The 530,644-nt window shown below is 42.4% G+C and overlaps 1 protein-coding gene, 1 non-coding gene and 1 pseudogene across 4 annotated transcripts; 2 read left to right on the top strand and 1 right to left on the bottom strand.

Moving 5' to 3' along the window:
- Positions 1-95,681: 95,681 nt before the first annotated feature.
- Positions 95,682-527,488, top strand: LOC124789392 (zinc transporter ZIP11). Of its 3 annotated transcripts, XM_047256724.1 has the most exons (8): positions 95,682-95,873; positions 127,761-127,995; positions 128,120-128,221; positions 181,392-181,580; positions 203,032-203,101; positions 416,067-416,165; positions 451,267-451,425; positions 526,264-527,488. In XM_047256724.1, the coding sequence occupies exons 1-8, from the start codon at positions 95,766-95,768 to the stop codon at positions 526,340-526,342; spliced, it is 1,041 nt and encodes a 346-aa protein (XP_047112680.1). In that variant the 5' UTR covers positions 95,682-95,765; the 3' UTR covers positions 526,343-527,488. The 3 variants fall into 3 exon arrangements, with proteins under 3 accessions (XP_047112680.1, XP_047112681.1, XP_047112682.1); XM_047256725.1 differs by lacking the exon at positions 128,120-128,221; XM_047256726.1 differs by lacking the exons at positions 127,761-127,995; positions 128,120-128,221 and having other exon boundaries at positions 95,759-95,873.
- Positions 401,286-401,360, bottom strand: Trnat-ugu. Its single transcript has one exon. It is a non-coding gene; the product is annotated as a tRNA-Thr (tRNA).
- Positions 512,224-512,341, top strand: LOC124790743 (annotated as a pseudogene).
- Positions 527,489-530,644: the final 3,156 nt, after the last annotated feature.

Here is a 530,644-nt window from a genome sequence, read left to right as displayed (position 1 = left end):
AGACGGAGATTGAGTTAATAATTAAATCACTAAAGACCAAGTACTCTCATGGATATGACGGGGTATCTAGCAGAATACTGAAGAATTGTTCTACGTATGTTAGCCCAGTACTTAGCCATATCTGTAACTTTTCCTTTAGGAGTGGTCGGTTTCCTGACCGATTAAAGTACTCGGTAGTGAAGCCACTTTATAAAAAGGGAGACAGGGATAATGTTGACAATTATAGACCTATTTCTATGCCATCGGTCTTTGCTAAAGTTATCGAGAAGGTCGTATATACACAGTTACTGGAGCATTTAAATTCACATAATTTGCTGTCAAATGTACAGTTTGGTTTTAGAAATGGTTTAACAACTGAAAATGCTATATTCTCTTTTCTCTGTGAGGTTTTGAACGGATTAAATAAAAGGTTACGAACGCTAGGCGTTTTCTTTGATTTAACGAAGGCTTTTGACTGTGTTGACCACAAAATATTACTGCAGAAGTTAGATCATTATGGAGTAAGGGGAGTAGCTTACAACTGGTTCGCCTCTTGCTTTAAGAACAGAAAGCAGAAGGTAATTCTCCGCAATATTGAGGGTGGTAGTGATGTTCAGTCCCAATGGGGCACTGTTAATTGGTGCATTCCCCAAGGGTCGGTGCTGGGGCCACTGCTTTTTCTTGTTTATATATATGATATGCCTTCTAGTATTACAGGTGATTCAAAAATATTTCTGTTTGCTGATGACACCAGCTTGGTAGTGAAGAATCTCGTGTGTAATATTGAAACATTATCAAATAATGTAGTTCATGAAATAAGTTCGTGGGTTGTGGAAAATAATTTGATGCTAAATCATAGTAAGACTCAGTTTTTACAGTGTCTAACTCACAATTCAACAAGAACCGATATTTTGATTAGACAGAATGGGCATATTATAAGCGAGACGGAACAGTTCAAGTTCCTAGGCGTTCGGATAGATAGTAAGCTGTTGTGGAAAGCCCATGTCCAGGATCTTGTTCGGAAACTAAATGCTGCTTTATTTACCATTAGAACAGTTTCTGAAATAAGTGACACTTCAACACGAAAAGTAGTCTACTGCGCATATTTTCATACGCTTATGTCGTATGGTATTATTTTTTGGGGTAATTCTTCTGATTCAAAAAGGGTATTTTTGGCTCAAAAACGGGCTTTTCGAGCTATATGTGGTGTAAGTTCGAGAACCTCTTGTCGACCTCTATTCAATAGTCTGGGAATTCTGACATTGCCCTCACAGTATATATTTTCTTTAATGTCGTTTGTTATTAGTAATGTTAACTTATTCCCAAGAGTTAGCACCTTTCACTCAATTAATACCAGGCAGAAATCAAATCTGCATGTGGAATGCACTTCCTTGACTCTTGTGCAGAAAGGAGTGCACTATTCTGCTGCATCCATTTTCAATAAGCTACCACAAGAACTCAAAAATCTTAGCAGTAGCCCAAACAATTTTTAAGTCTAAACTGAAGAGCTTCCTCATGGCTCACTCCTTCTATTCTGTCGAGGAGCTCCTGGACGAGCTGAAAAATTAAGCAAATTCCAGTGTTACATTGTTGATTTTCTTTATTTAAACTTACGAATTGTCACCTGAATACGTTTCTTATATTTCATTTTATCTGTCTCTACTATCATGCTATAATTTGACTCGTTCCATGACCATGGAAACTTCTCTTTAATTTGGTCCCACAGAAGAATAAATAAATAAAATAAATAAATAAATAAGGAAAATGATGTGTAAACCCCATTTGGTCCTAGAAATTGATCTCAGTAATTAACTTTCCAACACAGGTGGATAAAATACTAGGCATCTAATTGATAATATTTTGCTTTGATGAAGCTCAAAGCAGGAAAATAACTGTTTACCCAGTGACAAATGCTCTATTTAGTATTAGTTAATTAGTATAAATAATATAGTGCCTTACAATATGGATACTCCTCAAAGGAAATCAGTTAGAATAATTAATGACTCCAGGACAAATGTTTTTAAGAATACTTTACAGGATGACCTGGGATGTAATTTATAAGGAAACAAATGCTAACATAAAATTTAATCTGTTCTGTGATAAGTTTGTGTCATTTTTTAAAGAAAGCTTTCTGCATAAACTAATCAGAAAAGACACTAAACAGTCATGTAAAAAACCACTGATCGCCAGAGGGATTAGTATGTCTCATGAAAGAAAAGAGGAAATGTATCTTTTGGCATGAACAAATAGGAATCCTGCAGTAGTTGCGTACTACAGAAACTACTCAAAATTACTAAGAAAGATTACTAAAAATCAAGGAACTTGCACATAATGTTAGAAATCAGTACTTCTGGCAACAAACTTAAGGCTATATGGAATGTAGTTAAACAAATGACAGAGAATCAGCCACAGAACAAGACATCATCACTATTGAACTGGATGGAAATGCTATAAATGATGAGTTACAGGCAGGAGATGCATATCATTTCTTAAATACAGTAGAAAGCATAGGGACAAACAGTTCAGGGGCGAAATCACAGCAGTATATTAAAAATGTAACCTCCCATAAAATTCAATCATATGAATGTATCACAAACTACTTCTTCTGAAATTAGGAAAATTATACGTTCTGTCAAAAATAATAGCTCATCTGGTTTTGGTGGTGTAGCTAAGACAGTACTAAAGATCTATTCCCATGTAATAAGCCCAGTCTTATGCAAAATATGTAATACATCACTAACTCAAGGCATTTTTACAAAGAGACTGAAATATGCCGTTGTTAAACCCCTCTTTAAGAAATGTCAGAATACAGATGTCAATAACTACCAAACTTTTTTACTGCTGATATCATTCTCCAAAATTTTTGAGGAGGTGTCGTATTCTGGAACAGTTTCTCAACTTAGCAACAACAGTATCTTTAGTAAATCACAGTTTGAGTTTCAGAAAGGTTGCTCTACTGAGAATGCCATTTACAGGTTCACTCAAAATATTTTACAAGTGTTAAATAATAAAACAACGCCAGCTGGTAAATTGTGAGACCTCTAAGGTATTTGACAGTGTTAATCACAGTATTCTCATAGATAAAGTAACATCTTATAAGACTGATGATATTGACAACCAATCTATAACGTCATATCTAATCAAAAGAATGCAAAAAATTCTACTTAATAATTCACTCAGTACAGCCTAGGAACATAATTCTGTCTAGGGAGAAATCAGGTATGTGTTTCACTAAGTTTCAATGTTAGGTCCACTACCATTCCTTCATACATGCAGCCTATCATCTGTCTAATGTACAGCAACCAGGCTTGTATTGTAATCAATCCAAACATTTACACAGAAAGAGAAGGAATTGCAAGAAAAAGTTCTTAAAAGAATCATTGACTGCTTTTCTGCAAATGGTCTTACCATAAATTTTAAAAAAGACACAACATATTCAGTTCTGCACATCTACGGGTATTACATGAATAATAAATAGGGTGGAAACTTCAGAATGCTTAGGAATCCATACTGATGAGAATTTAAATTGGAAAAAATCTTGGGGAGAGACAAATCAGTAAGTTAAGATATTTTTCATATTTTCATTCAATAATGTGATATGGAATAATGTTTTGGGGTAACTCATCTTTAGGAAAGAAATTCCTCATTGCACAAAAACATGCTGTAAGAAAAATATGTGGTGTTCACCCATGGTCATCTTGTAGATATCTGTTTAAGGATTTGGGCATTCTGACTACTGCTTCACAGTATATTTAGTCCCTCACGAAGTTAACTGTAAAAAAATCACTTAAGTTCAAAAGTAACAATGATGTACATACTTACAATACCAAAACGAAAAATGACATTCATTACTCCACATTCAGGTTGTCTTTGACACAATAAAGGATTGCACAATGCTGCAAAAAATATCTGATCATTTACCCAGTGAAATAAAATGTCTAACAGACAGCAAAGTAAAATCTTAAAACAAACTGAGATAGATTCTCTGTGACATCTTCTAACCTATATAAGGATTACTGTTACTGCCATGTGTAAAAGGTGGTGGATAGGAATTACTAATTGACATCTGTATACCTTTTTTCTTTTAACAAAAAATAAGAAACTTGGAAATGTCCAGAAAATAACCATATGTACAAATTAAGTAACTAGTTAACTGTGAAAACAATGATGTCTTCTGTGATACAAATCATGGTTTTTCAAAAGTAAGCTCCATTACAAATACGACAAGCATTTAATATCAAAAGGGAATTAGTGGTTTGATTAATAATGGTTCTGTGGGAATAGATATGTCCCCAAGTGAAATGCAATAGGTACTCTTCAGAATCTGCAAACGATGACTTATAACTGTTCTTTGATATTGTTGTTGTTCTGAGTTGTTTTCTGTTGATAATAATGTCGAGATAAATCACATTTATTAGACTTAAATGATTTGGAACTTGCAGAGGTAGACTATATATTAGAAAAGGAAGACAGAAGAGCGAAACAACACAAAAGAAAAGGGCGTGGGTCCGAAAAGTGTCATTATGTGGTACAGAAGGGGAATTTTACACACTATACCGAGTGGACAGAAAATCCTAGGAAATTCTGGTCTTACGTTAAATCAGTAAGTGGCTCGAAACAGCATATTCAGACACTCTGGGATGATAATGGCATTGAAACAGAGGATGACATGCATAAAGCTGAAATACTAAACACCTGTTTCCAAAGCTGTTTCACAGAGGAAGACCGCACTGCAGTTCCTTCTCTAAATCCTCGCACAAACGAAAAAGTCGCTGACATCGAAATAAGTGTCCAAGGAATATAAAAGCAACTGAAATCACTCAACAGAGGAAAGTCCACTGGACCTGACGGGATACCAGTTCGATTCTACACAGAGTACGCGAAATAACTTGCCCTCCTTCTAACAGCAATGTACCGCAAGTCTCTAGAAGAATGGAAGGTTCCAAATGATTGGAAAAGAGCACAGGTAGTTCCAATTTTCAAGAAGGGTTGTCGAGCAAATGTGCAAAACTATAAGCCTATATCTCTGACATCGATCTGTTGTAGAATTTTAGAACATGTTTTTTGTCCATGTATCATGTTATTTCTGGAAACCCAGAATCTACAATGTAGGAATCAACATGGATACCGGAAACAGCGATCGTTTAAGACCCAACTCGCTTTATTTGTTCATGAGACCCAGAAAATATTAGATACAGGCTCCCAGGTAGATGCCATTTTCCTTGACTTCCGGAAGGCGTTCGATACAGTTCCGCACTGTCGCCTGATAAACAAAGTAAGAGCCTACGGAATATCAAACCAGTAGTGTGGCTGGATTGATGAGCTTTTAGCAAACAGAACACAGCATGTTGTTCTCAATGGAGAGACGTCTACTGATGTTAAAGTAACCTCTGGCGTGCCACAGGGCAGTGTTATGGGACCATTGCTTTTCACAATATATAAAAATGACCTAGTAGATAGTGTCGGAAGTTCCATGCGGTTTTCCGCAGACGATGCTGTAGTATACAGAGAAGTTGCAGCATTAGAAAATTGCAGCGAAATGCAGGAACATCTGCAGCGGATAGGCACTTGGTGCAGGGAGTGGCAACTGACCCTTCACTTAGACAAATGTAATGTATTTCGAATACATAGAAAGAAGGATCCTTTATTGTATGATTATATGATAGCGGAACAAACACAGGTAGCAGTTACTCCTGTAAAATATCTGGGAGTATGTGTATGGAACGATTTGAAGTGGAATAATCATATAAAATTAATTGTTAGTAAGACGGGTACCAGGTTGAGATTCATTAGAAGAGTCCTTAGAAAATGTAGACCATCAACAAAGGAGGTGGCTTACAAAACACTCGTTTGACCTATACTTGCTCATCAGTGAGGGGTCCGTACCAGATCGGGTTGACAGAGGAGATAGACAAGATCCAAAGAAGAGCAGCGCATTTCGTCACAGGGTTATTTGGTAAGCGTGATAGCGTTACGGAGATGTTTAGCAAACTCAAGTGGCAGACTCTGCACGAGAGGCGCTCTGCATCGCGGTGAAGCTTGCTGTCCAGGTTTAGAGAGGGTGCGTTTCTGGATGAGGTATCGAATATATTGCTTCCCCCTACTTATACCTCCCGGGGAGATAACGAATGTAAAGTTGGAGAGATTCGAGCTCGCACGGAGGCTTTCTGGCAGTCGTTCTTCCCACAAATGATACGTGACTGGAACAGGAAGGGGAGGTAATGGCAGTAGTACTCCACCACGCACTGTCGGGTGGCTTGCCGAGTGTAAATGCAGATGTAAATGTAGACATACAAGGAACTCAAGGAAGAGGAATCTGAATTTTACAAGTGTTTTAGAAATTACTCCAAGAGTTACTAAAAGGAAGGCAGTGTTATGAGCTGCCATCACAGTCTGTGAAAAATTGGTCTGTTTAAGATTATGTGTAATTGCCTGTTCAGTGCAAGTTTTTGTGTAATAGTCATATCTCTCAATACATTTTCCTTCAAAATTTGTAGGTTTTCTTGACATCTTGCATTTGGCTTTTGAGAGTTAAAGTGGCTTATTTTTACTGAGGTTAGCCAGAGAAAGCACATAAATATTGACCAGTGATGCTTGCAAAACTGAGAGCTACTTAACAATAAGTATGCCTGCCACAAATACATATTTAAGCAAACAACTGTAATACATGACTTGATGCATTCTTCATGAGACAGCATTTTGTCACTGTCACAGTGTCTAAATGTTTCAGTCTATTTCTTCATGAAACATTACAAGTGCCTGACAATATACAAATAATCAATCTGATTCTACCCACAGCACATTTCTCACTTCAAATTGCAGTCACATTACAATCGATGTCATTGTAAAATATTGAAAATGGTACTGGTATGTATAAGTATCCACTTTGCAAATGTAATAGATTTAGCAAATAATTCAGTACACTTGTGTCATACAACTGAGACTGCTGCCTCACTGCTTCAATTAATCTTTTATCATTGATTATAAAATTATAAATTTTAACAAAAGAAATAACGAAACAAAAAAATTTATAACTAATAACAAAAATAAGGAATATCAGACAGCTGATATCAACCACAACAAAACGAAATGTGGAGATGTGTACATGGCTGTGTATTGGAAGGAAATGAGCTTGCACTCATGAGATCAACAATGGACAGATGATGTCTGCCATCAAAACTTTCTTCCTGAGAAACCTTGATGGTGCCTTGATGTGAGATGATGGAACAAACAGCTGGTGTGAATGCCGCCATTTGAAATGCATTTCAGGAGGTTTTGATGGGACATGACGTAATGTGAGTAACTGCCAGCGTACATTGACCTTGAGTCTAAAATACTTCACGAGCAGAAAGTACAGTCGCTTTTTGTGTTATTTTTCAGAGTCAGGGAAGACACAGCGAAATTGTCACTTACGATTGGCGATGAGATCCAGCAGTTACAATAAGAGATTAAAGTTGTGGAAGTTTCTATGCCAAGGAGTGGCGACAGCTCAGGTACAGTGAAGTTAGCTGCTCTGGCAATATCTTCAGTGCCATGAATGCATCCACACTTTGATGCTGTTTGCCAGCCATCTCATCAGTGTTACCCACGCTGTGGTTACGGTTGAGAGCCCTGCCGTTTGCGTCTGTGCAACCTGAGATTTGGTTCACGAGTTTAGATAGTATTTTCGCCCAGCAGGAGATCACAGAAGACCAGGAGCAATTTACATTGGCAGTTGTAATTTGCACCAGAAAGGAAACTCCATAGTTAAGGATATTATTCTGCAGCCTCCACACTGACTAACTCGCCACGTACTTAAGACAGTGTTAATCATTCATTGCACCAAGTCACCCAGGCAAGAGCTTAAGAAATGATGTATCATGAGCGAAGTTGTGACAGAATCGCACAGGAGCCCAGAGACGCTTACGAGCTATAGTGGAAATTAGTGTGGTCTCTGAAGAGTTGCTACAGCACATCTGGCAACAACAACTGCCTCCACAGGTGAAGTTAACCCTGATAACACATGAGGGGCAATCCTTCGATAAATCGTTGCCAGCAGCTGCTCATGCACACAGCACATTAAACTCAGCAGTTCTAGCAGCTGTAGCAGTGGCAGAGACTATTGTTGAATATTATAGTCAGGCATCAGAGGCATGAGAAGTACAGATACATTGTTGTGCAGCAGAATTATTTTGGCGAATGCTGAATGGGGTCGGATATCATCAAGATTTACAAATCACGCAGGAAAAGATGGCCAACAGATTGCAGGCAACAGAGCTTTAGATGGGTTCAGATAGATGGGCATGGACACAATTGTTCTACTTATCTGTCAGCTCAGAACCACACAAATTCAACATGCCACACTGATCATCTGTTGGTATCATAGACAGTTTGGGCCACAGGCTACGAATTGCACGAGGCTGTGTGATTACCCAAATGGCAACTGTAGTCCACAATAGGCACCATACAGTGTGGCACCTCCAGGCAGCGCCAACGGAATATGTCACGCCGACTAGCAGTAGTTCCCATACCACAGTGCAATATTAATGTTCATTTGTTGACTGCAGAACCAGCTGTCCGTGCAAAATCACAGTGGCTCGTCAAGAAAGGCGTCGGAACATTGCACTGCCATGCACGTTGCCGATAGACAATCTGGGTTAGTATTTCTGGTAGACACTGGTTTGGAAGTCAGCAGTCTGTCGACCACGTCCTCATATGCACAGAACATAACAGCGCTGAAGCCACTCCACCTATCAGTCCTATTAGAAATCAATAATTCTAGTATCAGGATGCTGGGTCGAAAGGAGCTGGTAATTAACATCAGTTTTGCTACTCCTTTAAAGAGGACATTTGTAGTGGCAAACATTTCCCCACCTATCTTAGGAGCAGATTTCCTTGAAAATTTGCACTGTCAGTGTTTTTGTCTAAGGCCCAGCCCATAAGTGGATCCAGCAACAACAAAATAAGTGAGGTTTTAAACAACTTTACAGATGGTAGGATATGTCGTGCCAGCAATATACATCAACAGCCTATTCTACAGATATCAACACCACAGCACAGCATAAACCACAAGAAGTTACATTACATACACACAATCCCAGGGCCACCGGTTGTGTGGTGCGTCTGTAGAATTGCACCAGATAAAGTTATGGAAATTAAAACAGTTTATGAAGAGATGTTGCATTGTGGTGTCATGCGGCATTCAGACAGTTCCTGGGCTACTCCACAACATTTTGTCAGGAGGAAAGATGGTGCATGGAGTCCTTGCAGGGATTACTAGGGATTAAATGCCAAGACCATTCCAGACAAATATCCTATTCCACCTATTCAAAAATTCACTTATGCTTTGGGAAGCACAACAGTGTTTACAATCCTGGATTGTCGCAAGACCTATAACCAGATTCCTGCAGTACATTTGGATACTCCAAGATAGCGGCGATAACGGTTTTCAGCCTTTTCGAGTTCTTGTGCTTGCCTTTCAGGTATAAAAATGCGGCTCATACCTGGTAAAGGCCCATTGACAAAGTGCTGTTGGGACTGCCATTTTTATCGAATCTGAACGACGTTTTGATGCACGCTGCTGATGCACAATCACATGTAGGCATTGGATGAAATATAGAAAAGTTACAAGACTATGGTGCGATACTGGACAAAGGCTAATGCATGGTAGGTAAAAGTGAAGTGACCCTTCTCAGTTACAGAGTTTCACGCGATGGAATCGCCCTGTTCCTGGGAAAGTTGGGCTTGTTACGAGAATTCCCACACCCAGGAATTACCGACAGCTACGAGAGCTGTTAGTCATGGTGAATTTTTATAGCCGCCATTTACCAGCAATAGTGGCTATTCAGGCACGTTTTATGATCATACTTGCTGGCTGTTACAATAAAGGCAAGCATTTACTGAAGTGGACAATGGAGATGAACCAGTTCTTCCGCACTTTGCAGAACAGTCTTGAGGAAGAACTGTCGCTCGCCCACCTTTTACCAGCCACATCATTAACTAGGTGGTTGACGCCAGTCGGACTGCACTACACCAGTTGTTTGCAGACATAACGTTTTTTTCCCAATAAAGCTACTTCAATGGCAGACAAAGTGGAGAGCCTACAATAGGGAACTGTTGGTAATTTATGAGAACGTGAAGCACTTTCATCCTCATGTCGAAGCTTGTTCAATGACGATTTTCACAGACCACAAGCAGATTGTACCCACAGTCCAGAATGCAAGCGGTAAGTGCTAACCTTGACAGTTCAGGTACATCGATTTTGCTAGCCAGTTCACAACAGATGTTCGACATATTCGAGGTGCTGAAAACATAGTGGCTGACTACCTCTCCCATGTGGGTGGTGCAGTTGCAAACCTGAACTACAAAGACCTCATCAAGACCCTAATGGCAGATCATCGGCTACATGACTTACTGACGGATCAGTCTTCAAGTTTTTGATTACAGCAGGTCGAGCTACCAACTTGTGTTGACAAGTTATGGTGTGATGTCTCTTGGCAGGCACTGTGTCCATATATCACACCACAACTTTTCAAGATATTGTTCGACAGTGTGCACAATCTGGTACACCCAGGGGCGACCACCATTGTTAAGATGATAATGGGATGTTTTGAATGGATATCAGTTAAGAAAGATAGCCAAACCTGCCATCACTGTCAATGGTGTAAAGTGGGATGTCATGTCCATGCTGAGGTTGCGCATTTTTCACGTCTACCAGCTAAATTTGGACATACCCACCTCGACACAGTGGGTCCCCTACCACCTTCTGACAGGTACAGATAATTGCTCACTTCGGTAGATAGGTGCTCAAGAAGGGTAGAGGTAACACCACTAGTGGGCACATCAGCGAAGCCAGTTGCAAATGCACCATCACACATTGGTTGGCGTGCTTTGCCTGTCCCCTGCATACTACAAAATCTAGGACAGGAAGTATACATTCAGCATGTTCAGAGAGCTGGTTGAACTGTGCCGATTCCAGCACCACCAGACCACCAGTTACCACCCAGCCAGCATACCATTGCTGGTACGCTGGAGAGGTGGCACCACATGCTGAAAGTAGCCCTTACATGCCTCCAAGAACGTTGGACTGAAGAGCTCCGTCTGGTACTGTTGCAGTTGTGGACAGTTTACGACGCTTATAGCGGCACCTCAGTGGCTGAGATAGTATACAGAGAGCTGAGAAGGATCCCTGAGGAGCCTCTCACCTCTGCACCATTGCTAGTACAGAGGATTTGGGGGTCACATGGCAAAGATTAGACAAGCACCAGCTGTGCATCATGGTTGACAAACTGTATCCTTGCACAAGGTGCTAGCAGATCGTTGGCACATCATGCTCCTCACTGATTTCGTGTGGTCGCCTCTTCAGTCCCTGTGTATGGGACCCTATAGGGTTTTGCAGCGAAGTGAACACACACTTGAGATCCTGAAAAATGGGAAGGATAGCAATGTATCAGTAGAAAGACTAAAACCAGCGTGGGTGATACCGGCTCCAGATTCAGGTGACGAGGTGAGCAACACAGGGGTCCATGTGGACAATGCTTCCACAATGACGGAGCCAGCAGACGACAGACCTAGCCCTCAGCGACTCACACCTGTCTCAGAAGTGATCACTCCACTTACCAAGTCATCACAGCCGAAGATGGTTTGCACAAGAGCTGGCAGAGTTGTCAATTTCTAGTACCTCTATAATCCTGGTGCTCTCCACTTTAGAGGTAGGTATGTGTGGGAATAAGTATCTCCCCAAGTGAAGTGCAATAGATACTCTTTGGAATGTGCAAAAAGTGAATTATAATTGTTCTTTGATTGTGTTGTTGTTCTGAGTTGCTTTCTGTTGATCATAAAGTCATGATATCTTATGTGTGGCTACTGTAATTTACCTACAGCTATAATGCCTTACGAACTCATAAAACATTTTGTTAGAACATACTGTAAAGTCTTTTTCAACAAACTAAAAACACTATGCTGTTTGGAGCCTACACTAAGAAATCTTTTCTCAGAAGCAGAAGACAGATCGAATCGAATATAGATCATGCACACACAAGCATGTGACAATACTCTTCAGACATTACCACACACAGCATTTTTTATTCACAGCATAACACGTATGAATCCATGTTTCGTCTGTTGTCGTAACAGATATCCCTTTCTGGCTACGATTCACTGGAGTTCCAAAGAGCTGCTGATTTTTAGCATATCAAACTTATAAATTAAAGGAGAATCAGCAAGTTCAGTATAAAGTTATTTGTTTACTATTCTGTAAAGTACTGTAGTAGGCATAAGTTATTTGCTTAATGTTCTGTAAAATGTTGCAGCAGGCGTAAATGTAGCCCCCACTGCGTCTGCTGATCTCTGACTAGGTACGAGGCAGTTACTATTCGCCGTGACTCCTGTCAAAAGATTAGAAGTTGCTGTGAATGGGTGTGTTGGGAGGGCTACCAAGAGTTGTGTACAAGAGGTATCAAAGGTATGTCAAGTACAATCCTATCCTGTGGCCACAGTCTCTCCTTCAGGAAATAAAGGCCCCATATTAACCGTCCACCTTACTGTGAGTGGCGTCTCAGAGGTGGGTCTGGATGTCCTGTACAGGAGAGACAGACATCAGATAGAACTCAAAATATTGCACTCGCGCAACTAACCATCAGGTTAGAGGTGCTGTCTTCCCCTACAACCGAAACTGAGCCAGTGAGACTCGCTTCATCTGTTGGGAAACCTGCTGTGTGCTGTGTCAATAGCTAGTGAAGACAAAGGGATATGGGTCTATTAATCGTCAGCAGTTAAAATGTATGGCGAATAATGGTATCCTGTATGGAAATGTCAGCAGGGATGGGAAGGAACATCAAATGCACTCAATTTGTGTGTCTAGAAAACAAACCCATTCAACTTATTGAAGATGCTATTCCGGCAGCCATTGAGGGAACAGCGTAAAACCAGCTACAGATTTTGGCGGACGTTGGAACAAACAATACCTGTCGTCAGGGCTCTGGGGTCATAACTTGGATCAATCCAGCGATTAACGGAGAGGGGTGAGAATATGCCAGCCTTTCTCAAGGAGTTCAAACGAAGCTCACAATCTGCAGCATTGTCCTCAGACCAGATCGTGGGCTTCTGGGGCTGAGTCGAATGGAAGGCTTCAACCGGAGCATCTAAAAGTTCGGTGACAAACTGGACTGTGACTTCCTAGACTTGCACCATAGGTTTGACAGTTTTAGGATCCACCTAAATGATTCAGGTGTGCGCTGCATATGAAGTAGCTGGCTTTTTTATTTTATTTTTTTTAAGAACAGGCTACTCTCCACCAAATCCATATAACGATACCTGTAAGAAACCCTATAAATATCAGTGTAAGTTCCATATAAATACCTACTGCGGGTGAGACAATTAAAATCCTATTGGTTAACTGCCGATGCATTCACAAGAAAGTGCGAGAGTTTAAAACGCTCCTAAAAAGCACTGAAGCTCACATAACACTAGGCACATCATTAAGTTGACAGCAATGAGATCGTTGGGGAAAAATTAAGCAAATATCGAAAGGATAGGGAAATGGATAACGAAGGTGATGCATTTGTCACAGTGGACAAGAAACTCAAATCCACTGATATAGAAACTGAAGCTACATGAGAGACCATTTTGGTAAGATTCAATACCAGGTGTGGGCATAACGTTATAACTGAGTCCTACTGACAACCAGACTCACCTCCTGATGTAAACAAAAACTTTAGAGATCTCAGTTCGCTTGTACAGAAGTTCCCTAATCATACTGTAATCGTTGGAGGAGACCCGCCAATATATACGCTGGTTCGCTAGAAAAGTACAGGCGCCAAAGGGTAGGGCTATAACGTCACCGTAGACGAATCATGGAGCACGGCGGATACAGCGCACCCTGCAGGAGAAATAGGCCAGGGTCTTCATATGCGCGACACGGGAAAAGCGTGGCCGCATACCACGGTGCAGCGCGCACCACGCGATCAGTTTGTTGGTAACGAGTTTAAAGCCTAGTTTACACGACGACATTGGGTTGCGCCACTCGTAGTGTGGAACGAGTTGCACGCAGATGGTTTCATATTTGACTGTAGACGCAGCGAAACCTGTATACACTTCAGTTTCGTCGTTTTGAGGTTCCTGAACCGTGTCTGAAATGGAAGTTTTGGCAGCTGCATATCGCACGAGTTGTGATGGAGTTAAATCTTGTTGCGTGGAATCGCTGCATAAGGAAAAAAAAAAATAAGAAATGTGTTTCGATTCGTGACTTTATGAAGAAAAGACCTCAGATCGATTGCTCAGCATCCTTGCTGAAATAATTTGTAATGGAAGACCGAAGAAATTCTTTTAATTATCCTAGAATGTTACCAGAACTCTTAACGTTTCTTTTAAATAGAGTTAATTATGCGATAAGGAATAAAGATATTCTAATGCAAGAAGCACTGTCGCCAGAACTGAAATTACATATCACATTGCATGCATTACAATCGAGAACACTCAGTATGCTATAAGATGCGGTTTTAGTTGGTGATGACGCTTTTTCATTAACACCAATAGTCATTAACAGTAATAATTATTAACATTAATAGCAGTAATTATTCGAAGCAGGCCGAATTAAGAAGATAATGGTTTTCAAACTACTCTCTTGAAGATAGACCTGTACAGTGGCAATATTTCAAAATTCAAACATGTGTGAATGGGGCGCACTTCTGCGACGTTTTAAATAGATGAATATTCAATAAAGAATGTAGCTTCTTGATTTGTGTAGTCTTCCATTATGTCAACAATATTCCATAAGAAATAGAGTCGGCCAACTCGAATGATGGGATTTTAGTCTTTTAAACAAGAGCATTTCTACTGCTAGAATTACATTTGCTTGTTTTTTCTTAATTCAGTTGTATATGTGCTCCTAATTCAATAAATATTGCCCTGCAGGTCAGATATTGTCAAACTATCTACGTTCTAATCGCACATGATGGCCTCAGAAGTAGCAATATGTTGCTTATTTTTGAAATCAGCACCACCGAAATCCCACAGACACCTATGCAAAGCATAGATATCCAAAAAGCCAACATGATTCTCCGTTCCTGACTTCATATTTCAGCTTGTATACACTCTACGAACACACATAACCTCAAAACTCAAGCAACTAGTGTCGCCAAAGTTGGAACATGCTGAAAGTGTTTAGTTTCACGGACGAGTTGCACAAACGCGCTGCACGCATGCGCAGTGGCTGGTAGCACAGTTGCCTGCAACCTAGTGTCGTCATGTAAACTAGGCTTAAGAGTGTGGACTCCGATTCCTGGTCTGTGTTGACTCGGATGCGTTCGTCTGCTGCCGACGATGCCTTAGTAACGTCAGCACTGGTTCCCATGCCTTGCTGAGGTGAAATCCCGTATCTCTGTCAACCATGTCATTACTTATACGTATTTCGACTGCTTCTGTAACGATACGGTCCGAGTAGATGGTAGCAGACGAAATGATCTTTTTCTCTCCTTATATCATGCTATATCTGGTGCCAAGACAGTGTTCAGCAACTGCAGACTTTTCTGGTTGACCCTGCATGGTGTGACGCCTTGTGCAGCGCATCTATCCTTAACAGCGCGACACATCTGGTCAATGTAAGATTCCCCTCTCTGGCACGTGATTTTATATATGCCTGATCACTTTAGACCAAGGTTGTCTTTAACAGAAACCGGCGTCGTTTGAACTCACGATGGAAGGTAGAAGACACATTTTATTTGATGTTTCTTCAACAAGCTGCTGATTTTAAAGGACACACCACCAACATAGGGTTCAAAAACCATCCGCATGGAGTTCTCTGTTTCTTGAGGCTGTTGTTGAGGTTTGTTGCATGCAGGTCAAAAGGAATAAGGAATCTGTTTTTTTTTTGTGCAAAAACAGAACGAAGATGGCTAACCTCTACTGATAAGCTCCCTGCATCTCAGATAACTGCAGCTCTATGAACGGAAGTTCATAATACACTACTGCACTGAAATGGCTGATGACAGCTCGTAGCTCGTTGATATAGGCCAGTGTGAGTTGGTTTACGAAACCCACTATGACTCAGGGAACTGTCTTCTTTTCTGCAGGCCAAGACATCTAAGAACAGGAGGTCTCCATTTTTCTCCACTTCCACAGTGAAGCAAGTACCTGGATGTAACACTTAGTAGGGATATGAAATGGAATTATCATATAGGCTGTCATGGCTGAAGCAGGTGGTAGATTTCGGTTTGTTAGCAGAATACTGGGGAAATGCAATCAATCTACAAAGGAGATTGCTTACAGATAATTCATGCGGTATATTCTACAATATTGCTCAAGTGTGTGGGACCTGTAGCAAATAGCAGTAAAGAGGATATTGAATGTACACAGAGGAGGGCACTATGAAATGTCACAGGTTTGTTTGGTCCATGGGAAAGTGTCACGGATACGCTGAAGAAATTGAACTCACAGACTCTTGAACATAGACGTAAAGTATTTTATGTGTTCCGGTGTAACATCAAGCGCAGGCATGTCGGCCTGAAACGTTGCAGCAGATAAGGCTGTGAGACAACGTCAGCCAATAGTACATCGACTAGGACCGCATCACGACAGGAGCAGCCCCTACACGAAGAGAATACAAAGCCCCTGTCACAGGACGCGTGTAAATCGCACACCTTTGCACCAGTGCCCCAAGCGTGCATATCAGTAACTACATGCTGAGTCATGTAGACCTATTACACCATCCACGCGGGATATACCTGGCGCACATGCGCAGTAGACGGTAATAACGCGCGAAACGCAAATAGAACAGTCTGCTCTCTTGTAAAGTCGTTCGTTGTACCGTGGAAACACAAGGGTGACCGTGTGACATATTGAAACGTCCGCAGCTCGTGGTTGTACGGTAGCGCTCTCGCTTCCCACGCCCGGGTTCCCGGGTTCGAATCCCGGCGGAGTCAGGGATTTTCTCTGTCTCGTGATGACTGGGTGTGATGTCCTTAGGTTAGTTAGGTTTAAGTAGTTCTAAGTTCTAGGGGACTCATGACCATAGATGTTAAGTCCCATAGTGCTCAGAGCCATTTGAACCATTTGAACATATTGAAACATCATTCCTTCAAATTATTTATGTGAGCCCAAGGCTCCTATTTAATAAAAAATATTTTTCATTATTATTTATGAAGTAATTGTTATTCTATTATGTAGGTTACTACTATTCTGAATTACAGACTCGACAATTAGTTTTATATTACGACACTTGGTTACACAGGTACATGTATACCTAAATTTACATTCTGCACATGAAGGACCCACTAGTTTTTGGAGCTATTGCCCTGGCAGTGACAATAAACCTTCAGATTAGGGCAGAACGAGGACAAAAACGAAAAGCCAGACGTTGTTGAGTTCGACCCTGGCTGAAAGCAAGAAGCGAAGACAGAGGATTAGATTGCTTATGAAAGAAGTGAGGCCCAAAGATCCACAAGAATTTCGGAACTTCGTGAGGATGGACATGACCTTTGTCGAGAAGCTGCTATCTATGATATAACATAGAATTTTCAAGTGTGATACAGTCATGAGGGAGACTCTCACCTTCTCGAAAGTGAGATTTAAATCATATGTTTATATCTTTTGTGATTATATCAGCCTAGATCATTGATAAAATATCAGCACACTCCCTGTTAAGTTGCAGGCTGGTTGTACCATTATGCTTCCTGGTGATTGGGGAACTTTTACAAGTCTAGCTTTTAGCCACATAATTGCACAGCCCACCATTTCAAAAGTTGTTGTGGATGTATGCACTGCAATTTGCAACACTTTAAAGGACTAACACTTAAAAGTGCACTTGTGTTATTTTTCCAAGTTTGGAAAATGAAATGCACTGTGCAATATGCTACTCCAGTTTGCAGTCCTCGTCTGTCGCAGTGGGCGAAACTCCACGGACTTTCTCGCCATCACTGCCCGTTTTTCTTTTCTGGTACCGAGTGAGGTGGCGCAGTGGCTAGCACACTGGACTCGCATTCGGGAGGACAATGGTTCAATCCCGCGTCCGGCCATCCCAGTTTAGGTTTTCTGTGATTTCCCCAATTCGCTCCAGGCAAATGCCGGGATGGTTCCTTTGAAAGGGCATGGTCGACATCCTTCCCCATCCTCCAATCAGACTGATGACCTCGCTGTCTGGTCTCCTCCCCCAAACACCCAACCCCCTCTTTTCTGGCGCGCTGAAATAAAGCAAGAGATGCAATCAAATCAAACATGAACTTTCGTAATCTAAGGCATTACGATACAAGTCGAAAATCACCATGTAATGTTATATGCATATTACTCAGAAAGAAACGATTGCCAACGTAACTTATTGCGATACAGCGGGTACATACATACACCTTTCCTCCACTGTATGCCTGACTTTAGATGCTTAACGCCCCTTTGCTCTATTTCATTTCTATAAAACGAAGCAATCAAAAGAAAACTGCTGTCACAAACAGCTAGTATAAAAGAAAGTCTACTGCCAAAAAAATGTTTATTTTTGGAAACCCCCTTACTTAAGAAAATGCGGAAAATCGCCAACACGAAAATCTGAAATTAGTTACTAGCCACCCAAAAATAAGCGAATAACAAGCAGAAAGCACTGAGGTACCCCCTTTGCACATGCGCGAGTTTTCGCTATCTAGTGTGCATCTGTGGACTGACAGTAGTTTAGAACTGCTCTGTATTCTGGCGCACGGATAATGTCTATGCTAATTTTCGTAGTTTCACCCTTTCTACCGCTAGATGGCTGTCGCGCTAGACCAGTACCGCTCGCGACGGATCGTCGTGGAATACCCGCTTAAGGGCTGCTCCGCCAAGCATCGGCCACACTAGAAGATGAGCCATGAGCCAATCGATTTAGCCATGACTTGTGATTTATATTAATGGCTTGCATGTAAATTGTATACAACGAAGGACATTGATTATTTGCATGTCACCAATTGCTTGCAGCACCTCATTGTAAAAAGGCAAAGTTAAGTATTGCCAATTTATTTTACTGTGCTAAAAGCCATCAATACGATTGCCTGAATTGTTGTCTAGCTATCCGAGTAAACAGCTCCCTAGGGATCCAATATTAGACCAGTGGGCAGAATACCACACTATAAAAGCCTGCTTACAAATTTTCAAGAATCGGATTTAAATAATGACTTTAGTATTCGCAGTTTCGTGTTTTCTCGCGTAGTTCATGATGTTGCAGAATCTGCTATCTAATAACACATCTATCCATACCATCAATGATATATCTATTGCATATGGACCTATTTGTCCCCATCTTCTGGGTAGATGCTTCAATTTCGCTCATCTCAGCATCGTGTTCCTCTTGCTGCAGTTTGAGTATCATCGATGTAAGCAACTTTTAACACTTTATTTGCTCGTTCTATCACCATTCTGTCTCTAGTGTCACTTATGTTTTCTTGTTATTGCCAATAAATGAAATAACATTAATAGCAAGCTGCCACACTGCTCGTGAAGGCTTTTAGGGCGATCACTTTCGATGCCTGTGCTGTGAGGTAACAATGCACACAATGAGTACTTTAATTTTGAAAGTTTCTTTACCTAGTAATGTACATGGTTAAATTTTCAGGTGATTTGGGGATGCAGAGGGTGCGAAATTTAGCACACAAAACTATCACCTATAGCATCAACGAAATCTCTAACTTGACTGGGTTTTGAACCAAACTGAACTTAGACTTAATTCTCTTCCAGAGTTCATCAATTGTAATGATTTGCGAGTGGTGCCACACCAGTCTCTTAGCAACCGATGAGTAAATGTTTTCCAATTAGTAGGTGAGAACATCGTTTGTAATGGGGTAAGACAAAACAGCACAGCCAACAAGTGATCTTACGCTATTTTATTCAAACATAAGGTCACAGAGACCTATGTATACAGCCGCTGGACTTGACACATCTGAAATGTAATGCATACTGTCAGTATTACAGCTGTCTGAAGCATAATCGATCGTGTTTGGTACTCAATGGCACTCCATACCCTCAAGACAGACGCTGGGATCATATGTGATGATGAATGCATCGTGAGAACGTTGTGCCACACAGAGATATGTCATTTGTGATGCTGAATGTAAAATTAAAGTCATTGGATCTCGCAAGGCTATCCAAGAAGAACTTGGATAGTGAAGGTTAGGGCATTTGAAAAGAGACCAATCTCTCGGAAAAGCGTTTAGACCTGTTACTGAATCTCTCAAATGGCTCTCAAAAGCAAATGACTCAGAGTAAAACGTTATTGGCGATTTTGTTAAATATCACAGTGGCAGCAGCCTAGATAGAATATACAGAGTCAGCAGCGAAAAAGAGTATATGATGGGTATATGCTCTATAGGTTTAAACAAGAACGCAATACTGGTTGGTGATAGAGAATATGAAAGCACTGCAGGGTTATTAAACCCAATATTCCTAAAAAACTTGGAAATTCTACAAGTATTCACTGAAATGTATAGGAATGTATAGTCAAATATTACTTACGACTGTCGTATATAAGAAACCAAGTGGAATAGGAACAAAAAGCTCAAAGAATTCAAAACACAACCATGTTATTAAACCAGCATTAGAGGAAATACTTGGCAAAGGCATTATCAGTATTCACGGTAAAATATTAACAATCAGTCTCCGCAACGAATATATTACAACAATCCCAACAAAATACTAGAATTATTATAAATGCTCCTGCATCTATCACAGCTGAGAATAAGGATCATTGAAATGAAATCATTTCAGTCATTTCATAGGTTCGAGAAAGATGTGTGGTATTATTGAACAATGATTATATACACAGTAAGCCAAGAGCTCCACAAATCAGCACCGAGGACATTCCTGTGTACATACATTATAATTGGAAGTTTGGGTGGCTTACTGCAGGTAGATCTTGTAGATACGAGAAATGGTCATGGGAGAATAAACGTTTCAAATATAGTTTAATTAATGGTCACTGTTATGAACTCAACATTCTCTTGGGCCTTACCTTTGAAAACAAAGACAGGGAAGCAGGTGTACAGGTGATTCATCAACTGTTGCAGAAGGGAATCAATCACGTCCCAGACAACTTTCATACCGATCATGGTGGAGAGTTTTGTAAGAAATATTTAAAGATGACAAAGGAGTGGTATGGAATACTCCACTACTAAGAAAGTTTTCCCAAATGAAGTCAATTATTGTGGGATGTCTTAACTGAACGATAAAAGCAGGAATATGGCTGCATTTTGATCTTTGTGGGACTTATAAATGGGCTGATATTCTCAAGTAAAAGACTAATTAGTAAAACCAAACTGTACATTGAATAATAAAAATGAGACCAACTGACGCTCATGAAAATTAGCTTCTAAACACAATATACAGTCGTATTAAAATGTAGGATCTATACAAACAGAAACATAAAGCAAGTGATTTAGTACATCTTTTAAAATACAGCACTACATTCAAGAAATCATTCCTGTCAAACTAGTCAGTGGAGATATTTACAATTTTCCAAAGTGCAATGAGCGCACTCTAGAACATACATTATAAAGGACAGCAGGTGGTAGTGAAACAACTAGTAGTTTTTAATAGGAAGAATTGCAGAGGAACACGAAACCAAATGTTTTTCTCATAGACAGCATCACAAGGCATAGAGGGAGCAATGGCAGGGGTCCCTTCATAGCACAGCAGTTGGGTAAATACCAATCATTTGATATACTGCCAATTGCACAAACCTCAAACTGTGTGGTAGCATAACATACAGGATTGGAAGTGCACCAGTAGAGGTAATGATATTCTCAACAAGTTACCTTTAGACTGCACATCATCACATATAACTATCTGCACCATGAACAAAGCTGGTATGTGTGCGTGTGTGTGTGTGTGTGTGTGTGTGTGTGTGTGTGTGTGTGTGTGCAGCTTCTTCCAGGTTCTGGCACAAGTTAGAAGTCCGCCTGTGGCATGGATAGTTTCATACACTACTGGCTATTAAAACTGCTACACCACGAAGATGATGTGCTACAGACGCGAAATTTTTACCGACAGAAAGAAGATGCCACGGTATGCAAATGATTAGCTTTTCAGAGCATTCACACAAGTTTGGCGCCAGTGGCGACACCTACAATGTGCTGACATGAGGAAAGTTACCAACCAATTTCTCATACACAAACAGCAGTTGACCGGCGTTGCCTGGTGAAACGTTGTTGTGATGCCTCGTGTAAGGAGGAGAAATGCGTACCATCACGTTTCCGACTTTGATAAAGGTCGGATTGTAGCATATCGCGATTGCGGTTTATCGTATCGCGACATTGTTGCTCGCGTTGGTCGAGATCCAATGACTGTTAGCAGAATATGGAATCGGTGGGTTCAGGAGGGTAATACGGGACGCCGTGCTGGATCCCAACGGCCTCGTATCACTAGCAGTCGAGATGACAGGCATCTTATCCGCATGGCTATAACGGATCGTGCAGCCACGTCTAGATCCCTGAGTCGACAGATGGGGACGTTTGCAAAACAACAACCATCTGCACGAACAGTTCGACGACGTTTGCAGCAGCGTGGGCTATCAGCTCGGAGACCATGGCTGCGGTTACCCTTGACACTGCATCACAGACAGGAGCGCCTGCGATGGTGTACTCAACGACGAACCTGGGTGCACGAATGGCAAAACGTCATTTTTTTGGACGAATCCAGGTTCTGTTTACAGCATCATGACGGTCGCATCCGTGTTTGACGACATCACGGTGAACGCACATTGGAAGCGTGTATTCGTCATCGCCATACTGGCGTATCACCCGGCGTGATGGTATGGGGTGCCATTGGTTACACGTCTCGGTCACATCTTGTTCGCCTTGACGGCACTTTAAACAGTGGACGTTACATTTCAGATGTGTTACGACCCGTGGCTCTACTCTTCATTCGATCCTTGCGAAACCCTACATTTCAACAGGATAATGCACGACCGCATGTTGCAGGTCCTGCACGGGCCTTTCTGGTTACAGAAAATGTTCGACTGATGCCCTGGCCAGCATATTCTCCAGATCTCTCACCAATTGAAAATGTCTGGTCAATGGTGGTCGAGCAACTGGCTCGCCACAATACACCAGTCACTACTCTTGATAAACTGTGCTATGGTGTTGAAGCTGCATGGGCAGCTGTACCTGTACACGCCTTCTAAGCTCTGTTTGACTCAATGGCCAGGCGTATCAAGGCCGTTATTACGCTCAGAGGTGGTTGTTCTGGGTACTGATTTCTCAGGATCTATGCACCCAAATTGCGTGAAAATGTAATCACAAGTCAGTACTAGTATAATATATTTGTCCAATGAATACTCGTTTATCATCTGCATTTTTTTCTTGGTGTAGCACTTTTAATGGCCAGTAGTGTAGCTGTTCCATGCATTTTCCGTTGATTATGATCGTTTCATAGGACTGATGAGAGCACAGCATAATTTATGAACAGTAATCTGGTGTGAAGGGTGGGCGCTATACATCTCCAGAAAGCTATATAGTGTGTGTATCACAAAGAATCTTTGTTTTTCTTTCGTGTAGGAGGTAGTAGCTTTATCATCTTAAAGTTTGTCGTCGTAGTAAGTGATGTACAAAACTTGCGGTGAGGATGTATATGAGGTATTGGAAATACAGTGTTATTCACTAACTATTGCCATCAAGAATAACTCCGAAAGTATGATAGGAGCTAAAAAGTTTGTGGGACAAAACTTGCATGGGACAACGGGGCCATAATATGACATGGGTTTTTTGTTGCTAGATGGGGTCGCTTTGGACATATGAAGGTCAACTTTTTTTTAAAGTGGGATGCCATATTTTGGTACTTATTTTCTGATAGGAGCTATTGAGATGAACCCAGTGATGTGTAACAGTAAGGTCTTTGAAGGTCAATGAAGGTGACAAAGGTGGCATTAACTTCCATTTACAGAAGGTGTTCAAAGTTATGACCATTGGTATCAATGTAGTGCTGCAATCTTCTTATCATCGATTGAGTGGTATTCCTTATCGAATTGGCACTTATCGAAGCACATGCTCTGACAATTCTCCCTCGCATATCTTCAGGTGTAGTTGGAATGTCTTTATATACAATGGCTTTTATGAAACCCCACAAGAAAAAATCCAGAGGCGTCAAGTCAGGCGAGCGAGCCGGCCACAACGTATCTCCTCCGCGGCCAATCCAACGTTTTGGGGATTGTCTCTGCAACTCATTTCTAGCCATCAGCGAGAAATGTGCCGGACACCTGTCGTGTTGATGCCGCATTCTGTTCCTTGTTCCTAAAGGTATTTCTTCCAATAAGACCTAATGTTTCATGCAGGAATGTGGTGTATTTCCTACCATTAAGATTTCCTTCGATGAAATAGTGGCCTATAATTCTGTCCTCCAGAATCCCACACCATACATTCACTGACCACGGTTTTTGGTGTGCAACTTGCAGTAGCCACCATGTATTTTCAGTTGCCCAATAATGCATCTTATGAAAATTAACATTTCCATGGTTCATGATTGTAGCCTCGTCAGTAAACAAAATCAAATTAATAAATGTGTCATCTGTCTGAATCTGAAGTTGAGCCCATCGGCAGACTTCAATGCGACGCATACGATCCGTACCAGCTAATTCTTGGTGGAGACTGATACGGTAAGGATGATACTTATGGCGATGCCGAACACGAACATGACTCTGGCCCATGCCAGATTTCCTTGCGATTTGACACGAACTAATACAATGATCTCGAGCCACAGTGGCAAGAGTACCAGTTTCCATTTCCTCGTTAGTAACTTTCCTTTGCCGGATATGTTTCCGATGCGTTAAAGATCCAGTTGTTCTCAATTTATCATACACATGTTTAAATGTACGACGTGTAGGGTGAATATTTTGAGGATATCTTTCGGCGTATAAGTCTCTAGCTCTCACTGAATTTTGTTGGCATTCTTCGTAAATGAGATACTAGTCTTACCTTTCCTATTAGTGTTGTATTGCGAAACCATTGAATGGTGTTCATATGTCAATGACACGTTAGATAGATATGCTGCATATGGCGAATTTTTACTATTTGCCCGATATACGAGAGAGAATTGTCAGAGCATGTGCTTCGATAAGTGCCGAAGTGATAAGGAATACTACTGGTGCCACCTTTTTGACCTTCGTCGACCTTACTGTGACACATCATTGGATTCTTCTCGACAGCCGATATCAGAAAATAATTACCAACATACAGCATCCCATTAAAAAAAAAGTTGACTTTCATGAGGCGTCACCGTTAGACACCATGCTAGAGGTTGCGATAATCGATAGCCGTCCAGCACTTGCAACCTCTCTGGACTCGCTGGCGCTTGCAGCACCGCCGTATGGCACAGACAGAGACTTGCAGATCGCATCGGCGGAGTCAGATTAGAATAGCCCTCAGCTCACTAGGTTTGCAGCCTCCAGTTCACGCATGTATTATGCACATAATACCAGAATTAATGTTATCTTGTTTGTTGCATAATCCAGTTAATGTTTGTTAATGAGTCATTTGTATTCAAGAAAGATAGTTGGTGTTAGTTATGTTCCTGGAGTGCAGTAGCAGGACGAAGCTAAGTAAAAGTTATTTACTAAAGTAGTCCGGTACTAATTATTATAGAATATTCCAGATTCCTACAACCACCCTACTCGTCCTAGCCTCTATCACCCCAGTGCAACTCCCAGGGGTACCGATCGAAAAGCATCCTGCATTTTTGTAAGGTCATGACATGCTGCCATCGACCTTCACATCACTGCATATCTCTGACGCGATCTCACATAGCAACCAAAAACCAACGTCATATTATGGCCCCCGTTGTGCCATGCAACATTTTCCCACAAACTTTTCAGTTACTACCATACTTTAGTTGTTATTCTAGGTGGCAATAGTTAGTGACTCACCCTGTATATTTTCGCATGCGTAATATATCGATAAACCGCACTGGTGTAACATAATAGTGTGTTCGAATGCAGAACACTGTAACCTTAGGAACGGGTGTTCATGTTCTAACATCATTTCTCTATTTCCAAAATCTTCTTCGTGCGAACTCCAGACACTAGAAAAACACTCAGTGACTGATAAGATAGTATTTCAAACACCGTCCATCTGGAGCCCCAAGATGCATAAACCACACGTTTCTTCTTCTTACCCATCAGTTGTATCACCACAACATTGTCAAATGTTTCGGGTTCATATCTGTTATACACCAATAGGGAGTGATAACCTCCTTGTAAGCACACATCTAGAGAGATCATGTGTACTTGTCTGGGTGCCATGATTAAGACTGCTACAGCATGTCTTCGCTGAGTGGTAGTTACAATACTGGGATGAAACTGTCAGTTTGCACCAAGGGCACCAGTCGATTGTGCCAGTGTGCAACACGTATTACGCTCTTTCGAAAGCAGAATATTGGAGTGTATTGATTACCTCTTCCAGTTTCCATATTCTAAGCTACTTACAAAGATATTACGCAAGAAACCCCTATTGCGTATGATAATTTTTGGGACATGATCTTCTTCCAATACAGGCGATGAAACTTTACACAGCTCTGTGGGAGCGACTTTTATCACTCGCCACCTGCTCCAGTGAGTTAATACATGTATATTTAATGGGATCACAACATATGCTCAATGCCTACATGCAGACTGTTTTTGTTTTCGAAACATCGGAAGAAAGAGCCACGGTAATGCCTTATCGAGTTCTTTACCAGGCAATGTTAGCGAAGAGCTATTACAGTTCATGGTATGGAGCTTAAAATTTTGGCGGTATGTAGGTTATAATTTTTCTCTGTTGGATGGTACAAAATAACGAGGGGAGAGAGAGAGAGAGAGAGAGAGAGAGAGAGAGAGAGATGTTTAGCAGACAGACATGAATACGCATTAAGAGGCGCAGATGTCTTTCAGACTGCACTAGCTGTATGTAATTTGAAACGCTCTGCAATTCAGTAGCAAAATACTCGTTCTTCCTCCACTTCCTGTATGATGTGAAGTATTCCCAATTTTTCCGAGAAGAAGCTCCACCGTAACTGCTCGCATTGTCTTTTCTACTGTCTCGTGTTGTAGGTGGAAGATTCGTTTGGCGCTGGCCTTACGTATTGTGCACAGTTGGCGGACCAACGATAACATGTTCTCATTTCCAACGAGTGGTCAAAAACATTCCTGTCGCATTAACTCGCCTCAACTCATTTCGCAACAGGATGCAGAAGGTGGTAGATATAGCGCTCTCCGACTTTCGCTCAGTTCCGACGTCAACCAGAAAGAGAACATGGACAAAGATGCAGGGACGGCAGGGCAGAGACTGTGGAACAGTTACAAGAGAGATTAACTAAAGCCACGCTGGAGTTTTGCTGTATAAGGTCCTTAGCAATAGGTTCGAAAAAGATGACTCGTTTCGAGATATGAGAGTGCTACGAATATGATTCACCAGTGGCTGTAATCATTAAAAGATATCTCTATAGAATATAGGATCCATAGCAAGTGTGTGATAGAGTGGAGAGACTTGATTCCAAACCGCAGACAGCATTTCTACCACGAAGTGTAACACTATATATCTGAAAAAGACAATAAATCGCTCATAGGATTTTGCACGTTTCTTTTGACTTCAATCTAGCGTTGTATTTGTTAAGTCATTCATCATGGAGCACGTCATCTACTGTATGTGATCATTCTCAATCAGTCCTCATCCCCCCTCACCTATAACCCAGTGGATATATTGCAGAACCTCTTTTACACCGTCTACAAGGCTTAGAGATTGAAAGCGTTACAAATATTGTTTGTCAGCGTGAGAAATATCTATCCGTGGCATGAGGGAGTTGCAAATATTGGCTTAATACCACGTTCCTTTGCCGAATCACTTTCTAAATTCGGTGAGAAGGGTAATTTTATTACGAGCTTACACCGTTGGTGACGTGCACTCTCACTTTCAGTTTGTTAATACATACCCCCAGGGATCACTGTCTATATTCAACATACCGTAGTACAATGTCTTGGTATTTGTGTGTAAGACCACTTCTTTCGGAAGCAATACCACACATTGATTTATAAAGCAGTTTTTAACATGGATATCGTTAGCGATATGTGTATCCTTGTAGAACCAAGACCGCTTTTTATGTAGGGTGACAGTAACACAGTTGCTGCAATAGTGTGTTTATAGCTAGTCGCTTATAAGGCGATTACGTCTTTCTTCCTAAGACACACGGGTATCACTCGCAAGATAAACAAATGGAGCATGTCCATCCATTCCGGAATTCACGCTCTGTATGGTTTGATGCTAACAGCATTCTCTTATTGGCGATGTATTTTCTCAGCAGGCGATGTGTGGCAGATAAAATGTGATCAGAAGGCTTATGAAGTATGTGTTGGGATGTAAAATTACTGCGGTCAGTGTTCTGACATAGGCAAAGAAAATGTAGAGGGTGGCACTATGTCCTCTCCTAAGGTAAGTATGGATTTGATGCGGAAAATTGCGATTTCAAAGCGTCGATAGCCGTATGGGGGACGAAAGAATGTACATGGAAAATTATGTCAAGTCTTAAGAAGGATATAGATTTGTGTCAGTGAATAAGACCAATAAAAAGGTATTAGCATGTGGACGTAATGTGCTGTTCCAGTCTCTTCTGTACCTAAGGTCCATCACCGTTCCCTAGGGATCCCTACGTAATTCGGCGCTCTCCGATACACACGATCGAACAGCGGAGGAGTGGTACTCAAGCGTCAACTTTAGGTTACAATATCTCCGGACGTAATTAACATTTTACAATGCAACAAACGGCACTGATTACGTATTTGTTTATATGTTCAGATGTGCTAACAAAACTAACTGGGTTCCATTTAAAAAAACGTAGATTTGTGTTAAAAAACATACTTCCGTGCATTTTTTTATGGTTTGTATTAACCAATTACACTAGCCCCTCTCCTCACGTTCGGTCTGTGGAATCGATTCGTCAGTATTTGATGTGGTTTACGAAATATATCCAGCGGTAACGTTAGGTGACTCATCCTATATATATATATATATATATATATATATATATATATATATATATATATATATATATATATATAAGACCTAGTATATAGTGTCGGAAGTTCCATGTGGCTTTTCGCGGATGATGCTGTAGTATACAGAGAAGTTGCAGCATTAGAAAATTGCAGCAAAAAGCAAAATGCAGGAAGATCTGCAGCGGATAGGCACTTGGTGCAGGGAGTGGCAACTGACCCTTAACATAGACAAATGTAATGTATTGTGAATACATAGAAAGAAGTATCCCTTATTGTATGATTATGTGATAGTAGAACAAACACTGGTAGCAGTTACTTCTGTAAAATATCTGGGAGTATGCGTGCGGAATGATCTGAAGTGGAATAATCATATAAAATTAATTGTTGGTAAGGCAGGTGCCAGGTTGAGATTCATTGGGAGAGTCCTTAGAAAGTGTAGTCTACCAACAAAGGAGGTGGCTTACAAAACACTCGTTCGACCTATACTTGAGTATTGCTCATCAGTGTGGGATCCGTACCAGGTCGGGTTGACAGAGGAGATAGAGAAGATCCAAAGAAGAGCGGCGCGTTTCGTCACAGGGTTATTTGGTAAGCGTGATAGAGTTACGGAGATGTTTAGCAAACTCAAGTGTCAGACTCTGCAAGACAGGCGCTCTGCATCGCGTCGTAGCTTGCTGTCCAGGTTTCGAGAGGGTTCGTTTCTGGATGAAGTATCGAATATATTGCTTCCCCCTACTTACACCTCCCGAGGAGATCACGAATGTAAAATTAGAGAGATTCGTGCTCTCACGGACGCTTTCCGGCAGTCGTTCTTCCCGCGAACCATAAGCGACTGGAACAGGAAAGGGAGGTAATGACAGTGGCACGTAAAGTGCCCTCCGCCAACACCGTTGGGTGGCTTGCGAAGTATAAATGTAGATGTAGATGTTAATCAACACTAAGGGGGTCATTAATCAATTATCAGAACAATAGGTTAATGGTAGGGGGAGCGGTTATATACCAATCACGTTTTCCCTGAATGTGTGCAGTTCACATTAACAAAACGCCACAAGAACCGCTTTACGTTACTACTCCCACAGCATCAGGGTTACACTCAGTCGACAATATCTAACACAGCCGGCCTTCCACCATTACGTCACTTACTGTTCGCTTACAGCCCGCTTAAAAGTTAGCGACTCCCCCCTGTGCACCACCTGCACTCCAGTTACTAACAGCAGTTATATATCTCTGGCACTCGTGACGCTTGACTATCAAATTCTAGCCTAACTCGATCTGTGTGGGACAAAACTATATTCATGTTTATCCAAAGGGCTGCCGACCCCTTGCTGTGTCCATAGGCATGCTGAGGCAAATAATGCTCAAATGGGTCAACAATTCATTAAAATATCAGACATTTCTGTCTATATCCTGTACTTGATGTGTATGGCACGTCATGTAACTATCTGTGCCTACTGGAAGAGCCGGTCGTTGTGGCCGAGCGGCTCTAGGCGCTTCACTCTGACGCGCTTCAGTCTGACGGTAGCATGTTCGAATCCTGCCTCTGGCATGTGATGTCCTTAGGTTAGTTAGGTTTAAGTAGTCCTACGTTCTAGCGGACTGATGACCTCAGATGTTAAGTCCAATAGTGCTCAGAGCCATTTGAACCTACTGGAAGGCTTCAGTGTCTGTCTAGTGCGGAAGTCGACAGATTAGATAATTTATGAACTGTGACAACAGATTCTGTTATAAAATGGGTTTTGGAGGGAGACTCAATGTGTCCTAGTAGTTTTCATGACACACACAGCACCAAAAACCAAGCTCCAAGTTCCATGAATCGGTTCCCACCCCAACCTGCTGACAATGTTGGAGGGGAAAAAAAGGTTCAGACATTATCCAAACCTGCAGCAATGTCTCAAGTTGGGATTGCAGCTCAGCAGACTCACCTACATTACTGAATTCAAGCAGCACAACTCATTGAAACCAAACATTGAAAAAATATTGAAAAAAGGACTATAGGTATGTTTTGTTTGGAAAAGATTTTGTAAGTTATTGAATAACGCGGTTTTCAGGGAAACCGTACAGAATGTTAGAAACCAGCACAATATTTATTCAGACAATTCGCGGGAGTGGCGTTGTGGTGGCTCCAGAAATGTCTTCGGCCTGGAATCTAATTGACTGGTGTAGAATTATCTTCAGTGTTGAGTCCCTCTTCGATCTGAGACCCGATGACCGTCGAAGATGTGTCTGGAGACGCCTCACACTGCAGTAGGATACCAGTATGACCGTCGAGCGCCCTACGGCCCAACAACAAGAAGCGATGGTCTGCATTGCCATTTTTTTCATAACGGAACCCCTTTAATTGCCATCCCTAACATCCTTAAAGTACAGCAGTACGTCGACGATACTCTATGCCTCATTTTGTTGCCCTTCATGACAAGTCATCCTGCGCTTACATTTCGTCAAGATAATGCCCGCTCACACACGGTGAGAGTTTCTACTGCCTGTGTTCGTGTTTACTAAACCATACTTTGGCCACTAAGGTCACCAACCTCCCCCCAACTGAGAAAATTTCGAGTACTAATGGCACGGTCCTCCAATCAGCTCGGAATTTTGAGGTTTTAAGGCCAAAGTTGAACAGAATTTGCCACGATAACCCTCAGAGGAACATCTAACAACTCGTATCATTCAGTACGAAGTCGAATAACTATTTGCATTAGGATCAGAAGTGGACCAATGCATTATTGACTTGTTCAATTTGTGAAGCTGTTTCTCTTTAATAAATCACGCAATTTTTTGTGAAATTGTAAGCACTTGTTTGTCTGTACATTTGTATCACATCTACTGATTTCCATCCCACTCAGCTAATTCCTTTGTGGAGCTTTGTTTTGGTTTGGGATGTATGTGTGCAAATTAGAGTGGATGCATACTATGTATGAATGCATGCTAGTTAGACTGTGTACCTAATGTGAAGATTTTTTAAAATGCAAATGTATTATAGTGTAGTTAGTTTCCTGCAGCTGGTCTCATAAACAATGGTTGTATTCTTTTATGTTATGTCTCAAAGGCGAGCTGTAAAGTGTAAAAGGTTCATGTCTTCTGTTACAACAATAACTGTTCCAAGCTGTGGGATTTATTTTGAAAACTTACAAGTTTAAAATTGTGCTTCATCTGTGAGTCCTATTCGAAAACGTATTAAACGGTGAAATACTCCAATCTGTAAGCCTATTTTTTAAATGCTGTGCTCTGGTAAACTATTATTATACATATCGTGTAAATATTGTACATGATTTTGTATCTTGTTATCTGTGAAAGCTTATTTACTAAACAGTTAAGTGTAAAAATCTAGTAATATAGGTGAACTGTTAAATGTGATTTACCTTTTTTGGAAACAAGTGTTGTAAGTAAAATATATTCAGCTGTTTTGCTAAGTATAAAATCTGTTTTGAAAAAAATAATGCCACTTTGAAATAACTCTATTTTATTAAACTGTGGTCACTCATACTTTTTCTGCACCAGCCTGCATTTTACCCACTGTTACATCACATATAGTAGTTTTGTTATGATGAGTGGTGGCGAATAACATCGTTATTGTATGTGCAACCACAGTGGCATATATAGCCTTACTGTAGACTAGTGTGTGTGTGTGTGTGTGTGTGTGTGTGTGTGTGTGTGTGTGTGTGTGTGTGTTTAGGGGGCATTGGCAGGAGCACACATCTATACATTGTGCTTTGTGCTAGTGAAGTAGGTATACATTATACAATGTGTATGTTATGAAACACGTTAGAAAATTTACATGCATTATGTTCAATGATGCAAAAAAAGATGTTCCATCACCTACTTCATCCCCTCATGGCTCGAATTTTTTTTTACTTTCTAAAGCAACTTATGTTCTTCCTAGAATTCATGCAACTCCATGGTTTAGTAGTAAAAATGTAACTGACAGAGTTACTTTCGGAAGTTAATAACATAAATATTGAAATAAATATTAAACATGTTGAGGATTGTATAAGCATTGATTTCACAATATTGAATCATATTATGTAGAACATACGAACCAATAAAAACATTTTGAGAAATACGATAAAGTTCAAAAGTCGAATAGTGAATAGCTTTTTCCTAAAGTGAATATTTTCCCTAATTCACGCAAAGTGCTTTAAATCAATAAACATCGTATATTACACACTTTCTAAACTATCCACTGGTCTTCCTCAGGGTTCAAGCTATCCCAATAGCCAATTTCATCAAAATCGGTTCAGCAGTTTATCGTGAAAATGTAACACACAGTGTTACTTTCTCATTTTTAATATTAGTATGCATATGAAACATGTAGTAAATTTTTTGATGCAATGAAACACAGTTTTGAAGGTATAGATAATCATTTGTTAATTTGGCTTACTATTGTACAAAAGGGCGTTCAAAAAGTTATGCACAATTTTTCTTATGTTTGGTGGGAAGAGAATGAAATTTTTTGTGAACATACTTGGAACATTTAGGAATACATTGAGCCTACTCAGTGTAGCCTCCATCAGCTGTGACACATCTGGCCCAACATTCTTTCCATGATGTAAATGCACTTTGGTAAAATGTTTGGGATTTACAAACACCACCGCTTGACACAGGAAATAAGGTCTTTCTAACTATCAAATGTTTTATCACGCCGGTGGGCCTTCAGACGACCAAAGAGGTAAAAATCAGACAGAGCCAGTCCGGACTGTAGGGAGGATGAGGAACAATCTTCCAACCCATTTTCCTGATTTTTCCTCCGTCATAAGGGTTGTGTGGGGTTTGGCATTGTCATGGTGTAGTCTGACGAGTTGACCCTGAAGCTGTGGTCTGTGGGTCTTGATGGCACGTCCCAGCTTGTTCAATGACAGACAGTAACGGTCCTGGTTAATTGTGGAGTCAGGTTCCAAAAAATCAATGAAAGTGAGATCACACTGATCCCAGATGAAGGAGGCCATCACCTTTCGGCCTGCTGTTCGTGAAAGTCTTGGTTTCTTCTTCCGAGGGCATTCGCACACATTCTTCCTCGTTGTTTTAATTTCTCTTGTCAAAAACCTAGGCACCCAACGTGCACAGATTTTTCTGTAGCCTAGTGACTGTACCAGTGATACCATACTACCCAATGGCAAACGAGTCATTTCAGCAAGGTGTCGTGTCGTCACGCATCTAATTTGGATGATTTGATTAATGGTCTCCTTAGGGTACGTTTATTCACATCAGTCACTGCCGTCGATGTTCTACCGCATCTTGGATTGTCCAGTAGAGAGAAATCACCTTCTTTAAACCTCTGCAACCACCGCTGGATATGCTGCGATCCACTGTGTCCTCCCTACAAAAAGGGAGCAACTTCCTGTTTATCGATGTGTCAGAGTCATCGCCGGTCTTTAAGAGGAACTCCATCACCGACCGTTGTCGCAACCTGACATCTACTTCACGTTCCCTTATGGCTCAACTGTAAATAAAAGAAAATCCTTTTACATACTAACTTATAGCTAAATGTTCCAAGTATGTTCACAAAAAATTCAATTCTCCTCCTGCAAAAAAATAAAAGTATTAGAGACGACTGTGCAGAACTTTATGAACGCCCTTTCTGATATACCCGTACATAGTAATGTCAAATTAGCATGTAATTCTGCACCAACATCCAACAGTGACGCTGATGTATGTGCACACCACGTACTGAAGCAGAGCACGCATCAAAGTTCGTAGCGAAACTTCTTCTGAAGTGTTCTGCTTTTTAAGCACTTTAACGTCACATCAGATATTTCCACAAAATCCATACACATAAGGATGCCACGGAAGATGCTCATACGCCACCAGGTGGATGGCCGGGCTAACATACATCGGGTTTCTAATCATAGATTCCCGACAATGAATGCGTTGAGTAGTACTCCTGATGCACAGTATATTTTCATTGTTCTTTAGTAGTCCTGAACACATATTCTATGGAAGTCCAGTAACGCTGCTGGCGGTTGAGTGTTGAACATTGCATCTATTTGTTTTGTCGTGGATTCTGGTGACAAAGAGCTGGGGAAAACCCAGTAGAACCAACAGCCTACGTTCGCCACAATGGATTTTGTATGTAGGATAACTGAGCTATTTTGGATTTCCCGTGATTTTTTGAGTTCCATGCCATTTTATACAGAGAGAGAGAGAGAGAGAGAGAGAGAGAGAGAGAGAGAGAGAGAGAGACCTATGTTCGCCATCTTGGATTGTAACGCCAGAGTTGGGGGATGGGAGAATGGGGGAGAAATCTGTGGATGTTGCATGACGTCGTCAGGTATTGCCACTGATTATATCATTGGAAATTTGGCAACAATCCAACTTGAGCTGAATTCCACAGCTCCCCACAACCAACGACAGCTAAACCTCAGTCTCAAATTTCCATTGACTTTTTATTGAATGAAGCCTCAGATCCATTCTCAGTCTTGCCGCATCAATAAAAGACCTAATAAGCATCCCTTATTTTTATGCTTAGCTGATACTAGGTCTGAGATTTTCGTAAATCCCTATAGTAGACGTCAGTGCTGTGACTGCAGTTGCTTCATAGGTTTAGTTGCAGGCTTGATGAGATGTGATCTCTAAATCCTGATGTGAGATTTTGTCGATATGTCCTTTTCTTCCCAACCCCTTGCTCTCTCATTGTGTATTATGATATATACAAGCATATGTGATGGATTGTGCTCGCTTTAGCATAAATATGGAATATCTGATACCCAAAAAGCCGTAAAAAATAAGCGAAGTATGGAATCCTTTCTTATTCAGAAAGGGCGTGGCGGGTGAAAACCTTTGCATTAACCAGTAGCTAATTTACTTCTCTATCCTGATACAACTCACATAGCGCTCAGTCTCGAAATTCCACTTTGTCGACAAGCCACTGAACTCTAACCTTCCATCTTAAGCACTGAAGTCGGAACTGGATGTATTTGGGAGACTGCTGTGAATATTGTAACAGTCATCAAGAGGTAACGAAGAAAATTGTAAAGGTAAACGAATCATCAAATTTTTAAAATCATTAACGCAGACATCTAAGCCTTAATGTGAGGACAGAGTCAAAAGGAAGTTCTGTCCAGAATGTATTGTACTTTCCCTGGTTGAGGTATTGCGTACAGAGAAGACGAAGAAAAATTTATATATCCTGTGATACCTTTTACATTACTGAAATCGAAATGCCCGAATAAGAGAAACAAAAGAGATCTTGCTGAGTGACTGCTACAGGTTCTTTTTCTGAGAATCTTGAGGAAGATAAACTACACGAAAGCAGTTTATTTAAAACATGACTCGCTGCGGGCTTGTTTCCATCTTCAGGTGATCATATTCAGTTTCACCTTTACACATTCAACTTTATATTCGGTCTATATGCAAATACGTTAGTGTAAATGAAAATGGGACGGATTGAAAACAACGTGAGGCGTTCGCCCGACTGCTAGTAGCGATTCACGCACTCTGGACCTTGCGTGTATACGCACTGTGGACCTTGCGTGTATGGCTGCAGGTGCCAAGCAATGCCGAACAAATAAAACAACAGCTATTATGGAGCACGAGAGTCTGTCAACTATCGTTAACGTCAGATAAATGAGGTCATAAGGAGGCATTAACCTAGTTTAAAGCAGGTCTCAAACGAACGACAATGTACCTCGCAGACAGAAAGGTCACGCTTTGTGCTTTGTTACTGGTTTATCTGCCAGGCAGATTTGTGAGTCTAAGAAGCATGGGCGTCCGAGGACATTTATCCAGTTTTCACGTGAGAAATTCGGAGGCTTTACTTTTCAGCACGTCCTCTTATAACTGATCATAAAGTTTCAGGACGTTTACTGCCCCAGAAGCTAAATTGGATAGGAATTAAGAAAACTTATTGTATTTCAAATGGCCGACAGTGTAAGACCCCAAGAAACCCGAAAACAGAAATAAGAATGTCATGATAATTTAAAGTAGGGAATAGTGTTATCCTGACAGGTACGACAACTTTGGCAATAATATAACACCTTAAAGTTTTGATGAACACCAATTTCAATAATTACTGAGTATGTCATGATATAGAGATAGAAAGAAAGAAAGGTTATTTTTAACTATCTATCAAACATCTCAGTAATAACTGCAAATCGGTACGACGGAAGTTAAGTCCAAAGTAATATATCAGTCAGAGATAACATTTATTGTGAAAGAGAGTTGTAAAGGCGGCGAAAAGGAAATTCAGTGCGTCTACAATGCTCGATCATGGGAATGTTAGTCGCTTGCTGGCTTGCTTGCTATCAAGTCGTGAGAGAGCACCGGTTGTTATAGTACTACAAACGGAACGCTACGAGGTTGTTTCTATTCAAAAAAAAAAGTACGATTGCGTGATAGAGATGTGCGGACTTTGTTCTCAGTTATTCTGACTTGAGAACTTGAACTGAAGTGATATTCTGATAGTATACGACGAGTTAATGAACTTTAATTATTGGGTGTATTATTGTTGGGCTCAACCTTCATCAAAGTGAACAGTTACAATGAAGAAGACTGCAATACGTGATTAGCCTTGAGTAGGAAACATTAATGCGACGGGTTCGATTTCCGGCGGGGTCAGGGATTTTCTCTGCCTCGTGATGACTGGGTGTTGTGTGATGTCCTTAGGTTAGTTAGGTTTAAGTAGTTATAAGTTCTAGAGGATTGATGACCATAGATGTTAAGTCCCATAGTGCTCAGAGCCATTTGAACCATTAATACGACCACACGAAGATAATACAAATACGCCGATTGTAGAAGTTGTAATTGTCACGATCACCGAGCTGAAAAGAATCGTAATTGATCTGATCCATCGGTGTGCATGTGGTGTGATAATTATAAACTAACTGCTAAGAAGGAAAAATTAAAAATTGTTCGTCACCAATGGAAATCTCACGTGTTGGCTCCATCATTAATTGAACTGTGTGATAGTTGATGATCAAAATTAATTAACTGTGAACATTTCAATTGCAAGAGTCACTTGATGAACATTGAGCATTGAAAGGAGTGTATTGCCGAAATAATATTACGATCCACGAAAGCAAGATAGCATTATAGATTATCTCTGGATTTTCGTCGTGCCGTAGTGAACAATTCTGCGTAGCAACGTAACAACAACTACTGATACTGAACCGCAAATGAATTTTTCCTCGCTTCAGTGGTGTGAAACGACGCCGGTGATGAATGATTCACTCAATACTGCAATAACTAACTAACCGGACATAGCAAATCATCATAAAACCATAACAGACAATTAAAATCAGCAGTTCGCATCGCCGAGAAGACTGTTCGGACTCGCAAACGGACTTCCATACATTACGCGAGGAACAGTTTTCTTTAGAGATTTTCAGCTACTGTTCCACTTATCCGACAGGGACAACTATCACTGCGCGTAGTGTCTCCATTCCACCGACCGAGCTGTAGCAGTAGCGGCTCAACATCAACAGCGACAACAAAAGGGGAGAGGTGACGTCACAACAGGTATCGACTTTTGGTTAGCGGCGAGCATATTTCATAAGCTATGTGTACATTTTAGAACTATTGGTATGAATATGAATGTCAAAGTTTTGATTTCATTCTCTAAAGTTACATTCCGCTTATGATTAAATCCCTTGTATTCAAAAAGTTATCCACAATTTTCTCCTTTTGTCCATGTGCCAATAATGTCTAATTTTCATTGAAAATTAGAAGTCTCAAGCGGAAAATACGTCGTAACTGTTGATGAAAGCCTGTTGGATAGCAACAAAAATAATCAGAGAAAGTGCCAAATTATTAATCACTTACTGTGTTTCAAAATTCCGACAGGTATCGACTTGAATTAAACTTTAAAAGTCACAGTTCCGTTTTCTCAAAGTATAGCAACAGAATTAAACTTTAAAAATCACAATAATTTCCATAGAGATCGGCAATGGTAAGTCTGTCAGTTAATAATAATTGCTGGCAGCCATTGCTAGAAATGTGCGGAAGTGAGGGCCGTCTTGTCCCCCTTGCGGATGCCCATGTCAAGAGGAAAACGTCCTTGTTTGCATTGCTCTCGGGTGTCCAGCCGGGCGCAGTCCTTCATGAAACACGACTTTTCTACAGTGTACCTTGCCGTCGTCTTCAGGTGTTCCCTGTAGAATAAGTATCTTTCGCTCGCAGCGCAATCTGTGGGTCTTACCTCCGACAGTTTTGGGCTGTGCCTCTAACAGGGCTTGTTTTTACTATCAGTTCTTTGAATGCCTGCTGGTGTGCTGTTAACAAAGCAAAAACAAACGACTGTGCAGTTTTGGAGGGTAGATTTTTCCGAATGCACTATAAATTTATACCAAAGGACATCTATGAATGCTTTTGGCGACGCTATACAAACAGCGGCGTGGATTGCCTAACCTGAGGTGGCAATACAACTTCCGCCATAGGTCCGACAGTATGTTCCAGAACCCCGCGCGCGAAAATGCTATTCTTCAGGCAGTCATATTTCTAGTTCTACTGACTGCAAAGGAAAGTGATCAAGTGTTTTCGATAGCGCTTGGCCTAGCGTCCATGGGAAGAACGGGCATACTGTAACCATCCTATCATACAATGACAACATTTAAACATTACACAGGTCCTCCAGCCCAACCAAATTGAGCAAATCGGTTGGTTCTTCTCCATTAGGTGTGGTCTAGGGTGGATCTTAGGCGGCTTATAAAGGTATCATTTGTTTGTCGGCGGTTCATAAGAAAACCCTGAAAAACCATGATTTTTGGGTACAAACCGTATCAATTGTGAGTATGGTCACTTTTATAATTTCTATACACGGAAATCGTCGAAATTTTTATTGTTTTGTGTTAAGATGATCTTCTCAGGGAACCCTGAACCTTGTTTTCTGTATCATTGTCCGTTACCAAGCCTCAGAGGTTCTGAGTTACCACACTTACTCACGTAAAATATGCGCGTAATATCCGGTGTGAGGCGTAAATGTAGTTCTGACTGACATAGTGAACATATGAGAAAGATTTTAGTGTCATCACAAGGACTCTGAGATCACCAAATTTCGTTTTTAATTGTCAGTTTTTCACCAACAGAACTTTATGACGCGCTTTGTGAGCAGTTTATGGGCACTTCACTCTTGTACACGCCACGCGGAGTGACCTAGCGGTTAGAGGCGCTATGTCTTGGATTGTGCAGCCCCTCTCGCCGGAGGTTCGAGTCCTCCCTCAGGCATGGGTGTGTGTGTTGTTCTTAAAATAAGTTTAAGTAGTGTGTAAGTCTACAGACCGATGACCTCAGCAGTTTGGCCCCTTAGGAATTCACACACATTTGAACTCTTGTACAGGCTGTCTTGACTTGGAAATTATTCAATGTGTCACCTGGCTGCGTAAGCATTTAATAAAAATTATTTTGTCCCAAGAATTTCTTTGTACTTGCTAATCAAACATAACTTTTTTTGGTTACTGTGCGTGTAGCGTAAAAATGTAGAGCGTTTTTGTGTAAAGCAGTGTAAAGTAAACTTGAATTGTTTGGGAGACGATTTTGTGTTAACTTTATATCATGCATACTTATGTGTTTTTTGTATGCTACGAAGTATGTAAATGTGTCGAATTATGTAAAGAAACTGCTAAAACTCTACTGATCTACAGAATTAGATTTGTATAATCAGCACACCCTGGTGTAATGGGGAAAAGAAGGGAGCCAGCTCAAAAATGGTCCTATCACAGCACAGAACAGGCGAATATGCTCTTCTTTAAAAGAGTCCGACAGGAATGTGGGGAACCACCCTGACACTGTCCTAATTCCGGCTTCCTCGGAAAAAATTTTGGCTTGCGAACATACTCGCAATTTTTTGTGCCGAAAGAGAGTAGCAGAGAGACAGTAGCAGTGCAAGAGAGCGGAGACGGTAACAATGGGCGAGAAAGAGAGAGGCAAAAATGATGGTGGCAGGGAGAAAGTGACAGTGAAAGACAAAGGGAGATGGACGAAGACTATAGTAGCGGGAGCCAAAGAGAGAGAAGATAGTGATGGTCAGTGACAGATACTGGCAGTAAAAGAGAATACCCTAACGTTAAGGCTTCCCGGTTTTGGGGTCAGAACTCTGAGCAAACACTCCCCAAGGCCATGTGGGAATAGGAGATAATGGTGGCTTAAGAGCAGCAGACTGTAAGCGAGAAAGAAAGGTACTGTGCCAGACGAGAATATGAGTGGGACAAAGAGAACAGCAGTGGGACAGAGACACAGTGAAAATGATAAGAAAGAGCGAGGGAAGGAGATAAAGACATTGACAGTGGCAGAGACAGGCAATAAAAAAAAGTGCTAATGGGAGGAAAAGAAGACATGAGGAGAGGAACGTAATATACAGTGGGAATGAGGAGGAAATTTTGAGTGTGAAGGCTTCACTACAACTGGCGACTGGGTAAAATGATTTTCAATGTGCTAAAAGAGTGCAAATATGTTTGCAAGTCAAAATTTTTGGTGAGTAAGACGTAACGAGGACTGAGGTAGCTGTTTACCTGCTTTTCTATCAGAATCTTTCAAAGAGGAGTATATTCTCCTTTATGAGCTCCAAGGTGTGCATTTTTCACCTGGTTCAAATACTGCGTAGATACAACCCACTATTACAAATCCCAAAAAGAAAAAATAATCCACATCCATCAGAGCCCACTTTATTTATTTATTTATCGTATCCAAGACATCACCATTTTACAAAAAAAATTATATTACAATGCAAGAGAAGCAGTTATAATACAATAATACGTGGTTATAAGGTAAATTAACTACAATAATATAGAAAAGTATGTAACATATAATGATAAGCGCTAGGGATGCGAAACAGAGCGATTTTCATATCCCACGTGAAGCCCAATACACTGCAGCTTGAATGGCCTTGTCATTTGCTTCAAATAGGTCTTGAGTCGAACACGGGTTGTTTAGTTTCCTGCAGACCAGTATGTGTTGTGGGTCTTGCTGTTCTCCACACTCGCAGGGCTCGTCTGCACTGATGTGGCCCCATTTTTCCAAGTTTGCTCTGCATCTTGATACGCCTGTCCGTAGTTTATTCAGGGCTTTCCAGGTCGTATATGGGAGTTCAGAGCCAGCTGTGGGTTCTTCCCTGGGGCTATTCCCTGGTCTTCCTGGATCCACATTGTACCACAGCTCTTCTCGTCGTGCTCTAGGCGATAAAAGAGTTGCCTCAGTTGTTCGTAGGAAACTCTTCCTTGATTTAAGTCGGCGAGGTTGAAGATTGTATCCGAACATTGGATGCCTGGGATCTGTCTCCTGTTTATGTTTCTCGATTTCTGCGGCAGTCCTTCTTCTGATGTCTGGCGGGGCTATGCCCATGAGGTGGTACAGCTGCTTTGTGGGAGTTGGGCGGAGGCATCCTGTCACGATGCGTCCAGTCTCATTCAGTGCTATATTTACTTGTTCAGCGTGGGTGGAATTTTGCCAAACGGGTGCCGAGTACTCCGCAGTGGAGAAACATAAAGCTAAAGCTGACGTGCAGAGAACTGTAGGTTGCGCTCCCCATCTGCTATTTGTTAGCTTGCGGATGATGTTGTTCCTGGCACTCACTTTCATCTTTGTGGCCAAACAGTGTTCCTTGTAGGTGAGAGCACGGTCAAGTTTAATCCCAAGATATTTTGGTGTGTCGCAGTGAGATAGATGTTGTCCCTTCCAGCTTATGTTGAGTTTCCTCCTTGCTTCCTTATTACGTAGGTGAAAAGCACAGACCTGGGTTTTTGCTGGGTTTGGCTTGAGGTGGTTATTATCATAATAGTCACCCAGCTTTTCAATCGCTAAAGTTAATTTACTTTCTACCTCTTCAAAGGTTTTTCCCTGGGTGGCAACGACTGTATCGTCTGCATAGATGAAGGAGCGAGCGTCCATGCTGATCGGTTGGTCATTGGTATAAATATTATACAGCAATGGGGCGAGGACGCTACCTTGAGGTAGGCCGTTTTTCTGGGTCCGCCATCGACTCTTCTTCCACTGCAGCGTGACAAAATACCGTCTATTCTGCAACAGGCACTGGATGTATTGCGCCAGTCGGTAGTCTTTTGTGGTGTTATATATTTTTGATATTAACTTACTGTGGTTTATGATGTCGTAAGCTGCTGTAAGGTCGATAAAGGCTGCACCTGTAATTTGTTTCCGCTCGTATCCATCTTCTACGTACTGTGTAAGGTTGAGGATTTGTCCACAGCATGACCTTCCTGGGCGGAATCCTGCTTGCTCTTTAATTATATTCTTGTCTACATGTTCTGAGATGCGGTTAAGGATCATTCTTTCTAAGACTTTATAGAGCTGACAAAGCAGGGAGATAGGCCGAAAATTTTTAGTGTCTGTGGGGTTTTTTCTAGGTTTTGGTATAGCTACTATATTTGCCTTCCGCCAAGTCTTGGGGGATTTTCATTTCAAGAACACATTTGTTCATCATATCTAGTAACCACCGTCTGGTAACAGGTCCGAACATTTTTATTTGTTCTGGGCGTAGATCATCTAGGCCAGCGGCTTTATTAATTTTCATTATGAAGATGGAATCTTCTAATTCTTTCAGAGTAAAGGGGGTGCCTAGGTGGTCTTTTTCTTGAGTGCCTCTCTGTAGTTTCTTTCTTGGGTGCTTCCTGTTGGTTTTACCATTAAGTAGAAGTTGATTTGCTATTTGATTTGGTGTGACCTTATACAAATTTCGTGTATTAGATGAGGGGTCATTATTGATGTTTTTAAGAAGTTGCCAGGCCTTTCGGGTATTCTGTTTCATGTCTAGGTTTGTGATTAGATTACACCATTTCATTGTTCTTGAGGCTGATATGGCCTGGAGGATTTCTTCTCCCGTCATAGTTGTTTCCTCAGAAAAAGGGTTTTCCTCGAAGAGCTGTTGGTAATGTTCCAGAAGAACCTTTGAGTTTCCGTCAAGTCCAGGGATATAACTAGTTCTGCAGCCTCGGGGGATATTTCTTCGGGAGACAGTTTTAACTAATTCAATGAAAGTGTCATATTTTTCCGGGCTAGCATCAAGGTTCTGCACCTCTTTGTCAAGTTCTTCAGAGAATTTGTCCCATAGGGCACGTTTAAAATTAAAATGTCTTTGGAAATGGGTGGTTGCTGGTTTAACAACTGCTTCAACCAGACATAATATAGCTCGGTGCTGTGTATGTGGGAGGGGTTCTCCCACATCCTTCCTGGTTTGATGTGCTACGTTTTCGCTGACAAAGATGTTATCTGGATTGTATCCACGGTTCCACCTGCTGCTGTTGAAGGAATATGGAAGTTTGGGTTCGTGTATTAATTTAAGGCCAGTTGAGTCTCCCCAGGTTTCTAGGTCGTCCCCACTTTTGTCTGTGTGCCTGTACCCCGAGGCCGATCCATGACAGTTGAAGTCGCCCATTACTAGTTTCGTTGGTTGTGAGTTGAAGTTGGTTGGCTCACTGAATCTGAACTCCCTGCTCGGTGGCTTATATATAGACGTCACAGTGCAGGACTGTAACTCTGCAGTCAAGATTTCGATGCCTTTTTGAGATGACAGTTCTGCAGATATAATACCTAAGCCCATTTTGGCGAAGATTGCGCTGCCATATTGCTCGTGTGGTCTTTCAATTACTAATTTCATTCCGTGGATCTTCGGTCTTCTATTTGTGGGGCCAATGTGGGTCTCTTGGATTAGTAAGAGATCACAGTTGTGAGTTTTACATGCTACAGCAAGTAGCACTTCTTTCTCATGAGAGAGCCCTTCAATGTTTATGGACATTATATTTAGCGCTGGCTTTGATAAAAGCCTTTTTGTGGTGCCTTGGTGTTGAAAGGATTGGCCCACTAAAAGACAATAAACAGGCTTGTGTTGCCGTCCAACGGCAGCCTGTGTTGTCACCCTCGCCGTAGAGTCATTACAATCATGGCAAGGATATGTAAGTTTAAACATGATATCTTGAAACATCCCCTTAGAAAAATTAAGAATGACAGTGCTGGTAAACCTCTTAAGTTATTTGATTTTCAAACAGCTGAGCAAAACTGAGCGTACTCAGACATTTCTATCTTTACTTATTCTGATCAACACTAAACTGACACACAATATTTTTAGCGCAACGCAATCTGACTTTCAGTAATCCCCACAAAAGAATGGCCCTGACTAACAATAACCTTTACCTTTCATGAATCACTTACCTCACAAAAATCTTCGTTACTCGAACTACTGCAATACAGCGAGCGCCAATACTGCCAGCTAAATAAAAGATTCTAACTACTGAAGGCACTAACTACTGCTAGGCATAGTTAGCAGATGAAAAATTTTGGTAGAGAATAAACAATGTATTTACCTTAACAGTGTTCAAAAGTCATTATATATATATATATATATATATATATATATATATATATATATATATATATATATGGCTCTGAGCACTATGCGATTTAACTTCTGAGGTCATCAGTCGCCTAGAACATATAACTAATTAAACCTAACTAACCTAAGGACATCACACACATCCATGCCCGAGGCAGGATTCGAACCTGCGACCGTAGCGGTATATATCAGTTCATGTCATCCAGTCTTACAAATTTCCTTTTTCTGACGGACACACGTCCAGATCGTCTGCTCTTAAAATTCTGTCATCTTTCTCCCCACATCCACCACTGCTGGCGGCTCACCTCCAACTGCGCAACGCTACGCGTTGTTCACATCTAACTGCCCAACACTACAATAGCAAATATTCCAACAATGCAAACCAGCCGCAGACCGCACACAGCACAGTCAGTGATTTTGATACAGAGCGCTATGTGGCGTTACCAACATAAAAACCTAAACAGCCTACTTACAATCTGCTTAAACAAATCGCCATGACCTCCCAAAATACAGTAAATTGAACAGCCCAAGGAAATACAATGAAACCCACAGGAATATGATACCCTATAGCCCCACTAAAAATAACAATAAGTAAAACTTATTACAAGAAAACCAAAATGTGAACAAGTTAAATAAAGCCCTAGGATAACTTTTACTTAAGGTAACTGTACTAGAACTTACTGCATTACGGTATATTGGATACGCAAGATCGGGCCACCTTGTCAGCTGCAGCTGGTGCAGTCATGTGCCTGGTACTCTGATTTTTCCATTACTTGAGTCAAATTCGTTGTCTGCGTACTCGAAGTGCTCTCGCTGACAGGGACAGTAGCGACCTGTGTAGCGCCTGGTTGTGCACCATATGCAGTATGGCGGTGTGTGTGTGGCGGCGGCGTTGTGCCGTACCAGCGCCGCAAAATCCAGCAGCAGGTGGACCACAGTTTTGAAGAATGTGAGCCCCGCTTGCGGAGGGAGTGAAGAAGACAGGTTCAATAGAGGGTATACACACGAATCAACAAATGTTTTGAGTCACCGCTTTATTTCGAAATTCATGGCACAAAAAAGAGAGACTGACTGTGAAGTATGAGTTTATATTCATTTGAAGTGTGTCCAGATCACCAAATAAAAAAAGAGAATTTGTGTAACGGCGATATCGCCTGCTTCCAAATGGGGATTTTTCGCAGCACTTCAGGGCAACGTCAGTATGTGGTGAAACGTCCCCTTGCTCGGATGCAGGCTCGAATTAATCGTGGCATACAATCGAAGATATTATCAAGCCAACTCAGGTCCCATTCTTCAAAGGCGATTATGCTTAAGTCAAAGGCGATTATGCTTAAGTCGCGCAGAGTACGTGGTAGTTGTCCATGTCCAAAAACAGCTGATTTCAATAGATCCTACACATGTTCCATTGGTTCATGCCCGGAGAATAGGCAGGCCACTCCATTCTGGTGGTCCAGCATGATGTAGGAACAAGCTCACGAGAACACAATGATGAGCACGAGAATTTTTAGCCATCAAGATGAAATTGTGACGAATATTTTGGGGATACAGTCCCTCTATTGCTTGCAGCAAGGACGTAGCCAAGGAGGAGGCGGGGATCCAGGGGGTCTGGACCCTCCCCCCACCCCCCCACCCCAATCACCCAAATGAAAGTACACACTACCTAGTCGCCGTGTAACGAAACTGAAATACAAAAAGAACGATGAAACAGTTCTTGTTTTCGGGGCGTTTCTGCGGCGTATATGTAACGTAGCGGGGCTCCGATGCAGGTGTGTAAGCACCGACATGTGAGCAAGGGATTGGCGTGGAATTAGTGTGTTTCCGATGTGCATGGAGCAAATGCGGAAACATAAGCTATGGCGACGTTATTACCAGTTGCGTCCAAACAGGACCAACGTGCTGTAATTCTTTTCTTGGCTGCGGAAGAGTAAACATTGGTAGATATCCACTGGACAGTTAAGAATTTTATGGGGCAACATGTTTGCCGAAAACCATCGTTGTGGAATGGCGCGATCGACGAGGAGTGCTTCTGTTTCATGATAACCCACGTCCCCACATCGCAAATGTCATAACGCAGAAGTTACTCAAACTCAAATGGGAAACACTTTACCACCTGCCCTATGGTCCTGATCCCCCTACGCGATATTACGCCCACGATCCCTAAAACAGGGTTTTCAGATGTCGACATTTCCTGTCGGTCGAAGAAGTGCAGCAGCTAGTTACAGATTTCTTCACGCATCAGAACACGATATTTTCAACCTGGCGTCGGTGGGATGATATTTTCAATGCCGACTGCACGGCCTTCGAACGGGAGTTTTTCGCTCTCCCTTTATATTTTGTTATTCAATCACACGACGAAAAAGGTATACGCTCTATTGATAGTCAGCAAGGCAATCGATTGATTGAAACTATCTGTATACCAATAGCACTATCGGCTATCGCCTATCTCCACTTTAGCCAAGACCAACCACTGTATATTGTTGGCCTTACCTGAGTTCAGTTGTTTTGCTAATCAGTTCATGAATGTAATGTAAGTACTGCTGTTAGTTGTTTTTATTTGTGTGCTTTCCTGACAGTTTCTATTTATGGATAAGTTAATAACAACAAGGAAGAGGAAAATCGATTTTGTTTCGTCCACTAGCGTTATCATAAGTAAAAAATGTGTACACACTACTGTAATAGCCTAACTGCTTATATATAGCAGCGTAATGTTAACTACGCTGGAGTCGTTTATACATCTTTGCGGTTGCCATATTTTATTTGTTTACAAGGCAGCAGAGCGATGAACATCTTTACAAATAACTTTAAATCATAATCAGTGCGTAAAAATACGCTTGGATTTGCCAGTGTCACCCAGAAATATTGCCCAAAGAACTATGGTTGCCTTTCCTTAAAAATTTGCTCAAAATCCTGTCACTATTAGCCCAAATGGCAAAATAACGCTCAGTTTGGTCACCTGGGCAGTTCTCACTTATGTAAACCGATTCTGATACGAAACGATGGAGAGAGGTTTGTAGAGAGCAGAAGCGGTATGTGATGACAGCACACTCTATAATTCGTTCTTTCCTAAAAGACTTTTTCAGCGCGTTGCTTGAATTCGGCCAAGCCGATTGCACTCTGCTTCTCTTCCTCCTTCCCGAGCGAGGTGGCGCAGTGGTTAGCACACTGGACTCACATTCGGGAGGACGACGGTTCAATCCCGTCTCCGGCCATCCTGATTAAGGTTTTCCGTGATTTCCCCAAATCCTTTCAGGAAAATGCCGGGATGGTTCCTTTGAAAGGGCACGGCCGATTTCCTTCCCCGTCCTTCCCTAACCCGAGCTTGCGCTCCGTCTGTAATGACCTCGTTGTCGACGGGACGTTAAACACTAATCTCCTCCTTCCCCCTCCCCTCCCCCTTTCGTTCAAAATGTATTTAAGCTTTTGTAATGCTATAATAACTTAACCCACAAATTCCCTGCACAGTTAATCATGCACTATCAAATGACGAAAAGTGCACAATTAAAGGAAAAGTGTGCAACATCAGAATTCCAGCTTTTGTTTTGATGCATTTTATTTCATTTGGAAACAGTGTACAGCAACCAGTTTTTCCAAAATCTCCACCGCCGGTTGGACCTGCGCCTTGAGGCACTGAGCTAGCAATCCCTGTATTCAGGAGGCAAGATAGTCCGAACCCATTTGCTGGCAAGATTGAGAATTGGAAATTGTTTTCACTTTACGTAAATGCTGGCGTTGTTCTCTTCCTGTAGGCAACAGCCAATTAACTCTGAATTCGTTTTTTCCTTACAGACTATACTCCCCTTAAAGATGTGGCTCCTCTACTTAAATGAAAAGGGCTGTGTCGAACACGAGCCGAATATTTCTTTGGAGACTCAAGACACTAAAAGCCATATTTATATTGGAAGGCGATTATGATCTGTGCACAAAGTAGGTTCACTTGTCGAACGGCGATATATGTTGTCTGCAAGTTGTACTACAAGAACGAAGTTCTACTGTGAAATGTCTTACTCATAATACCCTTGAAACAGTGAGTTCAACTATCACAACTCTAATATACTTGTAAATAGACATCATACAAATGACAACACATATTGTCCATCATATAGGAATTTATTGGCGTCAAAGGCAGTAAGACCATATTCTCATGGATAAAGACAAATTCATTTATGAGGTTGCATGCATTAAAAGTATAGTTGAAATTAATGCGTGAACCAATGTTAAGGTCCCAAAACCGTAGCTCATAGTATTAGTGAATTCCGTATGGAAGAATTTTAATGAAATGGAAGAGACTGTAATAAAATTTGAGTCAGAATTGAGGAACTTGTGATGCTTTGATGTGCTGAAGAAATTCTGACTTGATTTCAGATAAATTATATATATATATATATATATATATATATATATATATATATATATATATATATATATATAAAAATACAAAGATTACCCTTTGATTGTGGCACCATACACAATCATTAACCTGGCTTCAGGGAGGTAGGGTGCCCTTCCCTATTCCTCCACTGGGGTAATTCCTGCCTGGCGCGTCCACGTCGCGGGGGTGGGCATCCTACACTTCAGTAAGCCCGAGTGCTAGGGACCCAATCCCGTGGGGTATAACACGGAACGCATGCTCAGGGTTACGGGTCAAGACCTTAATGGCAGCCACGGCGGAGAAGGAAGACTTCGGAACGCCGTAGCTGGCAGATGAGGCAACCCTCCTTTCTGGGGTTAAATGAGAAGGAAACCACTGCCTTGTGGTGGAGGAGAAACTCCAAAGGCTAAGGGAGACAACCCCAACAGAAAATCCCTCCTTGCGTTAGGCCTAGCAAGCCAGTAGGAAAGTCTTCATATATTGCTTTCAAAACACAGACGAGACTCGGAACGAACCACTCAGGATTTGACCCCACTGCTTCTTCAAGTACTGGTGCAAATGATGGGAGACCTGATGATATTCATCAGTACAAGAAGATGAAACCAACTGGGCTAAAAAATAACCTAAATATTGGCACCCTTAATATATTAACCCTCAATGGAAAAATGGAAGAAATGACAGATGTATAAACAGAGAGGAAGTTGGATATATTGGGATTAAGCGAAACAAAGTGGAAGGGAAAAGGTGAGAAGAATTTGAGAGGAGGAGGAAAACTGTACTGGAGTGGGAATAACAGGTATGGAAGAAATGGTGTGGCAGTGATGGTGAATAAGAATGTACAAAGCTGTATTGAAAATGTGTGATATATATCAGACAGGATCATAATCTTAAACCTGAGATTCCAAAAAGAAACACTAAAAGTAATCCAGATTTATGCACCTCAAATGGGATGTAGCGAAGAAGAGAAGATGAACTTTGAAAATGTGTTAGAAAACCATATAGAGAGTGCTAATATAGTGATGGGAGATTTTAATGCGCAGGTAGGCAAAGACAGAAAGGGATTTGAGCAAGTATTGGGATGTTTTGGATATGGAGGCAGAAGTGAAGAAGGGGAAAGACTCCTGGATTTGTGCCAGAGGAATGGAATGAAAATAGCAAACAGCTGGTTTATGAAGAGAGAAAGTCATGTTATCACCAGATACAAAAAAATGGCTCTGAGCACTATGGGACTCAACTGCTGTGGTCATCAGTCCCCTAGAACTTAGAACTAATTAAACCTAACTAACCTAAGGACATCACACACATCCATGCCCGAGGCAGGATTCGAACCTGCGACCGTAGCAGCAGCTTGGCTCCGGACTGGAGCGCCTAGAACCGCACGACCACCGCGGCCGGCTCACCAGATACAGTTGGGATGGAGGAACGAAGAGTGTAATTGATTATATTCTAGTAGATAGGGAATGGGGAGAGAAAGTAACAAATGTGAAGGTAATTCCAAGTGTGAGTGCAGATGGAGACCATAGATTACTGGTGGGACAATGGAAAATGAATCAGTGTGTGAAAAATAGAAAACAGAAGAAAGTGATGAGGATACGGGATTGGAAATTGAAGGAGAGTGAATGTGCTGAGAAGTACGGAGAATTCATAACACAAAAATTTCCGAAAGAAGTTTTCTGCGATGTAGAAAAAGAATGGAGTTTATTCAAAGACACTTTAGTTGAAGCAGCACAAAAAGTATGTGGCAGAACATTTGGAAAGGAAAAAATAAGACAGAGAAGTTGGTGGGATGATACCACAATCCAAGAAGTTAGAATAAAAAATGGAGCATGGAGAAAATGGTGGAAAACTAAAAATGACGAAGACCATAAAAGATATATAGAGGAAAAGAAGAAGTGCAAAGAAATAGTGGAAACAGCAAAGAAAAAGGCATGGGAAGAGTTTACAAAAAACTTGAAGAAGATGTGAAGAGCAATAAGAAAATGTTCTATAAAATGATGAAAAATAAAAGGAAGGCTTCTGAAGTACCAGTAAAGATGGAAACAGAGGACGGTACCATTATTAAAGATCCAGGGAATATAAAAGGTCTCTGGAAAGAACATTTTAAGAAGCTGTTAAACGCTGAGGAGCAGGTACATGAGGAAACAACAAATAATGAAGAAATTGAGAGAAGTTGGGAAGCAGAATTAGGACAAATTACACGGGAAGAAATGGAAAAAGCTGTGAAGAAGATGAATGGGGGGAAAGCCCCAGGACCTGATGAAGTATCAGTGGACATGATAAGAGCATCAGGTCTAGTGGGAATGCAGTGGCTGTGATAGAGTACTATCAAGCGTGTGGAGAAATAGTAAAATACCTGACGACTGGAGAACAGGAGACATTGTTCCCATCTTCAAGAAAGGCAATAAAAGACTTTGTAAAAACTACAGAGGAATAACCCTCATGAGCCATACAGCCAAGATTTTTGAAAGAATTTTACTAAATCGAATAAGTGAAAAGATAGAAAAGGAGCTGAGTGAAGAACAGCATGGGCTTAGGAAAGGAAGGAGCACGATCGACCTGATATTTTCTATCCGTCAACTGATGGAAAAAAGTTGGAAGTATAACAAGAGGGTGATAATGGTTTTATAGACATAGAAAAGGCATATGACTCAGTTAACAGGGAAAGACTCTGGGATGAACTGAAGAAGATAGATATAGAAGATGGATACATTAATGTTATAAAGACAATGCACAGAGGCCACAATTGTAGAATTAGAACACCATTGGGGAACTCTGAATACTTCGAAATAAGACAAGGACTTAAGCAAGGAAGTATTCTATCTCCTGCGCTTTTTAACTGAAGAAGATAGATATAGAAGATGGATACATTAATGTTATAAAGACAATGCACAGAGGCCACAATTGTAGAATTAGAACACCATTGGGGAACTCTGAATACTTCGAAATAAGACAAGGACTTAAGCAAAGAAGTATTCTATCTCCTGCGCTTTTTAATGTTGTGATGGAGGGAATGAATAGGGCAGTTAAAGATATAGTAAAAGAAAAAGATAAAAAGATGATTTTTGCAGATGATATGGTAATATGGGGTGATAAAGAGGTAGATGTACAGTTACAGCTTGATGCGTGGAAGGAAATAATGAAAAGGTATGGATTAAAAATAAATAAAGATAAGAGTGAAGTAATGGTATTTGGAAGGGAGAAATGAATCAACGGAAATATTACCTTGAATGGAGAACCCCTCAAAGTGGTAGAAAGTTTCACTTATTTAGGGAGTGAAATATCCAGGGATGGAAGAATAACTAACGAAATTAATAGGAGGTTACAGAAGGGAGGCAATTTCTACCAAACAATAAAACATCTGATTTGGAATAATGAAGTTTCAGAAAGAGCAAAACTCCTTATGTATAAGAATTATTACATCCCTATATATATATATATATATATATATATATATATATATATATATATATATATATATAGAGAGAGAGAGAGAGAGAGAGAGAGAGAGAGAGAGAGAAGTTGTATAAATTACACTTCTTTAAGAAAAGTTTCTCTTGCTTAATTTATAGACCAAATACTGTTTATATGAAGGCCTCCAGAAGTGGAATTGTGTACATAAAATTAATAAATACACTACTGGCCATTAAAATAGCTGCACCAAGAAGAAATGCAGATGATAAACGGGTATTCATTGGACAGATATATTATACTAGAACTGACATGTGATTATAGTTTCACGCGATTTGGGTGCATAGATCCTGAGAAATCAGTACCCAGAACAACCACCTCTGGCCGTAATAACGGCTTTGATGCGCCTGAGTATTGAGTCAAACAGAGCTTGGATGGCGTGTACAGGTACAGCTGCCCCTGCAGCTTCAACACGATACCACAGTTCATCAAGAGTAGTGACTGGTGTATTGTGACGAGCCAGTTGCTCGGTCACCATTGACCAGACGTTTTCAATTGATGAGAGATCTGGAGAATGTGCTGGCGAGGGCAGCACTCGAACATTTTCTATATCCAGAAAGGCCCGTACAGGACCAGCAACACGCGGTCGTGCGTTACCCTGCTGAAGTGTAGGGTTTTGCAGGTATCGAATGAAGGGTAGAGCCACGGGCCGTAACACATCTGAAATGTAACGTCCACTGTTCAAACTGCCGTCAATGCGAACAAGACGTGACCGAGAAGTGTAGCCGATGGCACCCCATACCGTCAGGCCGTGTGGTACGCCAGTATGGCATTGACCTATACACACTTCCAATGTGCGTTCACCGCGATGTCGCCAAACACGGATGCGACCATCATGATGCTGTAAGTAGAACCTGGATTCATCCGAAAAAAATGACGTTTTGCACTTTTGTGCACCCAGGTTCGTCGTTGAGTACACCATCGCAGGCGCTCCTGTCTGTGATGCAGCGTCAAGGGTAACCGCAGCCATGGTCTCCGAGCTGATAGTCCATGCTGCTGCAAACGTCGTAGAACTATTCGTGCAGATGGTTGTTGTCTTGCAAACGTCCCCATCTGTTGACTCAGGGGTCGATACGTGGCTGCACGATCCGTTACAGACATGCGGATAAGATACCTGTCATCTCGACTGCTAGTGATACGAGGCCGTTGGGATCCAGCACGGCGTTCCGTATTACCCTCCTGAACCCACCGATTCCATGTTCTGCTAACAGTCATCGGATCTCGACCAACGCGAGCAGCAATGTCGCGAAACGATAAACTGCAATCGCGATAGGCTACAATCCGACCTCAATCGATTCGGAAACGTGATGGTACGCATTCCTCCTCCTTACACGAGGCGTCACAACAACGTTTCACCAGGCAACGCCGGTCAACTGCTGTTTGTGTATGAGAAATCGATTGGAAACTTTCCTCATGTCAGCACGTTGTAGGTGTCGCCACCGGCGCGAACCTTGTGTGAATGCTCTGAAAAGCTAATCATTTGCGTATCACAGCATCTTCTTCCTGTCGGTAAAACTCCGCGTCTGTAGCACGTCATCTTCGTGGTGTAGCATTGACGGCACTTTGAACGGTGGACGTTACATTTCAGATGTGTTACAACCCGTGGCTCTACGCTTCATTCGATCCCAGCGAAACCCTACATTTCAGCAGGGTTATGCACGACCGCGTGTTGCAGGTCCTGTACGGGCCTTTCTGGATACAGAAAATGTTCGACTGCTGCCCTGGCCAGCACATTCTCCAGATTTCTCGTCAATTGAAAACGTCTGGTCAATGGTGACCGAGCAACTGGCTCGTCACAATACACCAGTCACTACTCTTGACGAACTGTGGTATCGTGTTGAAGCTGCATGGGCAGCTGCACCTGTACACGCCATCCAAGCTCTGTTTGACTCAATGCCCAGGCGTATAAAGGCCGTTATTACGGCCACAGGTGGTTGTTCTGGGTACTGATTTCTCAGGGTCTATGCACCCAAATTGTCTGAAAATGTAATTACATGTCAGTTCTAGTATAATATATTTGTCCACTGATTTCTTCTTGGTGCAGCAATGTTAATGGCCAGTAGAGTACAAGCAGAAAATTCACTGATTATCCAGAACATTATGACCACCTACCTGCTGCAGATATAAATCCGTGCAGGCGATAGCAATATCACCTGGCGAGAAATGACTGCCAGTCAGGCACATACAAGGTCCATGTAGCTTTAGAGAACATGCTGTGTGTGTATAGAACGAGGAAGGTTCGCGATCTACCTGGGTTTGATGACGCCAGATTGTGATGGCCTTGAGGCTTGGCATGAGAATTTCGGGAACTACACGAATTGCTGGGCACTTGAGGAGTGCTGCGGTGAGTGTTTTCAACAAGTGGCGAAACCAAGGTGAAACCATGTCCAGACGTCGTGCGGTTGGGTGGCCACCCCTCATAACAGATGTTGGATGTCGCAGGCTGGGCAGACTGGTCAACAGTACAGGCACGAACTGTGGCGGAAATAACATTAGAATTTAATGCTGGGCAGAGTTAAAGTGTGTCTGAACAGACAGTACACCGAAAGCTCCTAACGATAGGCCTCCACAGCTGACGACCCTTGCATGTGCCAATGTTAACACCATGACATCGGCAACTACGACTGAAATGGGCACATGACTATCAGCACTGGACGTTGGCGTAGTGGCAGAGTGTTGCATGGTCTGGTGAGTTGCAATACCTTCTTCATCATACGATGGAAGGACGCAAATCCATCGTCTTCCAGGGGAATAGCTTCCTGACCCGTGTACTGCAGGTTGGAGACAAGTTGGCGGCGACTTCATTATGCTCTGGGGAACATTCAGGTGGGCATCCATGAGGCCAGTGGAGGTGGCGCAAGACACGATGACGGTCAAAGAGCATCATACACCGGTTTCAGACCATGTTGTGTTTCCAGACAGCAATGGCATTTTTCAACAAGATAATGCGCCACGTGACAAGGCCAGGAGTGTGATGGGCTGGTTTGAGGAAAACAATGATGAGTTCAAACTGATGTGCTGGCCCCCAACTCGCCCAATCTGAACCCTGTCAAACCCATCTGGGATGTGATTGAATCATATGACCATAGCTCATCGTCCCCCTCCCTGGAAACTAAGGGAGTTTGGTGAATTCTGTGTATAGATGTGGTTCCAACCTAACAAATCCACATTGCTTCCATGCCACAACACATTACCACTGTTATCCGTGCCAAAGGTGGAGGTACTGGCTATTGGGTAGGTGATCATAATGTTCAGGCTGATTAGTGCAAATTTAGGCTGTTACAGTGAATTCAGATGAAAGCAAAGAACCAAACTGGTTAGCCAATAGAAAACACTGGGAACTGATTGTCAGTTAACGGAGCTTACAGCCCTAATGATTTATGCACTGTGACTTCATCAGAATTACCACTACATCTGGCACATGTTGAACAGTCCATTAATCTCATATGTACGTAACAGGCAGTTTAAGTAACTGAACACCATTATGTAAATCTAGGATTCAAAATCAGTCCAATAAACATATAACACTCATGTAAATCAATACAGGCAATCTCACATAAAGCGAATGCATTTAGCCACTATACTATTCTACCCTCAGCTTCCCATAAATACAACATTGTCTGTGCCACAGGCAGACTTCCAATGTGCACCAGAGACTGGAGAGACTAGAGAGAAATGCATAGCTGCATGCAAAACAGGTACACACACACACACACACACACACACACACACACACACAGCTCAAATCTAACGATAGTTCTCTCACTATGGTAAGAACACAGCATAGATTGCTTAATGGAAAACATGTTGGATGTGCCACACTTGTTTCCATAGAACAACACATTCGTCTCTGCTTGCCAGTGGCTACCAAAGTGTACCTATGAATGCCCCCATTTTGTCTATTCTGCTTTGCCTTCTGTAGGGTGTATAATAATTATGTGTTATTTACGGTCGTTCAAATCAGGGATCCAGCAGAAAAATACGTGAAGACTTATTAAAGGTTAAGTGAACATTTTAGAGACTTTGGTATGTTAAGCCACAATAAACGGAATGGCAGCCAGTGGAGTTTGCATAGCAGCAGTCAGCACTTCGACAGCTCAATGTGCGAGCAGCCGGGCAGTGCTTCCAAGGAGAACAACAACCAGCGCAGCTCGCACATCAGTGGTCAATGCTCCAAGAACTCTAAACATACTGAAGTCGTCCGCGTGACATCTGGCGATGCAATGGAGGGTGACGGAGCAATGCCCGACCATGCCATTGTTTTAAGAAGGAAAGCCAGCACATGTGTCGACATTGGTCACTTTTCTGCCCAACGTGAGAAGCATAGATCAACGACCAGAGAGTCAGAGCCACCCTAGAAGCTTCGAGACATAGGCGATAACACCGAATATATACCTCCGACAACTGGGCATATGGGCATGAGGGGGTCGTTTGAGGGGAGGAAGAACAGACTCAGAAACGTCGCCTGGACGGACGAACTGATGGTTAATCAGCGGATGTCATACTTCCCTGCAGCGACATAGCTGCTACACTGCTCGTCAGAAGAAGATGTCAGCACCAAGCTAATGGATCAATGCGGCCATCCCAGATGGTACCAGAAAGAAGTTCGTGTGGTACTTACCCAGGTGGCTGGTGAGGACAAAGGGACTGTGGCCTCGCCAAGTGGGTCACCTGTTAACCTAGAGGTTGATGTACTCCGCCAGAAGAAGCCAAACCTGAGGGTCACTGGTTCGATTCCTGGATCGAGCACTCCGCACCGTGCCGTAGCTGCTTATTAATAACGCAACGAGCGAATTCACAAGGAGAAGACCGCGCTGCCGCCGCAGAGGGTCACAGGCACGGTAATGAATGGAAGAATATGCCGCCTGGCGCTCCCCTGCAACAAGAGCTGTTGCCGGTCACTGAAATCTGCACGCTATGACTCCATGCTACACCGCTACGTGAGGAATAGTGCGAGTTATAACACAACGTATTGCTCTGTTTGCTTAAAGGGTCTTATGTATCAATAAATGACTGACACTGGAATCATCAATATTTCACTCGCACCTCGCCCACTGAGCCAAGAGAAGAATCCATTCCAATGCCGACTAAGTGTGGCTTTCCCTCCCACCATCCCTGACAAATTAATGAATTTTGCTCACCACTGTCACTGCCTAACACTCAAAATCTAGGGTTAGGACTGGCCCTCTATACTTCTGATGGTCAACTTTCTGCTCTCAGTGGTAATTCACTTCCTGTGTGTAGTACACAGAAGCCTCCCACATCATCTCTGGACAGTGGTGGTGTAGCTTCACTCTCGCTGGAAGCACTCTCATGTTGCAGCGCTGTCTAGGCTGCAACTCTACTTGGGATGATCTTAAAACTGCTACAAATGTGTCATATAGTGATGACTCATCCCCCCCACCACAAAACTGCAGGTCTCTGGGAGGGAATGCAGCTGGAAAAACATATATGCCCATTAACCCAACATGGAAAGGTTTTCATCAGGCCTAAAAGTAAGTATAGTTTATATATTCTAGTGCAGTTTATAATATGTAAGGTGTCAGGCAAATCCAGCACCTTCCATGAAAACCCTGACATGATAAGCAAATCCGGCAGCATGTCACATAGCACTGAATAAATCCTGACATTAAATTAACCAAAGTAATACGGTCAACGAGTGAGCAAATGGAATACCACAGGCTAACACAAGAACGCCTAAATGCATGTCATACCTTCCCACCGTGAAACAGACGCAGTTCCAAGGAAAGAAACGAGAACAGAAGCCAAGAGCAGAACCGTGTTAAGCTAGAAGGCCCTACGATAAGGGGCGGACACCCACATCGCCTGCCGACCACGAGGACCACCCCCCAGCCCATGTTAAAAGATAGAGCCCTCCAGAAGAACAGTACAGATCTTACGATAACACTAAAAGGACCACATCAGCTGCAAGTTTTAGCGTGAGACTTTTTCACGTCTCTGTTACGTTGCAAACGTTAAAAACATTGCCCCACCACGAAACGTATAACGTTTCTCATTGGATAGACAGAATTTTTGTAGGGGGAGCTTAAGGTTAACATTGAGACCCTGATTGGTCAGATGAAAACGCAGCCAGATAGTTTTTTTCTTAAACCAACTTCGGTAAATTCTAGTAAGGAGAAGTTAGGAGAGAGTTGCTTTCGAGACGACGAGCTGTATGGAGCTGCGCCTCCCGCCGCCCCCCCGATGCTACCTAACCAACGACAAGGTAATGAACACACACGATGCCGCATAAAAGTGCATAAAGCTTCACTCAGAACTGCAGAAGTCTCATCTGTTACACCCCCTTTTAACGTAATACAAGTGTCGATCGTCAATTAAATCTCATTGTGTTCACATTTGCTACTTGAAGTAAAAATCTGAAATGCAGTGATTTTTCTGTTATATAATTATTGAGAAGCCACATCAGCCACTGTAATTTACGACAAGTTAGATGAGTAATTAAAGATAACTGAGGGTCACTGTAGACCATTTTGATAGTTTTCTCTTTGGTGAAACTTAATTTAAACCTAGATTATAGATGTGATACGGCATAGGTCATCCTTCGGTCCATTGTAGAACTTGAAAACCCATTCAGGGAATATTCGTTCGCATTTTTGTTGAACGCAGTTTGTTTTTAGCATCCTGTATTAAAATATTTCCTTTTATCAATAGTGCAATTTAAAAACAATGTTCTGTGAGTAGAATAAAATTTCCAGTGGTAAACTTAACTGCTTTTCCGACGTTATTTCACCAGCTAACTAAACATAGGAAAGCCTTGAACCCCTTGCCGGCTGGAGTGGCCGTGCGGTTCTGGGCGCTACAGTCTGGAACCGAGCGACTGCAATGGTCGCAGGTTCGAATCCTGCCTCGGGTATGGATGTGTGTGATGTCCTTAGGTTAGTTAGGTTTAATTAGTTCTAAGTTCTAGGTGACTGATGACCTCAGAAGTTAAGTCGCATAGTGCTCAGAGCCATTTGAACCATTTTGAACCTCGAACCCCTTCCACTAAATTTAGTTAGTATTAAGATTCTTTTACAAGGAGTGCAGTGGAGCTGACACTGAAATCATGAAGTATTTGATTATATTACCACTAGTCTCACTGAACTCTTCTGAACTCTACATGTCATGTGTGGTCTGGCTTCTCCTTACCAGCAACAGGTCCTGGGTTCAAACTAGTCAATTCCCTAAAAAAACACGCTCAGAGCGTCGTTGAGCGAAAGTGGTAGGGAGACACGACTTAGAACAGACACCATGCAGAATGTTAGAAAGAAGACGAAAAAAGTAATGAAAATTAAACTAAATATCTTGGAAATTAATTGAAATTATGCAGAAAATACGATTTTTTGAAAAGTGTTAGAAAATCACAACAAAAATGGTCATCAGAGGTCATCACCCAAAATTAACAATTTTTCACCCATTTGCATCACATTTCCATCATTTTTATCCAACGTTTTTCATTTCTTAGAATATTTCCCTATTTTTCACGATTTTCCCGATTTTTTTCGAAATTGTTTTTAATGACCAATCATTACCCTATCACTGCATCAATTTTTCAATAATTTTCCGTTGTATTTCGTGAAATTTCATGATTTGTTACCAGAACATAAAAACTATCTCTACTCAAAATAATTAATTAAAATAAAAAGAAACAACGAAGATATTTCGAGAAAAATAATTTTCAAACTGCGATCTCAATATCGTGACATTCATTAAAATCATCTTCTTTTTTTTCCTTCCTTTCAATGTCAGTTTAATATTTCGGTCTTCAAAAAACTTAAAACCAAGTGCACTGAATATTTTGAAATATTTGTTTTGCAAAACAATTTTAAATATTGTTGAATTCCAGACAAACTTTTTCTCTGTATTTTATATTTAAGTAGTCACAATCTGTGATATGATATAAGACATCTACTTCTAGCTGAGTAATTTTCTTAAATAATTTTGCTTCGTTTACACTGTTGACCATTTTGAGTAGAGACTCCATTATATAGAAGAAATTATTAATTAGCAAAATTTAAATTTATTCATTATGCAAATCTGGAAATAATGTTTAATATAAAAATTTAAGTTCGTTTTCTTATTATTTAAGTTTTTCTACTCAGTTAGGACAAATAGAAAGAGGCAAGTTTTCTACAACATAAAATAAAATAAAATCGTGTATGAATAATATATAACATGAATTTAAATTTAATAAAATATTTTTGTTGAGAGAATAATGAACCAAAAAAGAAACAAAGTCAATATAATACACTCCTGGAAATGGAAAAAAGAACACATTGACACTGGTGTGTCAGACCCACCATACTTGCTCCGGACACTGCGAGAGGGCTGTACAAGCAATGATCACATGCACGGCACAGCGGACACACCAGGAACCGCGGTGTTGGCCGTCGAATGGCGCTAGCTGCGCAGCATTTGTGCACCGCCGCCGTCAGTGTCAGCCAGTTTGCCGTGGCATACGGAGCTCCATCGCAGTCTTTAACACTGGTAGCATGCCACGACAGCGTGGACGTGAACCGTATGTGCAGTTGACAGACTTTGAGCGAGGGCGTATAGTGGGCATGCGGGAGGCCGGGTGGACGTACCGCCGAATTGCTCAACACGTGGGGCGTGAGGTCTCCACAGTACATCGATGTTGTCGCCAGTGGTCGGCGGAAGGTGCACGTGCCCATCGACGTGGGACCGGACCGCAGCGACGCACGGATGCACGCCAAGACCGTAGGATCCTACGCAGTGCCGTAGGGGACCGCACCGCCACTTCCCAGCAAATTAGGGACACTGTTGCTCCTGGGGTATCGGCGAGGACCATTCGCAACCGTCTCCATGAAGCTGGGCTACGGTCCCGCACACCGTTAGGCCGTCTTCCGCTCACGCCCCAACATCGTGCAGCCCGCCTCCAGTGGTGTCGCGACAGGCGTGAATGGAGGGACGAATGGAGACGTGTCGTCTTCAGCGATGAGAATCGCTTCTGCCTTGGTGCCAATGATGGTCGTATGCGTGTTTGGCGCCGTGCAGGTGAGTGCCACAATCAGGACTGCATACGACCGAGGCACACAGGGCCAACACCCGGCATCATGGTGTGGGGAGCGATCTCCTACACTGGCCGTACACCACTGGTGATTGTCGAGGGGACACTGAATAGTGCACGGTACATCCAAACCGTCATCGAACCCATCGTTCTACCATTCCTAGACCGGCAAGGGAACTTGCTGTTCCAACAGGACAATGCACGTCCGCATGTATCCCGTGCCACCCAACGTGCTCTAGAAGGTGTAAGTCAACTACCCTGGCCAGCAAGATCTCCGGATCTGTCCCCCATTGAGCATGTTTGGGACTGGATGAAGCGTCGTCTCACGCGGTCTGCACGTCCAGCACGAACGCTGGTCCAACTGAGGCGCCAGGTGGAAATGGCATGGCAAGCCGTTCCACAGGACTACATCCAGCATCTCTACGATCGTCTCCATGGGAGAATAGCAGCCTGCATTGCTGCGAAAGGTGGATATACACTGTACTAGTGCCGACATTGTGCATGCTCTGTTGCCTGTGTCTATGTGCCTGTGGTTCTGTCAGTGTGATCATGTGATGTATCTGACCCCAGGAATGTGTCAATAAAGTTTCCCCTTCCTGGGACAATGAATTCACGGTGTTCTTATTTCAATTTCCAGGAGTGTATTTGCAGATATTATTTTAAACATTTTTAATAATAGAGCATTTCAGAAGCATAAAACATAATAATACTGATTATATTAAAGTATTTATGGAGATGATGATGTATATGAACTTGAATTTTTTAGTTGCAATGAAAATGTTGTAGATATTATGGAAGAAATTGAATTATCAAATTCTCTCTTTTTATGGCTGTAAAACTATCATATTGATATTATAATTTACCAATAAATAGTTTACCAAATAGTTAAAAGATTTAATTGGTGTATGTATATTATTTTTAAATGTTTCTCACTCAATAACCAAAAAATTTGAAACATGCAAGTTTTCTATTGATTTAAAAATTCTCGCTAATTATTCTACATCAAGCATCATACAGTAAATTCTTTTTCCACATATAATTAGGAACATAAGTGTATCAGGTGGTATATTATCATTTAAACTATAACATAATTAATTCTTGGTCTTGTATCACAACAATATTTTCCTGAGTGTCATGTTTGTGACATAGATAAAATAACTTGTTATGAAATTACATGGTTTTATATTAACAATTTCTTTTGACTGTGTAACTCATTTAAAATATCAAAACAATCATATGGTTTAAGATGATTGTCTGGTGACTCTAAAATCCACATTTTTTGCAGAAATATTTCATTTCTTACAATCTTAAAAAGTACATAGTTTAACATGCACATACAATGATAAAACCAATCAACTGATTACTTTTACATTTAGTCTGAAACACAACAAATAGAAAATAAAGCATTTCAAACTCTATTGAATTATAATAAATTGCCATATCTATCTCAAAATTTGTCTTACCACTAATTCCTGCTACCTCAGTAGTTTGTAATTCATTAAAAGGAATCGGTATCTTAGGATTTTTTAATATAACTTCTGATTGTCAAAGCTCATAATTCGGATTTTTATTTAACAGCTGACACTCGGATTTTCATATTCTCAACTACAATTATACCTTCTTTTCATAAAGTATCCTTTATTTTGACTCTAGAATCATGATAATGAGCCCATCAGAAAAGATATCATTTTAACACAAATCACAAGTAAACATTACAGAATGGCTCCCTCCCTCATTACTTCTTTATAATCTTTAAAAAGTAAAAAAAAATCCAGTGGCTATAGTACCATATTTTTTGCTTTTATTTCTCCATTGTTAATTATATGTCCCTCCATACATATTTAATCAGCAAGACTCAAGGCTATACGTAATAAAACTGATGGAGAAGCAGATGGATGTTCAGTTCAAGATAAAACATTACATCCTTTCTTTATAGTGACATAATCAAATAATTTTGATATGTAGTTATCAATTACTTTCTATGATTTTCCATCATATGTTGGATAATCTGTTCCATTTGTTTGTTTCATAATACTGAACAATATCGAACAATGAAATTAATATAAAGTAATAAATATGAAATTGATTCAACAAAGGTTAATAAAAATATTATGTCCTCATGATGATGAAAGATGTGTTGTGTTTTGCACATAAAATATATGTATTAACATATGGATATCATAAAATAATTTTTTTGATAAAATTTACATTTACAACATTTTTAATTTTTTAAAATGCGCATTTGACAAATGAGTATTTGTGGTTTCCATTGAAAAGTAGATTGTTTCTACATTCTTTGATTCCTAAGATATGTTCCTAGGCATCATAATCATCTTTTAAACTCAAAACATCACTAAAATTTGATAAATTCTCTTATCATAATTCTGAATGTAGAGAGAATCTGTGATAAACACCACACTTTTGATGTTCCTTTTAAGATATATTTGACATCAAAACATTCCAGCACTCCCAAAATGTTGAAGACACTCATTTATATTGAAAAATATTCTAATAAAGTTTTAAGGAAATGAATGAGTGATGGAAGTGATAAAATTGTTTTACAGAGGTTTTTAATTTTCTTACCCACATTTTCAAAGAAAAATTGATGAGACTGGCAGGTGATTCAAAACTTTTATATCTGATTCCACTCTTAAGAAATTGCCAATTTTTATGTTTTAATTAATTATTTATTGAATGATTGTTAATTATAAAGTTATTTATATAGTTTGCATGTTCTGGCACAATTTCCAAGAAGATGAAAACGTCACAAAAGTTCAAGTAGATATCCCAGAAACTGATTGAAAATTTGATGAATTTGTAGGGAAATGATTGGTCATTAAAAATACTTTGGAAAAACTGATAAAATCTTGAAAAATAGTGAAATATTCTAAAATTATTAAATCATTGGAGAAAAATGATGGAAATTTGATGACGTTGGGTGAATATATAGGTAATTTTAAGTGATGACCCCTGACAAACATTGTTTTATTGTGATTTTCTGATATTTTGGGATGAAATGTGATTTTCATCGTAACTTAACCAGTTTCTACTGCATTTGCTTGAGATTTCATGATTTTTTTCATCTTCTTGGAAACTGCACCATAACATACAAATTATATTTTCTTAAAACCTTGAGAGTGAAAGAGGAGAGATATGACTACATAAAGGATTCTAGCAATAAATACCAAGGAACGTTGTGGTACACTACAGAAAATATACAGTAAGAACACATGGGTAAAATGTTTGTTACATTAAGAAAAACCTCACATATGGCTTAATTTAAGAGATACAGACCTTAAAATGTTTATTTTCTAGATTCCTTAGCAATAACATAACTGGAGTGATGAACTGAATTGCTTGGACAGGGCGACTAAAGCGGGTCAAAAGCTTGCCTATTACCTAATCGGTTCCCTTACTCACTGTAACAAAAATTTTAACAAATATATCAACGACACCAGTGGGCATCATTGATATGGATCTCCTCCTCACACTCCTTTCGTAATTCATTTTCCCATTTTTCATAAATCGTTTTCAACTCTCTTGGATTTGTGCAGTGCCAATCTTCTCCTCCAACAAATCACTGAAAGCCCACATGCTGTAGAGGTGCAAATTAAGTTTCAATGAAATTAAGTTTGAATGAAATTAAGTCTGAATGAAAACGTCAAATTGGGCAGGGTATCCTAGTTGGCTTCCTGACAGCATTGTTAAATGCATAGCTCAACCAACATAAGAATGTGTCCCATTCGTGCACAGACCACAAGCACCAAATATTACCTTCAGGCATTTGATAAGTATCAGTGCATTCAGCTTCCTAGTGGGGTTACCTGACTTAACCTCAGTCATGTATCCACACAAACTAGCAGGAATCTGTTCCCAGCAACAGGAGCCAAAAATACCCAATATTCCCCTAATGGGGTTTACCAACAAAAACCGTCTCCATGCAGTTCAGCATGAATCAGCACCCTCAACCCCCTTCCCCAATTCAACCAGTCTAAAACATCAAAACTCCATTAAAGAGGATTAAACAACAGAACATGTACATGCACCCATCCAGCCCAACAGGATCAAAAACTGCCCTCAAACATTTGATATTTACTGGCACTTTAACACTCCTGGTTGGGATTAACCAATAAAATGCACACACAAACCAGGGCAATGTGGTTTCCCTCTTTGATCCATGAAACAGATTCAGAAAATAAATGTACATTTATGCATCAGGTCTTACCATTCGTCCGTAGCCCCTGTGGTGTTTCTCTAACTAGCCAGAGATCTTTGGTACCAACAGGTGCTAAAATTGGAAGTCCCTTAACTTTAATACCTCTCCTTTATCCTGTATTTCGACAAAAAACTTCTGCCTACATTCAATATGCTCACTAGTTTTAACTGATGGGACAATTCCTTTCTGTACTAATATTCTTAAGGGATCAGTGAATTTAATACTTAGTTTAGATCAATGCTCAATATATCCAGATTGCACTCCTTCACTATTCCCTAACTTGCACCCACAATATCTTTTACTTTCTGTAATATATTCTGAAATCTTACCCAACACAATTTTTTCTCATAGTCTTACAAATCCACTTGATTTTACAATGAAGCGGTAAATTCCTCATATTTTCCCACATACTTGACACTGCTCCAATTGTTCCAGACTATTTATAGAATGTAACACTCATGACGAAACTCTTCTAAACCAAGAATGGAATGGTTTACTGACTTCTGTCACAGCAACTACCAAAGGTAACAATGACTAAGGAGAAAATAAGACATACATCTACCAGCTGCATGCCCAGCGGGACCACTGGGCGATTGAGTGCCTTAGGCACTTTGCCATATCAGCTGCACTTCCTGTGATACCTGCATTTCGAATTACTAACTAATATTTTAGTTTGTCCTTGAGCAGATCCATCACCCCCATCGCCTCCCTTCTCTACATTCTGATATGGAACACCATAGAAGTAGTATTAGCCATGGTAAGGCATCCAAACTATTACACAAAACAATAATCAAAAACTTATTCTACATATCTCCCACAGCTCCCCAAACCCTCATCCAATCCCTGCTACCACTGTGCAGTGGTGGTAGGGGGAGTGGTATGGCTGAGCTGAGTTGTGAGTGAATGTACACATTTGACCTATTACTTACTAACCACATAAAATCCCAGCCTACAAAATTTTATTAAAAACATTTTTAATTTTAAATAAAACATCTAGATAACCCAAATAATAAAAAGTATTTATTGGAAAGATAATGCTTCCTCAATAGAGGCAAGATGCAAGGCACAACAGCGAGTAATTTAAATTCACTGTGATTGTGCAACCCCAAACAAAAATGTTGAAATCAGACAACAAATTTACAGTATTTAAAACAAAACTGACAAGGACTCGTACTCTTAGGGTTCCAAACGAACTTAATTATCTATATAGATAACTGATTTGTAGATTCTGATGAGTGAGTTTGCGACCATCAAAACATGTGTCATAAATGCCCATATCTTTTGAGTACATTGGTGTAGAGTTTACTTTTTTTTATAATGACAGGTATTAGTATTAATATTTGACATAAATTTCAACTTGATATCTCCACCCTTTCCTGCGAAAAAGGGGCCTTAACAGACAGACAGATGGACAGCAAATGACAAAAAAATGCTTTATGTGAGTGAATTAGAAATAACAATTTCCGACTGTTTTCCTTTACTTGTACTGTGAAACCTTGCTTGTTGGCAGGTTTCATGAGTCAAGTCAATGGGGAAGTTCCCAATAAGTTTTGAAGAGTGAGATGCTACTATCAATATGTGACTGAAACTTCCATATATTCAGATTGCATTGACTCAGAAGCTTAAATTTATTTCACTGTCAAGAGCCTGTAGACCTTAGTATTTGACACAAATTTCAGCTTTATACCTCCACACCTTCCTCAGAAAAAATGGACTTAGAAGGCACACAGACAGACAGAGAGCCCAAGTGATCCTATAAGGGTTCTGTATTTACTGACTGACGTACAGAACCCTAAAAAACAGAAAGACAACCCGCATTCTGCTGTACGAAATCTGCAACACTGAGTAATAATTACAATATTAGAAACAGAAAATAAATTTACACTGTTACAGTGAAAGGAAACGGAAACAGAGAACAAAATAAAATTAGCCAATAGAAAACACTGGAAATTCGGTATCAGCCTGCAGCCCTGGTGAATTATACACTGCAGATTAATCAGAATTACCACTATGCCTGAGATATGTTGAACAGACTTTTACTCTGGCATGTACGTGATGGACAATTTAATTAACCGAGCTCTGTTACGTAAATCTACAAACCAGCTTAAGGCCCCTATTCGAAACCAGTCCCATAAACTTTGTGTACATTTATGTAGTCAAACTCACACAGAGCGACTAGATTTATTCACTATACAATTGAGTCTTCATCTGGCTGTAAATACGAAACTATCCATGCCACAGGCAGACACCTAACTTGTGCCAGAGCCTGGAAAGAACTGCACACACACACACACACACACACACACACACACACACACACACACACAAACAGCTCAAGTCGAACCCCAGTTCTGACAATTCCAGTCCAGCGAGATTTGAGCCATCAATCACACTTGATTTAGATTATCAGACAAGAGCATGGAGCTATGGACCAAACATGACAATGCTTCTGTTAGCTCTGTGCTGTTGCTCTCGTGGTAGTTAATCCAGACATTTCATAACATGAAATACAAAATCAATCGAATTTTAAGCCTGGAATGAGATTGATGTCGTACAAACGTGATGGCTACTCAAACTACTTCATCAGTATGAAAAGAGAATTTTACACGAATTTAGCAAGATCTCTGAACACCAGTCGCGAGTGTGACTAAAGATCACAAGGTGCCAAACATCGTCAGCAATACCATGAAGTCTCAACTGCACTAGCAGCATAAAGAACTTCATGACAGCTCACAGTGTCCTCACTGCTATTGACAGCCTACACCAGCCAGATCTCACTGGAGCTTCACTATCAGATGCTGATCTAAGAGATGGCTTCAGACTGACTGTAGATTACATCATTTGAAAATAAAAATGAGTTTCACACTTCTACTGTTTGGCTTGTGGCGAAGGCTTATTTTAACAAAACTGAACATGTGTGCAAAACAACCTTGTACAAAATGTCAAGAATCATTAAGACACTATTACACTGTTGACCTCAAACATACTGTTATCTACATCGAGTCTTTGTGTTTGACACAACTAGAACATCAGGAATACCATCAGCGTATGGAGATTTTACGGATAAAAGACTAAAACATCGGTGCTACTGAGTAACAAATGGAGTTGTGATACAAGAGAAAAAATTGAATGTATGACCACTGAAGCGCAACCAAAACAGCCCAGTGATCCAGCACTCATCACACTCGACGTCCATGACTTCGATCCCAAAGATATGTGTCAAACATGTTGACTACAACTTCATCACAGATGCACGTCATGATACTTCTGTGAGGCCCATTGCTCCAGTCACCTATCTTATCACCCGTGATAACCAATTACCACCACACCTTGACTACGCAGCCTTATCCTCTCATCTTATGGCAGATGGTGTGCTCACTTTCATTGCATTAGCATAGGCTGCCTACCATCTGTTACCTCATGCTACACCATCGACTCTTCCTCCAGCACTACCCAAGGCACCGCCCCAGTCTGCAACCAGTGTGTCTCACTTCGGCCGCCCTCCCCCCCCCCCCCCTCCCCAAGCGGCCCCTGCTCACTTGGCATTATATCATCTCTACATCACGGCTGCTAGGCACCAGATGTCGAGAAATGGTTCAGTTGCGTACCACATTGCAAATAGCCTTGACAAGACTGGTCACATGCATCTGCGCATTGTCTCCATGTTTGATGGCTCTTACCATTCTTCAGTGCCCCTCAGTGTTTCGCACTATAGGCGGAGTTCCTGCAGCAGAGTGGAGCATCTGTTGAGCAGTGCAAGTAAGACAGTTTGGTTTACAACCTGATGTGGTGCTGCTGTATTGTACAGCTCTCTGGGCTAATAAAGAACTGTTACTCTATATTGACTCAAATACATTTATATTACATCTCCTAATACCATCTAGGGAAATCTACCACACATGGAACGACCTTCTTGGAATAAAAAAGATTGCTTTACTAACTCAATATGATACCTTAACAGGGAATTATTCAGACTATTTCATCGAGATGATAAGAAAAGTCAAGCAAATTTTGCAGACTAAAAAACGCGACACCCACAAATCACTGTTATGACAACAGAGTCACAAAACAACGCCTAGAGCTTTGCAAAATCTTTACTATGCTAGTGTGAAGCAGAAGGCATTTTTGCAGCTGGAATCCTGCGCGATCAGATCCAGACTTCTAGTCTAGTGCAAGACGATGTTCTCTCTTAAGCTAATGCCACACTAGGCGATTTTCTCCGCTGAAGGTCAACGATTTTTGTCGCAAACGGTAGGTGTCACACTGGGCTGTATTGCCGCTCTGTTAAATTTCCGCGCGCTACTGTCGCTGTCGAATGGGCCCGGGCCTATTTTTGACGCGGCAATAGTCGTCGGCATCCCTGCCACACTGGAATGTTATTATAGCCAGTTGCGCAGCAGCCACAAGGATACTGCACTCAGTTCTGTTTTGTCTGTGAGTGGCAATATCCGAAAACTCTGTAAATGTCATTCCAATGGATCATTTGTACAGTGAACTGAAGGTGGAGAAATATCACTGTCTCTACAACATAAAATAGCAAGATCGTAAAGATCGTCTGCTGAAGACAGAAACATGGAAGAGGGTGTGTGCAGATGTTTTGGGGCTGAGAAGTGGAACTCGTTATCATTGGTTGCACAAAATTCAATAGGTAAGATGATGTATGTACATACTTGTATATAGGTGGATGCAAAGTTTCATGCATGACAATCAGCTTAACTTTCGTCTAGACATTTACGAAAACAGTAATTTAATTTTTATTTTTCCTTTTTCCTCTAATAGTTTGACATGCATGCAAACTTGTTGCTCCAAAACAAATTAATTAATTGTGTTGAAGCTTTGCATGATTTAATACATTGTTTTAGAGATATTTTCCGACTATTTTCAATATTTTAAAAAAGTCAGAAATAAATTCTCTGAATTTGTTCAAATTTTTCTTTCTAATATCTTAATCCAATCTAACATAAGGTAAAAAAAAACAGTAATGAACATTCCAGCTCACACAGATCTGCACAGTACAAAGTGACATGTGGGTTCTCCAAAATGTTTCTTTTAATTTCAGGACCTCAGGAGATATTAATCATGCCTCTATTCTTGAGGATGATGAAGTGGAAAAGCATCATGAAAACAGTGCAGCGCCACCTAACACTTCTGCTAAGCCTTTCACTGCTAAGCAAATAAAAGGAAACTTCAGGAGCCATTTGAAAGAGAGTTGATAATAGTTTTGACACATAGTTCAACTTCTACTGTACCACAAAAGGATCCTGATGAGTTGTTTTCAACATCTCTTTTGCATTACATAAAAGACATGGCTACCGATGATGAACTAGACTTTCGACTATAAACGTTAAACTATAAAAACTAAACTCCTCCCGAACAGCCCATGAAGGCCCAACGGTACTGACCGGTCGCCATTTCATCCTCAGCCCAAAGGCATCAGTGGATGTGAATATAGAGGGGCATGTGGTCAGCACACCATTCTCCCAGCCGTATGTCAGGTTCTCAGACCAGAAAAAGAAATTACAATTAATAAAATGTTACAGTCAAAAGACTGTATAGAGGCAGCACTACTACTGTCTCCTCAATAAATACCGCGCTGTCAGGTACATCAACATTGACTGGCACACAAAGGACTACAACTGAGAGTCCCACTTATTTTTCCCCAGTTACTGTACTGTTGGATGAAGACTCGATTTTTTCGTTTGAAGAATATTACAAGTGATTAGACAGGTGGCATGAACTTGTAATGTAAACTCTTTCATTGTAACCTAGTTTATGTTAACGTTATGTTAAGTGTGTGTCCATGCCCATAAATTACTTACTGTATTTAATTAAAAAATGTACCTCAGAGAAAGCTTTTGACAATGTTGACTGGAATACTCTCAAATTCTGAAGGTGGCAGGGTTAAAATACAGGGAGCGAAAGGCTATTTACAATTTGTATAGAAACCAGATGGCCATTGTAAGAGACGAAGGGCATGAAATGGAAGCAGTGGTTGGGAAGGGAGTGAGACAGCGTTTAGCATATCCCCGATGTTATTCAATCTTTACATTGAGCAAGCAGTAAAGGAAACACAAGAAAAATTCGGAGTAGGAATTAAGATCAATGGAGAAAAAATAAAATCTTTGAAGTTCACCGATGACATTGTAATTCTGTCAGAGACAGCAAAGGACCTGGAAGAGCAGTAGAATGGAATGGACAGTGTCTTGAAAGGAGGATATATGATGAACATCAACAAAAGCAAAACGAGGATAATGGAATGTAGTCGAATTAAATCAGGTGATGCTGAGGGGATTAGATTAGGTAATGAGACACTTAAAGTAGTAAATGAGTTCTGCTATTTGGGGAGCAAAATAGCTGATGATGGTCGAAGTAGAGAGGATTCAAAATGTAGCCTGGCAATGGCAAGGAAAGCGTTTCTGAAGAAGAGAAATTTGTTAACATTGAGTATAGACTTAAGTGTCAGGAAGTCGCTTCTGAAAGTAGTTGTATGGAGTGTAGCCATGTATGGAAGTGAAATATGCACGATAAATAGTTTGGACAAGAAGAGAATAGAAGCTTTCGAAACGTGGTGCTACAGAAGAATACTGAAGATTAGATGGGTAGATCACATAACTAATGAGGAGGTACTGAATAGAATTGGGGAGAAGAGAAATTTGTGGCACAACTCGAGTAGAAGAAGGTATCGGTTGGTAGGACATGTTCAGAGGCATCAAGAGATCACTAATTCAGTATTAGAGGGCAGCGTGGAGGGTAAAAATCGTAGAGGGAGACCAAGAGATGAATACACTGAGCAGATTCAGAAGGATGTAGGTTGTAGTAGGTACTGGGAGATGAACAAGCTTGCTCATGTTAGAGTAGCATGGAGAGCTGCATCAAACCCGTCTCTGGACTGAAGACAACAACAACAACAATAACAACCTCAGTGTTACTGCAAGTTTTTCTTCCGCACCAACACAGTCACGTAACTTGGTATCCTTCTTTTGTAAGTTAGTTTCTATATTCGAGAGCAGTAAATCAAAGAATGCTAGGGACATGCAGTATTAATCAAAGAATTTCTCCAGATAACTTCCAAGTTTCTTGTGTAACAACACAAACTTTCCTTCACTTGGGCGATTCATAATAATAGGATGAATTCACCATTTTCGTTAGCGGCTACGCCTTCTGCGACGTCTAACTACTTATAATCCAGCTAAATATTTCAGTTTCGAATGACAGGTCATCATGCATGGTGTCTCTCGTGGTTGGTTGCAACACAACTGCAGGAGCCACCGATTTTTGTCGCTAGTGCAGCACCAAGTTTCGTCGGCGCGACTTCAACCGCCGCGATTATAATCGTTTGAAGTGTGGCACCCTAGGCGACTATTTCAGCCACGATTATTATCGAGAGGGGAAAATCGCCTCGTGTGGCATTAGCCTAAATTTCGGATATTCTTTATTTTCGAATCGTTGTATGGAGCAACTTGGAGGCAAAACTATTTGATGCTATGTAACAACGAAGACCTTTCTGTACATCTGCATTATATTCTGACTGCCAGATGATGTACAGCTTTACGAAGTCAACAAGACAGGCAACTGTGAGAGAAGACTGGAATCCATTCAGTATGTCATCAAGAGATGGGCTGAAATTAATATTAGCCAGAAATTGAATGCTTACTAATTCCCATATGAATATGCCAATATTTTTGTAATTTCAATGCCTTTAGGAGCAATTAGGTAGTAAACTGGGAGAAACTGCACCAACTTCAGGTCAGAGCATCAAAATTGCCCACGGTCAAGATGGTAAACCTTCTCCTCTTATTATTATTTTTATTATTTTGGTCTGAAGTGTGCTGCAAATTGAAAAGCTGGATCGGCGCATGCTATTCTCGTTTATTAGCAAAGCTTCCTGAGTGATCATCCAGCACACATTACATGTAGATGACACTTTTCGTTCTTTTGATGTATAGACTTAAATACAGGGCGGGGTAAATAAGAGTGACCCAGAGAAAAGAGTTGCAGGGTACAAAGAAACAGAGCAGATGTTGAAAGTGTCCACTATCCATCCCTTGTCACTTTTGGGCCCTGGTCAGCATCTTCTGCAGTCTTATCCGAAACGTTCTTGAAAATTGTGAGGGTTGTTGCGATACACTTCAGACTTGAGGGCTCCCCACACAAAGTAATAACACACTGACAGATCAGGTGACTTTGGAGGCTAGCTAAGGCTGCGACCAGACTGGCCTCTGCTAGCAACACTGTCAGGTGTGAATATTGTGTAAATGTGCTCCAAGGTTCCACTGGCTGAATGGGCAGTTGCTCCAACCTGTTGAAAGTAACTGTATGTCATTTCCTCCTCCGTTAATGCTGCTTCTCGTCTCCTTCACTTTTATTTGCCCCACCCTGTAGATGGGCAATAAACTGTAGTCGAATTAAGTCAGGCGTGCAGAGGGAGTTTTTCTATGTAGGCAGCAAGCTACGTGAGGGTGGCAGAAGTAAAATGGATATAAAATGTAAAGTGGCAAAAGCAAGAACAGCTTTTCTTAGAAGATAAACTTGTTAATATCAAAAATAATTTCAATGTTAGGAAGCCTGTACTGAAAGTATTTGTCATCCTTCCAGCTGTTATTTAATGGGTAGGTTGTTGTCTGTACACATAAGCGTTATCCTAAGTTAAGTCAGTGTCACAGAAATGAGGATGACATTTGTTGGGGTATTATTCAGGTCTACTCTTTTAGATAACTGACTGAACCACATATCTGAAATAGGGAGAGCACAGTGTCTCGCACTAGACTGGATATCTGGATCTGATCATGAGGGATTCCAGCTACGAAAACGCATTGTTCCTGGTATCTGCGTAGTGGAGACTGCAATGTCTGCTGTCATAATAATGATTAGAAGATAATAATGATTAGAAGATATGTAACTGATTTATCCGGCTAAATTTGCTTGACTTTTTCCTCATATCTCGATGTCTGAATAATTCCCGTTTAAGCTATCATAGTGATATAGTAAAGTAACCTTTTTAGATTCCCTATTCCACATTGTGAGCGGTCAGCTACGATTATGTCAATGGGAGAGCGTTTACTGCAGCAGTGCCTTGTCCACATAGTTATTAGTTGCTCACTTTCTAAAACGGTAGTTGCTTTCGAAATCAGTTCCAGTTTTGCTGAAAAAATTGTATCATATCACTTCCTTTCATTACTATTTTAATACAGCTGCTAACTGTGATAAGTAAGTGACAAATCTTAACCCACCATGGCGTACGTCTCCAGGCAACTTCACAGGAATAGCCACAGTCGTCTGATTTGCAAATACCAAGTTACATCACTAAAAAAACAAGAGAATGTCTCCGAAAAGATTCGAAGCAAATTTCAATGACACAGATATGTATTTTGTTCATCATATCGGTATCAAACGGAAAAAATTTACTGAAGCAGTGCTCAAACATGTCAGTATAGATTACCTGTAGATCTTGAGGTGAAAAAGTATGAAAGTGCACTACTGCACAATTGCCTATTTCTTATTTTCTTTACTTCAATATTCGTACATTTAAGTTTTTTCTCATGAGTCCATAATTTGATTTAGTACTTCGTAGCATTAATATATTAGTCTACTAGGGGAGAAACCCAGATATTTATTTACAGCTGTGTATCCACACGCTTAGCACGTAGCATTTGACCTTGCGCTTAACGGATGTGACATCATATCTCCTGAAGTATAGTCCGCCTCCGTAGCGCAGCGGTAGCGTTACCGCCTATCACGCAAGGGGGCGCGGGTTCGATTCCCAGCAGGGGACTGCGTGTTGTGTGTCCTTTATCACCATTTTCATCATCACTGACACTCAAGTCGCCGAAGTGGCGTCAACTAAATAAAAACTTGCAATTCGGCGACTCAGCCCCTTAGGAGATATTCCGGCCAACAAATGCCACACGATCATTTCATTTCCTGAACTATAATAGGTAGGTTGGTCTTACCCCACAGCGACTGTCGCCAGACAGTAAAGTATATGTGCGCCAAATTTGCTTCAAATCCAGTGGTTTAGAAGAAGATGTGGAATACACACACACACACACACACACACACATACATGGTCGTACCACTTCTGTTTGTTGTGCAGTGCCGAAGTGAGTTCTCAGTTCTAGTCACTGTGCAGACAAGTGCACTTGAGGTTATTATTTTCCATTTTATTCAATGCAGCTGCAAATTGCTAGAAGGAATTCCTCAACAAAATCTGAAGAAAGCCTTAACACTTTAAGTCTCCTCAGAAGCTCGTGCTAGTAATTTGTGGTAATGGTCACAGATGTCCACTTTGCGAATACCAAGATTCTTCGTTGTACATACGTCTCTGAAGAGATTCGACTCTACTGTCAGCAATAAGTGAATATACTTTGATAATTTTTCTGATGTCTTGACCACACTTTTCATTATTTCTACAATCACCTCAAGCATTTCGACATTCTGCTATTTTCGAGGCTATAAAAAACAACACAAAACTTGTATCAGAAGATATGAAAATATCCTACATTTCACCATTGATCAGAGACATAGTATAATGAATGGAATATGGGTTTCTTGCTTACCAGTGTTATTTCAGTCATATAAAATTGTTCATTAGATACATTGTATCTTGCCAACATTCTCAATCACGAGACAAGTGCAAACTGCTACCAAAGGGACAAATTGGAAGGCAAGAGGACTAAACGACTAGGTGGCGTCAGATAAGTGGTACACATTGCATTTGATTGTTTACAACTGAATTCTCATAGTTACGTCGTATAAAACAATTTCATCAGTAAACAAGTCATGGAAATCACTTTCAGTGTTTTGCAAAAATGTTATTTCTTTGCAAAACAGTGTATAACAGATATTTTGAATGCTCGAAAGTAATACATTAAAGAGCACACTGAGTTGCACTAGGGTACGCAAAGCCAACTGTCTGTTAACAAACAATCTTTTTCACAATTTACTGTGTATAAATTATTTTCATCAGTAAAAGGTCATAAATACCATTTCATTAAAATTTATATAGTTTAGCAATACCAGCTGGGGCATGTATCATTCATTTCTGAGGAACAAGTGGCGCCCATGCAATGCTATTTCCACTAATGGGAGCAAATGCATGTATACAGGAAATTCATTCAATCTGAGAAGGTGTAATATTGGAACCCCATACATCAGTTCCATCAGTAGTATAAGGCAAACATCCCAGACTGCCTTATCTAACTGAAACTACCTAATCCCCAAACATCAGTTTAACTAAAGCTTCATCCAAAATACAATCATGTAAATATCACTACAATATCACTGCTAATGGTACACCGGCAATTGTGCTACCTTACATAACTTGTTCCCTTTTCTTATGTTACATGTCATAATTTATTTTTTATCCAGGGTCAAAGCAAACTCTTACAGAAATAGGTATAAGCATATATCAAACCATAAGTTGTAATTGTATATATGACATGAAAAATTAATAAAAATAAAAAATTGTGGAGATTAATAGAGAGTGGGAAGGGGAATACGTTTAGAACTGGGGCACTTAACATACATAAGATCTTCTGTGGTTCTATGACCATAAAAGTGTTTTACAAACATTGCAAAATGCCATGACGCAATTAAGGAGGGGGTGGAGGAGAGTGAGGGGTAAACTAGATTAATCTTAACACATTAAAAATTTCTTTAAAACTGTTTGTGACCCCATGACTACAAGTGTTTTATAAAACGACAACTTTAAATAAAATAATTCACTGTTGACATTTTACAATTTGTGCCATAAAGCATCAGGTGTTGAGTAACAGTGTATGAATACACTATAAGCGAATGACGCAATATCTGTAGCGAATAATTATACTTTTACTTATCTTGTGTAAAATAACACAGGTAGAGGCCACAGAAAGATGCACAGTCTTGGGGTAAAATACAGAATAGTACAGCATTTATCACAAAAGGAATACTGTGTAGAAGCGAACTGTATTGCATTGCAATCTATCGAGGCCATAGGATGGTGGCAGAACTATAAGTGCCCCATAAATAAACTTGAAAACGAGTTATTGGTGAGATCTATTTGTTCGTTTAGTGTTTCTGACGAAAATTTCATTTTACTCTGAAAAATCACCAATTCCTCAAGCGTATTTAATGGCAGCCCCTTAAGGGAGTTATGCAGAATTTTAAGATTAGTTTCAATTTCGCCTACTGTGTGGTAATAGACATCCATGGGGTTGTGAAGCAGCTGAATGGGTTGAAAATAAATAAATCGCCAGGTCCTGGTGGGATTCCAGTTCCGTTGTAAAGAGAGTATTCTACTGCATTGGCTCCCTACTTAGCTTGCATTCATTGCGAATCTCTTGCCCAACGTAAAGTCCTGAGCGACTGGATAAAAGCCCAGGTGACGCCTGTATATAAGAAAGGTAGAAAGACGGATCCTCAAAATTACAGACCAATATCCTTAACATCAGTTTGTTGCAGGATTCTCAAACATATTCTCAGTTCGAATATAACAAATTTCCTTGAGAGAGAGAAGTTGCTGTCCATGCATCAGCACGGCTTTAGCAAGCATCACTCCTGCGAAACGCAACTCGCCCTTTTTTCTCATGATATCTTGCGAACCATGGATGAAGGGTATCAGATGGATGCCATATTCCTTGACTTCCGGAAGGCGTTTGACTCGGTGCCCCACTGCAGACTCCTAACTAAGGTACGAGCATATGGGATTGGTTCCCAAGTATGTGAGTGGCTCGAAGACTTCTTAAGTAATAGAACCCAGTACGTTGTCCTCGATGGTGAGTGTTCATCGGAGGTGTGGGTATCATCTGGAGTGCTGTCCGCTGTTGTTTTCTGTCTGCATAAATGATCTTTTGGATAGGGTGGATAGCAATGTGCGGCTGTTGGCTGATGATGCTGTGGTGTACGGGAAGGTGTCGTCGTTGAGTGACTGTAGGAGGATACAAGATGACTTGTATAGGATTTGTGATTGGTGTAAAGAATGGCAGCTAATTCTAAATATAGATAAATGTAAATTAATGAAGATGAATAGGAAAAAGAATCCTGTAATGTTTGAATACCCCATTAGTAGCGTAGCGCTTGACACAGTCATGTTGATTAAATATTTGGGCGTAACACTGCAGAGCGATATGAAGTGGGACAAGCATATAATGGCAGTTGTGGGGAAAGCGGATAGTCGTCTTCGGTTCATTGGTAGAATTTTGGGAAGATGTGGTTCATCTGTAAAGGAAACCGCTTATAAAACACTAATACGACCTATTCTTGAGTACTGCTCGAGCGTTTGGGATCGTTATCAGGTCGGATTGAGGGAGGACATAAAAGCAATTCAGAGGCAGGCTGCTAGATTTGTTACTGGTAGGTTTGATCATCACGCGAGTGTTACGGAAATGCTTCAGGAATTTGGGTGGGAGTCTCTAGAGGAAAGGAGGCGTTCTTTTCGTGAATTGCTACTGAGGAAATTTAGAGAACCAGCATTTGAGGCTGACTGTAGTACAATTTTACTGCCACCAACTTAGATTTCGCGGAAAGACCACAAAGATAAGAGAGATTAGGGTTCATACAGAGGCATATAGATAGTCATTTTTCCCTCGTTCTGTTTGGGAGTTAAACAGGGAGAGAAGATGCTAGTTGTGGTACAATTTACCCTCCACCACGCACCGTATGGTGGATTGCGGAGTATGTATGTAGATGTAGATGTAGAAGTTATACAGCCTCGATTGCTGTCATCTGGATGCTCTCTAAAACTGTTTTTGAAGTTCCTACCAGTTTGTGCTATATAAAATTTTTCACAGTCACCACACCAATCCCGTCAATTCCCATGCCCTCATATGTACCACACCTGGTCTCAGTCGAGTGTCATAATTTGTTCCCTAATTTAATGTTAATTTTTAGTCACCAAGTGATATTATGAGCCTCATGAATCTGTTAACTACACAACTCAATAATTGTTCCTTCATATGTCACTCTCATCACCCCTCTTTTTTAGTGCATTTGTTATTTATAAGCTTACTGTACAGTAACCTAACTTCTTTACTATTATAGCTACTCGACCTTGCTATCTGTTCTAATATATTCAATTCCTTCTCAGTGTCATTCTCCATGTGGTTAAGCATCACAAATTTACTGAAGTGCATCCAAATGTCCGTTCCGTCTCGTAGCATTTTCGTGCAAACTGCAGTTGATAACTGAATACCTTGAAAATCACTTTCGATCGGTGTTAAGTTCCCTATGAATCCGCACAGAACCTCAAAATGTGCATTGTGCCTGTGTTGCAACAGAGCATTCACTGCAAGTTATCCACACCGTGTATCACTTATATATCAAGCGAATTTGTAGGTCAGTCTGGTGATTCGACCTGTTGTGCTGCCATTCATGAACAGTATTCAAGGGGTGTTTTCCAACAGGATAATGCTCGGCCGCATACCGCTGCTGTAGCCCAGAATGCTCTACAGATTGCTGATATGTTGCCTTGGCCTGCTCAATCACAACATCTGTCTCGAATTGAGCATGTATGGGACATCATCGGAAAACAACTCCAGCATCATCCACAAACAGCTTTAAGCGTTCCCATATTGACCAAGTGGAAGTGGCATGGAACTCAGTCCCACAAACTGACATCTGGCACATGTACAACACAGTGCATGCATCATTTTTGCGTGCTTGCATGCAATATTCTGGTGGTTGCACCAGTTATTAATTTACCGGCGTTTCACATTTGCAAAGGTTTCTCTCCCACTTGCATTAAACTGCGATCTTGCAAAAGTTAATCACTTAGATATGTTAGCTAGACAAATGTATTCCCGAAATTTCATTACTCTACATTAATTTTTTGTGTTGTGTTTTTTCTGTCAGTTTATAAAATTACTTTTAAGATGTACTCAAGTCTTGCGTATTAATGTAATTCAGTAATCATCACATTAAAACAGGTGGTCATCCTCCGTTGCTATAGAGCGTGAAATGCAAATCATAGACATTTTTGTGGAGTATCACTTAATAACAGTAAAGCATTTTATGCTCTCCAGGATGATGATCGGCAGCTAGCGCTTTCGACAAGGGCAAGGGAGGGCTGTGCTGCGTCTGCAGCGTCTGTCGGTTGCCAGCAAATGAACTGTGAACAGGTCTGACACATGCGGCGTTCAAAGCCAGATAGTCCGTCGAGAAGTCTTTGGTAAAAATGTTATTGAATGGAACTGCTATTACCACTGTGTCAGAAAGTGAAATATATTGTAACTGTGCTACCATTACACTCAGGACTTCAGCATTCAGACGAAAAGTGCTATAAAAATTTAAGTAACGAGCAGTTTTGGTCGCGAAACGTTACATTCAGAAAATGCGCAGTTTACCACTGGGTTACATGTATAGACGTACCAAAATAGCTCGAATAGAAGCAAGACTTTCTCCGGGAACTGGCGCTGCCTATGATGTTTTCCATTCGTGCGGACAGCCAGACTTAAGAGCATTGTCAGCGTGTCCATGTTATTTATCTGAGCTTGTGATCGACGCGGCACAGACTCCGAGGCGGCTGGCCGCCAGCCAAGTTTTACATCAAAAAGTGTACATTCTCTTCATTTACTAGGTTCTGACTTCCACACATTCTATCACCAAAATTGGTATTATTATGACAAAGTTCTAAGTTTGCTGTGTCCTCATGACAATTTGTAACATTCGGGGATCAAAGTTTGACCCACCTCATCATAAGCCCTCACTACTGTGGGGGTTCGTTTCTTATTCCATAATGACCTCCATTATTACCCCTAAAATTCATCTGAGTTGGGCCTACTCTATCTCTTATGTTTATTTTGTTCACTCTTATTTGTCTGAACACTATTCTCTGTGGAATCCTGCCCAACTGTGTCTTATAAGGTGCCTAGGAAGCTGTTTTTCTCGAATATCTAGACAACATATTAATGAAGTTTATTACAATAATTGAATTGACAATACTTAACTTCCATTTCTAGCAGTTGGCGACATGCAAATAATCAATATCCTTTTGATAGATACAATTTCCATGCAGGCTAATCACACAAGTTCATAAGTCTGCTATCCTTAATGTCACTGTGGCTCTTCTAGTGGCGTCTTCTACTGTCCGTCTTCTAGTGTCAGTCTACTAGTCTGCCATGGCTAGGAAGTGCGATCGATTCCCAGCTGGGTCGGAGATTTTCTCCACTCAGGGACTGGGTGTTGTGTTGTTCTAATCATCATCATTTCATCCCCATCAACGCGCAAGTCGCTGAAGTGGCGTCAAATCTAAAGACTTGCATGAGGCGAACGGTCAACCCGATGGGAGGCCCAAGTCACATGACATGACTTCTCCTTGTACTCTGTCATACTCCCTCTATTTCTCCTATGAAACATAGAGACTTCTTAAAAGTTTCTATAACATCACTTTGTTTTTGTCTCGATCAACAATCTCCCAGAAATGCTAATAACAAATCCTCAACAGACTCATATTTGTCTCGTGGTTGTATTCACCAATCCAAACTTTCTCCCTCTAATCAACCACTTGCTCTTCTCAGTTTATTTTCCTGCAGTTCCACTGGCAATACTGTAGAATTTTTATTTTGTACTGTTTTTTTTTCTAAATTATCTATCCTGTTCTCAATCTTAGAAATGATCTCTTTAATTTTATCCACTTTTGCCTTATTATTTTTGCTACATTCCTAGAAAATCTGATTGCAATAGTTCTTGTTTTCAGTCATCCCTTGTTTAAACTCAGCAGCATGGGCTTTAACGTATTTATCCAAGTGTTCTAGCCTTTCCTTTACAAATTCTCAAATGGCCATTGTTTTAATTTATTTCGAATTCTCCATCTTTGAACGTCTCCTTAACTAGATCTTTGAATTTCTCATACTCTTTATTTGCCACTAACATGACACCAGAAAGTTTCTTTTCTAACTGAGCTTCCAGCTCCTGTTTAAACTCTTTCAAGTTTTGTTCGAATTTTGTTTCTAGCTTTTCTATCTTTTAGCTCATTTCTTTCTGCCCTAGTTCTATTCCCTCTTCCATTTTCTTACATGACTCCCTAATAGTTTCTACATTTCCTAATATTAACTGTAACATTGTTTCTGTCCTATCTTTTGCATTTTCTTGTACCCTATCACCTGGTTCTAATTTGGTGACTGACTCTTCTCGTGCACTCTCAATAGCAAGTTCTGTTTCTTCCTCTTCCACTTCCCCTATGTCTGGACTGTTACTCTTTTGTAATTGTCATTTTGTAGACTCAAGAACAAAAAGCAAAGCAAAATGAAATACCCACTAAACTTTGAAATTCTGCTGAAAAGCGGATTGTGTTCATCAAGACAGCATTGAAACAATAGTGTCCTGTCGTGCCACAGTGTGATATGCAACGCAACAAGAAACCCCTGATGTATTAATCTTATTAGAAATGACTGAGTCAAGAGGATCCCTGATATTTCTCCCCTAAAATGTGTAACCAATATCTCATGTGTGTAAGTTTGGATGTAACTAGAATCAACAATATTTAATTTTTTCCAGGATTAGTTTAATATTAATTCCAAACAGACCGAAATGAATACTAAACGTTACTACATATACACACAAACAATGCTCAAAACCATGTGACGATTACTGGTATTCAAATAAATGCAAATAATCATAAATCTACCAAAATCAAAACTTTACCACTTCCTATGCACTTCACCAATAGGAACACACTGGCTAATTCTGAGTGAGTGCTTTCTGCCAACTTAATCATGGACACTGCACCTTGTGTGAATTTTCTCAGCATATGGAAAAGACCAAAATAAAACACAAAACCAAGGTAACATGCAAATGCAGAAAATAACACCTGCAGACAATACTAAATATACATATATATGCAACAAGATCGAATGAAGAATAAAGACTGTAGACCATATTATTACTGATAATAATAGTACTTATTTGCAACAATGAGGACAGTGTTGGAAGATAATAGGCTTGCAAAAATCTAACATCTGGAGTAGAGAGTTATTTAATAAACGAAATAAATTTTAATTTTATTTCTGAAAATTACTGAAAAATGTGGTTTAAAATTGAGGAAAATTTTAATTACTTGAAAGACAGTGACAATGAGAAACTAGCACATCTTTAACTAAAATGATAATTACAAAATACTTTCCAGAAACAGTTCACAAGGTTTCAGCTTTTTGGCATGTATTAATCAGTCTTCACTTAACTGGTACTGTCAGTATGTCATCATCATCTGAGTTGTTGGTCCAAAATCCATGAGTTTGTAGTCCAATAGTTATCACCATCATCCTATCCTCATAATCACAACTGCCCATTTGTGGATGTATCAGGAATGCACAATGTTTGTAGAGTCCTTGTGCTTAATATATCTACAACTGGCGATGTAGTTAATAAACACTCAACTCAATTAATGTATGATATACCCCCAAGTCTTATTGTTTGCTAGTTGTTTTTATAACAGTTTTTAATTTGCTCTTTCCCATTCGATCATGATGTGGAACATTTCGATGTACCTCAGTCTGTAATAAGTAAGTACATTAACATATTTAAAATTTGAGTTAACAGTCTGTGGGACATGCCAAACAGTCTGTACTGTTCACAATGCATACTGAACAATCACAGCAATCATGCAGCGATTAGTACAGAGTACATTCAAAATCAATGTTTTGGACAGCCATTCATGATGAGAAAGTGCATCAACACATTTCTTGTTTAATCTAGTAGACTGAAGTGTGTACTATACAGTCCATGCTGGTCACACTAGATACTGTACATGTGCAACATTCGTGTAGCTTTGGCGATCTGTAGTTCAGAAATGGAAATAAAACAACTTACTTTAGAACACAAGTGAATAGGGCAATCAAAGCAGATTATCATGTTGTCAAGCTTGGGAACTCCAGCGTTTATGAAGTTCATTGCAGCAAGTTTCTAGGATTAATGGTGGGCAGTTTCATGACATAGGAGACTCATACAGATAAAACATTCTTAAAAATTAGTACAAATGCTTTTCTCATGAGAAGAAACGTCACGAACTGTAGAACACAACACTGCTAAAAATGTATTATGCTCTGATTTATCCACATATCTCTTATTGTATACCTTATGGGGTCGTGCATCAATATACACATAAGCAGATTACTTAAACTGCAAAAGAAAGTGATTAGGTGCATTGCAAACATGTCACCAAGGCAGTACTACAGAAATAAATTCAAAGAATTACAAATACTGACAGTGCCCACTCTGTTCATTTATGAAACAATTATGTATCTAGAAATAAACTGTACAGCTTTGATGAACAAAATTATACATAACTACAGTACTAGGAGTAAAGATAATTACAGATTTAAGTGAAAAAGAATCTAAAATAGTTGGATGTACATTATGTAACAAACGTCCAGGTAGTGTCAAGAATGTAAAAACACTGTCTGCTTTAAAACAAAAACTGAAAGCTCATCTGATCTCAGCTTGTCATTAGTGTAAAGGAGTTCTTAGACGCAAGTGGAACAGTGTAAAGGAGTTTCTCAGATACAAGTATACAAATTCTTAAATAAGAGATTCTTCTGCCAATTCTATATAAATAATATAAAGATATTGCTCTGTCACTGTACGTAAGCTACTAAACTCCACACGGACAGGCATGAAGGACGTACAGTACCGACTGGCCGCCATGTCATCCTCAGCCCACAGGCATCACTGGATGCAGATATGGACCAGCATGTGGTCATCACACCGTTCTCTAAGCTGTATGTCATGTTACAAGACAGGAGCTGCTATGTCTCAGTCCAGTAGCTCCTCAGTTTCCCTCACCAGAGCTGAGTGCATGCCACTTGCCAACGACACTCGGCAGATCAGATGGTCACCCATCCAAGTGCTAGCCCAGGCTGACAGTGCATAACTTCGGTGATCTAACAGGAACCGGCATTACCACTGCATCACTGTACGTAAGCACAGTTGTTTATATTCTTTTTATTTCTGTCTGATGCATATAATTTTATTTGTAGAGTAAATCTTATTCTCTTTTACAAATGTCTCAAGAAATTGCATATATCTATGCTTTCACGTAAGTAACAAATACTTTGTAACTAATGCATATATATCCTGATGTATCCACAGTATCACTACCGAAAATGACCCAAGGTTGAGGAATAAATTAGTTAATTAATTAATTAATGTACAGGATATCAGCTAAGAATCGAAAGCGGTGGGAAACAGTTGGTTATTAGTTTCCTTGTCTGTGGTACACAGTGAAACTAAACGTGTGTCACTGGTAAAACAGTTTTTTTAACATTGGCGAAGCCACAGCGCTCCTATACTTGTGGGGTGTGATGATGACCTTCCTTCTCACTCCAGTCTTCTTTGTTGGTGTACCTGTCGATATATGACTACCGCTCAGCGTATTTTCCTTAGCATTATACTGAGTGCAGTGAGTTAAAATTTCATGAAAGTCATATTTTATATTAGCACATTTATTGATAATAACTTAAAAACATGTTAACAAATCTGAAACACACAAAATTAGAAAATAAAAATAACAATCCCAAGTATAGCAACTCCATTACTTCTACAGAAACATAGTTCCACAAAGAAACAAAGTTACAAAACCCATACTATAATAAATCCTGCAACACATCAACAAAAGAAAGCAGAAAATCAAAATGCACAGAAAAATGCAGAAAGAATTATATTGTACTGTACAATATCTTCACAACCTGAAATACAGAATAAAATGCATTTGAAATAGACCATATTATAATATCTAGAGGCATGACTTAAAAACTACAGGAACTTGATGTTCCTGCAAACAATGCATGAAGGACTGTTTACACTCTTTCGATTGTCTTTTTAGAAGTTGATCATACACTGGCAAGATTAAAAAAAACAACAATCAGATTTTTGTGTATGTAGACTCTCACTTCGTGGCAAGCAATATCATCAGGTTCTGTTCTCAAAGAGTTTAAGAAGTGCTGTGTGCCCACTGCCATGGAGGGTGGTGAGACTCACAAAATATTGACCATGATGCAACAAATACCAGTAGTAAGTTAGCAGTGTAGACAGTGATTAGAGGTCTGCTATTTCTGTGTGATTTATCCACATTACAACATACAATCACGCAGTTAACAGTGAACAAATAGTGAACAGTTTCTGTAAATTGGTAATTAGATAAATTTTTATCCACCTACTTTCCCTCTCTTTCCTGCATATTAAATCGGTTTTTTGGTGTAAGGTTGCCTAATTTCGCCCTCTACACTCGCTGCTATTGGACCTCTGTTGTAAAATGGAATCACCACATATAATACATAAGACAAATTGGAGTACAAAATCAGGTAGATTCTTTTAATGATCGAAATGTCTGTTTACATACCGCTTTTGGTTAGTATTCAACTAAAACTTATCTGCAAAACATTTATTTCTCTATGTAATATGTACAATGCTTGTCTTCAAAGATATTTATAGCATCAGCTATTTCCTAAATATTGAATTGCCTATCTGCAAATATACTGTACATGGTCTCGGCTTTTTCTTCTGTAGTTGCTTGGAGGAATGTTCTTCATGTGGATCATTTCAGGAGAGGAATAGTCAGATCTCAATTAGCCTGCTAAGTTTTTTTAAGTGCTGAGAATTCAAGAGTAATCTCCTTATAAAATTTCATTACATTCCATGAAATTTCGTCGAGATTAAACTGCCCAATACAAAGAATGTTATGAAGACGTGGCTGTTATTTGAATCACTTGAACAGAGTTTATGAGATGGTTTTCAACATAGTATAAATATTTAGGGTATGAGCATCAGAAGGGAATTAGTATATAATTTTGGTTTAACACTTTATATTTCCATTTGGGGCAAAGATCGAAATTTAATATCACTGTGGTTTCCCCGTTTTTATACACTTAGGCCTATGTATTAGTAAAAGTAATGGTAAATAATTGTTGTTGCTGTGGATGGGAATTGAAATACGTGAGAGGAAGAAAAGCTAATTTTCACATGTAGTTGATGCAAAGGTCTAATTACAGTTACCATGTTAGTGAGAGTCAATATTATTGAGACACAGTATAATAAATTAAGAGTAAATATTATAAGTCTAATTTCTGTGAATGTATGGTCATATATTTGCCAGATCAGAACTAGATAAATTCGACAGCATTGAAGTGGGATGTCGGTCAGTCTGTCGACTATGTCGACTGTATATACATTCCATACAAGATTCAACTGCTATGACTGCTCTTTCTATGCTGTGGGTTGTATTCTGATACCTCAGATAATAATTATTCTGAAAATTTTCCAAGAGTAGCACATTAAATCTCTTTTGCTAGTAATATTTTATGCTTTTCTTCCAGTAGTACGTGCCAAATGTAGACATCATCTAATTAACAGTCGTGTTGAGTTTGTTGGACTGTCCACTTTGTCCTCAAACCGCATTTTGAAAAACAATTATTCCTTTTGCTTCAGAATACCGGGGGCAATTGCACCTAATCGCTGTGGTTACACTGTCTTAACTTCCTTGAAGCTAAAAGTAAAATGCAATTACAATCTTAACAGCTCAATCAATTCTTATATATGAAATATATAATCTGCCCTGAGCTATACTGTTCATTATCATTGTATCATGAGGAAGTTGAGGAGGTGGTGTGAATCTACAAGGATCCTCCTCCACTGTACATATTCTTCCCTGCAAATCATTTTATCTTCTAATCTGTAGGAGGCCTTCACGTGAAATGTCTCTTCACCTTTTATTGGCCTAACACGTGGTGTTCGTCTGCTGTTAACAAAAGCAAACAGTTTTACAGGGTTCCAGTTGAATGACCTTGTCTACCCACAGAAGGTGTTTCTTTGCCATCGGCACGACATGTTTGCATGGCCATATAGTTACAAGCATTGTATAAATTATGGATTATTATGCAGGAAATAGCTTCAGAGCATGATGTAGCAGCTTTAAAGTAAAAATTAGTTATTCAAAATGCATGTATCAACGAATACAATAAGAGTCTAAAATCTTGGAAAAGTGGCATGTCTGTAGATGATATTTACATACTACCTGTTGGTTAGTTTGCCATTGCAGACAGTATTTTTGTCTCTAAGTGTTATTTCTTTTATAAATGTGTTATTTCCCTTGATTTAGCACTGTGCGACATTTATTTTCGGATCCAGCATTTGGGTTTCGTCTTCCTTGTATTTAGCTCATGAGACAGCTCTAAGCCCATAGCCTGCACTACATCATTCATATCCGCCCCTATGATTTCAACTGACGCCATATTGAAAGCTGTGCAGTTACATAGAATTTGCGGTGTCCTGTGTGAATGGTAGCTCACGATGTCACTACAGCAAGCCACAAGCTGCGGCATCACATTAGACAAGAGTGTGAACCCAGCTTAAGGCATGTGCTGGACCATTAAGGCTATGAAGCTTTTTGCAGTGAAGTTCTCAGTTCACTTGCCAAGTCAAATTCGACGAAAATTCCAAGCTTTCGATGATGCCCTCCACATCGGCGTCAGGAACTAAAACTGACTGTCGTGAACAAGCAAGGTTCCCTGTTTTATACCCACAGGACAGCATCCAATTGGCTGCATTACGTCATGATGGCACATACAGAGCTGGCCCAAAATCTATGAACATAGAGGACGCCATACCTGTACGTACTATCATGATGAAATCCAGCCAACTGGGTGCTGTGCTGTGGGTAAAAAGGAGGGAACCTTGCCGGTTCACAATGATGGAGGGTATCATCAAAAGCTTTGAGTTCCATCCAAATGTTATGCAATAAGGGACCCAAGAACATTTTATGGATATACGTTTGGACCTAGACTGCATCTGATCTGACATCATCTGAAAACTGAAACCCATGAATGTTGTGGTGATGTAGTAGAGACTGTGTTAACTAATATAGCAAAACTCTTTGATCAGGAGTCAGCTCTCTTCTAAGGGAGTATCTTTGCTGCTGTTCAGTCTGAGCTTCTGCTGTTCATGATGCATTTTTTCCATATATTACCACCGTTCTGACATCAAGGAACCTGAACTGTGTACTGATTTCCATAGACGTTTTAGCCTCACCCCCAATTTGGCATGTGGAACTCTTTTATATCACAGCAGCAGACATGCTGTGACTTGAATCATCAGTGTTCCACTGCCATCCATGCGCCGCATTCCAAAAACACAGCTCAGAAGCCATTCACTTCGTTGACTCATACAACCATGGCCAACAGGTCCCCTCAAACTATATGTCATCAGCGCTCGAATTGCAGCAGCTCACAGAGTGATACTTCAACATAAAACAAGGAACACTTCACCTACATGAAGAGCAGTTCATGAACAGTCTCATCATTCCAACATTAACACCATGAAAGAGGCAGTGGCTATGGAGCATCCAGTTGCACATACACACACACACACACACACACACACACACACACACACACACTCCAATAGGGCAGCCTGCACCATCTGTACCATCACTGCCACAGTTTAATACAGTGTATCCATCCCCGAGTGCTGTGAACCTACTTGTGTGTTTCCCTTACCCCCTCCTCCCGATTCGAGTGTGCTGTGCAGACAGAGTGCTATACACAACAGAACTGTGCATAAAACTAACATCACACCAGGCCCTCCAGTCCAGCACAAGGTATGCAGATTAGCTGCAGATAAATCACATGTAACCGAGTTGGCTATAGATGAGTAATTACAAGATAGCATCATCAGGGAGTCCGATATTTCTTGGGCATCGCCCATTCATTTCATACCCAAAAAGGATAGTACAGATAGACTGTGTAGCGATTCTCATGCATTTTGCACCTGCACAATTCTGGACTGTTACCCAGTCCCAAATATTGAGGCCTTTGCTCATAATTTAGCAGGTACCTCCATGTTCAGTGTGTTGACCTGTCTAAAGGCATATTTACAGATTTCCACGAATCGAGATGATATACCAGAGACAGTTATTATAATCCTTTTTGGACTTTATGAACTCCTTTACATGCCATATAGACTCAAAGTGCGATATAGGCTTGGCAGAGGTAGAAAATATTCTTTTCGAGTTTTCCTTTTTCTATGCTTACTTAGATGATATTTTAGTCTTTTCTACTTCTCAACACAAACGTGAAGAGCATCTCAAACTAGTTTATCGATGCCCTAAACGAGCTCAGTGTCGTACTCAATGATGATAAACGTTGGCTACGACAATCAGAAGTTACATTCCTTTGCCATTTGATTAGCAGCGATGGCGTTTGCCCTACAACACAATACACTAGCTCATTAGTCAACTACCCTGGCCATGAAGCTTTTAAGAACTACCCTGACTTCTCAGCAATCTAAATTTTTATCACAGACACTTACCTCATGCTGCTATCATCCAGGTACCTCTAATGAATGTTTTAGCATGCGAGCACACAGTGGGCAAGTGCGATATTGTATGGACCTCAGAAATGCAACAGGTATTTGAGCAAATTAAAGACTATTTTTCTCAGGCTACAATGTTAACACACCCACTGCCCATTATACACCTATTGACCACTTCTATGTGAGCAATTTCATCATTAGAGCAGTTCCACAACAAAAAGGCATTTATACATTTATGGATTTCCTGTTTCGACTGCCCTGTTTCCGTAATGATAATGAAGGAAGACAGTTTGAATCAGCACATTTTACCCAATTTTGTCACTTGGGTAGTGTTCAGCACTTTTGAACCACAACATAGCACCCTCAAAGTAATGGCCTCATGGAGAGCTAGAGAGCTGGCACCACACACTCAAATAAGCCCTTATGTGCCATGGAGGGGAGTAGGCAGATGACCTACTGTGGGTACTTTTAGGTGAATATTCAGCATATAGGAAAGACCTCCACATGGAAATCAATTACAGGGAACCACTAAATGCACAAAGAGGAGGTCAACAACAATGTCTTCAACCTCCCCCCCAAAATTGCTCACCACTGCCAGTGGGCTTTGTGGTGACTCAACAGCGATTATGTTTGCTAATAAGGCAAAATTTTTTGCTCTAGAAGCACATTTCCCTGCTGCAGGACTACCTTTGCAGCAGTTCAGTGTGAGCTTTCCCTAAGTGAACACACATCTTTTCTATGAATTGCTACTGAGCAACAAAGTTTATATATTTAACATTTTCTGTCTCAATCATTCGACTCTGAGCATCCTCACCTGGATCATTTTCTAATTGTAAATTAGAAATTGTAAACTGTAGACTATGATTACATCAGCACATTTTATGAATGGTACACTATCACTTACATTGTTCTGACATACCAGTCACAGGGATGAAGAAGTAGGAATGAACAAAACAAGATATACAGATTGACTGGAACTAGGAACTCTGCCTAATCTGCAATTGGAGTAGTGATTCTTATGCTTCAAAACCTATGAGAAGACTTAAAAGCTGTTAACATGTCCTTGATATAGATGTCTACCCTATACATCTACAGCAACTAAATAGGTGTTACTAGCTTCTTTTTTGCGGTTTTCTGCCATATGTGCTTATTGAGTATATATTTGTACTTTGTAAAATTAGACCAATGTATTTCAATAACTGTCTGGTGAAGAAACTATTCAGTTCATTGTTCACCCGATTATCTCATTGGAATTGCTATGTTTTCAGATTTAATAAAATTATGATTTAGGTGCCTGATACAGTAACAAATAAATGGAGGGGTAATCACTAACAGTCAGTTCACACTGGCTGTCATGTCAAGGCATGCCAAAACATTCCACAACGCAATTCAAATGCCAGCATTCACACTGCCAATCATTTCACGTCATGTCAAGGCACTTCAAGGTTTTTAGAGAGTGGTTGGTGTCATTGACCATTGTCGATAACGTGACTCACATGCTCATTTCCCCTTTATACACAGCCATGCATTCATCCTTCAAACTCCATTTCGTTGTGCTTCCATTAGGTCATGGTTTTCATGGCTGATTTCGATAGTTACTCTACATCTTTCTTATTTATCTTTATTATACGTTACTTTTTGTTTTTTTGTCGATCGTTAGATTGAAAACAGTTGAGGACAGCCATGTGAGTTGAGATCATGTGACTTGAACTGACTTGACTTGTGATGGACAGTGTGAATGCATACTGATGTCATGGTGCTGTGATGGCCATTTGGGCTTAGAAAGCCCCACACATGAGAAATGGATCACAGCAATCCACCACATGGGCGACCACTCGTTTCATAGACTGCACATATGTTGGCAAATTGCAGCTATCGGTTACTGATTGCTGATCACATGGAAATCCCAGGAAATCTGATGGCTTGCATGCCATTTATGTGTGCAGTTTAGATCCCTGGCTGGCTAGCAGCGGTGTGTAGCAATATGGATGCGACTTTTATCCATGTACCACTGAATATATTAGTGAAATGTGTTAAATTAAAACTGAACATAGCTCTAGGGCCCAGGGAAATTCCTATCAGATTTTATACCGAATTTGCGGCTGAACTAACTCCTCTTTTAATTATAATCTATCATAGATCCCCCAAACAAAACGCCACACCCAAAAGTTCGAAGAAAGCATATGTCACTCCTGTTTACAAGAAGGACAGCAGAAGTGATCCACAAAACTACAATCTTAGAACATATTCTGAGCTCAAACATTATGAAGTACCTGTTGCCCCATCATGGACACAGGACATTGGTTGATTAAATAACTGTCAATGTCAATGAAATTGACCAGAAGCTGTGTTATCTTAAGATGTTATTTTATTTTGAAGGCTACCAGTTTCTGCATTTCACTATGCTATCTTCAGGCCCTATATACATCTCTCCAAATAAAAGAAAATGTCACAAAGAGCCATAAATCTCTGGAAGTCGTGAATTCGATCATTACACTGGTGCTGCATTTGAAGACTCAGTTGCTATCAAGTCTTCAAATGAAGCACTAGTGTAACGATCGGATTCACGACATTCAGAGATTTATGGTTCTACATGATATTTTCGTTTATTTGAAGAGATGCATATGGGGCCCTAAGATGGCATAGTGGAATGCTGAAGCTGATAGCCTTCAAAATAAAATCAAATAACATCTCAAGATACACAGCTGTTGGTGAATTTCATTGACACTGACCATTACGAGGTATCGTGAATAGAATGACATGCTTCATGTTAGGCAGCATGGATTCCAAAACATCGATCATGCAAAACACAACTCACACGTTTCTCGTATGAAATATTGGAAACTTTCGATCAAGGCAGTCAGATAGATGCAGTAGTTTTTGATTTCCGAAAAGCATTTTACTCAAATCCACATCTACACTTATTACCAAAAAAGGAAGTAAACACAGAAATTTATGACTAGACTGAGGATTCTTCCGTAGGGTCGATACATTATGTTATCTTGGGCGGAGAGTTATCGTCAAATGTAGAAATAACTAAAGGGCTGCCTCAGGGAAGTGTTTTGGAACCCTTGCTCAGACTGTTTGCAGATGCTTTATTTATCTATAACGAAGTACTGTCTGAAAGAAGCTGCATGAATATTGAGTCAGGTCTTCATAAGATTTCAAAGTGGTGCAAAGATTGGCAACTTGCTTTAAATGTTCTGAAATATAAAAGTGTACACTTCATAAAACTAAAAGAAAGTTATATCTTGTAACTATAATATCAATGAGTCACAGGTGGAATCGGCCAGCTCATGCAAATACCCGGTTATAGAGCTTTGTAGGGATATGAAATGAAGTGATCCCATAAGCTTAGTCATAAGCAAGGCAGGTGGTAAAGTTAGGTTTACTGGTAGAACACTGGGGAAATGTAATCGGTCTGCAAAGGAAATTGCTTACAAATCACTCATGCGACTCATTCTAGAATAATGCTCATATGCATGGGACCAGTACTAAACAGGACTAACATGGGGTATTGAACGCACACAGGAAACGGTAGCACCAAATGGTCACAGTTTTGTTTGACTTTTGGGAGAGTGTTACAGAGGTGCTGAAGAAACTGAACTGGCAGACTGTTGAAGATAGACGTAAACAATCCAGAGGAAGCTTGCAAAGTTTTAAGAACCACCTTTAAATGATGACACTTGAAATGTAAGGCATTCCTCCGCATGTCGTTCACGAAGTTATCGCGCGAACAAGATAAGATTAATTACAGCACGCACAGAGGCATTTAAACAATCATTTTTTTCTGTGGTCTGTAAGTGAATGGAACAGAAAGAAACCTTAAAAACTGATACAATGGGCCGTATCCTCCACTATGGACTTCACAGTGGATAGCAGATTTCAGATGTAGATGAAGACGCGCCCGTTTTGTGTTTATGTGTTACGTTGTAATTACTAGAAGATATGCTGCATTCGCTTGTACATGAATGATAAAATACGAAGATGAACAACGTAATAGAACTGAAAATATGAAGTTAAAGCTTACAGTGAAATGTAGTCGAGAGAAGCGTCGCATTGTCTGTGGCTTGGCATAGAGTGACAGATTGGCGTTAAGGATTGTCTTATGATTATCTTTGAAGCCGTTTAAAACATCCTTCTTCTACAACGTCTTTGCCATATGTTTAAATGTTTTGATAAGGTAGATGTTTATTATTATTAGTAAATTTGTAGAAAAAACAAATTATGATTCGCACATGGGGCCCAATCACCCAAGCATTATTAGGCACACTTTTAACATGGGGAATCACTGCAGCCGGATCGGGAATGGTGATAATTGTCAGAGGTACACAGGTACGTGCTTTAATCCTAACCTCAGTGTAGCTTCTAGATAATATTTATTCCTTGTCATAACATTTTCAGGAATAAAAAGTGTTCCTGTATAGCCAACAAACTCATGTGGCAAGTCAGATCGTACAACCAGTGTTAATTAATGATCAAACTGTATTTGTCACGATCCACGTCAGATGTTTCCTGGAATAGCAGAAGACTTCTGGCGTCGTTCGATATCAGCAGAGTGTCAAGTAGTTGCACGGAAATGTTAGAGGAAGACATTTGTCGAACATATCGCGACCGTAGAATGTTTTGATTCTGTTCTAATAGATGCCATTAAAATTTCTGACAAAACTGTTTGTGAAGCTTTGGTAACTTAAACTCATGTTGGCAAAGTCGGAAGCAAAGTATAAAAAAAAAATTGTGCACGTGAATATTTTTTCTTGGCAAAATGAATAAAAAAATTGACCGAGTACACGTGTGCAGATTCTTTGAGTGGTTATTGCTACGTATTTTTTCAGGTTTATGAGCGTACATAATTAAGTATCAGTAATGAGCCAGTGTAGTTTTTTTGTATAATTTACCACACTTGTGTTGTGTAAACTAAAGGTGCAAGGAGTATCATTATTGCTATTTCAGCTGAATGTTTGCGATTGCCTTTCGTTTTTTTACGGTAGTGATACCCTTTAGGGTAAAACTGTACCTTCATAATAAAATTTGAATGTAAGACATTCCGAATGAAGGACAAAAGTGACATGCCAGTCATGCTTTTTGATAGTATCTGGTATTTGATTAAATAGTAAGTGTTTGAGCAGCTATTGGTTTTTCTAATCAGGCTGTTTATCAGTAACTACCACAAAACTTGTACCTGTTCATTTGTTCACTTCTGGTACTTAGAATGCTTCTACTTACCTGTTTTAAATTTTGGAGAGGCCCATTATTACTGAAATTGTAATGGGTTCCATATATTCATTGCTTAGGTGATGTGTGCCAGCCAGATCTTGCTGATCAAAACTAGTGACATAATAAAGAGATTCACTTAGCAGGTGTCAAGTGGGTTTACAACTCTGGAAGGGCAATGTATTGAAAACCATTTTCATGTTACCCAGTATCAACCTGCGTTGTTCAAGCATTAATAATTATCATGGTAACTAATGCTGTGTTTCTGTTTTGACCTTGGACTGTTATTGCCAAAGTGATTCTTAAAAAAGTTGCTCATCATAGGTGGGTTATCTGACTTTAGAACTTGCAGATTGTTGTATCCTGCTTCTGACATTCCATAAAAGTATGGTAGTCTTCTGGCCTCCTGTCTGAAGACTGCTTTGGTGCATCTCCGGTGCACATTAGTTTATATACATTGACACACACACTCAGTGGGACACCTTACAGTCCTGGTGGGTGTGCCTCACTACTAGTCATCTCAGTACCATTACTAGTAATTTCCTTTTTCAGTTCCACTTGGCTATAGAGTGAGGGGGAAAAAAGGGTATCTACATGCCTCTATACGAGCTCTAATTTGTGTTATATTCTTGGTGCTTGTGCTTCATGTGTGTTGGTGGCAGTAGAATCATTCTGCAGTGAGTGTCAAACGCCAGCTCTCTAAATTTTCTCAATTCTTCCTCGAAAATACAATGACTGTCCATCCAAGGACCACCATCTGAATTTATGAGAGACCTTTGTAATACTTGTTTGTTGTTCAAACCTGTTGTTGTTGTGGTCTTCAGTCTTGAGACTGGTTTGATGCAGCTCTCCGTGCTACTCTATCCTGTGCAAGCTTCATCATCTCCCAGTACTTACTGCAACCTACATCCTTCTGAATCTGCTTAGTGTATTCATCTCTTGGTCTCCCTCTACGATTTTTACCGTCCACGCTGCCCTCCAATGCTAAATTTGCGATCCCCTGATGCCTCAGAACATGTCCTACCAACTAGTCTCTTCTTCTTGTCAAGTTGTGCCACAAACTCCTCCCCAATTCTATTCAATACCTCCTCATTAGTTATGCGATCTACCCATCTAATCTACAGCATTCTTCTGTAGCACCACATTTGGAAAGCTTTTATTCTCTTCTTGTCCAAACTATTTATCATCCATGTTTCACTTCCATACATGGCTACACTCCATACAAATACTTTCAGAAACGACTTCCTGACACTTAAATCTATACTCAATGTTAAAAAATTTCTTTTCTTCAGAAATGCTTTTCTTGCCATTGCCAGTATACATTTTATATCCTCTCTACTTTGACCATCATCAGTCACAAATGTAGTGGCTCGTCTCTGAATTGCTTTGATGTCTTCCTGTAAACCAATCTGACGCAGATCCCAAACAATTGAGCACTTCTCAAGAATGTGTTATGCTAGTGGCCTGTTCTGCTAATGTGGTAAAGGACCAAAATTGGAGGTTGATAAAAAAAAAAAAAAAAAAAGTTACTGGTCTATACTTAGTGAAGGGACAGCTGACAGGTTTTAACAACAGATTGACCAGTCAGCTGTTTCTTCATTCAGTGTATGTTTCCAGTCAAATGAAACTAGTAACTGCTTTCAAGTCAGTTATATGAATGTTCTTCACTCAGTCTTTAGGTCTGAGTTTTTCTGTTAAATGTGAGACAACTGACTGATAAAAGTCTTACTATGTCATCAGTTGTATGGATGTCACTCATGTCTCCAGGCAGGAGCGTTTTCACTTAATTATTGTTAGCCTTTTCAGTTAAAACTAAATGATAACCAGGGCTCCTAACTTTTAGAGAGAGTAATAATGTACCTTCTTTCAGGGAGGGGTAAATAAACATTATAAAGTATTTGCAAGTTATTTACATATTCGTAAAGCTAAATATGAATGTTTCATACTGCTGGTATAAGTAGGCTTATCAATTTTTGATTGGTTTTAAGAGTTCAATACGTGGTGCTGCGTTGTAAATTTAATTTGTTTAGATAAATGGACAGTTATGTTTTTAATTTAAATTTATTGAAGCCTGTCTTTCTCCTCCTGCCAGTTGCGCAACCCACTCCCCCTGTTCCTCCCCTGCACCTGCAATAATTCTCTTTTGGTAAATGATAAATTGATGTGACTAGAAACCGTGAACAATACAATTTCAAACAATGGGAAATCCAGGGTAGACTGTAGCAATATAATGAAAAGGATTAGTTGCTACTCACCATGTAGTGGAGATGGTGAGCCACAGAAAAGCACAACAAAAGACTGTTAGAAAGTTAGCTTTTGTCCAACAAGGCATTTGTCAACACATACACAGAGTCTCTGGCAGCTGGAGCCTGTCTCCTGGCTCCAGCTGCCAGAGACTGTGATCATGTGCGTGTGAATTGCATTTGTGTGTGTGGTGTGTATTTTTGACAAATGCCTTGTTGGCCGAAAACTAACTTTCCAACAATCTTTTTGTTGTGCCTTTCTGTGACTCAGCATCTCCACTATATGGTGAGTAGCAACTATCCTGGTTTTAAGTGGTGACTTAATCACTTGCTATTTAAGCTTGTAGTGGCAAATGCCAGAAGTGTTCTTTGCGAAAAATATTTATCATTTGTTAATTTTCTTTGAATTTTCTTAGTCAATATAGTTTTATAATATGGGTCATTACTGCAGATTGCATACATATGACATTGAATTTATGTTGAGAATTATTTTTTTTATCCAGTCATAGCTTATTGTTCCTCCCACTGCTATTTATATTTATCTCTTATATGTATGTATTAAACCGGGGATCTAGAAATGATGGAGAGGCTTTGTCCCGCCATAGCCCTCAGTGGTTCACAACCCCACAACAGTCCATCCACCCCACAGCCGCCCTACACCGAACCCAGGGTTATGGTCCCAGGGAACATATCATACCAAACAAGTGTAACCCTAAATGTTTGCGCGGTAGAGTAATTATGGTGTCCATGTACGTGTAAACGGTGTTTGCGCTGCAATCACCGACACAATGTAACTGAGGCGGAATAAGGGGAACCAGCCTGCATTTGCCGAGGTAGAGGGAAAACTTCCTTAAAAACCATCCACAGGCTGACCTGCACACCGGACCTAGACACTAATCTGCTGGCGTATTCGTGCCAGGGACCGGCATGCCTTCCCGCTTGGGAAGCAGGGTGTTAGACCATGCAGCTAGCTGGGCGGGCTATTTATCTCTTAGTTAAGGCTTTATTGTTTTACTGCTGTATCATAATCACTTTCAGTATTATGTATTTCCATTTAAGCTGTATAAACAAACAAAATATGTTTATAAATTCCAAACATCACAACTTTTTACAACACTTGAAATGCAAAAATGTGGATGATGTAACTCAAGGTTGTCTCCAAAGGTGTTCTAACATGTTGAAATGTGTGTCTGTACTTGTGTTAATATCGAGACAGATGTTTTTTGTGTAAGCGTCTGTCTATCACGTTACTGAGATGGAACTTGCTAGTTGTCTTTCCTGTGATCAATGGTCACAGTGTAGCAGTAGTCCTTCTTTCTCCACAGATGCAATCAGCTTTCTGATGGGGATTTACATGCAGGAAATAAGTGTGGTATGGTATTGCTGGTTAAGAAATGAACCATACTCTGTCTGGTGCTGACAAATATTGTCTTGAGTCACTCCCAGATGTGGAGGAAGAGTGCATCTACTCTACAAGCTGTTTCCCAGTTATCCCACTCCATTTACCGTGAATTTGCTTTTGAGTCTTTGAGCTCTCTCCAGATCTATATTTCTCTGTCAAGGCGATCTCTCAAAGTCTGCCTCTTTTCGGCCAATATTTTGCCACACGACACTTAATAGTTTTGTGTATTGAGTATGTCCTGACCACCATGCACAATGCCACCACTAATATGGTGCTGAAAGGCCCTGATAGCCATGGGAGCACCTGTGTCCACATGCTGGTAGCAAAACAAATTGTTGATTTATTATTATAATCGTGGGTAATCTGTAATTCACTGTGTTGATCATGCCAAGTGTTTGCTGTTACGTGCATGCCCTTTCTGTATCTGGTTTGTTATGTTAATTAAAGTTTAAGGCAATAATGACACAACAGTAGCTTGTAACCATGTTTTATTTTATATTTTCGTCTAGTTTAACTGTAGAATTCCTTTGTAAATTTTCTTTTCAGCATACTGTAAACGGTCTACTAGCCACAATGGTGTCGGTTTGGAGAACACCAATTGCTCATGGTTTGGAGTACTGCTGACATTTCTGCTGACATTTTCACTCCAGCCTGCTCTCTTCAGTTAGTCATTATCACAAGAGGAGGTTTTCAGCAAATGTGACTGCTCCCTCTTTGCAATCATCCCGTTCCATTAATCTGAATAGTCCAATGGTAATGCTCCAGAAAATAGGGCTGCAGATAGATCTCTTCAAGCTCCTATTGGTAAATTTTTTGCTCACCTTGGTTCTCTGCTTGCTGGTCAGCAAACTATTTCTGCAGTAGTCAAGGCTGTTGTATACAGCCGCTGGGAGCTGCAGGTCTCAAAGATGTGAAAACATTTCTGGGCACCAAAATTGCTGAATGCTCTTGCGATATATCTATTAGTAAAGCTATTGCATATTTCTTTCACATTCTTTTACTATTCAAATAACCTGACGAACTGGAACGTCTTTCGATTTTCCTGCTGTGAATTTGAGTTGATCGGGGACCAGGCCCCTGAGTGCCCTTTGTATCTAAAAACAAAGGAGTGACTCCTCTACCTTAGACATTGAGTTTGGAAGGCAACTTGGTCGATAAGATTTGGGTTCTGAAGTAATCTTGCCCACAGATTTTTAAGTAATAACTGTATTTGCTAATTTCTAGTCCTCAGGCACTTGTCCAAGTCAAGGGGTGTTGCTAAGAAGTTTTGTCCGGTACGGGGTGATATGCACAGTGACCTGCTGTGGTACTTGTGAGTGAATTTCATAAGGGCTGGGAGATTTCCCTGTAACCTCTTAATGGCTGAAGTACCTTCCTCTTGTATGAAAGGATGGAAATGGTGCCCATCATGTAATGCATTTGTTTATAATTGCACGTGTTTAGAATCGTCAGTGTGTGGATTGTCATCAGAGAAGAGCTTATATAAAAGAAGTTCTATCTTGTGCCTCTGTCCCAGTATCATTTCACCACTATCCTGCCTCAGTGTTGATAATACTAATGGCATTTTTATTCTCTTGGTCAAAGTTTATATGGCTCAACCCAGTGATTAACTGTCCTTATAATCCTCCCAGTGTCTCTTCGTAGCACCTGTCAAGGGGCTCACAACTCTTTTTGTGAGCTTGTGCTTGGCTACCATGAGGCCGCAGCCTTTGCAATACTACTTCCCATGCTGTGCTGCAAACCTATACTTCCACAATCTGTTTCCCCCTCTGCCTTTCCATTGGATGGCCTTTTGGGTGTACACCGTGCTTGGACCGGGTACGTGATTTAGGCCCCTGAGGCCGCAGCCTTTGCAATACTACTTCCCATGCTGTGCTGCAAACCTATACTTCCACAATCTGTTTCCCCCTCTGCCTTTCCATTGGATGGTCTTTTGGGTGTACACCGTGCTTGGACTGGGTACATGATTTAGGACCCAAGTTTTCCATTTCACTTATGGTATTCTTTACACTTTTTCTTTAATAAATACATGGTCCCCATTGTTGGGTTTGCCACCTTTCTTTCCAAATTAATCAGAAGTGTGTATTGTGCAGGGAAGGTCACCCATTGTGTGTCTGTTCCACCTTTGTGCCTTTCCAGCTTAACACCCTTCCTTTCCAGTAAGGTAGTATACCCAAAAACCCAGGAAGGTAGCAAACCCATTTTGTGTGTATGTGTGTGGGGGGGGGGGGGGGGTTGTCGAGTATGTGCATGACAGTAGCCTGACCACGCAGTATCTCACTGTTGGTTCCTGAGCTGAAACCTCCCCTTGTATATGCCAAGGAGTACGTGCCCATCATGACTGTCATTGGGAGTCTGAGCAATGGATTACTGGTCAGCTAGCTGTTGGTGATGTTGGGTGGCACCCATGGGGAGAATCTCGAGTGGTTGGCACCATAGCGGATGTCTTGCTTATGAAGCAGTTGAAGCTTTCTCTTGCTGGTGGTCACAAGACCCCAGCAATCTCTTCAGAAGGAAAGAACTCATTCAATGCAGAGGCATATGACCCCAAAATGTTTCCTTACTGGCTAGGGAGGAATGTAGAGCTAAGTGACAAGCAGAGAAATCCTTCCCCCCTCTCCCCTCCCCCCCCCCCCCTCCAATACCTAGTTTGTAAAAGAACATATGGGGATTCTTTTTTTGCCACAAAGCCTTTATTCTTTGTAGAGTCTATAGAGGGAAAGATTGGGAAAGTAGCATCCATCTACAAAATGGAAAACAGGTCAGTTTTAATTAAAACAGCATCCTCTGCCCAGTCATGAGCATTGCTTGTGCTTGTGACAAGCTGGATAACATCCTATGACTATCACTCCCCATAATAGTCTGAACATGGTTCAAGGTATAATTTTGCATTGTGGCCCCCTCTGACCACCTCTTGCAATCTGATGGTGAGCTATGCACCACCTTGGAGCAACTCTGTCCATCATGTTCACAGAGGGCCGAAAGACAATAGGGTTGCTACCGGGCCCTTCATCTTGGCCTTTGAGGGCAAGTCAGTGCCTGAAAAGGGCAAGGTGGTGGTGTACCAATGTGACATAAACCTTATGTTCTCCCCTCCCCCTCTCCCCCAATGCAGTGCTTCGAGTGTATGAAATCTGGGCACATCTCTTTGTGTTGAAACACCGGCCCAGTCTGTAGGGAATGTTGATGACCATTGCACACAAATGTTCCTTGTGCTCCTCGCCCCTGTCTGCGCCGAGTCTAGGGAGTACCACTCTCCCTACTCGCCAAACTACACTGTCTTTCAGAGAGAGGAAAAAAATGTGGTAATATAAGACTCTAGAGAGATTGACGTACCAAGAGGCCAACAAAAAGTACGAGTGTCTACATGCTACATGCATGGCAGTGTCAAAAGCTACAGCTATGATGATGTCACCCTCTCTGCCATGGTATGCATCCTACAGTGAACCCTCAGGGTTGCTTGACCATGCCTGCTCCCCTGATGGTTGGGGTCTCTCTTCCTGTTGCTTTCCCACATCCACTTTGGGAACAGTGACTCCGCACCCACCAAGAATGCCAATCCCCATCCCCCAACCATACAAACATCACCCTCATCTCGTGTTTCACGTTAGGAAGGGGTCCCTCGGGACACTCTCCTCCATGTTTTCTGCCAGCCTTCGACTGGATATCAGCCAGCGGCTGAAGGAGCCACAGCCTGCTAGTCGTAGGGCTTCACAATCTTCTTCAGCCCCTGAGACTAATTCTGGGAAGCCCTCACAGTCATCCAAAACCCGCAAGGAAAAGAAAGACAATAAGGAATCTTCCAAGATGAAGGAAATTCTGGTGGGCTCCATGCTAGCAGGTCCCACATGTTCTCCTTCTGCGGCCATGGCAGCGATCCTGATAGCCCAAGGCTCCAGATCGCATCACACAACATGTCTCAGAACCTGTGTGTCATGATACCATATTCTCACACCCACCAAGTGAACCTGGGACATAACCTGCCTCCTTGGCCTCTTCAGGCCCACACAATATACCGACAGCCCGATTCTCCACTGGAATTGTAGCAGTTTTTTCCACCACCTGGCAGAGCTACAGCATCTCTTAAGCTCCTCCCCTGATTCCTGCATTGCCCTTCAGGGGGCTTGGTTTCCAACAACATGGACCCCTACCCTTCGTGCCTGCTGGGGATATTTTAAGAGTGGTGCTGATTGTGATAGTGTTTTTAAGAATCGTGCTGATTATGATAGGGTTTCAGGAGGAGTTTACACATATGTTCTGGACTCTGTATATAGTGAACCTTTGCTTTTTGATACAACTTTGGAGGCTATGGCTGTTCGGATAAGGGCATTTCAGTATTTCACCATATGTGATATATATCTCCCTCCTTATGACAGAGTGCCTCAGAACACATAGTTACCTTGGTTTTTCAGCTCCCCCTACATCTCCTAATCTTGGGCAACTTCAATACTTGTAACCCCTTATGGGGTGGAACCAGGATCACTGGCCGTGGTAAAGATGTCACAAACATACTGGCAGATCTTGACCTCTGTCTCTTGAATACTGGTGCCTCAACACACTTCAGTGCAACACATGGAACTTAAACTTCTTGGCAGATCAAAACTGTGTGCCAGACTGAGACTTGAACTTGGGACCTTTGCCTTTCATGGGCAAGTGCTCTACCATCTGAGCTACCCATGCAAGCTTCACGACCCATCCTCACAGCTATAATTTCGCCAGTACCTTGTCTCCTGCCTTCCAAACTTCAATGAAGCTCTTCTGCAAACCTTACAGAACTAGTATTCCTGGAAGAAAGGATACTGCAGAGACATGGTTTACCGTCAGCCTGGGAGATATTTCCAGAATGAAATTTCCGCTCTGCAGCAGAGTGTGCACTGATATCAGTTTTAATCTCTCAGGAAGTTTCATATCAGTGCACACACTGCTGCAGAGTGGAGATTTCATTCTGGAAACATGGAACTTGCTCGGGCATTGATCTCTCATATTTGCAGTCCTGGTTTTCTCCCAGCTGTCCGCTGGAGGGTCCACAATGACCTGTGTGGTAGCGATTGCATCCCAATCTTCCTGTCCTTCCGTTATTGTCACTCCCATGTGTGCCTGTCTAGACGGGCTCTCCAAAATGCTGACTAGGATGCTTTCTGAGCTCCCTGCTAAATGGGGGCACTGACGAGGCTGTCTAGAATGCAACAGCAGCCATTCCATCGACAGCTGACTTAGCAGTCCCCCCTATTCTTTGGCAGCTCCCCATCGGAAGGTAGTTCTTTGATGGACCCCAGTAGTCACTGAGGCCATTAGAGATCGTAGGTGGGCTCTCCAAAACCATAAGTGGCATCCATCAGTTGAGTACCTCGTTGCCTGTAAGTGGCTCTGTGCTCAGGTCTGCAACTTACTAAAATGATGGAAACAAGAATGTTGGGAATGGTACATTTCATCCATTGGACCACTTTTGCCTCCTTCACAGGTTTGGGGAAGATCAGTCTCCTTTGTGAATATCAATACTCTGCAGGTGTGGTTACTATTTCCTTGGATGGTGCTGTTTTTGGCAAACCAGACGCTGTAGCTGAACATTTTGCTCTGCATTATATTCGAACCTCAGGGGCTGAGAATAATAAACCTACCTTTCGTGTCCTTAATAAGTGGATTGAACAGTTGCACTTATCTCTCACTGCATGCCATCTGAAGCCCTATAATGCTCCATTCAGTGAGTAGGAATTCTTCAGTGCTCTATACATAGGCCCTGATACAGCTCCAGAGCCAGACTGGATCTACAACAAAGTGCTCAAACATCGACCAGTGGATTGTCAGCTTTATCTCCTTACCATCTTCAACCATATCTGGATTGAGGGTGAGTTCCCAGCTCAATGGCGGGAAAGTATCATTGTCCTGGTACTGAGACCGGGTATGCATCCCCTATATATGGACAGCTATCGCCCATGTTCTTTGTAAGTTGTTTGAATGCATGGTGAGCTGGTGCCTGTGTTGGTTGCTGGAGCCTTGAGGGCTTCTGGCTCCATCCCAGGGTGGTTTTCGCCAAGGCTGTTTCAATGTTGATAATTTGCTTTGCCTGGAGTCTGCCATCCAGACAGCTTTTGACCTACATAAACACATCATTACTGTCTTCTTCGAGCTACTAAATGCTTATGATATCACATGGTGACATCACATCATTTTCATCTTACATGAGTGGGGTCTTTATTGTCCAGATCATCTTGTCGCACCGTACTTTCCGGTTTCGAGTTTCCCACATCCACCCCCCCCGCCCCCCCCCCATATCAAAGACAATAGTACCCCTGCACTGACTGCAGGATGCCATTTGAAAGACACAGTCATGGCTTTCAGTTTTCTGCTGCCAAGGGTCCTGTCATATACTTCTGTTGCCATCGTACTATTCGTCCACAACCAGAACTTTAAATTGATGACCAGTTACTAATGTGTTGTTGTTGTTGTTGTGGTCTTCAGTCCTGAGACTGGTTTGATGCAGCTCTCCATGCTACTCTATCCTGTGCAAGCCTCTTCATCTCCCAGTACCTACTGCAACCTACATCCTTCTGAATCTGCTTAGTGCATTCATCTCTTGGTCTCCCTCTACGATTTTTACCCTCCACGCTGCCCTCCAATACTAAATTGGTGATCCCTTGATGCCTCAGAACATGTCCTACCAACCGATCCCTTCTTCTGGTCAAGTTGTGCCACAAACTTCTCTTCTCCCCAATTCTATTCAATACCTCCTCATTAGTTATGTGATCTACCCATCTAATCTTCAGCATTCTTCTGTAGCACCACATTTCGAAAGCTTCTATTCTCTTCTTGTCCAAACTATTTATCGTCCATGTTTCACTTCCATACATGGCTACACTCCATACAAATACTTTCAGAAATGACTTCCTGACACTTAAATCTATACTCGATGTTAACAAATTTCTCTTCTTCAGAAACGCTTTCCTTGCCATTGCCAGTCTACATTTGATATCCTCTCTACTTCGACCATCATCAGTTATTTTGCTCCCCAAATAGCAAAACTCCTTTACTACTTTAAGTGTCTCATTTCCTAATCTAATTCCCTCAGCATCACCCGACTTAATTTGACTACATTCCATTATCCTCGTTTTGCTTTTGTTGATGTTCATCTTATATCCTCCTTTCAAGACACTGTCCATTCCATTCAACTGCTCTTCCAAGTCCTTTGCTGTCTCTGACAGAATTACAATGCCATCGGCGAACCTCAAAGTTTTTATTTCTTCTCCATGGATTTTAATACCTACTCCGAATTTTTCTTTTGTTTCCTTTACTGCTTGCTCAATATACAGATTCAATAACATCGGGGAGAGGCTACAACCCTGTCTTACTCCCTTCCCAACCACTGCTTCCCTTTCATGTCCCTCGACTCTTATAACTGCCATCTGGTTTCTGTACAAATTGTAAATAGCATTTCGCCCCCTGTATTTTACCCCTGCCACCTTTAGAATTTGAAAGAGAGTATTCCAATCAACATTGTCAAAAGCTTTCTCTAAGTCTACAAATGCTAGAAACATAGGTTTGCCTTTCCTTAATCTAGCTTCTAAGATAAGTCGTAGGCTCAGTATTGCCTCATGTGTTCCAGTATTTCTACGGAATCCAAACTGATCTTCCCCTAGGTCGGCTTCTACTAGTTTTTCCATTCGTCTGTAAAGAATTCGTGTTAGTATTTTGCAGCTGTGGCTTATTAAACTGATTGTTCGGTAATTTTCACATCTGTCAACACCTGCTTTCTTTGGGATTGGAATTATTATATTCTTCTTGAAGTCTAAGGGTATTTTGCCTGTTTCATACATCTTGCTCACCAGATGGTAGAGTTTTGTCAGGACTGGCTCTCCCAAGGCCGTCGGTAGTTCCAATGGAATGTTGTCTACTCCCGGGGCCTTGTTTCGACTCCGGTCTTGCAGTGCTCTGTCAAACTCTTCACGCAGTATCGTATCTCCCATTTCATCTTCATCTACATCCTCTTCCATTTCCATAATATTGTCCTCAAGTACATCGCCCTTGTATAGACCCTCTATATACTCCTTCCACCTTTCTGCTTTCCCTTCTTTGCTTAGAACTGGGTTTCCATCTGAGCTCTTGATGTTCATACATGTGGTTCTCTTATCTCCAAAGGTCTCTTTAATTTTCCTGTAGGCAGTATCTATCTTACCCCTAGTGAGATAAGCCTCTACATCCTTACATTTGTCCTCTAGCCACCCCTGCTTAGCCATTTTGCACTTCCTGTCGATATCATTTTTGAGACGTTTGTATTCCTTTTTGCCTGCTTCATTTACTGCATTTTTATATTTTCTCCTTTCATCAATTAAATTCAATATTTCTTCTGTTACCCAAGGATTTCTACTAGCCCTCGTCCTTTTACCTACTTGATCCTCTGCTGCCTTCACTACTTCATCCCTCAAAGCTACCCATTCGTCTTCTACTGTATTTCTTTCCCCCATTCCTGTCAATTGTTCCCTTATGCTCTCCCTGAAACTCTGTACAACCTCTGGTTCTTTCAGTTTATCCAGGTCCCATCTCCTTAAATTCCCACCTTTTTGCAGTTTCTTCAGTTTTAATCTACAGGTCATAACCAATAGATTGTGGTCAGAGTCCACATCTGCCCCTGGAAATGTCTTACAATTTAAAACCTGGTTCCTAAATCTCTGTCTTACCATTATATAATCTATCTGATACCCTTTAGTATCTCCAGGGTTCTTCCATGTATACAACCTTCTTTCATGATTCTTAAACCGAGTGTTAGCTATGATTATGTTGTGCTCTGTGCAAAATTCTACCAGGCGGCTTCCTCTTTCATTTCTTAGCCCCAATCCATATTCACCTACTACGTTTCCTTCTCTCCCTTTTCCTACACTCGAATTCCAGTCACCCATGACTATTAAATTTTCGTCTCCCTTCACTATCTGAATAATTTCTTTTATTTCATCATACATTTCTTCAATTTCTTCATCATCTGCAGAGCTAGTTGGCATATAAACTTGTACTACTGTAGTAGGTGTGGGCTTTGTATCTATCTTGGCCACAATAATGCGTTCACTATGCTGTTTGTAGTAGCTTACCCGCATTCCTATTTTCCTATTCATTATTAAACCTACTCCTGCATTACCCCTATTTGATTTGGTGTTTATAACCCTGTATTCACCTGACCAGAAGTCTTGTTCCTCCTGCCACCGAACTTCACTGATTCCCACTATATCTAACTTTAACCTCTCCATTTCCCTTTTTAAATTTTCTAACCTACTTGCCCGATTAAGGGATCTGACATTCCACGCTCCCATCCATAGAACGCCAGTTTTCTTTCTCCTGATAACGACATCCTCTTGAGATCCTCCGGAGATCCGAATGGGGGACTATTTTACCTCCGGAACATTTCACCCAAGAGGATGCCATCATCATTTAATCATACAGTAAAGCTGCATGCCCTCGGGAAAAATTACGGCCGTAGTTTCCCCTTGCTTTCAGCCGTTCGCAGTACCAGCACAGCAAGGCCGTTTTGGTTATTGTTACAAGGCCAGATCAGTCAATCATCCAGACTGTTGCCCTTGCAACTACTGAAAAGGCTGCTGCCCCTCTTCAGGAACCACACGTTTGTCTGGCCTCTCAACAGTGGTGGAGACTTATTGCTTTTGGGACTGGTCTTTGATGCCCGGCTGATGTGGCTTCCCCATCTTTGTCAACTTAAGCAAAGGTGTCAGCTATATTGTGATACACCTCACTGCCTCAGTAGCACCAGCTGAGTTGCGGACTGTACTACCGTTCTGCAGCTTTGCAAAGTCCTGATCCTGTCCTGTCATGATTATGGGGCTCTGACATATAGTTTGGCGTCACCCTCAGCATTGTGACCACTTGACCCAATATATCAGTGTGGAGTCTAGCCTGCTACGGGAGCCTTTCGAACTAGTCCTGTGAATAGTCTACTCATGGATGCTGGGGACTTCCATTATGGATCAGGTGCCAGCAAGAGCTACTCAGTTATGCTATGTATGTTCACAGCTCCCCTAAGCATTCTTTTTCCTAATAGGGAGGTCCACCTCCCACAACAGAGGCCTAGAGCTGTGGTCACCATTGCAGTTTGACTGCAGTGTCTCTGCTCTGAACCCCAACTTCCCCACTGTCATCTCTTGTCAATGAGCAATTGTGTATGCCATCATGGTGTGTTCCCCGACCTCGGATCTGTCTCAATTTGTCCTTTGGACCAAAAGATTCAGTTAACCCCATGGTGGTTCACCACTTGTTCCTGGCTGTTTTCGATGCATTTATGGGTTCCAAAGTGGTATAAACTGATGGCTCAGTGATCGATGGACAAAGCGGTTTTGCATATGCATAGGCAAGATGCAGTGAACTATGCTACTTGCTGGATGGATGCATTATCTTCACTGCTGTATTGGTGGCCATCAAATGAGCCCTTAACCATGATCATTCGTGCACTGTCAATGTGCTTCTAATCTGTAGCGACTCCCTGAGTAGCCTTCAGGCTAAAGAAAAGTGCTACCCTCGTCACACATTACTCAAGACTGTCTACACTTTTCTTTCTGATCTCCATCAAACTGGATGGCCAGTCATCTTCGTTTCGACCTCTGGACAAGTTGGCATCTCAGGGAATGAACATGCCAATTGCTTGGCAAAGTTGGCTACCAGAAACTTAATTTTGAAAATGGGAGACCCAGAACTGGACCTTCAGTCAACTCTATGCTACCAACTGTTGGAGGTCTGGAACTCAAAATGGTCCACCCTGGACACCCCCCCCCCCCCCCCCCCCCCCCCGCCAAAAAAAAAAATATATATTGAGGGCAATAAAGGCGACCACAACCATGTGGCAGGCTTCCCTTCGCACTCCTCACAGGGAATCCCCTGTCCTTTGTGGGCTACGCATTGGCCACACTTGGCTGGCCCACGGCCACATTCTCTAACCTGAGGACCCAGTACACTTAATCCTTAGATGTCCTAAGTCCCCACCTGTGGATGGCTTGGCTAGGGGCCGCAGGCGGAGGGGGGATGGCATATAAAGGCAGCATCTAGCAGAAGTCATCAGGAACACCTGAAAAGATGGAGGAAGTCAGCTTGGCAGAATTTTGCGCCTTTTGAACACCACCACCTGGCCGATTAACTGAGAAATATTCAAAATCTGCCTATACCAGAAAAATCTTAAATTTCATAATAGGAAGAAATTACTGTCATTGTAGTTGATCAGAGTGACAAATCAGTTTGCAGAGAGCGTGTGGATGATACTGGCATCAAAATAATACTTTAATTGGAATACTGATGATTTAATTGCAGTTTTTTTTGTAAAATAACTGTATTTAAAATTTAATGAAAGCTTAATAAGGCAATATAGGTATCCTTCAAGTCTTTGTCTTCATTAAATGTTTTGAAACCCATTAAACTGCCAACTCCAAAATAACAATTTTGGGGTGTTGCAGTTTCTTTCCATATGATCATGATTGTCACTTACTTGTAGTGTGATCTCCCATTAAGTCTGTAAAACCACAAACATGATCTTCATTTCCTGCAGTGCTCAGTTCCATTAAAAAACGGAACACTCTTATCTAGTTTTGATATAAAAAGGAAATTAACTCTCACCTCGGAAGATGTTCTCCGTAGTTGAGAACGAAACGTCAGGGAGAAGAATTTTTACAGATCGACCACGGCAACTTAGCCCAGAAGTGTTTACTGATAAAGACGCCGGCCGTGAAAGCCTACATGGGATGATTCGACGCCTCTACGGGGAGGAAATGTCAACTAGGGTACGACGACTGGAGAACCTACGCAAGAAGAAAGGTCAACAACTTTGCTCACTCACTTTTCTGCTGCGTTGTCGTGATACCAGTATAGTTCCGAAGTTTTTAAAAATGAGAAGAATGTTCCATTCGGCACAAGCTAACCGTATTTATTCTCGTATGGAACTGGCATTACTACGTGAGCGGATACATCAGACACGACGAGGACTGGCGGTATGTGATAGTCAACTGCTAAATCTTCATTTACTTATTAGCAATAGTATGCAGTTTTGCCATTGTAACAAAGTGGACAGTTTAACATTTAGATCTATGGAGATTAGTGCAGAAGTGTCTTCCAATAGGCAGAAGGAGAAGTTTGATAGTCTACAAGAGGGTCGACAGGAAACACCGATTCCAAACAATTCCCAAACGGTTATTAATTTATCGGAAAAAGAATTGTCTAAGGAAGAACTTTCTGTTCTGTCTAAAGGAGGGAATTTTGCAATCACTCCATCCAAGGTTCCTATGGAGGACATTATTGCTAATATAGAGGCAGGAATTCGTCAGTTACCATCATATTCTGCTGATGAAATTAGGATGGAAACGTCCAGGATACTACGTAAAGCTAAGCCACCCAGCAGCAATCTCTCTCAAGGAGAAAGGAAGGCATTGCGGGAGATCAATGCAGACAAGAACGTTATTACAGTTGCCGCTGACAAGGGAAATGTTACTGTTTCAATGAATACTGAGGATTATCACAAGAAGATCAGTGATCTCCTGGAACCCAGCACATATAAGAAGTTGAAAAAGGACCCCACAACGAATGTGCTGAATGCCACCAATCGTCTGATAAAACAGTCTTCCATTCCTACAGAAGTTAAAAAATATCTTTGTAAAACGGAGGCTTATCCTCCGAGATTATATGGATTACCAAAGATACATAAGCCTGATGTTCCTTTGAGACCAATAGTCAGCGCAATTGGAGCTCCTACCCAAGAACCAGCCAGACACCTTGCCTCTTTGTTACAACCTTACATAGGCAAAACTGAGAGTCATATTAAAAACTCTCTACACTTCACTGAGAAATTGAGGGAAATTACTGTCGGTCCTAATGACATCCTTGTCAGCTTTGATATAGTGTCTTTGTTCACTATGGTTCCAGTTGATGAAGCTCTCTCTCATATAGCCGATATGTTCCCCACTGATATAGTGGCCTTGTTCCAACACTGTCTATCCTCGACCTATTTTCAGTACAATGGTGAATTTTATGAACAGATTCATGGGGTAGCCATGGGAAGCCCCCTAAGCCCCGCAATTGCGAATTTATTCATGGAATATTTTGAACATCAAGCACTACAGTCGGCCAAAAAAAGCCCCTCGAAGTGGTATTGGTATGTTGATGATACCTTTGTAATATGGAATCATGAGGAAGAAGACTTGAATGATTTCCTGGTGCACTTAAATAGCATCAACCCAAAGATCAAATTTACTATGGAAAAAGAGAAGAATGGACAACTTAACTTTTTGGATGTATCGGTAATCAAACGGGCGGATGGGACCTTAGGCCATAAGGTCTACAGGAAAGGTACACATACTGATCGCTACCTCCATAAGAACTCAAACCACCACCCTAGGCAAAAGAGGGGGGTCATAAAAACACTAGTGGATAGGGCCAATAATATTTGTGAACCAGGCTACTTACAAGAAGAACTAAATCATTTACGAATGGCTTTTGCGAAAAATGGTTATACGAAAAACGAGATTAACCGAGCACTTCACCAAAGTAGAAAAATGCTTAAAAATAGGAGACAGCAACAACCATCAGCTGGAAAAGTATTTCTTCCGTTCATCCACAACACCACTGATCGCATTGGAAAAGTACTAGCCAAGTTTCAGGTGGAGACTATTTTCAGACCTACTAAGAAAATTAGTGAATGTCTAAGATCAACAAAAGATGCTCATCACCCCCTAGCCACCCCAGGGGTATATAAAATTCTGTGTAGTTGTGGCAGGGTTTACATAGGAACTACAAAAAGAAGCATCAATACACGGTTGACGGAGCACAAAAGAAACTGTCGCTTGGGACATATCGACAAATCGGCAGTAGCGGAACATGTTTTTAAGGATGGAGATCATGAAATAAAATTTGGTGAGACAAGCGTGCTAGCGAGGACTTCGCACTATTATACACGTATGTATAGAGAGGCAATTGAAATCCACAAACATCAATACAATTTTAATCGTAAAGAAGAAGGATTAAAATTGAACAATATATGGCGGTCGACGTTGCATCAATCACATGACAATCGATTGCCTGCAATCGAGAGAACAGACGATAGCCAGAGATAGCCACACATCAACGCCACGTGATGTGTGGTGGTGCCCTCTACGATCTCCATATAAGCGGCAGCCCCAGCTCCTAGCAGCCAGTCGTCGACTCACCTCGGAAGATGTTCTCCGTAGTTGAGAACGAAACATCAGGGAGAAGAATTTCTACAGATCGACCACGGCAACTTAGCCCGGAAGTGTTTACTGATAAATGAAATTAACTACTTCCACAATATAGTTCACTTGTGTTCATTATACAATAACTGACTGATTTCCCACATCATCAGATTTCTACTCACTGTATATATAATTCTATATGATGCTTCTTTTGGATATCACTTGCCATTGTTGACAGATCCCAAGAAATCTTGTGCAGTTGCGTGCCAGAATGCTATGGTTCACAGGGTTTCTATCACTACATCACAAGAAGTGCACTCTCCTTGTAGAAGCGATGTCCGTTGAACATGGAAGACGTTTGAAGTCCTTTGAATACATATGACAGAAAAATGTGCTTTGTAAGAACATTATGACTTGCTTTCCAAACTCACTCAGTTTAATCCAATCTTATCCAAGATTTTTCTCTTCAACTCTACATTCCATTTATTGGTGGTTAAAAAGATGAATTTGCATTTGCTCTTTGATAGTTTTTCCCTGTCTTTAGATGTGATGAAGTAGTGACCTGTAGGGCTCATCACATTGCAGAACAAATAATGTAGCTTTTATAATGACCATTAACCGAGTTTTGCATAGCCATCTCTTGTGGTCCAGAAAATTTTGAAATAGTCAGTACAATTCACACACATAACATTTGAGATAAATATAACTGACCAGATAGCTGTGCATGTTAAAGTACATCTTCCAGTATGGAGAGATGCACCAGCCCTGGGTTGAGTCCACCCGGTGAATTAGCGATGAGGGTTGGTGCGCCAGCGTGCCTGGGTTTGGTTTTTAGGTAGTTTCCCACATCCCACTAGGTAAATAATAGGCTGGTAACCAAGTCCCACCCCAATTACAAGATTTGAAAAATTTTCTAAAACTTTCACTTACTGTCAAATGATTGAAATGCGAGCAACCCCTGTAACGGGATGGCGACAGTAATGGCATCTGACCCTTTGCTGACGTGGGACAAAGACAGACACGAAGGGCATCCGACCCTGCGCTGACATTGGACAAAGGCACAAGAAAAAGGAGATATAATTTAGTGTGACAAGTGTATGCCATTAATAATTCCTTTATGGGGTCTTACTCAGTATCCAGTTACAAGACTATTACAGCACATGAAGTAACTTCTGATTGAAATTTTTGTGATATTACATTTCTTTATGAACACCATACAATTATTTATGTTCCTAGTTTAGTGTAGTGCAATATAGTATGTCAGCATTTGACATATTTATAAGAAGTGTCCAGACTTGCTGCTGTGTGAAATTAATTTTTATTTCTTTCACTTTTACTACCGATCTGTTTCTGCTAAATTGCCATTATCGAGTTATGCGTGGTACCATGTGGTTGCCATTATTTTCATTATACATGTTTATGTTATATTAGAACATTGAGCATTGATTGCGACTTATGTATATATTATCTAGATGGACTGACATATATATAACATGGCCGCATGGGGTATCCGCGTGGTCTGAGGTGCCTTGCCACTATTCGTGCAACTCCCCCCTTTGTAGGTTGAAGTCCTCCCTTTGTGTGTGTGTGTGTGTGTGTGTGTGTGTGTGTGTGTGTGTGTGTGTGTTGTCCTTAGTGTAAGTTCGTGTAAGTATTGTGTAAGTCTAGGAACCAATGACCTCAGCAGTTTGGCCTTGTAGGAACTTACCACCACACATAACATAATTGCCAACTGTATTTTGACTGTTGTTCTACATTTGTTGAATTAAGGTAGTAATTAATTTTTTAAGACATTAATTTTACAGTGTGAAGCTATGATGTCATATGTTTGCAAAGTGTAAGCACTGTTATACAGATGATATACACACTATGTGGTTGTTCGTGTATTTGTGGTTACTCTGTGTTTGTAGCAGCCATGCATGACAAGTTCAAGGATGAGTTGCAGCATTGGTAGTACATCCATGTCATTTCTTTTATTTTGTTGAGTTAGTAGGCCACCCCTGTTATGGTGATTCAGAATCCAGATGGTGCTGTATTCCTTTGCAGCAGTTTTAAATAGGTGGTCGATGCAGTATGTCATAGACTCATATTCAGTTCCGTCGACAGAGGAGTTGCAGGCAAAATTTTCAGGCAGTCAGTAATTTTCGTGCATCTACCTGCGCAATGTATACTTATAGTTGTGAGTGGGTGCCACCTCTTGTAATTTCTTAGTGCTTAACACCCCCTCTGGGTTTTATCAGTTCAATCACTTGCAATTTGGAATTTTGTCTGTGCCAGTGGTTTATCAACAATATTTGTCCCGGTTGACTCAGGATACTTCTTCTTCTGTCAACTACCTCGGTGACATAATTTGGGTCATGGGCTCCATGTGAAAGGAGCATTTTTGTAATCTGTAGGAGGTTTTCCAACTCTTTCTGGAGAATGGCCTGTGTTGTAAATTGTGAAAATGTAGTTTTTTTCCCCAAATGTGCATTTTTTAAACATGTTCTTAGCTATGATAGACGAGCACGTCAAGGCCATCATCAACCTGTTCGTGCGCATGAACCTAAATTATCTCCAGTTCTCTTTGGTAAAGATTTCTTATTATGCTAAGTTCATTCTGCAGGCCATGAACATCTGTCATTCTCTTAACCAGCTTCGTCAAACTCGTGATCTGCAGACTGTCAGCAGACTTTCATCCCTCGAGCAGTGTTTGTGTTCCACTTCCTGTTTGGTTTCCTTTACATTGGGTAAACTCTTAACACTTCACAGACTGACCACTTAGAAGAATATCGGGGCAAGAGGACCATCCCTTTAAGCTAGCACCTACCAAGGGACAAGTGGCAAGACATCCATACATTACTCTCATATGAAATAAGTACAGTTTTTGAGCTATAGATGGCTCATACATCAAAAAAATCTTGGCCCAAGCTGTAGTTGGACATGGTCTTCTGAACGCAGCAATATGGCTCAAGGTATTGCTGAGACTTGGTCTCCAAAGCTTTAAGCCTGGCTGCCGATGCCTTCCAGTTTGGCAGTGGTGCAGTTCTATCACATCAGAATGCACATGACATCGAGCAGGCCGTCACTTAATGCTTCGAAGATTAGTTCTGGGATGCAACATAGCTACTCACAGGTTGAAAAAGAGGCAGTCTGTAATTTTTGGAATTAAAAAGTGTGATGACCTTTTTTGTATGGAGCAAAGTTCTTGCTCGTCTCTGACTACAAACCCCTGGTTTCCTTACTGGGACCTCGCTTTCAGCTGTGGAGTCGGACTGCCCACCGGATGCAGAGATGGCCTATGTTTCTCAGTAATTACTGCCATGACTTTCAACAATGGTTTACCACCCAGTATACTAATGCAGATGCGCTATCACGGTTACCAGCAGGATCCAATCCAGAGATCAATCAACAGGAGGCTCTCATTTTCACATTGGACAATATCTTACAGCAGACATTGCTGGATTTTAATTTTATGGCTTGGGGGACCACAGCTGTGAACCTGCTTTTCTGGAAAATAGTTTCACCAGTCCAAATGGGATAGCTCGAGTGTGCTCCTTCATTAGCAGATGCAGTGTGGCTTATGTTTTGACTGCCTTGGAATCTGCTCAATGATGTTGTGCTTGCCACACAAGGGCGAAGTTGTGAGTGGTCCCTATGGCATTGTGTACTCGCATACTTCATTTGCTGCATGTGTTTAACTGGCAGTAATTCCCATATGAAAGCTTTAGCATGACACCACATCTATATGATTGACCAGAATATTAAAAATCTTTTGCGGGCTTGGGTGACTTGTGCACAGAACAAGGTTGTGCTGTCACCAGTTCCGAAGAACCCTTAAGGTAGTGAGTGTATCGAAATTTCCTGGCTCCTTTTTGGGAAGCATGTGGTTGTTGGTGATCGATGCAGTGTCAAGTTTCCTGTATGTTGCAAACTTTCTTCCATATCAACAGCAACTATTTGCATGTTATTGATCATTTTTGCTATCAAGGGCTCTCCCCAGACTCTCATCTCCAATAATTGTTGGCAATTTGTGTCATGGGAGTTTACAAGTTTTTGCATCCATAATGATGTCCAGCACCTGGCTACCACGCCATTTCACCCAGCATCTAACCCATAGGTGGAGTGAACCATGTGAATGTTCATACCTGCCACTAGACAGTGTCCTGTCTAGTTTTTTTGGCTCATACTGGATGATGGTGGTTACATGTGCAGTCCGGCAGATCAGTTGCAGCAGCACCATTTGCAGGGTGTTTTCGAGTTGTTGCAACCTGAGTCACATGCCTTGGACTGTCATGGCCCACTATGTTTTCCTCACAGGGCTGTCTTTTGGACTCAGTTGTTTTGCCGGCAGCAGGGGTGGTTGCTGGGTCTAGTGCTGAGTGACAAAGATCAGCATTTGTTGGTGGTAGGTGTCAGCTGTGACCAGTCGAAGCATCATTCCAGTCAGGTGCATCCATGACTTGTTGGACCCTCAGTGCCATCATCTCTGAGCCAACTAGGAGATAGGATTGGACGCAATGTTGTTCCAGTGGGAGGTTCCCACTTGCAGCAGTATGCTCACCTGCTGTCTCAGCTACAACACCGTCTGCTGTCCTGTCTTCAACTACAGGGTAGGGTGCCAATGGGATACCTCCCACCACTACTGATAAAGAGCCCATGGTATTTCAGTCAGTGTCCTCCTTCCCCCACTTGCCAGTGGATCGTTCCTTATGCTCGTCAGAGTCCTAGGAGCAACTGTTACCCCATCCTCCATAGTCTTCCGCCACTCCATCGGAGCCAGCTGCACCAGTATTGCTGGTGGTTGATCCACTGTTGTAGAATCTCACCTCCTCTCTTGTTGCGCAATGGAGGCTGCTGCAGAAACCAGGCCATTCTTGGTCCTACGTGACCTTTTCGGTGGGGGAGGGGGGAGAGGGATTTATTATCCCTGCCACCAAATGTCGAGTAGATGCAGTTGACGTGTCTAGGTTATTGCAATGGAATAGTGCAAAATGCTGTTACGGAGGGTTTATGTGAATGGTGGTATGGGGAGAGACTTCAGCTTAGATGTTTACTTGCCTGTGGCATTAGGCCTGCCCCGGCGATTGTTACAGAGACATAAACTACTTTGGATCAGACCTTCCCCTCTCACTATGCACTGTTTTCAATATGCACGGTTTGTTCTATTGTCCACACATTGCTGTGTTGTGTTATGCTATGTGCTTGTTCCTGTGTGGTGTTCACACATTCTGCTCCCCTGTAGATTGACTCAGATATTGTTTCATTCCCTTTTTCCGCGTTCAGCTTCCTGGCTCGTAGTCAAGCCACCATCAGCTGGTATAGTCATATTTTGTGCTGACAGTGATGCTTTCGTGCATTGTCACACCTGTGCAGGTACAAAAATAACTAAAATACTAACAGCAGCAATTACTAAGACTCCATTAGAAAAAGCTAAGTTAATATTGATACCTCTGTAATTAATATAGCTCTGAAAGGAGACTGTACATTGTGTTGTGAGAACTTTCTTACAAGTATCTGACTGAAAACAGAATAATGATATCTTAAATGTTCTGAGAATATTTGAAGTAAACATCTTACTGAACCACCCATATACTCGAGAAGCATTGAAGTTCAGCCACTCTACATGAGACAAAATCCTCCTTAAAATTTACTGTATTGTTTATTTCAACTAAACCTGTAAATTTTTACACCTGTTCTGCTGGACAAAACATAGTGTTGTCAACAGAACCATTCCTCAAGCACTTGAGATTGCAGAAAATCTATTATACATTGCATACCTTTAGCAATGTATAATGATGAAAACTTTGTCATAGATCTCTCCTCTCTTTATTATAAAAGACATTGTGTGCTCCTGTGACTAATTAGCATTTTATTTTGATCTACTCTTTGTGGGCCATATAAAGTTTTCTGTATTCATTTACTGTTGTTGCTTCCAGATGGTATATGCACCTTGTTGGTAGTGTTTTTAAATGAAGAGTTGGAAACAGTTATGTTTCTACAAGTAGCCATGGTTTTCAGAATATGATTCAGACAGAACTCCACAGACTTCAACAAGTCTAATGCAGCTGAGGTGCAGTAAAAGCCCCAGAGATTTCTTGCTAATGATTATTTCTCCTTAACAGCCATCTACCACATAGGTACACAACACATCTTGAGATTGTATTTCATAAAATTGTCTTTTGGTTGTGCTCCATTCCTTTTTATCAAAGAGATTTTTATATGTTCATCGATAGCCACCCCAGTGGTAAAACTTCTTTTAGTCTATGATTGGTTTCAACATTTGTACTGAAGCCATTTTCAGGTGGGTCTTAAAATTGTGGTGTGCTGAAGCAATGTCAAACAATTAAGTCCTTAATTGGCCATACACTAAAATAAAGAATATTTTACCAACTGGAGTGGTATTCAGTAGTCCTGTACACAGTTGCAAAGTATCAGTGACTTCCAAACATGAAGAAACTAGTAATTTTACTGTGTACCATCTCAGTGCTGCTAAAATTTTTATTATGCTGCAACTAGTTTTGACAATCTATGTGATGCTCTGGCAGACTTAACAGTTAAAAATGGTATATACTGGATGTCTAGTGTTTTAAAATATGTCACATATGTAGTTAGTACTGTGGAAGGGAGTGGGCATCAGCTAGCCTTTTCCAGGCCCACTAGCAGAGCAGTGACTTTCCTTAGGTCACTTTCTAAGTTGTTTCACTAAATACTCTGTGAAATAGTCAACATTGGGATTGGCAGCCGCAAGCACTCACAACTTATATGTCCACAAGACACATTATTAACAAAAATTGCATAAAGTTTGCAAAGAACAGTACAGGTAAATTTCTAAGTATAGAGTTGTAAGCATCAGTGCACAGAAAGAAATTACTAGGTCACACATGCTGAAAAATTTATATGTCCGAATCATTGATTACTCTATTATGCACTCCATTAGCAACTTGCAAAAATAAACAAAGTCTTGCACACTGTACAAGCCCAGTAAAATCAGCTGTCTGGCTGTAGCACACCTTCAACAAAGAGATGTTGATGTATTTCTGTGCAGGACATTGTCCTCTGCCTGCCCATGACAGTGTACCGTAGTGAGGGATTCACTTGTTTTGGACGTATGTGATGAGTGCATTCCGGTTTGCTTTAATACTGTTTTTTACTATTACGAGAAAGCAGCTGTACATTTAAATGGGATATGTCTTCTGTTTAAGCTTATAATTATGTGACTGTGGCGACTTCAAAGACTTTCCTAGATTCCAGCCTAAACTTTTATGTTGGAAGTTTTACTGTGTCACAGTGTGACTGGGCTATTTGTTTTAAGTTTAATTTAGCTTCTTCATCCACTTGTTGTACATACTTTTAGGTAACGGTGTAAGAACTGGTGTAGTTCTGCAATTATGTTTGCTTACTGTTGTGGAAACTTACAAAAATCCTGTCCTTGTCATTTTTCCTTCCATCACATTTTCAAACTCAACAGTCAGGCTCACTGTAGATAAAAATACAGAAAAACATCCCACCCACCAAAAAAAAAGTTGACAACATGTGGATAGGGTGTTGTGGTTCAGATACACATAAATCAATTATGAAGTTTGAGATATTATTGTAGTAACTTCAACCAATCATCTTTTTGCAGATATAATAATAATAATAACACAAAATAGTCAAATGGGAAGTTATATCAGAGCAACCTAAAGAAAAACAGACCGACCAAAGTGGCGGGATGAGCGTAAACCAGCATTTTCAGAAAGAATGAAAGCCTATTGGAAGAACAAGAACAACTCAAAGAAAAAATGATGGAGTTATTTGCTTAACATCTTTCATTTCTGGGGAGAATTTGCCAATAATAATAATAATAATAATAATAATAATAATGTTTCCAAATTTGTCAAGCTCATTATAAATTGATAATGGAGCAAATTGAGTAACTAAATATTTGGAACCACTAGTGCACATACAATGTCTCTTCAGAAAATTCCAGAACATTTGTAATATCGCACTAGTGGTGTGTTGGAGTGAAATGCCGTTGGCATTCCTGCATACACCTGTGTTTAATACCTAATTGCCGGAAGTTTCGTTGTTGTATGTCTGTTAATTATTGTTATGTTGAGTAGACCATTATGCCACACAGTTTGTGAATTTCGAGATGGAAGAGTTAGAGGAGCAATGCGTCTGTATTAAATTTTTGCATGAAACTCAAGAAAACATTTACAGACACACAACAAATGATGTAGGAAGCCTACGGTGGTGATTGCTCAAGCCATACTTGGTGTTCCAAATGGTTCACGTGGTTTAAAAATGGCCAGAGTGAAGTCAAAGATGACACTCATTCAGGATGCTATTCAGTGTCTACCGACAACACTTATAACAGTGATGTCAATGAAATTGTGCATGCCAGTTGACGACTGACTGTCCAAGAGATTGCAGGACTGTCCAAGAGTTTGCAGAAGAATGTAACATTTCAGTTGGATCATATCATGAAATCCCGACACAGTATCTTGGAATGCATTATGTTGCTGTCAAGTTCATCCCACATCTCTTTCAGTCAAGACAAGAAAGACATTTGTATCGCAATCTGTGAAGAGCTTTTGGATCGCACAAATTAGGATGATATGTTATGCAACTGGTGGTGAGATCTGGGTCCCTTCTTCACAATGGGTCAGAAAAGGTTCTTCAAGACCAAAAAAAGCTCATCAGGTCAGGTCAAATGTCATAGCCATGCTTATAGTTTCTTTAGGCTTTGAAGAATTAAGTCATCATGAATTCGTGCCCCAAGGACAAACTGTTAATCGATGGTACTGTTGGGATGTGCTGTGATGCCTACGAGAAAATTTGAGAAGGAAATGGTCTGAAATGTGATGAGACAATTCATGGCTCTTGCATCATGATAATCCCTGTTGGTGCGTGCCTATTGCACAAAAAACGAAATCGCTGTGCTGCCTCATCGTCTATACTCTCCAGACCTGTCCCCTGTGGACTTTTTTCTTATTTCCAAAGTTGAAAATCCCATTGAAAAGATGAAGATTTGCAACAATAAATGAGGTAAAAGAAAATTCGCAGACGGTGCTTCTTGCGCTCCAGCAAGAGACGTACCAAGACTGCTTCCAGAAGTGGACACCACATTGGGAACAGTGTATCAGTTGTGGAGGAGAGTATTTTGAAGGAGACCATGCACAATAAGTAAAAGGTAAGTGCAGAAAAATGTTGTGGACAAAGTTCCCAAATTTTTTGAACAGATCTCGTAAATTACTCAGGTATTATACGAAATGGAGGAGGGACTTGATTGTTTGCACAAATGAAAAACAAATTCTAGAGATGAGGGTAACGGCGTGAATTTTCTTTGCTGATGTAAGGATATATAGCTTCGTTCATTTGCCACAACTTTGAAGAAAACTATTGTCACCAAAGCTAGTAGGTGGTGACCTTTGTCATGTTCAAAATGTGCAAGATGTAGACAGCTGATTGCTTCGATTGTGATATGCTACTTTTGGAAAACTAGGGCCTCCCCTCGTCCTTGTGATTCCCAATTCTTCACAGAAAGGTTGTCTACCATTTATTCTTCAGCATTCAGACTTTTTTGACTACACCTAACTGTCTGTCACTTGATGGTGCATTGATGCTATAAATTTGCAACAACTTAGCATTGCTTGTTGTAGCGTTATCCCCTTCAAATGCAGAAAATGAATTACGTCACGATAGAACACTATTAATGGGCTACACCATTTTACTTTGGCTTCTCTATTGATGTGCTACAGTACTGTGACACATGGATATCAGTATGCACCACGACTTCAGACATGTACTGGCAAACTGTTGTGGCTTGGTCTATGCCGATGAGTTACGTCCCTCTGAATGAAAGCACCAGTGTAGTGTTCTGAGACCAATACATAATAATAGTCAGAGTCCAGAAACAGTAATTCATAACATCTTACAGAAACTTCGGTGAGAACTCTGAACACAAGTGTACCAAACTTGTAATACTATAACCTCTGCCTGAGGTTAAGTCCAAATAGCAATACAGTAATTGTCTGTGCAGGTTGTACAGTTATAGATTCATCACTACTTCGCCTTATTCCTGGATGGTGCCCTAATTAATCCACTGTCGCGACTCAGTGATATGACTCTGGGATGAGACTCCATGTTAAGACCTCAACTGCAGCCTTCAGTCACAGGTTATAATACCAAGTGAATAACTGCAGTGAAGTCACATGATTGGCTGCTGCTGTTAGAGACAATGAGCTCATTCCTGGTTGGCTTTCCTGGGCAGATGATGTCACTGAATCTTGGATTGGTGCCTGCAGGATATATGGCAGAGTAGTTCCTCCATTGAAGGTGACCTCTGTTGAGCAGCTATCAGACTGGCACTGCTCACTGTGTTGCCTGCAGTGCTGGAAACTTGGAATGCAGCTTGTAGGAAGGGATGTATCTGGTAGGGGTAGCCAGATATCCAAAACAAACAAAAAAGTTTTTTTGAGTTGATGATTAAAACTTTGATTCATAGTAAAGTCCATAGTAATAGCTGCAAAATAATAAACATAAAGCACAATACCATCACTCAGTCAAGAGTATCCTCACTCCCTAGGGTGAAGAGGACAAGAAAGAATAACGAATGGAGAGAAAACATTTTGAGATGTTATATCATAAAACTCTAGCATCATTCAGATGGATGTAATACCAGTATGGAAATTCACTTTTTAACCAAAGTAACTGTCCCTTCAGCCCACCCTTTCCTCCATAAAACCTTCATGTTAAATATAAAGGGGAACCTCAGTGTGTGGTGTCCATATTCCAGTGAAATAAGAAATGGACCCAGGGATCACATGGAGGAATTAAAGTTTCAACTCGGGAAAGAGATGACTTTAGAGAAAGTAATAAATCTGTGTTGAGAGACTATAATTTTCGTAGTAAAGATAACCCTAGTGAGAGGGCTTATAATGGAGTGGCAATCATTGTCAGGGACTGTTGCTACTCCAGACTCATTTCCCAGCAATGAACTCCGAGCAGATGCTGTGGAGTGCCTCTTTAATAGTATTAAACTGTGCTCCACTTATTTACCAAACAATGAAAAACTGAGAGAGGCTCCCAAGGAACTGTCAAGAAACACTTCCATGCAATTCACTTGATAAAAAGATTTCAGTCCACATGATGCATCCTGCTTTTCTTGAACCTGGCATAGAAGTTCAATCATAGCTTTGTTGTATCACAGGACATATGGCTTGCTAGCAGATTAATGCATTTCAGCACAACATGGGTATTGTGCACAATTAGTCTACCTATCTGCCCAATTAACCTTTCTGCTGCCATTAGATAGCAGGTAGCCACATACCTCCACTTCATTAACTATATTGCTGTATGTATGTGTGTCTCAGTTGGGAGGCTGCAATTATATCTTTAAGCCTGCTGTGCTACATACTTCTCCAGTATAGTGTGGGAAATATATATTTCAGGCCCATTTACTTCGTAAATAAAATCCTACAAGGAAATATTTTATGACCTTACTTTGTATTGGCTTAACACTATGACCTGACAACCTCATCTCTGTCATCTCGGCATAATATACTCAAATCATGAAAATATGTATAAGAAGAATATATCCAATGTTCTCTGTCATGGTATGTAGGCTGGCTATAGGTACCTACTGTACCAGATTTTTGACCAGTTTCTGCGCTGAAGTTGGTCAGTAGCTTCTCGCCCTTTGTCTGTGACACACTGTTGTATATTTGTTAACATTGCAGTACAGGCTCTAACTGTTCATTTTCTCACCATCTATCATCAGTGAAACCCTTTGGAAGCAGGGCAAAACAGTTCTGTGTAGAATTAGCTGTAGGGATATCAATATTACCAGGAAAGGATTTTATTGTAATATACACTGATGGTTGTAAACCATTTTATAAATGTCATTACATTCTACGGGTAGAAGTATCTCAAGATTGAAGTGGTAATAAGCTTATTCTTCCCACAGCACTGTATTTGGATGCAGGTGGAGTGATACATGCAGACTCTGTCACAGTAGTTGCTATTTTAGATTTATCATTATAATTCTATAAAATTAAAGTTCAACATCCTTATACTATTCAGTGAAAGAGCATCAAAAGAAAATTAGTATAAATGATCATTTTCCACTTAGTAATAACATCAGTAAAGTGAACCAAAGCGCATGCTACAAGGGACAGAATATAATTTCGTGAGCTGTTATTGAGACAAAGCTCTGGCTGCTTTTCCTGAGAGACCCGTAGGCAAGCTATCTTAACCATGTAATATTTTAAAATGTGTTGGCAATGGGAAGCAGGCATAACTTGTGTAGTCCATTTTTATTAAACCTTCATATGGATGCACTTGATATTTGTCCATTGTGTGTGGTATGCAGGACCATCATATTTAAAAACATTAGATGTTGTGTACAATTAAGGAATTAAGCTGGCTATCATGGTTTTTAATATTGGTCCCATGTTTCCACATTTTGACTGTCTGACAAAATTACTGTGTTTAGTGCAGAACCATAGGCAATCTGGAAGGCAATGGAACAAATGTGTTATTGAAAAAAAAAAAAAAAAAAAAAAAAAATACTGTGTGGTCAGTTTCATTTAATGCCCTTCAAGTAATGTACCTGACAGATAAAATGATAAAAACATACAGAATGACCTTGTGCATCATTCAGGGAACAGAGAAATTTGGAGAAATGAGCAAGCAGGTATTGTGATTGTGGCTTGTGAGACTCACAATGCAACGTAATGTGCAATTTCCTTGCAGAATATTCTCTTAGAAGGGAAAGTTACCCTGATATACAAATGTAAATGTGTGTGTGTGGGGTTAGCAGATATGGTATTATACTCGGCAATAATTTTAGATGAATTGTGCAGAAAGAAAATCATGATCATCAATCAGTCACTGCTTTTTCCCAATCCTGATGATGATGGAAACCATTTTTTGAATTCATTTGGCAGATAAGCAAATGGAAAAATTTTCCTCGGCAGCCAATCTATATTTGATGCAAGGGATCCTCTTTTTTTTTGCCATTCATAATTCCTCATCATTTTGATTTAAATCTTATGATATTTTGTTTATCTAATAGCCTGTATAAAAATTCTGTTTGTACATAATTTAACTAACGTGTGTGACCCTCTTAGTAATATCATTTTGTACTTGACTTGCATATTTACTGTAACATAGTTACGCCAATAAATTGACATGTCTTTCCTTTTCTAAATTTCAGCGGAAATTGCTTGACTTAAGCCTAGGGTTTGCAGGTGGGGTAATGATTGCAGCATCTTACTGGTCTTTGCTTGCCCCAGCTATTGAAATGGCTGAAGAATCTGATTTGTATGGTAAAGATGGTCGATTTGCGTTTGCTCCTGTGGCAGCTGGATTTTTATTGGGAGCGTTATTTGTTTTTGGAACCGATGCCCTCATTTCATATCTGGGTGTACATTCACCAAACATTATGTTAGGTATGTGCTCGACTGTCATGGAAATGTCAGTTTGTTTTATTAGTGGTGACTTGCATGATATAATTATCTAATATATATAACAAACTGTAGATACTTTACTTTGTGTAAACTATTTTCTGTTCAGCATTTGCATCATCTGGGAAATATCCAAAAGAGGAAACTGTGGATCATCCAACAATTTCCAACGATGAAAGACAGTTTGTCAACAGTCACACATTAATTGAAGGTGCTTATGTTATTAGACTTAAAACATTTTAATTGAGCTTTAGTTTTCATTTGTGTAAGAAATTTTTTCTCCTACATCAGGGCAGAAGGTATATTAACTCTTTTTAAAGAAAAACTGTGGAAGTTCTTTTAAAACAATTTCAGTGCTTGAAGGCATTGAATTGTTGTAGGAAAGCAGCTTCTCAATTTGTATATTACTGTGTAGTTGCCTGTGTAATAATTCTTACTGCACATAGCTCATAGTTCTGTTGGGGAACGTATAGTGCATTTATAATTGTAGCAAACTGGCATCATCACTCTGCGTTTACCTTATTGCTTATAAAGTAGATGGTTTTATGGTATATGTTGCATGTTCCGCATGATTCACGCAAACATGATAAATAATGCTCTTCTCTGTTATAATTAATAAAATGTTTTTAATTTTATGCATGGACCTTTATTGTACTACAGTGCATGTTTTTTTCATTTTCCATTGGAGTTGACACTGTATGTAGCCTAACCAATACCAACAACTGAATCATTGCTGACCAGTATTACACATTCTGCAGACACTTGCAGCATTATTTGATCTGTATATTTTGCCCTAATAATAATAATAATAATAATAATAATAATAATTTCACCTCAACACATTCACATCTAACTAAATTATTTAACATATCTAAAAACAAAGATGATGTGACTTACCCAACGAAAGCGCTGGCACGTTGATAGACACACAAACAAACACAAACATACACACAAAATTCTAGCTTTCGCAACCAACGGTTGCTTCGTCAGGGAAGAGGGAAGGAGAGGGAAAGACGAAAGGACGTGGGTTTTAAGGGAGAGGGTAAGGAGTCATTCCAATCCCGGGAGCGGAAAGACTTACCTTAGGGGGAAAAAAGGATGGGTATACACTCGCGCGCACACACGCATATCCATCCACACATATACAGACACAAGCAGACATATTCAAAGGCAAAGAGTTTGGGCAGAGATGTCAGTCGAGGCGGAAGTGCAGAGGCAAAGATGTTGTTGAATGACAGGTGAGGTATGAGTGGCGGCAACTTGAAATTAGTGGAGATTGAGGCCTGGTGGATAACGGGAAGAGAGGATATATTGAAGAGCAAGTTCCCATCTCCGGAGTTCGGATAGGTTGGTGTTAGTGGGAAGCATCCAGACAACCCGGATGGTGTAACACTGGGCCAAGATGTGCTGGCCGTGCACCAAGGCATGTTTAGCCACAGGGTGATCCTCATTACCAACAAACACTGTCTGCCTGTGTCCATTCATGTGAATGGACAGTTTGTTGCTGGTCATTCCCACATAGAATGCGTCACAGTGTAGGCAGGTCAGTTGGTAAATGACGTGGGTGCTTTAACACGTGGCTCTGCCTTTGATCGTGTACACCTTCCGGGTTACAGGACTGGAGTAGGTGGTGGTGGGAGGGTGCATGGGGCAGGTTTTACAATGGGGACGGTTACAAGGGTAGGAGCCAGAGGGTAGGGAAGGTGGTTTGGGGATTTCATAGGGATGAACTTAGAGGTTACGAAGGTTAGGTGGACGGCGGAAAGACACTCTTGGTGGAGTGGGGAGGATTTCATGAAGGATGGATCTCATTTCAGGGCAGGATTTGAGGAAGTCGTATCCCTGCTGGAGAGCCACATTCAGAGTCTGATCCAGTCCCGGAAAGTATCCTGTCACAAGTGGGGCACTTTTGTGGTTCTTCTGTGGGAGGTTCTGGGTTTGAGAGGATGAGGAAGTGGCTCTGGTTATTTGCTTCTGTACCAGGTCGGGAGGGTAGTTGCGGGATGCGAAAGCTGTTGTCAGGTTACTTCCCACTAACACCAACCTATCCGAACTCCGGAGATGGGAACTTGCTCTTCAATATATCCTCTCTTCCCGTTATCCACCAGGCCTCAATCTCCGCTAATTTCAAGTTGCCGCCACTCATACCTCACCTGTCATTCAACAACATCTTTGCCTCTGCACTTCTGCCTCGACTGACATCTCTGCCCAAACTCTTTGCCTTTGAATATGTCTGCTTTTGTCTGTATATGTGTGGGTGGATATGTGTGTGTGTGTGCGCGCGCGCGAGTGTATACCCATCCTTTTTTTCCCCCTAAGGTAAGTCTTTCCACTCCCGGGATTGGAATGACTCCTTACCCTCTCCCTTAAAACCCACATCCTTTCGTCTTTCCCTCTCCTTCCCCCTTTCCTGACGAAGCAACCGTTGGTTGCGAAAGCTAGAATTTTGTGTGTATGTTTGTGTTTGTTTGTGTGTCTATCGACATGCCAGCGCTTTCGTTTGGTAAGTCACATCATCTTTGTTTTTAGATATATCTTTATCTTTGTTTTAGATATATTTTTCCCACGTGGAATGTTTCCCTCCATTATATTCACAAATTATTTAACAGTTACATTGCAGACCCATACACATTCCCTGATACGCTTACACATGGAATAACGTATCTGAAACCTAAAGATCAAGCAGACACAGCAAACCCAGCTAAATATCGCCCCATAACATGCCTACCAACAATATACAAAATATTAACTTCAGTCATTACACAGAAATTAATGACACATACGACACAGAACAAAATTATAAATGAAGAACAAAAAGGCTGTTGCAAAGGAGCATGAGGATGTAAAGAGCAACTGATAATAGATGCAGAGGTGACATATCAAGCTAAAACTAAACAAAGGTCACTACACTACGCATACATTGATTACCAAAAAGCTTTTGATAGTGTACCCCACTCATGGTTACTACAAATATTGGAAATATACAAAGTATATCCTAAATTGATACAGTTCCTAAACATAGCAATGAAAAATTGGAAAACCACACTTAATATCCAAACAAATTCAAATAATATCACATCACAGCCAATACAGATTAAGCGTGGAATATACCAAGGAGACTCATTAAGTCCTTTCTGGTTCTGCCTTGCTCTGAACCCACTATCCAACATGCTAAATAATACAAATTATGGATACAATATTACTGGAACATACCCACACAAAATCACAAATTTGCTATACATGGATGATCTAAAACTACTGGCAGTAACAAATCAACAACTCAACCAATTACTAAAGATAACTGAAGTATTCAGCAATGATATAAATATGGCTTTTGGAACAGACTAATGTAAGAAAAATAGCATAGTCAAGGGAAAACACACTAAACAGGAAGATTACATATTGGATAACCACAGTGGCTGCATAGAAGCGATGGAAAAAACACATGCCTATAAATATCTAGGATACAGACAAAAAATAGGAATAGATAATACAAATATTAAAGAAGAACTGAAAGAAAAATATAGACAAAGACTAACAAAAGTACTGAAAACAGAATTGACAGCAAGAAACAAGACAAAAGCTATAAATACTTATGCTATACCAATATTGACCTACTCATTTGGAGTAGTGAAGTGGAATAACACCGACCCAGAAGCACTCAATACACTTACACGATCACAATGCCACAAGTATAGAATACATCACATACATTCAGCAACTGAAAGATTCACATTAAGCAGAAAGGAAGGAGGAAGGGGATTTATCGACATAAAAAACCTACATTATGGACAGGTAGACAATTTAAGAAAATTCTTCCTAGAACGAGCAGAAACTAGCAAAATACACAAAGCAATCACTCATATAAATACATCGGCTACACCACTGCAATTTCATAACCACTTCTACAACCCTTTAGATCACATAACATCAACGGGTACGAAGAAAGTAAATTGGAAAAAGAAAACACTACATGGCAAGCACCCATATCATCTAACACAGCCGCACATCGACCAAGACGCATCCAACGCATGGCTAAGAAAAGGCAATATATACAGTGAGACGGAAGGATTCATGATTGCAATACAGGATCAAACAATAAACACCAGATATTACAGCAAGCATATTATTAAAGATCCCAATACCACAACAGATAAATGCAGACTTTGCAAACAACAAATAGAAACAGTAGATCACATCACAAGCGGATGTACAATACTAGCAAATACAGAATACCCCAGAAGACATGACAATGTAGCAAAAATAATAGATCAACAGCTTGCCTTACAACATAAACTTATAAAACAACACGTTCCCACATACAAGTATGCACCACAAAATGTACTGGAGAATGATGAATACAAATTATACTGGAACAGAACCATTATAACAGATGATAAAACAACACCACATAACAAACCTGACATCATACTCACTAATAAAAAGAAGAAATTAACACAACTAATCGAAATATCCATACCCAATGCAACAAATATACAAAAGAAAACAGGAGAAAAAATTGAAAAATACATCCAACTGGCTGAGGAAGTCAAGGACATGTGGCATCAGGATAAAGTTGACATTATACCAATTATACTATCAACTACAGGAGTCATACCACACAATATCCACCAGTACATCAATGCAATACAGCTACATCCAAACTTATATATACAACTACAGAAATCCGTAATTATTGATACATGTTCAATTACCCGAAAGTTCCTAAATGCAATATAACATATACCGTACAGTTAAAAGGAAGTCACGCTTGATCAAGGTTCGCGTCACTTTTCATTTTTGACCAGACATAACGTCTGAGAAAAGAAAGAAAGAACAATAATAATAATAATGATTTACAAGTTTTTGGGGTTGTGGCAGAGTTTTCATATATTTGTTATTTACTGTAAATCATCTGGGTGTGCTAAGATTTGATCCTGTAATGTTTCAATATTAGAAGCTACTATAATAAGAAAGTAAAAAAATAATGATCTGTCTGTACTTAAGTTCAGGAGGAACAACTTGTGTTACAGCTGATAAACACATGAAGCTAAATAACAGTACTCCTAACTAATGGAGTCACTGTTAGGGAAGGGTGGAGAGAGCTTTGCATTTCTATTTCCACATACCAGGTGGGTCACTGTTAACAGACAACCCACCTGAAAACCCAAACATTACTAAACCATCAATTATACTGAAAAGCAGAGGGTGTGAGACGAGGCTTTTTGATTAGGCTCAAACTGTGTGAGTAGATGTGCCTTTCAGGTTTCTAGATTGTCCCATCTGAGTGAGCCACAGGAAAGGTAAAATGCACTCTAAAGTTTTTTGAGTGTGAAGGATCTTTTTAGCAGCAATCATCAAGTGAGTGGCTTGTTACAGTGGTGAAGTGCACTGACTGACAATTTTCTGGCTTGAGTTTGGTTCCCAGTGCTACTGTATTAGTCTCAATGTATTTGTTATCTGTAGCTGAGATTTTATCATGTAATATTTCACTATTAAAATCTACACTAATGCCATCTGGTAAAAAGAGTCATGGTCTGGTTGGTATGTACCCTCAGGACGAGGAGGAGGAGGAGCTCTCAGTACTACTGACAGAAACATGTGAAGGTGTACTCCTTCATTTGGGATTGCTGTTAGAGAAGTTTGGATATCTTGGACTTCCTACCTCCTCATACCAGGTGGAACCTCCTTGCACCAAGTGGCATCTTGTTAACCTAAGATCTGTGTGACATGCTCTCTCTCTCCAGCTACCCTTAACTATATACACTTTTATCCCCTAAAGAAAGCATCTATGAGTTCTGTTGTAACATGGTAAAAGACAGGGGCATGAGAAACCAACAAATATTTATTATATCATGACATGACAGCATAAACTTAAGTAAGACATACAATTTTATTATGTAGAAATGAATGGTACAGATTGTTAACGCATACAGACTGCTGGTTGGAGCTAGTGCATGGCAATATAAAGAGCATACGCCCACCAGGAGCCACTGGCTCTCTGCTGCAGGCAATTGAGATGCCAGACCATGATCAGTGACGTCTGGTGGGGGCATAAAGCAGCTGAACAGCATGCAACTCAAAATGCATGACACACGGAGCAATATGGGCGAATGAGATGTAGTAATGTGCAGATTATTACATCCCTCCTCCAAGGAGGGAGGAGTGACCAAATGCTTGTTCCTCTGTGATGTGCTGGTGGGTGACACATCCTTAGTGTTGGAAGAGTTGTCCTGGACGTGCAAAATTCCAGGTCTGTGCTGGTCCTCAACCTTATGTGGCAGTAGTGGGAATGTTGCCCTACGCCTTCCTCCACCTACAGGAAAGGCCGATGGACTGCCCCAGCACCCCAGAGGCAGAGCCTGGGTGACATCAGAATTGTTGCTAGGTACCATAACCTGAGGAGCCACGTCCAGTGGGAGGGTAGGCGGCACCAACAGGAAGGTACAGGTGCCCTTGTCAACACGGGAGGAGTGCAAGAGGCATCTGGAAGTGCCTGTGTTGGTGCAGAATGCATCAAATGGCCAAACTGCATCATCTGCATGGGAGTGGTCCCCGTGTGGGAAGATGGGTGGACATGGCTGCGGCAGTGTGTTGCCACAGTGAACTGATATGCCAGTGGGTGCCATTGCAGAAGCGAAAATTCTAAAAAGAGGTGAGCTGAAAAACCAGTGTATGAGGGAAGCATTCAACAGAAGAAACAGAGAACATTGCTGCAAGAATTTTATATGCTGCAGTAGATAAGCCACAAATATCATAAGGAAATATGTAAAGGGCATTAATGACCAGCTGTCAAGAAATGTCTAAAAAGGGTTGAGCAATGTTGACATTGATTCTGTCCCAAGATAGCATAGGTGCTGGCCGGGGGGGAAAAACTGGACGGATCCCAGTAGTAAAGGATGCACTACCGAATAACTTTGTTAGGCACTAGGCAAGGATCACATCCCTAAACGCAAAGGCTGCAAAGGTTGCGGGAGAGGTTGTACGCCAAAACAACTCGGACATGGACATGGCTGCGTGTGGCACTGGGAAAAAATTCAAAATTGGCGGCTAATGCACGGGTGCGTGAGTGATGATAAAAAGACAGCAAATGACACAAGACAGCAAAAGAGAGTGAAGACGGTCCTGAACCAGGGGATAATCGACACAACTACTAAGAGGGGCAGGCCAGATCGTGAAAAAGGGATCACTTAACAGAACAACTGAGAGAGGGAGGCCTTTCTTGAAAAGGTGAAAAGGAGGCCAACTGGTATAGGAACAACAACATGCGAGGAGGAATCGAACACACAAATGAAGCTTGATAAGTGTCCATGTCTGTAATTCAAAATATGATGAAGGGTTGGCAGAGCCGTGAGCAGAAGTTCGCCAAGCTGCAGCAGAGTCGTTGGATGAAGGTAAACAGTCATGGTACACCAAGGAACGGTTGAGTCTGTACTGTCAACTATTAGTCGACACAAACAGTTGCAGTAACACGGCAGCACAAACACATCCACAGTGTTCCGAGGCTATGCACTTGGACTGCAAATGCAACACCAATTTGAACTCAGTGCAGGAACTTACGGTCATCAGTAAACTGCACGAACCTAGCTGCTATGACACGAAAGCAAAAGGTAATAACATATCTCTGAGCAGTCTGATGGTAGTGCCTCGGTCAAAGAGAAAGAAATCTTTCCGTAAAAATGACACTGTTGCTGAGAAAATTTTATGTAGGACTAGGAAAAATATGTTAGACATTCACAAAACATCAGTTGGTGAAACTTGTTTACAAATGAAGCCGTCAGAAGAATTGTCAAGATTATCTTCTGCAGAAAATAAACCAATCCAAAGTAATCTGACAGCACTCAGATTTGATAATCTAGACCCAGTAGCACAGTATACTAGCAAGAGGAGGAGAAAACGTGTCTCTGAACCCGTCGAGGCCTGGTTGCAAAATACTATTACGTATTTCCCTGGTATACAGGACGAGCATTTTGCAGGAGAAATCTCAAAAGATGTCACTTGTAATCTGCCAAAAAAGGAACACGATGCTCCCAGAGTCAGCCCAGTATCGATTTTGCTGGTCAAAGACAGCCTAAAGAGGTTTCCGTTGCTGCAGAAGTGATCAAAGTATGGCATCCATAAAAAGTACACAAGAGAAACAATCACTGAAGTTGCTCACATGAAGTTTCTGAAAGGGAGCACACAAAAGTTCTCACGAAAGTTTCACTCTCTGCTACTTGTGTTGTAACTCGGAATATGGTAAAAGACGTGGTCATGAGAAACCATCATCTATTTTTTGTCATGACATGACAGCATAAACATATGTAAGACAGTACAGTTTAATGACATGTACAAGACTGGTACAGACTTACTGATGTGTACAGACTGCTGGCCGGATCCAGTCCACATCAATATAAGAAGCATTTGCCCACCAGGGGCTGCTGGCGCCTGGTTGCAGGTGATTGAACTGCCTGATCATGATCAGTGGCCTGGAGCAGCTGAAAGGCATGTTACTGAAGGTGCGTGATGCACGCTGCAGTAGTGGTGGCAGGGGTGTATTAATGTATGGGTTACAACAAATCAAACGCTAGAAGTATTGTGTCATCTGGAGGTAAAAGCTGTCTAGCCCATGGATACACATACTGTGGGCCATAAGTGATCCACCTTTGTTGCGATAGGGTAGAATTTAGCAGAGAGATTAGGATTATGTGAATGAAGGATATGTTGCAAGGATAACTCCTATCTACTTAATTCACAAAGGCTGTTGCTGGGGAGAGGAAAAGACCCGGGTGATAAGGGTTGTGAAATAACCATTGAAATTGAGCATATTGTGCTCAGCATCATCTTCTGCCACTGGTTGGTCAGTTCTTGTGTTGTTTCTCAGTGGTTATTTATTCAGGTGGACAGCTGGTTGGTAGTCTTGCTAACATAAAATATTGAGGAGAAATCACAGTGGAGGTTGCATGTGGTATGACTTCTCTCACAGGTGGCACTATGAAAGTAGGGTGGACTGAGATGAGACTGGAGTAAGGTTGTGCTGGGTTGATATATTGGACAGGTTTTGCACTTGGGTTTTCCTCAGGGATATGACCCATGTGGCACATGATGTATAACACCCACTCTGTGCAGTATCCACACAGCATTTTATGTAGACAGAACCTCCAACCAATTGCCCACCTGAATGAAAGGCTGCAGCCAAGCTGTGATGAAGAAGAGAGGTGACGACACATTGGCAGAAAATGCTACTGAGCACAATGTGCTTGATTTCAATGGCTGCATAACAACTCATGCACCGAAGTGCCTGAAACTGGTAAAGATGTAAAATTTCTTTTGTGCAGCTGGTTCCTGATTTTTTTCAACAAAAACATTTTTAACTTAATCCTCCCTCTGCAACTTTGACTATAAGAAATTTTCCAGTCTTGACTGTTGTTAATGTATCATTGCCAGCTTTCCTCTTGCTCTAAATGTGCATATCCTTGGTGCAGAAGTTGATCAAAATAGTATGTAAAGATAAGTAAAATATTCTTGCTTTCTCTTCAGCACGTTTGAGGAAGAGGAAATACGAATTGCATGTATGGGCTCCTACATCTTCTTATTTCATTGTCACCATCCATGACTTCATCCTCTCTTAATACGCTGTGACATAATGTGCCAGGGCATATTATCTTACTTTCATTTGTATTGGTGGGCACAGTGCAAAGTACCTCCCTCCTTTTCCCCCCTCCTTCCACCCCCCTCTCCCCTCTCCCTCTATCCCTCCTTTGTGACTTTTCCGTAAAACATTGTTTCTCAGCTTACAACATTTTTAAGGAATCTTATTTCTTAAAAGAACAAAGTATGTGATTTGTAACAATATTGTGAAAAGTATGGTTGCTACTCAGTATGTAACGGAGGTACTGAGTCACAAAAAGACTGTCAGAAAGTGAGCTTTTGGCCAACAAGGCCTTCATCGAAAAAAAGACAAAACACACACACACACACACACACACACACACACACACACACACACACGTGTGCACCCGCAAACGCAACTCACACACACACATGACCAAAGTCTCCGGGTGGGTGGGTGGTCTATTTTCAACGAAGGCCTTCTTGGCCAAAAGCTCACTTTCTGACAGTCTTTTTGTTGTGCCTATTGTGGCTATCTGTGACTCAGCACCTCTGCTATATGGTTATTAGCAACTATCCTTTTCATAATATTGTTACCCGCCATCCTGGATTTTCCATTGTTAAAAGTATGTGATTTATTATTCATTAAAACCATAAATATTCTATTCAGTACATACAGATTGTTCTCTGACACAAATTAGGTTTCGTTTTTAGTATTTTTTTTATATCAAATAGCCAATATGGGGAAGATTTAAAAGTCCATGAGTTGTGATATCAATTTTGCATTTAATGTGTGTAAACACCAATGGATAGTGTAAATATGTGATAAGTTTGAGAGTGAGTTTCAGTGTGGAAAGAAGTCACATTTTCTTATTTTGCTGCTAGTCATAGTGATACCTTGGGCTGCAGTTTTGATGACACTGTGCTTGTAAATATGCATTGGTGAATAAGGAAAATGCTAATTGTATAGGCAGTCAATGGAACTTTTCATTTAACATTAGATTTATTCAGAACATCCAACATGCTAACATTTCTTGATTCACTTTTTGCTTGATGGTAGCTGATGCACTTACTAAATTTTCCACATTGCATACTTTGTTACAACACATTTGCTTCCAGTAATCACCATGCAATTAACAGAATCCTTGAGTCTACTGTCATAATGCTCAGAGTTGAGTAAAAGTGATAAATTGTCAGACTTGTAATCCACAAGATCAGTGGTTAATCACTTGTTCGTACTTAGACTTATTTCTGGCATATAATGTGGCTTTAATCTCTGCCAGAACTTCGTGTTATGTGGAGATTGTCAAATCGGTTTGAATTACAGTGCACATTGAACTGTAGAACCTCCAAACCCCAATAACTTGCTGTGTGAGCCATTTAACTTGTCAGAGGACAATGAGAGTGTACCATATCCACTTGCACCCAGTATAGTACTGAAGTGTTCAAAGGGATTTGGTTGGATTATCAATAATTAGATTCTGTGCCACGATGTTGTACACATCACGTAGATTTCAGCATATCTGCTCAAGTGAAGCGAACTTACAATATATAGACGGATAAGTGTTGTTTCTTGCATCATATTGGTCAGATTTTATGATAAGGTGAGTTGTTTGGTTACATAAAATGTGTTTGCTTCTACAGCTACTTTGTTGAATACTACAACTTCTTTATCATCAACCACAACTTCTCAAGCAAATGTTTACTGTGTGGGTCACATCATCAATGTTAATGACATATACTTTTACTGTGCCTTATATTCATTTGTTCTCAACAAATGTCAGTATAAGCAACAATTGCAGGGTGGCACATACAGTAATATATGTGAGGTTGTTGCACATTTGATTAAACATTACAAACAGTTATCATCCTTTTATTTTTAATATGATGTCGTGGTTTTTCATATGTCATGTATTATCTGTTTCTCTGAAAGGTGTAATTGAACAGGTCAGTATTTTATGTGAAAAGGTGTTACACCTTTTGTGTGATTACTGGAACTATTCTTAATTATACTGTCTGTTTACATGTACTTCCTTTGACTGCTTGAGAACTGCTGAGAAAAAATTGGGATGCCAATGCACTGGCTGCATTACAATCACAAAAAGGTGGTGATTAAATGGTCGGCCATCCTACAGTATCATTGCATATTTTATACAGCATGATTCAGATAAGACAGAACTCACACTTATGTACCAAATTCTTTATCACTATCATTTAATACATTTAGATTCTTATGTAGAAAATGCTGAAATCATGCATATTGACTCAACAACACAAGTTTTGAAAGTATTTGTCTCAGACATCAATTGTGACTTCCCATACTGCAGCAAAAACGTTTTTCTTTAAATTCTGTAGCATTCTTGGATTGTTGCAGTACACATTTTCCTGAAAATGGCCCCATAAAAAGAAATCTGATAAGTCAGGTCTGGTGATTATGGGGCCCACAGATTTTTAGAAATTAATTGATCGTCCAAGAACGAAGCATCACCATTGTTTCATTGAGGGTGTGAAACCAGGACTAATGTTCATTCACTTTAAGTGTGGCTGTAAACTGCTTTACTGCTCTACGAAGGTGTAAACTGATTTATGATGTCTGCATAAACAAGTGAAGTAACAGTTGTGTTAAAAAAATAAAAATAAAAAAAAAAGTATGGGTCCAACAATATACTGCCCAGATATAGTACATCACACTTTAATTTTTTGTGAGTGAAGCTGGGCCTCAAGCAGTGTGTGAGGATTATTGACAGCACAGAAGCGAGTGTTCAGTTTGTTTACATATCCATTTAAATGGAACCATACTTCCGCACTGCAAAACATTTTGTTCATCTTCTTATTTACGTCATTAAGAATGTCCCTCTCGAGTCACTGATACTAGGTGACACCTTTTCCTGAATCCAAAGGATGCAGTTCTTGAACTACTCAAACTCAGTATGGCCACAACCTCAGATATATGTAGTGGCTCTGTGGCAGGTTGAATAAAATGCTCCAAACTGTTGAGACAACCACCAAAATTATTTATCAGGAAATTGCAGCAGAGACTTCTGATCACGATCTGTAAATACCGTTGTTAAGACATCAGGTGTTGGCTTGAAAGTGTTTCGCAAAAACATTTCAGAGTCATAAACTTTTGTTTTTTTTTTCTGGAAGAGGGACATCAGGGAATTTCTCGTGCAACAACTGAATGCGCCTCTTGTAAGATTTTACTGCAAAGTAAGCTTCCAATAATGTGACCTTCTGCTCTTGCTTGAGCATCGTAGCAGACTGAATAGCTGTCACCTAATACTAGTGGCACTAGAGCGTATGTATAGCGTGGGAATGATACCTTACTCCAAAATATTTCCCGACGTCAATGCTATGAACAACACACTAATAGTCAACAACATAGAGAAATTTATATTATTTTCAAAACAAATTGTAAAAACATTTACTGTTCTGACTTACCTGAATTACCCTGTATTAGTTCTAAAATAAACTGGTACAGGATCCTCCCCCTCCCCCCCCCCCCCCCACACACACACACACACACACACACACACACACACACACACACACATATAAATATGTGTGCATTGACGGATGGAAGTGAGGCAAGTTTATTAATTGGTAGCAGTTGATATTGCTGCATGCCTCATTTAGTCAGTAATCATGTTAAACTCTATTGAAATGATGTGGAATTTAAACTAAAAATTGTTTCTATCATTAGAGAACTTTACTAGGCATGATCCTGTTAAGGATGTGTGTCCTTGCACTTTGGGACCTATGACCTATTAGAGAGGAATCTACTTTGAAATTTTTCGTGTAGGTGAAGACTACCAGAAGTGTAAAACATGTTAATTGACAGAAGGGCTGAGAGTGTAAACACAAACTTTTGAATTTGTAGTGTGATACTTACTGACAAGAGGCGAAATGAAATAAAATTATGAAACTACCTTATAGCCTAAAATGATTTTCCTGCAGATCATAAAGCTTTCTGTAGATTTATTCTCATGTAGCAATCTGTGTCAGACTGTGATGCTTTCTTACATGATTAGTTGCATTGCCTTGCTTGTTCGCTGTTAGAAACTAAGTATTTTTAGTATGTGGTGCTTATTAAGCTGTTTTTGCTTGAAAATTCATGCTTCACTGCAACTTACTGCGTGTGAAATTGCTGTAAATACAACTGCAGAACAGTGCTTGCTACTCATTTTACTGGTTAAATCACTAGTTGTGCATAAAATACAGTAAACAGGCTGGTTTGTCATTTTCCTCAAAAGTATACATGTCCGTAGAAAAGGCATACCTCATCCACCTTTGTAAATGAGTGATGATGCAGTCAGTGATCTTGTGCTGTGATGTGTAAAAAATCAAAAGACAAAGCAACCCAACCTAAGGAACGTCACAAGAAACAGCAATTAAAACAGATCATTTACTTCTCTGAGGTCTCTTTCTACTACAGTCTCGTGGTTTTGATTGGCGTGTCTTTATTAGTGTGTTAGTTTCATCTCTTTATAATTTAATTTTTGACCTTCTGTATTTAATCCATTTTTTGAGGTTACATATTCTGGTCTCCTTTCCATTTCTTCAAATCTCTCTTCCCCTCTACCTCTTCTCACACCACATGGTGGACATTGCCTTAACGTAACACTGCCATTTGAATGGATGTACATGTGGGAATAGACATGTGGGTTTGTATGCTTGTATTTACCCTTGTCCATTCCATATCTATGGCCAGCACCAGTTTCTGAATTACATATTTTTCAGCTATTGAAAAACTTCCCTGTCTGTACTGTCAAGAAAGATCAGTAACTTTTTATGGCAGATATGCAAGTAAATTTATTCATTGCATTCTTTTTTTAATTGCTCATCATTTCTCTGTAATTGCTCATCATTTCTCTGATATGGAAGTTGCAGTCTTTTACGTACCGTCCTTATCCTAGCCTGCAGTTTACACCAATGTTTACTCTTCCAATAATATAAGTGTTTACATAATAAAACATACTCATGAAAACGCATGTCGCTGGTGTATGTACATTATTTTATGCTTGATAAGTCTTTAAGCTTTCACGGTAATGGCTTAAAATGGTTTGAGTTGTTCCAAAAAGGAGATGCCAATTAGGCTTAAGACCATTGATTGGAAGGTGCATTTAGGTAAAAGAAACAGAAAGTTAGAAGCTGAATTGGGAAAAGATTATGGTGTAACCTACTGACTGCTGGGAATAAAATACAGAAGTACAGTGTAGAAGAAACAAGTGAAAACACACAGCTTGTATGGAGCCCACTACAGCAAGGAATGGAGCCCACTGTGGAGTCTAATAGGAAGAGAAGATGAATGTGTAGAAAATTATCTTCATAGTTACAGCTGATAAACAGAGTTCAAACTAAATAATCTTATCAACCTTCGCAAGGTCAAGAGACGAATCTTATATAAAAAGCTGCATAGTGGAACTATAGAAAAGTAGGAGGTAATGTCCTGTCAGTGATGAAGTCATTAGAGGAAAAGCTCAAATATGAATTGGACAGTGAGGGGAAAGGAAATAGGCAGGTCATTTTCTTTGAAGGAACATTCCCATCACCTACCTCAGCAGTTTAGGAAAATCATGGGAAACTTAAATCTGGATGGCTGATCAGGGATTTGAATTGTGCCCATCTGAATGTGAGCCCAGCATCTAACAACTTCACCACCTTAGCTGACCCCATATTTTGAAATAGAAGCCTGGTTCGTGTGGAAAAAAGATGTGTGAGTTAGAGGAAATGAGATCTAAAAGGGGTGAAACATTAGATTCATAGAGAGAGATTTTTCCAACTTCATCCCTTTTGTGCTGGATGAAGAAATATTTTTTGCTAAAACTGATGTTCACGTCACTTCTTCATTGTGTATGTGTCTTCTTCTGTTGTATGGTAAGCATTTGATTATATATGAATAGTATAAAATGTGGGCTGGTCTCTTTAATATGAAACCCTATTCTGCAGCTGAGAAAAATAAAGATTTGTGACCTAATAGGACACTGCTTCAGGAAGGAGCTTGATAACATAACCAACTATTATTTTCAATGGTGAAGAGAGAAATGACGAAGAAAACACTGAACAGTAACAAGAAATATAAAGAAACAAAAGTAAGGCAAACAGATAATCTCCATTCCGTTACAACTCTTTCAAATGACAGTGCAATATCTCACCAGTATTCAACACACAAAAAATTGAGTGAATCAAATGGGCTGTGTATTTTCACTTATTTCCCTTCTTCTCATGTCGTGCTTCTGTCTCTCAAAAACACTTAGAAATAATTCTGCCTTGAGGGGATGTTGACAGATCTGCTTTGATGTATGTGAAATCTCATATTGTTTTGAATACAGATTTTTCATCTTTTGCAGTTAAAATGCAATAGTATAGCTTTTTCAAAAAGAAATTAAATGTTCTTTGATCAACTTCTGATTAGTACCTCTGTGTTGATACTAATAACAATTGCACCTTCATTGATATTTTTTTCTGCTGTTGCTTGATTCTGCATTATTATTATTATTATTATTATTATTATTATTATTGTTGTTATTAGTGTGTTTTGTTTTGTGTGAAATGCATTTGGCAGAATTCTGTTATAGTTTCCTCTGTTGTTCTTGGCTTCAAAATGTAATTTACAGGTTGCTGCCTTTGGTGTTAATTGTTCAGTGCTTGGATGTGTTCCTTCCATAGCTATTGTTTTGAAAAAATGTGATAATGTTTGCAATGATAAGTAACATAATCTTGATCATCCTTGGGCTCCAAATCACAGTGTAACGTTATGTGTTGATATATATCTAAAAACAAAGATGCTGTAACTTACCAAACGAAAGCGTTGGTATGTTGATAGAGACAATAAACACACACACAAATTTCAAGCTTTCGCAACCCAAGGTTGCTTCATCAGGAAAGAGGGAAGGAGAGGGAAAGACGAAAGGATGTGGTTTCTAAGAGAGAGGGTAAGGAGTCATTCCAATCCCGGGAGCGGAAAGACTTACCTTAGGGGGAAAAAGGACAGGTATACACTAGCACACACACACACACACACACACACACACACACACACACACATCCATCCGCACATACACAGACACAGGCAGACATATGTAAATCATACATATCATACATATGTAAATCATACATATGTCTTATGTTTTACATATGTCTGCCTGTGTCTGTATATGAGCGGGTGGATATATGTGTGTGTGTGTGTGCGAGTGTATACCTGTCCTTTTTTCCCCCTAAGGTAGGTCTTTCCTCTCCCGGGATTGGAAGAATTCCTTACTCTCTCCCTTACAACCCACATCCTTTCGTCTTTCCCTCTCCTTCTCTCTTTCCTGATGAAGCAACCTTGGTTGCAAAAGCTTGAAATTTGTGTGTTTATTGTCTCTATCAACATACCAACGCTTTCGTTTGGTAAGTTACAGCATCTTTGTTTTTATATATATTTTTCCCACGTGGAATGTTTCCCTCTATTATATGTATTGATATATTATCACATAGTGCAAATGAGATGCTTCTTTCAAACAGTTTTTTTTGACAGCTAACACATTAAGTCAAGATGGATGTGTGTATGGTGGACTGTATGTAATAAAATTGCTAGTTAACACTTCCATCCCATTTATAAATGAAGCATGGAGAAATCACTGTGCGATAGCACCACATGTACTTTGATTTTTGGACTTAACAGTCATAATTTTGTTGCAGAAAATTTCCAGAGTAATAGTTTTTCAATTTAAAAATATTTTTCTTTAGTTATATTCAACATTAAAAAAAATGAAGTGTTTATATACTGTTCTCACATATTTTGAAAATATTTCTAATTTCTGCAAAATAGATCTTTCCTTATTTCAAATTTCTGCTGGTGTTACTGCCATGTGGTGACATATGCCTTAGGACGGTGGACACTAACAGTTTGCCAATTGTGTAATTTGTCTCTCTCTTGAATCATAGTAGTTGTACTTTGCGTTCTTCGTGGGAACAACAGTATTTGACGTTATATAGTTTGAATTTTATTATTCCAAATGACTTGCTAAAACTTATTCATCTACATCTGTGTGATTACTCTGCTATTCACAATTTAAGTGCCTGGCAGAGGGTTCAATGAACCACCTTCAAGCTTTTTCTCTATCGTTTCACTCTCAAACGGCGCACAAGGAAAATGAGCATTTAAATTTTTCTGTGCAAGCCCTGATTTCTCTTATTTTATCGTGATGATCGTTTCTTCCTATGTAGGTGGGTGCCAACAGAATGTTTTCGCAATCGGAGGAGAAAACTGGTGATTAAGTTTCATGAGAAGATCCTGTCGCAATGAAAAATGCATTTGTTTTAATGATTGCCACACCAATTCATGTATCATGTCTGTAGCACTATCTCCCCTATTTTGCGGTAATACAAAATGAGCCATCCTTCTTTGAACTTTTTCAATATCATCTGTCAGTCCCACCTGATACGGATCCCACATCGCACAGCAATACTCCAGAATAGGGCAGACAAGTGTAGTGCAAGCAGTCTCTTTAGTAGATCTGTTGCGCCTTCTAAGTTTTCTGCCAATGAATTGCAGTCTTTGATTTGCTCTACTCACAACATTATCTACGTGATCATTCCAATTTAGATTATTTGTAATTGTAATCCCTAAGTATTTAGTTGAATTTACAGCATTCAGATTTGTGTGACTTATCGCGTAATCGAAATTTAGCTGATGCTTTTAGTACTCATGTGGATAACTTCACACTTTTCTTTATTCAGGGTCAATTGCCTCTTTTCACACCACACAGATATCTTATCTAAATCATTTTGCAGTTCGTTTTGGTCGTCTAATGACTTCACAATACAGTAAATGACAGCATCATCTGCAAATAATCTAAGAGGGCTACTCAGATTGTCTCCTATGTCGTTAATATAGATCAGGAGCAATCGAGGGCCTATAATACTTCCTTGGGGAACACCAAATATTACTTCTGTTTTACTCGATTACTTTCCATCTATTACTGCAAACTGTGACCTTTCTGATAGGAAATCACGAATCCAGTCGCAAAACTGAGGCGATATTCCATAGACACACAGTTTGGTTAGAAGACGCTTGTGAGGAATGGTGTCGAAAGCCTTCTGAAAATCTAAAAATATGGAGTTAATTTGACATCCCCTGTCGTTAGCACTCGTTACTTCATGAGTATAAAGAGCTAGTTATGTTCCGCAAGAACGATATTTTCTGAATCTTTGCTGACTACGTGTCAGTAAATCGTTTTCTTTGATGTACTTCATAATGTTGGAATACAGTATATGTTCCAATACCCTGCTGCAAATTGACATTAGTGATATGGGCCTGTCATTCAGTGGATTACTCCTATTTCCCTTTTGGGGTATTGGTGTGACTTGAGCAACTTTCCAGTCTTTAGGTACGGAACTTTCTGAGAGTGAGCGGTTATATATAACTGCTAAATATGGAGCTATTGCATCTGCATATTCTGAAAAGAACCTGACTGGTATACCATCTGGACCGGAACCCGTGCCTTTATTAAGTGATTTAAGCTGCTTTGTTAAACCGAGGATATCTAATTCTATGTTTCTCATCTTGGCAGTTGTTCTTGATTGGAATTCAGGAATATTTACTTCGTCTTCTTTGGTGAAGGAGTTTTGGAAAACCGTGTTTAATAACTCTGCTTTGGTGGCACTGTCATCAGTGACTTCTCCGTTTTTATCGTGCAGTGAAGGTATTGATTGCGTCTTGCCACTGGTGTGCTTTATACATGACCAGAATCTCTCTGGGTTTTCTGCCATATTCCGAGACAGAGTTTTGTTGTGGAAATTATTAAAAGCGTGTCACATTGAAGCATGCACTATACTCCAGACTTCTGCAAAACTCTGCCAATCTTTGGGATTTTGCGTTCTTTTGAATTTGGCATGCCTTTTTCATTGCTTCTGCAACAGTGATCTGACCTGTTTTATGTACCATGGGGTATCAGTACCATCACTTATTAATTTATGTGGTGTATATCTCTCAGTTGCCGTCAATACTATCTCTTTGAAATCATTCCACAGCTTTTCTATGCTTATGTGATCAGACTGGGAGGAGTGCAGACTGTCTCTTAAAAAGATGTTAAGAGCATTTTTATCGGCTTTTTTAAATAGATGTACTTTGCGTTTCTTTTTGATGGTTGTGGGTGTTAGCATAGCAGTAACTGCCTTGTGGTCGCTAATCCCTGTGTTCGTCATGATACTACCTATTTGTCCAGGGTTATTTTTTGCTGAGAGGTCAAGTATGCTTTCACAACCATTTATGCTTCGAATAGGCTCATGAACTAATTGTTCAAAATAATTTTCTGGGAAAGCATTCAGTACAATTTCAGATGACGTTTTATGTCTGCCGCCATCTTTAAACGTATAATTTTTCCAGCATATCGAGGGTAGATTGAAGTTGCCACCGACTATAATTGTTTGAGTGGGGTACCTATTTGAAATGAGACTCAAGTTTTCTTTGAACTGTTCAGCAACTATATCTTCTGAGTTGGGGGGGGGGGGGCAGTAAGACGATCCAATTAATAGTTTAGTCCGATTGTCAAGTATAACCTCTACCCATACTAGGTATTTCACAGGAACTATCTACTTCAATTTCACTGCAAGGCAAGCTACTTCTGACAGCAATAATTACTCTACCACCAACTGTATTTAATCTATCCTTTCTGAACACTGTTAGATCATTTGAAAAAATTTCGGTTGAGCTTATTTCCGGCTTTAGCCAGCTTTCTGTACCTATAACTATTTGAGCTTCAGTGCTTTCTATTAGGGCTTCGAGCTCTGGTTCTTTCCCAACACAGATACAATAATTTACAACTACAATACCGATCGTTTCTACAACTAATTTACTGTGTTTTACCTGCCCCCTTTTAGATGAATGCCCTTTCTGTGGTTTCCTGAGACCCTCCATCCTAAAAAACCACCCAGTTCCTTAACACAGCCCCCACTACCCGTGTAGTCGCTTCCTGTGTGTAGTGGACTTCTGACCTGTTAAGCGGAATCCGGAAACCCACAGTCCGATGGCGCAAGTCCAGGAATCTGCAGCCTACACGGTCTCAGAACTGCCTGAGCCTCTGGTTCAGAGCCTCCACTTGGCTCTGCACCAAAGACCACAGTCGGTTCTGTTGACAATGCTGCAGATGATGAGCTCCGCCGTAATCTCGGGAATAAGACTGGCAGTCTTTACCACCTGAAGTTGGTTGCACCCTATACTCTTCATAGCAATCAGAAGTACCCTTCCCACATCCAGAATGGCTCCCCCCACTATGCACACGGAGTGCACATTGGCTTCCTTCCCCTCCTTGGCAGCCATGTTCCTAAGGGGTCCCATTACGTGCCTAACATTGGCTCTCCCAACTACCAGCGAACCCACCCTCTGTGAATGCCCAGACCTTGCGGGCCGAGAAGCTTCCTTTGGAACAGGGTAGATGACTGCATCCGGCTCAGAGACTTCATCAGCCACAGATAATGCCCGAAACCTGTTCATCAAACGAACTGAGGAGGCCCTATGATCAGCCCCACAGAAATTCTTTTGCTTAATGCCAGCCTTTGGAATGATCTCCCACTCGACCACAAGTGAGAGGTCAACCTCAGTGCAGGCAGTACCTGGGGCGGCCACAGCAGTGGATCGATTGGGGGACATGTGGGCTGTGCTCAATATCCCTCGCATCTCTGTGTCCGAGCCCCCACAGTGATGCCTCTTGGCAACAGCCTCAATCTCTGTGATGGAAGCCAACACTGTCTGGAGCTGTGAATGAAGGGTCACCAACTCCGCTGGCATCTGTTCACAGCAACCACAGTGCCTATCTATTCCTGAACTCTCTCCTGTTTGAAACTCGTAAATGTAATAAACATACGGTGTACTCGCCTTATTAGCAGCAGGAACTCGCGGTGCTCTCTCACTGACAGTCTAACAGACACAGAGCTCTTCTAAGAAAAAGAAACGAAATCCTGTACAATACGAGGGTCGATACAACGGTCGATAGCAACGGCAGTACTGTACACTACACTGACTAGGTGTGCTAGTTAATGTGTTAAGCTGGTTCATTGTGAAGGAATAGAGCTAACAGTTTTAGTTCTGCACTTAGTAATTACGACCAGTTACTATCCACTGTAACATACAGCTCCTGCTGAATTTTACAGTATTTTTGGGGATCATAAATATGTTGTAATAAGACACAATGTCTTCAACAGATAAGAGGACTAAAGATGAATTACTACAATCACTTCCTTTCTCAATCATAAATTAATTCTTTCGTGTCTCTCTTTGCAGTCATCCAGTCACTTTTATTTGCTACATTGTTTTATCTCCTTCTACAAATTTCTTCCTGTGCCAGGCATGTTTTATTATTGATGCAATGCTTCATCCCATGCTTTGATGTGGGTACGCACATTGTTTTCCAACTTTTCTTACCTGTGTTTTACGTTCTGTTTTATCTTCCTGTTCTGGGTATTTTCTTGACACCCGTCTCAACCTGTTCTTGTGTGGGCGCTGAAGACCTTGTCGTTGTGGGCCCATACCAACCTCTCCATCCATCTATCCATCCATCCATTACCGTCTCAAACCTAACTCACATACAAAGACTCATAATGTGAATCTTCATGTTTCCCGCCACATTGACTGCTCCATTAAGATTCAGATGTGCGCCACATAAATTCAGCTGAAATTTAATGGAGCACTCGTAATGTGGTTTATGTTAGACCTTCGGCTTAGTGTAATCTTTAATAGTGATGCCAGTAGAGTTCAGGTACTTACTTTAAATTTCTGTAAACATGTTATTTTCTTCAGACAGGATTGGACAATAAGTGGCATATATGTTGATTTTGTTGACAATATGTTGTCATACTTTTAGACTTAGAATTTCTATTTGATCCACATACAATCAGCCGTATTCTGTCCAACAGTAATAAGCACCCATGGTGTACTTTCACTGTATTTTCCTCTATTCAAAGTCACAGCTTACTTTCAAAAAAATCTGCATATGCAATTAGGATTACTAACAATTTCCAGGTATTCCTTCTGAAATTGCAGCATTGATATTTTTACTTTTAATTACCTTATACCTTTATTTACAACAATTGCCGTAGTGTGTAGCCACTGAACAAGCAAATAAAAAGTGTAGAAAGAAGCAAAATGGAAAACATTTTCACCAGCAGATTTTATTGTTAGTGTGTCTTCTGTGTACTTTACTGGTCTGCCATTAGTTTATTCCACCAAACTGGTAGGAAAGCAGATCCCCTCTGGTGTCTTAGAAAAAAATGTTACTCCATTGTACATGATCTTGGCCAAGACTGTTTTAATAATCTGTTGTTCCAGAGCATAGATTTTCTAAAGTTCTTGAGTAACTTCTTATCATTTCCTATCACCTTCCTCCAATCTCTACAACAAGTTGGTCAGACGCCACAGCTCTTCCAAGTGCATAGTCTGCAGCAAAGCATATTTCATGCAATCTTTCAGCTCCAGTCCCATCGCTGATAAGACAAAGATCATCAAAGAATCACCCACTTGTGAGACACTGTTTGTTTAACTAGTTGAGACATGTTATTATTAGTTCTCTTTTGTTGTGTGTATGATAACAATTAGTCAGCAAGGACTAACTCTTTACATCACAAGACCAGAGAACTTCAAATGTGGGAACTTGATGTGTAGCACATGCTTTGTTCCTGGTATTATTTGCAGTCTGATGAAAATAAAACTATTGTCAAGTTGGTGTAAGCAGGTCCCAGCCAGTTGGGCTGGGCACAGCAGCTTCACACACATTTCTCAACTAATCACATAATGCAATTCTGTAAATGTGTCTGTGGTGATGTCTTGGGGTTGTCATAGCTATATAGATGACAATTGTTTTTGCCTACAGCCATAAGTGCTGCACAATTGAAAACTGGTAACAGCATTGCTGTCAGGGATCTTATACTGACTTGACTATAGCCATTTTTGCCCCTGTTATACTTCAGTTTAATCCTGTTATTTCTTTATCCCCAACTTACTATCCCTCCTCTCTGTCACTTTACTCTGTTAATAACAAAGAAGTTAAACTGGCAACGTGGTTAAGCATTTTACTCACAGTCTGAAGAAGGAGCACTGTATTCCTCCCCAACCATCCAGATTTAGGTTTTTCGGATTTTGCCAATACCACTATTTTTGAGGGATCCTCTGAGAATGTGTTGAGTGATTTCCTGACCTTGCGTTGTCCAGTCCTAGCTTATGGTTCATTGATAATTGTCGCACCATCAGTAGAATGTTTAATTTTCTTTCTGCTTTTCAGATTTTATTCTGTCTGCTTGTAATGAAATTTTATTATTGATTTCAGGTTCATATTGCCCTGCTTTGTCTGGTGATCTGAGGTTCTTGGTGACTTTTCTACTTAGTTGATGAATATTCTATTTTTTCCAACTGTTCTGTCTCTGTTGCAGCAGGTATTCTAATCTTCATTGCAGATGAGGTACCTGAACACACACACACACACACACACACACACACACACACACACACACACACACACACACACACACACACACAGAGAGAGAGAGAGAGAGAGAGAGAGAGAGAGAGAGAGAGAGAGAGAGAGAGACAGGTGGGCATAGGGGTGATGTCACTTGAGTGCGCATGACAGTGCGCATTACTTGGTGAACCTGAAAGTGAAACAATACATCAAAAATCCAGAGCAGAAGAAACTAGCCACATTTGAAATGTGGTGTTATTGACAAATGTTAAAAATTTAGCAGTATATAAAGCCTTAATGTCTCACTAAAAAGATTACATAAGAAAATAAGTCTATAGAACATCTTTATGAGAAGATGATACAGGTTGGTAGGACATCTTTTACAGTATCCAGAAATTGGTGCTGGAAGGAATATTAGATGGAGAAAATCGTAGCGGCAGACAATGATTAAAATCAGAAACTCAGACAACACAACATGTTGGATGTAATAGCAACATTGAGATGGAAAGATTAGCACAATATAGGCAATGGTGGAGGATAACCTCAAACAAGTTGAAAGATTGATGACCTTAAAAGTATGAGGATATCATTGATATTAGTTATTTGCAAGGAAATTGAGACTTGGGAGTCAGCCAAGCATTGTGAGAGGTGGGATTTCATTGTTGGTGTAAAATGAGATGACATTGTCAGTGCAAACTTAAAAACAAATAATGAAGGAACAAAAAAAGTGAAGAGTTGGTCTGGGAAAATCGTGTTTGATACGCAAAGGCAAGCTGTAGCCAATGAGTCGAAGAGCAGATCCATGTGGAAACAGGATTGGCTCCATACTTAGTTTGCATTCATCATGAGTCTCTCCCTCAGGGGAAGGTTCCATTTGACTGGAAGAAAGCGCAGGTGATCCTGTATATAAGAGGGGTAAAGGAATGGATCCACAAAATAATAGGCAAATAACTTTAGCATCGGTTGGCCCAGGGTCGCTGAGCGAAGTACAAGTTCAAATCTAATAAACTTCCTTGAGAGAGAAAAGGTTCTATCTACAAATTAACATGGATTTAGAAAGCATTGCGTGTGCTAACATCTTGTCCTTTTCATGCAAAACTCAGCTTACATTTTTCTCAGATATCCTGCAAATCATGGATGGGCAACAGACAAACTCCATACACCTAGATTTCTGGGAATCATGTGCCACAGTGTCACACTGCAATCTATTAACAAAGATCCAATGATATTTTATAGCTTCTTAGATGTGTGGATGGCTTCAAGATGTTTCAAGTAATAGAACCCAGAGTGTTGCTCTGGATGGCTAGTGTTCACTGATGACAAAGGTACTTCCAAGATGTCCAAGGGAAGTGTGACTTCTGTGACTATTTGATGTATAGGGCGAGCAGCAAACTGTTACGCTCTGCTGATGATGTTGTAGTGTATTGCAAAGCGATACGAAAGGGAATGACCATGTAAGGATAGTAGTAAGGAATGCTATTGGTCAACTTTGGTTTATTGGGAGAACTCGAGAAAAATGTATCTCATGTATAAAGGAAACTGCAAATATGATACTAGTGCGACTTATTCTTGAGTACTGCTTGAGTGCTTGGTATTCCTTCGAGGTCTGATTAAAGGAAGACATTAAAGCAATTCAGAGGCGTGCTGATAGATCTGTTAGCAATAGGTTGTCAGTATGTGAGTATTACGGAAATGCTTCATGAAACTCAAATGAGAATCCTCGAACGGAAGAAAATATTCTTTTTGTGAAATGCCATTGAGAAAGTTTAGAGAACCTATGTTTGGGACAGACTGTGAAACAATCCAGCTGCCACTGACCTACTTCTTGTGTAAGAATCTCAAAGACAAGATAACAGAAATCAAGCCTTGTGTGGAAGCCCAGAGACAGTTGTTTTTCCCTTGCTCTGTTTGTGAGTGGAACAGGAGAGGAAATGACTAATAATGGTAAAAGGTGCTCTCCGTCATGCTCCATATGGTGGTGTGCCAAATATTTATGTAGATGTAAATTCGTGGACAAAGTTGGAAGTTACCAGGGAATGGTGTAATGCACAATGGAACTATCAAGACCAGTCTGAAAGACATAAGGCAGTCAATGGTGTAACATTCCACTGAAAAGATAACAATACCATCCTACATTTAGCACAGACCCATAGCTGGGAGGGATAGTAGTGATCCCCTTATTTAATCATTTGCCTGCTGCAATGAATTTTTCTTGTGTGCCAACCTCTTCACCTCATAGTAACACTTGCACCCAGTGTCCTCAACTGTTTGTTGGATATCTCTGTGTTCTGCTACAATTTTTAACCTCAACAGCTCCCTCTAGTACAGCGGACATTATTCCCTGACGTCTAAAGACAAGTCCTATCATCCAGTCTCTTCCGCTTGTCAGTGTTCTCCATGTGTTCCTTTCTTCACTGATTTTTTGGAGAGCCACCTCATTCCTTGTTTTAGTAGGGACGTATGTTCCAACAACTTTCCATTCTTGACTCAGGGGTCTGGACCTGACAGTGTGCGCTGCTTGTGATGTCATGATAGATTTTGATAAGGCGTATTGAACCATATCAAGCACCTTACCTCAATTATTCAGCTGACTCAGAGAAACAAAACAATATGGAACCCTGAAATGTGGAAGGGAGCCACCCTAATTCCTCTTTAAAAACTAGGAAAAGAGCATAATTGCTCAAGTGTATATTGTAATCCTATCCTTACAATTTTTCTTCTTTTTCCTAGTCTTTACCTTGTCTAGCACAGGATCCACTTTTTCGTAATTTGGTAAATTTTATTTTATTTTACTTTTTGGCTGGGTTCCCCTCCTGATGCTACAGTCATCAAGATAATCTAAAGGAGGGATGTCCTGTGTGCCCTCTGTCTACAAATCCTGTAAACATTGTTCTGTGTGTTATATTATATTAACTGCTTTCACACCATATTCTCTGAGGGGGAATTTGGGGTCCAGCCCAGTATGTGCCTAAAAAGTGTGGGAAGCTACCTAAAAACCACACTCAGGCTAGCCAATGCAGTTATCAAAATAATAATTAATAATTCCTTGTAGCCCAGTGGTGTAGTGGAAGTCTTTCTAATGGATAACACTTTGGTTATTTGTGTGTGTCTAACCAACCCCAGTAGTCCTATCGGGAAAAGTGGACTTTCGGTTTAATGTGGAATCTGAATCACATTTCATTCCTGTTGAATATTCACATCATTTAGAGGTGAACCTAGGTGAAAGACAGTCCGAATTATTTCATATTCTGACTGGGATTCGATCCCATGACCTTTTGGCTTCCACGTATGCTCTGTAGCATCCTCAGCTCATAGGTCACTCAACGCCTATGTTTTGGCAGCATCACGAATGACCAACGTTGGAAGACCACACTCTCCAACAGTCAGTACGTCTCTAGCTGCCATGGCACGATGTGTATGCAGTTATCGGATGCACATTATGTAAAATAACAAGCAGAACTGTAACAGTATATGAGACATCAGTTGTGGGATATCAGTTGCTTATCTTATTGTTGTGCTGACTAATAAAATGCCATTATCGTGAAGTGAAATGAAATGTACCGTTTATTAAAGACTTACAAAGTGGTGACACTGACATGAGTATTATGAAGCAGTACAGCAGGAAGAAGCAGAAATGGAACAATTGCAGCACCAATTACTTCGCCAGCAGCAGCTGATACTGTGCGATCAGCAGTAGAAGCATATGGATGAGATGGATACGCTGCAACAGTGACAAGAGGAGCAGCTTTGAACATGGCCAGAAGCAGAAGGACCACCTACAGTGTAATTACAAGAGTCATTGCAGTCGTGCAGCCAGGAAACCATGTATCCAGGCACACTGGCATCCCCTGCCACCCACACCCACTTGCCTCCTGGTGGTCAGCACCAGTTCTAGCTGTGCCTTGAGCACAGCCCAGCCTGTACCTGCCTACAGATCCAAGGTCAATGAGTTCTATTACCTGCCACCACCCCATGCAGCTCTCCCAGCAACACAGGTGAATAGTGTGGCATTTGAATCACCAGCTCTCTGGATGGATCATCCATAACTTTGGTTTGCACTCATTGAAAGCCATTTTGTCAGCACTGGGATGTGCAAGAATCCACCAAATATGCACATGTGGTGGCACTACTCAACAGCCAGTCCACCAGTGAGGTTAGCAATGACATCAAAAACCTGCTGCTTCTGGAAAGTACAAGTTACTGAAACAGGAACTCCTTTGGTGGGTTTTCCTCTCTAACACACTGTGCTGAAGAGAATTGTTGCACAGAGAGGAAATTGTTGATAGGAAGCCATCACAGTTCCTGTGACACCTCCACACCTTTGCTGGACCAGATATCTTGGACCCGCTCTTACGATCCGTATGGATGTTTTGCTTGCCAGAAATGAATAGCACCCTGCCCGCAGTAACACAAGAGATGAACCTGAGCAATCTGGCAGAGATTGTGGATGCTATAACTGAGGCTGCCACTCCACAGGTGCGTACTACATCATCCACCAGGGACAGACTGGATGACATCACCTCGCATCTCGAGAAGTTGACAATGCAGGCCACAGTCCTCGGTTAAACAAATGATGAGACCACACACCATCTCATGGATGATGATGATGATGTAGTATCCCACCTTGCCATTGCCAGACTGGAACCAATGTTTATACCACTGTCATTTTGGTGACAAGGCATGTAGGTGCAGATTGCCATGTTCTTGGGCTGGAAATGTTGAATAGCAGCTTCCCACACCTGGTGGGCAAGTCTGCCAGTGGTACTGGTGTGGGAAACTGTTGTGACATTAAGCTGCAGTGGACGTGATCATTAATGTGCAATTTCTTGTTGATACTGGCACAGATGTCTGTCTGTTTCTAAAGCGCCTGTTGTGGCAACCGCGAGTGCACATAAATTACGACTTAGCAGCTGCTAATGGTTCACTCACAGCTACACATGGGCTCATGACTTTATATTTGAACATTGGTTTACGAAGGCCTTTTTAGTGACGGTTTATAATCACGGACATGATCCACACAATAATTGGGCTGGATTTCCTGTCCACCTATTTTCTCATGGATGTAAGGAATGCTTCCATTTTGGACCAGGTTACGTCATTGTATGTTGCGTGCCTGCTACACGAGTTCCCATCGGTCACGCAACCAACTGGAGTGCTGTCATCACCTCGACACTCAACAGTGCATCACATCAGGACCATGTCTGATCCTGCTGTTTTCTCAAGACCCAGATTTCTGACTCCCAATAAACTGCTCATGGCAAAAGCATAATTTGGTGCAGCGATTCAAACAAGCAGGGCACAGCCATTGGAAACCAACTGGGTTCTCCCTTTCATGTGATGCTAAAGAATCTGAATAGCTGGTGGCCCTGTGACAACTGTAGAGGGCTCAACACCCAGACAATTGCTGACCTGTACTCTGTGTGCCGTATCAGAGATTTTGCGTGCCAACTGGTGGAGCACATCGTTTTTTCAGTGATGGAGCTAGTGAAAGCATACAACCAAAAAACAGTAGCAACAGGGGTCATCCATAAAACTGCAATAAGTGTGCTCTTTGGTCTGTTTGAATCCATTTACATGTTGTATGGCTTATGGAATGCAACACAGACTTTTAAGCACTTTATCGATGAAGTTTACTGGGGATTGAACTTTTGCTTTGCATACGTCTGTGACATGGTGGTGGCATCATCCTCAGAACAACATGAAACATACCTACACATAGTTTTCCAAGGGTTTGATGACTTTGGAATCCTCATAAATTGAGTTAAATCCAAATCCACAATGAACAAATATGACTAAAGGAAATCCAGCCCAACTATAGTGTGGGTCATGTCTGTGAGTATAAACCATCACTCAAATGGCCTTCCTAAACCAATGTTCAAATTTAATCATGAGTCCTTTTGTAGCTGTCAGCAAACTATTCACAGCTGCTAAATGTAACTAATGAAGTGACATGCTTTGGATTTCAGGTCTCTGCAACCAGTATGTATACATCAGCTGAGAGCATCTCTGCACTTACGGCAACTTATTTGGCCCTGATAACAGTGTGCGAAGTGTGATCTACCAGGGAATGATAAACTTTTATCAGCGTTTTTACCCCAAGCTGCTGAAGCCCAGGCATCATTCCATGCCAGTCCATGCTGTCCTACCAACTTCAAAGTATGTGGTTCTACACCTATCACTTGCACTCATGAACTGCAGGTATCATTTGAATTCTGCCAGATAAACCTCAAGCAAGCAAACCTGCTTGCACATTCAATCCCCGGTCCCCCACTAGTGATTTTCTCAGATGCCTCATCCGTGCTGTCGCCGATGCCATGCAACGCAGAGTGTAAATGGGCACTGGTGCCTTTGGGTTTCTTCTCCAAGAGGATCATGGAGAAGCAGCACTCTTGGCCACCATTTTACATGGAACTGTTAGCAGCCTATGAAGCAGTTAGATATTTCAGATTCATGGGGGAAAGTCATGCTTTCACGAAATACACAGACCATTGGCCACAGACTTTTGTGTTTTTGCAGCCATGAAATAACTATCCCCCAGCACAAATCAACCACCTAGATTTTATTTCACAATTTACAACACACATTCGGCAGATAAGTGATTATGTCCGTTGCAGTAGACTATTAAATGACCACTAAAAATAAGCTATAAGAATTTTCAATTAAAAGGAACAATGAAATGAACAGTAAGGTGGGCAGTTGAATGAACATTGAAATTGACAACAAAAAGAATATTAAAATGAACAATAAAACAACTAATGAAAGGAAGCTGCTGAAAAGTTGTCATTGTATTAAAGAAGATGGGCAGCAAGCATAATTCTTAAACATTGATGTGTAAGCCTTGCAGCCAGGAAATTGCAACATTCTTCGCTTCAGACAGATCAGCTTTTTGTCCTGGATATGCTGTGATGTCGCAGTGATTCATGACATGGCCCATGTCTGGTGCAGAGCACCACAGTCATGCTTGGGACTTGGTATTTTGCCCCATTTGTATAGAAGGTCCTGGCAAACTCGATGTGATGTTTGAATCTTGTTAAGAGCTTCCAGTTGTCACCAGAGAAATTCAAACCCAGGAGGTCTTTATGTTAAATCGAAAGTGGGCCACCGAATCATCAGATTATCAGTTCTCCAGTCTATCTGCCACAGTGCATTCATGTTGAAGTGTGTGTCATGTTATTGCTGTACTAGGACTAGTAGCAGTTTCCTGATCCTAACTTTCTTTATGATGTATGGGGAATGTCCTTGTGCACTGGCAATTCAGGGGCAGTTTGAACTATCTTCAACTGATTGACCAAGAAGTGCTTTCGGCAGAGCAAAGATAGGGCATTGTGGCTCAGCACACGTAACTGTTGCAGGCTCAGCACATGTAACCATTGCAGGGAAATACTTTCGAGGTATCCACTGATGATAAGCATCACATTTTGTAGTTTGACACGTAGTTTCCTTTCATGGCTGTTATTCAACCACACAGAGGCACAATATTCCATGATGTCCTAGAGCAGGGCCTCTCAATGTGAGAGCCTATGTTCCCCAACTGCTGACACACAGTTTGTACAGGATATTGTTGCGTGTGTTGACTTTAGCTGCCTTTGCTTCTAGGTGTTTCCTGAAAAACAGGTTGCAGCTTAGTATGATGCCAAGGTACTTCAGAAACTGAATATGAGTAAGCACTTTACTGTTGAAGTATATCAGAATTTGTAATTATTTGCAACTTGTGTGTCTCCTTTATATATCCTACCAGAAGATGGGAGGACTATTATGTCAATTATCCTTCCATTTTATTGTGCAGAGTGATTTCAGCATCCACATTTATCTGTATTTCAGCGAGAATACAGATAGTGGAGTGAACTAGTTTGGGGGCTCCTCCTAGATTTTAAGATTTGATGAATACAGGAACCTCAGAACATTTTTGTTTCATCTATGACATCTTTTCTGAGACTATCTTAGCAATGTGCAGTCCTAGTCTCACATCTATATTACAGTGGCAGATGCTAAGTAATCATTTTATTGATACCATGTTTGAGTCCCACTGACAGTCTAGCACAAAGGTCTAAAAAAAAGTGATTGGGGCGCATACTTCTTTGAAAAGCGTGTCATTATATGCCAAGAGTGGAAATTGATGAGGTAGTGCAAGAAACAATGCACTTACTTAAGCAGCACATAAGGTGAACTCTACTTGTCCAGATCATTGTGATGCAAATCTGTTCCATTGTGGCCCAAAGAAATAGCTAAGACCATTAGAAATATGCCTATGTGTTGGCAAAACTGTGGCATTATCAATGGATGTTCTTTCACAGCAGGAATATCCATAAGTTTAGATCACTGGTCATCACAGGCCTTTTTGTGTCTGGAAACAAATAATACGTTTTCACCTTTTCAGTGTGCATTTCAAAGGTCTGGATTCACAACTGGCCATCTTTTGCAGTTTTATTTGATGTCAGGAGGCCTTCATTGACACCTGCTTCTTGATTTACAGAAGACATACAAAACAAGGCAACATAACATGTCAGTTATGTTACAGAATTTGGGATTTTGAGGCAGACTACAAACTTATATTAAAAATTTACCATTCTGTCACCATTTTTGGGTTAGAGATGTTACACAGTCTGTACTAATCAATGTATACAGGAAAACAGAGTTCTGCAGGGTTCTGTCTTGAGTACTATCCTCTTCATAAATGATTTAAAACGAAATGCTGCCATTGTGGGACCAAATGTATAGTTGATGTTGTATGTGAATTTTCCTGTCTGTACTATAATTCTAAGTGAACACACAAACAGAATATTATCTACAAAAGGCCATTTGAAAAACAGGTATGATCTTAAAATTATGACCATTGCTTTTACCTGCAAAAATATCAGGGCATGCACTTTGGAAAAATGCAATCAGCTCACCTGCAGTCTGAATTATATCTTAATAATCAACTGCTAGAAGTGGAGATTTCTCAGGACTGTTGTTAGGCCACTAACTGACAGGATTGCCGTATATAAAAAAGCTCGTGACAAACTATATGTGGAAATTAAACTCCCTACGCTTCCTCAGGAAAAGTTTTTCAGCAGCAAATTGACAGGTTCTCTGGCAGTGAAACTTATTGGTCAGCAGTACCTACTAGATCTTGTGCATTACAGTGGCGTCCACCTTGCGACTGGAGCTTTCCAAACCAGCTCAGTCGGTAGTCTCATTGCGGTAGTATGTATTCTGGTTTTGAAGATATATCACCAACAACTCATAGTTAATTATGTGGTTGGTTTACAGAGGTCAGCCAGTCTGGGAATATTTAAGATTTTTATGCAAAATTTTATTTCAAACTTCATTTTTCATTGGGTTCTTCAAATACCCTCCCAGTACAATGCCACCAATGCCTGTATGCCAAATTGGCCTGTTCTGCAGGATAGAAGCAGTTCATTCCAATAAAAGCTGTTGACAAGGGTTGCCTCCAGCCCTCCTTGGAGAAAACTTGCGTATGCAAGACACTGTGTTGACTAGTAGGGAATGTGGGAAGTGTGTCATGTGTGGTTGATGGAGGGGTGTGGAGAGCAGAGCACAGTTTTCCACTCTCTTGGTTTCCAGCATTGAGACAGAGCAGATGCTCTTTTGTAATTTCAACTTCAACCCACTGTCTGCCTCTGACCCTGCTCACCCAGGAATGGCCACCAGCCCTACAAATGTAAACTGCCCACCTCTTCTGTTCCCTTTTCCTTGATTATTTTTGACCACACTTCTAGACTGGTAGTCAGTCTTTATCTCTGCCCCCAGGGTGAGTCCTTTCTGAATGCCTTATACCAAGAATATGTCTGAAGTTCAATGAAATCATTTCTCTCTCTCTCTCTCTCTCTCTCTCTCTCTCTCTCTCTCTCTCTCTCTCTCTGTGTGTGTGTGTGTGTGTGTGTGTGTGTGTGTGTGTGTGTGTGTGTGTGTGTCTTTATTTTGCTATGTCCATTCTGGTCTGCACCCTATGCATTATGGGGCAGAACATCCCTGTTGCACAATACTTTTGCAGAACTCCAAGATCTATCTCCTTATGAACCATTTAAAAACAGAGAGAACGGCCAACAGTTCTGCTAGAGTACATGCATCAGGAGGTCTTTCTCCTCATAAGAGATTACTCATCTGCCCCACAGACTGAGCTTGCCCCATGGTTTATTCCTGAACCTGTTGTTGAATGAACCTCCAGTGTGACATGAAAGATCTCATGACATTAATATTAACCACAATGGACCTGTTGCCAATACAGATTTTGGAAGCTGACTTATGAGCACAATTCGGTCACATTATCTTAGAAAATTGGGAAGAAGATTGGACGACCATCACTCATACCAACAAATGCCGAATGATAAAAGCCCCATCAGGAAGTGGAGAATGTCCCTTGACTCCTTGAAGAAAAACTGTAATCTTACATTGCATCCATATTGGTCATACCTACCTCACACATGGCTACATGTTACATACAGAACCCTCCTCAGCATAGCTGCTGAGTGACTTTGATTGGTTGCCACATTACTCGGACCTGCCGAAACACACTTGACCTAGGATGTAGATTCTGTCCATATTTGAACCTTTCTACAGGAAAGTTTATATTATCATATGATATAAAATACTCATTTTAGCAGTAGACTTACAGCTGAAGTTGTGAAGGTTTTGCTCCAGTGGTCACCAGTCCTGACTCCACCCTTACTCAGATGTAAACACCAGTTCATCCATATATTTTTTAAGTGACATCATAGTTTCTTTTGACAGTAAAAGTGTGATTTTGGCCTTGTGCCTATTATCAAGTGAATGGTGCTTCAGCACGTGTCAAAATGTAAAAAATTTTTCACTTGTGTATGTGTTTTCAGAAGATTTTTAGTTTTTGATATGCTAAAGCAGTTAAACCATTTGATTATGGTCACACATCCAAAACTCAAAGAGTGCAGATAGAAATAACTTTTCCAGTAAAATAGCCAGAGTCAAATATCAGGGGGAGCTGTCTGAGGAATTCCATATCAGAACGGGTGTAAGACAAGGTGATGTTATTTCACCACTGTTATTTATTCTGGTCCTAGAGAAAGCAATGTGAGAAATGAAAAGAGAAAACAAAGGGGTGACGCTAAATGGTAGGACAGATTTATTGGGTTATGCAGACGACATCGCAGTTCTAGCAGAATCAGAGGAAGAGACGGCAGAAACTGTAGAGGACATAGCGCAAAATGCAAGTAAGATCGGGTTACGGATTAATGCGGAAAAGACCGAGGTAATAGAGGTATCAAGAGAAGCCCCTAATGACATCCCATTACAGGTAGGGATATGGAAATTTGCTAAAGTGGAAAAATTTAAAGACCTTGGTGCATGGTACCATGTAAATTAGCAGTGTCTCAAGTGTTTTCTAGTGAGGTTCACAGATGGCAGTTGTCATTTGTGGCTGTTGTGTTCAGCTAAGCACATGCAGTGTGACATCTTAATGCAGTGCAAGTTGCAAGGGCAATCTGTTTGATCCAAAAAGGATGGACTTTTGTTTGTGTTGCTACAGATACCAGTGCCTCTTTATGTGTATCAATGGGTTGTAGAAACACTACAGAGAGTCAGGTCAGCACACAGGGTGAGTTGGACAAGGTTGCCAACGCATTACATTGCCACTTGAAGACTGATATGTGGCCATTCTGCATTGCTGCATCAGACGGCTACTGCCAGAGCATGGCAAGATGATCTCAGAAGGGCTTCTGGAGCCACTGTGTTCTGTCAGACTGTTAGGAAAAGGTTGAAGAAAGTACCTTATGACTCAAACGTCTTGCTTGAGTACCCTGCTTTACAATTCATCATCTTGCAGCTCACCTTCAGTTCTGCCATTCCCATGTCAACCAGTAACTTATTACTGGTGAAAGATGTTATTCACAGACGAGTAGAGATGTCCTCTGACACATTCATGGCCATGTTCGTTTGCAGAGACCTGTGGTGAGCGGTATCTGCCAAATGTTGTCCAGCCATATGGGTCTTGTGTTGTCCATGGTCGCCTTACTGCCAGGCTGCATTCTGAACAGATCCTGTTGGACCATGTAGTGGCTGCTGCATATGGTGGTGGCTCTGAATTTCTTCTAATGCCAGGGCATATGTGTGGCGGTATGTCTTGTGAAGGTCACTGGACACTGAAGTAACGGAATGGCTGACAGTGAGCCCTGACCTTAATTCCATTGTGCATATATGGGACATGCTTGACAGATGGTTTCAGGATCTTTCTGTTCCACCACAGACTCTCCGAGATCTCTCGTGTGCTCTCATTGAAGAATGGGAACTGATACCACAGGATGACCTCTGTAGACTTACATGGAGCTTTTTGTGTTGGTGTCCAGCAATGATAAACACTCATGGAGGGCTTACACATTATTGAAGCTCTCAAAGCCCAATGTCAAGCACCCAGGATGATGAGATGAATGATGATTCCCACATTGTGTTGGACACCTGTTGGACATTTCAGTTCTTTTCATGTAAATGATTGAGGATATCCTGATGTGCACTTAAAATATGAGTTGGTAACCTGGCCAGTCGTCAATTATTGCTCAGTGGAACATGGCAGAGGCCCAAAGTCTTCCCCTAATTATTTTGTGTATTGTATGTTGTTTGTCCATATTACTTGTAATGCATTGGATCAAATTTCCATTTTGGTAGCATATTCTCCTAGTGTTGATACAGAATGGGTTTGAGAGTTGTTTGTGTACATCTTCTGTCTCAGTTCTTGTCCCAGGACAGCCTTTACCTGCACAATTTTTCCCACTACTGTACCTGCCCTGTTCATGTCCTATATTCCTTTTACCAATAATCACAGCTAACTTTTTTCCACAAGTCATTTCATGTGGACATGTCACAGCTCTCTGCTTTACTCTCTCTTATATTACTTACAAAACTCTGCTGTTGGCTTGTAGATTATGAGGATAAAATGGCTAATAATTATCAGAAGTTTGAGTCCCTTAAAAACTCAATCTAATCATCTTCTTCTTCCTCTTCCTGTTCCTGTTCCTGTTTGCCTTCCTCAAGTCCCTCCTGTCCTCTTCCTCCAAAATCTCCACTACACACTCATATAATATCCCACACTTGCCAAGATATCTGTTTACCTTAGTCATGTGGCAATGACATGAGAGACATGGAGGCAGATATAATGAGAGGTGTGTTTGTTAGTGCTAAGAAACACATTGTCCAAAGTTGAGCAGTTTTCTGCCTTTTCTACATGTTACTCAAGGATCCAAAATGTAATTGGAGCCTAATGGTGTGTCCTCATACACATGTTGTTCAGCTGGTAAAATGTGTTTTGTGTTCAGAGGTATGTCAGCTACTGTTTGGTATGTAGAAGTTTGAAGTTGGGTGGGCTACACTTACAAGGTTGTCTTTCTTGCTATAGTGAAGAGAATCATTCAGAAGAAAAATAGAGTTTGATTTCTTGAAATGATATTTTCATACTATACTAACAAGTGACAACAACAATAACAACAGTATTTAAAGGGTTTTTAAGTTTACCTTCCTTTCCTCCACCTCCTCCTCCTCATCCTCCTCCTCCTCTTCACATAAATTTTCTGAAAGAAATTGTACAACTTCCTTTTAATTTTAAAGTACTGGGTTGTACCTCTATGAGAACTAAGATAACTAATGTTTCTGTCAAAGCTTGCATACCATACGGACAGATTTTAAAATGAACAAGAATCTGCACACTTGAAAGTATTTAAAATTTTTAATACGTAAGTGTATATCTTGATTAATTTCACATTAGTTCCTTCTTCCCCACCCCTCCCCCCCCTCCCCCCCAAGTTCAGATACATGACACAAAACAATGAAACACTGTAATTGTCTCCCATTATGACACACAAGTTTGAAATTTGGCTTAAACCTTCCTCTGCACTGATTCACAAGTTCAATGGGGCTGCAGGCCTAGAGAAGGACTGAATCATCTAGGGAGCATCAGCAGTGTGAAATGTTGTCAGGAAGATCTTCCTGTTGCTTTTCTCACTGCAAACTGTTGTTTTCGACTGCAAAATGTGTGGAAATGAGTGCCCCAATCGAAGGTGTGGTTTCATTGACACCACTTATGCCAATTCCTGAGGCCTTTTAAATGTCATTTCTGAGTAGCAGTGGGTCTGATATGCTTGGCTAACCATAAGAGAAACACATGATTTCAATGCTGGGCATACACCCCCCCCCCCCCCCCCCCCCTCCCCAGGGGGTCCTCAACTCTTTTGTGGATACGTGCGTAGCGAGCACGGGACCCTGAGCTAATGTGGCCCTCCTTCCTTTCCAGGCTGCATACCCTCCCTTTCCGCATCCTTCCCCGTCCCCCCCCCCCCCCCCCCCATCTCAGGCTCTTTCCTTCCCTTTCTTCCCCTCTGGGAGTATGGGTTGTGCCTACGTCCGGATACGGACGCTCGAAACTGTTACAAATTCCTTGCTTTCTATACTTGCCAGTCTTCGTCCTTCCTCTGTCCTTCTCTTTTCCTTCCCTCTTCTCTTTGCCCTTTTCTCCGCTTCAGCATTTGAGACCCCTCTTCTTTCCTTTCCCTTTCTCTTTTTTCCTCCCTGTGCGTGTCTGAAGGCCGATCCACGCACTTCCATGCGTAGCCGGTGATGGGGTAACGCGTAATTCCCCGCCACGGGTAGACAGGTAGGACACGTACGTACCCCCTGGTAACGGCCAGGCCCAGGGAGGGGTGATTACCCGAGCTGATACCTTCCGAAAGTGCCGATTGGTCCCTCCGTCCGTTTGTCGGGAGGTGTGACCTGAGGTGTGAACAATTACCTAAGGCGGGAGTGCCCTCAGAGAGGCCCCCCACAAGGGAGGAGCGCACCATCAGAGACGCCGGTAATCATGGGGGATTCTTCCGCAATGGTTTCCTCACCTTCCACTATGTCTGCTCACAAGCGTAAGTTCACTGAGTCTCAGCCACAGACAGTTCTTCCATCGTTGCCACAGTTCCTTGTTGTTTCTCGGTCTGACGAAGGTCACAACTTCTCCACGGTCAACCCTTTCATTATTCAGAAAGGTGTCAACGCAATTGCAGGTCCTGTAAAGTCTTGTTCCAGATTACGGAATGGCACCCTGTTGTTAGAAACAGTCAGTGCCCTCCAAGCACAAAAATTGCTGCGTACCTCACTACTACACACCTTCCCTGTCCGGGTGGAACCCCACCGTACTTTAAATTCCTCGCGTGGAGTCGTTTGTACACACTCCCTCGATGGATTGTCTGACGAAGAAATTCAGCACTACCTGTCGGACCAGGGCGTAACGGCTGTTCATAGGGTTATGAAAAGGGTTGACACGAACATCATTCCAACCCGCACTGTCTTCTTGACATTTGACAAAGTTCAACTCCCATCGAAAATCAAAGCAGGCTATGAGATAATTTCCGTTCGCCTTTACGTCCCAAACCCTACGCGTTGCTATCGGTGTCAGCGGTTCAATCACACCAGCCAGTCCTGTTCCAATCTGGCCAAATGTGTTACGTGTGGCAAGGATGCCCATGAGGGTGCTTGTCCACCTCCATCCCCTTGCTGCATCAACTGTATGGGTGACTACGCTGCTTCCTCTAGAGATTGCATCGTTTTTAAGGACGAAAAGCTCATCCAGGAAATTAGGGTGAAGGAAAAGTTGTCGACCTTTGCTGCTCGAAAATTATTCGCCAGTCGACAGCCCACCATGCCTCAGACAGGAAAATACAGCACTGTCCTTGCTTCTCCTCGGCCAACAAAGGAGGCGGCCACGCAGACTTGCGACCTCACCTTTAGTGCCACGGTCGTCAGATTGGCCAGTGCAAAGATCGCCCGTTCAACCTCACCACTTTCGCCTGCCCACTCTCTGGCTCACCCTTGGTTTGGTTCTGCTAAATCTCGAGCCCAAAAGTCAGACACCAAGACTTCGAAAAAAGAGCATACTCGTGAAGAGTTTTTACGTACCGCAACTTCCCAACCATCGGTTCCTCCTTCATCTAAACATGATACTTCCAAGAAGGCTACAAAGAAACCCAGTTCCTCTCCTTCTCCACCAAGGCGTGTCCCATCTACAGCACCACCTGGCGGAAATCGCCCTCGGCCGTCTTCTGTGTCGCCGAGGCACACTGCTGGCGGCCAATCAACCGGCCGATCGCTGGTGGCAGGAGCTGCTCCTGACCAACCTATGGATCAGGATCTTCTGCCTTCGGCTGAATGCCATTCCATGCTGTCGGTCGCAAGCTCTGAGCAGTCGTTGAGTTGACAGCGACCTTGATCACATTCCTCCATTTTCTGTTCACCCTATGTCCATTATCCACTGGAATATCCGCGGTATTCGAGCCAATCGGGATGAATTGTCGATCCTCTTACGATCCTACTCACCAGTCATCTTCTGTCTTCAGGAAACAAAGCTGCGTCCCCATGACCGCTTTGTTCTCCCTCATTTTCAGTCCGTCCGATATGATCTCCCCTCTGTTGAAGGCACTCCAGCGCATGGAGGACTCATGATTCTTCTCCATGAAACTCTCCATTATCACCCAATCCATTTAAACACTTCCTTCCAAGCTGTCGCCGTCCGTCTTTCCCTTTCCGGATACACGTTCTCTCTTTATATTGTATACATTCCATCGTCCACACCAATGGCACGAGCTGATCTCCTTCATCTTCTTGGTCAGCTGCCACCCCCCTATTTGCTGGTTGGGGACTTCAATGCCCACCACCCGCTTTGGGGATCTCCACATCCTTGTCCACGTGGCTCACTATTGCTAGACGTCTTCCACCAAGCAGATCTAGTTTGCCTCAACACTGGGGTCCCTACATTTTTGTCTGCCTCCACGACAAATTTATCTCATTTGGACCTTGCGGTCGGTACTGTTCCGCTAGCTCGGCACTTCGAATGGTTCGCCCTTGATGATACACACTCGAGTGACCACTTTCCATGTGTCCTTAGACTGCAGCCTCAACTGCCATACATGCGCCCGCGATGCTGGAAGCTTGCCCAAGCTGATTGGACACTTTTTTCGTCTCTAGCAACATTCGATGACCGTCACTTTCCCAGCGTCGACGATGAGGTCACGCATATTACCAACGTTATTCTTACAGCTGTGGAACATTCAATACCACGCACCTCCGAATTGCCCCGGCGCCCCCCAGTTTCTTGGTGGAACGAGGTATGCCGTGATGCAATACGTGAGCGGCGACGTGCTCTCCGCGTTTTCCGCCACCATCCTACTTTGGCCAACTGTATCCGCTATAAGCAGTTCCGAGCGCGATGCTGTCGTGTCATCCGCGATAGCAAGAAGGCAAGCTGGAAATTCTTTATTAGCTCATTTAACACCTTCACTCCCTCCTCGGAAGTTTGGAGTCGGCTTCGACGGTTCTCAGGCGCGCCTAGTTTCTCCCCGGTCTCTGGACTCACTGTCACGCATGACACATTAGTGGACCCCGTTGCAATTTCTAACTCGTTGGGTCAGCACTTTGCTGAGATTTCGAGCTCTTCAAATTACCCGCCAGCGTTTCTCCCGAAGAAACGTGCAGCGGAAGTGCGACCTCTTGCTTTCTCCTCTCAAAATCGCGAAAGCTACAATACTGTTTTCTCCATGTGGGAACTTCAACATGCACTCTCTTCTTCTCGCTCCTCCGCCCCAGGACCGGATGGTATCCACGTCCAAATGTTGCTGCATTTATCAACCCATAGTCTGCGTTACCTCCTTCGCCTTTATAATCGAATTTGGACCGACAATACTTTTCCCAGACGATGGCGGGAAGCTATCGCCGTTCCTGTTCCGAAACCTGGAAAGGACAAACATCTCCCCTCTAGCTATCGCCCCATTTCTCTCACGAGTAATGTCTGTAAGGTTTTGGAGCGTATGGTGAATTACCGTTTAGCACGGTGGCTGGAATCCCGCAGTCTTTTAACACCTGCCCAATGCGGATTCCAAAAGCATCGTTCTGCAGTTGACCATCTTGTTGCTCTCTCCACTTATATCATGAACAATTTTCTCCGGAAACGCCAAACAATATTTTTTGATCTGGAGAGAGCATACCCTAGTGGCTTAGCAAGACAGCCACGCCACTCGGAAGTAGCCGAAAGGCACGCGTTAAGCTCACGCAGGCTGGCGTGAGGTCTGAAACAGGATACATAATGAATGCTATAAAGAAAAGTACGTAGCTGCTGGAATACTTAACTTTAATCCACAATTGGTGAACATTGATCTTGTTACTGTACATGCTTCATTAGATACATAGCAAAGGATAAATGGCGCCTTGCTAGGTCGTAGCAATTGACTAAGCTGAAGGCTATGCTAACTATCGTCTCGGCAAATGAGAGCATAATTCTCAGTGAACCTTTCCTAGCAAAGTCGGCTGTACAACTGGGGCGAGTACTAGTAAGTCTCTCTAGACCTGCCGTGTGGCGGCGCTCGGTCTGCAATTACTGACAGTGGTGACACACGGGTCCGTCGTATACTAGCGGACCGCGACCGATTTAAAAGGCTACCACCTAGCAAGTGTGGTGTCTGGCAGTGACACCACACATACGATACCTGTTGGAGGACAGGCATCCTCCGCACACTGTTCTCTTGGGGCTTTCAAGGTCGGCTGCCCCTTTTTCTTCGCGAATTTATGGCAGAGCGCACATTTAGGGTGCGGGTGAACACTACTCTCTCCCGTACTTTCTCCCAAGAAAACGGGGTACCCCAGGGCTCCGTGATGAGTGTTTTACTGTTTGCCATTGCCATCAGTCCAATTATGGATTGTCTCCTTCCTGATGTCTCGGGCTCCCTCTTTGTGGACGATTTTGTGATCTCCTACAGCTCTCAACGGACCAGCCTTCTTGAACGACGTCTTCAAGGATGTCTCGATCGCCTCCACTCTTGGAGCATCAAAACCGGCTTCCGTTTTTCTCCCAGTAAGACCGTTTGTGTTAATTTTTGGCGACGTAAGGAGTTTCTTCCGCCCTCCTTACATCTAGGTCTTGTCAACCTTCCGTTTTCAGACGTCGCTAAATTCTTGGGTCTTATGTTTGACAGAAGACTATGCTGGTCCTCCCACGTTTACTATCTTTCGGCTCGCTGTTTGCGATCCCTCAACACCCTCCCTGTCCTGAATGAATGGCACCTCCTGGGGAACGGACCGAGTGGTCCTTCTCCGCCTCTATCGCGCCTTAGTGCGCACGAAATTGGACTATGGGAGCATAGTCTACTCCTCTGCTCGGCCGTCTATTCTTCGGCGTCTCGACTCTATCCACCACCGTGGATAACGTTTAGTGTCTGGAGCTTTTTACACCAGCCCTGTGGAAAGCCTTTATGCTGAGACTGCTGAAACTCCGCTGTCCAATCGGCGAGCAGTCCTTCTGAGTCGTTATGCTAGCCATCTGTCTTCCATGCCTGCTAATCCATCCCATGACATTTTTTTCGACGCCTCCTTTGATGTAGGGTATGCAGGCCGCCCCTCCTCCCTACTACCACCGGGAGTCCGCTTCCGTCAACTGCTCCATTCTCTTTCCTTGCGCTTTCCTAAAACCTTCTTGACAACTTGGGGTACAGCACCGCCTTGGCTCCGTCCCTGGATCTGCCTGCTCCGTGACCTTTGTCGATTTCCCAAGGATGGTACCCCTTCACTTGTTTATCGTCGGGCATTTGCTGCTCTATGTGCACAAATGACGGACGCCACATTTATTTACACCGACGGCTCGAAAACATCGTTAGGAGTAGGGAGTGCCTATATTGTTGGCGACACCCCAAATCACTTTCGGCTTCCCGACCAGTGTTCGGTTTATACTGCGGAGCTTTACGCTGTTCTCCAGGCTGTCCACTACATCCGCCGCCATCAGCGGATACAGTATGTTATTTGCTCAGATTCTCTCAGCTCTCTCCTCAGTCTCCAAGCTCTTTACCCTGTCCACCCTCTGGTCCACCGGATTCAGGACTGTCTGCGCTTGCTCCACATGGGGGGCGTTTCGGTGGCGTTCCTCTGGCTCCCGGGACACGCTGGTATCTGTGAGAATGAGGCGGCCGATACAGCGGCCAAGGCTGCAGTCTCTCTTCTTCGGCCAGCTATTCAGTCGATTCCCTTCACCGATGTACGGAGCGTTTTATGTCGTCAAGTTGTTCTTTTATGGTACGCACATTGGTCGACACTTCCCCATAATAAATTGCAGGACGTGAAAGCTCTTCCTTGTGCTTGGACCTCTTCCTCCCGAACGCGTCGTCGGGAGGAGGTAATTTTAACTAGACTTTGGATAGGGCACTGTCTCTTTAGCCACCGAAATCTTTTAAGCGGCGATCCTCCCCCACTCTGTCCCCACTGCTCTCAGCTGTGGACGGTAAGACACCTTTTAATTGAGTGCCCCTATTTTAATCCGTTACGCTCCCGTCTACAGCTATCGCCTGATATATCGTCGATTTTAGCAGATGACACGCGCTCAGCCGACCGCGTTCTCGAGTTTATTAGTGCCAGTGAAATGACGTCAGTCATTTGAAGTTTTTTTGGGGACAATCAACCCCTTTCTGTAGTGGATTTTTAAGCCTTCCTTCTGCTTTTAGTTTCTTCAATTTTATGACTTTCGTTCCCATTGCTGCTGGTTTTCAATTTCGGTTTTTTACTGTTTCCTAATTCATGGACCGGGCGCTAATGACTATAGCAGTTTTGCGTCGTAAAACCAAAACAAAACAAAAAAAACAAAAAAAAAAAAAAAAAAAAAAAAAATGCTGGGCATCATGCTTCTGAACTTTATCACGGTGGTGTCAAGACAAAGGGTGAGATGTGGGAAAGAAGATGTATGACAACCTTTCCTTCTTGTGATATGTGCATGGTGTCATGGCAGAATTGTGCTAGATTTGGTGCCAGTGTGACATCATTAACCAACCTTTCACGTGAACTTCTGAGCTCTGCCCTTTTTCTCACATGTATCGACACCTTGTTGTTTGAAGCATCGGTGAGCCTAAGTATGCCATTGCAGGGTGCCACACTTTTGCATCATTACAGAGGAATGTTGTAGGCAACTTTGTGCCATACTTCCAACTTCTGCCTCACAGTGGGAGACAGTTACACGGTTTCAAAAAAGTATTCTTTAGTTCTTTTATGCAGTGTACTTATAGGGGAGATGCCCCAAGTTAGGTGCCGTTGGTAAATAATGAAATGAAGGGTAATAAAGAGTGGCAAGATTGTACCATTACGTTCAATAAATGTTCTTAAAGTCTCTGATGCCCTGTGTGTCTAAATTTAGCGATTGAGTAGACTGAATGCAATGATATGTGAGTAGAGCTTTCCACTCTTGATTATGTAGTGCCCACTGCAAGAGGGAATTTACATGTGGCTTGAGTGTAACTGGCAATCAAATGAAAGTGAGGCAGATGGAGAAAAAGTAAGTAAACTGTTTTAACAATAATGGTAATACATTTATCCCACTGAGAGATAAGGCAGTCAGAGCCTTCATGGAAGAATACTTGGGGCTGCCTATGGAACCATGATACCCAAATATGCACTTCATCTGAAGCAAATTAATGGCCTGGACTGTCTTTGTTGAGGACTCAAAAATATGGATATCACATGGGAGTGATCAAGACTGTATGGAGTATGTGTAAGGGTTTTCCAGCAAAACTTCTACAGTGTATTTGAAACAACCATGACAACACATGAATGGGCATTACCCTGCAACAGAGTGATGACGTCCATCAACACCCTGAGCATTTGGACTTGATGACATGCTTCAGTTGTTGCAAAGTGTCCATTTGGACACTATCCTGTGCAAGCCTCTTCATTTCTGCTTACCCTACTGCAACCTACATTTGTTTGAACCAGCTAACTACACTGGTGTGCAAAACTTGAGCCAAAAGTAACTTTCGTGTGATGTGCCACTGACAAGGAGTGAAGCTCAATGAAACTTGGACCTTACATTGTAAGAACTGCTACAGTTAGTACAGAAGGTAACTGAAAGAAAAATGTAGTGAGACTAACAGAAATGACTCCCTTGTTGAAAGACAGTAATTACACTGAAGCTACTACAATTCGTTTTGGTCCCCTGGACATAAAAAGTGGTTGTGACATGGTTCTTAATGGGGTGTGTGATCTATATTGATAGCAGTACATGCTCAGCAATGTTCTTCCATGCTGCCCACAAGGTTGGCAAGGAGTTCTTATGGCAGGGCAATCTATTCTTCCACCATATCAGTTGACAACTGTTAGTTTGTCATTGGTGCATGTGAGTTTGCTGTATTGTGTCTCCCCAATGCATCCCACGTGTGTTTGATGGGATTTAATCGGGACCAGACAGGCCAGTTCATTCGCCGAATATCCTCTCATTCGAAGAGCTGTTCCACCTGCACCGTTTGATGCATTCATGCATTGTCATCCATAAAAAGGTAGTCAGGCTCGAATACAGCCCTGGAAAGGCGCACATAGGGGAGGAGAATAATTCACAGTAAACGTTGACCAATGAGTGTATTGTGTTAAAAGATTTGTGGGTGATTATGCTCATGCAACGTTACGCCCCCTTCACCCTAACACCTGGACCACCAAAACAATCATGTTCCTGGTTGCATTATGCGTTTCCACCTCTTGCCATATGAAGGTACATTGAGAATCACTATTCAGACTGAATCTGCTCTCATCTGAGAAGAGGATGTTACCCTGCTGCTGACTGGTCCAGTCCCTGTGCTGTTTGCACCATTGCAGGTGGTACCACCAATGTGTATATTTTGTATGTTAGCGACATGAAAAATGTTTCTCTTACTGTGTGGAGGATGTACGTATTATAAAAAACAGAATATATAAACTGTACTGATTATCACAATAAAACAAGTTCAGTATAGGAAAAAATGGAGGAATAGGGTGGAACAGTCAGTGTGTGAAGAATTAGAGAAATGTGAGGGGTAAGTGAAGTTCAGAAGGAGGGCAAATATTGAGCTGTGCTTGATCATTAAGTATTAAATCAGGACTGTGGGCCAGATGTTAATTGATTACTAGGCCTTCCAATAGTTAAATTTTAGGATCTTGTCTGCTAAGTGAAGAACAAGAGGCTGTGGTTGATAGTTGTTCTCAGTCAGTACATGTGCAGAAAATGTGGAGTTGGAATTCTGTTCATGCTGAGCCAAGCTAGTTTCTATGCTAAACAGTCAATGTAAAATCAGTTCACAGTGGAAATTGATTATAAATTTATAAACTTCCTAGATCTTACCATTGACAATAGCTATGACAACAGACACAGTAATAACTTCTTTAGTCACGGCATGCAAGAGCACAAAAACCTGCAGCTTTCCACTCCATGGTACTCTTGTCCCTTGTCTGCTTCAGTGTCCAAAGAAGATTTGAGTGATGCGTTACAGAAAATAAAATCTATTGCCTCTTCCAGTTGCTGTAACCGAGTTTTGTCCGACCACATCCTACATAAGAGACAAAAACTGAAAGTTATACTCCATCCTCTATGTTCCCTCTGATATTCCTTCTAATGTGTGCCAAAAATGGCAAAAATGTTGTACTATCACGTACCTAGGACAGGTATTGGAGTGTGGTCTAAACACTGAAATCCTGCAAGTACAGTATTTCCTACTAAATGAAGAACACCTTAGTCCGGTACATTTTGAATAGCAGAGACCACACCCAAAATAATCAGTTCATTCATAACAAGCAAACTTATTATTACGTAAAGAAAACTGCACAAGAATAACATATGAAAAGAAGAGCAGATACTGTCACTCTATGAATCCTTGTCTGCCCTGATAGCTGAGTGGTCAGCGTGACGGATTGCCATCCTACGGGCCCAAGTTCGATTCCCGGTGGGGTCGGGGCTTTTCTCCACTCAGGGACTGGGTGTTGTGTTGTCTTCATCATCATATGCCCATCCAGCATGCAGGTCGCCCAATGTGGCATCAAATGTAATAAGACCTGCACCAAGGTGGCCAGACCTGCCCCGTAAGGGGCCTCCCGGCCAATGATGCCAAACACTCATTTCAGTTTTTTTCAATGAATCCTTTCCCACAAACAATTAGTAAGAAAATCATGTAGCAGTCAAAAGATGAAATATTTAAGAACATTAGGAATGGCTACAAGAAGTTTTTTTATTGATGGGGAATGGGTCTATGACAGTTGTTCTCTTTTGTTGAGATTCTATGAATCATATATTTCATGTAATTATCATTAATTATGTTCCTTAGTTTAGAAAGAGAACTTCTGTTTTTAATATTAGTTACCTTTGCAACTTTTTGATGTGGTATGTCTCGGATAAATATATAAGTAGTATTCAGTAGAGCCCTCCTATAGATCAATCTGCTGTTACCTCTGTATTTCATGTTGATGGTTGGTAATCTGAATGGCTTCAGTGAGTGCCAAATATCATAGTGACACATCGACCAAATAGTTTAAAAAAAACAACAACAACAACAACAAACATTTATTCATGTGATTTGTTTTGAGATCAGAAATCTGGTGAAACATATTTAGTGTAAAGTGAAACAATAAAATAATTAGTTGCATAAGAGAGATTCAATTAGCTTCTCCAAAAAGGATGGCAGCTACAAATATCAACGTTGTTAATGGCATGAGGCAAAGCAGTTCATATTAAAATAAAACACTTCACATATCAATTACTTCTTTGATAGTTTCAGGGTGCTAAGAACCACAAAAACACTGACAACCAAGTGGCCTCAAACAGAATTAGTGGAATATACTTCATACCTTATTCCGATGTTCATGCAATAAATACAAGTAAATATAATGGTCCAACACTTTTAATTTGTTGTCAGATAATGGAGAGTCATTTTATGTAGTAGGGACTAGAATTTCTTTTGCTTAAGAGTGTACAGAGAAAAAAATGACAAATTCGTGAAAATCTCAAAAAGCATCTTGTGAGAAAGTGATTGCTGATACAGAATTTGTAGTGTTTCAAATAAATAGTTATTCCATTGGTATACTGACATATGAGGTACCTCTGCTTTCACTATCTATACGATTTAATGTGAATGAAACTGTACATTTAGAATAACATAATAAACAATCAGTTCTAGTTCATATAATATTCAGGGACTAATGCAGTGTAAGGTTTTCATGAAATAAAGCTGTATGTTGCTCTCCTTTAGAATTATCTTACATTTGATTTCTGCTTTATTCCAATCCATGTATTTACAAATGTAGATACTTTGTTGATAAAAAGAAGAAAAATACATAGCCTAGTTTACACGATAGTGTGGACACTATAAAATGGAAAAGGCCCTTGAGGGTAAACAAGCAAGAACTCGAGGGGAGAGGAGCATTGCATGGGAACAGTCACTGCCTCCCTCTCACAAATTTGGCAGCTAAACCTACATTATATGCTTCTGCAAAAGCAGAACCGATGCTTGGTCATAGAGATCACTAATTCCTTCTGGTGTTATGAGAGTTGTACTTGATCCCTGTGAGTGACCAGGATTAGCCTCTTCATTCATTTCAAAATAAGAAAAGGAAACAATGAGCATTTCACAATGCATAACAAAGTGGAGTACACAAATTATTCGGTAACTACCTTACAGTTGCTTGCTGAGTCTGGTTATGTCGTAAATGAGGTAGTTCAGGTCCAACTGATGCTGGTATCTTAAACTATTTAAAAATGCTCCTTCCCCACCTCCTACCCCCAACTTAAAACTGTCATTTTAAAGTATCCTCATAATACAGTTGTGCTTATAATGAATCCAGTGCCAACATTACTCTTTGAAGTTTTCTGTGCAACAAGAAGAATAAATTTTCCTTTGCTACAACACTGCACCTGTTTTCTGATACATTCTATGAGGCTATCTTGGTGACTGTCAATATGTGTTAAAAGTGCTCTATGCTGTTATTATAAATAAATGTATAAAGCTCAGTCTTTCTATTTGACACTTCTTCAGCTGCATGCATGTCAGTTTCACCACATACTTTTCTGATTTGGTCTCATGAGGGTGGCGAGTCCCATATTACATCTTCTCATGGCATAAAAATATTATGTGGTATTCAGGAATTGAACCTTTGATTTTTGAATGTGCAAACACTAATGTTAACCTGTAACCTATGGAGGCAGGCAGGTCAGTGTCTTACTCTTGGTGTCTGCTGGTAATACTGTTAATAAAAGGACAGAAAAAATTTGCTAGTGGACAAGGAATAGAGAAGAGCCATAAAATGACTAGTTTCTTTGAATGTTCACATCAGGTTGATGACAGTAGGCTAGAGATTTTATTACAAATGAGATTTTATTATACATGCGCAATCTTGCATGTGCACAATTGGTTCAGCTGTGATTTTTTTGTGACAATGACACAAACTTTCAGCAACGATGGACAAGAGCAATTTGAGATGAGGATCCCTGGTGTGGAAATAACTAAGTAAAAAGTTATGAAACCAAACATGTTGTAGAATAACTCTGCCATTGAAATATGGGAAACTGTTAACCTTTTCCTAATGTAATAAACTGATTTACTTTGTACATAGTTTCTAAAATAGAAGTGCAAGATAGTCCATTTAACGTGTTGGCATACATCATGAGGCGTGGGGATGGGAAACCCCATTAATACACTGCGGATGATCTAACAGGTATGGTAGTGTTGTCACTACTTGATGTAAAAGTCTGTGGTAAGATAATCATCTCTAGTGAAATGAAATTGTACCTTGTTAAGGAATTAACCATAATGAGTTTTTTTTTATGGACAAGCAGGTAGAAACTGTGGGAACACTGATAGATCATATTGGGCTAAACACCCACAAAGAGGGCACATGATACACGCACAGTTTCCAAAAGTTTTCCGACACTTGAGAGAAATTGATATCACAACCCAACAGCGAGAATCACAAACTGTATAGACTCCTGATTAGGAAAAAAATATGCTTGCTTATGTGGATGATAAAGAAGAAAAATTATTCATTGTCCAGATTGTTCATCAGATCTGACCCAATTGGATTTGTTTCTAGCGAGCTCATGTGAAAAGCATTGTGTACAAGACACCTATCAAAACTGAAGAAGCCCCCGTGGCAAGAATTGTGGTGCACATGTCCATTGCAGTGGACACTTCTTTGGTGTTTTCAGTCAGTCTTGAGCTTGCAAATGCACGCAGGGCACAGCACCAGTAGAGTGTGTACACTGGAATGCACTGTGTGCATTTGCAGCCTCAGAGTTGATTGAAAACATCAAAGAAGTGACATTGACAGCTTTTCGCTGCAGTGAACATTTGCACCACAGGGTTAATCAAACAGCACTGAGTTAGTTAAACAGCTACAAAACAACTTTATGAGACAGTGCCATGGTTGCATAGGATGTGGAGAATACCATGTTGAGCACCATAATGAGCACATTATGATGTAGATTGAGAAGATAAATAAAATAGCTGGAAAAAATGTGTATGTGGAATTATTGTTGCTGACACCAGAACAATGATAAACTCAAAATTTTATCATTTGTGCTAACAATGATTATAATGACTGATCCGATACAAAAGTGTTTCACTTCAATTAGCACATGGCAATAGCTGCCAGGGTGGAGTTAAGTAATAGGATAGAGGATAATCAGTCTCATATAATGAAGCCTCGTAGAGCTGTTTGTGCTAAGTTATTTCATTTCTAAAGCTCAGAAATAGGAAATAAGTAGAAACTTGACAATGAGACCATGGGGGCAGGATGAGTATTAGTGGTAATGAATGGGAAACATTCATTTGCTCATCCAAACATCATGTTCTATAAGTTCCTTCATAAGGAAAGTGTTTAGACATGTAGGCATGTCATACGTTAACAAACTGAAGCAGCTACTGCAGGAAACTTTTGTGAATGATACTAAGAGCTAATTATGATTCATCCTAATTTGCCAGCACAAATTATTATAGGAATTTACTCCTAGATTATTTTATATGTGTATATAAGAAGAAAATCCACTGTTCTTCCTCTTATGCTACTTAGCTGCTGTTTTTATCTAATACTTCAAAATAAGGTTGTACATAGCTTTATGAAGAATACTATCAGTTGTCAACATACTGGCAAATTCAAAACCTGTTTAATAGTATTTAGATGTTGAGTCCAAATATTCTGATAAATTATTATAGGTATGGTTAGTTGCATACCCTTTTACTTTGATTTTGAATACATGTAAAATCAACTTTTTGCATATCTGTTGGCAACCTGTTATGGACTCTCACTCCAGAATAGAAAATGCCATGCTGAACCATGGAAATGGATGCATAGTCTATGTAGAAATTAAATTTACTTCTAACTTTAGGTACACGAATTTTGTTGTTCATCCCAAATTTACTCTGTAAGGATATTATTTGTGAATGAGTATATTAGTATGTAATGGAGCATACTTATGCCTCTGAAGATGTTTCTGCAAGATATTCAGTTAACATTATGTAATATTCTTACTGCACACTTCTGTCGAATAAATATTGTTTTGACTGTTGGTGCATTGCTCTCGAAAGACTGTGCTATGTGACAGTAAGTGGAAATATGGTGGTAGTCCTTTTAGCAGCAATTACTGTCATCATATTTATGATTCTGTTTTCTTTACTTCTCTTGACTAAATATTTTACATCAGTTTTTGCCTTTAACTGTGATACACATTGTACCTTCTTTTTAACTCAGTCTGACACTTGAAACTCATATACATAAATGTTCCATTTTCCATAGCACTTTTGTAGACTGGAGCATTTGAGATTTAATCAACTGTGTCAGGCAAATACATTACTCTAAACCATGGAAGATTTTTGTGTATGTGTTATGGTTAATATCTCATATTTCTTCCAGGATAACAATATTTGCCCTTGTTTCAGTGTTTCAGACTGCATCAGTTACACAAAATCCAATTTGACTCCTCTTTATGTTCTATGGGATTTCAAGAACTGGACTATTATTTTGTAAATGTTGGATCTCTTTCAGCAATCTTTAATACAAGCAATATAACTTACAGTGTTTCCAGGGATGGATTAGGTAAAATGAAATAAAGCTGTGAACCGTGTGGATCACTGATACAGCACTTCGCTGCCATATTGCTATCTGTGATTAATTTCATGTGTATGATGAAGTAATATGAAAGCAGTTTGATTTATGCCAGTTTGCTGCATAAATTCTGAATTTGTGCACTACCAGGCAGTCATGTACTTGTTGTAATTCCTCTCTTTTTTGTGGAACAATTTCATGTAGCATAAAGAACTTAAAATTTTAAATTTCACCATTTCTAGTTTTTGAAAGCAGGCAGCTGTATTGCATGTGAAAAAGAGAGACCACTCAACATTACTAAAATATGTTCAGCTAAATCAAAAATAAAATTAAAAAAAAAAGAAGACATCAACTGCACAAATAGCTCTACATCTGATGTGTAGTAAATACATGTTCTTATACGGAACATTTTTGTTTGAAGTAATTATATAACAGTGAGAATTTTTGAAGATATATTGATATGAAGCCTGATGTAGTGATTTTTCTGTAACATAGGTTTTGGAGATGCAACTACAAGTCCAGCTGCTGTTTCACGGAGAAGAATAGCAGCTACAGTTCCTGCACAAGACCCGTATAGTTCCTTCACTGCTGGTTCAACACTTGATATTGTGGAAGAAACAAAAAATAAGCAGTGGAAGAGAATACTCTTGTTGATTGTTGCCATTACAGTTCATAATATTCCAGGTCTGTATGATATTGATTGTATTTGATGACTTTCAATCTCCCTCCCTCCCCCCCTCCCCCTTCCCACCTCCCCCCTCCCCCCCCCCCGCACACACACACACACACACACACACACACACACACACACACACACACAAAAACTGTACCCCCTTCCCACCTCCCCCCCCCCCCCCCCCGCGTGCACACACACACACACACACACACACACAAACTGTACAGTAACTATTATAGGTGGTGATATTATAGTGGAATTTGTGTTACAACATCATCTCACAAAGCCCTGTTATCTAGACTTTCTTGAAAATGAGCTTCCAGCATTATTAGAAGAGGTTTCTGTGGTGGCAGGGATGGGTATATTCTTCTAGTATGATGGAATGGATCAGCAGAAATTGCCACATTTATTGCCCATTGAGGTCCTCGGACCTTACCCCTTTAGATTTTTACCTGTAGAAATGGTTGAAAGGCATAGTCTACAAAGAAGAATGACACACAAGGAACAGTTTGATCATTGTGATTAGGAACAGTGCTGCACTCATAAAAGAATGCCAAGATAACATCATAAGAATTACATGTGTTGTCAAGAGAATTCAAAAGTACATTGATGTCAAAAAGTGTTTATGAAAATCAGCTTTGAACTGAATCATTTGCATTTACTTAGCACCTTCTGTGAGTATTCGTTACATTCTAACGGCTGTGCCTCTGCTACCAATAAAAATGGGACCCGTGTTATATGGAATATTTCATTTGAATTAATCTATACTACCACCTCCCAGAACATGTATTATTCTTCTGAAACACAGTGTACACACAATGGTGCTACAAATTATAGCCTTTTTTCCATCTTGTAAAATGGTTTCCATCTTGTAAGTGTGACCTGTCGGCCATTCTTATTGCCAGTTGGTATATTCTGTCACATGTAGAACAAATTTAATTGCACAATTTGCAGTATTATCTTGGAGATCAATCAGGAAAGCCGTGTGTGTTAGCACGGTGCTTATGGGATTCGAGGAGACAGTGGGTCCAGATTGAATTTGCCCAGTGGGTTAATGGCTAGGGCCACTGAGCCAACCAGCCGGGATGTGGTTTTTAGGTGGTTTCCCACATCTACCTAGGTGAATACTGGGTTGGTCTCCACATCCCATCTCAATTACGCATTTCACTAGCACTTCAAAAAGGACAGATTGCTACTCACCATAAAGTTGACACACTGAGTTGCAGATAGGTACAATGAAACAGTCTTGTAATAGTACCTGTCTGCTACTCGGTGTGTCATTTTTTAAGGTGAGTAGCAATCTATCCTTTTCATATTGTTGATATTCCAAACTAGACCTTACATTGCTTGCAAACTCTTCAAAAATGTTCTCTCACTTTCACATGGGATATCACTAGATGCAGACAGATGGTGTGCACTACTGTGTTTCAGGGAGAGGAATGGCGACAGGAAGGGCATTCAGCCACTCTCAACCACTAATGTTGCCAAACCTGAGTTAACATGCTGACTACACGTAGACATGGAATAAGGCCAGGAAAAAGAAGAAGAAGGCAGTTTTGTGTTCCAGAAAATAAGTTATTACAAATTATTGGTTTTGTTGGTTATCGATTTAAATCCCATCTGACTAAAAGAATGCAAAGCGCCACATTAGGTAACTTCGGGTAATTTTGTAACTGTAAAGAATCAGCATCTTCAGATGTACTACTGTGATTAACATTGGTTGTTTTGCTATGACCTGTCATTGTACACCCAAGAAGCTGAAGTAATTCTCCTTGTGATGATGTATTTGTAATGAAGCATTAAGGATACATTTAAACACTAAAAATGGTAAATAAAATTTTCTTGTGTGTACTGCACAAGGCCTTAACAATTTCCCACCTCCATCAAAGTAATGTGTGATAAAAATCAGTGCAGTAAACATAAGTTTCTAAATTCTTGGATGTTTTTATTGGTTACCAAAAGTGCAGGTCACACATTACAAACTTAACCATTCAAACTTGGCAATCTTTACATGACAAGTAACAGCAAATTTTGTAAATGAAAATGTTTAAAAGTTGATTTCCTATTACTGTTTTCAGTTGCGTAGGTATTATGACATAAAATTCTGAGGAAATCTTTCATTGAGGAAGAAAGTGTTGATATCATGGAAGAATGTACTAAGGGTAATGGGTGTTGTCTACTGCAGCACCTCTTGTAGTTCATGAAAAAGTTATACAGATTTACTGCCTCATAATACATATAATCCCTTGTGTTTTCAAAAATGAGTTACTTAAATGAATGAATGACCACACTGTTCGACTGTTCCATACCATTCATCTGTAGAGTGGCACAGAAAACAGTGAAGTATTCAGTCGTATAAATCTTTGTTTTACCTCAATGATGTGAACACACTAATTCATCTTCTACTCCATAGAATAATTCATAATGATATAATAAGTGTGTGTGTGTGTTCACACTTGGAGCTAAATCTAATTAAAAATGTATATTAAGGTTAGTGTGAAAAAAGTTCACACAAATGGTCATAGTTTTCACTAAGTTATTGTGTTATATTTATAAACAGATTGACTTGTTCCTCATCATTTAGAGAGGCCACAGTTATACTCTGTGGAACATATAACTGACATCCTGCAGCTGTCCAATTTATGTGTGCTTGTTTCAATTTTGTGTGCCTCTTATTCTTTGCTTACATTGTTTTCTGTATTTTTCTTCCTGTTTCCTCACTTTTTAAATTCTTTTGTTACCTGATCACTCAACATTTCAATATTTACTTTACAGATCGTTCTTGCAAGTTTGCTTCTGCATTTCATCTTCCTCCACTACTTTAGGTAAAATGTGCTTACATTATGTTGAGGGTTACCATAGTTCCTATTTAATTCTTGCCCTGGTGAAAACACTGATCAAATGTATGATTAGGGAGTTTATTCCTGTAGTGTTAGCTTTAAAGATAACCTTTTTGTTCAAGGATTGCACATGTGTTGTGTTGATGTGTTAGAGTTTAAAATAAGATGACAATGAAAACAATCAATTATTGACAAAATTAGTTAATTAGATAGATAAAAAAATCTACTCACCAAGCAGTGTGCAGCACACATACATAAAGGATGGTTGTAATTTGCAAGCTTTTGGAGCCAGTGGCTCCTGCTTCAGGCAGAAGGAGAAGGAAGAGTGGTGAAGGAAAAGGACTTGAGAGGTCTATGAAAAGGGGTGATTTCAGGAAAGTCACCCAGAACCGTGGGTCAAGGGAGACTTAGCGTCGCACGGGATGAGAAGGAATAAGAATTGCACAAAAATTTCTATTTATATTCCATTCATAGTTTATGGTGTAACATACCAAGATAATTCATGCATGATCATGGAACAAAAAAGTGAACAATCTTACAATCTGTTGGATCTAGATGCACTGACAGAACTCTTCCAGGCACTCCCTGTGCCCATTCCTCCTCATGTGGGTTTTCAGTGCACACAATGTGCTGTAAGGCTTGGCTATGACTTGCTCCAGTAGTCCAACTCTGTAGCACGTTGGAGAATATCTTCATTTTGAACTATGGTGAGATGGCAGACTTTTCCTTAGCTACAGGGTCATTTTCATCCATTGATCTTTCTTTGCGCTCCAGCTATTGCAGACTAATTTCGGTGGGGAGTTGCCACAGATTTGCATTTCAGTGACCACTTTCCAGTGTTGATGCGTCTGCTGACGCGGACAATGGTTGATAGGAGACTGCGAAGGTGGATAGTTCAAATGGGAAAGTGGTTGCAATACAGTCAGCAGGTCTTCTTTGAACAGCCCGATTGTGATGGTGGACAATATCACCCGTGCTGAGCTGCCTCAAATTCCATTCCTCAGTTAACACCCTGTCCCTTGGTGGAATGACAAATGTTGCTTGGCACTCAGAGCCAGGCATCAGCTTTGCAGAAATGCAAATACCATCTAATATAGAAAACCTTTGTGCTTTCAGATCTGTGAAGGCACAAGTGAGACAAGGGATAAATGAATGCAAGACAAAATTCCAGAAGAAATTTGCAGCTTCCACAGTGCAAGATTGGGCCTAAATAAGGTGAAATTCAGGCAAGAGCAGTACACCTCACCTTATGGCTTTGTTGAGAAATGGGACCTTTGTGGACACACCTAAAGACGTGGTTGAAGTTTTACCTGAACACTTTTTTACTGTCACTGCATCATCCAGACAAATTCCTGTGTTCGAGGTATTCTGGTGGTCTATGGAAATGAGGAAACTCCACTTCTTTTCATGTAAACAGATCTACACTCTTCCATTCCCCTTATGGAAATTGCAGTCAACTGTTCCACAGCCACAGACACTGTTCCAGTACCTGATTAGTTATATATGCCATGCTCTGTCATCTGTGTCCGCACTCAAGGTCAAGCTTCTGTCTTGTTTCAGTAAGATCTTGTTTGATGGACAGTACCCCACAACTTGGAAGGAGGAGTATCCCAACCCTAACAGGTACCAGCAAGAGAATGTCCTCAGCTGTTCAGCTGTTTCCTGGATAGGGTTTTCAAAGTGCACCTTCTGGAACAAATTACAAGTTATGGTGCAGAGTTATATGGCATTATGATAACATTGGAGTGGATTCACAGGCATTGCAGTACAAAGTTTATTGTGTGTTCCGATTCTCTCTGTGCACCATAAGCAGTCCACCAAATATGTATGGCAGACAAGTCAGTGTAGCCCATCCAAGACTGCTCACAGCAGCTCTAACGAAGTGGCAAGGATGTGATCTTTTGCTAGGTACCTGGGCATGTTGGGATAAGGGGAAATGACATAGCCAACAAAGTTGCCAAAGATGGTGGTGTATGTATGTGCCAACCCTTTGCATTCCATCATCTCGTTATCTTACAGATAAATAATATCTCAGTGGAAAACAATGGTTGGAGGCGGTGGGAAACAAACTGTCGTGACTTAAATCAACACCCCAGCCATGTCGGACGTTGTGCCAACCTCACTAATGGAAGGAATTGCAGCTCACCAAACTGTGCATGGGACACAGTCCTTTAACACTTGGTTTCTTCCTCCGGCAGGAGGAACCATCACTATAAGTGTGTGGTGTCACTTTGGGCCCAGTATATTCTGGCTGTGTGTATCTTATATAGTGACATCAGGGTAGTGCTTGGTTTGGCTGGAGATATATCCACCAACCCCAACAGTCACTGCCACCAATGTTACACAGGTTCCCTGGAGTACTGGAGAGAGGAGGCAGACTTTAAAGCATTCTAAACCATTCTGCATGTAGGGACAGCCTTCAGCCTCTCCTCACGAAAACAGCATTTTGACTTTTTGCCAGGGAATTGATGATTATGATGTTGTGCACCCCACATCCAAAATGATGATGATAATAATAATAATAATAATAATAATAATAATAATAACAATAATAATAGTAAAAAATGAACTTAAAATCAATTGCCTTAGAAATAAATTCCAGCCAGGAGGAGTATCCCAGCCAGGAAGTGCTGCAGGTTAGACAGAGGACAGGGGAGTGAGGGGAGTGGTTGGTGAGAGGAGGGGGGAGGGGTAGTGGAAAAGAAGTAAAAAGACTAATTACAGTCTGTGAAGGCTTCAGTATTATTATTATTATTATTATTATTATAAGAAATTATCCTCCCAACCTTGTACGAAAACAAAACTCTTGTGCCTTATCTCTCTAGTCTCCCACCACCTCCCAAAGACCCACCATCCAGCCACAGAAGAGCATTCTCCTCGTAACTCAGTACCACCCAAGACTGCAGCAACTGAACTAAATTCTCCGCCAGCGTTTTGACTATTGCTCGTCGTGCCCTGAAATGAGAAATGTCCTGCCCACTATTCTTCCCACCCACCCCACAGTGCTATTCCGCCATCCACCAAACCTACACAATATATTTGTCCATCCTTACACAACCCCTGCTCCCAGCCCCTTACCTCATGGCTCATACCCTTGTAATAGACCAAGATGCAAGACCTGCCCCATACATCCTCCCACCACCACCTACTCCAGTATGGTCACAAACATCACCTATCCCATCAAATGCAGGGCTACCTATGAAACCAGTCCTGTGATCTACAAGCTAAGCTGCAACCACTGTGCTGCATTCTATTTGGGCATGACAACCAACAAGCTATCTGTCTGCATGAATGGCCACCAACAAACTGTCACCAAGAAACAAGTGGACCATCATGTTGTTGAGCACGCTGCCAAGAATGACATCCTTCATTTCAGTGACTGCTTCATAGACTGTGTACTATGGATCCTTTCCACCAACACCAGCTTTTCTGAACTGCCCAGGTGGGAACTTTCCATGCAATACATCCTGTGATCCCATAACCATCCTGACCTCAACCTTCATTAGTCACTGTCCTCACCCCTCCAGCCCCTTCCCTGTTCCCATTCCAGCATTACACAGCTGCATTCCACCAACACACACAGTCTTTTTATTTCTCTCCTTTTCCACTACTTCCTCCACCTGCTCACCACCACTCCCCAGCCCTCCATCTAACCTGCAGCACTTCACTGTCCGCCACCCGTACCACACTACCCCTTCTCCTCCCCAACCCAGCCTCCTCCGTATCCCCACCCAGTCACCACCGCCATCATGCACTGGTGCTGCTGCTTGCAGTGTGGTTTCAGTTGCCTGAGATTGCAGTCGTGTGAGAGTTGCATTTGTGTGTGTGTGGGGCGGGGGGGGGGGGGGGGGGGGGGGGGGGCCTTGGGCTCGCCTGCGGGCGCGAGCGCGTGTGCGTGCATGTCATCTGTTGTTGATGAATGCCTTACTGACCGAAAGCTTTATTTGTGACAGTCTTTTTGTTGCGCCTATCTGCGACTCAGCATCTCCACTATGTGGTGAGTAGCTTTTCTTTTCATAATATTGTTACATTTAATCTGGATTTACCATTGTTTGATAGTTATGGTTAGTGTTTTCAGCCAGGGAATGACTCGAATAAGAACTGGGTGTATAAACTATGGCAACCGACAACCTGGAAGTAAACAGCAGTTATCTAAAAAATATTGAAGGAAGAGGCAACTCAGAAGCAAACCTACAATGTCTGCTCCTTACATAGTACTTTCTTGAACATACATACATATTGAACTGCATTATTTGTTTTTGCATAGTACAGGACCTTATTCATCATGAAGATTTACTTGAAGGTGAATCACATGACATAGTATATTTGGAAACATCCACTCCAAATAGACACCATTAAACTAAGTATTTTTTATATATTTTTAGGGTAAAGGGGGACCACTCACTGAAAAGCAGAAGTGTTGAATCATTGACAAGCCCATGTGCACAAGTGAGCACACACACACACACACACACACACACACACACACACACACACACACACACACACACACAGTCTCAAAGGTTGCAGGCCGAACACAGGAAGAATGTAGATGCTCAAATCATTACAGGCACTGGAAGCTGGCTGAAGCTGGAGATAAGTTCAGCTGATATTTTTACGTAGAACCTAATGATGTTCTGAAAGGATAGGCTAAATACAGTTGGTGGTGGCATGTGTGTTGGTGTTAGAAGTAGTTTATCTAGTCACGAAATTGAAGTAGATAGCTCCGGTGAGCTGGTGAGCTGGTATGGGCAGAGGTCACTCTTGGCAACTGGAATAAAATAATAATTGGATCCTTTTACCGACTTTCCAATACAGATGATACAATTGTTGAAGATTCAAAGAAAACTCGATTTTAATTTGAAACACGTATCTGACTCATACAGTGGTGGTGGTGACTTTAATTTACTCTTGATATGCTGGCAAAAATACATGTCTAAATTGAGAAATATGCATAAAACATCATCTGAAACTGCTAAATACATTCTCTGAAAATTTTTTCGAGCAGTTAGTTCATGAGCTCACGCAAACAGTAAATGGTTGTGAAATCACACTTGATCTCTTAGCAACAAATAATCCTGAACTAATAACAGGCATCAAAATGGATACAGGGATTAGTGAACACAGGCTTGTTGTAGCGAGATTGAATATTATAACACCCAACTCCTCCAATAATAAACAAAAAATATACCTACTCGGAAAAGCAGATAAAAATTCACTTGATGCCTTCCTGAGAGACAATCTCCCCTTCTTCCAAATTAAGTCTACATGTAGACCAGATGTGGCTTGAATTCAAAGAAATACTGTCAGCAACAATTGAGAGATTTATACCAAATAAGTTAACAAATGACTGAGCTGATCCTCCTTGATACACAAAATGGGTCAGAACACTGTTGCAGGGGGGAAAAAAACATGGCAAATTTAAATGGACGCAAAATCTCCAAGATTGGCACAGAATCTCAGAATTTAGTGCAGACTTCAATGCAAAATGCTTATAATAGTTTCCACAATGAAACTTTGTCTCGAAACCTGGCAGAAAATCCAAAGAGATTCTGGTCATATGTGAGGTATGCTATCCGCAAGACACAAGCAATGCCTTCTCTATGCGATAGTAATAGAAATACTATTGATGACAGTGCAGCTGAAGCAGAGTACAAAACACAGCCTTCCGAAATTCCTTCACCAAAGAAGACAAAGTACATATTCCAGAATTTGAATCAAGAACAGCTGCCAACATGAGTAACGTGGAAGTAGATATCCTTGGAGTAGTGAAGCAACTTAAATTATTTAACAAAAGCAAGTCTTTCAGTCCAGACTGTATACCAGTTAGGTTCCTTTCAGAGTATGCTGATGAAGTAGCTCCTTATGTAACAATGATATACAACAGTTCGCTCGACAAAAGATCCGTACCCAAAGACTGGAAAGTTGCACAGGTCACACCAATATTCAAGAAAAGTAGTAGGAGTAATCCACTAAATTACAGGCACATATCATTAATGTTGACATGCAGCAGAAGTTTGGAACACACATAGTATTCAAACATTATGATTTTCCTCGACAAGAACAGTCTATTGACACACAGTGAACACGGATTTAGAAAACACAACTAGCACTTTACTCACATAGTGGTGAGTGCTATTGACAAAGGATTTCAAATGGATTCTGTATTTCTAGATTTCCAGAAGGCTTTTGACACTGTACCACACAAGCAGCTTGCAGTGAAATTGTGTGCTTATGGAATATCATCTCAGCTATGTGACTGGTTTCCTTTCAGAGAGGTCACAGTTCGTAGTAATTGATGGAAAGTAATTGAGTAAAACAAGTGATTTTTGGCATTCCCCAAGGTCCTTCGCTGTTTCTTAACTATATAAATGATTTGGGAGACAATCTGAGCAGCCATCTTAGGTTGTTTGCAGATGATGCTGTCATTTGTTGACCTGCAAAAGATCAAAACAAATTGCAAAACGATTCAGAAAATATATCTGTATGGTGCGAAAATTGGCAATTGTCCCTAAATAATGAAAAGTGTGAGGTCATCCACATGAGTGCTAAAAGGAGTTCATTAAACTTCGGTTGCACAATAAGTCTGTAAAATCTAAGGGTCAGAAATTCAACTAAATACCCGGGAATTACAATTATGAACAACTTGAATTGGAAGGAACACACAGAAAATGTTGTGACCCTGAAGGCTAACCGAAGACTGTGTTTTATTGGTAGAACACTTAGAAAATGTGACAGATCTACTAACGAGACTGCCTATCCTATGCTTGTCCGGATAGGATTGACAGAGTACATCGAGCAAGTTCAAAGAAGGGCAGCATGTTATGTATTATTGCGAAATATGGGAGTGAGTGTCACAAAAATGATGCATGATGGGGGTGGACATCATTAAAACAGAGGCATTTTTTGCTGTGGCGGAATCTTCTCACAGAATTGCAATCACCAACTTTCTCCTCCAAATGCGAAAATATTTTGTTAACGCCAACCTACATAGGAAGAAACAATCATCATAATAAAATAAGGGAAATCAGAGTTTGCATGGAAAAATACGGGTGTTCATTTTTTCTGTGTGCTATACGAGATTGGAGTAATAGAGAATTATTGTGAAGGTGGTTCAGTGAACCCTCTGTGAGGCACTTAAATGTGATTTGCAGGGTATCCATGTAGATGTAGATGTAGATGCAGAGATAGATGTAGAAATGCAAGCACAAACAAATGTGCACGCACGCCTATGCCATTACAACTTGCTGGCCATAAAAGCAGTGCTGGTACTGTGTTTCAGCAGATGGCCTAGTTTATGGTGGGAGTTGTGTCAGGTAGGGTGTGTAGAGGGAGAGAGAGGTGAGAGGCAGGGAGATGGCTTGTGGCTGATGCTGGCTAGTGGCACAGAGGGAGGCAGTCAGTTTGCTGACTAGTAATACAGAGAGAGGGGTGGCAGACATACAAGTTAGGTATGTGCTACAAGGTTGTAGGAGTTGGTGGATTGCGGTACACACTGAAGATGATGCAGGAACATGAAATGGAGGGACTGACAGGACAGGGCAAAGGGAAACTGTTGGGTGGAGTGTGTGGGGATGATGGATTACCAGAGATTGAGGCCAAGATGATTACATGAGAGAAGAATGTATTGCAACGATAACTCCCATCTGGATAGTTCAGAGAAGCTGGTGGTGGAGGAAAGGATCTAGATGGTCTGGATTGTGAAGCAGCCATTGAAATTGAATTGTTGTGCTCAGCTGCGTGTTGTTGCCAATGGGTAGTCAACTTTGTTCATGGCAACAGTTTGACAGTGGCCATTCATCCTGATGGACTGCTAGTTGGCACTCATACCAACGCAAAAAGCTGTGCAGTGTTTGCAACAGAGTTGGTTTATGACATGGCTGCTTTCACAAGTGGCCCACCTTCTGATGGGATAGGATAGGCCTGTGACAAGACTGGAGTAGGAAGTGCTGCATGGATGGATTGAGCAGGTCTTGCACATTGGTTTACCACAGGAATACAATCTCTTTGGCAAGGGTTTGGGAGTGGGAGTGGCATAGTGATGGGCTAGAATGTTGTGTGGGTTGGGTGGGCAATTGAACACCAGTTTGGTAGGATGTTTCTCATTCCAGGGCACACTAAGAAATAATCAAAACCCTGGTGAAATGTGTGGTTCAGTCGGTCCAGTCCAGTGTCATATTGGCTGATGAGGGTGCCTATGACTGTGCTGTGAATTTGTTTGTATACTTTCTCTTCAAAGGAAAGGTAGTTTTGAGTCAGGATATAGCTGGTAGGGTGTATAAGGAATGAGATCGTGGGTTTGGGTGGTGGAGGAGACTTGTTGGAGAAAGTAGTTATTATCTTTGATGTGGGAGGCTAGATTTCTGGCTGTTGGCTGGAGGTGTTGGTCAACAGAAGCAGAGGTTGTTTCAGCAGGAGCAGAATAGCCAGCTACAATGGGGCACCCAGGATTGTTGGATTTTAGGGAGCATGGAAAAGATTGGTGTGCAGGTTGTAAATAGGGTTGGAAGGGGGGGGGGGGGGTAGATTGGTTCAAGGAAAGGCCAGAGAAAACCTGTGAATTTTAGTAGGGGTCAGAGGTGATATTATACTTCTAGGATGGGATCTCTATGGCCAATCTTCTAGGCAGAAAAGTCAAGAAAGTTTGCAGAGGCCTCTTCAGTCGGGTAGTCACTGACTCATCACAACCCTGGTAGAGTCTTTGCAGGGAGCATGATTAGGCCAGGATCTGCTGTGTATGGGTCTCCTTTCGTCTGTTGTAAGGTTAGTGTTCTTAGGAAGATACATGGGGAAGGATGGTGAGTCTAAATTGGAAGTAAGGAATTCCTGGAAGTTCACCAGTTGCTCCCAGGATGTGGTTCTATCCATGGACACCCAACCTACTCACGGTGAACCACCTCATCAACCCCTCACAGTACCCAGCCCCTGCCTAGCTGACTTTTCCAATTTACCATGTCCTCCTAAACTTCCTCCCAATGCTCCACAAAACCCAGAACCCAAGCAAGCCCAAAACAGTGTTGTTAAAATTTCTACCAGAAACCTCCAAAGGCCTCACCTTATGCACCACACTCCAGTTTAACCTTCTTATTATTCTTAAAACCCTACTTGCCTTCTCCTGATCCCCACAGTGAAATACTCCCATGCCACCAATCCCGCCAACCTAATCCCAACACTGGAACTTACCACTCCCATTTCATACTGACTTCCAACTGTGACCCCCTCACCACACTTTACCACATCATACTTGTCACTGTAGTTTCATGCCCATTGATGGCCTTGCTGCTATTGAACACTATCTCTCACCATGTCCTTCAGACTCTGAACCCCTCACATCATTCTTTGTACACCTTACCTACTATATCCTGACTCACTACTACTTTTCCTTCGAGGAGAAGGTATACAAACAAATCTGTGGCACAGCCTTGGACTCCCACATGGCACATTCCAATGCCAATCTGTATGTGGGACCATCCAGAGGAAACCTTTCTAACCTCCCAAAACTCCCACCCCTAGTTTGGTTCAGGTTCATTGATGATATGTTCATGCTCCGAACTCAGGGACAAGACACCCTACCCCCATTCCTTCACAGCCTCAACACCTGCTCGCTATCGACTTGGCCTGGTCCTCCTCAACTCAATGTGCTACCTTCTTGGATGCTGACCTTCAGCTCTCTGATGGCTCCATTCACACATACACATTTAACCAACTAACCACCAACAGTACCTGCATTTTGACTACTGCCGTCCCCTCCACACTCAAAAGTTCCTCCCATACAGCATAGCCACTCATGGACGCTGTATCTGCAGTGATGAGAACTGCCTTACCCAGTGTGTTGAATGTCTCAGCAAGGCCTTCACAGGCAGGCACTAACCTCCAGACTGAGTCCACAATCAGATTTCCCATAACATATCCCCATGCACCTCCACCCCTCCCAAGAATCAGCTAAAAAGGAGTGCCTCCGTTGTATGAAAGAGGACTGGAAGAACTGAACCATATCCTTAATCAGGACAGATTATCTCTCATCATGCTCTGAAATGAGAGACATCTTACCCAAGATCCCCCCACCACCACTCTTCCCAAAGTGGTGTTCCATCGCCCTCCCAACCCACACAACACCCTAGTTAACCCCTATGCCATTCCAACTCCCACTCCCAGTCCTAACCCCTTGCCACATGTAGAACATCTAGCAAGACTTGCCCAGACACCCATCCAGCACTTTCTAATCCAGTCCTATCACAGGCCTATCTTACCCCATCAAAAGGCAGCCCATCTGTGAAAGCAGCCATTTCACATACCAACTCTGTTGCAAATGCTGCACAGTTTTTATTCTGATATGACTAACAACCATCTGTGCACCAATATGAATGGCGACTGCCAAAATGTTGCCAAGAAAAAAGTTGACCATGCAGCGGCACAACATGCAGCTTAGCACAACATACTCAGTTTCAGTGGTTGTTCACAACCTGTACCACTTGGATCCTTTGCTAAACCACCAGTTTCTCTGAACTACGCAGATGGCAGTTATCCTTGTTACACATCCATCACTTCTGTAGTTATCTTGGACTCAATCTCCAGTAACACACCATCTCTGCACACTCCACCCAACACTTTCCCTTTCCCCTGTCCCGTCACCCCTCCCAATTCATGCCCCCACGTTATCTTCATTGTGCACCATTCCCCGCTAGCTCCAACAACTGTGCCTCACCTCTTCTTCCCACATTCCTATCTGGCAAACCAACTGCCTCCCTCTGAGCCACTAGTCACCTATCCCCTCAACCCTTCTCCCTGCCTCTTGCCTCCCCCCCCCCCCCCACCCCCCAGTCCACCCCATCTTTCACAAATCCCCACCACAGTGTAGACCAGCTGGTGAAACGCAGCACTGGCACTATTTGTGTAGACATGTAGGGGCCTAGGTGTGTGTGTGTGGGGGGCCAGGGTTGTGCACACACACACATTTTACTCTAGGTCAAAAACTGATTCTTCCAAAAGCTAGCAAGGTTTATTTCTTTCTGTGTGTTCCTATCGACAGCTCATTAAAGTATTTAGATTCTACCAGAACTTTCCTACAACATTTATTTATGACATAATTAATTTTGACAGATCAGCTTTCAATTCAAAATATCATGAAAGGGACTTTCTGCGAAGCCACTATCAAAAAGTATTACAAGGAGAAACATAATGGCATTCTATGTTTCTATTCCCTTAGTGATCCAGATAGGTTAGAAAAGTTAAAAAGGGAAATGGATAGGTTGAAGTCAGATGTATTTGGAATTAGTGAAGTTTGATGGCAGGAGGAATAGGACTTCTGGTCAGGTGAGTACACGGTTATAAATAGAAAATCAAATAGGGGTAATGCAGGAGTATGTCTGTTAACGAATAAGAAAGTAGGAATGCAGGTAATCTACTATTAACAGTATAGCAAACGCATTATCATACCCAAGACAGACACGAAGCTCACACGACTCCGTAGTACAAGTTTATATGCCAGCTAGCTTTGCAGATGACGAAGAGATTGGTGAAATGTTTGATGAGATAAAAGAAGTTATTCAGGTGGTTAAGGGAGGCGAAAATTTAATTTTGAGGAGGGACTGGAATTTGATGGAAGGAAAAGGAAGAGAAGCAAATATAGTAGGTGAATATGGGCTAAGGGAAACGAATGAAAGGAGAAGCCACCTGGTAGAATTTGATCATAAGGGACCTGGAGGGACTAGAAGGTTTCTGATTGATTGTATAATGGTAAGACAGATTTTGCAGGCAGATATTTTAACCTGTAAGACGTTTTGAAGGGTAGATGGGTACTGTTTATGAACTGTAGATTAAACCTGAAGAAATTGCAAAGAGGTAGTAAATGAAGGAGACGGGACCTGGATAAGTTGAAAGAACCAAAGGCGGTTGAAAGTTTCAAAGGCAGCATTAGGCAATGAGTGACTAAATGACTACAGCAAGGGAAAGGCATATAGCAGAAGTTGAATGGGTTCCTTTGAGAGATGAAATAGTGAAGGAAGCAGAGGATTAAATAGGTAAAAAGATAAAGTCTAATAGAAATCCTTGAGTATCACTGGATATGTTGAATTTAATGGATTAAAGGAGAAAATATAAAAATGCAGCTAATGAAGCAGGCAAAAGAGAACATAAACGTCTAAAGAATGATGTCGACATGAAGTGTCAAATGGCTAAACAGGAATGACTAAATGATAGATATAAGGATATAGAAGTACACATCAATGGAGGCAAGGTAGATATCATCTGTAGGAAAACTGAAGAGGTCTTTCTACAAAAGAGATGCAGTTGTATGAATATCGACAGCTCACTTGGTGCTAAGAACGGAAAGCTGAAAGGTTGTGAAGGACTTTATGGAGTGACTACCCAAGGGAAATGTACTTGAAGTTGATATTATTGAAAAGAAAGAGGACATAGGGGAAGATGAAATGGGAGATACGATACTGCGAGAAGAATTTGACAGACAACTGAAAGACCTAAGTCAAAATAAGGCACCTAGAGTGGATGATATTCCATCAGAACTACCAATATCCTTGGGACACCCATCCGTAACAAAACAGTTCTGCCTGTTATGGAAGATGTAAGAGATAGGCAATTCCAATTCAAAGAAAGCATGTGCTGACAGGTGTAAATATTACCGAAGTATCAATGTACTAAGTCATGGTTGCAAAATACTAATACAAATTATTTACACAACAGTAAAAGATTGGCAGATGCCGACCTCAGGGAGGATCAGTTTAGATTCAGGAAAAATATAAGAAAAGACTAACGTATGTTCATAGCTTTTGTAGGGTTAGAGAAAGCTTTTGACAGTGTTCACAGGAGTACACTATTTGAAATACTGAAGGTAGTATTGGTTAAACACAGGAAACAAAGGCTATTTAAAACTTGTACAAATACCAGATGGCAGTTATGTGAGCCGAGGGGCATGAAAGGGAAGCAATGGTTGAGAAGGTTGTGAGACAGGGCTGTAGCCAATTTCCAGTATTACTCAATCTGTACAATGAGTAACCAGTGAAGGAAACCAAAGAATATCTCGGAGAAGGAATTGAAGTTCAGGGAGAAGAGAGAAAAACTTTACAGTTTGCTGATGGCATTGTAATTCTATCAAAGACAGTAAAGGACTTTGAAGAACAGTTGAATGGAATAGACAGTGTTTTGAAATAAGAATATAAGATGAATATCAACAAAAGCAAAACAAGGATAATGGAACATAGTCGAATTAAACCAGGCGATGCTGAAGGAATTAAATTAGGAAATGGGACACCAAAAGTAGTTGTTGAGTTTTGATATGTGGGCCGTAAAATAACTTACGATGGCAAAAACAGAGAGGATATAAAAGTTTGTTAACATCAGATGTAGTTTTTTTTTGTGTGTGTTAGGAAATCTTTTCTGAAGTTATTTGTCAGGATTACAGGCACACACGGAAGTGAAATGTGGGTGATAAACATGCCAGACAAGAAGAAAACAGAAGCTTTTGAAATGTGGTGTTTGCTATGGAAGAATTCTGAAGTTTGATGGGTAGATCATGTAACCAAAGAGAAGGAACAGAATAGGACTGGGGAGAAAAGAAATTTGTGGCATAACATGACTCAAAGAAGGGATTATTTGATAGGGCACATTCTGGAACATCAAGGGATCATCATTAGGAGCCCAAGTGATAAATGCAATAAGCAGAAATTATTTGAAGATGAAGAGGCTTGCACAGGATAGGGTAGCATGGAGAAATGCATCAAACCAGTCTTTGGATTGGCTTTACAAGCCATCACTGTATAGAAACATGTAAGTGGAGTGTATGAATATCTACATGATGATGCATGTTTACATAAAAGTACTAACACTGTGGGCTTTAGTAATTATGCAATTCAGGCAGCAAGCAGTTGGACACACTAAATCCATTTATGTCCATACTTTGCTGCAGACAAAACACCTTTGGCACATTTTTCACAAGCTTAGCAAGCTTAGACTCCTACATTTCATAATTATTTAGCAAGGTGTTTTGAATGTGACTGAACATTAATTATAAAACTTGTTTGTAACCTTAATCCACAGTGATATTCAATAAATGTTACCAAACTACACATTGATATTAACTTTTCATATGTTCACCCCTGGAACAGGATAAGCTGTCAAGCACAAATGTTTTCAAAATGTGCTTTCAAAACTAGTTTCATTAATCCCGAGCATATTTACTCAAATCAAGCTGATAAATATTTTTATGGGTCTTTACTTTTATGTTGTGAGAAAGGAAGTTTAACTTGTGGATAGTTCAGGCCATTTTTCTTCCTAGTATTATAATATGAATCTACTGTTATGTTCAAATTGCATCTGGTTCTTCATGACAAACTTCATACGGGGACAAATGTAATATTATCCTTCCTGTTGCCAAGTGTTGTCTGTCAGTATTTTAGATGAGTGCTTACACATAGTGTATTCTCACTTCTAGACACATGTAGCAAAAGAAAAAAATAAAAGTTCTTTATCTTTTGCGTGAAGTATTAGTTGACCCACAAAGCCCGAGACAGTCGTCATCCAGTCCTTCATGCTTTTTCGTCTCCATAACATCCAGTGCAACTGCAGTCTCTCTCTCTCTCTCTCTCTCTCTCTCTCTCTCTTTCTTTCTCTGACACATGATGAAGGAATTATCGAAATGGATGATTCATTCAAAAGAAAGAGCTTCACAAATTGAGCAAGTCAATAATGCATTGGTCCACCACCAACCCTAATCAAGCAGTTATTTGGCTTGGCATTGATTGATAGAGTTGTTGAATGTCCTCCTGAAGGATATTGTGCCAAATTCTGTCCAATTGGCAAGTTAGCGCATCAAAATCCCGAAGTGAGTGGAGAGCCCTGCTCATAATACTCCAAACATTCTCAGTTGGCGAGAGACCTGGTGACCTTGCTGGCCAAGGTAGCATTTGGCAAGCATGGAGACAGGCAGTGCATGCTGCAGGCATTATCTTTCTGAAGTGTAAGTCCAGGATGGCTTCCCAAGAACAACAACAAAATGAAGTATAGAAAACTGTCGACATACTGCTATGCTGTAAGGGTATTGGGGATGACAACCAAAGGGGCCCTTCTATGAAAAGAAATGGTACCTCAGACCTTCAGTCCTGGTTGTGTAGGGCTATGTGGTGGGTGGTAGTCTGATTGATATCGTACCACTGTCCGGGGTGCCTCCAGACATATCTTCACTGGTCATTGAGGCTCAGTTCAAAGCTGGACTCAGACCTGAAGACAATTCTATTCCAGTCAGTGAGACTCCAGGTCGAATATACATCTGGGTACACACTGTACAGCAAGTGATTCTTCCCACTGATTTCATGCATTTTTTTGCAAGCACCCTTCACAGTGCTTGACAGTCCATGCCTGTGAGTACAGGAGTGATATCTGCCTGGTCTTGGATTAGCTGTGGTTGTTCCATTACATTTCACCAAAAGGTGACTTGGGCAGCTTTAGAAGGGTTGAAATGCCCCTGATGGAGATTTGTTACTCATGTGACATCCAATTACTAGTCCATATGAAAAGTCATTGAGCTCTCTTGGCCGATACTTGGTGTTCGGATACTTTTGATCAGGTAGTATATGTGTGGTTCAGTACAATAATTCACATACACATATTTTACGAATTTTGACAGAAAATATTAAATTGTAACAGTTTTTAAAAACATTTATATTTGTGTATTTTAGGCCGCAGTGTCATCACCACCACCATTATCATTATTATTATGGTTTTTCCATGGTAACTGGCACAAAGCTCAATCTGCAGACACCAATTGCAAGTTTGATGCCCTATCAGGAATGAAGAAAACTTAATTACTTTCATGTGCTAACTCCCTCAGATGCAATGTCTTCTTTGTCTTCTTTCCTTTCTTTAATTATCATTCTCTTTTTGTTTTTGTTTTTTAATTCAGCAACAGAACCGAAAAATTTTACACTACTAGTTTTTTTTTTAAGTAATCATCTAATTGTAACTTCATCATATTCCCACAATATTTCACTTCAGCATGAAACATGAAGTACATGTAGTGAATAAGCATGACTGGTGTGGTCGAAACACTGATTTACTTTATACAATTAAATGCTTAGCAACTATTGTCCAAGTACTCTGATTCTATTGTTGAACCAGTCTAAGAACACACTTGTAATCTTCTGCAGGTATTGTGTTGTTGTGCTGCTTGTAAATTCCTGCAGTGGTGTGGCCAGTTCACTGTGCAGAGATGTGGGGTGCTGAGGCCACCACATTTGTTTCACAAATTTCTATCTTCGATAACTTGTATTTGAAACCACACTACACTTTAAATTTATCTTGAATGGAAGAAATATGTTGTCTTACATAGGATTTTGTGAACTGTGAATATTGTCACACCACACATTTTTTTATGTTACCGTTCAGCCATCTTACTAATCACTTAGATGCACCACGATGTGTCTTGTATGTGGAAATGTTATATGAGTACAGGTTGCTATCTCCGATACCCTTAAATTATCGATTAATATCTGTTGAATTATCATCCAACAAAGCCATATAGTTGTGATAAATAACTTCTTGTTCACTGCAGCTATATCTGTGCTAAAAATCAGAAAGTACTTATCTAATTTTTGACATGCTACTGAACTGATAAATAATGCTTCTTCTCATATGTGAGTATAGTAATCTATCAATTACAATATACCTCATACATTACACACACTCAGTATAATTTGAATCACAGTTCTCTTTAGAGTGACAGTTCAGCTTCTTTTCATATTCGTGGCGTAATGCTGGTCTCAGTACTTGTCGTTCTATGTGCACAGCACATCTCCCAGGCAGGACAAGATGCCAAGCCACCAGATATCACGAAGTGTAATAAAACAATAAGCTATTGTCATCCTGCACTGCAGAAGTGCTGTGTTCATCTACAGAAGATTTCATTCGTAAACAAGATAAAACTCCCAAACGGAACACAATTATGGATTCACTATTCAAACTAAAAAAAAATGGCGAACATTGGACTCACATTCAGGAGGACACCCATTGAAATCTGCAATTAGGCAGCCAGATTTAGGTTTTCTGTGATTACTCTAAATTGCTTCAGGCAAATTACAGAATCATTCTTTTGAAATGGTATGGCGAATTTCCTTCCCATCCTTGAAACAGACCAAGCTTGTTCTCTGATTGTGATGACCTCGATGTCAAAGGGGCAGTACATGCTTAGTGGCTGATAGATGAAACTGTGATGCGTGGTTGCTACAGTGTTCAGCAGGTTTAGAGGAAAAGAAAAGAAAAATTATGAAGTTCAGCACCAAACAAATTCTATTCAAACAGTTATCAGGCTTTTAATTAATTACCGTCAAATAGATATCATGGTACAGACCTTCAACAAACAAACAACACTGACTGAATAGTCAGCTGCAGAGGTAAGTTCACAGAGAAGTTAGTTGAATGTCTCAGAACACCTGTTATTGCACTAAACCCAAGAACAGCTTTTTTTACAAAGAGCAAACAGTAATATTTAAAGGGAAGCAGCAAGACAACAGCTTTCAACAGGCAGTTATTAAAATCGGTGATCATTTAACGCACAGATACAATCGGCCAAATGCACTGAAGTTTAGAAGAACTTACTGAAGTTCAGAAGAACTTCTCATATGCAGTTACCATTAATTATAAAAACCACTTGTCATTACATTGAAATCAAAAGTACAGATACAGGCAAAAGTAACTGCTCATAGCCACTGGCTCCAAACTGTGCTAGTATGGCCACTAACAGAAACTTCTTGGCAGCACAGACAGTGACCGCTTGTGAACCAGATGCTCCACCATCATCATGCTTGACCATTGGTTCCCACACCATCAAAAGCCTCGAGCCACCGAGTGCGCCACTCACGAGGTCCAAAGTAAAGAGGCGAGGACAATCCCAGGGGGAGGAAATCAATTGACTATTGAGCCCACATGGCTAAGTGGCAATCATCATTCATTGGTGCTATAGATGTTGCACAACACATCACTTTAACAAAGTTATATGTTGCACTGCAATCATCTTCTTAAACATTGCACATAGCTTTGAAAGATGTACTTCCGGTAGTGATAATTCTGACCAACAGGACAGGTGATAGCAATTTCAAATTATTGTAATAAAGATAAAAATAAATTTGAAATCACCCTCAAACCGAAATGAGATATTTGGTCTACAGTATGAATATACTGGGAGAAGCAAATAGAGAGAATGTGGGCAGCATAATTGAAGTCTTCTGAAGACCAACCCCTCATCTAAGAACCTGAAACAACATTTTGGAAGATGTGCTTCATGCCAAAGACCTAAAGTAAGACCTCATAATATTTGTGAGAAATGTCTTCAGAGACATTGGCAAGAACTATGTAAGGATAGAATGACCTGGAAGTGGTTTATACATGCGTGTTCCAAACATTGTGAAGTTGGGAATAGATGATGATGATGATGATGATGATGATGATGATGATGATGATGATTGTGATGGCAGATGTTGAAAAACCTGAAACATAATTCTTATTATAAAAACACACAGATATTGTCCTCTTGACAAATTCAGGTGTGGTAATATATGTAAGAAACATTTCCAATGTATAATTTATACTTACATCTATACCCATGTGTTTACAGAGGGTCTTGCTGTGGGTGTAGGCTTTGGTGCCATTGGCAGTTCTCCATCTGCAACATTTGAAAATGCAAGGTATGTTCCATATTTTGTTTGTATTTTCTTACTTTCACTGAAGTCTCTTTTCGTATCACATGTAGAAGTTACTCATTTTGCTGTTAATGGCTTGTACATTCAACAAAGAGATTGACTTGTGGGAATCACAGCCTAAATTAAAGCCTGGTACAGTACTATGTGAATGAAATGTGACATGCCTTATTTTTCTGTTTACTGTCTCTGAAATGCTACAAATGACATGGTGCAGTTTTCTTGTGTGTTTTTAGATGGAGTGTCCTGTGGTTAAGTGCCAAAAAGGCATTACTCTTGTAACTACACTTGTGACATTTGTCTACTTTATTTCCTCATTGATTGTCCTCAGTGTCAATGTACTGCATTGCTACACTGGCTGAAAAATGTGTGTTGGAAGTTCAACACTGACTACTTTAAATGATGTAGCCAACATGTGCACATTTGCGTTTCACAGTTCTTTACTATCACTGTTCACAACCCCCCATTAATACACAGTTATATGGATAGTGCACTATTCATTAACTTTCAATAAGCCTCATTAATAGGTTGCAGGCAACCATCCACATACTGCTACAGTAGTTTACTGTGGAACATCTATGAGCAGTAAAAGTCTAGCCACATGGTTCACAATTCTTGAACAATAAAAAGGTACATATGGAACAGACACTGTCGTTGTTTTAACACACAGCTAATTGTGTTACACTTATTTCACCGTTAAGTTGCTGCATTGTTATTGATCTAAACAACACAAGTTTCTTGTCTGAAACTCGGCCATGGACTGACCGGCTCGGGACGAAAAATTGGGCCCGTATATATCCTCATAATACTAGGCACTGAAACTATACAATGATTGATGTTTAATTTATAGAAATTATTATTAAAACTTAATTCATCAAATTAACTGAATACATCGAAAAATTGTGTCTTTTTAACAGTTTCTTCTACTGCAAGAGTTAGGCCGAATTATTTGTTTGATGAAATTAACAGATATTGTTACGCAAACAATACTTTTGACAAAACTGTTAATTACTTTGGAATTAATGAAGAGCTGGATTTGCTAACATATTTTCGAATAGAGCCAGATAGATCCTTGAAGAATATTATTAGTTGTTCCTCCAAATGTTTACAGTTAGTACAGAATTTATATTTGTTTATAAGTCAACAATAGAATTTGAGTTATGGAGCAATTACTCATTTCACCCTGTTACAAAAGTATTAACCAGGAATAGTGGAAATAAATTAGAAAATCAATTACATGCATAGATCTTGGCACAAAACTAGACCTGGCATTATATTCTCTAAAACTGAGGGCCAACCTTTCTCTTGTATGAAAATGCAGATTATGTTCATGTATGTTAATGGTAATTAGTTAAAAGTGAAAAAATGAATTTTAGGGAGGCAGATGGCAAAACAAGAGAGGAAGTAAAAAAAAACATCCCAGCTTGTTTTGTCACACACTCATTAGTGTTCTTTACATTTATGAGCAGATCTGTACAACCAATAATGTGATTGACTCCTGTGTAATATGGAGGATAATTCAAATTTCAACCATAGCCATTTTGTGTGCTGTCAAGTGTACATGTATTTTGAGGTTTTCGGCAGCCCTAATGTGTCTTAGAGCGTGCAGTAAGACTTTCAAGTGGAAGTGAGTTAAAGAAGATATTATCTCAAGCATATTCTTATCAACTAACAATATTTATATAAATAAATTGCAACTGTATCAGTGGAATGAAATTAGTTCATAACACAAAAATTCACTGTCTTCATTGAAAAATGTTATTTGGAATCATTGAAAAACTGCTTCCATCTTAATGGGAAACTTCTACTGCTCAATTTTTGGTATAGCAATCCTGGAGATGCCAAGCAGACATAATCTTATTCCTGTGTAACGCTGTTGTGTCAGGATCTAAAGATCTCCTATACTCACAAGGACAAACCTTGTGTATCATTTCCACATTCGCAGTATAGAAACAAGAATATTGAATTTGTATACGTGACAGTAGCTGGTTGTTTATGTTCCTGCCTGAAAGTTATGCATCTATCAGAAATATTGTTTAGAATGGGTGTTCAAATGTTATGGAGAGGATAAGAATTTGCCAAATAACCATAAGAATGAAAGTAATAAGAATTCTGACAGTTGTTTCTTAAAGCTCATGTGTTAACTCCAGGGGCAGCACTTGTATTTGAAAGTTTAGTATTATTTATAGCTAAAATGGTTATAAATAAATCCTCTTACATCATCATCAATGTGGTTTCTTAATGAGTCAATGGATGACATGCGAAATTCTGTGGTTTAGTTCTGATTTGACTTCATAGTAATAGATACTTAGCAACCATTCTACAAATGAAGCTCTGGTCAGTTTTCATGCAGATGTAAGTCTGAGAAATATTTATGCTTTGATGCTGTGATAGTTAATGCTGACAGCAGTAAGATGATTATAAGTGACAACTGGATGTGAATAGTTACTTGGGATTGTTGTCACAAATTCAGTAGTTTTTGCTGTAGTAAGAATATAATGGCAGACAATAATTTGAGGAGTTTCATTCCTGTCTGGTTCTGTCCCAGCTCTACTGGAAAAAAATGATTTGAATCTTAAATATTGGGGGGGGGGGGGGGAGAGAGAGAGAGAGAGAGAGAGAGAGAGAGAGAGAGAGAGAGAGAGAGAGAGGTGGGGGGGTGGGGGGTGGGGGCAATTGTCCCTGCAGTGCTGGGGCCCTAACTGGGGTGAAAAGAGGGGAAACTGTAGATGTGTGTATGTTTTACGGTTAGTTGATTGTGAAGGATACTGTCTCAAAGATTGGCAATATTTTCAATTTAGTTTCTTTACCTGTTGACCATTCATGCCTCAAATTTACCCCTTCAGTTACTACTTGTGAATCACCCAGGGGTCTCCTCAGTATTTATACCACTTGAAACACGAAGAAATATTTGGTTGTAACCATAGCATGGGTACCCTACTCACAACACTTGTTGCCAAGTAAGTGCTTTCACTGTTGATCCTGTGATTGCACGATGGAGCATTTTGAGCTTGTGATACTCTGTTCAGACATTTTTCCCTTGGCTATGCATAAAGATTTAATCAATAATCATGCACTGCTGAAACAAAAGGATATTGAGCAATATATTGTTACATTAGATGTTCTGATACTGAAGGCTGTTAAACAATTCAACTATAAATGTATATTCCACCTGATAATATGAATTTCGAGCAGTTAATGCTTCACTCCAAGCAAATATAAAGCAAAAACAAAGAGATTGGTTCAGCTGAACTCCACTCTATGTGCAGTATCTTCACTGATTTTTATTTAACATGAATGTCTGAGGATGTATTTCCGGGTCACTAGAAGAAATATTGCATTTGGCTCAGAAGATATGCTATGGAATTCTGTGGAGTTCTTAGTGCCAGATGAAGTGACTGATGCTATAGAATTGCACTATCAAATTGTAGCAATATATGTGCGCCACTGAGGTGTACTGAAATGAAAAAATGCATCCTGTTGATTTTGCATATCATATGAAAGTTAAGTAGGAATGCACTTACTATTGAAATAGTATTAAAAGATAATTTTGGTGAATCCCCTTAAACCTAGGGTCTGAGTGACCTGCTCCTCTCCTCCACTTTTCATAGAGGAACATATAGTTTCAAAAGTAGAAATATTAGTTTTAATTTCTTAGTTTACGCATTTTATCATCAGTACTGGGAGTTGGGCACCTTGGAGGTAAGTACCAGCCATCCTTTGTTTCTTTTAATGTTAACAATTTTCTCAGTTGAATTTGCTGTTTTATAGAAAGTTTAAAAGTATTGTACATCATGGATGTTGAATATACCTTGCAATTATACTGTAATTGCACTTCCAGTTTGTGTATCCCTTAAGGTAGATGCTGTTATGTCCAAAGAAAGTGTGACATATACCCAGTTTGGAATCTCTGCTTATGCAGTGGAAGAGGAGTATGAGCAAACTCGCTTGTTGACTTTCTGCTGTCATTTCCCGTCCTGTTTTCCTTGCCCACTAATTTTGTATTGTTGTTATTTATTTAACAGTCAATGAAAAATCCATTTTAGTGAGAATGAATTAGAGAAAAAAAATATAATGTGAAATTTAAAAAGCAAAATGTTTCTTCAGTAGGCATAGTTCAAAGTTTCTGAAGTTGAATGCATTGTAGACTCGATCAGTTTACATCATTAGCCAGATGCATAATTTGAACCTGTTTGCAGTTTCATCTGCATTAAGAATGCAGCATTTACTTCTGAAGATTTTCGTTTACAAGCCACATATACATTGATTAAAATGTTTTGTTTTGAGTATTTATTGTATTTTTCCCAGTTAACTAGGCAATTCATCACTTTGACAAATATTTAAAATTTTTCAGAAAATTCAAAGATTTGAAACTTACGGCTTATAAGACTGTGAAAATATCATTGACATCAGATTTTCTTCCACAAAAATTAATAGATATGTCAACCGAACAAAGTGAAGGGTTATAGTTAACATTCAGCTTTTCATTTATTCTGTGTAGTAACTTAATCATTTTCTCCAAGAATTAGAATGTCCTTCTTGTTGCTAGTGTGTGTGTGTGTGTGTGTGTGTGTGTGTGTGTGTGTGTGTGTGTGTGTGTGTGTGTGTGTGTGTGTAAAACCATTGAAAGATTATGAGGAAAAGCAGAATGAGAAATGAATAATCAGATTACAGCACTAGCGCGCGCACAAGTGAGTGAATTTAGAATATGTAGTTCGAATACAAGATGTAGACAACGGATAATCAGATATCAGAAGAAATCATGCTCATGGTTAACACAGTGACTGCCACACCTGTAATGATGATTGTTTCATGGCCAGGCCAGGCCAGGCCAGGGTGTCAGCTGTGGGTGCCGGTGAGCACACAGTAGCTCTGCTTGGGGTTGGTTGGTTGGTTGGTTGGTTGGTTGGTTTGGGGAAGGAGACCAGACAGCGAGGTCATCGGTCTCATCGGATTAGGGAAGGACGGGGAAGGAAGTCGGCCGTGCCCTTTGAAAGGAACCATCCCAGCATTTGCCTGGAGTGATTTAGGGAAATCACGGAAAACCTAAATCAGGACGGCCGGACACGGGATTGAACCGTCATCCTCCCGAATGCGAGTCCAGTGTCTAACCACTGCGCCACCTCGCTCGGTCTGCTTGGGGACAGGGGCTGAATACAGCTCACTCGTGAACACTGCAGATACAAATGTCAGTTTCAACTGCTAGAAAGAGCAACTGAAAATGTTCAAGAATATAAGACTGAAATTTGGTAAGATAGAATGTCATTGACCAGAAATAAATAACAACTCATCCTTCTTTGACTGCACTTTAGAAATATTCAAGGGACAGTCCTATGGTGTTCTTAACAAAGCTAAAGAATTATCCATGACATATGAGCAGCAGTTAATGATATCAGTTAATCGTATCTTAGATGGGACCTGGAAGTAGATAGTAAACAATGACTTTGCAAACATAATCATGGAAAATGAATTTACAACTTGATGTGAACTTATGACTGAAGTGAAATGCGAACAATAATAAAATAATCGAGGAATCGTATCACTAGGTCAGTATGGAGTCTGTGACTCACAAATGTAAAACCTATACAGGAAACCATTGATGCTAATAGTTGGAATATACAGTTCCTGCCTGCAAAAAATTATTTGTTTGAAAGAAAGTGAATGGCACAAGTTTCTCCAAAATCAGAGGTTCCAAATGATTAACACACTCAGGAAATTCAAAACAAAGGTTGATGACAAGTACGAAATGTTTGTATGTTTATATGTTTAATTGAAATACAAAGATCCACCAACCGCTGATGGGCCACTAGCAAAACAACCATCAATGAATGATACATAAAAATGCTCTTTGAAATACTCAGTATGGATATTAGTATAACAGACTGACTTAATTTGTACCCCCCCCCCCAATGAACCATGGACCTTGCCGTTGGTGGGGAGGCTTGCGTGCCTCAGCGATACAGATAGCTGTACCATAGGTACAACCACAACGGAGGGGTATCTGTTGAGAGGCCAGACAAACGTGTGGTTCCTGAAGAGGGGCAGCAGCCTTTTCAGTAGTTGCAAGGGAACAGTCTGGATGATTGACTGATCTGGCCTTGTAACAATAACCAAAACGGCCTTGCTGTGCTGGTACTGCGAACGGCTGAAAGCAAGGGGAAACTACGGCCGTAATTTTTCCCGAGGGCATGCAGCTTTACTGTATGATTAAATGATGATGGCGTCCTCTTGGGTAAAATATTCCGGAGGTAAAATAGTCCCCCATTCGGATCTCCGGGCGGGGACTACTCAAGAGGATGTCGTTATCAGGAGAAACAAAACTGGCGTTCTACGGATCGGAGCGTGGAATGTCAGGTCCCTTAATCGGGCAGGTAGGTTAGAAAATTTGAAAAGGGAAATGGATAGGTTAAAGTTAGATATAGTGGGAATTAGTGAAGTTCGGTGGCAGGAGGAACAAGACTTCTGGTCAGGTGACTACAAGGTTATAAACACAAAGTCAAATTGGGGTAATGCAGGAGTAGGTTTAATAATGAATAGAAAATAGGAATGCGGGTAAGCTACTACAAACAGCTTAGTGAATGCATTATTGTGGCCAAGATAGATACGAAGCCCACACCTACTACAGTAGTACAAGTTTAGCCAACTAGCTCTGCAGGTGACGAAGAAATTGAAGAAATGTATGATGAAATAAAAGAAATTATTCAGATAGTGAAGGGAGACGAAAATTTAATAGTCATGGGTGACTGGAATTCGAGTGTAGGAAAAGGGGGAGAAGGAAACATAGTAGGTGAATATGGATTGGGGCTAAGAAATGAAAGAGGAAGCCGCCTGGTAGAATTTTGCACAGAGCACAACTTAATCATAGCTAACACTTGGTTTGAGAATCATGATAGAAGGCTGTATACATTGAAGAACCCTGGAGATACTAAAAGGTATCAGATAGATTATATAATGGTAAGACAGAGATTTAAGAACCAGGTTTTAAATTGTAAGACATTTCCAGGGGCAGATGTGGACTCTGACCACAATCTATTGGTTATGACCTGTAGATTAAAACTGAAGAAACTGCAAAAAGGTGGGAATTTAAGGAGATGGGACCTGGACAAACTAAAAGAACCAGAGGTTGTACAGAGATTCAGGGAGAGCATAAGGGAGCAATTGACAGGAATGGGGGAAAGAAATACAGTAGAAGAAGAATGGCTAGCTTTGAGGGATGAAGTAGTGAAGGCAGCAGAGGATCAAGTAGGTAAAAAGACGAGGGCTAGTAGAAATCCTTGGGTAACAGAGGAACTATTGAATTTAATTGATGAAAGGAGAAAATATAAAAATGCAGTAAATGAAGCAGGCAAAAAGGAATACAAACATCTCAAAAATGAGATCGACAGGAAGTGCAAAATGGCTTAGCAGGGATGGCTAGAGAACAAATGTAAGGATGTAGAGGCTTATCTCACTAGGGGTAAGATAGATACTGCCTACAGGAAAATTAAAGAGACCTTTGGAGATAAGAGAACCACATGTATGAACATCAAGAGCTCAGATGGAAACCCAGTTCTAAGCAAAGAAGGGAAAGCAGAAAGGTGGAAGGAGTATATAGAGGGTCTATACAAGGGCGATGTACTTGAGGACAATATTATGGAAATGGAAGAGGATGTAGATGAAGATGTAATTGGAGATGCGATACTGCGTGAAGAGTTTGACAGAGCACTGCAAGACCTGAGTCGAAACAAGGCCCCCGGAGTAGACAACATTCCATTGGAACTACTAACGGCCTTGGGAGAGCCAGTCCTGACAAAACTCTACCATCTGGTGAGCAAGATGTATGAAACAGGCGAAATACCCTCAGACTTCAAGAAGAATATAATAATTCCAATCCCAAAGAAAGCAGGTGTTGACAGATGTGAGAATTACCGAACAATCAGTTTAATAAGCCACAGCTGCAAAATACTAACACGAATTCTTTACAGACGAGTGGAAAAACTAGTAGAAGCCAACCTTGGGGAAGATCAGTTTGGATTCCGTAGAAATACTGGAACACGTGAGGCAATACTGACCTTACGACTTATCTTAGAAGAAAGATTAAGGAAAGGCAAACCTACGTTTCTCGCATTTGTAGACTTAGAGAAAGCTTTTGACAATGTTGACTGGAATACTCTCTTTCAAATTCTAAAGGTGGCAGGGGTAAAATACAGGGAGCGAAAGGCTATTTACAATTTGTACAGAAACCAGATGGGAATTATAAGAGTCGAGGGACATGAAAGGGAAGCAGTGGTTGGGAAGGGAGTAAGACAGGGTTTAGCCTCTCCCCGATGTTATTGAATCTGTATATTGAGCAAGCAGTAAAGGAAACAAAAGAAAAATTCGGAGTAGGTATTAAAATCCATGGAGAAGAAATAAAAACTTTGAGGTTCGATGATGACATTGTAATTCTGTCAGAGACAGCAAAGGACATGGAAGAGCAGTTGAACGGAATGGATGGTGTCGTGAAGGGAGGATATAAGATGAACATCAACAAAAGCAAAACGAGGATAATGGAATGTAGTCAAATTAAGTCGGGTGATGTTGAGGGTATTTGATTAGGAAATGAGACACTTAAAGTAGTAAAGGAGTTTTGCTATTTGGGGAGCAAAATAACTGATGATGGTCGAAGTAGAGAGGATATAAGATGTAGACTGGCAATGGCAAGGAAAGCGTTTCTGAAGAAGAGAAATTTGTTAACATCGAGTATAGATTTAAGTGTCAGGAAGTCATTTCTGAAAGTATTTGTATGGAGTGTAGCCATGTATGGAAGTGAAACATGGACGATAAATAGTTTGGACAAGAAGAGAATAGAAGCTATCGAAATGTGGTGCTACAGAAGAATGCTGAAGATTAGATGGGTAGATCATATAACTAATGAGGAGGTACTGAATAGGATTGGGGAGAAGAGGAGTTTGTGGCACAACTTGACCAGAAGAAGGGATCGGTTGGTAGGACATGTTCTGAGGCATCAAGGGATCACCAATTTAGTATTGGAGGGCAGCGTGGAGGGTAAAAATCGTAGAGGGAGACCAAGAGATGAATACACTAAGCAGATTCTGAAGGATGTAGGTTGCAGTAGGTACTGGGAGATGAAGAGGCTTGCACAGGATAGAGTAGCATGGAGAGCTGCATCAAACCAGTCTCAGGACTGAAGACCACAACAACAACAACAACACCAGTAGTGTGAAGCTGACCGTAATAGGAAAAGGAATTAAAAGAAAGTACTAGGCAATATTACATAAGAAAAGCAGTAATACAGTAAAAAATTGAACAAAATGAACCAAAGAGGAAGGAGTTGGGGGGCTAAAGGAGAAATTACAACTTCAGGAACCTTCACCTTATATGGATGGAGAGGAGATCACCAGATGGATAAAGAAAGAATGGGTATACAGAGCTACAGACTAAATTCCCTAATGCACAAGTTACAGGAACATAGAGCAAATTCCACTTACATACAGGAAAGGAAAATCATTGAAAGATTATGAGGAAATGCAGAATGAGAAATGAATATTCAGATTACAGCACTAGCAGTAAATTTCTTGGACCTGCAATATAGTTTAAATTTGTATGACTAACATTAGGAAGCAACATCAAATGGAAAGAATTTGTGAAATCAGTGATAGAGAAAGCAGGAGGAAGACACTGATTTGTTGATATAATTTTGTGAAAGTGTGGTGCATTTGTTAAGGAAACAGCTTATGTAAGATTCAAATGTCATATACTGTAGAGTGCTTTGTTTTGGAGCCTTACCAAGTCAGCTTGACAAGTGTACATCGGAAGAATATGTAGACACTCTGCTAGCATTGTAACAGATGAGTATATCCTGTATTAAAGTGTAACAGACTTTTAAACGGAAATTTAATGGGAATATGTGAAAAATAGGGACATTGTTACAGCTAAATTATGTTGAATAAATTGAGAGAACCTGTTTTGGAACAAGATTGACCAACAATTTTTCCATCCACCACTATATATGTCACTTAGTGAGAATAAGTTGAAGAGAGGTTGAAGCACGTGCAGAGGTAGATATTTTTCAGTCGCCGCATTAGTGAATGGAGCAGAAAGGGAATAGCTAATATTGGTATGGAGTACACTCTGCAATAGACTGCACAGTGGCTTGCAGAATGATACATGTATCATCCTCCTCAGCTTACTTGACACCTACTTTAGCTATATGACGCCCTTCTAGTTTCAGAGAATTATGACATATGTCCTTAGACTCTATGCATCCATGTACATGTACATAAGTACTCTGGCAACCACTGTGAAGTGAGAGTGATATATAGGGGGTTGTTGTAATATGTTCCCTAGAGCCAGTTCTTGAAATTTAGTAACCGGGTTTTCTCGGGATAGTTTACATATGTCTTCAAGAGTCTGCCTGTTCAGTTTCTTCAGCATCTCTGCGACAGCCTCCCATAAGTCAAATGAACACATGACTATTTGTACTGCCTGTATCTGTATTTTCAATATCCCCTGTTAGTTGTATTTGGTGCAGCTCCTACGCACTTGAGCAATATTCCTGTCTCATTTGCGAGTTACTGGATGCTAACTGTGGTGCCACTAACAGCTTTTACATGTGACCAGAATTTCTTTGAGTTTTGTGGAAGCTCATTTGACAGTATTCTGCCACAGTAGTCATTAAAGGCTTCACACATTGCCCTCTTGACAACCAAATGTGTTTCTTTCAGTATCTCTCTATCTGTAACCCAAAATTTTGTTTTACACCTATTATGCAGTAGTCTCTGTTTCTTCAGAAGTTTCTTCATAGTGACTGTGTGTTATGGAGGTCCCTCCCATTATGAACCACTATGATGGGTACACACATGTCCAGTGCATTGTAATTATTCTTTTAAACTTGAGCCATAATTCATTTGCATGCTTCTGCCCTGTACTGAAAGTTTCCTGTTCCTCATTGAGATATGACTCTACTGCTTTTCATCTGGTTGTCTAATGCCTTTATGAAGTTTTTAGTGACAATTACTCAATTTCCATTAGGTAAAAATGTCTTTTTGTAACTCTTGGAATCCAGCAAACAAACTTCTTTGTCAATCTACTATCTTTTTGCCTTTCTGTATGCTCCATCCATATCAATTTCAGTAATTTTTGAGAACATTTCTCATGGAAACAGCAGTCTGGAAAAAACTACTTTAAAAACGGACACAAGCAATCTCTACCACCATAACATTTATTTTGATGGTAACCAGTTTTGGTTGTTGTAACTCCACCAACATTGTGGTTTTACAGTACCTGCTACATTCACAAGTACTGCCTACCATCATGGTATGAGAGTCTGGGGATAATTGAAAACTGACACTGTTGACTACAGACAAACAATACAAAGACATCAGGAAAGCAAGGTGCATCAAATATCTATCGTTAACACATATTCACCTTTGTATTCCTAGTTTATCAGCAACTTTCCTCCAGGACTGTTAGTAATACTTTTGGTGACAGGGAGCCTTCTTGTCTGATTCATCTTTCAATTCTGAATCTCGCTCTATCCTGAAGTCTTAATGGAAGCCATACCACAAATGGGTACAGGATGGTTCTTTAATGATGTTAACAATCTGTATGAAGTTATAGAGAATGGCAGTTGTATCAATTTGAGATAATCGTTCCAAGACTATGGTTCTCCAAGTCAAAAGTTATAAGCAAAACCGAGAAAATTTCATATTTGCCATCAGCCTGCTAGCTTGCATTTTATGTTATTGAACTGTTGTCCCAACTCCACTAACCTAGCTTTAAATGCTAAGGTTTTTGTATTTATTGTTCCTAAATAAAAAGAATTAGTTGGATTTCTGAGATCAGTCTTGGTGTTTGTGCTGCCGATTTTTGTGTAGTAAGGTCCAGCACGGAGATGCCTGAACTCGCCGCAAGGCGTGATGTCATTGCGTGAGTTCTTCGTAGTCTACTACTCCCAGTGTTCGTTCATCTGGTCCAGATTTCCGTTGTACCAGGAACTTGGGCGTGACAATAGAGCCTCTGGCAACTCTCTCTATGGTATTGTGCCCAAAGAGATCTATAAGACATGTGAATAGCAATCACAGTGTGGGCTTGTGTTGTTCTAATCTCATATCTAGGGATCAGTATGACCAGTTTGCTTGCAGGTCACGTAATTGCAGGGACCTCCTTTCGAAACTGTCATTTAGTTTTCAGTCAGGTTTTTGTGACTTGTGATATATGTAGTCCAGATCCTCAGTTGTTATGCCGTGTCTGCAGTTCGTTTTAATGAGCAGTCCATCTATATTTATTCCATCAGGATTGTTATTCTATGAATACTAATAACTGTAAGGCATGATTCGGATCTAATGTGGTTGGTTCCTATACATCTGGATTTGTGTGTGTGTTTCTTTCCCCCCCCGCCCCCCCCCCCCTCACACTTCGCCTTTATTTATAGTACCAAGTGAAGTATGTGTGTAAAGATACTGGACTCCTACCCAGAAGGATTTCGATGTATTTCAAACAGATGCTGGGCTATTTCCTTCAATTTCTTCCGCATCATTGTTTTATGTAGTGCTTCAATCTGTAATGTTGTCGATGATGGTTATACAGTAAGTTGCAGCCTTTCTTTTTTCTTGTTGGAAAATGCGGCATTTCATGCGCCTTTTCGGAAGGGTCGTTGCCCCGGCGCACCTGGTTTATCGCCGTGTGCGCGACCGTTGCGGCAGAGGTGCACTCGGATTTGCGATGACCACCTTTCTAGAAGGGAACAAAAGGAAGGAGAAACGGCAGATGTATATTGAGAAGGGCGCAGCTGCCGCATGTGGCGCTAAGGGAAGGGTGAGCTTTCCGCCAAGGGCAGGCCTGCAGGCGGCGCGATCTCTGGGCCCTGTCGCACTCGCCTAGCCTCGCGGATGTTCCCATAATGACGGCCATCCGTTGTATTGCGCATGCGCGCGCCTCGGGTTTCGTCAGTCCATGGCGCACGTGCTGTCGCTACACCACGAGAGCGTCACCCTCTCAGTCTGCTCTGTTCTTTTCGTTTTCTCGTACCGCCCTTACCTGCCCATTTCCATGAATTCATTAACCTACAGCTTCCCTGCGGTTGCTTTTGTTTTCGGCGAGTTTAGACTGCAGCTCTGTTACTATTGCTCATTAGGTCTTACGGTCTTTGGACCGCCTCCTTGTGTAGTGAGAGGAGCTACCGGCCTCTGAGATCTGAGGCAGAGGACCTCAGTTCGATTTCCAGTAATCGGGGAAGATTTCTTTCTGTGTGTGTGTGGGGGGGGGGGGGGGGGGGGGATGATCCTTCATGATCCTTCCACCCAGCCTCGTGATGCAAGCGAGAAGTTGTTTGAAAAACTGAGTAGACAAATTTATGCGGAAGCCGCCGAAGTGACGCCGGAAGAATTTCGGCTCAGCTGGTAGCTGGACATTAATTTATTTATGCTGTTCAGGTCCTCCTGTTAATTATACAACACTTTTTTTGGTTTTAAAATAAATATATCAGGACACCTGTGCTAAATGGCTATCAGACTAATTCTTGGAGATAGCCAGATGAATATATATATATATATATATATATATATATATATATATATATATATATATTTGTGTGTGTAGCGCGCGGTCGAAAGACAGGAAGAATCTCAAATAGTGCATATACAGTATTAAGCTCCTTACTGCCTTTCTACCATAATTAGTAACATTAAATTTAATTATTATGTGAAACCTAAATGTGCGAAACACACAGTCTGTTTATGATTGTTACGTGCACATTTTGAAACATTTATATCTACGTGCAACAAGTTGCTCCTAGATATCTGAAGACGGCTAAAATGCGTTATATGTGTCATACGACGAGCAATAAAGTTATTCTGTTTTGAAGCATGGTCTTTTGATCAGCGATCAATCCAGCTTTTGTGCAGTGCGGCTGTTAATTATTTGTGCGAAGCTCCACAATGTCAAATATTGGATCTATTGATTAGGCTGTTGAAGCAAGCACTGTTACTCCATTAAAGCGCAGTTCATATACGTTCAAATAAATGCCAGGAAAGTCGTCCTGGAAACAAATTAATTGTATATCTGTTAAATAGACAGAAATTCGTGTAAGAGTCTTGAAAGGTCTTATCTACAAAACATGGAATACTTGACTGCTAGAAAGAATTTAATAATTTCTCAAGAATAAAATGTTACCTCTTGTTTGGCGTTGATGTAGTGTGTGATTTATTGCAATGCCTTTGAAGTGCTAAATATGACTTCCACCATATCGGATTTCTTGTGCAGTTAACAGATTCTCAGTTCAGAGAAACGGGCACCAAACAGTTGCAGTACCGCTGCTAATAACTGTTATTGCCTCATCGGAAACACAGCAGTTAATTGCTTATCAGAATTAAGTTCTTACGTCAAAGTCACGAAGGAATGAGTTGTCGCCTGTGCGTTTTGTGTACATGTGTGTGAGTCCTCGTCGGCATTTTACATTTAGTTTTAGAAGCCAGCCGCCACTTCTGGCAACAATATTTTTCTCTTCTATTAACATTTCCTTTTGGTATTAATGGTAAAAGTTCTGTTACAAATTTTAATCGTGGGCTGATTATGCACAGCGACCTAGAATAGTTGGACAGTCTCAGTTTTCACTGTTTCTTCGAAATTATATTTAAACCAAAGATGTCGTTTCTGCTCCAGATATTATGTCTGATTTCATTACAACGTTTTACATATATGAAACGACACTAGTTAATGCGTAAAAATATTAAATTCTATAAAGCAAAGTTAACGATCAGAATCGTAATATTGCCATTACACACTGCCTTATTTCTCGTGTCATTTTACTTCGCAAAAACATCTGAGCGTAGACCCATCGGCAGGAATGTAGCAGTTTGTGAGTTTCATTACGATGGTATTCCGATGATAATCAGCATCATTCAACAATGCTGACATGATTTGTAGTGAAGTCGAGTCACATCTCAAATAAGTGTTTTCATTAGGTCCAATGTTAAATAGTTTTGGTGTTAATTATTTTGTGCATAGTATGTAAGTATGTTCCGTTTCTTATTCACCATAATTTATCGCAGACTCCTCGAAGAGAGAAAAGCGATTTTAAAAGTGCACAAGTCCCACCACATTACAAGAATCAGGCAGCTGCCATTCTTGTTATCGATGTAATTTGAGTCATAAAATAACTACCTGTCGCAAAATGAGTAGTTTTCATCATTACATTCATCGTTACATCTGCATCTGCTGATCCAGTAGCAAATAGTACGTGGAAATGACTGTTGGTGAGCTTCCGTAGGAGCTCGAACCTTTCTGATCTTACTTTTTTAGTCTTTTCGCAAGATATACCTAGGAGGATCTGTAACAGTAAACCACATCGTAATGCACAGCGCCTCTCACGTAGCATCTGCTACTGGGGATGGCTGAGGATCTCCGTGACGCCTTCGCGCTTACACGAACCTTTGACGAAACGCACTGTTCTTCTTTGGGTCCTCTCTGTTTCTTTCGCCAGTCCTATCTGGGGTGGGGTCCCATACGACAAGCAGGACTACAGTATCAGTCGAATGAGAGTTAACTAATCCACCTCCTTCGTTATTGGAATACACTTCTTGTCGATTCTTCCAAAGAATATCGTCTGATATCTGCCTTTGCTACGATTAGTTGTATATGGTCATTCCACTTTAAATCGCTCTGTATACATACTCCCAGATATTTAATGCATATGATTGCTTGCAGCTCTTTGTTCGGAATTGGCGAAGTAAAAAAAGGAAAAACTTCCCATCTGTTCATGCGCAGTACGTTACATTTTATTAATCCTGAGTGTCAACTGCCAATTCCTGTACTAAACGTCTATCCTTTGCAGATCTCTCTGTATTTCGCTACCATTTCCTGCCATTGTGACTTCTCCCTTTACAACAGCGTCATATTCAGACAGCCTTATGCGATTTCCGGTGCTATCCACTAGATTATTTATTTATCCTGTGAACACTATTTGTGCGATAGCTCTCCCATGGCGTACGCCCGAAGCTACTTTTACATCTAAATGTTTCTTTTCTTTAAGAATGACTTCTTGTGATCTTCAATTCGAAGGCTTGTGTGATGCAGCTCTCCACGCTACTTTATTCTGTGCAAGCCTATTCATCTCTGAATAGCTACTGTAACCTACATCCGTTTGAACCTGCGTACTGTATTCGTCCCTTGCTCTCACTCTACAATTTTTGCCCCCTACACTTCCTTCCATTGCCAAATTGTCAGTTCAGTGACGCCGTAACATGTGCCCCATAACCGATCCCTTCTTGTAGTCAAGTCGTGACATTTATTTATTTGTTCCCCAGTTCTATTCAGTACCTCTCTTATTACTTACGCGATATGCTCATGTAACCTTCAACATTCTTCTGTAGCTTCTTACATCAAAAGCTTATATTTCCTTTCTGTCTGAACTGCTTACTGTCCACGTATCTCTTCTGTAAAGGGATATACTCCAAAAGAAAGAAGTGTTATATTTGCTCGAAACGTTTTAATTCAATCCATTTTGTTCACTGGGCGCCAGTGGGGAACTACAGCGAATACCTTCCGCAATTTAATCAACGCAGCAGCAACTTGAGCGCCAGTAAGTACTGCACTTTGTTTCGGGACGATCAGAACGAGAGTTTCGTACGTCTGTTCGGCGACCTGTCTTCAGAACGGAGTAACTTCCGCATTTTTCCAATCGCTGGGAATGTTTAGCTCTTCCAACGGCCTTGTGGTTCACTGCTGCCAGAAGAGTAGCAGGTTCTTTCGCATATCTTATGTACATAGAACAGTGATCTCATTAGGTCCAGACACCTTCCCTCTGCTGAGAGATTTTAATTGATTTTCTATCTTGCGGTGACTTATTTCGATATCGTATTATTTTGGCTTTCATACGACGATTGGAAGACGGAATCGTAGTTCTATCTTCCGAGTGAGACAATTTCGGAAAGCGGAATTTGGTATTTGATCCTTCCTCCGTTTCAATTCCAGTGTTGTCACTGACTGAATTGATAAATGGCTTAGGTGGGTATACCGACTAAACACAAGAACAAAATACCTTAGGAGTTTCGTCATTCCGATTGGTAGAGTTTTACTTCAGATTTCATTGAACGCTTCACGCAGGACTTTCTTTACGCTAATTTTTAATTCGTTCCGTTTTTGATTGTAACCAAGAATTTGGCTACGTTTAAATCTATAGTGTGTATGTATGTATGTTTGTGTATTAAACCGGGGACCTAGAAACGACGGAGAGGCTCCGTCCCGCCGTAGCCCTCAGTGGTTCACAACCTCACAACAGGCCACAGCAGTCCACCCACCTCACCGCCGCCGCCCCACACCGAACCCAGGGTTATTGTGCGGTTCGGCCTTCGGCCCCCAGTGGAACCCCCCCCCCCCCCCCAACGTCTCATACCGAACGAGTGTAACCCTAAATTTTTGCGTGGTAGAGTAATTATGATGTATGCGTACGTGGAGAGAGTGTTTGCGCAGCAATCGCCGACATAGTGTAACTGAGGCGGAATAAGGGGAACCAGCCTGCACGAGGTAAATGGAAAACCGCTTTAAAAAACATCCACTGGCTGGCCGGCACTCGGGACCTCGACACTAATTCGCCGGGCGGATTCGTGCCGGGGACCGGCACGCCTTCCCGCTCGGGAAGCAGCGCGTTAGACTGCGCCGCTAGCCGGGTGGGCTAAATTTATAGTGACGTTCTCTCTGCTTTCGGAACCAATTGCTAACGCGGCTGTTGAACCCCGTCGCGTCTTTCGCATCGCTCGCCACATGCTCCCCAGGCTTGTATTACTCTGTAGAAGATCGTTGTCTAATATCTTTTTTTAAAAGACATTCTATAAAATCTTTGACGATGAACTGGGTTACTTTTATCATAGATTCGTCAAAGAGCCTCTATAATGTAAGACGGGCCTAAGGCGAATTTTTCAGTACTCTTGAATTTTGTCCATTTATATTATATTCATCAATTGCACCTTCAGAGATGAATGTTTGGTGTTGGCTTCAGTAGTAGTCTGAAATCTGTTTCTTGTCGCACTTGCTAAGCAGGAAAATCTTCCTACCTTTCTTTATGTTCTTATTTACAGATGTGTCCAGCGATGTTACATCGGCCTTATGATCACTGGTTTTCTGCTCTATGATAATTGGTTTTCTGCTCTACGTTAATTAAATCGAAAACTTCGGTCCTATAACAAGGAGATCTAAGAGTTTCTAATTAACTTGTCAGGGTATTCGGATAAGGCTTTTAAATTTAAAACAATATAACACGAATCCATGTTCTTACCACCTGTCTTAACAACTTAAGTGAAACATAATCTACTTTGCATTCACATATCTTACAAGCAAAGAGTGCAGTAACCAATGACTGATAATCTTTCAAACTTTGCTGGCATGCTAATTCACACGCTTTATCAGGCATCCACCTTAACGGAACCCTTACCACGAATGGATGACCCTAAAAGAGCTGGTGAATCGTTACTCCTAATCTAATGATGTCAGAACTTCAGAAAGGGGACATTTGCAACTGCAGAAGAAAATATTACGATGATGTGGACAACCTGTTCAGGATTGTGCTTGTACTGAAGCTTTGTTGACAGGATGCAGCAGTGTGTCCAGGGCAGTAAGTTAACAATGGAAGCGTATGTTATCTTCCGATATTTTCTGGTGAAGAAATAATACTGTAGCTACCCTCGTAGGAGATGCTAGTAAAATCACAGACTTGTCACAACGAGGTAGTGCAGTGGTGAGCGCAGTGGAGTCGTATTCGAGAGGACGGCGCTTCAAATCCTCTTCCGGACTCCCAGCCTTAGCTTTACAGTGATTTCCATAAATTGCGTAAGGCAAGTGGCGGGATGGTGCCTTTGGAAGGATGTGGCCGGTTTCCTTGGGCTCCGTCTCCATGACGGTGTTGCCCAGGTATTTGTTTATAGCTGCGCGTCCACGCCTGCACGACGTAGCATCTGGCTTTATGTTTCTGACGTCATATCTCCTGAACTATGTGTCGTACAATGATATAATTCTGCACTTGTATTCAGTGGTATATGTGCTTGCTGCGTGTGTAATGCGACAACTGTCAGTAGTAAGAAGTAATACATTATAACGTCACGGCTCTCGTATTTGTACTGCATGAACAACGGAAAAGTAATAAGCGATAAACATTTTTCCTTTCATCATTTTGTAGGGTTGTCAACGAGAAAAAAATTCGTGAAGAAATTCGTGAAGATTTTAAATTGTGTGTAAAGTTTGTTGCAAGTTGCTAAGTGCTGTCACTTTCAAGTACTGGATGAATTAATTCTTGGAATTCATCTGTCGCGGGTTACGTTTCTTTTTCATCCCGACTCCTTTGTTAGGTAGGTGGTTCTTACCCCCACAGCGACTGTCGCCCGACAGTAAGGTGTGTGTGTATCAAGTTTGGTTGAAATCGGTTCAGTGGTTCACAATTTTATAATATTCGTGAATTTTAAGGACATTTTTTATACTCGTGGTCAGTAATATATGTGACTGGTTTCAGCACGTACAGTATGGTGTGATTCTTCCTTTACACAGACCGTAAATTAAATAGGAAAAGCATTTAATGATATACAATGAAAAGCATCTCCGCCACGTACTAATGTGATTAGGTCTAGTTCTGCTGATACAAGGATTTTCGCATTTCCTTTCATCCGCATTCGTTAAATGTGGAACCCATCTTGCACAAATGTTTCACACGGTCAATTCTTTTTGTAAAATGTACTGTGTCCTTCATTTTAATATGTATGTTTTGTTATTTCGCAGACAGTAGCGCGTTTACTAGTCACATGGATGGCTACGTACAGCATTTTGGACAACGCATCCATTCAGTTTCTTGGACATAATCAACAAAAGAAAGCATAATCTGTAATGTTGACAAGAAAACAGTAGTGCTTTTATATGCATGATCCCATTGGAAGGGGTATATTTTTCCCTCTTTTGACACGATAAATGGCCGCTAATATGGGTATCTGTTGTCTGAACCACAGTGCAGCTTCTTATTTTTCACAAACAGAGAGTATTGTCAGAAGCGGAACTCACCTTAAGTGCCAGAAAAAATTCTATTACTACGAATATTTAATAAGCCGGTACTACCAGTTGGTGGGGGAGGGGTGGTGATGAGAGGGACATACTGGAAATATGGCGACGTATTTTATCTCTGGATAATAATTCATTTATCACCGGATCCTGAGTTCACCTAAACGTGATATTTCAGATGTCCCTTGGCCACCTATATCAGATGCAACACTGTAGTGCTCGTATATCTTGCTGCAATTTTAATGCATCAAAAACGCCTCCTCCTTCTGCCCAGATATGCAACAGTGCTGACTTCTGATGATGGTGTTTGTAAATGCAGCACCACTGTGTGATAAACGCTGGTAGAGGCAAATATCGCTAGGGAGGATCGATAGTAAAAATTTGTACCCTTATACCAAACAAAAGTCCATTACCAACAATTTTCATCCCCTGAATAAGTTACCGAATCCTTCCAGAACCATGGTTTTGAGGGAACCAACATCAGATTGGAAAGAAAATGTTTCCAGGATTGATTCTAACCTCTGCAGACGTGTGTAAATTATAAAGGCGATTGAAAAACAATATAACGATTTGTACTAAAAAAGGTTAGTATTTCATTGTTTTTATAAAAATTTCAAAGGAAGTCCTGGTACGTCTGTCTTCCGCAACCGTCTTACTGTTCTTTTTATCAGTAGAGCGTGAAATGATGATTAACTGTAATATTTGCTTTCATTCTTGCACACTGTGAGTGCCGAACATTACACAGCGTTTGAGATATAAGGCCTGTACAGGCTGCTCCAATCAGGCGTTTCGTATCGTCTGGTGGCATAGTCGGACCTAATCCCGTGCTGGGAAAACATTTGTGCAAAGCCAACTGTAAAAAGAACTGCGCCATCGGCTCGGAATTCTCGTATGCAGCAGAATGTTCTGTAACTTGGGTATAAAACAGCTGTGGTAGTATGCTGACATATGCTTATATCAATCTGTTCTTCGAGATTATCGCCCGCTATTGACACTATATTTACACACCATTTCACATTCCATTTCATGAAACCTATGTGTTTACCGCTCATTAATGGTAGTGTTATTGTGGCCGTGCTTAGTAAAAGTTCCCGTCAGTAAACCCGGTCTCAGTGTCCATTGAATTTATGATTGTGGTACACTTGGCATTTGTGCCGTTTCCTATCGCAAAAAAGTTGGTCAACAGTAGTCACGAACTATGTTGCCGATCTGGATATCTCTAGGGGTATGTATTGCACGCATTCTTAGCAAATTTTTTTGTGATCACCGTACTGTAGAATAAAGGCAGTTTTTTAAGCCCATGTAAAAACCGTAATCTGGTCTGTGTCTCGCCCGTAAGCTGTCGCCAACCCCGCTTTAGTACAGACTAACCGATTACAGTGAAGTCCATAAACATGGTCATACCAACATCACTGCTTGATACTGTAGAAGTAGTATCAGGCTGTGATACAGTTCTGTTAAATTCGTCTCTCTTTTTATCAGTTAAAGATTGATTGCTTCCGAGTGCAAGTCCTGTTCCTTGTAATAAATGTTCACCAAATAAAAATTGGTTCTCGTGTATCATAATGCACTTTGAGTACACCAGTGGCAAAAAACAGTTAGTACCGTCACTGCGCGATAGCGATGGAAATGTTACCGATGATGGTGCCACTAAACCGGAGTTACTAAATACAGTTTTCCGTAATTCCTTCACGAAAGAAGATTAAGTAAATATTCCAGAAGTCGAAACCAGAACAGCTGTTAGCATGAGTGACATAAAAGTAGATACCTTAGGTGTTGTGAAACAACTCAAATCACTTAAGAAAGGCAAGTCTTCGGGTCCAAATGGTATACCAATCAGGTTCCTTTTAGAGTATGCAGACACAGTAGCGTCTTTCTTAGCAATCATATGCAACCGCTCACTTTAAAGGTCTGTTCCTAAAGACTGGAAAGTAGCACAGGTCACACCAATATCCAAGAAAGGAAATACGAGTAATCCATTGAATTACAGACCAATATCACTGACCTCAATTTGCAGTAGGATTTTGGAGCATATACTGTACTCGAACATTATGAATCACCTTGAAGAAAATGACTTATTGATACATAACCAACACGGATTCAGAAAATATCGTTCTTGTGCAACACAGCTAGCTCTTTATTCCCATGAAGTAATGAGTGCTGTCGACAAGGGATCTCAGATTGATTCCATATTCCTAGATTTCCAGAAGGCTTTTGATACCGTTCCTCACAAGCGACTATTAAATTGCATGCATATGGAGTATCGTCTGAGTTGTGTGACTTGATTCGTGATTTCCTCTCAGAGAGGTCACAATTGGTTGTGATAGAGAGTAGGACAGAAGTAATATCTGGTGTTACGCAAGGTAGTGTCATAGGGCCTCTGCTATTCCTGATTTATATAAATGATCTAGGCGATAATCTGAGCAGCCCCCTTAGATTGTTTGCAGATGACACCGTAATTTACCGTCTAGTAAAATCATCGGACGATCAATTCCAGTTACAAAATGATCTAGAGAGAATTTCTGTATGGTGCGAAAAGTGGCAATTGGCAGTAAGCAAAGAAAAGTGTGAGGTCATCCCATGGGTACTGAAAGAAACCCGAGAAATCTTGAGTATACGATAAATCGCACAAATCAATTCGACTAAATACCTAGGAATTAAAATTACGAACAACTTAAATTGGAAAGACCACATAGATAATATTGTGGGGAAGGCGAACAAAGACTACGCTTTTTTGGCAGAACAGTTAGAGATGCGACAAACCCACTAACGAGACAGCCTACATTACACTTGTCCGTCCTCTGCTGGAATATTGCTGCGCGGTGTGGGATCCTTACCAGGTAGGATTGACGGAGGACATCGAAAAAGTGCAAAGAAGGGCAGCTCATTTCGTGTTATCGCGCAGTAGAGGTGAGAGTGTCACTGATATGATACACGAGTTGGGGTGGCAGTCAGTGAAACAAAGGCGGTTTTCTTTGCGGCGAAATCTATTTACGAAATTTCAATCACCAACTTTCTCTTCCGAATGCGTAAATATTTTGTTGACACCCACTTGCGTGGGGAGAAATGATCATCATAATAAAATAGAGAAATTAGAGCTCGAACGGAAAGATTTAGGTGTTATTTTTCCCATGCGGCATTCGAGAGTGGAATGGTGGAGTAGTAGTATGAAAATGGTTCGCTGAACCTTCTGCCAGGCACTTAAGTGTGAATTGCAGAGTAACCATGTAGATGTAGAGTGACAACATAAAATTTCTTGAATTTATCCGTCTTTTTCACAGCATTTTACTTAGATTTACCCTGTCAGGTGTCATCGTGTGATTTACTTTTCGCTTTTCCTTTCCTTATTATAAATTATGCCTAATACTGCTAACATTTATTGAAAGTCTGGAGGTAATAGATTTCATGAGCTAATCTCACCAACATATTTATAGACCTTTTTCTTTAAACAGCCTTACGACGTAGGTATCTCAGATGAAGCAGGAGATCACAACACATAGATTCAGGCAACTACTTTCGCATAAGATGTTTTAATTAATGTTAATGAATTAAAACATCAATAAGAACACACCCATAATTTTCAAAATAAAATGCCTTGGCAAAGTTTCCGTACAGATTTTTCCTTCATAAATCAAATACTATTGTTAAATGCACGTAGTAACATTCTGTTAACTTTTTATTTATGCAGACTTCTGCGTTTTAGCCCTTCGTCCTCTTTTTCAACCCTGTTCAGTCAGCAAATTGTAAAAGTGGTTCACATGCAGCCTGACACTCTTTTTTGTTCTGATAATGTGCTGATTCATGTAGAAAATTGATTTCAGCTTAAGATTATATAAAATATAAATTAAACTAAAAGACATGTCGTTTATAATGTATGTACCATAACGGTATCACAAGCAACCATGGAAACTTCCACGGCAGAAGGCGGACAGTGTCAAGGGAAGATTGACCCACACTGTGAAAATCTGGTGCTATCTACGGATCTGTGCATATGACATTCGGTATTTCTAATCTGCGCTTGACTCCCGAGGAGAACACGGCAAGTGCCATAACTGATTTCCCAAAAACTTCGCTCAGCGGAAGAGGGTTCAAAATAAGTGAACACGTGTCTCGGCTTATCCGCAACTATTTGGCCCTTTCTGAGAAAACAACGGTCATATTTTCGATGTAATTTATATGCGTGTTACTAAACGGTCCAACCGAAGCGATGACACAATGGCTAGCTTCGCTGCTTCACGGTTGCTCCCGTGTGCCAAACCCGAATGTTATTTTTGTTTTCCATTTACGGGTGTTTGCCCATGTCCATAGAAGATAACCACACGAATGATTTCCAATGTGTATTGAAATAACTGTGTCCTTATTCGTCTACTAATTGTATAGCTTGTGAGAGAAATGAAAAAAAAATGGAAAAATTATTTGAAATTGTTTTCGTTGAAATTTCTGTACTGTATCTTGATTCATAGTCAATCGCAAGGGCCAGTTTTCGGAAATGATACGTTTTGCGTGGTTTGCCGCAGCGGGTGAGATCTTCAGCAGTCTTAACGACGTTTCTTGCCCGTTTGCGATTCATGCGAAGAAATTTCGCCGTTTCAAACCTGCCGTCGCGCGTTGTTCGTGCTGTTCGAAATTTCTATGTTTCAAGTCGTTCTACGATCAGTATAATCGACGAGAGTGTACCAAATTTTCCTGAAAAATAAACCTAAGAATAAAATATAGGAATTGATATAAGAATGGAATATACGAATGTGAGAATTTAAAAAAGATGTAACCCTGAAAATACTACTGGTATATGTAATAAATGTATGACAGTTGTTGTGGAAACTAGTTATAATTTCACAATTAATATAACGCCCTTGTACTCCCCAACTTGATTAAGAAACATTCGTGGAGAAACCTACGGACGGCTCGTTTTCCAGTGAGCGAAGTTTCTCGGAAATCGGATGGCACTTGCCGTATTCCTCCGAGCAGTACCGCATCCCCTTTTATCATCGAAAGTACTGTCACATGGAATAGGTAGACTAGGGGCTGAGTGGGTGGCGCAAGCCCGTGATCGGTCTATTGGTCTGAGTGTATGTAGAATACGGCCTTTCATCACCGCTGCAGTAGGAGGGAGCGGGCGACGAACCCAGAGTGCCGGCCGCCTTTTACCACCGGGATAGATCCTCGGTACTCACTTGATAGCAGGCTGAGTGGACCGGGTCCGTCCTGAAAGAACTGCGACGAGGAAAAATTTCTGGCCGTATCCAGGATTGGACGGAGGATCTCCAGGATTGAAGTCTAGTGCTTTACCCACTAGACCAGTACGGCCACAGTAGTATAGAATGTAAAGTGAAATTTGTGACTTGACTGAGGATTTCTTGGTGGAAAGGATGCAATATGTTATCTTGGGTCGAGAGTTGACAGTTGTAGAAATAGTGTCAGGCATGCCTCAGGGAAGTGTGTTGGGAGTGTTCATGTTGTATGTTAATGACCTGTCAGACAATATCAGTAGTCACCTCAGCTTTTTGCAGATTATTAGTTACTATAATGAAGTACTTTCTGGGGAAAAATGTCCAAGTATTCGGTTAGATATTGATGAGATTTTAATGCGGTTCAAAGATTGGTAATTTGCTATAAATGTTTATAAATGTAAACTTCTACTCTTCTCTAAACATAAAAACGAAGATTTATTACAATGTCAGTGAGTGGTATAAAAAGACATGATCACATAGGCTCATTCGTGGGTAAAGCAGGTGGCAGACTTTAGTTCATTGCGGAATATGGACTGATGTGAACATCCTTGGGGATGAAAATTGTTTGCCAGACCGAGACTCTAACTCGGGACTTTTGCCTTTCGGAAGAGCTCTACCTACTAAACTACCAAACCACGACTTAGGACCCGTCCTTCTGCGAAGTTTGGATGGTAGGAAATGAGGTGTGTGTGTGTGTGTGTGTGTGTGTGTGTGTGTACTGAGCCGGGGACCTAGAAACGACGGAGAGGCTTCGTCCTCGCTGTAGCCTCAGTGGTTCACAACCCCACTACAGGCTACAGCAGTCCACTCACCCCACTGCCGCCCCACACCGAAGCCAGGGTTATTGAGCGGTTCGGCACCCAGTGGAACCACCCCCCTCCTCCCTCCCCACGCCCCTCCCGGGAATGTGCGCAACAATCGCTGACGTAGGAAATGAGGTACTGGCTGAAGTAAAGCTGTGAGGACGGGTAGTGAGTCGGTTCATCGGTAGCTCTATCGGTAGAGAACCTGCCCGCAAAAGGTAAAGGTCCGGAGTTCGAGTCTCGGTCTGGAACACAGTTTGTCTCCTAGGAGGTTTCAGTCTGCAAAGGAGATTGGTGACAAAACTATCATCCGGTGCATCCTAGAATTTTGATATAGTGTGTGGAACTCATACCAAATAAGAGTAACGGCTGATTTTGCGTGTACACAGAGAATGATAGGACGAATTCTCACGGGTTTGTTGGACTGATTGGAGAGCATTAAGGAAATGCTCAAAAACTTGGGCCTACAGACGCTTGAGATAAGTGCAGAATATCCCACGAAAGCGTACCTAACAAGTTTCGAGTACCATTGTTTAGCGAGGAATCTAGCAATTTACCAAAATAGCGAAGACAAGATTACAGTAACTACAGTGCGCTCATAATCATTTAAGCAATTATTCCCCCCGCTCTCCATACGCGGGTGGAACAGGAAGAACACTAATAAGCGGTACAAAGGTACGTACCCTCTGCCATGCACTTAACAGAGATTTGCATAATATAGTCCGCAGCTCGTGGTGTAGTGGTTAGCGCTGCTGCCTCTAGATCGTGGTGTCGCGGGTTTGATTTCCGCGGGGTCGGTGATTTTCTTCCCTGGGTACTGGGTGTTTGTGTTGCCCTAATCATTTCATCTCATCTTCATCGTCGCGCAAGTCGCCGGATTGGCGTCAAATAGAAAGCCTCCCATTAGGTGGCCCTACAACCTCAGACCGGATATCCCTGCCAATACGTGGGGGGGGGCTTCATTAAGTAACGCAACACATTTTTTCCTCGACCAATTTCGGCTGAAAAATTGAAGAATTTTTTGTGGGACATCGTGGAAGATTCCCATTTCAGCCGCTATAGATTCGTGAAGTTGCGACGGATGGCGGAACTGTACGTAGCCGTCAAAAATGGCTTCTGTAATGGAGGTGCGTTACAAGCAGTGAGCTGTCACAGAGTTCTTTTGGCGGAATACCAGAGTCATAGGCGCTTGCAGAATGTCTACGAAGACCTGACAGGGAACAAAAGCACGGTGAGTCGTTGAACAAGCTGGCCGTCGTCATAGCGAAAAGGTCGCTCAAACCTTTCCGATCTCCCACGTGCAGACGGCCGGATACGGCCTCAGGAAATTGAAGAAACGACTTCAGCGCGTTCGTCGCCACAAAATTGCAAACTAATTTCGCCTTCTCCATGACAACGAAAGGCCTCACACAAGTTTGCGCACCCGAAAGCAACTCAGTTTCAATGGACTGTTCTTCCTCATCCACCCTACAGCTCAAATCTCGCACCTTCCGACTTCCATCTGTTTGGCCCAATGAAGGATGCACACCGCTGGAAGCAGTTCGTAGATGATGGGGAGGTTAGACATTGGATCCGACGTCGACCGGTAATGGTAGCAAGCGGGTATACAGCCCACCCCCCTCCCCCAGTAAAGTGACGTAAGGCCGTCGCCTTGAACGGAGATGATATTGAAAAATAGGATTTTGTAGCCAAAAGAGTGGGAACATTGTGGTGTATTGAAATCCCGAGTAAAACCAACATGCTTTCAGAAAAAAGTGTTGCATTACTTATTGAGCGCTCCCGTAGATGTCGATAACTGCCACAGGAGCTAGACTTTACAGCGATATAATGCCGGAGACGTGTTCACTGTGTGGGGCCCAGCGGGACGCGCGCCGCTGAGTGTACACAGAGCCGCGGCGTCCCGTCCCGTCCCGAATGGTAAGTGACCTTGATAGCCGGTGACCCCATTCCTGGCGCCGCATTCCGGCAGACACCTACCAAAATATGCGCGCGCTCCCACGTGTGCCGGCTAACGGCCCCGGAGCAGCGACCGCGCAGGCGCAGCGGCAGCCACAGGCGCGGGCGTCCAATCGGCGCGCTGCGCTGCTGCTCTTTAAAGAGCCGCCGCCGTCACGACCGCCGCACGCCGGGACCCGTCGCATTCCAGAACAGTGGCCGGCAATTAACGGGAATACAATCGCGGAAGACTCTGCCCGACGAGCCGATTCGTTTGTACGCTTCCTTCCATGAATCGAGCCGAGATCGCGAAATTATCGATGAAGCATTGTGTCGAAAGTGAGTCATTGTGTAGAACACATTCAGATATCGACACTGACGCAATACTCGTGCGCTCCAGTCTTAGAACATTTCTCAGATGTGTGGGACTTATACCAAATAAGACTAAAAGGGCAGCACAAATGGACCAGGTTTGTTTAACTCATGAGAGGGCGTTGCGGACGAAGAATTTAACGGGGAGAGAGTTGAAGACAGACTTAAAGTATCTCGCGGATCCTAAATACGAATTAAAAGGACCAGCATGCAGTCAGTAATCTACAAATACACTGAGGTGACAAAACTCATGGGATAGAGATATGCACATATACAGATGGCGGTATGTCAGGTACACAGGGTATAAAAGGGCAACAATTGACGCAGTTGTCGTTTGTACTTAGGTGATTCATATGAAAAGGTTTCCGACGCGGTTATGACTGCACGACGGAAATTAACAGTTGAACGCGTGGTAGTTGGAGGTAGACGCATGGGATATTCCATTTCGGAAATCGTCGGAGAATTCAGTATTCCGAAATCCATAATTTCAAGAGCGTGCCGAGGTATAAAATTTCGGGCATTCTCTCTCGCCACGGACGTCACAGTGGGCGACGACCTTCACTTAACGACAGAGAGCGGCGGCGTTTGTGTAGAGTAGTCAGTTCCAATAGACAAGCAACACTGCGTGAAATAACCTCAGAAATCAACGTGGAACGTACGACGAAAGTATTCATTAGGACAGTGCGACGGCATGTGGCTTATGACAGCAGACTACCGACGCGAATGCCTTTGCTAACTGCACGACATCGCCTGCAGCGCCTCTCAAGGGCTTGTCACCTTATTGCTTCGACTCTACACGACTGGAATACCGCGACCTGGTGAGATGAGTCCCGATTTCAGTTGGTAAGAGCTGATGGTGGGGTTAGAGACTGGCGCAGACCCCTCGAAGCCACGGACCCAGGTTGTCAACACGGCACTGTGCAAGCTGGCGGTGGGTCCATAAGGGTGTGGGATGTGTTTACATGGACTAGACTGGGTCCTCTGGTCCAATTGAACCGATAATTGACCGGAAATGGTTATGTTCGACTAATTGGAGACCATTTGCAGCCATTCATGGACTTCATGTACTCAAACAACGATGGGATTTTTATGGATGAAAATGCGGCGTGTCGCCAGGCTGTTCACGATTGGTTTGAAGAATATTCTGAACAGTTCGAGAGAATGATTTGGCCACCCAGATTGTCCGACATGAATCCCACCGAACTTTTATGGGACGTAATCAAGAAGTCCTGCACCGTAACACTTTCCCAATTATGGACGGCTATAGAGGCAGCATGGCTCAATATTTCTTCAGGGGACTTCCAACGACTTGTTGAGTCTATTCTACGTCGAGCTGCTGCACTACGCCACGCAAAAGGTGATCCGTCGCGATATTAGGAAGTATTCCATGATTTTTGTCACCTTTGTGTACAGTACAACCAGATTTAATCAAGAGAACTAGTACTCAACTATATTTTGTGGGTTTGTTTAACACATAATTCCATTTGGAATTGAAGTACATTGCCGTCAATCATACCCTGAAGAGCCAAAGAAACTGGTACACCTGTCTAATATCGCGTAGGGCTCCCGCGAAAAATGGACATGAATGGATGCAGGTGATCAGACAGGACGCTTACGTACGTGTCACCTGTAAGAGTCGTATCTAGACGTATCACGAGTCGCAAATCAGTCCCAGCTGCACACGCCCCACACCAGTACAGAGCCTCCGTCAGCTTGAACTGTCCCCTGTTTCATGCAGAGTCCATGCATTCATGAGGTTGTCTCCATATCCGTACACGTCCATCCGCTCGATACAATTTGAAACGAGACTCGTCCGACCAGGCAACATGTTTCCAGTCATCAACAGTCCAATGTCGGTTTTGACGGGCTCAAGCGAGGCGTAAAGCTGTGTGTCGTGCAGTCATCAAGGGTACACGAGTGGACTTTCGGCCCCGAAAGCCCATATCGATGACGTTTAGTTGAATGGTTCGCACTTGTTAGTATCAGTGTTGTTAACGTCGTAGCTCTGATTACGAATCAGGTAGTCATTGGTTAGTCATTGGTTTGTAACTAGAAAAAAAATCGATTGAGGGTATAAGTCTCTCAATCTTTTTGTTTTAAACACCGGCACTGGCACGGACTGAACACTTTTCGATTGTGCACTAAAACATTTTAATGGCCGCCATTGGAAAACTGTTTCGTGTCTTGGCCTGTCTAGACTGTTCTTATCCGGATGTTGTAATGGTAGATTTGATGTCTCTTGATGTATGTGTTACCGTTCAAGGGCTGCTTTAGGAAACTGAAAAACATACAAATTGTAAACAGTTATAACTCTTAGTTTGGCAAAGGTGGCTTACAGCGGTACATATTTTTAACTAGCTGTAACGATTCTCAGTGCTCTCTTCTTCAGCAGCACATTCTTCATTCTTCAGAGTGGTCCCCTAGCAGTAGTCCACAGCTGATGTAGATGTGAAATAAGACAAAGTAGACTTAGTAGGTACTGCTCTAATGTTTTCTTGTTTCCACAGACGGTAGGCAGGACTAGTGAAATGTTGTCACACACGTGTGCAGTGTGCCCTGTCCAGGTTAATTTGTTATCGGCGAAGAAGTCCAGACGTGTAAGAGCTCCAACTGTACACAGTGCTTCCGTGTCACTGAGGCTACTTTTCGCTTCCAGTGTTAAATTTTGATTTATTATCGTCTTAGTTGCATTAAACTACTCCTTGGTCCCATCGAACAGAACAGGTGGTTATTGTAGGCCTACTCGGCAGCCTGTTTACTACTCTCCCACTAGTCAACAGTGTTGCCTTCTGCAAACTAGACTCTCTCTCCCTTTTGGATTCTCAATATTTGCTAATTCCTATGAGTGCCAGACAGGTTCCTTTGAAAAGGGGATTTCTGTTTTCCTAGTTCTATTCTAGCCTGTACTCAGTCTCTGTGTGGTCTTACGCTGAGTCATTAAACGGAACAAAATGACCTGTGCAGTCGCTTAGGGATCACACTGGCTCCTTAGCTGTGACACAGAGAATGCTGAAATGATGTTTGCTACATTCCGAATTTGTTTCACTGAGGAAGACAGTGCAGCGTCTGCGGCTTTCAAATGGTATCACGAACGTCGAAGTGCCGTATATTAAACAGGAATACAAAATCAATTAAAACCGCTCTGCAGAGGGAATGCGACAAATCTGATGAAACACCAGTACGATTTTGTATAGATTAAGTGAAAGAACTTTATCCTCTTTAGTACCAGTTCATCGTTGGTCGCCGAAAAACTAGACGCGTCATTCTCCCTTTCGAAAAGGGCCGTCGGATCTGTACGTATAACTGTAGGTCTACATCGTTGGTGTCAATCGGCTATAGAGTTGTGGAACATGTTTTACGCTATCGTATTATAACCTTTTTGGAAACTGAAGGTCTTGTTTGCGGTAATCAGTATGGGTTCCGCGAAAAGCGAGCCTGTGAAACTCATATCACACTGTGAAGATAGTAAATAGTGGTGCCCAGGTTGCAGTCCTGTTCGGCGATGTCTATTCGATGTTCTCATTTCTGGGCTTTCGCCTAGCGGAAAAAACAAGCTTACAGAATACTGGATAAACTTTGTTATTGTAGATTTCTTAACTAACTGCACTCAGTTCGTTCTTTACGAGGACAAATCATAGTAAACGGGAGAGGTTAGTGGAAATACTTATCCATCCCCACTGAAAAACGCTATAGAAGAGGCACTGTGCGTGTCATAGTAGTTTACTGCTGAAATTCCAAGAATGGTGAAGTTACGTGTTACTCCCTCCAACATACATGTTGGGAAGTGATAAACTCAGAGTAATTACAATTCATACGAAGGCTTTCGGGCAGCTGTTTTTCCCGCGCACAGTTTTGAAATGGAAGAGGAAAAGGGGAAATGCGAATGATATACAAAGTGCTCTTCCTCCTTCCTTCCTTCGTCAGTTTTCTCAAAAGCGCTCTGCGGTTATTCTCCTTCCAATTCTAGTTTCTTGTCAAATTTGCAAGCTGTTTCCACGTATATCTGAAGTCTTTCTGACCTACTTTCAAGTTATTGCATAGTTTACATTAATCTGCGTTCGACATTGTATGGGGACTAAAAGATGCCTGTGTAGGGAAAAATCAGTAAAACGATATTCTCATGCTAGGCAAGGAGCCGAGAAGACGTCGCTCCACTTTTAAGTGGTTGCTTTGTATAAACAGATTTAGTCATTAAATAAGATCAAGACCAAATTTGTAAGAATGACAGGTGCGTACAAGATGGCCCTTTTGGTGAAACTGGGAACAATTCCATTTTTTTTTTAAATTTTAACTGCGCTCCGATTCAGTATAAACAATACGACTATATTAAAAATATAAAAGTTAATAACTTTGCCCTGAAACTTATTTATGCCACTTGAAAGACGAGTGTGCACACACAGTTTAAGTGGAATATAATGCCGGATGTAAAACCACTAGCCAGGAGGAAAGGATTGTGTTCATGTAAATACAGTTACCGAATAGAGCGTAAGTCCTATTAATGTCGCTTAGTCTTGTGTAACATTTTCATGTTGTAGATATACCTTCATTACAGTCCCTCCTGTTGTAAATACCCAGAAGTCAAGAGCGTTATTCTACGTTTATCTCCAACCTTTGCCGTAGTCACCATCGTACGCAGACTTTCATTAGTCCTTTCTGCGGTTTTTCATTATACGGGTTATTTTCGGCAGGTATATAGCTAGCTGACAGCAGTAAATAAAATGGAGTTTTCTGTAGAAGAACAAAGTGAGATTATTTTAGTTTATGATGGATCCGGAAGATGCGTAACAAATGCTGTTATAATTCGGGCCTGTAAATTTCCGGTCGTAATACAATCTTTTGCATCGTTTTACCACATTAAAGCGAAGAAAAGAAATGTAGAAGAACTTTAACGTTGAAAATAATGACGTTACGTCGTTAGCTGCTGTTAATGTAACTCTGGCCGTAACTTCTCGAAATGTTGCTCTTGATCTGGAATATCACAGATTAGTGTTTTCCGAATATTAAAGCTTCACAAGTTTACTCCTATCATATTTAAATGTATCAGGACCAACTTCATGGCGACGAATTTCGTAATCTCCTCTTGTTTTGTCAATGGACTTATGAGCAAACAAAAGTGAATCCAGATTTTTTTGCCATATATTATTAGATGAATCAACCGTCAAGAATTGTGGAGACACGTCATGCACTATTCGAGCCCCGTAAACTTGTATTGCATGCGTATTCGTGAGGTTGAACCTCAGCTTCCTTCACCTGTTTGGCCGGCCGTAGTGGCCGAGCGATTCTAGGCGCTACAGTCTGGAGCCGCGCGACCGCTACGGTCGCAGGTTCGAATCCTGCCTCGGGCGTTGATGTGTGTGATGTCCTTAGGTTAGTTAGGTTTAAGTAGTTCTAAGTTCTAGGGAACTGATGACCTCAGAAGTTAAGTCCCATAGTGCTCAGAGCCATTTTCAACCTTCACCTGTTTACATCTGACGATGAATAATAAGTGGCCAACTCATTGGTCCTTGTATGTTTCGGGGATCTTTGAAGTCTCGTGGTTCTAGGCGCGCAGTCCGGAACCGCGCGACTGCTACGGTCGCAGGTTCGAATCCTGCCTCGGGCATGGATGTGTGTGATGTCCTTAGGTTAGTTAGGTTTAAGTAGTTCTAAGTTCTAGGGGACTGATGACCACAGCTGTTAAGTCCCATAGTGCTCAGAGCCATTTGAACCATTTTTTGGATCTTTGAATGGATAATATGCAAACGTTCTGGACGACAAATTACCGTTATTCCTCGAAGAGCTTTGTCTTCAAGATCATCGATTCATTGGGATTCCAGCTTGATGCTTGTACAGTACATTACTCACGGAATGTACATATCGCAATTAAAATAGTATCTGTATAGAAAGATATACAACAAGGAAGTGGCCAGTTATATTACTATAAGTTCCATCTCCGAATTTCTTTCTCTGGAGTTTATTAAAAAAGAAAGTGTACCAAGACATACCATCAGCTTGTGCAAATACAATTTTCTTCTTCTGCACATCGTCCCGTCGGGGTCGGCAACTTTATATGGATTTTGGCAATATTGGTGGTGACAATTCTTGACCGGACGCCCTTCCTGAAGCCTCCTTTTCCCCGATCCCTGAACGGAATTTGTGTATTCCATCTTTCTGGATCTAGAGGAAATCTCATAGTCAAGCGTGAGAAAGTTTTCTAAATGTCTGCGGAGGGTACATCTGACACGGAACATGGGTACCAGCCTCGTATTCACCTGGTTGGATGTGAGTAACCGGCTAAAAGCCATATCCAGACTGTCCCGCTCACCAGCACTGGAAGTCGCGGTGGAGATTGGATCCTGGGCAGGCTCGCCGCCCCGAATCCCGGAAGGGGTGCGTTAGCGCGCTTGGCTTCCGGAAAGATTTGTACAGATATGATTTTCCGTAATTTCAAATGCTTGCAGAGACATTCACGTCTATATTTCTGAAACTAATAAACATATACAAGTTCGAGTCTCGATCGGGCACACAGTTTTAATCTGCCAGGAAGTTTCATATACAATGAATTTTGTTTTTTGTTGAATAGGAAAATCAAAAACCTTTTTTCATACCTTTTCACCGATGTTCACTATGCCTCCCTTCAGATGCACAGCATATGTCAGTGTGGTATTCAAAATGTCCCCACACTGCAGCAAGCACGTCGTGAGTTACAGCTTCCTCAGTTACTGTTAAACGATGTCTCAGTTCATTCATTGTTGTTGGTAACGGAGGCAGATAAACAGTCTTTTATAAACCGCAACAAGAAATAATCACATACAGTCAGGTCCGGTGACCTTGAAGGCCAATAATCCTTTGATTTAAAAATTCCCGTGACGGCCGGTGTGGCCGTGCGGTTCTAGGCGATTCAGTCTGGAACCGCGTGACCGCTACGGTCGCAGGTTCGAATCCTGCCTCGGGCATGGATGTGTGTGATGTCCTTAGGTTAGTTAGGTTTAAGTAGTTCTAAGTTTTAGGGGACTGATGACTTCAGATGTTAAGTCCCATAGTGCTCAGAGCCATTTGAACCAAAAATTCCCGCACTTCCATATGACAGTGTGACGGTGACCCATCCTGTTGGTAAATGAAGTCGTTCGAAACAGTCTCCAACTGTAGGAAAAGAAAGTTATCAAACATATCGAGATATGTGCTTCCTGTAACAGTATTTTCAGCAAAGAAAAATGGACCATACTCCACTTCCCGTGAAACTGCACAAAACACATTAAATTTTGGAGAGCCCCTCACATATTGTAGAACTTCATGTGGTTGGTAGTTCCGTGCCCCACATTCTCACATTATGACGGTTCACCTTTCCATTTTAATGGAATGTTGCCAAGCGTGGAAGAAAACTGTCATCCTCCACCTTGCGAAGAACGGAATTACAGAACTCTACAAGTTGTTGTTTGTCGCATTCACGAAGAGCTTGCAGTAGGCTAATTTTGTATGGTTTCATGCGTAAATGTCGACGCAATGCACGGCAGACGGATATCGGGGGCCTGTTGAGCTGCCGAGCTGCAGGGCGGATTTCTGCGGACTCCTTGTGAAACTATGGCGAATGCGTTCGACGTTTGTGTCAGACTCTCAGGAACGGCCCGGTGATTTGCCTTTACACAAACAACCAGTTTTTCAGAATTGTTCATACCATCGTGTAATACTCCGTGCTGTAGGAGGATCCACACCACACCATACCTAGTATGAAAGTCACGCTGAACAGTTATTACTGACCCGCACTGCGCAAAATGTAGAAAACAAAACGCTTTCTGTTGTTTCGACGTCATGTTTACTAAAACTAAAGCGGGCGCACCCTGCCGCTACCTACCTACAACCACGTAAAACTCGAGAGTTTACTCTTTCCAGCAGTATGTTGTTCACGCACATATCTCACATAACATATTAGTTACGATTTTTTAAAAAGCGGATGATTCTTTGTAATTCATCGTGTAATATACCATCAAAAATGGGTTTTATGATTTGAAAAGCAGCGGCGCCGTCTAGTTGAAAGAGGATAGTGCCATCTTGTAGATCGATGTCAATCAAGCGGATTTGGAATGTGGTGTGTAAGATTATTCCCAGAAGCGCAATGTCTTAAATAATCACTGTACGTAGTTTTCTCGTTACTAGCACCGTGGGTACTTGGGGGCAAATTGTTCATCTAAAAGAGGAGTGGTTGTGGAATGGAGTAACTTTCCTAGAAGGTCAGACCTGTAACATTCGAAAACATCAACCAGCATGAGACAGTGAGTAAACAATCAAAACTGTGATTAACGTGGTTTGAGTGCAGTGCACTACTGATTATCTATTGAGACGGAGGCTTTGCTGCTCAAACCCTATCTTGTCGGGTCTTTTGGTGCTTTATTGTGTCCCCCAAGGTTTCTAATCGTCTGGATCTTCCCGTTGGTTTCTTGCCTCACAAAGTATCTCAGTCTGGCAGCTCACTCAGTGATGTCTATCAACAGTTTTTTGTCTGATCACCTCTACCCTAGTCTTGCCATGAGACCGATCCCCAGTTACCGCCTCTCATGTGCCCTTCTTATACACTCCAGTTTATTAACCCATGGCTTTGTTGCAGACATTAGTTTTAGAGCGTTACTAGTCTCCAGTAAGACGCTAGTATAATACTCTTCCGTTCGGGTTCTTAGGAACATCCTTGTCGGCCAGAATAAAATGAAGCTGTGTGAAATGCTATCTAAATCAGCTTTATGCATTTGACTTATAGGTACTGAATATTGTGACCAATGCGTGTCCTGTCAGTTCTACGAGGTGCATTCAAGTTCTAAGGCCTCCGATTTTTTTTCTAATTGACTACTCACCCGAAATCGATGAAACTGGCGTTACTTCTCGACGTAATCGCCCTGCAGACGCACACATTTTTCACAACGCTGACGCCATGATTCCATGGCAGCGGCGAAGGCTCCTTTAGGAGTATGTTTTGACCACTGGAAAATCGCTGAGGCAATAGCAGCACGGCTGGTGAATGTGCGGCCACGAAGAGTGTCTTTCATTGTTGGAAAAAGCCAAAAGTCACTAGGAGCCAGGTCAGGTGAGTAGGGAGCATGAGGAATCACTTCAAACTTGTTACCACGAAGAAACTGTTGTGTAACGTTAGCTCGATGTGCGGGTGCGTTGTCTTGGTGAAACAGCACACGCGCAGCCCTTCCCGGACGTTTTTGTTGCAGTGTAGGAAGGAATTTGTTCTTCAAAACATTTTCGTAGGATGCACCTGTTACCGTAGTGCCCTTTGGAACGCAATGGGTAAGGATTACGCCCTCGCTGTCCCAGAACATGGACACCATCATTTTTTCAGCACTGGCGGTTACCCGAAATTTTTTTGGTGGCGGTGAATCTGTGTGATTCCATTGAGCTGACTGGCGCTTTGTTTCTGGATTGAAAAATGGCATCCACGTCTCATCCATTGTCACAACTGACGAAAAGAAAGTCCTATTCATGCTGTCGTTGCACGTCAACATTACTTGGCAACATGCCACACGGGCAGCCATGTGGTCGTCCGTCAGCATTCGTGGCACCCACTTGGATGACACTTTTCGCATTTTCAGGTCGTCATGCAGGATTGTGTGCACAGAACCCACAGAAATGCCAACTCTGGAGGCGATCTGCTCAACAGTCATTCGGTGATCCCCCAAACCAATTCTCTCCACTTTCTCGATAAAGGCGTCAGACCGGCTTGTGCGATCCCGAGGTTGTTTCAGTTTGTTGTCACACAATGTTCTGCCTTCATTAAACTGTCGCACCCACGAATGCACTTTCGACACATCCATAACTCCATCACCACATGTCTCCTTCAACTGTTGATGAATTTCAATTGGTTTCACACCACACAAATACAGAAAACGAATGATTGCACGCTGTTCAAGTAAAGAAAACGTCGCCATTTTAAGTATTTAAAACAGTTCTCATTCTCGCTGCTGGCGGTAAAATTCCATCTGCCGTACGATGCTGCCATCTCTGGGGCGTATTGACAATGAACGCGGCCTCATTTTAAAACAATGGGCATGTTTCTATCTCTTTCCCGTCAGGAGAAAAAAAATCGGAGGCCTTAGAACTTGAATGCACCTCGTACCTTGTTTGGTGTCTGGAGTGAGATCATAAGTTTTCCTTACCCATCTGCAAAGCAACTGCTTCAAATGAAACTTTCATCAGTTTCAGGTGTTCATGATAAGCACCCGGATGTCGTTTAGGTATTGGCAGTCGATTTTAACGTCTCTTCTGATGCAGCCCAGGTCTTTGCGTACAACTGTCAAAGCTACGGTGAACAATGTTGTAGGTATGAGATGGAAAAAATTAGTCTGACGATGAGGTCGGAGCATGGTAGGGTACGTCGAATCGAGGAAAATTTTCCAAATGACTACAGGTCGGAAATGCACCGTTGTGGAGCTACTGGCATAAAACGACAGCCAATCAGCAACAAGCGAGTGGATGTGTGTGCGCTTAAAGTAACTTGCCGCAACTAATATCTGTTGTGCTAAAGAGCACAATTGGTAAATAACTGAAGATACTGGTTTCAAAGCTAGGTAAACTTTAAATTCCTGTCTGTGGCTGGTTACATTAGACGCGATTGTTTTGTTTATTGGGTAAAGCTTGACTATTAAATCAGCTTCCCTAGAAGTACGTAATGCAATTAATTTGTTAAGATAAGAAACTGTACTGCTAGACACACCGAAAGATGTTCACTTACCGGACTAACTTCCGCGATGTCGTCGCGGATTGGCTGTTATTTTATGGACATAGTTACACAACGGTACATATCCGACAAATGAATACTAGAAAAAAATTGGTCGATTCAACATCCCCTATCCCGCTCTGACCTCTGATCTAGTGGTTTTTCTGCATACTGCATAGTATCCACCCGACTAGATCCTCAGGTTTCTGAGATCTTGCGGTTATGTGACCGTCATCAACTCTGACCGTCGTAGTTACCTACTCCTAAAGAAGCATTCTACATTCCAAACTGATTAAATTTACAGTGCTTGTATTAGCGCTGCTTGAGCAAGCAGGGCAGTGGCTGTATGTAGTGGAAGAAACGTGTTTTTAGTGGGCCATTGTAGCCGGAGCGGTAAGGCAGTAACAGAGAGGAGACGCAAGCAGGAAATGCATGTCTGCGCGCGGAATGCAGCGATTAGGTCGTGGAAGACGAGGGAGGGGATGGCATGCAGGGCGACCGGGGCGCGTGTGCGTTATTACACGAGTTTTTGTGGCTGCGTTGCTGTTGCGGCGGAAGTGCAAAGTTGGTCAACAGTGGAACGGCGAGTGGCGAGCAGCAGCCGACCGAGCAATCTTGCAGCCTTGCCGAGTCAATGACCGGATAGCTGGCTGGCGTGTGGCGAAGTGCGGCTACAGACGGCCGCAAAACAATCCGTGCGCTTATCTCGGCCGCGTGTGTGTGCGCGTGCGCTTGTTTTGGCGGCTACGCGGCGCTGGGCCGGGCCCCACGTGCTGCCGCCGCCGCCACAGTTTGCTCAGGTCACGCACCGCCCGCCGCCGCCGCCCACGCACCACACAAAGAACACAACACCCTACCCAACAACTGGGCTGTCGCCGCTTCGCTCGACTACTACTTGTGATCCGCCAAGGATTGTGCAGTTCGATTTTGCCGTTTACATGTCTGAGCTGCTGCTTATTCAGGGTGCCCATGGAACCCCCCCCCCCCCCCCCATTCCCCTGTCACCGTCGCTCAATCAACTCAGCGGCCTCCAATGAAATCCATTCGCAAAACAGCAGCTGAGCTTCGAGGACTTCACCAATAATGCACGACCACACTAAAAAAGATTTAAAATGAAAGGTTTCAGACCGATGTTTGTGAATGTATTACTTGACGACGACATGGAGCAGCGATTCTCAGCCTATTGTGCTTTGTTGGAAAAATTTACAAATTTATGTCTCTCTCAGGAACTTTATTTTCTGATCAATGTATTGTATAGAGCATTTCATACAGGAGGAATGTCGTTTTCTGGTCTAAGAAAAATCCCCATTGTGTGCTAGAGATAGAAACGAGTGTTACAGGCCGGGGCGTCATCATTATACATGTTGGGACGATATTTTTTGAAGGCAACGTGAATGTTGGTCCTTGTATCATCATTATCATCTCCTACTCCTCCAGCCTCCCCCCCCCCCCCCCCCCCGCTTTGAAATGGCCATTGTGGGTACAAGACAAATGAAGAATTGCCCAAAAATGTTGAGGAACCTTTAGAATAAACATAATTTTCTTAAAAGCATAACGTTCTGAGATGCTCCGCAAGATATCAAGAAGGACGTGGAAACGCATAGATATTTATGTAAGGCATAATGGAACCATGAAGATCAGCTAGATAGATAGTATTTATGTATAAGTGCTCCAGTATACAGTATAGTGCTTTGACCTAGGAGTACGGCGACTCCTTAAAGAACAACAGTAATCAACAGAGCCATGCCTACGATGCTTGTCCCGTACGTTCCCTCTGTAACGGCAAGCTGTCTCCAATGAAGAAAGATATATCAGACGTCTACTGCGGCAACTGTTTGGCGGAAATCACTATTATCTCATAGCGCCAGCATCGTCGTCACTTTGTTGAGCAGTTTGACATTTCATGAATATCTGGTCCTCTGATGCTTGTCTTGTTCTAGGCAGCGGGACTAATAGTTGTTGGACGTTCCGGATGTAATTTCAGATCAGCCTGGTCGACTACTGGAAGTGTATTTGCACGTCTTACTGATCACCCGAATGAGACCGAACGTTGAACCTTGTTCACTGCAGCCTGATAATATTTCACATATCCTGTTTAGTTGGACAGTTAGACAGCGATTGCACTTTATGTAAAATACAAACTTAGGCAGTGTGTCCAGCGAAAGCGAAGCAATTCCTATCTCACAGTAAGCAAACGAAGCAGGCTTAAAAAACCTGTGGTAGAAAAAAAAGAAGGGTGGGAAACAGTTGATAGATTGCTGACGGGTGGTCATGTCTCAGTACATCCTCAGAATTATTGTATGCGCTGTTACGAAATCTCCATTTCTGCTCTCTGTGTGACTTTCGATGATAGTTTTCGCGTCACAGTGACGGTATCTCTCAATGGTTTACTGTCCTCCGTAAGAAGTAAAACCATCTAAACTACTCTAAAACGTAGTTCAACATGAAATAAAATCACATAAAAGCGGCAGCATCTAACGAGTCGCATTTTTATCAGATTGGGTCATCACTGGGGCTTGTTTGTCGCAGGTGGACAGCAAATGCACGACACTGTCTTAACCCGCCTTGAGATTAGCGGACATATATGCAGGATAAATGTAGATAACTAGCTTTACTGTTCTCCTTTCCAAATTGTTATAAGCATGTAACTATTTCTGGCACTTTCCTGAAAATGCTCTAACAATAGAAGTACAGAGGAACCGAAGGTGTGGAATAAGAAAATTACCCTTGCCCTGTTAATGTCAAATTATTTTTGGCATTGTTCCATGTATGCCAAAAATTCCAAATTATACTGTAATTCGTGTTTATATTGACTATAGGTCCAACTGTAACTGTCCGGTTTGTCAGCTTTCATTTTGTTAGAAGGCAAGAGCATATTTGACCATGCGCCTCAGAGAACTATGACATTCACATCAGCTCTCAGATGGCCGGTATATCTTAGTTTGTGTGAAACTTATTTGAGTAACTGCATCCTTATGATCACTTTTGCCTAGCTGTGTGGAGCATCCGAAGTAGTTGTATTTGTAACGCCCGCTGCTTTCCTCTGACGTACCGATGAAAGGGTATATGTATGCATGTACCACGTGGGTACTGGGACGAGTGCTTGAGCAATGCGCTGTAGCGTTCTGTTTTTGTTACTGTGCGCAGAGGTGGAAATCAAGTGTCTGCGGAGGTTGAAGTGCGGTCATCACGTATTTCTCAGAGTGAGGCCATCGAGCTTCAAATCGTCTGACTGACGTATCGAGTGCAGCTAGCTTCCTCGTGCTGATGGAGAACTGCTAAAGAACAGTTACTTTCCGCCACCAGCATTCCGACCGGCCACATGCAGGCGCAGTACCAGCTTACCGCTGTGCCTTAGCGATCTCCATTGCGGTGGCGTCTCTACGGACGCCTAGACTATGAGCGGAATTCCTGTTGCAGTGTACTACAAACCTACTCCAATCTGCTATTTAGTTGCAGTATCTACATCTACATACATACTCCGCAAGTGTTCCAGTCGCAAGTAGAGCGAGGGAAAAATGACTGTCTATATGCCTCCGTACGAGCTCTAATTTCTCCTATCACATCTTCAAGGTTTTACGCGAAAATATACATTGGCGGCAGCAGAATCATTCCGCAGTCGGCCTCAGATGCCGGTTCTCTAAACTTTCTTGATAGTGTCTTGCGAAAAGAACGTCGTTGTCTCTCCATGGAATCCCATTTGAGTTAATGAAGCATCTCCATAATACTTCGTGCTGATCGAACCTACCGGTGACAAATTTGGCAGTATTCCTCTGAACTGCTTCGATGCCTTTCTTTAATCCGACCTGGTGGGAGTCCCAAACACTCAAGCAGTGTTCAGTAATGTGTCGCACGAGTGTTCGATATGCTGTCTCCTTTATAGATGAGCTACACTTCCCCAAATTCTTCTAATAAGAGGTTGACCATTCGCCCTCCATTACCTTACATTTTTATACATTTAGAGCAAGCTACCGCCGGCCGAAGTGGTCGTGCGGTTCTAGGCGCTGCAGTCAGGAACCGCGAGACCGCTACGGTCGCAGGTTCGAATCCTGCCTCGGGCATGGGTCTGTGTGATGTCCTTAGGTTAGTTAGGTTTAACTAGTTCTAAGTTCTAAGGGACTAATGACCTCAGAAGTTGAGTCCCATAGTGCTCAGAGCCATTTAAACCATTTTTAGAGCAAGCTACCATTCATCACACCAACCAGGAAATTTTTCTAAGTCATCCTGTATCCTCCTAAAGTAGCTCAATGGCGGCACTTTCCTGTACACCCAGTAAACAGCCGTAATTCACTGCCCACCCTGTCCGTCAGATCATTCATGTTCGTAGAGAATAAGGCCGACCCTATCACACTACAAGGGACACTCGTGACAATATCCTTGTTTCTGATGAACAGAAGGTAGAGGTAATTTGGTTCGTAGTAAAAGTTACTTGTTAGCATCACGTACGACAAACTTTTTTTTCGTATATTTGTTTCAGGACAGTACTGTAAAAGTTAATACACTTGTCTGAAAGCGCTACTCCGATGGTCTTTATCTCCCTGTGATGGTGGACTTAATAATGTTATTTTGTCCAATCAGTAGTGTTTGTGAGTAGGCTGCCTAGGGTCCCATTCAAGATCCATAATAAGGAATTTACGACATATAGGTTTCTTATGTGACTTTAATAATGCCACCACCCTTAACGCATTTTTGGACATGTGGGCTTCCGTGGAATATGTTAATGGAGTTCATGGAAGTAGTTTCAGCGTTTCGATTTAACTTGCTTTGTACTGAAATGCTCTTTACTTTGTTCAAGATGCGACCTTGACTGCGCGCGAAGTTCCCCTTATGGGTAGAATTAACACCCGAGACAAATCATTGATTAAGAAGGAAACGTTTATTGGCAGATTCATGTCAATTTTTGACGCTGCTACACTTATATAACTGTCTTAATAAAGGCTTTCTTTAACCCGCTAAACATGTTTAAAATTGGCATTACATAAACATGCATGAAGAAAGACTTTTACCAATCTAACTGCACTAGAACGCACTTTCAAACGCTGAAAAGTATCGATATTAAGCACACGGTAACGCACTTTCAAATACGTGTGAGTATTCCAAATTGCAGTATGAAGGTCGTTGATCACTATGGAACATTAAGTTCTGACCTCAGAAATCAGAAACACTACCAAACAGCTCCTGCGCCCTACACCCAGAAGGCTATTGGCCGACGCCTCGGTTACAAGAGTTTCCGGCCGGCCGCCGTGGTCTAGCGGTTCTAGGCGCTCAGTCCGGAACCGCGTGACTGCTGCGGTCGCAGGTTCGAATCCTGCCTCGGGCATGGAAGTGTGTGATGTCCTTAGGTTAGTTAGGTTTAAGTAGTTCTAAGTTCTAGGGGACTGATGACCACAGATGTTAAGTCCCATAGTGCTCAGAGCCATTTGAACCATTTGAACAAGAGTTTCCATTATATTCAGTGTGATGATGGTGCCCTCGGACGTGATACCTACAGTTAAACGTTATGTAAGATTACTCAAAATTTCGTCGGCATATCAGGCCTGTCAGCCACTTGGCGCTGTCGATGCAGAATAATTTACTTTTTTGCTACCGAATCCTGTTGCTTCACCCCTGCTAAGCAAAAATGCTCCGTTTATGCTATCGACTTGCAGAATTTTCGCAAATTTTGCCAACTAATGACCAGAAAAGTTTTTGATGTCACGGGAAACACTTTGAAAGGTCTTAGGCGAAAAGTAGCCCCAAAACACCAGCAATTTGCTCACCAAGCATGAACTATTTCTCAAGTCCCTGTCGGATAGGAAAAGAAATGCTGTAGTATAAAATTGACAATATTATAATGTTAATTTACTCTGCTATAACGCAGACGTAAAGAGCGAGTTTCACAGAAAGCTATTTTTGAGGCGCCAGTAACAGTGAGATAATTGTTGCTAGAAATCTGTTGTGAAGCCATTGTACAACTGCCTGATGAATCGGTCCAGAGAATGTTGGGCACTATTTGTCAAAGGTGTGCTGTATTTACCACCTGGTTACTAGAAAATTTTGCGGTGTGAGACTAGATGAATATGCAACTATTTGCATGTGAGCATATTCTGCTTCTTCCGTAAATGCACTGTAGGAAGAGCTGAGCTCTTATCTGTACGACCATACGCATTTATCAACTAACATACTTAACTACTGCAGTCGAAGAGAAGGTTGTGAATAGCTTATAGACATATTATTCTCGAATACTGTCAGTAGATTAATGTTCATGTCGTCTTAAATGCTTGACTGACACTGTGCTCATTGCTGTACCATATTTGGGTGGGATGTGGCAGAGTGCATGCGTCATCCCCGGTGGCATACCTGACTTCAGTTGTTATTGAACGAAAGGATGATTATCGTTATGTTTGGTTGTGTTACTGTAACAAACGTGGCCAACAGCGTTTACAAATAGTTTTGTTGCATTGCGTGAATTAAGGGTGGGAGAGTGGTTTGTGTAATATTGTCAGAGAGATGAATGCTTGGACATGTCTGTATTTCGGTTTCACACCATTCTGCAAATCATATTCATGTGAGAAAGTAATGTCCTTTGTGAACTTCTTGGCTGGAGCGGAAGGCACATTATGCTCTTAATACATGTAAATGTTAATAAAGTTGAAAGTAGTTCCTCTCAACATGTGAATAACACTGTTTCCAGGGGATGAAACATGTGTATTAATACGGCGTTCAGAAGTAAAATGTAAAGTTGAAGTGGTGGTCATAAAACCCAGGACTTTCATTCGGGTCGACGGCAGTTCAAATCCCCATTCGGCCATCTAGGACACTTTTTCCGTGATTTCATAAATTTCGTAAGATGAATTCCGGAATGATCCCTTTGTACGGGCACGGCAGTTTCTTTGCCCATTATGAGCCTGCGCCTGTCTCTACGGACCTCTTCGACGATACGACGTTAAACTGTAATGTTCATTCTCCACAACTGGATTATGGTTTAAACACCATAGTGTTTCAACAGACATAATCATGTGCCGTGTCTTTTCCTTTCATCGATTTGACAATTTGACAAACAGCTCATATAGCCAATTGTAAGAGGATGTAGAGCTTAACCTGGAATACCAACCAGGGTACAACTTGAGGTTGTGGATATATTGCCTGTGAGGAATGTGCCAGGACTAAATCTCAGGAGAGGTCGTAACATCGCACGAATTCTCGCTCGCGGCCGCGGCCAGATTGCACACACTATTAGCGACGTGTTACTTGCGAGACAAATAACGAAGTATTGTTCGGAAGATTTACTAGGAACCATGTATCACTGGAATGGAACTAATTCTCTGCACTATTAAAACCAGTCTACAATCCGGTCTCCATCTTCTCTGTGACAGGTTAAACTGTCTCCTCTTCAAGAACTGTAATTATTTTTATTTATGTGACTGTAATCAGAAAGTTTCCGTTGTGTGACCACTGGACTGGAAAATATACACCACTAATAATCCTTGCACCTTCTCCAGCTGGCTCCTAGCAATGTCTGCCGATGATGATGATGATGATGATAGTAATGATAATAACAATAATAAAACGTTAGTTGGTCAGAAGTCACAGAGAAACACCATACTTCGAATCTCTACGAGTATAAATGTAATTCTGTGGCTTCAGTTAGATCTAGCCAAGTCTCCTTCTTCCATAAAATCTAACCTCCTGCTACCTGATGACTCCATGTTAAGTAACCGCTCTCTCTCCCTACAATCCTCATATGCGCAGCCTAAACCGCAAACCTTGTGTTCAAACAACAGAAGTCAGCTGCATATGCATAACGCACTTGCATATCCGCTAGTTTTCTTCACTGAAAAACCTCCTTGGATCACTAAACTATCGACACACAGAATCAGGACCTCATCTATAAAGCGCTCTCGACTCCGAAACTCAGAAAGGCTGCCGTTTGACTCCTCGATTCTACAAACTCCATGCAGCTCTAGAAAATTATTTTAAACATTTGGAGGGTTGAGCGAATAAGTCTTAAGGGCAGGATGTGGTAAGGTTGCGTTATGTTTTTTGTACAGAGTGAATTATTTAAAACTTACACCGCAAATATTGCGGAAATACAAAGTGCTACTGATGTGAGGTTTTCACAAAATAGATTGGTAGTCAGGGGCTCGTATTGTTAACCAAACAACAGATTGTAATAATACTTTGAAAGTGTGTTTTTTGTGCAGACATGCACATTTTTAAATGGAACAATGTCTATTGACATTTAAAGATTAAAATTAGGGTAATTTAGAATGATAGGGATGTTTGTTTCAGGATTGTAGTACGAGTCGCTTATGAGATACTGTATTTTGAAAAGTTCCTACACCGACACTTGTACAATACCTGTGGTAGCACGCACTAAAGAATAACGTAAGTGTATACAAAAGTTATGTGGATTCTGACCAGTAACGGAACAATTGACCATCACAGGTTGTGTTCAAAATTCCCACTGGCAGCGGCAATGTACACTTCCAGTCTGGTATGGAACGACTACTGCACACGTGCTAGCATTTCAGTGGAGATGTCCAAGCAGGCTGCAGTAATCGTCATTGCATATTATCGGGTGTAGTTGATGTCCCCTTCTAGACTGCGTCTTTCAGCTTTTTCCTCAGAAAAAAGCCTACGGCTGCCAAATTTGGGGGACAAGGCAGCTAAGGTACAAGTCCTCTGAGTCCAGTACAACGATTTGGAAACAATTAGTGAAGACATGCTGTGGTACTTCGTGCACCATGAGCTGGACAGCCATCATGTTGGTACCACAGTTTCCTCCTAATCCGCAGAGGAACACCTTCTAGAGTCCGTGGTAGATGGTCTGTTAGAAGGCTGCAATACTTGTGCATGTTCAGTGTTTCGTCTGTGATAAACAGGCCTTTGAGCTGATGGTTCACTATCCCACATCACACGTTTAGGCTCCGTGGACATTGACATGCCACCTGACGAAGGCGACGGGGATTGTCAACAGACCAATATTGCATGTTTCGGCGTTTTACCTGGCCATGATTGGTAAACGTGGCTTCATCACTAAACGAGATACATGATACGTCTGGCGTATCCTGTCTTAATGTCCATGTCCGAAGTTAACAAGATTCTCATAATAGTTTCCCTGCGGCACTTGTTAGAGAGAGAGGTGATAGGGATAGAATCTTTGTTGATGGAGAATGCGTAGAACACTTGCCACAGTCATGCAAGTTCCTCGTGCGATTGCATTGAAGCTGATGTGCGGATCAACTGCAACAGCAGCAAGAACATTAATTTCTCCCTCTTCTGTCGTCACTTGTTTCCTTCTGTTATGTTGTCTTGGTGTTACATTACCACTTTCGGGTAACTGGTTGAAGAGGTTAACAAAAAATAGCCGAAGTGGTTGACATCTGTTGGGATACCTTGCTACATAAACCGTACAGAAACGATGTAGATTCTTCCTACACTCACCATACACCATGAGCGTGTCAGCTTTTCCGCCCTGGTAAATTCCATCTTCCACTCGTGATCTACGGCTTGGACTGTTACACGCTAACTGGCTAGCATGTCGCAGTGCACTCAAGAAGCACACCGTAAGCAAACATATCATACCTAAGCAACTATGCAGGTTGAATGGCACAAACAAGTATTGGTGTGGAAACTTTTCAAAATACGATATCTCGTAGATGACTTGCACTAGAATCCTGCAACGCACACCGCTGGCATTATAATTTACTCTGCTTTTAGTTTGTTAATGTCAATAGGCATTGTTCCATTCCAATCTGTTTATTGGCTAACAGTACGAGACCATGACTACTAATCCATTCCATGAAAACCCGCACTTCAGTAGCTCTTTCCATTTCCACAGGATTTGCAGTGCAAGTTTTAGGTGATTCACTCTTTATATCTGAACGGAAATGGTGCCCTAATGTACTACAAAAATGAAGAAAAAAGAAAACAGCATTGTTTCTATGTAGTTTAAAATAATTACCAGCTATATTTAAAGAGCAGGCAGGACCAGAATCCCAAAACAGTGTTTCAAATACGCAGATGTCGCTCCCTAAGAAGAGTTTACAATTTTCAATCGATTGACATCACTGATGATTTTAAAAATGAATTGTTTTGGATTGGTAATACTCTCCGTGCAGTAAAATATGTGGAACAGCGTATTGTGTACATCCTAGATGGAACAGACAAAAGAGCAATTAATGTCGAGCTTTGTGCAAAGGTTGGTAAACATATCCGTAGTTCGTTGAGCAAAATGCGTGAAGGCAAGTAACGAAAGACCCAGTTCAAAGCTAAAAGGCAGGAAGATCGTTATAGTGGTCATACCTAGTACTTAGTAACAATGCTATTATTTATTTAATGTTTTTAAATAAAACAAAATTCTTCTGTCACTGTCCTAACGAGATTAACTCATCAGTACTCTAGAAAATTACAAAGAAAATAATACGCCAGCAGTTCTTTTCTCTGCTAAAGTTTCTTCTTATTTTCGTGTACATACTTACAGGCTAGAGCTCTCTCTCTCTCTCTCTCTCTCTCTCTCTCTCTCTCTCTCCCCTTCTCCCTCCTCCCTCCCTCGCTGTCTAAATATCAGTATGTTTCATGAATGCAGGGAGTGGCAACTGACCCTTAACATAGACAAATGTAATGTATTGCGAATACATAGAAAGAAGGATCCTTTATTGTATGATTATATGATAGCGGAACAAACACTGGTAGCAGTTACTTCTGTAAAATATCTGGGAGTATGCGTGCGGAACGATTTGAAATGGAATGATCATATAAAATTAATTGTTGGTAAGGCGGGTACCAGGTTAAGATTCATTGGGAGAGTCCTTAGAAAATGTAGTCCATCAACAAAGGAGGTGGCTTACAAAACACTCGTTCGACCTATACTTGAGTATTGCTCATCAGTGTGGGATCCGTACCAGGTCGGGTTGACAGAGGAGATAGAGAAGATCCAAAGAAGAGCGGCGCGTTTCGTCACAGGGTTATTTGGTAAGCGTGATAGCGTAACGGAGATGTTTAGCAAACTCAAGTGGCAGACTCTGCAAGAGAGGCGCTCTGCATCGCGGTGTAGCTTGCTCGCCAGGTTTCGAGAGGGTGCGTTTCTGGATGAGGTATCGAATATATTGCTTCCCCCCTACTTATACCTCCCGAGGAGATCACGAATGTAAAATTAGAGAGATTCGAGCGCGCACGGAGGCTTTCAGACAGTCGTTCTTCCCGCGAACCATATGTGACTGCAATAGAAAAGGGAGGTAATGACAGTGGCACGTAAAGTGCCCTCCGCCACACACCGTTGGGTGGCTTGCGGAGTATAAATATAGATGTAGAATTCGTGAATGAATCTTTCATAGCACTGTGTTCTGGATAGCGACCTGAACCCAGATCCTTGTCTTGGTAGCAGTTTGAAAATTAAGAGCGAGAGGTACTAGCACTATTGGATCTGTGAAGGTGGGTCGTTAGTCATGCCTGACTAGCTTCCCCATGAATGGCAGAGTTCCTGTTATTGATATGTTCTTCATTTCTTGCTGTGTTGCTGGGAAAAGTGTGCACTACTTTCATGTAGTTGCGTTATGAATGTAACACGAAAAGTGTGTTAATGCGGAACGTTAGTGAAAGATGGGTCTTTCTTTTTGATATTGACAGTGTCAGTGAAGAGAAGCTTTGAACAGTCCTGTTAACGTCAAGGACGAATACCTACATCACAATCATATAATCTGTTCCAGGCACTGCCTTAACTGTCCACTGTCCACATTTGGTGTTAAGATACTCTGGTTCTTCAGCATATGTGCTCTCTTCCAACCATCTAAATGCTACCACACAGTTAATGTATCATATTGTTGCAATGGTTTAAGGTGTTCAGGGATGGGCATTCGAATACTATCAATCCCTGACGAATTACAGATCAGCATAATAAGCATAGTTCAGTGGAAAACCGTTTTCTAAATTTTATTGCTCAATTGCTACTTCTTGACAAGAATGGAAGGTAAGGTATTTGTTGTCACTTTTGTTTTTATGCCTCTCTTCCACAGTCAGAGTTAATACAAGTAATACAGAATATACGCCATCTTCTGCAACTACCATAAAAGTCTCATCTGAACCATATGCATTGTGCTTTATTTGAAGCATATTCATTGGTCACAGCAACATTGTGGCATTTCTTACAAATCAGAGAGCAGGTATCCACCCCATAGCCACATCAGAGCATTTAACACAAGTAAGTCAATTTAACAAGCAAAAAGAATTCACCTATTGCACAAAAAATGGTGGCATCCAAATAAAATTAGATCATGGCAAACTACAAAACACGAACTGAAATGTAAATTGTGAGAAAAAACAGTGCCATGTTCTCCTATATCCTCGACAAAGTCGATGAACACACATGTAAGACAAAGTCGATGAACACACATGTAATACCATAGAACCAAAGAAAGAAAAATGAAAATACTTACAAATCAACAGAGACACGTAATCGAGACACTTAACCACCTCAAACAAGCAGAAGCCCATACATCAACTCTACCCAAGTCTCATAAGCCTCACAGGCACCAAACTTAATTATGAAGAAACACAGATACTACAGGGAGTTTAGAAAGCAAAAGGTAGTGAACATTATGTAGAAAACTTTATCATAGAGTCTGAGAACATACTGTCTCAAGAACAGAGTAAGGGCACAATCACAATGAACGTAGGTGTAACAAGGGAATTGATAGGCAAACAAGCGAAAAACATCGTAGGTACAAGACATGAATACTGTAAAACTCTGAAAACCTGAGGAACACACCTCAGAAATAAGCACATCCCTACATCTTGTTACCGACGTAAACTCCTTTGAATTTAATAAAAAAAAATTCTGTTTACTAAAGGAAGGATTGCTGCTGTGATCCCTCACTTCAGGAATGATTGCAGATATCTTTATGAACAAAATAGGGGAAAATATTTCAGAAAATAGTACCAGGAAAATACTATCTGCTTTACCAGTGGAGATTTATGGGTGACATCCTCTGCTTGATAGATGAAACAGAAACAAGGATAAAAGAACTACAAACAGATAAAGACTCTAACAAAACATGTTCAGTGTAGAGAAAGAACAAGGAGGACAAATACACTTACTAGGTATACCTACCACAAAGAAAAATAATCAACACTCATTCAATATGTAGAGTAAAACCACCATAAAAGACACATAATTACACCATTATCGAAATCACCTTTAGTCGAAAAAACATGCAGTTCATTGATATATGCTTCACAGATTAGACACGGTACCTTTTGGCAAAAACAACTACATAAAGGAGCTGGATAAAACAACTCAGCTATCAGAAAAACAGCGCATAACAAGAATATCTTGTTACAAAATTAAGTAAGAACATCCAGAAAGATATAAAAATAAAACAAGCTAAACCAGTAAAGCAGAACAATGTCCAAATCATGAAAAAAATACTTCTACAGAAGAATGATACAGCACTATGGCTCAACAGGCATGCTAGTTGTTGTTGTTGTCTTCAGTCCTGAGACAGGTTTGATGCAGCTCTCCATGCTACTCTATCCTGTGCAAGCTTCTTCGTCGGCATGCTAGTACACACTCACATATGGAAACAGGGGAAACAGGTATGAATATTAGCTAGTAAATACGTTCCATGATAACCACCACTGTTCACAATTTGTTGACACTCCGTTTAAATTTCTGCACATGTTTCGATATACAGGGTGATTCAAAAAGAATACCACAACTTTAAAAATGTGTATTTAATGAAAGAAACATAATATAACCTTCTGTTATACATCATTACAAAGAGTATTTAAAAAGGTTTTTTTTTTCACTCAAAAACAAGTTCAGAGATGTTCAATATGGCCCCCTCCAGACACTCGAGCAATATCAACCCGATACTCCAACTCGTTCCACACTCTCTCTAGCATATCAGGCGTAACAGTTTGGATAGCTGCTGTTATTTCTCGTTTCAAATCATCAATGGTGGCTGGGAGAGGTGGCCGAAACACCATATCCTTAACATACCTCCATAAGAAAAAATCGCGGGGGGTAAGATCAGGGCTTCTTGGAGGCCAGTGATGAAGTGCTCTGTCACGGGCTGCCTGGCGGCCGATCCATCGCCTCGGGTAGTTGACGTTCAGGTTTCATAACTAACCTTTTTCGTAGGACTCTCCATACAGTTGGTTGTGGAATTTGCAGCTCTCTGCTAGCTCTGCGAGTCGATTTTCCTGGGCTGCGAACAAATGCTACATTTTTATCACTCGTTCTCGGCCGTCCAGAACTTTTCCCTTTGCACAAACACCCATTCTCTGTAAACTGTTTATACCAACGTTTAATACACCACCTATCAGGAGGTTTAACACCATACTTCGTTCGAAATGCACGCTGAACAACTGTCGTCGGGTCACTTCTGCCGTACTCAATAACACAAAAAGCTTTCTGTTGAGCAGTCGCCATCTTAGCATCAACTGACGCTGACGCCTAGTCATCAGCGCCTCAAGCGAACAAATGTACAACTAAATGAAACTTTATAGCTCCCTTAATTCGCCGACAGATAGTGCTTAGCTCTGCCTTTTGTCGTTGCAGAGTTTTAAATTCCTAAAGTTGTGGTATTCTTTTTTAATCACCCTGTATAAGCCTCATCTGCAGGCAGTCATGACAGTACAAATACATTTAGCCTGAAGTGTAAAACGAGTTTCTAAAATGCCTTACCGGCAAAAAACGGTTCATCTCAGAGATCATCTCAGTGCTCATTCACTGCCTGACTAAAAAAGTGATGCACTCGGAAGACATTATTGGATTCAGTGTAACTCTGTACACATACATACAATCGGTGGGTATGAACATGATTAGAGTTGAAATTCTCTGTGACAGGTGTGCAGAAGCCCAGGGAGAACAATCTATACAGCGGCAGGGTTGAGTTGAGGTGGTGGGCTGTTGTCAGGATGGTGACTGATAGCTGTTCATAGAGACATCATTATTAGCAGCAATGCTCTACAGTGGCAAAGCCCCTGAGCATATGCTGATGACAGCAAGTGCGATGATGTTGACGCAACAGGTGGCCAACGGCCTGTTACGAAGCCAGTGGTTGGGCAGGAATGATGATGTGCAAAAGCCTTGAGAGCACAGGTACTATCTATACACAGCTCTGCAGCTCCAGGCAGGACACACTAGTAGCTGTGTCCCACTGCAAGAGCAGAGGGTGACAGCCCTCAGCATTGGTGCCTATCCTTTGGAGTGAAAGAATGCAGGATCAGTATGCACACCCAGGCATAGGGGCTAAGTGGTTACACTGCCCTCCATGGCAGGTTGTGGCTGTAATGAGCAGAAGATAACCAACCAGATGGAATGTGCTAAGTCCACAGCAGTGAGCTTAGTCCCAGCAGTAGGCGTGCATTTGGTCAATGCTAAGTCTTGTGGTGGCTGCTTTCAGGACAGTATCACTCTGTTGACTAGTGTAGGCCGCCTCTGTAGATGGTGCTGTCCCTGTGCCTAAAAATAAAGGGTATTAACTGATGTGGCACCTACAGTTGTTGCCAAAGAACCAGTTCCACCACATACACCATAACAAACTTATAGCTCAGAGGTATAGTACCTGGCAGTTGCCTAGGCTTTCTGATGTGTAACCATTATTGCGTTGCTTGCCCCTAGTTTGGCCCGCCATGTGCAAATCGACTGGTGGCATTGCTACATCTCACATAATGGTGTTTTGGTCAACTCCCCACTAGTCTGCTCACATGATCTTTTGCAACAACTGTGACAGGGTTACTGTTTTACTCAGTAATGCTAAAAATATGATGGCGCTACATGCGCCTCCCCTCACTAGCAGATCCAGTTTCAGATAATAGCTCAGGGTATTCTGCAAAGATTCGACATACATTTCCGAACTGATGATAGTGCACAGTAATTTTTTCTTAAGACTAGTCAGTTTAAACTGACTGTATTGGCACACTGGCTTTGTATATACAGATATTTTCGTGACCAATAACTTTTTTGAAAGTCCACTTACAAACTGACAGTAATGTTACTCAACTCTTCACCTCTGTTTACCATCCCCTAAGAACTGCTTAACAGTAAATTGGCTCAATAAATTCCGTGCAAAATTACAAGAAACAGAATACAACTGTTAACACCGAGTCACGCAAGCCCATGTAGCCTGCTCACATGACGTCGTGCAACAGCTGTGACAGCATCACCGTTTTACTCAGTTGTGCTAAAAATATTGATAGCGCTCGCTACACACCTCCCCTCACTAGTAGGCCAAGTGTGTGTTAAGTGGTTTACATTCTTCATTAACCATTACACAAAAAATCACCCAAGGGCATTATGTTATTAATCTCATCAGTCCATTGCAGTACAAGGAATGAATATGCAATGTTATTCGTTTAATATCTCAGTTATTGAAAAACATTTTCATACCGTTAATCACAACAAATGCCCATGTGAAACTATATAATACCAGCGCCAACAAAAGAGAAGAAAATAAAAATAGTATTGGAAAGTTTTTTCACGTCTTAACAAACTCTCTTAACACATTTTTCACTTAGTTGTATCTCGCACTCGACAAGCAGTCCTGTCTACTGGTAGTTAGTGTACTGGAGTGGGGAGGACGAGCGTTAAGCATCTGTTCTGCAGAAATATGCCCCTTCTGGGTTGCTGTGAGTTGGTTCAGGGAGAGGATGAGGTTGGGTTATATTTCATTATTGAGATAAGCGCTCAGAGTACCCCTAAGGGTTTATCTGGCCAGTACAGCAATGACTTGGATGTGAAATGTTGGCCCCTACAAGTCATCCCATTGATCAGCAACCCACTGCCCAACCATTCCACTATTCCTAATATCCCCACTCTTTTCGTAGTCGTCAGTGGCGACAGTTGTGGCAATAAATCTGGAGTGCATTGAAAATGGTCGCAGGCAGCCAACATGAACTATAGTCGTTCGAGTTGGCAATTGTAGCTTGATATTTACTGTTGGCATGTAATAAACTTATTCATCTTATCCTTTGAGGTATACGGACTTGCTAGCATCACTCATTTCCAATTGTATATTATGGCAACTTTCCCATGCGCTTCCGTACTTCTGCGTGATGCCACATGGCTTTGAAGATTGCCTCTGTACACGTTTTTCTACTTCCTTCAATGTCTTTGCAAAATCTCAAAATGGCTCTCCATTTCTCCCTATTTTTGGTTTGATTGCATCAAACAGTGAAGGCATCTTCCTCCCTTGCACTGCCTCATACAGAGAGAGCCTAGTGCTGTGCTGTGCACTTTGCGGTGATATGCTTTTACTACACATGGTAAGCATCCTAATCATTATGACGGCTGTTGACATAGTGACTTAAAATCCTACCATTAGAACCTTTACTTGTTCTGTTCTGCCATTAGATTTTTGGTGCATTGGGGTAGTCCTTAGTGTCTGAACCCGTAACAAGTGACATGACTGCTTCATGAAATCAGACATGAAGTTAGGACTTTGGTCCATGGTTACCACTTCAGGGAAATCAAATTTTAGCAACCAGTTATTCACCGTGGGCCAACGGCCTTGCCGCTGTGGTAGCACCGGTTCCCATCAGATCACCAAAGTTAAGTGCAGATGGTCTGGGCTAGCACTTGGATGAGTGACCAACCAGTCTGCCGAGCGCTGTTGGCAAGCAGGGTACACTCAGCTGTTATGAGATAAACTGAGGAGCTACTTGATTGAGAAGATCCGGTCTTGTAAACTGAAATAGGACTGGGGAATGGTGTGCTGACCACATGCCCCTCCATATCTGCATCCAGAGATGCCTGTGGGCTGAGGGTGATACAGTGGTCAGTCGGTACCATTGGGCCTTCATGGCCTGTTTTGGCGGAGTTTAGTTTTTAGTTATTCACCATGGTCTGTGCCACTGTAGTTGCTTCTTGGTTTGGAATGGCAACCATTGTTTCATATCAGTAGAAATGATCAATGATAGTCAGAATATAATAGTTTCCACTTGCATCTGTCTGAAGGTCCTAAAATATCCATTCTTATCACCTCAAAAAATTTGGTTGCCACCAGTAACCTCTGTAATCACTGTAATCAATCTTGCTCGCTGTGCATATGCTACACGATTCGTTATGTACTGGTCTGTCTTTTTTCCTTTTCTTCCACCAATAAAGGTTATCTCCCTTTGACCGGTGCCTTACAACCTCTGTGCCCAAGGATGAGGGCACAGAGGCAGTTGTGGCAATAAATCTGGAGTGCATAGAAAATGGTCGCAGGCAGCCAACATGAACTATAGTCGTCGAGTTGGCAATTGTAGCTTGATATTTACTGGTGGCATGTAATAAACCTCATCTTATCCTTTGAGGTATACGGACTTGTTAGCAACTGAGAGAAAATTTGGAATACATTTCACATAAATTTTCTCAGCATGTTATAGTCTTAGGTGGAGATTTCAATTTACCAGATATAGACTGGGACACTCAGATGTTTAGGACGGGTGGTAGGGACAGAGCATCGAGTGACATTATACTGAGTGCACTATCCGAAAATTACCTCGAGCAATTAAACAGAGAACCGACTCGTAGAGATAACATCTTGGACCTACTGATAACAAACAGACCCGAACTTTTCGACTCTTGTAAGTGTAGAACAGGGAATCAGTGATCATAAGGCCGTTGCAGCATCCCTGAATATGGAAGTTAATAGGAATATAAAAAAAGGGAGGAAGGTTTATCTTTTTAGCAAGAGTAATAGAAGGCAGATTTCAGACTACCTAACAGATCAAAACGAAAATTTCTGTTCCGACAGTGACAATGTTGAGTGTTTATGGAAAAAGTTCAAGGCGATCGTAAAATGAGTTTTAGACAGGTACGTGCCGAGTAAAACTGTGAGGGACGGCAAAAACCCACTGTGGTTCAACAACAAAGTCAGGAAACTACTGCGAAAGCAAAGAGAGCTCCACTCCAAGTTCAAACGCAGCCAGAACCTCTCAGGCAAACAGAAGCTAAACGATGTCAAAGTTAGCGTAAGGAGGGCTATGCGTGAAGCGTTCAGTGAATTCGAAAGTAAAATTCTATGTACCGGCTTGACAGAAAATCCTAGGAAGTTTTGGTCTTACGTTAAATCAGTAAGTGGCTCGAAACAGCATATCCAGACACTCCGGGACGACGATGGCATTGAAACAGAGGATGACACGCATAAAGCTGAAATACTAAACACCTTTTTCCAAAGCTGTTTCACAGAGGAAGACCGCACGGCAGCTCCTTCTCTAAATCCTCGTACAAACGAAAAAATGGCTGACATCGAAATAAGTGTCCAAGGAATAGAAAAGCAACTGGAATCACTCAACAGAGGAAAGTCCACTGGACCTGACGGGATACCAATTCGATTCTACACAGAGTACGCAAAAGAACTTGCCCCCCTTCTAACAGCCGTGTACCGAAAGTCTCTAGAGGAACGGAAGGTTCCAAATGATTGGAAAAGAGCACAGGTAGTCTAAGTCTTCAAGAAGGGTCGTCGAGCAGATGCGCAAAACTATAGACCTATATCTCTGACGTCGATCTGTTGTAGAATTTTAGAACATGTTTTTTGCTCGCGTATCATGTCGTTTTTGGAAACCCAGAATCTACTCTGTAGGAATCAACATGGATTCCGGAAACAGCGATCGTGTGAGACCCAACTCGCTTTATTTGTCCATGAGACCCAGAAAATATTAGATACAGGCTCCCAGGTAGATGCTATTTTCCTTGACTTCCGGAAGGCGTTCGATACAGTTCTGCACTGTCGCCTGATAAACAAAGTAAGAGCCTACGGAATATCAGACCAGCTGTGTGGCTGGATTGAAGAGTTTTTAGCAAACAGAACACAGCATGTTGTTATCAATGGAGGGACGTCTACAGACGTTAAGGTAACCTCTGGCGTGCCACAGGGGAGTGTTATGGGACCATTACGTTTCACAATAGATATGACCTAGTAGATAGTGTCGGAAGTTCCAAGCGGCTTTTCGCGGATGATGCTGTAGTATACAGAGAAGTTGCAGCATTAGAAAATTGTAGCGAAATGCAGGAAGATCTGCAGCGGATAGGCACTTGTTGCAGGAAGTGGCAACTGACCCTTAACATAGATAAATGTAATGTATTGCGAATACATGGAAAGAAGGATCTTTTATTGTATGATTATATGATAGCAGAACAAACACTGGTAGCAGTTACTTCTGTAAAATACTTGGGAGTATGCGTGCGGAACGATTTGAAGTGGAATGATCACATAAAATTAATTGTTGGTAAGGCGGGTACCAGGTTGAGATTCATTGGGAGAGTGCTTAGAAAATGTAGTCCATCAACAAAGGAGGTGGCTTACAAAACACTCGTTCGACCTATACTTGAGTATTGCTCGTCAGTGTGGGATCCGTACCAGATCGGGTTGACGGAGGAGGTAGAGAAGATCCAAAGAAGAGCGGCGCGTTTCGTCACAGGGTTATTTGGTAACCGTGATAGCGTTACGGAGATGTTTAATAAACTCAAGTGGCAGACTCTGCAAGAGAGGCGCTCTGCATCGCGGTGTAGCTTGCTCGCCAGGTTTCGAGAGGGTGCGTTTCTGGATGAGGTATCGAATATATTGCTTCCCCCTACTTATACCTCGCGAGGAGATCACGAATGTAAAATTAGAGAAATTAGAGCCCGCACGGAGGCTTTCAGACAGTCGTTCTTCCCGCGAACCATACGCGACTGGAACAGGAAAGGGAGGTAATGACAGTGGCACGTAAAGTGCCCTCCGCCACACACCGTTGGGTGGCTTGCGGAGTATAAATGTAGATGTAGAACCACTTCATGTGTGCTTGCTTCAGTATCTCTTCCTGTAGGTCAGCTATATGCAGTCCTAGCTTAACTGACCTACATAACAAATGACTTTGCACAGTGAACAGCTACTGCATAGTAAACAGTTTGCAGTACATGTCAGCAGCTTGCACTGTCTGCCACTTTGCAAGGCTGTGACGTAGTGCGTGCATTACCGTAACTTCCCTGCTCAGACCATCTGTATTCCCGTGCTTCTTGTTTGGCTTATGAATTACTGCAGAGTCAATCTCATTCAGTCTTAATGCCTACCTCATGGGTCAGCTTGAAGAATCCTGTAACCTCAACAACTATTTCAACACTGTCTGATCAGTTAGTATCTTGAATTTTTTTTACCATACAGGTAGCATACGAAATACATAACCCCATATTTCAAGCTCAATATCTCCTCGTTTGTGGAGTAATTTCTCTTGACTTGGTTTAAATGCCATTAGGTGTAAACCATGGGATGTTCCTCACCATATATAACTTGACTCAAAACACGCCCTAATGCCTTGTTGGAAGTGTCACATGATAGTACAAACTCCTTCTCATAATCTAGAAACATCAACACTGGATTTGGTGTCGAAGGCTCTTTCAGCCTCTCAAATTCAGCTTGACATTATATAGCCCACATGACTTTTACATCCTTCCTCAGTGATTACGTTAAGCAGCCAAAAACCCCTTCACAAAGGAGCATAAAAGCTCTTCACGAATTTTCTGTATTAATTGGCCAACCCCAAGAATGATTGCAGCTCCTTGCTTGCCTGAGAAGCCCGAATATTTCACACTGCCTGTATTAATCTGGGGTTCATCTTTAACCCCTTTCGACTAATTGAATGTCCCAAATAAATCACTTCTTTCAGGCAAAAATGACACTTTGCCGTACTTAACGTAAGATTCATGGAACATAATCCCCAGAAAATTTCCCTTAATTGCGGGATATATTCCGTCATATCCCTTGGAAACTCAAGTTATTCCATCGAAGTACATCACACATCGTCGAGGTTTCAAACCCATAAGTACTCGTTGCAACAATTGCTGAAATACGGCTAGTGCGTTTTTTAACCCAACTGCCATTTGTCTAGTCTGGTAATACCCTAAACGTCTACACCTATAGCACCAAATGTCAGTAGAAAAAATACTGCCCATTGTGCACCTCTGTCGCTGTATCTATTTCCTCCAGCTGCGTAACTATACTGAGAGCAGCACTCGGGTCTTTCAGTGTGCTTGCTCGAACCTCCTAGACATGTGGGTGCAGCACCCCCTTGGAAGGCGTCAGATACCCTATGCTCAGTTTCCTGCTGGATGTACGTTATATCCACTTAATCTCTTTCCGTCAGTTCGTAAGTATGCGCATTGATTTTCCTTATCCAGTCAATGAAACTTTCCACTGATTCATTGTGCTTCTGTTAGATTCCTCTCAACTGCTCATGAAAAAAAAATTGTGCTATTCTGTTTCTTATAGCGTTGGTGGAAACTTTAACTGCCCAAATGTTAGGGGATCTTCAAACCTTCATGATATTTAACTAATACTTTTGCTTACCCTGTCAATTGCAACTTAATCATTTGCAATAGCTGATCGTTTGTCCAAAATGAAATATTTGCTGCTGCTTCCGGAGCAGTCAGGAAAGACAATACATTCTCAGTTGGTTTGCCAGAAAACAGAGTAGTGTAATTAGTGGTGTATATATCTAACAGTGGAGTAGCCAAAGTGGATGATGCCCTACCCTCTTCTGTAGCAATCATTTACCTATGCTTCTCTGCCTTATCTGCTGTAAGTTGTGCTACATGATATATTAATGACTGGATTGGAAACACCATGCCCTGCGTCCTGGACTCCGTCAGTGTGGAATTTTTATCCACAATACACAACCAGGTACACAAGAAACTATTACAGTAGGACAAAATAATAGCTTGAACACTCACAATTATACGAGGGTTGGAACTTAAATATTGGAAACTATTTATTCACAACCTATACAAAACAGTTACATGTTTGCACCTGATACTGTCCTTCAAAGTAGTCACCAGCATTGTGTAGAACCCATTGCCAACGATGTGGAAGGCGTAGTGTACCGTTAGCAGAGCCTGCTCTGTTGATGGTGCGAATGGAGCGGTCTACTGCCTGTCGAATATCTGGAACAGATCTGAAGCGAACGCCACGAAGTGGTTCCTTCATCTTCGGAATCAAATCAAAGTCACAAGGACTTAAGTCGTATTACTCTTCGTTTTTGGAGTATCACCTGCGACCAGCTTTGCGAAAGAAGCGGCTACACTTTCTGCGCAACCCACCCATCATTTTGTACGACTGTGCGCGGGCGCATACAGCGCAAGCTGTAGCTGCTCTGTTCGGTCGATGGGACTGGAAAGTACTGTACCATCCACCATACTCCCCGGACTTTCGTCTTTGTGACTTTGATTTGATTCCGAAGATGAAGGAACCACTTCGTGGCATTCGCTTCAGAACTGTTTCAGAGATTCGACAGGCAGTAGATCGCTCCATTCGCACCATCAAGAGAATAGGCTCTGCTAACGGTATACTACGCCTTCCACATCGCTGGCAACGGGTTCTACACAACGCTGGTGACAAACAAGTAACCTTTCGTATCGGTTGTGAATAAATAGTTGTCACTATTTAAGTTCCAACCGTCGCAGAACACTATCTTACGCTTTCCATTTTATGCCTGATCTCAGTCACTTCAGTTCAGTATATTCCCTATCAATTTGGCCATAATGGTGGCACATGAAACACTCTTCTGATACTGAATCAGCATTGTAATCTAATAGGTTGCACTGTATGCACCTTACTGGCTGCAAATAGCGCTCCCTAGTGTTGACACAAAAGTGTGACAAATCACGTGATTCCTCTCGTTTTGCAAATGTTACTTTCAGGTTTCGATGATGGTCACACCTTGAACCCACATCCCCTTCGCATGGAAGTAGGAGATGTTTCTCCACTCAGTCCACTGTAACTCTTGGTGCTAACAGCTGTGGCTGAGATGAGATGCTGGATCTGGCTGCAGACGTCCATCTCGTTGGTGGCTGATGCTTCTGACACCAAAATGTTTGAACCCTGAGGTTGCTGATCTCTACATTGCCAAGGCTGAGTTGAGTTGGTAGGTTTTCAGGATGATGACCGATAGCTGCTTTTAGAAACATCATTATGAGTCATATATTTTATTGAACTACAACACTCTTAGCGATATTATGCAGTTGTGCGCTGTCAACAGCAAGTGCAGCAGCACTGATGCAAAAGACAGTCAGTCGACCGTTAGGACAGCAGTTGCTGGGCAGGAATGCTGACGTGCAGAGGGCACAGCAGGATGTGTGCTGTCTGGTCACGGCTCCGCAGCCCAAGGCAGGAGGCGCCAATAGCTGCAGAAAATCACCGCAATTCTTTCAGAGGAAGACGGCCCTCAGCAGTGATGCCTGTCCTTGTGAGCAGAGGCGTACAGTGTCATTGTACCCATCCAGGCATGATGGCTCAGTGGCTGCACTGCACTGCACTGCACTGGTCTCGAGCCGCTGCCTTTCGGGACAGAAGCCTGGCTGCTGCTGCAGTGAGCTCGAACACCTGGCTGCAGGGTGCTAAGTCCACAGCAGTGGACTTAGTGCCGGCAGTGGGCCTGTGGTTGGTGGAAGCCAAGTCTCGCAGTGACTGCTTGAAGAACATGTCACCCTGACAACCAGTGTAGACATCTCCTAACAGATGGTTCTGCCAGAATGCAATCCCTTTCGCTAAAAGTTATGGATATTTAGACTGGTGTGGTGCCTCCTTGTTTTGTGGAAGTATTGCTCCAGCTATGTACCCCAAAACAAGCCAGTAGCTCACAAATGTAATAACTGGCATGCTGATGCTGCAGTTACTGGCGGGGCACCCTGCACATACATACTTCCATAGCTTCTTGCAGCAGCTGTGGCAGCGTTGCTATTTTACTCAGCAGCACTGAAAAATAGTGTCAATGCTGCAGTGTTGTTAGTGTGCCTGGTAGGGTATATAAGGGGTGTGAACAACGTCAGATGTTGAGTGACTGCTTTCAAGGACTTCAGATACCATTTCCTTGTGTGAGGCAACGTGATTAATACCTGACAGAGACTGAAAGGAGCCTCATTATGGATCCCCATTTGGTCAACTTGTTGAATCATGGAATATCCAGATTTGTGGAGCATTGGGGTGTGACAGTGGGCTGATGTTGGACTGTATGGGAATGTGAGGATAGGCACCCTTGTCATCAAGGTTCCTGTCGACCACATCTGGACACAAGGGATAATGCGACCAAGGACATCGTAACTACACATCTGTGCTCGCTGCCTGAGAACAAGTGACAGACTCCCTGCAACATTTTGTGTCCCTGCAACATTTTGTGTCATACTGGACTATTTGTCGAAGACCGACATCAGCAGGACTAAGGAATTATCATCCTGTGCGTAGCTGTCGTTAACATCACAACAGAAACGCCTGGGTTTGGAGTTGTGCTGTGACGGGTTACATGGACTGCTGATGAATGGCGTCGCATTGTGTTCAGAAATAAATAGTTCTGCAGTAGGCCGGATGACCATCGTCGGCGAGTACGGTGGCAACCTTGGAGGAAGTCGCTTTCTTCCAATGTTTCAGTGAGGCACAGGGGTATTACTCTTTATGTAATGATATGGGGAGCCATGGCGTATGGCGTCAGATCACCGACAGTGATTGAAAGACCTCTAAAGCCACAACGTACATCTTTGATGTTGTGCGACCTCGTGTGTTACCTCTCATATGACAGTTTCATGATGATGCTATTTTCAATCAGGGCAGTGCTTACCCACACATGGCATGTGTGTCTACGAACTGTCTGTGTGGTGTTGAGATACTCCCATCCATGTGGCCAACAGGATCCTGAGATCTGTACCTGATAGAACGTGTGGACCAGTTTGGATATTCACTCCATTCCATTAGTGGTATTCAGGATATCAAGGACAAATAAAACGCCGGCCGTTGTGGCCAAGTGGTTCTAGGCGCTTCAGTCTGGGACCGCGCGACCGCTACGTCGCAGGTTCGAATCCTGCCTCGGGAATGGGTGTGTGTGATGTCCTTAGTTAGGTTTAAGTAGTTCTAAGTTCTAGGGGACATATTCACTACGAATATCTTCTACGTTGTCGTGATACACCTTTTGTGTGACTAAGAATAATAGTAATTGTCACAGAGTTTTGTTTTGGTCTGCCATCTAGTGACGATCTTTAAAGTAATATCGTGATACTGTTAAGTTACACGAGATCTCACCCAGTGTTCGTTGAAACTGAACCAACTAAAGTTGGTAAAGGAAGGCAGTGTACCGCGAGAAATTAGAGGTTAAAGAACACGTTAAATACTCGTATTTAGCAGGAAATCATTGCATGGAAATGTGGTTTATACTTCGTAACGCTTCACAGAACCAAAATTTAATCAGGGTACCAGTAAATTGTGACTGATAGCAGTTACTGAAAATGTACTTATAGCGCATGTCCACAAACGTATTGATTTTAAAATTCGTAACAAAAACACATGGCGATTGTTTCACACAGAATCATAGAGAGCACAAGTTTTGAGCACATTTCCCGTTTTACTGTGATAAAATATCTTCATAAATGTTTTTATAAAGATCAGAAGAACTAAATCCCTAACAACTGTTACTAAAGAGTGAACAAAAACTTTGTCTATCCTATTGCAGCAACCAATAAAAAATACACAACGAGGCCCCAGCATGAAAACAAGGGCACTCATAAGAACCGTCAGTGGATAGACTTGTAAGAAATCCGAAAACGGCCATGGTTTGATTCAAATAAACTTTTGTAAATCAAACTTGCGGCTGGGTGCTGTTTTAGTTATAGACCTTATAGTATTACAGCCACGGTTCCCAAATTATCAATTTTCGACAAAATAGCTTTTTGGTTGATTTTCTACTCTGATGTCACTTACCTTAACTTTAGTGAGTGGCTCTAAAATAGAGGAAAAGTATGCGAGTTTGGGAGACTCTCAACGCTTGTTGGCTATCGCTGAGGGCTTCAATGGCGACGGCAGCGGCAGAAGCAGCCGCCGCCGCCGCCACTGCGGTTGTGAGGCGGCGTCGCCGACGCGCTGGGTGGGCGCTCGTTGAGGGTGGTCCGGGCGCCTGGCGGACCGCAACCCGCAGCGCGAGCCTCCCAAGCCGGGCCCCCGGACGCGGCCAGGGCATTCACTGTCTGCCGGGCTTCTGCGGCGCGCCACCGGCTTATCAGGGCCGCTCCCAAACTCTGTCCCCTCATAGGGCTGCACCAAACAGCCACTCCTGTAGTCAGCCAACGTCATCCGTACACCGGAAGCGTGACGTGCCGGTACAGTCTCTCTCAAAGAGAACCTTACCTCTTTCGATTGTAATTGTTGTTTATTTTCCAATATTGGCCAGTTTTGCGTAGTATGCCATCGTAAGTGATAGCCGAAGTGCATGAGGACAAGCAAACAAGCTGTCCAGATACCACCATATGACCCGCATTTCTAACGACACCCTTTGTGTTGACACGAACGAGAACAACGCAGTGTGTTTTTGATATTAACTGTTTGATTGTAGCCGGTACTATGACAGTTGACTGGCACTGGAAAGTATTCTCGTTTCTGCTACTACTACAAACTATTTTTATACCCTGTTTGATGGTCTGGCCGTTGTTTGTTTTTATATGAATTGTGTCCGCATGATTACATGCCATATGCTGGTGGCTAGACAGCATGTCCTCGTGTACGCAAACAACCACTAGAAAATGAAACAATAGCTGAAACTGGCCAGTATTGAAAAATAAACAATAATTATACAGTCTAAGGTGGAAATGTAATCATTTCAGAAATTTTATGCGACTGTGATACCTGCAGGAAGGGAAGTAATCTATCAGAATCATTCCTCCCGCGCCCTTCTCCTGTTGTCTTCGCGGACATCGCGCGGGACTAAAGGTTGTCGGTACTATTCTTGATCAGTCCGCTTTTCTACCTTCGTGGTAATTAGGTGAAATTTATGTTACAGGAAATAATATATTCTTTAATGTCCATTAGAATGTGGGTTACGCGAAATCTTGAGAATAAGGATTCTTTGCCATACACAACTCCCTTCTTGCAGCGTTACCCACAGAAGTTCGTTAAACGTTTCTGTGACGCTCTTACGCTGCGTAATCAAACCGAAAAGAATCGCACAGCTCGTCCTTCACTCTGCAATCACTCGAGCCCCAGAACGGTTTTTTAAGCGACCTCTTTCGCGGATAAATTAAGCTCCCTGTAATTTAACCTAACATGTACCCTCCCAGGGCGACTTATGTGGTCGTTCTACTGTAAATCTAATGCTGATAGACAGACACCGTGTAGCTCGCTTTATTTATATCGACAGCCGATTTGGTCTTCGCTACAGGTCATCGAGCTAGTATCTAATTACTACAAAGCGCAGTTCTGACTCTTCGCTCTGCTGAACTTCACATTAATGAGATGTTGGATATTGGGAGCATCTGTAACAAAGATAAAAATTGGTAACCCAAATAACCGTTGCAGACGGTTTCTGCACTGTTGATGGCAAACTGGTAGAAACAGTATGTACCGTAAAATATCTGGGAGTAACTAATCAGAGCGACCTTAAATGGAATGACCACATAAAACATATAGTGGGAAAAGAAGATGCCAGGCGCAGATTAATAGGAAGAATCTTAAGGAAATATAACTCACCCACAAAGTAAGTGGCTTATAAGGCGCTTGTTGACCGATTCTTGAGTATTCTTCATATATCTGGAATCCCTAGTAGGTAGGACCGATAGAAGAGACAGAGAAGAGCCAATGAAGAGCGGCGCGTTTCGTCACGGTGTCGTTTAGCCGGTGCGTGAGCGTTACGGAGATGCTCAACAAACTTCATTGGCAGACGTTACAAGAAAGGCGTTGAGCATCACGGAGAGATTTACTATTGAAATTTGGGGAGAGCATTTTCCGGGAAGAGTCGTTCAACATATTTCCTCCGACATACGTCTCGCATAATGACCACGAGGAGAAAATTTGAGAAATTAGAGCCAATACAGAGGCTTACCGACAAACATTCTTCCCACGCGCTATTCGTGAGTGGAACAGGTTTGGAAGGCTCAGTTAGTGGTGCAGGAGGTACCCTCCACCACATACCATTAGGTGGCTTGCGGAATGTGATGTAGATGTTTTTATTCATGATATTAAAAGTGATCACTGTGCCCTCAGACGTAAGTCGAACGTTATCAGATTTTCTCAGTTATCCATGGACGTCATATTAACTTTGTGATGAGGGTCACCTGCAATCTTTGCTGATTATCTTCAGTTTTTAACTCAGTTTTCCTGTAGATTACTGCGTCATCTGCGTGCAGCATCAGAGGACTGAAGAGGTTGTCTGCCACGTATATTCAACAGTAACGGTCCTGTCACACTTCCAAGAGTTACATCGAATGCTACTTTTGCTTCGCCGGCCGGAGTGGCCGTGCGGTTCTAGGCGCTACAGTCTGGAGCCGAGCGACCGCTACGGTCGCAGGTTCGAATCCTGCCTCGGGCATGGATGTGTGTGATGTCCTTAGGTTAGTTAGTTCTAAGTTCTAGGCGACTGATGACCTCAGAAGTTAAGTCGCAAAGTGCTCAGAGCCATTTGAACCATTTTGAAGCTACTTTTGCTTCTGACGATATGTTTCCGTTAAGAACGGTATACTGCGATCTGCATTTTGCAAAGTTTTCAATACGATCACATAACTGTTCCAGTATTCCGTAAGTATTTATTGTGTGTGTGTGTGTGTGTGTCTGGTGTTGGTGCAAAACTGTTAGAAGCTTTCTGGAGGTCGAGAAACATAGCATCAATCTGGGCTCCTGTTTACAATTATTTGTAACCTCACCGAACACAGTATTAGTCATCCTCTTAGAAAAGGCAGTGGTCGCTTCTGAGCGCTGTAAACCGTGTAGAACGGGTATCAGGCGCTCACGTAATCCTCCACCGCTTACGTAAGTAATGGCAGGAAGTGGGTTATGTGGCAGTCAGTTGTATGGGATCAGCGCGGTAAGATTGGTGGACTACAAGATGTGACAAAATACCAGAAAGGAACCGTCATGTTCGTATGTGTTCATGTCCATAGCGTGAATGAAGTTGCCGCATTCGTTGGTGTATCAATAAACATTGTCCAGCGTGTCTACAAGGAGTGATGTACCACTCCCAGCCAGATAATAAGACGTAAAAAAAAGTGTCGTAAGAAGGTTCCTATCCACAGGGACCGCAGAAAAGTGACACTCCTTGTCAGTGCAAACGATTAAAAACACTACATGAATTACTGCTGTCAGTGAATGCACGCCTGTCTCAACCAGTTTCCGAGCTAACATTGCAAAGCGAACAGATTACAATGGGCATTTGGAGTAAAGAGACCTCGCAAACGATCTTTGCTCACAACGATACATTTTCCTTCTTGAATGGGCAAAACTGGACAGTAACTGGGAAGCATGTAATGTGGTCTTATGAGCTCGATGTCGCCTTTTGGCATATAGTGCTAGCCTTCAAGTTCATTGACGGCCGAGTTCGACGTGTAATTCATGGTGTGTGGAGTTTGTAGTTCAAACCAGAGATAGCTATGTGACGTTTTGGGGGTGTTTTTGGTACAATGACTGGGGTGTACTCACTCATTTTACCGTGGATGTGAATCAGGATGTGTGTTTCAACATCTTCGGTGATAGATTGTTGCCCTTTGTCTCTGCACCTTAATGATGAATATGCCGTGGAGACACTGTTATTCCAAGATAACAGCTGTTCTACAGGGAATGCTTACGTTCCTAGTTTGACGAATACTCTGACACACCATCGTACCTCGACCGGCCAGCTGCACGATCAGATCTTAATCTTCTAAAAAATTATGGGTCTATTTGGAACAATGGGCAAATGGTAGCAGTCTACATCCCCGCAGTTTGAAAGCTCTATGAGATGTAACCATCTGTGAGTGGCTTCAGCTGGGTATGTCGTACCTGAAGAAACCTGTGGACTCTCTTCCTTCCCGAATTGACACCGTTATCTAGCCTACAGGCAATGTTAACACAGTATTCACTGGGTGGTAACTAATTTTTTTTTTTTTTTTCCTGTGAGCTTATCTTGTGAATGAGTACAACGATCTTGGCTTCACACGAAAGGTGCTTTCGGAATTCATTTTGATTTCTGCAGAGAAGTCGTTTAGTGCCGAAATAAAGCTTCATACTCGCGTCGTTTCCATTTTGTTTGGCGAACCATTTGCTTCAGTGATGACATTTTACCCTTCTCGTCCAAGACGTCTCTCCAGCTGTACAGTGGTTGAGAAAGAGTTGTCCATGTACCACGAAACAAAGACCATCACCATATGACGCTTGATAAGCCATTGCTTCCGCAATATCACAAGACAGAGAAGACCGCCATGAGTGTGCTGTACTCAGTGATTCAGTATATATACTAGTTCCCTTCCTAGTTGCGTATAACACTCCTTGATGGGAGCGGTAACAAAAATGGCTCTGAGCACTATGGGACTTAACTGCTGTGGTCATCAGTCCCCTAGAACTTAGAACTAGTTAAACCTAACTAACCTAAGGACATCACAAACATCCATGCCCGAGGCAGGATTCGAACCTGCAACCGTAGCGGTCTTGCGGTTCCAGACTGCAGCGCCTTTAACCGCACGGCCACTTCGGCCGGCGCAGCGGTAACGCCTCTTGGCATGGACCCCATGACTGGAGAGGCATTCTTATCCATTAACAGCTGAACTGCCGTCCGTAACTCAGGTAGATTAGTAAGGTGCGAGCATCCCGATAGTTGACGTCCCAAGATGTAATCAACAGGGCTGCTGTCACGTGATCTGAAGAGTTACCCCCCCCCATGCCCGTGGAATGTTCCCAGACAATTCTGACGCAAATCGAGAGAGAGAGGATGATTTATTGTCTTGCTGAAGTTAAGGTCGCCTTCGAGGTGCCGTAGTCGAACAAACGGTATCATATCATCTAGCAGTAGGTTACTCTATCGTTCGCAGTGAGAGACGAAGACATACTTCTAAGAGGTCCCATTTCATACCGCGTAAACATTGTCCACACGAAAATATGTTCCTCACATCAGAGTTGAACCATAACGTATCTGTCTAGGGTTTTTGTTGCGTGCTTTGGATACCAAATTTCGTTGCTCCGTTCCTAAGCTAAACTCTGAGCTTCATGACGCGAGGTTCGCTTTAATACCCATGTGTTGAGGCACTTTGCCTGCACAGTAGCTAGATGGTGGTTTTTGGATTCTATAGAAATTATTTTCCTGAATTGAAGTGCGAATCCGCTATAGTTGACGGCGTCCCTTGTCAACAACATCTTATTGCCCACGGCAGTTGATTATGGCAGCAGCGATTTTCCCCGAATTAAGGATATTACGATGTACCCATGGTTCGTGGTAAGTCCATTGCCTTCATGACCTGGGCTGAGTCTTCGATAGATCGGCCACCTACAACCTGCCCATTCTTTGCGTCACTTTTATGCCTACGACTAGTGCAAGGCTGCCGACATCAGTGTTACGCGAGACACCAGGCTTGTCAGTTTGCTACGGCGACAGGAGCACACTCTCTCTGTCTCCGAACCAGCAGCTATCTCCATTTCAGGTACTCATGTGTGTGTATAACTCATATTTCATATTGGAGTACCCAGGATTCATCAAAGTCCCAGTAGGTCAGTAGTAGAGACGATCGTGTGCGGTGAACACCAATCTCCACTTGACAACAGCTCTAAGCTCCACCTTCTGTAGATTTCATTTTAGCCGAGATCATCGTGAACAATACTGATTGCAGCCACGAGCAATGAACTCTATGACAGCTTCTAAAACAACAGGCAATGTCCAGTACTCAGTTGCACATTACAGACCCGATGTTCCGCACCTACAGTCGCATACCTACTCTCTGTCTCATTCTGAAGTTAACAGTGGTCTTTTTTTATCCCTTTTCTAACGTCCCTTCTTTCATACAGGTTTAATAAATGACAGTAATAAGAATAAAAATAGTTTATGTTTTGAATTTTATGAAGATACATTATTAGACGTCTATCAACATAATTTTTAAGATTCTGATATACACTGAAGATTATAAAACTAGCAGACTGTTCAGGCGGAAGTTTCATTTTATTAGAATTCTAATGACGCACGTTGACCCCCCAAGGTAGATTCAGATTTTCGTGGACACCGAGTGAAGTGGCGCATTAGAAAAATTCCAGGATAGTTCCGTAGAATATAACATTACCGATGGAGTTTGTGCTACGGCTCTAACAACCTTTTCGATGGAACGTAAGTGTCGCTGGTTATTTGAATTCGTCCGTGAAACCAAAACCTCGTGCACTGCACTCAAATTGCATACCTGAGGAGCTATGACCATTCGTTCATCCTGACTAACGTGAAACACATATCCTCTATTGAGCAAATGTTCATAGCTGTTAAGGTACGCACTTTAGAGCCCACATTTATTGGACATTTTTTCTTGTTTTTGTACATCCTACCACCTCTGAAAGCTACCAACCGTACACTCTTCGCAACACAAGAACCGGTACATGTATTCAACTGTCAGAGGTGTCAGAACGGTTTTCGTTTATGACTTTCAACTCGTTCGTTTCCGGTACAGGGATCCTTACTTCAAACGTTATTTATCCTTATAAACTACCTGTTTTGGCAGACTGCCGTCATCGTATCTATCGTAAGGCAAAAAAGGAATAAACACAGGATACATATTTTGTCATATTACCAAACAGAAACTGTGATACCAGTAGACGGGGGAAAAGATAGAAAATATACATAACAAAACGCAAGGGGAAAATCAATATAGTGTGTCACGTTAAGAATAGTACTTAGTCGTACCATTTATAGATACATATTGACGATTTACGTACTCTCAAATGAAAAAGTAAATTATACTGTACATCTGCCAACAGGTAGCGTTCATACCAAGAGATAAGCGCGCTCTCCTGAAATAGAAATATGACAGGCTCAAAATTAAATAAAAACAATTGTCACTGTACAAATATTTTTTACGTTCGTGTTTCCATGCGTCAGTCACCAATATATAATTTATAGAACTGAATACAAATGTCATGAAAACTGTATCAACGTGAATTAAAATAAGGAATATACAATAAGTGACTGAATTTTGCGAGTAAAAATGTTCATAATGAAATAAGTATGCAACCTATAAGAATTACAAATTTCAAATAAGTTAAATGAACTTTCACTAATATACGACACAGGGTTTTACGTATAAGGAAGGCACGGACATAAAAGAAAAATATCGTTCATATCAAAATGAAATAAAAACCAGCACACAGAAGAAAATTGCATAATATGGCAAGTGATTGACAATTAACGTAAGAGAACTCGTAAAATGTGGATAAAAGTTAACAGGAAAACAAACACGTTATAGGCAGCACCAACATTACAGTTACTCAGGTAGGGAAGGATGCCTAAACTTGATGTGGAAACCAGGATGCCTAAACTTGATGTGGAAACCAAAAGACGGTAAGAAAAGGTTGGGAGGGGGGAGGCTATGATGGACCAGTTAGGCATCTTTTCAAGTTGTAAAAGATGTCGAACAAACAATTCCTGCTGAATTCAGTATATACCTTTAACACCCATTCTATCTTTTCTTGTGCGAAAATATCCCTAACCCGTACGAAGTATTAAGCATATTGCTCTTTGGTGCATTATGCAACATTTTAAGGTTCTTCACAATAAGGCCCGAGCTATACTTTACGGAATTCTGATAGTACTTGTACAAAGTCAGCACCATCCTCAGAAAAAGCGCTCTGGAGCCAGATGTGGGATCCCTCCACCCTTCCTGCGCTAGACGTGTTGGGGAAGGACTGCCGTTGCCATGTTCTTAATATTATGAAGTGTCAGGTGTACTTGCGTGCGGGTAAATATGTTTGGTGCTTGTGCAGTGCAGTTTAGTGTTGGATTCTAGTTGCTTGGATGGCAGAAATGAGACGAGGTGCGTGGACATACCCCACTTCGCTCAAAGCTTGTGAGCGTATTGTTCCCATCTGATGGCCGAATCAGCACCAATAGTATTACAAGTTCTCATTTCACGAGTCACTGCGGATAGTACCGAGCGAGGTGGCGCAGTGGTTAGCACACTGGACTCGCATTCGGGAGGACGAGGATTCAAACCCGCGTGCGACCAGCCTGATTTAGGTTATCCGTGATTTTCCTAAATCGCTTCAGGCAAGTGCCGGGGTGGTTCCTTTGAAAGGGCACGGCCCATTTTCTTCCCATCCTTCCCTTATCTGATGGAATCCCTCCCCCAAATCAACCAACCAGCCCGCACACACACACACACACACACACACACACACCGGCGTTAACCCAGTGCTAATGTGTCTTAGACGTCAGTTTCCACTCAGTATAGTTCCGCCCTATGCGGAAATGCGTGCGTTCGACGCCCACGTGATTTTTCGTTCGACTCGTCCCCCACTCTGTGACGGCTACTTAAGCTTTAATTCACCAACTTTACGAAACAATCACAGCGCCAGAGCGGACTCACATAGGAATATGTTATCTATACTGAAAGGCAGCAGTTGTATAGTATGTTTACTCTCCGACTTTACAAAATTATGCAGTTTTAACGAAAACTTTAATTGAGCATTGTTCTTGTTACTGAAGTTATCATTTAGAATTTGTTGAAGGAGCCAAGCTGAGTGGTTACTAGAAGAAACTTTCCGTAAACCCAAGTAAATAGTGCTTCCACATGCCTTAGTAAAATTTAATATTCAGATCAAGATGTAAACTGGTTAATATGTGTGTTAGCGCCGGTTTAGCCGACCGGTGTAGGGCGCTGCAGTCATGAACTGTGCGGCTGGTCCCGGCGGAGGTTCGAGTCCTCCCTCGGGTATGGGTGTGTGTGTTTGTCCTTAGGGTAATTTAGGTTAAGTAGTGTGTAAGCTTAGGGTTCAAATGGTTCTGAGCACTATGGGACTCAACTGCTGTGGTCATAAGTCCCCTAGAACTGAGAACTACTTAAACCTAACTAACCTAAGGACATCACACACATCCATGCCCGAGGCAGGATTCGAACCTGCGACCGTAGCGGTCGCGCGGTTCCAGACTGTAGCGCCCAGAACCGCTCGGCCACTCCGGCCGGCTGTAAGCTTAGGGACTGATGACCTTAGCAGTTAAGTCCCATAAGATTTCACACACACAAAAGTAAATCTGTCATCAACTAGGATGTTGTTTTGAACACGGCAATGATTTACTAAATATGATGCTATTAGAGATGGCATGCCTGGGCTTCCTCCGACCTGTGAAGTCCAGCCCGTTATTTGGGTCACACAGTTTAACATGGATTACAAACTACGATGCGACTAGGTATTGTTTACATTAATAAATCATTTCCACTGGTGAAGAGAGTCCAAGTGACAGAAATAAATCCTAGGACCGCATGGTTATCGAACCCCAGTCGTTTATGAGTAGCTAGAATATTAAGGCATTACCCTCCTTGTTGAGCTACATCTTCGTGTTCAAGGAGTTTTATCGCAGACCAAACAATACTATCGATATGTTAATTCGTCCTTGTTAGGAATTATTGATAACTTGGATAGTGAGATATTTCAGTAGCATTACGGCTGTTTTCACAGGCTACAGATAGTTGTACTATGATGTACTTTATCAGCACTATAGTTAAAGGCGCCTTTGGCAAAAGTTGGTACGGGATGTTTGGGCCATGGAGATGTTGAAATGGCGCTCTGTAGATGCCTGTATCTGTAATGAAAGAAAATACAAATTTTTCACCAGAATGGACGATATGTAACAGCGAAAGATAAAAATGATGTGGCAAACATGTACTGCTGAGAATGCATAAAACTGCAACCAGTGACCTTTTTAAAATAGTTATTTATTTCATGAACCGGTTTTCGAACCATTTCCAAGCTCATCTTCAGATGGTGTACAGGAAGTTGCATAACTATTTCAAAGCATAAGCTGGGTACTGGCTCTGTGACAGAAAGTCGAAACATGCTTTATTGCATCGCCATGAGTATTGTTTACATGCTGATTTGGATCCAAAATTTAGTTTTACACTTGCTGTGACAGTAATGGCGGCTCTTGTTATTAATATACATCAGTCTGCTTCCATTGTGATGGCCAGTTGGTACATACTCACTTTTACAGAATGTGTATCCATATACACTGTGATAACGAAACTTTGCCAGCATCCACCATATGCCATACAACTGTCACTTGTTACAAAGATACGACGTAGACCTTTGCTAAGAGATATTATTTTTTTTTGTTTGCATGTATTAAAGTCGATGAATGGGAATAATTTATTCAAAACCGGCGTTAACATGAAAACCCAACTAATATCTCTGCGCATAGTAGGCCCACGTCATCTTTGTGTGAAGATATTTGTAACAAGTGACAGTTATGTAGCACATGCTGGGTGCTTGCAAAGTTTCGTCGTCACAGGGTATATGCATACACATTCTGTAAAAGTGAGTGTGTTACCACCTGGCCATCACAAAGGAAGGAGACAGATGAATATCAACAACAAAAGCCGCCCATACTGTCGCAGTAACTACAAAAATAAATTTTGGATCCAAGTTGGCATATAAACAATACTCATGACAATGCATTAAAGCATGTTCCATCTAGAATGAGATTTTCACTCTACAGTGGAGTGTGCGCTGATATGGAACTTCCTGGCAGATTAAAACTGTGTGCCAGACCGAGACTCGAACTCGAGACCTTTGCCTTTAGCGGACAAGTGCTCTACCATCAGAGCTACCCACGCACGACTCACGCCCCGTCCTCACCGCTTTACTTCCGCCAGTACCTCGTCTCCTAGTCGTGAGTCGTGCTTGGGTAGCTCTGATGGTAGAGCACTTGGCCGCGAGAGGCAAAGGTCCCGAGTTCGAGTCTCGATCCAGCACACAGTTTTAATCTGCCAGGAAGATTCATATCAGCGCACACTCCGCTGCAGAGTGAAAATCTCATTCTGGAAACATCCCCCAGGCTGTGGCTTAGCCATATCTCCGCAGTATCCTTTCTTTCAGGAGTGCTAGTCCTGCAAGGTTCGCAGGAGAGCTTCTGTAAAGTTTGGAAAGTAGGAGACGAGGTACTGGCGGAAGTAGAGCTCTGAGGACAGGGCGTGAGTCGTGCTTGGGTAGCGCTGATGGTAGAGCACTTTCCCACGAAAGGCAAAGGTCCCTAGTTCGAGTCTCGGTCCGATACACAGTTTTAATCTGCCAGGAATTTTCATGTTCCATCTTCTTGTCACAGAACCAGCAACCAGTATTATGCTTTGATGTAGCTATGTAACTTCCTGTACATCATTTGAAGATGAGCCTGAAAAAGTTTTAAAACCAGTTCATGGAATAAATAACTATTTCAAAAAAGTGACTAGTTGTAGTTTATGTATCTGCATTGAATGAACAATCACGGGTTATAACATCCGTAATGGATAAGCTTAATGTACAGCTGTGGCAAAACGTATAATCAGATTAATAATAAACACTCTGTGAAAAGTTTGCGTTTAGGTACTTTTACACATGGGCCTCCGAATCCTGACGGGCAGTTAGTATATATAATAACCCTCCGCCGTATACTGGACCGCGACTTGTGGACAGTATACCCGTATGAAAAACAACTGAATTACAGGTAGTTGGTGTGGTGAAGAGAGAGGCAGCAGTGGTCGCCATGACGAATGTGACAATTCAGTCTGTTTCGTGACTGAGAGGTCTTCAGACAGTTCTGACCGTCGGATAATAGTCTAGCGCATGTGCAGAAGGCGCGTTCCATGGTAGTTCTCGGGTACCCGGCTCGCGTTTTTCGGGGAGTGCAGGCACTGGTCTGTCACGTGCCTCCGTGTCAATGGGTTACTCTAGGATTTCCTGCATCATGTGCTTGGCAAATATTGGTAGTTCGGATGCAGTTTCTCTATACTGCTTCCCTACGGGCTTACAACTCGGACAGATTTTGGGGTCCTTCAGGCGAACGTAGACGAAGTATCCTCGACAGTTGGTGGATCTTGCCAACCCGTTGGCAGCCTGGAGGGTCCATCCCGCGCAAGGAAGTATTTAACCGGGCCATGATGTGGAGGTGATGTGGGAAACTGGTTAGTGGAGGACGTTTTTGACAGTTTCACATGGTTGTGTGAACGTTCTCCGCTCAAATGTGGAGAGACTATGTAGAACACCTGAAAAATTAGAACCACCATCTTAGCCGGCCGAAGTAGCCGAGCGGTTCTGGGCGCTACAGTCTGGAACCGCGCGACCGCTACGGTCGCGGGTTCGAATCCTGCCTCGGGCATGGATGTGTAGTTAGGTTTAAGTAGTTCTAAGTTCTAGGGGACTGATGACCTTAGAAGTTAAGTCCCATAGTGCTCAGAGCCATTTGAACCATTTTTTGAACCACCATCTTAATTTTGTACATTTTTTATTAATTCACTCTCGATGCTCAGTTCGGAAGGTTGCTGTTAGACAAACTACGTAACTACCACACACTGTCTTCTTCACCCATTTCTCAATGCCTACGTCCCCCAGTATCGCACACCAAGTACACATCATCTCGTCATTCTGGAGACAGTTATCTCTTATCTCTACCCGCCCATGAAACGAAAATGGTTTCAAACTACTACGCTGCTACTATCCGCCCACCCGAACTTAGTGTCCATCGCTCCATCCACAGGTCGATACGCTACTTCACTGTGTCTTCCTCTCCTAACTCCTCTGTCACGTCTTTAGCTGCCACGACCATATGTTAAGTTATAACTAATCTATTAATTATCTCTCTAATTTTTACTCTTCACAAACAAGTATAAAAAGATTTTTTCTGCTTTTGGTATTACTGGTTATGTACGTTACATCGTCATTATTTTTAAATTTTAGATTACGTACTAGGAATAAGACGTCTTGCTACGTATTGTAATCACGAACAAACAGGTTAAGTATGAAAAACAATGTGTTACGTATAAGAGATGCTCTTTATTTGGGCAGGATGAATGAATGAATCGGTGAATGGAGCAACTCCTAATGACGTACCTGCGTCTAATACAATTGCTTATAAGTTTCGAAACTCGGTTAATAAAAATAGATAAAAGTTAAGATTGCATTGATTGACTGTTACATTGCGTCTTGCTAGAATATTTCGTACATTATGAATGAAAACAAACAATACTGGTGTAATATTGTAGTATATTACACCAGTGCTGTGTTTTTATTCATGATGTGCAAAAGTTGAGATGTTGGTGTTAATGCTTCAGGTGTTCTTCACACTTGAGCAGAACGCAGAAAGGCGTTCATACAACCATATGAAACGGCCACAAAAACTATTGTTAGGGATGTCATTCAACTCGCGCTCCATATTGGCTTGAATGTCGATTAAATCGTGAAAGCGTTGACTCTTCAAGTGAATTTATGTACTTTATCGTTTTGTGGTAGGTTCGTGTAAGTCTCATCACACGGATGAATTTTTCAAGTAAAGAATTGTGCGCGTCTTTCATATTAGTCGAGTCGTGACTGGCGTCTACGCGGGACCCAAAGTGTGCAGGACAAACTTGGACCGTAGTTTTCTTTTCTTCGAAAGATTCTGGTTAATGTCTTGACTACTTCATGTAGTGACTTTGCTCCATTCTGATTATGAGACAACAACTTTACACATAAGCTCTCACGTCCAGTACTTAACACTGCCTGCTCGCAAGTGACTGGTCGTGTGCATATCTGTTGTTTCCAGCTGTTAGTTCAAGCTGCCACCGTAGTTACGTCGCTTTGCATGCCAGGAATAAAATCACTGTCGGCACTTTTTGAACAAACGGTGTATGTTAACGTGCAGCCACCGAACCCAATGCCTGAGAGTGGGAGGCTCCTGCTGTGCCTAGAGGAATTTCTGCATGCAGTGCGTTCAACAGATGGTGCTAAATGGAAGCGGGGAAACTTTAGAACGCTGTTCGTCAAATATTCAGAATTGGGGGTTCAGGGGAATAATTCGAATTCATTGTCGTGTTCTTGCGAGCAGCATGGGATATTCATGACAGTTCGACTTTTTTTTGTGAAATATGCTTTCTGTCTCGGAATGACAGTCAGCATCGATAGTAGAACGTGATTTAAAGCGGTGGATTCGTTCCATATAGAGAAATGTCCCTTTCGCAGGTATGCATTCTCTCTGGAAACGGAAAGATGTTTACCAGACTGTAGTACTGTTGCTGAGTCATTGACTTCTGCCAGCAGCAATTGCAGGTTGTTCTCTGCAAAATGTTTGCAGTGGCGGTATGTACGAAGCTGCAGATTATCCTCCATTTCGCCGGCCGGTGTGGTCGAGCGGTTCTAGGCGCTTCAGTCTGGAACCGCGCGACCGCTACGGTCGCAGGTTCGAATCCTGTCTCGGGCATGGATGTGTGTGATGTCCTGAGGTTAGTTAGGTTTAAGTAGTTCTAAGTTCTAGGCGACTGATGACCTCAGATGTTAAGTCCCATAGTTCTCAGAACCATTTTAACCATATCCTCCATTTCATGTTGTGAACAGGATTGTGAAAAAATTTGGAAGTTAATTTTTACGAGAATTCGCGAGCTCCTTTCCTTTTGTCACTGAGATTGTGTGACCATGCAAATGAACGAATATATCTAGAAGTGCAAAAATACAGCAATTGTTCGTTTACATACGAATAATACGGTCGGTAGAAATTGAAGGTTACACAGTGCAGATGTTTTCAAGCAGTTTTTTTCCCTCCATAAAGAGCAAAGGAACACCTTTGCCGTATAGTAGAGATACCATGTTCTGAAGTAGTGTTATTCGTACGTCATTAACGAAGTTCATTCAGAAGTGCAAGTCTCTGCGCAAGAAATGGTAGTGAAATGCGGAGATTGGCTGTTGATCCTCAACATAAACAAATGTGACGTAGTGCTAATAAACATGTGGAGAGACCAGTTATTGTGTGACTACACAATTTCTGAAAAGTCGCTGGAAGCGGTCGCATCTGTTAAATGTTTGGGTGTATGTGTAAAGAGATGTTTAAAGTGGAATGACCACATAAAACAAATCTTAGGAAAGGCACATGTCAGATTCCTTGGAACAATTTTCAGAGTGTACTCCACCGACAAGGATACACTGTTAACAGAGAACACACCTTTGTAGAACGGTGAGAATAAGCCAGTTTATGGGAAGGACGCGAGAATATGCTGTGGCTTCGGAGCTGGTCGCTGTGGCGCAGGAATGCGCGCAGCCCACGGCGCGCGCGTGTTGTCGGTGCTGGTGCGGCGCGGCGCTGCGCTGTGATGTTGGCAGGCGTGCTGCGGGCTATAGCGGAAGTCGAACATTCCAGCAACAGGCTCCCGCCGGAATGCGGCGCCGCCACCGCCACCGCCTGCCACTGGCATTCGTTCCTTCCTCACCGGCCTCAAGCTTGCGAAACTCTTTATCCCCCCAAAGCGTACGCCTTACATCTCTAGCCCTCTATCGAAACTAGCCTGCTTAGAAGAGCTTGAAGACTGAGTAAGAACTAGAACCACTTAATTCATCCATGCCTGATGATCACAATGAGTTGAAATATGAAATGAAACGATCACATTGATCAATGCTATCTTGTCGAAAACTAACATCATGGCACGTCGTTCTTTACGGAACGAAATCGACAGATGTAAACGTAATTAAGGAAGTACCGCAAGTGAGAGTATACCCGTACACGACCTGATCACATGTATCCAGACACCTGTTGGTGGACATTGGTAAGGGGTGTGATCATCCTTCGCCTTTCTGGCGGCTTGAACTCTGCTGGGGGTACTGTAGTGAGGTGCCTGAAAGTTTGTGAAGGAACGGCAGCCCATTGTTTCTCAAGAGCCGAAACCAGAGAAGGTAGGGATGTGTGGTTGGTCTGGAGTAAAGTCAACGTTCTAACTCATCCAAAGGTGCTCTGTGCAGGTCAGTTCATTTCAGGAATGTTACTGTCCACAAACCATTGCCTCACTACATGACAGAGTGCATTGTCAATTGCACTATGCTGTAAAACCCAAATTCTTCGATCGGATTGCCACAGAGTATAGCGTGATACATAACATCAGATCCTTCTTTCCAGTTATCCACTGTCCAGTGGCGTCGCCGTTTACTCCACCACAAGTGTGGCTTAGCATTAACTGAAGAAATGTGTGGCTTATGAGGAGATGCTAGACCATTTGTACTCCATTCTTTTTAATTCTCTGCGCACAGACATTCGGCTAGCTGGTTTGCTGGTAGATTTTTGGAACGCAGGAGTAATTCCTCCTGCTGATTTCAAGCGATTTTTAGAAACCACCCTGTCCAGTACTCGACGGTCCCCGTCTGTCAGGACATGAGGTCTGCCTGATCGTGATTTGGCGTTTCGACGTCGAAGGGTTGAAATGTCCTTGATGGATTTAATACTCTGGTGACATCCAATGACTAGTCCACGTTCGAAGTAACTGATCTCTCCATATCGACCGATTCTCTTACTGCTTCTCTACAAAAAACTCGGTAATCTCCTCCTCATTTAATACTAGTTGGTCCACCTCTCTTGACATATAGTGTTCAGGTCAGCATTACCTAGGTGTGTCCGGGTACTTTTTGATCAGGTAATGTACACTGCGATACAAAAACAAAACAAAGTAAGTACCCACAATATATTTCCAGATGTCAGTGTAACTTGGTACACCTTCACACTCTCGACGGGTGAGTAAATGAGTAGAGTTCCAATTTTCTCTGACAGGTTGGACGGTCACCAGAGTGCATTAGCGTTGTTCATGTTAGGTTGGTTGGTTGGTTTGGGGAAGGAGACCAGACAGCGTGGTCATCGGTCTCATCGGATTAGGGAAGGATTGGGAAGGAAGTCGGCCGTGCCCTTTCAGAGGAACCATCCCGGCATTTGCCTGGAGTGATTTAGGGAAATCACGGAAAACCTAAATCAGGATGGCCGGACGCGGGATTGAACCGTCGTCCTCCCGAATGCGAGTCCAGTGTCTAACCACTGCGCCACCCCGCTCGGTGTTCATGTTAGGTCCCATAGGATGTATAGGGGGCGTGAGCAGCATCAGATGCGGAGTTAACACTGTCAAAGTAATGGAGATACCGCGTGCTCGTATGAGACAACGTTATCAGCACCTAAAAGAATTTAAAAGGGTACTCATTATTGGTCAACATTTGGCCTGCTGCTCTAATCGTGCAGTAACTAGAATTGTGGAGCATTCGGATGTGACAGTGGGCTTACGTCGTACTGCTTGGCAACGTGATGGCTGCTGTAATCGCCAGACCATGTGGCCGAGCGGTTCTAGGCACTTCAGTCTGGAACCGCGCGACCGCTACGGTTGCAGGTTCGAATCCTGCCTCGGGCATGGATGTGTGTGATGTCCGTAGTTTAGTTAGGTTTAATTAGTTCTAAGTTCTAGGGGACTGATGCCCTCAGATATTAAGTCCCATAGTGCTCAGAGCCATTTGAACCATATTTTTGCTGTAATCGTCTCCAAGGTTCCAGTCGACTTTGTGTCACCATTAGAAGGGAGGATCGCGGTATTGTGCATCAATACATCGTAACACCTTTTCACTGGCTGCTGACATCCGAGAACAAGTAACGGATATTCTGCAACTTTCTGTGTCACCCTGCGACACTGGTCGGAAACTAACAGCCGAACTAGGGAATTACCGTCCCATGCGTTGGCTGCTGTTAACGCCACAACACAAACTGCTGCGTTTTGAGTGGTGCCTTGACCGTTAAGCGTAGGCTGCTACTGAATGGCGTCACAATGTGCCTATTGGTGGTAGGAAATTGGGGTAAAAAGTTTTAGGTGTAGCTCAGACCAGCGGCCATTTGTATAGACCTTCGAACATCTTGTTGCAACTATGTTACAGTATATTAAGCAAGGTTCGAATGACGTATCGTAACTGGCGCTGAGCCAAATTGTGCGAATCGATTAGTTCGTTTTTCAAAAAATATTTTTAATTTGGCCGAAATAAATGCTCACCTAATGACACCATTTGTAAGTGCATCGCCCGCATCTCGTGGTCGTGCGGTAGCGTTCTCGCTTCCCACACCCGGGTTCCCGGGTTCGATTCCCGGCGGGGTCAGGGATTTTCTCTGCCTCGTGATGGCTGGGTGTTGTGTGCTGTCCTTAGGTTAGTTAGGTTTAAGTAGTTCTAAGTTCTAGGGGACTTATGACCACAGCAGTTGAGTCCCATAGTGCTCAGAGCCATTTTTTTGTAAGTGCATCTTTCGGATTTTAGGTGCAAAAACAGTCACTCTAAATAACTCCGAATTAGTGCGAGACTGCTGTTCCAAATTTGATCCACTTGTGCATCGGACCTTGGTCTAAGATAATTTTTAACCGTTTAAAAAAAACTTTCTTCTTTTGGGTTTTGCGTGAAAAAAAAACGCGTTTTTCAAATGTTCAGATGTGTGTGAATACTTAAGGGACCAAACTGCTGAGGTCATCTGTCCCTAGACTTAGACTCTACTTAAGCTAACTTAAAATAACTCATGCTAAGAACAACACAGACACCCATGACCGAGGGAGGACTCGAACCTCCGGCGGGAGGGGCCGCGCAATCCGTGACATGGCGCCTCAAACTGCGGCACACGTTTTCCTGAGAGATGTTTAATCACGTCATCTGTATGCTTTAAACTTTTACAAATCCGTTCAAACTTTGCACGAAGGTAGGGGAATGGACAAAGTCAAAATGAAATTTTTCTATCGAATAATTTCATCCGTTTCAAGATACGACGGTTTAAAGTCGAACAAAATGTAGCGCGTATAATTAGTTGTATGTAGTTGAATGTGTGGAAGCTGTTTAGAGTGAATTAAATAAAAAAAGCGTTCTTACGATAAAATTGAAAACTCGCTTTCAAAAATTTGGCTTTATTCGAATGTTACGTGCAGAAAACGCGTATTTTGTGAGTTCTTTTACGCGCGCCACGTCTGTGTTTAAACTTGTGTGAATCGGTTAAAATTTTGTAAGAAGGTAGACAAATACCTTTAATTAATGATCGTCCTGTTGTTTTGTGAAAGCTTTATACATTGCCACAATTTAAGCAACATGGTTCGAAAGGCAATTAAAAAAAAAAAACCTAACTGGATCAGTCACCGCGCGAGTCAGCGAAGATCTGCGTCGGTTGCCAAGCTGTTCCGGTCTAATGTCAAAATTATGGTAAAGTGAAAGTTGAGAACCAGAATGAAAAGTTCTCGTGTCAAAGCACAAAAAAAGACGTATATATGTCAGGGAAGAGTTAGGGATGTAAAAGAAGAGAACTAGCTTTTCGACTTATCTGGCAACTTCAAATATATTTAAATCAAAACCTCTCGACATATTCGCGCATTTTTACGAGTTAACCCTACTTCCCCAGCGCATTGATATCTTAGCTGCAAGGTGTTGGCACGCCTGCATCTTGCAGTTTATAGACTAAGGTCCCTGATCCTGTTCGCAAAATTCAGATGATTCACTATCCCTAATAAGCAGTATATAATATATGGCTGAAGAGGATACGTATAATAGCAAAAATGTATTTCTGAAGCGGATAAAATTTCTGGTGATGGACTAAAAGCACGAATATGTCAACATGTTTTGATTTAAATATCTTTGAGGCTGCCAGATATGTCGAAAAGGTAGTAACATTCTTTTTCATCCCTAACTCTGCCCAGGATATATTCGCCTTTTTTGTGCTATGACAAAGCATTTTTCATTCTGATAGAAGAGACAGGCAGAACTAAACGAAGAGCGTCACGTTTCGTCACGCGTTCTATTAGTCGGCGCGATTGCAATAAGGAAGATGCTCAACAAACTCCATTGGCTGACGTTACAGGAGAGACGTTGGACCTTAGAGTGAAATTTTGAGGGCGCGTATTCTAAGAGGTGTCGGGCAGCATAGTACTTGCTCGTGCATACGTCTCATGTAACGACCATGACGAGATAATTAGATAACTTATGACTCGGAAGGAGGTTTATCAGCAGCCGTTGTTCCCAAGTGACATGTACCCTCTACCACTCACCAGAACGTGGCTTACAGAGTATAGATATATATGTAGACACCTTAGCGTTATGAAATTACAGATGATTTCTTCCTGAAATGAAAATAAAAATCAGTCAATGATAATTTTTGTACTTGGTGAATACAGAGCTGTTACCGGTTTAATTCCGGCAGATCCACTTTCAGAAGATGTACACTTTTACTTCAGGTGTCTTGTATTGCGTCGACAGTGCGATATCATCAGTTTCCTTTCGTGTTCTACATTACTTGAAGGGGTGGTTTTGTTGAAAATCCTTAACCACTTCTGAACAATTAGTTTCCAGATTTGTGGACGGAACGATAAACGATAACCTCTACCTTTCACTCCACTTCTGGAAAATCACGCTACGAAGCACACTATTGAACACATCGACAGCCTGGGCACTTGGATTAATTCAGGTGTCTTGTATTGCGTTGACAGTGCAATAATCATCAGTTTCATTTCGTGTTCTACATTACTTGAAGGGATGGTTTTGTTGAAAATCCTTAACCATTTCTGAACAATTAGTTTCCAGATTTGTGGATGGAACTATAAACAATAACCTCTACCTTTCACTCCACTTCTGGAAAATCACGCTACGAAGCACACTATTGAACACATCGACAACCTGGGCACTTGGAAACATTGTTATTTGCAACACAGTCCATCACGTGTCAGTATTTTGATGTCACTAGTTGTTCAGAAACATTGTATCACAGACTGTATCTTTTCACGACATGCCTTGATTCTGCATAATCATTTCAACCATTTGTGCAGACAGATGTAGAGTATAATGTATAACTTTACGACTATGTTGTTCTCGGAATGTTTACTGATAGAACAAGAACGAACCGGCGGTATTGTCTAACACACATTAAAAAAGTTCTCAATAATAATTGATAAATTAAATACTTATAAACAAATACGTATAAATTTGAAAATGATCATTTAAAAGATGAAACGAATAATAGTTTTCGCTACGAGAAACGTTTTGAAAATTTTCTTCTCATAGATGATACGATACATAAATATACCTAAATATGAGTGCAAGACGAAAACGTAAACAAGTATTAAACAAGTTATCACAAAGTCCCTAGTAACGGACGTACTGACCTACAAATCTTTCAACACTGTACGCTAACCAGTCAACATTATTGTGACGCTGTTCTTCTTCCCCATGTACGTTTTCTCAGGGGTGCATTCATTTTTATGGAAGACAGTGCGCGACGGCATTGAACAGCGCAGGTAGAGTAGCTCTTGGAACGAGTGGAATTTTCGGCGAACGGACTGGCCTGCCCGGTCCCCCGACTTAAATCCCAACTATCATATGTGGGACGAGGTGGGGAGGGATATAGCAGCACGTCCGCATGCACCAACGACAATCCAGCAGTCGTGAACCGAGCTGGTGGAGGAAGGGAACGCCTTACCACAAGAACTCATTACGAACCTTGTAGTTTTCCTAATTCGGAACTCCTTCAGTTTTTGAAAGAGAAGTATTAAGGCTCCTTTCAGGTACGGGTGTTACATTCTTACTTGTATTTTATAATTTCCAGAGAGAAATTCAGGCCGCGCGGGATTAGCCGAGCGGTGTAAGGCGCTGCAGTTATGGACTGTGCGGCTGGTCCCGGCGGAGGTTCGAGTCCTCCCTCGGGCATGGGTGTGTGTTTGTTTATACTTAGGATGATTTAGGTTAAGTAGTGTGTAAGCTTAGGGACTGATGACCTTAGCAGTTAAGTCCCATAAGATTTCACACACATTTTTTTTAGAGAAATTCAGTTTATCGGAATAAAGCGTAGTCCACACTATCATAATATCGTAGCACCTCTTCAGCATACTCATCATGTCCATTAGACGTTATAAATACGAGAGTGAGTCAAATGAAAATCTGTAATAACAAATCGAAATTTCGCGCCGTTATCCTGTAAGTTGGTAAGCGTGCTACAAACAGCGTGCAGAATGGCCTGTAGGTGGCAGCATAGTGCAGATGCACACATACCGTCGCAGTATCAGTATAAAGATGGTCGCCCCAGTTGTGACTTGCACCAGGGGAGAACAGCGTTCTGTTATTCAGTTTTTGCGTAGTGAAGGTGTGAAACCGATTGAAATTCGTCGACGAATGAAGGAAGGTTCAGTACGGTGATGCATGTTTGTCACAGCAGCAACTCTACGAATGGAGTAGGAAGTTCGCAAATGGTGCGACTTTAGTGGAAGATGCTCCTCGTCCAGGTCAGGCACAACGAGTTGTGACTCCACAGAACATTGCAGCAGTTGAAGCCATAGTGAAGGAGACCGCCAGTAACACTGAATGACACTGCAGCATGTTTACAGATTAGTCATGGGTCAGCACACCACATTGTGCATGATGTGCTACAGTTTCCCAAAGTGTCTGCAAGATGGGTGCCACGGCAGCTGGCTCCTGAAATGAGAGAACGACGTGTCGATGCTAATGAAGGGAACTTCTTCGGCGCTTTGAACGAGAAGGTGATGGCTTCCTGGCAAGAATCGTTACTGGGGACGAAACTTCCACCAACCGGAAACGAAGAGAGCAAGGAATGGCGCCATTCTTCATCACCAAAACCAAAGAAGTTTCGAACAGAACCATCAGGCGTCATTTTGGAGCATTACATGCCTAGAGGGACCACTGCCACCAGTGCATCATACACAGATCTCCTAAAAAAATCATCTGCGGCCTGCAATCAAGTTAGAGCGACGTGGATTGCTGTCAGCAGGTGTCCTTTTGCAATATGACAATGCAAGGCCCCACACTGCCCGTACAACAGTTGCAACAATCATAGACCTGCATTTTGAGTGTCTTCCTTATCCACCATACTCACCAGACCTTGACCCAAGTGACTTCCATATGTTTGGACCACTCAAAGACGCAATGGGAGGAAAGAAGTTCCGTTCTGATGAAGAGGTACGCCACGCGGTGCATGAGTGGTTGCGCGGACTACCAAAAGAATTCTTTTCTAAAGGAATATATACACTTTGTAAGGGCTGGAGGACTTGAAATGAGCGTGGGGGAGATTATGTTGAAAAGTGATACAGCTTTGTACCACTTCTGCACAATAAATAATATTTAAAAAAATATTTAAGGTTTTCATTTGACTCACCCTCGTATATCTCATTGTACGATAGCTGCTGATATATATTTCTCGAAGTTTGGCGCAAGATATTTCCGTTTCGAGTGTGAAAAGAATTGTTTAGCACCTTGAATTTTACCTCTTCTCGCTCTTCGTAACACAGATGCTAAGCGAGCAAAGTCGAGTAGGCGATAGAATTAGTATCCGACTGTGTGTAAAACCCGTGCAGTGTGTCCGAACTACCCTGCTTTCGGTTGTACAAAGTTAAAACCACCGTACTGAAGAGATGACGTCTTATACGGATATATAAGGCTAGGGTGCTATTCCCTGCATGTGACTTTAACCGCTAGAAGGTTATGTGGTCTTCCTTAAATTTTTTGCCTCTTGCATCGTTGAAATTGTTCTGAAGCTGTGTTCGGATCTATGAAAGATCGGCGTGTAAGCCCTGCGACCTACATCAGTGTCCGTGGTGGACTGTATTCTTTCGTAGAGCGCGGGCAAGCGAATAATTGTATATCTCTTTGTTAGCTTTTATTACTAAAATTTTTTTCGTATGATTCAAGCGGATACACTATGAAGAAGGCTGTGTAGCGTTCAAAGATTTCGCATAGAAAATCAGTTCTTGGCTTTAGGAGTATTAGCCGAGCCTCTGCCATTCGGAATTTTTTCGTCATTTCTGTTTCGTGTGAAACTAGTCAGTACAGTTCTCGATACCCCCCATTATTTACGCTTGCTGTCCCCCGTTTGTCTGATATGGTACTGAATCTCTTTTGAAGAAGAGCTGCACTCTCTCTCTTATTTGCCTTACTTATAATTAAGCCTCTTTGAACGTTCCACATGGAATACGCATGCATTATGATTTCCTGTAATTTTTATTCTTTGACTGTGTTCAATTGTGAGTCTTAATTGCATTGGCAGGCTATTGTATGGTTAGTTTTTGTGAAATGCACAATTAAACATTTTTTTACATTAATGAATAGTTCGTAATCTCTGCTCCAGATCGATTTTTTGTCAAGAACTAACTAGGTATCTCAACAACTTCTATTCAGGTATCAGTTTTTGAGGGAAACCCCGATTACCATGCCTCTTATCTTCAGGTCATTAAATAGTTGTAGCACTGGCAAAAATTTCTTATGTAATTTACAATTAATTTAGTGGTACAGGTATTAAACTATACTTATTGGACTGTAAGTACGAGATCTGTATCAGGAACACAGTTAAACAGTGCTAATATGTCACTTAAAATTAGTGCACTCTGTTAATGGAAACTAAAGTATGTGAGAAATATGGTCCACTGTTGTCCTTATTTAATATGGTTATGATTCCTCCGTGAAGTGTAATACGAAAGAGGGGGGGGGGGGTTAGGGGTTTATTGAAGAGACAAGATTAACATGGCTTATCAAAATTTAATAAACACCGTAGCGACATAACAACAGGTAACCTAATTAAGACTCCTTAAAAGACTGCGGTTAGTATAATGTACTATATTTGGGTGGGTGGATGTGCGCGCTTGGGGAGGGGAGCGGCTGAAGTGGGGAGATAAATTGTTCGATGTTACATGAACAGTTTTGTATAAAAATGTCGTTTGCAGAATATCTTTGTGACTTACCTGCAACACACTAACGTTATCTTCTTTTTTTTTTTCTATTTGCAATATCTCTGGGCATCCTCCAAGCACTCTGTGTGCCTGTAGTACCCACTATGACATCTGTCATACCAGAAGGAAGTCTACAATAAATATGTAGATTTACTGTATCTAACGTCAAGATGGAGTACATCGGTGACGATAAAAGCTAATTTTCTAGAAATAATAGTTCAAGGTGAGCTTTTACCGATGGCGGCAGGTGAGTGCTTGAGGATGATGCTGCCAAGAATTGATAACTGACTTAAATATACGCGGGCGTGCTGAAAAATAATGTTTCCGAAAGTTTTATGTGGACACTGAGACCTTTTTACATAAAACAAACGTTATTAACAATCTACATCTTTATCATTCGTGTCTACATATTTATTTCTCAACATCGTCACCCTGGCCACGAAAACATTTCTCCCAACGAAATACCAGTTTCTTGATACTGTCACTAGAATGTTTGACTTAGTTGGATTCACAACCTCACTTCTGCTTGCACAGCTTCATCATGATCAAAGTGAAGTCCTCGAAGGTGTTCTTCAAGTTTTGGAAACAGGTGAAAGCCGGATGGGGCCAAGTCAGGACTGTATGGAAGATGATCGAGGACAGTGAACCCATGACGTCAGACTGTTGCAAATGTCGCAGCGCTCGTATGTGGTCTGGCATTTTCATGCTGAATTAGAGCGTGCTCCATGTGTGGACGAACTCTTCAAATTCGAAACTCGATTACAGCACGCTATTTCTCACGCACTGTCTTACTCGTAGTTACGTTGTACGCCGCCATGTTACATGCTAGAATTCGGAACCCTCTAAGCCCTCTAGGGGCAGTTCGCTGCAAATACGAATATGTAGATATGAAAAACAAAGATGTAGCATGTTAATCACGTCTGTGTTATTTATAAAAAAAACGCAAGAATTGTCACATAAAAAGTTCGGAGTTATTACTTTTCAGCTCGCAGTCGTACGTCTAGAGCAAACAGTGTCAAAAAAAGACTGGCAACAACGTAAATAAAATAGTAATGGTAACACTCCGTCAGACTGTTTTAAACCAAGTGAGTGCAAAGAAGAGGTCTCCCTGAAGCAGTGTGCGCAAACACGGGCTGTTTACCAGTTGAAATAGGCACTGTGATTTGAATCCTACGTTTACATTGTATTCTCACACAGGACGCCAAGGGAACGATCTTTCTGGATACTGAAAATCTCCTCTATAGGAATCAACATAGATTTCGCCAACAATGATGATGTGAATCCAAACTCGTTCTGTTCGTCCACGAGACACTGCGGGAAACCAGGTTCGGCTGTGTTTCTTGTTTTCCGGAAACATTCGATACAGTTCTGTGTCGTCGCCTAAGGAACAAAATACGGACACGAAGAATATGAAATCAGTTTTGTGAATGGATTGAGGCGTTCCTAGAAAGTGGAAAACAGCAGTTCTTGTGGAGGGAAATCTTCTGATGTATAAGTAGCTCTGATCGTTCGCCAAGGGACTGTTGCAAGACCATAACTGCTCAAAGTGTGCATAAATTACCTAGTGGATATAGTCAGGTGCTCGGTGTGGCTGTTCGCTGGTGAAACTGTTGGATACAGAGCACACGCAACACCAGAAAATCGTAGCGAAATGTAGGAAAAACTGCTATGCATCGTCACTTGACGCTGCAATTGGAAGTCGATCCTCAGCATAACCGTCTATAACGTCTTGCTTGAAAAATCGTGTCATTATTTGTTCACGCCATTGTCCAACAATTACTGCAAACAATCACATTCATTAAATACATAGGAGTATGCGTACGGGGCGATTTAAAGTAGAATGACCACATAAAACATCAAATAGTAGGAAAGAAAGATGCTTGACTGAGATTGGTTGAAAGAATCCTCATGAAGTGTAGTCGACCCACGAAGGCAGCAGCTTACAAGAACCTCGTTCGACCGGTACTTTAATATTCCTCCTCGGCCTGGCACTCCTACAGGACAGGACTGGTCGACGAAAGAGAGAAAATCCAAAGAACAGCAGCGCATTTCGTCACTTACTCGTATTCGTTTAGTAAGCATGAAAGCGCCCAACAAGTTGTAACGGAACTGAAATGATGGTGGGCTGACAGTAATTTGGAACCCGCGCGTCGGAAACGGGCGCGCGGGTGTGAGACTGCCAGGGAGTGCACCCTGATGCCATCTATTGGCGAAACTGGGAATTAGCGCTGCCTGTCAGACAATGCACTAAGCTCTCGGAGTCAAATGTATTCTTTTTCTTGGTAATTATAAGTTATTACTGTATGATTTAATGTTATAAAGCGCTAGTAGTAAATTATTATGACTGGTATGAACTCCAGGGTAATAAATATAAATATTCTTAAATACTAAATGATTTCGGTGAAAAGGTGGTAGGGGAACGCCCCCACTCTTGGTGATACGAGCGTAGCTAGAGGTAGCTGGAGACACAGGGACTGAACAATGCAATGGCCTGAGGAGTGTTGACGTGACCGGACGTGCGTAACTGTGCTCACGCAAAAGTGATTGAGCAACAGCGAAGAGGAGAATATCGTCGCCGTTTGTGGAGTAGAACGCGACGAATGGTTGTCGAAGCCGTCTCTATGCCACTGGGGCTGATTGTAAGAGTTCCTGCGCCCAGATTTTATGGCGGACGTGCAGTAGCTTATACGAGTGCTACAGCTCGTAGTTCCAGCCGCCATTAAGGGCATGAGGCGTGAAGAGCTGCGTTAGCCACATGCATCTCACCACCAGCACCGACACGTCTACCCAAGGCAAGACTGCTTGCAATTGTTAAGTCGAACTTTGTATACATGTAAAAGGAGAATACCAATTTTCTTTTATGCAAGTGCAGAGGACAGAATATAGTAATGAGTAAAATTACGACGTATGTTGTTCATTGTAAAGTGTAGTAACCTGAAACATAGTGTAGTGAAATCAGACTGAGGCCACCATCGCCTCTTTCATTTACAATTCTTTTGGGTGTAGAATACTTTAGCGTATAAGAATTTTGAAAAGAGCAATGGTCACACCAGAATGAGTCGCCTATTTATAGTTACTTAAATTTTTCTGAGTAACCTTTCAAGTAAAGTCACTTAACTAATTCTATATCAATTGTCCAAAGAGTAATATCCAAAATCATTAAATAAGTTGAAGGATAGAATTTTGTTAACCTAAGTTGCATAAGTTGTCTTGGTGGTAATTACCAAGCCAACTCACAGAAATTGAGAGAGTATTTGCTTTGTAGAATCACCTAGAATGATCAGAAACAGTAATATTCAGAATTAAGTTTAAATTCAACTCAAGCCGTTTCACTTTGAAACGAGCCAAAAAACTGATTTATTCTTTTGCTCCTTCAGAGCTGGCGACCGTAGTTATAAGTATTTTCAGGAGGATTCGACGGTAAGTCTGCTGCTCTCGTCGTGCTGATAGGATTACCCACTGCTGCTAGCAGTGGTGATTGGATACATAAGCTCACTACCAAGTTAAGTGGGTCAGGTAGGCAGTGTTACCGTGTGAACTGTAGGGCACTGTAGGCCGTGAATCGAACCCGTTCAATCATCACAGCTCTTTGGGAAATAGTCCGGTTAGGAGTGTACTAATCATTAGGTAAATACTGGCGAGTAACGGTCAAAAATTTATACGCAAGTGAATTTAGCAAGGTCCATGTAGCACCTAGTTAATGTGGTGCAATGGCGAGGGTAGGAGTGGAGTAAAAGTGAGCTGAGCTTGTGGCAGCTGTGCTGTCTTCAAAGATTAATAACGTGAATTCACTACTACCTCTTACCATTAGGGCTGAGCTATTTACGGTTAAAATACGTAGCAGTAAGCGCAAAGGCGTGACAGCTACAAGTCCGTATTGGCTTTATACATACGGAAGTAGGAAGCGGGTCATTCCGTCAGTGGAGGGGTTAAAACAACCGAGTCAGTTGAGAACATACCTCATTTACTGATGGAAAGATTCGGCGGTTCGGTCGCAAAGTCCAACGCTACGCGGGAGGCTTTGTGCATCACTATATGATTTTATGTTAACATACCGAGAGCGCACTGGTACGTCCTAGGAGAGTCAACCATCATATTGATTCCTCCCACATATATCTAGCGAAAAAACCACGAACGTAAAATCAAAGGGATTCCAGACTGTATTTCTCTGATTGTGAAAAGATGGTGGATATTTTTTTTGTGGGTGGGGGCGGGGGTGGGGGGGGGGGGAAGAGGGGAGGTACTCTTATGATTTCCTGTGGGTTCTGTGATGTCACTGAAAGGAAAGGCTACTACACCATTTCAGGTATGTTAGTTCAGTGTCATCTACGTTACACCCACTAGTTTTATCTTTAAGGTGGTATTCGATGTACATAGTTAGAAGTGATTGAGACTGATTTCATGAGTTCTCTGACTCCACAGTCGGCATTATGTGGTTTGTTCGAAACGGCAAAAGAGGTGAAAAGTGAAAGGAATCATAGTTACCTGGAAATATTTATTAGACCTGGGGTCTAATGCGGCAGTCATGAAGTTACCCCTCATACTACTCACAATCGGAACTGAAATACCTGTCAACCACAGTATACACTTCCATGCACAAGTGATTTATAGCAGTCAGTGTGCCAGTTGGATAGAAATTAACGTGTACAGGTGTCTGCATGTCTTCGTCGCTGTGATAATGCTGACTGGACAAGAATATCAGGAGGAGCAAGGAAAGGTGAAAATGTTGATGAGAGAGCGCGTGCCTAATCAAGAATGTAGGATGTCTGAACACTTCCTACCGCAATGCCTGCAATAAACAGGGATCTGTTAAACCTGAATGGTGGTGACGATTTTCGTACGTCAATACAAGACCTGCGAGGTCAGGAAGTCGCCTACTGCGCACGGATTTACGTCCTAGGGATGAACCATACTCATCCTTGATTTTCACTGCTTGTCTTCCAGCAGCCTGAAGATTACTGGGAATCGACTGCGCTTAGAATAATTTGTTCCAGACTGTTTCAGACTGAGAAAGTTGACGCTGCAGTTAAAGCAATAAACTAGCTTTCTCGAACAGCAACGTTTAAATACCCTTGTGACACTGTACGTTCAGATTTGCCATGGTTTCCACAAGGGCTTACGGAGAATGGTAGGATGGTTCAATCCTCATTCTTGCACCCTTAGAAGTTGTGCTTCGTCTCTAGGACCTCTTCGTCGACAGTAGATTTATACTTCAAATGTCTGTGTAATTTATTGCTGATTTTTATGAACGTGCCAGGGAACGTGGACCAATTAATTTCTAGATTCCTGTCTTTGTCACTGGCTGATCCCTTGCTGTTCATTATAGTATTCACTATAGATAGATATAGAGTAAATGTGCATTTTAAAAGACGTAGTATTAAAGGAGCAGTTTTCTTATATTGTTAAAAATTACATTTACCTCAGTTGCCGAGTCGAAGTCCATTCTCGCCTGTTCGAAAAGGTAAAATGCGCTAGGCTGGAGTTCATACCCTAAAGGAATGCCATAGCAAACTTTCAAATAAGCAAAAAAATTCTTTGTACAGTCCATCGACGTATTCACAATATCATTCTGTTTGGCGTGCTTTACGGTGAGCAGCACGTCCCATGTGAGGACATCGAGCGAGGTGGCGCAGTGTTTAGCACACTGAACTCGCATTCGGGAGGACGACGGTTCAAACCCGCGTCCGGTTATTTGTGATTTCCCTAAATCGGTTCAGGCAAACGCCGGGATGGTTCCTTCGAAAGGGCACGGCCGATTTCCTTCCCTCATCCGATGGGACCGATGACCTCGCTGTTTGGTCCCTTCCTTCCGAATCACCCAACCAACCATTTGAGAACGGAATTATCGCGGGCCCTTATATGTGCCTGGATCTGTAGGATTTAGCCTGATTTTAGTGCCAAAGAGGCACTTAGGCGATGTTGATGTTCCACGGATGAGCGAAAACATAATGACTATATGTTTAAAACGTGTTGGCTCACCTTTGGAAAGCAATACGACGGGAATTGTGTGGCATGAATCCAGCAAGTCCTTGGGAGGTTTCTGGAAATGTGTGACACGAGCCATCTACGCACAGATTACGCAGTTCTTGTTAGTTGCGGGCCAGATGTTTGTGGGTGCGGAGCTGGAGTCCGATTGTAGCACGATTCTGGCCTTCTGACATAGACAGTTTTGTTGCTGGGAGGTGCTTTCGCCGTCGGGAAAGACGAGAAGCATAAGGGGTGCAGGTGGTCTGCAATAATGTTCACGCAGTGCACAGCTATCATGCTCTTTCGGTTGCTGTAACAGATGCCATGGAAGCCTATTCGTACGTTCCACAGAGCATAATACTGCCACCACAGGTTGCATGTTTCGAGTATCCATTGATCCACGGTCTGGTTGCGCTGATCCCATGCCCACTGCAGTCATAATTGACCATGTCATCGGCTCAACATGAGATCACGTAGCGATCATCTGTTATGGATCCGCATGATCAACTGTGTGCTCCGAAACACTTGTGCCTGCACCATCATTATATTCTGTCGTCAGATCTGCTACAGATCGCTGCTTATGCTGCTTTACAGAGCCGGATAAGCCTCTAACCACCACATTCTGTAATGAGGCGAGTACGCCCATTATCTTGTAGCCTACTCATGGGTTCACCGTCCTTCGACCACCTCACACAGATGCTCACAACAGCAGCACGCGTACTCCCGACTAGCTTTGCCATTCCCGAGATGCTCGTTCGCAGGCGCCGGGCCACAACAATCAGTTCTTCGTCAAAGTCGAGGATAAAGGGATTTCACGATTTGCGGCCCATACGGAGTCTAGAATCATGTGCTAGCGGCGCCACCGCGTGGTATTGAGTCTCGCGGTAGGCAGTGGTCTGATGTTTCTGCTCGTCAGTGTAGGTGGAAGGCGTGTTGGAGCGGAGGTGGCGCGCGCAGTGCGACAGCGACCGGCGCTGCGCTTGCCGGCGCGGCAGTTCTGCGTGCTTTCTTGCCTCGCAGTCGTGGCCGGGGAAGACGCTGACCAAATACGGCGGCCGAGCGCGGAATGCGGCCCCGGCCACGGCGCGGCTCGGCGAGGCCCGGCAGCGGCCGCGGCAGCCCGGGACACTTTCGTCGCTTCGCGCCCGCCGCCGCGCCGCGCTGCGCCACGGCGTTCCCACGCGGCGCTCCCGCCTTCCGGGAACCCGCCCGACCCCTTTCTCGTTTTTATTCGCCCGAAGAAAGTCGCCGACGTTTAGCAGCCCCTTTTTTAGACGCCCGCCTGGTCAGTCATGTCTGCCCGAAACAGGAGTTTAACGGCCTCGCAGTTAACTGACGGAATTGCAAGCACATTGATTTTCACCCAACATTACTCGACACCCTTGCTGCATCTTTGGCAGAGAGACGAGACCGACGCACTTGGATGCCTACATCGTCTGTGTAACAGACCTCGTGTAACCTGGACACTCTTAACATTTGATAAAGGCATCAAATTCCGAACCGAAAAGTTTGACGTACGATAGTACACGAAGTTCGAGTAATTTTCAAAAAGGTTAATGTTAGTAACTGCGCATACATTTGTACACCGTATCCCACCTTAAAGCGTATGACAGAAGCTACATTGTGCGCTGTTAGTTCACAGAGGTGACAAAGTCATAGGATACTTCCTAATATCGTGTCAGACCTCCTTTTCCCTGGATTAGTGCAGGGGCTCCACGAGGCATGGACTCAACAAGTCATTGGAAGTCCCTAAAGAAATACTGAGCCATATTGCCACTGTAGCCGTCCATAATTGCGAAAGTGTTGCCAGATTTTGTGCACGAACTAATTTCGATTACGTTCCATAAACGTTCGATGGATTCATGTCGGGCGATCTGGATGGCTTGATCATTCGCTCGAATTGTCCAGAACTGTCCCATCTGTCAGCATCTAGTGGCCGGCCGCGGTGGCCGTGCGGTTCTGGCGCTGCAGTCCGGAACCGCGGGACTGCTACGGTCGCAGGTTCGAATCCTGCCTCGGGCATGGCTGTGTGTGATGTCCTTAGGTTAGTTACGTTTAAGTAGTTCTAAGTTCTAGGGGACTTATGACCTAAGATGTTGAGTCCCATAGTGCTCAGAGCCATTTCAGCATCTAGTGTTATCCCATCTGCAAATGTGAGGACGTTTTCTACATGTTTACCAACCGTGTACCTGAGGGGGGACGTGGATACCAGCCCATTATTTACCTAATCGGATGACGGAAAACACACTCAGGTTGGCCCTGGTCGTTAATTCACCGGGCGCGTTCGATCGACGCGCCGCCTCGTGTCCCGGAAGCGATCGCATTAACACACTCGGCTATTCGGTCGATTCTTTCCGAAAGACCCAAATGCTATCACAAATAAATAAGTAAATGGAACATACTTCGTATAAGTAGGCGAAGAAATGCACTACTGTTCGATTTTGTGTCGCCGGAACAGTATCTACCGTAAAATGCCTACGTGTAACCATCTGAAACAGTCGAAGGTAGAGTCACCACAAAAAACAAATGGTAAGAGAAGTAGACTCCGGGCTGATATACAGTACATTGGGGTAATCTTACGGAAATAGGATTCATACATGAAAAGAGTGGCCTAAAAACACATTATCGAGTGATTCCTGAATAATGTTCATCAATCTGGGACCCCTACCAAATGGAATTAATAGACAAAATAGAGGAACATTCACGAAGAGATGCGCGATTCGTCACGAGGTGGGGTCTATTTGGGAAGAGAGTTTTACAAAGAAGCTCAACAAACTAGTGGCAGACACGACAAGATAGGTGTTCTGCATCATGGAAGGTTCTACTGTTGATATTTCGATAGCATACGTTCCAAGAAGAGTCGGACAGCCTATTGCTTCCTCGCACGGTGTTGTTGTTGTTGTTGTTGTTGTTGTGGTCTTCAGTCCTGAGACTGGTTTGATGCAGCTCTCCATGCTACTCTATCCTGTGCAAGCTTCTTCATCTCCCAGTAACTACTGCAACCTACATCCTTCTGAATCTGCAGGGTGTATTCATCCCTTGGTCTCCCTCTACGATTTTTACCCTCCATGCTGCCCTCCAGTACTAAATTGGTGATCCCTTGATGCCTCAGAACATGTCCTACCAACCGATACCTTCTTCTAGTCAAGTTGTGCCACAAATTTCTCTTCTCCCCAATCCTATTCAATACCTCCTCATTAGTTACGTGATCTACCCATCTAATCCTCAGCATTCTTCTGTAGCACCACATTTCAAAAGCTTCTAATCTCTTCTTGTCCAAACTAGTTATCGTCCATGTTTCACTTCCATACATGGCTACACTCCATACAAATACTTCCAGAAACGACTTCCTGACATTTAAATGTATACTCGATGTTAACAAATTCCTCTTCTTCAGAAACGCTTTCCTTGCCATTGCCAGTCTACATTTTATATCCTCTCTACTTCGACCATCATCAGTTATTTTTCTCCCCAAATAGCAAAACTCCTTTACTACCTTAAGTGTCTCATTTCCTAATCTAATTCCCTTAGCATCACCCGAGTTAACTCGACTACATTCCATTATCCTCGTTTTGCTTTTGTTGATGTTCATCTTACATCCTCCTTTCGAGACACTATTCCGTTCAACTGCTCTTCCAAGTCCTTTGCTGTCTCTGACAGAATTACAATGTCATCGGCAAACCTCAAAGTTTTTATTTCTTCTCCATGGATTTTAATACCTACTCCGAATTTTTATTTTGTTTCCTTCACTGCTTGCTCAATATACAGATTGAACAACATCGGGGAGAGGCTACAACCCTGTCTCACTCCCTTCCCAACCACTGCTTCCCTTTCGTGTCCCTCGACTCTTATAACTGCCATCTGGTTTCTGTACAAATTGTAAATAGCCTTTCGCTCCCTGTATTTTACCCCTGCCACCTTCAGAATTTGAAATAGAGTATTCCAGTCAACACTGTTAAAAGCTTTCTCTAAGTCTACAAATGCTAGAAACGTAGGTTTGCCTTTTCTTAATCTAGCTTCTAAGATAAGTCGTAGGGTCAGTATTGCCTCACGTGTTCCAATATTTCTACGGATCCAAACTGATCTTCCCCGAGCTCGGTTTCTACTAGTTTTTCCATTCGTCTGTAAAGAATTCGCGTTAGTATTTTGCAGCCGTGACTTATTAAACTGATAGTTCGGTAATTTTCACATCTGTCAACACCTGCTTTCTTTGGGATTGGAATTATTATATTCTTCTTGAAGTCTGAGGGTATTTCGGCTGTCTCGTACATCTTGCTCACCAGATGGTAGAGTTTTGTCAGGACTGGCTCTCCCAAGGCCGTCAGTAGTTCTAATAGGAATGTTGTCTACTCCTGGGGCCTTGTTTCGACTCAGGTCTTTCATTGCTCTGTCAAACTCTTCACGCAGTATCGTATCTCCCATTTCATCTTCATCTACATCCTCTTCCATTTCCATAATATTGTCCTCAAGTACATCGCCCCTGTATAGACCCTCTATATACTCCTTCCACCTGTCTGGTTTCTCTTCTTTGCTTAGAACTGGGTTTCCATCTGAGCTCTTGATATTCATACAAGTGGTTCTCTTTTCTCCAAAGGTCTCTTTAATTTTCATGTAGGCAGTCTCTATCTTACCCCTGGTGAGATAAGCCTCTACATCCTTACATTTGTCCTCTAGCCATCCCTGCTTAGCCATTGTGGTACACGCCGATGGTGAGGTATCTGTCACTCAAAACTAACATGATGCGATGCACTACACTTATCAACGGGAAGCGGTTCGCTGTTTGGTAAAGGTATCTCGTGTAGGGAATGAAATGACACCCTGATATATCTACCATCCCTCGCATCAGTGGACGAAACAAGAACTTATTGTCCAATGTTTTGCGTCCATTTATTCGCCTACAACACCTTGCTGGAAATGTATAATTTCAGTAAAATGTTTGTGCTTGTGACCTTGCTTGTGACAATATTTCTATTGAGAAAATCTGGGACTCCATCAAGCAAGAAGTACACACTTGAATACCGCTCCGACCAATCTTCGTGAAACACGGGTCGCGGTTGATTGGTCATGGATCACGTTGAGTCTCCAAAGTTTGTGACATCTCTTTGTGCTACTCGTTACAACATAGCTTTGCTTCTAATTTGGTTGCTTATCAACGTAATTAGAGTAGCGCTACGTGGAAGTAACCATCTGAAAATAAAAATAAAATACAACCTTAAAAAATTCGTTTGCTGATACACATTTCTGACTGGTTAAAAAAGGTCACACAATAGTCAAGACACTAAAATGTTTCTTTCTGTAAATCATACACGAGTGTGACATGCTACCGTCCTTCAGACAACGTGCGATATGTGCTATTCCGCTACCCTACTTACTTACCGCCCATAGAATTATTTAGTTACAGTCAACAGCTTCCTTTTCACTCATGCTCTTTCGCTGCCGATTGAAAACCTGTCGTTTACAGATTGATTTCAGAAAACTGCTGACACCGCTAGCAGACCGAAATTTTTGCATGCTTATGTGTTTCAGTTGTCTTCACATATTTGGCGATTTCAAAACCCCACAAGTTCAGACACTAGCTTTTACACTGAAACACCTAAATCTCTTGCCGAGCAAAACTTTTTGCTGATCACTAATAGCTCCACAACCACACACAGTGCTGCAGCCGGACAAAGTCGCACACCTAGCCAAAACACCAACTAAGAAAAGTCACCTGTGTTCCGCGCTGTGCAGGACGCTCAGATCGGCCAATTTTGCTCCTTCGCATATCTTTGTGTACTCCTACATGTCACGAGTCCAGAACAGCCCCTGCAAAATTAGTCAACATTTAACCTTCCAACAAAGAAACCGATTCACTTTTGCTCAGAAAAAAATATTCTAACGCTGCCCTCTCTTTCAATAATTACAGATTTTTGCTTGGTGCTGCATCCTTGCAGGACCTCTTGTTTCCATTATCTGCACCATGATGTCATGCGAAATATTGTAGCACTTGGACCAGCCCAAATACCTCTTTGAATCATTCAGTGCCCTATGGACACCTTTTTGAAAGCCAGCTACACTCTGGATGAAGTATCTCTACCCTCTCTTGACAAAGAAAGCCTGCCAGCGAGCTGTGGATACTCTTTGCAACGTATCTTCAGGGAACGAGTGCTGCGATTTCGACGTCAAAACATGATTATCTCACGTGTCACTCTCTTAATTCTCAGATCACTCGGTGAATTAAAATCCAAATCGGATGTGTCACTACTTTGGAGGTTCATTGCCGCGAGAATTGTAAATGATATATTAGAACTGGACTCGCATACATTTGAAGTGAGGCGTGAGATCCGTCTGGTCAAAATGACTTATATTTCTTATCAAGTGAGGCGTGAGATCCGTCTGGTCAAAATTACTTATATTTCTTATCACCGCCACCACCATCACCATCTTGCACAGCTTGCCAGGAATGTCGATCTGTATGGAACGGGAACCCTGAAAAGTGCCGGCAAACCGGGATTCTGATGAAGCTGTGATAGGCCCTGCAAGTAAACAGTGGATAAATAAGGAGCTTTCAAAAATAGAAGAGATTTCTTGTGATTTTGTTGAACGATTTCAAGCGATTGGCAAAAGTCTTCAGTGAGGATGCTGTCGAATCGCACCTTGGTTCTCAGTGGTTAGCACACTGGACTCATTCGGATAACGATGTTCCAATTAACGTCCGGTCGTCCAGATTTAGATTTTCGGTGATTGTCCTAAGTCGCTTAAAGCAAATGCCGCAATGGTTCCTGTGAAAGGTCGTGACCGATTTACTTCCACATCCTTCCCTGATCCGAACTTGTGCTTCGTCTTTAATAACCACGTTGTCTTCCTTCCTTCCTTCATTCTTTCTTTCTCTAATGATTACGACACCGGTGCCAAGTTCAGGTCGTCATCCAGCTTGGCCTTCGGGACAACCTCTGTGTATTCTGAACAAGAAGTGAGCTAACAAGAAGTGAGTTCACTAGACATAGTGGAATGCTGTTACTTTGCTCACGTAGAAGTTTGATCGTAGTACTCATGCGGTAGTCGATTTCTGTGCAGAGGAAACACAGCATCGACACGCTTTCGGGAGGAGCGAGTTTCAAATCCTTGTTCTTGTTGCCAACCAAATACGAGAGGAGTTCAAGGAATGCCACTATTCAGCAGCTCGTGGTCTAGTGGCTAGCTTTGCTGTCTCTGGATCACGGGGTCCCGGGTTCGATTCCCGGCCGGGATTGGGGATTTTCTCTGCCCGGGGACTGGGTGTTTGTGTTGCCCTCGTCATTTCATCATCATCATCATTCGTTACAGTGGCTAGATTGGACTGTAAAACAAACTGGACTGTGTAAAAGTTGAGACTTTGTACAGGTGCAGCTGACCACGTAGTTGAACTTCCCACAAACCAAACTTCATCAACAAGTAATGCAACACACTTTTTCTCGGCCAGTTTCGCTTGAAAAAATGCGGAATTTGCTATGGGAATTAGTGGAATGTTCCCACTTCGGTTCCGACAGGTGGCGGAGCTACACGTAGCTGTCAACACGGCGTCTGTAACGGAGGTGCGCTCGAAGCAGAAATCTGTCATTGAGTTTGTTTTAGTGGGAAACCACAGAATCGCAGATAGTCATAGGCGCTTGCAGAATGTCTACGGAGACCTGGCAATGAACAAAAAGACGGTACGTCATTGGGCGAGGCGTCTGTCATTATCACAAGAATGTCGCCCAAATCTGTCCGGTCTCCCGCGTACCGCATACAGCTGTGACTCCAGCAGTGTTGGAACGTGCGGACACTCTCATTCGAAGTGATCGACGAATCACAATCAGACACTTCGGTGCATAACTGGACATCTCTGTTGGTAGTGCTGACACTCTCGCCCGCCAGTTGAGGCACTCAAAATTGTGTGCACGCTGGGGTCCTCACCGCCTAACAGGAGACCATAAAGAGCTACGAAGGACCATCTGTGGGGAGTTACTCAAGCATTACGAGGCTGATCGTGGCAATTTTTTTGTCAAACGTCATCACAGGCAATGAAACATGGGTTCATCATTTCGAACTGGCAACAAAACGTCAATCCATGGAGTGGCTTCACACTACCTTTCCTCCTAAGAAAAAGTTCAAAGCCACACTCTCAGCTGGCGAAGTCACGGTGACGGTCCTCTGGGACTCTGAAGGGATTGTTCTGTTTGATGTCATCCCTCATGGTGCAACGATCAACTCCGATTTGTGTTGTGCTATCCTCAGGATTTTGAAGAAACGCCTTCAGGGTGTTCGTCGCCACAGACATGCGAACGACTTCTCCTTCTCCATCACAATACGAGGCTTAACACGAGTCTGGGCACGCGGGATGAGCTTCATTGGACTTTCTTCCTTATCCACCCTACTACAGCCCGGATCTCGCATCTTCAGACTTCCATCTGTTTGGCCCAATGAAGGATGCATTCCGCGGGAAGCATTACGTGGATGATGGGGAGGTTATTTGTGCAGCAAGACGTTGCCTCCGACATCGACCAGTAGAGTGCTACCGTGCGAGAATACAGGCCCTCCCAGTAACGTGGCGTAAGCTCGTCGCATTGACGAGGATTATGTTGAAAAATAGGATTTTGTAGCCAAAGGAGTGGAGAAGAATATGGTGAACTGGAATCTTGAATAAAACCAATCTCCTTTCAGAAAAAAGTGTGTTGGTTACTTACTGAATGCCCCTGGTATACATTTATTTCTTTTTCCGTAAATCTATCAATCAAGATGCGTGGATAGTTGTTTGAAAAGTACGCAGTCTGCTTCCTTCCCCAGTCATAGTTCGTGCGCCGTCTTCAGTGACCTAGTCACCGGGACTTTAAATCCTGTTCTTCCTTTCTTCCGGTGTCGTATTTTCGGGATGCGCCCGCGGGCTTTGACGTTGTCGGCGACAGCTAGATTAGGCCGTGCGGGAAGCGGTGCTCTGGAGGCTGACGCGGTGCGGCTGCCTGGTGGCCCACTTGCGCGGCGGCAGAGGCGAGGGCGTAGGGGCGGCTGACTGTAAGAGCGGCGCGGCGCGGCCGGCGTGGAGCCGAGCTGGGGCCAAGGACACGCGCTGCATATTTCCCCGGCTGCTGCCGCTGCTGCTGCACAGTCCACATTCCAGGGGCCACTGACCTTGCGCTCGCCAGCCGCCGGCTCCCACCCCGGGCCGGCGCTTCCGACGTCTCGCGCCGCCCACACGCTGTCTTAGGCTAGGGGCACTGCCCTAGGCGCCTACCCTGGAGGGTCACTTTAAAGACCCCACCGGGCACTAAAAGTGAAACACCCGTAAAGCAGTCTAACAGTAGGCGTACACACTCTATGAAACAGCAGCTGATAGACATGTGGGGACAATTTAAAGAGATGATGTTGGGGGAAAAGCTGTGAGACGCTAAAACCAGTAGATGTCTTCCCCAATTTCGCAGCGAAATAACTGGTGATGGCCAAGTAGAGAGGATAGATTAGGGGCCGTCCGCGGTGGCCGAGCGATTCTAGGCGCTTCAGTCCGGAACCGCGCGACTGCTACGGTCGCAGGTTCGAATCCTGCCTCGGGCATGGATGTGTGTGATGTCCTTAGGTTAGTTAGGTTTAAGTAGTTCTAAGTTCTAGGGGACTGATGACCTCAGCAGTTAAGTCCCATAGTGCTCAGCGCCATTTGAACCATTTGATAGACGAGGGGCAGTCAACAGTAAGTAATGCAACAGATTTTTTTTCGTCGGCCAATTTCTGTTAAAAAATGCGGAATTTGTTTTGGGAGATCGTGGAATATCCCCACTTCAGCCCCTATAGTTTTATGAAGTTCCAATAGTTGGCGGAGCATAGGTAGCCATCAGTTGACATCTGTAACGGAGGTGAGTTCGGACCAGAGAGCTGTCATTAAGTTTCTTTTGGCGGAAAGCAAGAGCATCGTAGATATTCATAGGCAATTGCAGAATGTCTACGGAGACCTGGCGGTGAACAAAAGCACGGTGAGTCGATGGGTGAGGCGTCTATCATCGTCGCAATAAGGTCGCGCAAACCTGCCCTCACCCAACCTACAGCCTGAATGTTGTACCATCCGACTTCCATGTATTTGGCTCAATTAAGGATGTACTCCACGGGCAGCAGTACATGGATGATGAGGAAGTTACTGATGCAGCAGACGTTAGCTCCGACGTCGACAAGTGAAATGGTACAAAGCGGGCATACGGACCTTCCCAGTAATATGACGTAAGGCCGCCGCAATGAACGGACTTACGTTGAAAAATTGGGTTTTGTAGTCAAAAGAGTGGGGATATCGTGTGTTGGAAACTTGACTAAAACCAACTTGTTTTCAGAAAAAATGAGTTGCATTACTTATTGAACGCCCTTTGTAAAATGTAGACTGACTGTAGCAAGAAATATATTTCAGAAAAATACAGAATTATTGCCACGAAACATAAATTTAAATGTTTGGAAGTCATTTCTCGATGTTTTATCTAGAGTGCAGCCTTTTGCAGCAGTGAAACGTGGACAATAAACAGTTCAGAGAAGACGAGAATAAAAGATTTTGAAATATAGTGTTACGAAAGAACACTAAAGATGAATACGAATGAGGAGGTACAGAGTGGAACTCCGGAAAAATGCATGGTACAACTTGACGAAAAAAAAAAAGGAATCGAATAACAGAAAACATCCCGAGGCGGCAAGGAATCATCGGTTTGGTAGGTTAGGAAACTGTGAGGAGTAACAACTTAGATGACACCAAGAGAGAGCAAAGTCAAAGACTGTAATAGGCCACGAATGGAAGGTGGCAGATTTCAGGTACTTGCTTACACAGACGACATAGTGTTTCTGAGCAAGAATGAACATCATCTTGCGGAGATATACAAAAGGATCGTCATAGCTGCAAGTAAAACAGAGCTACCCACCAATAAAAACAAAGAACATATGCAAGTAGGCAGAACTACGAGGTCGCGAAATGGGAGCCCCAGTGAAAATCCGATGGAGCTTAGTACAGATCTTGCGCATTGTGTCTAGGATGACCGCCGTCGATCTCGTCACGTTGTACTTCGCAGTTCTGAGCGCACATTGAGCACGTGAAGATAGTGTCCCCCGCTACGTATGAGTATGGGTTCCTGCCGAGAGATTTCGCCTGATTTCATGCAACATCACATAGCGTAACTGTCATGCATTTTCTTCTTCATGATAATTTCGAACGCACTCTAGAGGACCAATGAGGATGTTCCTGCAGCGTTTTCGATGGGAAGTGTTTGATGACCCACCGTACAGCCCGGACTTGTTTCCTTCTGATGTTCATCTCAGCTCATAAGAGCCGCTGGCTATGACGACATTTCGGCACAGACAGTGAGCAGCAGACAAGCGTAGAGAATTGGTGGAAAGCACAGGCGGCTGCCGTCTATGACGAAAGCACTGGAAAGTTGGTACAACGCTACAACAAATATCTTAAGCCAGAGTGGCGACTGTGTAGAGAATTCGCTGGAAGGTGTAGCTAACTGTTGCTAATAAAACATTTCTGATTTTCGCTGTGGTTTCCATTTTGTCAGAGATCGGAACTTACTTTCTCGACAACACTCGTATATTTACGAGAGTTCACAATTGACGGACACGCCTTCAAGTCTTTTGATCAGTTCAGGTACCTAGGAAGTTGGTACAATTGTTGTAATCAGGTACCTATATACGTAAACAAAGAATTTTTGCTGTCACCAGATATCTGTTTGCCCTCAGAGATACATTCAAGTCTAAAGCCGTATCACATATGGGGAAGATGAAGATCCGCAGTGTCATCATAAGCCCCGTTGTCCTCTATGGTTCTGAAAGCTGGACACTTAACTGAAAGGGAGACACAAAAGCTTCTAATATTTGAAAGAAAGGTGACGAGAAGAATTTCGGACCCAGTGAGAGAAGAAACGTATGGAGAGCAAGAAAGAATAATGAAATTTATTAGATCATGAACCAGCTGAATGTTTTACAATAACAGAAGAGCAACAGCTGGTCGCGTAATCAGAATGCCAGAGACCCGATTTCCTAAGCAAGCTTTCGTTGTCCACATTACAGCAAAAAGACCCTTAAATAGACCAAGAAACAGATGGAAACTCGACGTAAACAAAGATGCGGAGTCTCGGAATGTAGTTATTTGTGATGAAACAGTAGACAGAATGGAGTGGACGCTAATTGTTGATGCAGAGCTTGGTGTACAGGACAGGTGATCATTCGATACGTAAGTAAGCAAAAAAGATCGACACCCAGCTCGAGCACAGTAAGCAGATCCAAATGAATGTAACTTGCAGTAGTTGCTCAAGAGATGAAGAGGCATACACAGAATATACTAGCATGGACAGCAAAAATCCAATCCTCGGACTGAAAATGACAATACTGTGGACTTAAATGTAGACGACTGGAGTGGGCGTGGAATAATGCATCATACTGACAGTGGACTGATGATTACAAGGCCATACAGTCAAGTCAGCTGAGACTCGTTTCTTACCGTCATAATTCGCGGTGAGTTACATGACAGCTGTATCAGTATTTCGCAAGAACGGAACGGTATGTGACGGTTGGAATGTAAGAGATAGTATCAAACATTTCCAAAATTTGAATTTTGCGCTCCAATTGTTACGATAACGCTGAAATAAGGCTAGGTGTCTCCCCATCAATCTTTCTTCAAAGTGTGGTGACTGCCATATGAGTGGTTTGGTTGGTTGTTAGAGAGCATATTTATATTGTTGTTTTTCCCGTGAGCAGCGGTTTGCAGTGGCCGATACGAAAGAGCAGCTTCTCTGTATAAAATTCTGTTTTTAAAACCGCTGCGGAAACTCATCAAATGTTGACAACGCTTTAGGACAGACATAGACGTACTATTGGTATAAGCCGAACATCGAATGATTATGACGACAGTTCTGGTCGGCACCAACTGGCTTCACAACAGAAAATGTGTGGAATGTGAGAGATCTGATTCTGCAAGATCGTAGGCAGACCATCCAACCTCTCTGCAGCACATTGGGTTTATGTATGCCGATGGGAAAGTATTCTGTCCGAAGTAGCGAACATGAGGAGGAGTGTGGTGAATTTTGTAGCATAACTGCTTCAAAACGATCCACTGTTTCTTTGGTGGTTGTCTGGCGACGAATATACATTGACAGGATTCTTCATAAAACGTTGGTACCTCCTTGTCAGATGTATGTTCTAAGACGCTTGAGGCAAGAAGACGTCCACAGAAATGGCCAACGACTGGCTAGTCCACCATGACAATGGACAACCGCTATGAAAAGTTAATGTTAAAAATACTTAGTATGGTATGACAAAGACAACGGAACCGAAAAACGAAGACTGCGTTTGTAATACTCCAACTAATGCTTCTGATTTTTTGTCTGTTCCATGTGTATCACAGAGTGTGTATTTTTATATCCAGAACGGTTCAAACTAATCGGCCAACTTCGTTCTTCTTAGCGGAGATAAACGTATGGTTATTATGTTTACTGACCACAGTAGCGATGAAATGTGTTCGTGAATAACGTATGAACCACACCAAAAATTGCTTGTTGCCAGTAACAGTTTATTTCGGCCAACGATCAGTGTTACAAATGTGCGGATTTAGTATTTCTCCTTTCAACCTCTATTATTTATAGCACTGAAACATAAAAATATTTTGTAAAGTTAATAGCCTGTGCAAGCTGTGTCAGACAGTCGAAAGTAAATATGCCAAAATGAAAGTGAAGGCTATGTTACTTGTATGGATCTCTCAATCAAATAATGTGAGATACGGACGACGTATCCGAGTGGTTGCAGTCTTCATTAACATCACCGCCACCCAGGTATATAACATCCACTCCTGAATAAAGCCTTCCTCCAGACTTCTCGACGCATTAGCTTCTTCATCTGTACGCATTCATTTTGCTCAGCACGTTTTCTAACATCAGCTATCTACCTTCCATTAGGTCGCCGTCTTACTTTCTTATCGTTTGCAATCCAGCAAATTATTTCCTCGATTTATTTACTGTCTTATTCGCCTGGCTTAGTACCCAAACATCTCCTTTACGTCATCCGTCCTAGTCTGCTCTTTGATTTATGCATCATTATATTTCTCTGTGAGCAACCCTCAATGTTTGAAAGATTTTCGCATTGAAAGTCCACGTGTCTTTGCCGTAAGTCGAATGTGGTAACGCGCACTGATTCTAAACTTTCGTTTTAACACACATCAGAAGCTTGGTTTTGAAAGACAAGTTCACAATAAGCAGCCCAGGCCATTTCTACTTTTCTTTTTATTTCTTATGCTCCCCAAATAGCAAAACTCCTTTACTACTTTAAGTAAATGACAGATGAATCACATTACCACGGCTATGCTTTGAGTTGCACATTACACCATCCGTACTGTTCAGTGTGCATCACTGCACAAGTTTGACAGTCAGCAGTTGTGGCACTATTAAAAAGGTAAGCCCACCATCACAGCAAGGTCGTACCGCATCGGATGGAAATAACAGGTTTTTCATTGCCCTGAGGCCAAAAACGCATTAAAAACCAAAATGACATCGGTTTCTAACTGTCGTGAGACTGGCGCAAGACATGTACAACGTGCTGTGCACCTTTTCCTGCCACAAGTTGCAATCGAAAACAGCGTCCGCCTGCTTAGTTGAGTAGTGATGTGTTTGCCTATCATGCAGTGGCCCCGTGTTCGACTGCCTATCAGGTTGGAAATTTTCTCCGCTCGTGGACTGGTGTTGTGCTGTCATCATCATCTTCTCATCATCACCGACGCCCAATGTGCCGTCGCCTGAAGTAAGACCTGCACCTGGGGGCCAAACTTCCCCGGATGGGAACTCCTGACCATTATTGCCACCCGATCATTTCATTTCACCGAAAAACAGCATGGTCTACAACAAATCGGAGTGTCCTGAGGGTCACGTTCAGAATGCGTTGCGCAGTGCATGCCTTCAATTCAGCTACTTTCGAAGTTTGAGCACTCAAACGGTTTTTAGATAACCCCACAACCAGAAACCACATTGGTTAAGATCAGGTAATCTGGAGGCCTGGCTGTAGGGAAATGATGACGGATAATTATAGCATTTCCGAAATGTCTCTGCAGCAGCAGCTGCACTGGCTGCGCAATGTGCGCGGGAGCGCCATCTTGCGTAATAAAGATGCTACCCACACATTCACGCTGTTGAAGGGTTTGAATGATGTTCGTACGCAAAAGACTCTCAGCGTTTTCGGGTGACGGTGCAGGTAACAGGACCCGCAGGATTCATCTCCTCGAAAATGTACGGCCCTACGATAAACGGCGCTGTCGACCCACATCGCACAGTGACTCTTGCAGAATGAAGTGGTACCGATTGATTGATGTGCTTGTGGGTTTTGCGTTGCCCATATTTTGCAATTCTGCGTATTGACGTGTCCTTGGAGATGGAAGAGACCTCCGTCTGTCCACAGAACGTTCCATGGCCGTTCATTGCCCACGTCCGTGCGAGCAAGAAATTCCAGAGCGAACGTTTGTCTTGCTGGTAGGTCAGCAGGAAGCAGCTCCTGAACAGGGGCGATTGGATATGGATAGCAGTGCAGGATGTTTCGTAGGGTTTTATCCACCGTGCTTGCAGACATGTCCAACGTTCGGGTATTTCCACGTGTTTGCGCATCACCGCTTGACCCCTCCTTCAATGCCGTGGCCACATCTTCGACAGACATCGAATCAGCTGCTTTCTTGCATCCACCACATTGCACTTCAAAAGACCCTTTCTTTTCAAATTTTATAATCATTTTCTCCAGACCCGTAGCACACGTCGGACCAAATCCTTTTTTCATACCCTTGATTGTACGGAACTTCTGCTGGGCTACTGGCGCTCAGTCACCGTTCTTGTAAACAGCTATACGAGTAGTGCGCGATCCTACATGGAGATAGTCGTATCGGGTGTCTCGTTCGCAAACTGAGGAACAACCGTGTGCCGCGCGTCTAATGGTGTGCATATTCTGACGCTTGCGGTTCAATCTATTGGTCACAATTTCGTTAAAAAAATGTTTTTGTTCCATGACGTTCCCCCCTGAATACAACTATTCACGCATCCCACACGATGCGGTTCACCCCAGAACGACCGCCATTAAGTGTTGTTCGGAGCAAAAAATCCCTCGCTGCAAAATACGTCTTGAATATGAGTTATCTTGCATACATCGATCTTATCCTCAGTGAAAAATAGAACCAGAAAGAAGACAGGGATTTGAAATATTGCCACAGTGTTCATCCAAAATTGGATGTTGTGAGATAGTGGTGCATTCAATTTTCCGTAATGCCTGTGTGACAATATGGAACTGGCGAACGAATTGTGAAAAATAACGACTGGGAATCTTGTCCAAACGTCGCATCAGAATGACGCTGTTACTCAGCTAATAATCCAAGATTTCCTCAATGTATTTGAGAGTTTTCCCACTGCACGCAGCCTATGTTAGAGCATAACATTTCTCCTACTTCAGTGGTTCCCAACCTGGGGGTAAACACACACATACACACTAAATATCATTAATCTTTCATCATTTTAAAAATAAAAGTTTTTCAAGAAAAGTCTTTCAATCTACAGTATAGTTTGGTGCTAAAGTTGGTGATAATGTTGGAGGGGGCGGGCGGAGGTACTATTTAATGTATGATTGCACTCAGGGTTAGTGGTCAAAGAAAGGTTGAGAACCGCTGTTCTAGTTTTTTATTATTTATAATTATTATCACTACTACCACCACCACCACCTCCACCATAACCACTACTGTTACTACTACTACCAATGTCACCACTACTCCTTCAAGCACCACCACCACCCTAACTACGGTGCCTTCTTATCTAACGCTCTAGTCACCGCCCTGATTACTCATATCTTAATAGGCACCGTTAGGCATTGGAGAACCTTGCTCGAACACCACCAATACTTGAGTGTGGTCACTAATTTTTGATCGGTAGGTCTGCTTTCAATTTTCGGCTTAATTTGCCACCAAGAAGCAAGTAATGAGAAGCTAATTTAGCGCCCTGAATGTAACGTTCTGTATTTGCTACAGAATTTTGTGCTTGCGTAAGGACTGCAGCCGAGGCAGGACGGTCCCAGGACTCAGCGAAGACATCCGCAAACGTGGCATGTATAACAGCGGCGGGCGAGCCCACGTCAGCCTGCGGCAGCAAGCGGGCACGCCCACTCGCCCCACTATGATCCGTGAACAACGCGTAAAATAGCCGGCACACCGTTTGCTTGACCAGCCGTACCTCTTCATCTCTGCGAATAAAGCCATTACGCCCCGCTATTGTCTCAAGGAAAATGGGAGTCTGCTTATTCCGTTCGCGCTTCGTTTTCCTCATGTTGCGTTAACTCTTACCGTGAATTATACACGGTCAGGAACCATACTTTTTACGCAGCTCTAGCCAGTATTTACCGATATTTCTTCCTCAACAGTTGGCGTACAACAGATAATGTTTCTGTTTGTAATTTTTAAAAAGATGAGTCTCATTTGAACTCACGAAACGTGAAAACTACATCACTTTGATGTAGGCTGCAGATCATCAGTTATGTCGCAGAGATGCATTCGTCTCTTCGCAAAGCCATGCAGTGTAGTGCGTATCGGTGCCAGTGTAATTGGCACATATGATACTGCAGTAAAAAGCTTAAAAAGGGGACGCTGCCTGGCGCGGAATAAACGACGACAACTTTGTTAGAAAGTGAGAAAGAAAACATTAGAAAATTTATACATATTGCGCGAAGTATTGGTCTATTCAGGCTGTCTTAAAATGGTGCTGTTTGGATACATTTAAATATCTGCTAGACAAATGTTGTTCTGGAATTTAGTCAGTTAAGTTTTTGAAAACGGTCATTGCGACTTGTGGCTATTTTCAAAAACTGAGTTTTAACAGACGCTCCCCCTGCAGTTTGATGTTTGACCCGGTCTCGCACAGTCGAGAAACACTGCTGCTTATCTACAATAGACTGCAGTTATTGAAATGTTGTTCAGTTAGTTCTCGATTATCATTTGTGCCATTTGGATGTTTAGAAACGTTTGTTTGCCATGGTGAGACTCGGTGACTGGCGGTATGGAAAGCAAAGGGTGAAAGAAATTTTATGAGAAAAATTCTCAGTTCATAGCTGACAGAAGAAAGATACGGATTGGTTTCGAGGAAAGTCATAGAGATAATGTCAGACCTAGCAGCAAATGCAATGAAACGGTTATATTTCTGTGGACAAATCGGCAGCGTATTACCAACAAGAACCACCAACGTAATTCTGACATACATACGAGGGGTCAAGTCAAAAACGCAATATATCACTGAAGTCAAACTTGATTTAGAAAAAGCATAAATCGATCCAGTAGTAATTGAAAACAGACATATACTGACAAGGAACCCCTTGAATTTTAGGTCGCAAGTTCAGTCTTCGGTAAGGCTCATTTGAAAGTGTTGTCCTAACTGCTGTCACAGGAAAATATTAGCTGCTAAAGATTCACGATGTGCTCCAGGAGGATGACAGAAAATGAGTGTCCGGGAGGTGCAGAAATCAGCTTTCTATAGAATGTGTTTATCACACTTCACACTCAAGGAATGTTCAGAACAAATCATTAGCTCGCTTCATGAACACCGAGTGAAAAATGCGCGCTACAGGGATCAGAAAGGTTCGCGCTATCTAGATCTAAGGCGAACTTTTTGGTAGTTACAAACCGTGCAGGACGTTCAGCTAGATATCCACCCTTAAAGAATACATATAGAATCATATTAGTGTAACGGGGTTATGAGAACTAATGGAATGTGACGACATGCAACCGAATGTGAGGAAGTCTGTCTTGGAGCTTAAGGTGAAACTGGCTATCCTTTAAGGCGTAGCTGCAGATAGTGCGGTATTATGTTTTATAGGCACGGAAAAAAAACAAACTTCCAGAGGCTGAATTTGTTCAGTGGTTCCAGGTGATATGAACTTCAATGCGAAATATCTTTGAGGAGGGATATTTTGCTCTAAAGGAGTATGATTTTTGTATAAATCAAACCAGGAATCAAACAAAAGCAAGTTATTTTGACCAGCTATTGGCCAAAAGCAGTGCTCATACCATAGTTGTAGTTCTTTTACGCCCATTTTCCCCTCTCTTGCTTGCTGTGACGTAAACATTCCCTACCGCCCTTGCAAGATCACGCACACAAGAAGGACGCAGAGCATCTCTAACTTCACGCAGCACAATAAATAACTTTCCAGACACTTTGCCATCCTGATGGGATAAGTTTGTTTATCTGAACTGCAAATTTTGAGGCTGATTCCAGTTTTCTGTGCGTCGTCAAGTTGGCACTTTGTTTGGAATTTCTTTATCTTGTGTCTTCCAATTCTGTAGCACTGCTTGAAGTTATGCAACCATCCACTGCTTCGCTTTAAATCACTGTAATCCATGTCGCGCGCAGTTCGATGTGCTTAACGTAGTAGGTCGCTGTCATGCACATCCCGTAAAGTGTATCGAGCGTCCTTGAAACGCACAGACATTTGTTTTTGTAACAAGTGTGCATTGTCCGCCATTGAATATCCGCAATTTTTCTTATACGCTACACGTTCATATTGCTGCGGACTTATTCGAAATGTGTTCATAATTATTAATTTTTACTGTGCTGCAGACGATCTCCCACGCAAGTTATTATGTTTAATACCCGTTCCTTGAACAAAGATTGTAAAGGATAGTGTTTCACTGGAGACGGGACTTGTGGCTCCCTGTCCAACAAACATGATGAACCGCATGGCTCGTCACCTATTTCAATATCACTTTCACTTGTTAAGCACGTATCATCATCATTGTACTTCTCATGTACATTGTCCACACAGTCGAGCGTTTACGACACCACCCATTTCACTGACTCATCGTACAGAAACGCTAGTATTTCATCCATCACATCTTTCTCATTCTGCGAAAGTCCTTGAGTTCCTTTCTGATAAAATGTCACTTTGGCAACTTTTGTTGAAAATATAATGCAATAACAAGTTTGTTTCCGTGGCCATCCTCCCCAGCAAGCACAGAAATATATGTTTGGCGAATAAAATCCACCTTTCCTTGCTGCACTGTATTTTATTTCTCTCAGACGCGTTTCGCCTTTTTTATTTTTAAGACATCGTCAGTGGAATGTAGAATGATACACATATCAAAATAAAACTCTGTCGTTCTAGACCCCATTGAAGATATCTTGAAAATAAAAAAAGGCGAAACGCGTCTGGAAAAAATAAAATACAGTGCAGCAAGAAAAGGCGGTTTTTATTTGCAAAACAAATATAATGCAATGTTTGCTTTGAAACTTACTGGCAGATTGAAACTGTGTGCTGGATTGAGACTCGAACTCGGGACCTTTGCATTTCGCGGGCAAGTGTTCTAGCGACTGAGCTACTCAAGCGCGACTCACGACACCTCACAGCTTCATTTCTGCCAGTACCTCGTCTCCTATCTTAGAAACTTCGCAGACGCTCTTCTGCGAATCCCCCATCTGTGGCTAAGCCAAGTCTCCGCAATATCCTTTCTTCCGGGAGTGCTAGTTCTGCAAGGTTCGAAGAATAGCTTTTGTGAAGTTTGGATGGTAGGCGACGTGCTGGCAGAATTGATGCTGTGAGGACGGGGCGTGAGTCGTGCTTGGGTAGCTTAATCGGTGGAGGACTTGCCTGGGAAAGGCAAAGGTCTCGAGTTCGAGTCTCGGTCCGGCACACAGTTTTAATGTGTCGGGAAGTTTCATATTAGCGTACACTCTGCTGCAGAGTGAAAATCTCATTATGGAAACATCCTCCAGGCTGTGGCTAAGCCTTGTCTCCGCAATATCCTGTCTTCCAGGAGTGCAAGTTCTGCAAGGTTCGCAGAAAAGCTTCTGTGAAGTTTGGAAGGTAGGAGACGAGGTATTGGCAGAACTGAAGCTGTGAGGATGGGTCGTGAGTCGTGCATGGGTTGCTCAGTCGGTAGAGTAATTGCCCGCGAAAGGCAAAGGTCCCGAGTTCGACTCTCGGTCCGGCACACAGATTCAATCTGCCAGGAAGTTTCATATCTGCGCGCACTCCGCTGCAGAGTAAAATCTCATTCTGGAATGTTTGCTTTATTTATCGTTGCCATTGCTGTGCTTTGTATCAACACCACTAACACTATAGCACTATTTTGAGTTACTCGTCGACTAAGCAGTTCAGCTAAACTCCGTAGCCTCATGCTGTGCTCACCATTGGATACCTCCAGTCCCGCTCCTTACTGCCACTGGCAGCCAATATTGTGGTTGAATGGTAGACAGTATGTAGGGCGTCTAATGCCTCGCACTCAATGTGTTCCTTGTGAGACAAGATACACAACCAGACTGCTAGGTCAGAGAAGGAAGTCACAAAGAAAGTACGGGTAAACTGCTGAAGATAGAGATACGACGGAGAAAAAAGTGAGAGAATCGTGGAAACTCGGAAGGATTGCTCAGAGAGGCCGAATACCGTGCGTGACTGCAGTGCCTCAGCGTAAATAATAATAATACAAAATGTGTAGAGAGTGTGTGTGTGTGTGTGTGTGTGTGTGTGTGTGTGTGTGTGTGTTGGTTCAAATGGCTCTGAGCACTATGGGACTTAACTTCTAAGGTCATCAGTCCCCTAGAACTTAGAACTACTTAAACCTAACCAACGGGCAGCAATTTCAACCGGGCATTACTTACCATTTAGAAAATGGGGCGCGTCTCGCCCGAGCATCGCTAAGAAAGGTTTTAGCAATGGCAAGAAGGTGAAACTTTAAAATGGCCTAAACTGTGGAACGAGTGAAAGTATTTCAACCATGCTGAGGGTTGAGAAGGGTTAAATGCAGCAGTAATCAAAAGGAACTATATTAGTGCCTAATTAATAACTTCTCCCAGTCCCTATGGTGACTGATAAGTCGTGACGACATGTCGCTGCTAGGTAAGGATTTCACGGTGTCGACATTTAAAAGTAACTAACGTCCGATATTATTCACGAAAATATAGATACCCGTGTCGCTAGACTGGTGACGTTTCAATTCAAATGTAATGGAAAAGAACTATTAGAACACTACTTTTAGAGGGAACTAAAGATAGCAGAGCTCATTTTCTCTGGCTTGTGTGTTCTAAGAGATTGGACTGATTCAGTTACCGGGTAAAGCCACGTAATGGTTTAGTGTGCAAATAAAACCTCACCAGTCACCTCATGATTTTTATTTAGCGTCTGGAACCTGTTCTTCCGTATTCATTTTAGCTTGAGATAAAATGATATAAGTTGGATATCTAAATGCTGTAAACACAGGTTAAATTCATAATTTAGTTTTCCTTGTGTAAGTATTGGACAATACAAATAGTGACAAAGCAGAGGTAGTGCTAAGGGTTAAACTAAAACTATGTTTCGTAATATCTTAAAAGTAATATCATCTCGTTATCAAACTGTAACCTTTATAAAAGCTGTGATAAAAGTACCCTACGACATCGTCAACAGTTTTATAACACGTGTTTATACAAGAAATTTGACAAAAAGCTGTCACAGTGTAATTCGTACCTAGGTGCAATAAGCTGTTACTGTAACCGTTTACTTCCGATTGAAGTAAAAGTTTTTTTACTTCAGGCCACTACAGAGCGCAGATGATAATGGTGTAGCTATTGACAGCAACCAGAGCTATACGTAAATTTGCATCATTATACGACCTTCTTTGAAGTGAATCACTGTTCTCTTACATTGCTGTTGTAGTCATCAGTTCGAAGTCTGCTCTGAGACAGCCCTGCCCTTTAATTTATCGGAAGGAATTTTTTTTTATATCTGCATAACTACTGCACGACACAGCAGTTTGAGCTTGCTACCTGTATTCAAGCCTTGCCCCTATAATTCCCCCCCTCCCTTCCCCCCTCTCCCAAACTGACATTTTCCTTGAAGTCTCAGCATGTGTCCTGCCAACATATCCCTTCTTTTACTCTAGTCTTGCCATAAAATTCTCTTCCTCCCCATTTCGATTCAGCGCTCTTCATAGGTTGTCCGATATACTCATCCAACATTCAGCATTATTCCGTGACTTCTATTCTTTTGTCGTCTGTACTGTTCATCGTACATATTTTACTGCCCTTAAGGCTATGCTGCAATCAAATACTTTCGGAAGAGACACACTAACTATTTCTAATAGATACATGATACGTATGCAGAAAAACTAATGTTTTATTTCTTAACCGGCTCTATCTGAAAATGAGCCAGCTGCTTGATAACGCAGAGAAAGTAGAAGAAAAACTACATGATTCATAGCTCTTCTTTTAAAAAATCTGTTCAAAAGGTTTACAGAGATTGTCATTACATTCAATTTTAAGTAAAAAGGGAAGCATAGAATATAAGGTTCAAATGGCTCTGAGCACTATGGGACCTAACTGCTGAGGTCATCAGTCCCCTAGAACTTAGAACTACTTAAACCTAACTAACCTAAGGACATCACACACATCCATGCCCGAGGCAGGATTCGAACCTGCGATCGTAGCGGTCGCGCGGTTCCAGATTGTAGCGCCTAGAACCGCTTGGCCACTCTGGCCGGCCGGACAAATAATCCCATTTAAGATTGCGAGAACCGTCCCCACATACGATTCTTCATCCCAACAGTAGAAAACGTGTTAGGAAAATTAACGTGCAAGCAGTTATCATTTACACGAACCTAACGTGACTGTAGCGATAAAGTGGCAGGCAGAAGAGGAGACTGTAGAGAGCTGTGACAATATGTGCAGAGAAGGTACGGAAGTGCAGAAGCGTGCCTCGCCAGCGGCGCGGATGGGATTTTTTGGGCAGAAAGGGGCTTGCTTCCAGGAGAGGACATCCACGTGGAGCGCCGTCCGTCCGTTCATCACTCTTGCGAAACCAGGGATTACGTCAGCGCCGCATGCCTGCCACTGCACCACGTGGCCCAGGAACTCGAGTCACGTCGGAATGGCCCGCTGTAGATATCCGGCCGGCCGCACGCTCCGTTTGTCCCCCCCTCCCCCCCGTTCTCGTTCTCCGGCCAGGATTAAGAATGAAGCGCCACGCGTTCCCACGCTCCTGGACGGCACTTGCGGAAACGGGTCACGCAAAATATGTGTGGAACGTCTCTCACAGGCGACAGTGTAATACTAGATTATGTTTATGGCTGCAGGACGGTTGTTTCACCTTATAGAAAATTTGGAAGTACTGTGTAAAAATATATACAGTGAAAATCAGAATCTCTGCGACAGTACAGTCTCGTGAAGCTGCACTTATAAATATTAGTAAATCAACAAAGAGTATGAGCAGTGTCTTCTTTCGCTCATTCTGCAGTAATACTTTCCATTCCTTTAGACCAGTGGTTCCCAACAGGTGGTCCGCGGACCCCCAGGCGTCCGCGAACTATGCCAGAGGGGTCCGCAAGATGCTATTAGAACAAAAAATATATTAAATATATTTCGTATGATACCCAATTGTTATTTTTTTAAGCAATCTGTTATATTAAACATCCAGATTTGAACACAAAGATTTTGAGCAAAAATCAAAAATTTAACAATGATGGCTAAATTGAAAAAGTTTTAAGCTCAATATTTTTTAAATAATGAATATGTCAATTTTTTTCTATATACCACAAATAGAAAACGTATAAAAAGACTCTTAATTTGGCTTGTTTAGGTACTTGGTACTGTGATATGACAAGGTACCAATCATGCTCGATGAGGGGGTCCTCGAGAAAATTTTGTTGGGAACCCCTGCTTTAGACACTTACCGTTGATAACAAAGAATACTTCACGCAACTCCAACTTCAGAATTCATCTATGCTAGTCCACGTAACACCTGAAAAGTGTGATAGCGTGGTAAGAAGCGGTCTGTCATAGACTCGCGTCGGGAGCTGATATACGCCATTAGTATTTCTAACTACTCTATTACGAAGGGAAGTAACCAAAGAAGGTTAGAACAAGGCGAACCAGGATAAATGCAACCAGGGACGACATTATTTGGCTGCAGTCCATCGGTGTTGAGATCAAAGAGCCACTTACATATTGCTGGACATTACAGACAGCTATAGAATTCAGATGTTAACTAATACTCTCCACTCTAGTGTTAGTGAAGGAAGTATGAACGCTCTTTGTCCGAATATATGGTGGGAATTTCTTTTTATTTTTTTCACGTAGTGTTTCGAGTGGTACAGAAGCTATGGCATGCAAAACCTACACTGGTTGCATTAAATTCTGCTGTAGAGATTTGTCTGTGTAACTGATACTCAACTGATGAGATTCTGAAATCTTGGGAAGGAAAAAATAATTCATTGCGACTCATTTTTTTCCTCCGTCATTCATAGCTGACAGAGGGTCAAGTTTCATGCATATTGTTGAAGCCCACGTCTAAAGTTACGGCGGGTGTTGGACTTCTTTTTCTACTCATAGGAATCAAACCCACTCCTAACGACTGTCGTTTCCAACAAAAATTTTTACCATTTTCCTCTACGATGCGCCGTTGGGTGTCTGCCTAAACTTGGTTAACATTGAGACATTAGTGAGACATGGCTGTGTCTAGATACTGTCAACTGGATGTAAAGTATGACCAAGAGAAGAAATTTACCGTATTTAAGCCCAATGTGTTCCAAAGTTATGTGATTTCTGTCTGTTACATTGGTAGATGGTGTAGTGATCTGCAGACTTTCTCTTATTCATAAGAAGCTGGTTTAAGTCTCGAGTCGCCCATACTGATTCAGACTTTCCGCAATTCATGTTTCAGCTATGTAATTCTTTTGAGATCTGTCTGGAGATGGAGCATTAATCCTCCGAAACTGGTACCTTTTAGTAGAAGACATTGTGACAGTTCGGAATTTTATTTACATATGCGTGGTGCTTGTAATTTTCGACATGTCCGCAAGAACAGACACCATTCTTTATCCCGCAGCTGTACAGATACATGACGAAACGAAATACATTCTGACATCGGCCACAACTGGGCACTGAAATGAATTCAATCGCAACAAGCAAATAGTTGTGCCGAAGCGGGACTCGAACACGGATTTTCCGCTTTACGCTAGCGGCCGCCCTAACCACTTAGACTGTCCCAGCACTCTTTACGTCCGATCCAAATTCCCAACTTGTTACACACTACTTAAGCGTCCCCTGCCCACCATACTAATCGCCTGCCAAATCACGTTGGATTTCCACAAGGGCTCAGGAGAGAGAATGCATCCGCACCGAAGTGATCTTATTGGCCGTCAAACCGTATATATATATATATATATATATATATATATATATATATATATATATATATATATATATATATATATATATATACTCCTGGAAATTGAAATAAGAACACCGTGAATTCATTGTCCCAGGAAGGGGAAACTTTATTGACACATTCCTGGGGTCAGATACATCACATGATCACACTGACAGAACCACAGGCACATAGACACAGGCAACAGAGCATGCACAATGTCGGCACTAGTACAGTGTATATCCACCTTTCGCAGCAATGCAGGCTGCTATTCTCCCATGGAGACGATCGTAGAGATGCTGGATGTAGTCCTGTGGAACGGCTTGCCATGCCATTTCCACCTGGCGCCTCAGTTGGACCAGCGTTCGTGCTGGACGTGCAGACCGCGTGAGACGACACTTCATCCAGTCCCAAACATGCTCAATGGGGGACAGATCCGGAGATCTTGCTGGCCAGGGTAGTTGACTTACACCTTCTAGAGCACGTTGGGTGGCACGGGATACATGCGGACGTGCATTGTCCTGTTGGAACAGCAAGTTCCCTTGCCGGTCTAGGAATGGTAGAACGATGGGTTCGATGACGGTTTGGATGTACCGTGCACTATTCAGTGTCCCCTCGACGATCACCAGTGGTGTACGGCCAGTGTAGGGGATCGCTCCCCACACCATGATGCCGGGTGTTGGCCCTGTGTGCCTCGGTCGTATGCAGTCCTGATTGTGGCGCTCACCTGCACGGCGCCAAGCACGCATACCACCATCATTGGCACCAAGGCAGAAGCGACTCTCATCGCTGAAGACGACACGTCTCCATTCGTGCCTCCATTCACGCCTGTCGCGACACCACTGGAGGCGGGCTGCACGATGTTGGGGCGTGAGCGGAAAACGGCCTAACGGTGTGCGGGACCGTAGCCCAGCTTCATGGAGACGGTTGCGAATGGTCCTCGCCGATACCCCAGGAGCAACAGTGTCCCTAATTTGCTGGGAAGTGGCGGTGCGGTCCCCTACGGCACTGCGTAGGATCCTACGGTCTTGGCGTGCATCCGTGCGTCGCTGCGGTCCGGTCCCAGGTCGACGGGCACGTGCACCTTCCGCCGACCACTGGCGACAACATCGATACCTCAAGCCCCACGTGTTGAGCAATTCGGCGGTACGTCCACCCGGCCTCCCGCATGCCCACTATACGCCCTCGCTCAAAGTCCGTCAACTGCACATACGGTTCACGTCCACGCTGTCGCGGCATGCTACCAGTGTTAAAGACTGCGATGGAGCTCCGTATGCCACGGCAAACTGGCTGACACTGACGGCGGCGGTGCACAAATGCTGCGCAGCTAGCGCCATTCGACGGCCAACACCGCGGTTCCTGGTGTGTCCGCTGTGCCGTGCGTGTGATCATTGCTTGTACAGCCCTCTCGCAGTGTCCGGAGCAAGTATGGTGGGTCTGGCACACCGGTGTCAATGTGTTCTTTTTTCCATTTCCAGGAGTGTATATAGTGTGTGTGTTGTCCTTTCGGACTGAGTCAGGTGAGCAACAAGCTTACATATGGGTCAAACCGAAAGGGTGTTCGAATAGCCGAAGAGGTTAAGGCTACCGCTCGCGTAAACCGATAAATCCGAGTTCGAGTCCCGATCTGGCACAAATTTTCACTTGTCGCCATCGAATCCATTTCAGTGCCCAGTTGCGACCGCTATCCGAATTTATTTAATTTCGTCATGGAATGTTATTTACTGCGTTGAATAACTGCCATTGAAAAGCTTTACCGTTTGCGCAAACTTATTATCAAACTGTCGTGTCAGTCTCTCCTTACCTCTTGGAATCCAGCAGTGGACCTCCTTGGTCCATCCACTATCCATTCGCTCTGCCATAGTTCACGCCCAGCTGCATTTTGCCGGCCACGGTGGCCGATCGGTTCTAGGCGCTTCAGTCCGGAACTGCGCGACTGCTACGGTCGCATGTTCGAATCCTGCCTCTGGCATGGATGTGTGTGATGTCCTTAGGTTAGTTAGGTTCAAGTAGTTGTAAGTTCTAGGGGACTGATGACCTCAGATGTCAAGTCCCATAGTGCTCAGAGCCAGCTGTATTTCGATTAGCCAGAATTACGTTTTCCACAGCAATCTGTTCCTGTTACGTTTATCTGTTGCTTTGTGTCTCCTAGTAATATTTCAGGTTCGATCCGTGGTCAGTACAAGGAATTTTACCATGACTTATCATTTCTTTTATGCCCAGCATAGTTCGTTAATGTGAAAAATCACCTGTTGCACCATGCTTTGGAGTCCGCGTTTAACAGTAGATCCCTGTATACCTGGCTGGGTAAGTTATTTCAGAGGTCGGAGGAAGGCAATGTCATACGGCCTCCAACAGGACAGTGCCCAGTAAAGCACTGTGCTGTTCAAACTAATTTTCGGGTTGATGACAGATTTACTTTTTACTCGCTCTGACCTGTGTACAAAATTTCGATAATGGATAAAACACACTGACTACTGTGTCCTCGTCTCTACTGGAAGCTAATTTGTACTGATCAAGCATTGACGACCAAAAAAATGTGAACACAGCTGCTGTGAACACAACTGCTGTGAGCAAGCAGTGTATTCGTGGTTGGATCACCGCATTCTAAGCCGCGTTTCGTTCTGTCCTGGAATGTATGTGACGGTAGTTTTCGAATTTTGTGGAAGTTTCAGGCGTCGTTTATCTTAGCTGAGAAGGACGGTCACAGTAAATTAGAGAACGCCTGGGGCGCCGGCCAATATGCAGAGGAGCAGTTACCACGATGGATGTGCCGGCAGCTCCTTTGAGGCCGCCGCGGAATGCAGTGCGGGGTGCCTACCCTGTAGGCGCCCCTGTGGCGAGCACGGAGTAGGGCCAGCAAGGATTTGGCAAGAGCTGAAAATAACTCCACAAAAGAACCTGGAGGGTCAAAGTTTTCTTAACCCATGAATATAATTATTATTAGTGGGAACATTGCTAATCAACCTGTTCTTCAAGGAAGAGGCCGCCGTTGGACAGAATTATTATCTGTTGGTATTAATCACCTCCTACCCAAATTTAACTGCTATTCACGCATACAAGACAAATTGTTCTCTTGATGTTATACTGTGTACTTGGCTCTCCTGCGGTCACTATTGGCTGCAGTCGTTCTGTCACTGGCCAGAAGCAGCAGTGTTGCACAACGTAGCGCTTTCTTTGTGGTCGCCGCCGTTATTATTCTGGTACAGGAAATGTACGGTTTCAAACTGTTATCGTAGTGTTGGGTTCATGTTATCGCTAAAAATGTTTTTTCCTAAATACTTGCAGTGATTTAGTCATCGATCAAAATCTTATGTTTCCGCGTTCAAATCAGCAGAAATTCCATCTGACCATAATATCATATTCGCTGAATTCCTTGAAACACACTCTCACTGCCTCATAGACTCATGGCAGTATTATTTACATCGAGCATTCTTTCCTGTGATTATTGAGTTTCGGAGGGTAGCACACCAATGAAAGCCGAATCATATCGCCTCTCCATCGAGAACCCTAACTCTGTACATCTGTAACTTAGTTGGAGCAAGAAGTCTACTGTCATAATTAAGAAGAATGTGTGGCCGCTGGCACATTGCGCTTTTTAGTTAGACTTTTCCGACAAGTTGATTTCCTAGCAGAGCAATGACTCTGTATGATGCTCACCTATCGTCTTCACTTGACATTAAAATCGTGAACGGGGCACGTAGACATGTGTACATGTGAAATATTTTTGAGGGAACGCCCTATCTTGAGACATGATTGTATAAGGCAACCTTCTTCCCGGTGATCCCTGACAGAAATCACTTCTTTGAGTCAGGTAAATTGTGTCTAACACTTAAGAGGATGGATCTACAGGGTGTTAAAAAAAGTGTGCCTTACTCGTACAAGAAATTGGACTGGTTATAAATAGAAGATAAGGTCGTATAAACACAAATTGTGGAAGCAGTAGTTGTTAATTCTGCCCTTTGATACTCCTGGAGATGCTCAATGTCATTATCACTTATTCTTAAATATCCTTCAGCCCTCCTTTTCAAGTAACCACGAACTCGTGTGAACACTCCTGGCTGTCTAGTTCACATTTGTAGGACACACGATCCTGTAATGTGTGCTCTTTGTCGATAGCTCTAGGATACACCAATGCATTTAAAGTTCCCCAAAGTCATAAATGTAATTATTAAGGCCTCATCTATTAGACCATCGTTCATTAAACGTTTGGGTTAGGAAGTGTCGTACGACGCGTAGAAAATGGAGTTGTGACCTGTCATGCATGAACCACATACGTCGTCTTCCAGGAACGGTAAAGTTCTCCAGTAGCGGAGGTACTTTGTCGCGTATAAGTTGATGATAAACAATACCTGTTAATTTTTCCACTAAAATGGTGGTCCTATGAGTCTTTCAGCCACAGTTCATGCCCATAATAAAGCGAACCTGATGCACTGCATCCATTAACGCTCTGTGATTCACATATGCCCACACATTGTCGGTATGGTAATTTGTTATCCCACTATGCGTGAATCCTGCCTTATCCATAAATAAAATATTAACTATGAACTGCGAATCTTCGGCGCTCCCTCTTACAATCTATTGGCTAAACTACGATCTGGCATGGTTATTTTGAGGCCTGGAAGCTTGCACACGCTGAAAGTAATGAGAATAAAGTAATTTCTCGTTCAGAAGTGACGACGCAAGAATGCACCTCATGGCTTCGGCAGCTCCAGTCTTCCACCACTTGTTTCATAATCATCTCTCGCTCATGGCAACAATCGCTTCTCCGTATCTGACATGTTAACAGCGGGAGCTCTACAGCGATCACTTGTCCGTGTTGCGAATATTTCCGTGGCTGCAAATCGCTGGAAAATCTGTTGGATACTTTTTTCAGACGCAGTGCGTCGTTAAAGACAACTAATCGTGTTCTGATGCCAGCACGAATTCGAAACAGTACGTACGGAATAGCTGACGTAAGAAGTGCTATATCTGACAACAATATCGCAGTCGCAGGACGAAGTACAGGGACAAACACAACCAATAAGACATGAGAAATGAGTTTCAAAAAGAAAATAGCCTACGCCACTGGGCATTAACTAAGCTGGACCATATCTTAGCAACTATCCGTTATTGTGAGAGTGAGTAATACATATCTTATCAATTAATTTCCATCAGTTGTCCATATTTCGATTTTTACATGTATTTAAGATCGAAGAGTATCTTGAAAGTCCACAAATTTTTGGCTTTTCACAATATACTGTCGAAACAGTCGCATCCCAGAATTCAGAAAAAACTGCTTCGTTAGAGTCATGGTTCATGTTTCGTTGCTACGTTTGAATCTTCTCGACAAGAAAATGTAAAACTTCTGAGACGAATCATCCCATTGATGCCCTCAGTTGTGCATAGACAGTGTGACGTCAATCACAGTACATCCCAGCGCAGATAACACATAGGTGGAAGATCCACAACCACGAATAATGATACAGACCATTATCAATTACTGCACAACGTGGTGGTTAGGCAAGATGGAAGCTTCACTGCCACACGTGCTTTCATTCTCAGCCACATTCAACGGTAGAACTCATATGTGCTTTGCGAACCATCTGATGCGTAAAATGATTCTTCTTAATATAATACGGTTACGGCACGTGCTGCATACGTATATCAGTTTAACAAAGCAACTGTATCGTTTTTTTTTCGTTGTAAAACTGCTTTGCACCGTCTCCATAACAGCAGTTATTTAAAGACCTTCTGCTGTTGCAAATAGAATCTGAAATATGTTTTCATTTTTGTTACATATTGATTTATAGCCAGAAGTAAAGTTCAGCCAAATGTTTCACATGCGTTATATATTAGAAAATATCTGAAATAATCCATAAAATTTGGATTACGAGCTTCTGTTTAAAGCATCTCATGAAATAATGTCTCGCAGAGGAGAATGATAAGCGCCAAAATTGAATGTGCCCATTAATATAACAGTTTCGTTATTGAGCTGTTATCACAACACCTGTATGGAAAACGTTTCGCGTCATAAAAAATAAAAATCTGATGTTCTAGGGGTCGGAGTGTGAATTGTTAGGTCCCATAATAGTGTAGGTAGGTTAGAGAACATGAAAAGTGAAATGGGTACGTTGAAGTTAGGTGTATTAGGAATGTGTGAAGTACGATAAATAGGGGCGTGAACAGGTGAGTACAGGGTTATCAGTACAAAATCATAGGGGAAATGCAGGAGTTGGTTCAATAAAGAACATCAGCATCAAAATAGGAATGCGAGTAAACTAGTATGAATAACATACTAACAGATCATCGTAGCCAGTGGTACAAGCGTATTTTTCTACTTGCTCCACAGATGATGAAAAAATTGTAAAAAATCTATTATACGAGAAAAGTTTTTTAGAGTGTTAGATGGTATGAAAATTTAATTGTGATATCGGGACTGGAATTCAGTTGTAAGAAAAGGAAGTGAAGCTGAAATAGTAGAACAACATTGGACTCGGAGGAGAGCGGTCAGGTAGAATTTTGCTGAGAGTTAAATTTTATTATTGCTAACACTTGGTTTGAGTATTATAGGCCTGTGAACATCGGAAGGTTTCAGAAAGATCATAAAAAATAGTGTCTAAAACGCAAAACTTTTTTCACGAGTGGTCTGTGTCAATAATTTTTGGTTAGAAAATGCAGATTGAAGCTGAAGAAACTGCAGAAGGATAGTTAAGGAGATGAATCTTGTCTGAGATGTAGCAACCATATGTTGTGTATAGTCTCAAAAGCAGCATTAAATAGCAACTGACAAAAAAGGCTAAGATATACAACAGAAGAGGAATGGGTAGTTTCGAGAGATGAAATAGGGAAGACAGCGGGAAACAACCAGGCAAAATTATAAGGCCCAGTAGAAGTCATTTGATAGAACATCGGGTATATTTAAATGATGAAAGGAGATAATATGAAAATGCCTCGGAAAAATGCTGAAAGGTGGAAAGATAATTAGGAGGGATATATATATATATATAGGAAAGGAAGTTGAACACAATATTATAGAAAGGGGATAGAAAAGTGGTTGAAGATACAGTGGGAGATAGGTTACAGTGAGAAGAATGACCTAATCGAAACAAGGCAGCTGGTGTAGACGACACTCTGTCAGAATTATTAAGATCATTGAAAAAAAGAAAAAATACAGGAGGAAAATGTTGTAGCTGATATGGAAGATACACGTCACATATGTAACACACAATTTCTTGTCAGCGTCCATATGCTGGCCGCGTTTGCTATTGTGGTTCCTACAGCCAGTTTCGGTTCGGGCGGCATGGGGAAGGGGTTTTTTGTTCGCCTTAAAATGATGTGCCAGCCATTTCCTACTACTCGTAAAAGGTTGGTGGTCGGAGGCGGCTAGGCCAATTTCAAGGGTGAACAATTACCCTTGACGGCAGGTATTTTCCAACACTAGTTGCAGACAAAGTTCCGAAGATTGAGAGAAAGTGGCACCTTATAGAAGAGTAGACACGGTAGCAGAAAACGCCCAATGAAAATGTCGACATTCTGCTCCTCATTCTGATTGCCTGAAAATGCCTAAATGTTAAATAATTCCGTGGACTGCTTTGGAGCCAGCCGGGAGCCCTCCTGGGGCGTTATCAACATGTGCCCTCTAGGACAGAGTTGGTGTGTTTGTAGTGTGCTTGTGAAGTCGAGAGTGAAATGGTTCTTCCTGATCAGCCAAGTTACATCTTGCAGCAAAGAAAACAGTGGGATTCCACAAGTGGATCTCGGGTTGAAGCATTCTGGTTTCCCAGGCGACTGTTTCGTTTAGCGAGTATGCAGCGCTCAGTAGACAGAGACTTCAAATTAAACGGTAACTGTCTGGGCGATGGTGTTTAATGAGCGAGACAGACTCGACGAAGCCAGTGATTTATATTCTTTTCGATGGAAATTTGAATGCGTTTTTTTTTTTGTTACTCTTACCCTATTGACTTTGAACTATATTCCTGTATTGTTGTTGTCGAGATTATCGGAGAAAGTTACTAGGAACGGCTATGAGGTGGTGTATGGACTGCTAGAAGTGTACATACTCTACTCCAGTGCTCGGATCTCGGAATGTTTCGAAATTGGTTGGATTGCTAGATTGTTGATATTAGAGCAATGAGAGGTTTAACTATGTCTCGCCGACCAAAGCGACGCTGGCAACTCTTATACTGATTTTACAAAATGATCCGTGTCCACCAGTAGACGGCTCCGATTAAATCTGCAGCGCAGTACGTCACGTAAACATTTCGGGTGTGGCCGATTGCCCAGTGTTTGTGAATTCTGATTCAGGCTACGATTGTGATTTCGCGGGACGACACGCGAGTGCCGAGAACGGATGTTTCGCGGGAAAATATTCTCAGACTTAAAGAAGAACGTAATAACCCCAATAAGAAGGAAGGCGTCTGGTGACTGGTGTGAGAATTGCCGAAATGTTTGTTGCAAGTTATTAACTCGAGCAATTTACAGAGGATCAATTTGGGTTCCTGGGAGATCCAGGAAGACGCGAGACAATGCTCCCAGACGACGTACGTTAGAAGATAGATTCAGAAAATGCAAGAACACTTTTATGGCATTTGTAGATTGAAAAACAGCTTTTGACTGTGTTGACCGCAATACACTTTCCATCAGATCGGTAATAAAATGAGCAGCTTGAACGAAAAGCTTATTGTAGTTAGAGCAGTCGAAAGATATGAAAGGAGAGGGTAGTTGAGAATGGAATGAGCTTTTGTTGTGGTTTACTCCATACGTTATTTAGTCTGTGCTTGGAACACGCTACAAAGAAAACTGTAAGAGGGCGATGAAAATGCATCCGTTTGAAGGCGTTGCTACAGCGTACATGCAACGTGGCGTGTCTCCGATGCGAGTATATGTGCACCGACATGTAGTCAAGGCGTTAGTGTAACATTCGTCTTTTCCGACTTGCTTGCAGTAAATGCGGAAATGAAGCTATGACGGCGTAATTAACAAGTGCGTCCGAATAGGCACAATGTGCTGTTATTTTTGTCTTGGCTGCCGAACACCGGTAGACCATTCATCGTAGAGCGACGAATGCATAGGGCAGCACGTCTGTCGAAAACCACCGCTGTGGAGTGCTGGGCGACAAGAGGTGTTGCTGCTTCATGATAACGCACGTCCCCATATCGAAAACACCATAACGCAAAGATTGAGCCAACTCAAATTGGAGACACTCGAGCACCCGCCACATAGTCCAGATCTCCCCCCACGCGATTAGCGCATCTTCGGTCCTTTCAAAAGGCTTTGAAGGGCGACGATTCCTGTCGTACGAGGATGTGCAGCAGGCAGTTAAGAACGTCTTCACGCAACAGGACACCGTGTTTTACCAAACGTGTATCTTCAACCTGGTGTGTCGGCGGGATGATTGCCTCAGTGCTCTCGGCGATTTTGCCTGATTGAAATTCCGATTCTGGAGTATGCGGTCTTTGAAGGGAAACTTTTTGATATCTCCTAATAGAAGTAATTTGCCTGTTTAGGCAGTAAAAACTACAGACGATGGCAGAAGTGGGTTTAAAATGCAAACTGGCAATAACTAGAAAAGGCCTTTCGGAAAAAGGGATATTTTTTAACATCGAATTTAAAGTCTTTATTGGAAGTGTTTGTCTGGAAGTGGAGTACGATCAGAAACAGTTCAGACAAGAAACAAATACAGGCATTTGAAATTCAGTGCTACAGAAGGATGTTGAAGATTAGGGGGGGAGGTCGGATGACTAATGAAGTGGTACTGAATCGAATTAGGGAGGAAAGAAATTTATGGCACAAATTGACTAAGAGGAGGGATCCGTTGAAAAGACATAACCTGAGGCATCACTGAATCGTCCATTTGGTAAAGGAGGAGAGGGGGGTTGGTCAAAAATTGCAGTGGGGGACCAAGTTTGGTAGAGTAACAAAGTGCAAACGGATGCATATTGCAATAGTTATTCGGAGATGAAGAGATCTTCGCAGGATGGATTACCGTGGAGAGCTGCACGAAACCAGCCCTGGGGTTGAAGACCGCAGTAATAATAACAATAGCAACAACAACAACAATGTGCATGTGTGCAGTGGATAGTATTTTAGCGGCGAGCGCGCAGGGAGCCGGGAAAGGCGCGCAGACGGCGGAGTGTGGGAAAGGGGCGCAGGCCGCGGCCGCCTGCGGCCCCCGCTGGGGCCCCTCGCTGTCTGCGGCGCGCCGCCCAGACGGCCGCGCCGAATTCCTCGTCTGCGTCTGCCGCATTGTTGCGGTATCTGCGCGGGTGGCGGTCGCTGACACGGCGCAGCCCCGCGCCTCGCGCTTTTCCCATCGGCCCGGCACCGCTCTCGCGGTGGCATACCACTTTGCTCGCGACCGGGCGCCACTTCCTCTCTTTTTCTTCTTTTTTAATTAAAAGGCGAAAAAAAGAGGAGACCCGCGCCCGTTCTAGATTGTGTCTGTGAGCTGCGCACGCCGCAAGGCGCCAGTCGCGATTCTCTGACCTACTTCGCCGTCGGCTGAGGAACCTCTAGCGACAACTGGCGCCCCACTTCTTTTCCCAGCAACTGCACCGGAGGCGTTGGAAACTTTTGATCGTGACATTTTCACAAGTGACCCAATATCACATTGCCCGACGCATCTTCCTGGGCTGTGTCATTGGATAACACTGACGAATATGATCAGTGGGCGCTGTCTTAGCACATTCCCGTCTGTGTTTTGAAAGAAACACAATAGCTGTTTCACAGTACAGGTCTGAGACGTTCCTGACAATATTCGTAACTTGTTCAGGGGTCTCGTGTTCAAAACGTATTGGATGAGGCGAGGACAGTCGTGTTCAACGCCTTCACCCCAAGACTGATTTGCACATCGGAATACTGCATGTTTCAAAAAGATTCGTCCGATTCCATAAGGCCTTGTCTTCTATATGACTGAAGATATTTTTATCCACACAATCAAGCAGCCACAGAAGTACTAAACGACCAACACACTTTAAACTATATAGAAAATTTAATTAAACTCTTAAATTACGATAATTGATAAACGTACACATTTAATAGTCAAAGATAAAATTAACGATTAATAAACTCTCTTCATAGACTATATACTTCGTAACTTTGTAACCACATAGCATCGATTACGCAAGTGTCAGATATGGCGTCAGAAATAACATATAACGTAAAATACCTTGGACGTCATCCACCGATGTGAAAAGGACCAAGACGTTATCACAAACATAGATCACAAAATAATACACAGCAATTTAACAAGCGACAGTACCAATCAATATGATATCGAAGTCAAGAATAACAAGAGTTAAGTACCAACGTAAACAAACACACACCATAAAGCCATAACAAACTACAAAAAATTTGATCAGACAGTGATTAAATTCTATTTATTACCCGCAGATGGCTTGACAATGGCAGATACAGCCGAAATAGGCCTATCGCAATAAAGAAATAAAACTGAACCAGCGGACTTGGAACTTACGCTTAGGACTACAAAGTTTTTATTTTGAAAAGAACTATGGGACTTTACAAAGGTATATCTTCTACAAGCACGCACACACACACACACACACACACACACACACACACACACACACACACACACACACACACACACACACAACCGTGCGGTACTTCTTACAATTACGTTTAGAATCGAAGTCTTCGTTTACCTTTCAAAAATGTTCATTGTGGCCAAGACCGGACGTACAAAAAACATTCCGCAGTTCTGCGAGCTCGTCTTCAGATACTGCAGTCACCGCTGTTGTTGTGACAGTTCACCCACAGTTTTTCGAATGAGTACCATACGACGGAGTCTCTCACAAACAGCCACAGAAAAATAGAAAAATCGCAGTGGGCTCAGAAGACCTTGGAGGCCAGCGGTGCAATGCGATGTCCCTACGCCTCTTCTTGCCGATCCATCGTTGAGTTAGGCAGGAACAAATTTTTCTCTTCATTGTTGTAGAGCATATTATCTTTTGAAATCCGGTGAATCTTTTCCAAACTTTACTACTTGTTGGCGGTGCCGCTCCCTTCTTGCGGGCTCTGATTCAGCTGTCAAAATTAGCTGTAAGGGGCCATCGTTTAATGGGAAACCGAACAAACGCTGTCACAGTACTACGAAATTTTATTTGCTAATCTAAGTCGTGTTCAGCTGTACTATTTACTAGCGACAAATGAAAATTTACACCGCACCAAACATTGTTTCACGTGACTTGTCAGCACAGACATTGTACAATTACATGGTGTAGCAATATTTTTTATGTAAACAAAACTTTACCAGAGGTGAATGTCACGTTAACTCTCCGAAAAATCCTATGGTCGCCGGCGGTGGTATATAGATCCCAGCGCTTTTGAATATTTTGTATTCTCACACTTAATAACACATGCACAATGCAAAGTAAATGAAGCTAGTAAAGTAAAATTAGACTTAAGAGTAGGTTTTCCTTCACTAACGTGAATGACATTATAGAGTTTAATTTCCGTTCCTTATGAGAAACAGTCATAAAGTTTTAATTATCACATCGAAAAAATACAATTACGTGATTATTTTTTGTTTGTGTTCCAATAAATGTCTGCAGCCATTGTATACATCGTAATCTCGGTATCACAGTACCGCAGCACGCCGCTAGATATCCCACAGCAAAATGGCGCAACCGTACCCCATTTTATCAGTGGACTGCGCCATTTTTTTGGTTCCTCTAGCAGCATGCTACCATGCTACGGCGCTGTTCCACGGGGATGTCAATGTATACATGGACGGCATACATGAGGGGAACTCAGGGCGGAACGAGTTGATGCTTCACAATTGTTATAAACTAAGGGAACACGAGAAGACATTTCTTACAGGTCTAAAGTCACCTTATAGTATAACCTGATGTACTTTACTTGAAAATCACTTAGAACTGTGTGTTATGTATAGTTTACAATTTTTTGTTCAAAGAAATGCTTGCAATTCGCGTTCTGCCTCATCCACGAGGCAGAAGCGGATAAGGCAATGATCATCTTGAATAATTTAGGCTAAAGGAGTATGGAATCTTCAAATAATCGTTAACAGCAGGAAAATATTTTCATGTCATTTTGAAAAATGTACAATTATTTTTAAGGCTTAATACCAAGTTACTTTTACTGTTACTATTAGTTAATTGAATCCCATAACTCGTATATAAGATGTATTTTCTGGCTTGCGGATAGACAACGTGGGATGCCCAGTAATAAATCCTGTAACATAGTCCTACACACCTAGACAACTTTATTTGTGAAATAAGTGTGGTAAGCCAATTCTTTGTGTTAGTTGGTAGACTAATGATCTGCCAATGCGCTGTTTCATCGTTGGACTGAAGAGCTGCCATTGGCTTCAGGTATCTGTGCTCTCAGGTTGTCTTCTTATTCTGCAGTGAATGCATTAAGTATCCACGCCGATTTGTCAACTCTGTAGGTAGGATTATTCTTTACGAACGTATCTGTCCAACGTTGATTTGGGTATGTTAAATTCTGTAGATGCTTTTAAAACCCCCATTTCAGAAGCTAAAATGGCTGAAATATCCCTTACTGTCTTTCAGTCGTTCAATTTTAAGTTCACACCATGTGGAAAAGTAAGGAAAAAACAGAAATATTTAGTTTGAAATCAACTTCCGTCAAAAAATGAAAGGACAGAACGAAACGCTATCCCATTCTGCAGCCTCCCGTTCCGTCCCAAGAACACATTTAAGATCAACAACTTTTATGGAGCACATAACGGACAGGTTTAAACGTGTTATGTAACTGAAATGCAGTGAATGGCATGAATTACACTCTCGAGCCGTTTTTTGTAACCGAGCGGGCGCGCGGCGTACTTTGTACATATGTAAAAAATAGCTGTCTTTATGTCACCAAGGTAAATGTGTGTATGAGAAGAATCACAGTTTATTTTTAGTTTAATTAAACAATAATAAAATATCTGAGGTATTAATAACCGCCGGCCGCGGTGGCCGTGCTGTTCTAGGCGCTCCAGTCCGGAACCGCGCGACTGCTACGGTCGCAGGTTCGAATCCTGCCTGGGGCATGGATGTGTGTGATGTCCTTAGGTTAGTTAGGTTTAAGTAGTTCTAAGTTCTAGGGGACTGATAACCACAGCAGTTGAGTCCCATAGTGCTCAGAGCCATTTGAACCATTTTATTAATAACCGCTCCAGCTGTATTTCCTTCTGTATTATTGGATCATTACCGGTTTCGTAGCACTAAAAGCCACATCTTCAGGTGATAAAGTAAACTTACATTACGTGAGCTAAATCACTGTTTAATTAAACAATACTAAAATAAACTTTCATTATATCGCTGTTGCCGCGTATAGTTCTTAACCGACAGCAACGACCCACTCGAAGCATTGAACAGCGCAGGTCGCAGCCAACCGCTTATTCAATTGCTAATGATCTCGTAGACAACTGCCTCATCGTGGAATTGTGCCGCGAGTTCGGATTCTGGATCATTTTCTTGAATGGTTCGTAAATTTTTTCTCACCTAGCTCGCTAGTTATTGCATATTACTGCTGCTCAAGTTGAATATGACAACACATCATAGCACTGCGTTAGATGAAGCAGTCATGATGGAATAGATACGGGCTCACAAATGTAAAACAACAATGGAACGGCGTAAGACGATTTTATTTGTGGGTGGACACACTTTATACACAGGCGCGCCCGCTCAAGAGTTGAGTTTACAAAACATTTGAGGGCGTTCAATTAACAACTAACGGCTTACGTTGCGTTGAAATCAATCAAAAGCTATAAAAACGCAACTGGAAACGTGAAGGACAATCGTTCACTTTCAAGTCGCACTCCAAAGTCAAAACGGCTGTCGCATCTTCCCTTCCATTCGAAGACGTATTTACCTGTCACTGCAACAGATTGTAGAACTCTCCAGTGTAGAAAACAGCACATTCCCGTTGTGCTCCACTATCTCTCTCTGCCCCGAGTTCCGCTACCTGAAAACAACGAAAAATTAATTACTTAACTGTGTTCATTCAAGTTTACAGCTAAAACTTTCTGACTACCTATCGTGCACTTACAGGATTGTACTTTTTACAAATGCTGGCAATCTGTGACACGAACTGTCGCAATGTGTTTTATTTTACCGATAAGTCATCGTTTTCATTCCGTACGTGTGGTTTCTTTTTTTAGCTTATCGAGAATGTCAAAACTTCCGATTCTCACATACTCTTTGAGAAGCTTACAACCAGATGTGAACCGACAGAAGAATTTGCTTCGCGAATCACGCCGTAGTGGCCATGAAACCTACAACTACACCGAAAATGTAGAGCACCGACAGAGCTTGTAATTGTTCTGAGTTACGTGAGTGGACATGGAATTCTACACGAGCTACATGACCTGCACCTGAGACGTTCCGTTCCTACGGGTTGGGAAACGTACAAACAAAATTTAAGTTGAAGGAAACTTCTAATTCCAGATTTAGCGCCCTTCAGCTTTACGTCAAGTAGCATATTCCCGTAAGACAAGGATGTAAATCTAGGTATTCTGGTGAGTTCGGCACACTCCAAAATGTCTCACAGTAATCGTTGCTCGACGAGAAAGTTGACTTCATAGAGTCACAGAGTAATACAATTATAAAGGGCGATTCCGTAATGTTACAGACTTTAGGGAGAAGGGTAAATGTATCAATTTGAGGTAAGGGACCCTAGTCCAGAAACGGCCGATTCGAAAGGTATAAGCGAAAATCTATCCACGTTTCGGGCTTAGCCTCCTGAAGAGCTCAAACTAAGGGCCCCAATTTCGGAACCCTGATCATGACGTATGTGATTCCCGCTGAATACTCCCCATTAACTTCAGATAACTCCCCCTTTGATGAACTGGTAAGGACGCACGTAATTTGATGGTATAGAGACAGAATGGCGTGCCCAGTGTCAGTGCAGGCATAACAATGTCGCACAAAGTTCTGTCGTACCCGATCTAATGTCCCTGGTATGATTTGAACAGTTTGACGGGCAGCGAGAACTCTCGCTTGGAGATTCTCTTCAGCCTCGTCCACAAAATCCACAAAATGAGGTGACGCTCCACCATGTTGTAACCACATAAGTTGACGAATAACAAGTGTTCATCGGGATTGCCTTACTCTACTATCTTAGAAACAACAGTACCGTTACATATATTGGGGTGATAAAAGTCATGGAATAGCGATATGCACATATACATAGGGCGATGATATCGCGTACACAAAGTATAAAAGAGCAGTGCATTGGCGGAGCTGTCATTTGTACTCAAGTGAGCCAAATGAAAAGGTATCCTACGTGAATATGGCCGCACGAGGGGGTTGAAGGACTTTGAACGTGGAATGGTAATTGAAGCTAGACGTATGGGACATTCAATTCCGGAAATCGTTAGAGAATTCAGTATTCCTAGATCCACAGTGTTTAAGAGTGCTCCGAGAACTCAAAATATCAGGCATTACGTTTTACCACGAACAACGTAGTTACGGACGGCCTTCAAATAACGACCGAAGTCAGCGGTGTTTGCGTAGGGTTGTTAGTGCTAACGGACAAGCAATATTGCTTTTTTAAATAACCACGGATATCTTATGTGGGACGTAGGACGAACGTATCCGTTTGGACAGTGCGGCGAAAGTTGGCGTTGATGGGCTATGGCAGCAGACGACCGACGCGAGTGCCTTTGCCAACAGCACGACATCGTCTGCAGCACTTCTCCTGGGCTCGTGACCATATCAGTTGGACCCTGTACAACTGGAAAACCGTCGCCTGGTCAGATGAGTCCCGATTTCAGTTGGTAAGAGCAGATTGTTGGGTTCGAGTGAGGCGCAGACAGCACGAAGCCATGGACCCAAGTTGTCAAAAAGGCACTGTGCAAGGGCTCCGCAATGGGGTGGGCTGTGTTTACATGGAATCGAGTGGGACTTCTGGTCCAACTGAAAGAGCATTGACTGGAATGGTTATGTTCGGCTTCTTGGAGACCATTTGCGACCTTTCGTGGACTTCATATACCCAAACAGCGATGAAATTTTTATGGATGACAATGCGCCATGTCACCGGGCCACAGTTATTCGCGACTGGTTTGAAGAACAATCTGACCAGTTCAAGGGAATTATTTGGCCACCCAGATCGCCCGACGTGAATCCTGTCGAACGTCTATGCAACATTTACGGACCTAATCGAGATATCAATTGGTGCACAACATCCTGCACCGACATCACGTTCGCGAATATGGACGGCTGTAGAGGCAGCATGGCTCAATGTTTCAGACTTCCAACGACTTATTGCGTCCATGCCATGTGGAGCTGTTGGACTATGCCGGGAAAAGAATGTTCGACACTATATTAGGGGGTATCGCAAGACTTTTGTCACCTCAGTGGATATTCCACGGTCAGAGATATCAGAACGATTTTCGCTTGTATATTTCGACTCGCTCGTTTTCGGACCGCGTTCACTTACCTCAGATTGATATATTTACACTTATCCATCGCCGCTGAAATTTCTAAACATCACAGAATCACCGTTTGTATATGCGTAAAAGCTGTGCAGATAATGAAGAGTCTGAAAGACTGCGCAGTGATATTCAAAAAAGTTACTCACTTCGTTAATGGAGACAAAAATTTGTGATGCTATTTATTGGCGGAACACTGAGTAAATATAACAAAAGTACTAAAGGGACTGCCTGCACTGCGTTTGGCCGTGGTAGAATTTTGCGTCAGTGGATTTTTAATCATTGCTAGCACATGGTATAAGAATCGTTAAAGATATTGGTATATGTGAAAAACACATGGAGATACTGGAAGATTCCATACAGGTTATGTAAGGGTGAGAAGGCCTTAACAGTCGTCTAAAGCAGAAATCCACAACCGTGCCTTGAGTTTTCTGCATTGTTGAATGCTGCATGTACTGGAAAAATAATTGTAAAATAAAGAACAACCGCTTCCAGTCAGAATCATAATTTTATTTCAATGCACAATGCATTTCGAGCCCTAGGAGCTCATATTCAAACGCTTTGATAGTCTACATCGATTATTTTTCCAGAGTTAGGTTAATTCTGGTCCTGGTAAGTTTACGGTGGTATATTACAAAGCGGGCACATTGTGACTATAAGTTTACAAAACTGATACAAATCGAAGAATAACTTACTATTTCCAGTGGTGGATATATGGTTTTTGAACCACAGTATGCATAAATGTGTTTAAGGACATATATACACTTTCTGTTGTGAATACAAATCAAAACAAGTCAAGAATTTGAAATGTAAAGATCCGTATTTTTACAAATACACAATTGTTATTAATTCGTCGGAGATACAAAGCCATTATATAGGGTTATTCTAAATGATGGACCCATTTTCAAAATTTTGTATTCATTCAAGTATAAATCCAAAATGAACGAGCTTCATGCCAATGAAGAGAGTTTTTTTTGTTATGTTTGATATCAATTTAATACATTTAATAATTTGTAATTAATCTGAACGATCTGTGGAATCGTATCACTGCTGCCGTGCACTCAATAACAGCAATACGCTTTCATGTGTTTGGGACAAGTTTGGCTTCCGCGCAACCAGCAGTGAACACATTGAACATTTATAACACTTATCACATTTCTAAGTATTAAATAATTTTTAAAACTAATTAATTACTAATTATTAAATTTATTAAGTTAATATCAAACATTATGAAAAAACTTTGATACTTTCTCTTTTCTTATAGAATTTTTGAAAATGGGTCCATCATTTAGAATAACCCTGTATTATTAGTTATATAAGATATCATTTACAAACCACATATTTGTGAATATGTGAGATGTAGGTTATGTTAGGGACTGGTTGCACTATTAAATATTTGTTTTTTAAGAAAAAATAAACTTTTAAAATTACTGAAAAAACATTGGCTGCTAAACTCTTGTTAATTCAACGTGTTTGCAGAAGAATTTGCTTTGTGTAACATTATTTGTAATTGTTCTAGTAGATCAAGTTTTTTACCGTAGTTTTCTGTATGGAGTACAGTTAGGCTGTTGTGGATGTCACTTAGTCTGTGCCTGTTAAGGTGCGTGTGGTTGTCAAAGTGGTTGATTCTACAAGCATCAATGTGCTCTTTGTATCGTTTGCGGAAAGTGTTTCCTGTTTTGCCTATGTAAACTACAGGGCAGCTGTTAATTATAATTTATATTTTCCACTGTGTTCTGTTTTTGGGGTGTTTTGTGTACTCTATGAGGTAACTGGTGTACGAGTTTGTGGCTTGTGGAGAACGCCGAAACTGTTTAAATATCCAGGCATTTCAGCCAGCCTGCCTCACGAGGTAGCACATAGTTAACTAGGTGCTCCTGTTAATAGCACTCCTCACAAACTGCTGCTTCCTGCCAAAACTTTTCGCAGTTTTTTTTTTTTGTTGTCTCCTGGAAAACGCCTTCTACCATTCATTAGGTCTCAACGTAACCTCGTAGGTACTGACCACATGAGCTCTAGACAGATTAGGGAAAGGCCAACCCATCAGCTTCCGTTACACAAAGCCGTCCCCTCCCCCAGCCCTACCATTGGATGCCAGATGGCGGTTCTCTAGTACCTAACAGGCAAGAGGACAATCCTGCGGCGTGGTGAGGAATGATTTGTTTTCCCTTTTGGTCACATACAGTGAGAATTATCAGTGTTGTTGAAAATTAATCTAGAAAAAGCCCCCCCAAAAAATGACGTGCTTGGTACATTCTTCCGCGACAGCACGACCCACCCTCGTACCGGTGCAGCGACTCGTAAGACAGTACGGAATGCTGAATATACGTTGTTGGATAATGTTCTGGGTCATACCGTGATAATATTACTTTCAGGAATGATGGAGAGAGGTAAATGTATCGATGTGAGGTAAAGGATTCTAGTCTGGAAACCATCGAGTCGAAAGTTATAAGCGAAAATCGTTCTGATACGTCTGACAGTGGACCTCTTCTGCTGCAAGCTTTTGTTTCCATTCTTTTAAAGGTGGTAGTGCGAACCAAAATAAGAAAAAAAATCAATAAGTGCGTATCTTGAGAGCTATGGGCACATGTTCAGTAGAAGAGATGTGTTTCACAATAGCGAAGATGAACAAGTGCTCATAGATTTTTAGTTATACACTTTAGAGCCCATGTTTAACGAGATTTTTTTCTTGTTTTGGTCCATACTATCTCCTCCCAAAATATGGAAAGCAAAGGTCTTGCAGTAGATAATGTCCACTGTCAGAGGTATCAGAACGATTTTCGCTAGTAATTTGCGTCTCGTTCGTTTCCAGACAAGGGTCTTTTATCTCAAATTGATACATTTATTCTTCTCCATCATCTCTGAAAGTAACATCATCACGGAATGACCCTGTAATGTCTTACGAGTCGCCGCAGCAGTAAGAGGGTGAGCAGAGTATATAATAGCTCTGAGATAGCGAAGACTTTAATTTATGTTTCCTGAATCTAAATGGCCAGGAGGGTAACTTTTTAAAGCAAATGAGGCACTAGAGACCACCAAAAGGAAATGCGGCATCACCGTAGGCGCAAGAAACTAATCGACGAACCAAGGAATTACAGAAATACTGTATTTTTTAAATGTTATTTTGTCGAAAACTGACATTTTGAGACCTCGCCCGAGTACGAAACACTGGTTGATTATTGCAAAGAAGCAAACAGCAACCAACCGCTATTGCTAATGCTATTTATTTACAGCGCCGTTACCGATTCCGAACCACCATGTTCGTCTTCAAACGGCTGTTGACGTCTAGATACACGTTTGTCGATGTGTACATTAGTTTTCGGTTTTCGTTCACCCATGTGGCAAAGTTCCTTGGGGTGGTGGTGCCCTGAAGCAAAAAAACAAATACGATGTTAAATACGACATATCTAAATATTACTATTCCTAATAACGACTGAACACAAACGACGAACATCGCGCGTCATTGTGTTGCAATGTTGCTCGGTCGTGATTACGAAATCCTGAAGAGTATATGAAGCACTTATTTTATGTATATACAAACACATAGTGTAAAGCACCACAAACACACCAAACAGTTTTTGTCACATGGGAAAATGTATACAAAGATACCGATGTCAAAACTGTAACAATGTCAAAGAGTTTCTTTCTGGGTGATACAGTATGTACATTATGTGGCAGAAAATTCACAAACTATAGACGTATCGTTACAGGCAATGCTCATAGAATATTAATTGCTTGTAATGAAACGCTAGGTGTATTAGCACAAAAATTCGAAAATGCCACTCAACACTGCGGTTCCCTTCCACGTCAACCTTAAATTGCATGTTGTCGGAAACGATGTTTTACAAGGAAAATTACGCAACAGTTTTATGAATTGTTTCACTCTCTCTCTCTCTCTCTCTCTCTCTCTCTCTCTGTGTGTGTGTGTGTGTGTGTGTGTGTGTGTGTGTGTGTGTGAGAGAGAGAGAGAGAGAGAAGGGGGAGACAGAAATCCTATCAAATATCTCTGAGAGGGACAGATTTCGTCCATCCTGCTTCCAAGGAACGCACTGTTCGAGCGGAAATGTTTATCTAGTTCTCACGACTACTGCCGGGATAGGTCAGGTCGAGTTGAAAGGTCGCCGTGCGATATTCGGATCGCGCTAGCTGTGTTTGTTGGAATGGGTGTTGTTAACCTTTGTATAACTCCTCGATTGGGATGTTTCGGCCAACGTTCCCTACCAGTAAATTATCACTCAAATAAAGGCTTGCAGTTCAGCGTTAGAGATTTATCTACGCGAAATACATCTATACATGTGTGAACGTGGTATAATTACGTTGTCAGCTAATATGATGATGAAAAGAACATTACTTAGGAACCACATAAATAAACGAGTAAACAGAATATATTGAACAATGGATAAGAATCTATCGTGCATTGTTTGAAACAATGGAAGCCATACATGGCTTCAGCGGCAAACTGAAACGTAACTTCCCGTGTGATGTAAAAACACAACCACGCAATTAGGTAGAGCTAATCATCACCTCCGATTAACCGACGACGATATCAAGAGTTACGAGTAGTACGCTCCCTCTTGTTATCTGGAATACTGCCGTAGGAGTTGACGATCAATCGGATCACAATTGATGAGTGTAGGTAGTTTGCGGAACAGGTTAACTGGCGAATTAAAAAGCTTGTACTCGTAACTAATGCGTTCCCTCCTACGAAGAGGTCGATCAGACAGTAATTTTGTTATTCACCTTTTAAATCGCTTGCACCACTTCATCACGATCAAAGTGAAGGCCTCGAAGGTGTTCTTTAGATTTTGGGCCATGACGGGACTGTATGCAGGATGACCCATAACAGCAAAGCCAAGGCGTCGGAGTGTTGTAGATGTCGCAGCACTCGTATGTCGTTTGGCATTGCCATACTGAAGGAGAGTGTGCTCCAAGTATGGATCAACTCTTCGAATTCTATTAGAAGACGCTATTTCTCATGCTCCAACATAGTTACTTTACACACCGCCGCGTTACACGCTACAGTTCGGAGGCCCCAGCTTTAGTGTGTCAGCGGGAAAGACGACCGGGTAATTTGCATCACATGTGGCCGTGCGGTTCTAGGCGCTACAGTCTGGAGCCGGGCGACCGCTACGGTCGCAGGTTCGAATCCTGCCTCGGGCATGGATGTGTCTGATGTCCTTAGGTTAGTTAGGTTTAATTAGTTTTAAGTTCTAGGTGACTGATGACCTCAGAAGTTAAGTCGTATAGTGCTTAGAGCCATTTGAGCCATTTTTATCCAAAATTTTTGAGAAAGTAATGTATTCAAGAGTAGCTTCACATATCTGTAAAAATGAAGTACTAACAAAATGTCAGTTTGGTTTCCAGAAAGGTTTTTCGACAGAAAATGCCATATATGCTTTCACCAGTCGAATTTTGAATGATCTGAATAACCGAACACCACCCATTGGGATTTTTTGTGATCTCTCAAAGGCTTTTGATTGTGTAAATCATGAAATTCTGCTAGACAAGCTCAAGTATTGTGGCATGAGTGGGACAGTGCACAAATGGTTTAATTCGTACCTAACTGTAAGAGTGCAGAAAGTTGAAATAAGTAGTTCTCGTAACATGCAAAGATCAGCACATTCCTCAAACTGGGGAACTATCAAGAATGGGGTTCCACAAGGGTCAGTCTTGGGTCCTTTGTTGTTCTTATTATATATTAATGACTTGCCATTCTATATTCATGAAGAGGCAAAGTTAGTTCTCTTTGCTGATGATACAAGTATAGTAATCACACCTGACAAACAAGAATTAACTGATGAAATTGTCAATACTGTCTTTCAGAAAATTACTAAGTGGTTCCTTGTAAACGGACTCTCACTGAATTTTGATAAGACACAGTACATACAGTTCCGTACAGGGAATGGTATGACGCCATTAATAAATATAGACCTTAATCAGAAGCATATAGCTAAGGTAGAATATTCCAAATTTTTAGGTGTGTCCATTGATGAGAGATTAAATTGGAAGAAACACATTGATGATCTGCTGAAACGTTTGAGTTCAGCTACTTATGCAATAAGGGTCATTGCAAATTTTGGTGATAAACATCTTAGTAAATTAGCTTACTACGCCTGTTTTCACTCATTGCTTTCATATGGCATCATATTTTGGGGGAATTCATCACTGAGGAATAAAGTATTTATTGCACAAAAGCGTGTAATCAGAATAATAGCTGGAGTCCACCCAAGATCATCCTGCAGACATTTATTTAAGGATCTAGGGATATTCACAGTAGCTTCTCAGTATATATACTCTCTTATGAAATTTGTTATTAACAACCAAACCCAATTCAAAAGTAATAGCAGTGTGCATAACTACAATACTAGGAGAAAGGATGATCTTCACTATTCAAGATTAAATCTAACTTTGGCACAGAAAGGGGTGAATTATACTGGCACTAAAGTCTTTGGTCACTTACCAAATAGTATCAAAAGTCTGACAGATAACCAACAAGTATTTAAGAAGAAATTAAAAGAATTTCTGAATGACAACTCCTTCTACTCCATAGAGGAATTTTTAGATATAAATTAAGAAAAAAAAGAAAAAAATATTTAAAAAATAAAAAAAATAAAAAATAAAGAAAAACAAAAAACACAAAAAAATAAAGTTGTTATATTAACTTAAATATGTTGTTAAATTAACCTAATTATGTCATGTATTAGAAAATTCGACTCGTTCCACATCATTACGAAATATCGTATTCATGATCCATGGAACTAGTATTAATCTAATCTAATCTAATGTAATACCTCAGCCGATATTGAGAACACAATAAAAAATTGTCGGGCCATTACAGGGTGATTCAAAAAGAATACCACAACTTTAGGAATTTAAAACTCTGCAACGACAAAAGGCAGAGCTAAGCACTATCTGTCGGCGAATTAAGGGAGCTATAAAGTTTCATTTAGTTGTACATTTGTTCGCTTGAGGCGCTGTTGACTAGGCGTCAGCGTCAGTTGATGCTAAGATGGCGACCGCTCAACAGAAAGCTTTCTGTGTTATTGAGTACGGCAGAAGTGACCCGACGACAGTTGTTCAGCGTGCATTTCGAACGAAGTATGGTGTTAAACCTCCTGATAGGTGGTGTATTAAACGTTGGTATAAACAGTTTACAGAGAATGGGTGTTTGTGCAAAGGGAAAAGTTCTGGACGGCCGAGAACGAGTGATAAAAATGTAGCACGCATCCAGCAAGCATTTGTTCGCAGCCCAGGAAAATCGACTCGCAGAGCTAGCAGAGAGCTGCAAATTCCACAACCAACTGTATGGAGAGTCCTACGAAAAAGGTTAGTTATGAAATCTGAACGTCAACTACCCGAGGCGATGGATCGGCCGCCAGGCAACCCGTGACAGAGCACTTCATCACTGGCCTCCAAGAAGCCCTGATCTTACCCCCTGCGATTTTTTCTTATGGGGGTATGTTAAGGATATGGTGTTTCGGCCACCTCTCCCAGCCACCATTGATGATTTGAAACGAGAAATAACAGCAGCTATCCAAACTGTTACGCCTGACATGCTACAGAGAGTGTGGAACGAGTTGGAGTATCGGGTTGATATTGGTAGAGGGTCTGGAGGGGACCATATTGAACATCTCTGAACTTGTTTTTGAGTGAAAAAAAAAACCTTTTTAAATACTCTTTGTAATGATGTATAACAGAAGGTTATATTATGTTTCTTTCATTAAATACACATTTTTAAAGTTGTGGTATTCTTTTTGAATCACCCTGTACTTTTCAGCACGCCCTCGTATCTCGAGTAGTTGAAGTGTTTCCGTGAAAGAAAGAGAGAGAGAGAGAGAGAGAGAGAGAGAGAGAGAGAGAGAGAGAATATGCCCGTATCGTTCCGTATTCTGGCACGGTCAGAGGTGTCTGTCCCGAATAAATTCTACTCCGCCAAGTCGTCACAGTTTAATGTACCGTAATTTCTGCCTTCGTATAATAACGTGTGAATAAATACACGGGCGGAAAAATCGCAACACAAAAATAATGAGTGTTGACTAATTAAATTTCGGGAATACTTTTGTCTAAGTACATATTTAAGTGATTAACATTGCAAGATCACAGGTTAATGTACGCGCGAGATGAGCATTTTAAATATGATATGCTGATACTTTAATAACCGGTGTAACCGCAAGAATGTTGAATGCAAGCATGCAAACGTGCATGCATTGCATTTTGCAGGTGCAGGATGGAGTCGTTAGAGGGACTGTTAATGCTGGTTTTGGATGACGCTGGAGTCGTAATCCGATGACGTCCTGTATGTGCTAGATTGGAAGCAGATCTGGTGGTCTTTTCGATATTATATAACGTGTTGGGTTACAACAGCGGTATGTGGGTGACCGTCATACCGTTGGAAAACTCCCTGGGCGTGCTGTTCGTCAGTGGCAGCACAGCAGGTCGAATCAAGAGAGTGACGTACAAATTTGCAGTCAGAGTGCGTGGGATAACGACGAGAGTGTTCCTACTGCTTTACGAAATCGCACTCCACGTATAAGTCGAGTGTGTCTAGCACGCAGACAGGTTGGTTGCAGGCCCTAAACCGGCCTCCTCCGAACCAACACACGACCATCACTGGCGCCAAGGCAGAACCAGCTTTCGTCAGCAAACACTACAGATCTCCATCCTGCCCTCCCATGAACTCTCGCTTGACGTCACTGAAGTCGCAAATGGTGGTGCTTTGGGGTCAGTGGAATGCACGAAAGGTCATCAGTCCCCTAGAACTTAGAACTACTTAAACCTAACTAACCTAAGGACATCACACACATCCATGCCCGAGGCAGGATTCGAACATGCGACCGTAGCAGCAGCGCGGCTCCGGACTGAAGCGCCTAGAACCGCTTGGCCACAGCGGCCGGCGGAGATGAACATTACGATTAATTTCATCAGTTGTGCTGAGAGAATGAAATCTGTTCTTAATTGTATTGCAGGACAGAAAAAATGGTGCAGTGAGATGCGTTGTTGCTGAATTGCTGCGCGCGAGACAAATTTCGCAACATACTGCTCCACGGATTTAATCGGAAACCTTTATTGGCGGTCCTAGGTTAATCCTGTGCTCTATTATAGTATCAAATCAATTTAAATAAGGTCACCAGCCTCGTTTTGACCCACGAGTCAGCATTAAAGTTCTCACGACTCCGATACCAATAAAACTCTTAGCAGTCCAACTACTTTCGGAAAGATTCCGAGGTTCGACCACTGCACTAGAATTTGTGTACCGGTCAAAGTTCATACATCAACATCTCTAGCTGATAATCACCACAACAATAAAATAGGAATAGGTAGTGTGTCACACTAAAACATCACTCTCAAATTTATCCTCAAATATAGGGCGCAGTCAAAGGAAAACGAGGCTGATGGGAAAAAGTAAGTAAACTGTTTCTCATTTGAAAAGCATTCCACTGTTACTGCATTTGTCCCACTGTGGAACAAGACGGTCAGTGCCTTCATAGAAAGATGTCTGCGGTTACCCCTCTTCGTCCGCAGCGAATTGACGGCCACGAATGTTTTGTTTCGGGGCTCACAAGAAAATATGGAAATCGCGTGGGGAGAGGGGGGGACTGTAAGGAGCACGTTTGAGGACTTCCCAGCGAAACTTCTGCAACGTGAATCTACTCACTTGTTGCAAAGGTTATTTCGACAACACTGCATAAGTTTCACTGGGAAGCTCTTGCACATCCTGCATACAGTCCCTCTCTCTCCCCATGCGATTTCCGTATTTTTGGAGCGGAGGAGAAAGGTATTCGTGACCGCCGATTTGCTTTGGAGGAAGAAGTGCATTCCTGGGTACAGTCATCGTACTGTAGACAACCGCAAACATGTTTCCATGAAGGCAATTACCATCTTGTGTCACTGTGGGATAAATGTAATTACAGTTACGGCGACTAGGTTTGAAATCAGAAACAGTTTACTTACTTTTTCCATCTGTCAAGTTTTCATTTAACTGCCTATGTTAAACGAAATTTTGAGTGGTGTAGTAATAGTAAGTCGGGTAATCCAGAGGGAATTAGATTAGGTAATGAAAGTAGTAAATGAGTTTTGCTATTTGGGGAGCAAAATAACTCATGATGGTCGAAGTAGAGAGGATATAAAATGTAGACTGGCAATGGCAAGGAAAGCGTTTCTGAAGAAGAGGAATTTGTTAACATCGAGTATACATTTAAATGTCAGGAAGTCGTTTCTGAAAGTATTTGTATGGAGTGTAGCCATGTATGGAAGTGAAACATGGACGGTAAATAGTTTGGACAAGAAGAGAATAGAAGCTTTCGAAATGTGGTGCTACAGAAGAATGCTGAAGATTAGATGGGTAGATCACGTAACTAATGAGGAGGTAATGAATAGAATTGGGAGAAGAGAAATTTGTGGCCCAACTTGACTAGAATAAGAGATCGGGTAGGACATGTTCTGAGGCATCAAGGGATCACCAATTTAGTATTGGAGGGCAGTGCGGAGGGTAAGAATCGTAGAGGTAGACCAAGAGATGAATACACTAAGCAGATTCAGAAGGATGTATGCTGCAGTAAGTACTGGGAGATGAAGAAGCTTGCACAGGATAGAGTAGCATGGAGAGCTGCATCAAACCAATGTCTGGACTGAAGACCACCACCACCACCACCACAACAACAACAACAACAACAACTGTAGCCAAGTCTGTTACTTCAATCTAACTCCACGTCAGCTAGCTGTTGGCTTCACTTGCTTCCCTGTGGCCTCTCTTTGCCGCGCAAGTCCACGCTCACTAATCCGCAACACTCACTGACGAAAACAGGAAAAAATATAAGCAAAATTCGAAGTCCGCACATGGGAAAACACTTCCGTATCGGAATCTTCGATGATCACCAAAGATCACTACCTAAAATCATAACCACTTTAAAACAAAATTTTGCCCCCCTCCTCCTCCCCCGTTCCTCTCTCCCCTGGCTCCCACGAGGACTGTCGGCTGACTTCCTGATTTCGCAGGGCCTTGCAGCCAATCCCAATCAGCAGCTTTGTAGGCTCCGGCCACAAGCCTTTTAGTTAAAGACCCGGATCTGGCGTACGCGATAGCCACATAAAAAGCAAACAGGTCCCGTTCGGAACTGGTATGTTACAAAATAACGTTATGAATGGCAGAGTGTGCGTCTTTTTGTTTCCCGGCGTTGCTCAGCTAACGCGAAAACACTGTAATTAGATAAGGGAACAAAAATTGTCAATTTATGCTGCCTCTTTTAATGGCCTCGAAACAGTTAAGCTAGGCATGTGGGAGTTACTCCGCCTTTTACGAGTGCAATAAAGTCTTATTTAGACCAGGCATTATTTCGTTTTGAATAAAATAATTTTGGGTATTACGTCGCATCTTTCTGCTTTATAATGCCACGCACTAATACCAAAAATTATTTTATTCAAAATCACATTTGCCATGGAAGTCTACGAACTTACAATGTATTTCTTTTATTTAAAGCGCCTGTAGTGGTCTGCTTTTTGGGTCTTACATCATTTTCATTTGTCGTCCTACACGACACCGACCGAGGTGGCGCAGTAGTTAGCACAATGGACTCGGATTCTGGAGGACGACGGTTCAATTCCTCGTCGGACCATCCTGATTTAGGTTTGCCGTTATTTCCCTCAATCTTTCAAGGCAGCTGCTAGGACGGTTCCTCTGAGAGGGCACGGCCGATTTCTTTATTCATCCTTGACGCAATCCGAGGTTGTGCGCCTTTCCTGATGACGTTGATGTCGACGGAATGTTTGACCCTAATTTAGCTTCCTTCTTTCTACATAGACGTTCGATTTGGAGCACATTGCAGCGCACACGTATGGAAATAATGTAGAAGCGAAAAAAAGACCGATGAAGATGATTTAAATAAAAGCAATACGCGTCTAGTTCAAATAAGACTTTACTACAATTGCAACTAACGGAAGAACGTCTATATTACATGTAAAACTGTGCCTGCGGAAGAGATGCCTCTAAAACAAAAGTGGCAAAATATATTTAAGCAGAGTATTAGCAGATTGTGACTGGTATCGGTTTCTTAACGCGTTGAGTCCCATCAACATAAAAAAATACAATTTTGAAATTTTTCATAAGATTAACCTTCATTGACCTCGTAAGCAACGAATGCAACAAGAAATTCAAAAAGTAAACATACGGCTGTTTTATGTTTGAGTTTTCACTTTGCAACCACTGGGACGTAGAGTTATGAAACTGCCATTATTTCCCGTGGAAACGAGCTCAGAAACACATCCAGGGAGGTACATAGCTTGAATCGACATTTCATCCGACGTCTGCAGAGAAGTCATGCACAGCAGCTAATTTGTATGATGTAAACCGTCTTACTTGTGAGTTTGTTGGCAGGCCCCTCATCACTGTCGTCATCAGCTTCATCATGAACGGCATTGTCAATGAGAAGGAAAGGAGTTGAAGTTAGTGATATACTTGGTTGATGAAGAACATTCACAGAACTATCTTCAAAGTAACTTTTCCGCCTCAGGTGTTTGTGACTCCAAATCACTAGGAATTTCTTCTTCTAACAGACGGATGTATCGCCTCTCAAATTTTCGTAAACACGTAAGGCCTAAAATTAATTATAGTTCTAACAAGCAAAAAATGGGCATAAAACTTAATAAATTTACATCCAATTACAAAATCAATCATAAAAGTACATATAGCCCCGGTGGTTTCCTGTCGAAAACACTAATAAAAGCTGTAGTACAAACTCAAGTTTACCTTACAATAACTCTACATGTGCTCACTTTCGCAGTTAATGATGTCCTCAGTGTGATTATTTTGCAAAAATAACATGTCAACTAAATCATGTAACAAAATTTTGCAGAGAAATGCCATACAATCACGTAGTAAACACTCAGCGCCGATTGCTGCTTTGAACGCTGTGAGCGACTGCTGCATTACACTACATTCGTAGAAGTTCCTCAGTCTACCACATGGAGTCGCTTTCTTGCAATAGCTTCAGATAGCTTCAGCTGGAGCTCAAAGGGGTTCTGGGGCTCAAAGGGTTCAAATGCTACTTTTTAGAGTTCCGTACCAGAATCTGCAAGAACGGAACCTTTGTAGGATCGCTTTATTGTCCGCCTTTCTCTCTATCCGATCGACTGTTAAGAACCCTTGTTCTCAGGAACAGGTGGACATATCAAGTTCAAATTTATGGTCCGTTTGAAGTGTAAAAATTTTAAGCGCTCGAAGTCACTTCAGTGAAAAGATACGACCATTTGTGTCACATATTTAGATACTCGAAACCTGACAACTCGTCCATTTGGCTGTAGAATCATGAAATTTGGCAAGATGCAACTGTAATTATGTCACAGAAAAACGTCGTTCGCCATTTGACGTACATTGCATTTATCATCCATCAAAAGCATGCCATTGCTGCATGCAAACATAAGATGTAAGTTGTATCATGTTTTAGTTAGTGAATATTTTAGTTAGTGAATAAAAAATGTTTTAATAAATATTCTCTCTTTGCATATATGAACTGAAATCGCCTGCTCGCTTCGTTTTGTTTATCCGGACTAGTCTGTGGAGCTACTGTAGAGATTTAATGCGACCTTGCAGTATCTTTATAGTCAACGGGAAAAAATCTTTTAACTATCGATTCTCAGGATGGACGAGATACACCGTATATAAAGTTTGTACGGGAGACTCAGTGCGCGAGTCCTACTCGCAATTGAGCAATTCTTTTTATTTTACCCATTATGGAATGCTTCTAGTATTCTTCAGTGGTAAATACGTTTGTTTCTTTGTTACAACATTTGCTGCTGGCAGTCACATTAAATTACATTATATTACAGTACAAAAAGGTCGCCGGAATAATGCAGCAGTTCACACATCGCAAACATCCCGTCTAAAGAGTATCGAGAAAAACACTTGAAAATTAGACTTCTTTATCTAAACGCGCCGTACGGAGAAGAACAATCAGCATTGGCAACAATGTTATTTAGCGAGGAAACAATGTAAATCGACTTACGTCTTAATTTTCCGTTAAGAGGCACAAGCAGTCGGCTATAAATGCGATGTGTAGAGGGCAGGGGAGCTCGTGACTGTAGAGAGGCATACCGAAGCGTTGCCGTGGCGCGGCGCGGCTCGGCTCGGCTCGAGCGGCCGTGCGCCGCCTACGCCGCGTCGATGACGGCGGCCGGGCGTCGCAGACGGCGGGGCCATTCATGCCGCGGCCCAGCCCGTGACGTCAGCCCTTCATTGAGGCGGCCGTGGCGGCTCTCCCGGCCGGAAGTCACATTGCGGCCGCGATTCCCCGCGCCGCGCCGCGCCGCGCCGCGCGGCACGTGTGGCGGCTGCTGCTGCTGCTGCTGCTCCCAGGGGCCCCGCCGCTGCCGCCGCCGCGGCGCATTCCTCGCGGGCCATCCGCCCCGGCACGGTCCCGTTACGACCGGCTAGCTGACGGGACGCCGGGTCTCTGGTTCGACGCTTCCCAACCAGCTCGTTCTGCGCTCTCCTGCCAGGCCGCCTTCTTCATTCATCGGAAGCAGTACATTTATTAACTAGCTTACTGCATCACTTTAACAGCTGCTGTTTTCGCATACTATGTTAGAGTGCGTCTGGTTGGGTTTTACCTGAATAGCGCCCTCATGGAAGGCTATCTGGCTGTACCGTTTATCAGTTAAATAAAGTAACTGGCTATTTCCTTCACCTCTGGGAATGTGTAACGTCACTTTCATTCCAAATTTGAGTGAATATTCAACATATTCATGGACACTGATGTGCACTTGCTTGCAGGTGTTTTGAAAAGTTCCAGAGTGTGTGCACGATCACATACATTCTCGACCCTGCCTTTTATTACACGGCACCTGGGTTGTCCTGGGACTCGATGCTCAAGTAATCCAAGTGCAGCATCGAACTTTTGACTGATGCTGATAGGCCTCTTTTCTTTGAGTGCGGATCCGTAGAAGACTTTGCCAGTGAGTCCATAGGCATGCCAGGGCAAATAATCCATATCTAGGTGTGGGGATGAGTGCATCCCTCAATTCAAGTTATATTCAATGTTTGAATGTGAATGACTTACACGGGCAAGCCATGATGCAGCTACTGCCAGTTGGTGGGTTTCAATGGACGCCCTAAAACTAATCTGAGAGATTAGGCAGAAAAATGATGGGTCTGGCGGCTGATTCTGATGTAAGATATGTGGTGGAGGTATACCTCATACACCCTGTTAGTATGTGTGAAAAGAAAAGCGACTTGCTGTTATGTCCAGAGCAACAAGTTTCACGAGGAAGCACTATCCCTAAGCTGATGACCACTGTTGGGCACAAGCAGAGATATGCAATTCATTATCGTAATCTCCAGCAGTGCCTCAGCTTTGGATTGTACTAGGTAGAATCACCCGGGCTATCTCCTTTGATCAGTCACCCTGGTTGGATGAGTGTATTCAATGAAATAGTGAAAAGAGGGTGAGCAGAATTAGTGATTTTGGAAAATATTTTTTATAAATTGATGAATAATTCCATTTTTGGTAAAATCATGCAGAATGTAAGAAATGAACACAATATTTTGATTAGGACTGAATTGGATTAACTGTGGGGCGTAAGAAAGAGCATAGCCAGACCAAATTTTAAGGGGGTCATTATTTTCAATGTGAACGTTGTTGCTGTGGAAATGTCAAAGGTCTCAGTAGAGTTTACGATATCTCCAAACTCCGCATGTGCCACTTCCACTATGAGTTTGCTAAAACTATTTCATTGAAACAAAGTTCAACTTCATACGGATACAGATAGCTTCGTCTATTGGATGAAGAACAGCAATCCGTATAAAGTAATTAGGTGTCACAGTAATGAATCTGACACATTGGGATACACAGCCGATAATTCTTACATTACTATTCCTCAGAGCAAGAAGGTTAATTGGGTTAATGGAAGATGAGGCACATGGATTACTGATTGTGGAGTTGATGGGTCTAAGATCCAAAATGTATGCATATCGTACAATAGATGGATCCACCCAGACGAGAGCTAAGGGTGTGCGACATGCTGTGCCCTGAGACCTCATGGTCAAAAACTACTTGCAGTGCCTGTATGGTGGTGTTTGTGGTGCTGTGTTGCAATCTTAAGTCATATTGTCTCCTCATGAAGGTAAAAGAGCCATTTCTACTGACGGGATTGAAACCCTCCTGTACTGGCACTATTTACGTGAAGCGCGACAGGGTGTGGGGGACTCCGACAGTGTGAATGAGAGAGAGAGAGAGAGAGAGAGAGAGAGAGAGAGAGAGAGAGAGAGAGAGAGAGAGTAGCTGAGTGAGAGCTTGTTCCTAATAGTTGGCTTTTTTATCATAGTGTAAATATTGTATTTTGTGATGTATGGTGTGTGTGTGTGTGTGTGTGTGTGTGTGTGTGTGTGTGTGTGTGTGTGTGTGTGTTTCAACCAATTCTATTATTTGTAAAACCAAGAACTGTGAATTTAAAAGCAGTGTGACTTCACGTTTTGTAAAAACGAGATTTGTGGATGTAACCCTGTACCGTACTGTGAATATTTATGTCTGAATAAAAATTGTTATTTGTTACCATATATCTTCGTCGTTATTTCACAAATTACTACCCTTGCAAGACTATGCAAGATGTACAAGATATCAGTTTTAAACATGAGGGAGGTGACATTTAAGCTGGAGGAAAACAAAATATATGTAATGATTGGATGGGATTTCACCTATCGTGTCTCATGTGTAGGTTTTTGGGAACAGGCGGCTCGTGACCGTGTCCGCTTCCAAAGACATACAGCAGACATAGCTGAAATTATGTCTCTTATGCGTGAACAAAGCTACAGACATAGGATCTGGACAACGCTCCATACTACCTAAGTAGGGGGTAGGTAGAAAGAAAGAAAAACACAATGTGAGGTAAAAAATTCATTTATTTTCATTAATTCAACTTCAAAGTAATTTTACATTTTCATAAGCAGACACGACACTATTTTCACACATTTTATTCTTCTTGAGCTGATGGATAGTTGGGCACACATAGAATTTCAGGTCTTGAATACATGTAAAGTTGAGGATTCTTTGCATCCATGTGATCTACTCTTAGCCTCTGAATTAGATGATGGTCTCAGGATGATCAAATATTCCAAGTGACGTCAGCATTTCCTTGTAAAGTATACCAGGATCGCCCCAGTGGAGTCCACGAAAGAAACGTGTTAGCCAATTTGCACTCCTCCCTGTTTTAGCACATTTTGCATCTTTGAAAGACCTCTGTGATGCAATTCTTGCTAAGAATGTCTCTATTATACTTCCATCTTTTGTGTATGCTATGAATGTAACATCTTTAAATATGAATTTTCTACACTCATCACCATACAAACCCGGAACGTTGGCAGTGACGTTCAAATCTTTGTGAAATGCTCTGGGTATACCACAGCACTTGGTCATTTATACAGCACGCTGCACAACACCAGTAAATCACGTGGTTATGTATAATCAGAGCCTATGCTGCATTGTGTTCTGGGAAATTTGTTGACGATTCAAATTCGATTCGTATGTCTCTTGGTCCTGATTTAATTATCCCATTCTTTATAGAACAGTCTATTACAATGATTGGTGCCAGCTCCTTGAATTTTCGTGGACCGAGTACGCATCCATCCTCTGCAACACCTTCGCAGTAAGAAGCATGAAACCCCGCATTCATGTCAAATTCTAGACTGTGTACATTCGGATCCCACTGTATAGCAGTAAATCGTCATACAGATAGAATTCTGAATTCAAGTAGGCTCTGACATTAGTTAAATTACATTTGTAAAATATGGTGCACGGAGGTTCTAAAAGCCCATGTTTGTCTGCTTTCTGTCAGTAGAACCAGGTACCCAAAACGTTCCGTGAGTGGAAAGTTAATGGCAGATATGTACCGTTATTCATAACATATAAAAGCTTCAAACGCTCCTCGTTTGCCAGTCATGTGTGGCATTTTCCATATACTTTTATTGATGGTGGTCTGATTCCCGTCTAGAGCTCCATGAATGTAAGCTCCTGTTTAGCATTCATAATAATTCACTGCATGCCCTCAAAGTACCCCATAAGCATTTTTAGAGATATGCATGCGGTAAATCGGTGGTACTCTTCTGCTTTCTGCCCACGGGCTCGTCTATGAACCATCCTGCATTTCCTAAACCATTCAGATCCAAGAGTGTTGAATAGACATGTTTTAAGCGTTGATGCTATGCCAACATTACGTGTATGATCAATCTCTACCCCGTGAAGTTCGTCGTATTTCCTGGAACAGAAATGCCAACGCATTACATATAAGCTCTGATCCCACTGTATGACTACCATCCTTTGTCTTAAATATATGAAACTCTTGCTTGGAAGTGTTAAAGCGTCTTTGTGCTAGATGACAATCCTAGTGTCATAGTTCTTGTTAAATGTTGTTGAAGCATTAGGTTTATACGAGAAGTATTCCTGGCGTATGATTCGCTCATTATATTCCACTGGGTGAGATATATTGACTGGCGATGTCAATGCGAGGTTTCAAGCCTACTGGTTTAAGAAACTTGTAGTTCGCATGTGTTATCACCTTGCAGTTCTGCTGCAACGTGCTGTGCTGTGTGCAGTGCACTGTGTGCGCTGGTTTTATACTTTAAGCCCATCTTGTCTTAGATGTAGTCATACAATGATTTCCTCACCAAGAAAGTCAGCAAGTTGGTTATTCTGATTCACAATATGCAGCTCCAGATAGTCCAATGTCTGAACTGTCACTGGAAATTATGTAGTGTCGATAGGAGTTTCAACGATCTTATATCCTCATCCAACTGATGGAGGAATCCGTAAATTGAATGAATCAATCTATCGTTGAGGTATGAGTTTGTTGCAATATTACGCTGAGCACGGATTGTACTGACAGTGAGAATATCCAATGTTTGATCAGGTTTGTAAAATGTACTGTGATCCATCATCGAATCCTGCCCGTTTGTGAAGCCCAGTAGTGGGCCTATTGAACATTTCGGCTTAAAGTCAATCGATGCATTCACCGTCCTCATTTCAGATTTAACTGTATTGATGTTTGCTCGGAGCTCAATCCCTTTTCCTGCCTGTTTAAAACGTCGTTGTAGTCGTCAATATCGTATGCAAGGTTCAGTTTCCACAATTTCGTTTTTACCATTAATTTCCAGATGGAGATTATTGTTAGCCTCTGTGGTATTTGGGATGTTGTTGCATGTCTCCGGTCTAATCAGTGCGATATACCAATCTCCAATGCTTCGAACAGTTGGTGGGAAGTAATTCGCACGTAATACAGACGATAGTTTTTTTTTTAAGTGAGAGTGTGTGACGTTGCATCTAAACATCAGCTGGTAAATGGATGCTTAATACCCGACCTTATATGTCATCGTAAACCTCAGTAGGAACTTGGTGCATAGATGGCCATACAGGAATGTATTAAATTCTTGGTAGCGTCGTAAATTGTAAAAAACATGTCTTCTACCTGTGAAGTATCATCATAACTCTTCGGGGGTTGCAGGTCACCGAACAAGATGAAACAGTAAACGTTTTTGTATTTCCTTTTTTAACATATGCTACCCAGTGAGTTCCAGGTCCTCCTGCTACATGCAGATTCACAATTCCGCATTCTCCTGATTTCCACGAAGTCTCTGGTAATGTATTCTACATAACCACACCTTGGAAACTCGGAATGTTGAATTTCTTTATAACAAACTTAAGCAGATCTATATTTGTAAGCGTCCTGTTTCGTAAGACATTTAGAGGCCTTTATTTGTTTCCTTATATGGTTTCAAGTGCAGCCCTTTTCCGATGGCTGCTGCCACCATAATGCGGTTACGTCTTCGTGCCTCCTGCAGTTGCTTCTTAGAATTTTGTGCGTTGTTGACTGTGTCGGCAAGAGCCCCACCATCCCCAGCCAGTGCACCCACTGCTGAGAGACCGGCTGAGGCGGGAATGAGGGAGGGCAAAGTCCACTCGATGTCTTGGGTTTTGGTAGAACCCTCGGTGGTTTACTCGGTCTTTTTTCTCGTGTCATGCATCCTTTGATTGTCATCTTCTCCTGTGCCGCCCTACGTGCAGCGCTTATGACTTGGCTGAACTTCTTCACACCCAAGCCCAACTTATCTTTACCACACTCAGTTTTATCAACTGCAGATGCTGAAATGCATTGACCTATACTAATGTCCCTTCTTGCACTTATTGCCTCAGCTTTATCAGCTAAAATTCAGTCGGCCGTATGACGACCTTTATATACTGTGTATGCGTTGTTGTCTTCCATACATGCTTTGTCGGGCAGACATATCCTCTTATGACCGCGTGCCAATCGTTTTGAAGTTTTGTTGCAGGTCCACAGTAGTTATATCCAGAATTGAGTAATTTCACTGGTAGTTTGTCGAGAATACCAGCTCCTCCTCTAATGGATCTCCTATCACGCATGTTATGCTACTGAGATGGTTGTGGTCTGCGCATCGTCAATGCCGATCCATCTGTTTTGTGAAGTGGGAAAACGAAGCCATATAACTAATGCTCCATTCCCTTGATGCTGTATGCCCCTTTGCTATGAGATACACATCTGGTTCCGAACTCTTCTGTAACTCTTATGTGTAAAAGCATCCTGCAATTTCAGCGCCACTGCTGTCCTTTAAGAGGTAGGTTTTAGGATTTTTGGAAACTGTGAATATCTCAATTGACCAGTTTGGCATTCATGACTTCTCAAATGCTGTGTTGTGTTCGGCAATAACTACTAAATCATATACATTAAATTGCTGTTTGCGCGGATGTAAAATTTTAATAAATTTGTATATTGTATGTAGAAGTCTATTATCACAAGAGTCGATTGTTCTCATTTTTATTGTGCGGTGTTTGGTTCTATTATTCTGTGGAATTACTTGCAGGTTGGATATCTGTCTGTTTGTGTGAGCCACGAAGATTGAATCGCATTCACATGTGTTTTCGCTGTTCTGTTCAGACATTCCACAATACTCAACTGCAGTTGGACGAATATCGAGTAGCCATGTATTCCATACCACTCTATCACAGTCTTGAAATATCTATTGTAAAACTCGCTGACAGGATCTGTTTTAAGGTTGCCTGTGCTTCGATTTGCCCCCGTCTGCAGCAATCCCTTAGACACATGTGCGACATCATACCTGTTTACGCTTTCACGGGTAATGCCCAGGCATATTTAGAATAAGTATCAATGACCATTAAAATGTATTTGAATCTGTTATTCACACGTCAATATTCTCTCATGTCGACAAGATCCGTCTGCCACAGGTCGTCCAAACCTTTAATCATTACGTATCTTCGATGGATATTTTGCGTGCTAGTCTGTGCAGTTCCCGAACTACACTCTCCTTACTTACTCGATGATACCTCTCTCTCTCTCTAAGCTCCGAAATTGTTGAAACAAACTTCATTCGAATGGGCTGTGTCACCAGCGGCAGCTCATTGGGGTAATGTAATATACACTCCTGGAAATGGAAAAAAGAACACATTGACACCGGTGTGTCAGACCCACCATACTTGCTCCGGACACTGCGAGAGGGCTGTACAAGCAATGATCACACGCAAGGCACAGCGGACACACCAGGAACCGCGGTGTTGGCCGTCGAATGGCGCTAGCTGCGCAGCATTTGTGCACCGCCGCCGTCAGTGTCAGCCAGTTTGCCGTGGCATACGGAGCTCCATCGCAGTCTTTAACACTGGTAGCATGCCGCGACAGCGTGGACGTGAACCGTATGTGCAGTTGACGGACTTTGAGCGAGGGCGTATAGTGGGCATGCGGGAGGCCGGGTGGACGTACCGCGGAATTGCTCAACACGTGGGGCGTGAGGTCTCCACAGTACATCGATGTTGTCGCCAGTGGTCGGCGGAAGGTGCACGTGCCCGTCGACCTGGGACCGGACCGCAGCGACGCACGGATGCACGCCAAGACCGTAGGATCCTACGCAGTGCCGTAGGGGACCGCACCGCCACGTCCCAGCAAATTAGGGACACTGTTGCTCCTGGGGTATCGGCGAGGGCCATTCGCAACCGTCTCCATGAAGCTGGGCTACGGTCCCGCACACCGTTAGGCCGTCTTCCGCTCACGCCCCAACATCGTTCAGCCCGCCTCCAGTGGTGTCGCGACAGGCGTGAATGGAGGGACGAATGGAGACGTGTCGTCTTCAGCGATGAGAGTCGCTTCTGCCTTGGTGCCAATGATGGTCGTATGCGTGTTTGGCGCCGTGCAGGTGAGCGCCACAATCAGGACTGCATACGACCGAGGCACACAGGGCCAACAACCGGCATCATGGTGTGGGGAGCGATCTCCTACACTGGCCGTACACCACTGGTGATCGTCGAGGGGACACTGAATAGTGCACGGTACATCCAAACCGTCATCGAACCCATCGTTCTACCATTCCTAGACCGACAAGGGAACTTGCTGTTCCAACAGGACAATGCACGTCCGCATGTATCCCGTGCCACCCAACGTGCTCTAGAAGGTGTAAGTCAACTACCCTGGCCAGTAAGATCTCCGGATCTGTTCCCCATTGAGCATGTTTGGGACTGGATGAAGCGTCGTCTCACGCGGTCTGCACGTCCAGCACGAACACTGGTCCAACTGAGGCGCCAGGTGGAAATGGCATGGCAAGCCGTTCCACAGGACTACATCCAGCATCTCTACGATCGTCTCCATGGGAGAATAGCAGCCTGCATTGCTGCGAAAGGTGGATATACACTGTACTAGTGCCGACATTGTGCATGCTCTGTTGCCTGTGTCTATGTGCCTGTGGTTCTGTCAGTGTGATCATGTGATGTATCTGACCCCAGGAATGTGTCAATAAAGTTTCCTCTTCCTGGCACAATGAATTCACGGTGTTCTTATTTCAATTTCCAGGAGTGTATATACAGGGTGTTACAAAAAGGTACGGCCAAACTTTCAGGAAACATTCTTCACACACAAATAAAGAAAAGATGTTATGTGGACATGTGTCCGGAAACGCTTAATTTCCATGTTAGAGCTCATTTTAGTTTCGTCGGTATGTACTGTACTTCCTCGATTCACCGCCAGTTGGCCCAATTGAAGGAAGGTGATGTTGTCTTCGGTACTTGTGTTGACATGCGACTCATTGCTCTACAGTTCTACCATCAAGCAGGCATTGTTGGTGATGTCTTGATTGGGCCCCATGTTCTTCCACCTACGCACAATGGAGCACGTTATCATGATTTCATACAGGATACTCTACCTGTGCTGCTAGAACATGTACCTTTACAAGTACGACATAATATGTGGTTCATGCACGATGGAGCTCCTGCACATTTCAGTCGAAGTGTTCGTACACGTCTCAACAACAGATTCGGTGACCGATGGATTGGTAGAGGCGGACCAATTCCATGGCCTCCAAGCTCTCCTGACCTCAACCCTCTTGACTTCCATTTATGGGGGCATTTGAAAGCTCTTGTCTACGCAACCCCGGTACCAAATGTAGAGACTCTTCGTGCTCGTATTGTGGACGGCTGTGATACAATACGCCATTCTCCAGGGCTGCATCAGCGCATCAGGGATTCCATGCGACGGAGGGTGGATGCATGTATCCTCGCTACCGGAGGACATTTTGAACATTTCCTGTAACAAAGTGTTTGAAGTCCCGCTGGTACGTTCTGTTGCTGTGTGTTTCCATTCCATGATTAATGTGATTTGAAGAGAAGTAATAAAATAAGCTCTAACATGGAAAGTAAGCGTTTCCGGACACATGTCCACATAACATATTTTCTTTCTTTGTGTGTGAGGAATGTTTCTGAATGTCAATAACATCACCACTGCTATTTTTTTCGCAATCCATTATAGGTGTTATAATGGATTTGCATTTCACATAGCTTTGGCTATTTGCATTCTTATCCAGATCAGTCAAAAGCGGTATTTGACGATACATTTCGAGATCTTTAGACGAATAATTGTGAGATTTGTGGGTCTTAGGAAAATAGGGTTCAGTAGACCGGGAGTTCTTTGAAACTGTTTATCGCTGATCTGTATTGTTTTTTTCATTTAAAGTTATAGGCTGTGTGCGCAACATGTATGATTTTTCACCACTGACGCCAGATGTTTTGTCTATCATAAGGTCGCTGTGATGGTTAATGATATTGACAACAGCGTCGCTATTGTCATCGTGGAATTTCTCTGAGAGTTCATCGAGAGATTCACTAACTGATTTAAAGGTTTCTTGCAGTGCCTGTTCCTGCTTCAGATGCCCTAACCTGAGCAGCTGTAACTTCTTGCCAATGGCTTTCCGTGCCTAATAGACATCACTAGTAGGACTTCTGTGCAGTGAGGTGTAATATATGCGCTCTTTTTCTTGTTATGCTGCTCCCCCTTCTCGGTAACAGCTATTTTCCCTTCAGTTAAGTCGCCTACTTTCTTTTTAATTGCGATAACCCGTTCGTACAATGTCACCTTCTCAATAACGGCTATTTCCCCGTCGGTTAAGTTGTTTAATTTCTTCTCGATTACATTAACACGACCATTCTGCGTATTTTTCAGTCTCGGAAGATTATGACTATACGTCTCTATTCCTTGCGTATGTCTCCAGTTTTACGTTCAAGAGTTTGAATTTTCACGTCCATATACAAGCGAATGTTTTGTCTATGCGAATTTATTCATGGTGATGCATATACCAATGGTCGCAGGTTCGAGTCCTGCCTCGGGCATGGATGACATGGATGAGTGTGATGTCCTTAGGGTAGTTAGGTTTAATTAGTTCTAAGTTCTGGGCGACTGATGACCTCAGAAGTTAAGTCGCATAGTGCTCAGAGCCATTTGAACCAATGTACTCACCTCTTTGTATGGCTTTATGCATAGGAATTCCTGGAAGTTCCGTCTATACTGCCATCATTCAGTTTTCTTGTTTTATCAATAACGAGAAACCCATACTGTGAGTGCTTCCAGCAAGCTGCACATATTTTTACAAAATCATTGAAAGACATATCGGTTTCTACATGAGTCTGGTAAATCTGTTTTAAATTGAGATCGTCGTGTTTGAGTGCTATAATTAGGTTTGCCAGCTGTTTTGGGACTCAGGAATATGACAGCTTAGATAAAATATATCAACAGTCATAGGCGACTGAAACATAAATATCGCCGAATTTGATCTTGGTTTTCCACAGCAACTTGGTCAAATATGAACACTGTTTTTAGATTTACGTGTTCCGGTGTAGGGATATTACAGCTCTCACAGACTGTCATGTATGCCACACCATCCACACCCTGCTTTATCTCCAGTAGTAGTTGGTATTTGGGCTGAAAAGTGTTTTTTAAAATACACAGACATGCTCAAAGCGAACTCCATCCGGATGTGTTAGAGGCGACATGAGAACATTTGTCTTGGCACAGTTGGATGGACCTACAGTTATTACGTGTATGTTGTCGGGAAGGATTATGCCATTCTTTTTCCGTTCTTCTTGCACACTGCGACGGCTCCAGACGCTTACAACCAAGTCTTGATGCTTCACCCACACTGCCATGACACCAACTACTTCAGGTACTGGCTTGGAATGGGTTTTTATAGAAAATAATGAACACTATGCACTTCCATGATACCGACTATGTCAGATACTGGCGTGCAGTGGGCTTTTACAGAGGATTTAGTTAAATGATATAATTTTCTGCTGTTGCATGTTTGCAATCAAAATACTGGCAGTAGTTTTAGTACTTGCAATATAATGAGAGGTAAGAAACAAAAAACACATACGTGGTTGTATACATTTTTATTCAGTAATCATACACAGGATGCACTACACCAACTGGTTCTGTCTTTATCTTAACACCAGTACAGAATATAGAAAATGAAGTCTTCCTGTAAGCGCAGAATTCAGCATGTATTTCTCTCAAACGTATTGGCAATACATTAGTTTTCGTGGGACCATATTGACCCACTGTTTGAAGTCATCTACACGCACACTGATCGTACTCAGATATTCAGCAATGTTTCTGTAGACAGCTTTAACAAAAGGCAACCATCTGTTCACTCTTTCCATCACAGTGGATAGCACCGTCTGTAGACTGAACAATATTTAACGGTGGAGTGTAGATAAGACCGCAGCTCGTGGTCTTGCGGTAGCGTTCTCGCTTACCGCGCACGGGGTTCCGGGTTCGATTCCCGTCGGGGTGAGAGATTTGTCTGCCTCGAGATGAATGGGTGTTGTTGTGTCGTGTTCATCATCATCATTGATCCCCATTACGGTCGGAGGAAGGCAATGGCAATCCACCCCCGGTAGGACCTTACCTAGTACGGCGTTGCGGGGCTCCCGAATCATTCCCTACGCTCGACGAAGTATGGGACCTCATCATCACTGTACATAAATGGATGTGTAACCTGTTTTCACATGGAGTGCAGAGTCATAGTACGCTGTTGTAATGGACAGCGTTAGAGCAGCACAGTAACTCTCTGGAGGAGGACGATTCGAATGATACTCTACGGTCAACTACTGCTTGATGTAGGCTTTTGCACAACACAGTTCATCCCAATCCACATCCGTAAACCTCAATGTACCACTTTTAGCTGCATTCTCGATCTCTATCACAACACGCCACTCTTTATGGTTGTTTCTATACCAGTATGTAAGTACTTCGAACCACTAGCGGTTAAATTACACACTGAAGTGAACAGTATTGGTGGGAAGGGCTTAATTGGTGTTTTCTTATCCACTACTTCTTCATTTTCTCCGTGCAGTATCACTGGAATACTCTGCGATGGCCTGTATGATGTTCAGTACCGACTTGCGCCATGCTGATGAGGACCCCAGGTGCACTTCAGTGAGTCAGGGCCGGCTGGGTGTCTTCAACCAACAATAACAGCTGATTCTCCTGTTCCGTCAAGCTGACCAGGTGCGCGACAGGATCCCAGCATGTTGCCGCCACTGCAGGTCCCGACAGACTGCAACATGTCAGTGTTGCAGGCCCTGACAGGCTGGAGGGCGTCGCATCCACCAATGAGCAGAGAAGAAAAACTGTTACAATCGATGATAGAAGCACAAAGACTCACCTTCCTCACACAACAGTAAACACAGACATTAAGCAAGGGGTACTCAATCTTTCGCGGCTTCTTCCTATTATGTTGCTGCTGTGGCTGGGCGGCGCTGGACGATCTCGGATGGCGCTTCATGCTGATTGACTGAATGCAATTGAGGCTGCAGAGCTGTTGGACCTGCTTTATACCCACGATGTGATTGGATGCTGCTCCTATTGGATACTGCCAATTTCAAGTGCCTTTGGTGGTATAATTGTGTTGTGGGGGGGGGGGGGGAAATCCGTGCACTTGGCCTTTCCTTCCAAGAAGACCAGTGTTCGAGTCCCAGAAAGGGCACCGCCGTTTTTGATGCGACGCCGGTTCCCGTGTGGGAGGTGGTGTAGGACGTCAGCGCAGCCCTGTGACAATGAAATTCCCACCAAAATTCGAAATTCCCGTCACAATTCGAAGTTCTCACCAATACAGTAGGTGGGTGGTAGGGGGGGAGGGAAGGAGAGGGTGCGAGAGTCCACATACTGGCTGAAAAAACATATGACGTCATCTGGGGATGGGGTGGGCGCGGTTGGTAAGGGGTAATTAATTGTTCAATTTAATTAATTTGTATATGAATTTGATAATAATATTGCGTTCGTGCCGCCCATCTCCCTACTTCTGTTGCCGATTCGCTCCCGTACCGGGTATTTGTTCCGTGTAGTGGATCGACAGCGGGCTCCATGTGACGTATTTACCGCAACTTCTGGAATCGCGAGCGCCGGTGGAACGATCTCTCTGAGTCGGTTTCCACATCGCTGGAGTGGCGACGAATATTAGAAGTGCAAGCCCGCTAATCGCGCGTAAATCTAAAGCCGTATTCAAACCATATCGCTTTGAAACAGTAATCATGGAAACCACTCGTTACTGCTTCACCTTTCCAGTTACGATTGTAGAGTTTTAATTGCCCGCTGCTGATAAAACGACATGAAACTTTTGTGCTTGTCTGTAGCACTCTTCGTATTTGCTTTTGTGTCCTTAATGTTCTCTCGGTTAGACGGCTTTTGTATCAGGCTTTAATAACAGGCAGTTAAAGATTGCTGTTATGTGCGTTCACATACGCTTCTCATGTATTCTCATTGGTCTGCAAATGGTATTGAAATTGGAATCTGTCCCGGTATCTAATAATGTCTAGCTGTTTACATTACGTTGTCACGAAATGCCGAAAACAGGTTACTAGACAGTTTTATTTTTATTATCCTCTATGTTCAATGGGCGAAGTAACTTGCGAACTAACACGTCTCGACTAGAAGCGAAACCTGGTACACTGTGAAGACTCTGAGCATAATGCCGGTAATTTTTGTTCTTTTTGCATATATCATAATCAGTCGGTGTGCTGAACGAAGTAGCTTTGACCTAAAACCCTTTGAAATTCTGGGTCCTTAGCAGTCGAAGTCATCAGTCAACGACTCGGCCAACTACCTTTCCTTCCATAATCCACGCTAAAGTAGTACGTACCTCTGCAGCTCTTGGCTGACCATTGACATGATAAAATGTGTCCGAAGGACAATGTCCTGCCATCACAGTCGTCTTTGGTCGTGTTCATCCTCGACTGTTCAGTTTAAAGAGAATGTTTTGCAAATGAATGAATGCATCCAGAATTAACACATAGTGAATGTGTTTGAGCCGTTGGCACGGAGCGTTAATCCATGATCTACGAAACCAGTAGTTCGCTGCTACCGACGCTAGCGGCACTCTGCATAGTCTGCTCTGTATCATTAATGGGCTCTTTCGCAGGTCATCCCGTCTCTAATGACCCGTTCATCGACGAGAAGTTAAACCCTAATCTCAAGGCCAATTATGCAAATTCACTATCATCTAATCATGTATATTTCGTTTCCTCTTCGAACCATCTCTTCTCCATATTACATTTTTTTAATTAAATGAGCATGTAGTAACGGCATGCAGTAACGTGATTTGTAAGTAATTGTCATCTGTATTCATCCGTCGGTTCATAGAGCATAATGAAAGAAAATGATTACAGCTAGTGATGACTGATAGGACGGACCAGCGATATGTTGTAGTTAAATAGACGTTTTTCAGTCCGGGCCGTTGGCATCTTGGCATGATTTGTACATTTATCATCTGAAATTTCCACTGATTTTCGCCCGTTGTGAGATAAAACTGAAGCTAATGAAATGGCACGTATTCACTATACCGTTACAAAGTTTGCAGTCTGACGTGTAAATTTCTGTGGGTGCTCGCTACATATAAACCACAGTTTTCGCTGTAATCCAGGTGAATAGTCACTGATTGTAGCATAATATTCTCTTGCAGGCGTCAGTAATACACAATGGATGGCTTCGGCACCTTCTGCCTCGTGCTAACGCATTCTTGTTTATATAGCCAGAAATTACCACCTGGTCAGATGGCCATTCTGTGCAGGATGCATAACTCTGGTGTTACAGAAACGAGTTGACAGAGTTCATGGCTTAATTTTGACATGACGAGAGCAAGGTTAACTTCTCAGTTTTTAGTAACATTCATTGCCAGTGGTCTGCGATACTAATCAGTGACGAATGTCTTTTTTCTATCGTTGTTAAACACTAAATCGTGTTACACGTTGTACTTGCCGTAAAAGCTTGTACACCTTTTCTCGTGTCATTACCATACTATCGATAATTGATGCTCCTGCGTCCGAGACATTGCTATCCTATCGTTATTTGATACACTTGCTCCCGCTGTTATCAAGGATGTGCGCTAGCTGAAAGTAAGAATGGTCTTTTTTCTGCCTCTAGTCCGCGCAATTGCATTGAGAACTACACAAACGTCGTTTAGCACACTGCAGCTGACAGCAGTTACTACAGACGCATTGTCTCTCTGCTGATTTGATAAACACACATTTATTAAGTTGTTAAATGTGCTAAACGCACATATTCTGTTCATTGTTTGCAAAAGCCCGAAATATTAATACATACTTAAAATTCTTCTAAAGAACTTTTGTAGTACGAAAAATCCATGTCAACTTAGCTTAGCTGAGGTTGTTACCTCCGTTCAAATTTCATCATGTTACAATTACGTCATACAAATTAGTTCCAATTGTCCAAATATTAGACGCCTGTCTAGCTGCGTAAAATGTTTTTTCGAATATTTTTCTCTTACGGATCTTTATTGTTCACCGCAGAGGTAGAATATTAAACATTTCTGACCTCGTTAAAACTATATGGGAAATACCAAAAACTTGTATAAGATCTTGCTCGTCACCTATAAGAGTTCTCACTTAGATCACTCAATGTTTACACTGCACAAAAAAGGAGGAAATGTATCAGGAAACTACTTCAGATTGATCTCTGAAGTGAGTAGTCCCTAGTTAGTTATTATCATGATCGTAAAATTCTTTCTAACAATTTAATAAATTTAGAAGTCGATGCATACAGTTGTAAACCTATTGTCAAGTACAAAGTACTGCAGAAGCAGATGTTTGTATGCATTGAAGAACTCACTCCGATGGCCCCAACGTAGAAGTTAAGGCAGTTACGTCCCGCTTCACGGTTTGCGGTGTTAAATTCCTGAATGAGAGCTCCAGGCATAATTAGCAGATATGTGATCGACGGATTGTGATAACATGCAATTGGAATATGGAAAGCGGAGTAAGTACTCTTAGAAGTTGCAAGGCGAGCCATAGAGTTAGTGATACCAGGAAACTGCAGGCTGCCAGACTCCAAGTCCGTGTCATTCGCATGTGCTCGAAGGCGCTTCAGGTTAGCCGCTAGAAGACCTTGTGAATGCGAGGAAGACTCATCTTAATGTCCAAACATTACGCATAGTCAACAGATTAAAGCTCATTTCCGAAAATAAAGAAGGAAAGGGTTACAGAAGATATTAATCCTTAATCGACGTTTCGTAAATAACACTTATTAAAACATGGACACAGAAAAATTTTGAAGGCATGATACCTGCTTCAAAGTGAAGAAGTTTCTCCTACAGAAACAAAGCAGTTAATATGTAATACAGTTATTTGTAAGTGCTACACGTGCTTAACAACAACGTGGCGTGCTCTCTTTGCGTTGATGTAAGAGCTCTGTCGGCAGCCTTTCCCTTTTCTGGGGAGAAAAACTGTACGGTGGACTAGAAATGTTAACAGCAATGGCTGCATTCCAGATATTCTCTATCCTATTCTCTTCTTGCGACCTCATTTACCTGTTCTTGTGGTGGTTGTCTTGACCTCGAGAATTCATCCACCTGACCAGGTGGATGTGGGTTGCCGTCCACAAACTGTACTGCTGCCTCCCTGTAAAGTCCCACCTCCAGTGGAAGCCAGTAATCTGTGTACTCCCTGCCGTTAAGATCAGTACTTAGCCCATCAACTACAGATTATTTAGATCCATCCAACATATTGTAACCGTGCACTAAGATACCACCATTACCAAACTGGTCTCCTACCAAAACGTTGGTGTCGCTGAAACAGTTACGACATGCCATCCAGACAAACATGTGACAAAAACCATTTTGCAATCTTAAGGAGGATTCGCTTGCGAAGAGAATATGGCTACAGTCATGTTAGATTCACTGTCAATCCCTGAAATTAGCAGGCCGATACTGCATCGTCATGAGCGTTAATATTCTATCTGACTTCTTGTGTACGTAACTGATCGGGCCTACAGTATACAGTTTATCAGTCACTTGAACGTCTTGAGGCGGCAGTATGCTCTGAAGACCATTATCATGCAGACGACAGTAAATTTGGCCATAATTGCTCTTGGTCGCTGTTCTGGCTCATGACCAAAATTAGCTTTGAAAGTAAGTTATGTTAACACACAGGGAGAACCAGCCAACCTGTTCTTCTCAAATATTTCCGGAACTGTTTAGGATATCGTAATTCCATTTGCACCCAAATGAACTGTGAAAGTCTTGACGAAATGACTAATAGTTTCATTTTTCTATAGCTATAATAATCATACAGATATCGTTATCACGTTCACATTTTCAAATGGAACTACGGTAAATTTCGCTGATATTATCGTACTTCTAAAAGAAACAAATTCAACAAAGTTAAACTTTTCAAAGTTAGATCAGTAGTTTCGGAAGTATTACAATATTTAGGACTTAGGATTTATTTATTTTAACATGAAACCAACTTATGCGGAAGTACGTGCCACGCTGATGGGACGCTCCAGCTGGATGCATCTAATAGAGTTTGATTACAGATGTGGAATAGTGGGGAAAAGTTCAATTTCTAATACTATTCATACTTGGCTACATGTGGAGTGGACCGACACACCAACTGTCAGGCAAAGGATGAGGTACCTAAGGATGATTCACCCTTAACTACGATAACAATTCTGCTTTTGTTTCTGGCAGAGCCCGAAAGAAAGGTGCACGTCAAGAATGGAATGAATTTGCAAAACAGGAAATTAAGCTATAAAGATGGTTAAATAAAAACTTCGCGTCATGTGTTTAGTGCCGGAATAGACATTCATATTGCGATAACGAATAAACAAAAGAAACAAAAAGGAAACCCTAAAAGAACGTGGTCATAAACACTTCCTTAAAACTCCATTTATGTCATCAAGTGTTCGGAATGCCCACTGTCTACTGCAATTCACATTTGCAGCTGCTGGTCCAAGGACATTCGACAGTCTGAAGAGAATCCTTCGATACAATTACACATGCTGCAACATGCGATGTTTTTAAATCTTCTTGAATTGTCAGAACTTGTGCATGGACTTGGCCTTTGAGTTTACCCTAGAGAAAAAAAGTGCAGCGGTGTCAAATCGGGCGTACGTGCCGATTGATAATGCCTTCATGTCTTATCCAGCAACTAGGGCGGACCTAAGTGATCTCTTTCCTAGCCACAAGCAAGCAGTGAACCGGGCACCAATCATGCTGATGCAACATGCATCTACCTATTTCAAGTGGTACTTTCCATAAATCCGCCCAAGCGTTCACACCCAGCTGCTTGCAGCCCCATCCAGCTTCCCAATAATACAGATATCTTGGTTTCAGCTTCCCATGATTTATAAAGGTAGCTTCAGAGGTAGAGAGATTTCTTTGAAGAAAGAACCAGTGGTACTGTCGTCGCAACAGTACCGCCTGACCAAATTCTATACGTCTTTTGCAATTTGCTGCTGAAGTGATACAAGGCAGATAATGAGCAACAGTAGCCAGAACATGTACTTCGTTCGCTCCGCTCATTGCAGGCTTGCTCCTTTCCCTCTGAATAGTATTCCAGTTTCCTTTCAATAACAGTTTTTGCACGTTCGCTGAATTGTCATTCTTATTGGACACCGTCTGTCGGCAAACCTTTGTACATACAGCTCACCTGTTCTCCCCACAAGCCTTCTGCCATCCATATAAAGAAGCAGCATACGTATTTTCCCTTGGTTTGTGAAAGACATTAATTTTTGAAACTAACCAGCACTCGTCACACGTGAACGACACTTACAAGCCACATTTCCTCTGTGTTCCTTTTATGTTGGTGTCACCTGTTTCCTCCTTAGCCAATGTGACGTTTGACCTTACGTAACACTGAAGGTGCCGGAGCGTTGAACGTAGCAGGTATTCGTGCTGAATTCAGACGGCATTCATAGTCTGAAAGAACTTCTGCCGTATCATCAACTTGTGGATTTTCAAAAATTACCATTACGTTTTGCTCACGATATGAGGAGGTACCTACAACTACGCCTTTGCTGTCACTCACATTCACCTTGTAAGTTGCAGCGAATAACACCATTTTCATAGTTTTAATAAACCTTGGGCGCTGCTCTGCAAGTCGTGCAGACGTTGGTGATAGTGAAACATCAAAGTCTGAAAAAAATTCCTCATGCTGAATTAATTTCTGGGCTGATGTGTCACGTGCAATACACACTGCTGATGGCTCGACGATCGGTGTTTATGTTGGATGTATCCGAAACTCAAAGTGTGGAATCAATTCTATGTCCTGCTCTGATATAATTGGATCATGTAGTCCATCTGCGTGCTGATTTGATTTCTGCTGCTGCTCAGATGTATCAAGCATTGCGTCGCGTGACAGATACGCTGTTGTGCTGTGAGTGAAATAAAAGAAAACGATAAGAAACACACACACATATAACGAATAGTAAACATTGAGAGAGAGTAATGGTTTAATACTTGCTATCGACTGTATGGCGCATTGTTTCTGTCTAGAGATGGTGCATCCGTAATGGCGCTTCGTGTTGATGACGATCAGCTGTACGGAGTACAATTGGCATGTTCACATGATGGTTAGTAAGCCTGGGCACTTAGAACGAGTGATGAGGTAGACGACTGCAGCACTACAGAAAGTAGAGGAATTATTTTAGGCTGATAACATTGCAGGCTGCACGCGTATCCCCAGATTACACCATTTGGATCGCCATATTGGATTCTTACATAGTTGGTGGCATCATGGATCGCTATTTTCGATCGCCATATTGAATTCTAAACTTAGAGCCATGCAGACTGTGCCATTTCTCTCGGGATCGCTTTCTTGGATTGCTCACCATGCAATCTGCATTACGGTTAGTCATCTTGGTTACAATTTTGGAGGGTACTTGGTTGCTATTTTTGCTGAAACATGTAGATCTATAGGATGAAATGTTATGTAGTCTCTACTTTGGAGCACACAAATAGTTCAAATCCCCACCAAATTCCTACTTTATATGGAATATTCATAAGTCCAAACTTCATCCGAAATATTACAAAGTATCCTTCATAAAAACAAACTCCTCATAATCTTGAATAACTCTAAATTCGACGATTATCAGAACTATTTCACTACAGTCGAACATATTTCAATGTCCTGCAGCCCAGCAGACTTGTAGCATTTCCCCAAGACTACACATACGGACGTTGTACATTTTGCCACCTGCTGTTACGACCAGCAGAAAGACCTCCTGCAGAAGTGTCCTTGTCGGAGGAATCATACAAGCATTCATTGGGAAATGATTTAGAAGTCCTGTGGCAGCATATATGTTTGCTAATAAGAGACCCACTACCCCATCAGTCAATTACGAGCATGTTTCACATATCGCTCACATCTTCAGATCCCCCTATCTGTCACCATTTAGGAATCAACAGGAAATTTTCGAGGCCTTATGTATAACGTAAGACACAATCTGTGTGAGCAATCGCTCGAAAATACAGCGCTAATCGGGACGACAGAGCGAATTATCTTTATAGGAACGATGATTGGAGTTTAACGTTTCATCTACATCGGTATCAACTTTCCATCACACCAAGGCGTACCTGCTGCGAAAATGAGTGTTACTTAAAAAGAATAACCGTCACCCATCAAAAGAGTGGGTGGGCCGTGTAGTACAGCTGGCTAAGAATCAATAGTTATGAATCTGCTACTACAGCTAGTTAGGAATGTGAACGGAGCTAAAGAGTCAATTCTGGCCGGTAGAGACTTAAGTGATGTTTATGGTATTTGTCAGGCAACAGTTGAAAAATCGCAGTGCGTAGCCTCTGTTATTACTTAAGTTAGTGATCTGAAACTTTATTTAACGTGGTCTTCACGTGTGATATGGAAGAAAATAATACAGGTACATTTAAAAAAGTGCTGACATGGTGTTGATTGGGGGCCTCGTTTTCCGTCTTTTATTCTGATACAGCGATCAGTGTCTGGCGTGCTCCGAGGCTTCGCAGGATTCAACTGTAGACAGCAGTGTCCAAATGGCATCTTCAAAAGCGTTATATTTTCAACATCGACATTCTACCCAGAGCTCACAAATTAAGTGGGAGCACAACATTATGAATCTACCGTATCTCTATCATTTTCATTGTCAATGAATCACATGTATTTCTTAAACAAATACATTTCCAGTCAGTCACTTAAATCTTGACGCTCAGTTATCGTGATTTCTTACATTTTTCTCGTTTTGTTTACCTCATATCCTATTTAGGCAGAATTTTTGTTGTCTGGTGTATATCACTAGTGTAATAAGAGAGAGCGTTAGCGGTATGCCGCAACAGGTACAGCTTGGGCTGCCTAGTCGCTCCACACTGAGTTTCCCACGAGATACGCGGAAAAAAGACGTTACACGGTAGCATTCATCCAAGATAACTGGAGAAACCAGATTTTGGGGTAAAAATGTGTTTGTTTGGTATGCGAGCTGACTCTGACGACACTTCCGGTTTTTTTAGCTTCCGTGTAGGACCCTTTCTGAGTTTAACATGGCCGTTTATATTATATTGACTGATTGACACAGTAGTGAGGATGAGAATACATTCAACAAGAAAATATTACGTCAGTGCAGATACTTCTACCTAAGCGAAACATTGTGATTCATAGTTGGTCGCATGTTGAGCACTATCAGCCGACGCCCCTCTGCCGTCGAAATAGAGAAGGAAAACATCTGAAGATATTTTGGTTTCTTATTATTCAATGGGTATTGAAGTAAAAGTGACACTCTTAACAGAAGAGCAGCCATAAAAAATTAACTGCATCTATCTGTCATATAAAATTTTAAGAAGAACCATAAAATTTGTTCAGGTGGGTTCAAATTTTGAAATGAACATTATCACTGAGCAAGTGGGAATTTTCCATTTCATCTACGCCATTTCTACAACAGTGCAAGTTATCTGGGTACCAGCTTGTTCCAGTAGAAGTGCGCAGTGTTAGAAGACGTCTTTGTGGTCAGGTATTGGTAACTAAAGAACTCATGAGATTAAGTATGCTTGTACAAGTGCAGCTACGATCGTGTTCACCTGCTTTGATCAGGGCTCGAGGCCATGAACCGGTCAAGCCGGAAAATCTTTCCAAGTTGGCCTTGGCTTTTTCACGCTGAGTTTTGTGCGCTTAAATCCACGTGGTTGTGTTTTTCTCAGGTGAATACTAAATATACAGCGTCGTCACATACTTACATGCTACACCTTCAGAGCGAATGCTGTTAATCTTCAGATTTGCTGAATCTTGCTCGATTATTCTTAACTGGACGATCTTGAAGAGTTATCGACTTGGAAGGGCTGTGACAAATGGGTGTATGTAAGAACTATCAACGACTGTGAACGACAATCTTTCGGCATTGAAAAACATCCTGAATTCTTATGGGGATAGAAACACATAAAGCGTTGAAGATGATCGATTGGATTCACGCCAAGTCACGAAATGAAATACAGTGCCCCAATAGGGCAGCAAGAGTACATACCTTTTCTTAATTACCTCCCAAGACTTGAGCTCATCCAGTTCAGCCAGTGATGCAATAAAAGGCGATGTGTAAACAACTGATCCTAATACGTACAGAGCAACGTGTGTCGGATTGTATTGCTGATTTCGTTTTCTGGGACGTTAACAATCATACGTAAATGCCTAAGATAAACGGAACATGATGTCGAGTTATATAGTCTACGCGTAACACTTAAAAAGGCAGATGGAATGAATGAATTTTTTTCAGTTTACTTCGTCACTGGGATTGTATTGTTACAAAAAGCTTATAATTTGTTTTATTTTTTATTTTACACTTCTAATTTCGTAGTACGAAATTGAGGAGCAAGTCTCCAAGGTCGTGGAACGTATCAGTACATGAAATTGTAACATAAAAGTAATAACAGATAAAAAAATGTTTATGAACCCAAAAAAGGCAAGCCATAAGTTTATGTAAATGCAGTCAACAATATAACTCAGCAATCAGCTTAGCAGTTCAAGGAACTCCTCGACAGAATAGGTGCAGTGACCCATGAGGAAACTCTTCAGTCTCTATTTGAAAGCACGTGGATTACTGGCAAGAGTTTCGAATTTTTGTGGTAGCTTACTTAAAATGCATGCACCAGCATACTGCACATCTTTTTGCACAGGTGTCAAGGAAGTGCGATCCAAATGCAGATTAGATTTGTGCCTAGTATCAACTGAGTGAAAGCTGCTAATTGTTGGGAATAAGCCGATATTGTTAACAAGAAACGACTTTGGGAATAAGCCGATATTGTTAACAAGAAACGACTGCAAGGAGAATATATATTGAGAAGCTACTGTTAGAATACCCAGACTAGTGAACAGGGGTTGGCAAGAGGTTCGCGAGCTTACACCACGTAATGACCCAACTGCCCGTTTCTGAACCAAGAATATCCTTTGAGAATTGGTAGAGTTATCCCAAAATAAGCGAATTAAAATAATCAAAGTAGACTACTTTTCTTGTCGATTTGTCACTTCAGAGACTGTTCGAATAATAAAAATGGTAGCATTAAGTCTTTGAACAATATATTGAACGTGGGCATTCCACGACAGTTTACTATTTATTTGACCGACTAGAAATTTGAAGTGTTCAGTTTCACTAATCATGTGGCCATTCTGTGAAATTAAAATATCGTGTTTTGTTGAATTATGTGTTAGAAACCATAAAAACTGAGTCTTACTGTGAGTTTAATATTAGTTTATTTTCTACAAGCCATGAACTTTGGCCATGAACTGCAGTATTTTAAACAGAGCCAGTGTTGCACAGAACATCCTTTACTACCAAGGTAGTGTCATCAACAAACAGAAATATTTTAGAATTACCCGTAATACTAGAGGGCATATCATTTATATAAATAAGGAACAGGAGTGACCCCAACACTGATCACTGGGGCACCCCCATTCGGCTGTACCGCACTCAGACCCCACATCACAGCGATTCTCAACACTGTGAATAATGACCTTTTGCTGTCTGTTGTTAAAATAGAAGTGAACCAATTGTGAGCTACTTCCCGTATACCGTAATGGTCCAATTTCTGGAGCAGTATTTTGTGATCAACACACCAAACGCCTTAGTTAAATCAAAAAATACGACTATCGTTATAAACCTTTTGTTTAATCCATCGAGTACATCACAGAGAAAAGAGAATATAGCATTTTCAGTTGTTAAACGACTTCTAATGCCGGACTGTACATTTGATAGCAAATCGTGTGATATAAAATGATCAATTATCCTTATATAAACAGCCTTTTCAATAACTTTAGCAAACACTGGTACCATAGAAATACTACTGAGTATTTTAATCGTTCAGGAAACTGACCATTCTTAAAGGAACAATTACAAATATGGCTACGTACAGGGCTAATATGTGAAACACTGTACTTTAATATTCTGCTAGGAACTCCATCATATCCATGAGAGTCCTTAGTCTTCAGTGATTTAATTATTGACTCAATCTCCCACTTGTTAGTATCTCAAAAGAGTATTTCGGTCATCAGTTTCGGAAAAGCATTTTCCGAGAGAATTACATGATTCCCTGTAGAAACTAAATTTTATTTGATTCGGCAGCAATGCTCAGAAAGTGATTTTTAAGTACTGTACATATATGTGACTTTTCAATGAGAGAAACATTTTTACTACGCACTGACTTTATATAGTCGACCTTGCGCTGCCGACCAGACACTTCCTTCATGACTGACCATATGGTTTTAATTTTATCCTGTGAATTAGCTATTCTATTTGCGTACCACGTTCTCTTTGCCATCGTAGTAACATTTTAAGCACCTTACGATACTGTTTGTAATGGGCTAATGTAGCTCGATTGTGACTGCTTATGACATTTTGATATAATTCCCTCTTTGTTCTACGTGGTACCCTTATCCCATTAGTTAGCCACTCAGGTTGCCTTTTACGGCTAGTACCCTGTTAGAATGTTGTAATGGAAATCAACTTTTAAAGAGCGTGAGAAATGCGTTAAGGAAAGCATTATATTTTTCATATATATTATCGGAACTATAAACATCCTGCCACTCTTGTTCCTTCGCGAGATTTAAAAAAAAGCTCTCTGGTGCCATTGGATTAGCTTTTCTACGCAGTCTGTAGTTACATGTAACATTTCTATGAGTACAGAAACCTTCTAGGGTTAAAATTTGTGCATCATGGTCTGGAAGGCCATTCACCCTTTTACTAACAGAATCCCCATCAAGTAATGAAGAATGAATAAAAATATGGTCAGTGGCTGTGCTACTATTCTCCTGCACCGTGGTTGGAAATAACACAGTCTGTATTAGAACATATGGATTTAGGAGATCTTCCAACATCCTTTTTCTTGCACAATCACATACGAAATTAATATTGAAGTCACTATATAACTAATTTTTGGTACTTCCTATAAAGTGAACCAAGAACTATGTCTGGCTTGAGCAGAAATGCTCTGAAGTTAAAGGGACTTATAAAGAACAACAATTTAGTTCCACTGAATTCAACTGTTCCTGCACAACATTTAAATTCCTGTTCAGTGCAGTTCTGTGATGCGTCGACAGACCCAAATGGTATACTGTTTGTACGACCATGGCCACTCCCCCACTCCGCCAAGAATTCCTTGAAAAACAGCGCCGGCTTGTGTGGCCGTGCGGTTCTAGGCGCTTCAGTCTGGAACCGCGTGACCACGACGGTCGCAGGTTCGAATCCTGCCTCGGGCTTGGATGTGTGTGATTTCCTTAGGTTAGTTAGGTTTGAGTAGTTCTAAGTTCTAGGGAACTGATGACCACAGATGTTAAGTCCCATAGTGCTCAGAGCCATTTGAACCATTTTTGAAAAACAGCCAGCTAATATCTGTCCTGATAAAGGAAGCCTCTGAATTGTCAAATCATTTAAGTGATGCTCCAATATACCCGTATTATCAGAGTCAACATCTATAAGCAGTTCACTAACTTTATCGCTAATACCTCTTATATTTTGATGAAATATGCTAATTCCTTCACTACTTGGATACCTAATCTCCTTTGAATGTGATTCCTTTGTTAGACGGCAAGGATCGTATCAGCTGACTTCTGTCTAAGAAAGGTGCTGCTGCTCTAACACCAACTACTACAGGAATTTTGGCATGAGTGATCCCACCACCCACTACACTGTCTCTTGTAAGTTTTGCCAGCGTCCCCTTTCCATGCCTATTGAGGTGCAGGCCATGCCTAGTGAAGGCCGATCTATTGAAAGACTCAAGTGACACCAGTGCAGTGTGAGCCATTCCCTCCTTCAGCACCGTCCCCAGCCCCATGTTAACGCGCCTAACAGCACCATTAAGATGAGGCCGATCATGACGCTGAAACAGTTGCACGAAGTGCTCATTAGTGCCATCAGTTTGACTAACTGTCTTTACCAGGTCATCACCTACATCATACTCCCCGTTCCTATCAAGACCGTTCCCAGCTCCACCCACAATTACTACCTGATCCTCTTTCGTAAATTCCTACATAACTTCCCTATGTTAACAGTTACCCGAGCCTACACTGCACTAGGCTTCACAATGCTGGTGACCCGGCACTTACTCCCCAACACTTCCTGCGTCTGCTGGCCCACATCTCTTCCATGCGAGCTATCTAGCAGCAGAATCTTCTTCTTTCTGTTAGAATTTGCAACTGACTTTGAGGACTACTGCATGTTTCCTACACCTACAGCTACAAGAGGCTCCTTTCCACTGAACTCTTGACAGTTCGTTACATCTATTGGTTATACGCAAAGTACAACTGTCTGAATATCTTCTCCTCCTAGCTGCCTTCTTACCATCTGCCATTCCCATTCCCCAGCGCTCTTCACCCTCCTCAACCTATGTAGTTCCTCCTTTGCGTTTTGTCGCTGCACCTGAATGGCACAGATCTTACGCTCCTGCTCCACTATCAACTTATTTCTGCTACAAATTCCCCATTTCCAGGAAAGGATCTCGCTAGAATGACCTCTGGCTTCCCCACCGCATTCCCCCCCCCCCAATAGAAATACTTTGAACAAATCTCACACTGTAACCCACTACTCACAAACCTACGACAAAGCCAACACTTCTCACTCATGGTAAAATGTTTACATTTACTGAAAAAACTATAGTCTACACTACCTAAGTTCAGTTACAACAGTAGAACTATTTAAAGAACTAACAATAGTGACCTTCAATTTGTTGATCAAGGTTAAGTTCATCTATCGTTTAAATATGATACTATCCAGTATTTGTTCAACGAATAATTAACTTTCACCAATTTAAAGGAAGGTTGAGGCAGAACTTACATGAGCCTGTACTCCAACTACTATGATCGATAGCTGCATCTACTGGGAACCAATTCAAGGAAAATCACTGTATCACATTTCGTTGTCTCGACTAAGTATTATAAAATTTACGTCGCATAGAAATAGCGACTATCTGCCTAATGCTGTGATAACTCAATAACGTGCTAGTTACAGGTGTTAAAATGTTGTTAATCTGATTTCGATAACGAGGTCTGATCATGAAAAAGAGAACTCTTTGTAGTCCTTGTCTTCTTCACAAAACTTTAGTTTTCCGTTCAAACGCACCTTGCAAAATCCGTACGGATCCTATTCAACGTTTCTCGCAAATGGCAGTGTTTGGAAAACGAAACGAAATACCAATATTGTGAAAGAAAATGGTGTATGTGTCACTAGCAAAAAGATCTAGTATTGAAATTGGATCTGCTAGGAAAAAATTCTGCTCACGCAGTATTACGTCGGAATTGGACAATACTTTTTAAAGAAGCTTCATAGAAAAATATTCGATGTCAAGTTTATTTACTATGCATCTGTGCACATACATTTCACACACACTGATTTAATAGCTTTAGATTTAATTAATGTCGGTCGACCACCGCAAACGTCGAAAACAAGTTTTCTTATTACAGGAGGTAAAATAAAGATCCATTTATGAAAATCAGCAGAAAGAAGTACAAGATTATTACAAATAATTGAAACGATTTCATTAATCCACTGTAGCTACATTAACTGACACATGGTCGCCACACCCAACACTCATATAGAAAAATCTAAAAAAGTTTTGTATTGTTGCAGCTGCACTTTAGATTTCTGTCAGACAAGATGGTGACAGGCGCCGAGAAAGCGTATGTTGTGCTTGAAATGCACTCACTCAGTCTCCAGTAACAATGCAACAACGCTTCAAAACGAAGTTCAACAAAGATCAAGCAACTGCCAGCACCATTCGGCGATGGCAGTTTAAAGCTTCAGGACACCTCTGCAAGAGGAAATGAACGGGTCGGCCTGCAGTGAGTGAAGAAACGGTTGACCACATGAGGGCGAATTTCGCATGTAGCCCACGGAGCTCGACGAATAGAGCAAGCAGAGAGCTGAACATACCACAACCAAGAGTTAGGAAGACCTTACGGCAACGATTGAAACTGAAGCCTTACTGCTTGCAATTCCTACAAACCCAAACTCCCGATGACAAAATCAGATGCTTTGAATTTTCAGCACAGCTGTGACAACTTACGCAGATGGATGGATTGTACGAGAAACCCGTATTCTGTGCTGAAGCAACATTTTCTTCTGAACAGCAGAGTGAAAGGCACAATATGCGAATATGGGGGACAGAGAAGCCCACGTTATCGTGGAGCATATTCGAAATTCACCAAAAGTTAATACGTTCTTTGCAGTCTCACGGTTGAAATTTTACTGTCTCCTCTTTCTTCTGCGGAAAGACCGTTAAACAACACGTGCATCTGGATAGAATGGAAAACTGGCAAATGTCACAACTGGAGATCGGCAATGTGCACTTGATCTACCAACACCATGGTCGATCATGACGTTCGTGAATTCTGAAACAGGAAACTGTGTCATGGCCTCCACGCTCTCCCGGCCTTGCCATATGCGTTTTTTTAATTTTTTTATTTATTTATTTTTTTATATACAACGCGTACTGGGTCCTGGTAGTAGTCGAAACTAACTAATCAACTAACGCTTGGAAAGGTACAACCGTGTTTCGGTTCAAAGTAGAGGGTGTAGCTACCTCGCAATGTAAGCAGGAAAGCGGCGGCTGCAAACGTCTCCTGGAATACACGCGATTACTTGCCATTAACGTCACTGAAGTTATTAATGGCGTGAGGGTACAAGGAGTGACACTGTGTAGTGTGCTTGTAAATATCAGTATCTTATGAGAAAAATTCAAGTTCATTTGATTAAATAGAAATCTACAGTTTTTTATACGTCGAAAATACTAATCAACAAACTCAAAAAATTGCATAACGATTTTCTATGTACCCTGAGACGAGAGCGTGGCAGAGAGACGGAAACATCATGTTATTAGGTTCGGAAATATTCTTGGATGATTTTATTGTGATATAATTCCTTTCAGTTCGTAATAATTAATTTTCATCTAGATGTCAGTGATCTTTAGGAAGGTTCCTGTGTATGAAGGACGACATCACAAAAACGAAAATACTTCTGGTGGGATGCTGTCTACAGGTAGGACCAGCTAGAAAATGACAGCCTAACAAAGGTGCAAAGTTCCCTCAAAGCATACTGGTAGAAGGGACCTCTTTCTTCCAGAAACATCCCTTTTGGCTGGGAAAATAGTGTCAATCACAAGGTGCTGTGTACTTTTTTCTGGCACCGATTCAGAAAATATGGCTCAGCAGGACGTTTGAGACTGTATTTCGCCAATTTTCTGGTGCAGTCATACATTGTCGTGTAGTCGATGTCCATCACAGTGCACCTAGTGCTAGGCGGCATGTTGACGAAGGACTTATATTGGAAGCCCACACATTCAGAGGAATAATAAGACTCTCTAATGTAGGTAGTGATGTTCAACGTTAACGAGTCTTGAATTTTATTTGTATTCACGGGAGTGTAAGATGAAAAGCCGGTCCTCAGTGGGAAAGTAGTTGGTGATGCTACGAATGCCACCAACTGCGGACTAGATATCTGGCCGTCGCTTCCCATTGCTCCAGCCCCCCCCCCCCCTCCCCCCGCTCCCTCTCTCTGTCTTTCTGTCTCTTGTCTCTTTGTCCCTCATATCTGTACTTCCATCATAAAGATATTTTATTTCGTACATTTTTCTAAATTGATGTGCTTTTTATACTGTGAAATCCAAATGTTTTTCCTCCGATTTCAGTGAACAGCATTTGAGAGTTGTCCTGAAGTACTTGTAAATCTATATATTTACGTATCACGCCAAATTTGGTCTCTTCCTGGTATTACGTCTGTTGAAGAGTTAATATTAGAAATTTTCCATCGACAATATGCAATAAATGACATAACGATACCAATAACAATGAGAGGAGAGGAGTGACTAATTCCGTGAAAATTTCACTGCTGTTACCGTACAGAACTGGGCATCAGGATTAGCAAAGGAACACTCAAAAAATACTGTATCTAGCTGTTTTGGGTTTCTAAAAGTGCCAGATTAAACCGACGGTCGAGTGTAGGTGACAAACCACAGTTAGAAGGAGAAACAAGACAATAAAAACAATGGAGCGTCTTAGTTTAATGGAGCAGTGGTTTATTTACATGACGCGTGGATTCACACAAATTACCGTGCCGAAGTAGCACTTCACTAGAAGCATTGTGGTGGTGGTGGTGGTGGTGGTGGTTAGTGTTTAACGTCCCGTCGACAACGAGGTCATTAGAGACGGAGCGCAAGCTCGGGTTAGGGAAGGACTGGGAAGGAAATCGGCCGTGCCCTTTCAAAGGAACCATCCCGGCATTTGCCTGAAACGATTTAGGGAAATCACGGAAAACCTAAATCAGGATGGCTGGAGACGGGATAGAAGCATTGTGGACAAAGGTGCTATTCATCGTATAACTGTTGTTAAACGTGTAGTGTGTGACAGCACATTCTTCTCTTTTTGTTCTGAGGTAAACACGATGTTGCTGCCACTACCGTTCTGGCGGGGAATTCAGTTCACCGTTTTGGGTGGCACGGAGAGAGACCAAACGGGCACCATTGTGTAACAGGTGACTCGTATTACTGAAAGGAGTTTGTTGGAAGGCGGTGATATTTTGTTCAAGTTCTGCACAGGTCGTCCCAGGAGAAATGGAGAATACTCGGGTTTATGACAGGGACGCTCCTTTGAAGCAGAAAACTTCATGTGGACATTTGCCCTATTCCGAATGGTTTCCGAGATGGAATACATTTAATATACATTTTTTTACTGGGCTAGTGGCACGGACGTATGTGTCTTACCCAACCAACCACTTTGACGTTTTATTCTAGCCCAACCGACCTCATCGCTTTCAACCTCTTTTCCCTGCATGCCTTTCTGCCATTAAACCAGCCCATTTAACGTGCTTTTCCATGACACGTTGTGAATGAAGTAGTGCGAGGGATTTGACAGTGCATCAGAGAGAAGCATTGCTGTACTGTATTTGTACGTGCGCTGGTTAAGATGCCACACATCTACAACAATGAAGAATGTGCAGATATAGTGTATGTTTAAGGTTTCTGCGATGGTAGTCGGCACTTTTTGACACATCGAATTACTTATCGTAAAGTGTTTACCCGAGTTTTCAGCACATTGAGTGAAACAAGTATTCTTTCAAGTTCCCATTTTTGCGAACAACGTTTGCAGGAACAGGAACGCTTTGTTGAAATGGTGCAGCGTAGTTCTACTACCAGTACACGGTAACTTGTTGCCTATAACAATGTCCCATGAACCCTTTATGGCAAACACCCGATAAGGAAAACTTGTACCCATTTCACATACAGCGTGACCACGATCTTCACATTGGCGACAGTGCCACACTGCTTAGTCTTCATTTGCAATCATTAACACTATTCGCTGATGAAGCTATGTTTGCGCGGAATGGAATCAACAACCCACGTAATCATCGTTAATGATCGTAGGAAAATTCACACGCTACAATGGAAACCAATTTCCAAGCTCGTTTTTCGATCATGTTTGGTGCAGTATGATAGGTAACATGTTGAGAGGTCCAGTCATTTTATAAGAAGGAGTGTCACGACAGAATTTCTTGCTTTTTTTTTTGGAAAATTCGTTTGTTGAACACTTGTACTTCCTCTCATGACGGAGCCCCCTCCACATTTTACCCGTGTGAGCTAACGTCTCAACCGCAGTTTGCCCTAATCGCTGGATTGGTCGTGGTAGTACAGTTAACTGGCCGTCACCAACATCGCCAACCTTACATCACTAGATTTTTGTTTATGAGGTTGGATGAAGTCCGACATGTGTACAAACTAAAGGTGATTACGCGAGATGAACCGCTTGGTCGCATTATGGCCGCTGCTGTCCACGTTAGGAAACGTGCAGAGGCAGGCAGACAGATAACACATCATGTTCACTCAAGAGTGCACAAACGCACTGAAATTGACGATGGCCTATTCGAACGTTTATTGAGAACTGCACAACAGCTACAATGTGACGCGTACGATAATGCTTAGTGGTGCAGGTCTTGAAAGTACGTATTTTTCAATTAATACTTTGTAAAAAGCATGTTGTAATATTTACCAACTGTTGTACGTGTGTAAACCTCACAGTGTGTTGAATGATACAGAAAATTAATAACAATACACATTAAATATGTTCTGTCTCGGAAACTATCAAGAACAGGGCGCATGTCCATATGAAGTTTTTTGCTTCACATGATCGCTCCTGTCACATCCCTTCTGGGAGCAGTGGGCAGTTTGTTGAAACGAGGCGAGGCTGGTAGTGCGCAGCGCCTCACGCGACCAGGCGGCAGGCAAGTGGCCCGATGCTGGCTCGCCTCGCTCGGCCCGGATGTGAGGCGCGCGCAAGTGTGCCGTGCTGTGCGTGACGTCACTGCGGCGGCGACCGCGCCGGAGGCAGCGGTTGACATCCCAGTGGAGCCTCGCAGTCTGCTGCGGCGGCGGCGGCCCCTGCCCAGCTGACTGGTAGCTCCGGTTATGCCCCCCTCCATCGCGCGCGCCGCTGTTTGTCGGCACCGTGTGCCAATTAGCAGACTTTCTTTCTCCCCGCTCGCCGGACCGGCCGCGCTGACCTCCAGCTCTGCCGCCGCGGCGCCCATTCATCCTCACCGTCACCAGGTTTCACGAACAGTTTCTCGCCGCGGCCGCCTTCTTCTCTACATTTCTCCTGCTGTCGCTCAAATAGACCAAAACTGTCATTTCTGACAAATGAGTTGCAGGTAACCAATTCCATTCTGCAATGGCGGCCACATGGCTTGTGCTGTATTCGACTTGCCATTCCTCAGAAGTCCTGTGCGAAAACAAATAGGAAAGCGTTTCTTGTTCATAGAAGAACTGGACTCAGTCTCCTCATTCCTTGCCTTAGCAGATATAGAGTCACAAATCTATCATCACTGAAAGTACGAGGGCGTGCTGAAATGTAACTCCTCCGAATTTTTTATATGAAAACTCTCAGAGCTTTTTAAAATACAATAAACATTATTAACAGTCTACATCTCTATACTTCATGTCCGCATTTTTATATCCCAACCTAGTCACCCTAGCGACGAACACATTTCTCTCAGCGAAAGAGGCGAAAGACGTGTAGAATGTTTGTTGACACAGCCACCATCTATCTCACCTCTGCTCGCAAAGCTTCATCACTGTCAAAGTGAAGTCGTGGAAGGTGTTCTGTAAGTTTTGGAAATGGATGAAAATCAGATGTGGCCGAGTCGGGACTGTAGGGACAATCATCGATGACAGTGAACCTAAGGCGGTGGTGATTGCAGATGTCGCAGCGCTCGTATGTGGTGCGGTCTTGTCATGCTGATGAAGTGGATGGTTTATGTGTGGATGAACTCTTCGAATTCGAAACTCGCATCGCCATACTGTAGTTACGCTACACACTACCGTGTTATGCGCTACAGTTCGGCGCTCTCTTGCGGCGAAGGGCTGAAAACGTGTAGCCATGAAGATTAAACATGCAAAATGTCAGTAACGTATGTTTTATTTTAAAAGCTTTTGGAGTTTTGACAAAGGAGACATTACTTTCCAGATCGCATTATATATATATATATATATATATGGTGTTACAAAAAGGTACGGCCAAACTTTCAGGAAACATTCTTCACGCACAAAGAAAGAAAATATGTTATGTAGACATGTGTCCGGAAACGCTTACTTTCCATGTTAGAGCTCATTTTATTACTTCTCTTCAAATCACATTAATCATGGAATGGAAACACACAGCTACAGAACGTACCACCGTGACTTCAAACACTTTGTTACAGGACATGTCTAAAATGTCCTCTGTTAGCGAGGATACATGCATCCACCCTCCGTCGCATGGAATCCTTGATGCGCTGATGAAGCCCTGGAGAATGGCGTATTGTCTCACAGCCGTCCACAATACGAGCACGAAGAGTCTCTACATTTGGTACCGGGGTTGCGTAGACAAGAGCTTTCAAATGCCCCCATAAATGAAAGTCAAGAGGGTTGTCAGGAGAGCGTGGAGGCCATGGAATTGGTCCGCCTCTACCAATCCATCGGTCACCGAATCTGTTGTTGAGAAGCGTACGAACACTTCGACTGAAATGTGCAGGAGCTCCATCGTGCACGAACCACATGTGTCGTGCTTGTAAAGGCACGTGTTCTAGCAGCACAGGTAGAGTATCCCGTATGAAATCATGATAACGTGCTCCATTGAGCGTAGGTGGAAGAACATCCTAACGAAACTAAAATGAGCTCTAACATGGAAATTAAGCGTTTCCGGACACATGTCCACATAACAAATTTTCTTTATTTGTGTGTGAGGAATGTTTCCTGAAAGTTCGGCCGTACCTTTTTGTAACACCCTGTATGTGTGTGTGTGTGTGTGTGTGTGTGTGTGTGTGTGTGTGTAGATAATACTGAAGACCCAAAGAAACTGGTACACCTGCCTAATATCGCGTACGTCCCCCGTGAGCACGCAGTAGTGCCGTAGCACGACGACGTGGTATGGACTCGACTGATGTCTGAAGTAGTGGTGGAGGGAATCGACACCATGAATCCTGCAGGGCTGTCCATAAATCCACAAGAGTACGAGGGGGTGGAGATCTCTTCTGAACAGCACGTTGCAAGGCATCCCAGATATGTTCAATAATGTTTATGTCTGGATAGTTTGGTGGCCAGTGGAAGTGTTTAAATTCAGAAGAGTGTTCCTGGAGCCACTCTGTAGCAATTCTGGACGTACGGGTGTCGCATTGCCCTGCTGGAATTTCCCAAGTGCGTCGGAATGCACAGTGGTCATGAATGGATGCAGGTGATCACACAGATGCTTACGTATGTGTCACCTGACAGAGCCTTATCGACATATATCAGGGGTCCCATATCACTCCCAGGTGCACACGCCCCACACCATTACAGAGCTTCCACCAGCTTGAACAGTCCCCTGCTGACATGCAAGGCCCATGGGTCCATGGATTCATGAAGTTGTCTCCATATCCGTACACGTCCATCCGCTCGATACAATTAGAAACGAGGCTCGTCCGACCACACAACATATTTCCAGTCATCAACAGTCCAGTGTCGGTGTTGACGGGCCCAGACGAGGCGTAAAGCTTTGTGTCGTGTCATCAAGGGTACAAGAGTGGGCCTTCGGCTCCGAAAGCCCATATCGACGATGTTTCGTTGAATGGTTCACACGCATATACTTGCTCAAATCTGCAGCAGTGTGCGGAAGGGTTGCACTTCTGACACGTTGAACGATTCTCTTCAGTCGTCGTTGGTCCCGTTCTTGCAGGATCTTTTTTTTCCGGCCGCAGCGATGTTGGAGATTTGAAGTTTTACCGGATTCCTGATAGGGTACACTCGTGAAATGATGGTAAGGCAAAATCACCAGTTCATCGCTACATCGGAGATGCTGTGTTCCATCGCTCGTGCGCCGACTATAACAACACGTTGAAACTCATTTAAATCTTGATAACCTGACATTGTAGCAGCAGAACCCGATCTAACAACTGCGCCAGACACTTGTCTTATATAGGCGTTGCCAACCGCCCCACTGTATTTTGAAATTAACATATGCCTGGATATGAATACGTGTGCCTTCATCAGTTTCCTTGGCGCTTCGGTGTATTTCACAGTAGACTAAGATTGATAAGTGAGGTAGCTACTACAGAAGAGGCTGGTCACGCACTGATAATACAGTAGCTGGAATGCAGTTCATGAGAACTGTTAAGAACTGGACATCAGAAATGAGAATATCTGAAGTGAGTCACATATGCAACCATTATTTTGGACTGCGAAACGACACATGCAAAAATAACCTCCTCACGGTTAACTAAAGTACAAAATAGATTTCATGAAGCATCATACGAAGGCAGAAGATAAGAGGGCTATTCGGAAAACAAGGGGTGATCGGTCGCGAAATGGAAACCACAGTGAAAATCTGATGAAACGTATATGAGTTGGGCAGTGTCTAGTTTGTCCGTAGATAGCGCTACATCGCTGTTCTCAGCTCTGAGCGCACTGTGAGTGCGTGAAGATGCCTAGTAAATAGTCTCTCCCCCCCCCCCCCCCCCTCCAAAGAATGTGTGCCTGCCGAGAGCTTTCGCCTGGTGGCATGCAACCCCACACAACGTAACTGTCATGCAGTTCCTTCTTCATGACAAATTTTGGCCACACAATGCATGGGCAATGAGGACGCTCCTGCATTGTTTCCCTTGGGAAGTGTTTGGTCACCCACCATACAGCCCGGTCTTCGTTGCCTCTGATTTTCATCTCTGCTCAAATGAACTACTTGCTATGAAGATAACATTTTGGCACCGACCACGAACTGCATTCCAGCGTAGAAAATTGTCGGAAAGCACAGGAGGCTGCCTTCTGTGGGGAGAGAGTATTGGAAAGTTGGTACAACGCTACGACAGATGTCTAAATCGGAGCGGCGACTATGCAGAGAAGTATCTGGAAGATGTAGCTATCTGTTGCGGATAAAACAGTTCTGAGTTTGACTATGGTTTCCATTTCGCGACCAAACGTTCCTTACCTTCCGAATAGCCCTCGCATGCAGGCTGGTCCAGAATACTATGGACAACGAATTAGGCGGTTTTGTCTAATGTAAATACGTAAAATGAAGGTTAAGTCCTCACCACCTGGTACGGTAACTCCATTGGATGTCGCTACTAAGCACGAAGGTAGGTTGACAGCGCTGCATGAGGACTTGGTTCTTCTGCCATCCATTCTCTATAAAGCTATTTTCCTGGAATTTAATGAATATTGGTGTTAGTTTCTTGCGAATGTGTAAATCTGAATGAGTCTCTCCTCCGAACATTCCGTTAGTTTGCTGTGTGGCTGCTTGTGGGCAACAATCCGCACCTCTTGTAGGTAGGGAGGCGGAATTTCGTGGACGATGGCTACGCCTCAGTATATTCATGGTAAAACACACTGTCTTGGGGCCGCTTTGTCACTTTGCGGGTGTTCATTATCGTTAAATAACGGTATTCTCTGTTAACAATAACGAATTCGGGTACGTACATATGTGTTACTAAAAAAAAAAGAAACTGTGCCCTATGATACGCGCGTTCTGATAAATGTCTCTCTGAATGTAAGATACAAAGAGCGTTGCCTCGCGGTTATAGGCGCCATGTCACGGATTGCGCGGCCTCTCCTGCCGGAGGTTCGACTCTTCCCTCGGGCTTGGGTGTGTGTGTGTTGTTCTTAGCATAAGTTAGTTTAAGTAATGTGTAAGTGTAGGGACCGATGATCTCAACAGTTTCATCCCTTAGGAATTCACACACACGTGCGCGCGCGCGCGCGCTCGCGTGGCCACACACACACACACACACACACACACACACACACACACACAAAGAGCGTGAAGGAGAATCCGTAATCGTTAATAATTTACAGCCTTCATCGGTGTTTTTACTAAAACGATACAGTCAGGCTTTCTTATTTTGGGCTCCTAACGCTGTTTACTGGTGGTTACTGCAAGTGTTATTTTGTGCTTCCTGCTTTCATATCTTCCTACCTATCGATTTTGCAATTCTATCAGCGCAATAGAGTAAAGCTCTGCATGTGTGGTGTAAAGCTCTGCATGTGTGGTTTGTGTGTTCTCGCGCACAGTGTTGTTTCACTCAAGCTTGTCTTTTGCTTATAAAGCACTGCCATTGCATGCATTTTGAGTAATTTAACTATAAAACCGACATTTTGTTTTAGAATAATAGCAGAGTTAGTGTTTATTCCGAAAATATGTTGTTCATAATTTTATTTCGAAAATCTAGACAGGCGAGAGAATATTGAAACCAGCAGCTGCTTCAGGAATGAAGTCTTGCTCTTACCAGATGCAAAAACCACACGTCGGTCTACCGGTTGTCTGCGGTTGTAGTCCGCTATACACACACAATGTTTTTACATCATTTTACTGAATTTTCATTCCCATCAACGACAGGATCAAAAACTGGGAGACATGCACTGATAAAACCGTGTGGTGACAAAGAGTTTAATGTGCAGTTCGTAATATGATCGCACCTCATTTGTGTATTTATTGTCTTTTTAGTTTCTAGATTTGTGGTCGGCCTTTTGAATGCAATTTCACTCAGTTTCATATTAGATTTAGCTGTATATTCTTTTAGAAGTTTATCTGGTAACGATTATTATTCTGTAGATTTGTGTTGCACTCTAAGTTGGAGTATACTTGCGTAAGAAATAAAATACATATTTCAGTCAATGATACGGGGAAACTGTAGCGCTGTTAGTAAAATTTGTATTTAAAAGTCTGTAAATTTATACGGCAAGATCGTTCGATCGTTGGTTAACGATCAAATCAAAAAGGAAGGAATAACGATTTGGGTTTAATGTCTGTCGTCGATGAAGTTGTTATAGACGAAATAGAAGCGGGAATTGTGGCAGAATTGAGAAAGAATTCTTGCATGTACTTTCCAAATCAACCATCCCGGCATTTGCGTTAACCTATTTAGAGAATTAACCGAAAACCTAAATCAGGATGACTGGGAGATTTTAAACTCTGTTTTACGGTTCAAATTAAAAGTAAGCTCGATGTACAACATGTTAGTCATTTAATCATATAAATACTACCTATCCCAGCATCGAGTAGAAACAGGAGAGAATGAAGTAGCCTACCGTGATTTCGTAGTCACGAGTAGAGCAGACAGTGGGTCCATAGTTATGGTAAACGACAGCACGCTTATAAATATTTGCAAAAGCTCTTGAACGCTGTATCAGCGAGAAAAGTATAATATGCTTAGTTGGAGATCTTACAAAATAAATATAGAACACACTGAAAGCCAAACACAACTGCTCGAATACGTTACAAGGGCGAGCAACTACTCTGCGGCTAAGATGAATAACGGTGTAAGAGCCGGGAACGTAATCTGAGCAACAACAAGTGGTCGTTTGAAGAAGAAAATTTGGTTCCTAAGACTGAAAACATTTCATGTACTTTATTTTTCTTTTAGCGCTAGCGCGGGATGAAGTCTATCTTGCTCAGCACTCACCTTGGTGACGAATGTGTGCGCTCAGAATATCTTTGCTGCCTTGTAACTGTAATATAATGATTAGTTAACAACAGTTTATTTCACCTGGTATAATGAGTATTTGAAATATATTGTAATTATTTCATCAATTATACTCCAAGCTACAACATTTGAGGCATACTATACTCTATGGTTGTTGAGACAACTTCGCTACAGTTTGAGCGATTTCACGTGTGATGCCTCAAATGACAGTACCAAAAACTAAAGATGCATTAAAAATTCACCTCGTAGACAAATTGATACAATAATTAACTGTTGTAGATAAATACAATTTATAGTGCAGCTTTACCTAACTTTTGCATTTTTAACATTAAACCGCAACGTTTTTGATGTTATAGATGAGGAGTACTGAATTATCAAAGTTTAGGGTGAAAATCCTACATGTTTATGTCAAGGTCACTTTAATATTTTTTACAGCCTCCATGCTACGGCTTTTTGTACATCTCGAAGTTCCACGAAAAAATATTCGGCGACCATTGTAAAATATTTGTATCCATCATCTTGGGACCTACAATTCACGTTGTGGGGACTTAATTTTTTTCACTAGTGAATTATTAATAGTTACTCGCCTTCTGTTAATATTGCTTATTGCCGAAGCTACACTTACACAGAATAGAATTAAACACACTCCGGCTTCAGAAGTCACATTCCGGCTATCGGAGGTCGTAGGACAACCTTCATGGAACGGCAGAAACAATTTGAAATTTCTGTTGACGTTCGTATAAATTTGGAAGAATGAATGACAAAACTTTCATTTGAATTTTTTCTAACTTTTTGAAATTACGGTAGTTGAACAACTAGAGGACGTTCCATTGGCCACATGGAATGGAATGTGCTTGCACCGTGATGAAGCATCACCACATTCTTCCATTCATGGGTGGATACAGAAATGTACAAAAGAAAGGCGCTTGCATGATATGCCACATAAAAAAACGCAGAGACGCACTGAGCTAGGAGAGAGACAGTTCTCTGAGAACAGTAAAGTCCATTAAAATCGCCGATGGGTTTTTTGGAATTTTACCTGGGACTGCCGTAAATGTGTAAGCTTACAAGCAACAAAACTGTTTCTGAATGTTAATAGATATTTTCATGCGTTTATCTGGCGAACTTTATGATATAGAACATACTAACGTAAGAAATACTGTGTTTCACATACAGTGCTGTCAGTTCTCGATAAATTGACCTTTTATCCTGGGATACAACGGCTTGCTGAAAAGTAATGCCTCTGAAGTTTTTATGTGAAAACGCCTAAAGCGTTTTAAATAAAAGAAATTGAAAGGAATTACAGACATTGGTTACGAGTGGGCATTCATTTAAATCGTCGGGGAAAGTTGAAATTTTGTGTCGAACCGGGATTCGAATGGTTCAAATGGCTCTAATCACTGTGGGACTTAACAGCGGAGGTCATCAGTCCCCTCAACGTAGAACTACTTAAACCTAACTAGCCTAAAGACATCACACACATCCATGACCGAGGCAGGATTCGAACCTGCGACCGTAGCGGTCGCGCGGTTCCAGACTGAAGCGCCTAGAACCTCTTGGCCACATCGGCCGGCCTTGGTTTCTATGAGTCGTAGCTCCAGTTTTGGCATTGTGTCAATCGCTGGAACAACAGGATGCTAATAACTGGAGCATCTTCTACCATGTACTGTATAGGGCCCAAGTGAGACTACAAGCTTAACCAAATAACAAAAGCTAGGCCTATAGAAACTATCGCGGCGGGAACACTCAGTGGCTCCTGCAGCCAAAGAGTTCGGTGAGCCAAGAGTTCCATTACGTTACAAAGTAAATGGCCGAAGTATCAAATCATGTAACTCGTCACTCCACTACCCTGACTGTGGATAAAGAATATATTCTAGTCCAGTGGCGTTAGTCTACTGTAAAAGTGCACTATCAAGTAACTTGAGTAATTTTGCCGGGAAGTGTGCAGCAAATATTAAGTAAAATGAGAGGACAAAACCCATTTAATAATGAAAGACCAATCAGAAAATAGCATACATCGTTGATGAAAAGTCATCTTGTTCTAAATGAATGACAATAAACTTGATAAATCCCAGTGATAATGCCACTGAGCAACCAATTCGTTACAGGTTTGCAGGAATAGAACAGCTTTTGAAAGAAACAATTCTAAATATGACCCTATTAGAGTTTTCTGCTGAGATGAAAGTGCATTTCTAAAATATTTTCAACCTGAAGAGGTAAAAGCGATCAGATACTCGTATAGGAGGAATAAAGCTTTATACATTGTTGCAAATGATGAGAAATATAATCTGACTGTATTTGTAACAGCAAATGCTGTTGGTAGGCTTGTTCCTCGTGTGATTGTTTTTTAATATAAGAGAATTCGTGGCACAATAGCTGATAGCATACCAAGAACATGAGAGATTGGACGGTCTGAAAGTGGTTGGCTATGTGGCCCCACATTCCATGAATTCGTTCCAAATATGTTCCTGCCTTGGATAATCGAACAAGAAATCCAATGACTTACATTCTTTGATGATGGTCATGTATTTCATATGACATTACACTTGTCTGTATTCTGTCGGAATAAAGGCAGAGTGCTTATTACAGTTTCTCCTAACTCCACACATATTTTTGGTATTCTAATTACAATAAAATGATTTAGAAATCTTGAAATATGTTTTAGTTAACAGTCAATGACTGCTGCGTATGAGTGTCAGTGACTGGTACGCATGGATATCTTGCATGTTGAAGACTGGTGCTGCTGACCTTAGCTTGCAAAACAATATATATGTTTAGTAATTGGTTGAGAAGCTTATACGAATTATATCATCACAACACTGTCAAGTCTACCGTACTGTCTTATTGCGCGGAGTTTAGTGTGTGTGTGTGTGTGTGTGTGTGTGTGTGTGTGTGTGTGTGTGTGTCGGCACGGTGTCTGCGGCTCCGCCCGCTGCCCGCCGCCCGCTTGCGACACGTCGTCTTTTTGCAGACACTCTTGCCGCGGCGGCACACATTCGCAGTTGATCTGACGTGTTATCTGGTACCTGCGCGCTCCCCGTCACTTTCCTGCATTTGTGCTTCGTTTAATCAAACACGTTGGCGAGGGAAAGTACTCGGCTCGCTGTGCGGCACGCTTTGCCGGATCGACTTTCTTTTATATAACGCGCGCCGTCACCGGTCACGCTATCACTTACACACCGATCAAAACAGTTAGCCGATCGCTCGTGATATCACCCACCGCGAAAACCCAAGCTTTTAATTTTTCCTCTCGTCGTACAAGGGAGACAATTTTCAGAGTAATATACGGAATTATAGCGTTTAAGAGCTCTGTAATTGCTGTCAGTATGGTTCATAATTGGGTACTGCACACCATGCAGGTGTTACAGTAACATGTTGTTGTTGTTCGTGCTGCTTTGATGGAGCTACCCAGTCTAGTCTGCCCCTGCAGACCTCTTCATCTCTGCACAAAAAGTGCAACCAACGTCCGTTTCAGCCCGCTTACTGTATTCACCCTCCACATTTGTTACTTGCCACACTTCCCTCATTACGAAATCAACTAATCCAAGCGTCAGGATGTGTCTTATCGATGCATCCGTTTATTTAATCAGATTATACACTGTCTAGTCGCATTAACGTGACCACCTGTCAGAAGCCCGAATAATCACCTTTTGCTGGACCTACCACCGCGAGAGGTGAGTGACGTTCCGGAAGGAACTGAGACGGATGTGAAGCCATGACGGCTCCTGTGCCATGGCGAGCTGCGTAAGTTTCTCGGTTCGGGATCCATGGAGCGTACGACCCGATAGAAGTGGTCCCACAGATTATCTATACAGGGGAGTATTGTAAGCCGAGAAGAAACAAGAAACTAACTGCTTGTAATGGTGTACATGGTCCCCAAGGATAGATGCATACGTGTGTTCATTGTGTCTTCCAAGAATGACGAAGTCACTCAGTGAATGCAACGAAAACATTCCACAGACCGTAATGCTCACTCCGTCGGCCGACGGTTGTTGGAGGGTGTTTGGAGGGTGTTTGATTCCACACGTTTCACGGCGTACACGCCAACGGGTGTGTGTCCGATGGAGCGTAATACGTGATTCGTCTGAAAAGGCCAGCTGTCGCCACCCAGTGGAAGTCCAGTTGCGGCATTAGCGTGCAAATTCCAGCATTGAAATGATAATTAAATCAAGACCCTAAGCTATCGACAGGCGCTGATATACATCAATGGGGACAGTTGAAAATGTGTGCCCTGACCGGGACTCGAACCCGGGATCTCCTGCTTACATGGCAGACGCTCTATCCATCTGAGCCACCGGCGGCACAGGGAATTATCCCTTGCACGCTCCCCGTGAGACCCACATTCCCAACTTAATGTCCACACACTACATTCGTAGTGCTCCTGCCCGTTACACTCATCACGCAAGAGTTCGGGCAATGCGTGTGCATCCAGTACAGAAGAGGAAGGTCAATGGCTGGTTAGCCTTAACTATCTGTTCTTTCGGACATGTCGGAAAGAACAGATACTGTCTTCATATAATTCCAGCCTTTGTCGCCGATAAACAGCAGTCAGCATGGGTGCATGACCCAGGCGCCTGCTGCGGAGGCCCATACGCAGCAACGTCCGCTGAAGGTCGTTGAGGAGATACTGTTGGTAGCTCCTTGGCTCTTCGGGGCGGTTAGTTGTTCAACACTTGCACGAGTATAAGCTCATACACATCACCTTAACCATGGCAGCACGGAACAATTTACATATTTGCTCTTTTGTGCATCGGATAAATCGCTCCACTTCCGCGTTGCTACAACGACTGCACTATTTTCCGCATCCCCCGACATGCTTTACACACTCTCCACTGCTTGTGTTGCCACCTGCCGTCTGTGAGTGGTTATTGCACGTTGACGTCGAGCATAGATCGTGGTCACATTGTCATTGGACCGTGTATCAGTATTACATATTTATTTATTTAACGATGGCAGTAAGACACAAACGACAATACGGTTAATTAAAATTGAGATAATTATAGTTATGAACAAACATCTAACATATTTGTATGGGCTATTGGTTCTGGAGTCGCCATCAGGAAATTTTCAGGTTTACCTTCAAAAGCTGTCCGAGAGAATTCTTCTGTGATGTGATTTATACTTTGGATTTCGCCACATTCGTAGAAGGGCGTCGATTTCTTGCCCCACTTCTGCAGGAAATAGGCACATGTATCATGCTGGGTCCGTATTCTGTTTGGAGTTGACCAGTTTTACGTGGTAACTCAAAACCCGGAGGCTTTTGGGTAATACATGGAATTCATTACTCTGCTTTGTGGTCCATTGTTGATGTCAGGTTTTAGTCAAGCTGAAATTTTCCTCTGTAGCTGTAATTGCCGTTTCGATAGGGGGCTTTATGGATCGAAGGCGGCTATGGGTGGCGTATTCAATGTCCTGATGTGCTGGTAGGTTTTTGTTGCTCAAGATCTTCTTATACTCACTCGTGAGTGCGGTTCATACGACGCAAATTTGGCGGTTGTATATGGTTCCGGATTGGGAGCCATTCCGTAGGGGTTAGGTTTGATGACTCCTTCGATCATTCTCATTGTGTTATTGAGTTAAGCGTAAATTGTTTGAGTTTGGGGACTATATAGCGCCACTGGCGTACAGTATTCAGCAATTGAGAAGACAAGGCTCAGAGCAGATGAGCGTAAGAGAGAGGCTGATGCTCCCCACGTTATTTCACAGAGTTTTTGTGTAATATTGTTCCTCGATTTTAATTTCTGTGCTATTTTTGTTGTATGCTCTTTAAATGTGAGAGTTCTGTCGAGTGTCACACAAAGATATTTTGGTGTTTTATTGTGAGTGAGCCATGTGTTCTCAAACTATATTCGAAGCTTCCTTTTGGCAAGTTTGTTGGTCAGACGAAAACATGTAACCTCTGTTTTGCTGGCGTTTGGTTGGAGGCGCCGCTTTCGGCAGTACCTTCCTAACTTTTCCATGTCGGCTGTAAGGACCTCCTCCTGATTCTTTAAATGAGCTACATCTTGTTGCTAGTGCCCAGTCATCACGTAGCCGTGCTTTTCAGATCTCGTGTCTGTCATGTCTGCGACATTTAGGCTGAATAGGAGTGGTGCAAGTAACGATCCTTGTGGCTGGCCGTTCTGGAGTTTTCGTAGTGAGTTTACGTTGGACCTCATGAAAACTTGAAATGTTCTTCATTCAGCATGTCATTTAGCAAACGAGCAATTGGTTTGCATAGGCTCGCACGAATTAATGTATAGATCATGCCTTCTCGCCAGGCAGTGTCACAGGCGGCTGATAAATCAATGAATGCATAAAGGTTTTAAGCTTTCTTTGAAATCCCGCTTCAATAAATATAAGTTGTAAGCGAGAGAAAATGTTCAGCACAGCCTGTATCATAAAAAACTCTTCATTGTGTGGCCGGTGGCTCGTTTGTTTTGTCCTGTACTGCGGAACAAAAGCTCCAGCGTCTGACCTCTGGCCAGTCCTGTGGTTTTTGTCTATCGCGAATCACTTCTTTCATCTCTGCCAGTGTCGAGTTGCACCTTGATTCGGATCCTTCTGCAACTAGCTAGGTTAGCCAGTTCAGACATCGGTGACAAAAAGTGCACGTCATCTCAAATAGGACAATGCGTAGTAAAGCACAGTGGCGTGCAAGCCGATCTTCTAATTGATCAGATCTTATGAGTGTTTATACCTCGTCATTCGTCACCTAGTCTACCCATCTGCCGCGCAGGGTAGCCGCGTGGTCTGGCGCCTTGTCACGGTTCGCGCGGCTGCCCCTGTCGGAGGTTCGAGTCCTCCCTCGGGCATGGTTTTCTGTGTTGTCCTTAGCGTAAGTTAGTTTAAGTTAGATTAAGTAGTGTGTAAGCTTAGGGCTGACGATCTCAGTAGTTTGGTCCCACATAACTTACCACAAATTTCCAAATTTTCATGCCCATCTAATCTTGAACAGTCTTATGTACCATCCCCTTACTATATATTCTATTCTTTTGATGCCTGTTCTATTAAATGGCCACGTTTCACTTCCATATAATGCTGGGCTCCAAACAAACAGCTTCGGAAGAAGCTTCCTGACACTTAAATTTGTATTCGATGTTAACATAATTCTCTTTTCTGGTAAAGCTTTATATTGTTACTCTAAAATTTATATTCACTTCACTCATGCCATTATTAGTTATTCTGCTACCCAAATAACAAAATATCATCTATTATTGTCAGAGTGTGATTTCCGAATCAGACCCCTTGCTGCATTCCATTATCCCCCCTTTTTTTTACTGTTATTTATGTTCATCTTAGAACCTCTTTTCAGAATATTTTCCACTTCCTTCAGCCAATATGCCAAGTCTTTTTCTGCCTCTGAGAGAGTTGAAATATCAATACAAATCTTAAACTTTTGATATCTTCTTCGTAGACTTTGATCCTCTTTCGAAATTTCTCTTTTGTCTCTTTTACTGCTTGTTCTGTATACAAATTGAATAGCATCTGGGGTATCCACAGTTTTGTGGAACTTATTAATGTTAACGTTCGCCTCAGGACTAATATTTTGATTTTTTAAAAAAAATTCAAATCACCAAAATGGCTTCTTAGTAAATTTGTAAATGTGCTTACCATTTCATTTTTTGAGTTTGAATTACGAAAACGCAAAAGTAATGTTTATAACAACTTGCATCTTAGTGCTATTATGTATCTAATTAAGGTCTTCTAATCAATCAGATATTCACCGCAGATAACGGTCACTACTTCGCGTTGTGTGACTGAATTCATTGAGATAGTTGAGGGATTTCTTGGGAATTTTTAACACTTGTCGAAGAGAGCAGTCTCTTGCTTGGGGTATTCTGGGGTGCATGTCTTCCAAGCGACTCAGATCAAGGAATGTTCATTAGGGTTCATGTAGAGTTCACATTCAGCACTGTGTTCAAGTAACGCTCTCAGCTGTTTGCTCGCCGTTCACCAGTTGAGCTCCATGATAACTATGAAATTATCTTCCAAATAAAGGAAATAATCCTTAATGGCACCAGCGTCAAAACAAGTAGTAATGCGAAGGTTGCTTTCAAGTCCACAATTCTTTAGTATGACTTCTGCTAGTGAAAAATGCTTTCCGCAATGAGAATTATATCATCCTGCCAATTGCATATGGAGGTACCACAGTATAACAGAAATAGAGATCGACGTATCTCCATTCATGCACCATGTACCCGCCAAAGAAATTTCTAGTATTTTCGTCTGCCGATGACAATTTTTGTGTACACTTTTAAGTCCTCTATGACGACACTGAGACATTTAGCGTACGAAGTGGGATAATTTCACATATCGCGTTCTCTTCGTTTGTGTGTAATCAGATTCGATACATTTGAAGACAATAGTGGACACCTTTCAGTGTGGCATCTCCCTCAGTGTTTTTTGTCTACTGTTATCGTGAATTACTGGCCTGTCTATTCTTGGTGACCTGTACGAAGAATACTGCTATAGTTGTGGACCTCACACCCTTTGCAATGTTCGGTGCAGGCAGGTGGCAGCTGTTGGCGGTTCCGGCAGACTGTGCTGGCTGCCGGTGTTCGTGGAGCACTCCCTGATTTCCTCCAGATAATAAGTAATCTTAGAACTCAACTGTGTAGTCGTGAGATTGCACACTTTGTCCCTATTCATTGGTATTTTCAAGATCATGGTGTCACTGATCGGAACCTATCCTAGCAGTAAAGTGTAATGCAACTTGTTTCAATAAATCACATAACTGAAACGTTACACAAGTTTTGCTATCATTGCAGTGAACGCTGACGATTCATGTACCGCCACCATATGACGATTGTCACGCATATGTCACATTGTAATTGACGTGTGTACATAAACGAAATGGGCTTTTACCTTTTCTTGTAGTAGTAATACGGGGTGTCCCAGAGGCCAGGGGACGTCCTGACAGTTTTCCTAATTGTATTGGTAAGTATACCTCATTGTTACATGGAAACGACGACATCTTGTAACCAGTACACAAAGATAATTTCTATAGCCTTTATCATAACTGTGCACTTTTCTGTTTAGGCACAGCGTGGCATAGCATTTAATAGTGGTATTTGAGACCCTGATCTGAACTTCTTAAGCAGAGGCAAATCTCATTGTCTTCGGCCATTATGTTCTATTTCAGTGCTATCAGCTACCAATATGTTCCAGCAGGCTTCGTAGAATCATGATACCGTCTCTTCTTATGTCTTCCTTTGCTGTATGTGTGTCCCGCAAGGTCTGCAGTAAAAAAAACCTTGTTAGTCTGTCTCTTGGGCTCTTGCTTGGCTAAGATCCTTCCCTAATATCGTATCATTCTATAACTGTCTTTCGGATATCTGGAGCTCGTCCTTTGCTTCTCTGCACCTCAGACGTCCTGTCCGAGACGCGGAAGTTGTTCGTGTGCCTGTCTATTGATCTTTGTGCACATTGTAGTTATTGTCCCTTGTCGTTGTCAGGTCGAATATTTTTTGACTGTAAGTGGTTATTGCCAGCACGTAGGTATTGGTATATTCGTAGTTTTCGGCTTGAATAGAACTGCCTTATGCAGTGAAATTCCCTAAATGTCCAACCCTGTTCTTCGTGGAATTTCTGTCGTTTTGTTTCCTTTTTAAAAGTAAATGTCGCGGTCAAGAGAGATTTATTCACTGATAGAGCATTAATAGTTACATTATCACTTTTGATTGGCTGTCTGAACTCAGTAATTCAGCATTTCCACATTCCTTTCCCAACCGGTTGTTGCAGAAGTAAGTTAACGTGCTTGAACAGCAGTCGTCCTCCCAGGTGTTTTTGAACCAGACATAAACAAAACTGTTACTGTGTGAAATTGATTGTAGCCTTCCATAATTGCGCACTGTGACAAAAACAAAATTTCGTTGATATTAACACCACCATGTTTCATGCCCAATATGGAAAGTGAATGGTATTTATAGCACGTTGATGGTTCAAATGGCTCTGAGCACTATGGGACTTAACATCTAAGGTCATCAGGCCCCTAGAACTTAGAACTACTTAAACATAACTAACCTAAGGACATCACACACATCCATGCCCGAGGCAGGATTCGAACCTGCGACCGTAGCGGTCGCACGGTTCCACACTGAAGCGCCTAGAACCGCTCGGCCACACTGGCCGGCTATAGCATGTTGATGTAGAACTTGTTGAAAACCTGATAAGAACTTCAGGATTAAAGACAATTTTTGTAAAATACGATTGTTCAGAGGGAAAGATAATGAAAGAGACTATCAGCCTTACAATCAAAAACCGTGGACGTAAGAATCCGCAGGAAAAAAAAGTTTAGAGTTTGGCACAAGGAAGTAGAAATAATGACAAAAGGCTGGTAGGGTCTGGTAGGGTCTTTCGGTTGCCAAGGTGTGAGCGCTCTGAGCCAGCCGCCAGTCTGAAATTGAATCTTGATCGCATAATTATGTTGTGTCGTCACAGCCCAGCACAGTGGATGCCCGGCGAGGAGACCGAGGGCAGACAGAGTGGCGGCGCGGCAGCCGCCGCTGAGCGCGCTCCGTGGACCGACGGGTGACTTTCTCCCGGAACTGTCTGGCGTCTGGCGCATTCGCAAATTTCGGGTGACCGGAGCAGGAGGAGGCCCCGCCCGTCTCCCTGTTGCTAGCTTCGAGTACTGCAACGGATCGACGGGCGCAGGGTCGTGTCGCTACTGTTGGCATCACCTGAGGATCTATATTCGTGCATTTTCTCAGTGAGACGCCCAGAACTCTTACAGAAAATCGCTATTACTCCTGTTTTCCACTTCCAGTTGTTCACACAGCAGGTGCACTGGCTCTATACAAATTAATTCAATTTTGTCTTAACACGAATGGTCATCTCTTGCGGAAATGTGCTTTTCACAACAGCAAGAGCAAGTATCTTTAGTTCTCCTTGGCATTGCTGCTATAGCGAACGATCACGTCTCCCGCGAAAGACGAAATTTTAAAAGCTGATCAAAAAAGGTTGCGCTCCCTGCATACCTGTGTACGTATATGGATTACTTTACTCAAAATAACAAGCAACGTAAATGCAGTTTGTTCGAAACTGAAAATCTTTGCTCATCTACGAAGGCAATATCTGCTGCTGGCTGACATTCAGTGCTTTCTTGCTATATCCCGTGCAGTGTGACATGCTTCGATCCTCCTTGCCACGCCGTCGGGTTAGGACATTGCTGCTGAAACCTGTCCCATTCTTCGGCAGTGGCTTTTATGAGTTCATCCAGAGTGTTACGAAGGCCGCTGCGGTGATGCACTGCAGTTTTCGACTGGTCCCAAGCATTGTCAGTTGGTGTCACTTGAGCGGATACAGCAGGTCATTTCAGTCTGCAGATTATTGCTTCCACGAGGAAAGCGTTCACATGATGGCCTCCAAAGATGAACGCATGTTGAATGTAGGACTGGATATTAGTTTTGGACAGTCTTTTTGTAATATTACATAGTCCTCGATTTGTCCTCCGTAGCGGCGAAAAGATTGAAATACATTTTGCATTTGTTCGAGTCACAGAACAAATACAGTTCGAAATAATTACCATTGCAAACAAATGAAACAACGAATTACCAAGCTGCAGTACTCTTAACCAAAATCTTGCGAGTTCAGTTGCTCCTGGCGTCGCAAGCAGATGTTGTTCTGCGTAAGACACAGGGTGTAGTTGACAATCCAGTAAGTGCTCCGTGGTCAGTGGTTCTCTGCAGTCACAGTTGGTAGTATTCACAGGGAAGTGCCATTTCTGGATCTTGCAACTCCAGAATGAAGACTGTTGAGCAAAGACGATTGAGTAACCTCCACCTGACCAATTCTATTCATGTCAAGGTGGGAGGGATTTCGAAGTGAGAGGCGAGGCAGAGTTATTCTCAAGTCGAGATATCCACGATTATTTTCTTGTTGTACATGTCGTTGTTTGCAAGACTGAAGTGGTCCAGAGGATACTTCTTCGGGACGTAGACCTTTGGGTCTGCTGGAACGTGCCCATGGTCCCTACATGATAAGTCCTACCTCTGCTGCTGAACCCGTGGAACTGCATGACTGAGGTGTGCATCGGTTCCGAGCCGCCTCCCGTCTCCTCTGCGACTACCTCCTTTGGGTGCCACGGCGCTGGGGAGAGAGAGAGAGGAGCTATATTGGTATTCATAATGAGCGCCTGGAAGTTAAATTGGTCCATGTGTGCAACGCTCTCAGTTGCCTCCGAAACGGCATCACATTTCTGTTGCCTTCTCTCCGGGGTACCTAAGGGCCGTAATTTATAGGTAGCTGTCATCAGCTAGTGCTGTCGGCCGCCGGCGATCACTCGCAGGCAGCGCTTCATTATTTTAGGTTCACCTACCGGCAAGCGACTTTTCGAGGCGCGTTTACACACTGAACAATGTATACAAACTGTGTTGTTCCGTTCGTGACTGGGAATCCAACGCGCTTTACTGCCTGCACCGATAATGTAGGGTAACTTCACCAACTCCATTTTTAGCTGTACGATGAAATTTCTTGTCGTCCTGTAATAGTATACCGATTAAGAAAAACCTATGCAGGTCATGAAGGTCATACAGAACTGTTTTCAGCAATTTACACGGTCCACCCACATTAGTATGACCAGCGCCTATGCACGACGTCAACGTACAATAACTACTCGCAGGTAGCAGGTGGTATCACGAGCAATGAAGGGAATATAAAGCATGCCGTGGGACGCGGAAAATAGTGCAGTCTTTGTCGTAATGCGGACACGGAGCGATTTATCGAACGTTCGAAAGAGCATGTTCATTTGTTTTCGGGCCAAGAGTGCAGCCCTTATCGCTGGACACTCAGTTCCTTGGCAGTATCATGCCTATACATATACCATACATCACTTCTTAAACTGGGTGAATACGTAAAACTTCCACCGAAAATATTGCGGTAATGGAAGGCGCTATTGATGTGCGGTTTTCACAAAATGGACTGGTAGTCAGCGCGGTATCGGCTGTAGTCCAGTGGGCCGCATTTTAAAATACGCGATTCATATTTCAGAGCAAACGCAGCCGCGTTTCCTACAGCCGCCACCGCGGCACGACGACGCTGCCACGAACGATTACGACGCTGCGAATGATATATAAGCTTCCGGTCTCCGGAGCTTTAGTCGCGTGTGTGCTTAAGTTTGAATATTCACGCACTATGTCCATTTTGTGCGTCTGCAAATTGAATAACATTTACAGACTTTAATAGTGATCAGACCTCGACATCTTAGGAATAGACATTGTATTCAAGAGTGACAGATTTATAAATATTTTGTATCCGTATATATTTCTACTTCCAAATCTTCTGTTAGAAACTGGCACTGCAAATACAGCAACAAAGTTGTGTATTAGTTTAGCGATGTGATATTAGATGTGGAATAAATTAATTTCTGAATTTTCCGTTCATGAACGGCCTCTGTTCCTCGCTCCTGTATCCACTAAAGAATCACACAGCGGGCAAAGGAAGTCGTAACAGTCAGAGGCTCGTACTGTGAGCCAGTAAAAAGATTGTTATATTACTTAGAAGTGTATTTTGTGTGCAAACGTACACTTTTTGAAATGTAACAGTGCAGATTGACTTCAACAAACTAAAAGTACGGTAAATTAGAATATCAGTGGTGTTTGTTCCAGGATTCTAGTGCGAGTCGTTTACGAGATTCTGTATTTTGAAAAGTTTCCACACCAACACTTGTACAATACCTGTGGTAGCGCACACTAAAGGACAAGTGTATACACTAGCTATGTGGATTCCGACCAATAACTTGAGAACTGACCGTTTGTTGTTGTGTTTAAAGTGACCACTGGGAGCAGCTATACACGCTTCCAGTCTGGTATGGAACGACTGCTACACACTTCCTAGCATTTCCGTGGAGACGCCCGAGTAGGCTGCTGTAGTACGTCATTGGATATAATGGGATGTAGTTGGCATGTCCTTGTAGACAGCATCTCTCAGTTTCCCCCACAGAATATAGCCTACAGGTGTCAAATCGGGGAAACGCGCTGGCAAGGTACAAGTCCTCTGTGTCCGATCCAACGACTTGGAAACAATTCGTGAAGACATGCTGTAGTACTCCGTGCACTACGGGTTGGACAGACATCGTATTGGTACCACAGGTCCCTCCTGGTCTGAAGGGGAGCCTCTTCTAGCATTCACGGTAAATGGTCTGTTTGGAGGCTGCGATACTTGTGCGGGTTAAGTGTTGCGTCTATGAAAAATAGGCCAGTGAGCTGATGATTCACAATCCCACACCACTCGTTTACACTCCATGTATGCTGACGTTCTACCTGACGACGCCAACGAGAATTGTCAACCGACCAGTAGTGCATGTTTCGCCCGGCGATTTACGTGGTCACGATTGGTAAATGTGGCTTCATCACGAAACAAGATACATGATACGTCTGTAGTATCCTGTCTTAATTCCTATATACAGAAGTTAACACGATTCTAATAATCGTTTCTGGCCGTGCGGTTCTAGGCGCTTCAGTTTGGAACCGCGTGACCGCTACGGTCGCAGGTTCGCATCCTGCCTCGGGCATGGATGTGTGTGATGTCCTTAGGTTAGTTACGTTTAAGTAGTTCTAAGTTCTAGGGGACTGATGACCTCAGATGTTGAGTCCCATAGTGCTCAGAGCCATTTTCTAATAATCGTTTCAATGCAGGCCTTGCTAGAGACAGATATGATAGGCTTGGGACTTACGTCGATGGACAATCGTAGGACCATTCCCAGACTCATGCCACTACCTCGTGCTCGGGAGCTAACGTTGGGATCAACTGCAACAGCAAGAAGGACATTAATTTTCCCCTCTTGTGTTGTCACTTGTTCCTGTCTGTTATATTGTCTAGGTGTTACACTACAACTTTCGCATAACTGTTAGAAGAGGTCGATAAATAATAGTCCAGATGATCGACATGTATTGGGATATCTTTCCATATACGCCGTACAAGAACGAACTGCTTTCTTCGTACACTCTTCATGCACTATAGGCATGTCGGCTTTTTCTGCATTGCTAAGTTCCATCGTCCACTCACGATCTACTGCTTGGACTGTCACACGCTAACTGACTAGCATGTAGCAATGCAGCACATACTAGCACACTGTAAGCAAATATGACAACATCATATCTAGCAATTTCGCAGGTTGAGTGGTGCAAACAAGTGTCGGCGTGGAAACTTCTCCAAATACCAGTATCTCGTAAATGACTCTCACTAGAATCCTGCAACAAACGCCACTGTCATTCTGATTTGCTCTTCTTGTAGTCCGTTGTTGTCAATAGTCATTGTTCCATTTAAAACAGTATACTTTTGCACAAAAATACACTTTCAAAGTATTATTGCTATCTGTTCATTGGGTAACAATACGAGCCTCTGACTACCAATCTATTCTGTGAAAACCACACATAAACAGCACTTTCAGTTTCCGCAGTATGTGCGGTGCAAATTTAAGTGTTTCACCCAGTACGCATAACCTGCCTGAGATTCATCCGTTATGGGGTAAACTTATAAACTGTTGGCATACCGCCATGATTGAAGTATACCGTGTATGGCAAAATCGCACTATTCAAAACCGACGCCGATGTAACTGTGGTGCACCACGGGCCGTAGATGACAGGGGTGAGCGACGGCTGCGAAGATGTGCAGCTGTTGAGCAACAGACCCGACAGGTAAACCAGAGAGCTAGCAACAGTGTCTCCTCAGCGACCGTTGCTGCGTATGGGCCTCCTCAGCAGGTGCCTGGCTGACTGCTGTTCTTTAGCGACGAAGGCTGGAATTTGCACGCCAATACCGCAACTGGACGACCACTGTGTGGCGGAACGTGGCCATTGCAGATGAATCATGTTTTATGGTCCATCTGACAGACGGCCGTTGGAAGGACGCAGGCCGGAAGAAGCAGCGTTAAGCTGTGACGAATGATTTCATGGCATTTACTGGGTGATCTCATCATTCTGGAAGGCACAGTGGATCAACACAAGTAGGCGTCTATCATAGAAGACCATGTCCACCGCTGCATGCAGTTTTTGTTTTCCTCGGCACGATGATATGTACCAGCAGGACAGTGCAACATGTCACACAACACGCAGTGTAAGAGCTTGGTTCGAACAGCATCAGGCTCAGTTTACAGTACTCCCCTGGCCAGCAAATTTCCTATGTTTAAATACGATAGAGAGTCTATTGGACTACCTCGTCGGCCTCTTCACGCAATATATCCTCAACAGAGGAACGTAACGCAGCTAGCCACGGAATTGGAGTCGGTATGGTTCCACATACCTTGTCGGTACCTTCCAGAACCTCATTGACTCTATGTCTGGACATCTCGCACCGGCCCGCGCCGCAAAAGTAGGCTATCGTGGTTTTTGACAGGTGCTCACATTGACGTGACTGGACTTGTATAGTGTAGTACATAGACGTGACTCTTTGCTTTTCGTTTTTCCTTTTTGTTCGTGTAAAGTAGCTTTATTTCATGCTGTCCCAATCACTTCACTTAAGCTCAGCGGACTGTTTTGGAGGAAAAATATTTATAGACTTTTCTTTCATTATGACGCTAGAGTTCCATGTTTCTCCCCGGAACAGTTAAAGCGAATATCGGTATGTTTCCTTCGTGTGTTTTGCTGCCTATCCACTTCTCCATTCTCGTACACTTCATCTAGAGATCAGTAAACATAGTTGTAGCGAGTTTCAATTTCTTCTCAGTCACTCATGGTTGAATCTCAGTCAGGTTATGTACATAAGACGTGATGTATGATACACATATATGTAGATACGGTTCTGGCCAAGGAAAGTGAGTGTCAAGCTATGAGGGCTGCACTGTACCGTGTTGTGAGACATTCGGAGCTATTCAGGTACTTATCCCAAAGGAGATCGAATAAGTAATACTAATTTCTCGTAGTCTGTATTATTGGCCTACGCGAAGAAACGATGTACACATCCATAGGGCTCCCAAGTGTTTTCTAACTTCATCAACCACCCTTTTATTGACCGCTAAGGAGCAAGCTTTATTTTATAGAGAGTTTGTGCATTGGAAGTCCATGTCTCACCGACCTAAGTCAAGCATGTATCCTAGCTGAGTTGCAAGCTTAATTTTGAAAACTCGGTTTATTTTTAATTTTTAGACTAGATTTCACCGTGTCAAATACAGTAAATAATACTACCCATTTTGGCCTAAGCCGTCATTAGATGCTGTTAAGCAACATTAGGAACAAAGTAATGAGACTGCAACAATACATATCGCTGTTTTTAAGGCCACAGAATGTAATTCTGGATGGTTCTGATCACATGTATATGTCACTGTAATCATAGGTACCATGAACAGGTGCAAAAGATATGCTGAGAACATCCTATATTTGCGTGGACACCAGTTATCGCCGGTGGAAAGCGCTACTGACCAGGTGAAAAAGTCGAATATTACAAATTCGTCAATTTATAATAATTACACAAGGACATCCGTTTTATCATGGTAGCCCATTTAGCAAATAGTAAAGCTAAAACTGTTCCATGATCTCTGCAGACTGTTCCCCTGTGGCGCTACTTAAGATTGAAAGCTTACGAAGTCGTCGGTGGCCAGTGCCCGAGACACTGTGTTCCAACCGTTGTAATATTTGTGGGCTGACACTTGCACGACGTACATTACCGCTAACGGTGCCTCGTGCCCACATAAAAATAGAACGCTGTCAGCCTGTCGTTAGCACATGTTCAACATACCTGTGTGCACAGTGACAATGACGTAATCGCATGAGCGGTTTTTTCCGTTTTGTTAAACATAATTTAATGATGGTTTATGCGAAATCCGGTAATAATGTAAACTATATTTCGCATGGTGGCGTCCAATACTATTCTATTTCTTTATTTTCCTTGGCTTATTCCGTATCTCCATAGGGGTCGGTTTGTTAATCTGGTTTTGGTGATTTTTGCAGTAGAGGGTGTCGGATGCCAATCCAGCGCCAATTCCCCCCCCCCCCCCACCCCCTCCCACTTCAGCTGCCCCCACGCCCCCCCCCCCCCCCCCCACACACATCCCACTCGGGTTGGTATTTGTGTACCCCACGTATCTACGTCTACTGTTATCCTATGTGTAAGTGTAAGAACGTTTTCGAAATGTTTGCAAATTGTGTAACTGAGGCGTCTCGTAGTCACCATCCCGTTATTCACATAGTTGGATGTGGAAAACCACATCCGGTCTGGCCAGCACTGTGGCTGTTGTCGTTAACCCCAGGGCGGGTTCGATCGGAAGCCGGCGCGTCTCCCCGAATTCCGGAAAACGCTCGCGGCCATCCGTCGGATCACAGTCTTTACAAAAAGTAACAAAGCAGTATTGAACATCGACTTAATACGTATCTTCAGCTGATAAACAATGTTTAGTTTACCAAAAGCATTGCATCCCATTTTCACTCTATTTCGTTTGCTTTCCATTCAGTTGTCTTGATTTGCACTAAACATAACACTCATTAACATTTATTGATTTCATCATTCATTAATAATATTTTCTTTTCAATCAGTTGATTATAAATTGCCTTAGTATTCTTGTAACTGAATTTAAGCCGTTCTGTTTTCTTTTGGAGTCCATCTGCACTAAATGCAAAAGGTATAAATATATTACTAAAATGAACTGGAAAGTTGTCTATGTTTCTCGTCTTATTATTTCCCTTAAATGCATTGCTAATATAATGTGTAAAACGCTTCCAAAATAAAAGTTTTATTCCCCAGATGGCAGTTGATACATGTCTTGATTACTAGTTAGAGCATAGTTATAAAGTCAGGATATGTATCAGCTGTGATCTGCGCAATAAATTTTCCATTTTGGAAGCTCTTTTTACATAGAGAACGCTATCCTTCTGACAAAGTCAGGTATTTACAGCATTTCTAATTGTTCACCTCGATTGAGTGTATCAACTGCTCGGCAATAGTTAATACATTACGTTTCATCGACCGTCTCATGCACTGCATTTGAATGGGGTGTAAGTTAGACAAAAGCAAAGTCCTTATAGAAAAAGAGGTAAAATTGAAGAATGAACTGCCAAGCATCCATTAATACTGAATGTTACCTTCTATGTGCAGGAACCTCGCCATCGGCATCGCCATTCAGAACTTCCCAGAGGGCTTGGCTGTTAGTCTTCCCCTCAGGGCCACTGGCTTCTCGACTCTGCGAAGTTTCTGGTAAGTCAAATATCACATCGTATTGATTTGTCCAAGGAATATAGTGATGTGCTAGCCCCTGATTTCAAAAACAGTACAAAAAGTAGGGTGTGAGACCTTGGTTGCGCCAAGCAGAAATCGTTTAGCTGTCCATTTTCCATGTGGAAATTAGAATACGCTGGATGAGTCGCCAATGACGCTACACAAGGGCCGTGTTTCCCTATCTTAACTTAGGGTCCAAGCACAAGGTGCTCGATCTGTTCAGTAAAATCTGACATGGAGGAAACTGTCCCAGCATTTTACGAGGAAAGATTCTGCATCTCAAAATAATTATTTAACTGCTGCTTTAACGAACTACATGGAACGAATGGTGAACAGTTTTTCGGTGTGGATTCCTATAACTGAGATACTCACTAGCACCTTCCAATGGGGATTAAGGATGTCCCGTTTAACTCTTGATGACCTCATCCAGCCGGAGGCAGCGATACAGAAATCCACCCAAGGACGCAGTACCTCGCAGTGTCGTATTTAACACTTACGTTAGTAAGCTAACTCTGAGATAAACTGAAACAACTTTACGCTGCAATTATCGCGGGTGGTACCCAGCATTCTTAAAGATCTTTATGTGTGAACTTCGTGTAGATCGCGAGTTTATAAAATGATATGACTTGTTTCAATTGTGCTAGCAATCAGTTTCAGATCTAAAACAAACAGAAGAGAATACAGAAAAAGTATTGTACATAAAAAGTTCTATCTACTTACAACACGCACAGTATAAAAAGAAAAAAGTGGCAGTGAACACATCATAAAATATCGTCACAGAGTATAACACGTCAGTAAAACTTTGGTGTTCTCTGTGATGCTGCTATTTAAGATAGACAAATGTACGTCTGTTACGTGTGTTACGGGGTAACAATGTATGCACAATTACGTTATTAAATTTATAATATTAAAACAAAGCTAAACAAAATATTCTGGAAAAACAATATTGGCAGATTAACTTAGGTTAGGAGAGGATTCAGCAACTGAATAATGCACATAAGGCAGAGAGGGGACGTTGCGCAGCCACCAGAGCTCGCTTCCTTCTGGGGCTCTCTGTCTTGCTAATATCAGTCGCCTATGTACGTTGGACTAGTGCAGAAGAGACCACACGGAAACAGTCTCGCTGTTTTCCCGTCTTCACACGAAGCACCAAACGTCAGAATCACACTTGTTTAAGCATATCGTTGTTTCACATTTTAACACACAACATCAAACAATCAGAGCAGCTCGTGAAAAATGTTAAAATACTCATTCTGGTTATACTCACACTGTTCAATTAAAGCACCTACTAAAGATTTCAGTTTCCTGTAGTACATCGAGCAATCCTGCTGTATGTAGAACTTTCATGTACTGTTCTGTCTTTGTTCCATAGTGTTTATTTTCAACTACACGTGTACCAAGAGCTGTGTTGTTTTGGAAACACGTCTGCTCTTGATCACATGTGTTAACGAGCAGTGATTGGTATTACATAGGACAGATGGAATTGTCGTTTGAAATACGTTTTAAAGAGCGTATGTATTCCCAAAGTAACACATCTTTTGGTAAACACATTTTTGAAAATTAAGACTCCAGAATAACCATAGAACGGAACATGAAAGTGCTGCATACAACAACTAGAGGAAGACTGCTCTGTTTTCTTGAGGAAATTCAAATCTTTAGGAGCAAGGAGTGCTCTCTAGAACAGATTTTAAATGAACAACGTGAGTTCAGTCAGAATTTGATTTTAATATTTTTGAGGAGTTTTGGTAGTGACCTGATACTTTGACATCTTGTGCTAAACATGATAAAATGATACACATAAACAAGAGTTATTCTGACGCTTACTGTCTTCAGTGAAGACGGCGGAACTGATTCCGCACGGCCCCTCTGTACCTATCAGCAAAGCATATAAACTCCATAATTTGTCCCTTACACGCGCTCCTCTCGTTTCATGTACGGTATGCGCTCTCCTATCGTCTCTCCTTGGTAGATGTTAAACAGTGTAGGTGAAAGGTAACGTCCTTACCTGACTCCTCTTGTGCTTGCTATTGCCTCCGTTAGGTCTCCATCATCTTCGACTCTGGCTTTTTTCCTAAAGTATAACTCCGTAATCAGTTTTCTTTCTCTCCAGTCGATATCATGTTTTCTAGGGTAAGCATGGGTCTATCCCATCTCACCCTATCGAAAGGTTTTTCCAAATCAATAGAAGCGGCATTTAACTTCGTATACTTTTCAAATTATCTTTTCTCTAGAGCTAGTAAACCTATAGCATCTCTCGAACATACCCGTCACCTCAAACCATACTAGCTAATTCCTCTAAGGTTTCGACATTGGCGAGATAACATCATTGGTCACCATGGATCACTAACTCCCGAAACGGGAGGCCCACTCCTCGGTTCCTTCACCCAGGAGGGCTGTCAGCCGACTCCTGCTCCTCGAGTTACCAGCAACTTCCAAAACAGTTTAAACGTAACGTCGTTTAAGCCAATCAGCCCCAAGGCAGAAAGTGCAGGCATTCTCATTGGTTAGCCCCTTCGCCCACTGATAGTACTCCTGTGGAGAGTGCTGCTTTCTGCCAGAAGTTCTCATAACTTTATTTGTAACTCAAAATTTGCTGGAAAGAACGGACACCGTCGAAGTCTGTAGCCCTTAAGTCGCCCTGGTTGCCTCAAACCACAACACTCATCATGTATTGTGTCTCTCCCCTACAACACGCTGTACGCGGATTACGGAAACGCCAAAATCCGTAACAGCCGAGAGGACGTCCCGACGGCTCAGCCATCAGTTGGGTCAAACAGGAAAACAATAAAATTCGTACTCTCAATTCAAGTCGGTTAATTATTCTTACGAACTCTCGTCTGTACAGGCCCGGGGATGATGTGCCTGTAAAAAAAGGGGGGAGAAAGAGAGAGAGAGTGAGAGAGAGAGAGATATATGACTCCCACAACTAGTTACAAGTTACTACATAATTTATGAAGTAACTTATCATTGGACAGATCAGGTCTACATTCGATCGCCCGCATTTGCGTTAGTATCCATCTGGTCTATGTAATTACGGCGTTACTGGAGCATACTCTAAAATTATGAAATGACAATGAGTGAAAATCTCATTGTGAGCGTGTTGCAACTACAGTCGAAATTTTAATGCAAGTACCTGGTCTTTACTCTCACGGAGTAACGAGTGCTTTCTGTTGTGACTTGGCAAGACAGCCAAGTCACTATGAGGTGAAGCCTAAAGGCACGCGCTTAAGCTCACGCATGCTGGCGCGAGGTCTGGAACAGTTAAGGGAATTAATAGTAGCAAATAAAGTACGTAGTTGATGTAATACTTAACTTTAATCCATAATTGGTGTACATCGCTCTTGTTGATACATCAATAATAATCTCAATACAAACTGATAATGGCGCCTTGCTAGGTCGTAGCAAATGACGTAGCTGAAGGCTATGCTAACTATCGTCTCGGCAAATGAGAGCGTAGTTTGTCAGTGTAGCATCGCTAGCAAAGTGGGCTGTACAACTGGGGCGAGTGCTAGGAAGTCTCTCTAGACCTGCTGTGTGGCGGCGCTCGGTCTGCAATCACTGACAGTGGCGACACGCGGGTCCGACGTATACTAATGGACCGCGGCCGATTTAAAGGCTACCACCTAGCAAATGTGGTGTCTGGCGGTGACACCACACTTTCGACAGCGGATGTCAAGTTGATTCCATATTTTTAGACTTACAGAAGACATGTGACGCCTTTCCTCACAAGCGACTTCTAATTAGGCAGCCTCCTTACGGAGTATCGTTTCGGTTGGTCCTGGTGGTTTAGCGGTAAAGCACTTGACTGGAAACCAAGAGGTTGCGGGTTCGAGTCACGGTCGGGCCTTGGATTTTTCAGTCTGCGTCTTAACCCAGCCGTCATCTCTCAACGATGTTGGGCGGTCTCCAGTAACGACAGTTGGTTCGGATTTCACGTTAAACTATGGGTCCCCATTTTCCGGTTGGCTAAAGCCTTGCACTAGGCCACTGAACCAAGTGAAATTACAAGTTTGTTTGTGTGGCCATCCTCCGCAACAAGCATATAAATACTTGTTTTGCAAATCAAACTGCCTTTTCCTGCCGCTAGTTATTTTATTCATCCCATACGCGTTTCGCCTTCTCCTGTTCTAAGGCCTCATCAGTGGGATCTATAATGATATGGTTCAAATGGCTCTGAGCACTATGGGACTTAACTGCTGTGGTCATCAGTCCCCTAGAACTTAGAACTACTTATACCTAACTAACCTAAGGACATCACATACATCCATGCCCGAGGCAGGATTCGAACCTGCGACCGTAGCGGTCGCTCGGTTCCAGACTGTAGCGCCTAGAACCGCACGGCCACACGGCCGGCTCTATAATGATACAATTTTGTTAGTTATAGATTATCAAACAGTTCACTTAGCGATTTTTGTAAAAATGTAATTACTTACGATTTGCTGATCTGCGCTTCCTCACATCTGATCTGGAGGTCGCACTACCACTTTTATCACTGTTCTATATTCACATCTTTGTGTTTTCGCCATCCACACACTGTTCACCATGTTTCTCACTCTTTTTTGTAGTGGACTATAGTTCTTCTGTCACTCGATACAACTATTTCGTCGTACACTTCTTTTCACAGCGTAATTATTGCGACTCCATTACGTGTTTCATCGTCTTTGGTATGTTTACGTATTTGTTGCTAACCTAACGAAGTATATGTTCGTTACTAACTTCTATTTATAATGTTTATACCGTGTGTGTGCGTACGAGCGAGAGAGGGGGGGGGGAGAATAGAGCCGAAATTTTTTTTTGGTGGGGGGGGGGGGGGGGTTTGTATTAGCTGTTAGCGAGTGGCTGAAAACTTTGGTGACAGCTGTTTTGACTTTGCGTTTCAGTATTCTGGTGAGGGGTCATGGATGAGTGAGTGTAAAGATGTTGGGTTCTATTATTATTACATTGGACAGTATTATTTTATTTATCCTTTTTGCGAACATTATTCTATTATTTTATCTATAAGTGTAAATAATGAATTGCTTGGCATGTGTACTTGGTCATTCAACAGGATTTTCCCCTCTGCTTTGGTTTTAAGTATGAGGTAATTTTCTTGAATGGTCAGAAGGTGCTTTTTATTGTTGATTCTAGTTATTCTCATGTCATCTTCTCCAGTGGTTGGTTTGTGGTCATTTTCTCTTAGGTGTTCTGCAAATGTGGAGTGGTTTGTCCCATATTTCCATTCTCTCATGTGTTCCTTGTATCTGACATCAAATGTTCTCCCTGTTTGCCCTATGTATTGTGCCTTCACAAGTGTTACACTGTAACTGGTATATACCAGCTTTCTGGTATATGTCTCTGTTTTTTGTCAGTTTTGGGGTGTATTTTTGTATAGAATTTTCTCTTGTGTATGCTATGTTTATTCCCTGTATTTTGCAAATGTTGGTGATTTCATGGGTGAGTTTGTGTTTGTATGTCATTGGGTAGCATCTTGCGTTTTCTTTCATCTTTTTCTGACTATCCCGTGTAGTTGTTATGGGACTGCGTGTTTGTGTTTGGTTCTGTTGTGTTGTTATCTGTCGTTTGGAGCTTTCGGCTTTTATTTTACTTTTAATTTTGTTGTTTAGCTTTGTGACTGTGTCATTATTATAACCATTACTTTGTGCTATCTGCATTATTATGTCCAGTTCTCTTTGATAGGTTTCTTTGGTGAGTGGTACTGTGTTGAGTCTATGGAGCATGTGTCGAAGTGCTGCTTCCTTTTGTGCGTGAAGGTGGTTCGAGGATTGGGGAATGATAATGTCCGTTGCTGTGGGTTTACGATAAATTTCAAACATATGCTTATTGTTTTCTTTTTTGTTTGTTATATCCAGAAAGTTAATTTGGTTGTTCTGTTCTCTTTCAATGGTGAATTTTATATTTTTATGTACCTTGTTGATGTCAGTATGCAGTTTTTTCAATTTTTGTTTGTGGTTCATCTATTAAGCAAAGGATGTCATCCATATACCTGAACCAGTATAATATATTGTATTCTTTTGCTACTATTTTTGTGAAAATGATCTGTTCAATGTGGTTTACAAAAATATTTGCTAAGGCTCCTGAAACAGCTAATACAACCGCCACCCCCCCCCACCCCCAAAAAAAATAATGTCGGCTCTACCCTCCCCCCCCCCCTTTCTCACTCATACGCACACACACGGTATAAACAGAAGTTAGTAACGAACATATACTTCGTTAGGTTGGCAACAAATAGGTAAACATACCAAAGACGATGAAACACGTGATAGAGTCGCAATAATTACCCTGTGAAAAGCAGTGTACGACGATATAGTTGTATCGAGTGACAGAAGAACGATAGTCCACCACAAAAAAGAGTGAGAAACATGGTGAACAGTGTGTGGATGGCGAAAACACAAAGATGTGAATATAGAACAGTGATAAAAGTGGTAGTGCGACCTCCAGACCAGATGTGAGGAAACGCAGATCAGCAAATCGTAAGTAATTACATTTTTACAAAAAATGATAATCTATAACTAACAAAACTGTATCATTATAGACCCCACTGATGATGCCTTAGAACAGGAAAAGGCGAAACGCGTATGGGATAAATAAAATAACTAGCGGCAGGAAAAGGCAGTTTCATTTGCAAAACAAGTGAAATTATTATTAGTTGTGCGACAGGATTCGTAATTTCCTGTCAGAAAAGCCACAGTTCGTAGTAATTGCCCGAAAACCTTCGAGTAAAACAGAAATAACATCTGGTGTTCCACAAGAAAGTGTTATAGGCACTCTGCTATTTCAGCGACATAGGAGACGATCTGAACAGCCCTCTTAAATTTTTTGCAGATGATGTCATTTACCGTCTTGCAAAGTCACCAGATTATCAAAACCTATGATTTAGTCAAGATCGTGTGAAAAGTGGCAGGTGGCTCTCAATAATAAAAGGAGGAAAGTTGTGAACTCATCTACATGAGTACTAAAAGGAATCCGCTAAATTTCGGTTACACGATAAATCACACAATCTAAAGACTGTGAATTCAACTACATACTTAGGGATTGCAATTACGAATAACTTAAATTATCACGTACATAATGTTGTGGGGAAAGCGAACCAAACACTGAGACTTCTTGGCAGAACAGTTAGAAAATGCAACATGTCTACTAAAGAGACTGCTTACATTACGCCTGTCCGTCGTGTTCTGAAGTATTGCTGTCGGGTGTTTAATTCGCGTCAGGTAGGATTCACAGAAAACATGGAAAAATTTCAAAGAAGATCAACTTCTTTTGAATTACAGCGAAATAAGGGAGAGAATGCGACGGATATGATACGCGAGTTGAGGTGGCAGTCATTGAAACAAAGGCAATTTTCGTTGCGGCAGCATCTTTTCACGAAATTTCAGTCACCAACTTTCTCCTCCAATTGCCATAATATTTTGTTGGCACCTGCGTAGGTACTATGAACATTATGATAAAATAAGAGAAATCAGAGCTCGCGCGGAAGGTTTAAGTGTTCGTTTTTGCAACGCGCTGTTCGAGAGTGGAACAGTAGAGAAATAGCTTGAAGGCGGAATGAAATTTTCACTCAGCAGCGGTGTGTACGCTGATTAGAAACTTCCTGTCAGATTAAAACTGTGTGCCGGACCGAGATTCGAACTCGGGACCTTTGCCTTACGCGGGCAAGTGCTCTACCAGCTGAGCTACCTAAGCACGACTCACGACCCGTCCTCACAGCTTTAATTCTGCCAGTATCTCGTCTCCTATCTTCCAAACTTCACAGAAGCTCTGCTGCGAAGGCAAAGGTCCCAAGTTCGAGTCTCGGTCCGGCACACGGTTTTAATCTGCCAGGAAGTTTTAGCTTGAAGGCGTTTCGATGAACCCTCTTGCAGGTAGTTTTTTGTGAATTGCAGAGTGATCGTGTAGATGTAGAAACAAAAATGAAGGAGATGTTTCCCGATGTCAGCTCTACCGTTTTTTTTTTTTCGCATACTACCAGTGGTGTTGAAGGTGCTACGGTAAGAAAAGTATTGACTTTGACTTGTGCGCGGCTGGACCTAGCGGGCAGGAGAGCGATGTACTCGTAGTGAGTTGGCGTACACCGCAGCCCAGCCCGCGCAGCCAGGAAGGAAACAGCGGGGCTCCACTTCCGGTGCAGTGTCGCCCTCCCCTCAATCCCCATCACGCCCCTCTCCCACCAGCGGACACATCCTGCCCTGCCGTAGCGCACGTACCCGTACAATGCGCTTGCACCTCATACGGAAGGATGCGCCAGGCGGTAGGCAAAGAAACTCTCACGGAGGTGCGTCACTTGGAGTCTTCCTTTAAGGGCGTTACCAACCTAGCCATCACAGATCTGCTCCAGGCTCTATACCAAGACTGATTCAGTCCGAATGATAGATGTACCGTATGGTAATTTCTTGTCAGAGGTTCTTGCTTTTTGCTCCATCTACCACCATTATCACCGTGAAGCGTTATTTCTGGTGACAACTGCTTTAGAGTAACAACCGTACATGGAAGGCTTGGTTCTTGAAGCACTTGGGGATATATAAGGGGCGATCAAAAGGCTTTCGTTTGAGGGCCTTGCCGCAGCGTATAAGCAACTTAGCCTGCATCCCAAGGGTGTATATAAGCTCCGACATGTAGGCAAGGACTAGATCGGCATTCGTGTCTTTCTGACATGCATGCTGTAAATGCGGAAACGCGAACTATGGTGACGTTATTACCAAACACTTCCAAACAGGACGAACGTGTTATTCTTTTCTTGGCTGCCGAAGAACAAACGCTGGTGGACATCCGTCGGACATTGATGAATGTGTACGGCGCAGCATGACTGTCGAAAACCACCGTTGTCGGTTGCTGTGGTAAGTACCGTGGAAGTCAGTCTGACAGGCCAGCCTCGTGCATTACGGACCACTCAAGTGGGAGAACTCGAGCATCCGCTCTATAGTCCTGATCTCAACCCACGCGATCATCACGTCTTCAATCTCTTGAAAAAGGCCAGGAAGGTTCGACAATTCCTGTCAGACGAGGATATGCAGTAGGCAGTTACGGATTTCTCCACGTAGTAGGATACAGTGTCTTACCTAACTCGTATCTCCAACCTAGTACGTCAAATACTTCGACGATATTGCCCGATTGGCATACCTACTCTGGACTGTACAGTCTTCGAACGGAAACTTTTTGATCGACCTTTACATTATTGCTCGCACTGTGGTAGACCGACTCTTCTTTGGAACAGGCTCCTTTAGTGCTCTTTTCCGATAACTGGTGCTTTCAACTGATTGTGTTTTGTAATTATTTGTGAAAATACTAACGAGCCTTACATACTGTTCAAGCTTTCTGGCAGCAAAAATGTTTTTATTTCACGACTCACTATATTTCGTCTCCCTTGTGGTCAAGTGTACACAAAAAATTGGAATAGGCTGCGTAGGATGGAATCCACTGCACTAGAACATAGTGCCTCTCTCTCGTATCAAGTCATCGAAAAACGCTCCAGGAGCACAATGTTTTGATTTTTCGACACACTCTAGTCTCCGATTCAAGATAGCCTCATGGTGAATTCATTATGGTTACTTCTTAAAATATTAGTGCACAGTGTTTTTATGGCGAGATGTTAGCAATGTTATCACATTGCTAATATTGGGAATGAAGATTTTCAACATGTTTACAGTCTGAGCCTCTTATGTTCAGTTGTTGTATCTAAAATAATTTATATAGGAAACGGCACTTCACGACGATAACGATGGTAGGAGGGAACGTCCCACAAGTTTGGTAAGGAGTTTTGTGATCCATTCCTCCAACAGCGCGGTTGACAACTGCTGGAAGATCGTTGGTGCATGTGGACGTGCTACAATACGTCTTTCCAAGGTATGCCACACGTGCTCGGTAGGATTTAATACGGGGTACGAGCTGGCCAGTCCATTCGCTGAATATCCTGTCGTTCCAAGTGCCCCTCAGCCTGCGCATTTCGCAGCGGCCGCGCTTTGTCGTCCATAAAAATGAAAGCAGGGCCGAATGCACAGGCAACATTATACATCCCCATAGCATAACACAAGTACACTAAATCGCTCGTGTTCTGTTGCTGGGTGCAATACTTTCCGTCCCATGGAGAGAGATGGGAATACGTAATGCACCCAAGAACATTGTCCAGTATGATCGTTTTGGAGGACTAAATATTATGGTGGGTTGGCATAATGTTGGATGAACATACAGGCCTCCAAATCTTTTAATACGGTACATTCACCTTTCAATGTTATTGTGACCATGGATAATGCTCGACCCCATCGAAGAGCGTAGGAGGAACGGCGGAAGGGTATTCGGCGAATAGACTGGCCCACCCCTTCTCCCGACATAAATCCCATCGAGAACTTGCGGGATGCGTTGGGGAGACGTATTGTTACATGTCAACATACACCAGGAACAAAGAACTACCTGTAGCTGGCATTGCGACTGGTACGTCTTGTTTACATCTACATATGGACTATGTAGCGTTACCCCCGTCAGTCAGTTTGTATTAACACGGAAGCCTGGCAGTATGAACACTGTATGATAAATGGCCAGTGTCGTAAACTTTTGTATAACCAGTGACAACATTTTACTGTAGTATGTACGGTCGTACAATTAAATAAGAGCGATCCAGCTCAAGAGATTATGACGACGTGTAATGCCTGATGGCTGATAAATACTGCACAAAATAATAATTTTATATTGATGTGAAGATGGCTCGTCAGTGAGATGAAACTAGTTATCAGTAAAGATATTTTTGCGATCTTGACCTAGGATTTTTAATACATTCGTTATAAAAACGACTGTCTAGATGTTTCTGTACGAGTCGCGATTTACCTTACCCTCGCGATCCGTACGCTAAATGTACCTGTATGTTGGTAGCAATAGGATCGTTCAGCAGTCTATCGCAAACACTGTTTCAGTAAACTTTCTCAGCATTGTATAGCGAAAACAAGGTCTTTATGTCCTGCGAGGATTCCCTTTAGAGTTCAAGCAATATTTCCGTTACACTCGCGTGTTGATTCAACCTACTTATAACAAATCCTGCAGCGCGCTTCTGAATTGCTTCGATGTCTTCTTTTAATCCGACGTGATGGAAACCCCAAATACTCAGGACTGAGGGATGTGTCGCACAAGTGTTCAGTACGCAGTCTCGTTTATACAGGGTGGTCAGAAGCAGTCTGAAAACCTTGTAAGGGTGTTGCAGGCAAGGTTGTACTGAGAAATAACTGTTAAAGAAAATTCTATATGCTTCGCCGTTCCCGAGTTAATTAGCATTGAAGTTGGCCTATCAGACTATTCCGCACGCAAATGCAAGCGGCTCGCTAGAGCGGGTGTCGCCAAACGTTTGTTTCGTTTGGTTTCTTAAACTGAACAAGAAAGCTATACAAAACTTGGACAAGGGACGGTAGTAAGGATCTAATGCGAGCCAAAGCCTGAGCAGTCACATGCGGTGTCATCTGCGCTATGAGAACAACTGATACTAATTGTTGTATGTTTGTGGGGTCTGTTCTGTAGGACGTACTCGAACAAACGGGCACCACATATATATAATTAAGGTGAGGACGGCCAATGATCTCTTCAGTGCGGGTGCACACCAGGCTGATCTCTTAATGGAATGGGCGAAATGCCGCGAGTAATGAGTATAATGGACTAGCGCTACTACATCAGTAGTGTGTGGTAGAAGTTGAGAATTTGGGTCTGACGGGAGGCATCCTAGAGTAGTCTCTGCAGTTTCGATGACCATTGTGTCCGAATGGCACAGTGGCAGTGCATCAGCCTAGTAAGCAGGAGACCCGGGCTCGAATCGCAGTCCACCACAAAGTTTGAACTTTACACACTGATTTAAATCAGTACCCCATGCAGCCAATGTCTGCTATTCCCTTATTTGTGCCTGGCGAGCCGCTTAAATTAGCGCGTGTAACGACCTGATTTGCTAACTTCAGAGCTAATTAACTCGCAAACGGCGCTTCGTATCGAATTTTCATAAGAATTATTTCTCAACACAGCCTATCCAGCAGCACCCTTGCAAGCTTTTCAGGCTGTTTCTGACCACCCTGTAGATGAGCTACAGTTTTCTAGGACTTTACCAGTAAACCGAAGTAAACCATTCGTCTCCTCTACAGCAGACCTGACGTGCTTGTTTCATACCATTTTTCCCTCTGCAACGTTACGAGTAGATATTTAATCGACGTCACTGTGTTAAGCTGCGCAGTGGTAATGCTATATTCCAAAATTACACGATTGTTTCTCCTACTCATCTACATTAAGTTACATTTTTCTACATTTGGAGCAAGCTGCCTTTCTTCACACCAAATAGACATTGTATCCAAGTCGTCCAGTATCCTCCTACAGTGGTTCAAAAAGATCACTTTCGCGTCACTACAGCACCTCCAGCAGTTGCAGATCGCAGCTCACAGTATGCGAGGTCGTTTACGTTTACCGGCTGCTTCCCCTAAGATTCATCAGGTGCATTTCTCTGGTGTTTCGGCAGATACACTATGTGATCAAAAGTATCCGGACACCTGGCTGAAAATGACTTAAAAGTTCGTGGCGCCCCCCATCAGTATGCTGGAATTCAATATGGTGTTGGCCCACCCTTAGCCTTGATGACAACTTCCACTCTGGCAGGCATACGTTCAATCAGAGGCTGGAAGGTTTCTTGGGAAATGGCAGCCCATTATTCACGGAGTGCTACACTGAGGAGAGGTAGCGATGTCAGTCGGTGAGGCCTGTCACGAAGTCGGCGTTCCAAAACATGCCAAAGGTGTTCTGTAGGATTCAGGTCAGGACTCTATGCAGGCCAATCCATTACGGGGATGTTATTGTTGTGTAATCACTCCGCCACAGGCCGTGCATTACGAACAGGTGCTCGATCGTGTCGAAAGATGCAATCGGCATCCCAAAATTGCTCTTCAACAGTAGGAATCAAGAAGGTACTTAAAACATCTATGTAGGCCTGTGCTGTGATAGTGCCACGCAAAACAACAAGAGGTGCAAGGACCCTCCATGAGAAACACGACCACACCATAACACCACCGCTCCCAAATTTTACTGTTGGCACTACACACGCTGGCAGATGACGTTCACCGGGCATTCGCCATACCCACACCCTGCCATCGTATCACCTCATTGTGTGCCGCGTTCCGTCACTCCACACAACATTTTTCCCCTGTTCAATCGTCAAATGTTTATGCTCCTTACACCAAGCGAGGCGTCGTTTGGCGTATACCGATGTGATATGTGGCCTATGAGCAGCCGCTCGACCATGAAATCCAAGTTTTCTCAGCTCCCGCCTAACTGTCATAGTACTTGCAGTGGATCCTGATGCAGTTTGGAATTCCTGTGTGATGGTATGGATATATGTCTGCCTACTGCACATTACGACCCTCTTCAACAGTCGGGGGTCTCTGTCAGTCAACAGACGAGGTCGGCCTGTACGCTTTTGTGCTGTACGTGTTCCTTCGAGTTTGCACTTCACTATCACATCGGAAACAGTGGAGCTAGGGATGTTTTGGAGTGTGGAAATCTCGCATACAGACGTATGACGCAAGTGACACCTATCACCGGACTCACTTTCGAAGTCCGTGAGTTCCGCGGAGCGCCCCATTATGTTCTTTCACGATGTCTAATGACTACTGACATCGCTGATATGGAGTTCCTGGCAGTAGTGAAAGCATAATGCACTTAATATGAAAAACGTATGTTTTGGCTGTGTCCGGATACTTTTGATCACATAGTGTATTTGCAGTTTCGTTTTTGCATTGTGTAGCTGGATTCAGCCCAAAAATTAGTGCTCTTCACGGCCTTTATGCGACGGCCATTGTCAAGAGTAAAGCGTAGGTTTGTTTTCCATTACAGAAAAAAATATTGTTGAATTGAAATTTTACGTGCCCATTGGATAGAGCGCTCCCAAATTAGTCCGATATTTGTTTTATCGTTAAATATTAACCGGGACAATAAAGCACGAAGAATAAAAAGCAATCCAGCAGCGACTGAGTAGCGCTGCATGCTTGGCGGTAGCAGACAGCGCGGGCCAGGGCAGTGCTGTCGCTGATGGAGTACTTGTTACTCTTCGAGTTTTACTGTCCATGTTAATACACATCGACAAAACGAATGTGGGACCGCTATCGGATGGGCACATAAAATTCCGCTTTAAAACTCATTTTGTCAGTTTCAGGAAACAAACCGACGCTCTTCGTCGAGAGTGGGCGTCGCACTATTTGTTCGGGCTGAGACCAGCTACACAACGCAAAAACGAAACTGCAGATGTCTGCCGAAACACCAGAGAAAATGTGCCTGACGACTCTTAAGGAGACACCCTATATCGTGAACAGAAGCGGTGCCATCACACTTTACCCGCAGCCGGCTGGTGCGGTGTGGTGCGTGACAGCGGCGCGCCACGCCGTGGCGGAAGCGGCCGCCTATGAATGGAGCGGCCCGGCGAGCGCTGAATGAGCCGGCCGCTCGCTATAAATACCACGCATCGCCACATCCTCCCGCGCGGCCGGCGCCTCTTCCGCTTCCTACCGCTCCCCGCACACTGCTCGCTATTTTTACTCGCCTCTGCGCCCTCTCACTTACTATCGTCTCAGTCCGTCCCTCCCCTCGACATCCCAGTTCGCCGCCACTTTTGCTCGGGAACGGGATTTTATCGTTAGGTTGTATTCCAACCTCCCGTACACTAAACAGTTTATGCGGGCTTAATTTCTACCGTATCGCGCCGGGACAGCGCGCCGCCATCTACCAACTCGTGGAGATTTAAAATTGTTCCTGTATTACACTGAGGTGACAGCTATATGCACGTATACAAATGGCATTAGTGTCGCCCAACGTATGTAAGGGCCGTGAAATGGCGGACCTTTCATTTGTACTCACAAGGGAACCTCCACATCGCAACCCCCTCAGATTTAGTTATAAGTTAGCACAGTGGATAGGCCTTGAAAAACTTAACACAGATCAATAGAGAAAACAGGAAGAAGTTGTGTGGAACTATGAAAAAAAAGCAAAATATACAAAATGAGTAGTCCATGTGCAAGATATGCAACATCAAGAAGAGTGTGGGCTCAGGAGCGCCGTGGTCCCGTGGTTAGCGTGAGCAGCTGCGGAAGGAGAGGTCCTTGGTTCAAGTCTTCCCTTGAATGAAAAGTTTACTTTCTTTATTTTCGCAAAGTTATGATCTGTACGTTCGTTCATTGAAGTCTCTGTTCACTGTAATAAGTTTAGTGTCTGTGTTTTGCGACCGCACCGCAAAACCGTGCGATTAGTAGGCGAAAGGACGTGCCTCTCCAATGGGAACCGGAAACATTTGATCGCAAGGTCATAGGTCAACCGATTCCTCCACAGGAAAACACTTCTGATATATTTTATACGACACTGGTGACGGCATGTGCGTCACATGACAGGAATATGTTGTCGACCCACCTAACTTGTACACTTGGCGAATGGGTAAAATGATTCTTCTACCTTGCCCGATTTAGGTTTTCTTGTGGATGTGATAATCACTCCCAAAAAAGTGATGGAAACATAAGAGTTTGTCACATAAACTGCAACAAGTGAATGCAACAGTTTCGATGTTTGTTTAGGTGTAGCGTCCCCATACTACTGCGCAGTTACCTCGCATCGGACGGACGGACGGATGGATAGATAATAATTGTCTGAAAATAAAAAATTAAACTTTTCACTCGAGGGAAGACTTGAACCAAGGATCTCTAGTTCCGCAGCTGCTCACGCTAATACCACGGGACCACGGCGCTCCTGAGCTCACATTATCCTTGATGTTGCCTACCTTGCGCGTGGACTACTAAGTTTGTATATTTTGCTTATTTTTTCATAGTTCCACACAACTTCTTCCTGTTTTCTCAATTGATCTGTGTTCAGTTTTTCAAGGCCTATCCACTGTGCCAACTTATAACTAAATCTGAGGGAGGGGGGGGGGGCGGTGCGATGGGGAGGTTCCCTTGTTAGATGATTCGTGTCAGAAGGTTTCCGACGTGATTATTGCCGCACGACGGGAATTAAGAGGCTTTGAAAGCGAAATGACACTTGGAGCTAGACGCATGGGACACACCTTTTCCAAAATCCTTAGCGAATTCAATATTCCGAGATCCACTTTGTCAAGAGTGTGCCGAGAATACTAAATTTTAGGCATTACATCTCACCACGGCCAACGCAGTCACGACGGCCTTCACTTAACGCGCGCGGAGAGCAGCGGAGTTTGCGTAAAGTTGTCAGTGCTAACAGACAAGCAGAATTGCGCAAAATAACCGCAGAAATCAGTGTGGGACGTACGACGAACGTAACCGCTAGGACAGTGCGGCAAAATTTGACGGTAATGGGCTATGGCAGCAGATGGCCGACGCGAGTGCCTTTGCTAACAGTACGACATCGCACGCATCGCCTCTTCTGGCCTCGTGACCATATCGGTCGGACCCTAGGCGACTGCAAAACCGTGGCCTGGTCAATTGAACCAGATTTCAGTTGCTAAGAGATGATGGTACGGTTCGAGTCTGGCGCAGACGCCACATAGCCATGTACCCAAATTGTCAACAAGGCACTGTGCAAGTTGGTGGTGGCTCCACAATGGTGTGGGCTGTGTTTACATGGACTGGACTGGGTCCTTTGGTCCAACAGAGAACCATCATTTACATCTACATTTATACTGTGCAAATCACCTTGAGGTGCATGGCAGAGTGTGCGTCCAATTGTACCAGTTATTAGGGTTTTTCCTGTTCCATTAACGTATGGAACGCGGGAAGAATGATTCTTTGAATTCCTCTGCGCTTGCAGTAATTATTGAAATCTTATCCTCACGATCTCTATGTCACCGGTACGTAGGGAGTTGTTTTGTATTCCTAGACTAATAATTTAAAGTCATTTCTTGAAACTTTGTTAATAGACTTTCTAGGGATAATCTTCTTTAAGAGTCTTCCAGTTCAGTTCCTTCAGCATCTCTGTGATGCTAACCCGCAGATTAAACAAATCTGGGACCACATGTGCTGCCCTTCTCTGTAAAGTTTAATATCCCTGTTATTAGACGTATCCAGTACGGGGCCCACACACTTCAGCAATATCCTAGAATCGGTCACACGAGTGATTTATAAACAATCTCATCTGCAGATTGATTGCACTTCCCCGGTTTTTACCAATAAACCGAAGTCTGTCACCTGCTTTACCCACAACTGAATGTATGTGATGATTCCATTTCATATCCCTACAAAGTGTTACACCCAGGTATTTGTATGAGTTTGCATCATCTGCAAAAAGCCTGATATTAATATTGTCTGCCAGGTCATTAATATAGAGCGTGAACAGCAACGGTCCCAACACACTTCTCTGGGCACACCCAAAGTTACTTCTACAACTGACGATGACTTTCCATCCAAGATAATATGTTGTGTCCTCCATACCAAAAAGTCCTCAATCCAGTCACAAATTTCACTTGATACCCCATATGATACGACACTACTGTTCTTTTATCTAATTTACTGAACATATACATGTTTCTGTTTGTTTTAGTTCTTCTTTGTTCTTTGGTATTGATTGTTGCCGGCCGTTGTGCTCAGAGCCATTTTTGTAATTCTCTCAGAGGCAGCAATGACATGGATATGCAGTTGAACGGAATGGATAATGTCTTGAAAGGTTGACATAATGTGAATATAAACAGAAGCAAAACAAATGTAATGAAATTTAATCGAATTAAATTAGGCGATGCTGGGGGAATTAGATTGGAAATAGACACGCTATACGTTGTAGATGAGTTTTGGTATTTGGATAGCAAAATAACTGATGATATCCGTAGCAGAGAAGATCTTAAACGCTCAGCGGAGTAGGAAGAAAAACATTTCTGAAAAATAAAACTTTGTTAACATCTAATATCAATAAAAGTGTCGGGAAGTCTTTTCTGAAGGCATTTGTCAGGAGTGCAGCCTTGTACGAAAGTGAAACGTTGACTATAAGCAGTTCAGACTAGAAGAGAGTATTGTTGTTGTTGTGGTCTTCAGTCCTGAGACTAGTTTGATGCAGCTCTCCATGCTACTCTATCCTGTGCAAGCTTCTTCATCTCCCAGTACCTACTGCAACCTACATCCTTCTGAATCAGCTTAGTGTATTCATCTCTTGGTCTCCCTCTACGATTTTTACCCTCCACGCTGCCCTCCAATGCTAAATTTGTGATCCCTTGATGCCTCAAAACATGTCCTACCAACCGATCCCTTCTTCTAGTCAAGTTGTGCCACAATCACCTCTTCTCACCAATTCTATTCAATACCTCCTCATTAGTTATGTGATCTACTCATCTAATCTTCAGCATTCTTCTGTAGCACCACATTTCGAAAGCTTCTATTCTCTTCTTGTCCAAACTGGTTATCGTCCATGTTTCACTTCCACACATGGCTACACTCCGTACAAATACTTTCAGAAACGACTTCCTGACACTTAAATCTATACTCGATGTTAACAAATTCCTCTTCTTCAGAAACGCTTTCCTTGCCATTGCCAGTCTACATTTTATATCTTCTCTACTTCGACCATCATCAGTTATTTTACTCCCTAAATAGCAAAACTCCTTTACTACTTTAAGTGTCTCATTTCCTAATCTAATTCCCTCAGCATCACCCGATTTAATTTGATTACATTCCATTATCCTCGTTTTGCTTTTGTTGATGTTCATCTTATATCCTCCTTTCAAGACACTGTCCATTCCGTTCAACTGCTCTTCCAAGTCCTTTGCTGTCTCTGACAGAATTACAATGTCATCGGCGAACCTCAAAGTTTTTACTTCTTCTCCATGAATTGTAATACCTACTCCTAATTTTTCTTTTGTTTCCTTTACTGCTTGCTCAATATACAGATCGAATAACATCGGGGAGAGGCTACAACCCTGTCTCACTCCTTTCCCAACCACTGCTTCCCTTTCATGCCCCTCGACTCTTATAACTGCCATCTGGTTTCTGTACAAATTGTAAATAGCCTTTCGCTCCCTGTATTTTACCCCTGCCACCTTCAGAATTTGAAAGAGAGTATTCCAGTTAACGTTGTCAAAAGCTTTCTCTAAGTCTACAAATGCTAGAAACGTAGGTTTGCCTTTTCTTAATCTTTCTTCTAAGATAAGTCGTAAGGTTAGTATTGCCTCACGTGTTCCAATATTTCTACGGAATCCAAACTGATCTTCCCCGAGGTCCGCTTCTACCAGTTTTTCCATTCGTCTGTAAAGAATTCGCATTAGTATTTTGCAGCTGTGATTTATTAAACTGACAGTTCGGTAATTTTCACATCTGTGAACACCTGCTTTCTTTGGGATTGTAATTATTATATTCTTCTTGAAGTCTGTGGGTATTTCGCCTGACTCATACATCTTGCTTACCAGATGGTAGAGTTTTGTCATGACTGGCTCTCCCAACGCCATCAGTAGTTCTAATGGAATGTTGTCTACTCCCGGAGCCTTGTTTCGACTCAGGTATTTCAGTGCTCTGTCAAACTCTTCACGCAGTATCGTATCTCCCATTTCATCTTCATTTACATCCTCTTCCATTTCCATAATATTGTCCTCAAGTACATCGCCCTTGTAGTATAAACCCTCTATATACTCCTTCCACCTTTCTGCCTTCCCTTCTTTGCTTAGAACTGGGTTGCCATCTGAGCTCTTGATATTCATACAAGTGGTTCTCTTCTCTCCAAAGGTCTCTTTAATTTTCCTGTAGGCAGTATCTATCTTACCCCTAGTGAGACAAGTCTCTACATCCTTACATCGGTCCTCTAGCCATCTCTGCTTAGTCATTTTGCACTTCCTGTCGATCTCATTTTTGAGACGTTTGTATTCCTTTTTGCCTGCTTCATTTACTGCATTTTTATATTTTCCCCTTTCATCAATTAAATTCAATATTTCTTCTGTTACCCAAGGATTTCTACTAGCCCTCGTCTTTTTACCTACTTGATCCTCTGCTGCCTTCACTACTTCATCCCTCAGAGCTACCCATTCTTCTTCTACTGTATTTCTTTCCCCCATTCCTGACAATTGATCCCTTATGCTCTCCCTGAAACTCTCTACAACCTCTGGTTCTTTCAGTTTATCCAGGTCCCATCTCCTTAAATTCCCACCTTTTTGCAGTTTCTTCAGTTTCAATTTGCAGTTCGTAAACAATAGATTGTGGTCAGAATCCACATCTGCCCCTGCAAATGTCTTACAGTTTAAAACCTGGTTCCTAAATCTCTGTCTTACCATTATATAATCTATCTGATACCTTTTAGTATCTCCAGGATTCTTCCAGGTATACAACCTTCTTTTATGATTCTTGAACCAAGTGTTAGCTATGATTAAGTTATGCTCTGTGCAAAATTCTACAAAGCGGCTTCCTCTTTCATTTCTTCCCCCCAATCCATATTCACCTACTATGTTTCCTTCTCTCCCTTTTCCTACTGACGAATTCCAGTTACCCATGACTATTAAATTTTCGTCTCCCTTCACTACCTGAATAATTTCTTTTATCTCGTCATACATTTCATCAATTTCTTCATCATCTGCAGAGCTACACTCCTGGAAATGGAAAAAAGAACACATTGACACCGGTGTGTCAGACCCACCATACTTGCTCCGGACACTGCGAGAGGGCTGTACAAGCAATGATCACACGCACGGCACAGCGGACACACCAGGAACCGCGGTGTTGGCCGTCGAATGGCGCTAGCTGCGCAGCATTTGTGCACCGCCGCCGTCAGTGTCAGCCAGTTTGCCGTGGCATACGGAGCTCCATCGCAGTCTTTAACACTGGTAGCATGCCGCGACAGCGTGGACGTGAACCGTATGTGCAGTTGACGGACTTTGAGCGAGGGCGTATAGTGGGCATGCGGGAGGCCGGGTGGACGTACCGCCGAATTGCTCAACACGTGGGGCGTGAGGTCTCCACAGTACATCGATGTTGTCGCCAGTGGTCGGCGGAAGGTGCACGTGCCCGTCGACCTGGGACCGGACCGCAGCGACGCACGGATGCACGCCAAGACCGTAGAATCCTACGCAGTGCCGTAGGGGACCGCACCGCCACTTCCCAGCAAATTAGGGACACTGTTGCTCCTGGGGTATCGGCGAGGACCATTCGCAACCGTCTCCATGAAGCTGGGCTACGGTCCCGCACACCGTTAGGCCGTCTTCCGCTCACGCCCCAACATCGTACAGCCCGCCTCCAGTGGTGTCGCGACAGGCGTGAATGGAGGGACGAATGGAGACGTGTCGTCTTCAGCGATGAGAGTCGCTTCTGCCTTGGTGCCAATGATGGTCGTATGCGTGTTTGGCGCCGTGCAGGTGAGCGCCACAATCAGGACTGCATACGACCGAGGCACACAGGGCCAACACCCGGCATCATGGTGTGGGGAGCGATCTCCTACACTGGCCGTACACCACTGGTGATCGTCGAGGGGACACTGAATAGTGCACGGTACATCGAAACCGTCATCGAACCCATCGTTCTACCATTCCTAGACCGGCAAGGGAACTTGCTGTTCCAACAGGACAATGCACGTCCGCATGTATCCCGTGCCACCCAACGTGCTCTAGAAGGTGTAAGTCAACTACCCTGGCCAGCAAGATCTCCGGATCTGTCCCCCATTGAGCATGTTTGGGACTGGATGAAGCGTCGTCTCACGCGGTCTGCACGTCCAGCACGAACGCTGGTCCAACTGAGGCGCCAGGTGGAAATGGCATGGCAAGCCGTTCCACAGGACTACATCCAGCATCTCTACGATCGTCTCCATGGGAGAATAGCAGCCTGCATTGCTGCGAAAGGTGGATATACACTGTACTAGTGCCGACATTGTGCATGCTCTGTTGCCTGTGTCTATGTGCCTGTGGTTCTGTCAGTGTGATCATGTGATGTATCTGACCCCAGGAATGTGTCAATAATGTTTCCCCTTCCTGGGACAATGAATTCACGGTGTTCTTATTTCAATTTCCAGGAGTGTAGTTGGCATATAAACTTGTACTACTGTAGTAGGCATGGGCTTTGTGTCTATCTTGGCCACAATAATGCGTTCACTATGCTGTTTGTAGTAGGTAACCCGCACTCCTATTTTATTATTCATTATTAAACCTACTCCTGCATTACTCCTATTTGATTTTGTATTTATAACCCTGTAATCACCTGACCAAAAGTCTTGTTCCTCCTGCCACCGAACTTCACTAATTCCCACTATATCTAACTTTAACCTATCCATTTCCCTTTTTAAATTTTCTAACCTGCCTGCCCGATTAAGGGATCTGACATTCCACGCTCCGATCCGTAGAACTCCAGTTTTCTTTCTCCTGATAACGACGTCCTCTTGAGTAGTCCCCGCCCGGAGATCCGAATGGGGGACTATTTTACCTCCGGAATATTTTACCTAAGAGGACGCCATCATCATTTAATCATACAGTAAAGCTGCATGTCCTGGGGAAAATTTACGGCTGTAGTTTCCCCTTGCTTTCAGCCGTTCGCAGTACCAGCACAGCAAGGCCGTTTTGGTTAATGTTACAAGGCCAGATCAGTCAATCATCCAGACTGTTGCCCCTGCAACTACTGAAAAGGCTGCTGCCCCTCTTCAGGAACCACATGTTTGTCTGGCCTCTCAACAGATACCCCTCCGTTGTGGTTGCACCTACGGTACGGCCATCTGTATCGCTGAGGCACGCAAGCCTCCCCACCAACGGCAAGGTCCATGGTTCATGGGGGGGGGGGGGGGGGGGAAGAGAGTATAAACTTTCAAAATGTGATACTGCACTAGGATGCTGAATATTAGGTGGGTACATCGGTGACTAATAAGGAGATACTGAACTGAATTAGGAAGAAAAGAAATTTTGTGGCATAACGTCGGTAAAAGAAGAGATCTGTTGAAAAGACATTATCTGAGACATCAAGTAATCGTCAGTTTACTATTGGAGAGAAGAGTGGGGCGATAAAGATTGCGGAAGAGACCAAGAGACAAGTACGGTTATCAGGTGCGAATGAATGTGGATTACAGAAGGTATTCGGAGAGAAGGAGCGTTGTACAGGATAGAGTAGCTTGGAGAGCCGCATCAAACCAGTCTTCAGACTCAAGACCACAACGACGACAACGAAGACGAAGACGACAACAACTTGTTTTTGTCTAGCGCAAACCGAAATTTCTTTTACCTACACAACCCGAACATACCGGTTGCGATAATTGATCATCTTCACAGTGGAAAAATATTTTGACAGCTCCACATGTCATACTTGCTATTTAACCAGGAAAGACGCCATAGCTGACTTGCAGATGTCAAAAAACAAACTTAAAATACGTCGTCATAATACCTGCGTAATCAAGCAGAAAATATTGGAAACTTGAAATCATGTAACAGCAGTAAGTGCAGAGCACCATTGCTCAGTGTTGTGCCTCAACAATGGTGCTGTTCACTTACTGCTGTTACATGGTTTTATGTTTTCTGCTTTCTTAAGCCGGTATTATTGCTCGAAGTATCTTTTTCTGACGTTTGCAAGTCAGCTATGGCATCTTTTCTTGTTAAGCAGCATGTATGACATGTGAAGTTGTCACAGTATGTTTCCACTGTGATGACGATCAGTGATCGAAACCGATTGCGCATAAATATAATTGTAAGGTAGCACAATGTTTACCATGCATTTCTCCAAGTATATCGATGCTGTTGGCAGTCGCCTGAAAAAAAATTAACATTATTTACTTGCAAACAAAACCCAAGTTTAGATCTTGCACCGAAAAACTCTCTAGAAACAAAATAATTTGTTGACACTCCGAAACGCATTGGTGTGTGATTAGTAATCACAAAAGTGGCTTTGTACCTCCATGTTTCACAGTGAAGTAGCACTTAAGAAACAACTGTTGTCCGATACAATCCACTGTCTGATACTACCGGACCTTTCCCTAGCGCATGACCTTGTAAAGTATCATTTCCCAGCCGCACCTGTGTGCTCTTCCTGTTGTCAACGCCACGTCGGTGTTCTGGAGATGGATCCTGTAGGTAAAGGGCCGGTGTTTCCCTAGTCTTCCTAAATGGATTTAGAGGAAACTATAACAGGCTGGTAAAAAGCCGAGTGATTTTACCAAGGAGCATGTATTTGTAGTTATTAGCGCTGGTGGAAAATGACCGATAAAATTCGCTGCATTTGTCTTCTGAGTCTCATAGACTGAAAGACAAGGGTGTTCAGGAGCGGATTAGCGGCTCTCTAAATCGCGAACGCCTTGCAGGACTGACGTGGCAAGTTAATGGGTGTGGACCCTGGCGGGGGGAGGGGGGGTCGACTTCTCCTCTGAAGCGGTTTTCATCTCGGAAGTTGAGAGTTAGTGAACCTTCAGGATCACGATGTTACTTTTCCGGTACCGAAGACATTCGAAAATGCGTTCCTATGAGTGAGCGTGAAGTCCATTTCCCGTTTTTCAAGGCTGCTGTTGCCTTTTAATGAGCGTCAAATGCTCGATAGGGAAAGACGTACCAGGTTGTGCAGCCAAGTAGCTAAATGGACGGGCATGTTTTAGTGAACGAGATACACTTGGCAAAGATTAATCTAAGCCAATAAATTAATTTCTTTGCTTGGTAACATGGAGTAAGGTGTTTACGTCGAAACTCGGAATGTTACTGAAAACAGCTGGATTGCTTTGTGGTTTATTGTGTTGCCAGGCTGTGAGACTGGGTGAGAAGTTTAACCCAGTCTCACAGCCTGGCAACCTTTATTTAAACCGATTTGACGGCGTAGCAGAGCAGAGAATTAACCTGGGTCCGCCAGTAAATGTTTCCGATTAAATCTGCGGGTTAGTAAGTAGCGTGATTTATCTCGCACTATGCACATCGCGAAGAGTACATGGAGCCGGCCGCGGTGGCCGAGCAGTTCTAGACGCTTCAGTCCGGAACCGAGCGGCTGCTACGGTCGCAGGTTCGAATCCTGCCTCGGGCATGGATGTGTGTGATGTCCTTAGGTTAGTCAGGTTTAAGTAGTTCTAAGTTCTAGGGGACTGCCGCGCGACTGCTACCGTCGCAGGTTCGAATCCTGCCTCGGGCATGGATGTGTGTGATGTCCTTAGGTTAGTTAGGTTTAAGTAGTTCTAAGTTCTAGGGGACTGATGACCACAGCTGTTAAGTCCCATAGTGCTCAGAGCCATTTGAGCCATACGACTGGTATATTTGGTGGGATTCGGTCCCACAACAGCCTGGTTTCCAGACCCTACTCTTCCTCCTTCCGGAATTTTTTTGCCGTACCTCCTACTGGTGGATACTGGCATAGTTAGGTTATTTGGTAGGAAGTCTATTACATTGGAAGTAGCTGAAAATTTCAAATTTCAGCTCAGTTGCATGCTGTGTCCTTAAACAATTTTTGGGAGGGGCTGGACAAATGCCTGCTTGCAATACCACTATTGGAAACAATAAAGTGATCAGTCGGGAATTTGACGTTGTGATTGGGTTTTTAAAGCACTAAAATTTGTTCTGTACACTGTATTTGGAACGAGGAGGAAGGGCCTACTGCTTGACAGTATAGAGACAACCACAACAAATACCACTGCAACAGAGTTGCCTGGGATGTATTGAGAAGCAATTAAAATGACACTTAAACCACGATCAAGTTGGTAGTAGTAGTAGTAGTAGTAGTAGTAGTACTCATGGCTAGATATCGGAAATCGTTGAAACACTTGCATGTCCCATTTTCGTATGTTCTAATGTCCACAAGCAGCGCCCCAGGCCAATGTCACACACTGCTAGTTGCCGCCATGTAACACGAGTCTTAGCGATTGCACCAGGTCTGCAGCTGGACTTTGCACACTGGAGAGGACCGCCCAGTGGTGGAGGGTGTCGAGGATTACTGGAGTTGTTGGAATTTGTATGTTATCAGTACTGCCAGCGCGAGCACTCGCCATATTGATTCATCTGCTACCATCTAATTGTAAAAGATGAGATTAAATATCGAGGTCATCACCTTTGGACAGGTGTTTGGAAATGCTCCACAATGCTGCAAACTCTTTTACTTAACATATGTTGCGATGTCATCCACCTTCCAGTCAATAAGAAACACCACCTCTGTCTTTTATTTCAACCATCCAGTGTGTTGTGCAAGCACTATAGTTTACACCATGCAATAATATCCAGATGGTGTACAAAGCTGTATTAATAAACAACTTGGATGTGTTACAGTAAAAAACCAATGTACCCAACTGCTTATGAAACAACAACACAAGAACCTTCTCCTTGTGATAGTCTGTAGGATATGCTCCTTCTACAGTACAGGCGACAAAACTTTACACTGGTCTGCACAAGCGACTTGGATCGCTGCCCACTTGATCCAGTGGACAAGTACCTGCATATTTAATAGCATCGCCACATATGCTCAGCGTCAGCAAGCACATGGTATTTGTTTTCAATATACTTGAAAAGAGGGATACTTGAATATCTTATTGAGTTTTCTTCTGGGTAACGTTAGCGAAGATTTTATAGTTCGCAGCTGCTCTTTGTAGGGTGGTACGTAATAATGAGGACAGAGAAAATGTTTGGATGACAGACATGAATGCACCCTGCGGAGGCAGATCTCCTTCAGACAGCAGTACCTGTATGTAGTGTGGAAACACACCGCAATGCAGTAGCAGAATAGTCGTCCTTCTTCCAGTTCCTCTGTGATGTGGAGTCTTACTAATTTTCCCAAAGAGAAACACCACTATAACTGCTCGTACTGTCTTTTCTACCACTTTGTGTTGCAGGAGAAAGATTCGTTTGGCACTGGCCTTACATATTCACCAAGTGGTAAAAACATGATGCTATCGCATTAACTCAGCTCCCCTTGTTTCTCCACTGGATGCAGGAAGTGGTAGATACAGCATTCTCCAATTTCCACTCATTTCCGTCTTAGATTGGAATGATCACAAGCACAAAGCTACAGGCAGAGCGCGACAGAGACTGAGGGACAATTACAAGATGCAGAAGGTGTGGCGTCGATAGTTACGATGCCACAGAGTAGGTGCACGCTCTCGTAAGTTGGCACTACGATAGAAGACTAACTAGGCCGAGCACCGCGCCCTCTGGCCGACATTGTGGAGCTCAGCAAGTGCCGTCTTGATTTCTGGCCCATTTTCATCAAGAGCAGACGGCCTGAAAATATCTCTTCTATTACCGAGTGGGCTTGCTTCCTATTGAGACTTTTGTATTAGTTACGTTCAGTTAAAGTTTGGACAGCAACGAGTATTTGTTAGCTTTGAGATTGTACAGAACTGTCATCCTAACTTCACAGGATTAGACATTGACTACGGCTTCACACCTATTTGCCCATCGTAGCCAAAGTTACGTATGCATTTGATATTTACTTGTGTTCTTGACTCTATTAAAAATGTTAAAGTAACATGCAGTTCCGAAGTGCTTCACCTCTCCTGCTCCCACTCACTTCCTTCAGTCTCGGCGTATATTACAGAAGCAGTTCCCAGGAGCAGACCCACGCGCCGCCTGTCCAGGAGGGATACAAAAGAAGGGACTCTCTAAAACAATATTGTTGTTTTGCTGTATGCAGTCCTTAGCACATAGAGTCGAAGAAGGTGACTCATTTTGATTTATGATTCGCATTCGTCGTTAAAGGATATCTCCATAGCATCCAACGCAAGTATGTGGTTGATTGGAGAGCCTTGATTCCAAATCGCAGACAGCATTTCTACCAGAAAGCGTAGCATCAATCTAGCGCTGCACTTTTTGAGTAATTCCTCACATAGCACGTCATCTGTTGTATGTGATCATTCTGAAGCAGCCATCATCCTCCCACGTTTGCAACCCCATGGATATATCGCAGAACCTCTGTTACACTGTCTACATGATATTAAGATAGAATGCTTTACAGATACTGTTTGTTAGCGTGGGAAATATCTAGCAGCAGCATGAGAGAAATGCAAATATCGGCTTAATACTACGTTTCTTAGCCGAATAACTTTCTAAATTTGCTGAGGAGGATGATTTTATTCCGACCTTACATCGCTGGCGACGTGCACTTGCACTTCCAGTACGCCTCTTTATAGAGGATGTTTAGTTCTTAACATGGAAATCATTAACGATAATTGTATGTGTGCACCTGTAGAACCAAGACCGCGTTCTTATGCAGGGTGCCGCGCGGGATTAGCCGAGCAGTCTAGGGCGCTGCAGTCATGGACTGTGCGGCTGGTCCCGGCGGAGGTTCGAGTCCTCCCTCGGGCATGGGTGTGTGTGTTTGTCCTGAGGATAATTTAGGTTAAGTAGTGTGTAAGCTTAGGGACTGATGACCTTAGCAGTTAAGTCCCATAAGATTTCATACACATTTGAACATTTTTATGCAGGGTGACAGTAACATGATCGTTACGATCCTGTTTTTAATAGCTGGTCGCTTATAAGACGATTACGTCTCTCTTCCTAGGACACTGTGGTACTACGCGCAAGAAAACAAATGATGGCATACACTATGTGATCAAAAGTATCCGGATATCTGGCTGAAAAAGACGTACAAGTTCGTTGTGCCCTCCATCGGTAATGCTGGAATTCAGTATGGTCTTGGCCCACTCTTATCCTTGATGACAGCTCCCACTCTCGCAGGCATACGTTCAATCAGGCGCTGGAAGTTTTCTTACAGCCTATTCTCCACGGAGTGCTGCACTGAGGAGAGGTATTGATGTCGGTCGGTGAGGCCTGGCACGAAGTCCGCGTTCCAAAACATCCCAAAGATGTTCTATAGGTTTCAGGTCAGGACTCTGTGCAGGCCAGTTATTGTTGTGTAATTGTTGTGTTACTGTTGTGTAACAATTCCGCCACGGGCCGTACATTGTGAACAGGTGTTTGATAATATTGAAAAATGGAATCGCCATCCCCAAATTGCTCTTCAACAGCAAATCTGCGAACAATGTAAGCGGGCTACTAAAATTATCACCTAAACATTTTATAAAGATCGTTTACAGCAGATGGCCAATAACACTTCCTTCGAACACCAGATACCACTTCTGTTTTACACAGTGATTTTCCGTCAGTTCTGTGAACTATGACATTTATGACAGGAAATTACAAATCCAGTCTTACAGCTGCTCCAGAGGCACACAGTTTCATTAGAAGTTGCTTGTGAGGCACGGTTTCAAAAGAATTTTGGAAATCTAGAGATGCGGAACCAATTTGAGATCCCTTGTCGATAGTACTCATTACTTCATGTACATAAAGAGATAGTTGTGCTTCATAAGAACGATATTTTCTGGATACGTGCTTACTATTTATCAACAGATAGTTTTCTTCGAGGTAATTCACAGTGTTCGAACACAGCATATGCTCCAAAATCCTACTTCAAATCGTTCGTGGTATGGTTCTGTAATTCAACGAATTACTCCTGTGTCCTATATTCAGTATTGGTGTGACCTGTGCAACTTTCCAGTCTGTAAGTATGGATCTTTCGTCGAGCGAGCGGTTGTTTGTGACTGTTAAGGATGGCACTATTATATCAGCATACTGAGCAAGGAATCTAACTGGTATACAGTCAAGATCGTAGGACTTGCCTTTACTCTATGATTGTAGTTGCTTCACCACTCCGAGGATATCTACTTGTAAGTTACTCATGTTTGCAGCTGTTCTTGGTTCGATTTCTGGAACATTGGCTCGGTGTTCTGTGGTGAACACATTGCGGTAACCCGTGTGTAGTAACTTTGCTTTAGTGGTATTGTCATCAGTAACATTACCGTTGCTATCATGAAGTTATCGAGTGTGTCTTGCCGCTGGTATACTTTACATAAGAACAGAATCTCATTGGATTTTATGCAGATTTCGAGAAAGATTTTAATTGTGCAAATTATTAAAAGCCTCTCGCTTTCAAATTCGCGCTAAATTTCGAGCTTCAGTAAAGCATTGTCAATGCTGGAGATCCTCCGTTCTTTTGAATTTCACATGCTTTTTTCGTGGCTTCTGCATTAGTGTTCCGAACTATTTTGTGTACCATAGGTTTCCAGAATCATTGCTTATTAATTTATTTGGTGTATCTCTCTCCTGTACTGTCTCTTAGGAAACGTAAAGCGAATTTTTATCTGCTTTTGTGAATAGAAATGTTTTGCGTTATTTTTGGTGGATTTGGATTTTATTATATTCAGTCTCGCCCCAACAAAATAGTGGTCGCTCATCCCTGTATCCGTCACGATGTACCCAGTTTGCTGAGGATTATTTGTTCCAGAGAGGACAAGTATGTTTTGCAACATTTTACTCTTCGATTGGTCTCAATCACTAATTGTTCAGAATTAGTTTCGGAGAAACATGCAGCACGATTTCGGACGAACGGACGAAGATTTGTGTCTACCACCGACATTAAACGTGTATTTTCGCCAATATACCGAGTTCAGAAGTCGCTACCAACTATAAATGTATGAGTGGGGTATCTTTTTATATGAGGCTCAGGTTTTGTTTGAAATGTTCAACAACTGTATCATCTGAGTCGTCGAGTCGGTAAAAGGAACCAATTATTAATTTATTCCAGTTGTTAGGTATAACCTCTATCCATAGTAACTCAAAGGAACTATCAATTTCGATTTTCCTACAAGGTAAACTACTTCTAACAGCAATAAACACTGGACCACCAACTATATTTATTCTGGCCTTTTTGAATGCCGTTAGGTCCTTCAAAAATTCGGCTCTGCTTATCGCCGACTTTAGCCAGCTTTCAGTGCCTATAACACTTGGAGCTTTGGCTTTTCTCAACACAGCTTCGACAATTTACAACTGCAGTACCGATTTTTGCTATAGATCTACCCTCGTCCTGTGTTTGCCATACACCCCTTTGAGGCTGATGCCCTTTGTGTTATTTTCCGAGATCCTCTAACCTAAAAAACTGCCTTTTTCTCTACACAGCTCCCGCTACCAGTGTGGCCACTTTCTGTATTTAACGAGTCCGTGACCTATTAAGCGGAACCCGAAAACCCACGACACTGTGGCGCAAGTTGAGAAGTCTACAACCTCGTGCTCGCAGAACTGTCTGATCCTCTGCTTCAGATCCTCCACTCGGCTTTGTACCAAAGGTCCACATTTGGTCCTGATGACAGTGCTACTGTTGGTAAGCTCTGCCTTCATGTTGCAAGCAGGACTTGCAGTTTTTACCTCTTGAGGTACCTGAAACTAGAGAGTATCTTGTCCAATCCAAAGAGAAACACATCGTTGTAACGAAATGAGCCACCCCCTGCGGTTGGCTGCACCCTGTGCCCTTCATGACATCTGGAAGCCTGCGTTCCGCCTCTGGGGTGACTGTGAGGTATGCACACAGAGTACGCACTGGACTGCTTCCCCTCCTTGGCAGCCATATCCCTAAGGCGCCCCGTTTCATGTCTAACTTTTTATCTCGCAACTACCAGTAATCCTACTCTCTGCCCAGATCTTGCAGGCCAAGAGGCTTCCCCTGAAACAGGGCAAGCGATTGCATTTGGTTCAGGATCTTTGTCAGGCACAGATAGCGCTTGAAACCTGTTTGTCAGACGAACCGGCGGGGCCCATCGATCGTCCAACCAGAATATATTTTGATCCCTGCCACTGCTTGGAATGATCCCACTCCACCACGTGACAGGTTAACTTCAGTGCAGGCAGTAATCAGGGCGGTCACAGTACTGGGATACAAAGGACGTGATGTACGTCCCTTGGATCCGCATATCCAGTCCCCATAAGTGATGCGCATTGGCAACAGGCAAGATGCTTCTAGCTGTGTGACCAAAACCTGTATTACCTGGAACTTTGAGCGAAGGGTCACGAACTCGGCTCGCATCTGAATACAGCTGTTACAGTCCCTATTCATACTAAAGACGGCGGACACACACACTATTTAATTATTAAAATGTAGAATTGTGCCTGATAATTATGCAAACACACATGAAATTTGGGTATTTGAACTAAAAACACACTTAAAGAGCAAAATAAGCCTTTTTTTAAAATATAACTGGTAACAAGCCTGTTTGAAAAACCTATGTAGTTGAGATGAAGTACCACCCTCGAGACTTACAGAAATTTGAGAGATACATCATCAAAGATTCTCATACTATTTGGAGCATTTCTCGAGGAACTGCAGCGTAACTTTCGTGGTGATTCTCTTCGAAAACAAAATATATCACTCAGTGATATATTTTGTGAGACATACCTATGTTCATCTTCCTCGCGATAACATTGAGGTTATAGGTTCACTTGATGTTAAGCCACAGAAGTCAGTACCATAAGAATTTCGCTGGATATGTTCCATGTCCAATGTACAACGCAAAACAATGATATTTTATATGTGAAATAGTTTAGGATCGTTTGATGCTAGATCGCTTTCTATTTGTAGGACACATGACTGGAATTTAAAGGACAGCTAATCTTAAATTATCGCATTATTCTAAGCTGAAGAATATCACGCAGTGAAGACTTTAAAGCTGCTTCAGCTAACCTACAAATCATAGGGAAGTGACTATGAATAAATGTACTCTGCAAGCCTTCACACAACACATTGTGGAGTATATCTTATATCGCTGCTAGTCGTTCCCTTTCCTATTCCACTCGCAAATGAAGCAGTGGGAGAACAATTATGTCCCTTCATGCATTAGGTCTTCTCTGCCAAGTAACTCTAAAGCATCCAAGTGGCGTTGACCTCTACGTCTTGTACACTGCAGTATGTGTTGTTGTGATGGGACTCTATCTTTGGCAGACATATTTTAAACTGTTCTTCGATGATGTTGTCAAGTATGTGTTGGAACGTAATGGTCATGTTCCCCGATCTCTGGTGAGGGTAGAATGCAATTACAATATGTCACCACAGCAGCAAAATATGGAATATCATGTCAGATTTATGATTGGACTGAAGAGTTCCTTGCAAATAGCGTGTTTTCCTTAATGGTTGATACTCATTTCATTGATTTCGGTACTATATTAGCTGGTTTCGCCCCAAAAGTCAGTGTTGTCGGGACAGCATAGGAGGAGACGGACTGTACTCTTCCGCTGTATGTATGCACTATGCAGTGTGTATATTCGGCGTTGCTAGGAAACAGGAGTATGTGATATATCACAGTACTCCTTTAAGATTTTACAGGGATTATACCCTGCACACATGCTGTTGTTGAGGGAGTCACATCTGCATTCGCCTGAATTTTTTTAGAAATCTTGTGGAAACATCTGATGTCTATACTGACACGAATATCCGTTAGAAATACTGTTAAGTGTGCATCTTTGTTTCCTAGTTGTTGTGGTTATGAGTCTGTAGCAGAAATGGGAACACTCAACGTAATAATTCAATGGATAGTACTGTCACATGTTAGAACTACACATTTTAAATGGTACCTGTTCTACCACCTATGTTGCTCTCCAAGAAATATATTCAACTGACGTCTATTTTCTGTTTTTTTTTCAGGCCTGTTATGAATTCTGTCTGAATGATCGAAAAACCCACAATCACTGAGCCGGAATGTAACGTAATTTCGTAAACAGATGGTCATTTTATATTTCCCCACTATTTTAACATGGGTTTGTGTGCAATGCTGTCGAAAATAAGCTAGTAGTGGTGGGGATTGGAACTACTTCATAGAATTTTGAATACCCTGCCATTTACAGTCCTGCGGTATCGGAATCTAAATAAAGAGTCAGTGTCTGTGGGGGCACCTGAGTCTGTGGTCTCCGCAAGGTTGCCCAGCACCGGTATCGATCGAGCGACGGGCGAGGTGCTGTGGTTACACGGCTTACGTCAATCGACATATAGTCGCTGGACAGGGGCATACTTTGGTGGCTGATGGCCGGGTGGCCCTCTCTGAGTGCTAGCAGTGGTGCGTCCCCGTTGATTCTTACAATCAGCCTGTTACTGCTGACGGACAGTGTTCAAATGTGTGTGAAATCTTATGGGACTTAACTGCTAAGGTCATCAGTACCTAAGCTTACACACTACTTAACCTAAATTATCCTAAGGACAAACGCACACACCCATGCCCGAGGGAGGACTCGAACCTCCGCCGGGACCAGCCGCACAGTCCATGACTGCAGCGCCTCAGACCGCTCGGCTAATCCAGCGCGGCGACGGACAGTGGCAAGGCGGCGGCGCGGATTTCTTGGTCTGTCTGGCGGTTGTGAACTTTGCGATTATGGAAAGAGGCCTCTCCCTGTGATGGTTGTCATTTAAAGGAAGATGCAATTGCTACTACCCAGTTCCCAGCAGTTGCTTAAGCGTAGCTAATTTGGATTTAAAATTAGGACAAGCCATATACAAACTTAGGGTGACAGTTGCTTAGGCTGTGATATCATTTGGGTGGGCGGAAGTTGTTTAAACTTAATACAGCTGGACTTCAACTTGTGGTAGGCGATATGTGATGTCAGGGGAAAACCTGGTGGTCATCTTGATTTCTTTACTTAGAATAAGTGACTTGCAACAATGAGTGCAGATCCATGATGTCTGAGTGAAAAGTAGCTTGAGGATAAGCGATTTTTCATTTCACTGATTGTAGGAGTGCAGAATAGTTGCTACCTGTAAGATGAAAAACATGTTTACATATCCAGTCCCAGACTTGTATGATTTGTCTAACGGGCAGTATCCTTTGTCTAACAGAGAGGCTTGGACCTTCAGAGGTAATGAACATCCTTTGTGTCGGGTGGGTGACGTCAGGGAAAAACCCAAAAAAATGTGTCAACTATGTTGCCACCTCGAATTTCAGCAGGACAAAGCATATCTAGGATCTTTTAATTTCCCACCAATTTGTATGTCGGACAACAGTCCTACATGCACAGTAACGTCATAGGTAGAAGGGGGAGGGGACCCTACAATTGTGCTATTTTGAATTTTTCGCCATTTTATACGTGGGGCAATTGTCCTATGTCGTAGGGGGTGGAGCTCTGATAACAGTGCGTGATGTCATGGGAAGGAGAAATATGGCAAAAGTGCAGAGCACTCCTGAAATGGTGCTGCCTATCTGCTGACATAAAACCAGTGGACACATTAATTACATTTTAGAGACAAGTCGTTTTGCAGTGCAGTATATCGGATTAGATAGCTTGCCTGTAGGGTGTGGACTGGTAGTTGTCATTACTTATTACCGTTCTGTCGACACTCAGTGATTTAGATCCGCTTTTGGGAGCTGCTGTTTGGGGGTGCCTGATCGGCGAGTACACGCAGGCCGCGGCCGTGTGTGTCTGCAGGTACGGCCAGCTGAGCGGCGTGGTGGAGCCCATCTTCGGCGTGGTCGGCGCCGCCACGGTGGGCATCGCGCGGCCGCTGCTGCCGTACGCGCTCTCCTTCGCCGCCGGCGCCATGGTCTACGTCGTGCTGGACGACATAGTGCCCGAGGCACACTCCAGGTATGCCCTGCCCTGGCTCGCTTGTTCTCTGCCGTCCCCGCTTCTACCTTACACCAGTTCTTGCCAGCTTTTCCGTACTGCCAGTGACAAACGGAGGCAAAAAAACTCATCTTGCATGAGTGACGCAATGAGTAAAGCGACTTACGGCAAAAGGAGAACTGGTCTTCGCCGATAGCCGAAATACTTACTTAAAATTACTGGCTTAAGAAGTGCATATGGCTCGCAGTAAACAAAAATAATAGAGAACGGACGCAAGAGCGTACCTGTCCCTCGAAACAGACATATGAATCGGTTAAATGTCAGTTTGAAGAATGCCGGAACACACAGTGTATATTTGATAGTAACAAGTATACCCAGAGCTATTTGTCGTGAAACTTACAAACTCTTTCATTATTCACTGCAAAACTAATGTGAGAATTCTCATTAGCTCATATTCTGGGTGCATCATAAGTCAACTGCGTTGAAATAATTGAGAGACAAGAGAGAGTTGTAGGCCAGTTTTGTGGCTAATCATGAAGTAAGCTCGTAGCAAATAAGCTTATTAATATGCTCAGACTGTCGCTGTCCGCCTCAAGACTCAAATCGATGTTGTTCATCGGTTTCTGTTTCCAAGCCGATGCGCAGTACGAATTTATTTCAGTTATTTAGAAATTTAACCGCGTTTTCTGCCTAGAATTGCTGAGTAGACTTAGAAAAAAGAAAAAAATTAATGACATTTTGCAATGAATTATTCTAGTCAAGCTGCATATAGTTTAATTAGTAATCTTCTTCCTTCTACAAGCTTGTTTCGCCTATAGCGCTATTCTCAAGTAAACCTGTAGATATTAAAGTTGGTGAGTCCTCTTACGTTTATAAAAGTTGTTCGTAAAGGTCGGTTTACATATATACTAACGTCTAGTCGCAATAGACACCCACCCCCGCTGCATCAGTGAATTAACTTTATAAAAGACATATTTACGCCAGTGACTGTAACACTTTCTTTATTTCACGATTGCAATTTCGCCCTTAGGCCATTATCAAGTGAAGCTGAAATATATAGAATGTTCTTAAATTATTTAACAAAATCGTTGTGTATCTTGATATTCGGCCGATTACACAGAATGAAAAACGCAATTGCATAAGCATGTTACTTACATGTTATGGTCATTAGTCCATGACAACCTAAAATGAGCTGACACATTTATATGTCGTTGTCATTACTATTAAATGGATTGGTGAGCATTGTTTTGCTCTGTGTGGAGCGCCATTACAATATATGTAATCCGTTTACGCGCCAAAACGGCTATCAGTAGCCTGTAAACAGTAATCTGCCGCTGCAGTTTAGTGCATGTGTGACTAGTGCTGGCTAATGAACATGAGTGTCTACAGACTATGTTGTTTTATGACATATGGATATGTGTGCTCACACTAAGTAACAGTGACACCAATGTATTTAATAGTCATATTATGACATATGCTATGCTCCAGGCCCGGCCGAAAAGGAAAAACATAATTCGTGGACTTCTTGAAATTTAAACAAATTCATGGTTGTCATGTTGATTAATCCTGTTTCTGCATGTAATTCGCGTCTTTCCTGCACGATATTTCAAATGCGTGACTCGCGGTCTTCTTCAGGTGCTGTCCGATACTGATTCCAGTGTGATGCTGACGCTAAATGATGGACCTTATCCCTGGCCCAAGTCGTATGAGTTTAAGCTGTGAGAAGCTGTTCCTCGGCGAGCTCTGTTTGATGTACAGGACGGCTCGTTCCGTCATGTACCTCTAGTCCGCGTCGGTGAAGGTAGGGTAGCAGTTTATTAGCTCCAGATCCGCACGCCGGACGAGTTCCCTCCCTTTGATCTTCTGGTTTAGGGGTTCACAACCCCAGTGGAATGAATAGAGCTTGTGTGAGAGGGGAGGGATATCGGTTTCCGTGAAGGTGTACGGATTTCCATGGTGGGGATAGCTGCCATCTCGAAGTGAGTCTGCAATCTTCCTGCCACAATTCATGTTGGGGAGGGGCAGGCACTCGAACGGCTCGTCTTCTTCTCCCTCGGTGTCCATGTGCGTCTTCTCCGCCGTCTGCGTATCTGCAGAGGCAAGAAGGGACGGCTGTTTCGAACGGGGGCCGTCTTCTTGCTGTCGGCGGGTGTCCGCGTCGGCCAGGCAGACGGTCGTTTGCGTTTCCGCGTCTACCCCCATACTGGCGGGGGTCGGCGCCTCTTCAGGTGTCGTGCGAGATGCGAGGTACAGGGCTACCCTCAGTTGTGTCACCTCGCGACGCATCTCGTCGAGTTCCGCCGGCCGCGGCCCGCTTCCCCTGCTTGAATAGGAGGACGGGGTGTACACCTTGTCTTCTTGGGCCACCGCTTCATGTGGGGTGACCCCTTTCTGCCGCTTCCGTGACTTCCGCTGCAATTCACACACGCGGCGGCGGTGCCCCTTGGTTTGTCGCAGTTTCGTGTACCGTGCGGCTTCCCGCACTTCACTCACGCTACCGCGCCGTCGCAGGTCCCATCTGTGTGTCCCTTCTTCTGACACTTATAACATTGTAATTGTGCCAGGGGCTTCCGCTTCTTGTTGCCGCAACCGTTGCTCCCGACTGCCTTTAGCAGGAGCTCGACGGCGGCAGCAATCTTGCCTCTTCCTCCTTTCCTACGCCCGGACATTGCGATGTGCTAGTGGCTTAGGCGAGCGACGGTAACGAAGTGCGTACGTCCTCATTCCAGTATTTATGCCTACGTTGTGCTAGGCGTTCCCTCTGCGGTCCGCGCCGCGCCTGGCGCTCAGTCCGCGGTGCGCCGACCAATAGCAACGGATGTCGCGTTTTCTTGTAGCCGCGGCTGTTCCCAACGCTGTGCGCATACTTTGTGGGTATTATCCGTTGTCAATATAGCTGAATTAAGTTCTGAATGGCGTCCAAGCTGTGCTAGACGTTTTATCTTCCGATTGTCGTCATTTGAGTCCTTCTGTGAATTAGGACGTTCTTTTGACGTGGTGTGCCGTGTTAGGCGTCCCGTCCGAAGTTCTTGCCCCCCGGTAGTGGCTGCAATGTTATTTTCAGGCTGACTGTGTTCAAATTGTCGCTCGAGACTCTGAAGAACTTCCTCAGGTATTGTGTCTGTTGTCTGAGGTACCATTTCACGTACGTCCTTTGTTACATGTACTGGGCTGTTATCTCTAATTCCATCTTTATACTTGTGTCTCTTGTCGTCTGGATGCTGCGTACGTTTCGTCTTCAGAAGATCGAGTGCTGGGTTCCAAGCCGTGCTCAGCTGGAAACCGGTGTCCCGGTTAATGAGATTCTCTGCGGCCTTAATCTCAATAGATTCTTTGATGACGCTGCCGCAGTATCTCGGTGTTTGTGTTAAAATGTTGGTATCATTATACTTCATAGAATGACCGAGTTCTAAACAATGGTCGGCAATCGCTGACTTGGTAGCCTGTCTCGGTCTGGTGTGCCTTTGGTGCTATTTGCGCCTGATGTCAACGGTCCTGGTCGTCTGGCCGATGTATGCCATACCACATTCACACGGTACGTGGTAAACGCCCGGTTTCTGTAAACGCAGGTCATCCTGCACACTCCCTAGCAAAGCCTTAATCTTGGTGGGTGGAACATGCTTTTAATGTTATGTTTGATGAGAATTCTGCTGATTTTGGCAGATATCGGACCAACACACGGCAAATGTGCAACCTTTTGCGTTTCTTCTTGTAGCTCTTCAGGAACCGTTTGTGGGGAAACAGGGCGCAGTGCCTTTTGAACTTCTGTGTTCTACAAAAATGGATACTTTTCTCCAGATTTTCACGTTGCAGCCACGAGTGACATGTTACAGTTTGCAGAAGTGATATCTTCTGACATTCAGTAGTCTGAAATTATGTCTCGTATGATTACATCCACGGTAGTTAATCACATACGAAATAGTGGTAGAAAATATCCCAAAATTTTTGTTATATTCTAACGGCGTTATATTGGCACTGAAATTCCAAATTCGGAAATATAAAAAATACAGAATGATTGAGAAAACCGTGTTGGATATCAGAAAAAGTTAAAGTGAGGTGAAGAAGCTGGAAATAAACTTTAAAAAAATAAAAAACAAAAAACACTTCTTCAACTTTGATGACATCACAAGCAGTTTGTTTGCTTACGAAACTTGACATCTGATTATCTTAATGGATTAATTTGCATTACTTTCATGCTTGTTATTTTTAGTATTGACTGCCATAACTAAAATTGTACAGAATGTGTTTTCAAAGTTACTTTTTTTTTTCCAAGGAGCGGGATTCGAATGGATTAATGTAGGAAGTCTCACAAAACCACTCTCAAACTGGCTGGTATAACCGACTTTAACAGCTTAGGACTGAACCAAGGAAATCCTCGTTCCTTCAGTTCGTCATATTATTGTGCTTTCAGGCCAAATGAACCGTAAAATTCATAGCTCTGTGATTGCAGTTGGCTCTGTGTTGCACCACATAGAGTTTAAGATGGTCCCAGACCCTGGTGAGGACCTCTAGGAATAGGCGTAATTTTCCGCGAACGGCGAGACAACCAAAAAATCAAAGATGTATAATGAGTGCTGAAGTCAGAGTATATTTCCCGTTGGGCTCAGCAGTGTTAAACTTGCAGTTCAGTAGAATCGCTGATAATCACTGCTAGAAACTTGTGAGAATTCTGTAATGACTAAAAAGCCGGTATCCAGATTCCAGGAGGGGGCAACAGCCGCCTCTTGCCCCTCCCTCCCCCGGCCCCTCCCTTGCGAATGCCTAGGGTCACCTCTGTTGAAATGCTTTCCTGCCTTTAAAATGCTGTAAATAAATCTACGATGCTAGTGGGGAAGATGACGAGTAATATGAAGAGTAAGACGACAAGATGCAGACTGTATTAATTTGTATTAAAAAATTGGTTAACTTGGGCGTCACTACGTAAAACGCGAGGCACTTCCGAAATTCATTGTTCCTAATGCAAGTCAATATCTAGGTCGATCCCTTCTGGACGTCTAGACATCGCCATTACTAGTTCTGGGAATGGTCTTAAGCTAGTTGCCAGATCATGCTCGTATTGACTGATAGAGAGGAAGAGTTAAATATGTGCTACGATGCCATTCTTTCTACTGTCCGACAACTCGCATTAATCTTTATTTGTGCACTTGTGAATTAATCGTGCAACAGTGGCCCACTCGCACTTCAGCACGATCTGTTGTGCCCAAAACATAGCTTTGGCTACCTTGGTTCGCTGTTTGGAAAGCATGCATTTACGATGTTACCGGCGCTTTCCGTGCTTCTCATTGCTTCACATCTTCGACTGGCGTTTGTCTAGGTAGGAATACGATACGAGATTAAGTTTTGGCGAAGCTAATGTAGAAAGGAAAGAAACCCTGAAATGGATCGCTTTTGTCATTAGTTCGAGTGGTCTTTGTAGGTGTGTGAGTTCCCTGCGTCATGTACGTAAGCGGCAGATGCCTAAAGTGCTCCCCATTGGCAGTCTACACAAAGAGAGTCGATGAAATTGGTGTATTTGTGAGGTATATGTTTCGAATTAGAAATAAACCTGTTGTTCTCTTGTTAGTGATGGGTAAACGGCTTCTGATGTCAGAGGGAGTCAAGCACATACCAGCTTCAATAATCATGTCCACAAGTGTCTAAAAACTAAGCATACGTAAGAAGTAAAAGTTGATTCCTTAAACAGTGCAGCGCTATTATTTCATAACAAGCTAAAGCTTAACCACCAAACACTGCGCGACTGCTACGGTCGCAGGTTCGAATCCTGCCTCGGGCGTGGATGTATATGATGTCCGTAGGTTAGTTAGGTTTAAGTAGTTCTAAGTTCTAGGGGACTGATGACCTCCGATATTAAGTCCCATAGTGCTCAGAGCCATCTGAACCATTTTTTTTTTTTTTAACAACCAAACACATCTTACGCGACAATCTCCAGACCGTGTAAGCAGGATATTTCCAAAAACGAAGTTACTCATTTATTATTAAAAAGTTCACAAGCGTCGTGGCATGCTCTGTATGAGGTGCTTCAAGAACTCTGTTGGCAGTCGACGCTATTTCTAAGTAACCGGTGTACGGAGATCTGTAGGTGACTGGTCAGCGTGTCGAAATAAGCATCGTCTTCCGAATGCATCCAAGACGTTTTCTGGTGCTGTAACTCTTAACGTCAACACTATTGCCCCAACCTTCAACAAAGATATGGAGCTCCATGCGACCAGTAGACGATAAGCCTCCAACACCCACCTATTGGCGCAGTCACCACCACACTAGATTTTTATCAGAAATCACACCCTCTCCAGAAATTTTATGACAAGAAACTGCAACTCCTAAGTAGATAACGATTCTCAGAAAATAGGTCTTTAGAATCAATTGAATTTCGGCATTTTCATTTTTCTTTGAGCTGCTGGTGAAACCTTGAAGTAACTATGGCACATGTGACACTGCTGAAGCTCCAGTCTATGTCCCGACAGCTTCAAGGCGTCCGCGAATGGTTTTAAATGGCGTGTTTGTCCCAAAGAGAATATTCTCTATTCACAACAGTTGGCCATAGAAATTATTCATCTAACGGCCAACTTGAAACGTTCCTCCTCGTCCGTCGTCTTGGTGCTTCTGCAGATTCTGGTAAATGAAGTCCTGTCGCAGGCGCGTCCAGAGTCCACATATTCTTAGCAGAGTGCGGTGCGCGACGCAAATCGCGCGACTTTTTGCTCCGCAGACTTCTTCGCAGCCGTTTGTAGGCGGACTTGGACAATTCCTAGGCCCTGCTACACCTACGCTATAAAGCCAAATAAGGGTGGCAGCCTCGCTTAGATCCGCGAGAATTAAAACAGTCACGTACGATATACCGCTATTTAATGTCCTGAAGCCATCTGAATGCCTTCAAAAGCTTCCAAGCCCGACCACTGGTTTGGACAACAAACACCGCAAAGAGTGACTACACCGTCACCAACCAGTTTCTGCCATTTCTTCTGTAGACAACACAATGTATGTCAAAGACGGTAAACACACGAATACTCCATGCTTCCAATTTCTGTTCGACCAAAACCCGATTTATTCTTATTCTAATAACCCTAGCCAAGTTAGTTACACAATGCATCCAGCTAGCCTATTAGCTGGTATCTTACTTAAGTGTCCGTGTACGCTCTCTAACATCAACACCCACCTCGAGAACCAGCACAACATTAAGACATTTCCGACGCGGGCGAAAGGATACAAACTTCGAGCGCACACTTCGGAACTTCCACATCTAGAGAACAGTCTTACTCCTCTCTGACAACTCACTTCCGAAATACGCTTCCAGGTTGTCTCTGCCTCAGAGAGCTCAAGTCATCATCTGCTCTCTACCAGTGGTGCCACCAACCGACTCCTCGATTTCGCGAGCTGCCCAACAGCTCCACAAATTTATTTTCACATGCCAATATTTCGACCAATCAGCCTCCAGAGCAGAAAGATGTGATTGCGATTGGTCGTCTTCTGCCAACGCTCAGAGTACATCTGTCAAGTGCTGCTCCCTCCCGACACTTTCCGGAATTTGTTCCCAAAGCGTACCAGGAAACACCAGCCATTCTGTGAGAGAGAACCTCGTGTCGGCAGACCACCTAATCGGCTAAGAGAAACACCCATTAGCCGGAGTGAATGTCACAATCCCAAGGACACACGGAAACTGGCACTATCACTCACAGTAGCGTCTGGCGCTCTCCGATCGTCGCGGTCCAGAAATGATTCGTTAGAGGCTGTGTGTTATCTTTGAACCCTGTGGCTGTACGCTGGGGAGGACTTCTTTCCTATGGAAATAGCACAATTTCTGTTCATAAGAATACCTCGGGAATCTTTTAGAGTGATTGAGAACCCTTCATTCTTCAATTTTCCTCTTTTCTCTGTAACGCTTAACTTTAGGAGACTAGTGCAGTATAGTGTTATGATGTTCCAATTTGTCTACTGGTTGAGGACAGCGGATAGGCTCTTTTAATACCGAACCACACACAGTTTATTTTTCCTGCACCGCAATAATGGACGCTCCGGGATAACTTACCGTTCCTGCGAAATTCAGTATGAGGCGCCTGCATAATCGTTCTTTAAAGTCGGTTTGATCAGATGTGGACTGCAAAGGTAGTATAAGTAACCTGTGCCAGCAAGTATCAAGAAAATGTGTGAGATAATACGACTGAATTCTTGGTTTTTTCTTGTGTATATGGTTCAAATGGCTCTGAGCACTATGGGACTTAACTACTGAGGTCATCAGTCCCCTAGAACTTAGAACTACTTAACCTAACTAACCTAAGGACTTCACACACATCCATGCCCGAGGCAGGATTCGAACCTGCGACCGTAGCGGTCACGCGGTTCCAAACTGACGCTCTTAGAACCGCACGGCCACACCGGCCGGCCCTTGTGTATACATTATTCAACAAATTCCTTTTTTAAATTTAATAAATAATTAAATAAAGGCCTGCGCACAAAGAATGCCACTCATTCGATATAATTGAAGCGTTGGCGAACCTGGAATTTGTTTATGGTGTCAAAAAGAAAGTCTTATGCTCAAAGATCAAAACTATAACCGTATGTAAAATGTGGACCATTTGCCCCACAGTGTTTCTCCCCAAATTTCATTATCTGCATTTATTTTGTGCCCTAGACAGAAATCTTCGTTGTTATTGAAACCGGTGATGGGTCTTAAGACATACCATAATAAGACAGAAACAGTCACCATTTAGCATCGGAACAGATCGTTCACTTACACAGAAAAGGTTCATGTGTAATTGTAGTAAGTCGTCTCCTTGCAAGCAGAAACCTGCAACTTTTAGGTGAATCACGAATAGGAAATGATATGAAACGTTCCTTTAGCCCGTCCTCGGAAGTTTTCGGGGTATAGCGCGAAGTCGCGCTCGTTGTGGCGGCTTTAATCCTCGCCGTCTTGGCGATGTGCAGCGCGCGAGAGCTGTGGCTCGACGTACTGCTCTGTGGATTTAACAGGAAACGTTCGCAGATCCAGGATAATTATCTACGCGCCACACTACCCAGTCAGATTAAATAAGAGTCGCCAGCCTCGCTTTGGCCCGCGAGACAAGGTTAACACTTTGAACCCTGCCATTCAGAAGAACGCCAGGCCAGGAAAATGGCCATTTATGCCATTATTCACAGCATTACTGGCAGTTAGGCAACTGATAAACTTGCGACAGTAATACAAACTAAAAACAAAATCAGGCTTTAAGATTTATATTTCATGTTTACTTTAGTTCTCTGATAGATCACAGATTTTAAAATAATAACAAAGTATAATAATTATCCTTAAAAATTGCAAGGTGAGTTACTGAGTAATTTGTTCTCTTGGGCTTTCTTGCTCACTCAACAAACATGACGCATTTGTAGCAGAATTATAGCAAAGTGCGAAATCCAACGAGTTGTTGTTGTGGTCTTCAGTCCTGAGACTGGTTTGATGCAGCTCTCCATGCTACTCTATCCTGTGCAAGCTTCTTCATCTCCCAGTACTTACTGCAACCTACATCCTTCTGAATTTGCTTAGTGTATTCATCTCTTGGTCTCCCTCTACGATTCTTACCCTCTGCGCTGCCCTCCAATGCTAAATTTGTGATCCCTTGATGCCTCAGAACATGTCCTACCAACCGGTCCCTTCTTTTTGTCAAGTTGTGCCACAATCTCCTCTTCTCACCAATTCTATTCAATACCTCCTCATTAGTTATGTGATCTACTCATCTAATCTTCAGCATTCTTCTGTAGCACCACATTTCGAAAGCTTCTATTCTCTTCTTGTCCAAACTATTTAGTGTCCACGTTTCACTTCCATACATGGCTACACTCCATACAAATACTTTCAGAAACGACTTCCTGACATTTAAATGTATACTCGATGTTAACAAATTTTTCTTCTTCAGAAACGCTTTCCTTGCCATTGCCAGTCTACATTTTATATCCTCTCTACTTTGACTATCATCAGTTATTTTGCTCCCCAAATAGCAAAACTCATTTACTACTTTAAGTGTCTCATTTTCTGATCTAATTCCCTCAGCATCACCCGACTTAATTCGACTACATTCCATTATCCTCGTTTTGCTTTTGTTGATGTTCATCTTATATCCTCCTCTCAAGACTCTGTCCATTCCGCTCAACTGCTCCTCCAGGTCCTTTGCTGTCTCTGACAGAATTACAATGTCATCGGCGAACCCCAAAGTTTTTATTTCTTCTCCCTGGATTTTAATACCTACTCCAAATTTTTCTTTTGTTTCCTTTACTGCTTGCTCAATATACAGATTGAATAACATCTGGGAGATGCTACAACCCTGTCTCACTCCCTACACGCACGAAATTACTTCAACGCGATTTTTGATATTGGCTCAGTGATTCGCGACAGCAGCTGTTACGTTCACAGTGTCTTTCTAGAAATAATTCTCGAAATCGACAACAGAAGGCAGTGTCTATCAGAGGACAAGTAGCGAGACGTTCCTATATTGTTCTCATACGAAATGAGTCCAGTTTTCAAGCGATAGGTGGCTCTCACACCGAGAAAAACTGGCCCGAGCCGTACTCGGGTACGGTCTTTCGAACACAACATTGTGTCCCGAGTGATGCTGGGGCTTGGTCGCCAGAGTCTTAAATACCCAGATCTCCAAGACCAATAATTTAAAAAACCCTCTTGCTTCCTAAGTACTGTCAGGTAAAGGTTTCTTGAAATTACTGCAACCTGTCACCTTTTGTTTTGTTCTTGAATTTTTTATTCCATTACCAGTTTCAGACCGCCTACCGATTCGTCATCAGATATTACATATTTATTAATTGTCTACAGCAGTCTGATGTGGCACGTGTTACCTGTGGCTAAGTGTGTAAAGTGCAGCCGGCCGGTATGGCCGTGCGGTTCTAAGCGCTTGTTTGGAACCGCGTGACCGCTACGGTCGCAGGTTCGAATCCTGCCTCGGGCATGGATGTGTGTGATGTCCTTAGGTTAGTTAGGTTTAAGTAGTTCTAAGTTCTAGGGAACTGATGACCTCAGCAGTTAAGTCCCATAGTGCTCAGAGCCATTTGAACCATTATTTTGTAAAGTGCAGTACAGTTAACGTCACTTTAAAACATTGATTATGCTTTCCAGAATACTGTGTACACCAACATCGAACCAACGGATACTAATCACTTTAAGTAAAGCAACAGAATCTATCTCATAATGCGAATAATTCTTGCCACACTCTGTGCTTAAATGTTTCGTTTATACAACTTGCCACAGCTACGCGACTGCCGCACTGCTGCAGACCATTAATAAATATTTACCATCTGACGATAATCGCTTGGCTGTTTGAAACCGGTAATGGAATAACAAAAAAGTTGACGAAGAAAGCAAAAGGCGACTGGTTGCAGAAATTTCAAAAAACCTTTTTTGTGACAGTCGCAGTGTTCCTCATCCATAATGGATAAACGTTTTACATTCGGGTAAGATCCTACCACTGGATTGGAAAGTTTCACCGCTTCGGTACATCACCACGATTTGCCACCTCAATCCGACGAGGGCTGACAGTCGACTTCCTCGATTTCGATAGATCCCCATCGCTCCACGACATTGTTTCAGATATAGACCTTTCAGCCAATCAACAAACAGAAGCAAAAGGTACGCACTGTCATTGGCTATTTGCCTACTCCTGCTTACAGCGCTCCTGAAAGGTGCTGCCCTCTGACAGGAGATTTGGAACTCTTTCTGCTGCAGCCGTCATGTAGACTCCAGCTACCACATTTACCAGGACTAGGGAAACTAGGCGAACTGAAACCCCCTCGCCCCCTTCCCCCTGCGAGGGGAAAACGACCTAGGCGGCTACATAGTGAAACAGGGCTAACACACGTGGGTAGCCAGGAAGTGATGTTTTGCAACAGTAGTTGGAAACACGAGTAATTGTGATAGTGAATTGATAATAGGCAAAAATCCTGATAGATAAAAAGTTCAGGAAAAAAATGAAAAAAAGACCGTTACAGATCTGTGCCAGCGTAGCCTGTTTTGTACTAGAACTCTTTTCTTAAAAGCCTCTGATCGCTCGCAAAATTAAAACCATTGTGAAAATCCGGTGAAGCTTTGCGCAGATTTGTTGCAAAGTGTCTGTATTATGCTGGTGTGTCGCGTCACACGCCACTTTTCAACTCTAAGTGCACAGTGAGCACGTAAATTACCTAGAAAATGACGTTTTCCGCCAAGTGTGAAGTCCTGCTGAGAAATTTCGCCTGATTTCATGCAGCCCACATAAGATAACTCTCATCCGTTTCCTACTCCATGACAATTCTTGGCCGCGTACCGCAGGTCCAACGAAGGCGCTCCTGCAGCGTTTCCTATGGGAAGTGTTTGATTATCCACCGTAGAGTCCGGACCTGGCTTCCTCTGATTTTCATCTCTTCGCTCACATGAGCCGTTGGCTATGAGGACAACATTTTCACGGACAACGAGCTGCAGACCAGAATTTGCGAAAATCATAGACGGCGTGCTTCTGTGACGAGGGCATTGAGAAGTTGGTACCACACTGCGACAAATGTCTAAGTCTGACGGCGACTGTGTTGAGAAATAAGTGCACGGCGTAGCTAATCGTTGCAAATAAAAATATTTGATTTTCACGGTGGTTTCCGTTTCGCGACCGATTGGAAGTTGAAAAAAATTACCCTCTTAGAATTCCAAAAATCCTCAATAAAACCAGACTCGTTTCGTTGGTTGGTTGGTGGGTTTGTTTGGGGAAGGATACCAGACAGCGAGGTCATCGGTCTCATCGGATTAGGGAAGGATGGGTAAGGAAGGCGGCCGTGCCCTTTCAAAGGAACCATCCCGGCATCTGCCTGGAGCGATTTAGGGAAATCACGGAAAACCTAAATCAGGATGGCCGGACGCGGGATTGAACCGTCGTTCTCCCGAATGCGAGTCCAGAGACTCATTTCGTATTTTAAAGCATCTTCAGTGGTCAAATAATGCTTTAAAATAAAGTGAAACATCTTTGGTCTTACAACACTTTTATTACAGTTGCAAAAGACGGTATTGAGGTATATAACTCATATAGATCTACGTTCCTTAAAATTCCCTTAAATACAATAGGCAACTTCTGATACTGTTGTTTACATGTATCTCATTTCATATCATGTATTAGACTAGAAAATAGTGGCTTGTACAAACTGGACTGTAATAGTTTCCCAGCCAACCTTTTAGGTCAGATTGTGAAACCTTGCGAGATGCAGTTTAAAGAACACCGACACTAACACTAGATTATTTAGAAAGCGCCAACTACGTGTACCTCATTGGAATACAGATCTCTATATTGTGACGTATTACTTGTTAGCGGCAACACAAGAACAACTGTTATTCGGTTTTCATCATCAAAGTAGTGTAGACACCAAGCTTTTCACCATCTGCCATCTTAAGCATTAAGAATTTGCTGTGATTACTCCGGTTCAGGTTACAGTACCTCCACCAGTATGAGATGCTATGGCCAAACCGTTCGCATGACTGGAGCCGTATCGGAAAGTGCAGATTGCAAAAAGTTTAGACGAAGACGGGCTACAGGGCAGCAGACGACATTGCTAAACAACATCCTTATCAACCATAATCATGCATTACTAAGAAATACAGAGATTACTGTACAACCATGCGACATAGCATAGAAAAAAATGGCTCTGAGCACTATGGGACTTAACATCTGTGGTCATCAGTCCCCTAGAACTTAGAACTACTCAAACCTAACTAACCTAAGGACATCACACACATCCATGCCCGAGGCAGGATTCGAACCTGCGACCGTAGTAGTCGCGCGATTCCGGACTGAGCGTCTGAACCGCTAGACCACCGCGGTCGGCACATAGCATAGAAATCAGGAACATTGTCAGCGTACGTCAGATGAGGTGTAATGACCCAAAGTAGGCTTTTAGACATGTCGACGGCAGGCCGGAATCGAATCAAGAGCAATGGTGCAGCTCAGACTGGTAGTAGTGTCCTCGCAGGGGCAGTTTGTATGACATCAAATGGGACCCATGCTATGTCAGCTGTTCTCGATCAGGGGACTGTGCAGCTATACACCAGCGGATCTGAACTCCGGCGTGTTTGTCTGCGCTGGAGACGTGTGTTTCCAGCAGATTATTGCGCCATTTCATCGCGTCTAAATTTTCAAGTTGCTCATTGAAAAGTATAGGGACATGAAGGTGGAGTTCAGCCTCTCGTTTCTTATTGTTTGCGATGCTATCTACAAGGACGTATAGACAACGGATTCCGCTGTGCCCAAACCCAACGAGCCATAGGCGACCATTGAGCTATCGTGGATTAGTAACCCTTCTGGAGTCTATGTCACAAGAAGTCGCCCACTTATTTACCATCAGATCTAAACAGAGTGCCACGTTCTACAGTACCACAGAGGCGTGTCTAATCGTGAACTTGGTGAGCCGTGCACTGTATTTTAGCGATTATTTGATGACCACGTTCGGAACTATAATTAATAAAGATCTGTCAACAGTAGTTCCAAAAGAAAGGCAAATTTCGTCCAAATACGTCCAGCTTTTAGAATTTGCAGTAGAAATCGAAACCGAATATCATTTCATTTGTGTAGTTTTGAGGCTTACTAATTCTGTCGCATAGCGATCTCGCTACTGTATTGTTTTAGGAAGTCTTGGTCACATTTTACAAATATTTAAGAGGATACATATGAAATTAGACTATAGTATACTTTTTTCTACGAATTTCATTATGTTGTGTACATAGATATGAAGACCACATTTAAAGCCCGAACTCTTGCCCCCACGTCGCACTCGAACCATTGACCTCCGCGTAAAAGAAGGTTTGACGGTACCCCGAAACAGGGCGGCAACATCCAAAGAGCTTCGTTGGAGGAACTCCTGCAAGATCGCCCAGAAAAGCAGGAGTGTGTAAACGACGTATTACGGGAATAGATGACGAATATGCCACGTCGCCTACAAAAAAACATCGTCAAATAATTGAAATTCACGGTGCACATATTAACTAATCTGCCAGTTCAGATTTTTCAGCATTTTCGTGACGCTGTCTCGTGAGCCAAATAAGCCTGTGACCATTCGAGCCATCCTTCTTCTTATATGTTTAATACCCCAGCTGCTGTCCTGTTTGGTACGGGTCCCGCACATTTAGTCAAGTTATGCCATACATTTCTTTGCAGTTAGGTTTATTGCCTCCTCATTAGTTATTCGATCTATTATCTAACTTTCAACGTTCTTGGGTAGCACCACGTTGCAAAAGCTTCTATTATCTTCTTTCCTCCACTGTTTACAATCCATGTTTCACTGTCGTTTAATGGTACACCCCATGTAAATACATCCCGAAGAGACTTGTAACACTTAAATTTTCATACTTTTGTTCAGAAAGGACGCTTTTTGCTGTTGCCAGTTCGCATGTTATGCCCTCCTTACTTCGACGATCACCACTTATTTTGTTGTCCAAGTAACAAATCTCATCTACAACTTTTAGTGTCTAATTTGTTATCATATTTCTCTCAGAATCGCCGGATTTTATTGGATTACATTCCAATTACCCTTGTTTTATTTTGGTTGATGTTCACCTCATCACCTCTTTTTAAGACACTACCCAATCCATCAAACTGTCCTTCCAAGTACTGTGCCGTCTCTGTGAGTTACATCGTCATCAACAAAATTTTAATTTATTCTCACTGAACCACAAATGTCACTGCAAATTTTTCCTTTGTTTCCTTCACTGCTTGCTCAGTGGATTGATTGAATAACACCGAGGATGGGCTATAAACCCGTCGTTCTTTGTTCTCAACCACTGGTTCCCTTTCACGTTCTCTACTCTTATAGCAGCAGTCAGTATTTAGTACGAGAACTCCTTCACTCTCTATGTTTTATCCCTGCTACCTTGAGAATTTCAAATCCGTAGTTCAGTCAGCACTGCCAAAAGCTTTTTCTAAATCGACAAACGAACCAACCGGTAAATACACCTAAAAAAGAAAAAAAAGAGGAGGATAAGTCGCAACACGAAGGAATTATCCGAATGTGACGAAGTCGGTAGATGTAGACAAACAAATGATTACTGTTTCAGAAAAATTGAGAATTTATTCAAGACAAAGAGCTTCACAACTTGAGCAATTCAATAACGTGTTGGCTCGACTCTGGCCCTTACGCAGGCAGTTATTCGACGTGCCATTGATTGACAGAGTTGTTGGCTGTCCTCCTGAGAGATATCGTGCCAAATTCTCTCCAGCTGACGCGTTAGATCTTCAAAACCCCGGGCTGGTTGGAGGGCACTGCCCATAATGCTCCAAACGTTCTCAGTTGGAGAGAGATCCGGCGACCATGTTGGCCAATGTGTCCTACCGCTGTCTGGGGCGTCTCCAGATACGTCTTCGTCCTTCATCGGGGCTCAGTTTGAAGCGGGACTCATCCACTGACGATAATCCTACTCCAGTCAGTTAGATGCCAGGCCCCGCAGACCGCTTTGGTTGTCATCTGCAGCACTCTTACAGCACAGACGAAAGTCAACGATATTCTACGACCCGTTTGGTTGCCCTTCGTGACATGCTATCCTGGGCTTACATTTAATCAAGATAATGGCCTGCACACGTTGAGAATTTCTGCTGCGTGTTTTGGTGCTTGCCAAAGCCTACCTAGGCCAGCAGGGTCGGGAGATCTGTCCTCAACTGAGAATGTTTGGAGCATTTTGGGCCGAGCCCTCGAATCAGCTCGGGATTTTGACGCGTCAGTTCGATAGAATTTGGCACGGTATCCCTCAGGAGGACATCCAAAAACTCTGCCGGTCAATGCTAAGCCGAATAACCGCTTGCATAAGGGCCACAGGTGGACCAACGCATTATTGACTTGCTCAGTTTGTGAGGTTCTTTCTCGCGAATACATCAGTTTTTCTGGAATTGTAATCGTTTGTACATGTACGTCATATCTGCCGATTTCTGTCCCATTCGCATAATTCCTTCGTAGTGCGTCCTTTTTTTTTCCCCTCCAAAGGGTATGCTTTAAACGTAGAACTTGGTTTTCTTAAACCTGTCTTCTAACATAAGTCATACAGTCAGTATTTTCGTGCATTTTCCTACATTTCTCTGGAGCCGAAGCAGATCTTCTACGAAGGAAGGAAGGACAGAAAATTAGGGTTTATCGTGCCGTCGGCAACCAGGCCATTGTAGCAGATGCTCGGATTGTTTTTTTTTTAATTCTTTATTAAGATAACCATTATAATTAATACAAGTTAACCCACTTCCTTAGCTCATTAGTGGGTCCTAACAGTTATACATTTATATTAAATTGTGCAGCTAGTTTTTTAGTTTTATAGTGAGCTACAGTTACTAACAACAATGGGCATTTAATATCTACATCTACTGTTTATACCTAATTTCCATAGCTAATTGAATTTATATATATATATTCTGCAGCGTCACATGTGTGCCAGTAAGAATATAAACCTACTATAATATGCCTTGTTCTTCGAGCTAATCCCGAAGAACATGCCCCTGGCACTGGGCAGGCCTCGACGTTATAATTCGCTGCAGTACCTATCCTGATTTCCTATATCTAAGTCCTACAAACTAACTTATCCTACGTCAAGTCTGGTGTGTGTCATAATCGGTGGTTGATCCCTACTCCCCCTAGTCCTGCACATGGCGGATTCCAACTCGGATGAAGTCGGCCAGTCCACGCACAGGCGGCATGGGAATAGGGCTCTTGGTCGAAATCGGTGATTATTGTCCTTGTTATTTACTGTATCTCTCTTAGATATTCAATTAGAACTTTTCGAGATACCTCGTTTGCCAATGTGTTTAGGGTCTGAAAAGTTTCCTCTCGTCTGAGCAGTTGATACGTGTCATGGTTGGGAAGTCTGTCTCGTAGTGTGTTTTCGACATCATTGAAGAGGGGACATTCGTAAACAACATGCTCGGGTGTACCCTTCGGATCGCCACAGTCACACGCTGGTGTCGCCCTTTTCCCAAGTCGACATAAGTACGTCGGGTAGGGTCCATGGCCAGTGAGAAAGTGAATCAGACCTCGTGTAGGCTCGAAGTACTTCATTCCCATTCGTTCCCTCACATCAGGTAGAAACTGGAAGGTTCGTCGTCCAGCCTCTTCTATCACGCAAGTCTCCTGCCAGAGCTCCTCCCCTCTTTTCCTTATTTCTCTTTATCCCCCACCCTAATACCCATAATATCTACAATCTTCTCGTAATTACCCTTTTTGGCCCAATACCAGGCCGCCTGTTCCCTTATCTTTATGTCCAGAGGGCAAAGCCCCATTATGACTAATAGGGCCCCCCTGGAGATGTTCTGTAGGCACCCACAGCTCTTAGTATCATGCTTCTCTGGACCCTTCTCACTGCCATGGCGGGCACCACCCTCGTGAGCCTGTGCGCCCAGACTCCCGAGCCGTAGCCCACAACTGAGGTTAGGATACTGTTATGATAAAGTCTAATTAGGTGTGGAGGAAGGTGGAATCTTTTATGGCCTATTGAGATGAGGTTGTTTAGTATCTGAAGGGCTCTCTGGGTGACGGTATCAATGTGTTTTCCGAAACTCCACCTCTCGTCAATGATGACTCCTAGGTAGCGTGTCTCACGTCGTCTGAGAACTGGTGAACCGTCTATCCTGACAGTCGGATTTCTAATGAGATGTCCTTTTAGCAGGAGGTAAGTAGATTTGCTGGGCGATATCGTCATTTTAGTCGTGTGGCACCACTGTTGGAGTTTATCTAATGCAGTCTCTATTTTCGGTTCGATGTCTTCGCGGCTGCGGCCGCCAACCAACAGGAGGAGGTCATCCGCATAGGCTATCACCTCTAGCACCTCTTCACTCTGTTGTAAACTATCTAACAAAGGCTCCATATGGATGTCCCAGAAGAGGGGTCCTAAGACGGAACCTTGGGGACATCCTTTAGTAATTGTCTTTCCAACTCTTTCGCTAGAGGATGATAGCCAGACCTCCCGATCCTCGCAATAGCTCCTCAGGCAACCATATAGCGGTCCTGGACACTCTTTCTCCCGCAGGCAGGAGAAGAGCGAAGGCCACCACAGGTTGTCGAAGGTGCCACTGATGTCAACCATGATGCCAACCACGTATTTGTGCGGGGTCGAGCCATAGACCCCGGCCGCCAGGGCGATTGCATCAGATGCCGACCGCCCCGGCCTGAACCCGAACTGCCTGTCACTCATCCCGCACAACACTCGGTGTGCTGTCAATCTGTCAGCCAGCAATTTCTCCAATATTTTGCCAAATATATCCAGCAGGCAAATCGGCCTGTAAGATTTCACTTCTGCAGGATCCTTATCTGGTCCTTTCTTTATGATAACTACATGTGCCATTTTCCCGTTTCTTTGGGAATTTTCTCTGTCTGAGGCATTCATTGTACTGATGTGTTAGTACAGTGAATGCCTCAGACAGAGAAAATTCCCAAAGAAATGGAAAATGGCACATGTAGTTATCATCGGATTGTTTCAAGGATGGAGAAGGAAATTGCCCGTGCCCTTTGAAAGGAACCATCTCGGAAAATCACTAAAACCATAAATCTAGATATCTGGGCGCGGATTTGAACCGTTGTCCTTCCGAATGCGAGTCCAGTATGCTAACCGCTGCGCCACCTTGCCGGGTGACTTCTCCGAGATTGGCAATACTTGTTTTTCCATTCTTTTGTAAATAATTTGTGTTAATGTTTTGTAACCATGACTTACTTGTATTAATCTGATAGTTCTGGCCGGCCGGTGTGGCCGTGCGCTTCTAGGCGCTTTAGTTTGGAACCGCGTGACCGCTACGGTCGCAGGTTCGAATCCTGCCTCGGGCATGGATGTGTGTGATGTCCTTAGGTTAGTTAGGTTTAAGTAGTTCTAAGTTCTAGGGGACTGATGACCTCAGATGTTGAGTCCCATAGTGCTCAGAGCCATTTGATAGTTCTGTAATATTCACACCAGTCAGTACCTGAATTTTTCGGAATTTGAATTTATTACATTCATCGTGAAGTCTGAGGGTATTTCGCCTGTCCCGATATCTTGTATATCATGTGGAACAGTTTTGTCGTGTATAGCTCACCCAAGAATCTCAGTAATTCTGAGAATAAGCCGTCTGCTGCAAGAGCCTTATTTCGACTCAGGTGCTTCCGTGATCTATCAAATTCTTCTCGCAGGTTATCTCCAATCTCATCTACTTCCTCTACTTCTTTCCACAATATTGTCTGCAAGTTCATTTCCCTTGCATAGCCCGTCAATACATTCTTTTTATTTTCTGTTTCTCGTTTCCCTGAAAAGTCTCCTTTATTTCCCCGAGACGTGCATGTTACTCGGCTTTGCGTATGTCGTCTAGACATAGGTGCTTAGATATTTTGCGCTTACTGCCAAGTCCATTTTCAGGCATCTGTATTTCCTGTTGCTTGCTTCACTTTCATATTTTCCCCTTTCGTCTCTTGCGTTATTCACGGAGTTCTAATGAGTTTTGGGTTTTTGCTTAGTTGATCCTTTTCTGTCTTCAATTTTTCATCTCCTGAATCTTCCTATTCGTCTTCTGTTGTAGTTCTGTCCCCTGTTTCAGTCCAACGTTGCCTAATGCTCATTTTGAAACTCTCGACAACTTCTGGTTCTTTCAGTTTATACAAGTCTCATCTTCTTAATTTCATACTTTTCTGCAATTTCTTCAATTTACTCGGCTAATAAACGTTAAGTTCCGCTCACAGTCCACATCTGTCCCTGGCTTCGAAATTTTTATATTGCCAATACATATTCTTTCTGAAACATTCCGGCTTTTACAGGCGCTTCCACGTATACAACCTTTCTTCGTGGTTCTTAACCCGGATACCAACAATTACTAAATTATTCGCAGTGCAGTCCTCGTACCAGGCGACTCCCTCTGTCGTTCCTATACCCGAGTCCAAGTGCTACTACTTTTCGTTCTTTTCCATTTCGTACTACCGAATTCCAGTCATCCATCACAAATTTTCGTCTCCTTTAACGACCTGAATAATTTCTTTTAGGTCATCATACATTTTTTGAATCTCTTCATTATCTGCAAAGGTAGAGTGCATATGAGCTTGTACTAATGCTGCAGGTGTTCGCGTGATGCCTATCTTGCTATGATAATGCATTCACTCTGTTGTTCATAGTATCTTACTGCATTTCTTTTTACTTATTCAACATTACGGACGTTCTTTTATTACTCTTATCTGATTCTGTGTTTTACTCGCCTTCTTACTGACCTTACCAAAAGTCTTGTTCTTCCAGCGACCACATTCCTCAATTTCCTCTATATCTAACCTCAAGCTATCCATTTTAAATTCAGTAACCGACGGCTAAGGTATCTAACATTCCATGCTCCGACCCACAGAAGGCCAGTTTTGTTTTTCTCTGACGACGACAAGCTCCAGAATAGTCACGCCCGGAGATCCAAATAGGAGATTGTGCTGCTAACAGAATATTTTTGACACCATCAAAGTCATTTACCCATACAGTAAAGCTGCATGCTTCCAACCGTTCGCAGTCCAATATAGTTTTAAGAAATGTTTGCTAATGTTACAGTGTCAGATCAGTCAATCATCCAGATTCTTGCGCCTGCAATTGCCGAGAAGGGTACTGCCTCTCTTCAACTTAGTGTGGTCTTTCCACAGATAACCTCTATGCTTTGGTTCACCTTCAGTACTGTTAACTGTATCGAATATTAACGCGAGGCTCCCCATCTTGCCGTGTCCATGGTTCATCGGGGGTATTCTTTCAAGTAATAATTCGTAATAGACATCTGCATCATCAGCACTTGAACTTATTTATTTGTACCGGATGGCTGTACTTAAGGTGCATCTACTCACAGAAGTCCACTGTGAGCTGTAAGTATCGTATGACAGTGAAACTTGGTAGACATTACGATGCGTTGATGCGGAACCGATATACGCCGGAAAAAATATGTTACAATTTTGGGCATTATATGCAAATCTGAATGGAAGAGAGACGTATAGAAATGTTTCCATATGTAATGGACTAGGAACGGGACTTGGCCAGGAAGGTCAAACAATTGAGAAAGATATTTTATTGTACATCGCTGCTCATAAAGTTTGTGTTCAGTATGAGCACTGGAGACGTCGACGAGATGCTGCAACCTTTATACGAAGTGATCAACAGTTGGTTGCAGCAGTTCGGGTGGAATGTGAGCGATGTGTTCCTGTATACTGGCGTTCAAATCAGGTAGAGGGTGAACGTGTACTCGTTGTTTTAGATATCCCCAGAGCCAAAAGTCACATGGATTTAGATGAGGTAATATTGCAAGCTATGCAGCTGGAAAACCTCTGGAGATAACGTGTTCGTGGAAGGTTTCATTAAGCAGATCTTTCATTGTGCGAGCAACACGAGGTATTGCCTCTTCGCATATGAAAACAATGGTTGCCGCACAGTTGCGCTCTTTCAAAGAAGGAATCACGTGCTGTACAAGGTGGTCTCAAAAACGTGCAGACGTCACTGTACACCTGGCAGGCCCTCTCAAAGAAGAACGGACCGAGAGTAAAAGTGCGTGTGAATCGACACCACACAGTCGCATAAGGCGAGTGCAATGGCTCTTCGTGCACAACAGTACCCCAAATTCGGCAGTTCTATGTATTCATTGCATCCTGTAGTGTGAAATGTGCCTCGTCACTCCACAGAGTATTGACAGGCCACGTGTCATCAATCAGTAACCGAAGACAAATTCAGTAGGTTGCTGAGGATAATGAGATTTCAGTTGCTGCATCGGCCGCTCTTGTACAGGTGCCAGTATAAAATAGACCGCAAAGCGTACCGTGGTCTCGACCATGGGATGACACTGCACGAGCACTAGTACTACCCAGTGCACGTGCTGCGTGGTCAGTTACAGCAACAGCAGCCTCGTCAGTAACTTCCCCGGGATAGCACGCCTTCCTCTCCCAGGTGCCATACCAAGCTCAGCCGTGTTTTGGAATTTCATTATATTTAATAACTTCGGGCCTGTCCTCAGACGTCTCAGCCGACGATACTCTCTCAATGAAGCACTGCAATTGCTGCCGTTCACGTAAAATGGTTTCACTAACAGCGGCCATTCTCTCTTCTCGATAGCCATACTGTTCACTCACTTTATGGCTTGTCAAATGACACCATGGATGCCATACCGTAATGCAACCAGTGTATAGCACCAGATTTGGACCTCGTGAGCACTATTGGAACTAACGTGTTTTCCAGCGTAAATCGGTTTGGCATAAAGCATGGCATATCTAAGCCGTTTCACTGCCAAACGATAATTATAGCCCACACAGGACCTCTGGGAGTAGCTGCACTTTGATTATAACCACCTAGTACACCTGTTGCTCAATCTCTATTGAAGAGAATATCTGCGTCCTCCGTAACAAGAAATGCTGAATTCAGTTTCAGATGTTGCTTGGTACTTAATTTTTGTCGATAAATGCATTGCGGAAGCGGCGTCCTGCAACGCTTACAGGGACGAAATAAAGAGGCGACAGTAAGAAATCTCGGTAGGTGGTGCACGGTAGCCGCACGAGATCGTACGCTGCGCGACGCCTCTGCCAGCCGTCACAGTTAATTAGGCGACACGGCAAGGCGCGGCGCGCGCTCGCTTTGAGAAGAGCGCGCACGCCCCTCGGGAAGCGCGTGTGCGGGTGCGAACGGACGGGCCGCGCCTGCGGCGGTGGCGGCGGCGGAATCGCAGGTAGAAGAGCGGCGGCGGCGGCGAGGCACGCGGGCGTGCGCCCTATAAGGAAGGCAGCCGCCAGGAATCCGGCAGCCCTAGCCGCCGCGGCCGGCTTGGCAACGCGGGCCAGCCTGGAATGTCGCTCCCGTCCCGCTCCCGCCGCCGCCGCCGCGCGCTCCGCTCCCGGCTCGCCGCTGTTTGTTTGCCTCCTCCCGGGTCCCGGCAGCGAGCCGTGCCCCAGCCTCCACGCGCGGCCGTCCTCAAGGACACTGCTCGCGCTCTGCCCGCACCCGCTTTAAAAGAGATGGGACCCCTCCACGCCCTCACCAACTGGTTACCAAACCAAAAGTTCTACTGTCACTTCCGTGAACATGTTAGTTACCTAGTAAGTGGATCACAGGATGCTGGGCTGTGATGTTGTCCGTGTGCCTGGGTAAGGCTACGCATTAACACGGTCCATCAGGTGATAGATAGCGGACGAAACGCGAGTGAGGGTAGCGATTTGAAGAGCAGAGGGGAAAAAAAGTACCATGGCTCGTGCCGTGGGAAAAAAACCTCTGCGACAGTGGGATGGGTAGTAAGAGCAGTAGTGGCTTACTTGCTGCGATAGCTCATGCAAGGTTGGATTTGTTAGTATAGGTATCATGCATCATTACCGTGACAAGCGATGGCGATGTGTCCCAGTTGCTGCAGCTGCTACATTCCTGGAAGAATCAAGATCGTATACAGTAGTGGGAGATCGGCCATAGATCATGTGTGGAGCTTGTTTGCATGCAGTGTACGGTACGGCTTCCCTGTATGGTGCCAGTTATTCGGCAGTGTATTTCAGCTGGATATCCAGTAATGGCGTCTGATTAACAGGGGCTCGCTTGTGCCGTTATGTTTCCGAATGCTTGGCCATAGATGTTATGTCCTTACAAGTATGTCTTTTGGTCTTTTATGTTTCCATCTATGGTTGTGGTCGTAGTTCCCCAGATTCAGAATAAACGGGTTCTGCGAATGTCTGGAGTTTCTGTATAGTCTTGTGGTGAGTTTGTGGATTGCCTCCGTGAGAGTCTCAAGTCGGTATTCCCGGTGAAGGTCCGCGATGCGTGTGTATCGTGGAGCATTGCTTATGATTTTGAGTACTTTGTTTTCTATGAGCTGCAGACGACGCAGGCGTGTAGGCGCAGCGTATCCCCAGACTGGAGCTGCGTACGTCATCAGGGGTCGGATAAGAGTCATGTACATGGATCTCGACACCCTTCTGTTCAGTGTGCTACGCCTGTTGAGCATAGGATAGAGCTGTTTGAGCCTCACGCTAGCTCGGTTGGTCATGTGTTGTATATGGTCCCCCCAGAGTAATTTCCGGTCCAGCCAGACACCGAGGTATTTGACTTTCTCGCGGAAACGTATTGGACGTGCATGTAGAGTTATTGGTCTGCAGTTGCGGTGTTTGCACAGTTGCTTCGGTCTTCTAGTGAACAGAACGGCTTCGCACTTGTCGACGTTTACTCTAACACGCCATTTCTCCAACCAAGGCTCGGCCACTCTGAGTGCAGTCTCTAGGCGTGACGTAATGTTTGATGGTTTCCAATCTTGTGCAAGGATGGCTGTGTCATCCGCATAGATTGCCATCATTGTGTTGTGTGTGGTTGGGAGATCGTTTATGTAGAGGTTAAACAGTAGGGGCTCTGGGATGCTTCCCTGGGGTACTCCCGCGTGCCGCGTGTTGATTGTTTTCCCTGCACGTCAGTGTTGAAACTCCTGTCTGTGAGGTATGAGTGTATTAGACGCAGCAGCCCGTCGGGGAATCCCGCGTCGCTGAGTTTGCGGATGAGGCCGTTGTGCCATAGACGGTCGAAAGCCTTTTCGATGTCCAGGAACACCGCCCCTGTAGCTTTGTTTATGGTGAAGCCATATGTTATATGTTCAACGACCCGTAGGAGTTGTGTTGTGGAGTGGTGATTCCTGAAACCGAATTGCTCCGGTCTCAGGATGTCATTTGTTATGCAGTGCCTAGTGATGCGTTTGAGAATCACCTTCTCAACAATCTTACTGAGCGAGCTCAGAAGGCTGATGGGTCGGTAATTTTGTGGGAGGCTGTGGTCTTTCTCCGGCTTCCTGAACATCAGGACCTTGGCTGTCTTCCAAAAGGCGGGGAAGTGTTGGTGTTTTAGTATGGCATTCGTTATGTGTGTTAGGTACTCAGTTGCTTTGTCCGTGAACTCCTGGAGGACACGGTTTTGAATGCCATCATGACCAGGGGCTTTCCTAGCAGCGGAATGCATTATAGCCCAGGAGACTTCGGCTGTGCTAGCATGTCGAATGTCGTCCCGCGATAGTTGGGCTAGAATGCGTGTAACCTCCTGGTCAGTAGCAAGTGTGAACACTGGATCTGATGGTACCAGGTTCGGTGTGAATGACGCTGCGAGTGTTCGGGCCATTAGTTCTGCTTTCTCTTCCGCTGAGTATGCAGGTCCGCCAGGCCCTTGAAGCGTTGGGGTGTGTATTTTCTCCATGGTGAAGTGTCGGGCTAGTTGCCACACGCCAGGTCGTGCGGTGTCCAGGCCTTCGAGTTTTTGGTTCCATTGTTGTGTTCTATGTGTTTGTATTTTATCGTGTATGATGCCCTGTAGCCTGTTAATGTACCGTTTGAAGTACGGGCGCCTGGTGCGCTGCCATTGTCTCCTGAGGCGATTCCTCATTGAGATTAGGCCCAGGATTTCCTGGGACAGGGCCGCACTGCGTTGTTGTGAGGTATGATCAGGTATGGTGCCTGCCATTGCGTCCTGGACGGCGTTAGTGAGGGTTTCTACTGCCTCGTCAATTTGTGCTGTTTCATTAATTTCGTGTATAGGTGGGATGTGTCTATCGAGCGTTTGCTTGAACAATGTCCTATTCGCACGCCCGTAGTCCAACATCTTGCGTTGTTCCATGTGCTGCAGTGTTTCCTCAATGTATAGTATTACAGGTTGGTGGTTTGAGGCCTGTGTCCCTTCTGATACGGAATGTGCGTCGGTTCAGTCAGCGCTGGTATAATGTAGTTTCTGCCTAGTGAATGTTCGTACAGTTTTTTGCCGTTGGGATTTCGTATGCGTGAATTGCATTCTGGGTGTTTTGCGTTCAGATCTCCAGCGACTATTACTCGCGGTGAAATGTTGAGTAATGTGCTGATATCACGTGTTGAAATGCCTACAGGGCTGTTGTATACCGATATCAGTGTGGTGTAGGCTCCGTCGAACTTGACTCTGACGGCCGTAACCTCGATTTTTTCCAGTTCAGGGAGCTCTATGTTTGTGTGCTGAATGTCTTTGTGTATGACGATTGCAGTTCCACCTGCCACGGCGTCGCCCGGTCGGTCGGTACGATAGACACAGTAGTCAGGAAAGTTCAATTGTTTGTGCGGTTTAAGCTTAGTCTCGCTCAGTAGCGCGACAAGGATTCCCTTGCGCTCCATGAACGCGGCAAATTCTGCCCTTTTGTTGTGGATCGAGTCTGCATTCCAGAACAGGATCTGTGATAGTGTGTGCGGGTCTGCGTTATGGGCCGGGTGTGGTATATTATTCATGTAGGAGTGTGAAAGAGTGTTGTGATGGCAGTGTGTATGACAGCCCAGTATTACCGGGTTCGGCGCTCGTGAGCTGGGTGATGAGTGTAGTGACGGCCGTCAGCACCTTGGTAAGGATTTGGACGGTCGTGTATCGAGGGAATAGTGTTTCCAGTATTCCCCCAGGTGATGTGTTGGTGTTGGGTGTGGCAGCCTGAGGTGCTGTTGTGGAGTTAGCGGCCGCTTGTGCGGGTATTGGTGTGTTGGTAGGAGCGGCATTTGTGTTTTGTGACAGAGGTTGTGGCGCCTGTGTTACTTCTGTGGTGAGGGGGATGGTAGTGTGAGTTACAGTCTCGGTGTCGTGTTGACTGTTTTCCTTCCTGTGTGTTGCTGTTCTGTTGTTGCTGCGTGGCCTGTTGTGGTGATTCCGTGTTCCCCGCCCTGTGTTTACGCGTACGTCTATTCCTCCTCTGGGCTTGGGGTTCGGGGGGTTCTTGTGTGGATGTGTTTTCCTGTGTATGGTGCGTTTCTTGGCAGCACGTGATTTCCGGGAGTGGGGTCGTGTTGTTTGGGGGCATAGATGTTGGTACCGATGCTTGTTGGGTTTCAAGTGTTGTCTGTGGCTGTTGTGTGGCTGTTGCAGCGGTTGTTTCGCGTGTGTGTGAAGGGCGCTGAGGTTCCGCGGCCTGTGCCGTTCCGCCAGGGCGTGCAACCGTGGCAAACGTTACGCCGTTCCTTACTGGGTTCGGCGCTGTTTACGCTTCAGCGCCTGTTTGTATGAGCTGCACTGTTTGAAGTTTGCCGCATGGGGCCCACCGCAGTTGGCACAGCGTCGCTGGTTTGGCTGTGTTTGTGTGCAAGTGTTGGATCTGTGATTGCCAGCGCATTCGCGGCAGCGAGTTACCAGGCCGCAGCGGAGGGCCGAGTGGCCGAACCGCTGGCAGTTGTTGCATTGTTGGGGGACGTTGGGTGGTTCGTAGTGTTCTACACGTACGTCCATCCGCAGAAAGCTCTTTATCTGCAGGATGGCGCGGGAATCAGCCGTGTCGGCTAACTCAACCATGTAGTGTGGTAACGGTGCGTGTGTACGGAACCCTGTCATCCGGGAGGCACTTTTACAGTCGAATCCCAGATAACAAAGGGCCGCCTGTACTGTCTCGTTGGGGGTAGTGGGATCCACTCCCTTGATCACGTACTGCTGGGTTCTCTCGTCCAGCGTTCTGTACGTGTAATGTTCGATCTTCCGATCTTTGAGGAAGGTCAGAAGAACTTTATATACGTTGTCTGTGGCAACGTACAGTGAGGCCCTATCCCCCGAGTACGTTGCATGTAATGTGCTGTTTATGTGCCTTTCCGCGAATGCAGTGTTAAGGGCACTAAGGTTCCCATAGTTTTGTATAACGACTGGGGGGAAACCAGTCTTGTGTTGTGTGGGCACCTGGCTTTGTGTGCTTTGTTGTTGTTCGCCACAGCTGTGTTTACGTTTTGTTTTGTGTTAATGTTGCTAGCCTGAGATGCGCCCGCGCCCGGCTGCATGCGGGCCGTCCCCGCCTCGGGGCGGCAAAAGTGCAAGGCTCTGTCATCTGACACACACCTACAGTCTCGACACCAACTCCAGCGACGAAATTTTCTACGTCGTTCCAGAATATTTTCTGATTATTTTGTCGTAAGCGACCCGTCGTCTTCCGTCGCTTCTTACAGCATAACAGATACATCTGCATACTTACTCTAGAAAGCAAAGAGGAAATACACTGAGGTGAGAAAAGTCATGGGATACCTCCGATATCATGTCGGATCACCTTTTGCCCGGCGTAGTGCAGCAACTCGACGTGGCAAGGACTCATCAGGTCGTTGGAAGTCCCTTGCAGAAATGTTGAGCCATACTGCTACTGTAGCCTTCCGTAATTACATAAGTGTTGCACGTGCATGATTTTCTGCACGAGCTGACCCCTCGATTGTCCCGTAAGAGCTCGATGGTAGCAACTGGCGAATTCGGTGGCCAAATTCAAATGGTTCAAATGGCCCTGAGCACTATGGGACTTAACATCTGAGGTCATCAGTCCCCTAGAACTTAGAACTACTTAAACCTAACTAACCCAAGGATATCACACACATCCATGCCCGAGGCAGGATTCGAACCTGCAACCGTAGCGGTCGCGCGGCTCCGGACTGAAGCTCCTAGGACCGCTCGGCCTCACCGGCCGGCCGCTGGGCAAATTAGTCACTCAAATTGTCGAGAATGTTCTTCAAACTATTCGCGTACATTTATGGCCCCGTGACATTAGGCATTGTTGTTTGGGAACATGAAGTTCATGAATAGCTGCAAATGGTCTCCGAGTAGCCGATCATAGCCAGTTCCAGGCAACGATCGGCTCAGTTGGATCACAGGATCCAGTCCGCCCCATTGAAACACAGCACACACCATTATGGAGCCACCAACAGTTTGCACAGTGTCTTGTTGACAACTTGAGTTCAAAATGGTTCAAATGGCTCTGAGCACTATGGGACTCAACTTCTGAGGTCATCAGTCCCCTAGAACTTAGAACTACTTAAACCTAACTAACCTAAGGACATCACACACATCCATGCCCGAGGCAGGATTCGAACCTGCGACCGTAGCGGTCTCGCGGTTCCAGACTGTAGCGCCTAGAACCACTCCGGCCGGCGACGACTTTGGTCCATGACTTTCTGGGGTCTACTCAACACTCGAACCCTACCATCAGCTCGTACCAGTTGAAATTTGGGAGTCATCTGACCAGGCCACGGTTTTTCAGTCGTCTAGCGTCCATCCGATATGGTCACGATCCCCGGAGAGGCGCTGCAGGCGATGTCGTGTTGTTAGCGAAGGCACTCGCGTCGTTCGTCAGCTTCCGTGACCCATTAACGTCAAATTTCACAGCACTGTTCTAACGGATACATTTGTCGTACGTTCTACATTGATTTCCTAGGTTATTTCTTGCTTGTTTGTTAGTGCTAACAACTTGGCGCAAACGTCGCTGCTCTCGGTCGTTAAGTGGAGGTCGTCTGCTACTCCGTTGTCGGTGGTGAGAGGTAATGCCTGAAATTTGGTGTTCTCTGTACACTCTTGACAGCCGGCCGGGGTGACGGAGCGGCTCTAGGCGCTACAGTCTGGAACCGCGCGACCGCTACGGTCGCAGGTTCGAATCCTGCCTCGGACATGGATGTGTGTGATGTCCTTATGTTAGTTAGGTTTTAGTAGTTATAAGTTCTAGGGGACTGACGACCTCAGAAGTCCCATAGTGCTCAGAGCCATTTGAACCATACACTCTTGACATTGTGGATCTCGGAATATAGACTTCCCTAACTATTTCCGAAACAGAATGTCGCATGCGTCTAACTCCAACTACCACCCGCATTCAGAGTCTGTTAATTCTCGTCCTGCGGCCGTAATCACCTGAGTACAAAGGACAGCTCCGCCAATCCAACGGCCTTTCATACCTTGTGTAAGCGGTTTTACCGCCATCTGTGTATGTGCATATCGCTATCCCATGCTTTCTCTCACTTTAGTGTATTGAATTTACGGACTACTACTTACTAGGTCCCTGCATAGAAAACCTGTGATCGATTCGGAAAGGATACGAAGAGCTGACGTCATTAGTTAACTGAATGTAGAATTTTATAGGCTGTCTATTTCGCCCCACGATCACCTACGGTTGTGGAGCATAGATTTTGCAAAAAATTGACGAAGGAAAAGGCAGCAAATTAGACCAAAAATATGTTTGAAGGCTTGTTATTCACTAAGTGAGATTCGATCGCGTACGGGAAGTTTCTTCCGGAAATAGCATTTCATTATACTAGGGCTGTGCCGAAGATTTACAGCAAATCTTCTACCGGAAGTCTGACGACAATGGGACTAATTCAGTTTGAAAGAGCGTTGTTTTTTGACTTTGCATCGTGCCCGTGACCATTCCCCCACCACTAGATTTCCAACCTTGCTGCGAACGGTGAATGAAGACGCTTCATCAAACACAGTACATGATAGATACGTGATTTCATGCAGTGACATATTATGACTACAAAAAGAAGTTCAATGCAGAGAAATGCCACTCTTCTCTGCCATTCTTCCAGTTTTCGTGAGTTTGCTCCCTTCTAGGACCACCACTGGAAATTGGTTTCGTGAAATTTCAAGGGGTCAAGAGTTTCATGAAGATGATCTTCGTCCCAGTCGCCCAGCAACGGCAGTTATCCAAAAAATCATTGATCCTCTGTAGAAGATTATGGAAGATGATCTTCTTCTCACGTTTTCTGGAACTGAAGAGATCGTAAATGTTGGGTCGACTGTAGCGTAGACCAACATTTTTCCCTGTTGGGGGCCGCATGACAGAAGTTCCAAACCACACAAGAGGCGACTGGTTTCATTTTATGTTCGAGAAACTCAACAAAAGGCGTCAAAGGACACAGATAAAATAGTCGCAGGTGACGAAACATTGGTACCATTATGACACCAAAATGAAGAGGTAGTCTTTAGTGTGGTGCTTCCCAGGTGACGAAGTACACACGAAATTTCGGAGAAGTAGGAGTTCTGGGAAGAAGATGATCACTTTCTTCACCAAGATGGGTCATCTCACGTCTGTGATTTCGGCCACACGTAGCATACTCATGTGACTGAATGTCTGTCGAAAGCTATCATCACATGAAGGTCAAAGCACACATTGTCGATGAATGGGCGCCTTCTTCTGCATCATGACGATGCCTCAGCATACGCAGCTGGCAGAGCAATGAGGTTCTTGGAGAAGGTAAAAAGTGCCAGTATTACCACACTCACCTTATTCACTTGACCTGGCCCCGTGTGACTTCTTTTTATTCCCTGGACAGCATTTTTTATCCGATAAAGAGTCTGTCGCAGCATACGACAGTACCCTAAGAGAGTTTCCTAAAGGAGATTGGATTGAGACATTTTTGAAGTAGTTTCAAAGGACGGAAAGATGTTTTAGTGCTAACAAAGAATATTTTGGAAAGTTGTTACAGTTATATTGTAAATAATTTTATTCTGAATTTCTGGTAAAAACTTTTCGCCTAATGCTCCTATGAATGTTTAGTGAACAAACTTAGAATCAGTTGCTAGCCGTTGATGACGTTAAATATACAGTATCAAAAGACGTGTTGGCATGACTGTTCCTACGCTGATCAGATTGTGTGTGATCAATTTGACTGGTGATAACTTGTAGTTACAGAATGTCGCTCTTAGTGGGGGACGGACAGTCATATCAACGAACCACATGATATACCGTTACAGGAAAGTTAACTGTGTTGTCAACATCGACAATTATGAGACAAAGAAAAAAAATTTTCTTCATAAGCATGGAATGGAGTCCGTACTTAATGCATTTGTAGTAGTATGCGAGTTCCGTCAGTGCTGTTTAGTTACAAAGGTAATTGGGATAACAAATCAAAAGAAGCAATTGGTGAAGACCGATGTTCCTTGAGTCTAAACTGACAGCATACCAACCGTATGAAACATTAAATCTGAAAGACTTTCTCACAGAATTCGGCTCCACCCTGTTGTTTCACAAACTTCACGACAGCGCGCATGTAGTTTCCGACATAATCTCTTGTAAATGTCACCATATAATGTTTATAAAACTGAGACTTCAGTGACAGGAAATAGACAAGTAAACATTTAAAGGGAAAGATTTTGCGTGGTTGATACCCGTAGTAGAATTTTGCGAAGTTTGCAGCACGTTTACATTCATCCGCGTTAAAAATTTCTTACTGATCAAATAGCGCATGGAGCACGCGGGAAGATTGGTTACTTAAATGCCTCTCTGTGCGCTGTAATTATTCTTACTTAGGCTTTGCAATCCCTACAAGAGCGGTACATATGGGATCTGAAGAACATTTTAAAATTATGACCGATGACTATTCCTTCAGCCCTTCTTCTTGTATATTCAAGGTTTGATACTCCAATTACATTCATCTGTGTGAAATACCTTCACAAGACTGAAAAAGCAAGTAATGTGCAATCGCCAAAAAGGAGAAAACACAGAAAAATGAAACAACCCAGAGATGCAAACGTACTGTGATGTGGCTGCCATCGTTGCGGCAGCAAGTTCAAATGGCTCTGAGGTCATCAGTCCCCTAGAACTTAGAACTACTTAAACCTAACTAACCTAAGGACATCACACACATCCATGCCCGTGGCAGGATTCGAACCTGCGACCGTAGCGGTCACGCGGTTCCAAACTGAAGCGCCTAGAACCGCACGGCCACACCGGCCGGCCACCTAGAACCGCTCGGTCACACCAGCCGGCTTACGGCAGCAGTTTAGCGTATTGTCGTTGTGCCGCTCTTCCGTTACATTTACTGAACCCAAAAACAAGTTGTTGTTGTTGTTCTCGTCGTCGTCGTCTTCAGTTCGAAGACTGGTTGGATGCAGCCCTCCATGCCAGTATATCCCGTCTGAGGCTCTGCACCTGTACTTAACTTCTGCAACCAACATCAATTTCTAACTGTGTTTAAGCATTGATCTCCATCCACGATTTTTACCCTTCGTATTTCCCTCCATTAATAAACCGATGATTCCTTGACGCCTCATAATGAATCGTCTCAACCGAACAGCTCTTTAGTGAGGTTGTGTTATAAATTTCTTTTGTCCCTAATTTTATTCGTTACCCCTCCTTAGTTACTCAATCATCCGATCTTCAGCATTCTTCTGTAGCGCCACATTACAAAAGCTTCTACTTTGTTGTTGCCTGAACTGCTTGTGGTTCACGTTTAACTTCGCTACAGAACGACACTCCAGGCAAATGACTTCAGAGAAGAGTTCCTAAGACTTAAATTCGTATGAAATGTTAACGAATTTCTCTTCTTCAGAAACGCAGTTTTTGCCGTTGCTAGTCTGCATTTTATATCCCCTCTACCTCGGTCATCATCAGTTATTTTACTGCCCAAATAGCAAACCTCCTCTAATGCTTTTAGTGTCTCGTTTCCTAAACTAATTCCCTCAACATCGTCTGATTTAGTTCAACCATACTCCGGTATCGTTGTTTTACTTTTCATGATGTTCATCGTATAACATCTTATCAAGACCATATCCATTCCGTTCAACTTTTCTTCCAACACCTCTGCCGTCTCGTACAGAATTACAAAGCTGTTGGCAAACATAATTTTTTTTATTTATTCTCCCCGATATTTAATTCCTTTTCCAAATTTCTCCTTGATTTCCTTTACTGCCTGCTCAATGTACACATCGAATATCCGGGATGGGATGCAACCCAGTCTCACTGGCATCGTAACCACTGCTTCTCTTCCATGTCCTTCCACCCCTGTAACTGCGGTCTGGTTTCAGTAGAAGTTTTAAGAAACTTTTCGCTCCCTTTAGTTTGTCCTTGCTATCTTCAAAATGTGAAAGAGTGTAGTCCAGTCAACACTGTTAAAAGCCTTCTCTGTCTACAAATGCCTTTCCTTGACTTATCACCTAATATAAGTTGTAAAGCCAGTATTGCCTTGCGTGTGTTTCCCTACATTTCTCCGGAACCCAAGCTGATCTTTTTTCACTTCAGTCTTCCAGTGCTCTGTCAAATGCTTTCGGCAGTATAATTTCTTTCGTCTCACCATCTTCCACTTCCTGTTTTCTTTCTATAATACTTTCATATATTTTTCTCTTATGTAAACTCAGCACAAATTCCACCCACGTTTCGCTTTCCCTTCTTTGCTCAACACTGGCCTATTGTAATAGCTCTTGATAGTCATGCAACTGCTTCTGTTTTCTCCAAAGGTCTCTTTAAGTTTCCTGTACGCGACATCTATTTCCCCCTAATTATACATGCTTCTACAGCATTGCATTTATCGTCTAGCCTTTCTTGCTTAACTATTTTGCACATTCTGGCAGTTTCATTTTTTTAGTTGCCTTTATTCCAATTCGCCTTCTTCATTTGCTGCATTTTAATATTTTCTCCTTTCATCAGTGAAATGCAATGTCTTGTGTTTTTCAGGTATTTCTACTAGGGCTTGTTTCATTACCTATGTAGTCCTCTGCTGGCTTCCCTAGTTGATCTCCTATAGATTAGCTCATCTTCTAAAGCTACCCCTGTTTCAATCCAGCGTTGCGAAATGCTCCCTTTTGTATTTAGCAACCTTCAATTCTTCTAATTTATACAGGTATGATTTCGTGAATTTCCTATTGTTTTGGAATTTCTTAAGTTTTAATCTGCAGTTGATAATCAATAAACCATGGTAATGGTCCTCATCTGCCCCGGAAAATGTCTCACAGCTTAAAATCTGGTTTCGAAACCTCTATCTTACTATTAACAATCAGCCTGAAACCTTCCACTGTATCGAGGTCTTTTCCACATATGTAGTCTTCATTCATGATTCTTAAACCAAATGTTAGCGATGATTAAATTATGCTCTGTGCAGAATTCTGCCAGGCGGCTGCTTCTTTCGTTCCTTTCCCCCCACTCCATGTTTTCGTATTATTTTTCGTCCTAACAGCAAACGTTATTAACATGCTACATCTTTATTCTTTGGGTCTACATATTTATTTCTTAACCCCCGCAACTATATCTTGTTGTACGTCGCTTACCAGTTATGTTTAAATACTTCCGAGGGTGGTTATAAAGTGAATTCTGCCTGGGTTAGGATTTATATGAACCATGTTCAGTTTTGTTTTAATGTTGAGTGCACGCTGGTGACTTCGGTAGATACGAGTACGCCTGCGTTTTTCGAGGCCCGCTTTTCTTAGCATGCTCGGAAATGTTTTCCGTGAGTTGGTCTCAACCAATTAGGGTATTTGGGTTATGCGCAGAGCTGCATGAGTGTAACTTGATGTTGAAGAAATTGCAACCCTAACCGAGGACTGAAGCCGATTAGCGCTTTGGCTAGAGAAGAAGCACGGAGCTTTTGTAAACTATTGAACTACAAGACAAATGTACTGTTAGGTATGTTTTAACTCGATACATTATGATATTTTAAATGAACAGTGGAACTGCATAGCAGTTTTCACGGATGAAATACTTTTGGTTGCTCTGTGACTTTTTATGAGTGTCACCGAGATTCATTAAAAAAAAAAGTAAAGCATGTATTCGATATTGGGGAGGGGGTGGGAGCACATAGATGGGACGTATTCATTCACTAAAATTTCTCACCTGTCCCAGCTCTCTTCGGATCCTACGTCGCATTAACATAGCAGTGTTAAAAGGCGGAGGAAGTAGCTATCACCCTGCTGTCTACCAGGACACACGGTAATTGAGAGAACAAAATGCGCCGTCTCTTGATGCATAACTTCCTGTTCGGGCGAGATTATCCGTCAATGTGTAGTCCTTGTGCCTTACAGAAGGCGCATCCTGAATTATTAGATACGAAATTTTGATCTCGACTGAAAGCCACTGTATCTTCCATTGCATGTGTATCTCGCCTGTGTCCTCTCTTAATCTTCACTAATTTACACAGCAGTTTTTAGAACAGACCACACGTGAACGAGTCCGGATGGGCAACTGAAGTGAGTTGTTATGCGTGAGTTTGATTTTAACTCTTTTAATGTTATCAAAATTTGAATGCCCTCGGTATTAACACATGGGTCCAGCCAAGAATGTTTATTAATGCCACCAGGCCGATGAACATGTGCTATTAGAGCTTGTAACTTCATTGTCGACTCGGATACATAGCTGACATTTTCATCTACATGGATACTCTGCAAATCACACGTAAGTGCTTGGCAGAGGGTTCATCGAACCACTTTCACAATAATTCCACTCTCGAACAACGCACGGAAAAAACGAACACCTGTATCTTTTCGTACGAGCGCTTATTTCCCTTATTTTATTATGATGATTGTTTCTCCCAATGTAGGTGGGCGCCAACAAAATATTTTCGCATTCGGAGGAGAATGTTAGTGACTGAAATTTCGTGAGAAGATCCAGCCGCAACGAGGAACGCCTTTGTTTTAATGATGTCTATCCCAAATCATGTAACATGTCCGTCACACTCTATCCCTTATTTCTCGATAGTATACAACGTGCTGCTCTTCTTAGGACTTTCTGTATGTACTCCATTAATCCTGTCTGGTAAAGATCCCACACCGCCCGGCTGTAAAAAGAGGGTGGACAAGTGTAATGTAGGTAGTATCTTTAATAGATTTTACGTTCAAAATGTTAGACAATTCTTCGCAAGGACAGTACAGTCTTCTGCAGGCCGACAATAGGACCTCACTGAAGTTCAGTGAATTGCTCAAAATGTGCTTGTGGACGTAGTGCGGTCGTGTGTACATTGTTACTGCTCCACTACTCCCGAAACAACAGGTCACACATTCATTTACCTGTATATAATTTCTTATTAGTTCAGCATTCTTATATGTGTACGTAGTTGCTACTCCATGCACAGCTCGGTACTTCAAATTATTGCCTTGAATCTCTTCTACCAGTGCTGCCAGCATATACTATTTCCATGTCATAGCCTCAAGAATTGTTCTTAATTATTTTTTCACAAATATGTATGTACCGATAGCTAACTTATTTTCTAACATATACATCATAAAATGATTGAAGTGGAAGCAGATCTATTTTAAGATATAGTGATTGGGACCCGGAAATCATACAGTTTGTTTACGAAAATAGATGGCGTAAAATTGGTACTGAAGCTCAATTAAAACGATCGTTTCCTCCCTTGTCCATGTGTTAACCACGTTATTCTGTCAGTAGTACATATAAGCCGGCCGATGTGGCCGAGCGGTTCTAGGCGCTTCAGTCTGGAACCACGCGACCGCTACGGTCGTAGGCTCGAATCCTGCCTCGGACGTGGATGTGTGTGATGTCCTCAGGTTAGTTAGGTTTAAGTAGTTCTAAGCTCTAGGGGACTGATGACGTCAGATGTTAAGTCCCATAGCGCTTAGAGCCATTTGAGCCAAGTACACATAAATAAGCATCAGTATCCATGAATAAGCTACAAAGTAAAAGGGGAGCACGATGTACAGAGTCATACACAGTATTTATGAATGAATTGCCATCCATAAGGCTGTGACGCAGGAAACAACTTGCAATTCGTTGGTCTATGTTCACTGGGATGTTTATGCAATCGGGCAGACTCACTCCTGAGAGAGACACGGGGTCCTGGGTTCGATTCCCGGCGGGGTCATGGATTTTCACCTGCCTCGAGATGACTAGGTGTTTGTGCTGTCCTCATCATTTCATCGTCATTCCTGAAAGTGGCGAGATTGGGCTGAGCAAAGGTTGGGAATTTGTAAGGACGCTGATAACCGCGCAGTTGAGCGCCCCACAAAACCAAACATCATCATCATCATCATCATCCTGAGAGAGACCAGTCTTATGTACAAATAACACCGAAATATTATATATAATAACAAAGATGAGGTGACTTACCGAACGAAAGCGCTGGCAGGTCGATAGACACACAAACAAACACAAACATACACACAAAATTCAAGCTTTCGCAACAAACTGTTGCCTCATCAGGAAAGAGGGAAGGAGAGGGGAAGACGAAAGGAAGTGGGTTTTAAGGGAGAGGGTAAGGAGTCATTCCAATCCCGGGAGCGGAAAGACTTACCTTAGGGGGAAAAAAGGACAGGTATACACACGCACATATCCATCTACACATACAGACACAAGCAGAGGCTGGATATTTTTAACCTGGTTACGTAAATCTAAATTACTTGTGGCGTTTTTAGACTTGGGGAATATTGAAGAAGATGGATTTTAACACGAGATTGCTACAGCATGTAAATGCATCTACGGAACCCTTTCAAATATAAAACTAATTGGACAACTTCTATTACACTCATGCCAGTAAAACAAAGCGTGCGACAAGGCTTCTCTCTGTCAGTAATCTTGTTCGCAGTTGCAACGGAAAAACTGCTCCTGAAATTTTAGACAAGCTTAAAGAACTGAAAATATTCGATACTCTAGTGGAGCAAGTGTTATCAAGAAGATATCTAAACTAATGTTCTTAGGTCCCCATAGTGACTACATGGACATACCCTGATTAGAGGAGACGATTCAGGCTGAGTAACGTGGAATGCACCTGACGCCATATCAAGTCGAACTAATAGCTATAAGACCGCAAATAATACTGTAGTCTTATGAGGGACTCTGAGAGACCATAATATAAGGGTCTTTGATAGGATCTAAAGAAATGAATTTGATAACAGTATGTGCTCAGAAAATTGTACAATGTTGGAGCAGTTTTACCCCTAACTAAAGATGCTACGCATAAAATTGAAGTCCTGTCAATCTGGCGTCTGTGGAAACGGAGCATTTTTACAATTTGTTTTAAAACTCCTACCCTATATCGTATAGATAGGGGATTCGAAATCCAAGAAGTTCAATCGCAGTGTTCAGCTATTTTTATTGCTTGTGCCTTTCTTTTTGAACGCCCCTTATGCTACGGAGTAATCAGAGTGTAATCACGAAAGAACTTTTTGTGACTTGAGTCCCCACGGGTTTGTCTCCTCCAGTTAACGTGGCTGTGTTAATCCTGAGTTGCTTGATGTTTGCAAATACTATACCGAACTGACTTACATAGAAACAAAGCTGAGAAAAATATCACCTCAGAGATATACAACACAATAATGAAAAACCGCATGAAAAACCTTGTCTAGATTAAATATCAAGCAAAGAACTGGAAAAATGTTAATAATCCAATCTTCGGTTCCATCATAAGTGCATTGTGGTATGGCGTGGTGAATGAAGTGATCACAACGGAGAGAGGCTGTACAAAATAACGCAAAGAACGGCTCCATATTGCCAACAGAATAAGTTAGTGCAGACCACTGCCTCACCCTGTCATATATACAGACCACACAAATGTTTGGAATTATACTAGGAGAACTAGCCTTATAACTAGAACCTCAAAGCAAACCATAAACATTACAGGTGAGCTACAGTCAGACTGGAAACTATGCCTAAACGCGAAAAATAACAGCTAGCTGGACTGTAGGTGCCCTACTAATATGGAAGAAAACTCCGACACTGACAGACTTTCTCAGCTATCATGTGGACATACATTACAAACTTACAAACCACACAAAAAATAAGATGTGTTTTGAGAATTATATTTGTGCTGTTTTATCTTAAGACAGGGAATTAATATCAAGACAAATAATTTACGGCGACACCAAAGTTCTACCGCTACGGACTTCACACGTGCAACGCTGGTCAAAGATCTTGAAGTAGTTGAACTACAGGGCATCGTATAGTTGCTGCTCTTTGATTATTAACATGTTGCTTGTTGAAGATTATCTTCTGTTCAGGAGACTGGACACAATCGACACCGAAGCATGTGCCGAACTGTCTGTTCTTCTCCACAGTCACATCATTTGGATCAGTGTATCCCCATCTAGCCAAGTTAACTTTCGATCTTCCAACTCCGGATCTCAGTCTATTCAGGGACTTTCAAGTTGCCCATTCCCCGTCATGGTCCGGAGGTAAAGCTTCAACAACTCTCGTTTCCACCGCGCGGTGTGGCCACACGGTTTAAGGCGTCATGTCATGGATTGCGCGGGCCCTCCCGCTGGAGGTTCGAGTCCTCCCTCAAGCATGGGTGTGTGTGTTGTTCTTGGCATAAGTTAGTTCAAGGTAGTTTAAGAAGTGTGTAAGTCTAGGGACCGATGCCCTAAGCAGTTTGTTTCCTTGAGAATTCACACACTTTTTTTTGAACTCTTTTTCCAAGTAGGGGGATTGTAGGTCGTAGCCCTCCACAGTTGTAACCTAGCTTTTTAAACAGTGATTCTAAGTTCCATTGATGTCCTAAGGAAGCTCTTCCTTGGCTACAGTCGTTGTGGATGCGGTTCATGCCCATACATTGGACTACTAAACAGGCGAAAGTAAACTGATAAGTTAATGCAATACGTCCAACTGGTTCCTTGCAACTTTCGAAGAAATCTTCTCGCCGACACAACAAGGCAACAGATCAAAGCTGCATATGTCGAGATCCACACCAAAACACTTACAAATTCCATGGAAACAGTGCAATTTCTTGGCTTCAATTAAACGTCGTCTATTAGATTTCTTTGATTAAACGTATTCACTGGCTAGCTAATCCGAAGAAGGCACGTTTTAACTAGTAATGAGCATTTGAAGAAGAGGTAATTGGTGGACCCCTGTTTGTGCATTACCGCATTTCTTATGGCGAGCAAGTGTTTAAATTTGGGGCGCAGTGACCTGATAGACTAACTTCAATCCTAGATAACTCGGAAAAGTCGCAGCGTATCAGTTTTTTTACTAACAACTATTTCTCAGCGCAACCTCCCCTGCAACACCCTTACAAGCATTTCATTATGTTTCTGCCCATCTTGTATATACAGAGTTTAGGAGTTAAGTTCAGTGTTTCTTTTTTCTTTTTTTTCTGCGTCTAAGAGTCTTCCAGCAAACACGTCATTACCATATGTTTTTGCGCACGGTCGTAACAGCACCACTGAAAGGACTATGCCCATCAGTGTAGATTAACTATTTTGCTTTCACTTTTCCATACTTCAGCAGCTGACCTGCCGGCCAGAGGAAAATACGCATCAGTGACTTGCTCTTGCAACATGTACGTTGAGTATTAACCAACCTAAAGAGATACTACTGTAGCAGTAATAAGTAATAGTTTGCAAATGAAGTAAATACTGCTGTAATGTTGTTCAGTACACTGTCCTCAGTCACCAACAAAAATATGTGCACTGATACATATATCCACTTGCCATGAAGTCTGTGAAGACTTTTCGCAAAGGTGGGATGTTAAAATGGCAGTTAAGTCCCAGAAGATTTCACACACATTTGAACATTTTGAACAAAGTACTCCAGAGCGACTATTTCCAATACTAAAGCCTTCTTCGAAAAACTTTGTTCTGCAAGCCAGGCCCACTAACAATTACAAAACTTGTTGACTACTACTATAGTACTGGAAAAATTATTAAACGCATTGCGCAGTACTAATAAAGTTGTTTTTTTTGTAAATTTTAATTTTTTATTTTGTCAGAATATATTTTGCTCCGCAGTTTTTTCTGTAAATTTTTCAGTTTTTGAATTCATATTTTTTTCATTTCGATAATCTCTCGCCTCCCATCTAATGGTGTCGTGCTCCGCACCATAGGGGGATGCCCGCCCCACCGGTTGAGCGTATTAATCAACCTAAAGAGATACTACTGTAGTATCTCTTGCTTTTCGGTAAATAACGAAATACTGAATGGGAAGTTGTGGCGAATAATCGAACAGTGGTGTGTTTGCAAGTAGTAATCACGAAAAGTTAAAAAAATCAGTACTGATCTCACGACGAGTGCGTATCTCCATTTGCTACGTTTCAGCACTACGTATTCTGATTCTTTTCTTTGAATGAGGTACGCTCGTCCTCGTAGATGGCGTCAGATTAACACTTTTGTAATTTGTGCTGCGAATTATCAGTAAAGAGTATTGCTTTTCGGTAAATAACGAAATACTGAATTGGAAGTTGTGGCGAACAGTTTGAACAGTTGGCTCATAGGTTCTAAATTCTCGCCTTTGTTGTGTAAATTTTCTTTGTAGTTGCTTCGTGATGTGAATTTGCTTAAAAAAGCTTCCTATCATTAGGCGTTTTTCTCATTAAAGGCTTTTAGCCGTAGAAGTTTTTAAGTTTGCTCCTGAATGCAGTAAGGGCACCTGCAAACGTTTTTCGTCAACTGAAGAACTCTCTTTCTCATATGATGAACAAACTCGTGTAATGAAGAAAGTACAGTATGCGACAGCTTGCAGATTCAGAGCCGCTTAGGTGATGTCCGAAGACAGGGGAGCGGCGCGCCTATACAGTCCCTGGGCAACGGGTCGCGATGCTCTGTCACGATACGGACAGCAGACACAGTTTGCATATGAGTAATGCGCTGTTTAAAGCCTCGGTCGGGCATTTAAAGTTTAAATGCCGGCGTGGAAGGTTGCCAAACTTCCGTGGCACGCGCGGCTGGCTGGCCTGCGCTTCGCGTTTTCCCACGCGCTGCTTGCACCCACACTTTGTCTCGAGCCCTGCTTATGCAGGTCACTGTCGAGGTGGTGAACGAGGCTGCTTCTAACACTAGCATGGTGGACTGTTCCCGAGTGGCACTTAGCCTACGCTTTTTGTGACATTTTAGTCCACGTTCGCACAATTAAACCAATTCACATGAAACATAATTGTATTCTTTATTATTATTGCAATTAATAAAATATTTCGTGTTCTGAAAAATCTCATAAGACCAGCATGAGGCGTCAGATTAACACTTTTGTAATTTGTGCTGCGAATTATCAGTAAAGAGTATTGCTTTTCGGTAAATAACGAAATACTGAATTGGAAGTTGTGGCGAAAATCGAACAGTGGTGTGTTTGCAAGTAGTAATCACGAAAAGTTAAAAAAATCAGTACTGATCTCACGACGAGTGCGTATCTCCACATGCTACGTTTCAGCACTACGTATTCTGATTCTTTTCTTTGAATGAGGTACGCTCGTCCTTCGTGTTCCGCCAGTGTGATTGCTTGTAAAGAGATCGTGCGTATCTTAGTTCATTACTCACACTGATTCGGCAGTTAACGTAATTAAAATAATGGTTTTGTGGCAGAGACAAGTAAGGACAAACATAATGATGATGATGTACAGTAGATGGTAGGAAAATGCAGTTGCTGCTGCAGTTCCTGAAATTGTCTCAGCAGCTCCAGTCAACGTTCCACGTGGTAGAGACAGAAAGGAGTGGGAGATCAAGAGCTGGCCCTAGTAATTATTTGAAAGAAGGCCTGCTCTGTGCATTCTCAGTAGTATATCAGTGGGAAGCGTTACAGAAAATGTTTATCTGGATCAACTTGTACATATGAAAGGAGATCCACACACTCTGCGACGTCCCCGTTCGGTTCAATTTATTTTATTCTAAGTAGGGTGTAACAATTGCTTTGTTACCAAAGTGCGGCAGTTGGACTCGTAAATTATGGGAGACAGTCGCGTACATTAATACTCAGCCATGTGATGGCTGATTACTCTCATTTGCCTGTGAGAGTTTGCAATCTGCCACACCAATGAGTTTAAATGATAGTAAAACGACGTTAACAGTAAAGGTTCTTAATGGAAACTTGGTAATTATAATGTTAACTGCCTTTGAGGTGACGATCGCACAGGATGTTTAACTCAACGTGGAGCACTTAAATTCGCAGCAATACCTAGTATGAATGTGCCTATATTCGCACATATGCAATTACTTTAAATAGCACAGCACGTTTCATTGAAATTAACACAATTAACTTTTATGGGTAGCCTGACACCCTTTGAAGACACTTATCTATTGTGGTTGTAAAATATTTAGCGTTAATCTTATAAAAATATTTCAGACAAGGTATGAAAAAGCTTAAGTCACTTAGCAAAATGCAATAATAAATTATGCAGTCAGGCTCAGTTTTTAACTATACCTCACTTTTATTAACACAAGCTCAGATTTCATCACACGCCACTGGTTTCGACTTGCAAAGTACACAAGCCACCACCGTTTTCTGACGAATAGGAGTATTAGTTTTAGTTTAACTTCTGGTGCCTTCTTCTCAACAGTAACAGCGATACACAGCGTCCATTACGAAATTTGGCTGATTTATAATCTTTATATGAAAGCTCAGTGTAAGTCGCCGAAAGATTTTATATTTAAATAATTACCAGCTTTTATCACTGTAAAAATCTTTGGTTTAATACATTGGATCTATAAGGAAACTGATTTTTAAATACATAAACAAACACACGAGATACGCATTGCTTTAAAAAGTACTACTCAACTTGCAATTCCATTTAGGTCATGGCTTTTAGACGTTTTGCTAATATGGCTTCCCTACTCCAAGTCTAATTTTTAGTTGTAGCTCAGACAAAATACGACTTTACATGTTGTAGTAAAGACCAAATGAAACTGTTGCGTTTTAGGTGATGACGAGCTATGTCCAGGCCTCTTTAGCAAATGCTACTGAAATTTGAAGTGGCAACTTAGTATTTGCGGCTCTGAATGCTACAGGATCTTCAGTTACACATACGATGGTTGGAACTTAAATAGTGGTAACTATATATATTCACAACCGATACAAAAGAGTTCAATGTTTGCACCTGTTACTGTCCTTCAAAGTAGTCAACAGCAGTGTGTAGAACCCGCTGCCAGCGATGTGGAAGGCGTTGTATACCGTTAGCAGAGCCTGTTCTGTTGATGGTGCGGTACAGTAAAAGGTACAAACATGTAACTCTTTCGTATTGGTTATGAATTAATAGTTGCCACCCTCGTATAGCCAGCAATACGTCTCTTGCAACGTGGAGAGTCCCTTGATCCATAATGATACTGGCTATTTAATCCACAATAAGTCAAAGCAAACCTCTTCCTCCGTATCACAGTTTAGTCGCACTTCTTATAAAACAGTATTGTCATTAAGCAGTCATCCGAGACTAACCTTATCAGTTCTCGATTTTCAAAATGCTACCATGCTAACAACGCTCACATGCACTGTGTCACATTACTACAGACTACTTCGACAATCTTTGTTCAAGAGCTACCTCTTCTCAAAAAGGCGGGTTACCGCCGCTCAGATTAATATGCGGGAATGCCCCTAACATGTATTACTTATTTCTGAAGCCGTGACTGTTGGTAATACACAATACCTACTTTTAAACTCGTTTTAACACACTAAGCTTATTAACAAAATAAACAGAACATAATATGTTTAACTGTTTCTGAATACAGTTTACTAAACGTATAACGTAGGCTATTTGCCATTTCCGCCAAGAGGTGGCAGCATGTTGCGGTGATTCGTAACCAACCCGTTTTTACAACCAGATTGCGTTATTGCAACCGGTAAATGGCATGAGCGTCTATATTAGGCGTTTCTCATAAATTTCAGCGGACCGCTGCTTCAGAAAAATTTACCTGATCGAAGTTTAGGAATTCTGTTAATAAAGATAATGTTTAGTCTTGCACCGTTACAAAATACACACACATACGTATATAGGGTCATCATGATTGGAGACCAGTATATATATGCATGCTCTCCCACTGATGATGACCTTGTACACGCATCAAAAAAAGTTTTACATCACCCCGGTTCCCAGAACTCCTGAAGATAGACGTTGACTGTGGATATTGTATAACAAACACAGTCCCTTTGTTCAGAGATGTCACCACCACCTCTGAAGGTCTCGCTGTATGGCCCGCAGCTCGTGGTCGTGCGGTAGCGTTCTCGCTTCCCACGCCCGGGTTCCCGGGTTCGATTCCCGGCGGGGTTAGGGATTTTCTCTGCCTCGTGATGGCTGGGTGTTGTGTGATGTCCTTAGGTTAGTTAGGTTTAAGTAGTTCTAAGTTATAGGGGACTGATGACCGTAGATGTTAAGTCCCATAGTGCTCAGAGCCATTTCTCGCTGTATGGTTGTACAACATGCAGTGTGTGGTTTCCATGTGCAATAAAAAGTGCGGAAATAATGTTTATATTGATCCCTATTCCAATTCTCTGTACAGGTTCCGGAACTCTCTGAACCGATGTGATTCAAAACTTTTTTTGATGTTTGTGGCTTCTCGACCATTAAACACGAAACAGCCAATCAATATTTTTTTGTGCCCTGTACCTCCTACTTAACAGTTAAACACACTTTGGGTGCAAGGAGAGACAATTGACCCTCAACATAAACAAATATAGAGTATTACGAGTACGTAGACAGAAAGACCCTTTATTGGATGATCACACAATTTCAGAACAATCACTGGAAGCAGTTACATTCAGGAAATACTTAGGAGTATGCTTACAGAGCGATTTGAAATGAAGTGACAAGATGAAATTAATTGCGAGTAAGGAAATTGCAAGAATCCTCAGAAAATTCAGTCACTCAAGAAAGGAAGTAGATTGCAAAACATTCGTTCGACCAGTACTTGAATACCTCTCGCCAGTATGAGATCCGAACTGGATCTGACTGATAGAGGAAATAGAGAATATGCCGAGAAGAGCAGTGTGTTGCGTTACAGGTTCATTTAGTAACCATGAAAGTGTCACTGAGATGATCCACCAGTTACAGCGCCAGATGCTGCAAGAGAGGCGTTGTGTATCATGTAGTGGATTATTGTTATTTCCGAGAGCGTGCGTTCCTAGATGAGTCAAGAAATATATTCCTTCCTTCTACGAATGTCTCGCGTAAAGGCAGGAGGATAAAATTAGATTCGAGCCCGCACTCAGGCTTACCGGCAATCGTTCTTCCCGCGAACTATTCACGACTGGAATAGTAAAGGGGGAGAGCGTCTTGGGTTGTTACATGATTCTGTCGTTTATCGTCCAGTAAACTCATCAGAAGATGAAAACAAATTGCGAAACGTTTTATAAATATATCTGAATTATGCGTAAATTTGCAGTTGAACCTAAATAATGAAAAGTTTGAGGTTATTCACGTGAGTGCTAAAAGGAATCCGTAAAACTTCGGTTACACAATAAAGCTGTCAAATTAAATGTCCTAAATTCAACTAAATACCTAGGAATTACAATTACGTACAATTTAAATTCGAAAGAACATATAAAATTGTTGTGAGAAAGGCAAACAGAAGACTGTCTTTTATTGGCAGAACACACAGAAAATGTAACAGATCTACTAATGAGACTGCCAGACTGCCTACACTACGTTTGTCTGCACTGTGTCTGATCTTTACCAGATAGGTTTACCGGAGTACACACAGAAAGTTCAAAGAAGAGCAGCTCGTTTTGTATTATCGCGAAATAGGGGAGAGTGTGTCAAGGATATAATACAGGATTTGAGATGGACACTATTAAAACAAATGTGTTTTTCGTTGCGGCGAAATCTTCTCACGAAATTTTAATCACCAACTTTCTCCTCCGAATGCGAAAAGATTTTACTGACGCCGACCTACAAAGGGAGAAACGATAATCAAAATAAGGGAAATCAGAGCTCGTACGGAATGATATTGGTGTTCGTTTTTTCCGCGCGCTGTTCGAGAATAGAATAATACAGAATTATTGTGAAAGTAGTTCGATGAACCCTGTGCCAAGCACTTAAGTGTGATTTGCAAAGTATCCATGTAGATTTAGGACTACGTTCTCCACTTTGTACTAATGTACCTCTTACCTCTCTGGAAGGTCTTTGGTCACCCACTTGGGTTACTACATGAATGAAGAACTTTATAGTGAGGACAGCTTACAATAACTTACCAAATTACCCCATTTTGATGAATAAGCCTGTCGAACAGGTTGGCCAAAGAAATGATAAATTCATTCCTTCGTCGTATTAGATGAATCTCATACCAAATTACCAAAATTGTTACTGCCTGAGAAAAAAAAAACCATCGATGAGCAGTTACTTACAGTCAAAAACTATATTTGGAGTCCCATAATTCGTGCCTTACTTGTATATTGTCCTTCACCTCTAGTGCTACTCAGAAATAAGGGCACACTGCGACAACAGTCAACTTCTTTACATGTCTACAATATACCAGGGAGCTCCAAAACAAGGAAATACTGTTTGTGGGAGCAGTAAGCAATGTTCGACAGCAAATCTTGCACCTGAGTTAGAAATATGTGCTGGTTGGAGCTGCTGTAAGTAAAGAAGGTACCTGAAACTGCTGAAGCCACCCTCTGGACAGGCGCCGCGCCGTTACTATGCGCAAAATCTCGCAATTCCTGATACACCGCGTCATCCATATATAATAGAAGCACCAGGCCACACACACACACACACACACACACACACACACACACAGAGAGAGAGAGAGAGAGAGGGGTTACAGTAGGTTACAGTATGCTTGTTCGCCCGCTGCTTGAATACTGCTCAGCAGTGTGGGATCCTTACCAGATAGGGTTGATAGAAGAGATAGAGAAGATCCAATGGAGAGCAGCGCGCTTCGTTACAGCATCATTTAGTAATCGTGAAAGCGTTACGGAGATGATAGATAAACTCCAGTGGGAGACTCTGCAGGAGAGACGCTCAGTAGCTCGGTACGGGCTTTTGTTGAAGTTTCGAGAACATACCTTCACCCAGGAGTCAAGCAGTATATTGCTCCCTCCTACGTACATCTCGCGAAGAGACCATGAGGATAAAATCATAGAGATTAGAGCCCACACAGAGGCATACCGACAATCCTTCTTTCCACGAACAATACGAGACTGGAATAGAAGGGAGAACCGATAGAGGTACTCAAGGTACCCTCCGCCACACACCGTCAGGTGGCTTGCGGAGTATGGATGTAGATGTAGATGTAGATGTAGATGTAGAGAGAGAGAGAGAGAGAGAGAGAGAGAGAGAGAGAGAGAGAGAGTCAGTCAGTCAGTCTCGATTTCTCAATTCGCAGCAGCCACTCGCGCTTCTTCCGTAAGCTTCCACTAGACTAGAAAAACTACTACACCTGTGTCCCAAAGTCAATCATGGTGCATCAGAAGTTGTTTCCTCAACAGGAAGCTGGGGGAATTCAAAACTAGGTAAAGCTTAATGACAAGAAATCTGCATACAGCAGTGCCTAAATCATGCAGATGAAACGCTGCTTTGTTCCGTACGTCGGAAGTTCCGTAACGTTGAGCGAAATCACTCAACTTCGCATTGTTGATGTCACATCACCGAAATAAGTTCAGATTTAAAAGGGAAAGATTGCCACTAAAGGTACCAAACTCAGATTTCCATGGAATCGCATGTAGTTTATTGGCTTCAATGAAAATATGGCCAAATCAGTCTAGTTCGCCCGGCTAACCACTGGTTTCCACAACCTAGTTTGAGGTCTCTGCCTATTGAGCGTGTGAACACGTGATAAACAGCAACACTCGCCTACAAAACCGGTGTGAACAAACCAGAAATTCACACCCGCGCCCAGGAACGCACCTTTGAAATCTCTCAGTCCTCTTTACTGCAAGAAATAACACTGCTTACAACGGAAGATCATCTTCTCCCGACTTGTGAGGTACAGTAAGAGAAACACCCCTTCCGTCCCAGAGAACAATAGGCGCTTTCATTGGCCGTTTCCTACTCCCATTTACTGATCTTCTTCTGCAAGATGCTGTTTCCTGCGAAGATTTGTACAAGTTTCTCTGCAATGGGTGATGTAAGCTCCGGCTGTTCTGGGGAAATCACTCGAGCTTGAGTCGCCTCTTATGCCTAAATCACTATCCATTTCGAAGGATTAAGGAATGGCCACAAACATAAAAAAGAAGGCTATCTTCTGTCAGTAGCTGACCCTGTCTTTGACAGTAACCTTAGAGACAGCACAAAGGCGCGTCCAGGAAAAAAAAAGGGCCGTCGGAAGAGAAGTAGTTGGGCAAATGGTGACTCCTAACTTCGTAGCTGCTCGATGTTAATGGCAGTTCTAGTATTATTCCTGCTACCTACAGCTGAATGCTAATTATACTGTCTTTTATTTAAGTATTTTTAACATTTACCTATTGGAAAATACTAGAAATCCAATTTAACTGTGTTGTATAGTATTCCAATTTAACTGTGTTGTATACATAAACATGCCCAACAAGAATTGAAGGGTGAATTTTTTATACTGCTTCGTTTACTACTTCTTAGATTACCTTTAAACTTGCCTTATAGACGTGTCTGGTTGAATATCGAACAGTTGTGCAGTGCTTGATAATATTGCCCGGTTAATGGTTAATGCGTATTATTTAATTTTGAAAATGTAGTAGAAAATTTGAATCAAATTCCGCTGTCGCAAGCTCTCAATGCTTTAACATGTGCCGGCAAAAATTTCGTACTGATCAGCGATGCAATTACATGGAACAAAAATAGAGGACATTAAAAATTTCTATATTCTAACCGTAATTCAATAAAGCCCGTGGATCTCGTCAGTGGTGGTATATTGAGATTTCTACGTCGAGTTAACATTCAATAGAGCACGTTAATTAAATTCATGTAATTACATTCAGTACTTTCGTGTTCATTGTGCCTGGATTTGGCAGTGAAAGTCAGATAGTCTTGCATTTTGCTTCACAGACCAAAGCGGGAAAGATATTATACATAAGCGCATTTTTCTTAAGAAGTTGCAGGACAAAAGATTGGCAGCAGCGATAACAATTAGCGCAGAAACGCATCTTACCGCAACTCCCTACTAAACAAATTCTCCAGTTATCATATATCGTGATATTATTTTGATATGTTACACAGCGACGTGGAAGTCTCTGAGTGGTATGGTTCAAGATGTGTATTGGCAATCGATCCCATTTCTGTGAAAGACCAGGAAGGTCTGGATGTACACTAGGTGGGCTGTACTTGACATGGAGATCCGAAATTGATTCCTCAAAGCAGTTTTTATCAAAGGCCTGAACAGGACGTGTAGACCATCTGAACGTCACAGAAGTCGCTGTTCTCGTTTTTCTACCTCTGTGCGTTGACGGTGTTATTCTGACCGCCAACTATGATGTGAAAGTACGTGCGCCCTGATTTCTTTGCACATTGTAGCTCTGTTGTGCTTATTACGACTGTACTTCGGACAAGCGTGCGACGATAGTCATGCTGTAAACTGAGCTAGGGTTAATCTTTGAGGAACACATGCATTAATTCATTCCTGGTTCGGTCTTCATGTTCCTGCCTCCATGAAAGTGCGTAGAACTGTTCCGGCGACAGAGAAGCACACGCTGCCGGACTTTCGGCATGTGGACCAATGGTTCTGGCCCTTCATCACGGCCGGCCGGAGTGGCCGTGCGGTTCTAGGCGCTACAGTCTGGAGCCGAGGGACCGCTACGGTCGCAGGTTCGAATCCTGCCTCGGGCATGGATGTGTGTGATGTCCTTAGGTTAGTTAGGTTTAATTAGTTCTAAGTTCTAGGCGACTGATGACCTCAGAAGTTAAGTCGCATAGTTCTCAGAGCCATTTGAACCATTTGAACCTTCATCACGTCACCGTCTCCTCGCATTCACCCGCACTCCCGAACTGCTCGTACACGTATTGCCAGTAAGTCACCTATAGGCATATAGTCGAGGGTACTTCTGGTACCACTATCTTTTCCTTCTCTTCCTTGTTCCATTCACAGATTGTACCTGGTAAGAACGACTGTCGATAAACATGCGTATCAGCTCTAATTTCTCTTTTCTCGTACTAGTCGTTTCACGAGTGGTACACGAGAAATAGTAATACGATGTCCGACTCTTCTTGGAAGGTGCGCTCTTGAGCGTCCAACAGTAAACATATCCGTGATGCATAACGCATCCCTTTGTGTTTGCCACTGGAATTTGTTGAGGATCGCCATAACGCTCTATCGTTTACCAAACGATCCCGTGACGAAGCGTGCCGCTCTTTGTTGGATCTTCTCTGTCTCTTTTAATAAGATAAATTCGCAAGATTCGAGCTTGCGGATAGTTTGTAAGCCACTTCTTTCGGACATTAATAACATTTCCTTAAATTCTTTCAATGAATCTCTGCTTGGTATCTGCTTTTCCCACAGTTAGTTTTATGTGTACCTGAATGGCTAATCCTAGTTATTTTACGGTAGTTAATGGTTCCAGTGATTTGTCGTCAGTCGTGCAATAAAACAACAATGGATATTTTCGCCTATTTATGCGATGTGCGTTACATGTATCTACATTCAAAGCCAACTGCCAGTCAGTGCAACAGTCGTCTAACCTCTGCTTCAGCCTTCTGGCGATGCAATTATTCTATAGACAAAAATGTCTTCCCGGAGTAATTCACGGAGCCTCCAAAGGTATCCACTAGATCATTAGTATTAAATATAACAATAGCGCTGTTATTATACTTCCTTGGGGTACTGCCTTTACTTACGTCAGTTTTGTCCCATTTAAGAACGACGAGAATAGTTTTGTCTGCAGGGAAGTCTAATAACAAATCTGGCCCGAGACTTGATAAACTCGTGTTTTTTTCACTTAACAACAGTGCAGAACTGTATCGACTGCCTTCTGGGAGTGCAGCCATACGGCATTAACATGGGCAGCTTTGTCTTCAGCGCTGATATCGTATTTGAGCGGAGGAAGATGAATTTCGCAGTATCTTTGGTCCGATTTTTGCATAGGACATTTCCATTCTCCAAAAAGTCATAAAGCGTGACCTGAACACAGGATTCATAATTTCAGAAGAGACTGACGTCAGCGTTTTGGCCTATAATTATGTGAATCTCTGCGACGTCCCGTTTTGAAAACGGGAATGACATCCACTTTTATCTACTTGCACTTCGTTGTTCCAGCGACCTACAACAAACAACAACTACTGTAAAAAATTGAAAGAGAGCAAGGTTTCTCTCGTAAGTGCCTGTAGTACCTCAAAAATCAACTCTCGTTAAAGAGTCTTGCGGCTCAAGGTCATTTTGAAATCTTCAAAGTTATCAGAAATAGTCTTGCTTAAATATTTAATGCTCATTGCTTTAAAAAAATGATAAATTCATTCCAGTATTTACACCCTTTTGTGTCACATCAACTCACAGAGCCGATCTTTCTTGGTTCGTCCGTTACCTATGCAGCCAATTAAATCACAAAGAATTTTTTGTAGTTTGGTCACTTACGAAAGCAGTACACAAAGAAGAGGCGACGGTGACCGATGCAAACTAATTTTACATTGCCGACAAATATAGTGGCTTTCTCAAAGGCTCAGATTTGGGAAACGCTGCTAGTAGGATTTCGTGCACAAGCGTACTCAGTTGGATTCCTGATACACACTTCCTCTTATAGAGGAAGCGTAATGTTACTCTCAGACATGCATAAGAGGCTCGTATTAAATATTGAACAAAAGGAATTAAAGTCTATCGGATATGTGATCTTAGTGTGCCAAAGTGCAGTGCAAATTGACTCCACACACTAAAGTTTACGATATATAAACAAGGATAAAAAACAATATCCACTTTTGAATTTGTTGTCCACTTAAGACATTAAAAAGTAACAGTTTCGAGAAAGGGATGCAAATCGCACAGTGATTCCGCCTGGGAAAAAGAGAGAGAGAGAGAGAGAGAGAGAGAGAGAGAGAGAGAGAGGGGGGGGGGGGGGTCTGAGACTGAGCTGCTACTGTAGAAAAGATTTCTAAATATGATAACAACTTCTCTGTTGATTATCCTCTAGATCATTTCGCAGTGGTTTAGTATTGTAGTATCAAAATCAGACTCGGTAAATAAAGGAGGACTGCAGCAACACAACCAATGATAGAACACTCGTACAGTCGTTGGCTGTACAACTGTACAATATGATATCAACGATTATAAGCCTTCACCAAAACTAGAAATTCAAGCGTAGTACCTAGAGGTGTGAAATTCCGAGCATTTAGCTAAACATGAAACTTGTGCAGCTGTTACACGTAGCGTGCCAGTTGTATGACGCGAGCGTTGAACTGGTCAGGAAAAGAACTTGTCGAATATAAAGTCAAATCCGACCAGCCCAAGGTGAAGGTGGAACGTACTCAAGGAATGCAGTTCACACAGCCAAAGCGTGGCTTGTGGAAAGACTGTCACACTGTGGCGCAGCTGACTTTAAGGATTTTCAATGTCTTAATCGCCTCTGAAATTCGGTTGTTTATAGTAAAAGTGCCTAGCTTGACGTCAGAGGATGAATGCAGGTCAGTGAGTAATTAGTGACAGCAATGCCGCCGTTCTGAACAGTGCAGACTCTTCCAGCGTTAACGTTTGAGGGAAGGTCATACAAATGGTTGTATTCGCGGAGAATTTATCCTATTAGTTGAATATTTTTGAAGAACTCCCATTTGAAAACAAGAATGAGTGTGACTTGAAATGAGTGAACTCAAACTATAATGTACTAAAAGCACTTCGTCGAAGAATGTGTAACACCAAAGTTGCGAAATTGCCCCGGTGATATGCTGACGCTCGATGCTGATGGTGGAAATAGTTTTCGACCTGGGAATACAAATGGGGAGGAAAGTTCCACTTGTTTAGTTCAGTCACAAAATTAATCTGTAGTTGAGGCTGTTAAATTCCACCAGCCCTTCAACGAATCGACATAGCCGAAAAAAAAAAAAAAAAAAAAAAACTATTACAAAGTTAGTGGAGGTCTTTGAGAGCTCGTTATATCGTTTAAATATCTAGAGGTAATACTACGAAGTGATATGAAACGGAACGAACTTATAAAATCGTGAAGTAGAACGTACTCGGATTTTTTTTTTCTTTTCAATGATGCATCACGTCTGTTAAGGAAGCCGGACGCAAGACACAATTCTGGAGTTCTTCTCGAACGTTTGAAATTCTTCGAAATAGGTGCGACTGCAGAAGTGGAGCAAATTCAGAGACGCGCTGCTAGCCCGTCAGTCACTGTTGCCTGTAGATGTTCGGGAGACCTAAATGGGAATCTTTGGAAGATAGGTGACGTTCTTCTCGCAATACTGTGTTCTGTAACTCTGCAGAACCTGTACTCGAGGAAGACCTTGACAATTGTACTTGCTCCGTCGTATATTTATTGTAGACATTATGAGACTAAGATAAAAGATATAGAGACACATGTATTGTCATTTTTTGCTCGCTGAGAGTGCGAGTGGAAGAGGACATAAAAATCGTGTACTTGAGTTCTAGTTACTCTTGGCCAGGCACTCCACAATGACTTGCGATATATATCATGTAACACAGACATTCGCCACGGTTCTAGGAGCCGGCCGGAGTGGCCGAGCGGTTCTAGGCGCTACAGTCTGGAACTGCGCGACCGCTACGATCGCAGGTTCGAATACTGCCTCGGGCATGGATCTGTGTGTTGTCCTTAGGTTAGTTAGGTTTAAGTAGTTCTAAGTTCTAGGGACTGATGACCTCAGAAGTTAAGTCCCATAGTGCTCAGAGCCATTTTTTTTAACACTTCTAGGAGATATTCTCATCCTTTGATAAAGGGATGTACGAGGACGTGCTGAAAATTATCCACGTAATAAAAAGACCTACCCGAATTGTGGAATAGCAACTCATAGGTTCTGCATCAAGACAACGCACCATCCCATATAGAATTGTAGACGTTTCTAGCGAAGTGCAGTATCCCAGTGTTACACCACCCACCTTATTTACCTGACCTAGCACCATCTGACTTTCATCTACTGCGCAAGATCCTATCTGTATTAAAGGGAAAAGGATTTTAGTTCGTTGAAGAAATGAAAGAAATCACGACACGCGCCTTCAAGGAGCTCACAGAGGAACATTTCCAGCACTGTTTCCATCAATAAGAATTCCCGTGGAGCATTGTAGTGACAGAGAAGGGATCGTATATTGAGTGTGACAATAACTAAATATGTGTGTTTTCAAGTAAAATGTTTTGCATCAATAGTTCTATTATTTTATAGCCACACTTCGCACTGTAGCTATCGTATAGTACAGAGTCAAAATTTAAACATTACACTCTTCCTAGAGCACAGGCAAATTGAGCAACCCGGTTCGTTCTTTTGTATTAGGTGTGGTCTAGGTTGGACCTTAGACGCCTTCTCAAAGCACCATTAGTTCATTGGCAGTTCCTTGAAAATCGCGACAAAAACATGGTTTTTGGGTACGAAAAGTACCATTATTGCTGTGGGAACGTCTGTAATTTCTATTTATGTTGTAATTTTTATCGCATGTTCTCACGTTGATATTCTCGGGGAACTTGGAAAATTTTTCATAGCCCTTACTGAGATCTAGAGGTTCAGAGTTACTGTACCTACGCAGAAATATGTGATCAGTTTTAACTGACGTAGTGAGTATACGGCAAGGGTTCTGAGGTCACCAAAACTGTGTTTTTAGTCGCTATGACGCGCTGTAATGTAATTTTTTTGCAATAGATGGTTTTTCTTACAGAGCTAATGAAAGTAGCATCTCTGTATAATGGACACTTCACAGCTACACACGCTGCCTTAACCTGGAAATTATTCAATGGTGCCACTTGGCGGCAAAAGTGCCTTACAAAATAATTTATTTTTTCGTATTTGCAAATCAGACACAGAACTCTTTGATGCACAGTAGGTGTAGCCTAAAAATGTTGTGCATTTTTATGTCAAGAAGTGTAAATTAAACTCGCATTTCAATCATAGGAGATGATACGTTTTTTTTACTTTATATTATGGTTACTTACTGGTTATTCATGTGCGTCAATGTACATAAACGCGCCAAAGTATAGAAATAAACTGTCAAAACATTACTGACGTACAGAATTCGTTTTATACAAACATAAAAAGAATTTTGCATCACACCGGTTCCCAGAACTCGTGAAGATAAACGTTGACTGCGGATATTGTATCACAGACGCAGTCCCTTTGAATGTTCAGAGATGTCACTAAACCCGCCCAAAGGTGTAAACAACCATACATGAGCAGCGCCTGTTAGACTGAGGGTGTCCGACAGCCGATCAGTTCCAGTCATTCCACCAGGAATGAGGTAGACGGTTGGTGTTGTCTGTAGTTCAACCATGCCTAGACGGTCAATACCGCGGTTCGATCACGTCCGCATTGTTACTTTGTGCCAGGAATCGCTCTTAACAAGGGAAGTGTCCAGGCGTCTCGGAGTGAACCAAAGCGATGTTTTTCGGACATGGAGGAGATACACAGAGAGAGGAACTGTCGATGACATGCCTCCCTCAGGCTGCCCAAGGGCTGCTACTGCAGTGAATGACCGCTACCCTCTGATTATGGCTCGGAGGATCTCAGACAGCAACGCCATCATGTTGAATAATAGTTTTCGTGCAGCCGCAGGACTTCGTGTTTCGACTCAAACTGTTCTCAGTAGGCTGTATGATGCGCAACTTCACTTCCGACGTCCATGGCGAGGTGCATCCTTCCAACCACGACACCATGCAGCGCGGTACAGATGGGTCCAACAACATGCCGAATGAACTGCTCAAGTTTGGCATCACGTTCTCTTCACCGATGAATGTCGCATATGCCTTCAACCAGACAATCGTCGGAGACGTGTTTGGAGGCAACCCGGTCAGGCTGATCGCCTTAGGCACACTGTCCAGCGAGTGCAGCAAAGTGGAGGTTCCCTGTTACTTTGGGGTGGCGTTATGTGGGGCCGACGTACGCCTCTGGTGTTCATGGAAGGCGCCGTGACTGCTGTGCGATACGTGAGTACTAACTCTGACCTATAGTGCAACCATATCGGCAGCATATTGGTGAGGCATTCGTCTTCATGGACGATAATTCGCGCCCCCATCGTGCAAATCTTGTGTATGACTTCATATTCTCCAGACATGAACCTATCGAACATGCCTGGGATGGATCGAAAAGGGCTGGTTATGGACTACATGACCCACCTACCACTCTGAGGGATGTTCGTCGAATCGGCGTTGAGGAGTGGGACAAACTAGACCAACAGTGCCTTGATGAATTTGTGGATAGTATGCCACGACGAATATAGGCATGCATCAATACAAGATAACGTGCTACTGGGTATTAGAGGTACCAGTGTGTACAGGAATCTGGACCACCACCTCTGAAGGTCTCGCTGTATGGTGGTACAACATGCAGTGTGTGGTTTTCATGAGCAGTAAAAAGAGCGGAAATGATTTTTATGTTGACCTCTGTTCCAATTTTCTGTACAGCTTCCGGAACTCTGGGAACTGAGGTGATGCAAAACCTTTTTTGATGTGTGTAGAAACAGCACACGCTGCTGTAAAAGGGAGAAGAAGGGAACCATCTGAAAATGCTCCTGTCGAAGAACAAAAAAGGCGAATGTGTTCCTCTTCAAAAGACTGTGACAGGAATGTGGGGAACCAGCGGCCTCAAAAGTCATTCCCCTTCCTCCTCACCAAAAATTTTGGTATGCGAACATATTCACGCATTTTCTACTGAAAGTGAGTAGCAGAGACACAGTGATGGTGAAAGAGAGAGGAGACTGTGCCAGTGGGAGAGTAGGAGAGAAGGGGAGAGGAGACAGTGATGGTGGGAGATTGAAAGTGACAGTTGGAGAGAGAGCAGAGAAAGAGAGAGAGAGAGAGAGAGAGAGAGAGAGAGATGGACGTGACTTAGCAATGGGAGCGAAAGAGAGAGCAGATAGTGATGGTCAGCGAAAGAGAGAGGCAGTAAAAGAGAAAAAGAAATGGATGGAAGTAGTAGCAGTGGGAACAAAGGAGAGAGGAGACAGTCGAAACGAAAAAGAGAGATGAGTGGAGACCATACGTAGGATCAGAGGATCTATCAATTGATCTCCCTCCCAAGGGGGGAAAATTTACCCACTTTCCCCCATCCCCTGTAACCAAATGCTAAAGTTTCTCGGTCTGTGGGTGAAACCTCCCAAGCAAACCATTCCCAGGGACATATGCGGAGAGCAGACAATGGTGGTTGAAGAGAAGGACAGCAGACTTTATGCGAAAAAGAAAGAGAAAATGGTAATGGGAGAGATAAAGAATAGGGCAAAGAAAATAGCAGGGGGACAGAGAAACATTCAGACAAGAAGACAGTGGCAGCGGAAGAGTCAGATAGGAGAAAACGGCAGTGGGAGCAAATGGACACACACACACACACACACACACACACACACACACAGAGAGAGAGAGAGAGAGAGAGAGAGAGAGAGAGATGAAGACGATAGCAATGGGAGCCAAAGAGAGAAGAGAAGAGATAGTGATCGGCAATGAGAGATAGAAAGAGAAAAAGAAATGGATGGAGGAATTAGCAGTGGGAACATAGGACAGAGGAGACAGTCGAAATGAAAATGGAGAGATGAATGAAGACCATACATTGGGTTAGAGGATGAGGAAGCCCCTCCCCTCCCTAAAACCAGCGAATCTTTAACACGAAAAAAATGTCCCAGTTTGGTCAATCCCCTATACCAACGTGTTAAAATTTTTCTGTCAATGGATGAAAACCCTGAGCAAACTATCCCCAAGGACATGTCTGGGGGAGTCAGTTGTGCTTGCTTGAAGAAAAGGACAGCCGACTGTAAGCGAGAAAGAAAGAAATAGTGGTAACGGGAGAGAAGAAAAATGAGACTAAGACAAAAGCAGTGGGACATTGAAGAAGAAGGAGGTGGAGTTTAGTGTTTAACGTCCCGTCGACAACGAGGACATTAGAGACGGAGCACAATCTTCGGGTACGGACGATGGTGAAGAAAAGCGGTCGTGCCCTTCGAAGGAACCATCGAGGCATTTGCCTTAACGATGTAGGGAAGTGACGGAAAACCTAAATCATTGTGGCCGAACGCGTGTTTGAACCGTCGTCCTCCCGAATGCGAATCATGTGTGCTAACCAATGTGATAACCCGACCGGTGCGAGAGATAGGCATTGAAAGTGGCAGAGGAGGAGACAGTGGCACTGGGAGAGACATACAGGAGAAAATAGTAGTGGGTGAAAAAGGAGTGAGTGGGAGGCAGACGTATATATGACAGTGACGTGAGAGGGAGATGCTGATTTATATAAAGGCTTCGCTACAAAGAGAGACGGTGTAAAAGAATTTAGAATGTTTTGTGTTAAAAGAGCGCGAATATATTCGCATGCCAAAATGTTTGGTGAGGAAGGTGGAACGAGGACAGAGGCAGCTGATTCCCACTTTTCTTTCAGAGTCTTTTAAAGAGGAGCACCTTCGCCTTTTTTTGTGCTCCGAGACGAGCATTTTTCAGGGAAGGGTAGGTCAGGGACATGCAACTCGGCGAAGTCACGTCCAATTGATGGACTTGCACCAGAGCGTTGAGCCACACGGAATTACTATGAGCGATCCTCAGCATTGGGTACTGTTACGCTGCCAGTATGGAAAAATTAAAAAAGTCTCAAGTGAGTTCCCGATTTTACGGGGGCGGATTATGGCGTAATGCGTGCTCACGTATTTGGAAGGAGAAGATCTCGTATGAAATAACGTAGCTATTTGCCACCTGGAGGTGGTTTTGATGTGTGGTTAAAGCCGTGAAAACTTGAAGTTTTGCCAACAGCCTTGCCGCAGTGGTAACACCGGTTCCCTTCAGATCACCGAAGTTAAGTGCTGTCGGGCTGGGCTAGCACTTGGATGGGTGACCATCCGGTCTGCCGAGCGTTGTTGGCAAGCAGGGTGCACTCAGCCCTTGTGAGGCAAACTGAGGAGCTACTTGATTGAGAAGTAGCGGCTCCAGTGTCGTAAAATGACACATGTCGGGAGAGCGGTGTGCCAACCACATGCCTCTATATATCCGCATCTAGTGGTGCCTGTGGGGGGAGGATTACACGGCGGCCGGTCGGTACCGTTGGGCCTTCATGACCAGTTCGGGCGGAGTTTAATTTTTAACTCGAAGTCTTGCGTTTTCTGTAAGTCCGTTTTTATACAGGATGGTTGCGGGACCTCGGCTGCTCAATATAAAAGTCAAATGAAAAACACCTTCAGCTGACTATATTTCCAATTTTATTTTATTTTTGCTATCATTTTCGACCTTACACTACAAAGTCTTCATATCCCATGACCCACTTGCAGGAAGAATCCCACCCCTTGTGCAGTCGAGACAGCATACAGTGACTAGTGACTTCTTTTTAACAACGCATCATTTCGTATAACAGTTGCAGACTGTTGATTCAAGGATGGGGAAAGGAACCGGTTTTCCCTTTCAAAGCAACCATTCCGAAATTTGCCAGGAGCGCTTTAGCGAACTCACAGAAAACGAAAATTTGGATGGCTGAACGCAAATTTGAACCGTCGTCTTGCTGAATGCGAGTCCAGTGTGCTAATCATTCCACCATCTGGCTCCGTGTGTGAGAGAAGAAAATTCTCCCATAAATTTCATCTAGTAACACCGAGTGAGCCGTTTAAAAGTCACAAGAGGAGGACGTATGCTTGGAAAAGGTCTGTAGGTATGGAAAGGGTCCAGCTGGAGTACATCATGATCAGATAGAGGTATGAAAATCAGATATCGGATTGTAAGGCATACACAGGAGCAGATCACTGTTTGGTGACGATGAAAAGTAGAATGAAGTTTGAGAATCGTGCGGAAGAATCAGTATGGAAGGAAGTGGGATACAGAAGTACTGAGGAATGATGAGATCTGTTTGAAATTTTCTGAGAGATATGCTACAATAATTAATTACACAGTAGGCTGTTCAGTAGAAGAGGACTGGACAACTCCCAAAGGGCAATCACAGAAATTGAACAGACAGACATTGGTACAAGCAAGGTAACTGCGAAGAAACCTCGTGTAAGGAAAATACTGTTTAAGTTGATGGACAAAAGTGCAGAAATGTTGAAGGAAATTACAGAATACAGAAATGTAGGTTACTTACTAATGAAGTAAATAGTTAGTGTGTGTGGGGAAGACAAGGCTAACCGGCTCCAGGAAAAATGTTTAGAAACCGAAAAAAAAGTTGCTGGAAGTACGTATTCAACATATAAAAAAGTTAAAACAGCCTTCGGTAAAATGAAAAGCAAGGGCGTCAACATTAAGAGTGCACTGTTCTCTGTTAAACGCAGAGGTGAGAGCGGATAGGTGGAAAGAGTACGTTGAAGGCTTTGACGATTGGGAGGATTTGTCCAATGATTGAGGAAGAAACATCAGTCGATATTGAAGCCGTAGGGGATCCAGTACTAGAGTCAGAGTTTAATACAGCTTCCGAATACTTGCGATCAGGTAAAATAGTAGTGATGGGTAACATTCTCTCTGAATTTCTGAGTGCGATTGCCAAAGGGTGTGGCGTTACTATTATCATCAAGAAAAAGCTAAATACAAAAGGGTATGAACACATTTTACAGCGTTGTGTGCTGGGTGCAGTAAAGGAAACAATGTTCATGTGCATCAACATGTCAGTGCACCCTGCCATAATGCAGCATCTGTGAGGCGATGATTTGTGTCGATGAGGATACCACACGAACAATGTTCTCAGATTATAATAGTTCAACATTCGTGGAAATCATTTTTTTGTAATAGTGAAAAGAAAAAATGTCGCTCTCTATTCATGGCGGCACCTAGGAAATCGTCGTCCTTACAACATGGAGACTGCGAATGTATCCAATCCATCTATAATCTTTTGCTCACCGAATCAAAATGAAACAGCAAAGTTTCATCGCATAGGCTTTTCCCGACTTGTACTACTTCCCTTATCAAGAACCGTGTGGCACTTTCTTTTCTTTATCCTAATCATTGCATCATCGCTATTACGGATTCTTATACATCGACAGCTATATTACTACTCTGCAAGTCAGACTTAAGTACCAAGCAGAGGGTTCATCGAACCACGAGCACAATAATTCTCTGTTCTTCCACTCTTGAAAAGCGCGGAAAAAACGAAGACCTATGTCATTCCGTGCGAGCCCTGATTTACCATCTTTGATTATGATGTCGCGTCTCCCTATCCAGGCCGTAGTCAACAAAATATTATCGCATTCGGAGGAGAAAATTAAGATTGAAATTGCGGGAGAAGATAGCGTCGTGACAAAAAACGCCTTTGCTTTAAAGATCCCCCCTCCCAAATCCTGTACAGTGTCCGTTACACTGTCTCCCCATTTCTCGATTGTACAAAGCGCGCTGCTCTTCTTTGAACTTCCTCGATGTACTCCAAAAGAGAACAAGAGTACTCCTAAAGAGGACAGACAGGTGTAGTGTAGGCAGTCTCTTCAGTCGATCTGTTGCATCTTCTAAGTGTTGTGCCAATAAAACGCAGTCTTTGGTTCGCCTTCTCCACAACATTTTCTGTGCTTTCGTTCCAGTTTAATGCTAGCTATGTAGTTGAATTTTTACGGCCCTTATATTTGATTGATTTATAGTGTAACCGAAGTTTAATGGAGTCCTTTTAGCACTCATGTGGATGATCTCACAGTTTCCATTATTTAGGGTCAGTTGACTAGTTTCGAACCACACAGATATTTTTGTGCTTTTCCAGCATGTAGCTGTACATGTCAACCTGGGTGATTTCGTCAGTTGTCTGTTCCCTTCTGTTGTAATGGCAGCACCATCTCTGTGAACGTCAGTGGTCTTCGATGCTGCAGTCCCCATGCCGAAGTCTCCGGAGCATCGGAGTACATTATTTACATTCATTGTGGTGGACGTAGACTAGCAACATTTGGTCAGCTATCTCCTAATTTGTACGTGAATTCGCGTCCTATATGTTTTCGTAATGGGGTGTCACGGTGATTATCCGTGGTGGTGTACCTGAAACAGCAAGGAGCAAAAATAACGTTTACATTATAAGGCAAAACATTTATGTCTCTACTTCGACAGTTTCATTTCCGTAGAACGCTTTCTTACCATTGCGGAGTTACAGTGCCACGTGTGTTACTTTGTAACCGACTGTATTTACCATTCATCAGGGAACGCATTGTATTGTCAACTGCTGCAACTGAACCAGTGCCGAATCTGTATTGACGTCGCTGTAGGCGGGACGTCAGAGCGCCGAGGAAACGGGAAGTGAGTGCGCTGCGCTCGCTTTGCCCGCGCACCAAAGTGCGTGCCCGCACCGCGCCGCACCCAGATGATTCCCAGAAGCCGGCGGTCGCTGTACGCGCAGGTTAATGCAGTTGTTGCGAGGCGGCCCGCGTGCCGAGGCGGCCTCACGCAACTTGTTAGGCGTGCGCGACGCACCGTCGCACCGGCTGCTCCCATTCGCGGTAATGCTCGCAGCTTTAACGGGACCCACGCAGCAGCCGCTCATCCGCCACTGTGCTGTGCTGTGCTGGTCGCCGTAGGCCACTTGTCGCTGGCGGTTCGAGAGCCAAGCCACTGTTCGCGACAGTCTTCAAGCGACGGGATGCGCTTATCCAAATGTAACAAACCAAACCTCTTACTTACCATTCTGTGGGTTTTAATAACACGTAAATTACCAACCCGGATTTGGAAAAAAACTAATGATTTATTTATGAAATTGCGCAGGTGTAGAGTGTGGGCCGGAAGTCAGTTGTCAAAAATGCCTTTGTTGAAATAGTACTAAACAAATGAAAATGCAAATTTATTATCAACATAGAACGTTCATCAGATGTGAAAATTACCGAACTATCAGTTTAATAAGCCACGGCTGCAAAATACTAACGCGAATTCTTTACAGACGAATTGAAAAACTGGTAGAAGCGGACCTTGGGGAACATCAGTTTGGATTCCGTAGAAATGTTGAAACACGTGAGGCAATACTGACCCTACGACTTATCTTAGAAGAAAGGTTAAGGAAAGGCAAACGTACGTTTCTAGCATTTGTAGACTTGGAGAAAGCTTTTGACAATGTTGATTGGTATACTCTCTTTCAAATTCAGAAGGTGGCGGGGTAAAATACAGGGAGCGAAAGGCTATTTACAATTGTACAGAAACCAGATGGCAGTTATAAGAGTCGATGGACATGAAAGGGAAGCAGCGGTTGGGAGGGGAGTGAGACAGGGTTGTAGCTTATCCCCGATGTTATTCAATCTGTATATTGAGCATGCAATAAAGGAAACAAAAGAAAAGATCAGAGTTGGTATTAAAATCCATGGAGAAGAAATAAAAACTTTGAGGTTCGCCGATGACATGGTAATTCTGTCAGAGACAGCAAAGGACTTGGAAGAGCAGTTGAACGGAATGGACAGTGTCTTGAAAGGAGGATATAAGATGAACATCAACAAGATCAAAACGAGGATAATGGAATGTAGTCGAATTAAGTCGGGTAATGCTGAGGGAATTAGATTAGAAAATGACCGCTTAAAGTAGTAAATGAGTTTTGCTATTTGGGGAGCAAAATAACTGATGATGGTCGAAGTAGAGAGGATATAAAAGTAGACTGGCAATGGCAAGGAAAGCGTTTCTGAAGAAGAGAAATTTGTTAACATCGAGCATAGATTTAAGTGTCAGGAAGTCGTTTCTGAAAGTATTTGAACGGAGTGTAGCCATGTATGGAAGTGAAACATGGACGATAAATAGTTTAGACAAAAAGAGAATAGAAGCTTTCGAAATGTGGTGCTACAGAAGAATGCTGAAGATTAGGTGGGTAGATCACATAACTAATGAGGAAGTACTGAATAGAATTGGGGAGAAGAGAAATTTGTGGCACAACTTGACTAGAAGAAGGGATCGGTTGGTAGGACATGTTCTGAGGCGTCAGGGGATCACCAATTTAGTACTGGAGGGCAGCGTGGAGGGTAAAAATCGCAGAGGGAGACCAAGAGATGAATACACTAACAGATTCAGAAGGATGTAGGTTGCAGTAGGTACTGGGAGATGAAGAAGCTTGCACAGGATAGAGTAGCATGGAGAGCTGCATCAAACCAGTCTCAGGACTGAAGACCACAACAACAACAACAGAACTTTCATTGAAAGTACAGAAGATACTGAAGGTGATTTGGATGCCGTTCTAAGCAAGCACTGCATCTTTCGAACAGTAATTTACAAATTTATTCTCAAATCTTCCGGAACAGTAGATTTCAAAGTTCTATTCGATTTGTCCTAAATATGCTCAGTTTTTTTGTCTTAACACAAACCACCTTTTTTTCGTATAATCCAGACTGGGTGTGATATCTCGAGACCGTGGACGTGTTTAACTAGTACTCCGTGTGCCAGTCCATTCATCAAAATTTTCATGTAGAAATTCTCCCACAATAACTCCACAAGGTGAGGGTGCTCTATCTTGTTGCCGTATCAGTTTCTCCTTAGCCGGCTGCAGATGTTCAAATATTGGACTATTTTCCATTTCTAACAACACTTCGTCAGATATATTTAGTAATTTACGGAGCGGACAGTACCGTTCAAAAAATAAAGTGCAGTCAGCTCACCGCTGAGAATACCTGCCCATACACTCACGCCAGCAGAGTTAAAAAATGGTTCTGAGCACTATGGGACTTAACATCTAAGGTCATCAGGCCCCTAGAACTTAGAACTACGTAAACCTTACTAACGTCAGGACATCACACACATCCATGCCCGAGGCAGGATTCGAACCTGCGACCGTAAGGTCGCGCGGCTCCAGACTGTAGCGCCTAGAACCGCTCGGCCACTCCGGCCGGCAGCAGAGTTAAACTCTGTCTCTATTGTAGAATCCTAGAAGACACAGTTGTTTGTTCACTCTGCCATTCGCCTTAGAAGTTGCTTCGAAGAATGCTCTTGTAAAACTTGGGATAGGCTTCTTGTCGGATTGTGTACAACTTTCAGTATTCCATAAGCCTGTCTGGGTCATTTTCATTTAGCAGTTGAAGTAAAGTAGGCTTGTATAAGCTCAGTTTTAGCTGTTTCTGAATCGTTTGTTGGCATTCCTTTGATATGCAGTATATAATAGCACAAAACATTGCGCTACAGCATTAATATCCTCTCCTGTAATAACAGACTTTCGTCTTCCTGAACGAGGAAGCTCGGATACCGACCCAGTTTGTTCAAGTCTTAATTTGCGATTATGTAGTCTAGATGAAGGTTGGGAGGCGCTTGAGGTACACGCCGTAGTTTTAAAAAAGTTATAAAGGTAAACACAACTTTTTGAATCGCTGTAATTTGGTAAAAGGTATAAAGCGACCAAAACTTTCTGAATTGCTATAATTGTGCAATTTATTACCTATATAAAATTGAGACTTACTAGGGTGAGATGAAATTATAGTGGGACAGGACACATCAGTCCGTAGTTTCTGCTGTTGACAATGCTTGGCACACTGGTTGGGTTTCAGATCTCATGTCAACTGTTGCTACTTGCGAAGTAGATTGTTGGGTGGCATACGTAGTTGCTTACGAGGGTCTACTGTGTTGACACATTTCTCGTAGTTGATGGCTCCCTTCTCGCCCTAGGGTGTCCTTTTCCTTCAAGTTTAGACCAGGGAAGCCCTCAGTCCTCCTACATTCCACTAACTTTTAGCAGACTTTCTCGAGCCAGAGAAAATATAAAACCATGTTGTTTATCGACGAACTTCTCATGCAAGCCTGCGAATCAAACATTCGCTTCTTCGCTGTAGCCTTCAGCACTTCGGAAACTTCTCTCTCGTTGGCTGCAGACCAGACGGTTCCTATGTTTCTCCGCAGCAGTAGGACTCACATTCCCCACGTAGCGGGCAGGAGATGTGCTATCTCCTGGGGAATGCTTGTATCCCGTCCACCTGAGGAGGGCACTTGGACTACACTAGTCCTTTTCTCTTCTTTTTTTTTTTTTTTTTACTGCTGTCGATCTGTAACTAAAAGTTAGTAAAGAAAACATGTAATGTTACCCCTTGGAGGGCTAACTACTCGCCACCTAATGTGGACACTCAGTTTGGTTTGTGGTGCCAAAGCCTGGTGCCTTGGTTGCAGATCTATGGGTTCCATATTTCCCGTAGATATCACCAAGGCGACACCGGCACGTTTCAGGCTTAGACCATCTATGCCAGAAGGTGTCTATTTGTGTGTGTGGGGAGGTGGGATGGGGTGGGGCGTGAGTCCACGTCCACAGTGTCTCTTAAGTGTGTCCGGAATTCCCATCTGCAAACATAGCACTCACCATGACGGATTAAAATAGGTTTTTTTCGAAGCCGTGTCAGTTCTGCAGAATCTGTGTGTAACTCTTTCTACTTATATTACCGGTAGTGAAATATTTCCAACATCCACATACTTTCCTGCTCCACTCATTCGTCTGTGTGTGTGTATGGGGTGGGGGGTTGTGACGAACATGTACACAGATTCCCTCTGCACCCTGTGTTGTATAAAACTTGGGTTATCTGAGTTACTTGTTTATTGAATTAATTTTGTACTTAGAATTAAAAATAAAGAGCCTTGTTTAAAAATTTCAAGAGACTGTGGAGATCTAAAACCACCAGCAATGTGGAAGCATTACATGAGGGTACGTGCTCTGGTGACCGCGGCAATCAAGAATGCCAGTCTGAAGACGAGCTCGAGCATAACTGTGATAGGCGAGCATAGTGAGAACGTATCAGGAGAATTAATCTGTTTATGCTGTATATAACAGAGATGCATGCTGGGGTTTCTCGAGTAACAGATTTGGACTAAGATCTGATGAATTCTTTTGAGAATATTAAAAAAGTGTTGTGTATTAATTAAGAGCCTCTGGTAATACTAACATTTGGCTCTTGAATATTGCACGTGGTTTCGTACAAGAATAATTTATACTTAGTTTATTAATAAACGCACTAAAATTGTTTTATTTGAGTTTCTTTTACACGGTCTAATTCCATTTTGTGACCCATTCCAAGGTCACCACCAATTTATAATTGCTCATAGGTATGGGCAGTTAGAGACAATAGCTTATGGAAAAAGCAACCTAAATTTCACCAAAACAGAAGGATCATTTTGATAAAGTTACTCACGCTGAATTACTCTTGCGGTAGTTCTCGTCTTTAAGCAGCTGACGATAGTACTCTAGTAGAAAAGAAGGTAAGTAGGTGGTCAACACAAACCAGAAGAAAGGAAACTTTCATTAACTTTGCCAACATTGTTCTTGATTCATGAGTAGTTGTTTTGCCTAAAGTGTTTATCCTTGTGGTTCTGACCCAGACCTAGACCCAGAAGCAGTTCCTTATCTATATAAGCGATTTGGGGATATAATCTGAGCAGCCGTCTTAGTGTGTTTGCAGATGATGCTGTCTTGTATCGTCTAGTAAACTCATCAGAAGATCAAAAGAAATTGCAAAACGATTTAGAAAATATATCTGAATGATGTGAAAATTGGCAGTCGACCCTAAATAACGAAAAGTGTGAGGTCATCTGTTAAACTTCGATTACGCGATAAATCAGTCAAATGTAAGTCCAACTAAATACCTAGGAATCACAATTACGATTATCTTAAATTGGAAACAATACACTGAAAATGTTATGGGAAGAGGCTAACCAAAGACTGCGTTTTATTCGCAGGACACGTGGAAAATGTAGCAGAACTACTGAAGAGACTGCATATACTACGCTTGTCCGTTCTCTACAGAATATTGCTGCACGGTGTGGGATCCTTACCAGACAGGATTGACGGAGTACATCGAAAAAGTTTTGTATTATCGCGAAATAGAGGAGAGGGAGTCACTGAAATCATACAGGATTTTAAAACAAAGCGTTTTTCGTTGCTGCGGAATCTTATCACGAAATTTCCACCACCTTTCTCATCCGAATGCAAAAATATTAAGTTTAATATGGTTCCGAACTTCACGCAAACTCTTGTGTTCTGTGACTGTCTAATCAAGCAAAGCTAAGAGCATACCGCCTACAAGATGCCTATGCCTAGTAAAGCACTATAGACGTCAAAGTATCCCACTGCTTCATTACAATTTTACTTATCTTTGAAAATTCCCACTCTGTAAAATAACGCGAGACCCTTATATTGAAGCATAGTAAAACTGCGAGGGGGTAATCACTTTCCGTAGGGCTGGTATTAATTAGCAGTGTTAATTGGTGAAGTAGAAACACGCAGCATGCGGAATTCCAAATTACAGTACGGACGCTCCAAAGAAAGTAATTCAGTTCAGATGTCAACGCGACTCTTAGGGTCTGTGCAGTGAGCGCCTCTCTCCATTCCTCTGTCTCTATTTTTAGAATAATATATCAGTGGGTATAATTTCGCTTTCGAGGTTCCACTTGCTACAGATACTAGAATGTAGGTGGTGGGTGCGAATTAGCAAGAGGGAGTGAGCTACGTGTCATACCAGCTTGTGACATAATTTCGCCGACCCTGTCGTTAGCGCTCCGACATGCACGTTGAACATTCAGTGTTGATTTCTTGTTAGTGGGCGTATGGTGACGCCTATTTTCACATTATGGGAAGAAATGACAAAGTAGGAAGCGTAGTGTTTGCAGACGACCAAGTAAATTGCAGACGAGACTGCAGAAAACAATAGAAAAAAATAAAAAAATCGTTACGTACAATGAAAATAATGTGTTGAAGAAGAGGTTGAAAAACTGTGGTAATAACAGGATAAAGAATGAAGACACCAAGTAAACGATTGCTAAATGAGTCATACTACTGCTGCTACTACTACTACTACTACTACTACTACAATAACAATTTTCTGTCATTTACAGCTTCTTTCATCCCGAAGAGTCATTTATCAGTGTAAAAAAGTTATGTTGCATTGTGGATCCGGGTCAGAGGAAGACAAAGGCAATCATTTGCTGTAGAGCCGTAATAAAGCACTGCAGTATTTTCACGTTGAAGACTTCTGAACCTTTTACGTCGTCTTTCTCACACGCGTGCGCGCACACGCACTCAAACAATCTCGGCGAGTGTAATTGATCCTTTCACGAACAAGAGCTAAACGAGTGCGTTGTTTGATGCTACTCGCGACAGGAGATTAAAGTGATCTTTAGCTTTTGAAGTACATTTTGATTACGACAACTCAACCAAACGTGAATTCACATTGAAATCTTACACTACAATTGCGGTGTTTATCCAGTCTCCGCAAGTTCAAATGGTTCAAATGGCGCTGAGCACTATGGTACTTAACATCTGTGGTCATCAGTCCCCTAGAACTTTGAACTACTTAAACCTAACTAACCTAAGGACATCACACACATCCATGCCCGAGGCAGTATTCGAACCTGCGACCGTAGCAGTCGCGCGGTGCCGGACTGAGCGCCTAGAACCGCGAGACCACCGCGGCCGGCTCTCCGCAAGTAACGATGCGTGTCTTCCCCGTAGAGGTAAACAGTGTGGAGACCTAATTTTTATGGCGAATAAAGTGTTAAAGTAACTTATGGAAAAACACCCGGATGACGTCGTATCGTTGATTTCCACTTACTTTTAATTTAGTGGCCAGTACTCTGGACAGACAGATAGGGTTGCAGTGGGAAGCCCGGTCTCACCTATTATTGCTAATTTGTTTATGAAAGACTACGAGGAACGTGCCTTTGAGTCGGCGGCATTAAAGATAATTTTGTTGTTTGGCCTCATTGTAGAAAGTATTTAAACGGTTAAACTGATCTCAGTCCATCCGAATAATCGTTTCACGATGGGGATGCAAAAGGATGGCTGCCTTCTCTTGCTTGATGTGTTGATCAGGAAGGAGGTTGATAGTACCTTAGGACATGCCGGTGATACGAAGCCAGCAAACACTGACTGATATCTGTAGGCTGATAGTTGTCACCATCCGGCTCAGCGTGAAAGGGTACTTTGTACCTTGGTTCACGGATCACACGTCATTTCAGGTCCTGAAAATTTGTCAGATGAGTTACCCTCACCCTTCGTCAGAATGGATATAGCGAAAGACAGATCAGACATGCGTTGTGCGTTGCTCCATCGACCAACCGTACACCGGGTGAGTGATGATAATAGCGAGGTGGCATCAAAGTCTGGTACGTTTTTGTCTTACGCAGGAAGCATTTCCAACAAGATTGGTCACAGTTTGCGTAAATATGATGTAAACTATGTTTTTCGGCCAGTACCTGAGGTTAGGGCCATTTAGGATCCGTAAAGAATGATCTTGGTTTCCGTAAGGTGGGTGTTATCGTTTTCCTTGCATTTGTGGCAAGTCATGTATTAGTCAGACCATTTGGAACTACGGGGACCGCTCTATGGAGTGTCACACGCGCTTGCAACAGCTCAGCAGATCTGCTACTGCAGAACATTGCCTTGGCATCGGTCGTCCTATGGAGCTCGTGGTATGCACTTGAGCTATTACGATAGTGTTATTGAGAAAGCTGTTGAAATTTGAATGTGAATAGAGATGGAGGGTTTTTGCCGAAATTCTACATAGAATCGTGATCCCTCCCTTGTCAAAAAAAGGTAATGCGACGTCTCCCGTTGCTTATTAATGTCCTTGCTGCATTTGTGCATTTGAAGACGTCACCCAGCTGCATTCCCCTAAGTTATTTGAACATTCTATATGCTGGTAGAAACTCAGATTTCGCAGCACACCACTAAATTGAGTTCGAAAATTACAGTGTTATTGTTCCTATTCACCTGCATTAACTATAATTTTTCCACATTTAGAGGAAACCTTCTTTCATCACACCAAGTAGAATTTCTGTCCAGCATCCTGTATCTCCTTCAGGCACACAAAGACGACAACGACAAGTCTCTGTTGACGCTATCCGTGAGATCGTTTTGTGTAGAGAGAACAAGATCGGTCGTATCACACTTCCTTGGGACATTCTTGACAATACCGGTGTCTCCGATGAACACTCGCCGCCGGCTGAAGCGGCCGAGCGGTTCTAGCCGCTTCAGTCTAGAACCGCGCGACCGCTACGGTCGCAGGTTCGAATCCTGCCTCGGGCATGGATGTGTGTGATGTCCTTAGGTTAGTTAGGTTTAAGTAGTTCTTAAGTTCTAGGGGACTGATGACCTCAGATGTTAAGTCCCATAGTGCTCAGAGCCATTTGAGCCAATTTTGAACACTCGCCGTCCAGAGCAACGTGTTGGGTTCTATCGCTGAAGAAGTCTTAAACCCATTCACTTACAGTGAGGTAACAAAAATCATGGGATGGCGATATGCACGTAGTGTCGCGTACACAAGCTATAAAAGGTCCTGCATTGGCTAAACTGTCATTTTTACTCAGGTGATTTATGTGAAAAGGTTTCCTATGTGATTATGGCCTCACGACGGGAATTCAGACTTCGAACGCGGAATAGTAAATGGAGCTAGACGCACGGGACATTATATTTGGGAACTCGTTAGGGAATTTAATATTGCGAGATCCACAGTGTCAAGAGTGTGCCGAAAATACCAGATTACAGGCATTACCTCTCATGACGGACAACGCAGTGGCCGACGGCCTTCGCCTGATGATCGAGAGCTGCGACAGTTGCGTAGTGTTGTCAGTGCAAAACGACAATCAACACTGCGAGAAATAACCCTGAAAATCAGTGTGGGACGTAGTAGGAACGTTTCCGTTAGGACAGTGCTGCTAAATTTGGCGTTAATGGGCTACGGCAGCAGACGACCGACGCTAGTTCCTTTGCTAACAGCACGACATCGCCTGTAACGCCTGTCCTGGGCTCGTGACCATATCGATTGCGCCCTGGACGACTGGAAAACTGTGGGCTAGTCAGTTGAGCCCAGATTCCAGTTGGTATCAACTGATGGTAGAGTTCGAGAGTGGCGCAGACCGCACGAAGCTGTTGACCCAAACTGTCAACAAGTTACTGTGCGCGCTGGTGGTGGCTCCATGCTGATGTGGGCTGTGTTTGCATGGAGTGGACAGGGTCCTTTGGTCCAATGATACCCGTTGACTAAATTGTAGTTTTCGGCTAGTTGGAGACCATTTGCAGCCATTCATGAGCTTAATGTACCTAAAGAACGATGGAACTTTTATGGACGACAATGCGCAATGTCACCGTGCCACAATTATTCGCGGTTGGTTTTAAGTACATTCCGGACAGTTCGAGCGAATAGTTTGGCTACCCATATAGCCCTTCATGAATCCCATCGAACATTTATAGGACATAATCGAGAGATCAGTTCGTGCACAAAATCGTGCACTGTTAACAGTTTCGCAATTATGAAGGCTATACAGGCAGCATGGCTCAATATCGCTGCAGCTCCAGCGAGCTGGCATGCCAATGTGGCCGAGCGGTTCTAGGCGCTTCGGTCTGGAACCGCACGACCGCTACAGTCTCAGGTTGGAATCCTGCCTCGGGCATGGATGTGTGTGATGTCCTTAGGTTAGTTAGGTTTAAGTAGTTCTAAGTTGTAGGGGATTGATGACCTCAGATGTTAAGTCCCTTAGTGCTCAGAGCCATTTGAACCATTTGAACCAGCGAGCTGTTGAGTACCTGCCCCCTCGGGTTGGTACAATGCGCTGGGCGAAAGGAGGCCAGACACGATATTAGGAGGTATCCCATGACTTCTATCAGCTCAGTATACCTGAGATCCTGCGTCGTATACTCGGACTTTCGTTAACAGTCTGAAGTGATGCACTGTGTCAACAACTTTATGGAAACCTAAGAATATGGAGTGTGCTTCTTCCCTTTCGTGCAGGATTCGCGGGATCACGTGCGAGAAAAAGATAAGTTGAATTTCGCACGAGTCATGATTTCTAAATCCTTGTTGTTTTGTAGATGGAAGCCTGTCTCTCCAAAGGAAATTTATTATGTTCGGCTTGTAATATGTTGATTTGAGATAACAGTGGACGGAGTAAGCAGAAATGGTGATCCGTGTTGCAGTGGCAACGGCAAGCTGGCGTCGTGGGGTGCCATGGCGGGCTTCCTGGTGATGATGTCGCTGGACGTGGGCCTCGGCTAGTCGCCGCCGCCGCCGCCGCCGCCACCGCTCCTGCCGACCAGGTGCCGGCGTACGCCGGCCCGCCGATGCTCAGTTCCAAGTTCTCCAAGGGTGCTGCTGACGCCACCCCTCAGGGTGGCATTTATTTTTATATCTAACGTTACCAATACTTTTAGTAAAAAAATACAAAAAGAGTGCGATTTAAAATTGGGCCAACGATAGCTGCTTCTCAACTTTGACGTGTACTTATTTTTCAGTGGTATTGTACTTTTCTGTGGGTGTTTCACAGTATTTTGTCAGTTGATAATTATATGTGCGCTTATGATGTTTTTATTGATACAAAAAGTATTTCTCTTTGTCCGCGTTTGATGCCTTTATCTTAACCATGACTGGAATTTTGTATCGTGTTCTATGATCTACACACAATTAGTTCCTACCGTTATTTTGTTAATATGGGTAGATCTCTGACTCCGTATATTCCTCAAATCAATTAGCATGTAATTAAATCCACCTCGTTGTTGTAAGTTCGGTGTGCTAACTATTTCATTTTTGTATCTAAGTGTCAGTATTAGTTGTTTTTTAAATGTCTCGAAACTGTGATACACGAGTGTAATTTTACACTGCCCCTCTGCAGCATTTACCAGCGTCTATTATTGACGCTCATCTAACTCGTGTTAACTGCCTTACTGTTTTGGTACGTATGCAGCGTATAGAAACTACTCTTTTTTTTTTTAATTCCTCCAGTTTATTTCATATTGTGCTCACTTCTCAAACAAATTTTACTAGAAGATTTGATAACTTACTCAAAATGTAACTTTTAATCTCCATTGAAAGGAGAAGCGAAATAAGTGAAATTTGCCAATTGTAAGAAAGCTAAGAATTTTAGTCTGTAATTAATTCAAAAATTATATTCGATTATATCTCCGTCAAAATTACATATTTTTCATTTAATCGTGTAAGCTGGACACCACAGTGCAATAGCAAACTGTGGAACAGCACAAATACCCTACTGCATTCGAACCAAAGATCTTGGCATGAAAAGTAGAGTGGGCAGTTTTTTTGTAATAACTTAAATGTTAAGGTACAAATTTTTTGCAGCTGTGCCCACAGGTATATCATATGAGAGCAATATTGTTACTTTAGAAATAAAAGTATGTGCATGTTTGATGTCTGAATTTTTCTTTTTGTGCCACAAATTCTTCCTGTTCCTCTCGTAAATATTCGCAGTTTTATAAACATGACAGGTATTGTTGTGAATACTCTTAGTAGTAAGCATGAGAAAAGGTTGAGAAAGCACTAAAGTTACAGACAGCAAAACGAATGATACACTCCTGGAAATGGAAAAAAGAACACATTGACACCGGTGTGTCAGACCCACCATACTTGCTCCGGACACTGCGAGAGGGCTGTACAAGCAATGATCACACGCACGGCACAGCGGACACACCAGGAACCGCGGTGTTGGCCGTCGAATGGCGCTAGCTGCGCAGCATTTGTGCACCGCCGCCGTCAGTGTCAGCCAGTTTGCCGTGGCATACGGAGCTCCATCGCAGTCTTTAACACTGGTAGCATGCCGCGACAGCGTGGACGTGAACCGTATGTGCAGTTGACGGACTTTGAGCGAGGGCGTATAGTGGGCATGCGGGAGGCCGGGTGGACGTACCGCCGAATTGCTCAACACGTGGGGCGTGAGGCATCCACAGTACATCGATGTTGTCGCCAGTGGTCGGTGGAAGGTGCACGTGCCCGTCGACCTGGGACCGGACCGCAGCGACGCACGGATGCACGCCAAGACCGTAGGATCCTACGCAGTGCCGTAGGGGACCGCACCGCCACTTCCCAGCAAATTAGGGACACTGTTGCTCCTGGGGTATCGGCGAGGACCATTCGCAACCGTCTCCATGAAGCTGGGCTACGGTCCCGCACACCGTTAGGCCGTCTTCCGCTCACGCCCCAACATCGTGCAGCCCGCCTCCAGTGGTGTCGCGACAGGCGTGAATGGAGGGACGAATGGAGACGTGTCGTCTTCAGCGATGAGAGTCGCTTCTGCCTTGGTGCCAATGATGGTCGTATGCGTGTTTGGCGCCGTGCAGGTGAGCGCCACAATCAGGACTGCATACGACCGAGGCACACAGGGCCAACATCCGGCATCATGGTGTGGGGAGCGATCTCCTACACTGGCCGTACACCACTGGTGATCGTCGAGGGGACACTGAATAGTGCACGGTACATCCAAACCGTCATCGAACCCATCGTTCTACCATTCCTAGACCGGCAAGGGAACTTGCTGTTCCAACAGGACAATGCACGTCCGCATGTATCCCGTGCCACCCAACGTGCTCTAGAAGGTGTAAGTCAACTAGCCTGGCCAGCAAGATCTCCAGATCTGTCCCCCATTGAGCATGTTTGGGACTGGATGAAGCGTCGTCTCACGCGGTCTGCACGTCCAGCATGAACGCTGGTCCAACTGAGGCGCCAGGTGGAAATGGCATGGCAAGCCGTTCCACAGGACTACATCCAGCATCTCTACGATCGTCTCCATGGGAGAATAGCAGCCTGCATTGCTGCGAAAGGTGGATATACACTGTACTAGTGCCGACATTGTGCATGCTCTGTTGCCTGTGTCTATGTGCCTGTGGTTCTGTCAGTGTGATCATGTGATGTATCTGACCCCAGGAATGTGTCAATAAAGTTTCCCCTTCCTGGGACAATGAATTCACGGTGTTCTTATTTCAATTTCCAGGAGTGTATGAAAGAATGGGCAATGTCCTTACGTTTTAGGAAATTATGCCCAGTTTAATATTGTGGTAAGTACGAGGGGGTGAAATACACTTTACTTTTAAGTAACCTTCAGATTAAGCGACACGCGTCACAAGGAAAGATACCTGAAAAAGTTACGTTGCCAAAATATAGAAAACATGACACATTGTATACGAAAGTGGAGAAACAGAGCCAAAGACAAAAAGAAGTTCTAACTTAAAACATGTTTCAGATGTACGTAATGGTCTTAATAGTTTACCATAGCAGAACCCACTTCAAGGCAGAACATGATAGTCCTAAGCAACAATAGCAGCACATACACTATGTGATCAAAAGTATCCGTACACCGCCAAAAACATACGTTTTTCATATTAGGTGCATTGTGCTGCCAGGTACTCCATATCAGCTACCTCAGTAGTAATTAGACACTGTGAGAGAACAGAATGGGGCACTCCACGGAACTCACGGATTTCGAACGTGGTCAGGGGATTGCGTGTCACCTGGGTCATACGCCTGTACACGAGATTTCCACACTCCTAAACATTCCTAGGTACACTGTTTCCGATGTGACAGGGAAGTGGGAAAGTGAAGGGACAAGTACAGCTCAAAAGCGTACAGGCCGACGTCGTCTGTTGACTGACAGAGACCGCCGACAGTTGAAGAGAGTCGTACATCTACATGATTACTCTGCTGTTGACAATAAAATGCTTGTCCTAGAATTCAATGAACCACCTTCAAGCTGTCTCTCTACCGTTTCACTCTCGAACGGCACGCGGAAAAAACGAGCACTTAAATTTTTCTGTGCGAGCACTGATTTCTCTTATTTTATCGTGATGATCATTTCTCCCTATGTAGGTGGGTGCCAACAGAATGTTTTTGCGATCGGAGGAGAAAACTGGTGATTGAAATTTCATGAGAACATCCCGTCGCAACGAAAAACGCCTTTGTTTTAATGATTGCCACTCGAATTCACGTATCATGTCTGTGGCACTATTTCTCCTACTTCGCAATAATACAAAACGATCTGCCCTCCTTTGTACTTTTTCGATGCCATCCGTCAGTCCCATCTGATGCGGTTCCCACAAATATAATTTTGCAATTCGTTTTGGTCATCTGATGGCTTTACAAGACGATAAATGACAGCATCATCTGCAAACAATCTAAGACGGCTACTGAGATTGTCTCCTATGTCGTTAATATAGATCAGGAACAATATAGGGCCTATAACACTTCCTTGGGGAACGCCGAATATTATTTCCATTTTACTCGATGACTTTCCGTCTACTTCTACGAACTGTGACCTTTCTGATAGGAAATCACGAATCCAGTCGCTCAAATGAGGCGATATTCCATAGGCACGCAGTTTGGTTAGAAGACGCTTGTGAGGAACGGTGTCGAAAGCCTGGAAATCTAAAAATATGGAATCAATTTGACATCCCCTGTCGATAGCGCTCATTACTTCATGAATGTAAAGAGCTAGTTGTGTTAACCAAGAAAGACATTTTCTGAATCCGTGCTTACTACGTGTCAATAAATCGTTTTCTTCGAGGTACTTCATAATGT

Source organism: Schistocerca piceifrons, chromosome 3 (assembly GCF_021461385.2).
Source record: "Schistocerca piceifrons isolate TAMUIC-IGC-003096 chromosome 3, iqSchPice1.1, whole genome shotgun sequence".
Lineage (NCBI taxonomy): Eukaryota > Metazoa > Arthropoda > Insecta > Orthoptera > Acrididae > Schistocerca > Schistocerca piceifrons.
Note: the sequence above shows the minus strand (reverse complement) of the source record. Positions and strands in the feature narration are given on the sequence as shown.

Excerpts from the sequence above, each read along its gene's own strand:
- LOC124789392 (XM_047256724.1), top strand. The coding sequence starts at position 95,766 with ATGATTCGCACATGGGGCCCAATCACCCAAGCATTATTAGGCACACTT. Across the intron at positions 127,996-128,119 it reads TTCACCAAACATTATGTTAG|CATTTGCATCATCTGGGAAA; the intron begins GTATGTGCTCGA and ends TTTTCTGTTCAG. Across the intron at positions 416,166-451,266 it reads TCGACTCTGCGAAGTTTCTG|GTACGGCCAGCTGAGCGGCG; the intron begins GTAAGTCAAATA and ends GTGTGTCTGCAG.